General features: G+C 44.8%; 9 protein-coding genes, 3 long non-coding RNA genes, 2 other non-coding genes and 2 pseudogenes across 26 annotated transcripts; 10 read left to right on the forward strand and 6 right to left on the reverse strand.

Annotated features, from left to right (window-relative positions):
- The first annotated feature begins 85436 nt into the window (after positions 1–85436).
- Positions 85437–145001, forward strand: Syt6 (synaptotagmin 6). Of its 6 annotated transcripts, none has more exons than XR_001578534.3 (8): positions 85487–85746; positions 96406–96671; positions 98258–98816; positions 130155–130275; positions 135537–135708; positions 136785–136935; positions 140570–140637; positions 142290–145001. XR_001578534.3 is itself a non-coding variant. In XM_015999215.3 (7 exons), exons 2-7 carry the CDS (start codon positions 96415–96417, stop codon positions 142359–142361), a joined length of 1332 nt encoding a protein of 443 aa, XP_015854701.1. In that variant the 5' UTR covers positions 85437–85746; positions 96406–96414; the 3' UTR covers positions 142362–145001. The 6 variants fall into 6 exon arrangements, 4 of the variants coding, with proteins under 4 accessions (XP_015854701.1, XP_006980857.1, XP_015854703.1 ...); XR_001578532.3 differs by having other exon boundaries at positions 85496–85746; positions 96323–96671; XM_015999215.3 differs by lacking the exon at positions 140570–140637 and having other exon boundaries at positions 85437–85746.
- Positions 145002–152736: 7735 nt separating this feature from the next.
- Positions 152737–155726, forward strand: LOC121830273 (uncharacterized). Of its 2 annotated transcripts, XR_013051942.1 has the most exons (3): positions 152737–152943; positions 154409–154721; positions 155096–155726. It is a non-coding gene; the product is annotated as an uncharacterized LOC121830273 (long non-coding RNA). The 2 variants fall into 2 exon arrangements; XR_013051941.1 differs by lacking the exon at positions 155096–155726 and having other exon boundaries at positions 154409–154749.
- Positions 155727–167277: 11551 nt separating this feature from the next.
- On the forward strand, positions 167278–167381 carry LOC121830638 (small nucleolar RNA U13). Its single transcript, XR_006073855.1, has one exon. It is a non-coding gene; the product is annotated as a small nucleolar RNA U13 (small nucleolar RNA).
- A 70295-nt stretch (positions 167382–237676) lies between these two features.
- LOC121830276 (uncharacterized) lies at positions 237677–239336 on the forward strand. Its single transcript, XR_006073417.2, has 2 exons — positions 237677–237802; positions 239199–239336. It is a non-coding gene; the product is annotated as an uncharacterized LOC121830276 (long non-coding RNA).
- Positions 239337–239693: 357 nt separating this feature from the next.
- Positions 239694–242261, reverse strand: Olfml3 (olfactomedin like 3). The gene is made up of 3 exons (XM_006980800.4): positions 242050–242261; positions 241192–241477; positions 239694–240930 (listed from the first exon to the last, which is right to left on the reverse strand). The coding sequence occupies exons 1-3, from the start codon at positions 242164–242166 to the stop codon at positions 240110–240112; spliced, it is 1224 nt and encodes a 407-aa protein (XP_006980862.1). The 5' UTR covers positions 242167–242261; the 3' UTR covers positions 239694–240109.
- A 1974-nt stretch (positions 242262–244235) lies between these two features.
- On the reverse strand, positions 244236–296085 carry Hipk1 (homeodomain interacting protein kinase 1). 4 transcript variants are annotated; one of them, XM_006980801.4, is made up of 16 exons: positions 295953–296085; positions 282328–283408; positions 272987–273110; positions 268851–268970; positions 268032–268118; positions 266228–266412; positions 265764–265926; positions 263940–264165; positions 259930–260051; positions 258945–259079; positions 256249–256391; positions 255692–255874; positions 254809–255015; positions 252264–252505; positions 249948–250078; positions 244236–249061 (listed from the first exon to the last, which is right to left on the reverse strand). In XM_006980801.4, the coding sequence occupies exons 2-16, from the start codon at positions 283404–283406 to the stop codon at positions 248573–248575; spliced, it is 3636 nt and encodes a 1211-aa protein (XP_006980863.2). In that variant the 5' UTR covers positions 283407–283408; positions 295953–296085; the 3' UTR covers positions 244236–248572. The 4 variants fall into 4 exon arrangements, with proteins under 4 accessions (XP_006980863.2, XP_076430861.1, XP_076430863.1 ...); XM_076574746.1 differs by lacking the exon at positions 295953–296085 and adding an exon at positions 295539–295682; XM_076574748.1 differs by lacking the exon at positions 295953–296085 and adding an exon at positions 295539–295671 and having other exon boundaries at positions 244236–248344.
- On the forward strand, positions 295534–297643 carry LOC121830274 (uncharacterized). Its single transcript, XM_076574749.1, has 4 exons — positions 295534–296108; positions 296721–296787; positions 296879–296916; positions 297331–297643. The coding sequence occupies exons 1-4, from the start codon at positions 295942–295944 to the stop codon at positions 297491–297493; spliced, it is 435 nt and encodes a 144-aa protein (XP_076430864.1). The 5' UTR covers positions 295534–295941; the 3' UTR covers positions 297494–297643.
- Positions 297644–313745: 16102 nt separating this feature from the next.
- Positions 313746–322808, reverse strand: Dclre1b (DNA cross-link repair 1B). The gene is made up of 4 exons (XM_006980802.4): positions 322620–322808; positions 321758–321923; positions 319837–320019; positions 313746–315471 (listed from the first exon to the last, which is right to left on the reverse strand). The coding sequence occupies exons 1-4, from the start codon at positions 322806–322808 to the stop codon at positions 314420–314422; spliced, it is 1590 nt and encodes a 529-aa protein (XP_006980864.3). The 3' UTR covers positions 313746–314419.
- On the forward strand, positions 315977–316080 carry LOC121830592 (U6 spliceosomal RNA). The gene has a single exon (XR_006073808.1). It is a non-coding gene; the product is annotated as a U6 spliceosomal RNA (small nuclear RNA).
- On the forward strand, positions 322809–338218 carry Ap4b1 (adaptor related protein complex 4 subunit beta 1). Of its 3 annotated transcripts, none has more exons than XM_015999220.3 (11): positions 322809–322946; positions 323577–323769; positions 325514–325738; positions 326188–326318; positions 326703–326850; positions 328933–329429; positions 331372–331455; positions 332232–332335; positions 334186–334393; positions 334611–334892; positions 335307–338218. In XM_015999220.3, exons 2-11 carry the CDS (start codon positions 323657–323659, stop codon positions 335732–335734), a joined length of 2220 nt encoding a protein of 739 aa, XP_015854706.1. In that variant the 5' UTR covers positions 322809–322946; positions 323577–323656; the 3' UTR covers positions 335735–338218. The 3 variants fall into 3 exon arrangements, with proteins under 3 accessions (XP_015854706.1, XP_076430865.1, XP_042135563.1); XM_076574750.1 differs by lacking the exon at positions 322809–322946 and adding an exon at positions 323160–323190; XM_042279629.2 differs by lacking the exon at positions 322809–322946 and adding an exon at positions 323247–323345.
- A 13879-nt stretch (positions 338219–352097) lies between these two features.
- LOC121830565 (cullin-2 pseudogene) lies at positions 352098–353736 on the reverse strand (annotated as a pseudogene).
- Positions 353691–359378, forward strand: Bcl2l15 (BCL2 like 15). The gene is made up of 4 exons (XM_006980805.4): positions 353691–354359; positions 354783–354904; positions 357838–358062; positions 359289–359378. The coding sequence occupies exons 1-4, from the start codon at positions 354224–354226 to the stop codon at positions 359304–359306; spliced, it is 501 nt and encodes a 166-aa protein (XP_006980867.2). The 5' UTR covers positions 353691–354223; the 3' UTR covers positions 359307–359378.
- Positions 359379–360598: 1220 nt separating this feature from the next.
- Ptpn22 (protein tyrosine phosphatase non-receptor type 22) lies at positions 360599–431535 on the forward strand. The gene is made up of 25 exons (XM_076573759.1): positions 360599–361035; positions 361613–363480; positions 369755–369827; positions 370571–370628; positions 372230–372368; positions 381385–381501; positions 381826–381928; positions 397705–397813; positions 398070–398146; positions 398266–398361; positions 398750–398788; positions 399847–399918; positions 400020–400079; positions 400683–400825; positions 401357–401423; positions 403655–403732; positions 406012–406098; positions 410010–410086; positions 410216–411039; positions 413001–413084; positions 420601–420678; positions 421179–421294; positions 422818–422848; positions 428406–428483; positions 431275–431535. Exons 7-25 carry the CDS (start codon positions 381842–381844, stop codon positions 431337–431339), a joined length of 2268 nt encoding a protein of 755 aa, XP_076429874.1. The 5' UTR covers positions 360599–361035; positions 361613–363480; positions 369755–369827; positions 370571–370628; positions 372230–372368; positions 381385–381501; positions 381826–381841; the 3' UTR covers positions 431340–431535.
- Positions 369805–419971, reverse strand: LOC143273716 (uncharacterized). The gene is made up of 3 exons (XR_013051902.1): positions 419861–419971; positions 391330–391390; positions 369805–369944 (listed from the first exon to the last, which is right to left on the reverse strand). It is a non-coding gene; the product is annotated as an uncharacterized LOC143273716 (long non-coding RNA).
- A 3084-nt stretch (positions 431536–434619) lies between the features above and the next one.
- On the forward strand, positions 434620–486318 carry Rsbn1 (round spermatid basic protein 1). Of its 2 annotated transcripts, XM_015999225.3 has the most exons (8): positions 434620–435329; positions 449454–450127; positions 474437–474574; positions 474869–475011; positions 480768–480935; positions 482805–482913; positions 483616–484089; positions 486084–486318. In XM_015999225.3, the coding sequence occupies exons 1-7, from the start codon at positions 434627–434629 to the stop codon at positions 484084–484086; spliced, it is 2406 nt and encodes an 801-aa protein (XP_015854711.1). In that variant the 5' UTR covers positions 434620–434626; the 3' UTR covers positions 484087–484089; positions 486084–486318. The 2 variants fall into 2 exon arrangements, with proteins under 2 accessions (XP_015854711.1, XP_006980869.1); XM_006980807.4 differs by having other exon boundaries at positions 483616–486318.
- On the reverse strand, positions 461560–469496 carry LOC121830278 (large ribosomal subunit protein eL29 pseudogene; annotated as a pseudogene).
- Positions 486319–487587: the final 1269 nt, after the last annotated feature.

Here is a 487587-nt window from a genome sequence, read left to right on the forward strand (position 1 = left end):
TCCAGGACAGCCAGAGCTCCACAGAGAAACGCTGTCTCGAAAAACAAACAATAAAAGAACCAGTGCGTCTATACATGGTAGTGCAAGCCTGTAATCCCTGCACTCAGGAGGCTGAGGCAGGAGGACAGAGAAATCAAGACCAGCCTGTACTACATAGCAAGCTCTTGTCTCAAAAATAAATAAATATATGAATAAACAAAACATTGTTATTAGTAGTTTTTGCCTTGTGAGGACCACAATACCTTCAGAGACAATCTAGGGAAGGAGAGATTTCTCTGGGCTCACGGCTTCATGGTGAGTCCACCGTGGCAGGGAAGAGACAGTGGCTCCCTGAGTTCCTGGGGTCAGGAATGGGTGATGGAGGCTCTTCACGTCACATGGTGGACCAGGAAGTGTTAACATACCCTCGAGGACCTGTCCCCAGTGGCCTGCCCCCTACAGCAAAACCCCACTTGCCAACTTTTCCAGAATGTCCCACTGCTCACTGAGTCTTCTATCCTGACTTTTAACTTCATAAGTTTATCATATGCAATTTACCACCATTCTTGGTAATACGATTTTCAGGGCCACACGTATTGGACTGTTTAATTCATTCTTTGGTGTTTGACATTTTTTAGGTTGCTTCTGATCATTTGCTAATATGAGCATGTCATCTGGTACATTACTGTTAACTTTAGACAAATCCTTTTAAAGAAATTATGGTATCAAAATGTATGCACCCTTTTCTTAGCTTGCTGCCAAGCTTCCCTGAAGAAAAGTTGTGCCATTTGCATTCATGCCAGGCCGGGATGACATGTCCTTTGCGTTGGAGCTTTGCCAAGTTGTCATCTCTGTACAAGTCCATGATTATTATTGAAATGTTTAGAAAGAAGAGAACGGGGCTGGAGAGATGGCTCAGCTGTTGAGAGCACTTGCTGCTCCTGCAGAAAACCCAAGTTCAGTTCCCAGCACCCACTTTGGTGGGTCACAACTGCCCAACACTCACTTCTGTCCTTCACAGGCACCTGCACATGTGCGCATGCACACACCAAGACGTAAAAACGTAGATCATTAGAAAGAAGAGGACAAGGGTGCAGTGCAAAATGTGCATGCCTAATGCTGTTGGCCTAATAGAGGTGTGCAGCAGAGGGTGCAGTTCAGAAGTGGAGGTGTGCAGCAGAGGATGCAGTTCAGAAGTGGAGGTGGTGGAGGTCTGCAGCAGAGGGTGCAGTTCAGCAGTGGAGGTGGAGGTGTGCAGCAGAGGGTGCAGTTCAGCAGTGGAGGTGGTGGAGTTCTGCAGCAGAGGGTGCAGTTCAGCAGTGGAGGTGGGTCTCTGGCAAAGCAGGAACACAGGATAGCTGCGGGATAATGCTTTTGTACACTTGTTTAATAAAACACTGCTTGGCCAATAGCCAGGCAGGAAGTATAGGTGGGATAAGCAGACAAGGAGAATTCTGGGAAGAGGAAAGCTGACTCAGGAGATGTCAGCCTGCTGTCCAGGGAGCATCATGTAATGGCACACAGGTAAAGCCATGGAACACATGACAACATATAGATGAACAGAAATGGGCTGAGTTTAAGTTTAAGTAGTTAGCCTGAGCTAATGGCCAAGCAGTTTTAATTAATATAAGCCTCTGTGATTTTACTTGGGTCTGAGTGGGCAGGACACAGGAAAACTTCCAGCTACACAGGATGCAGCCTTTCCATCAGTCTCTGTACCAAAGGTTCTACTTTTGGCCAAAGCCAGGGTTCCTGAGCCCTCTGGCACTTTACTAAAGTTCTGGATAAATACAGAAAGCAGATTTGCTTTCTGAACTGGAGAAAAGCTCCTCCTTACCAGAAAGTCCGATGACATGAAATCCCTCCACCTGATCCTAAATCCCACTGAAAATGGTTTTCACAGGCTCAAAGGTGTGTTTGATTATTGTGCATCTTACTTTGGGTGAAGGGGAAATGTGATTCCCAGGGAACAAGGAGGAACTCAGACATGAGGAGACACGCCCAGCTCTCCCAAGCCTCACTGTGCTGGGGCAGGTTCTGAAAGGCAAAGCAAAGGCACCATGGCTCAGGCAGATGCCCCCTGAGCAGCAGCCTCTTATTGTTCTAGTTCATAGAGTGGGGAAATTGTCCATTTAGTCACTGGGAGCCCTAGCCCTAGAGCAGGGGCGATGCTGATCAAAACTGGGGGAGGTAGTAACTAGAGATGCGTCCTGGGCCACCTGCAGGTTGTGGAGACCAGAGAAGGAGGTGTGGGCAGACCTATGAAGGACTGCATAGCCAGGACTTGCCCTGTCTCCCAGTGGCCACATCTTTCTCGTTATCCTCTTGCTCCGTCGTCTTCCGTGACAATAGTCTATGTGTCTCCATTCAAACTCTTGGTTGGCCCAGAGAGTTTTATGGATAGTTCCTGGGAGATCCAGTCACCCTCATTCCCTCAGTCACAGGCAGAGGACAGATGGGTCACAGGCTGACATGGCTGCCAGCTGTGGGCAGAGCTTTTGTGGTCAAGCAGAGCTATTAGAAGATTGCTGGACCACGTGCATGGTTACCAGATGTTTAGAAGGGTCTGCACTTGGCTGTGCTGGGGGGAGGTCTTTTGCTCCACCCCTTGGCATTCCTTTAAAAAGTCCTTTAGAAGAGACAGAAGGGGCTGGTGGATAAGGATCCAGGCCCTCCCAAGGCTATCCTGTGTTTCTGTCTCTCTCCCCTCCATATTTCTATCTAAATCTCTCATCTCTCACTCCTCAAGAGTACCCTGGGGGAAAATGTAGGAGCGGGTTTCCCACAGTCAAGTACGGAATGTTTCAATTTGGGAAGTGGATTTCAGTCCCCCTTTAAAGACAGCCACATGTTATCCACGAGACCAGTCAAGGGAGGGAAAGGAAGAGAGAGGCCTGAAGATCACATAAGATCCAGAGGTAGAGTGTGTGTGCGCGGAAGGCATGCTGGGGTTGGAGCCTTGGGGACCTGGATTCACATCCTGACTGGTTTGCTAAGGGCTGGTTTAGAGACTACACGTTTCTCCTCAGTCTTTTCTTCTCATGTGCAAAAGGTAGATTTCATTGGCCATCCAGAGAGGAGGTGGGGATAAGGTATAATTTAGGTGAAAGTGATTTTAAGTAGTGAATCATAACCTCTACTGTCCTGTCTCTCCCTCCCACCTCGCCCCTACCTAAGAAGCCAGCCTCTGATCAGGCCATAGTATCTGTGGTGGCCTCCTTTCACACATGCCTATGGACACCCTACTGAGACACTGTCTGTGATTCCCTAGTTAATAGATTTTCTGGTGCCAAGATATGTCACCTGGGAAGTGAGTTTACATCAAAGCCCCGCATCCTGTTTCTCATCCTCCCTCCCCTGCCTGGGAATCAGAGAGCCTGGTTATAGCTCTTACTGTGAAAACCCCCCATCCTCAGAAATCTGTAAGAAATGAAACCTACTTCTGCTATGTGGGCTCTGATTCCTTTCTTTGGAGATCAGAGACCCCCACCATGCTGTCTGTCTCTGGTGTCAGGGCCTGATAGCCCACCGCACCCCCCACTGGCCATGCTGTTGCTTCTCTGTCTGCCCATAGGATTAAGAACCCTTTTAACAAACTCCATAGTCTCCAGCAATCCATCTCAATTTCCTCAACATCCTTACCCTTCCTCTTGGTGGCTGACCTCTTTCTGGCCTCCAAAAGAAGCATAGGATTTGGTCTAGATCAAAGCCTTCTCAAAATTCTTATTCATATGAGGTATTATTAATATAATTGACAGGATCTCTCTATGTAGCCCTAAGACTAGTCTGAGATGTATTCTATAACCCAGGCTGGGCACTAACTCCTGGGCCTCCTGTTTTGCCCTCCCCAGGCTGGGATTGAAGGCATGCACTGCCACACCTCATTTCTCTCTTCAAAAAGCATCATACTTTGATGCTTTGAAAAGTTGAGGAACTTTCAAGTGCTGTTTATGTGAGTCATCATTGTTTATTATAACCAAAGTCAAAATTCGGGGTTGTGACAGCTAATGACTCAGTCAGTAAAAGCTCTTGCTGGGCAAGGGTGATGACCTGAGTTCGGTCTTGGGATCTCACTGTGGAAGACGAGAATCACTCCTGAAAATTGTTTTCTGACCTCCATATAGGAGGCACATGGGCTGTGGCACATGCCGCCCCCCCGACTGTATATACACATATACATACACACCACCATCCCCAATAATTATAATGATCATTTATTAATACAATTTAAAAGCTACAGTTTAGAACAATTATATTTAGTAATTCATTTTAAGAAAAATGAACGCAACAAATGCTAACATATTTGCATCTAATACTTCAAATGCATTTATGTTTAATACATTAAAAATAACTGCACTTCCCAGAACAAAACTATTGAGTGAGAAGAATAGCATTGTTTTAAATGTCAGCAGTTCTCTGTAATGTCTAGATTATTACATCTATCTGCTGTGATATGTTGTTTGATTGAAGATTATAAAGGAAATCTACACCCATATATATTCAGTTAGGAAAAAATATTTTATTGTCCCTTCATAAAATTATGGATGTTATTTGAAACCATGTGTAAATAAGAAGTAGCTAACTTAAAAATTAATTACAGTTGGAATCTAACCTCATAGTTCAATGAAGGTACTTCCATCTCTGTTTTATTAATTAATTAATCCTCTAGTGTATTGTGTTTCTGGGTGATATATTTTTAAATTTATTTTATGTGTATGGGTGTTTTGCCTGCATGTCTGGGTACCACATGCATGCCTGGTACCCATGGAATGTAGAAGAAGGTATCAGATGCCCTGAAACTGGAGTTACAGGTGATTGTGAACTGCCGTGTGGGTGCTGGGAACCAAACTTGGGTCCTCTGGAAGAGCAGCCAGTGTTCTCAACTGCTGAGCCATCTCTCCAGCCCCCCCATACAAGATTCACTTTCACATGGTTTTGTAGTATCATGCATTGGTCACTGGGAAATAGTGCTTTGATGAGCTGGGTAGACCTTCCAAGTGTTGACACATACATCTCTTCACATGGTGCTGTTCCCCACCCAAAGAAGACCAAGGGAGGAGAGAGCCATGGCTGCATGGCCAAAATGGCTGAGTTATATAGGAATCAGAAGTTGGGGGAGGAAGCCAAGGCCAGAGAGGTTTGGGGGAGGGGCAGGGTGGGAAGTACTGAGAGGATCCTCAGGTATGAGTGAGCCTGGCAGCCAGTGGGCTTTGGGATGCTAATAGGCACCATGATTAGCCATTTGCCCCAGGTTTCTTTTGGACCTGACAACCCCACCCGTGAATTTCACCACCAATCTACTCAGAAGGGCACTGAAGTACTGAAAAACTGTTCAGCTTATGGTAGTGGCTGGAAAGTTTTCCAAATTTTTAAATTTTCCCTTGAAACTTCAGTGCTCTCATTGGCCATGAATACTGTTCATGGTTTCTTTGATGTGACGGGCTCCTTTTGTTCACTTTAAAATAAACTGCCACATATCCAGGTCTGAATAACCACATTTTGCCTATCAGTGATTCTTTTCGGTAAAACTGGCATTCCATTAAAAAGGGAAACAAGGAAAAAAAATCTCGCAGCTCAGATTCCTCCTCCCTCCAGAGCTTTTCATCAAGGCAGCCTCCAGAGCAGCCGCCTGGGAAGGGTTTCCAGTGCAGGTAAGGGGATGGACATCCTTACTGCTTTATCCGGAACATTCATTAGTGCAGCTTCATAGTGTGGCGATGAGCTCAGCACAGTGCCGGGCCTGAGACAAAGGAGTCAGGCCTCTGTGTCATCCTCCATTTCTTGGCCATCACACAAACGTCAGCACAGCCCAAGAGATGAATACCACCATCCTCAGGTTATTAGCAGAAATTGTCTTACCTTGAGAACCTTCTAAGAGTTTGGGGCCCTCAGGGCTCCATGACCTATTCTCAAAAAGCCACCAGTTAGAGGCATCTGAGCCTAAAGCATTAATAAAATAATAATAATAATAATACCTCTAGCTGGGGGAAGTTGCTGTGCCTGGTTTTATGGAATTTTTCCCTCCTGTGTTTGGATTGGCTTGGCACAGTGTTAATCCCACAGATGTGAAGAGAAAGCCCACTGACCCAAATCACGGCCAAATTAATTAAAGCAAGCTTTTTTTTTATTTGTGTACATGGGCTGTCTCTCCCTAAAGGTGGGTTCAAGAGATCAGCATTGGACATGGGGAAGATAAGGGTTTTTATAGTTCAGGAGTAGGGGTTTCCAAATGGGGGTGGTGGTTGGCAGACAAATAGGAGGGACTACAGAAGCAAAATATAGGCATAACAAGTTGATCATAACAAACTCCTAAAACAAAGACATGCTAGCAAGGTGGCCATAACAAGTGTTCAGCTGGAACAGCTCGCCCCTGTGAAAGCCCCATGCCTGCCTCTCCAAATCCTGCCCCCTCAGAGAATCACCAACAAAGAAAAACTACCATGGAGTCCAGTTTCTCATTCCTGGTGATGGCGGGCAGCTCCTCCCCTGAAGTTGCCCATGGCCCAATCCCTGCCCAAAGCATTATAGTCGGTCACAAACCCAGCTTGTGGAGAACATGTCATCACCCCTCACCTACAGGGTTCATAAGCTCCCTCCTTTAGTTCGGCCATGTGGTTTCCTCCTGCCTCTTTCCCTGCCTTGATCTCTGGGGGCTGGAGATCACCTCACCTGGGAGCTGATTTGTTCAGAATAAACCTGGTCTTTTACTTGTCAGTTCGGCTTGATCTGGCTTCCTGCGTTGGCAGAGAAACCTATTAGGAGGGGACAGAAAACCTATTAACAAGGTGGTCATAGTAACCCTTTGAAACAAATACAAGGTTGTCGTTTCCTGGAACAGGCAGTACAGGATCATTTGTAGTTAAGGTGACAGGTGGGGCAGAGCTCAATCCTTGAGAAACAGATGTAATCATAAACAGGAATGAACCTAGTGTGTCTTTACTGTAAGATGGCTTTCAAGCCTAACATGGAGGCAGGCTGGTTATCAACAGGAAGTAGATGAGGGCTGTGGTCCCTCTTGGTGGCTGACAGGGCCACACTGCCCTTCACCCAGGTGCTTCAGACCTCCCACAGGCAGGTGGCTTTGCTGGCAACTCTAGCCTCCTAGAGCCACAGTGACTCAGGTCTTTAGCGCTCTGGAACCTGAGACTCCCCATTCTTCCCAGTTTTATTTGTTTCCAGTCATCTGGATCCTTATCAGCTTCCGAAACGGCCCCCAAACCCCTCTTTCCTGCAGCCTGAAACCAGAAGTCTATGGCCCATGGACTCCAGGAGCTCCACCACAGATGCTTTTAATCTCTTAAAACTTGAATTCATTGCCTGTCCTATTTTATTTCTGTCGCTGTGGCAAAAAAAGTGACATAAAGGAGAAACGGGTTTATTTGGCTTACAATGCCGGGTTATAGCTCGTTATTGCAGGAAAGTCAAGGCAGGAACTTAAAGCATCATATCCACAGCCAAGAGAGAAGGAGAATAAACCTGTAGACGCTTGCTTGCTGCTTATGCTCAGCTAGCCGTCTTCACTATTATACAGGTCGGTGCCCAGCCCAGGGAATGGTACCACCCACAGTGGGCTGAGTCAAGTAATAGTGAAGACAGTCACCCACAGACAGGCCCACAGGCCAGCCTGACCTAGATAATCCCTCAACTAAATGTTCTTCCCAGGTGATTCTAAATCGTGTCAGCTGATAGTTAAAACTAGCCAGCACATTGCCAATATTTAAAAATCCACACACTTATGAACCTACTCATCCTACCATAAGCCGAGGAACACCTGTCTTCTCTTAAAGCGTTAGAGAATTTAGCACTTCTACTTTTATATGGGGTTACTGGCTGAGAGCGACAAGGATGCTCACTTCTAGTCAAGGCCCTACCATTTCTTGTAGTTGGAGTTTTCCTGCCTGGTCCATGGTCAGGACAAATCTCTCTCACCTGCCAGTCCTGCAGCCGCTTAGACCCAACCGAGTAAACATACAGAGACTTATATTGCTTACAAACTGTATGGCCACAGCAGGCTTCTTGTTATCTAGTTCTTAAATATCTTAAATTAACCCATATCTATTAGTCTATAAGTTGCCATGTGGCTCGTGGCTTACCGGTATCTTAACATCTTCTCATGGCAGTGGCTGGCAGTGTCTGTCCTCAGCCTTCCTGTTCCCAGCATTTTCTTCTCTCCTTGTCCCACCTATACTTACTCCTGCCTGGCTACTGGCCAATCAGTGTTTTATTTATTAACCAATCAGAGCAACACATTTAACATACAGAACATCCCACAGCAATTTCCTGTTATTCTCCAGAAGCCTACCCTACTCTTACTCACTTCTCTGACCTCATGAAGATTAGAATCTGCCATCTCTACCTCCTAAAGAGAAAAGACGCTTCAAGATTTATTTAATCTTACTTGGTAAGCTATGCATAAGTTAATGACAATCCTCAATTAGTGATAGTTTTCAGTTTTGATCTTTTTTAACTTTCTGATGTTGCAAATGTCATATGCATTCAATGGTAGCCATGCTTGAAAGCTTGGACTTCCATCTTTTCTGGGCTAGTAATACTTCAGAGGTGTCAGGCAGTGAGCAGTGAACTGCAGGTCTCAATAAGCCCCGTGATTAAGGTTGGGATCTGGATAACAGATAATCTAACAAGGGATTCTAACCAGCGCATATGGTGGATGGTTATGAGCATGGCCCAAGGTAATACCCTCAACTTACATAATATATTCTAAGAGGCCGGAGAGATGGCTCAGCAGTTAAGACCATGTTCTGCTCCGAGCAGTGGGTTTTTGGTGGCTCTAGAACTACTGCCATAGAACCTATGGGGTCCACAGAACACTCTGTAAGAACCACAGGTACTGTGTGTGCAGAGCTCAGAAGAAGAACCAGGAGTCCTTGAATGCTTTTGTAGAGATGAGTATGCCAGGCAGCTGGTCCTGCCGAGGAGCACAGTGTGCTGAATGTCAAATAAGACAGCTTTGAAACACCTGCAGACTCCTAGTCCTGCGGCACCAGCTGAGGACCTAGGCGTCTCTCTCCAGCCATGACTGAGAGGGTCCTGTTTAAGGCCACTGGTGGCCCTTACTGTGTGCACAGTTCTCATTTGGTTGGGCTTGAAGGAATCATCTTGACCAGCTCCCCTTAGAGTGTCCCAGGCCCGGGCTGGGGGTTGCAGACAAGACTATGGTCATGGTTTTGAGGAGTCCTTGGTGTGTCTGACTACTGGCCACCGAGTGGGTTGTTCCTGGGTCAGAGTGCAGGCCTGACATGAACCATCAAGGTGAGGCAACTGAGGGAAACCAGAGATGAGAGGGAGAGTTCAAACATAGCATCGTGGTTCTTTTTCTCTTTTATAAAAAGATCAATCTCATGTCTAATTCATTTGAAAATTCTCCAGTTCTCTGTGTGTGTTTTTGGTAAAAATAGAAGTCTCTGAGGATTGCAGGTTCCTGCTGAATTTATGAGCAACTTCTCAAAGCTTGGTAACCAGGTTCTTCTAATCTTTCCTTGAGTGAATTAAGCACCAGTGGGAGGCTTGCTTTCCGGATGATTGGTTTGAATAGAAGACTTTCAACTCTGTCGTAGGAGGCTTTTAAGGTCATCCAATCAAGCTGCAGGCCAGGGAGAAGCACAGCTGAGACAGTGGTCTAGTTAGGCTCCCGACCCCTGCTCCCACCTCTGTCCCTTTTCTCCCTCCCCGCCACTCTCTGGTGCCAGCCTTCGCCATCTCTGCAACAGATTCCCAATGTTCTTCCCTGCCCTCTGGAAGAGTTTCTCAGAAGACACATAGGGTTGAGTTTCCCCTGGTTATGAGCTTTGTTGCCTCTCTGGTTCAAAGCATTCATGGTGTTTGAAGTTCCACCTGAGGGGGTTGGTGATGGAGAAGAGGGGACCTTTGAGGGGGCCGAGGATGTTCCACTCTGTACCTTGGGTGGCAGTTACAGATGTAGTCATCTTGTGAGAATTTCTGTAGCCATGCCTCTGGGACGTGTGCACTTCTGCTATAAAGCCTATTCAAAGTGGCTCAGGATTAACCTAACCACCCCATCCTTCCAAGGTGGAAGTGGAGAATATCGGGGGAGGAGGGTGCTGGGATTCCTGGAGGTCATTAGATTTGGTGGCTGTGAAGTGAAGCATCAGGATAAGGAGCAGATCTGCCTGATGAATGGAATCGTGGAACTTCAGAGTACCACGATAACAACAGTTCCAAAAGACCTCTAGAATCCATTATAAAAGGTTATGGTTTAGGGCTAAAGATGGAGAATTAATCCTGGCTCAATTCCCATCCAAGAAGGGATTTGTTTTGGATGAAGGTTGATTAGGTGTAGGCTGGCTGTGGCTCTTAGCAGGAGTGTGAGGATGCTCTAGTCAAAACTTGTCTGAAATTTGCAATCAGGGCAACCAGGGGAACAGGAGGCCACAGGACATGGGACTGGTGCCAGCCCTTCCTCTGAGACAAGCTGGGGAAATGTCCTTGAGAAATGACCTTCACGGCTGAGTCAATACAGAGACCCTGGGAGCAGAGACACAAGGTTTATTTGTGTTCAGCAAGTTGCAGGGAATTGGCAGAAAGAAAACAGCTTCCAGTGCCACCCGAGTCACAAACTTGAATAGTTTTTGTAACCACTGGTCTTTTTTTATCAGCCTGTTAGTGGGAGGAAGTGCTCTTTGCACCAGGTATGGTGTCACAAGCTTATAATACCAGCACGTGGGAAGTTGAAACAGCAGGATTGCTATAGTCAGAAGTTTTCCTGTGTCCTGCCAATCCACAGCTGCTCAGACTCCACTAAACACACAGAGGCTTATATTAATTATAACTGCTTGGCCATTAGCTCAGGCTTACTACTGACTAGCTCTTATACTTAAATTAACCCATAATTCTTATTTATGTTTAGCCACATGGCTTGGTACCTTTTCTCAGTTCTGCTTTGACATGTTGCTTCCTCTGTGTCTGACTGGCGACTCCTGACTCTGCTTTTCCTCTCTTCCCAGTATTCTTTTCATTTGTTTGTCCCACCTATACTTCCTGTCTGGCTACTGGTCAATCAGTGTTTTATTTATCAACCAATCAGAGCAACACATATTTACAACATATAGAACATCCCACAGCAGATCTCTTTTCTGTCTAATCAAAAAGAAAGGTTTTAAACTTTAACATAGTAAAATTACATATAACAAAACAGTTATCAAGCAAGAATTACAGTAACAATATCTAGTCTATTTGTATTTGATAAAATTAAAGAAAATATTCTATCATATATTTGTGAGTCTAAAGTTTTATATCTAATTTATCTTTTATCATAACCAAGGAAAATTATAACTATTTAGTCTTCAACTATATCAAAGACCTCAGAAAGATATAATAATACCTAAGTAAACAGGAAATGCATTGTAAGCAACTTCCAAAATTCTGGAAATGACAGAGACAGCTGACTGCCTGGACAATCACCCAAAGTTCCTCTGCAACATTGGTGCATCCATCTTCAGCCTATGGGCCTAGAGTTTTTTAGTCACTTCTCCATGTGTCCTGTAGAATGTCTGGCATTCTCTTCTGCGAAGCAGGAACCTGAAGGACCATCTCACCTTGCAAAGTTCAGTGGTCACCTTCCTATGGGTCCTGCATGTTCAGTTTATACAACATTTTGTCAAGCAGTCCAGGCAAGAACAGTTTCTTGCCCAAATGGCTAACTTTTGTCATGAAGATAAACTCCATATGGAGTGTCTTTGGTGCCCATGATATTCCTTGAAGTAATTGGTGCTGCCAGGAGCAGATGTGTCTCATTGTCTAGAAAAGTTAGCTTTTAAAACATTTTAAATGCCATATTCTGTAGGTCTTTGAAGTGTTTGATGATTACCTACCTAATTGAATTATACCTATGTATACCTAGAAAACCTAACTAACATGACTATAAGTTTGACTATCATAGAAGACTAATTATTAATCTGTATTTCTTAATTATCCATTACAATTTCAAATGAGCTGCACAAACATAATACCTTAAACAAGAGTAGGAATATACATACAGTATAACAAAATTAACTTTAAATTTGTGTCAATAAACTAAAACCTATAGCAATTTAAAATAAGTTGCTCTTTAAAAGTAGATTCAATAATCTATCCTTTCATCCTATCATATCTATATCATATATTTCTATATCATATTCCCCTTTCTTCTTTTAGAAAGAGATTAACTATGACCAATAACAAATTGTAACCAACTACCTAAACAAAGACAAACATCCATAATCCAGTTTGGGAATGTGGGCATAGTTTTCTTGGCTATTTCCTGCTGATAGGGGGCACTGTATTCTTATGGGGATCCTGAGAAAATTAAGAATTATGGTCAAGTCCTGACTGGAGTAGTCCATGAGGTTGGATTGTCTGGGCTAGTTGCCTTGAAGCTGATCTGGCTGTTGCAACATCTGGAGACTTCTCAGGGGGTCTTCCTTGATCAAACCATCTTAGCCTAGAGGCAATCCACAGGTTCTCATCTTCTATGGAAACAAAAACAGAAGCTTTTTTCCAAAGCAATGTATCCTTAGACATAAATTTTGAAATCAAGATGTCTTTAAAATATACATATTGATTTAACTCAGCAGCTTTTACAATCAAATGTCTCTCTGTAGTTAAAAATCCAATATAATCCAGACTCTCTGTGTGATTTCCATCTTTATGTGTCAGGACAAGTGGAGGCCTAAGGACCCTGCATGATAAACCAAGCAAGTGAACTGTTCAATAAAATACCCTGGAGCTTCCCACACATACAGTCTTGGGGAGATTTCACAGCTGGGAAAGTACCTACCTGTATGGTGATATTTTTATTTGTACTGAAATATGATTTTAATTGTATGTTAATAAATAAAGTTGCCCTGGGGTCAGAGCTATTAGAGCCATATCAAGAGCGTGGTGGTTAGAAGAGCTAGGTAGATTTCTGTGTGTTCAGGGATACAGCCAGTATTGGAGACATATGCCTTTAAGACCTAGAGGGCAGTACTTACAGGCAGTGACGAGGCAGTCATGTGGTTGGGTTTACAGCCAATGAGAAGGCAGAACAGAAAGACTATTTAAAGACAGACAAACAGGAAGAAGCTCTCTCTCGGGGAAGCTAGGAGCATTGCAGAAAGTAAGATTTTTAGCTCTGAGCTCTGACCTCTCGGCTTTCTCTTTTACATTGGCTCTGTGTTTCTTATTTTAATAAGACGATTGGTTCCATCTACATACCTGCCTTGTAAGCATGAAGGCCCGAACCCAATTCCCAGAACTCACTTTAAAAAGCAGGGTGTGGTGCAAACTTGTGACCCCAGCACTGGCAGAGAGAGACAGGAAGCTTCCTGGAGCTCATGGGCCAGCTTGTCTTCTTGGCAAGCTCCAGATCAGTGAAGGGCCCAGTCTCAAAATCAAGGTGCATGTGAGGAATGACATCCTGACTTCTACATGCACACCTGCACTCACATGCACACATACCCACCCAACATATGGACACACACGTGCACACAAAACAAACACAAAATGCAAAATGTGTATGAAAATACTGTTTTTATGTGACTGAAATTCAACCAAATAACAAAGGCAATTAAATTAGGTTATTCTTGTCCAGGTTTTACGCTCAATGTTGGGATGAGTATTAAAACTAAATGCACATTAACCATAAATATTTATTTTATGACTTTATTATTTTTTAATAAACTCTTGTTTATTAAAACAATGTGTGTGTGTGTGTGTGTTTGTGTGTGTGTGTATTCATGCCTATGCAAAAATCAGAGGAGGATGTCCTTTGTCCTATTCTATCACTGTGCTCTTAGGATTTTTGTCAGCTTGACACAAGCTGAGGAGTTCTGGGAAGAGAAAATCTTAATTGAGAAAATACCCCCATCAGATTGGCCTACAGGCAAGTCTGTGGGGCATTTTCTTCATGGTTGATGTGGGAGGGCCCAGCTCCCTGTAGGCGGTACCGCCCCTGGGCAGGTGGGCCTGGCTTATATCAGAAAGCAAACTAAGTAAGCCTTGGAGAGGAAGCCAGTGATCAGTGACCCTCTGTGATCTCTGCTTCAGTTCCTGACTCGGCATCCACTCAGGCCTTGAGTCCCGGCCCTGACTTCCCTTCGTAAAGAACTGTAAGCTGTGAGGTGAAGGACACCCTCTCCTCCCACGTTGCTTTAGGTCAGGTGTTTATCACAGCAACACACTAGGACAGTCATTCTCCACTTGATCTCTTGGACAGGATCTCTCCCCGAAGCTGCGGTAGGCTAGTGTCCATCCTCAGCATAAGTCCCAGGCATCCCCCTGTCTCTACCTCCACAGTGCTGGGCTTAGAGGTGAATGAGCGGCTATGCTTGCCTTTTTCTACTGATGCTGGAGATTTGAACTCAGGTCCTTGGGCTTCTGCAGCAAGTGTTCTTATCCACTGAGCCATCTTTTTAGCCCCCATTACTTTTATTTTTCCATGCTTTTATTTTTGGCAAAATCACTAATTATGTTGGCATGTAATCAAGATAGTTACATTATTTATCAGGGTGTGGTGGTGCATACCTTTAATCTTAGCACTTATGAGGCAGAGTCAATGTGGATTTTTTTTTCTTTAGAGAGCAGGGTTTCTTTGTGTAGCCTTGGCTGTCCTGGAACTCACTCTGTAGACCAGGTTAACCTTGAACTCACAGAGATCCGACTGCCTCTGCCTCCTGAGTACTGGAATTAAAGACGTATGCCACCACCACCCAGCTTCAATGTGAATTTTTGTGAGCTCAAGGCTAGCCTCATTTACATAGCAAGTTCCAATCAGAATGAGACTCTGCCTAAATAAATAAGTAAATATCATATCATATCATATATCATTATCTTCTATTTTAAAATTATCTGAATTTTAAAAATTTGATTATATTGTCTGAGGTTTTAACATATTTTATCATAAATTATAGATTGAGTTGAATATAGATCATTTGAGTATAATTTTCCTTACATTTTCTTTTTTGTTGTTATTGTTGTTTTTTGCAGATAGGGTTTCTCTGTGTAGTTTTGGTGTCTGTCCTAGATCTTGCTCTGTAGACCAGGCTGGCCTCAAACTCACAGAGATCTGCCTGCCTCTACCTGCCCAAATGTTGGGATCAAAGGCGTGCGCCACCACCGCTGGCTGTTTTTTTTTTTTTTTTTTTTAGAGACAGAGTCTCCCTACGTAGTCTTGGCTGTCCTGAAACTCACTAAGTAGACCAGGCTGGCCTTGAACTCACAGAGATCCACTTGCTCTGCCTCCTGAGTGCTGGGATTAAAGGTGTGTGTCACCATGTCCTGCTTATATTTTCAATAATGTAATTTTTCTTTGATCAACCGAAGTGTTTGCTGAAATTAGGGAATAAATACAGTAACTAATGGATATAACATTTTAATATCAATATTATCATTTTAAAGATTTATTTATTTTACATGATAGGTATTTTGCCTGCATGCATGTCTGTGTTGGCATGTGTGTGTGGTGCTTTTGGAGGCCAGAAGAGGGCATTGGATTTCCTGAACTGGGAATTAGAAACAGTTGTGAGTTGCTATGTGGCTGCTCTGGAAGAGAGCCTGTAGTTTTAACTGCTGAGCCATCTCCCCAGTTCCTAAAATCAGTATTATTAAAATAAAACTTCATTCATAGCCAGGGGTGGAGGTTCACACCAGCACTTGTGAAGCTGAGGCAGGGGACTGAGCACTTCAGACCAATCTAGGGTACGTAGTGAGACATAGTACATAGTCATAAACAGTTTCACACACATACACACACACACACACACAAATACCCAGAAGACCACAATTTCACCCAGGCAGTTCTAGGGTATAATACTCCTGTGGTTTCCAGTATAAAAACAGAGCGTCTCTCATGCACACTGTGTCTAGATAGTGGCTCCCAGCTGGGGAAGCCATTCTTGCTCTCCATGAGAATGTATTAATGTCTGAGTGATTGACACAACCTGCTTCTGATACATAACAGACAGAGACCCAGAGATGCTGCTAAAGTCACAGGTAAACATGGGTCCGCTCTATAACAAAGAACTAACCATTCCAGAATGTCAGTAGTGCTGAGGTTGGGAAACTGGTCACACACACACACACACACACACACACACACACACGAAAGTAATACAAACTGCTTCATACTGCAAAATGTCCCTTAAGTGCTGTGTACAGTTGTTGCAAATACTGCGTTCCAGAATCGTAAATGAGAACACGCGGAGCAAGAAAATGGATCTGGCGTACATTACATTATGCGAGACTCTGTTGCATTCTTGTGACATGGTAGGAGCCCATATGTTAACTGTTTGTCTTTTACCTAAGTGTTTCTGCCAGGCAGTTGCTTCCTGCTCTCCAGCTGACACATACTCTGAAATAATGTCCGTCTCCAGTGTTGGAAGAGCACAAGCCGTAACTCTTGACACTCAGGTACAGTCATCTTTGTTTCACAGACATAAGAGAGGCTGAGAAACACTGTCCCGAGACTGGAATGGTGTCATTTCCTAGGAAGCATGTTCAAGGTGACCCATCATGGTACACGAGGGTTGAGTAGCAGGTCCTGAGGGACAGGGATGCCCATGCTGTGTCCTTCATAAGCTAGAGTTTGTGATTTGCAAGTGGGACTCCGGGTGTGACTCCTCTGACAGTATTTTCTCTCCTAGGGCAGAGGTGATGCCGGGAGATGCGTTCCAGTGTCAGTCTTGGACCCTGAGTGGAGCTCTGGAGAGCAGGGAAGATCTGAGAAGCTGTTGAGATCAGATCACAAGCACTTTTCCCCATTTTCTTCTGCAGAACAGTGTGCTCTTTGGCTGCCAAAATATTAGGACTAAAAGCAGCAGGCAGAACTGTTCCTTGGGGAAACGAAGCTGCATGGAGAAGCCGAAGGAAAAAAACTTCATCTTTGGCAGTGGCTGGAGGAGGAAGGAACCTCACTGGGGGTCTTCTTTTGGATGGCCTCACTCCCAGATAAGGACGTCCAAACCCAGCTCACCCCAAGGACGCCCTGGAGACAAGTGTGCCTGGAGCCAGCACTGAGCACAGGTCCTTTCTCTTGCGGCAAACCTGAGGCCACTCTGTCCCTGTCCTAAAGAGATCCACAGCCTGGCAAACTGGTTGTCAGCATGTGATTGATAAAGAGGAAAATAAGTTGTCAGAAAAACTGCTATCTCAGTTGATTAGGACTAAAAGGATTTTCTAAAGAGGTGGTCCACAGGGGCCTTAACTGATGCCAGGGAGTCTTCGAGGAGAAACTCGAAGGTACATGGACTTCTGTGTTAGGAGTCTCTAGAGCAGTGGTTCTCAACCTGTGGGTCACGTCCCTTTGGGGTCGAATGGTATTTTCACAGGGGTCCCCTAAGACCATCAGAAAATACAGGTGTTTGCATTATGATTCATAACAGTAGCAAAATCACAGTTATGAAATAGCAATGAAAGTGATTTTATGGTTGGGGGTCACCACAACATGGATTAAGGGGTGGTAGCATTAGGAAGGTTGAGAACCACTGCTCTAGAGAAATAGAACAGACAGACTGAATACATATAATAAAAGATTTATTAGATTGGCTTCTACAACATGGAATGGGCAATCCAACAATGGCCGTCTACATGCTAGAAAGGCAGAGAGCCTGGTAGGTGTGTTTAATCCGTGAGGCAGGGTGCCTCAGCAGTTCCATTCTGGCTCTGAAAGTCTGCTGGTCTTCAGCCCACACGGAGAGCCTGAAGAAGCTGGGTTCTGAGGTCAGTGAACGCCAGAGTCAATAACAGTGGGACAGAGGGCCTCACCAGCAAAAAACTAAAGCAGGCAAGCAAGCAGCACTGAGTTTTTCCTAGGACCTGTGTGTGTGTGTGTGTGTGTGTGTGTGCGCGCGCGCGCGCGCGCGCGCGCGCGTGCATGTGTGCATTGGCATGTGTACCTGTGTATTGGCACTCACAGAGGACAGAAGAAGGTACCAAGAGCTCCCGGAAATGTAGTTACAGGCGATTATGAGCCACCTAACACTGAGGCTGTCACCTTGAGTCCTCTGCAAGAGCATTACGTGCTCTTAACTGCTGAACCATCTCTCCAGCCACCCAGGACCTGGAGTCATTTTCTCTCTCAGTTAATCCTCCCCAGAAATGCCAAGATATAAGGTCTGGGTACCATGACATTGACACATGCTATATCAAAGAACTCTTGGTGGGGAGGTGACACCTTGTCAGTGAGACTCAGCTGGTCACTAAAATTCCTACAGGTGGAGATAACCAGGACTGTGGCCCAAATGTGTAGCATATGTCTGGGGTGCTAATAATTCAGATCGAGAACCATGCACATGGTACACAGTAGGTACTCCAAGATTCTATAGCGTGTGGGCTGGGCCTGAGTAGAAGCTGAGAGGCAGAGGGTTCACCAGCCTCCTGATAGTCATGGAGAGGGAGATCAGCAAGCAAATCCCCTCACCCATTAGGGAGGAAGGGATGGAAACAAACAGCAACAGCATTTGGCCCAGTGTTAAACACTGGGAAGCTGGCGCTTTTGAAATAATAACACAACGGTGCAATCTCATTAGAGATTCTAATGGGAACAGGAAAGAAATACTCACAGCCAATTTCCTTCCTGCTCCTGTAGTTATTAGCACCATTTTAAAGAGTAGGGTGTTAAGTTCTTTCCCACCCCTACAGCTCTTTCATTCATTCCTTTATTCATTCAGTGATTTTTCTCTGAGCATCTCTGTTCTCTGCCAGGCACTGGTGGTTATGTTTGGGATACAGCAGTGAGCAGGACCCTGTCTTCGTGGAGCTTACATCCTAGACAGCAAATAAAGAGTTAATGACACTTGATGCCAGATGGAGGTGAGTACTGTGGGGACAAGGGGGTGTGGGGACCCAAAATCTGAAACAGGATGGTCACTGCCTCGAGAGAAACTTGAGGATATAAGGAAGCCAGTTTGGGGGGCCGGGAGTGCCTGGGTATGCTCTAGGACAGCCAAGGAAGAGTGAGGAGGTAAAGTGGAGATAAGAGGGAGATGGGAGGGAGAAAGGGATGCAGTCAGAGCGTACAGGGCATTGAGAAGACTCTACATCTGTTCTAAGATGGGAGGGAGTGACACTCTCTGACCTGCAGGCCGCCCTGGCTGTTGCTGCAGATAAAAGCAGAGTCAAGGGCAGGATCCAGCAGATGGGTTCGCAGGGCCAGAAGCAAGCAGGCAATGATGGTGGCTGGGCTGGGTAGCAGCAGGCGTAGTGGTGACTCTGGACGTGTGTGATGGTCCAAGAGATGGGTTGATAATAAAGCAGAAACAGAGTTGGTGGGGGTTCATTGAGGACAGTATTCCAAATTCTGAACCAGAGCAGTGAATGGAAGAACTGGAAGAATACTTACGTTATTAACTGGCACAAGTGTAGGGGGCGTGGATTGGGAAACAGTTGGAGGTCTGATTTTATATAATATTTCTATCTATCTATCTGTCTGTCTGTCTGTCTGTCTATCTATATGTTTGTGGTTTATATAAAACATATAAAATCTCTCTCTCTCTCTCTCTCTCTCACACACACACACACACACACACACACACACACACACACACACACACACACACACACACGTCAAGGGAGAGGTATGCATTTAGAGAGGAAAGAAGCCAAGATTGGAATTCAGGAGGCTTGAACAAGTTGTGATCCACAAAACAAAATCCCAACCACGTGGCCCGTGGAACAGGATGTGGCCAGGAGAAATGTCAGTTCCCAGGAGTCAGATGAATCGGGTCAGAGGCCACTGAGCAGGTGAGCAGGGTGAGGCCTGAGAACTGACAATCGTATTGAGTGGCGTGGAAGCCGACAGTGAGCTGACTAGAATGATTTCGGTGGGTGGGGGCGGGGTGAGCGCTTGCCTGTCCAGGTTTAAGAGCACACAGAAGGAAATGCAGTCAGTAAATATAGACAACTCTTAGAAGAGAGGAGCTGAGGGTGATGGCAAATAGAGCGTGGGTTGTTTAGTGTGAGCGGTTCTGTAGTGTGGTCAGGAGCTGGTGGGACCAGCTCACAGAGAGGGGAAAGTGCTCATGCACACTAGAGCGGCCACCGAGCAGGCAAAGGGACGCTGGATGCAGAGCCTGGGAGGAGAGGCTGGCCTTGGGCATGTGTGGGGACCAGAGAGAAGCTGAGCATGTGGGCACCGATGTAGGCAGGAAGTGGATGAAACAAGAGAGATGGCAGAAGTTTTCTTCTATAAATATGAGGGAAGAAGAGCGATGTTGGAGGACTAAGACAGCCTGGCATGGCAGAGGAGATGCTCATAGACCTACAATGTTAATGCCTTCCTCTGTCCTGGAAGGAAATCCTTTGTGACCATTGTTATCGAACTTTCATTTGGAGATTATATGTGTGTGTATGTATTACAATATTTTTAGATTCATTTTATGTGTATGAGCATTTTGCCTGCATGTCTATGTGTCTGTGTGTCGTTGCGTGCCTATCCATGGCTGTAAGCTGCCATGGAAGGAAATCCCCTCCCCGCTCTGGGGAAGAATGCTTTGGAAGCTTTTGGGAGTGAGTGGGTCTGGGCTGATCCCTTTCAAGTGCAGTTCAGGAAACTGTGTGAACCATCCAGGCAAAATCCTTGAGCTCTGTTCTCACCACTGCACTCTGGACACCCTTCCAGCTCCGTTCTCCCTCTAGGTGGCACTCTCCATACCAGGTGACTTAGCTGTTTCTGCAAGATTCCTTCCAAACCCCATAGATCAAAAGCCCTTTGAATAGTCCATGAAGAGGAGAGCCTTTCATTATATCCAGGCCTGGTAAACCAGAGCCAAGTGGGAGAGGACACGTCTCCAAACAGGGGGGCGCTCTTGTTCCATTCCTGGCTGTTCAGTGTCAGAGCTTGGCTTGGGTAAAATTAAATATTCCTTCTCACCGAGCCCCAGGAAACTGAAACCATTGCACCAATAGAACATTTAAAACAGCATCCCCCCCGGCCCCCAGACATCCTTAGACTTCATTTTGCTTGTTGAGAACAAGCTTTTCTATTTTTTATCCAAGGCTTCAGGGACCCCACGAACAGAAGCCGTAGCCAGAGAGGAAAGCGCTCTGGCCAATTTGTAAGAAAAAGAAAAACTCCCTTTCAACCAGCATATTGTGTTAGGGATGCCTTCATTCCCAGTGTGCCTCATTATACATGTTTGTGTGCACACCTGCTTGCACACTACCATACCCATCCACCCACCCCCATTCTCATACCACACATCTCACACACACCTGTACTACCCTAAAGACACACGTTTAAACACACACCTCAAACCTCTTTGAACATGTGTGCATACAACTATTTGCACAACATATACACGTATTTTTACTGTCTTGCATCTTCTATAACACACCCACACACTACCGCCATGTGTCCTCTCTTTCATGCCATCTATGCACACCCAAAAGACACAACTTACCTACACAGCAAGTCACACCATGTCACACATGGCATCGTACCCTGCCAACCCCACCATCATCATCACACCTAGAGCTCCTACCTACACACTCTCTCCTCCCTCCATTCTTTCTCAAGCCCACCTTCCTTGTTTGAGATTTTAAAACGTGTTTATGTTTGACTTACAAGAGGGTCAAAGGCCCATGGGTTGGTTGCCCTGACCACACTTCCTGGGCCAATAGGCACTGAGGCCACCGTTGGCATCTGTTACCATTGCTGCCTGTGAGGCCAGGGATCTGGGGTGGATCAGAGGATTAATTAAAAATTATCGAGTCATTTATGAGGCAGTAACTTGAGTCCAGAGCAGGCCTTGGGCTGAGAGCGTCTCCCTGTTTGCTCATTAATATGGCACATGGAACTCGCAATCTGGATGAAATGGAGTCGAGGGCAGATGGTCAGGGTTAGACAATAAGAACCTGGAAGCATCCACCCATCTCATTTTCCTCCACATTCCTCATTTAAAGATAAAGAGATTTCAAATGTGAAATCTCAGCGGTTCGAAGGGCGAAGGAACCGCACCACATGGTTCCAATTAGGAGGCAAATCTAATCACTCCCGACCATCAGGGCATTATCTCTTGTAACGTTTTCACGCCACACCGCTTCCCCCATTCCCAACCCTCCTTCAGATTCACTCTCCTCTTCCACCTAGTGAGGGTATGCTCAGAGAGCTGGGGCTATTTTTACTACCTCATTTGGAAAAACATCATTCCGAAAGCAGATCGGCAGCATCCTGGCCCAGCAAGGCAGTCCAAGCTGAGGCTGGATGACTCCCCAGGTATCCGTGCATGGGCGTTATTTGTGCCACCAGTCCTCCCCATTAGTTTAGATGACTGAAAAGCATCCCCTCTTGACCACAGGTGTCAATCTTGAGTCTCTCAGACTGAGCAAGTGATGTCAACCGTCCGGCCGTTTGTGAATGGCAATACAGGTTGAGGGTGGTTGTGGTTAATTAGGCCCTGAAGCCAACCAGTCTTATAGCTTGAATCCTGGCTGTACCCCTGGGCTCAGATCCCGAGCTCAAGGGCTCTCACTGTAAAATGAATCATGCCCGGAGTCACTTTCATGGTGTTGCTAGGAATAACCAACAAGTCTGCAAGGCGTGGTAGCCGCTTTCCTTATGAATGTGCTCCAAGTTTCTGGTCTGGAAATATCCGCTCCGTGAGCTCACTGCCGCAAAGTGTCTCGCACCCTGATAGTGTCCTGCAGGAAGGCATGATGAAGGAGAGTTTAGCAACATCATTTCAAAGAGCTGAACTGTGGTCCAAGATCAGCAGGATGTCCCAGAGTTTCACACTACCTGTTCTCAGCCTCAGTGCCACGGGGTTATCAGAGCGAGTATCAATGTGATAATTGTGTCCTTGCCTCTCCCCTAGTTTCGCTAATGAAACTCCCTTTATCTATGTCAACTTGTTCACCCATTTGGAACAAGAGCTCTCTTCTAATTGGCAAGATATCATCAGAGCAGTAATACCTGTTATTACCACCCGATCTCTCTTTCAATAGTAGGTTATTATTATGGGCTTGGATTAAAAATGCCCGTGCTGTTATTTGGAAGGCCAGGTTAAGGAGAGCGATACAATCTCAAGTAACAATAATGACATCTTGCATTTCCATGGTGCATTGATTTTTCAAGTACATAGTATGTCAGCAGGCTGCTTCCTGACCTCCCTGAGCCAAGAAATCCTGGCATTGTGCCTTTTGTTCTGTTTGGAACTCTAAGTTTTCAAGTCCCACGGACCTTTAGAAGTCTGTGTGCAGAGCGTCTGCGGGGTTTGGAGACAGCTGTGCCGGACCAAGGCAGGCCTGGTTGGAATGAAGCGGGGCCTGTTTTTCTGCAAACATATGCCTCTGACCCCAAAGAGGCAGTTTCTTTATTATGACCATTTATTATTTACAAAGCGCCGCAGGTGTACATGACATTTTATGAGACACAAAGACAAGGTCCCTGCCCTGTGGACTGAGAGGTTTCATCCACCATTTCATCTGTCTGAGCTGAGCTGGGGGGAGGCAAGACAGGCAGGTAGGGCTGAGAACCTTCGTACCGTCTGGGGCAGCTGGCTGGGAGGGAGGCTTTCTGATGAGGAATTTGAAATGCAGGGAAGCTGAGCCAGATGGACACAACTCATTGGGATCTCGACAGTTGGAAGAGGTGTCTGCATTCCAGTGCAGGAAAGTCAAGTTCTGCCCATGTGCCCTGGAATGGTTGGGGGAGAAACAAGATTGCCCACTAGGAAGAGATGGCAAATGCCCCACCGTCCCGAGAGCCTCTTAGGGTATCACATACCTCCCCCTCTCTGTCTCTGAGAAGGCTGTTTGTTGTCATCTATTTTGGCTTGTTTGGGGGTATGGTGGAGATAGGAAAGAACATTGGTTAGGATTTTTTTTAAAGTATTATTCAGTTATTATATAGCTTTAAGCAGACTCCTTTTCCTTTTCTAGAAATATAAATTTCAGGCTGTTTGGACATCTTTAGCTTCTCCCTGCTGCTCACCAACAACTCATCTGTTTGTGTCTGTCCCACCCAGGCTGGCCCTAAGGCCCCCCCCCCATATTGCCTGAATTGCTCATCTATCCACCATACCAACACCCACTGAGTAGCTCGAGGGGACAGGTCTTGGCCTGAGAAGATGAACACCATCACGTCCTTCCCCTGAGAAGCAACAGACAGATGGGACAAGGATGTGAAAAAGCCGAGAGTCTGGGGCCGAAGCAGCCTCCTCCTGTGGGAGAAGAGGCTTTGGCCCCGGGAGCACATTTCTTTCCGCACTTCCAATCATTCATTTGGAACGCATCTGAGTTCCTACTCTCAGGAACAAGGGCTCAAATTCTAGGAAGGCTCAGAAATCTAGCTTTGCCCTAGGCTCAGGAAACACTGATCACGTCCCTGGCATGGGATTCTTCCTGCTCTGAGCTCAGGCCTTGGTCCAACACACGGCAGTTTTTGCAGCCAGAAACAGATATAAACTTGGCTGAGCAGAACCAGTGGAAACGAAATAGATTCTGTAATGTACAGAATATGCAGCAGATGGCTCTGCTTCCCACCAGCCCTGTAAGACTGATTCACACAGCCTACTGCCCTCCATCACCACCACCACCACCATCACTACCATCACCACCATCACTACCATCACCACCACCACCACCACCATCACCACTATCGCCACCACTACCACCATCACCACCACTACCATCACCACCACCACTACCATCACCACCACCATCACCACTATCACCACCACTACCACCATCACCACAACTATCACTACCACCACCACCATCATCACCACCATCACCACCACCACCATCACCCCAACTATCACTACCACCACCACCACCATCACCACCACCACCACCACCACCTCCACCACCACCATCACCACAACTATCACCACCATCACCACAACTATCACTACCATCACCACTATCACCACCACCACCACCACCACCACCACCACCACCACCACCATCACCACCATCACCACCATCACCATCACCACCACCATCCACCACCACCACCATCACCACTATCACCACCACTACCACCATCACCACAACTATCACTACCACCACCACCACCACCACCATCACCTCCACCACCACCATCACCACAACTATCACCACCATCACCACAACTATCACTACCATCACCACTATCACCACCACCACCACCACCACCACCACCACCACCACCACCACCATCACCACCATCACCACCACCACCACCACCACCATCACCACCATCACCACCATCACCATCACCACCACCACCATCATCACCATCATTATCACTACCATCGACACCACCACCACCATCACCACTATCACCACCACCATCACCACCACCACCACCACCACCATCACCACCACCATCACCACCACCACTACCACCACCACCACTACCAATCACTATCACCACCACCATCACTACCACCACTGCCACCATCACCACCATCATATCTTATTAAAGGCCTCTGGTGCATACATGGCCCTTGTAAAGTGCTCTAAGCCTGATGTCCAGATGAGAATGTCCCCTCCCTCCCTCCTTCCTCCCTCCCTCCCTCCCTCAATAACACATCCAGCCCTGTCTATGCTCCTGTTACAACTGGCTCCACAGTCTTTCTTTCCCCTCACTTCACTCTGTCTTCACCGAATTCCAGCTCCATATTCCCTTTCTCTTTTCACACCAGTTGTCTTAAAGCACGGGACTCATCTGAATCATCTAAGGAATTGTGTTCATCATGGAGATTTCTGGGAGCCATCCCTTACAGTAACTTGAGTGGCTAATGGTGGTGTGGGAGTATTTGCATTTTTAATTATTCCTTGTTCAGAGCTCAAGAAATGCTGCCCTGTATCCCCCCAAACCCAATTAAAGAGTCCTAAACTTAATATTTCAGTTTCCTACTTTTAGACAGGGAAGGCAGCCGTAGAAGGGAGCAAACAGTGATATATCATGGCTGACTTGTACCTGATGGTACAGGCAAAGTCTTCAGGGGTTTTGCAAGCTGGCTGTTAACCCTCTGATAGCTTGAGAGTCACAGTGAGAGGAGTGTTTTAAAGAGAGAATTCACTAAACATTGAAAATATAAGGACTTTAAAAGTTTGCTGGCTTAAGCATGGCACTGGACACCTAGTCCAGTTCAGCAAGAGCTAGGGCAAAAGCACAGAGGAGCAGAGAGGTCTCGCAGCAGGTGAGGGAGGTCCCATCTATGCACAAGGGCTGGTTCTTCCTTCAAAAATGTGCAAAGATCCTTCTATCGAGTCCACATGAGTGTCTGCCACTCTTTAAATCCACTGAGACTCTTCGACTGTAAGCCACCCTTTGTGTCTCCATCACGAAGGGGAATCTGAGTTCACACAGCTGGAAGACTGGAACATGGACTCAAGGAAGGACTGAGCTAGGCTAATTTGGAGGCCATGGAATTGGAAGTAGCAGGGGTCACTCAGGAAGATGGTCTTGAGTTGAACCAATACCAATCTCTTCCCTCCCTCCCTCCCTCCCTCCCTCCCTCCCTCCCTCCCTCCCTCCCTCCCTCCTTTTGCCCTCTGTACAATTCATAACAAGGTTTCTAGGCTAGTCTTCTTCCACTCACTGTGTAGCCAAGTGTGCTGAATCATTTACGTCATCTTGACACAAGCCAGAGACACTGAGGAGGAGGAAATCACAACTGAGAGAATGAGATTGACCTGGGGGCAAGCCTGGGTGCATTTTCTTAATCAGTGATTAATGTGACAGGGCCCAGGTCACTGTGGGAAATGGCATCCCTGGGCTGATGGTCCTGGGTTCTATAAGCAAGCAAGCCGAGCAAGCCATGAGGAGCAAACCAGTAAGCAGCACTTCTCCATGGTCTCTGCATCAGATCCTGCCTCCAGATCCCTGCCCCTTTTGAACTCCTGCCTCAACTTTCTTTTGATGACAGACTAATGCGGAACTGTAAGCTGAAAAAGCAACAGAAACCCTAAGACACCAAAGGTGATCTTGAACTCTTTTGTTTTAAAGTTCAATTTATTTGTTTGTTTGTTTATCTATTTTATGAGTGCTCTATCTGCATGTACAACTTTATGCCAGCAGAGGGCATCAGATCCCACTATAGATGGTTGAGAGCCACCATGTGGTTGCTGGGACTTGAACCTGGGTTCTCCAGAAGAGTCGCCAGTGCTCTCAACTGCCGAGTCACCTCTCCAGCCCCCATCTTCAGCCCTTGGTCCGTCTTTCTCTACTTCCAAAGTGCTGGGCTTGCAGGCACTGGCCACCATGCCCAGCTCCCAAACTCCCTCCCCCAGCATTGCTTCCCTTAGATTAAAATCAGACGCTCTCAGTGAAAACAGTCTGATTTCTGAGCCTCATGCACACTCTTAGGGTAGGCAGGGAACACTCAGCGACAGCCCCAAGACCACCTAGAGTTGGTGCCAGATCATTCTCCTAAAGAAATCAGGCCTCCTTACAATAAACAGATTCCAGGTAGCCAAAACAATGTTCTCTAGGCAGCCACCATGTCGGTGAGGTTCAGGAAGCTGGGCCCAGGATCTCCCCCACCTGCCCACTGATACCCAGCAAAGGTCACAATTGAGGAATGTGACTTAAATGCTTTCACTGACTAACTTTGTGAGTTCCCAGACATGTCCTGTTCATCTCCTGTGTCCTCTCTCATTCTATTGACTACCATCTAAAAGTTAATGATCCCCAGGTCTGTGTCACCAGACTCAGTTTGGTTTTCTTTTGCACGTTGTGACTTTGGAGGGGGTCCTCAGATCCAATTTCCCCTTCATCCCTGTTACCACCTCCCGAACTCAGGGGTACACAATTTCCTCTTGTCTTTGACCCCAGCTCGGGACTCCTCATCCATCTTCACTTTCTTTTCTATCCCACCCACGCTCTACACTGCACAGTTATCTTCTTAAACATAAGCAGATCAGGGGCTTGGGGAGTGGCTCAATGGAGAAGCTCAATCATCCACAAGTATGAGGACCTGAGTTCAGATCCCCAGCACCCACATAAAACCTTTGCATGGCCTCACACTCTTGTAGCTCCAGTACTGGAGAGGGGGAGCAGAGACAAGGGGATCCCTACAGCTCACTAGCCCGCCAGTCTATCCAATTAATGGGCTCCAAGGTCAACGAGAGACCCTATCTCAGGGGAGTAAGGTGGACAGTGATAGAACAGAATGCCCAATAGCCTCCTCTAGGCTCTGTATACATGCACATAGCATGCTCTTGTACACATGCACACACTAAAATAAAACAAAATAAAGTAATACAGTAATATCATATCACCTCCATCCTTCTGTTTTCTTGATAAAGTAGACACCCTCTACCCATCATTCATACCCTCTACTCATCATTCAAAGCTTTTGGGGACCTGGTCTTGGGCCGTCCCCTCAGCCCATCTGCGGCTGACTCATGGGCCCTCTCAGCAGACATTCTGAATGTTCCTCCCTCCCTTTGCTCCTCACTTTTCCTCTGCGGTCAGTGCCTCTTCTCAGAGCCTTTCTCCAGGAAGTTCTTAATCATCCTCCATGACCCAGAGCACAAGAAAGAGTGAGCAGACAGATAATACGTCTGCCCATGTCCATCCACACGCCAATGGGAATGGTGGAGATTGCCTCGGTGAATTCTTCGCTGACCTCCGAGGTTAGGCTTTGTTCTCTGGCCTCTGTTTCTGTCACTCACTGTTCAGGAAGAGCTTATTCCATGTTCGTTTATGCACCTGCTGTGCTTTCCACCTAGTCATGGCACTGACTTCGTTTTTTGATCATCTAGGACTTTTCCAGGGAAATTCTACTTTGTCAGTCCCCATGTCCGACCTCAAAGGGAGGTTATGTCCTTTCTCAGCCTCCCTGGTGGCTGGGTATACAGTGCAGGTGAGTACCACACATACTCACATGGGGAATCTGAACCTGAAGCTAGTGATGCAAGATGGGAGGAACCTGCCTAATGGAATGGCGAAGATGCCCTTGCCTTCCCGGGGATTCCAAGGCAGCATTTTAAGAAGAAAAGTAAATGTAAGAATATTACTTAAGTCACAAAATCTTCAGGGAGCCATGCACCTAGGATTAACACCCCCTTGCACCCCCAAACACTTTGCAGAACTAATCTAGAAGAGACCATGCTGGCTCTGCTGTCCACTCAGGCACGCACTTGAACCAGTGACCTGTTGAGGTGCCAGCTTGAGACTCTGCCTAGAGTTAGTCTCCAGGTTTTGCTGCTGGGATTCTGTATTCTGAAAGATCTTAGATGAGCAGGGGCCACAGCTTGTTTGGTTCTTATTCCCTGCACAGCACCTAGCATCTGAGAGGCTTCTGTGTTTATGTTTGTTGAGGAAACAAATGAGTTCTCTTCGAGGAGCCTTACCAGAGGCTTGACTCTAACAGCCGCGGGCTATCAGCTGTTGCTGAGGAATGGAACATAATGCCGGTGTGCCTTGAGGCAGATCTCTGAGTCTCACCATCACTTTCTTTCCTTTCTTTTTTGTTAGGGGGTCAGGGAGATGACACAGTATTTGGCAATCTAGCCAGAGGCTGAACTCAAACTCATGATCCTCCTGCCTCAACCTCCTGAATGCTGGGGTTGCAAACATGTGCTACTGGGCCCAGGCCCTGAATCTTCCTTTAAGAAGCTTAAGGAAGCCGGGCGATGGTGGTGCACACCTTTAATCCCAGCACTCGGGAGGCAGAGGCAGGCGGATCTCTGTGAGTTCAAGGCCAGCCTGGGCTACAGAGTGAGTTCCAGGAAAGGCGCAAAGCTACACAGAGAAACCCTGTCAAAAAGAAGAAAGAAAGAAAGAAAGAAAGGAAGGAAGGAAGGAAGGAAGGAAGGAAGGAAGGAAGGAAGGAAGAGAAAGAAAGTATTTATTATACACAAGGCCCTGGGTTTGATCTCTAACACCACAAAAACTAAAGGAAATAAAAATATTGGATACAATGTAAGGTCATCTTATAAATCTTATTTTAGAGTGTGTGTGTGTGTGTGTGTGTGTGTGTGTGTGTGTGTGGTGGGGGAGTCAGAGGACAACTCTCGGGAGTTAGTTCTCTCTTGCTACCTTGTGGTATCTGAGACTGAACTCGGATCATCAGGGCTGTGTGCAAGCATCCCCCTCACTGAACCATCCTGACAGTCCCATAAGGCTAGGTTAGTTACTTGACTTTTCCATAAGGCCTGGAATTTCATTTCAGTTTTTAAAAATTCCACTATGCTCTTATGTCCGGCTCATTTCTTCATCATAATAATGGAAGAATTAAGTGAATTTCACCTCCAAAAATGTGCAACAGTTTCTTAGAGACAGTAACAGCATAGGCCACAGATATGGTTTCCTTTTCTGACTGGTTCTTGGTTATCATCAGGGCAGAATGATGGAGGTTTTGACCTCAGGAAGTAGTTCGTAGAGTTCTTCAAGGTCAAGACAGAAAATATGGGCCAAATGATAATGCCTCAGATGGGTGAGACAGGCAGACATGGCTAGCTGTCTAAGAAAGTGCCCAGTCTCTTAGTCTTACAGGACAGGAGTACAGCCACAGCCCCACAGTGCTTCCCTCCTCCCACATGGGCAGGCCCACCTGGTGTCTAGGTTCTTCCCAGAGTGTGAGCAGAAGGGATGTGTATTAGCTCCAGGCCAGCCCAGAGCCGCCCATACTTACTCTCCACAATCTCTTCCCTTTCCTACTGCATGAAATGGTGCTCAGATCCACTTAGGGCGTCACATGCTGGGCACCCTGGCTGAGGGCACGGAGATGGCCTCAAGCCTCCTCCTCAAGAGGGAGCTATCTGTGTAGATGGGAGGGCTAGTCTGTGTTATGCTGCCGTAAAGGCGCATCCTACACTGAGTAGTTCATAATGAACAGAAATGTATTTGGCTTTTGATGACCAAGTCTAGGAAGTCCCAGAGGATGGCGGGAGCACCTGGCCAAGGTCCACATCACCTCATAGCAGGAGGCTGAAGAACATAAGAGCAAAAGCAAGCAAGGAGGTGAGGATCTAAATCAGCTTTTATAGCAACATGCTCCAAAAAATAACTCATTCGTATGCTGATGAACCTTAAGCCATGGCACCTCGGAGAGTCTCACCCCAACCCTGGCTGCACTGGGGATTGCATTTCCAGCATATGAATTCTGGGGAACACATCAAGCCACAGCAGAGAGAAATAAACTTGCATATCTATCAAGCCTCTGAGCTGCCCAGAGGTCTCTTTGCTGACATGACTTCCCTTTGATATGTATACCAGTGTAGTCAGAGTAACAGCCGATGTGACCCATGCTTCAACACCGACATGGAAGGAGGACACCAGTGGCGCACCATAGGCTTCTGTATTTTGACGTCGACAAGGGGTTATTTTAAGCAGCAACTCGGACAAAGCTGTGGAGGCTACACTTCACCAGATTTAAAGATGACATGATACTCAGAGAGCTCCTGGTCAAATTCACAAAGTTCTCAACAAGCTGAAAATAACAGGTGGTGCTTTCTAAGCACTTAGTGTGAACCGGGCTGCAGGTTGCATGCTTTCTACACAGGATCATACTGAAGCTCTAAATAACCCGACGGTGTAGGAATATGCTCACTCTTTCCAAAACAGGTAAACAGAAATGTTGAGAAGAACCACAAAGAGCCAGTGGTAGCCTGGGATCTGAGTGGGATTCTGGGGTCCTGACAATTTGCTTAGTGGGGTCCTATGTGTAAGTTGATGACGTCATTCCTGGTGATATCTGTTGTCTTGATATATTTATTAATGGCAAAACAGCTCCTTCTTTCAGGGTTGAAACTGTCACAATTTGGATGATAAATTACACCTTAGTGCTTCTGCTTAGTCTTAAGCTGGCAAGATCAGATGGAAGGAAAATCAATGCGGAGCCATGGAGCACGTATATCAGGTGCCCAAATATGGAAAATCCAATGCAGGGCTTTCATTCTGTCTCAGACTGCCTTGAGCCAGTGGTATGATGAGACTGTAAAAATGACAGTATAACCCACCATACGTCTTAGCATTGTGGGAAGTCCAGAACGAGGCATCCCAGGCCTGCAGTACTTGGTGCTGGACAAGCTGTTTCTAGATGGTTTCATTTGTTATTTTTCTGATTGTGGTGACCAACACCTGACAGGAAACAGGCTGAGGGAAAAAGGGGTTTGGGCTTGCAGTTTGAGGGGATACAGTACATCATGGTGTAAGAGTCACGGGAGCAGGAGGGTGAGGCAGCCAGTGATGCTGTGTCTACAGTCAGCAAGCAAGGAGAGGACATAAAGTGAGAGTGGACTGTCAAAGTTCACGGCCTGACCCAGTTCCTCCAGGCTCTGCCTCCTAAAGGTTCTACAGTCTTCCAAAATAGCGCCACCAGCTGGTGACCAAGTGTTCAGACGCATGAGCCTTGAAGGGGTATTCCCTTTTCGGACCGAAACACCTGTTACTAGGGACTGGGCAACCACAAGGTGGGCCTGTTCAGAGGCTAAGGGGCTAATGCACCCCTGGGGACCTAAGCCACGGAAGAACCAGGCAAGGGCACAAGGGATGCTTTGCCTAGAGTCAAGCCGACTTCAGGGACGTGTGTGCTGGCCTCATATGTCTCAATGGCTGCTATGTGGGGAGGGATCAGGCTGATGCCAGGGACTCCAGATGGCAGAGCCAGGACTAGGTGGAGTGACAAGGAAGTGGATTCCAGCTCAGTTTCAGAAGGAACTTTCTAGCAATCTGAGCTGTCTGGCAATGCACTCGCACAGCAAAGGGTGGAGCAGCCGGTCCTGGGTTGTGTTCAAGCCAAGGCGGGCTAAACCCCGGCCTTGGTGGCATGGACACTGTGGGAGTGGGGTCGAACTAGGTGACCTGTCCATCTCCCTGTCAAATTCTGTGACTCCATCAACAGAGATGAGCACAGATCACTGGCAAGAGAGGCCACAGAGTTTACTCGCTGTTTGAAAGTGAAAACGATCCACAGCCTGACTTTTCTTACAAGATGACAAATAGTACCCGAAGTTGCCCTTTGAGTGGCCCCACAGCCATGGCTAGCTCTGGGTTACCTTGGCCTGCTAATGCAAGTTAAGGACTTGCATAAAGCTTGTCTGGGACACTTCTATAAACAGAGGCGTGACTTTGAGACTGGGTCTCAGCAGTCTAAGAGAAAGGCTCTCTCCGGTCTTCTGAGGTGGAGGGTAGAGGTGGGGTGGGGTGGGGGTGGATCTCTGACCAGGCTCTGTGTGGGAACAGGGCAGTAAAAAGTAAAAAAAAAAAAAAACAGTGTTGTGACACTCAGCTGCAGAGCCAGAGTGCTGCCACCACCTGCCCTGTGCCAGCCCTGACAGGCTTGTTAGTTCCCAGATTTCTTACCCAGAGCGAAGGAATTTCTTCATTCAGCCATGACTAAGCATAAGGTGCTGTGCGGGAGGCTGAGGGTGCAATGATGAATTAAGTAGAATTTAAAATGAAGACGTCTCTTAGTTGCTAGTAACAAGAAGAAACAAAACCTTGAGGTTGTTTAAATATAAAGGGAAATTGTTGGTCTGCGTTAGCTGACGAGACTAGAGGCAGTTCCGTGCAATGGTTTGGGCTGTAGTCTCATTGTGAGGTATTATGAGGGGATCTTAGTCTGACCAGTGTTTGGGGGGGGGGGTGTACCTTTTTAAGAAAGGGGAAGGGCAGGGAGATGGCTCAGTGGGTAAAGGAGCCCAAGAGAAAGCTTGCTGACCTGAATTCGAACTCAGCACCCATATAAAGGTGGGCAGAGAAAACTGACTCCACAGTCATCCTGTGACCTCCACACAAGCGCCATGTCATGTACCCACTCACATACATCACACACACAAAATATTAAATAGAAAACTTAACAGAAAGAAGAGGGGGGTATGCACACATGTACACATTTTTGTTTTCGTTTCTCTCTCTTTCTTTCTGTGATCTCCTGGGCCACCCAAGGATGCAGCCAGCAAGAAGATCACATCCAGATGTGACTCCTCAACCTTAGACAAGATCTGTGAGCCAAATAAACCTCTTTTTTACAATCCACCCAGTGTCTGGTGTTGTGCTCTTTACAAAAGAAAAGCGACTAACACATTCTAGTTTTAGCCAGTGCTCGACCACCCGGCTCCAACTCTGTGACCAGGATCCCATCTCTTCCCATTTCTTAGTTCTGCTTGGCTCCATGGCTGCTGGAGCCTCAGGGTGTGGGCTCTGCCACCACATCCATCATCTCCATCCTTCCTGGTGTCTTCTAGTCTCTCAGGGGGATGCAGAGCCGGCGGGGAAGATAGGGTCAAGACCTCTCTATGTTTGGGTAGAACCCAAGTCACATGCGAACCCTGAGCCAATCACTGGTTAGAACCCAAGCCACATGCCAACCCTGAGCCAATCACTGAGTGGGAGGACGGCGGTGGGTATGGAGGTTAGATTAATCTACAACCATATCTGGGTGTTGATGTTAACTTGACATGAATCACACTGCTGGCCGGGAAGGGACGGTTTCTGAGAGGGAATTCTGGTGAAGTGTTTACCAGAAGAGAGAAAACCAGTGCCACACAGACACAGGTGCCCATCAGGCCCGGCTCCCACGCCCAGGGCTTCTGTGGAAGTGCTGGGGAATTTTGAACCCGAGGCTACCAAGCAGTCTAGGGGCCTGTGGAGCAGAGGAGGCGCTCATGTGAGCAGGGATTGATGGAGTCAGGGAAGCCTTCCTAGAGGAAGTGACATTTATACTGGCACCTGAGCAAGAATGGGCTTATAGGTGCTGAGAAGGACAGACGGTTTAAGGTAGAGTCACAACGTGAGCTATGTCAGAGCGTGACAAGTTCAGGGGCTGACGGAACTCTGAATGGCAGAAGCAAGGAATGCTGGGAAGCAGGGCCTCCCGGGTGGCGTGCTGCTGCTGCTGCTGCTGCTGCTGCTGCTGCTGCTGCTGCTGCTGCTGCTGCTGTGCAGGAAGAGGGGAGGGCTTAAGAGGTGGGCTCCCCTATGCGTGAGTGTAGCCGTGGCGTCAGGGGCGACTGATAACCTCCGACTGGCGGCAGCCTAGGACTGTATGGAAGAGAGCATAGTAAGTGTGGGTAAGGAGGGCAGAAACCTGGGGCTATCCAAGCCTCAGTGGGTCTCTGGGCACCCCAGGCTGGCTGCCACAGTTTGGGCTAGGCTAAGTCATAGATTTCGATAGTCTCTGGGTTATGATTGTTATAAGCTTTTAGATAAATTCTTCCTCTGCAGCTCAGACAGCCCTCAAATTCACCACCCTCCTGCGTTAGCCTTCCTAGAGCGGGGTGGGATTACAGGCACACATCACTGGCTTCACTAGATCTGAAAGTATAAGGTATCATTTTTAAAGAGAAAAGAGTCTTATCCCGGGCCACACATCAGGGTTTTCTAAGGAGCCTCTTTATTAGTCTTGGAGGGTCCATCATACCATGGTGATGGATCTGCACCCTCCAGGCGACCCCTGGACCAGCACGGTGGTCACTGTCTTGGTTGTTAGTTGCTGAACAGGCATGACTCAGTGGTGAAGAGTGTGGCCTGTACAGCCAGACACCCCTGGGTTTCAGCTCTTTCATGTACTGTGCAGCCTTGCACAGGCATCCTGGCTGGCCAAGCCTCCATTTCCTCTTCTGTAATGAGAGTGAGTGGTAGGGCCTACTCTTGGCCTCTTTGGTGGAGATTAAGGGAGGCCAAGGGCTGGGGGGCTGGCGGTGCAGTGGGTAAAGCGCTTGCTTCAGGCACATGACGACCTGTGTTTGGACCCCCAGAACTCATGTAGAAAAGCCAGGCACAGTGGTGCTCATCTGTAAACCCAGTGCTGGTGGGGTAGAAAAAGATAGGTCCCTGGAGCTCAGTGGCCACCCAGTCCAGCAGAGTTGGTGAGCTCTAGACTCAGGTCTAGTCTCTAGACCCTGCCTCAAGAAATAAGATGGAGAGCCACAGAGGAAGCCATGCAATGCTGACCTCTGACTTACATGTGTAGCACGCATGCACGCACACACTGAACATACACACACACACAAACACACACACACACACACACACACACACACACACACACTGAACATACACACACACACACACACACACACACACTGAACATACACACACACACACACACACACACTGAACACACACTGAACATACACACACACACACACACACACACACACACACACACACACACTGAACATACACTAAATGGAGGCCGTGTGGTGGTTCACCCCTGTAGTTCCAGCATTCAAGAGGCGAGGGAAGGAAAGTCTCAAGTACTAGGTCAGACTACTACATAAGGCGATTCTATCTAAAAAATAAATAAACTAGAATAAAATAAAAAGAACTGTGTTTGTTAATGGTCTGGATCTAGGATATAATAAACTGCCCCGATGGAAATATTATTACTACTCTGTTAGAGATGACTCTACCTTTAAGCACATCCAAATGTCATCCGTTCATTTGCTTTTTTTTTTTTTTTTTGACAACGCTAAGTCCCAGGAATCAGGAATACAACAGTGAACAAGGGAGACAGAAGTTCTGATCTCATGGATCCTATCTTATAGTCAGTGAGATGGACAAGAAAGCAAAAAAGGATGCACGTCCAAGAAGCAGTGAGTGGTGGGGGAAACCCGAGAGGAAGGGGGGTGGGGGCTGAAGATAGGGATCCTCGAAATGGACGTGGTCACAAGAAGGCCCACGAAGGTGATATCTGAGTAAAGACCTAGTGAAGGGAGGGAAGAGGAACGTGTGGGAAGAGAGCAAGGGTCAGGGGGAGGATTGGTAGGTCCGAGGAAAAGCAGGGAGACTCCTTGGCTGTGACAGCACAGGGCAAATGGGTGGTGGGATGAGCAGGAGAGGGAGGCAGATGCCAGCTCATGAACTGTGGGTGTTGCCGTTCGAGGCGATGTAGGACTTGCAGTGAAGAGTGATATTCTCTCCCCTGTATTTATAAGGACCTCTCTGGCCACTTGCTAGAAGGAAAACCTGGGAGTGTAGCTCGGGTGCCCACCCAAGGACACACATACCTTTGCTCTGCTCACTGGTCAGCCTGCAGCTTCCAAGACAGCCTCGGGCATCCTTACTTCCTGGATTCTGTCCATCTGCCATCTACTCCCTGAGATTTGCTGGACCTAATTAGCTGCTTCCTTTGACCAAAACATGGTGAGATTCATGCCATGTGCTTCTGTAAGGTTAAATTAGGAAAAGATTGGGGCCTCTGTCTTGCTCACTTTGGCTGGCATCTCTGTGTGATCAGTTCTGTGGTGAGTGGCATGGGAGTGTCCTCTCTAGCTACTGTCCAGTGAGGACCACAAGCCACCTGAGCTTGGATGTGGATCCTCTTTAACCCGAAACTGATGGTGACGACAGCCCCGGCCAGCACTTTTCTTTCTGTTTTGTGTGGGAGACTGAGCTGAAGGGACCCAGCCAAGCCACACTTGGATTCCTGACTCACAATCACTGTGTAATCATAGAGCTTTGTCATTTTACATCCACTAAATGGTAGGGCGGCTTGATCTGCAGCAACTGATAACTAATACACTTAATATGACTCCGTAAATATTAGCCCAGGATAACCTAATAGATACATAGTCTACTGTGTGGGTCCTACCGGTCAAAGACGGGTCTTCTGGATAGGATGCAGGGGCCTTTACCCCTGAGCTCACATCTTTAATCAGAAGCATTTCCTGCCAGGTTTTCTTGGCAAATCACCTCCACCTCCACCCCTTCCTCCTCCATTTTTTCTCTTCATCCCCTCTCACCCTCCGACATGTTACACATCTTACCCACGTCGCTTACCATCTCTCTAGCACTCACTCCTTACAGAATGTGGTTCCTTGTGAGCAGGGATTTCTGGATTTGCCAGCATGTATGTCTGTGCATCCCATGTGCACCTTCTGGGAGGCGGGAAGAAGGTACTGGATCATTTGGAGCTGGATTTACAGATGGCTGTGAGCCTCTGTGGGTGTTGGGAGTTGAACAGGGGTCCCCCGGAAGGGCAGCCGGTGCTCTCCCCTGCAGAGCATCTCTCCACCCCTGGGGTTTCCATTTTGATCAGCGCTGTATGCTCAGTGCCTGGAATCACATCCGATGTATTAATAGCAGATGCTCAAAGACTTCAGTTCCCACATTCCCTGCTGAGCCCGAACAGGAGCGAGTAGAGTTAGCTGAAGACCTTGTTATTGTTCAACACTACTCCACTCACACAAAGAACAGAGAACATCCATCAAAGCAAACCGCCGTAACTGCGAGGCACTGAGAGTTTCAGAACATAGAACCCCAGCAGAAAGAGCGAATGTGCGCAGAATGAGAGAGAGGAAGGGAGACTGCAGGAGCCGGCCCTGTGCTATGTGTGGGTCTGACACGATGCCTCTGCCACCTTCACTGAGACTGCCAGGACTGGGTGGCTGGGTGTGTACATGGGGGAGGAGTCTCAGGTGCCTGTGACTGGCTCAGTGCTCTGCGATGTTTGTTGCATTAGCTAAGCCCTCGCCCTCCATGCTCCGTGTGGAAAAAGCAGCTCTTACATCTTAGAAACCAAGTGACAGGGAAGAAGAGTGAGGTTCAGGAAGTGGAGTATTTCCCCGTGGAGAATCAGCAGGAAACAGAGGCTTAGACACTTTGCTTTTGGGGTGTGTGTGCAGGTGTGTGTGTGATGTCTGGACAGTAGGATGGTGTATGTGTGTGTGTGCACATGCATATGTGTGTGCATGCGTGTGTGTGTGTGTGTGTGTGTGTGTGTGTGTGTGTGTGTATGTGATGTGTGGTGTGGGAGTGTGTGGGAGAGAGAGGGTGGTGTGTGTATGTGTGCGCATGCATGTATGTGTGTGTGTATGTGTGCAGGTGTGTGTGTGAGAGAGAGAGAGAGAGGGTGGTGTGTATGTGTGTGTGTGTGAGCTGTGATGTGTGTGTATGTGTGTGAGAGAGAGGATGGTGTGTGTGTGTGTGTGTGTGATATGTGTGGTGTGGGAGTGTGGGAGAGAGAGGGTGGTGTGTGTATGTGTGTGCATGCATGTATGTGTGTGTGTGTATGTGTGCAGGTGTGTGTGTGAGCTGTGATGTGTGTGTGTGTGTGTGTGAGAGAGAGAGGGTGGTGTGTGTGTGTGTGTGTGTGTGTGTGTGTGTGTTTAGGTCTGCTTGCCTGTGTATGTACATATGGAGACCAGACCTCCTCCCCTCCAGTGCTGAGGTTGAAAACACACACAGCTACTCCCAGCTTTCCATGTGGGTGTTGGAAATCCAAATTCAATGCGTGGGCAGCAAGCAACTCACCCACTCAGTCATCTCCCCAGCCCTTCCCTGTTTACTTTTTCAAATTTTGTGTGTGTACACATGTGTGATATGTGTTAGGGTATGTGTGTGTGCGCACGTGCGCGCATGCTATGGCATACATGTAGGAGTCAGAGGACAACTTTGTGGAGTCGGTCCTCGCCTTTCATCATGTGTCATTCAGGTCCACAGGTTTGGTGTCAAGCATCTTTATCCACGGAGCCACCTGAACGGCCCTTATCACGTTGCCTTTGTTCCTCCATAAATAATCCTGTGAACTTTTCTCTGGGCTCTTTCAAAACCCGGTTTTCCCTGGCCCACAGCATCTGTTTCAGCAATGTGCCTGACAGCCTGCAGAGTATGCGAACTTGAAGAAGAGACCCTTTCTGGCCAGCACAGCTTTCCCAGCATGTGGCGTGGTTGTCTTGCCTGTGGGCCACGATGAAGCCTCTAATCCCTGAGACTGGAGCTCAGCCCCACCTGCCTCCTCAGTTGGCACTTCTGAATGGTGTATAAACTCATCCTTTCAGAATGGCACAGTCCTCAGGGTCTTCCTTGCCCTCGTCCATGCACATGAAGCACCTTGGGAGGAAAGTCCGAAGACTGGCCAAAGCCAGAGGGGGATGCTAAGTTGGACCGCTCAGGAAATGGGCTCCAACCCAAATTTCCTTCCAAAGAAGGAAAGAAGAAGTTGTTTTTTAGTGTGAAAGCAAATTCTTGCCACAGGAAGGAGCCAGTTTCCACCCCAGCCCACCGAGGAGCTGACCGAGCAGAGGGGAGCAGATCTAAAGATGGAACAGATTTCGTGTTACAAATAGAAAAGGGAGCCGTTTGGGGGGTATAAATAACTGGCGAGAGAAAATTTTCAGAGCACATCGGAGGGGCTGGCCTCTCTAGATAGCAGTTGGTGTGGCCTTTCTTATTTAAAATCTGAACTCTGAGAAATTACAGATGTAGAGACAGAGCATTCCGTGCAATTAATGACAAGAGCCGGGATAAAAGAAGAAATTATCTGAACCCGCATCAGGATGAGCAGAGAATTAGGTGGGGGACACAGCTCAGCTAGTCACGAGTGAGATACAATCAACACATCCATCGCCTCCTTAGTCTGAAGTGCTCAGAACTCAACCAGAGAATCCAGCTGCAGCTGCCCAGAGCCCTACAATAAATTTTAGGCAGTTCTCATCACATAATGTAAGACCCAGCCATTCTCAATTAACCTTCGTCTTATCTTCTGAAATGTAAATTAAAGAACACTTCCCAGAACCTTCATTTCAGAATCTGAGTGGGGAAGAGCTGTTAACCACTGCAGAAGGATCTCCTCGGAGTGGCCAGGGCCAATGACTCAGGCTGGACCGGGCTAGCCTCCCCCACTGCTACAGGGCTAGAGTTCTAGGAGCTCTAGGGATGGCTGGCTGGCCAGGATGGTTTGCGTGTAGCCAGCTGGGTGATGGTTTTCACCAGTGGCCTTGTGTATGGCAGCTGGTGGCGTGATCAGCTATGGACACATTCCTGTGTGCCTACTGCAGGTGGCTGGGGCCCACGCCCAAGAGCTCTGTTCTTGTCTCTGGGCCAGCACGCCCTGCAAACTTGCCGAGTCCCATGCCACACTATACATGTAGCAAGGCCTCACAAAATTGAAGTAAAGCTATTTCGATTTTGGCCAACGAGAAGCAGAACAGATTTTCAGCTGTTTCTCCTGGTAAGATTTGCCCTGGCTACGCAGATTTTTTTTCCTTTTAAAAAAATATTTATTTATTTGTTTATTTGGGATATTTTGTTGGGGTTTGGTTTGGTTTATCTAGACAGGGTTTCATGTAGCCAAAGTTGGTCTCAGACTCACTATGTAGCCAAGGATGACCTTGAACCCCTGATCTTCCTGCTTCTACCTCCCAAGCGCTGAGATTCTAGGGGTGTGCCACCATGTCCAGCTACCTCTTGTCTAGGCATCCGTAAGAGCTTTGGCCTGTCTCTCTTCAGAAGAGTCCGAGTCTTAAATTCATTCCTTGTCTCCCTCCCTTTTACATGGACGTGTGGGGAAAGAAAACTAGTTAATCTCCCCCTCCCTCACCTTGCCATTGCTGAGATGTAGGTTCTACAGAGAACGAACTGGCCCTCCCTTCCAGCCACAGGAAGGGCCTTTGTGCTGACCAAGCCCGTCCGCTATGACGTCACCGAGTTGTTATTTGTGGGCGTTGTTGAAAATTGTGTTTTCAGCTGTAACTGCTGAGTGTTTCTTTTTGTCATGTCTTAACAATAAAAATAAACAAAGCCCATGTAGACTTGTCGTTATTCTTTATTACATCATTCCCTGTCACTTTGGACTCCTAGATGTTCCTAGAATTTGCTTTTGAGACTAGGCACTGCCCTCCCCTTCCACAGGCAATCTGATGGAGGTATTGTCTCAACTGGGGTTCCTCTTCCCAGATGACCCTGGCTTGTGTCAAGTTGACCGCCCCTCCCCCCAAAAAAATCGAATCAGGACAAGTGCAGTATTGTCTTGTGTGGCTGGACTATGTCACTTAGTGCTCCCATGTCAGAACATCTTCTTTTTAAGGTGGATTGATGTTCCGTTATACACAGCGCACACTCAGTCTTAGCCAGAGGCAGATAAGCAATGCACGTGCAACAAACACATTGTGGCTGTCTCTCCTCCACCAGTGGACATTTGGGTCTTCTCCCCTTGGCTACTGTGAGTAATGAACTCTGCTCTCGCTCTCTCTTGTGCTCGTCTACATTAAACATATCCAGAAGGCAGAGAATGCTGAGAGAATAAAGCTCCACTTCGCCACAATGGAAAAAAAAAAATCCAGCTGTCTACATTGTCACTCATTTTGGAAGCAGCTTGCTAGTGTGAAAGTTATTTTGCATACAATTAGCTATTAGCTCGAAGCTCTCGACTCTATTTAAAGCTTCACTTTAAAGTTTGATTTTTTTTTTTTTTTAGGTCTTCAGAAGTTTTTATTATCAGAATTCAGAAATGTCCCCATTCATCTGAGCTCTCCAGAATGTTCTATTCTTGAACAAGGGTATCCTAAAAAGTTGCGCTAATATGTGAGTGCCTACTGAATACTCCCTTCAAGTAGCTTCAGTTTTAAGAACTATTGTATCTTTACCTTGTGGAATGGAAATAGATATGTGGGTTGTGAAACATCCTTTCTCATCCCCCCCATCTCTCTCTTCCTCCCTCTCAAAACCAGCAAGCAAGCACAATGGGTGTTGTTGTTGAGGTAACCTTAGATTTTCTCTGCTTTACTGTTTGAAAAAGAAAACATTTGTGAATATCCATATTTTAGCTATTAATAAAACAAATTACTTGTAGCACAGCTCATGAATGGTGGCCCGCACTCTGGCTGAGAGTGTTGGAGTGGTGAGCCTCAGCCATCCCGCATACTGTGAGCCCTGCCCCGGTGGGGGGTGGGGTAAGGAGTGGTACTCAGGCTCCCCAACGCCTTCCACCCAGGGGAAGGCAGAGGAAGAGCTGCAGAGCTGAGCAGCAAGCCCCTTGGGGGCCAGAGGTCTCCAGTGTATTGTTAAGCTCCCTGCAACTCCAGATACTTTGTAAACCCTGGATGACAAGCTCCCCCCCCCCCCCCCCCCCGACCTCAATTCAGAGGCAGAATAAAAAGGCCCCTGGGGATGTTGGGACAGTGTGACTAGTAGGGTGCAGTGGTTAAAATGTGCGTTTAAAGCATAGTTCAGGCTAGTCTCGAACTCCTGACCCTCCTGCCTCCACTTCTTCAGTATAACCCACGCATCTGCACCACTACAACCAGCTGAAATGTACATTTTAGGGACAGATGAATGTGACATCAAGTCTAGGCTCCATGGCTTCCTCGTCTCTGGAACTTCAGGGAGTGGCTTACACAATCTGACTCAGTTTCTCACCTGTATCGTGGTGCAAGCCATTCTGTTTGAGGGATCTGCCTCATCTGTCTAGAATCCTTTCTCTACCTTTTTCATTTCTGCAGGTCAGCCATCCCGTGGAATAACCCTCCACTTCCTTCTGAGTGACAGACGGTGACAGAGGACCCAGGTGTCAGACCAGCAGGTTGCATCCCCTGTCCACTGAGTTTGATCCAGGAAGGAGTGTGGGACCGGTCTAGTCCATCAGATCTGTTAGTGAGGCTGTGGAGCGGGACACCCTATCTGGAGCTTCTGAAGGAGGCAGATAGGAGGCTAGGGACACAACCATCCATCTATCTATCCTACCACATGGGAAATGGCTGCATGAGAGAACAGAGCCATGGGCTGGGGCATGGTTCAGTGGGTCATGCACATACTACGTAAGTATGAGGAGTGAAGTTCGGCTCCCCAGAACCCATGTACAGCCAGATGCAGCGGTACTTGTCTTTAACCCAGCATTCCTACAATGATACGGGAGGAGAGACAGGAAAATCCCTGCAAGCCCACAGGCCAGTTAGCCTGGATGCTCATCAGCAAACAGCAAAGAAAGCCTATTCCAAAATAAGGTGGGAAGTGAGCACCACACCCAGGCCTGTCCTCTAACCTCCATGGCACACACATACCTGTACACACACACACACACACACACAGACACACACACACACACACACTCACATACACACACCACATACACACACCACATACACCCCCCCACACACACACACACAAATAAGTGAAAATCATCATAAAAGTAATGGAGCTACATAGAAGTAACAAAGGACTAAAAAATGGTAGAGTGGAGAGGGAGAGAGGTGGAGGGAGGCGAAGGGAGGGAGGGAGAGAGGGAGGGAGGGAGGGAGGGAGGGAGGACCCTGAGTACCTGGTTTTCCCAGCTTTGAAAGCAAGGTGCCCGTGTATTTCCTGCTTCTAGCTTTAAGTGACATTTGTCACTGGAAGCCCTGGCTCCATGCTCCTTCACAGTTGTGGAAAGAATGGCTGTTAGGGAGGTCAAGTGAACTGGGTTTAGCATCTTCCAAAAGGGGTGTTTTTTGAAAGGATCAGCTGAGGGGGAAGACCCTTTCCTGTAGTGAGCAGCCCCTTCCCATGGTGGTCCAGCTTCAGAGAAGTCTGGGGCGGGGTGTGTGTGTGTGTGTGTGTGTGTGTGTGTGTGTGTGTGTGTGCGCGTGCGTGCGCGCGTGCTACCTTCCTTTGCCTGCACATCGTCTTTGCTCCTTGATGGCAAGTTCATCTGTTGCAGAAGCCAGCATCTCCAGCCTCCCAGCAGGAGCCAAAGATATCCTGGTTGGTTTTTTCAGCCTCACACAAGCTAGAGTTATCTGGGAAGAGAAACGTCAGTTGAGAAAACGCCTCTGTCAGATTACCTGTGGGCAAATCTGTGGAACATTTTCCTGATTAATGATTGATGTGGGTGGGCTCAGCACACTGTGGGTGGTGCTAGACCCTGGGCAGGTGGTCCTGGGGTGTATAAGAAAGCAAAATGAGGAAGCCATGAGGAGTAAGTCAGTAAGCAGCATCCTCCATGGCCTCTGCTTCAGCTCCTGCCTCTAGGTTCCTGCCTTGAGTTCCTGCCCTGACTTCCATCAGTGATGGACTATGATGTGGGAGTTGTCAGGCAAAAAAAAAAAAATAAACCTTTTCACCCCCAAGTTGCATTTGGTCAATGTTTTATCACAGCAATAGAAACCCTAACTAAGACTGAAGACAAATGGATCTCCAGGACTCCTCCAGGCCTTCAGTACCTCAGTACAGTTGGGGCTGTTGAGGTATCTAACCTCATGAACTGAGCAGCTACTGGCTTTTCAGCCTCTGCAGGGTCCTGATAGCCATTGTTGGCCTACACAACCCATATCACATAAGCCAATCTAATAAAATCCCTTTTTGATATATGTTCGTTCAATCTGTTCTGTTCCTATGGAGAATGCTGACCGATAAAGTAGAACTGAGAGGAACCATCTAGATTGAATCCTTCAGCGTCACCTCCTCATGGAGAGGGGCATGGGATTCATGACCTGTCCCAGGTGCCGCAGCCAACTGGCCCAAGCAGGTCTTTAGTGAGTTTCCTAATGCTCAGCTTCCTGGGCCTCTCAGCTCCTCAGTCAGTACTCACATTTTAACCTTAGTCACTAATTTCATTCTCAGAAAATACCTGAGAGATTTTGGACAAAAGACTTAATCCCTTTTCTTCCTAAACTATTTACCTAGACACCCCTCTTCCCCCATTAAGAGTTCCACAATCAGAGTCTTCCTTTCTCGTTCTTCTGGAAAGCTAACAAATCAGGTCACTGGAGAGAATGGGCTTATTAGTCACATTGTCTGAAGGCCCCAAAAGGGAAGGGGAGGAGCTTCTGAAGAAGGACCAGGAGGGACAGGGTGCCAGGAGGCTTCCCACAGCTCACCCTTTGCACAAGCAGAGAGGAGGCAGAAGGGTGTGGGCCCTGCCTGTCCTGAGCAGTGTGGAGTCCCCCCTACCTGTTCCCACAGTGGACGCTCACTCTTCCCACCTTGGGAACTGGTCTGTTTGGTTGCATCCTTCTTAGGAGGTTAAGTCATATTCTAAAGTCAGAACTGTCCAAACTGCGACCTAAGGTCAGCAGTCCCAATGTAACTTTGAGGCGTTAGGACAGAGTTCTGTGGACAAACCATCGTTTATCAAGCTCCACAGACTTCAAACTCGAAGCTGGACATGCAACAACTGTCACATCACCGTCCTGTCCTAAGGTCCAATTGGCTCTGAACTTGAGCCCCTACTCCAATCAGCCAATGGGAAGTCCCTCCTTCAGCCTTCCTCCTGACCCTGCCCTCACCTCTCCTTGCCTCTCTAGCTGTTGGCCGTATTCTGAGGTATGGCACAGAGTGGGACACTCAGGACCCAGGATGGAGTGGTTTCTGCCATGAACCCGTGTCCCAGGCCTGCCTGGCCATGGGAAGGTGAATGGTTCTGCCTCTTTGTCACACTCGGCCATAGGGAGCTTGGCTGGGCTTCGAACCTGAATACTGAGAGACCTGCTTCCTCATTTGCCTTGTTGAATCCTGATGGTCCCCCAGGGGCCCTGTCTGGTGCCAGATGCTCCTGGCCTCTGTCCCTTTTCGTCTTGGAGGATTTTTACCTCCTCTCTGCTTCTGTCCCCAGCCCATTATACCAGGCAAAAGCACTTAACTTTTTCCTTCCTGATGTTAGGATTTGACAAAACTTCTCCTAGCCAAAGGCAAAGTGATAATTTGATCTTACAAAATAAATTTCCTCTCTATCAAGAGGTCACTGGGGGCTAAGTACTTTCTCCAGAAAAAGGGGAGTGGGGACCTATGGTGAGAATAAATCAGAAAATAATGCTCAATAAAGTGCACCGTCACTCAAAGAGAAACTAGACACCTCTTAGAGAACTCCTGCACTGTAGACTCCCAGTAGACAGAAAATAGAACGTCTGAATGCTTCTGATAGGACCCTTCCCCACCCAGCATCCACAGGACCCATTAGAGCATGGCTGTTAATGGTCCCAGCTGTGGTCTTTGCCCCTGTGCACGGACCAGTCTGTGAAACTACCTAGTTGGTGTATGAAAGGACAGAGAGACCTGTAAATGTGACGGCAAGGACACAGGCTGACACGGGACATGGACACTTAGCACACAACCCGGGCCATTGTCTCCCCACCACTCTCCAAGCTGGCTAAGGAGCCTGGAAAGTGTCGGGGGGGGGGGGGGGCATGGAAGTCTCTGGACCCTTGGTTTCTTTGAGGCTTAGATGAACAGCGGCAGGCAGAGGATCATTTCCAACACAAAAGCCTTTTCTGGAGCACAGCTGGTGCTGTGCCCTGGCCCCCACGCTGCTTGAGGAGCAGAGTGATTTGGGCTGCAGTATGTCAAATAGCAAGCAGGCTGTCAGATAGTAAGGGCACATTGACTTTAAGCATGTGCAGGGGTACAAGTGGCAATCTGGAGCTGAGTCACTCAGTACAGACTCCAGGCTACAATGGCTTCCCCACCTTGGTCTTCGTTGACTTTTGCTGGGCAGCACCATGTGAGGCTGCTTTCAACAGCCTGGTGACAGAGACAGGCTCTAGCGGACATACGGTACCTCAGGACAAGAGTGAGGCCTCAGCCTCATCAAATCATACCGCCGGGGGTCTAAGCCCAGCGCCTGTTTAAGGAATGGCCCTGCAACCCAAAGCGGGAGAGGACTCTTAGCTTTGCAGCCTGGAGGGCCCAGGCAGCAGACTCCCACCCAAGGCCTTTCCCTGCACCGGACTCTCGGCACCAGTGGGGCCCTAGTCCGTACCTCTGCAGTCAGACTTTCCTTGGGCTGCCAGCTCACAAATAATGACACAGAGACTTATTAATAATTATGAAAGCTTGGCCTTAACTTAGGTTTTTTTCCAACTAGCTCTTATAACTTAAATTAACTTGTTTCTATTAATCTACATTCTGCCATGTGGCTTGGTTACCTCTCCTCTATACTGTATGTCCAACTTCTTTAGTGTCTTGCTGGTATCTTTCATGCACCTAGATTCATCCCAAGTTCCTCTATCTTCCCAGAATTCCCACCTAGTCTCTCCTGCCTAGCTATTGGCCATTCAGCTCTTTATTAAACCAATCACAGTGGCACATCTTCATACAGTGTAAACAAATATTTCTAACATTTCCCCCTTCTTGTCTAAATAAAAAGGAAAGGTTTAACTCTAACACAGTAAAACTATATGCAATAAGAACAATTATCAGGTAAGAATTACATTCACAGTGTCCAGTCCATTTGTATTTGGCAATTTCAGAGAAAATGCTCTATTATCTATTCTATCTTGGTGAATCCAAAGTTTCATATCTAAACCATTTCTATCATAAATTGTATTACCATACTGAAAATATCTTTTTCAACCTTAAAACATTTTCATAGGTAAATAATTTAATCTTTATGTCTCTCAATCTTATAAACTTTGTCTCTTTTTTAAGTTTCTTTTCTGAATTTAGTAACAAAGAAAATGGTGTAACTATCTAGTCTTCAACCCCATCAGAGACCCAAGAAGGACAAAAATATTACCTAAGTAAACAGGAAATGCAGACAAACAACTTTTGAAACTATAGAAATGACAGAGACATCTGGCTGCCTGGACAGTCACCCAATATTCCTCTGCAACATTGGGGCATCTATCTTCGGCATATAGGCCTAGAGTATCTGACAGACTTTTCTGTGAAGCAGGAATTTTGAAGGACTGTCCTATCTTGTCTTGGCAAAGTTTGGCAGTTGCCTTCTTTTGTGTCCTGCTTGTCCAATTAGGGCAGGATACAGTCAGCAGTTGAGGCAAAGACAGTTTCTTGCCCAGTGGCTAGCCTTGCCACATTGAAAGCAAACTCCATATAGAGGTTCTTCAACACCCATCATCCTTTTTTTTTTTTTTTTTTTAAGTAGATTGGTGCTGCCAGGAGCAGACCTATTTCACTGTTACAAAAAGCCTCATGTTATTAAAACTTAATGCCAAATTCTGTAGGTCTTGGAAGCATTTGAAGATCACCTATCTATCTAAAATATATCTTGAAAACATACCTGGCTACAAGTTTGATTGTTACAGATGACTAACTACTAATCTGCATTTCTTAATTATCCTAAACAGTTTGTAATAATAGCTTTCAAGGACTAGAACTTTACATTACCTATTTAAATGAGCTGCATATGTACAATACCCTAAACAGGAGTAGAAAGATATATACAGTATGTTATGACAAAAATAACCTTAATTTTGCATCAATATCTTAAACAAGAATAGGAAAATATGTACAGTTATAACAAAAATAACCTTAAATTTGTATCAATATACACAAATCCATAACAATGTAAGATATTTGAGACTAGTAGTTGCTCTTAGTCTAAAAGTAGATTCAATAATCTACCTTTTTATCCTCTTATTCCCAAATCCCCCTATTTTCTTTTCAAAAAGAGATTCTTGAATTTAACCTTCTTTACTTAATTTCCTTCCTTACCATAACCAATAACAACTTGCAATTAACCCCCCTAAACAATGACAAACATCCATAACCCACCAAACAACCAAAAAAGACCCACCCTACCTCTTGAGAATGTGGGCATCATGTTCTTAAATTACTTTCTGGGACCCTGAGAAAATTGGGATAATGATCAAATCCTGGGAGAGCTAGCTGTATCATTTGTTGTCCAGTGTCTGTGTAACAGAAAGTACATGCTTATCTGAAGCCCTGGCTGGCGTAGTACTTGAGGCTGGACCCTCTCAGCTAGCAGATTTAAAGTTGTACTGGATGTAGATTTTTGAGGAACGGAGGCAGAGGCATTCTGAGAGGCTGGATCACCTGGGCTACTCGTCTTCATTAGTGTCTGGTTCTTTTTTTTTTTTTTCCTGAAAACATGCAACTTTTAAAGGTAGCATATAAATCTGCATTAACACACTATGAAATGTGCGGTGTGCACAAATTAGCTAAAGATGATGTTCTGGCCTATGTTTGAGCAGGTGAAAGGCATTTGTCAACTTTATAAGTCTGTTTGGAATGCAAAACCTTCACACAGTGTAAACAAATAGTCTGCAACAGAGCCCTGAAATCTGTGCAGAAGGAGTTGCTAGAACCCTGGGCACTTTTCCTGCTTTGGGCTACATTGAGTCTATAAGAATCTAGGTTGGAGACAAGGAGGGGTCACAGTGAAGCACCTTGCTACATTCACAGGGCAATGGATCTGCACAGGCCCATTGTTTTAGTTTGCCTTTTATTTAAACTTCGTTACCAAGACTTGAGGAGGAAAGGGTTTTTTTGGGAGGGGGGAGAGCTTAACATTCTGATCATGGTCCATCATGAAGGGAAGTCGAGGCAGGAACTAAAGGCAGGAACCTAGAGGCAGGAACTGAAGCAGAAGCCATGAAGGAACTCTGCTTACTGGCTTGCTCCCCATGGCTTCCTCAAGTTTCTTTTCTTATACACCTCAGGACCACTTGCCCATGGCTAGCATGCTGTACAGTGCACTGGATCCTCTCATATCAGTCCCCCATCAAGAAGATGCTGACGTATTTGCCCACAGGCCAATCTAATGGAGGCAATTTCTCAACTGTGGTTCCCTCTTCTCTGACAATTCTAGCTTGTCTCATGTTGACAAAGACACCCTAACCAGCGTACCTGTGGAGCTTCCTCCCTCTTCAGCTACTCTGCCAGCCCCCTCTCTCTCTGTGCCTTTCAGAGAAACCCTGCCTCCAGCCATTCATCTTAGAGGGTGTACCAGTGATCATTTAATCCAGGGCCCTAGGGAAACAGAAGCCCAGAGAGACCAGCCTAAAGCCACAGAGCTGGGGAGCTGCTGGCCTGCGATTGGAACCCAGGACCCTTCCCCTTCCCACCCTAGCTCACTACCTGATGAAGGGTCAGCATAGCCTATGCAGAGTGTGCCTCCTAGAGCCGTGATTCTCAACCTTCCCAGTGCTGCGGTGACCCTTTAATACAGTTCCTCATGTTGTGGTGGCCCCCAACCATACAATTATTTCCATTGCCACTTCATAACTCTAATTTTGCGACTGTTACGAGTCAATGTAAATATCTGATACTCAGGATATCTGATATTCGACCCCTGTGAAAGGGTCATTTGACACCAAGGGGGTCATGACCCATAGGTTGAGAACCACTGTCCTAGAGGGGACCTGTGAACTTCAGCGCCCCCCGGGAAGACAATTAGAATTCAGGTGTGGAGTCCTAGATGATCTGTGTCAGAATGGGTGGGGCGGGCACTCATCAAACCGCTTCTTACACATCACTGCCTTTGGTGACCTCTGGGGCCCATGTCACCATCAATTGTATGTGAGTGGTACATATAATTTGTTACTAATAATACAGTGCCCAGTAGAAAGAATTATTTACTTCTTGAATAGAGCAGCTACAATAGCCTGGCTCACACATTTGCATAACAATCATCTCCCTTGATCAGCCCAGAGAGCCATGGACTTCCCACTAGCCCTTGGAAACAGCCTGAGTGAGAGCGCTTGCATTTTGTGCTTTTAGTTCTGTGTAGCTTTAGCTGGTGTAGCTAAGGTAGCCTCAAACTCTCTTGCTGTTGCTTCCTAAAATCCAGGGCTTGTTTACTTTTACAGCTTCGTTTACTATTATCTATGTATGTATGTTTGCCACTCTATGTGTATGCCACATGTGTGTGGGTGCCTGTGGAGGCCAGAAGAGGGCGCCAGATCCCACTGGAGCTAGACTTACTGGTGGCTGTCCGCAGCTTGATGTGGGTGTTGGGAACCAAACTCAGGTGCTCTGGAAGAGCAGCAAACACTCCTAACTGGTGAGCCGCCTCCTGACATTTTTGTTATGCTTTGTCTTTTACGCATTCACAAAGTGCTTTGACAGTGGCCTGGCCCTTGTGTGTAGGGCTCCCTTCAGGGGGTACCTGGGAAGAGCCATTAAGCATGCCAGCTTGGGAGACAGACAAAGCTGGTTCGGGTCCGTGGCTGTACACAACGTTACTCAGAGCCCCTCGTTCCTCTCAGTTTTATTTTCCTCATGTGTGAATTGGGAATGCGAAGCCCTACCCCTTGGGGTTGTTGTAGAGGCTAAATCACTCTAAAGTGTGTATAGGAGCATTGATGGGGATGGGCAGGGCTCCCCACAGACTGACACGGGGGTGCTTGGGTCTTGCGGCCTGACTTACTCTTGTACCGGGCAAGGAAGGACTACCTACCAGTGGGTAAGGCTCAGAAAGGGAGTGACATTATTCCCGGCCACAGCGGCCCTTTGCTACCTTTGGCTTCCCTCACTGCGGACTTACGGCTGAGGCTAGGCTCATATTTTCCTTGTCCCCTTTCCATTACCGAAGTTTCTACCTAGCTGAGTTGACTTCAGGGAGAACCCTGGCAGAGCAGGGCCTGGGATGGACGGACAGAAGCCACAGCCGTAGCCCGTGAGCCCCTTCTGCGGTGAGAGGAGGAGGGCGACTAAGCTCAGTCATTCGGGAGTCTCTCCTTCACCACAGTCCTACCTCCCCTCTCTACCACATCGATTTCCTTTCTGGGATAGAGAGCAAGAAGCTAGCAACTCGAGCGGCATGGTGGGAGCCCAGTGGGCTGGCAAATTTGATTCTCACACAAACCTTCCCCATCTCCCTGTCCTTCCATCCTCCTCGGCCTGCCCATCTAAGCTGCTCAGTGGGCCATCCTGCCTTTTCAGTGTACTGATGTTCACACGTGCAAGAAACCAATTTTCTTATTCACTGCACACTGGCCTCACTCATTAAGTCCTGCGGTACATGTGACATCTCAGGAGGGCACACGCCCCAGGCTCGGGGTCTTTCCCAGTGTGTGTCAACTCCTCATACATAATGGGAGCGGCCCAGTGGGAGCCACTGTTCTTGGTAATCGACCCCCTCACACCACTGGACAATAAAGAACTGGATTCCAAATGAGCCAAGAGACAGAAATAATGAGAGTTCTCAATATCAGATCGATATTCCTCAGGCCATCGGGGCAAAGAGCTGACAATGGCCCTGTGGTGGCCCAAGAGGCCGAAGAATGGCCTGGCCTGTGTGAGTCCCCAGCTCTGGTTCCTGGCTGTGAATTACAGAGAGAAGTCTTTCCAATAGAGTGTGTTCCCGGGCTCCCTCTCTCTCGTGACGTGATACTGGGCTCTTGCCCATCAGCGAAGGAGCTCATTAGCACTTTGGAGGCTCACATCAAGGGCAGCTCTTGTCGTCATCCGTAGGAATCAGGTTATCTTTTAATGGTCCATTCCTCATGGGGGTGAAGTCCTTTGGACACAGACAGTTTTTAAAGTGGCAATTTATCTGGAGATGAGTGGCTGACTGTGGGAAGCCTGTGGGATGATTAAAACTATCTTGGTAGTAGGAGTAGCATGGGTAGATTTATAGAGTGTTGGGCTGTTTATCAGTCTTAGCAAACTATCGTTTAATCTCTTGCATATTCACAGACACATAAGGAGGGGCAACTCAGATACACTTGGTAATGGACTCCAGCCTGGGGCCAAGACGCAGAGACCAACCTTCCTTTAGTAAAAAGGTTCTGGCTGAGGGCTGGCAATGATGTGCTGTCTTCCTGTCCTCCCTCCCCCTCCCTTCATTCCTTCCTTCTTTCCCATTCATATGAGTGTGTGTGTGTGTGTGTGTGTGTGTGTGTGTGTGTGTGTGTGTGTGTGTGTAGCAGGCCGGAGGATAGCCTAGGGTTCTGCATTAGGTGTCAGTCATTCAACTCTTTCTTGGAAAAGGGTCTCTCATTGACCTGGAACTCACCAAGTAGACTAGGTTGTCTGGCCAGGGGACCCCAGGCATCTGCCTATCTCTGCCTCCCCAGTAATGGACTTGCAAGCATGTGCCACTATACATGGCTTTAAAAAAATAAACATATATTTACATATATTATATATATATATTTCTATTAATTGAGGATGTCATACAATGTATATAATCACGTACCCCCCCCCCCAACTCGTTCCCTAATTCCTCCCCGATCCATCCCCTACTCCTCACTTCCAAATGTACTGGCCCTGTGTTTGAACCCAGGGCGATCCAATGCAGAGGCTGGTGTTCTATAGGACAGACAGCCTATCATCTTGGGAGACTCTGGTGCCTGGGACAGAGACTATAAATAGCTCAAAAGCAGCACCAGATGATGGGGTCATCTTGGGAGACCCTGTGCTCCCTCTGGTCAGGACTGGGTAGAGTGGAGCCTACAGATGGGGCCCGAGATGAGGCGGGGCTTGTGATCTGTGCACACATGGGGCTAGTTCTCCAACCAGAATGTCTATTTCTGAGTTGAAAGGCTGACATAATGGTCTATCCACATGGTGATTTCCTTTTGGAGAAATTGCTTCCCTACTCCTAGATACAGTTTTGATAAAACTGTACATGCAGGTAGCCTGTTCCCAAGGGCATGGGCCCCACGTCAGGCCAAGCAGACTCTGCTTGGACTTGGAACCTGAAGTTCAATGACATATGGATAGAAGGCTGTAGCTAGAGTTTTCCTGCCTGGCCCACAGTCAGGACAAATCTCTGTCACCCGCCAGTCCCACAGCCGCTCAGACCCAACCAAGTAAACACAGAGACTTATATTGCTTACAAACTGTATGGCCATGGCAGGCTTCTTGCTAACTGTTCTTATACCTTAAATTAATCCATTTCTACAAATCTATACCTTGCCACGTGGCTCATGACTTACCGGCAACTTCACATGCTGCTTGTCATGGTGGTGGCTGGCAGTGTCTCCCTCCGCCTTCCGGTTCTCTCAATTCTCTCTGTTAGTCCCGCCTATACTTCCTACCTGGCCATGGGCCAATCAGTGTTTTATTTATTGACCAATCAGAGCAATTTGACATACAGACCATCCCACAGCAGAAGGCATGCAGGGGAGCCTGCTTCCTTCCACCTTGTCTAAGCTCCGTCTGGATGCATAGACTCTGGGTCTGCTTCCGACAGCTGCCCACTTGCCCAGTCTGGCCCTTCACCTCAGCTTGTTTGCCGAGGTCTGATCAGCTTGACACCCTGGACTCCAGCACATTTTCAACCTTTCTGGTCTGTACAGCCACCCACAGGGAGCAACCGTTCTGTAGTATGCCGCCGCCGCCCACCTGTTCATGCTCACGACTTCCTGCATCCTGCTTCCCAGGCACTTCCCATCCTTTTCTCTGCAATGTGTTTGCTGCATGTTCTCTGAGTTTGGAGATACCATCCATGGGCTGGGGGACTACAAAAAAAAATGGGGAGGTGGTTGGGGCTTCTCTTAACTGTCTTATATATTCAAATAAAACATGGGCCTTTCGGAAGCCATCCATTTATTCTTGCATCTCTCCGGCACCCCGCTTTCCAGGGGAACGAAGGGAGCGGCCATTCATTCCCTTCATATTTGTAGCACTCACTCTATGCCAGGTGCTGCTGGTGCTAGGGTACCAGATGAGGAAACCCAACTCTGCCCTCTGGATGTTTAGGAACGCTAAACTCTAGTAGAGCACTCCTTGAGATTAGTACCTCTCCAAACCACCCAGGGATCTTGGTAGAATTCAGAGTCTGACTATGTCGATGGGGCTAGTGCCTAAACTCTGCATCTCTAAAAAAGAACTGCATGGCTCTACAGAGTTAGTTCTCAAACTGAATCTCGGCCCTCTGATCATGCTTTTTAAAATCCCAGAGTTGGCCTTCCAGACGCCTCAGTGGGTAAAGGCGCTTGCCACCAAGCCAGGGATCTGATTCTATTCCCAGGACCCACGTAGTGGAAGGAGAAAGGTGACTATCACAAGTTGTTCTTTGGCCTCCACACATGTGCTATGGAATGTGTAGCCCCCCATAAATAAATAAGTGTGGAGTGTGCAGCCCCCATAAGTAAATAAATGTAATAAAATGTACATTTCAAAAGTTTTAAAGTAAATAAAACCTCTATGCCAAGGTCATGATGAAATCTCTCCTTCAGGGACCTTGGCATCTGTAACTTGTATCTATTAAGGATTCTAGTGTGAGGCCAAGATTAAGCATTACTGATCTGCCAAAATAAGTTATGCCTGCTTTCTAGGGACGAAGTAACAAATTATCACTTAGTTACTAAACACCTTAGATTGATTCTGTTAAAGTTCCGGGGGGGGGGGGGTCAGAAGTTCAAAGCCGCCTCCCTAATTCAATTTCACTAGCATCAAGGTGTGAGCAGGGCGGCAGCTTCTGTTCTTTTTCTGCTTCTCTGGCCGCACTGGTTATTGATTCCCGGGCCTCCATCCACCTTGATGGAGTCTTTCTCGCTCTGCATCCCTGGAACGGTCCTGTCTTTCTTTCTGATTTGCCAGGATTCTGGCAATCAGAACTCACTCTCTCAGATAATCCCAGATAATCTTTCCAGCTGAAGATCAGCTGATGGGCAATCGTGTCCAGCCTTTGCAGGCATTTCAGGATTAGGCCTGGGAGGGTTTGGGGCGGGGTCGTCATTTTGACTTCCATGCAGACACTGAATCAGGCAAAGTAGTATAATTTGGTTCTGCCGTGCTGGAGAACTGCCCAGGTGAGGTGCTTAGGAATTCTAGGCCAACCAAGGCTACAGAGTGAGACACTGTCAAAATAGCAAAACCAAAACCAAAAAAGACTTGCCTTTGAAAAGACACGGGGAGCATCAGAAGGAAAGGTGTCCTGAGTACCGGGCACTGTGCTGGAAGGGACTCTTCATTGGCTCTGGAACGTTTTCTGGCAAATTCCCAGGAATGCTCCCCAGGACAGCATTGGGGAATTTAAATCAGCCACTGGAGGAATGTGTGTGTGTGTGTGTGTGTGTAACATATTATGTATATATAATGCATAATTGGAAAAATGTGCTAAATCAGCATGGTGGGTTTGCTTTGCTCTAGCTTTTTCAGAGAGTCAAAGTTGTCCGCTTCCCAGCAAACCACTACCAAGATGCCCATGGAGCTGAGTCTTGGAGACGCAGGTACCAGTGAGGTGGTGCATTCACCTCTGAAGGCTCTCTGTTCTCAGTGTAAGCTCCCTCTGGGCAAGTCTGGAATTCCAATACCTGGAGAGCAGGCTTCTCAAATACTCCTGTTCACATAGTGTGGTAGTTTGAATGTAATTAGCCCCTATAATCTCATAGGGGGTGGCACTATTAGGAGGTGTGGCTTACTGGAGTGGGTGTGGCCTTGTTGGAGGAAGTGTGTCACTATGGGGGCAGGTTTTGAGGTTTCCTATGCTCAGGATACTGCCTAGTGTGACAGTCGACTTCCTGTTGCCTGTAAGATGTAGCACTCTCAACTCCAGCACCACATCTGCCTGCTTGCTGCCATGCTCCCCACCGTGATGATAATGGAGTGCTGTGTCTCTTCACAGCAATAGAAACTGAGTAAGACACATAGCTTCTGGGTTCCAGGTGGGGAGCTGGGGGTGGGTTTCCAATTAAAACTCAGAGTTGATCAGGGGGTAGGGACTGAGAGTCTGCTCAGAAACACCCTTGGTGCTCTTCCAAAACTGCTGAGAGGCAAGACTCGAGAGCACCAGTGTCTAAAAGTAACCATGAAAAAACACACTGTGGTCAACACAGGAAGCAGTTAGTTAGGGTCTATGCTTACCAAATCTTGTTTAACCGAAGATTCCATTGATTGCTGCCATTTTGTATACATTAGGAAGGATTTTTCTTCAAAGAAACTAGGTGAGATGCATCTTAATTTCAGAGCTATTAGACTATGAAAATGCATGTTTTTTTTTTAATGAAAATGCAGTAAAGTATAGAATTTTCATTTTGTAATTAAAAATACAGAAAGTTACATTTACCAACATTTATGATATGGACTGACAAGAGCTCTTCAGAGTCCTTACTTGGTGTGGTGGTTTGAAAGAAAATGACCCCCAAAGGGAGTGGCACTATTAGGAGGTGTGGCCTTGTTGGAGTAGGTGTGGCCTTGTTGGAGGAAGTGTATCATTGTGGGGGCGGGCTGTGAGGTCTCATATCCGCTCAAGCCACGCCCAGTGAGAGAGCCACTTCCTGCTCCCTGCATACCAAGATGTAGGACTCTCAGCTCCAGCACCATGTCTGCCCGCACACCACCATGTTGCACCAAGATGATACTGGACGAAATCTCTGAAAATGTAAGCCACCCCAGTTACATGTTTTTCCTTTAGAAGAGTTGCCGTGGTCATGGTGTCTCTTCACAGCAATGGAAACCCTAACTGAGACACTTGGTCACTTATTGGCTGGTTCTGAGGCCTGCATGACCCAGAGAGATGTAACAGGAAGAGTCCACACATACAAGGGTTGATTTGCTAACCTTTCTTATCAGTGGACTATAATTTTTACATTTTATTGCTAGAGATTAGGTAATCTAGCTCTAAATCAATGTGCTCCTCATAAAATAGAGAAATGGCTTAAAGGGATTGTTGTCATTTGAAGTTAATACTAGTACTCACAAGCCCAAATGAGCAGTCATAAAGAAAGGGAACTGATATTCCTACTTCTACTCTAAGTACCGCATCTGCCGGGCTAGACAATAGCACACTGATATTCTAATCAGAGCTGACAAAACACTCTGGCAAAAAGGTAAAAAATGATCAGAAACACTTCTTGAAATGTGAGTTTATATTTACTTTTATTAGGAATAAATGTTACCTTAAAGACCTTGTGGTATACGAATTAAGTATGTAGTACATATTTGCAATAAATACATGTCCATACCTTAGGAGAAGTAGGTCTGCCCATCACAGTCACCCAGGGGTCCATGTTGGTGGAACTACAACTGCAATTATAAGGACAAGAGTTCAGCACCCATGTAATAAGCGGGTGTCCAGCACAAACCTGTAAGCCCAGCTTCAAGGGGTGGGGGAGTCTCGGAGACAAGAGAATCAATGGGTCTTGCTGATGCCCAAGCTAGCCAAGAGAAGTAAAAATATCCCCAGGTTTAGGGAGACTCTGTCTCAAAGAAATAGGTGGAGAATAGTAGAGGAGGATACCCAGGGTTTTCTTTTGACTTCCAAGAATAGCTGCGGGTGCATGCTCCCCCACTCCAACACACACACACACACACACACACACACACACACACACACACACACATAAATAAATCAATCTTGAAAAAAATTTCCAGAGACCATCAGCCTGAAGAGAATCCAGAGCTACAGAGAATATTTTCCATTTAAGCTTTTTTTAAAAAAAGATTTATTTTATTTTTAATTATGTGTATATGTGTGGGTATGTACACATGAGTAGAGTACAGGTGCCCACAGTGGCCAGAATGGTAGCTACAGGTAGCTGGAACTGAACTCTGGTCCTCAGGTTGAGCAACAAGTGCTCTTAACTGCTGAGCCATCTCTCTAGGCCTAGGTATTCTCAGTTTTTAAAAAGAACATCAGTGCTATAATAAGCACTGTGGGAGAAATGCCTTCCTGGTGACTCCATAGGAATGTGTCTGAGCTGAGTCTTGCAAGAAGCCAACTTCCTTCACATTTAATAGTGAATACATAAGTGCAAAACAAAAGGCGGTGTTTAATTAGGATGTAATTATTCACCCATGGTGGGCTCCCAGCACCGTGTCCTATTTCCATTAGAGGAACATCGTCTCCTCATTAGCGACCCAAGTAGTGTCCCAATTTCGCCTGCCTGGGGGCTGGTGATTTTTGTAAGGAGCAGCAGCTGCAAGAAGCCACTGCCATGTGCCCAGGGAAGAGAGGCTGGTGGGTGAAGAGAAGAGGGTTCTGGAGTGTTTGCTGGGAGGTTATGGGGTGGTAGCCCAGAGCACAGAAAACAAGGGATCTGAAGTATTACATTGCACTGGGAATGTGGCCAGTTTGCCTATTAAATTAGTGTCAAAGCTGGGATTAAAAAACAACTTTTTTCCCTTTTCTAATCTAATCTAAAACTTTCCCACTACTCAGCAGCTTCCTCTGAAGAGTCTTGTCAGAAGCCTCAAGGCTGAGTGAGTTCCTTGGCCCTGTGCGTGCGGGGTCCTCATTCCTGCTGCTGTGCTGTGATCCGACAGCGTAATTGTGTGAGTGTAATTGCTGACCTCCTCTCTTCCCACTCAGCCATGACGTCCCTGAGAATGAGACGGGGCTTGTTCAGAGCGGTGGCCCTGGCCAGTGAGACACACGGCACATGCGTAACTTCATTAAAAGGACGGATGGAAGGGCTGACTTGCTTCGGGTCTTCTACTGAAAACTCCGTGACATGTCCAGGTGGCTCAGTGCCGGGCAGAGTTGGTTTTTGCTTGTTTGTTTGAGACAGGGTTTCTCTGTGTAGTTTGGTGTCTGTCTTGGATCTCGTCCTGTAGCCCAGGCTGGCCTTGAACTCACAGAGATCCACCTGGCTCTACCTCCCGAGTACTGGGATTAAAGGCGTGCACCACTGCCTGGTTGGGCAGAGTTTTTTAAATGAAGCTGGCTCACCTATGTTGGGGAGGGTGCAGGCTTAATGTGGTATTCTTAATTAAACATATAAATCCGGTGAAATCCATAACTTTGGTCACCTTTACAGACTGACTCACAGGGCTGGCAAAATGGCTCACTGGGTTAAAGGTTCTTGCTGCTATGCCTGATGAACTGAACTTGATCCCTAGGACGTAGTGGTGGAAAGAGAAGACCAACTCTCTCAGGTTGTCCTCTGACACATGCGTGCACAAACACACAAATAAATAAACAAGTAAATGTAATTGAAATGCATATATTTTAAATGATTCACAAAAGAAAACACAGACACACACACACACACACATACACACACACACACACACACATCTGCATTTGTGTGAAGTCCAGCTTTAGTTCTTTCGAAGAAAGGATGGGAGCTTCTGCAGGGTATCAACAGTGTCTACCAGAGCTGCGTGGTAGACAAAGAACTGCTTTCCATCCCTCAGCCTCTGTTGTGCCCACCTGGCTCAGTTTCTCAAGGACGATGTGATGAAAAGTATATCTGAATGTGAGTCCCAATGTGGAAGCCTAACTAACCATTTTGGATTTGGAAGGAAGTGATCTATAAAAGAGATCCCCTTGGGCAGCAATCCCACGGGAAAGCAATTTGAGACATTGAACCCAAGGCAGACAGGAATCTGGCTTTGTGGGGCCAAAAGAATTGTTTTGAGTGGGAGGCTGTAGAGGGGTGACCCAGGATCAATAGGTGAACATTACCAGGAGTCAGTTTCTGCTCGTGCCACGGAAGAACCTTTCCCATTGTGCCACAGAAGATGAACGATTTCTTAGAGCGGGCCGAGTTCCCTGTCACAGACAGATCTAGCGAACGTTGAATGAGCAAACCCCGAGAAGCAGCCAGGGTGATGATTCCAAGAACCCGAGTTTTCTTTTCAGCATCTGATTCTCAAGTAGTTGGGTTCATTTGGAAAGGCATTTCATTTCCCTTGATTTGGCTTTCACCAGCCTCACCCAGACTTGCCGAGCTTCTGCCCTCAAGTTGAAGTCAAGAGCTTGTGCAAGCGAGCTCTAAACAAAATGATGAGATTCTGAGCAAAATCTCCTCGGATAATGCACGGAATATATTCTTCTAAAATATGAAACAGATAAGCAAAATAGCTTTTATTCCCTTCCTTGAACATCCCAGAAGCACCACTCTTGAAGATTGAGCTGTCAGAGTCAAAGGCTCTGAAATTAATGCAGCGCAATTTTCTGCCATTTGTGATAGATTTCTGGCCTTTTTATGCATATGAACGTCTCAGGCACATGCAGAGGCGAAACTCGAGGGGGGAGGGAGGTTATTTCTACAGACTTCCTCCAGCCATTCCCCATTGTCTCCATCTGATCGCAGCTCTTTGTTTTGCACCGAATAACAATAAAATAAAAAAATGAGGACAAGTGGGAAAGAAAAGCAATGATGCGATTTTAATGTTCCGCCAACAACGCAAACAGAATTAAAATGTTCTTCGATTTTAGACAAAGGAAGAGGGATTTGGTTAAGGGCAAAAGAAAAAAGATGCATCGTTTTTTGTAGGAAGCACGTGTTGAGAGTGTGCTGCAACTTTTCTGGCCACACAAAAAGATCCACCAGAACATTCTTCCCAGTGCCGACATCTCCTTCGGAGTGACGCACATTATGGTTCAGATTCCTATTTCTTGGAGGTTGGCAAGTTTGTCTTTCTGACTTGGATACGAGTCCAGTCAGTCTTTCTTGATACTGTTTTGTTTTAACTGTATTTCCTTCCTTCCTTCCTTCCTTCCTTCCTTCCTTCCTTCCTTCCTTCCTTCCTTCCTTCCTTCCTTCCTTCCTTCTTTTTCTTCCTCCCTCCCTCCCTCCCTTCTTTCCTTCCTTTCTTTTTTTGGTGTGTGTGTGTGAGTGTGTGTGTGTGTTCAAGCATGTAAACACATGCTATGGCATGTAGCATGTGTCAGAGGACAACTTGCATGAGTCAGTTTTCTCCTACCACAGTGTGGGGCCCGGGGATTGAACTCGTGTTGTTGGGTTTAGCAGCAAGCCCCCTTGCCTGCTGCTGAGCCATTTCACCAGCCCTGACCCCTGGTTTTGAACTTGCTGTTGTGATTCCTTTCCCCTCTGCCTGACACCAAGGCCATCTCACCCAGACTGCCTGACCTAAAACAGCCCCATGGCCAGACACCGAGGATGACTTTCATTTTGTGTTCTTCCTTAAAGAGTCTCGTTGTTCAACAGTGTCTTGTCATTCTGTGGCTTCCTCAGTTGGAATGACATCCATAAAATCAGATCCTTGTCTGCCTGATTCCTAGATCATTCCCAGCACCAGGAATCACAGCTCACACACCTGTCCAGTGGGTGCCTTTGTTGCCCTTGGCCACTTCCGGTTTCCTCCCGCTCTGCTGTAATTCCTGGACTCCTTTGAGGCCCAGGGATCAGATTACGCTAACTGGTTCTTGTACTTGGTGGCATTACCTCCTGTCCTCCTCAGCGTCCACCCCCATTCATGTTACCCCATCACCTACTTGTTATGACACTTAGTGATTTTTGTTGTCATAGAAACACTGTGCCCTTTCAGCTTGTTGACCTCACTGCTCCAGTCTCCTGTTCTGCCTCTTCCTCCTCCTTCTCCTTTGCCTTTGCCTCTTTCTCTAACCCCACCCCTCATCACCTGTGATGTCATCGCATACTTAATCAGGACTGCCACATTAGCCAGCTACCACCCCTGCACCCTCCAGACTCTGCCCTCCTTCCCTCCACTCCGGTTTAGACTCCCACATCCGTCCCTATAATCGTTCTTTGCGTCATTATAATCAACTACCTCGCCCCTGCCTCTTTCTTAATGTTTGCCTGGCAAAATTCTAGTCCTGATTAAATCCAACTCACTGGCTGCTCCTCACCTGCAATCATGCCTGGGAAAAATACACACCCATATTGATTTGTTTCATTTATATTCATGGTCATGAGCCTCAGGGGAGCCCTCCGTGCTGTGGGAAGTGCGCCTTTGCTCGCCTAGTTAATTGGCTCTTCCTCTCCAGAACTGTTACAGACCTTCTCCTCTCTCCTCAGCCTCCTCTTCTGTCACCCTCTCCCCACTCCCAGCTGATGACCTTGTGTATTATTTCACTGAGTCAAGGGAACTTTCCACCATGTCCATCAATCTGCCGCCACACCGAATCCACACACTGCGCTGCCCTCCTATTAGGAGGAGAGAGGAGTCCCCGCCTCCATCAAAGGCCAAACTTTCAGCTTGAAGTACATCTCCCTCCCTACTCAAAGTCCTTGCTCCTGCACCAACCCATCGTTCTTCTGCTTTGTCCCTTTCTGCTCTTTACTGGCTCATGCTTATCAGCGTGGAAAACATGCTAGAATCTCTCCCATCTTAAAATAAGGTCATCCCTTGACCCCCACAATCCACTCCATCAACTGATTTCTCTGGGCCTGGACAACAAAGCTCCTTGGAAAGTGTAATTACAGTTGCTATCTCCGCAGCCTCACCTACTACTCTGTCTTGCACACTGCCTGGTCATGTGCCCCTTCCTCCATGGGTGGAACCATTGCCAAGGTCCCCTCTGCCACATCCAGTGCCCAGGTCTCAGAGCTCCTGTTCTGGACCTCTCATCTCCCTTTGGAGTGGCGCATCCTTCTTTAAGGATTGTTCCACTCTGCTTCTAACATGTTTCCCTCTTCTATTCTTCCATTCATGGGCTGCTACTTTCCAATCCTTGTGCCTCCTCCTCTCCAGTGTAACTGCAGACCCAGGTCTCAGTCTTGGATCATCTCTCCATGCTCCCTCCCTCTTTTCCTGTGAAAAACACCACTAACGACTAATGGGTAGCCTATAAACAACGGACCTCCCTCCTCATGGTTCCAAACCATGGGAAGTCCAAGAAGGTGGCACCCCAGACTTAGTTTCTGGTAAAGACCAGGTTCTCATAGCATGTGCTTCCCAGCTGGATTATCATGTGGTAAAGGGACTGGCTACTCTCTGGGGCCTCTTTAACAAAAGCTTTGATTTCATTTTCGAGGGTGCAATCCTCATGAATTCATCATTTTCCCCAAATCCCACTCCCTTAAGCCATCACCCTGGAGTTTAAGATTCCAGGATATAAATTTTGGAAGAACTATATAGACTATGACACCTTGGCTGGACTTATTTAGTCTCATAACTTTAAAGATCATTTCCCAGGTCAGATGTGGCTGCAAATACCTGTGTTCCCAACACTCAGGAATTGGAGGCAGGAAGATGATGAGTTCAACTCCAGCCTGGGCTACAAAGCAAGACCCCATCTCATAAAATAAAAGCAAAACAACCTTTGCGCTGAACAGATTACCTCTCAGATTGTTGTCACCAGCCTTGACCTCTGTCCTGTACTCCAAATGTAAATACCCAACCCCTTCCTTATATCACAGCATGATAATAGGAATCTCAAACATCACAGATGCAAACTGAGCACATGGATTCCACACCACCCTCAGCTCCACCAAAACCACTCTCTCCCGGAACTCCTGGCTCTGTCGTTGGTATTACAGCATCCTTTTCTCAGATCAAAAAGCTGTGAGTCATTATTGACCTCTCACATCTACATCCCATACTCAATCCACTGGCAGCCTTTCCAATTCCACCTTTAAAATACCGACAGTCCTTGTTCATCCCATATTTAAGCTGTCATGTTGGTGAGACTTTATAGGTTAGACATGCCAAGTAAATGGGCCAAAGGCCACAAGGCCTCAACCCTACAAAAATAACTACAGACAACCAAGGAATGGTGAGAACAGGAGAAATAGTCTTCCCCAGGGAGGGAGCACATCAATTGGTTTTTCAATGCCAAATAGTCATCCTTGAAAACATACATATAAGTAACATTCTACATATTGAGTGGGTTATGTTCAGGAATATATGTGTATATACACATATACATATGGGTATGTGTATTACAAGGTATTCATGTGAGTCTGTTTAAGGGGGTACCAAGGATTTATTAAGGTAATAAAGGGGAAGATACACTCGCGGACACAGAACCAGGTGAATAGCCGCTGTCTGTTCCACCTGGGAGCAAATGGATCAGCCGTCTGAATCCACCCCAAGAAGAGGAGGAGGAGGAGGAGGAGGAGGAGGAGGAGGAGGAGAAAAGGCTGAGACTCCTGCTCCCTCCTTTTAAGCAATCACGTAATCGGATCAGAAACCATGCCCTAAGACCTCAAAGCTGATTGGTGGAACGAATTCCCACGAGACGTGTGTCAACTTAATGAAAAAAGAGGCTACGAGTTTGAAAGAAATCAAGGAGGGATGCAGGGAAGGGTTTGGAGGGGGAGGAAAGGGGAAAATGGTGTAATTATATTAGAGTCTCAAAACTGAAAGAAGTAATAAAAAAATTACAGACAGTCGTGACTTAAGGTGGCGTCACTGATGATTCCTCAGTGGTGCAAAAGCAATACAAACCTTTAGTAAAAACTGTCCTTCAACTTCTGAATTTTGATCGGTTCTCAGAAAACAATACTGACCGGAGCACCAAGGCTCATCTCTCAGTTAACCAGGACATCATGCTGGGGAAGCCGCCCATGTTCTATTGCATGCTGTGTCGCTCAGTTCTGTGGAGTAGATTAGGTGTATTGAAATCATTTTGAAGCTTGGAGGCGGTGGCGCATGTCTTTAATCCCAGCACTCAGGAGGCAGAGGCAAACAGATCTCTGTGAGTTCCAGGCCAGCCTGCTCTACAGAGTGAGATCCAGGACAGCCAGGGCTTACACAACACAGTGAAACCCTGTCTCAAAAAACAAAAACAAAAACCAATCCAAAATTGTTTTGAACTCATATTTTTAATTTATTATGAATTTTTAGATTACAGCCACATCATAAGTCATTCCTAGAGTATGTATCTGCGTGGTGTTCTAGTTCGTTGTTGCTATGACAAAATTCCTGAGGAGTGTTGTGTTTTGACTCATGGTTTAGGAGAGTTAGTTCCGTGATCAGCTGGCTCCATTGGCTTCTCTTATAGCGAGGGCCCCTGTGGCTGTCACCACAAAGGTCAATGAGTCTTTGTAGATTTAACTCCTTAAGTTGTGCTTTTTCCAGAAGGCTGGTGCCCCAAGAAGCATTAAGACCTTAGTAAACAGCCATCCCTCTCATCTCCAGCCAGGATTATTTATATAGAGAGAAGGGCTTTGGAGATAAAGGTGATCTGTCATTTCAAGGCTCCCCTTTGAGCCTCTGGCTAGGAGGCCGGCCACAGTTCTGAGATTTGAGATGTCTATACTTCTCTTGTTATCCTCCTTTGCACTCTGGCCTCATTCTGTGGGTGTCTGGGCTCAGACACTTCTCAAAATGCTCCATCTGTTTAGTTTCCCCTGGTATCGACCTTGTACTCCTCCAGGGCATCCTAGAGAGTGGCGTTAACTCAGAAACAAAACATTAACAGTATGTAAGTAATAAGCTAAAAATAATATGTACACACAAATTCCCTTTTACAATGTGGAGTACAAATGTGTCTTTACCATTGTCTTAGTTACTTTTATATTGCTGTGATAAAACACCTTGACCAAAGAAACTTCTAGAAGAAAGAGTTTGGTGGGTGCTTACAGTTTCAGATGTCATGGCAGGGAGCATGGCAGCAGGCTGGCAGGCAGCCATGGCGCTGGAGCAGTAGCTGAGAGATAACATCTTCATCCACAAGCATGAGGCAGAGAGGATGGGATGGCACGGGCTTTTGAAATCTCAAAGCCCATCCCCAAGTGACACACTTCCTCCAACAAGGCCGTATTTCCTAAACCTTTCCAAACAGTCCCATCAAGTGTCCAACATAAGAGCCTATGGGGGCCATTCTCATTCAAACTACTATGATAATACAGAATACAACATTGCTCCTCTCTGTCTCACCTGTCCCGTTATCCCCCACTCCAGTAGTGACTCTTATCTATAAGATCTGCAGTTTATGAAAGACATGTTCACTGACGTTTCTTACCAGTGTGGAACTTACTAACACAAAATTGTACATATCAGAATACTCCACATGCCACAGAAAGCAGTTATGACTTGGTGTGAAACTATTTAAGAAACGTGTGTGTCAGAAATAAAAGTAAGAGCCAAGGTTAGAAGACACTCACTGCATTAGGTAGCCGTGGATAAACTCATTTCTCTATAACCCCTCAGCCTTGATTACTTTTGAAATGGTTGGAATAAATTGACTCCATTTTTTGCTTTTGGCTTTGAGACATGGTCTCCTTACGAAGCCCAGGCTGGCCTTGAACTTATAACCTCCCTGCTTTAGCCCTGCAAATATCCAGCATGACTTTGTTTTGATTCTGACCTCATTGGTTGAAGCATTAGTCTTATATCCATGCATTGAATTTTGGATTTTTTTTTGAATTTTTATTTATTTATGTGTGTTCTGTCTTCCTGTACACCTTCATGACAGAAGAGGGCATCAGATCCCATTGTAAGTGGTTCTGAGCCACCATGTGGTTGCTGGGAATTGAACTCAGGACCTCTGGAAGAGCAACCAGTGCTCTTAACCACTGAGTCATCTCTCCAGCCCGAATTTTGGAATTTCAATAACCTTTAATCAGCATACACAGACCATCTTTAAGTTGCCGCCTTCCCAAGCCTTGTGTGATTTGCTCAGATGTTTTCCAACATGCTTAAGCCTGCTGGGTTTGTCCATATCTTTCCTTTTGCATTTTGGAAAATTGTAGTCATTTTATCTAAGGAGAAAATTTTATTTAACCATATAAAATCCTTCAGTTCTCCTTACCAAAAACTGTATCCTCAGACGAGTCTTCTTTATATGCCTTTTCTTTCTCACTTGCTGTTTTCTCTGTGCTGTATTTCTTCCCATAATATCGTAAGAGTAACATAAGGAACAAATTTACCTGCTTTTAGTAAAAGAGAATTGAGGGCCCGTGGTGGTGGCGGCGGCGGCTTACGCCTTTAATCCCAGCACAGAGGCAGGTGGATCTCTGTGAGTTTGAGGCCAGCCTGGTCTACAGAGTGAGTTCTAGGACAGGCTCCAAAGCTACACAGAGAATCCCTGTCTCAAAAAACCAAAAACAAACAAAAAAAGAGAATTGAGTCCAAATTACATTTTTGAGATAGTATATCAAATTAACATAATCTGTTCACACATCATTAAACCATGCTTTTCTTGTTTGTTGTAAACCCTAGGCAGACTTTACTTGAAATTTTTTAGACTCTTTTACACTTTCTTTACACAAAAGTCTGAGTGAAAGAATATTATATTCCAGCCAGAGCTGGCCAAGACGGCAGACTGGACAGAAAGCTACCCTGTGTCAGAAAACAGGCCAAACAGAGAGAAAACACACAGAAAATCTTCCTATGTTAACTCTGTAATTACCGTTTGGGATACAAAAGACATTTGCTCCCCTGATGACTTGGGGGATATACAAACAGCTGCTTTTTAAAAATAGAGGTATACGTGTAGTCAGACCAATTTGTCAGAACATGCCCCAAGAGGCTGTTCCCGGAAATGAGGCTGTCAGCCATTCTGAAAATCAGAGCTCCCAAACAAGCCGAACAACAGAGCAGAATGGAACAGAACGGCACACGTGTCCACACGGCCCATAACCTGGGAATGAAGACAGCACAGAACACGCTTTGAAATCAAAGGCCAGACCAACCTTAGCCCAGGCACCGAACCAGAAAGCTCCACGATTCCCTTTGTGAAGTGAAAGCAACACAGTCTGTGCGCCAGGGTCCCGGGGGCCAGGAAGCTCCCCAGTGGAGCCACTTAAGAGTGTTCCAGCCCGGAACTCGGGCTCCCCAAGTCCAGGCATCGATGGCGATGCCTCATTGACTCGGGGACTTTTGGAGTGGTCTTGACGCCGTCCGGGTGGAGCTGCCAGAGTTTACCAGAGCTTGTGCTGACTGTGACCAGATTGCCCAGCGAGCAGTGCCGAGGACTGAGTCTCTAAAGCGCACTTTACTCAGCAAGCTGGGCACCTAAGGCAGCGGGTTAAGGTCTTAAACATGCCGCCTCCATCTCAGCTGCAGCCAGCAGGTTATTTGGAAGTGCGGGGTGGGGACCAGAAGCAGCTCATCCTTTCGGAGCTGAGGTTTGCTCTTCCCTCAGGTGGTCAGGCACATTTCTGCAGCTTGTGATGCCTGGTGTGTTTCTCGTTATCCTTGCCTTCTACCTCATCTTGTGGATGTCTGGGCTCAGGTACTTCTTCTAACACCGGATCGTGGCTGCCAGTGTCCACCTTGTATTCCTCCAGGGGCAACTGGTTTGGCTGGCTGGTGGTGAGAGGGTTAAATCTGAACAACAGTTAGCGTGTAGGTGCTACAGTCCTAACAAGATGCAGGTGTGTATCCCTTTATACCAAACGGAGTAGGTGTGTTGTTATAATACAGAATATAAAGAAACCCTGTCTTGAAAAAAAACCAAAAAGAAAAGAAAAAAAGAATATAAAAGCCATCTTTTCTGTCCCATACCAGTAAGGCAGAACATGTTGGCATCAGAAGTTTGTGTAGAGGAGAGTACTGACGTCATGGCAGACGGGAGGGAGGGGGAGGGAGGAAAAGAGAGAAAGAGACTGCTCTGTAACAAGGTATACCCCCCAAGGACATGGTCCCTAGTGACCTACTTCCTCAGACACCACCTCCAAAATTTTCTGTTGCTTTCTAATAATGCCATCAAATCATGAGTTCATCAGTAGATTAATCCACTGATTAATGGGGTAAAGGTTTTAACCCATGAGCACAGCCATATGTATAAATAAAATTCAACTCCAGCTTACCGCCTCTACCACCCTCATCCAGGTTCAGGCACCACCACCTCTCTCTGGCATTATAATATTCTTCCCAGTGACGTCCCTACTGCCACCCTTGTCCTATACTGTATGTGCCACACAAGCAGAAGGACACTTTGGGATGGGACAGAGACGAGACAGTGTAGCATGAATCTTAAAAAGTTCTTATTAATAAGATCAAACCCAGGGCCAGTTATTGGGGTGAAATGCTGGATGGTCAGAGAGACAGAACAAGCCACAGCTAACCTCACCTGGCCAACTTCTCAGCTGGTCCTGTTTCCTCAGACTGGAAGCCTCTGAGTCCTCACCCAGAATGGGTCTCAGCTGAACTGTACTGCTAGAAGCCTGAAAGCTTAACCAGCCAAATGCTTCTTGTTTCGGGTCTTCATGCCTTATATATCTTTCCTTTCTACCATCACTCCCTGGGATTAAAGGCTCACTTTCTAGGATTAAAGGCGTGAGTCACCATGCCTGGCTGTTTCCAATGTGGCCTTGAACTCACAGAGATCCAGAGGGATTTCTACCTCTGGAATGCTAGGATTAAAGGTGTGAGTGCCACCATTTTCTAGCCTTTGTATCTAGTGGCTGTTCTGTCTCTGACCCCAGATAAGCTTATTAGGGTACACAATATTTTGGGGAACACAATACCACCACAAGACAGGGTGGCACAGAGCTGAGGTTGGCCTGAATTTACTATGTAGCTGCGATTGGCCTTGAACTCCTGACCTTTATAACTCTACTTCTCAAGGGCTGGGATTGAAGACTTCTGTCACCTCAATGAAAATGTAAAACAGCTCATGAGCCTTCTTGTCCAAATCCAGATCCTTCCGTCACTCAGCATAAATCGTTCTCACTGGGGTCTGTGAAGCGCCGTGTGGGCTCTCTCCACTAGAGCGTTCTCGGAGATGGAAGCTTCGCCCTCTTTGCTGGCCACTGTGGTACCCACAGGCAGCTGTTAACACGTCTGAGCAGCCTACAGCAACCGAGAAGCTGAATTTGAATTAAAAGAGATTTTTTTACATTTACTTAGTGTGTGTGTGAAGACACGCACATGCCATGGTACATGAAGGTCAGAGGACGACTCGCAGGAGTTAATGCTCTCTCTCCTCCCACCACCTAGGTGCTGGGGGCTAAACTCGGGTCCCCGCGTTCCGCTGGAGCCACCTTTACCCACTGAGTCATTTCCCCACATCTTTTTTTTTTTTTAAGGACTTTTAAATTTTATTTTATGTGTATGTTTGTGCCTGACTATATGTATGTTCACCACGTATGTTCAGGCACCCAACATAGACCAAAGAGGGTATCACATCTCCTGGAACCGGAGTTACAGGTGCTTGTAAGCCGAACAATGTGAAGGGTGAGACTTGAACCCAGGTCCTCTGAAAGAACAGCAAGAGCTCTTAACTGTTGATCTCCAGCCTCCTGATTAAAAAAAAAAAAAATGGACCAGCCTTAATATTATACATCCCAGGGGCTCAGGAGAGAGAACTACTAACGGCGAGGACTATTTTCAGGAAATAGAATCTCAGCACACCGAGCTCTATAGTCCACTTGCTTTAATTCCTCTGGCATAACATCCTTTATACACAGCTTTATACACAGCTAGCTCTCATGCCTAGCTCCTTTCTTGTCTGATTTCTCTCTATATTTATCTACTGTCCCCTCTAGGTTCTATCTTAATTTCTTCATCTAGTTCTGTCCCTTCTAGGTTCTCTATCTAGTTCTTTCCCGTATCAGCTCCTCTCCCATCTCCTTCTCTCTCATCTTGTTCTTCCCCATCTGGCTCTTCCTCATCTTCCATCTCGTTCCTCTAGTCCTCTCTTTTAGCCCTTCAATCTAGTTCTTCTCCATCTCAGTTCCTAGCACTCTCTTTTCTCCTCCCCGCCCCCTTGCCTTGGAAGTCCCGGTATATAAAGGGAGGGTCCGAGCTAAATTGTGTAAAGCTATTACTTAACGTCCACCTTTCCTAGGCGGTGTCTCCTTGTGGAATTTACCCTAAGTCAGGAGACTTGCATGTGGGCTGTTATCATTGTTAGTCCTCAGAAGTTGGGCACCCCCTTGGGTGGTGTTTCCTGTAGTCCTTGAAAGTGGCTAAGGGAGATAATCTGATTCCAGAGAAAGCCTTTCCTGAGGCTGTTCTCCAAATACCTGGAATGTGTATGTCCAGAGAGTGATCAGTCTACACTGTTAGTCCTTCTTAGGGAAAAGTCAATTGGAAAAACTATGAAGGCACACATGATTTTCATAACAGAATACAGCTAATATATAACAAACCAAGTAACACCAAAAACTCCTTGGGATTTGGCTTCCTCGGGAGGAATTCCCTGATACCTCCAGGTAGTGACTTTGCCATAACCAGCCGAGTTCTTATGATACTCCTGCGGCCCGCAGCAATTCCATTCTAACTAATTTAAACTTAAATAGCAACATGTGTTTATTTATATTGGACAGTTCAGCCTTCCTCCCGGACTTGGCCTCCTACTCATTCATTCATTCACACACTTTTCTGGAATAGATGCTGAGTGCATACCCTTCCACTTGACAAATACTCCATATGAGATGTAGTTCCATTCCTTCCGATTCATCCATTCATCCATCCATCCATCCATTCATTCATTCATTCATTTTGTGCGTGTGTAAGAGCAGGGGTACCACAACACCACATACATGGAGGTCAGAGGACAACTTTTGGGAGTTGGTCCTCTCCTTCCAATATGTGGGTTCCAAGGATCTAACTCAGGTCTTCAGGCTCGGCAGCAAGGGCCCTCAGCCTCTGAGCCAGCTCACTGGCCTCATTTTTCTCTTTCATTTAGCTCCAGGCACACTGACTTTCCTGATGCTCCTTGAACATTTGAGCACATCGTGCCCATTGTACTTGTGTTTCTTGATGTCTGGAATTCCTTGTCCTGGTTATCAAATGTCTCACCCCCTCATTTTGTTCTGGTCAAATGTCATCTCTTCATAAATGTTTCCTGAACAATCCACCCACGAAGGCGTCACCTGTGGCTCTCCACCTCTGTTCTCGAGCCTCATTTTTCATCCTGACGTTTGTGAGTGCCTGCCACGGGCTCATCCTCCCTACCCTTTATTAGCTTATAAGCCTCTGAGGGATGGGAGTCTGGGTCCGTTCGCTACAGTACATCCTATGCTTAGATGTGGACTCAGTCAGCAGCTGGATCTGTTCATTAGAGAAACAGGCCTTGGCCGAGAGTAAGCACCTAAGCAGCGCTGTATTGAAAAGAGGCAGACAGCTATCAGAAGTTCCCAAGCATTGAGTTGATCGTGATGTTGGGGACGTCTGTGATATGAAGGAACCCGTACTAAGGACCAGTGGCAGGCGTTTGAGCAGGCTGTGGGTGAGAGGGTCAGGGTGTGAGTGTGGTCTACAGAGGTCAACGCGGAGAGCAGGAAGTGAAGGAGGAGAAGACTTCCACAGAACAGCCCGTGTGGGGGATGATTTGGCTGAGAAGATTGGGCACAGCGCCCAGGTCAGGGCCTGGAGGGAGGACGTGGAGACCACAGGCAGACCGGAAGCATCCTCTCCCATCAGATGTAAGGTCTCCTGGAGCTGAACCACAGCTGCTCACCACAGACCATCTGGCCTAAGACAAACTTCTCAGGGTCCCTCCCTCTTCTGGTAAGAGCTGGCCTGTTGACAGTGATGCTCTGTGTACTGTTTGTCTAATGTTTCTTTCTCTTGTCCACATCTGCTCTGCGCCCTGCCTCAATTAATTAAATTCTTTTGTGATGAGGAGTAAGGAGTCCCTTTGGGCTTCAGATCTAAGCTGTGTTCTCCTTTCCAGCTTCACCTGTGAGAAAGCAGATATTTGATTGGTCTCTGTGTCTGTTTCTGCCTTAGAATCTGGAGATGGGACTCTCTTGGGGACCTTGACACCTGTAACACCTGTGGTTCAAAATGCCACAGGGTACTCTTTAAAGAAAGAGTGGCCTCTGTCTCTGACTCTTTGTCTCTGTCTCTATCTCTTTGTCTCATTCTCTGTCTCTGTTCTCTCTCTCTCTCTCTCTCTCTCTCTCTCTCTCTCTCTCTCTCTCTCTCTGTGTGTGTGTGTGACTTGTGCAAGTGCCCATGGGTATGCTTGTAGAGGCCAGAACAAGACATTTCATGTCATCTTCTTCTGTTGTGCTTAATTTATTATTTTCAGACAAGGCCTCTCAGTGAATGAGAAACTCACCATTTTAGTCTGGCTGGGCAATGAACTCTAGGTATCCACCTGGCTCCAACCCCCACCCTCACCCCTACCCAGTGCTGGGGTTACGGGCACACAGCCATGATTGGCTTCTTATGTGGGTGCTATGAATTCCCACTCAGGTCCTTATGCTTGCAGATAACCACTGTCACTCATGAAGCCATTTCCCCAACCTCAAAATGCCGCCATTTCTAAAGCCTTCCCTGGCTCCCGGAGACTGGAGCTCCCTTCTCTAGCCTACCATTCTTTGCACATGCTTGACAAGAGGCTCAAGACACCAGGCCATGGGTGTCTGTTACCCCAGCATTGTAGGGCAGAGACAGGAGGGTTCTTGGGAGCTTGCTGGCTAGCCAGCCTAGCCAAAATAGCCTAGTCATTTCAGTGAGAGACCCCTCTGTCAAGACAATAGGGCAGAGAATGAGAGAGGAAGACTAATGTCCCACTCTAGCCTTCACGTGCACATGTGTGGGCATGTGTACCCACATAACACACATGTATACATCACACGCGCGCGCACACACATACACACACATACACACACACACACACACACACACACACACACACACACACCATGTATTTTGGGTCAAAATATGCCAAATATTATAAGACATTGTAGACAACTGAATAACAATTACATATTGTATATAAGAGAGTTATTTTGTTAGGTTTTTGGGGGGGTGATGGTTGCACATATATGCAAAGTCACATATACACACATATATGTATATATTAGAAGTGTATGCAGACGAATTGACAGGTATGCTAATATAATGTCTGAAATTTACCTTAAGGCTTTTTGAAAATAACCAAATGAGATATGAAATGAACAAGGTTAGAATATCAATATATTTTGAAGGTAGGTGATAGGTATGTGGGATTTCATTTTATTATTCTTTCCTTTTTATTTTTGTATGTCTGAAAGCATTTATCAAGCAAAACTCAGTCACTTGTTCTCTCCCCTCATGGAGCTGAGAGAGTCACCCTCCATCCAGTGCCCTGTAAGGGTCACCCTCCATCCAGTGCCCTGTGAGGGTCACCCTCCGTCCGGTGCCCTGTGAGGATCACCCTCCGTCCGGTGCCCTGTGAGGGTCACCCTCCGTCCGGTGCCCTGTGAGGGTCACCCTCCGTCCGGTGCCCTGTGAGGGTCACCCTCCGTCCGGTGCCCTGTGAGGGTCACCCTCCGTCCGGTGCCCTGTGAGGGTCACCCTCCGTCCAGTGCCCTGTGCTCTCTCTATATGTACCAGCGCAGTAAGAACCCACAGATCTATTAGTGAGACAGCTTCATTAGGAACCCCCAGATTCCACCTTAAAACATGAGCTGATGTCCCTAAGCTTAAAAAGATGATGCTGTAAAGGTCAAAAGGATTAGGAGAGCCAAGAGGGGGTCTGCCCCTAGACTAGGGCGTGACCTTCATCACAGCGAGAGAATTTCCCGGCCACAGAAATAGCCACGTGAACCACGGTAGATAAAAGCAGGAGCTTGGGGCTCTGGGTTTTTCTGGCTGTGAGCAGAATTTGCTCCCCTCCAGGGCTTCACACCAGAGCCCAGGCCACACAGCAGTGGGAGTAATTAAGCCAGGAAAGGTCATCGATCCATAATTCATGTCTAAAGGGCTCAATTTAATCATCCGCCGCCTCTCCACTTCCTCACTCGTGTCCACCTCAGCGTAGAAGGAAAAGGGCCACCTGAAGCTGTATCCTCCCCTTAGAGCAGATAAGGGCAGTTTCTGCTGTCAGTCTCCACTATTCAAAGGTGGGTAAGGTGTTCCCCCTTATAGAGGACTTTATTAAGGTCACACTCTTGAATTTGAGGTCATTCAATAGACCATAATTAAATCCAAGTGATAATCACATTGCTGCCGTTTATTGAGCACTTAATATATGCTAGACCCTCTCCAGGAATTATTCCAATTCAGGAAAGTGGTCATATAATCTTCATTTTACTGTTCAGGAAATGGAGGTTCAGATGGGCTATAGACACTGAATAAATCAAACAGACAGGATTTAGATCTGTCTCTGACCAGCTCCAAGGCCCACGCACTTAACCTCTCCGTGTTTTGCCAACTAGAATTGTCTTGGACTTAACAGGAGAGCCACCCAGCGCCAAGTGAGCTCCTTGTGGTCTTCTTTTAAGTTGTAATCGGAGAAGTCAGAGTGGCTTGCTCAACTCTGCTGAAAACGGGCAGAAGCTGGAAGGAAGGGAGGACTTCTGCCTTGCCCAGCGCCCTCTGCTGTCAGCCATGTTGGGCCCTCACAGCCCAGCATCACACCAGCAGCCCTGTAAGCCGTTCTAAACCTTCACAGGTGTTGGTGGCAATTGTTTCCTGGGACCTAACTTGCTTTGTGTTGGCCCAGCTCTACCTGTTCCTCGTGTCTGGGTCCTGCCTTTGGTCTCCAGGAGCCTTTAGCATTTGGCTTCCCTTGTACAGCACAAGCCACCACTTGTGGCACAGAGCTTGTGGCAAATTCTAGGGACCCTCTTCCAGTTGTTCAGTTGGTACTTTGAGGACTCAGCCTACTGGCTCATCCTCACAGGGGCCTGGGCCCAGGAAAGGTCTGTGGGTGTGGAACCTGGTCTCTCTGGTCAGAAACAGATCCAGAAATGATGGCTATGGTAGTGCTTTCCTTAGAGTTCTGGAATTTATTTATTTTTTTCTAACGCCAACTTGCTGTGGCATGCTGAGAAAAATCAAGGAAGAGGATTCTTTCTGGTCTTCACTTGGGTAGGGGAACTAAGAGATGGAGCAGATGCCCTGGGAAGGACATGGAGGTGGCAGCAGGACCCTAAAGTGACCCAGGTGGAAGCAACTGAGGCCATTAGTTCAGGGAAGATGCTTTGCAGGCATGGAGCCCACCGGGCAGTAACAGCCCAGAAGATCTCTGGGGGCCCGTGGTGCCAATGTCAGGGAGCCAAAGAAAGGAGACAGAGATGGGGTGTGTCTGTCAATCTAGGTAGCCGAGCTCTGTAGGAAGAGCTCCAAGATGTGCCTAGGGTCTTCAAAGCAGCTGTTCTTAACATATGGCCAGCTTTAGAAAGCCCGATAGAGGAGGGCGGCAGCCCCTCCCCCACAGCAGCTCAGCTTGAGATACTTGGTGGCCTTCACTTCCCTTCCTGGCAAGGAGGAATTAATCAGACACCGTCACCACCTCACACACTTTGAAACCCCCATCTTGGCTGAGCTACCCAGATGGAACTGCTTGAGTACCTACCTACTAGGCAACGGACACTGTTTACCCAGTCACCTTTTGGGGTCCTTGTCCAGGACGGTTACACCAATAGAAATAGCGTCCTCTAGGGGAGGTTAACTCGTCAAAGAAGGAAGGTTCCATGCGCCGCCTCTGAGTCTGGCCCTGCAGGAAGAAGAAGAAGAAGAAGAAGAAGAAGAAGAAGAAGAAGAAGAAGAAGAAGAAGAAGAAGAAGAAGAAGAAGAAGAAGAAGAAGGGAGTATTGGAATGGAGGGTCTTGTAGAAATGTTTTCTTGGCTAAGGAACTGTCCTAACAAAGTTTGAGGAAAACCAAGAAAAGCATTGCCCAAGCACACCATTCACAGCCCAGAAGCCGGGTGCTAGTGTGCAGCAGCCCAGAGGCTCCCAGGCTAACCTTTCCCTCCCCAACTCACTCACAACTAGAATAGCTTCTGGGGAAAACAGACACTTTTTTTTGTGTGGTGCCATTTGGCTCTAGCGTTTTAGTGGGATGAATAATGAAAGTACCCTGCCATTCTGGCTCCCCACCCCAGGTGAGCACAGCTGTGAGGAAAACAATTGGTTTGGGGCAATTTTCATGCACAAGAATGATAAAGAATTGGATAGAGGCAAACAGGCCATCCAATCCACCTCCTGCTGGGGTGGCAGGCTCTCAGACTCTGCGTCTCCCTGGGCTCTGGAGCTGTGGCCTGCAGCCACCCCCATGCCTGCTGCTCTCTCTGCAAGAGTTCTTGGAATCCTGGCCCTGGTTCCCAACCTTCTCCCTTGAGGTTGCCTCACAGAGCCATTTCCTCTTTTCTTGTCCTCCTCCTGAAGTCTTCATCTGCCCTGTCCCTAAGGGCTAGGGTGAGCTCCACCCACCAACTGGCTTCCTGCTTGCCCGAGCAGCCCACTCTGAGGAAGCACCCTTAGGGACAGAGGTCTCTGTGATTATCTCAGAGTTTTTAATGTTGCCCTGTTCCACTCTCCTAGGGATGCTAAAGTTTCCCAAAAGCTGGATAGCCACCGCTAAAGGAGAACTTCAGAGTATCTGCCAGATAGATATGTTCAGGAGTGTGACCGAAAATTCTTGTGTGTGTGTGTGTGTGTGTGTGTGTGTGTGTGTGTGTGTGTGTGTGTGTGTGTGTTAGGGGAAATAATTACCCAGAAAGAAACAAAATCTATCCCATCAAGCTTAGCTGTTGTTCTTAGAAACAAACACAGCATCACCCTCCCACAGCATAGCTACCCAGCCTTGACTCTGGCTGCCTCCTCCATGCTGAGACAGAACTCCTGTTGCCCAGACACTAGACAGGATCTCCTGGGCGATGGGTCATGCCTCCATTCTCCACCACTCTCTCAGCCCCATGGGGGCTTTGTTAATTTGGGGGGGGGCACTGAGAGTCAAAATGTAGTTGATGCCAGCTCCCTCCTATGTCTGTCCCTCCCTATGCTTTCTCTACCCCCAGGTCTGGGGAGGAAGAGGTTGAGAAGAATATATGTGGAGAGAGGGAAAAGCTCAGAGAGGTAGAAATGGGGGTGGGGTGGGAAGGCAATTTTGCATTCCTCATTAGCAGCACTAATTGCACAGTGATGACTTTGTGTTATTATCAGAAATTTATCCTGGCAAACAGTCAGCTCCCCAGCAGACACACACTTGCCTCACAGCGACGGCTTGACACTCAAGAGAATGAGCAATTTCGTCTTGAGCCCTGAATTCTGCTGTATGTGCTGAGAGGTTCTGAGCATGTGCCTCCAGCCTCTTATGGGGACATTACTCTGAGGCAGAAGGCCAGGTTGAGACCTCCCCCATAGCTGAGGGAGCCTGAGCACCAACTATCTGAGGGCCTGGGGTCCCCTCTCTCACTTGGTTCTGGAAAGGAAGTCTGCTGCCTTCTCTTTTCCAGAAAGTATTTGTTTTGGCTTGAAACGTTTAAGCCTGGAATGTTCCCAGTTCCTTCTAACTCAAGTCACCTGGCAAAACAAGAAAGCTGAAACAACTCAGAGTGCTCAAAACGATTCCCTTCCAAGAAGCCTGCCTGATTTGGCCTGGGAAACCACATTGGAGTCTCCCCACACTCATACCCTCACCCTGCACAGGATGTGGACCTGATGTGAGCCACTAAGGGTTTGAAGACTATGAGACAGGTGAATTGGGATAGCTCAGTGGTAGAGCGCTTGCCTGGCAAACGCAATGCCCTGGGTTCAGTCCTCAGCTCTGGGGTGGGGTGGAGGGTGGAGGGAAAGGACAGTGAATCTTGGTTTAAGAAGTATACAGGCTAGGAAGTGTCTTGTTAAATGCCATGCCAAAGGAGAACGTGCAGTGGGATGACCAAAAAAAGTGGACACCCGAGTCAGCTCCAGAAGTCTGCTGCCTGTATACCAACTCATGGCAACCTCTCGGTACCAAAGAAAGGGGAGCAGCTTCCAGCATCCCCACTCCATTAATGAGAAAACAATGGTACAGAGAGACTTAGCAACTGGCCCATGGATGCACCAATATTATATCATTCGTTGGTCACTAAGTTCCAGAGCTTAGAGCAGCCGAAGACGCACAGAATCATGCAAAGTGGGCTGGCAGTCGGGGACGGGGAGACGCAGGGATTGTTCCTTTGAGACCACAGCTCAGGCAGCCTACGGAGGACACCCAGGGTATGTAGAGAAGCAGCTAGACAGAGGGACAGAGGGAAAAAGGCCAGGTCTAGAGGGGCTTTGTCTGCCCTACTAGTTAACATGAAGGGCCAAGACAATCCGGGGAATTTTGAGAATGAGGGTGGCATAATCATATGATGTCTTGCAGCATCCATGATCCGGAGGAAGCATGCTGAATACCTAGACTAGGGCAGTGAGGATGCTTAGGAGAATCAGAACAGGGCAGGGCTTCAAAACAGTTAGAGATTAAGGAGGCCCAGTGATTGGCTGTGTGAACCTGGACAAGGGAGAGGGAGACATCAGGTGGGCTCTCAGTTAAGACTCCAGTTCAATTATTGTCTTTCTTTAAGGAGGAAGATCAGATACACAAAATAAAATATAATTACCAGCTTGGGTGTATTGGATGGGAGAGACCTAGGGTCGAGTTGTTCAGAACTGGGAGTTAAAAATGCACATGTGGAAGCAAGAAGAGAGAGTCGGGGACCCAGAATGAGAGGTCCTTGGGATGTGGGCTCTGGAGTGAGGTGGCTTGAGTTCCAGCCTGGTCACTTGGCACCTGGAGGCTTTGGCTAATAGGGCCGTTGTCAGGATTAAGGAAACAACCTAGAGCCCAGACTGGCTTCAGGGAATGTTTGATGTGTGTGTGTGTGTGCGCGTATGTGTGTTACATTTTACTTACTTCATGTGCACATGCGTGTGTATGTGTATGGCACAAAAGTGTGCCACAGTGGTCACCTAGAGGTCAGAGGACAACGTGCAGGACTTGCAGGAGTCAATTCACTCCTTCCACCATACAGATTCTGGGGATCCAACTCAGGTTGCTAGGCTTCTCAATAAGTCTTTACCTGCAGGGCCATCTCACCAGCCCACATTGCTACTATTGATAATAGTATTGTTGCTGGGCATGATGCATGCCTGTAAGTTCAGTCCTTGGGAAGTGGAGGCAGGAAGATGAGGAGATCAAGACCACCCTAGGCTACATATCCAGTCGAAGGCTAGCCTAGGCTAAACAAACAAAAACAGTATTGTTTAACATTTGAAGTTCAAGAGGAGAGTGGGCCACTTGGAGAAAGTGGAGAGCTGAACCCAGGAGAAAATGAAAAGATTGAGAGCAGAGAGCTTAGAAGGATGGAAATTTAGAGAGGATTGAGCCACAGAAGTTTCCTGGTCAATGCAGACATGGGCATTTGTACAGCATAGAGGTCAGAGAACTCATTTTAAATCAGTTTCACTCGTGGCCTGTCTCCACAGCAATCCAGTGCTCTCCCTCAGGATAGCAGCCTGCAGCAGGGCTCAGGGATCTGCATATAGTGTGGTGTATTTGAAGGTTGCCATGTACAGGAAACAGGACTGTGTCTCAGTTTCTGCAGACTGGGTCTCACTGAAGACCTTAGTGAGTGCACACATGCATGAAGACACAGGCTTAATTCTGGTTCTGCCAGGACTTGGGCTGAGAATCCAGGGCCTGTTATTTCTCTCTCTCTCTCTCTCTCTCTCTCTCTCTCTCTCTCTCTCTCTCTCTCTCTCTCTCTCTCTCTCTCTCCCTCTTCTCTCTCCAAGGTATGGGGGACTCACCAGTGAGATGAGATTAACTAATACACCTTACTCTTAGGGCATCTCCCTCACAGAAGTTAACACCCGAGACTGCCTTGTCAAACGCCTCTCCCTTTACAAATGAAGCGTTAGTAAAGGAAGGAGGTGATGCCTCAGCCAGTCATTATACTCCAGCAAACAGCAGGAACATAGATGCTGTCTGGGGTCTTGGACAGGAAAAGAACGTGATCCCACAGTGGAGAGGGAAACTGTAATTTGGCGAACAGCTTTGTTCTTTGCAGGGGCTCTGGCCCCTTCATTCTGTGAGAGATTTCAAGTCCTTGACTTGCTGTCTGAATTCTATCGAAATCAAGGATTAAGACATCTTTTGGCAGGCCTTTTCTAACATGTCACTTGAATTACTTTGGACATTTTATTTGGTTTTCCTTCATTAGTAGAACAGCCAGAGTCTTGAGACTGCAAACTCTCGGCAGGCTCCGTGGGGAGAATTCCCATCCCTGAGGTTGTGCTCTAGGTCCTTTCCTGGAAGCTGGGCTCTGAGCACTGTACACATCCCAGGTGTGGCAGACTCTCCAAGTGGCTCTCTGGGGAGTCCCAGCTCTGCTCAAAGTCAAGCAGACAAGCCTGTTTGGAGGAGGAGGAGCAGACCAGCCCAGGTTCTGACTCTGGGCTTCATCAATGACATCGACTTCCCTCCAAGCCAGCACCTGGGTCCCAGAGATCTTTGCAAAGACACACGGAACTGAATCTTCCACTCCTCTATAATTAATTTATGAATACCCTTTACATATAAGAAAGTCTATTTGAAAATATCATAACCTTTTAAAGGAAAATATAAAAATTTCACAACCCTACCAACCTCCTTTCAATATGAAGAAGGAAGAGGCATTGCTCTGTGGTTAGAGGGTCTGGGAACCACTTTTCTCACAACAGTGAGGACTGAATGGGATAAATTCCTTCTTGGCTGTTTTCAGGGACTAGCTGAGCCAATGAGCACAAGTTAGCCTCTGAACACTATGCCTCCTGGGTGACCCTCTCTGATCTCAGAAAACACCCCAGAAACCATGGGAAAGGGGAGGTAGAGAGAAGAGAGGGGGCCCTCAAAGCTGGGTCAGAGACCCCCTGTGGCTCTGACTCACTTGACAAAGCAGTGAGCTCCCTTGTGTCTAGTTCCCTGTTAGCTCTCTGCACACGTCAGACTACCCACCTTTACAGCTCTGCCTGGGACTGGAGAGGCTGGGGGCGGGGCTGGGGAGAGGGCTCCCTATTTAGAAACGGCACTGAGATGGAAAGATGATATGACACATCAGTTCATGTCAAAGGAGCTCACTCTTCCCGCCTACAGCATTAGCAATTTCTTACCAAGGTTCAAATTAAAAAAAATTCTATGGACCTCATTTATTTTATTTGTAGCATAATTCAACAAGACACCGAGGCTCTGAGTAGGGTGGGTGCCTGCCCCAAGGGCAGAGAATGGGATGGGGGTGGGGAATGTTCACTTTGGCTATCTAGGGAGAGGGTGACAGGGGCCTGGGAGTGGGAGACCTCTGGTTTCTGCTTCAGATCTCTCATTCTGCCTCAGGCCCCTTGTCTAGACCCATTCTGTACTTCTGAGCAGCCTGGTCCAGGGATCCCAGATTCAGGCAGTTCTGGCCAAAGCTATAAGATAGCCGGGGGAGGGCAGGGGAGCTGGGCACGTGGAAAATCATCCTCTGTTTCTAGCCTTGAAGGGCCCCTGCTTCACAAGGACACTGAAGTCTTGGCGGTGGCTGGGACTGCCCTAGGCCTGCTACTACCCTGTCTGATGTCCCTGTTTGGCATTTGGCCATATTTCCCATGCTCCCCCTCTCCCCCATGTGTAAGCCCACACTCGGCATAGTCTTTCTCTGCAGGGTTGAATGGTCTACAATTCCATTTCTTTCAACCTTTTTTCCTCTGGTATTTGGGTGATGCCCTGGGAATCTGAATCTGGTTTCTTCATATGAGAAGAATTTTAGATGTGTTTGGGAATTGGGGGGTCGGGGATTGAGAGATACAGGAGGAGGTTTTCTTCTGTTTTGATACTGGCTAGTCACCACAGTGGCATCAGCAGCTGATGGTGAGGCAGGAAGAGACCAGCTAGGGTGAAGCTTGTCATAGTGTAAGAAAAAGTATTTTTAGTGTTACTTTCTGAATGTGTGCCTTTGTAGGTGTCTGACTAGGTTTCTCTGTATCTCCTGCACACAGTCTCTGTGCCTGTCTCCTCTATCTCAGTGTCTCTGTCTCTTTCCTGCAGTTACTCTGGCACCAGAAGCCTGGAGCTCCGGCCTCTTCCTGCAGCCCTGTCAGGGCAGAACCTCTTTCGCTCTGTTAGGTTGAGAAATGCCAGAGACGCAGAGCTGCCTGCCGAGTGTGGAGGCTGGATCCGGGAACAATGAGAAATTATCTGTTAATTCTCGGCTCCTGCCACCTGCTCTGCTCCAAATAGGCTCCTTTGCCTTTAGTTTAGAGGCAAATTCCCTCACTCAGTGTTAAGCAAAATATTGATTTCACTGCATCACAGACCTGGGCCCTTGGAAAGTTGGTCCTGTGTTTTTTTCATTCTCTGCAAAGGCAAAACAAGGCGCTTTGTTCTGCGAAATGTCCCCAGGAACTCGAGAGGGGGAGGGAGAAATCGCCGCGGAGTGAGAGTTGCCGTAAACACTGGCAGAGAGCAGCTCTCCATTTGTGTTTTACATAAACACAAAACCCCCGCTTGGGAAGCTGCTAATGAGCATGTAGCCTGGAGCCTCGGAACTCCGATCTCTCCTGGGGGCTGGGATTTGCACTGGCGGTGGAGGGGAGGATGACGGCGAGTCTTGGGTTCCTCAGGTGAGTTGAAGCAAGTGGAGAGGCAGAAGCTTACCTGTTGTTGAGACAGCAACCCAGCACCACCGGCTGAAGGTGGTCCAGACTGCACAGGGCCCATGGATCAAGCCTCCTCAGTCCCTCCCGCCCGAAATCCTACATCTCTCAAAGGCAGATTCCAGGGACCCGGGTGGACGCTGCGAACCGGCTATAATTAATCGCCCCTCCCCACTATTCCCTAACACGGTGCGCACAGGCTGGTTGTACCAACCGAGCCTTCAGCACCACGGACAGGGCCTCAGCATTTCCCTTGCTCTATCCCGCCCTCGCTGTCTGGGGTTTGCCACTGTAGGGCCGGCTGATGAGGCTGGTGCAGATGGTGCACGATGGGGATCGCCTGGAGCTGGCGCTCCGAATCTCCTCCCTCCGGAACCTGAGTCACAGCCCAAGCCACTTCCAATTAGCTGGCTAATTCGGAGGAAAGACCCTCCTCCCCGACCACTCTCCCTTGCACACACCAGCCCTGTAGTTGGCAGGTGCAGGGGCTCCGGCTAAAGTTTCTCTCCCAGATCCCACCTTAGGAAGGCGACACGTTGATGATAGGTGAGGGCAGGAATCTACCGTGATAGGACATTACAGGGCTCTGTCCGCTGGCAGTTAGCAATGGCTGCTAGATTTCCCGTGAAGTGAGACTCCTATTTAGTTTTCGGTCTTTCTGGCTCTTGTTATGTATGCTTCATAGAAAAATATATTATTTCTGGTAGGGTTGGTCTGATGCGTGGAAGGTGGGACTGGTGGGAACCGAACCCCTTCCTGAAATGCTCCCCATTCCTATTCGCCAGAAACTTTCTCCTCCCGTTGCCATGGAGAGAGACGGCCGCTGCCTCCGTCGCCATAGCAACGTGCGGGTGCCTTGGACCACAAGCTTGCGGGGCTCTGAAAGTCTTCTTTACAGTTCCCCTCACTCCGCAGTCTTGGGGTCTTCTATCTCCGAAGCTGAGACCCGGCAAGTCTGGCTAATTTCTCCTGTCAACAGCCATGGCAGGGTCTTCCCGCCGTACAGTCAGGCCATCCCTTTTTATGTTGTGTTATTGCGATGCCCACTTGTGCGGGATGTGGCAGTTTCCCCAACGTTTTCTCAAGTACTACCTATATTCTCAGGGAGCTCACAAAGCACCAGTAATCATTACACCTCTTTTACGAAAAGGAAAACTGAGTCCCAGAAAGGCCCAAGGTCACATCCGCAGTGGCCTTGAATCCTGAACGATGTGGGACCACAGGGTTGGAACCTTCCCGGACTCAAGGCAGGTCCCTGCGTGTGGAGGGGGCGGCCGAGAGGCGCCAGACTTGCCAGCTGCCGCGGGATGCCACGTGAGGGGCGGGGACCCTGCGGGGAAGTGATTAAAAGCACAGTCGAGCCGCAGGGGGCCGCTGCGGGGAGGGTCTTCTTGGGGCAGCCTTGCCCCGCCCCAGTCCGGTCGTGGCTGGGGTTCGAGCCACTGCTCCGCAGGCCTGAGTGTACGGGGCATGAGCGGGGTTTGGGGGGCCGGAGGGCCTCGGTGCCAGGCGGCGCTCGCGGTCCTGGCCTCTCTGTGCCGGGCCCGGCCGCCCCCTCTCGGGCTGGACGTGGAGACTTGTCGGAGCTTCGAGCTGCAGCCCCCGGAGCAGAGTCCGAGCGCGGCCGACTCAGGTACCGGGAGACCCAGAGCCCCCTCCATTCCTGGATTTTCACCGCGGTGGCCTCCCTTCCCCAAGGCACCGGTCCAAGAGCCCCAGCAACCTCAGAAGTCTAGCTTAGGGTCCCAGCCTGGGCCAATCCCCTGGCTCACCGCCCGCGGGAAGAAATTCGAAGGGGATCCGGGAGGAGAACCCCTTCTCCCCTCGGGTCACTAATGGGAGAGCTCCGAGATGCGGCACTCCTGGGGCCTCAGTTTCCCTGGTGTCTCTAGGCTCACCCCAGGGGCGATCGGCCAGGGCCGTGGAGAGGGAGACATCCTGGCTGTGGAGGAAAGCCTGAGTTCCCCGGGGTATCCGGGGTCCAGGGCCCCTCAGTGACTGGGTGAAGGCGGGTCGAGCCCCTGGGCTTGGGAAAAACTTGCGTCTGCAGCTGGCACGCGGTCTTTGTGTCCAGGTCTCTCAGCAGCGAGTGGCTGTCTGCGTCTCGCCGGGGGTGGGGTGGGGTGGGGGCGGGGAGGGTGTCGTGGCGTACCCCCCCCCCCACGGCACCCCTATAACTCGCTCCCTCGGTCTCTCTCTGACTCACTCGGACTCCGGGCGGGTGCGCAACTGAGCCGGTGCCTCTCGCCGACTTTGCCAGGCGGGAACCTCCTGCCCGGGCGGTGCGGACCCTGCGCCGGACGTAGCCCCGGCGGCCGCCCGAGCCAAGTCGAGCTTCCCGGAGCCGGTGAGTCCAGAGCCCGAGCCCGAGCCCCGCGGGGAGGGTCCCGCGTGCAGCCGCGACGTCTCGCGGGAGTCGCGACAACAGGGGTGGCGTGTCGCGCCCTGGCGGCGGGAGCCGCGGGAGTGTCCGCGGCGTGGCAGCCGACCTGCCCGGGTATGTACCTGCTGCATCGGTCTTTGCCGCCAAGCTCGCCCGCTGCAGCGGGATCCTTTGTCCCACAATTAGGAGGGTCCAGGACAGAGCGAGTATGGGTCGTGTCCCTTCGGATGGAAGGGCCCGGGGCAGCGCGAGGCCCGGAGTGAATGCGGCGTGGGGGTGGGGAGATCCTGCAGAGACCGAGGCGCTGGAGTTCCTCGGGGCTCCGCAGACTCGCTGAACCTTGTCCCCAACCGAGACCCGGACTCGGACCCTAGTGACTCTGGGCCTAGGCTTAAGTGGGAGTCGCTTCATGGTTCCATATGGCTGGAGCGGGAAAGAGAGGAGGGGAATGCTAGAGGCAAGAACATGGTCCCCACTGGTCTCCCCAGGGACAAGTGGCCAGCGACCAGAGGATAGGTTCTGGGAGCAGGTGCAGGTCGGGTAAGCTCCCCAGTGACCTCAGGCTCCAGAACCCTGTTTCCATTTGAGGCTAAAGGTCAAAGACAGAGGTAGATTCTGGGTTAGGAATAGAGCCTTTGAGGGAGGGAGTAGAGAGGCCAGGAAGGCTGCGTGTATCCTCCAGGAGGCTGTATCCAGCCTTGTGTGAGTGAAACCCACCTCACATCTGTATGAGTCATTAGGAGCGCTGCTCTGTCTCTCTGGCCTTCTCTGGCACTATTTTATCAATGAATTGATGACCATGGCGGCAGAAGAGACCAAGACCAGGCTTAAAGTACTTTGGCGAGTAGAACAGTGATTTAAGTTGCTCTCCCTCTTCGGTCTTCTCAGGACAGATTCGAGTGTCATTAGACACCGTTTCTCTGGTGTCCTCTCCTTCTGCACTCCCCAACCCCATATGCCAAGACAGAAATTTTCTCCAGTCAGTCATTCCCCCTCCACCCCCCTTCCATTAGCTCCCTTCCATCTTTCCCTCAAAGGCTCCATCTGCAGTGGGGTCTTCCCTCTGGGCTTGATACCTCAGAGTATGGAGGGCCAGAACACATCCACAGAGATCTGCGTTACTGCCTGTCCACCGCAAAAATGCTGGGGGCAGGTAGACTGTTGTGTGGACGTGTTGGGGGAGACACTGGTATTCTGACTCTTGAAAGATTTCTTTAATCTGAATGGCCAAGCTGAGGTGAATGAAGCCTGAGCGAGAGGCAGGGTACCAGCTCAATCAGTACCCTGCCCTAAGGTGAATTTGAGTTGTACAAACTGCCCTGGCCCTGGGGAGCCTTAACTTGGTTACTGTGTCTGTCACAAGCCCCCATATCCTGGGGCCAAGATAGGACAAGAGATGCAGGTAGTCAGGGGACTGGATCGCATCACTGGCTCGGCTGGCTCCAGGACCTTGGGGGTTTAGGTGAGCACTGGGTTGATGGAGATGTAGTGTTCAGGCCAGGGTTCAGACCTTCCACCTCCCAGCCTGCTCCTTGCACCCCAGAGACTCCATCTAGGATCCGATCCTCCAACCAAAGCAACGCTGGATCTTTTCATCTGCAGTTTCAGGGAAAAAAAAATGCAAGTGAGCAGAGTATGCTCAGCTCCCCTTTCCATCCTCTCTTTTTTTCTTGCCTTCTGCCAGCTCCAAAGTCTCTAGCTCCCAGGATTCCCAGTAATACCCTGAGCTTCAACAGTTGAGTCCACTACCATTTGCACAGACCTTCCCATAGGCCAGGATCTCGGTAAGGAATTGCATCAGAAATCTCCATGAGTTAGACCCTGACTTGGAAAGATCTATACTGAAACTTTTCACTTTCCCACTTCCTCTAAAAACCCTGAGGATGAAAGGTCTGCTTTCTTTCCTAATTTACTCCTTATATGCCCCCAATGCACTCAAATAGTCACCAACAGGCTTTCCTTCATTTTCCCTGTTGAGGTGAATGAACTTTATATATCATCCAAGTTGCAGAGGGCAAAGTGTGCAACAGAAATCTGACTGCTCTGGGATATTTAGGAACCTGAAATCTGACCCAAGCTGCCTGGTGCTGCAGGCTGGCAGCCAGGAGCGGTTGTTCGCAGCCTACCTATGGCCCCAGATGGATGTAATGTTTGTTAGCTTTACTAATGACTCTAGAGATGTTCTGTGATCCAACCACCTGGTTTTGAAGTTGGCTTTTGCAGCCTAGAGAATGTCCCCCCCTCCCCTGTGTGTGCTGGCAAATGAAATGCACATTTCTCTAAAACAGAGTCCCATTTCTTCATCTAAAGAATCAGACACTCCCTGGCTCCTTCTAGACGGAAGGAAGGAATATATTTTACATTTGTGGAAGCCACGCACCACCCTAAACAACTGGCGGGATGATTTTCCAATACTAGTATGCTTCATTCCTTAACTTATTTTTCCTCTCTTGATGTTTTGAGACAGGATCCAGCTATGTAGCCCAGGCTGGCCTCGAACTTGTGACAATCCTCCTGTTTCAGTCTCCTGATACACCACCACCACACCTAGAATGCACTCTGAGTGTCTTAAAGTCTAACATCTAACAGTTGTAGCGCCCTTGCATTCTAGATGTCTCCGGGACTTCTGTTCTCCCTCTGGCTGTGACGGGCCGAGTGGAGCTGGTCGTTCTAGTGTGCTCCATTCCCCCAAGCTCTGTGCAAAAGCTGTGTTTTCTCTTCTCACTGATCAAACATTTCTTTGTCTTCTTGGCCCCCTGAGCTGGGGGGGTGGGCTGTAAATGATGAGGACTGACTTTGGGGTTGGGGTTCGGGCCATGCTTCTTTAGGGTTGTCTTGAGTTGGGTTGAACATGGTAAGAAGACCCGATTGAGCTCAGCCTCACCCCCACAGCTTGGACTTAGGAGGAGGAACCTCTAATACTGAGCCTCTTAGGAAGTATGGTCAGAGCTGCGGCAGCTGGGCGGCCTTTCCAGACACTGCAGGTTTAAATGACACCTTACCCCTCAACTCTCTCTCTGGGGCACGGAACTCCTTCCCCAGGACATCTCCCGCATCTCTCACCTCTCCCTAATGCAGCTATAAACTGGGGCGGAGAACAGAAGGGAGAGAATGGCTGGCTGTTCCTCCCCTCCACCACACCAACTTTTAATTCCCCATTCAGGGGTACCATGGGAAGAAAGGTACAGTGACCATCTGCAATAATAATAATGATGATGATGATGATGATGATGATGATGATGATGATAAGCCGAATTAGTGCCGAAGCTCTTTTCACCATAACGTTCTACATTAGCCTCCAATTTGTCTCTGAATCCTCAAACGATGGTGAAAGCAGGCGCCCAGTCATAAAGCTTGGTGCGGCCATAATTAGCCCGGCATTGTCTCTCCTCATCACAGTTTTTTCAGGAGCATTAATTCCTTCTCTGTTTGGACTCTGCTAATTATCCCCATCGGTAGCTCGCCCGGCTCTCTAAAGAAGAAAAGGAAGCAATGGCCCTCTGCTCCCCCTTCCCCTGACTCTGAATTTAATTACACCCACTTCTCCTAATAAATTTACAAGCCACAGCAGGGCTTATTATTAATGGACCGTGTCTGTTAGCCTCAGTAAGGACCAGCTATTGTTTTCTCAATACACACACACACACACACACACACACACACACACACACACACACACACACACCACAGCACATCACACTCACACAGCACACACCACACACTCACACCACACACACACACACACACCACAGCACATCACACTCACACAGCACACACCACACATACACACAGAGCACACACTCACACCACACACACACACACATACAGATACAGACACTCATGGGTATTCCTCAGGGATATCACTGGATGGGACTTTTCAGGAGCTACGAGCTATTTGGTAGTTCATGAGTAACTTGAGGACACGCACTTAGAGAAGAAGAAAAATCAGAGTGGAGGCTAGTTTCAACCCAAGGCTGCAGGGATCTGTCCAGGTTTAACAGATCAGACCAAATAGCAGAGAACACTCTCACCTCCTCCAGATTCCAGGTAAGAGATGCTTCCCTGACTTTGCTGTGCGGCTTTTGAGTCTGCAGTGCTAATGCCCCACCTCCAGTCCCCGGAGATGCCTGGTTCAAGAGCCTGCACCCGGGTGTCAGAAAGCCCTACATTCAAATCCCTGCTCTTCTGCCTCACACACTGCATCCCTTGAGCAAGTGACTTGGTTATCATCTCTATACTTGGTTTATCTGTGAGAAGTGAATATGAATTCTTCAGGAGGCTGTAAAGATTAAATGAGATGATATGAAAGGCACAATGCTTGCTGCATAGAAATGAACAGCAAATACGATCATTAATATTAATATGAATGGTTCTGCCTGGAGTCTCTTCCCTCCCTGCACTAAATGCTGTTCCTTCCATGTTATTGGACCTCTGTATCTCTTCTTCTCTGAGCTGTGGTTTACCTATGTCTCCATAAAGATGTGAAGAAAAGCACAGCTGGGCATCTGTATTTCTGAGGGGCCAGCAACAACTCCAGGCCCTGGGCCAGGCTTCTCTGGTACTGGAGTGAGCTGGGAACCTGTCCTTTCTTTGCTATTTCTCTCTCCAGTTTGTCTTTTCAATTACAATCTGTTAGCAAGAATGCCCGTGATGGTTACAAAATGGATTTCCCTGACATGGGAACACATTAGAATGAATGGCAGCAATAGCAAGCGATAAGAGTTGCTGATGGATCCTAACACTATGGATGGAGGGAAGAGGAGGGGGCGCCTGGCCCGTCCTTAGAGAATGAAGTGTCACAGGGAAGACAAGCAGGCCCTAGGATGCTAATGAATGACAGCATCTCTGGACGAGGAAGGAGGTCAATGAGCCATCACCCTACCAGATAGTCTCACTTAAGGTGACCAAGCAGGCCCTACCCTAGTGACCTTCAAGGGGATCTTCAATTCCCAGGAAGGAGAAGGGAACTGAGGCCACTTTGCCCTCTGACCTAGGGTCTCTGTTCTCTGCTCTAGAGGCCTAGCTGTACATAGCAAACAATTATACTTAACCAAAAAAGAAAACCAAGTCTTGGGGGATAACAGCAGCTTGTGTTTGGGGAACACTCTCTGCTTATTCGGGCTGTGCTTATTTGGTTTTCATAATGATCCAGTGAGGTAGGAAGAACCATTAGAAAGCCACGTGGATGGCATGCACTTTTCAGTCATCTACACTGGTTGCTCCCCCCTCCCCCCACCTCTCGAGATACCTGCCACATTTCTGTGTACCTTGTGAAGTCCAGGTCCCCAGCTAGGATTAAAGCCACATGCCTTTGTTCCGGACAATGTCCTTGGGATTATGTCTCCAAAGCATAAATAGATCTACCCATTTTTTTCTCTCCCAGAGGTGGCTAGATGGTCTGAAAGCAGGTGCCATAGCTTGGATTGGTAGCGTCTACCCAAAGGCCCATGTGTTGCAAGCTTGGTTCCCGAAGTCGGGAGGGGTGGAACCTTCCAGCAATGAGGCCTGCTGTTGTAGCAGGCCCCCAGTCCCTTCCCCCTTCTCTTCCTCTCTCTTGCTTCTTGGTCATGGTGGAAGAGGTTGTGTTTCACCACACCCGTCCTCTATGATGGGCCACCGTGGGCCAAACGATGGGACTGACAGATCATAGACTACAGCCTCCAGAATGGTGAGCCAAAACGAACCTTTGCTCTTCAGAAGTTGTTATCTCAGGCATTTGTTAGAATGACAGAGAGCTGACTCACACACTGGGGATGAAGGTTGGCTGAGTTCAAGACCACCCAAGTTATTTTAAGTCCTCTGCAATTACCACCTCCTCTTTTCTTCTTCTTCTTCTTCTTCTTCTTCTTCTTCTTCTTCTTCTTCTTCTTCTTCTTCTTCTTCTTCTTCTTCTTCTTCTTCTTCTTCTTCCCCCTCTCTTGTCAGATTTTTTCCTTTGGGCTGCTAGTTCACAAATAACAACACAGAGACATTATTAATTATGAAAGTTTAGCCTTCGCTTAGGCTTGTTTTTAACTAGCTCTTATAACTTAAACCAACCCATTTCTATTAATCTTTGTTCTGTCATGTACCACTCATCCTGGTTCCTCTGTGTCTCCTCAAGTCTCTCTCATGGAGCTAGATTCTTCCTCCTATTTCCTTTCCCTGCCGGGAAATCCAACCTATACCTCCTGCCTAGCTATTGGCCATTCATCTTTTTATTACCCAATCACAGCAGTGTACAAATATCCCACAGCATCTTTCTTTCTTTCTTTCTTTCTTTTTTTGCACGCGGGGGGCAGGAAGAGGGGGGATGATTTTTTTTTGTTGTTTGTTTGTTTGTTTGTGTTTTTGTTTTTTAAGACAAGGTTTTCCTGTGTAGTTCTGGCTGTTCTAGAACTCACTGTGCAGACCAAGCTGGCCTTGAACTCACAAAGATCCGCCTGCCTCTGCCTCCCAAGTGCTGGGATTAAAGGCGAGCGCCACCACTGCCCGGCCTGCTCTTGCTTTCTTACTACCTTATGCCTCCCGTATGGATGAACTCTTTCAGTGTCCAGAACCTAGTTCTCCTTGCGTTGTCTGCCTGTGAGATGTCAATGCCCAGGCTCTTCTAGTCCTGGGAGAAGATTCTCCAGGCATGGGGTAGCCCTCCTGTTCTTTCATAACCAGTTTTGAGTGCTAGGGACTGATTCCTAATCATCCTCTGTCTTCTCTAAGCATAGAGCCAAGGGAGCAGCAGCTGGAGGTCACATGGAGAAGCAACTGCAATAGCAACTACACAAAGGGGGAGGGGGAAGAATCCCTTGGTCCCTCCCCCACCTTCTTTCATTTATGAATTCAGGGTTGTTGGTTTTTTTTTTTTTTTTTTTTTTTTTGGCAAGCTGAACATTTAAATGCACTCTGTGCTCTCTGGATTCCCCCCTCACCTCCTCCCTTCTCATTAAAATTCTAATTATTACCAGGGCAAGTAAAATGTATGATCAAAGGAAAGCACTTCCCTAGAAATACCTTTTGTTTTCAAGTGGCTCACTGCAGAAAATGGGCCCAGAATAACGTAACAAAGAGCGCACATGGGAAGGGTCCAGAGATGTCCAGACACTTAGAATAAGGCTATACATATCTACAGTAGCTTTCCAGATGCACCCAGAAGGGCAAAGGCTTGGAAAGACAGCCTCCAAGCCATTTAGATCATAAACGTACAACAGGAAAAAATTTGAGTAAGTGCTTCCAACGTGTGTGTATCTGTCTCCAAGTTATATCTACCAAAGTGCTGTTGCTGAGCCCTATGGACAAGACTGGAGACTAGACCCACCTCACTAACTGTGTGACCTGGGCAATCTGATAATTCTCTGGATGTTACTGGATGCAAAGAGAGATCAATAATTTCACCTGTTTCATTAGAGAGGACCACATGATTTGATATATGAAAACCATTTTAATATTGGACATAATGATGTTGAATAAATTGACTAAATCCAATAATAAAATACTTATTACTATCAACCCATATATGACTTTTTGACTACTTATATGACATAATAAATATTACAATATCTTGGAAATTTTCTCTCTTGGGATACATGTATGCCTCATTGGAGACCTGGTAGCCTCTAGAGCAATAGTTCTCAACCTTCCTAATGCTGTGACCCTTTAATACAGTTCCTCACGTAGTGGTGACCCCCAACCATACAGTTATTTTTATTGCTACTTCATAACTGCAATTTTGCTACTGTTATGAATCGTAGTGTAAATATCTGTGTTTTCTGATGGTCTTAGGCGACCCTGAGAAAGGGTCATTTGACCCGAAAGGGGTCATGAGTCACTGGTTGAGAACGGCTGTTCTAGAGGACTGGCTAGTGCCAGTTCCAAGCCAGAGAAGGGCTCTGGAGTCCCTGTGCTGGGCTGAGTGGGGCAGAGGTGGTGGGGAGAGCCTTGCAGACAATCTTCTCTTCACCTCTTTTCATGGAGGCACCTGGCTGCTGGGGCAGGGACTAGACAGGGGGCTGGAAGGCCGCTGACTCCTCGAGAGCATGGCTAAAGTTCTTACTTCCTCAGGATGTAGGGTAGCTTTCTTTTAGGACTGGATACAGTAAAAAGTACCTGGAGGGACCTAGGCATTTTGCCAAGCCTAGCTCAGAATCTGGCAATCTGGCATAGCTAAACTTAAATAGGAAAGACTTGTAACTCATTCATGCATGCCTGCTCATAAGCTGGTTCATGAATGAAAACACACTATACCAGGAACCAGTAGGAGTCTAGAGTTTAATCTGGGACAAACATCATAGAAATGGAAAGAATAGGATAGCGGACACTGGGCCCTGGCCCAGGTGTCCTATGTCTGACTAACCTGTGGCCTCTTGTAAGCCACTCCTCTGGGCCACTGCTGCCATCTTGAAATAGACAGCCTTGCCTTGGTACTTGTTGACTAATTGCACATGGTAAGATTAATAAGGCAGTTAGCAGCCAGTCCAGAGGCTCCAACCTCCAGGTCTGCAGGGACCAGCCAAGTGAAAGACCTAGCAGAAGGTTGAGCTGATGGGACTCATCCACGTAGAGGAAGTCACCAATCTGCCCACGGCCAGTTAGCAAGTCATTGGCCATCTTCCAGAAAAATGTCAAACATCTGGGGTAGTGACAGTTATGGAATTTCATAGCTTCTCACACAATATTAGCCAAACCAAACTCCTAGGCTGGCTCATCCACAAGTGATCATGTGACAGCCCTGCCAGGCATACCTCTGGCTCAGAGCCTTCTGACTTCTGCCTTGGGCTCAAAGATTCATCTTCACATCTGGGGAGAGGAAGTGGGGTAGGAGTCTGCATACCAACTCCGTACATGAGGAGGCATTCTGCACAGCTGTCTTGAGATGCTGGGCACCCCTGGGTCTGGACCAGAGCAGGTTAAGGCTTTCAGTGCCTGCTTCCAACCCAGCCACACCGATCACAAATACTCAGTTTACAATAAAACTTCCAAAGAACCACAGAATGGAAGGAGACAGTAACAGGAGTCATTTGTATTTTGTAATTAGCTTTGACCTATATAGACCCTAGTAATCAGGTTCCAACTTACTACAAGTACCTGGTTAGCCTACAACGTGAAGAAAACTCTAGGGAAACAGAGACTAACACGCTTGCCCTTAGGGAAATGGGGCTGGACTCCTCTCCCTGGGAGAGAGCTGGGTGTTTATTGAATTCCTGCTTTGTTTCCAGATCAAACAAGACCAGAACCTGGACAAAGAAGGGAGCATGAGTTAGCCAGCATCTGCCCTCTACCTCACAGACTGTGTATGGGTTGGGTGCAGAAATCACCGTAGGGGTCTGGAGATAAAGTCCAGTGAAAGATGACTTGCATAACAAAGGCGAGGCTCTGGGTTTCATCCCCAGTACCCAAATAAAAAGAGCGAAAAAGAAAAACAAGACACTTGGAAGTCTGGCCGCAGTAACTGCTCTAATAGAAATTCAAACAGCGTACAAATATGAACGCTTCAGGAATTTGCACATTTGCTTAGATTCCCATTTAAATCACTGTCCCCTCCCTGGGCACAAGCCAGGAACAGTAGGGCACGCAGCCAGTGCTCCCCACGCTGGTAAAAGGTGGGGGCAGGGTGATGCCGAAGCAGTCAGACTGTGGTGAACACCAGGCTGCAGATAGTTGACAAAAACGGGCCATCAACGGTCAGCCCCCAAACCAACTCCTCTTCCCGAGACTTGGCAGCTTGGCTCATGACCGTTCTTCTCTCTTCTTCCGTCTTTGTCCCTTCTGTGTGCGCCTTCTTCCAACGCCTCACCTGCTTACCCCCACCTCTGTCTGTCTCTGTCCTTCCCTGCCTGCCTCGCGCCGAGGGCAGGCACCTCTGTCAGCCTCCTCGCCGTGGTAGTTATTGTGTGTGGCGTGGCCCTGGTGGCAGTTTTTCTCTTTCTCTTTTGGAAGCTGTGCTGGATGCCCAGGAGGAGCAAGGAGGCGTCCAGTCCCTCTTCTGCTAACCCCGCTTCCGAGACCCTCCCAAGTTCCAGCTCCAGACGCAACATGGCGGATAAGCTGAAGGACCCCAGTGCTCTGGGCTTCCTGGAGGCGGCTGTGAAGATCAGCCACACTTCCCCAGATATCCCAGCCGAGGTGCAGATGTCAGTCAAAGAGCACATCATGCGTCACACGAGGCTGCAGCGACAGACCACAGAACCAGCATCGTCCACCAGGTGAAGGGTGCACCTCTCCCCTCCTAACCCCCACGTGCCCATGCTTTCTCTGATAGAGTGCATCAGAGAGATTCCAGCCTCCGAGAATCAGGGTCCAGAAGTAATAGCATGTGTCTTTGGAGGACCAGATCAGATGGTGGGATCCACGGTGGCAATCAAGATGGGGGGTGGTGTCAGGTTAGGTGTGACAGAAGGGGAACCTTCACCGTGAGATGCTGTGCATGTGGTAAGCACATGGCTGTGACTGTGAGAACACAGAAGACCAGACTAGAAGCTAGGGTGAGAGTTTTGAGGCAAGGAAAAACTTCAGACATGGGGAAGAGTCCATGCAAAGGCCCAGAGACATAAAAGTTCATGATGCATTAAGAGCTAGGTCAATGAAGTTTGGAGCTACAGTCTGTCATGTGTTGGAGGTAAAGCAAGAGAGTCCAGGCTTTTTTAAACCCAGGATTTCTTTAAAACCCCTTTGAGTTCCCTACATGGCAGCAGTTGCATAACCTGGCATCATCTAATTCAAAAGCCTACCAGCAACAACACGATGGCTGCCTGCTTGCGCTAACTAACTCCAGAAACATCTCTAAAAAAAGGTGTGGATAGGCGCTGTGTTTACTCAAAATTTGAGAATCTTGTAAATTCCTGGATCTCTGCAATGTTCCTCCAGGCTCAGAGACACCGATCTAGGGGAAAGAAATATGGTCTTCAGAAGACAGGCATGAAGATGCAACGTCTCACAGGCTGAGTCTGTCATAAGGCCTTGGGCAAAGAGCTCATTTTAAGCCTCACTTTTCTAAACCGTAAACTAGGGCCAATGACTCTGCTAAGGTCGTAGTGAGGAACCAATGAAAGAATCCATGTGATATCGCTGAGAGCTAACCCATGTTGCTAATCGCACACTTGGCCCCATTCCAAGCACTTTGTATGCATCATTTTACCCTCACACAATTCTATACAGTTGTTACTTTTATTACCTTTATTTTTGTAGTGCAGAGAAGTTACTAACCTGTCCAAAGAAGCAGGACCCAAATTAACCTGTGTGGCCTATCTCCAAAGCCTGTTCCTTTAACTACTTGACTGTCTGCTGGATGCTAATTCCTAATAAGTAGTCATGATGGTGGCAGCAGTGGTGGTGGTGGTGGTGATGATGATGATGATGATGATGATGATGATGATGGTGATGATGATGATGATGATGATGATGAAGATGTAGGCAGTAGGAAGGATAGTCCTCCTCTTACAGAGGTTCATGCTCTGATAGAGAAAGCAGTCATGCCTACCAGGAAAGAAACCTAGAAAGCAGATGTCAGAAAGCAAGAACAATGATTAAAACAATGGCTAACATTTATTGAGCTTGCTGTACAGCGGGCACCATTCCAACTACTTTACATATATTAAGACACACAATGCTTCCAACCACTCGGTGCACAAAGTGTATGAATAGGAAAAGTGGCGTCAATGAGAGGGAAGGAAGAGGGCCCCACCAGGGGGAGGATGAGGCACCAGGGGTGGGTCTGTCTTTATCCCACTCCTTCCCAAGTCCTGACACACATTTGTGTGTGTGTGTGTGTGTGCCTCCTGTCCTCTACCAGACACACGTCCTTCAAGCGCCACCTGCCACGGCAGATGCACGTCTCCAGTGTAGACTACGGTAACGAGCTCCCGCCAGCGGCCGAGCAGCCCACCAGCATTGGCCGCATCAAGCCTGAGCTCTACAAGCAGAAATCAGTGGATGGGGATGATGCCAAGTCTGAGGCCGCCAAGAGCTGTGGGAAGATCAACTTCAGCCTCCGCTATGACTACGAGAGCGAGACCCTGATTGTGCGCATCCTGAAGGCCTTCGACCTCCCCGCCAAAGACTTTTGTGGAAGCTCCGACCCTTACGTCAAGATCTACCTCCTGCCCGACCGCAAGTGCAAGATGCAGACCCGGGTGCATCGCAAGACCCTGAACCCCACCTTTGATGAGAACTTCCACTTCCCCGTGCCCTATGAGGAGCTGGCTGACCGCAAGCTGCATCTCAGTGTCTTTGACTTTGACCGCTTCTCCCGCCATGACATGATCGGGGAGGTCATCCTGGACAATCTCTTTGAGGCCTCTGACCTGTCCCGGGAGACCTCCATTTGGAAGGACATCCAGTACGCCACTAGTGTGAGTACAGCCCTGTTCCCTTGGCTGCCTGGGCATCGGCAGTTCTGAGTTGGGTGGGAGACATGTCCCCAGATCTCTGTCCCTCTAAAGAGACATAGGAAACTATGGGGACTTCCTGGTGGCCCAGTTCATTCTGGGGAAGCCCTTGAACTCTGCCTAGATGGGGTAAGGAAGAAAGAGAATTTTCTTTTGATTTGGGTTGTGTGGTGTGGGTGTTTCTCTCCATTTGCTAAGCCTTAAGTTTGTTATCTGTGAAATCATGTTATGTAGTCTTTTAGATTGAAGGTAAGTCCATACTGAACTAGTCAGTAGGGTCTAGTAATTATTGATTTGTTTTAGAAGCTTGGAATCGGTGATCAAACCAGACTGTGCCAATCAGTATGAACCAGGTCATGCATGCTGAAGTAACAAACGATCCTGGGAATTTGTGGCTTAGGACAACTCAAGTTTATTCCTTATTTGGTGTTATATGTGCTTCACAGCTTGCCTGTGGCTTCTACTGGGCCTTGTCACCAAGGGAGGCAAGCCAACAGAGCCCTATGTCAAAGCATGCTCCCACGTTAGACGTCAGGATGAGGAGGCTACGGCAAAGCGGGCAGTATGCCTTAATGCTTCCAGGCAAAAGTGGCATGCGTCACTTCCACTCATATTTCATTAGCCAAAGCAAGACATGTAACAATTCTCAATGTCAAGGAGGCAAGGGCAGAGCAACCCCGCTATGTGAAGGAGGAAGGCTGCCGCTGCTTAGGAACAGCACATAGCACGGTCCCTCATCTTAGGTACGTCCTCTCGCTAGACTGGGAGATGCAGGAAGTTAGCCTAAGAGAATGGCTGAGTTCACACACAAGGCCTGACTCCTGGCCTGTCCATAATCACCTGAAAGTGGCCAGGGAAGGTTTCAAAGAGTCAAGGTTTAATTTCATTCATTCATTCATTCATTCATTCATTCATTCATTTTTAGATTCAGAAATCCAATTGTAAATCTAATTGTGTATATGCATGTATCTGTTTGAAGGAAGGTTTGTGCATGTTCATGCAATGCCTACAGAGCCTTGAAGAGGGGCATCGGATGCCATGGAGCTGGAGTTAAAAGTGGTTGTGAGCTGCCCAGTGTGGGTGCTGGGAACCAGTCTCAGGTCCTCTGCAAGAACAGTGCACACTCAACCACTGAGCTACTGCCCCCTCAGGTTGGGTCTTTAAGAGAAGTGGAGGACACGCTGGGTACAGGACCTAGTGCGGCTTACCCACAGCCTCCGTTAACACTGACAGCATGAGAGGATGGGGTTGTTTAAGGCATCCTGCAGATGGAGCTAGGCTGTACCCCTCTGCACCCAGCTGTGCGGATGAGAGTCTGCAGAGGCATTTAACCAAACTCTAACTGACTTCAGTGCAAGCTGCTGAAGTGTCTCCCTGGATGTTTCTTGAATTGTACCTTAGCAGAGGTGACTATGTATACATCACACACACACACACACACACACACACACACACACACACACACACACACCCTACCTTTGCACAGTCCATACTTAACATCATTATGTGGACTCTGGCGTGAGCAGCCAGCCTGGCTAGCAGACAAACTGTGTCCTGGGGTGGGGGGCAGCAAAACAGCAGCAGCACCCTGAGGGGGGCCAGGGGCTCTGCAGCAGAAATCACTCTGAAGTTTACATCTGGTGCATCTCTTCCCTGTGTTCTCCTACAGCGGGGCTTCATTATGGTGGCTACAGCGCCTCACTTCTCACAGTGAGGCTGTGGCCCAGGGAGGGGGAACGCTGCTGGGCAGGGGCTCTGGTCCACTCTGTCTCCCTAGGAGCCTCCTCTGTCCCTGAACAGAGCTGAACCCTCCTGTCTTGGAGGAAGAACCAGCCTCGTCATGGAACAGGCTGTCTATGTGCAAGCACATCCCTCACCTGTATGTAACTTTCCACTTCCTGGAATGTAGCTGTCCCCACCCTGGTCCCATTGCCACCTCCCCTGCCCAGGTTCAGAAGAAGGCAGGCCCTCTCTAGTCAGTGTGAGTAGAGGCTTCCTCCATCTCCTTGTCCTAAGAGGACTATGAGGGGCCCGGGTGAGTGTGGGGCTGGGGTAAAAGGCAACCTTTTTGACTCATAGGAACTTAAAATCTAACCAAAGAGACAGGTGGTTTATATTCAGCAGCTGCAGGCCAGAAAATACTGTTTACTGATCACAATTTCCAAAGCCATGGGAGAGAAAAACAGTGGGGAAGATCTCCAAATGAGAGGGATTGAACTCGATGGGGAAGGATGGACACAAATAACCCACCAGGCCCCAAACAGTGGGGTATTCTAGATGAGGAGTAGAGGGAGGCCAGCCCAGGCATTTCCAGGTCTGCAGAGCTGGGTACCAGACCTGGACTTGCCTGCAGACTCTCTGAGCTGGGCTCCCTCTTCAGGTGAGGAGCGTGGAGACCCTGCAAGCCCAATGCCTCACCAGTCAGCATGGGCCTGGAGAACTGCCTCAAACCTCACAGACAAGAACTCAAGGAAGGGGAGGAGGGCTTCTCCAAACAGGCTGGTGGTTCTTACCTCTGTCGTGATGTGGGCTGTGAAATTTAATTAGTTGGGGACCAGGGAGACCCAAGTCACAGCCACAGGGAATGACCGAGCACTCAGAGTGTATGAAATCCAGTGGCCCGTGCAGGGGTGGAGGTGGGGAGGGGCAGATGAGTGCGACCAACAGCCAGGTCTCGGTTCTCCCCTGTGCTTGATTTTGTCCTCAGAGCTGTACTTCAGACCCGAGCTTGGAGTGACAGTTTTCCTGCTCCGGCCCGGTTGGTCCCTCAATGTGCCTGGCAGTCCTGCCTGGGTTTGCAGGGCTCCGTCTTAGTTTGCTTTTTTTTTTTTTTGTTTTTTTTTTGTTTGTTTGTTTGTTTTTTTTTTTGTTTTTCGAGACAGGGTTTCTCTGTGTAGCTTTGCGCCTTTCCTGGAACTCACTTTGGAGACCAGGCTGGCCTCGAACTCACAGAGATCCGCCTGCCTCTGCCTCCCGAGTGCTGGGATTAATTACTTTGCTTTTTATTGTGTGATAAAATGCTGACCAAAAGCAACTTGGGAGAAAAGGGTTTATTTCAGCATGCAGCTTACAGTCAGTCCATGGTCAAAGGAAGCCGGGGCGGGAACCTGGAGACAGGAACTGAAGCAGAGGCCATGGAGGAGTGCTGTTTCCTGGCTTGCTTTTCATGGTTTGTTCAGTTTGTACAACCCTGGGCCACTTGCCCAGTGGTGGAACCTCCCACAGTGGGCTGGACCCTTCCACCTCCACCAGTAGTCAAGAAAATGCCCCACAGATACACCTACAGGCCAATCCGGTGGAGACAATTCCTTAATTAAGGTTTCCTTTTCCAGCATTTAGTTTGTGTCAGGTTGACGAGAACTAACCATCACAGACTGGTACACAGATCTGTCGTCTACCTCTCTGCCAGGCCAGTCCACCTTCCAACACCTCCATGTGATCTTCTGGTGCCATAGCAGCCGCCCACCCGTGTATTTCTGTGTCCCCAAGGTGCATCTCCTGTCATATTCTGTGTTGGAAAGACTCCCAATGGAGGATTCGGGAACAACTGTGTCTACAGTTGACTTTCTACTGCTGTTGAACTGGGTTAACCTGGGAAGGTTTCCTGGAGAAGTTCCAGTCATCTTTTTGCAGTAGGCACAACCAGACTTGGGAAGGGACATTCTGTGTGCTCCCTCAGAGTTCAAGGACACAGCTTGTTCTGGTGAGGGAAAGAGACTAACTAGCCAGACAGTCTAGACTGGAACAGAAAGCCAGTGACTCACAACTTGAGTGGGAAGAGAGGTACCATGAGTGGAGGATTAGAAGGATGCTTTGAGATACCATGAGTGGAGGATTAGAAGGATGCTCTGTGACTGTGCTCTGGTATGGATGCTATCCCAGCCGATCCTCAAGCGCATCGGGAATCACATTTAGCCCTAGCAGGTGGAACCAGGCTGGTCCACTGGCCCAGTGCTCAAGTTGGTTTGAAGAAGTAAGGCCTATTGAGTGTCTACAGAGCTTGAGGCTAGTGAGAGGGAGGTTAACATCTGGATAGTCTAGCTATGATGATTGCAAACTCAAGTCCCAGGGGACCCTGGCCTCCAGCTGTACACAGCACTGGCCTGTGGGAGGGTGAGAAGCAGGCAGATGGGATATTCTGGGGCAGTTGGAGCCCTCAAGTCTTCCAGTGATTTCCAAGCCTAGCCTTGGGAAAGAAAGCAAGTGTGTTCATGGCATCCATTCCAGCCAGGGACATGGCTTTCACTGCAGCAGCCGTCACTCCTATCGACACAAGACAGCCCCTGCCAGTCTCCCTGGCGATCTTAGGGGGTTGCCTCTGTCTCTCCAACCAGAGGTCCCATCGACTAAACTCATTCAACTCTTCCCTCCCCCCTCTTCTACCCGTCTCATTATTTCTATATAAAGCTGTGGATTTATCATTGTAATAGAGCCACCGTCACTGGGTTTGCTAACATCTCTGTAGTCTCGTGGTTATTGTCACAGCGGCCTCAGAGCCCAGTGCATGCCACTACCTCTGTCAGTCACTGTCCCTGCTGTAATTGGAGTCATAAATATGGTGTGTGTGGTGGTGCCGACTGACTTGGACATCTTCCTGCTTTCCTGGGTCTCTACCAGGTGTGTGTGTGTGTGTGTGAGAGAGAGAGAGAGAGAGAGAGAGAGAGAGAGAGAGAGAGAGAGAGAGAGAGAGAGAGAGAGAGAGAGAGAGAGAGAGAGAGAATGTGTGTATTGGATTGTTTGGGGGGCTGATGATAATTCCGGGGAGCCTGCACTCGGGGTGTGGGGTGGAAAGGATGCCTTAGGCAGTGGAAGAGCCTCCAGCACAGTGAGGAGTGGGGCCGCACAGAAGAGCTTCCTCCCTCCCGGTGCCAGACAAACTTGTGCTCCGTTCTATCTCGCTTCTGCACTGACATGCTCTGAGCCCTTGAGCATATTTAGACCGTGACTCAGTTTCACCATCAACAGACTTGGGGGCAATTTGTCCTTTCTGTTCTGTGATGGTAGCGTAAATCCTGAGCTACCTAGGGCGGCACTGGCCTAGAGCTACCTGCTTTCGTGGAAATAGAGCTGTGTACACCTGTATGGTCTCCACAGAAGAAGCCTAGAACCTGGGGTAATCGTAGACTGGGTCCACGTTCCAGACATTCCTCCTCCTCCTCCTCCTCTAGTTTTCCCTACCAGTCCTCCCTCGGAGCCTCTGGAGAATAGCCTCAGGTCCTCCCCACAGCACCAGACTTTCTTCCTCCTTCTCCCAAGAGGCACAGGCTTCCACCGCTGTGCCTCAGCTCCCTCCCACTTACCGCCTTGAAGATCCCCCACTCCTGGGGAAAAGCAGCTTATACTCCCTGAGCTCCTGAGATGCCAAGAGCATGTTCTTTCTCACGCTGATCCTCACCATAACCCAATGATTGTCCTCTACATGTGAATACAGAAATGAAGGTTCAATGTCAAGTGACCCAGCTAAGTTCACCCAGAGACAAAATTGTAAACCAAGATTTGAATCTAGCTCTTCAGTGTGTCTAGATCATTCCTCAGGGCAAAACTGGACCCTGAAATTGTGGGGCTCATCGAGAGATTTGCCTGTTTTGTTTGGTTGTTTCCCTGTGGTCTGGTTAGATAGCTCCGTTTGTCTTAACATCAGATTGTTTGAGGGGCAGTTTGTGCGCATTTGCGCTCTTTTTACCTTTTCTCCAGTATCCTGCCCACAGACACTGGCTTTGATAATCATTCCTCTCCCACTTAAGCACTTACTGAGCGCTAACTGTATAACAGTCAGCAGCTTCCCTGAGTGCTTGTTGGCTACTATGGGAGAGATGGCAAAGAAAGAACCTCACCTCAGAGTGCCCGGGTGCGAAGTAACAGGAGCGCATGCCTGGTGTGATCACACACACTCGTACTCAGAACACGCGCTTGGCCAGAGACTAATTTAGAGTGCTTGACAACACAGCTATGCGAGCTGTGCCCGACTGCAGACCGTAGAAAGAGGGGGAACAGTCACCCGAGAATGGTCTAGAAAACTTCCTAGAAAAGGAAGTTTGGGGTCGCTCTGATGGCCGTGAAGATGTTGGTAGGAAGATGGATATAGAGTCTAGAGTTCTGGAGTGAGGCCATAGTTGAAGAAATAAATCTAGGAGACAGCAGGTACAAGGAACTAAAGTCTTGAGTCTGCTTGAGATCCCGGTACGGATAGGTCTAGATAGAGAAGAGGACCCAAGACTGGGCCCTGGGGCGATGATGTGGGAACCCTGAAGAGACACCAGCCAAGGGGCTAGGAAGCTAGCAATAGTGCCATGGAAGCAAGGCTGGAAGGGTACAGTGACTTGGGAAACAAGGAAGTCCTTCCGGAAGAGGAGGGCGGCTTCCCTGCGTCAGCTGCTGTGACTAATGGAGAGGAAGGTGGACTGAGACTTGACCATGATGCCCAGCATCAAAGAGGTCACCACAAGCCAGGACACGGGCTATCTTAGTGGACCCTGACTGGGGAAGGCCAGGCATAGGAAATCCATTCTTCAGGGCCTTGGCATCCCTAGAATTCTGCCTTAAACGCCCTAGTGTCTGAATTCTTGCATGGAGGACTGAGGCAGAGAGGGAGAGCTTGCCAGCGGAATCCTTTGGGGCAAATCATGGGCACACTGAAGCTCCAGAAGGTACAAAGGGAACAGAGTGGTCCTGCATGAGCCATAGAGCCAGCTCCCTAGGGCAAATCCCACACCCAGAACATCCTGAATAATTCACAAGGCTGGTCAGCCCTACCCTGCCCTGCATTTTGAGCAGCCCCAATGAGCCCTGTCTGCAACCTCCGGGGCAGTTACCAGAGTCAGAAGCCGCAGGGCCACCGGGGGCTGTGGGACCCCCTTGTTTACTTGCGGCCCAGTGGGAGCTGCTGGCTGGCTGATTGCTTTGGCTGGGCGCTCATTTACCCCACGCCTCCCTCTGCCTTAGTCCCGTTATCCTCATTAGTGACTGCGTGCACTGCTCTCCCCCAGCCCCCTCTCAGGGCACCCTCTTCCTCGGGCCGGTGGGAGGAGATGTCTTTCCATCCTGGCCAGGCAGACCTTCCATATGGGGAGTATTACCTACCTCACAGTGTCCAGGCCTCGTCTTTTCTGAGACTGCCCGAGGGACCAAGACTCCTCAAGCAAAGGACTAGTGACAATCCACCAAAGCCCCAGAAAGGGGGAGAGACAGGGGTGGAGGAGTGGGGGGGGGTGTTGACAAGGACTGCGTCCCATGTTCAGCCTTCACTAAGATCCTGATGGTGAGTACAGGAGGTGAGCCCCAGGTCCCACGTCTATGGGCTTTTCCTTCTCCAGAGGTAATGGGTGTGCACCAACAATTCCGCACCCTTCACCTGGGCCACTTGGACCAGCATTCTTTCTTGGGTACCCGGGGTTGGAGGTTCCCTATGTGGTGCTGTAAAAAACAAAGCTAACTGATCCAGACAGGGCTGTGACCTGGCCTTCAGTGCAGTTGGTCAATAGCCGCTCTACTGGCCATGGGTGTTCTTATTTCTAAACCTGTCCTTCCGCAGTAGGCCCTCTCTTGTAGCTTTAGAGGAATTAGCCTCACGCCTGCCCGAGGCTCAGCACAGCAGGCACATTTCCACTCTTCCTGTGACAAGTCCCCCAGCATCCACAAGCCCTGCTGCCCGCCACCGCCGCCGCCGCCGCCGCCGCCGCCGCCGCCGCCGCCGCCGCCGCCGCCGCCGCCGCCGCCGCCGGCGCGGCTTGCCCGCTGCAGAGCCCAGCTCCCACTGGCGACCACAGCACGGCTCAGATTTACCTCCCCCATGCCCTTGCATCTTGCTACCGCACAGGGCCGACAGGGTAAGCCCATGCTGCCCTGTAGCCAGCCCTATGTGCCCCTCATCAGTATGCTCTGCCTCTCAAATGGTATAAATAGCTAATCTTTGCCTTACATGAGAACGAATGGGAAATCGTTAGGCAACTGGCTCCAGCAGCAATCCCAAAGTCTGCTCCTCCAACGCGGGCGCTCTGTCTCCACCACCCTTTACCTTCCTGAAAGAGCGCGTACACTTGTCGGCTTCTTCTGGCACCTGATAACACACAGTGTAACCGGCAGTGACATTTTCCCCTGGAGGGATAGTGTGAGGCCCCCTGGACGCTGTCACAACTTTGAACTCCAGGATTCATGTGTGGGGCAGGGACCGTCTTGTGTCCCCTAGATCAGCAGCAATTCAGGGAGCCCAGGGCCTTGAAGCAAAAGAGAGCTGACCAGAATAAGCAACAGACTAGAAGCCCTGGGACCATTTGGAGGCGGACTTCTTGTTTTCTCGTGGACCACAGTGTTCTGACTCCGTGTTCTCATTCTTGGTCTTGGAAAATGTCAAGGCTGGAACAGTTCTCAAAGATGATCCAGCCCAACTTGTGCCTGCCACAGACAAGTAACTTAGGACCGTGAGAGTCACGCAACCTGCCCGGGTGACTCCACAAGCTAGTGGACAGGAGGCACGTCCTTCCTGCCACCTGCCCTGACCCTAGCTCCTCAGAGGGACTTCTCAGGCCCCGCTTGTTTTCCACAGCACCCCACTTCGGTCCCGAGGCCCCCATCCTCTCACTGTCTATACAGTGAGCTGTCAGCGGGCACAGAACAGGGCAATATCAGCAGGTGAAACTAGATAGAAAGAGAAGCCGTTCATCACTGTACCTTGATGCTGAGTCAGCTAACCCCCGACTCAAAAACGTCCCCTTGTGCATAATAAATATTCATACCTTGAAGGAGAAGGTGGCACATGAGCTGCAGAGTCTAGGTCAGGCTGGTCCAGTTGCTAGCACACTTTTACAGTGTTTGAGTGTCAACAACAATATAGAAAAATGTGCTATCCATAGCAGCCAGCCCCCACGCAAACGCCATGCCCCCAAACACCATGCCCGCCTGGCTCTCATATATTTTCCTCTCATGTCTGAGTTGACACCTACTTTTTCTTCATGAATATTTCATCTCCTTTCTAGACAAAGGAAGGTCTTAAGGGTCTCTCCAGGGCCACACCAACACTCAGGATGGAGAGATTTCCATGGAGTCCACTTGACCTTGAGATGAGGGCCAGTTGCTGGGCCTGGAGGACCAGGCATGTTGTTAAGGCCTTCAGCCTTTTCTGGTCAACACAGACTAGCTTTTCCCTCAGTTTTCATGGCCTGAGAGATACTAGCTTACCTCAGAGGACTTCCATGTCTGTCATTTTAGAATTCTGTTCCACTGATGTTCTGAACCTGACATAGCCTGGACACCACCAGTGGGGTGACTAGGGGAGTGGTCTCTAAGAGCTATCGAATATTATCAACCAAAACATTTGGGTGGTGGGTGTGGAGTGAGCTTGGGGAAATCGAGGGGACAAAGTCGGAAGACCAGCAAGTGTGGAATCGTGATTGCTGGTTTAGCAATAACCACTGGTGAGCCTCAGTCTTCTGAGTGTGAGACGCTAAGTACCAGAGATGAAGTGTACTCCTCAATACCTCAGAGCAGGCTCCAGTGTCACCCCCAGTTTCCATGTACGGTGACTTGGGCAGCCCACTCGGGGTTACAGGGTGAGTGAAAGGAGTCATCCTGGGTGAGGTGACCTTCCTTTGATCTGCCTCTCTGGAGCTGGCTGGGAGAGGGCCAAGATGCTTGCCTCTGCCTGGGATGGCAGCCTATATGTTGTTCATAGCCCGCCCTTGGCTCCCATTGTCTGACTCTTCTGAGATGGTATTTTCTCTGTCTCTGAAGACTCTTCCTTCATTGACTCAGTCAGTGTACACCAGCCCAGCTCCACACACCCATGCCACACGAGGTGAGTGGCAGCATCACCTGGAGGGTGCAGTGATAAGGACAGTGATCCAGTCAGTGTACACCAGCCCAGCTCCACACACCCATGCCACACGAGGTGAGTGGCAGCATCACCTGGAGGGTGCAGTGATGGGGACAGCATTTCCTCCACCAAAGCCTAACAGTGCAATAACTGCCTGTCCTGCCTCTTGTCCAGGATCTTCATAGAGAGACCACTCCCACCACCCTATCCCCCCCCCCCACTTCCCCAGATCCAAGCCTCCAGACCAAATCCATAAACACACAAGACCCCTCTTTAAAGTGCCCAGGGTAACTGAGCTTTCTCTAGCTCTGCCCAGGCTCGTTTCCAGCCTTGCCTTCCCATATCCAACCCAAACCCAGGGGCATGCAATGAGGTTGCCCCCTACTGCCTTCCGCCTGCTCTCCCCATGCTCCCCAGGAGACCTCTGTGCTTTCACATGACGTTTCTTCTTTTCTCTTGTTGCCTATGCGTTGTTGCAGCTTGTGTGTGTGTGTGGGGGGGGCTTTGCCTGCACATGGCGGGGCCCCTGTTGAGAAGAGGTGTTCAGTGTGCCTGTGACTGGAGCTGGGGTAGCTACTCCCCATCTCAGCTTGTCCAGTGCTACCGGGTGGTTAGCAGAGAGTCGGCTAGTCCTTCTTACCCGCTACCGAGGCCTGATGGGTTAAGGAGAGACCTAATGAGGTCTTTCCTGGGAAGCAGACAGGCTATAAGGAGATTGCAGATGAATATGGAGAAAAGAGAGGGTGCCAATCCCCAGAAATAGGCAGAGAGCTGCCAGGAGAAACCAGGGAGGGCCTCTGAAGGGTCTCACCTTTGCTTGGCACCCATGGCCTGGGGCCTCTCGGGCCTGGTCAGTTGATGGCCTGTGCTTCCTTTCTTTCGGTCACTCTAGCACTCAGAGCTCCTTTTTAGGCCACCAGGTAACTCCAGGGCTCTGGAAAAACCCCAAGAAGTGCTGGGGTCTACACCTGGGCAGGTGCAAAACAGAATATGTGTTGGTAGCCAGGACCAAAGAGAAACCTAAAAGGAGACTCTGGGGTTGGACAAGGACGGCCGCTCCAGCCACTCACACCCTGGCAGGCCTCTCTGAGCCCTCTCCGTACCTTGGAAGGCTCTGTTGCTTACTGGGATAATGGAGGCTACCTGTGTAGAGAGACGCTGTCTTTGCCCCATGCAGCAGACTGCCCAGGGGCCCCATCCTCCGGGCGCCTTTGGCTGACTCATCTTAGTGACACACTGGGCTCTGCCAACGTCAGAAGAAGAAAGCAGCTCTGCGGTGTGTCATGGCAATGCACGGCACATTTCTCTTCTGGAGAAGTTGGGGACAGGGGCTGGCTTTGTGACTCGAGGCCCCCGGTTGGAAATGCTGCCCCCGCACCAGCAGCAGCGGTCTCCAGCTGAGTCACTCCCAAAGGCCCTCTGAGGAGAGAGACATTGGAAAGAGCCCGGCCCTCCCTGCATCAACACACTCAGTCAGCTGCCGAGAGGTGGCCGGCAATCAGGAAGGTGTAGGGACGGACACACCAGCCAGCATGGTGTCCAGAGGCCACAGCGGGTGTGGAGCACTCTGCAGCTAGCAAGTTGAGGTGGGACAGGCGGCATGGGCTTCCTGCAGGTGTCGGGTTAGGACTCTGGTGGCTTTTAGGGGGAGAAATATGAAGATTAAGCTTTCTTTGGGTTTCTGGTGCTTTGGGGTAGGTTTGAGCTAGACCAGGGAAAGGCAGGCTGTGGATACTTTCCTAATTCAGTCCTGCTGACAAGGCTATTCTCTCTCTCTCTGTTTCTCTCTGTCTCTGTCTCTGTCTCTGTCTCTCTCTCTCTCTCTGTCTCCCTGTCTCCCTCCCTGTCTCCCTCCCTCCCTCCCTCCTTCCCTCCTTCCCTCCCTCCCTCCCTCCCTCCCTCCCTCCCTCCCTCCCTCCCTCCCTCCCTCCCCTATCCAAGGCTGGGCAGATACCCAGCTCTCTTCAGGGAATGAATGTACCCTAAGGAAAAACATTCCAACCTGATTTGGAAGATTTTTTTTTTTTAAATCAAAGAAACTCTGGCTGAACTCTGCTTCTGTTTGCATGAAATAGAAAAGGAGAGTGAGCGTGGGTGTGTGCGTGTGCGCGCGCACACACACACACACAAATACACCTCACATCTGTACCACACTGGGGAAGCAATGGAAGAGCCTCACTCTAGGCCATCTCCCCCTCTCCTCCCAGGGGACCCCAGCCACCCTAGAGAGGGGTACTTTGGTCCTTGTAATGAAGTACATTTGGAAGAAGAGAATTTCTTGTGTGCTGGGAAATGGGCATCTTATTAATCGCCAGGAGTGTGGTTATAAGCCTCACACTGCACCCACTTAGGGCTGTCTCACAAGTGCTGTCGAAGGAAGGTAAAGATTACCCTCCCCATCTTGGCTCTGAGATGCTGATACTGGAGGCCAAAGTCAGCCAGGCCATAGTCCGGATTCGAGAGGTCTGGGAAGGATTCTGGTGTGAGGGTAGACTAAGCACCAGCCCTCAAGAACCTTTGGTGAGCGTGATTTGGAGCCTGCCATGGTGGGCTCAAGCTGCCCTTGCTTATGTGGCCTCCAAAAAATAACATCATCTATTCCCTCAGTAGTCAGATGAGCAGAAACAACCACTGCCACAGGCCCGACATCGGGGCAGAAGGAAACCTGGGTGAAGGAGTGGGCCTTCCCAGGTGATGGCCACGGTTCTTGCTCCTAAATCTAACGACAATACCTTATATGTTTACAAAGAACTTCCCAAATGCATTACCTCACTTCACCGTCTCAATACAGTAAGAAATCTATTTTATTGATGAGAAGAACAGGGGGAATTCCCTGGAGCCACATAGCTTTAAATCGATGGAGCAGAGAAGCAAAATTGAGATCAGTTTCTCATTTATTTATTTATTCATTCATAAAGTCTTACTCAATGGCCCAGGCTGGCCTGGATCTCACTATATAACTCAGATTGGCATGAAGCTTTGGAGTGATCCTCCTGCCTCAGCCCCACAGTGCTATGATTGTGGATACCACACCTGGCTGAATTGCTTTAGATGCTCTAGTAGATTTATATCGTCCTTTGGCTCAAGGTGAATGGTTATAGACTTACTTTAGATACTTTGGAAAGAATGACAGAAAGAAGGAAAGGAAAGAAGGAAAGAGACAGGGAAAGAAGCGGGGAGGAAGAAGAAGGTAGACAATATTTTCACAAAATCCCCTGTTGCTAAACAGTCCTGTGAACACAAGAGTCAGGAAGATGCTCCAGAATGCTCTGGAAAGAGGTCCAGAGCTGTGAGGTTAATGCATTGGCTAGAGGAGGCCTAGAGGAGTCTAGAATTAAGTAATTCTCAAAAAAAAAAAAAAATGCTAGCAAGTGGGGTCGGCTAGAATGTTGTCTCTACAGTTAAGGGCATTTACTGCTCCTCCAGAGAACCAGAGTTTGGTTCCAGCACCCATATCAAGCAGCCCACAGCTCCCTGTAACTCCAGCGCCAGGGAGTCTGACACCCTCTCCTGGGCTCCATGGGCACCTGCTACACATGGTCTATACACACATGCATCCCTGTACATTCAAAAATCCTGGAGGGAAGGGAAGGATGGGCAGCAGAAAGGAGGTGGGCAGGTGGGCAGGCTCGGAAGTGGGGCAGTGAGGCCAGGCTGGTGGCCGCCATAGGCCATGGCTACTACTCCCCTGTAAGGGGAATCTTGAGGTGTTAGGCCATGGGTCTCCTTTTACCAGGTGATAGGGATGAAGCCCTCCCAAATTCTATCTGGAGGGCCTCCTACAACCTGACCAGGAACTGTCTCCAGCCAGTTGGCTTCTCGGTGGGCGGAGCTTTCAGCCCGCCTCCGGATGGGTAGTTTGAGTCTGCCTTTGAGCATCTTTGCAACTGTGAGCTTCTCAGCAACACAGTCCTGGGATCCAGCAGCCCGCACTGTCCCTCCTTCTCAAGCTGTGATGCAGACACTCCAGGAACAGGGACCACATCTTGCTATCAGAAGCAACAAGCGAATAGAATAGAAACATCCTTATGTTTCTAGCACACTGTTGCATTCACAACACCCTTTTACCTGACTGTTTCGTTCAATCCTTGGCAAGTTTTGTACAAGGCATTATCCCAGCTCTGCAGATAGAGACAACTGAGCGGGGAGAGAGAGGCTGGGTTGTCTGAGCTTGCAGGGCAGTAAGAACTTCCATACATTTTGTTGTCACGGTGTAGCTGGCGTCCAAGACAATCGCAAGATTAAAAATGTGCTTAACATCTCGTACAACAGTAGCAAAGGGGTAAGTGAAAGAACGTCAGATGGAATCCTGCAGGGCCCCAGACAACAGGCACGCCCTGCCTCCAGACACTGCTGAGCTGGAGGCCTCACATTTGACTCGAGCATCTGGCAGCAAATTCGGAGAGGAAAACATAGGCACAGAATTCAGCGTCCATTAAGTAAAATAAACCAGATGCTGGAAAGAGAGTCCTAGAGCGGGAGGAACAACACACCAGCATGGGGCGAGTTCAGAACTCGGTTTTTGAATTCTAAACTTGATTCATCTCGTTAAGACTCAGTTTTTTCATCTGTAAAGTGGGAGTAATAATAGCTCCAAACTCAAATTAGCAGAGTTTCAGTCCAGCTAGAGGGTCACACAGTGAAACTCTCAATAAACCAACCAAACAAAAACAAAAGAGTTTCATGTGCTAGGCATGCCGTAGCACACATCTGTAATCCAAGCGACGTGGCGGATAAGGCAAAAGGATCATGGCAAGGCTAAGGCTAGATCAAAGCTAACCTAATCTACACAGTAGTTCTGTACTAGCCAGGACTGCACAGAGACCCAGATCAGAAAACAAAACAAAAAGACAAAAAAAAAAATCATTTACTTGTCACAACAAAGTTATGAGCTGAGTTTGAAAAAAGGTTTTAAATTTATTATCATTATTAATTACTATTATTATGTATGTATGTACAGTGTGTGTGTGTGTGTGTGTGTGTGTGTGTGTGTGTGTGTGTATCTACATGTGTCATGTACATGTGTGGAGGCCAGAGGGACAACTTTGTAGGGGTTGGTTCTGCACTTCTGGAAGCTTTACATGTGTCCGAAGATTAGGTCGTCAGGCTTGTGGCAAAGGCTGTACCCACCTTGCCATCTCGTCAGCCCAAATGAGCCTGGTTTTGAAAGCTGATGTAGACCAAGCTGGCCTTGATCTTGATCCCCATCCTCAGCCTCCTCAGCGCAGGGATTAAAGGGTCCCTTGACACCATGCACCCCACAAATGAGTTTCTCGTAAAGAGAAATTTAAAAAAAAAAAAATGAGTCCATGGAGTTGGTCGAGATTCTAGAAGCAACGGACCTTGGATGATGCATATAATGAATGTGGTCCTTGGTGAAAACCTTACAGAGAACTGGGCTCTTTGGGCATAAGGGTTAAAGAAAGGGAGCTTGGGTCAGGCTGCCTGGACTGAACTGCACCCCCTTAAGACAAGTTGAGCAGGCGAGTTGATTCAGCATCTGTTCGCCTCTGTGGAAGATGTGGTAGGAAGAGTCTCTGTAAAGCCGTGTTGGGCATTGCAGGAGAGAACCCACACCAGGTTCTTTACAGCCTGCACAGAGCAAGCAAGCTTCAAGTAAACCCTGGCTATGAGCAACGTTTTCCCTAACTTATCGATTATCTCCCTTCTATGTCTGAGACAGATAGACCCTGGAATCCAGGCCACTCAGCTCCCCCTGCCACCCATCAGGCTTATTTCTATGAATGTCCCCTGAAGCCCTGAACCCTGGCCTTGTATTGACATATACGTGAGATGGGACTAGAAAATAAGCAAAGAGGTTTCAGCATGGGAACTCCATCTAGCATCAGATCAGCTGGACTATCTGGCCCTTCAAAGCCTTCTTCTGATGTATAAGCTGGGAAGGAATCTCTAATCTCCAGGAACCCGGCACCCTAACACCGGCTACCACAGAAGAGTCTTTACTCCAAATTTACAAACTGTGGAAGAGCCAGGCTCGCCACACAGTCTTTAGAGAGGGTCACTGAGACAGAGCAACTTGTCACCCTCTTCTCAGGGACAAAATTAGGCTGGAATAGAGCCAAATCTGGGCCATGCAGACGGCAGTGGCCACAGATTTATAGGAACCACCTCAGTCCTGGGAACACATGACCCTGTCGCTGGGCTTCGGAGGAAGGCCCGCTTGGAACCAATTGATTCCACCCCTGTTTGGACCCTTGCCTCCCAGAGGAAGTCGCCTCAGCTGACACTGATGGGAGATGACTGGGTGGGGTGAGAGGAGAGGCAGGTGTGGGTGGGGGAGGCAGGAAGAGGTGAGAGAGGAAATGCGGGTGGCTGTGTGGGAGGCCAGGAAATGCAGGGCCTGACTTAGGAGAGGAGCTGTAGAGAAAACCAGGATGAGAACCCCAGGAATAGCCAGCCTGAGGGCCAGGGCTGCGGAATGGTCGGCCCTGATGCCGGATGGGGGCTCTTCCTGAGCCAGCCGCCAGGCATGCCATGTTCCTTCAGGGCAGAGGAGAAGGAGAAGATCTGAGAGACCGAAGGGAAGATCTGAAACCTGCTGAGGAACTCAGGCGCCCCCAGCTGTAGCTCTGAGGCCTCCCCCTGCCTTAGCTCTCAGGTATCTCCACCTGTAACTCTGGCTGAGCCTTGAAATGTCTCATGGCTGCTCCCTCATCCCACCCCCAACCCCACCCTCACCCCCAGGGGCATTTCCCTCCTAGCCTGAGCCTCACTCAGGCCCTCACCTCTCTGCCACTGCGCTCTGCCTGGAAAGGAGGAAGTAACCATTAGTGTCGCCTGCTCACCAGTGGGTACCATTAGCCGGCTCTGGCAGAACACGCGGCCTATAATTTTTGGAGGCGTTACAATAATGGAGCTAATTTGGTATTTCATCATGTCCTCCCGGGCAGGCTCACAGAAAGGGGGAAGGGCGGCCTGGGGCCTGCCTGCTTCGGAACAAGCTCTCTCAGTCAAGAAGAGCCTTGTCCTTCCTCTGGTGTGCTCAGGATCCCGAGGCCTTTTTCTCTGAGGTCTCTGTCTTCCTCTGCTGCGCCGACAGCCTTACCTTCTGATGATGGGGGGTCAGAGAACCACTCAGAGGCTTCGGGAGCCACCCCTAGCCAGCGGCTCCACAGCAAGTCAAAGCAGTGGGGGTCTAAATCTTGACAGGATGTCTGAAGAGTCACATACAAGCTACCATGTAGAGGGTCTCAAAAGCGCCCATTCACTGGCCACAGAGTTCACCCCGCTCCATGGGAGGAAGGTCCAGTGTTGTTTCGTAGCTGAGGACAACAGTTCACGGAGGATAGTGACTTGTCACACATCATTTTGCTCCGGAGCACTGGGCTGCAATTTAAACCCAGGCGCAACCCCCCGCCCCCCCCCCCCCAGTTTAACGTTTTCCCCTAAGTTCATCCATTGCCGGGTACCTGAGCTAGAATGTGAAGCCTGACCTGCAAGTCTCCTTTGGTCTGACGGGTGAAGCCTGAAAAATAGCATCCCCGGGGCTCTAAAGCCGGCTATAGCCTTAGGAACCTAGGTCAAGAGATGGCCCCTTCCCGTCTTCCACCTAGGAACTACCCAAAGCCGCTGCCCCTTCTTCCTCTTCCAAATGCAGACTCAGACTTTCACAGCGCACCCCTGAGCCCACAGGACAGGCAGATGGGACAGCTGCCAGGAGTGACAGTCACCGCCTGAGCCAACAAGGCAGGAGGTCTACAAACTGCACTGCAGAGGAGAGAGGGGCTTTGTCTGTGAGCTGCTGGTCAGGCGCTCCCGGTGTCTCTCTCACATGCTTCCGAAGCAGGGCCTGCGACTGACGCCTGCCCAATGGAGAGCTACCTCAAGGATGGCAAAGCCACCCGCGGCCCGTGGTCAGAGAGGAGGCAGAACCCCAGACCCCTATCGGGTTGTTGGCAATGGCTCCCGTGCAGTGGACCCTCCTCCCCTTCAATTAAATTAAAGGCCAAGACCCCAGCTCCTCACCAAACTCCAAGTCACGAGCTCATCATCTATACCTAATTATGAGTGCAGGTAAAAGACGATCACATGCTGGAAAATTTTCAAGCCAGGCACACAACAGTTTATTTTGGAGAAAAGTAGATGGAGTAGAGATGGATACAGGACCCAAGAGTGGTGGTGCATGCCTGTAATTCCAGCACTTGGGAAGTGGAGGCAGGAGGATCAGGAGTTTAAGGACGTCCTCTGCTACATAGTGAATTCAAGGCAGCTTGAGCTACATGAGACCCTGTCTTGGAAAACGACAGGGAAAGGAATGGATATGGGCTTCAAAAAGCACAATGGCATAATGAGGATGATAGATGATAACTAGGGGAAGGGCGTAAGCAGCCACGGAAACACTGTTGAGGACATCAAGGTGATGACTTCTTGAACTCCACGGTGTCACACTGCTGGGAAAGGGTCCTCCCAGCTGAGACTGGAGGAGTTGGTGGATTACCTGCCCCTTGCTGCCTAGTGACATGTGACGAGTATCGTCTTGTTGCAGAATACAGAGATCACACTCTAAGGGAATGAACTCTAAGCTTTGACATCTTCAGCTCTCCCAAGAAGCCTGCAGGGATGGCAGACCATGTCCTTATTCCTCACCAAGACCTAAGAAAGACAACCAGAAAACCAAGTCCAGCTTTGTGGGCAATAGAGAGGCTACACTTGACCTGCTGAGAACTTCTTCACTGATGGTATCCTCGCCACAATGCTGGCAGCCGCACCCCAACCCCCCCGAGTGGAAAGACCTGTGCAGAGTGCTTCTGGCCTTTCCCAAAGCTACTACATGTAGGAACGAGCTCTGACTCGGGGGGGGGGGGGGGGGGCTTCTGCCTGCTGCTGGAAGCTTCCTTCCGTCTTCCTTGAAAATGACGCATTGACCACAGGAACAGCTTAGACTCTGAGAAAATGGTAGCAAACCAGATAGTTTTCATGGGAAATGACAGGCTGAAGCCAGAGTGTCACACTAGCTGTTCAAGTGACCAGGAGGTAAATCCTCTTGCAGTCTGTGACACAGGGTGACACTGTGCTTCAGTCTCTTGTAAAGAAGAGGCAACAGGAAGACAGATGTTCTAAAAGGTCTAGTGCTTCTTACTTCCAGAACACCAAAAACTGTCTCCTCCCTGGGTCCTTAGCATCCTTTGATCTTCAGTGAGCAGGGGCAGAAGGTGGGCTGGTGGAACCTGGGCAATCCTAGAGGAGGCTGGCAGGGATGACAAAGAGCCAGGTCTTCCCAGTTAACATCTGAGACCAAATCAAAATGGATCACTCAGGCTGTAGCGAGGCATTTAACTCCTCTGCGTTCCAAGACAAGGTGCCCGTGAGAGTGGGCGCCTCTGAGTGAAATGAACTGAATACATATTAATTTCTCAGCATGGTCCCTAGCTGATGCTCCACAACTGTGAATTCTCTTTCTTGACTTTGACTTTTATCATTTAAAAAAAAGGGGGGGTTAAAAAGAAGTGGAAGAAATTTCAAAATGCTGGCCAGAATGACCTTACTCAAGTTGGTTCCTCTAGCTCAGTGGTTCTTAACCTGTGGGTTGTAACCCCTTTCGGGGTCAAACGACCTTTCAACAGGGTTTGCCTAAGACCATCAGAAAACACAGATATTTACATTATGATCCATAACAATAGCAAGATTACAGTTATGAAGTATCAATAATTTATGGTTGGAGGTCACCACAACATGAAGAATTGTATTAAAGGGTTGCAGCCTTAGGAAGGTTTGAGAACCACTACCCTACCTCACAGCAATGGTTGTCAGTTCCCTGGCTTCACTAGTGCTTGTTAAAACAGACTTCTGGGACCGGCCCACTGGTGAAAGGTGATTCTGAGAAGCTCCAAGTGCTGCTGATGTTGTCCATCAAAGGGGAGCACCTGGAGATTACCTTAATAATGAAACCATAATGACTAAACACCATTACTTTTAAACCCTTTAAATTTGGGTGAGCCATTTTCCTGCTAAAAATGAACCCCCCAGCGTACCTCATGGCGCACAGGCGGAGGTCCGTGGTGGTGCAGAACAAACTCTTCCACATGGGCCAGGACAGATCGATCGATTGATCGATCGAGGCTTCAATCATCAGGCTCTTGTTAACCCCAACAAAGGAGAGGCTCGGTTAGGATGATCACTTCTGCTCTGCCTTGGTATCTAACGACTTTGGTTACATTGGACCATGGTCTGTGCTACAGTGATCCCAACAGGGTCTGTCCCAGGGTGGCTTCAGAAGCTTGTCCTTCTCTTTCTCTATAAACTGAGGCTGTGTTCATCAATAATGTGAGCACCTAGACCCTACTTTCAGAGATTCTGATTCAGAGAACTTAGATCCCACTCGGGAAATAACCCCCCATCTCTTAAAAGCTATTTTCATTTAGTGTGTGTGTGTGTGTGTGTGTGTGTGTGTGTGTGTGTGTGTGATAAATATATATAGAGAGAGAGGGAAAGAAAGAGAGACAGACAGACAGACAGACAGACAGACAGAGACAGAGAGACAGAGATGTCTGTGGGCACGGGCATGTCTTACTTAGGGTGTGTGTGAAGGCCAGAGGACAACTTTGTGGAATTGTTTCTCTTGCCTTCTACCTTCAGCTCCAAGGATCAGACTCAGGTTACCAGGCCTGTTCAGCAGGCTCCTTTACCCGCTGAACCATTTTGCAGGCCCTAAGACCCCCACCTCCTGAAGCGACCTTCATGCCGAAGTCATGCCACTGCTGAGAGACACCTCCGAGGCCCCAGTCTGGGCTTTCTGTTATAGCACCCTGGGGAGACAGAGGGCCAAGGCGAAACAAGCGCCTGTTCCAGTCACCGCTCTAGTTTTACTTTACACTGCTTGGAGATGGGATCCGGGGTCTACACACGCCAGGCGAGTGCTCTACCACTGGGCAGCGCCCCCAGCCTCCTCCTCAGCTGTTCTTCCTGTCACTGCCTTAGCCAGGCAAGAGGCCCTGCCCTGGGAGGCTGCTCATCAGTGCAGCAGATACTCGGCAGCGTGTGTAACATACCAGGCGGCATGCTCAGTCCTGGGAACGCGGTGGTGAATACAATAAAGGGTCTAGGGCAAGGCAAATGAAACAGCTGGGCGCGGGGCATCGAAAGAGCAGCCATTCTCCAGGGCTCGCACGAAGCTAAGCGTGAGTGTCTCATCTGCTTTTGCCTCTCTTACCATGGCAAGTCCCTGTCCTTTAGGAGCATACAGCAGGAGGAACGGTGTGCAAGGTCCTGAGGCAGGAGGCCCCTGGGCATGGGAAGAGCCGGAAGATATAGTCTGGGCTGAAGTTAGCACCGTTCATGCAGGCCCCACTGCGGGGCTTGGCAAGAGTTTACAACATTTCTCCTGGTGCAAAGTGTGTTAGTGATTTTCTCACGGTTGTGACAAAATGTCAGGCAGGAACAAGAGAGGAAGATTTATGTGGCTTCTGGTTGGAGGGGATACCATCCGTCATGGCAGGGGAAGCATGGTGGCGGGCTGTGGAGGGGCATGTTACAGGGCACCTAAGCAGGAGGCGGAGAGCTGGGCTGGATGTGACAGTCAGTGCACTTCCTTCAGCCCCCCGCCCCTCCTCCTGAATGTCCCACAGATTCCCTAGAGAGCGCCAGTCTCAGGGGATCAAGTGTGCAAAGGCACACGTCTATGGGGGTCACTGCACACTCAAATGCAACGAGAGGGAAGCACTGGACAGCTAGCTGGTGGGGCAGGGCCAGTCAGTCCTCTCCACGTTTTGAAAAGAATACTCTGGTACCTAGGTGGGAATAAAGGGAAGCAAGGAGCTCAGGCAGGCATGGGAGATGTGCCTTGGCTTCCTGTGGCATGGGAGATGGAGAGAGGTGAGGAACTCCAGATCTGGAGACAGAATTTGCTCCGCGTGGTAAAGAACTCGATGTAAAGAAGAGAGCGACTGGGCTCCGTGTTGGTTTCTCATTTCTGGCTCGAGCACTGGGACAGATGGAAGAGCCGTTTACCAACGAAGAGAAAACAGGGAAATGTAAACGAAGGATGGAAAGCTCAGCTTTGGGCACCTGTGAATTCTGAGGTTTCTGTGAGACAGCCAGGCAGCGGTTCCCAGCCTTCCTAATGCTGTGACCCCTTAACAGTTCCTCATGTTGGGGTGACTCCCAACCATAAAATTATTTTCATTGCTACTTCATAACTGTAATTTTGCTACTGTTATGGATCATAATGTAAATGATTGTTTTCCAATGATCTTAGGCAACCCCTGTGAAAGGGTCGTTTGTTCCCCAAAGGGGTCGAGATCCACAGGTTCCTAGATTCTAGGTTCCTAGAGCCTAGAAGTGATGTCTGGAGGATCTATAAGCCCAGGAGTCATGACTACAGTGATGGGTATTAGCATCATGGATGCCTGAGGGGAGAAGACATCCCAGGCCTGGGCAATGATGAGAACCCAGTAGGCAGAGGCAGGGTCTCTAGGAAGAGCCACAGAGGAGCTGGGGAGGAGTAACCCATCAAATAGGAAGGGAACCAGAGGAGGTTCAGCAAGACCAAGAGATCCTGGAGTGAGAGAAGCAGGAGGCTGGTAAAGACTTAAACCTTCAGGGAGCCCAGCCCCAAATCTCCAGATGCTGGAGTCAGAGAAGCTGTCAGGCATGCCCCAGAGCTCTGTCTACTTGCCACCTCCAGGGCAATTGTTTGCAGAAACCTTCCCCAGCCACCCTTGGGGACCATCTACTTGGACCAGAGCATCCTTCAGAGAGACCCTGTCACCACAGCCCGGTGAGGGACAGAGAGCTGAGATGACTTACTGCCGAGATGCCACCTTCTTCCCTGGGAAAACTGACAACTGACAGCCACCTACCTGGCAGGACAAGCTGCAGGCAAGGAATGAAGACAGATTCTCATCGTTAGCATCACTAATTTGCCATATACTCCTTCCTGCCACCCCGGTATGCCATTAATGAAAAACCAATAGCAGCAGCAGATCTGAGGGGAGACACACGCACACACACACACACACACACACACACACACACACACACACACACACACACACACCCGCCCTGGTCCCTCTTGGACAAATCACCTTCTGCCACAGACTCTGGCTTTAAAAGGCGTTGCCTCCATCCCTTCCAGAACCTCCCCAAACTGCGTTCTCCTCAAGCTCCCATGCTCAATATACCCTCTCCCAGTTCCAGCCACCTTCTTGAAGTCATTAGGAAGAGAGCTGCCTTCCCCGTGTGATCCTGACCCACGTGGCTGTCTAAAAGAAAGAGTGTGTGTGGAACTCTGAACCTCTTCCCAACGGCAGGTTCAAAAGGAGAGGTTGAGGAGGTTTCCTAGGTGTCCCTCAAGATGTCCAGATACTCAAACATTTGCCCCCCACCGATGTGTTTTAGTCTCTCAGGGGGTCCCCTGAGATCAAGCACAGCTTGGGTGACCTCAGTCTTGCTCCTGGCATCTCTGCTCCCCATGAATCACCAGCTCTCCCACAGCCATCCCAAGCTCTTGGCATCCACCCCGAAGCAGAAGCTAGAGAGTGTTGAGTTCCTTTAAGGCACCTCCATTCTAATTGATCATTTATTCATTACCCGGCGAGGGCTTTGGGGCAGAAAAGCACTTGTGAGAGAGACAAGCAGGCAGGGAATTCTGAACAAACAGAACCTGCCCCAACAAATCCAGCGGGAAGCACCAAGCAGCTAGAACCAGCAACCCAACAGATAGAGACCATCTCTCCACCTCTGACACCCTCGGCTTTCTCGCTGAAGCCGTGAAAGCCCAGGCTTGAGGGACACAGGGAATCAACTCATCCCCTGGGCCTGGGGCTCACAGCAGGCGTCCCCAGTTGGCACCCTGAAACATATCCCCACCTCCAGGGCCCACTCTCTCAGCAAGAAGTCAAGCCAGCCATGTGGGGGGTGGGGCATTCTAGGTGTCACTCACTTGCCTCCACACCAGCCCCATCATCCAGGGGGCCACCAGATCCTATTGCTTCTATCTTAGAGATAGCCTGCCTCTTCATTATGGCACATGTCACACCTGTCCCTAGGGACATGGGAACACACCCTCAAAACAGGCCAGGAGGTCAGGGAAGGTGGTCCAAGAGGTGGTAATGGGACAGCTGGCCCGGAAGGAGTCCATTGATGTGGGAAGACACAGATCTTAACTGTGAATGGGACCGCTTCCTGGACATGAATCCCAGATTGCATAGAACGAAGAAAGGGAACTGAGCATGGTCATATGTACATTGCTCTCTCTCTCTCTCTCTCTCTCTCTCTCTCTCTCTCTCTCTCTCTCTCTCTCTCTCTTTTAAACTGTGGTTGCAATGTGACTAGCTGCCTCAAGATGCTCATGCTGACTTCCCAGCCGTGAGGGACCATCACCTTGAACTGTGAGCCAAAATAGCCATATCTTCCTTACGTTGCTTTTGCCAGGGTCCCTCATTATGGCAACAGAACCTAGTAACCAAGTAACTAAGATAGGTGCAGGGTACCGACAGGACCCATCTCACGAGGCTTTTGTGATGACTGGGAGCTTGATGGGCATAAGTACTTAGAGCAGGATGGCACATAGTAAATACTCTACGATGTTCTGTTTTTGTGGTTGGGTGTAGGGCAACTGGGGAGGAACGGTGGAAGGTGAGCGGGGCTGGCAAGGAGGCACGGGCCAGCTCAGTAAGGAGCTTGATGCCATTCAGTTCTGCGGACAAAGGGTCTTCAGGGAGGGAGCTGGAGGCAGAAGGTGGAAGAGCCCGGTCAGAGCCACTGTTCGTCTGCTGTATGTACTCGCGCTTTTGAATGACATTTCACTTGGAGAAGAGGTTGTCCGGCTATACAAAACATATGTGGAATGGGGAGTCATTGAGGAATTTTGACCAGAAAAGCACCGTTCTGGTTCCAGAAAGGACAGAGTGGGTGGGCAGAGGGGGTGGGAAGGTGGCAGAAGCTGGAGAGACAGTGTGGGTCAGAACTAAAACAGTGCCACGGGGAGGGGAAGCATCTCAGGGTCTGGGGAAAGTCAACACAGCTTCTGTGAGACTGTGAGGGAATCTGGAGTCATGCCCTCCCTTCTTTTCATGCCACCCATTCTTTCCACCCCTGCCGAGGCCCTCCACCTGCTTCTAGTCCTCCAGGGACTCTGCGTTTTATGGGGGATGGTACCTAAAGACTATCAAGGCTTCCCTCCACCTCTCCACAGTCTCCTCTCAGCCTCTTCCTCCTTCCTTGCTGTGCCCAGGACTAAGCCACACCCTTTCTGGGGCACCAGGCCCGTAAGCTCCTCCCCTTCTCTGGGCACCAAGCCCATAGGCTCCTCCCCTTCTCTGGGCACCAGGCCCGGAAGCTCCTCCCCTTCCCTGGGCACCAGGCCCGTAAGCTCCTCCCCTTCCCTGGGCACCAGGCCCGTAAGCTCCTCCCCTTCTCTGGGCACCAGGCCCGTAAGCTCCTCCCCTTCCCTGGGCACCAGGCCCGTAAGCTCCTCCCCTTCCCTGGGCACCAGGCCCGTAAGCTCCTCCCCTTCTCTGGGCACCAGGCCCGTAAGCTCCTCCCCTTCTCTGGGCACCAGGCCCGTAAGCTCCTCCCCTTCTCTGGGCACCAGGCCCGTAAGCTCCTCCCCTTCTCTGGGCACCAGGCCCGTAAGCTCCTCCCCTTCTCTGGGCACCAGGCCCATAGGCTCCTGGCCTGCTGCCTTCTTACTGAGTGCTCTCCTTCCACTCTTGGCTCCTGTTGTCCCTTAGCTTTCAAAGCTACTCTGTCTGTTAAAGCCTTTCACCCCCATTCACTGTCCTGGCTCCTTGGATGCATCTGGCTTCATCTGTCTCTGTCTCCATCCCCTACAATATCATCGCCCAGTGGGATTTAGTTTTGTCTTACACTGTCTCTGTCTATCTGTCTCTCTCTCTCTCTCTCTCTCTCTCTCTCTCTCTCTCTCTCTCTCTCTCTCTCTCTCTCTCACACACACACACACACACACACACACACACACACACACACACACACACACACTGAGTAATTGTGAGATGAATAAGAGACCCACACAGGAATGGTCTTCAGTGGGTGTCTGGGGAGAAGGGGACAGTGAGTTGAAAACAGAAGGAACAGATGTAGAGTCTCGTCACCTGAAGAATCAAGGACAGAGGCTCATGTGTGGGCCACGAGGCACTCAGGGATGGGCCCTGCTCCTGTTCCCACCTCATCTAGGCTACTGTCTATCCCCATCCCTTCCCTGACACACCCTTTGGCTGTACGGAACCTCTCAAGTCCAACTGTGTCTGGAGGATCTTGCTTGGTGCCATCTGCTGACAAATACCTTTTATTCACCTCTCTAGATCTTGTCAAATGTCACCCTCTCTGGAAAGCCTGCCCTGATACTTCTGCCTGAGTTTTTGCTTTCTCTAGTCTCCCAGGTCCACCCAGCTCTGTTACTGTGCTCATATTATTACACAAACCAGTCCTGACTGCCTTCCTCTCCTCTGTCTCCACCTGGAGACCACGAAGTTTCTATAACAGTAGTAATTAGAACATCGAATCCATACTGAGCACTTACTCTGTGCTAAACACTAAGCCAAGCACTTTGCATGAATCACCTTATTTAATCTTTTCAATAACCCTAGAAGGTAGGTTGGATATTAGCCCCAAGTCTATGAAGGATTGCATAAGTTGTATTACTCATGAATCCAAGCCAGAACTTGGTCCCGGAGCTGCCTGATCCCAAATCCATATTCTCATCTACTATCTGTCAGGCCCTGGGCTAGACATGAAAAAGTGAAATGATAAGTGAACCCAGATCCCAAACCTGCTCTCAAAGGGCCTACAAGCATCCATCATAACATCCCCAAATTAATGTTCAGGTTGTGTGTTGTGACCCATGCTGTGAAGAGAAAGGCACAGATACCAGGGGAGTTAGCCTGGCTCAGAGGCTCCAGTCTCTGTATCTGATCATCTGTGGGCCTCAGCCCTAAACCTCAGGCCTGCACAGAGGGGTTAATCACCGCATGCTTCTCTACCCATCAGAGTAGTCCTTTTGACTTCCACCCCACCTCCCTTCCAGGTCCACTTGGCCCAAAGTAACTTAACAGCACTTCCTGGCCAGTGTCTCCAAGAGCCTTTTTAGGTCTCCCGTGGCTCTCCTGAAAGAGTAGCGGATGCTTCTCTGCTGATGGTGAGAGATTCAGACAAGCTACTTAATGATTAAGAGACTAGAAGTGTTCTCTAAAAGATGGGAAGCATTGCTCTTGCTTTGCCCAGCCTGGATTCCCCAGGCGGACTCAGGGCATGGAGGCCACTCCTTGCCTGTTTAGGAAGCGGCATGATTAGCCCTGGAGAACAGCAAAACCTTTGGGGGGCTGTGAGAGCTGAAGGTTTGAAAGTGTTTGGACTGCCAAACGAGATTGCTAGGTTCTTTGAGACGGGCAACAGACACCAGTTCAGCATCCTTGGACCATCTCAGCAGGTGATGGTAGACAGATTAGAACTTCTAGTGTGAACTCTTAAGTCTTGTGGCTTGCAGGATAGATATTGAGTACCACCCTTTCGTTTTATAGGTGAGAGGTCAGAGATGTAAAATGACTTTCTCAAGGTCTCACAAGCTAACCAACAGCAGAGGAACTAAAAGCCTGGGTCTCTTGGATTGTGGTTCACTGTTCTTTCCTGGTCGGCATACTATAGGATTATTATTATATCATCATCATCATCATCATCATCATCATCATCATCACCTACTATGTCTAGGCTTATGTTAAGTGCATCAAGGAGAAAGAGATGCTTTAATGATCTGTGGCAGACAGCTGCTGTGGAGCCTATGAAAGCAACGTCACAATGGATGTGCTCTCAGAATCTTGCTGCCCAGGCATCCTGGACCCTGAAGCCAGGGAGCATGCTGCTATGATGGGCGGAAACATCGGTGGGTGGAAGATGTGTTGCACTTAGGACAGGTTTCTCCAGAAGCCAATTTTCTGCCTCCCCTCCTCTGGCACCAGGCCCGCCTCCTCCCAGCTTCAGCCGAGCTCAGTGCTGGTGAGCTGGGATCAGCCCTATCCACCCCTCGGTTAGCAGAGGGGGCAGAGCCGGTTTCTGTGGACATCAGTGACCTCTCCCACACTGGGAGCATGTTACTGCCCTCAGGCAACCTCTGACATCCGGTGAAAATAAAAGCACCAAGGCACCAGCTGGTTTCCAGCCCCTGCCACACTGGTTTTTATTAAGGGCCAAAGTCTCAAACATTCCTAATGAGGACAAAAGGCTGGCAAGGTGTGTAGAATTGGGTTGAGACCTGAGACAGAGGTCAGAGCAGAGAGAGAACCGGGGCCCAGCTGGGGCCTCCCTTCCCACTAGGTACGGCGACTACCAGCAAGGGCTGACTGGCTGCTGTGTGTTTACCTCCCACCTCTCCATTTACTCAGGGAGACCCAGGCTGCCATAGCAGAAGCCCCGGAAACTGGACTTCGGCCCCCAGACTCATTTCCTTCCTGAATCACAATGGGATTCTGGGCCAGTTCCTGTTGCTGTCTGGGCCATCAATGGAGAGTGAAGTCACCATTGGTGTGGGGTTCTGGGGGTTCCATACTGCACCACACATGCAGCACCCACACGCCTTCACAATCTCATGGGAAAGGACAGCCCTGCAAACAGAGGGGCTCCCTTGGCCCAGTACTTCCCAGAGGGAACCATCCTTGAGAGCCGTTTCCAGAGACTCCATTTACCCTGATGGATCCCAGGTAGGCAAAGCCAATCTCCCTAGTTCATTCACAAACCAGCTCATATGCCCTAAAAGAGATAGCATATGGAAATGCCACCCTGTTCCTATGGCATGGCAGTGATGGGGACATGGTGATCGCAGCCTTTGTTTACTCCCTGTGAGAGGAGCCACAGAGGCTTCCAGAAGGCTTCCCAAGGCCCTACCTCGATCATGGCATGGACACAGACATCCCTCCTGCCAGGAACCTTTTGGCTGTAACGCAGTCATCCTTGCTTGCCGGCATCTGCAGCTCCTCGTGTGTGCTGTCGGCTGTCACCAAAGCATGCATGGCTTGCTAGGCAAGGATCCTCCACCCAAAGGGCCTTGTGTTAGCTACTCCATGGTAGGGGAGGGCAGAAGTGAAGAAGTGAGTGACGCAGTGATTCCCAGGAGCTATTCATCAGCTATGGAGTTGTCTAAGCAAAGGGCGAAGGATTTCAGCCTAAGTAACTGAAGACAGACACGTTATGTGGAACAGAAGTTGGCATACGGAAGAGAGTAAGATGAGGGTGTGAGGTGGAACTCCGTTACTGAAAGCCCCCCAACAAGGAAGCGGAGTCTTGATTCGGAAGCCGAGCAAGGGAAGCGCTGAGGTGTTTAAGCAGGGACATTGACACATGAGTGTGTGGCACTAAAGGACTTGCTAGTCATGCAGCCTCGGGCAAGTCCTTACCTTCAGGAACATTCGTTTCCTCCGGTGTGAGGCAGGCATGATAGGAGCCCCCACCTGGCAGTGCCAGCTAGAGCTCACGGAGAGAAAGCAGCGAAGGACTCACCAGGCACATGGACAAAATGCACACATACAGTGGAATAAATGAATCTGGAACCTGGAGCCTGTGCTGAGACATTTCAGCCTTGGTGTAGGGAGAAGGGGACTGGACCTGCCTCAGTTGAATCTACCAGGCTGAGCTGAATCCCCAGGGGAGACCTAGCCTTGGGGGAGGTGGGATTGGGGGGAAGGCTGGGGGGTGGGAGGAGGGAGGACAGGGGAATCCGTGGCTGATATGTAATTATGATATTAAATTAATTATAAAATAAAAAATTAAAAAATAAATCTGAGAAAAGAAGAATGAGGAGGAGGAGGAACCAATCAATGAACAGATCGATGAAATCAAGGTACACCTGATTTAACTGTCTAAAAATTCTGCTAGGATCACCTCCCCACAGTAATTTATTAACTCCCTTCTCTGTCTGACTTTTTTTCCCCTTAATACTTCTGACTAACTCATTTGCCTTTTAAAATATATATATATATATATATATATATATATATATATATATATATATATATATAGTGCCAGGTGGTGGTGGTGGTGCACACCTTTAATCCCAGCACTCGGGAGGCAGAGGCAGGCGGATCTCTGTGAGTTTGAGGCCAGCCTGGTCTACAGAGCGAGATTCAGGACAGGCACCAAAGCTACACAGAGAAACCCTGTCTCCAAACAAACAAACACCCCAAATATATAGATAATATATATTATTATATATATATTATCTATGGCCCTAATTGTAAGCTCTGTGAAGGTAGGGGTTTTTTGTCTCTTTGTTCTCTCCTATAAATCAACACCCAGCATTTGGCAGGTGTTCAATAAATATTTTTGACTGAGTAAATGTGTGGATGAATGAACAAATAGAAGGCCCCATCTGGAATCAGAACCACCTCAAACTCGGGCATCATCTTGTTCCTCTGCCTCCTCCTCCCCTAACCTACCTCTGGGAGATAGTTCCATGTCTTTGAATTCTAAGCCGTCTGTACCCCTTTCAATAAATAGGAAGCAGGCAGAGAAAGCAATCTGTTGAGGCGCTCTCTCCTACAACAGATGGGCATGCTTGCCATCTCTCTAGAAAGATGCTCTGACTTTCGAGGAAGGGACACTCTGCTCTCTCAGAAGCTTCCAGGGATCCCGAGTCAGGATGATTCTGGGGTAGGAGAGGCAACAGAGCGTGTGTGTATTTCTGAAGGATCATCACATTTAAGGGAAGAGGACAAACTGGATGTGAGGCGGGTCATAAAGCACGGGATGGCAAGCGTACATCTGGCTGGTAGGCAGAATGGCCTCAGCAGGGCATGGATTCCTTGCACGTCTACTTCTAGACAGGAAGATAGAGCCTGGGGCCACGGCAGCCGGGCCAGGAAAGATCATAAGCTGAGAAACAGAGCAGAAAAGAGTTGCAGATGTCCTGGAAGAAGAACGTTCCGGGGGCTGGAGCGTGTGTTCTAACCACATGACTGGATAGATAGGATGGCGAAGGCTCAGGAACAGGGCAAGGGCATATAAACACCAAAGGTCTGCAGCTATGGCAGGCATGCATAGAGCTAGTGTCCAAAGCAGGATATACACAGATGGGGCCAGAATCTGATCAGAAGCAAGAAGGATGGGCTGCCGGGCCGCTCCGGTGGCAGAGTGCTCACCTAGCAGCTCAGAAACCAGTTATGACGATGCAAGCTTGTGAGCCCAGCCAGCTCTCAGAGGGTAGAAGCAGAAGAATTAGAAGTTCAAGGTCATCCGTAGTGATGCAGAGCAAGCTTGAGGTGAGCCTCAAATGGGTCTCAAAATTTAAAACAATGAGAGAGAGAGAGACAGAGAGAGAGAGAGAGAGGACACTGAAGAGGTGAGTATCTGAAGGGGCATCATTGTAATCATTGCCCTTGGTTCCCAGTTACCCCAGATGAGACCAGTCCCTTGGGTCTTAAACTCATTGACTCCTGCAGTTCCAAACACTTTGGGCTCCAGAGTTCCCCACAGCCATTGCCAGGAACGCAAGGACGCCTCACCTGCTCTCTCATCTGCTTCTTTTGCAGGAAAGCGTGGACCTGGGAGAGATCATGTTCTCGCTCTGCTACCTGCCCACAGCAGGCAGGCTCACCCTCACAGTGATCAAGTGTCGCAATCTCAAGGCAATGGACATCACAGGCTACTCAGGTACCTCTCCTGTCCGGGGCTTATCATCTGGCCTCCCTGAAGTCCAAACAGCAGGACTTAGAAGAGTATTCAGGAAGACAGGGTGAGAGTTGCCACTCTCCTTAGGAGGCAAACTGCCTGTGTCTGAATCCTCCTCTGCCACCTCCTTCCTATGTGAAGATGTGGATTCTATACTAGTCTTCTGCCTCTGTGTAGGCATAGATCTGCCAGGACTGCCTTGAAGGAGGAAAAGATTGTTTGGCTCACAGGCTCAAAGGTGTCAGCCGGTAGTCATCTGACCTTCTTGCTTTGAGCCTGTGGCAGCCCAGTACCTCATGGCAAGGAGACCTGTTAGAGGAGTCTGTTCCCCTCGTGTCCACTGGGAAATAAGGGGAGAGGAGTGGGATCAAGGTCCTAAAATCCCTTCCAAGAGCATTTCCCCAGGAGCCTAGAGTTTCTACCATGACTAGTCCCACAGGCTGGGGACCAGGGCTTCAATATCCTGGAGGGACATTGAAGATCTAAACTGCAGCAGTTTTTTTTTAAATCTGAAAAGGGGGAGTGTCAGTCCCGTGCACTGGTCAAATTCAGATTATGCCCAGTAATCCACGCACTTGTAGGCACTCGGTAGATACTGTTCCTATTAGCCTCATTCTTGGGGAGGGGCAGTCTTCCCAGTTAATATGGGGCTCCAGGACTTACGGAAGTTATATGGAGTTGGAATGTAAGCGTTAGTAAGTGGAAGAGAGAGCAGGTTCACCCAGGCCTGGGGCCACAGTCTGCAAACTGCATTCACCAAAGGAGTGGGTACACTGGAAAGCAAAGTGCATTTGGGTTCAAGTATTTGGTTTTCCTGCAAAGCTCCTGCATCGGTCTTAGCACCACAGCAGCTGCCTTGAATAGAAATCCAGTGCAGCTCCAGCCGCGGGGAGACGCTTGGGTGAAGGCGGCTGCAGAAACTTGCAGACTTGACGTGGTACAAGAGGTTCAGTCCTTCCGGCCGCTCTGCAGGTTGCCAGAGGGCAGCGGTTCTAAACCAGTTCTAAACCCCTTCGGGGTGGCATGTCAGATATCCTGCATATCAGAGATTTACATTAAGATTCATGACAGTGGCAAAATTACAGTTATGAAATAGCAATGAAAATAATGTTATGGTTGGGGGGGGGTCACCACAGCATGAGGCACTGTATTAAAGGGTCGCAGCATCAGGGAGGTTGAGAACCACTGTCATGAGGGAACTTACCTGTGTTTTGAGTTAACAAAGCAGTAGCTTGATGCCTGGAAACCTCCCTCCCCACTGTGAGTTCAAACGGCCCTGAGATGTGTATTAGTGAAGCCTTCCAGATAATTTCCCAGAGAGCATGGGGCTGCATCAGGATGCTGAATATGGGAAGAGGCTTGGTTTGTTTCCTAAGACCTCCATCCAAGAGGCTCTTAAAATGATTCTGATTATCAGTGTAAACCCATACGGAAGGCATCTCTGACCTTGAATGAAAATACAGAAAATAGTTTTCCATGTGTTTCTTTTGTGTTCACTATTTATTTTCCTGGAAATAGGATTACAAGTGCCAGGAAAAGGTGATGATAGTGGGAAAAAACATAGTGGCACACATCTGAATCCCAGAGTCTGGGAGGCTGGAGCAAGAAGACTTCAATTTGAGAGCCATCTAGCAAGTTCAAGGCCAGCGTGAGCTACATAGTGAGACCCTGTCCCAAAAACACAAGAGCCAGATACGTAGCACAGTGCTAGAGAGAGTACTTGCTTAGCATGAATAAAACCCTGGATTCAGTACCCTCCATGGCAGAGAATAAAATGAGAGAGAGGCTGATGGTCCAGCTGAAAACATCTGGGCCCGGGTACACCCTATGAAGATGGAGGAAGAGGTCTGGGGACTTGGAAACTGAGTTTTCTTTGAATCCTTTCAAGTCCCTGCTCCAGCCTCCCACAGTCGCTGCAGTGCCCCACTTGAGTCCTCAAAGCCCTCACCGAGGGCCCCCAAGCAGCTCTTCCTCCCCCAAAGCATCTGACTCACATCAGGATGCAGCAGAGAGCGTCATGAACCTCTGCTGACATGGGAAAAAACTCTCCGGCAACACCAAGCCAGCTTCCCCCAAATACAGCCAATGTAGATTTCATTTTAATACCAAAATAAGTGCACACGAGGACAGAAATTCACTAAGGACTCTCAAGGCGGCTGAGGGAAATAGGATTTTGCTGCCCTAGTCCCGAACACTGTCTTCTCTGTTGTAATCAAATTGATGTGCTAGAGAGTGAGCTCGGAGTGAAGCCACAGATGCTAACAAGGACTGCTGTAGATCAGAGGGTTTGGGGTGAAGGGATTGTTTTTAACGTTAAGTTCTAACCTCTCCCTCACAGCTTCCCCTCGTCCCTACCTGGGTCTGGAATCCTATGTTAAATCTCGTCTGGATTCTGTAAATGCAAGGGTCTCCTTTATACCAGAGATGCATATTTTGTTCATTGATATGTGCAAGTCTCTGGAGCAATGCATGAAACATCATAAGCCTTCATGAAATGTGGACTAATGAATGAGCAAGTGAACAGTAAATAAATGGATTTGCAGATAGCATATGAATCTGGCCCAAGGTGATGAAGTGGATACCCGTATGCCCGGGGGGCACCTCATGATACATCGTCTATTTGTGAGGTTGAGGTTGTGGTTGCCTTCAGCCCAGACAGGTCTGACATTGGACTAAAGTGGAAAGAAAACAGAGCTCCTTAATTTGTGTTCTAGCCTTAGAGGTCTGGCACTGACCTCTAAAACCAAAGATCTTCCTACTCTCTTTGATCCACACTAGCCCAGAATCAACTATCTAAGCCTATCTCCTAGAACCATGAGAATAAAAGTAGTACAAAATAATTAGAAAAACCAGTATGCTACGAAAGTGTGGATTAACTCTTTTGTCTCTGATGCCTTTGGTTTGCACTGCTTTGTATCTAGTGGTCAAAAGTGACTTTGGAGTCAGGCCTGGGACCAACTCCCAGGCAAGATATTTAATCTCTCTAAGCTTCCATTTTCTGCCTATGAAATGGAGATATCAGTGATAAATGTTTTGCAGGGGAGATGGAAAGTAAACCTGGTGATAGACATCTCTTATCACAAGAACATGTTCCAAATGCTGAATTCTGATGACTCCCACACAATGAGGCAGGAATACAGTGCTGGACTTTAGGCCCCTGGTGCTCAGGGCATCATAGAGAAGAACAGACCTCAAGGATCATCTGGGGCCACCATTTCACTCCATGCCACAGACATTTCCCAGAAGCACCCTGGGGAGCAGTCATCTCGGCTCTCTGATTAGCCTCTTGGATGCTGGTGAGAGCTCAGTTCCTGCAGAATGAAATCTGCTCACTGAATGCTATAAACCAGACATTCCTTGCATGGATGGACAGAGCTCAGAAAGAAGGCACCGGCCCAGTGGCTCATGGGACAAGTGGCTATGCCTATATTTTCCTTACATGGAAGTGTGTTCTGAATGGAGTGTCTGACCCCAGGGATAGAGGAGGAACACGGTGGCGCAAACCTAGAGACACTTTCTAAAGCAGTGTGCAGCTGGAAAGACTTGAATATTTAAAGATGGGTCTTGGGCTTGGCTTTTTCCGCTTGTGGTGACCTGAGCAATGTCCTGGGGAATAACCATAGGGAAGGGAGCCCGTGGGAACCAGACAGCTGTAACACACAAGCTCTCAACACTTCTTCCTCTTTACCAAATGCTCCCTAGAATGGGGGGCCCTGAAAGTGTACAGTCAGGACAGGAGGTTGATTAAATTCCTCGTGGTCTCCCCAGCTCCTCCATAAACCCAAGTGTCCCTGTGGCTAAGGCACAGCTGTCACCGCCATACTGGTTAGTCAGCAGCTCCCTTGGACGTCGATGAGAATGCTTTCAAGGCTGGGAGCTCGGTCGGGCTCATCTCGTGGGTGTCTAGTTTTTATTCTAAGTGGAGCCTTCATCTGCCCTTTCCCCTACACGATGCCAAACAGTGTGAGGCCTAGTGGGTGCTCAGGGGTCCAAGAGGCACAGCTGCTTACCTCAGAACTACAAGGCCAGGAGAGGGGCTACTTTGGCTCGTACCTCCTAACAGGTTCACATGCGCCCTGGCTTCTGGACAAGAAAGGTGTCTGAGCACATCAAGGTCTCAAAGCTATTATTACCTGTGAGTTGTCTTCTTTTTTGAGCTGTGCAGCATAAATACTAATTATTATGGTGACTGAGACACCTGTGCTATGAGATATAATAGGTGTCCCTTCATTTGGATGAGTAGAAAATTTCAGGGTAGAAAGATGACCATGAAATGCCCATTCAGAAAGCTAAAGGGGAGAGAAGATTAGGAGGAACATGGGAGTTTAATAAAAAGACATCTTTTTGCAGCATGGAGAGAATCCAAGATCCCACTGAGAAATAAAATGTCAACCAGCTGCCCTGAGTCTCTGGGGATTGCTCACTCACTCTCCTGGCCACCGTTCCTCCTTGCTTCACTGCTCAGAAGTGGCCGGGAAATGGCTTCCAGGGAAGCAGCAGGCAGGGCCACTTCCCTGCCTCTTGATTCCAAATGGAAATGAGATTATTGGGACAGTGGGACCCAAAAATCATGCCTTCGAGTGGGAAGGAGGGGAGCGGCATTGGGACTGATGATGTTGTGGCTTCATTCTACCCCGTGGCTGTTCCTTGGGCAGCACTGAGTCCTATTTTTGCCCCCTTTATCTTTTGGCTAAAAAGCTGGCAAACCTCCAGAGGAAATGATTCTGTATAGGTGAAAGAAAAAAAATGGGGCCTTTGTTAGCTTCAATGCTCTTTTGAGCTCTCCAGCCACGGTGCAGCTGAGATTCAGGGCTGGGAACCACATAACCATTGACAAGTGTCTTGTCTAAATTGGGGCTAGTTTTCCTATTAGTGACACACCATTAGGCATTCTCCCAAGAATACAAAGGTAGCTAAAGACTGCGTTTATTAAGTGTGGAGCCTCCTCGGAGACAGGTGTTCTACATAAATACAAAGTGACTTAATTATCTTAACCCACCGATCCCATCCGATGAGCAGCAGTGGGATCCAGTCCCTCTACGGCAAAGGCTGTTCAAGAACATCTGTCTATTTGAGGGCTCACACCTGTCAACTCAGCACTTGGGGAGGCTGAGGCAGGCAGATGGTTGTGAGTTTGAGGCCAGCCTGGGCTACAGAGTAGACCCTGCGTCGAAAAGCAAACAAACGAAACAACAACCATCTGTTTAACGCACCACGTTCTTGCGCTGCCCTCACTGGCACAGATCCCTACGTCAAAGTGTCCCTGCTGTGTGACGGCCGGAGGCTGAAAAAGAAGAAAACAACCATAAAAAAGAACACCCTCAACCCTGTCTACAACGAGGCCATCATCTTTGACATCCCCCCAGAAAACATGGACCAAGTGAGCCTGCTCATCTCCGTCATGGACTATGATAGGTAGGTGCCTTCCCGGAGGAGAATGGTTACCTTCCTCCAGTGCAGCATAGGGGCCCTTGACTTTAGACCTGTGGTTCAGGGCTCATCAGTTTCAAATATGGCTCCACTTAAGAAACACGTGGGAATTTGAGGAAGAACATGGGCTTCCCCTTACCAAAAGCTCCCACTTCCCTTCCCAGCCTGCTCCCATCAGGGGGGACTCTACCCGCCAGCTTGCTTGAATCCATCCCTGACTGCTTTCCTTCTACTTGCCAAGCCCCATCTTCTGCCCTTGCAAATGCCTCTCTAGCATCTCCTCTCCTGCAGGATGGCTCTGCAGCCCTCATCACCCTCGGCCCTAAGTCAGCCTCCATCCGCCTGGACGCTTTGCTCCTGGTCCTGCCCCATTGAAAAACCATCACTGGCTCCCATTGTCCAGACCTCCAATAATCTGGACCCCAAATCACCACCCCACTAACTCCCCCTCCTTTCTTTTCTCTTTTTTGGATTCTTCCCTCTCAAGGCTGGCTCAGCTCCATTTTCAACCACTTCATCTCCCATGACTCTTCTCCAAGTATCGTTTTAGCTGAAGGATGCAGAAATCACACAATAAAGCCTCAACCTTAGATTTTTAGCTCAGGTTCTCAGGCATAGTAGGTGCTTGACGAACATACTTGAGGGATGATTTATGTTCTTGCTGAGTGAATAAATCGAAGCCTAGCCACTAGCGGTATGGAGAAATGATGCTCAGGGCAGGTTGGTTTATTTCCAAGTGTCGGGATCTCCAGAGAGGTTGTAACATGCTTCCCAAGTCAAATAAGTGAAGAGCCGGGCTCCTAACACCCAGCGGGGCCTTCTGCCACTGTTTCCTGAGATCCCGAGTAGGTCTGTAGCCTTTGCTCCCTTCTTTAAGTCCCTTACCATAAGAGGTTGGGCAAAGCCTCAGGGCCACTGGCAGCTGAAGACCCTAACATGCACTGATCTTCAGAGCTCATGGTTCTGAGTTAGATGTACTAGACAGCATCCCTCTCCCAAAGGACCTCTTTTTCTGGTAGCATTTTGAATGACCAATACTAAGGCCTTTGTTTCTCCCTCAGAGTTGGCCACAATGAGATCATAGGCGTCTGTAGAGTGGGCATCAACGCTGAAGGCCTTGGCAGGGACCACTGGAATGAGATGCTGGCATACCCACGCAAGCCCATTGCACACTGGCACTCCTTGGTGGAGGTAAAGAAATCCTTCAAAGAGGTGGGTGAGGTTGCCTGGCCATTGGCATGTTTCCTGCATGATGGCGTGGGCTGGAGAATGGCAGTCGGCTGCTGGGAGTCCTCCGCCTTTTATGGAGAGGGACATGGGGAACACCCAGTGTATGACACACGGATGAGAAAGAAGATAGAGGCTGCCTGGTGAAGTCCCTGAGCACTGTGAGCATTTCAGAAGTGACAGCGATGGGCTAGGGGTGCAGCTCAGTTGACGCCTGGCCTAGCATGCATGAAGCCCTGGGTTCCATCTCCAGCACTGCCCAAAGCCAGGTGTGGTGTGGTGGCACACACCTGGAACCCCAGTGTTTGGCAGGAGGATTCATCGCTTAAGGTCACCTCAGCTTCATAGCAGGTCTGAGGCCACTGTGGGCTACACAGGACCTTGCCTTGAAAAATAACAAAGTTCAAAAGCAACACCGAGTTCTTAATGGAAAGCAAGAACTCTGAAGAAGTTCCCGGAAGTCCATTGTGCCAGGCCTGAAAAGCTTTCAAAAGCTCCTGGGCCAATTTAGTCCTGGAGGAGTAAGCCCTAAGGGGGTGAGGTCAGAATTGGCAAGGAATTCCACCCTCATCGGAACAGTAAGTTCCCTGAGGCTCCAGACAGCTCCTGCTTGGCAGACCCTCTCATCCACAGAGATAGCCAGAGAGCACACTTCTATCTGCTGCACACTGCTTCTTATGGTAGCTAGGAGAGAGTATGGTGTCACGTGTCACACCCCCTGGCTGAAACTGGAGGCCTGCACTCTAACAAAGCCAGGCCTCCGGTCTTGGCCTCCTCTGAGCCCCTCACTCCTCTCTCCATGGCAGCTTTGAGGGACATTTATTGTCTGTCCAACCTGCACCAAACCCGACAGATGAAAGCTCCTGTGCTCTTCCCAGACTCAGGACACATCTGCCACATCTGCCTGGACACTTTGCTCCTGGCCCTGCCCTTCTGAAGAACCACCACTGGCTCCCATTGTCCAGACCTCCCGTAACCTGGACCCTAAAATACCACCCCCCTAAATCCCTTCCCCTTTCTTCTCTTGGTGGTCCCCAGGCCTGCTTTTCCTCAAATGTGCTAGGATTTGGGTGCTGGGGTGGTCAGGCAAGCTTTTGGCTTCATTTTCAGGATCTCATACCCTGCTCATCCTGGAAAGCCTGGTGATAATTCCACCATCCTAGTAGGCACTAGAGAACTGTACAAAACAGGAAACCTTTAATTCCAAACTAAAGAGTTCTTCCTTCTTCCACATGGCCTTTGAGAGTAACCCACTTTTCCACTCCGATCAGGAAAGGCACAGCGCACCTGCGACCGCTTCCTTTCTCAGGGTGGGTACAGCGATCCCAACTATTGTTCCAGGTGTCGTCTCCAGAAAGAACAAAAGCTAAGGGGATTGGGCATGTTGAAATCTACTGGAGAAGGTGGCTTCCAGGGAGCGGGACTAGTCTGCCCAAGCCCTGAGGCAGAATCGAGGAATAGGCCAAAGATCCTGCCAACTCAGGGCTTCCCATCCAGGCCTGTGGCTGCCGAGCTTTTACCACACCTGTGGTACTTCAGTGAGAGAGACCAGTCTCCCAGGGCTCCTCCTCCCTGTGTGGAGCCCTGCCCTCTCAGCCAGAAGACTCTTCACTCGAGTGAGGGTCCTACTCCCAGTCATAAGTAGGCCCCCTGGGCAGAGCAGGAGCCAACCTGAAGCTATTCTAACACCCCACCAAAGTCCATGTGGATTCAACCCAGGGACAGGAAGTGATGCCTTAATCTCCCCCTCCCCTTCCCGGGTGGTATAATATTGTGGAGGCATTTAAGAATAGAATTTCAAGTAGTTTGGGGGCCTGGCATGGAATGTGCCGTAAGAGGCCTTTGGTGTGCTGTGGCGCATTAAGTAATTCACTGCCCTCCTCTGGCCCTTGGTTTCTGGGTTGATAAATGGTGAGTGCTGACTCTCAGGGGCAAATGGGCCCAGGAGCCTCCATGGTGAACCACAGCGTTTCTCCAATCTGCAACCTGCAATGGAGAGTCACGTTGCCAGGCCCTCCCGCCCGCCTCTGGCCTCTGACAAAAGAAACCACCAGAGCAGCAGCGGCCGGAGCGAAGTGCAAAGTACCCCAGACGAGCCAGGCCCTGATCCTGGACTCGTGATGAATACTGTCTAATTAAGCCAAATAATTGATTCCAAGGGCCTTTTCTTTGAGAAACTCCAACTGTCTGGTCCAGATGACAAAGGCGAGATAAAGCGGAGCGAAGCCCTTGAAAATGAATATTTGATGAGCCGGTAAAGGGAAAGTAACTGTATATGGAAAACGAAAAAGAGATTAAATTGATTCATATCCTCTGGGTTTACTTTTTCCCCTCGACCTGGCGGCGGGGAGAGCGCCCCTCCCCCACCCGCTCCCCTCTCATTTTCTTCTGCTCAGAGGGATTGCTTCTCTCTGCGAGGAGACACTGAAGATGACATTTGTCATGGCAACTTAGGACTCCGGCAGTCCACACCGGGGTGGTTTTACTGCCCCCTCTTAACACCCACAGTTAAAGCACCTTTCTAAAACTGCGTCTACAGCCTTGCCCGGCTAACAAGACCTCGTCACTCTGTTCCCGGGCTTCTTTCCACCCGTGTCCTCCAGACATCCCGTGAGCTCACATCTTGCCCTCTTTGGGACTGGTTAGCTACCAACTCAGATCTTGTATTTGTGCAACCCGTAAAGAAATCTTCCCAGCTTTCGAGATGATGAATGGCCTAATCTCTGCAAAGTCCTCCCTGTTTGTCTCACACCTCTCTCAGTGGAGTTTCCAGCGCTGTGATCACTTCTTTTTTATTAATGAGAACAGAGAGCACCCTGCGCGCTCGACTCTTCGGGGTTTAAAATTAAGGTTGAGGGGAACAAATTAACTGGAAAGGCATTTCTTCCCTGATTGGATCTCTCATGAATAAAAATCCATTAAGCCATAGCCAGTACCCTTCCCTCCCAGGGCTACTTGTCACTGTTGCCGCGCCCCCTCCCCAGCTGGTTTGACCAGTGACCTTATTCAAGGTGCTTCATGAACAAAGGAACGTGTTCAGATCATCTGACACAGATTCTGAGATCATGGTTGGAACATTACCCATTTCAGTACAGCAAAGGACCTGAGTAGGACACAGTTGCCCCAGCACAGCGAGCTCCCGGTGTGCTGGGGACAGGTTTTCTGTCATTTCAGAGGCACCTTGATTAGTCTGCTGGAATCACTCACCTTTGCATTGTCCATGAAGTCCATCTCTTCCCTTTATCTTCATAGGAAAACTCAGGGGCCAGGAGCGGAGCCAGGGTCCCTCATTTGTTCCAAATAAACAGTCATGCTCTGTGTGACTGCTCTCTGGGCTGCTGTAGAAAGGAACAAGGCCCTTCGCCTACTCCTCTGGTGTTTTCGACTCTGACCTGGTCTGTGGGTCAGGCTGTTTAAGTGGCATGCTTACCCAGGGGAGAGTCCCGTAATTGCTGTGTACCTTGCACTGACTAGAGGTGGGAAGGGAGTGATTTGGAGTTCCGCTGAGAATGGGAACACAAGGAGCCATCTCATGTCACCTTCTGGTTAAGAGACACTGGAGTCAGAAGTCACAGGGGCTCAAGAACCAGGCATTTATGTATCTAAAATATCTCACCAGGGAACCCCTCGGTTGTGATTTCACTCACGTGGATGCTGCAAGCGGAGAGACAGCCACTGGAGTTAGGAGTAAGTACCTGGTGTGGACCGGAAGAGGTTAGGCTTCTGCTTACACTGTGTGTCTCTTTCCTCCCCTAGTGGGTGGTCACACGCCAGCACAGTGGCAGGATGGCCTAGAAAGGACAGTGTGTTGGGAGTGAGGAGACCTGACTGGGTCCTGGCTCTGCCCCCTAACTGTCTGGATCTTGACTTCTCTGTGTTTCTGTTTGCTTACTTGTGTCCCAAGTTCACTGGTGTCTACAAGTTCCCTGGTTCTGACATACTGAGATAGTTCAGGTCAGGGGCATGCCATGGCTGTCATCCACACCTACAGCCCTTAAGGATGTTGTAGAAGCCTTCAGTGTGACTGTACAGGGAGAACTAAGGAGAAAGGAACCCAGAGAAGAAGCATGGACTCTCCTTGGCCCTGTAGGTGTCCCGTCCCGTTTACTGTGGAGGCGGTACTGAAGTTAAATGGTCTACTTCTCAGGTATCTCAGCTCCGTCTGGAGATTGTTGAGAAAGGGGAACTTTGTCCTGGACTCCTCCCACAGCATTTGAATGCATGCTCCCTCAGCTCCATCTCTTCAGGAAAGAGATCCCTATAGCTCATGAGAAGCAGAAAGGGGCTGGATTTGTGGTTCAGAAAGTCATCTAGACCACTTAGCACTCGCACTTGCTCTCTCTCTCTCTCTCTCTCTCTCTCTCTCTCTCTCTCTCTCTCTCTCTCTCTCTCCCTCCCTCTTCCCCTCCCGCCCTCCCTCCCTCTTTCCCTCTCCATCCCTCTCTCCCTCTCCCTGCTCCTTCTGGAGCCTGCTCTGCAGGCAATGAGAAAGCACTGGCTCTCCCAGCCACAAAGGATTGAGTGAGCAGCGGACCCTGAATCACTTTGAAGCTTAAGCCCTGCCAGATAGGTCAGGGATATTCACAGGGTCAGATCTCTGTCCAGAAAACATCACAAAGCTATGGCGGGCTTTTTCATCCCAAGAAGGGTCGAATGGCTCCAGGCACAGGTCCATCCATCCTCTGCGCTCCTTCACTCCATTACGCCTCATTACATCACCCACTTCAACGGGGGGGGGGCTCCGAGGGGCTCGGGGAGGAGGAGTGTGGAGGGAATGGGCGGGCTGTGTCTCCTCACCTCCTGCCCCTTCACAAGCCAGTGCAGACGCTCATAGGATGCCTTAAGACTGAAGAAGAGAGCCCCAACCAAAGCAGCGCCAGGGTTACTTTTCCCCCGTGTTAACGGCTCCCAGACAAATCACTAATAATTCATGATCGCAGGTTCTTGGCAGGAAGGGCACATGCTGCCTCTCTTTGCTGCTAACATAATCTGATTTTCAGTGTGTGAAAAATGGCCGAAGCACTCAGAAATGGTTCAGTCATCGCACCGCATTAAAACACACACACACACACACACACACACACACACACACACACACACACACACACACACTATTGTAAAGGAAGCTGAAGTTAAGTCTGCACTAGATCTTTTCTAAAAGACCAAGCATTGCAAACAGCTCTGAGCTTGTATCTTTGTTTTGCATGGCTGACAGCAAAGGTCTAGAAAGCTTACTGAGGCCGGGGAGAGGTGGACACCGTGCATGGGCCGGCGCATCTGAGATATCAATCCCCACCCCACCCCCAGCAATCAATAACCAGGTTTTCTTCTCCCCACAGTGGCAGGGCCGAGCTGCCAGCTTCGACAGTGAGAGCTCATGCCCATCTCCGAAACCACCTCCGACACCATGAGCCGCACAGTCGAGCCACACCAACGGGACTCTGCAACGTGCTTTTCACACTTGTTCCAGTCGTCCAAACGCAGTGTTTGTGCAGTCACGATGATGGCCGCCGCCGCCGCCGCTGCCGCAGCAGCAGCCCATGGTCTTCGCTGCTCCTGTGCAGGGCAAGGCCGAGACACTTGTCCTTTGTGATCAGACCTGTCTTAGTCTTTTCTGTCTCCCAAGGTGATGTTTTCGTGGTTTTTCCGCTTTGTTTGGGTCTGCTGTCAAGAAAGAAAGGAAAACACAATGATTAGAGATATAAAACAAAGAGCGGAGAGCCCAGAGGTTGGTTCTGGGAAATACAATGTAAAATAAGTGGTCTGTTGGGGAAAGGCAGACTGAATCTGAAATTTCGTGCCTCCACCAAGTGCTCACCCCGGAGCCATGGCCATGTTTTCAGCATCCTGCAAGAATGGGACCTATCAGTCTCGGAGCCTGTCTGAGGTGGATTGTTCCTCTTGGGAGCTCTTCGCTGCTGTGACACAAGCCAAGACGTGGTCCTCTTGTCCCATGTTGAAGTCATGAGACCTCTGCCATGTTTGTGACTCTGTGGGGGATCCCTGCTCCCCTCCTTCCCCAACTGGAACCATTTTGATTCCTGGCGGGCACTTAGCACTTTCCTTAGGAACGGTCCCGCGGAAACTAACCACGCCATATGTTTTCCAACACGCCACAGTTAATGATCGCATTTGTTTGAAAACATGAGCCTGGTTCTCAAAAATAACCTCCATTGTAAAGAAGGGAGGCACATATGTTCCAGAACGATTTCTGTGTTATACATAGCTTTATAATTCCACAGAGCACCAAGCAGCTGCTTAAAATGCCTAAACAGAGCAAAGAAAAATCTAGATAACATGTTCTTCTCTGGATGGGGCATTTTGAAATCCAAACCACATTTTTAAGTCTGCTTGTCTGTGAAGAGCCTCCTGTTAGTTGAAACCCAGCCAGCCAGAGACTAGTTCAGACTCTGGGTCACTAACTTACCTTAAACTTTAGTTCTATTAACTAATAGGTATTCTGTGTTTGTTTCCGTCTCAGTGAGAGGATCTTTGCTTGTTTGTTTTTCTATTAGATCTCTACCTTAGGCCAAATTCAGTTTAGAAAACAAAAAACGAGTGACTGTATTTATAATAGCACATTCCTCCTGAGTGACTAGTGGCCTTCCCACCACGCCCTGGAAGCAGGGTGATCTGCTCAGTCTAAAGCAAACACATGAAGGTGAGTTACCATCCCGCTTGGGGCTACACGGTACCGGTTTTCAGCGCGGTAAGACGTGCAGGAAGCCAGTCAGCTGGGGAAAAAACCTTCTTTCAACAACAGAAGGTCAAGAACACAAAAGCCACGCTCATACCTGTGTCTTACTCTCTACCTATGCCCCCATCCTATAGGAGTAGCGATGTAATAACGTAGCCCCCGTTTCAAGTCAAGCCACCAAGTTTCTCTGCTGATCTAACTTTATGTCGTTGCCTGCTAACCAGAAGAGTGGTCACATTGGAATGAGCCAACCGGAGATTGTGGCAAGAGAAGCAGTCAGTCCACTTTTCTAGTAAATGTAGATGAGTCTAGACTCCACCAAGTATGAGCCTTGGGCTAGGGGCTGGTGTGTAAAGATGTTCTCCCCAAATATCTTGATATGCCTTTCTAGTCAGGCAGTCCCCTATTTGGAAGTACTCTTGAGACGGAGAAAACCCACAAGGTCATGACAAGAGTCCCAGCAAGCAACCAACTTCGTTGTGTTTCTTGACTCTAGATGGACCGCACTGAGGCTACCATTGCAGCCATACAGCAGGGCAACTGGGAAGGGGACAGTTGGGTCCCCTGTGTCATAAGGAACATAGACGTTAGTGTGAGCACTCCATCCTCCCAGAAGTGGGTTCCAAATGCATGCCCAGCTGCCACCCCTAAACCCTCAGGCAGGTGGGATGCTCCGTTCCAAGCTTTTAGAGAGGAGGGTGTGGTCTGCATGAATTATGGAATGACACTGCCTGTCTGAGAGACCCTTCCATGTCACAGCTACTCTGTCCCATAAGTGAACATCCCAACAGTTTCAGGAAACCGTGCCCTGGTCAACCTCTTCAGTTCCCTCAGCTTTGGTATACATTAGGCATGGAAGCCCACTCCAGGAAGGCTCTTAGCTCCCGGGTTCCCTCCCGCCAAGTCCCCACCAAGGGTGGCCAGATCAGTCCTCCTCATCCTGAAGCATGAATGATATGAACAGCCTTCTTCTTTCATTAGCCTCGGATTCCTCCCTCACAGATGAGAACTCGTAGGAAGCTGATGCAGAATAAACTGGAATTCAAAGTTGGCTGGCTTGTTGGCTTCCCCTAGTGCAAGGAACCCCTTGGGGATGGTGGTGAGCTTTGCTGAAGTTGTGATAACCCGGGCCATTTGCACATAGAGGTTTGCAAAAGACACCAGATTCTCCTCTCCTTCATTTCGCAGTGTTTCTTGGCTGAGAGATGCTCCCCTCCCCCCTTTGCACTTACCCAGGATGTTAATTAATTGTATCATCATTTAAAAAAATTATGTTGTTAATTACTGCTTTGTGTCTTCCCACCCCTGTCACAGCCTGGAGTTTTTATTCAATTAAATCTCTGTCTCTTGCCCATTTCTCTTGTCATTTTATGTTGCCGGATTCAGCAGGCGGCACACACACACAGGGCACAGCATAGCTTTTGTTTTTCTCTTCGCTTCGTGTACGTGGATAGCCACTTGTCCAGTCAGAGACAGGCTGAAGGGCCATTGGGTTTTCACTCTGCTCGAAGGACACCTGGGCACCACAACAGGCTGGGGCCTGCCTGCCTGCTGTGAGGCTGCAGCTCAGAGCATTGGGGACATGAGACCTGGCTGCCCCTCAGCCACTCAGCATCACAGGCGGCCTCTACAGATGCTGAAGCCTCTGTGAGGAAATGGGTCACACTCCTAGCTGGAAAGTACACTGCTTTTGTATTTTGTATTTCCAGGAGAGAAATACTGCTAACTCTCATAAAAGTACAACTTGGCAAAGCCTTGGGGGGGGGGGACAACAACAACAAAAAAACCAAAACAAAACAACCATTTAAAAAATAGTATCGTAGACTTGAAATTTTTAAAGGAACACTCCAGCTTAACAGAATGTCCTCTCTGCTTATCCCAAGCTTCTAGTTAAATTTAGAAGGTGGCCTGTAGAGAGGCGAGTGGAAGGTACATCCATTTCTGCACAACCGCATCTAAATTACTGTTGCTCTATAGGGAACCCAGTGCTGAGAGACGTCCCCTGATGCCCACGCAGGCCACTGTGCCTTCTTCCACCTTCCTGTCTGGTCAAGCAAGCAGAATGCACTGAGGCACCGGTTCTAACTAGAGCCTTAAAAACTAACAGGGTCAGTATTCATGAGCGCAGGTCAGGTTGCGCTGCACTCACAGCCTTCGGCTCTTAGAGGCTGGGAAGCAGCAGAGGCGTGTCTCTCATTGTTCCTATGGTCCCATCCCATCAACAAGGGGAGCCCTGCTCGATATATTTATCCAGAGGCACGAGATGACAGAGCAGCCAACATCTCAAGCATTGCTCGTTACCGTGCCCGAGGGAAAAGAACACTGGCATCACATTGGCCTGCGTGCTCCAGCAAAGTGACTCATGTTCCTTCACAACTCATCGCTAGAATTACCCGTATGACCTCGCAGAACGCACGAGGGGAAGAAGATGGGAAATATTTACTGAGTAGCCCCAGGGAAGACCACAGCGAACACAACCAGCCTGTGGAAGGTGGTAGCTACTGAAAGGTTGATTCAGAAAAAGAAGGGAGCCAAGTACAGATAGTAGACATCCCAGGGAAACCGGGATGCCTGTGTAGTATGTGGTCACGGTTGGGACAAGCAGGAGTGCTGACAGTTGAGCTGAGCCGGAAGCAAGGCCAGGGAATGGGATTCCTAGTGTATGTCTTATACACCATGTCTTTCACTACAGCCAGCAACAGCAGAGCAAGGGGAAACCAGAGTCCTGTTTGGGCCAAACAATTGGAGATGCTGGAGCGGAGTCTAGCGGACAGCTGCAGTTCCAGCTGCAGCCTGGCAGAGAGGTCAGGCATGAGATGTTAATTACCGAAAGCTTGCATACCCAGATGAGATGCGAAGACACTGCTGAAAGCTGGCACTGCTCAGTGGGTACCAGCAGGCAGGGAGGGCCTCAAAGACAGGTTCTCCAGCAATCACCACCCTCACAGCTCAGGGGAGAAGAAAGCAACGTGAGCCATGATGGAGAGGTGGCCACGAAGTACCGATCAATGACAACGCTGAAGGACAGAAATAGATTAGTCAAGGGCTCAGAAGATGGATCTTCCTAACAAGCTCTCCGAGGTGCTTACACACAACCCTGTTCACAAAAGTCCATTTCACTCATGTTTGCCACTCTGTTTCTTCCCCCTTTTTCTCCCCTCTGTTCTGCCCTTGCCTTTTAAAAACTGTGGTAAAATATACGTAACAAAACCCATGCCATTTTGATGGCTGTTAAGTACGAGAGTTCGGTTCCACTGTGCATGCTGGTCTGCAGCTATCATCACCACCATCTACCCACAGAACTTCTTACAAAACCAAAACTTAGTGCCTCTCACTCACCACCCCCAGTGCCTAGCAACTACAGCTCTGCTTTGTGTCTTTATAAATTTGACAAGTCTAGGTCCCTCACACGAGTGGAATCATAGGGTTTGCCATTTTTATGGCTGGCTTATTTCACTTAGCATATCTTCAAGATTCATTATGTTGCAGTGTGTGTTAGAACTTGCTTCCTTTTAAAGCTAATATTTCATTATGTGTAGACATGACATTTTGCTTATGCATTCATCTGTCAGTGGGAACGTGGTTACTTCCGCCTCTAGGCTGTTGTGAATAATGCTTCTCTCAAAACTGGTATACAAAAGTATTTCAGTTCCTACTTTCAACTCATATATATACCTAAAAGTAGAATTAATTGCAGGATTATAAAATCTATTTTTTTTTGAACCACCATCCTTATTTCCATAGCAACAGGACCATTTAATATATCCTCATCCAGGGTACATAAGATGTCTGATTTCTCCACATCTTGGCCAGGGTGGTTTTGTTGTTGCTATTGTTTACAGTGGCCATGGTGTTAAATGTAAAGTGGTATCTTATTATGGTAATTAATCAATCAATTGAGACAGGGTCTCATGTAACCCAGCTATGTATCATTCCTCTGCCTCCACTGTGGGTACTAAATTTCCAGGCATTCACCACAGCGCCTTGTTTTCTATGGTGCTGGCAATCAAACCGAGGACTTGGTGTCTGCTAGGCTAGCACTCTACCAACGGAGCCCCAGCCCCAGCCTTATTATGGTTTTGAGTTGCATTTCCTAGTAATTAGTGTGCTGAACATCAATGTGCTAATTGGCCATTTAGCATCTTTGGAAAAATATCTATTCAAATTCTTTGCCCATTTTGAATTGGCTTATTTGCTGTTAAGCTGTGGGGTTTCTCTACGTGTTCTGGATACTCGTCTTCTGTCAGGTATGTGTTTTACAAAATGATCTCCCATTGTTGGTCTTTGCTTTGGGGTGGGGGTGGGTGGGGGGTGCTCGCACCTGCAGGCACCCAGGGGCCAGAAGAGGGCACCAGCTCCCTCAGAGCTGAGTCCCAGGCATTTCAGGTGGGACACCTGACTTGTTATGTTGGTCCTGGGATCCAAGCTCCCATCATCACGATGATTTTGCAGCAAGGGCTGTTAACCACTTAACCATCTCTGAAGGCCCCGCTCTTTAATGCTACCGACCACGTCCTTTATTACCCCAAAGTTATTAACGTTGGTGAAGTTTTGATGAATGGCTCTTCTGTTGCTTGTGCCCTTGATATCTAAAAAATCAGTGCCAAACCCAATGTTCTTCCTCTAAGCCTTTTTTTACATGTAGACCTCGACCCATTTTAAGTTAGGTTTTGTGCATGCTGTAAGGAATCCACTCCACGAATACCCACTTATCCTAATGTCATTTGTTGAAAAGACTGACCCTTTGACACTGAATTGTCTTGATTGAAAATCATTTGACCACATATGCAGCAATTTATTTATTTTAGAGCCCTCTAATCTATTTCACTGTCCCACATATCTGTCCTTATGTCAGTACTATGCTATTTTTATTATCATAGCTTTGTATTAAGTTTTGAAATCAGAAAGTATTATTCCTCCAACTTCATTCTTTTACCAGACTTATAGCACTTGTCTAGCATACACCAGGCTCTGAATTTGATCCTCAGTCCCACAAATACATACATACTATTTGGGTAAGTCTTTCCATTCTTTAAGAAAACATCACTTCCATTCTGATAGGGATTGTCATGTATCTGTGGATTGCTCTGAGTAATGCTGGCAGGGATCCCACTCTTAAGGAAACTATAATGACTCCCCCAGGATACCATATGCCCACATTCTATCCACAAAGTCACCTCACCTCACTGGGAATCCTACAGGTTGTGACGCTTAGTTCAGGACCAAGCACAGTTCTAGAGGTCAAGTTCAACCCTCCAAACCTTGAACACTAACTTACCTTCTACTTATTTCCTGTGGAAATCATCTCCCACAACTGCCAACAAAATTCAACTCTACAGACCAACTTCTCCTTCCTGCCCTACCTCAAGCCCAAAATGTTCAACCACTTCAGAAGCCTTAATCCCTATTACTGCAAGTCAACCTCTTCTGCATGCACACAGGTATTTACTATTCACTTACTCAGTAAACATGCTGAGTACCTTCTGAGCATCAGACATGTGAAGGCCGAGGATATGCCAGTCAATACCAATAACAGCTAACATATGCTAAGAACTGATTATATGTCAGACTACATTGAAAGTACTTCACAAGGCATTATCCCATTCAATTCTCCTTTCAATCCTATAAAATTAAAGAGCTTGCCCAAGGTCACATAACTGAATCCAAATAATTAAAACTCAATCTCAACCATGATGTTAAGCTGCCTTCTAATGGAGCACAGTCTCAAGGAGCTCACAGTCCAGATGAGGAGACAGCCACATAAGTAGAAGTCAACGTCTCTGTAACATGGTAAGGGCAATGCTGGGGATACACCAGAGATGCGAGGCCTCCCAGAGAAGGACTGCCTAATCCAGACACCTACACATCTGTACTTCATTGGGTATCTCTAAAACTAACTTTGAAACCTCAGTCTCATCTTTTCCATGACAGTGCCCCGCAATAGCCTCTTGGTCCCCAACATCAGTAATTCCCTCCAGGAGCTGCTAAAATGTCATGGGATCTGCTCACCACAGGCCACCCTAGTTGATCACCCCATATACGTGCTCTCTGAAGGATGATGCTGGGAAGACGAAGCCTTGGTGTACCCTGGCGGCTGTTCTGGAAAGCAGCATGGAACTCTACAGAGGCAAGCTCACTCACTCCGGTCCAGATGTAGCTCCACACAAGACCTGTGCCGTTAGACTCAAAGGGTAGATAGCTGCATGGTGAGCCACCAGAGGTCAGGAAAGACGGTGTTTCGGGGACCCTCTGTCCCCAACCATCACGCATCTCCTTCCCCACAGTACCAGAATGTGACTCTCCTGCTGTGGGGCTCTCAGCTGAGGCCAACCAGCTCAGAAAATGAGTGCGGTGGAGGGGCACTGAGAGGGTACAGGGTGCTGCTTCCTGAAGTGGCTCTCTTTCACTCTTGTAGACTGAGGAAGTTTGGTGACACATCGGGAACTATCCAGACACACAAAGAGCACCCACATAGGCAGGCGCCTCAGGCTTTCCTGAGACATGTAACATTTCTCCTCTCTGTGGCTTCTTCCTGAAAACTCTGCCGGAGTCAGGCATGCCAGAACTCCTTCAGGATGGGGCACCGGGGGATGAAAACTCGTGGCTAGAAATGGTCAGAGTTTCTGGATATATGAAGTCCCTGAGATGGCAAGGGACTTGCTAATCACCAAGAAATAAGGGACAGAGCCGTTTTGTATCCTGGCCTTTCATCTCCCTGGAGAAATTACGGACAGTGACACACAGCAGTTAAAGTAGATTGTGAAATCAAAGAGCCATACAGGCTTCAGACATCGTCTTCCTTAAATGACCAATAATGTTCTCTTTCACATAATCCAAATATGCCCGGCTCCCTCTGCAGAGGCTCCCGTATGCCTGCGGCCGCCCTTGTACCCTCTGCTTACTAAACCTCCTACCAGTGAAGCAAGGGTACAGGTATTGAATCCCTGTGGCCACCTGCCGTGAGATGTTGTTTCCTGCCAGATCTTTCTGGTAGGGGTGGATTCATCTCTTGGATACCAACGTGTTTGGTAAACTCAGGAGCCAAGGGTCAGAAGATCTGGGTTAGTTCCTGACTTCTTGGATTTCTTTGATCTTGCTATGGTTTGAATGACCCCTCCAAAATGTGAGTTGAGTGTGTATGTGTGTGTGTGTGTGTGTGTGTGTGTGTGTGTGTGTGTGTGTGTGTGTGTGTGGTGGGTACTGGAGTCCCAGCCTTATGCATGCTATGGAAGCCTTATCCCACTGAGCTACATTCCCAGACTCCCCTGTTGGAACTTAACTGCCTTCTTAATGCCGTTAAAAGCTGAGACCAGCAAGCAGTTATTAGGTCCATGAGAGTTTTGCCCTCATGAACAGATTAGTGTGGTTACCATGGGTGTGGGCTGGTTATGGATTCTTGGGAATGGATTCCTAAGAAAAATGGATCTGCTAGATTTTCTGCTCCACCGTAAGTGGTCACATGCCCTTCCAGCTCAAGATGACCCAGCACAAGGCCCTTAAGCAAATGCTCTCTTCATATTCTTAGGCTCCCTGGCTTCCAGAACCACGAACCGAATAAATTTCTTTATAAAGTCTCCAGTCTGGGACACTGTTTCAGCATCCGAAAATGGGCTAAGATGGTGTGAGTCTTTTCTGGTGCATGCCTTAGCCTCTCCGAGCCCCGGTTCTGCCCCTGTGAGGTGAGTTTCTGACAGCAGCTGTGCACTGCTCATTGCTGGGGGTGGGTGGGCGGGTGGGCGGGGCACACCGAGGACATACTGTCCCTTAGCGCCAAAGTCCCAAAACTTTGAAGGCTCTCCTCTGCTCACCTCTCACAACTGGGGAACTTGGGAACAAAGGGAAGGCGGCACTGGGCTGCTCTGAAGCAGAGAAAGTGGGGAGGGACAGGAACAGGGACGCATGGGGGAAATAAATCAAGTGGCTGCGTAATTAATTTAGAATAACTTAAATGCTGTGCATTGAAGGGAGACAAAAGTGGTGACATTTAATGAATTGTCGGTCGATATCTCACTCATTCCAGCTGTCTTGTAAAATGTCAGCTCTCTCACAAGTCCTTTTCCTTGCAGCTGAAAGGTGTGTGTGTGTGTGTGTGTGTGTGTGTGTGTGTGTGTGTGTGTACAACAATCACTAGGCTGGCTTCTGCACGGTGGGTTAGCTTGTTCGCTTAGACACAATTTCAGAAGCAGGGGGTCCTGCCAGCTGCAGGGGAGAAAGACAAGGCCCAGAGAGCTCTGTGAGCAGCTGTTCATTGTCTCCCCGCCCCCAACCGACTCATTCTCCGAGCCTTCGCTCACTTTCCTGCCATCAACTATGAAAATGCACAAGGTGTTTGTATATGCTCATCAAGAAAGACAAGGTGGGGCTGGAGAGTTAGCTTTGTGACTAAGAGAGCTGGCAACCATGAGGACCTGAGTTCTGAACCAATGTAATAAGCCAAGGGCCGTCTCACCTCAGCCTGAAATCTCAGTGTTGCTAGGAAGTGGAGACAGGATGATTGGTAGGGCTTAACTGAAAAACTCAAGTTCCAGGTTTAGGGAGAGATTCTGTCTCAGAGTAATAGAGATCAGTGGTAGAGGAAGACTCCCAACACCCTTCTCTGGCCTCTGTGTGAATAAGCACAGTGCATTTGGTGCCAGCAGATACATACATATCTCTGTCTGTCTGTCTGTCTGTCTGTCTGTCTGTCTGTCTCTCTCTCTCTCTCTCTCTCCTTCAAACTTTTAACTTCTCCTTTAAACAGAGCTTTGTATTTTCCAGAGAAAACCTTAGCTGAACTCCAGCGGGAGAGAGCCAGGCCATGGTTGCTCCAGAGAATTCTGGGCTCAGAATTCCCACTGGAAGCTGACCGGCCCTTGGTTTGGTCTTGATTCTGCTTCAGAGACTAAGCCGGTAACATACCAGCTGGATTTTCACTTTAGGGGAAAATGTGAAGACATGTGGTACCAAACTGTTCCCATCTCAGACGTACAATCGCTACCCCTGGAAGGGCACTCCTCACTTTGGGCCCCAGTGGAGAGCCAGTCTCTCTGACCTCACAGGCTGCTTGAGGTAAGCAGGGAGGAACAGCTGAGGTCAAACAGAACCTGGCTGCCGTTTGGCCAACCTGCGTGCTGAAGTGGCCTGGGCAGATGTAGAAGTTCCAGCAACCATGGCTCGTGTACCATGAGCTGGAGAAGCAAAGGGCTGTGATATTCCAGGCCCCTTAACAGCTCAGCCTCGGCTAAGCACAGCTGCAGGGAGTACTCGATGCCAGGTAGAGAACCAGCCACACCCTTCCATGATCGGCTCATATCCAGGTGTGCAGGGAGCCCATGCCAGCCCTGCAAATAAAGCCAATCACACTTCAGCTCTACTTCCCAAGGACGCGCATTAGGGAGTTCGGCTAAACCACTGCCTCTCTCCAGCCTGAGGAACCAGTGGGCTGTCACTAAAGAAAGCAGCCCCAACCTGTTCCCCTTGAGTTCTCTCCGATCTCCGTCATGGGACCCGTCTTCCCTGTCCCCCCAGTTCACACACACACACACACACACACACACACACACACACACACACACACACACACACACACACACTTACAAGTCAGAACCAACGGTCCAGTTCTCAGCCTCTCTCCGGTCCTCAGACCTCTCACATCACCGACCACGCGGTGGAGAACTGACCCACATCCTGGCTGAGTTCCCAAGTCCCCTTAAGCAAGGCCCTAAGATGTGCAGCCTGATCCCAGCGTACCTGACAGGCCTCCCTTCTGTGGACCCCGGCAGCAGCATCCACTTGGTGTAACTCTTGACTCCCCTCCCTCAATCTCCATGTGCCGTATTTATTTAGTTTTTCTTTTTCCCCTTTCATCCTTTCTCACTATCCCAATCTCTCCAGGTCTCATGAAATCCCTTCCGAATTACTCCGGCAATCCCTCCTACTTGGAATTCTAACTGCTCACCTCCTTTATGCCAGTCAGGAGTTGCGAACTCCAGTGCCTACAGGGGATGAACAGGTGGTATAGATGTGTAACCTATAACATGAAGTGACAGGCTATGGGAACTAGACAGTGAAGGCTCTAATTAAAGACAGCCAAATTATTTTTTAATTAATTTATTTGTGTTTTATGTACATTGGTGTTTTGCCTGCATCTATGTCTGTGTGAGGGTTTTGGATCTCCTAGAACAGGAGTTATAGACAGTTGCGAGCTGCCATGTGGGTGCTGGGAATTGAACCCAGGTCCCCTGGAAGGGCAGCCAGGGCTCTTAACCACTGAGCCATCTCTCCAGCCTCCAAATCATTTTTTTAAGCATCACTGCACAAACTACTCATTGTGTGTCCCGTGGACAATAACTGTGTACCCAAACCTCCCTGCACTTATCTGGTAGCTTGGCCATCATAAGACTTTGGCATACACCTCTCCATTAACAAGGAAACTTTGCTGACTACCCTTTTGCCCACAGGAAGAGAATGGAATAATTAATGTTTGCAGAGAGCCTTAAAAATTAGCAAGGACTTTGCCGTCTGTGAAACTGACATACATTCATCTTCCATTCAAAGAGTGTCACAGGTCTCCGTACTTGTTTCTCAAGCCTGTGACCCCTCTGTAATTGAGCTTGTCCTCCTCTACCCAAGAAACCCAAGCCCACTCAGAGTTTGGGGCCTAACTCTACACCAGTCTCTCTGGGGAACCCAGAGGGGACTGTCCCTCCCTCCACAGCTGAAGCTGGCACTGAACCCACACACCTATTCCATCTCTTTCTCACCACACCTATCCTCTACCAGGAATCCAATCAGAGCCTTCTCATCATCTGGCTCCTTCCTGCCGCTGTCCTGCATACTTGGGTCATGGAAGATTCTGCTAGAGAGAAGACGCTATGGATGGAAGCGGACCGATGGCCAAGTCCCAGGCTTCACAGAGACTGAGGGCTAGCTCAGGCACCAGTGCTTAGAGTTCCTGTGCGCCAGAAAGCTTGGTGGACATGGGACTCACAGCCCACAGAGATTCCAATGCCGCAGTTCCGTGCTCGAGCCTAGCAATCTGTATCCCAACTCCTGACAGCTGGTTCTGATGCAGGGTGAAGGTCCATGCCTTCAGGTACATTTGGTCTCAGAATCAGAAACTGGACTTGAGTGTGCGTGGTCATTCCTGAGAAGGCCTTTACCCAGCCCTGGTTCCCATGGTGATACGCTCTGAATTCCTCCCAGTGGGTAGTCACAGGGGAAGGGGGTACTCAGGTCTACCCCAGGCTTAGGGTGTGGTTACTTCCCCCCACCCTGGCATCTGCCTGGCAGCCCTTGTTCACAGCACAGACAGAAGAAGGTCTTCATGGCAGAGATGGCCCCTCTAGAAGCTCTGTCCAGGGCCCTGAAGGTCGCCTCCTGCTCTCATCAGGGCTACACCTCAGCCCCCACGACAGCAGGGTGAACCATTTACCTTCCCACAACCACACCCCTACTTCTGTCTTCCAGACTGGAAAGCAAAAGGGCAGACAGTTGGTCATGACGGAGAACATCTGTTTACAACCCACGCTGGGGACAGACAGGCACGTGAGGAAGTCGTGGAGTGCTGCCCTGGCTTGGCAGCTCTCTTGGCTACCCTTCAGCTGCCCATCTTCTTCCATCAATCCTCACCTTCCCACGGGCTACAAGCATTACCCAGGCTCCGAGGAACAAACCCCGGGGGATTTCATGAAGCAGATGCCGGACAATGAGGGACCGATGGGTTGAGAAGCTAAAAGCGAAAGTGGGGGCCTGGGCGGACACTGCTTTTAGCCACTGAGTCCAAGAATGCGAGGTTAGCTGAGCCTCCACCTCTAGGCCCATGAGAAAATATTCCAAGTCGCCCAAAGCAGCAACCTCTGTGGAGCTCCCAGCTTCCTGCAGGAAGTTTACACCGAGTACCCACCCAAGGGGCTACCAGTCTCCTCGGGTCTCCTCTCAAGGCCGTAGCCCCATTAATATTCTCAAGGCTGGGCCCAGAGACTCTGACTCTACTTCACCCTCTCCTCAGCCCAGTTACTCATCAGATCCTAACCATCCCATCCAAAGAATGTTCTAGACCTGTCCCCATCATCTTCTGGACACCACAACATGCCTTAGTTCAGGCCTCTTCCTTTTGGCCCTGGGCAGTGTGGGGGTGGGTAGGGGGTAGGGGTGAGGTAAGGGTAGGGGGTTGGGGGGTCTATTAAGGGGTCTGCAGATCCGTGCTATTCTACTGCCTACTCCCTTGGCTCCCAGCCTAGCACTCTCCATGCCTAGGAGTCATCAATGTTTGAAAGAACTGTCAGAAACGGTCCATTTATCTGTGATTAGTAACGAATGCAATGGGTTATTAGACCAGTGGTTCTCAACCTTCCTAACGCTGCAACCCTTTAATACAGTTCCTCGTGTTGTGGTGACCCCAACCATACAATTATTTTCATTGCTACCTCGTAATTGTGATTTTGCTACTGTTATGCATCTTAACATAAACATCTGTGTTTCCCAGTGGTCTTAGGCAAGCCCTGTGAAAGGGCCGTTCAACCCCCCCCACAAGGGGTCCAGATCCACAGGTTGAGAACCTCTGCGCTAAGTGTTTGAAATCAAGCTGTCAGATCTACAGGGGAAAATTCATGGCAGGGTTTTCCTGGCAGTAGAATCCTGGGACTCATTGTCTATCTATGTTCACACAGTCCTGGTTGGTGATTTCTCTGGAAGAAACATCTAGTTTTCTTAGGCCTTCCCGGCACACTCTCGCTATGGCATTTACGCACAGAGTCCTGTGTGCTAACTTCCTCTCTTCTCTCAGGCTGCATTCACCAAATACCTATGCATTTCCACTTCTCCAGGAGTTCACCAAAACTCTTCCCTCATTCTAGAATGTTCTGCCATCCCTCCTTTGCCCATCAAAGCTCTTCTCATCTTCTGCACTTGCTGTGGTTTGAACATGGCCTGTTCTCTCTGATATTCGTGTCTAGTGAGGTTTGGTGTCCACTGTGGTAGTGTGGTTGAGTGGGTCCTTGAGAGACGCAGTCATAAGGAGGGACTGCCTTTCTCACAGGAGTGAGTTCATTCCCATGACAGCAGGCTCATGCGGCAAGGGTGGGTTTTTATAAAGTGGAGTCACCCGTTTTGTCTCTTCTTTGAATACCCACTTGCCCTGCTTTTCCACCACGTTATGATACAATAGAAGCTCCCCCCCCCCACGGTCACAGCTGCCAGATCTTAAGACATTCAGTCCCCAGAACCATGAGCTGAATAAATATACTTTCATAATAAATTATTAAGTTTTGAATATTTGGTATAGCACCAGGAAAATGAACTAAGAGAATGCTCTTGCTCAAACACCCTCCTATGTCTGCCCAGAGTTCTGCATCTTCCAGATCAAAAGGAATAGCTCCTTTTTGTCTCTCTCTAGGTCCGATGCTTGTGCCTTTCTTCCAGAGTATAATCTAGTTAGGGTCTCTCCCATCAGAGAGCTGCTTAAGAGCTGAGGTCTCCAGACCACCGTGCATAAGGGCACGACATGGAATGGGCATTTAACTAATGTGGGTTCTCTAAAGAGAACTAGGAAGAAATGAGTAGATAATGTCTCCTACAGGCCCAAACCAGCAGCACCACAGCAAACATAACCTGTCCCACCCTGTGCACAGAGCACAGGGTCACTTTCAATTCTCTGAGTATGCTCTTATGGTCTCCAGAAGCCACTTAGAGCCAGGAGGGCTACCATCTACCAATGATACTAATCATATCAGCTGCCATCTGTTGAGTGATTATGATGTGCCAGGCACCATGGCCAGCCCTTCCCATGCATTACAATGATCACTTCTGCTATCACCTGTGAGATATCTCCTGCAGTAGCGTCCTCTCACATATATGAGGATGCAAGAGAAGTATGGGAAATTTCCAGGCCATGAAAGAAGCTAAGATTCCAACACAGAAGAGTCTGGTCCTACCCACTCTCTCCTGCTTCCACAAGCCTGGATCCTGCTGTCCACACCCATCAGTCCTGAGCCAGTAGCACAGATGGCAGGCTCATCTCTTGCCAGGGACAGCAGAAGTCTCACAAGAGAGGTTGGGCCCCTGCAGAAGGGGCAGCTCACTGAGCAGGCTTTCCCTGCTCTGGTCAAGTCACAGGATCCCTCACAGACTCCCTAACCCTTCCCAGAAAACCAGGCTCAGGCCACTGAGCATCTCCATAATGAAAGCTCCTCTTCTGGCCCTTGCAATCCGTCCTCTCTCTGCAGGATGGTACCTGGGATATGATGCTTCTCGTGAAGGATGCTTTCAATATTCTGGCCAGTCCTACTAAGAAGGCTTGAATACAAACTGGGCCAGCGGAAAAGGGTAATTAGGCAGAGTTTTCCTGATGAAGTGGGAGGATCAGCAGGTGTAAGCTCGCGGACCTTGGTCCTGGTGTTCATTTAATTAAGTATCACCATTCGGTTCACACATTGGCTGCCAAGGCTTGGGGGGGGGGGGGATCCCAGCCAACCTCTTTCCTCATAACCCCTGGTGGGAACAGTGTGTGCTGCCTGTCCAGCCTCACCCCCTGCCCCCCCCCCCCCGCCCCTGCCCAAATCAACAAGACAAAAACAGAGCAGCCAGAAGCCAGCCTCTTCTTCATGCTCAGCCTTTGATTACTAAAAAGAACAACCAAAAAAGAACAGAAAGAACCCTGGGGAGACAGGCTCTAGACTCCCAGGCAAACAAAAGGATTGGAGGAATGGAAAGGCATGCCTGAAAATCAGTTAGGCAATAGCTTCCAGTCGTCCCATTTAAATCCTAACAAGGCCGCTGCTCCAAGATAACAAAGGCCACTGTGTTTAATGAAGGGTATAAATGGTAGAAATATGAGACAGGAGCTTTTGCAAGCTGTTAATGAGGTGGATAGGAAACCTCTAAAAATAAGCCAGGGCAAGTTGAAAGGGTAATTAGGGGTGCAAAAATAAACAGAGGGTGTCAAGCTGAAAGAAGTTCAGGGCGAAGGCTCCTCCAACATGTCCTCGGTAGGTAGGGCAGGAGAGGGGTTAGCGCAAGAACATGGAGTCAGAACATAGATCCTCTCTAAGAACAGAGGAGCTCCGGCCACCTACAGCAACAAGCTACAGCCACCACGAAGCAGGCTCTGCCTTATTTATCAAAGTGTCCCCAAAGAGACCTGAGCAAATATTAGGTGATGGGAAACTTCAAACGCCAAATAATAAAAACCCAACCTGGTTCGTACCTTTGAACTGACTGCCAGCAATTGTGCCTCTGTGTGTGGGTGCCTGGCTGTACAAACACACAGATGCTTGTACCACATATTCAACCCACACAAACAAATCCCCACCTACCTATGGAGACTTCCAGCCAAGGTCAGTTGCCTGTGAATAGAGAGTGGGCGGGCGGTTGCAAGCCCTTGAGGACAACTTGAGATGTTCCTGTGTGCCTCCCACTTCCCACCTCCCACCTCCACAATGTCTTCCTCCCCTTCTCCATCACTGCCACATTAGAAAGCTGTTCTGTGGTCAAGTACATTTGGGACATACTTGGCGTGCCCTAGTCTAGGAGATGTGTATGAATGCGTCAAGAACAGACACCTCCTTTTGTTTAATTCAGCATTCCCCAAATGTAAAATTTTCCCACAAAATACCATTTACTAACGTCTTATCCACTGCCCACTTCCAATTAGTAAAACTGGGGCCATTACCCTAAGATGGTGTGGGGATAGGACTGAGGAAGGCCAACTGTGGGGCTTCCCTCTGATTCATGAGTGGGCAGACAGGTTAGTGGGTCCCATCCGGACAGGCTAGAGAGGAGCGAGGCTGGTAATGATGGTAATGATGGGAAGAGAAACCCACCCCCCAAAGAAAATGAGAAACTCAGGGGATAAACGTCCCATCATTCACTTGCTCTCTCCCAACATGTCTGCAAATGTCAAGCAACGCCAGTCCTGGTAACTACAAAGTGGTGCTCCCTTTAGGAGAAGAATTGCTCCCGCAGATTCTGGTCCAGGGCACACAGCTCTGCCCTGTGAATTCTGAATCCTTTCTGTTGCTAAGGAACTGAAAGATGGACTCATCCCAGGCTTTTACAGTTACTCCTGTAGGCTGTGTGACCCAGGCAAAGTAACTTCACCCTTTTCCATCACTTAGCTCATTTGTAAAATGTGAGCCGCAGCAGCAGCTTCCTCACGGAGCTGCTTAGAAAGCTTGACAGAATAAAGGCAAGTATTTACTTTTTTGTATGTCCTCATAGTACAAGGCATTTATAATGACCAGAATAAGAACGTGTTTCTTTCATCTGCACTTTCATTGTGTGATTTCATACACTCTCAGGGTCTTAGGTACATGGAGATGTGAATGGATCTGAAAAATGTTTGCCTAGATCTTGCTCTTGAATTTCCAGTTTATGCTTATTACTATGCTCATGCTTAAGTGTAAGAAAGCAGAAGACAATGGACTTCAAGGGCCCCAGAAGACCTGGAGAGCAGAGAAACCAGCTCGGCATGAAACTCCTTCCTCTCAGGAGCCATCAGGTCCAAAGACTTGCTTTGTTCTTATCCCACACCCCACCACCTTCCTCAACTCACTCCCTGCCTTACCAGGGTTCCGAGCCCAACTCCAGAGCTCCCTCTAGACTCTGTGTGGCTTTGCTCAGATCTTAAGAGTGTTCGGATGAGCCTATTCATTCGGAAGTCTAGCTCCCCGGCAAAAGAGATCCATCCCAAATCCCATAGCTGTGGCATTACAGAGGCAGATGTCTAACTGATGCCCAGAACTGTCTCTTCCAACATCACTGGACAGGACAAATAATCCAAATTTGTCAGTTTTGTTCTTCTGCTCACCTGCCTGACACACAGAATCTTTTCTCTGTTCCAGTATTTTCAGGGATGCTTTTGTCTAACTTGGTCACATGTATATCTTCAAGCCACACCTCCTCTCCCCACAGAAGGCAACTTGAAGGTAGAGTCTGCTCTCCATTCAGAGGCAGTCAAGAAGTCATCACAATATTCAAATTAGGTCGATTCCTCTTTTATCTCGTGAGCTTCTGCAACTTCTTGTCTTCTTGTCTTCAATCTGGGAAGTAAATGGTGACTTTAACCTTGGCCATACCTTCGGCACCCAGCACAGTTGCAAAAACAGGAAGACAGAATTCACAATAATTATCTGCATAGGGAAAAAAAAAACAAAGGAGGAAGGACTAGCTCTTCAGGAACAAACAATAGCATAGCATTTTTATTCAAGCATACATTAAGCACTACTGCTACAAAGAGCCTTGGCTGCTCTGAAAGGACGGTGTCCTTGGGATAGGGCCTGTTCTTAATAGTTGAAATAAATTTTGAGCACCATGTCCATAAATTTCCTGCCGTTTAGAATGCAGGATTAGCTTCCTCAATCTGACTTTCCTTCTCTCCAACAGAGATGCCGTAGTGTATGAAGAGAAGCAGCTGACAGGCAGGAGGTACGTCTTCCCAGTCTCCTCTCATCCATAGTCTAACCTTAGCTACTTAGTGGAAAGGGGTCTTTTTGTTTTGTGGGGAAGGCAGAATAAGAAATGTCTTGGAGAAGCTTTTGAGGGTATCACGTCCCAGCAACTTCTCCCAACAGCCCTTTCCCAACAGCCCCAATATCTGTCTTTGTCAATCAGGGATTTAGCATCGGCACTAGAAACTCAATGAGACAGAAAATTAGGACTAGACCACAGTTTAGCAAGGACCATTAGTTTCTGAACTTGATTCTGAGTAATCAGAGAGCTCCAGCTACAGGCAAAATGGGCTCTTTGCACCAAAATTATATAATCACCCTGCCCTTATTTTCTGATAGACAGGCCTTCCAGACAGAACCCTGTCTCTCTGCTGCTAGTCTTTAGCTAATGTCATAAGCAACCAACAGTCTTCTACATTCTCTGTTAATTCAGTCATCAAGCCTCCAGTGGATTTACCTATACATGCAGCAGGGCTTATATATGTCTATTATTTATTTCTCATCAAATACCACAGGCTGCAAACTTCCTGTCCTGTAGAATGTTTTTTATTATGTATCATTCCAGTGGTATTATAGCTTATTTTTGGGTTTTTAAGGCTTTATCACTTGAAGCCCCACTTCTGATACCAATTTCTGTTCTAAAGACAACTCTGGTTATATACTCAGAAGAACTAAAATGAAAATTTTAAATATTTGTATTAGCCAGGGACCTTTAAGTAATGTAGCTGACAGAATGAATATGTATTTATTTGGGGACTTATCAGAGTGGTTTACAGGCTGTGGTCCAGCTAGTCCAACAAGGTCTGTCTACTAACAGACATGCCAGGACTCCAGCAGCTGTTCTGTCCACGAGACTGGATGTCTCAGCTGATCTTCAGCATGCACTGGAGTCCTGAAGAAGTAGACTCTAATACCAGTGAAGGAATGGACTTGCTATCGAGGAGACAGCAAGCACAAAGAGCAAGGGCTTCCTTCTTCCGTGTCCTTTATATGGGCTGCCAGAAGAAGGTGTGGCCCAGATTTAAGGTGGATCTTCCCACCTCAAAAGATCTGGATTAAAGGTAGGTCTTTCCCACTTCAAATGATTTAATTAAGAAAAATCCCTCGTAGGTATATCCAGCATCTTAGGTTTTAGTTAATTCCAGATGTAGTTGAGTTGACAACCAAGAACACCCATCACATCACACTATTCAATATGTAAGATATGTGAGAAAGTGTGTGTGTGTGTGTGTGTGTGTGTGTGTGTGTGTGTGTGTGTGTGCGTGCGCGCGCGCTTTGTCATGTTCAAGAAATCAGGAACTAAAAGTCAGAACAAAACCAGGTGTCTCCTCATTCCCTGTCTCTCTGTCTATCTGCCCTTTTCTTTCAGAGACTGGAGGACAGCGATTTGGTTTCTAAGTTCTTCATCAGTTTTTGTTTGCTCCTTCTTCCTCTCTTCTCAGGTCTTTTCGGAAGACAATAGGGGATGGCAGCTTCCTGTCTTCTCAGCAGTTTACACAACCACCCGACGGCTGCCACAGCCCAAGCCTGAGAGACAGTCTCATGCCGTTGTCTATTTGTGGCTGGAAGACCCGGGTAGCTTGTTTGGTTGAAACTCTTCAGAGACAGAATCGGACTGACATTTGTTTGACCCCGGCCACACAAATGACTGGTTAGCCAGCATATTTGGTTGCTGTTGTTTCTGACAGTTGTCTCATGCCTAGTCAGCACTGGCAGTCATGTGAGAACCAGGCAGTCTGTAATTCTGCCCTTCTTCTGGAATGACAGCATTCAAGAATTCATCATTAAAACATAAATAGCAGAATGTCTCGGTATCTGTGTGCACACATGTGTACATTTATTTCATCTCATGGAATCCAAAGTGCCCCCAAACATGTTATACCCCAAAGTGAAATTATCGTCTCTGCACACCCCAGCCCTCCTTCTCTGTCTGTGACTGTGATCTCAGTGGGGGGCACCATCGACTCTGTGGTTATCTAAATATAATGAGTGTTTCGCCCTTCACTCTTTCTTCTACTCCAACCCTTATATCTAATTAAACATCAAGTCTTATTGATTTTACCTCCCAAATATCTCTTGAGTCCGTCCCATTCTGTGAACCCTCCAGCACTATCTTGGATCAGGCAATTATATTCTTGACTGGTTTACCCTAGCAGCCTTCCACCTGATCTCCCCTCATTCATCTTTCTCCTTCCAGATATTTCCCATACAGCATCGAGACAAATCTGCTTATGTGACCCCCTGCTTAAGACCCTTCGACAGCGCTCCAGTGTCCCAGCCCCTCGAGGATGTGGCTTCTGTCTACCGCTCCAGCCTTCCTGCTGGATTTCACTCGCAGATAGATCCTTTCTGAACACTTTTCCAGCTCTCAGAATCCCCAATTTCACTTCTTCAGCTGCACCGTGCCCGGCATCCCTCCTTGACCCGTCTTCAACTGAATTAGTATGCTTTCTGTGCGTTCCCATAAGAAGCTTATCATTACTATGGTTCCTATCATTCTGTACTGCAAGTGCCTATTCCCTGGCCTGTCTGTGTCTTGGGAACTTTTTAGGTGGATGTGGTAGCAAATGCTTATAATCCCAGTTCACAGGAATTCCACAAAGGCAAGAAGGATCAAAAATTCAAGGTCACCATCTGTTACATAGCAACTCCAAGACCACTCCTTGGAGAGAGGGAGGGAGAGAGAGAGAGAGAGACTACACAGAAAAGTTGTCTTTTTATCATTATACTTGACACATATGCTATTCAATATTGTAAAATAAAACATACATATGCATGCACACATATATGTATAACCTGCCCCATACAGGCACTTCATCATCACAGTGACTGTTAGCATCTGTGTAGGGCCTTCTTCCTCTTTTTCTTCCTCCTCCTCCTCCTCTTCTTCTTCTGAAAGATATGAATTGTACATCCTTGGATCATCACTAAAGTCTTCCCAATCCTGGAACAATGTTAAGAAAAAAGTAAAGAAGAAACCACACTCTTATTTTCTTATAAGGAAGTGTGCCTTAAATATGGCAAGTGTCTTATCTGTCAGCAAGTGGCTGTGGTTGGCTCCTGTTAGGAAAACCCCGTGACTGGAAAGCAGGTCTCCATCTCTGGCAGCAGAGAGAAGGGCAAGAAGCAGCGAGCGTGCTCTGGAGAAAGATGGCCTGTGAGTGGTGAAGTCTGAGAACTGAAGCTACTGACATCGTTAGGAGGACCGTGGAGAGCCTGTACCAGGATCCTCTCTACTGACATCGTTAGGAGGACCGTGGAGAGCCTGTACCAGGATCCTCTCTACTGACATCGTTAGGAGGACCGTGGAGAGCCTGTACCAGGATCCTCTCGCTGCCACTTGGACACAGGGGAGGGGGTGACTTTTTGTTCCAGCCATTAACGTGGGTACTATGGTCCTTAAGTGGTGATTTATAATGTTCCTAATGGCAGGGCACATAGCTGGGGCTGAGCGAGGATTAGATACAACACAGCGGGCTCCGTAAGCAGCTAAAAAATCATTGACCAGGGAAAAGTTAGGTACAGGGTGACCTGATTTTCGAGAGAACAGCATGACAAGGTAGGCCTAGCAGAGGGAGGAAATCAAGGGCCAGGCTGGATGACAGAGTAAATACAGAATGGATTAAGCGGCAGCTGCCTGTGAGGGGTGAGGTCTGTCCATCTTACAGCACTGTCCCAGCTATCTGCATTTCCAGCACCACTCAGAGCCTCTGATCTAATCAATAAGACCGCCACTGGTATTCTTGTTGTGTTATTATTATTTTAGTGCCAGGAAATTAGAGCATAATAGTAACAAAAATATTTCACATACAGGGGGTAGATAGCCTCAGGAATAAAAGACATTAATTAACTTAGGTTATATCCAGGAAACCCAAGCCACTGGCTGGTGCATGATGACAGAGGCACACTTCCATTTGCATTATCAGTTGTCCAGGAGGGAAAAGAAGAGCTGCCCCAATAACAAACGGCTTACCAATAGACAGCCTTGCCTATAGGCAGATCTCAAGCTGCGGCTCCTTTGCTGGGTCCGAGACTTCGGGCTGAATTAAAAGCTCCCTAAATGCTGACAGAATAAACATGTGTTTGCATAATTGATCCAACCACGAGTAAATGTAAGACCTATGTTTCTCAGCGTTGCTCCCAAAGCCGTCCCTTCTGTCCGGTCTGACAGCTCTGTCTGTCACTGTCGCTGTCTCCAGCCCACTCCTACCACTCTTAACCATCCCCTTCCCTCTTCAGATTAGTGCACGGAGCTGGAAGCCAGCCTCTGCCTACTCTCCAGTCTCCTTGTGATAGTATGACATATCATTGTGTTTTCCTACCACAGATCCTGGATTGCAACTCCCTTAATAACCCTTGTTATTTTCCTGAATGATAGAACAATGAGCATGTGTTTTGTTGAAGTATACTAATTGGCATCTCATCCTTAGGGCAGAGCAATCTCTTTCTCTCTAACTTACTCCTTTTTCTCTGCAAGGTGAGCCACAGAAGTTAGAATTTCTCTCCGCCAAAGAGAATCCCAGGCCTTCTGCCTCGGAACCAGCCATACAGAAATCCTCCAACAACGGGCCAATGGACACTTATTTCAGAAGGGCCATTCCCTAAGCCCTGGAGGAAGGAATGCTGCTCAGTGAAGTCAGGGAGGGTCTGGACACACACCCCTGCCAGGCTCCCATCTGTGTCTGTTAGCATTAGCTCCCACTTTCTGTATCTGACCACCTCCCCACACTGGCATCCCTATTTCAGTCCCACTTATCCAAAGAAATCTTCACAAAACCCCAAAGGATAAGACTGGGGGAACTTCTCATCAGCTGAACACACTGAGACTTACAGGGAGATGAACAAAAATGCATTTAGGTGACGAGACAGCAGCCCATCCCAACTCCAGGATGACATCTTATGCTCAGGATGCTTCCTGACTTTTATCCCGTGTCTCTTCATCTGGCTGCTTATTTGTATCCTTGAAAGTAATTTTACAATAAAGCAGTAAATGTCTTTCCCTGAGTCCTTTGAGCCTCTCGAGCAAATTAACCAACCCAAAGAAGGGGTCACAAGAACCTCAATCTGTAGCCAGTTGGTCAGAAGTACGAAAGGCCTGGGCTTGCAGTTGGTACCTCAGCTGGGGACAGTCTTGGAGCATGAGCCCATAGTCTGGGGGGTCTGCTGCTATCACCAGACTGATAGCATTGGAACTGAACTGACTTAGAGGACCTCCTGCTAACATCTGCTCCAGGAGTCATTACTGCTGGCCAGTGGAGGGAAAACCTTGCACATTTTGAATCATAGAAGGATCTGTGTTTCGAGCATGTCATGTGTGAAACTGAGTTTAAGGTTTGTTTTCCTTTATAATGCCAGACCCCTACAATTCATTCTCCCCACACTACAGAGTCTTATATTTGTAACTTATTCTAGAACCATGTTTTGGGGAAGGGCTCTGGAGAGATGATTCGTCAATTAAGAGCATATATTGCTGTTACAGAGGACTTGAGTTCAGTCCCGGCACAAACATCTGGCAGCTCACAACTGCCTGTAACTCCAGCTCTAGTGGATCTGATACTTGATTCTGGACTCCAGAGTACTGCATTCATGAGCACATATCATCCCCATACATACAACACAACTCACTCACTCACTCACTCTCTCTCTCTCTCTCTCTGTCTCTGTCTCTCTCTCTCTGTCTCTGTCTCTGTCTCTCTCTCTCTCTCTCTCTCTCTCTCTCTCACACACACACACACACACACACACACACACACACACACAAGAAAAGAAAATTTAAGAAGGAAAATGGCCCTCAGATATGTATTAGGGAGAATCTGAAACCTCAATTACTTGTGTTTTCTTTTTGTAGAATATGTCAAAGAAAATCTCAGGCATAATAACACATCACTCATATAAATCCATTCTTCAGCTTCTACAGGCTTTAACCTAAAAATCATGGTATCATTGCACCTAACAAAATAAATGATAACATTATTGAATACTGACCTCCATTCAGAGTTCCTGGGTTCATTCCAAAGATGCTTTGGAAAGGATGTCAATGAGATGGGACTCAGGGCTTGGTCCCCCGCCCCAGGCTCTTTTACTCTGTAACAGCCCTCCTCCTCCTCCTCCTCCTCCTCCTCCTCCTCCTCCTCCTCCTCCTCCTCCCCCTCCTCCTCCTCCTGTGTGTTCATGTCCATTGTTCTCTTGGAAATATAAACTGAGATCCTCCTTGTGATTCATAAATGTGGTGATTGAGTTTTCAGGTCACTGTGAGGATAGGCTTCTCTCAAACTGTGTTACAACAGCAGGGCATTACTTGTCTGACATGTTAAAAAGGAAAGAAATAAAATATAAGTCAGATCCAGTCAGTCTGGGCTTAACCCTCCCCCTCAACAGACTCTTATTCTTGCAGAGAACATAAAGGCCCAAACCCTCACCACACCCTAGGCCCCTCCTGATGGCTGCCTGGCTACCTCTCAGAGGCTCTCCAGCACAGCCCATCCCAAACCTGTTTTTACCCACAACTCTGTACTTACCTTTCCAGCTGCACAGAATGCTTTATCCTCTCCACATCCTGTGGAAGTGGCTTCATGCCCAGTGCCTGATGGGAGATAGATGACTTCCCTGTGACATGTTATGAATGAGCTCTTCTTCCCCCAGGCTGCCCTACATCACATCACCTTGTTCCCATTTCTTCATGGAGTTTATTACTGTCTGAAATTACATTCTTCTTAATGCGTTTGCTTCCCCACGTAATGGGATGTTAGAGTGGAAGTCCCTTAGCTAAACACTGAAGAAATAAATGTGAACTATTGAGGCCAGGTAACCACCTATAAAAATCTACAAAGGGAGTGGTCACGAATCCTTCCCCGATTCATGGTGCCTTCAGGGAAACAAAGGGGGGGTTTACGGAGGATTTCCCCGAAAGGAATTGTTGCTGTCCTGAGAGGCATGTGGGTATTGCAGAGACAGGGCCATTTAGAGACCTTGCAATCTGCTTTCCACGGTTAGTGGGATGGGAGATGTGCATCAGATATGAGACTGTATTTGAGTCCTGCCTGAGAAGACTAAGGTGGGTATCCTGGGGAAACAGCAGAGCAGGTACTGTCCTGGGCTCTGCCTGCAGCTACAAGGCCTGCTGTGCCAAGAGATGTTTGAGCATTTGCTATGGACCCATGGAGACTGTCTCAGTCCATTTTGAAGCCATTAGATCTGAATACTTGAGACTGAGAAATCGATAGAGAACAGAACTCTTGGTCTCAGTGTGGTGGAAGCTGGGAAGCCAAAGATTGAAGTGCCAGCAGGTTTGGGTATCTCATGAGCATCCAGTTCCTACTACCCAAGTGACATCCTGAATGTCGGAGGGAGAAGAGGGGAAAGGCCATTTTCCACATAGCAGAAGAACAAGCTAGAGAGGGCCTGTTCCCACAAGTCCATCTCCTAGCAGCACTAATCTTGTTATGGGGCAGAGCTAACACCTAAAACCTCCCTGGAGCTCCACCTCTCACATCTGCAGAATTGGAGATCAAATTTCCAACATATAAATGTTGCCAAAGATACAAACTATACCCTGAGCCATGCAAGAAAAATCAGAAAAGGATTTTTGGGTTCCGGATTCCTAGAGATACAACGACCCAGCTAAGACCTGTTCTTCCTAGAAGCTGAGGAAGCACAAGCATCACTCAACAGGAGCATGTAGAGAGGCTCAGCCTGGACCATCTGCAGGCCCCAGACACAAAACCTCTCAGCCTGCTAAGAACAGGACGTTCCCTTGCCACTTTCCACACACATATACTCTCCATCCTCTATAGGAAGTAAAATACCAGCCAGGAAGAGGGGCAAATAAGGAGGTAAATAAGAGAAAGCAGAAGCTGGCTATATCCATGTTCCAAGAATCGGAAGGTGATCTACTAGAGACCATAATTCAAAGGTGCTGACTCAACCTCTGGATAGAATTGATCTTTTTAAAATGAATAATCCTTTCCAGAGTTCCTGCAGTGCAATCAGCATGAGTTATATAAAAAATTCCTTTCTCTTTATTTTATTTCATGCTTCAGATTTTTGATACAGGGTCCCAGGTTATGCTAGGCTGGCCTTTAACTCACTGTATAGCCAGAAATGTCCTTGAATTGCTGATTCTTCTGCCTCCACTTGCCGAGTCCTGGGGTTACAGGTGTGCATCAGAGTACTTGATTGGTATGCAGGATTGGGGATTGAATCCAGGGCTTTCTGAATGCTAGGCAGGTACTCTCCCAACTAGGCTACACCCCCCAGCCCCAAACTGAGGCATCAAATTATTGCCTTTCACCAGTCATTTGGTTTTTTAATCTTTATTTTTTACACACATGTGTGTGTATGTGTGTGTGTGTAAATGCCCATGGAGACCAGGAGGGGGCATCAGATCCCTAGGAGCTGGTGTTATAGACTGTTATGAGTAAATTGAGGAATGCTAGAACCCAAGCTCTAGTCTTCTGGAAGAGCAGTACACATTCTTAACCACTGAGCCATCTCTCCAGCCCCTCTTTTTTTTTTTTTTTTTTGGTTTTTCGAGACAGGGTTTCTCTGTGTAGCTTTGTGCCTTTCCTGGGACTCACTTGGTAGCCCAGGCTGGCCTCGAACTCACAGAGATCAGCCTGCCTCTGCCTCCCGAGTGCTGGGATTAAAGGCGTGCACCACCACCACCGCCCGGCTCCTCATTTCATTTTTTAAAAAGATTTATTTATTATGTATATAGTGTTCTGCTTGCAGGTCAGAAGAGAACACCAGATCTCATTACAGACAATTGTGAGCCACCATGTGGGTGCTGGGAATTGAACTCAGGACCTCTGGAAGAGCAGCCAGTGCTCTTAACCACTGAGCCACCTCTCCAGCCCTGATTTCAGTTTTTAAACTGAGGCTCTTTCACCAATTTAAAGTGACCAAAGAGTTGTCCATCATCTGTGTCCAAATGGGAAGGACAGCCATGGGGCCTGCCCATATTTCCCCTACAGGAACAGATTGCCATCCTGAGCAGACATCAAGCAGGCACTAGAAACTGAAAGCACATTCTGGTTTGATGTTGCACACACAAGCCTGACAGCTTGCCTCTGTCGACTGGCACATAAGCCCCACAAGACTGGACTCTGTCACCTAGACATTGTATCACCAAAGTTAAAATGAAGGTCTAGAATCCCATAAAGATTGTAAGATATCAGGGAGCTGGAGAGATGGCCCAGTCTTAAGAGCACTGGATGTTCTTCCAGAGGATGAGGGTTCAATTCCTAGTACCACCTAGCTCACAACTGCCTGCAACTCCAGTTCCAGGGGGTCTGACACCCTCACACAGACATACATGCAGGCCAAAGCAGTTCACATAAAATAAGAATATATAAATCATTTAAAACTTGTTAAAGAAAGAAAACATTTTAAAAAGGTTTTAAGGTATCATCCTGATTGATCAGTGGACTCATCATTACATTCCCAGTCATCTTCCAATAGCAGAGCTTCTGCTTTGAGCCATTGAAAGTTACAAGTACAGGTGCTGGAGAGATGGCTCAGAGGTTAAGGGCACTGACTACTCTTCCAGAGATCCTGAGTTCAATTCCCAACTCCCACATGGTGGCTCACAACCATCTGTAATGAGATCTGGTGCCCTCTTCTGGCCTGCAAGGACACTTGCAAGCACAACACTGTATACATAATAAATAAATCTTTTTTTTTTTTTTTTTTAAAGTTACTCGGATAGTTATCCTAGATAAGTTGTTATGACGATACCCCATAATTTGATTGGGGTTAAAATAAAACTATATTTCTCGTTTGTGTAAGATCCAAAAGTAACATTCCCAAGCTGTCCAAGCTGTTCCCTCCAGCAGTGGCTCAGGGGTCCAGGTTCCTTCTATCTTGCCACAGTGTCCTGACCAGTATCACATGGTTTCCAAGGCTCCTGGAGAGGAAGGCATGGCTGAAATTCATCTCCAGCTCAGAAATGACACAGCCCGAATTTCTGCTTACACTGTTTTAGCCAGACCTAGTCTTTTGAACCCAGCTAGGGAGAACTTGGAGCGTTTGGGCATTTGGCTAGACAGCTCCAATCTCACAGTACTTCTAACATGGAAGCAGAGTGTGCATCTTTGAGGGTCAATTAGCATCCTGCATGGAGAGGCTGGAGAGGTGGCTCAGTGGCTAAGGGATCTTACAGAGGACCTGAGTTGGATTCCTAGGACCCACTTTAGGTAGATCACAACTGCCTGAAACTCCAGTCCCAGGTGATCCAGCATCCTCTTCTGGCCTCTGCAGGCTCTGTACTCATGTGCACAAACCCATACTCAGACAGAGACATATACATACAATTTAAAAAGAAAAAGAAAACATTTGAAAAATAAAAATAAGTTCTCCTCAGTTCCTCCAGAACTGAACCCAGACCATGAATCTCTGCTAGCCCCAGGTACATCGCTCTGGTGCCAGCTGTTAATGTACCTCCCACAAAAGGTTCTACTATCTATAAAATTCCTGGTATTCGCCAGAGGTCTCAGGACCAAACACCCACCTGCTACATCAATAATGACAGCCATGCTCGCTCTGTAAGGAAAAAGATCATATCCACTGGCACAACTGGTCTAGCAGCCAAGCACTGAGTCTACTTGGTAGCTTTGCTTTTACCCACCCTAGAGGGAGTAAACACCCCAGCCTCCAAGGGCCCTGGTTCCTCCATCACTTTCTAGAGAAAGAATTGGATTCCAGAGCTGGCTGATGACTTGTCCAAGGTCACACAGCTTGTCAGGTGCAGAGCTGGGGCCAGCCCACTCTCTTGTCTCTCCTTTGCATCACACGTATTCAAAATTTCCACAGACCGGTTGCTAACCCTGCCACTCGACCCCCAGCCGCTGCTGTTTCATGCTCGTCCCCACCAGCTCTTGCCTGTGGTTTATACTTCCCGCTCATCGACCAGATCCTCCACCAAAGCTGTTTTCTGAGCTTTTTCTGACCAGAGCACCCGGATTCAGAGAACAGTAGACTGGTCCTGGGGATGCCTGGCTGCCCAGGTGTGTACCGTGGGAGGGCATTTGTCCACCATCCCCCAGCTTTGTCAATTCAACATTTAACAGATCAGAACCGAGTAAGAGATCTCCCTTGGGAATAGCTCGCGTTAGCCAGAGGATGCTGCTCTGTTAACTACCACAGAAAAGATCACGGTTAGATAGGGTCACCTACCCAGGGTAAGAAACTTGAGTGATTCTATGTGGCCAGAAAAGTTCCTCACTGAGCAGAGACCACCCCCCAGTAGTTCTAGAGGCCTCTCAACATTCTAATATTTCTCTCTGCTGCATAGTTTGAGAACCTCTTATAAGCAGAAGCCTAGCTGAGGACATAATGGCAAGAGACTTGGTTCCTTCTTCAAAACTGGAAGCCGGGCTCGGTGGTAGAGAGCTTATCTAGCATACACAAGGCCCTACATTCAAACACTGTAAAACAGGAAGAAAGAAATCAGTATTTAGCTGGGCATCATATGTGATTTCCCTTGTCATACTCCAATTCTTATGTAATTATTTTGTTTTTAATGTTATTATTATAATGAGAGCAATATTTGGAAAAGTGATTAATGTGCTTTTCTCATGCCTTTCAGTGGATCTGACCTTTTCCCATGCTTGGTCCCAAGTATTCATCTGTCTGGGGAAAGATTAAATTGTTATAGAATGATGTAAAAAGAAATAAGTTAATATTCTGCTATTGACATTTAAAGTGAGATTTCTGTGAAAGGCACTGACCCTTGAATCCAGGCAATTATCCTGTGAGGGGGAGAACAGGGGTTGGAGAAAATGACAGACAGAGGTGCAGTATCCAGGTCTAATCCAGGGTCTGCCATTTGCCAGGGGGGTGACTTTAGTTTCTCTAAGACTCAGTCTCCGCATCTGTGAAATGGGAGAAGTAGAAGTACTTAGCCCGGAGGGTAGTTAGGAAACAGCTAACCCACAAGAAGTGTGCATTCAACAAACACTTGTTTACTTTCTTCTAGAGGCCAGTGCTGTGGCATTTAGAAAGAGTGTAAAGAACAAGGTAAATATTCCATAAACACAGACTACCCTTTCCAGGATTCCTTTTCCTTCCCCTTTGTGTATCCAGCAGCAGCTCTTCCAGCACCAGCACAGTGAGGAAGCTAAGTCTACAGTAGATGCTATGACAGCTGAGCTGTCAAGTTGATGAGCTCTAGAGTCCTGATTAGGGCAACTGAAGCCAGAAGACCCATCAGTGCGTGTGGCGCCATTCCCCGAAGTGGGAAAAGGTGAGCTGAGCACAGGCATTCACCATCGTCGTCAAGTGTGAGCAGCCGCCAGGATTTCCTCACCACGCGGGACTGTCTGGACCTTGGGATGTGAAGCAGAAGACGCCCTCTCTCCCTTCAGCTGCTTTTGTGGGGGTGTTTTATCACAGCAGCCGGAAGGCAACTAACACAGGGGAGGATGTGAGGAGAGCCTCCCGGTTCAGACCTGAGGGACTGTGAGAAAACGAAGTAAGTGAGAAAGAGAGGGGCAGAAAAACACTGCTCTCCCATCATACACATCACACACATAAAAAACATACCGTGTAATGTACCATATGCAACACACATATATCACACACACCATATGTTTATATCAGATGAAATACAGTCCATATACCACAACATACCACATATACATACCACCATATACACATACTACATACACCACACATCATGCACACAACAGATACCATACACCACACATGCAATACTATACCACACAAACATGTCATAAACTAAACATGTACATTCCCTGCTCACATACCAGCATAACACATACAACACATACATACCATATGCTACACATACCAGACACCAAAGCACATATCACACACATACACAAACATGCACATGTACACACACACACATACACATAATCCCATTCCACATACTATTGGGACTAAGCTTCTGAAATAACCAGAAAATGGAAAACACTAAGGACACTGAGACCTCCTTTGACAAAGCCTGGACATGAGGGCAACACAGCCTGCCAAGCAGCAGGGTCTGGTCAGCTTTCTTGCATTTCTCTCAGTTCCAGACCCTTCCTGGAGCTGCAGCAAAGAAGCCCGCCACCCAGCCGGAGACACTCTGAAGCCTTCCAGGAGATAATGTCTGACCAGTCTGAGAGAGACCAGATCACAATCCCTCTAGCTGCCAGCATGCAAGGGCCAGGACAAGTGACCCAAGATGGAGCCCAGCAGTCTGAGGAAGCAAGCATTTCTACAGGAAGGCTGGCTGTACCCTACAGGTGTTGCTTAGATTGTTGTCTTGTTGTAAACTGAATCTGCATTTCACCGCCAGCTACCCCGAGGCCAGAGAAAAACTAGAGATTCCAATTCTCTGTGGATTTCCAAGGTGTAAGTTTTATGGCTTTGATACAGCTTATACTATTATTTTACTGTTATTATATACAATCAGTCCTCTGTGGAGTTCAGGAATTGCCTTTCCCATCCACAGAGCCATCTGGAAAACAGAGACCCCCAGCCCCAGCCCCAGCCCATGGATGATTGCCCCAGAATGGACATGTAACTAAAGCTGAAGCCATCAGAACACCTGAGAATCTGAGTCAAGAAAGATGAGCTGTCTGTTTCTAACACACGTTTGTGAGCTTTTGCATGAGCAGAGATCCCCACCCTGGAGCAGCAGCTCCCCACAGAGCCTCCCACCTCCCTGAATGCAAGGATGTCTGTAAACAGTCTATATGCAAATGACCATCCGCTTCGTATGCCAGAACTATTTCACCTAACTGACTAAATCATCACTAGGGTTACTAAACGTTAGAATACTCAAAGGAAAATGATTATTGTAAGAGTCTCCTAAGAACTCTAATTTGGTATTCTGCTAAGGTCACAGTTGGTGATGAGATGGCATTCTTCCTGTGTGCAGACTCACAGACAGCTGGAACTCCTACAGTCTGGGGTAATGGCATATTATTGTCAGTGTCTTCAACAGTGTTTCTTTGAATTGACTGTAGGCTTTGATAGGTAATTGACACTGGCCTTTAATTAAAATTTACATTTACTATAAATCACTATAAATTTAGTTTCAGGATTATTTACCTTTATAATTTTATGATTTGTTATGGTTGTTGTGTATTGTGATCTTTTGAGCCTATAATTTGTTAATAACTAGACTTTGAAACTATTATGTTTCAGATAAGGATCAGCCTGCCTATTTAATGTGTGTATACATCCCTCCTTGCAATTGGATTAATGTGGCGATAATCTCATGTAATATGGAAATTTTTTTTCACCTCTGAAATTTGGGGTGATTGAAAGGTTTCAAGGTTTGTGCTGTTCTTCAGTGGGTCACAGTGAAAAACCTAAGGCCTCTATTCTAGAGGTAGGGCCCACATACCTGAGCAGGAAGATCTGCCTGACTTTCCCTCCTGCAGACACCTCATTAGTCAGTTAATAACGATGCTGTAGTCAACGAGGAACATATGCACGATGATGGACCCATTAGGTTATAGCGGAGCTGACAAATTCTTATTGCATAGGATAATGGTTGATCTCCGCTGCCAACTTAATTGGATCTGGAAGCAACTAAAAGATGGGCTGCGGGACACAGAGATTTTCCTGATCAGGTTATTTGAAGTGGGAAGACCCATTCTAAATGTGGCAGATTGACGAGCAGGAGGCCCAAGGAAAAACAAGGCTTTTGCCTGCTCGCTTTTGCGTCTTGCAGCCAGTGTATATACTGCATTCCTTTGCTCACAGCAGTCCCCACTTTGGCATTCCAACATGGATTGAAGACTAGTGACGTTCCAGGAATCCTCCAGGCCTTCAGCACCAGGTCGGGACAGCTGAAGCATCAGCCTCACTGGCCAGGCGGCTATCAGGTTCTCAGCCCACCTAGTATGAAGACAGCCAGTATTGAACTACTCAGACCACATCGTGTAAGCCGATCGATGAATCCTCTTTTAATATGCATTCGTTCAATATCAATGAATCCTCTCTGAAAATGCATTCATTCCACAGTTCTTTTCCTCCGGAAAACCTTGGCTAATACACATTAAATGTTAGAATCCAGGCCAGAGAGTGTTCAGGCCACAGCCCCTGCAGCGGCCCTTCCCTCTCACAGACATGGACGGGCACCTACCAAGGACATTGTCTGTGAATCTCCAGGTGTCTGGATTTCTCACCTGGAAAGGTGACTTTGTGTCAAAAGGAATATTGGTGGCCACATATTCTGTTCCCCACCCCCTGCCCTGCCTCCTGTTCAGGGGGAATTAGAGAGCCTGGCTGCAGCCTCCTTCTGTGAAACATGCCTGCACACCCCCACCAAGAAAGCTGTGAGAGGAGACCCTACTTCTGCTGCATGGCTCCATCCACACCCCAATTCCTCTCTTGAGTCCCCAGCACACTATCTTTCTCTGGTGCGAGGGCCTGAATTCTCCTCAGAGCCCCTGCCATGCTGTTTTCTGTCTGTCCATAGTGTTAGTAACTCTTTTAACAAATTCCTTACCCCCAACTATCCATCTAAATGTCCTTCTCGAACCTGAATCTAAGGCCTTTTATACACAGTGTGATGTCATAGTTCAACTCACTACTCATGCATTGTAGTGTGAACTCGCCTGCTAAGCTGTGGGTCCTATGCAAGTACAATGCAGACAGTTATGTATGGGACAGGGCACTTGATAATGATGATAAATGACCATCACTGCTTCAGGTTCTGACTAGGTCAACTGTGTATGATACAGGGGTGAAGAAGGAGCAGGGAACAAGAGTGGGAGGACTCTGCAAAGAGAGCAAGGAGCAAGTGGGACAAATGGATAGACGGAGTTTGGGGTATTTTGCTGTGTGCAGGAACTACAGGAAAGTGGCCAGCTATATTCAGTGTTAGCCAGGGTTCCACCATTTTGTGAGGCTCCTCCACTTTGGTTGAACTGTAACGATTTCTGAAACTGCAGCAATTTTGTTTTCAGAACTAAAGGAACTTACTTTTCTAGTTTCTTGCTCACCCACCCTCACAGCTGATTTGGAGACAGTCTGAGTGCAAGCAGGTGCTGTGGACTGTTCACTATGGATGCAGCACAGAACCTCTTCCCTTCTTCTGCAAAGGGACCTCCACTCTGCCACGGGGGCCTGAACTATCCTCTCCATGCTGCTGTCTGCCTCTCTGTCTACGGAGTTAATAACTTCTAATAAGTCTCTTACCCCAGAGGACAGTCTGCCTCAGTGTCTCTTTGAACCCCCAACTTGAAACTTTTCATCCAGGCTGAGCCTGACCGATCCTCTTCAGCGTTCACAGATTTTCCCTGAAATAGTTGCAATGGTGAGAACCTAATTACTAGGTTATACACTGAATTACAACCACATTTCCACCCTACTTTGATGAGATTTGGGGTGTTTCCAAATTTGTGAATATTATATTCCAGAAACTCTCCTATTATTCCCTCAGGGAATCATACACCCTGAAAATTTTTATTGTTTGGTTTTGAGACAGGGCCTTATTGGTCCAAGCTGGATTTGACTTTTGAAACATGCTATGTAGCCAAGAATGATCTCGAGCTCCTGATCTGCCTCCACCTCTAGAGTACTGGGATTACAGTTGTGTATTACCACATCTGCTTTATGCAATTCTGGGTTTACTTCCCAGGATTACCTCCCACCACCTGAGCCCCAGCTAAAAGTTGCTTTTATTAATTTTCCCCGTCAGCCTCAATTCCAAGTTTCCCAAAGGTTCTCACTGCTGCTAATCTCACAATAGGCACTTTTTTTTCCCCTGACTTCCAAACCTAACTGAACGACCTGTGAGCCCAACCACCAGCCTGGTCCCCACACACACACACTTTCCTGTCACCTCCCTCGAGTTCTGCTAGCTGCCGGGTTGTCCATTGTATCAGTCTAGTCAAATAGCCGATCTACCACATAAACAGCACCATAAAGAGAAGACCCATTGGTCTGGCTGACCCTATAACGGTGACTGTTTGTTCTCTCTCTCCTCTCTGTGACAGAGTATCGAACAGAAGCAACTCCAGGGAGAGGGAGCTGGTCTGACTCATTGTTCAGGAGTTACAGGCCATCGTGGCAGAGAAGACATGACGGCAGAGTGGCTGACGACTGTGGCAGCAACAGAAGCAGCTGGTTATACCCTGGAAGTAGTTGGAAAGCAGAGCATGGGCTGGAATGGTCACACCGCAGTCCTTTATCTCTCTCCTTCTCCCTCTGTCTCTGTCTCTGTCTCTATCTCTGTCTCTGTGTGTCTCTGTCTCTTTGACACACACACACACACACACACACACACACACACACACACACACCATAGATTCTAGGGCCCAATTCAAACTTACCAAACATAAATTTTCCTGAGTGGTCCAGTCATTCAGGATGGGGAATCCTTCTTGGTGTGCTGGTTAATTTTCATCAACTTGACACAAACTAGAGTCACTTGAGAAGAAGAAACCATAATTAAGGAATTGCCTCCATCAGATTGGGATGTGGGCAAGTCTGTGGGGGAGTTTTCCTGATTAATGATTGACATGGGAGGGCCCAGCCCACCATGGGAGGTGCCATGCCCTAGGCAAGCAGTCCTGGACTCTATAAGAAAGCAAGCCAAGCAAGCTCCAGAGAACAAGCCAGTAAGCAGCCTTCCTCTGTGGTCTCTGCTTCAGTTCCTGCCTTAAGTTCCTGCCCTGGTGTTCCTCCATGATGGACTCACAGGAACAGAAAGGCTAACAGAAGGACAGGTTCTCTTGCTCTGGAAACACTGCTGACGAGTGGGTTATTCTTCCCGATTGTTTCAGCATCTCACTGAGACAAAAGACTAGGGGACGAGCTCGGCCCTAGACTCACTGGATCACCAAGAGCAACCACGGCTGTTTATGCAATGTGTCCCAATCTAGCAGAGACACTCGAGACAATGGAAGACAAATTTCCCAAGAGTCAAAGGGGGAAGAGACCTGTCGGGAGGACACAGGCCTAGCCAGACAAGAGCGGACAGTGGCGTCACTGGCGAGGTGGCCAGGATAGGGGAGAGGAGCAGATCTGAGGCACAAGCTCTCTCTCAGACTTGGTAATGGAAATGGACCCCGTGAGCGAGGAGGGAGCAAGGACAGCTTCCAGGTTTCTGTAGCTTGAGCAGCTGTGTGGTGATGTCACTCACCAAGAGAGAAAACACTGGGAAAGAAGTAGTTGCGGGGTCGGGGGCTGGAAATCAAGAGCTTCACTCTGGCCGGCCCTGTGAAGTCTGCACGTCTGTGAGGCATTCAGGAGAGCGGAGATGTCAATTAAAGGCTGACTATGCCGGCTGGGAGTTCAGAAGAGAAGCTGGGGCTGGGGATGGAAATCTGTGAGTCACCAAGCATAGCGATGTTATTTAAAGCCCCCAGCGGGCTAGAACCACCTACAGAGAGAAGGTAGATTCCTGCCCTGCCAGGCTCCCTCCACACTGCCCCCCACCCCTCTGGTCATCTAAAATGCATATGTAATCATGACATTCTCCTTCAAATTATGCAATAGCACTCAAAGGATTTTTTTCCTTCCTCCTTGTGAGATGAAATTTTACTAAAATTTTGTTTAAACTGAAAAAGGAAAGCTGTGTTAACACGTTGTACATTGACCTAGTTTCTAGGAAGAAATTATATAGCGCTGATTAAAAGCCAGTACAATATTTGGAAAGTTAAGGAGAAACAGAGAACGCAAAGAAAAAATAATGAAGGCAAGCGGATAATTAAATTATTGCAAATGTGTTGCTTTTAACATTACTTTCTCAGAGTAACTAAGATAATTCATATACTCGGCTGAAGATTTTAATTGCTTAAAAGGCCACTGGCCACTGTGTGACCTTGTAAGCCGTGCTGACCGCCTCTGTCTCCTCCTGCTTTCCCTGTAAGATGAGGATAATGATGTTTGCACTGGTTCTCTGCAAAGGTTGCTGAGAGGGCCAAAGGAGATAACGGAAATACAAACACCAGAACCGCTTACCAGAGACGGGGAGGCTCTAAGCTCCTTACGTTGGAGGACTGTGACCTACTATGCTGATGTCCTCTCTGGCCAGAAGAGTGCACAGAGTGCTTTGGGGGATGTTATCAGAGACAGGGAAAGGGCTGCAAGCACTCCTTATTGCTTCCAGAATAAAACTCAGCTGGGTTCCCCGAAGAACAGTCTAACATTAGGACACCAGTGCAACACTGTCTGTGAGGGTATCCAGAATGGAGGCGTGGGGGGACAGGAAGAGACAAAGAAAGTGACAGTGCAATGGGGACCCCACCGACTGCAGACAGTGGAGGGATGGAGGAGACAGAGGAGGGATGGAGGAGACAGAGGAGGGATGGAGGAGACAGTGGAGGGATGGAGGAGACAGAGGAGGGATGGAGGAGACAGTGGAGGGATGGAGGAGACAGAGGAGGGATGGAGGAGACAGTGGAGGGATGGAGGAGACAGAGGAGGGATGGAGGAGACAGAGGAGGGATGGAGGAGACAGTAGAGGGATGGAGAAATGGAGGAGACAGTGGAGGGATGGAGGAGACAGTGGAGGAATGGAGGAGACAGTGGAGGGATGGAGGAGACAGTGGAGGGATGGAGGAGACAGAGGAGGGATGGAGGAGACAGAGGAGGGATGGAGGAGACAGTGGAGGGATGGAGGAGACAGAGGAGGGATGGAGGAGACAGAGGAGGGGTGGAGGAGACAGAGGAGGGGTGGAGGAGAGGTAGAGGGATGGAGGAGACAGTGGAGGGATGGAGGAGACAGTGGAGGGATGGAGGAGACAGAGGAGGGATGGAGGAGACAGAGGAGGGATGGAGGAAAGGGATGGAGGAGACAGAGGAGGGATGGAGGAGACAGTGGAGGGATGGAGGAAAGGGATGGAGGAGACAGAGGAGGGATGGAGGAAAGGGATGGAGGAGACAGAGGAGGGATGGAGGAAAGGGATGGAGGAGACAGAGGAGGGATGGAGGAGACAGAGGAGGGATGGAGGAGACAGAGGAGGGATGGAGGAGACAGAGGAGGGATGGAGGAGACAGAGGAGGGATGGAGGAGACAGAGGAGGGATGGAGGAGACAGAGGAGGGATGGAGGAGACAGAGGAGGGATGGAGGAGACAGAGGAGGGATGGAGGAGACAGAGGAGGGATGGAGGAGACAGAGGAGGGATGGAGGAGACAGTGGAGGGATGGAGGAGACAGGAGGGATGGAGGAGACAGAGGAGGGATGGAGGAGACAGAGGAGGGATGGAGGAGACAGAGGAGGGATAGAGGAGGGATGGAGGAGACAGTGGAGGGATGGAGGAGACAGAGGAGGGATAGAGGAGACAGTGGAGGGATGGAGGAGACAGAGGAGGGATGGAGGAGACAGTGGAGGGATGGAGGAGACAGAGGAGGGATGGAGGAGAGGTGGAGGGATGGAGACAGTAGAGGGATCAGTTCCGCCAGAAGCTTGTGAGTCATTTCTCGAAGTGTCCACCTGAAAGGCAGGGTGCTGAAAGTTTACCCACCAGCTTCAGTCTCTGCCCTGCATGAGGTTGTCCTGGAGTACACTGACCAACCTCCTCTCCCCCAAATGAACAGTGCTTGTGGCTTTGTTGATACTCAAAGGCAGAGGCAGGTGTGGAAGGTCCTGGGTACTGAGCTGGAACATGGTCATAACCTTCTAACACAGCAGCAACTGGCATCAGAGGTGGATGAGGAGATGTGATGTGGTCACCAAAAGCTGTCTGCTACAAACTCCAAACCTTCCAACTGCCATTTGCTGTCTGCTACAGTTTGAACATTTCCCCCAAAGTCAGTATGTCAGAAAGTTAATCTTTATATACACAGTGTCATATTGTTATAAGAGGTGATCAGCTCTTGATGGCATACAAATGGACTAATGCCATTGTCACAGGAGTAAGTTAGTTATCCCAGGGTGGATTCAGTAACTCAATGAGTTCAGTTCTCTCTCTCTCTCTCTCTCTCTCTCTCTCTCTCTCTCTCTCTCTCTCTCTCTCTCTCTCACTCACACACACACACACACACACACACACACACACACACACACACACACACACCACATCACTTATTTCTTTCTGCTATGTTATTACACAACATAAAGTCTTCATCAAATGCAGCCCTTCAGTCTTGGACTTTGAAGTCTCCAAAGCATGGTCCAAAGAGATGTCTGTTGTTTCTAAATCACCTTGGCTATGTTACTCTGGCAGAGCAGCACAAAGTAACTAAGACATCTTCCCCTAGATCCTCAGGGAACTGGCCCTGCCACTGAGCTGTGCTGAAGAGGCAGCTCCATGGAGCTTTAGATCAAGGCTGTCCCAAGGGCAACCAAAATTTCTGGTTGCTTGTTAGGGTCTCTGCAACCATCACAGCCAACAGAGTAACTATCTGAGGAAGGCAAGAAGATTGTTCAGTTCAACATGACTCAGTAGTCAGTGTTGGTTCAAACTTTGAGAGTCTGACTCCATGTAATTTATTTTGGGCATATTTAGTTTCACATTTTGCTGAAAACTTTACTGGTGATAATTAATTCAATCCCACATGCACAATTAAGACATGACTACATAGAAATGCTTTGTAAAATACATGTGACATCTTCCATAAAGATAGGTTCTATAGATTGACAAGCTCACCATAAGCATCCAGAGAAGGATCCAGTGTGGTCTTGGCCATACAGATAGTGCAAATGTCACCAGGCTATTAACCACATCCACTACCAGTCTCCTGGGTGGATAACAAATTATGTATCCTTTCCTTTGAAGGAACAAGTCTGTGCAGATAACATTCCTGGTTCCCTCGGTGCTTATCTGTGAGCACAGGGACTTCCATGCCCCCAATAGTTGCTGACTGATAACTCATAATTAGTTAAAGATCAGTTCTCTGAGAGAATGGAGGGATCAGGTTCTCTCTCTGGGAAATGTGAACTGAGAACACCCAAGAGTATGAGTCAGTCCATCAGTAGCAGGCATCAAACCCACCAAGATGGCAAGGAAGGATGGGACCAGGGTAAAGTGGGCCAGTAGGCAGGTTGATCGGGGCCATTCTTGACTGAGTATTAAGGGGTGATTGTGTATTAACCAGACAAAGAAAATGAGCTGAAAGGTAAGTGAAGAAAGACGATGAGAAGAAAAGGCAAGCTTGCGAGAAGTGCCTGAGAGTGTCACTGCAGGCAGGTGGAGTGAGACACCATAGGCAGAACACATTCCCTTAAAGGAGACTCAGAACCACCATGATAAGGTTGCGCTGCTGCTCCTGAGGCAGGTCATGAGGTTGTCCAACATGTGCCCACTCAGCAGTCCTACCCCCTCCAAATAAAAGGGTCTAAGCTAGGGTTTCAGATACCCAGAACTCTGCCAGGCTCCGTGTTTGTCCCATGTTCTCAAGATAGCCTGCCTCAATTTCCTATACAACTGTCTATCCTGTAAAACTTTGCTCAAAGCTGGGTGTGGTGGCATATGCCTTAACCCTAGCACTTGGGAGTCTAAGATAAAAGGGTTTCCATGAGTTCAAAGTCAGCCTGGACTACATAGTGAGATCCTGATTCAAATTTATAAACACCCTCAGCTCAGACAACAGACCTTTTCTGACCCCACCATCCTAAATAACCTTGTCCTCTATGGTACCTATCTGTATTAGAGCATCCTTTGAACTGCTGATGCTCTCATCTAATGCCCTGACTTTGAGAACTCCCTGAAAGGCACAATTAATTATTTGTCTATTTAACAGTTATAGTTCGAGTTCTGATTGTGTGCTAGGTGTTGGAGACCTAAAAACAAATAAGGAAAATCAGGTATGGAGAGACGTGCCTGTGGTCCCAGCATTAAACAGACAGGAGCAGGAGCCAATTTCAGCTGCAAGGCAAAAATCCCGTCTCAAAAAAACTGAGAAAAAAAGAGGACAAGGAGAAGGGGTGGGCAGCAGAGATCTTGCTCTCACAGAACTTACATAGAACTTGTTGGATGGATGGGTGGATGGGTGGGTGGAATGATGGATGGATGGATGGATGGATGGATGGATGGATGGATGGATGGATGGATGGATGGATGGGATGATGGATGGATGGACAAATGGATGGATGGGTGGAATGATGGGTAGATGATAGATGGACAAATGGGTAGATGGATGGATAGATGAATAGATGGGTGAGTGGGTTGATGGGCAGATGAAAAGGTGGGTGGATGGGTGGGTGGATGGATGGATGGATAGGTGGACAGATGTGTGTGTTTATGGGTAAATGGATAGGTGGGTGGATGAGTGGATGAATGAAAAAGTGACTGAAGCTCTTAAGTAAGAAGGTTTATTCCCCCTATATATTCTCTTATAGAGGCATAAGGGAATAAAAGTTCCCCACATCAAGTTTTAGTTAACTCAGTCTTAAGCTGCTCCAACTCCATCTCTGGATGAGTTCTCCTTCATTATGGAACAAACCATCCTGTGACTGACAAACTTCAGACGATTTCCCAATGTCATAACTTTAGACAAAGTCCAACAGGAATGACTTGTTTCTGCTCTCCAGTCTCTGGGGACACAGCCAGCAAAGCTGAAAGCCAGGACCTGACTGCCCCCAAAGGGCTTGACTGGGGCCAGACACTGCTCCCCCTCCCTACTCATGTGGCAAGTGGATTACTGCCTGTGTGCCTCTCTCCACAGAGCGAGCTGAGCAGCCTCTCAAATGGCAGTTGGCTTCCCCTGAGCAAATCATCTGAGGGAACTGGGTGAGAAATGTCACTCAGAACCTCTCCTCGGAGCTTACACGCTACCAGTTTCATCATATTCTAGAAGGTCACAAGAAACGTGTTGTTCAACCTAGCCTGTGTTTGAGGGGACAAAGACGATACATCACCTCTTGAAAGGAGTAGTTGAAAGGAAGCTGTGAAGCAGGAGTAGCAGTGCATGCCTTTAATCCCAGCACTTACAAGGCAGGGTTGTTCTCTGTGAGTTCAAAGCCAACCAGGTCTACATATTAAGTTCCAGGCCAGCTGGGACTACACAGTATGACCCTGCCTAAAAAAAGATAGAAGTTGTGAGCATATTGGTTCATTTTATTTTCTCCTAAGGAACCACCTCTGTCCAATCCTCCCTCTGTAAACTTTCTCCTACCAAGTAAGACATAGACAACACCACCCCCCGCAACATCTACTATACTAACAGGCAACCACCCTTTGCATTTTTAAAAGGTCATATTGCCAATTCCCATGGAAAATAGAGGCAAAGGGGTTGAAATGACAGCTCTAAAGAAATTATAAAAATCTCATGAACTGACAAAGCAGCAGAGACAGAGGCCCATGAGATCACCGTGTTCTGGTTCTGTGTCCCTGACCTCCCTTCAAATGCCTGCCCATGTTCTCACCCTGGACTCACCTGCACTTCCTGCCTGGTGGACATGCTGCTGAGCTTCTGGGGCCTTAGCCCCAGGATATCTGCTTGACTCTTCTGCATCTGATAGGATTTCTGGTCTCTTCCGGAACCACCTAGAGTTATGAACTGTCTGGTTTCTGCTGTTACTATTCTGATTGTCGAGGCAGGCTCTCTCTATGTAGCCCAGACTGGCCTTGAACTCCCAACCTTCCTGCCTCAGCCACCCAAGTGCTGGGATTACAGGTATGAGGTACCACATCCTGTTGAGCTATTCTGCTCCAGGTCCCTGCCCACACTGGTACTTCTAAGTTGTACCTTCATCCAGGAATAGTGGCAAAGGAAGTCTTGGCTCCAAACAGCACCCAAAGGTTTTCCCCCTGGATTTTGGATGTCCTACCTGAGGGCCAAGCAATGTTATTTCTTCCTTAGAAAACTTCAATAGCCCTGTAACTGATCTGCCTCCTAACAGCCTTCCTCAACTCAGTCAGAACGGCTTAAGTCCGTAGTCTGATCTTGCTGTTCCTGTTCTTGAGGCCCATCAATGGGTTACCTTACCCCCAAATCCACACAAAGTCCAGACAAAGTTCACAAGGCTTTCTTGGACACTGCCTGACACGGGCTTTCAGTCAATGGGGAGAACTAGGTCTAACCTGCTCTCACTCCCGTGTGGGACTTGATCCATGCTGTTCCCTCTGCCTGGAAAGCTCACCTGGCTGCCCACCCCTTACCAGGCCTCATGCCTATCGGCTTTCCAGAAGTTCTGTCTGACTTTTCCCTACTCCAAGTTAGCCCACAGGACTTGCTCTTACTTTTCACACATGGCTGTATGTCTCCGCTCTAGCTATACTGTTAAAACATTGAAGGTCAGCTGGGTGGTGGTCGTGCGTGCTTTTTTTTTTTTTGGATTTTTTTTTCCATTTTTCTTTATTAAGAAATTTTCTACTCACTCTATGGTGCATGCTTTTAATCCCAGCACTTGGGAGGCAGAGGCAGGTGAATCTCTGTGAGTTCAAGGCCAGCTGGAGGTAACACTGAGATATAGACATTTCAGACCACAGCTGACCAGCTGCCTGGCTTTGGGCCTGAGGGGAGGAAGACGACCATGGTGGCCGCAGGCCTTAGTCAAGCCTAGCTGTTCACCTCATAGCATGCAGAAAGCAAAGGAACACATCTTTCCAGGGTATGCACCCAGTCATCTACTTCCTGTGATCAGCCCTGCCTCCTCCTTTCTCCTACCTCCTAATAATACCGACAGATTATTAATCTACAAGGAATTTAGTCATTGACTAGGTCAGAGACCTTAGAATCCAACTACTTATCCCAAACCTATCAGCTGGCCACTAAGCCTTTGGGGCGGGGAGATGGGAAGGACACTTGGTATCTAAACCCATAGCACCTAGGAAGTGCTTTTGCTCTACAGCATTGACTCCACACTCAGGCTGACAAGTTTGAAAGGTTCTGGGTTTGGGGCTAGAGGGGGACACGCTGTCCCTTTGGGTAAGAGATTTATTAGAAGAGTTATTTACTCCACAGGCAGGCAGGCAGACAGGCATGGCAGGACCCCTTAGGAGAGTCCAGGCTCCTGAGACAAGAGCAGAGGTCCTTTCTTACAGGATTTAAAGAAAGGAGAGTAGAAAGGAGATTGAAAAGTTTCCTTTTTTGGCTTGCTGGTGGTCGTTGCTAGGGGTAACCAGGGGATGGCAAGTTTAAGAATGTCAAGTGATGGATAAATATCTTTCCTGGCAAGCTGTTACTAGGGGTTGATAGGGCAGGGAAGGCAGGAGCAAGTTGCTTAGTTCTAGGAATCAAATTGCATCAGTTTCTAGAATTGTCACAGTTCAACAAAAACGGAAGAGCTTTACAAAACGGTGTGGCTCTGGTTGACAACGGACAAACATCTGACACCAGTGTGTTGGTTTTTGTGTCTGTCTGCTTCCCTTATTTTGGCTGAAAATGCAGAGATCAGTCATTATCCTTAACTTTTTCAGTCACACCTTGATTCCCAGAACAGCTGTGCCCAACATGGGGGGCAATTCTTGATGCTGAGAAGGCAGTGCCCTGGAGCAGAGAACACTGGTGTCTGCTCTAGTTACCATTGTCAACCAGAGCCACATCATTGTGCAAAGCTCATGAGAACCAGCTTCCTCCCATCGAGCAAGGATGGATGGTAGTAACAACTCCAAGACCACCTTGCACATCAGAACAGAGGCAGCGGTCAGCCAGGCCATACCTTCACCAGGACCAGTATTCAGAACTTTTGATCCTTACCCTGATTTTTTCTCTACTTAAGCCTAAAGTTTGTGTCCCTAGACGCGTCTATTTGTCCCACCTCCCAATGTACCCACCTCGACTAAATCTCCTCTCCCTGCTTGGCACCATTAGTCACCTCTCTAATAAGCTTAGATGATGATGGGTGGCCCAGTCAGCATTTTGAGGATGCTGGCAGGGCTTAGGCTTTTTCCATAAAAACTCCAGCTACAAAACCATAACCCTCCTCTGTGGGCTTCAGATGTTATCTTACAGCACTGTTAGCTTTAGGCTTCGTGGAGGTTAAGCTTCATAATACATTCTGAGGAATTTATCTATCAGTCATGAAAATGTTAGGTCAGACATAAAAGTTAAAGGAATTGGCTAGAAGAGGTCCTAAAATCCTAAAATAATCCAAGATAATTGTGACTTGGACCTATAGCATTCCATATTTCCACAGCCACAATGGTATCCAAGGTCAAGTCCAAGGTCAAGCAGTCCACCAGATCTTTTGATACAGCTTCTTCAGAGAACCTCAATTCATACTACCTCTCTCTGTTTCCCAGGACCATATGTGTATGGTGGGAAGCCTGAGTTCCAGAGTCCCACTACCTGAGATAGAGCTGGGATCCACCATTGACTTGGGCAAATCATAGGAACTTTTTTTTTTTTGAGATAGGTAACTCACTACATAGCCCAGGTTGGCCTTAATCATGCTTTTTTTCTCATGGGAGAGCTGGCCCTGCCCCTTGCCTGGGCAGTGTGGGAGAGCTGGCCCTGTCCCTTGCTTGGGTAGTGTGGGAGAGCTGGCCCTTAGAGCCTGTGAGCTGGCCCTGTCCCTCCCTGGCTGCAGCATTTGGGAAGGGCAGGGGGGAGACTGCACCTTGCCTAGGCAACACAGTAGAGCTAACCCTGGCAGCATGGGTGTGGGAGAGCTGGGCCCTGAAGGGGTGAGCACCGGAGAGATGGCCCCACCCAGAGCTGGCGTTGGTGTTGTAGGTGTAGAAGAACCAGCCCCACCCCTTGCCTGGGCAAAGTGGGAGACCTGTCCCCAGTGGCACCAGTGCAAGAGAGCGGGCAGGCTGACCAACTCAGCTACCATCCAGGCCCAGATCTAGAGCTTTGAGTTGGCCCACCTGCTGTGGATATCATTCTGTATAAATATAACACTGATTGGCCAGTGGCCAGGCAGGAAGTATAGGCGGGACAAGGAGAGAGAAGAATTCTGGGAAGTGGAAGGCTGAGTCAGGGAGTCACTGCCAGCCACCGCCATGGCAAGAAGCATGGGAAGACGCTGGTAAGCCGAGCCACATGTCAAGGTATAGATTTATAGAAATGGATTAATTTAAGATATAAGAACAGTTAACAAGAAGCCTGCCACGGCCATACAGTTTGTAAGCAATGTAAGTCTCTGTGTTTACTTGGTCGGGTCTGAGTGGCTGTGGGACTGGCGGGTGATAGAGATTTGTCCTGACCGTGGGCAAGGCAGGAAAACTCTAACTATACCCACTCCAACATCTACCCCATCCATAAATTGCTGGAGTGTGTGAAGAGGCTGGTCCTTCAGAACCAAAGCTTCAGGATCTGAATGATACAGAACAGAAACAGGATATCCAAGAGGAATCCTGGTAAGGACTCAGTATTGATAGTGAAGCAGAAGCCAGAGGCCTCGAACAATACCAGTGACTCATTCATAGCAATGAACATTTGCAAGTAAACCTGTTTGGGCCAAAGGGTGCACTGTGTGCCACACAGTGACACGCCGCAGCTTCCACGGCAAGATTTCTTTTCTTTTGTTGGGGGGAAGGTAGCAAGGGCAGAGGGCAGATATGGAGGGATGGGGAGAAGGGTGGGATTGGGTTGCATGATGTGAAATTGAGAAAGAATCAATAAAAAGGTAAACAAAACGTGCTCTTCCTGCCTCAGCCTCCCAAGTGCTGGGATTATAAATATTTGCTGCCACCTCTCAGTGTCAGGGAACTTTTTAATCCTTTGGTGCCTTCTTAATATTATTATGAGAGCTAATTAAGACCGTCAGTGTAAAGGAATTTTAGAAGAGAGCAGGTCCTCAAATAGATGGCAGCTACTATATTTGCACATATAGTATATGGAGGACCAGGTGAGCATCCCTCACCCTCTAACTCTTCTTGGTCTCACTCCATCCCCTCTGCATCTTCCTTCAAAGCCTGTCCTCTGTTAGTGTATTAGATACTTTTCTATGGCCATGATAAAACACCATGACCAAAGCAACTTAAGTTGGGAAGGGTTTATTTTGGCTTGTAGTTCAAAGAGATACAGTTTATCATGGGGGATAGCACTGCAGTAGGTGTGTGAGGTCACATTACATCCACAGTCAGGAAGTAGAGAGAGGTGAATGGGGGGACTCGGTTCACTTTCTCTTTTTTCCTCACCTGGGCCCTCCCACCAATGGGATGATCCTTCTCATATTCAAGGTACATCTTCTCTCTCAGTTTAACCTTTCTGCAAACACTCTCATGGACACACCCAGAGGCATGTTTCCATGGTGATCCTAAAGCCAATCATCTTGACAATGAAGATTAGCCATCACAGGATGGAGCAAGACTCAACCCTTTTCTTCTTGGTCCTGCCATTCACTGAGTAAATGTGTGTGAGGTCTTCCTACCACTGCATTCTCAGCTGAGAACAGCTCCTGTACGTTGAGGGAGGGGCATGATGAATTCATTCCACTCTATTTCTGCTTTCCCCAGAACAAACTCTACAGTCTGCTTTTCCCTGGATGACCTGAAAACAAACACCTCTGTCTACAACAACAACTAATCTCTTTCCAAAGACTTCAGTAAGTATAGGATAGAGAAGGGATACATAGTATTCCCATTAACACAGCCTTAATCCTGCTCTGTGGGAAATTATACTAGTCTTATGCTACATGAACACTCACATCCTTATTAGCTTAGGGTGTCCAAGGGGTGATATTTTGCAACAAAACCACCTGGAGCAGAGGCTGGTAACACTGCTCCCTTGGCATTATTTCACTGTTCCTCAATTTCTCCTCTACTAATGGTTGTTTTTCTTGCTGCTCATCCCACCATCCACTTCCATCTTCCTACTTCCAAGCTCAGCCCCTTGTGGGAACTCCCACTCAGCATTGCTTTCCAGCCTGAAAGGCACTGTTTGGTCTCAGCTCACTGCAGAGAAGACGAACCCAAAGATAAATCACCCAGGTTACCAGCTCCTGCCAACTATCTCTCAGACCTGGTGACCTCCTCCAAGGCCCAGCCCAGCCCACCCCTGGTCTCCTGGAACTGGAGTTCCGTCTTGTCCCCCTGTCTACCCGAGCCCAGAATGTACCCAAGCCCACGTTTCTAGACCAGGGCACCCAGGTTTGGGTTTTCCCCTTCTTGTTTTGTTTTCACTTTTATGCTGTGTGGTATTAATGAAGCCATCTTCAGGCAATGCTCAATCCCCAGGTCTGACTATAACAAGATCTTCCCACAACTGAGCAATACAATGTCACACACACACACACACACACACACACACACACACACACACACACATCCCATTGAGAACCTTCTCAATCTATTATATTGTGACACCACAATTTCTCTAATTTTTTTTTGAGCACGCAATAACAACAAATAAAATTCCTTCCAGCGAAAGAGAATGCTCACCCCCACTTCACAACCCGCCCCCCCCCAATTCTGGTGAGAGTTAATTCTACCTAAATCTCAAACCCCACAGTTCTGGGAGCAACCAATAACCAGGCGCCTGTAATGGGCTCTCCCCGCTCACCCCACCCCACCATCCGCTCCAATTTCCTCAATCTGCTCAGCAACCAGAGCCATTAAATCCAGAAAACTAATTTGTAAGGAAAACAATGAGAAGAGCAATAGTTTCTCCGTTGGATTCTAATGCAAAGTCCCACCAGGACTGGGGCCCCGTTGTAAAGAACGGAGAGGGGTGCCTGGAGAGAACCAGCTATTAACATTCAAAGCTCCGCCACTTTGGAAGCTGACCTGCTGCAAAATGGAAATTTGCCCTAGCCCACGGGGGCCAGCACTCAGGTTCGCATTATTTATCCTGCAAACCGAGTTGCTAACAACAGGCAATCACGGGCTTGCTCCCCCGCAGATCAGGGGGAGCTGCAGAGTTTGCAGAGCCATCCCAGGACACGTGCCTGGGTTACTTGGGAGCAGTGCTATTTGGGAAAGGAAAAAGCGGGGAATAAAGTTGGGGAGTGGGAAGAGAGGAAGAGCCAGAAAGGCCAGAGGGTAGTGAACTACGTGGAAGACAGGCTTGTGGTCTTTGCCCAGGCCCTCCAGACAGCTGACGTTGCTGCTGGGAAACTCTGATGAGCTCTGTTCCCCATGGATGGGGGCGGGACTCAGAGATTGGTAGATTCACCTTGAGTCATCCGGTGAGTCACTAGCAGGAGGCAGAAATAGATCTTATGATCCACTGTTCTTGTCACAGCATCTTGTTTCTGCAACCAGGACTCCTAGGAGGGGAGGGATCCAAGTGCTCCAGGCAGCCAGGTTGGTTCATTTGATGAGATGACTGTCTACTTCTATTCCCCAGGCAAGTGACTGATTGCACGCCGAGACCCAAACACATTTTCCTGGCCAAGTCAGCCACGCTCCTCACATCAAGTACACCTGTTTGCCACCCCCATCAAGGTCCAGCTCATTTGAGCCACACATCAAGTCCACCTGGGACTGTTGGTTCTCACTGGGAGCGCACACATCCCAGAAAGCTGTCCTTGATTACATCCACTCAGTTTTTCTCTTTCCTCTAACTGTAGTCTTTTAGGGCTTAAGACAGAAATGCAATTGTCTACCTGACATCCCAGGTACCTTCAGCTCAGTGTCCTCAGAAAATAGATTTGGTCTTATTATGTACCCATTCATGCTTTTGGTCTGTTTTAAAATATAGGCTTTATTATTATTCAAGTATAGTTGTCATTGAAAAAAAAATAGTTTGTTCTCACAGTTTTCTAGAGTAAGCAATGTGCCACACTATCCAGCTCCACATGGGGACACCCCATGGGCATTCAGGAAGCGGTGGGGGCAGAGGGTAAGTCCTCCGAAATCCTTTCCACAGCATGGGACAGTTGAGTAACCAGGTGTGCGATTAGCTAAATTTCAGCTAACTCTGAAGCCTAGAGACTGTCTCCAGTTGCCTCCTGGCTGACTGTGGGGTGACTAGAGCAGGTGGAGAATGGCCCAAAGTACGAGAGCCTAATAAAAGCATTTTGGAGCATGGACTCTGTATTGATTGATCTGTATAAGAAAGGTGCACACACAGACCTGGGCAAGCAGTTTACTGTGTCCAGAACCTGAGTGATCCTGAAAGGAAGGTTTTCCAAGAGACAGCAAGGTCCCCAGGGGACAAGGCATTTGTTAAAAGACCATCACAACATCAGCAATCACTTTTGGAGTTGCTGCCACCATTTTGTGATCCCAGGATAAGCCAGTTCCTGAGAAGCCACCGCTGCTCTCCCAAGCTGAGTGGTCCGGAACGGCCTACCTCTGATGTTCTCACCCAGGAGCTAGCAAACGCCTTCCTACCTTAGCCACGTCTGTTCCATCGTCATACTGTCCGCCGCTGAAAATATCCTGAGACGATCTTTAACCCTTCAGCTTACTGGAAAATTCCTACCTCCGACCTGTGTTGCTGATCTAGAATTGCTCTTCAGAGAATGAGTTTGTTGCTTGAAGTGATACCAACCCCGGGGTTACAGGAACTACAGACGGCACTGGAGTGGCCCGGCACATGTGTTCCCAGTTTTGTGGAATTTGGGCTGGTTCATTGTTACTGAACCTTTCCAGAATCAAATAGAGGGTGAAGGCAGGGTTTTGAACCCAGCTGAGAAGGGGGAAGTATCCCATGCACATCTTTTTTTCTCTTCTGACTCCTGCATCTTCACAGCTGATATTTGCTCTTGAAGATGCAGTTGGCCTCAGGTGGGTGATATGCTTGGGAGCAGGGACATGATTCAGTGTGGGTGAAGAGAATGAAATGTAATCTCTATTCAGCTGCAGGACCAAGTCAGTATAATTGGGAACCATTATCTTAGAAGAGGGAAGACAAGATTTCTTAGGGCTGCAGGACAATAGGCCTGTGGTAGAGAGCTTAGATAGAGCACCCGAGGCCTGGAGTTTATGTCTTCAGCGCTGAGGGGAAATACACACACACACACACACACACACACACACACACACACACACACGCACGCGCGCGACAATATTTCTAGACTTAAACTGGCTACTATCCAGATATGTGTCCTCTGCCAAATCACATCACAATTCTAGGCTTCAGTCTCCTCAACCATGAAATAAGGGAATTGAACTAAATTATTTCTGGTCACTTCAGTTTCACTTTCAAAATCCTGTGATTCTAAATCTAAACAGATCATCTCAACCTTTTAACTAAATGTCAAGTGCACGTGATCATGTCCATTATTACAGAAATAGACTCCCACCCAAATCTAAAGAACCAGTAGCAGATGACTTTGTTCTATCAAGATACAGAAGTTAGTGCTGGCCATCATATTAATATTATCATGAGTGGCTGGAGATATATCTCAGTGGTTAAGAGCACTGACAGCTCTTCCGGGGGACCCAGGTTCAATTCCTAGCACCCACAAAGTAACTAAAAACTGTCTATAACTCCAGTTCCAGGGTATCTGACACTCTCACACTGCTGCTGCAGATGTAATCGGTTAAGACAAGGTTGATCATATTGGAGTAGGGTCAGTCTTTAATCTAAAATCACGGGGTCCTGACTGGGCCTGGTAGTATACACTTGTAATCCTAGCACTTGAGGGCTGAGGCAGGCAGGTTTCTGTAGGTTTGAGGCCAGCTTTTGCCACACAGTGAGTTTAAGGCCAACCTGGGACACATAGTGAAATCTCATTTGATGCTTATTTATTGTCACTTTGAGTGGACTTAGAATCGAAGGCATCTGTCAGTGAGGACACTTCTAGAAAGGCTTAACTGAGGAGAGAGGAGTCACCATGAATGGTAAATGGATGTCACCTCCTCGTTAGCTAAGGTCCCAGAGCTAATAAAAAGGAAAACAGGAGGCTGGGCGGTGGTGGCGCACACCTTTAATCCCAGCACTCGGGAGGCAGAGGTAGGCTGATCTCTGTGAGTTCAAGGCCAGACCGGCTTACAGAGTGAGATCCAGGACAGGCCCCAAAGCTACACAGAGAAACCCTGTCTCGAAAAGAACAAAACAAAAAAAGAAAACAGGGAAACATGACCATCAACTTCTTCCCTTCCTGCTTTATGACCGTGGATTCAGTGTGGCCAGCCACGTCGGGTTCCCTCTCTGCAATTTCCCGCCATGAGAGACTGCACTGCCTAACTGTAAGACGAAATAAAGCCTTCCCTCCGCCCCTTGTTCAGGTAGTTTATTACACCAATGAGAAAATTAATTAATACACCCTGTCTCCAAGAAGTAAATAATGACAAATAATTAAATAAAGTGCCGGTGTCTTGATAGGAAGGGGGGAGATAGACAGAGATTGAATACCGCGTGAGGACAAAGGCACAGGCGGAGGCAGCTGCGTGTCTACAGGGGCATCAGCTGAAGGCTGCAGCTCCAAGCCCAGGAAGTCCAGACTTGCTAGCAGGCTCCAAAAGCAGGAGTCCTGCTGTAGGAAGAGCACAGCCCCGTCCTTACCATGATGGCGAGTTCCCAAGTCTAGAACTAGGAGGCACCACCGCTCTATTTGAACCACCCAGTTGATAGCACTTTGTTACAGCAGACCTAGGAAATAAAGGTAGTCACCAACAGCTGGTATTTATTCAAATGCTTACTATGGACCAGGAGCTATGTTAAGTGATCAGAGCGTGGCTCACTCAATCTTTGCTGAGATCTTGGGACGTCATCAATATTTTGGCCACATTTTACAAGTGATGATATACAATGATGCCCACAACCACCCATGCCAGGGGTGGGGTTCAACTTTAAAAATTGGGATTCCATTATAAAGATCTTAGTGTAAAGGGGGTTGGCTATTTGAAGCCTCTATAGACACCACACTTTCTAGACCTGCTGTTTCATTTTGCTTGATGGTGATGTGTTTGTTGAAACCGTACAGTAAAACGCCTCCGATTTAGCATGTCCAAAACCATAAGCTTCATTTCCCCTTCTAGTTATCTTCTTCAGTTTCCCTTAGAACATTTTTCTTCCCCCTTCTCTCCTGCCACAGTCGGTGGTTCTGTGCATCGACTCAGGTCATCCTTTCTTTGACTTCCTTCTCCCCCAAATCCTGAGCCCTCTGGCTGTATATCAAATTCAACGATGCCTCACAATCCCATTGCCACTGCCTTGGCCCTAGCTCCCAGTGTCCCTGCTCCGTGCTCAGTGCTCTTTGAAATCTCCCTGCCTGAACCTTCCAAAGGGTTATCAACACTCTTTGCGTAAAACCAACTCTTGGGCGGGGGTGGGGCCGGGGGGGGGGGCACTGGCACTGTTCAGTTGGTAGAGGGCTTGCCTAGCATGTACAGGCTATGGATTTTGTCCCTAGCACTGCATAAAGCTGAACATGAGCTGGGCGGTGGTGGCGCACGCCTTTAATCGCAGCACTTGGGAGGCAGAGCCAGGCGGATCTCTGTGAGTTCAAGGCCAGCCTGGGCTACCAAGTGAGTTCCAGGAAAGGCATAAAGCGACACAGAGAAAACCCGTCTCGAAAAACAAAAACAAAAACTGAACATGGTGGTACACACCCATAACCCCAGGACTGGAAAGGCAGAGATGGAAGGACTATTACAAGTTCAAGACCAGTCTCGGTTACAGAGGGAGTTTGTGGATGGCCTGGACCACACGAGATCCTGTCTCAAAAGCAGGAAGAAAGAAAGAAAAAAAGGAAGGAAAGATGAACAGAAGGACAAAAGAAACAACTTTTTCCATGGTCCATGAGACTCCTTTGGCCTAGCCTCTGTCCTACCCCATTGGTAGTCCTTGAACATTTCTTGGGCCTTTGGTATGAAAATCTTGTCCTATCCAGAGCCTCATCGAGCTGCCTCCTCATTGTTCAGGCCTCAGAGTCCCTTCCTGAACCCTCTGTTCAAACTAGCCCCATTCCCTAGCTCCAATCCATTCTATTACCTGGTTTTAGCTCCTTCATTCTCTGAAAATTAGCATATTTTTATAAACTTACTTTTTGGCTTGTCTTCCATGTCCCTCCCTGAGAACAAGGATCTTTTCAATCCTGGTCCATCACTTTCTTCTAATGCCCAGATGACAGTCTGACTCACAGGTGCTTCCTCAAGGCTGCCTGCAAGAAGAAACCTTGAGGTTCCAGCCTGAGCCTGCGCCTTTGTGTCTGTCTGTGGTGGTATTGTGTTCCCCAAAATATTGTGCATGCTAATAAATTTATCTGGGGTCAGAGACAGAACAGCTACAATATTAAACATGAGGATAGGCAGTGGTAGCACACGCTTTTAATCCTAGCATTCCAGAGGCAGAAATCCATCTGTTCAAGGATACAGCCAAGCATGGTGCCTCAATGCCTTTAATCCCAGAAAGCCAGCCTTTAATCCCAGGGAGTGGTGGTAGAAAGCAGAGTATATAAGGCATGAGGACTAGGAACTAGAAGCATTTGGCTGGTTAAGCTTTTATCTGGTTAAGCTTCAGGCTTTCAAGCAGCAGTTCAGCTGAGAGCCATTGGGATGAGGACACAGAAGCTTCCAGTCTGAGGAAACAAGGCCAGCTGAGAAGTTGGCCAGGTGAGGTTAACTGTGGCTTGTTCTGTCTCTCTGACCTTCCAGTGTTCACCCCAGTAACTGGCCTCGGGTTTGATTTTATTAATAAGACTCTCTAAGATTCCTGCTACATCTGTCTCTCTCCTGTCCCTGCTCCTTGCTCACCACTGAGGTCCAAGCAGGTGTTCATCAAACCCTCATAGACTGCACAGAGAGGCCTTTCTTCTACAGTTCCTGTTCTTCTTGGTATAGAATGTCCTGGCAATTCAAGGAGTTTCCATTCAGAAGCACATACATAGGAAAGACCCAGAAATACACACGTCCCCTGATTTCTTTTCTGTAGTGGCCATCTCCACTCAGGAAATGGGGTCACCCTCCGCATGCCTCAGATGTGGCAACCCACTTACCAGCTAAGCTCAGGTGTGTAAATACTTCCCGGATTTTTAATTACTTCCAACACAGAGAACACATTCAGAGCCCCTTGCCAGTCATTCGGCATCCCTTACCACCCCAAACCGCCGAAGAAAATGAGCTTTTCTGCCACAGGAGACAAAGAAAAAAACCAGAACCATTTTTTTTTAAATGAAGTCTGTATTTGGTGTCGTTCTCAGATGCATTACATCTTTTGTAATAAATGGAAGTGGGTTGGTATTTCTTAAAATTGATTTCTCCATTCCTCCCAGCACTCTATTTTGCTGAACCACTGGCTTTAAAATTGTTATTACATTTATTTATTTATTTATTTATTTATTTATTTATTTATTTATTTATTTATTGGAAGGGACACATGTGTGAGGTCAAAAGACAATCTGCAAGTGTACTCCTCTCCCTTCACCATGTGGGTCCTAGGAATTGAACTCGGATCTTTAGGCTTGCCATGAAGTGCCTTTACCTTCTGAGCCATTTGCCAGCCCTGGACCACTGACTTTGAAACCTCTGTCCCCAACTCAAAAGCCCCTGGGCAGGCAGGCCAGGCCCAGCAGTAAGGCCCATGGAAGCAGGTTTCTTGAGGCCCTCCAAAAGCCTGCAGGAAACAATGAGCTGAGAAAAGCCTCAGATGATGGGCCCTGGACATGGGCACTGCTATTCTGAGACTGGAATGTCACATGGGGTTTATATCCCCCAATCTATTCACACACACACACACACACACATGATTTGGGCCTAGTTACTCCAAACATGGATGGAGGGGGAAATGATTTAAAGAAGGTTAACTAAGCTTGGCGTTCACCTCTTAGAAGCAACAGAGAATTTGGGGCAATATTACCTCTCAGCAAAACCACTCAATTTCTTCTTGGTTTTATAAAAAGGTATTGGGAAAACAATCTGCCTTTCTGTGCGTTTTGGTCAGGCTTCTCTTTTTAGCAAATAACAGCACCCATTTGGCTTACCCAAGGGAGAAAAATGAACAGTGTAGAAACAAGCCTACCCCATCGAGCTGAGGAGGAGGAGGAGATGTGGTCTCAGCAAAGCTCCAGATGTGGAGCTGAAGGCCACCAGGAGCCCAGCCAACCCATCCCTTCTCTGTCTGTCACTCTAGAATCATATCAACTCTTTCATGGGTTTGGATGTGACATGTTCCCCTTGTTTTCATACATTTGAATTCTCGGTCCTTGGCAGAGGGTGACACATTGGAGGCGACGGAACCCTTAGGAGATGAAGCCTCCCTGGAAGGAGCGGATGACTGGAGGCGGGCCTGCAGATTTTGTAGCCAGGCCCTGCTTCCCGTGTGGTCTGTTTCCTGGTCCAGGGAGGTATGAGAAAACGCACCCCTGTGGCCATGCCTTTCCTGCCACGCTGGCTTGTATCCTCAAACTGCGAGCTGATGTAAACCCTTAATCCCTTAAATTGCTTCTTGTCAGGTGGTAAGAAAAGCAATGCAGACTCCCATCTCTGCTTCTCTCTGCAGAGTTAGCAATCAAACCCCAAGTTCAAATGTCAGCATTTCTGAGCCCACACAGGATCTCTCTCCGTGAACCACAGTTCTGTGCGGAGGAAGAAGACTCTGGTGGTCTCAGCTTGAGTACGAATCTACTCATGATCCAGTCCACTGCTGGCCAGGTAAACAAACATGAATATGTGTTGGGAAGTCTTCACAGTGACTAGATAGACCAGAAAGAGAAGGTTCTCAGGCAAAGGTTACTGAGGTCTGGGCAGCACTCTCCTAAATATCATTATCATGCTAGACATACAACCACTAAAAAAAAATAAAAAATAAAAATGAAAACTATTTTTATTATTTATTTGTCTGTGTGTATGCATGTACAATGCACACTTATATGCAGGTGCCCACAGAGGCCAGAGGAAGATGTTGGAACCCCTGGAGCTGCAGTTACTGTTAATTCTGAGATTCACAAGAGGAAAACCAGTTCTACAATTTTTGAGCCAATTTGAAGTAAGCTTTAATTAAATACTGTACTGACCAGGATGGACTTTGGTCAAGACCACTCCTGGTCTCCAGGTGAGTGGCCCCAAGACACATGTTGTAGGGGCTTTTAGGGACAAAACCATGCGGCCACCGTATTTCCCGTGGGGCTTTGTACAACTCCCGGCATTCCAGGAAGTCCCCTGCTCCTTGGGCACGTGGGGCTTACAAGTTAACTCTGGGGCTTACACACCCGCCTGACACGGGTGCTGAGAACTGAACTCTGGTTCTCTGCAAGAGCAACAGCGTGAGCCGTCTCTCCAGCCCCACTTTTGGGCATTTTTTTTTTTCATTCTGCCATGATTGCTATTCGTTCCCCACACCTCTAACCTTGTTAAATGTTAAAAGTGCCTAGAAGATGGACGGTCCTAGACCTCGAGACCTTGACGTTTACCCTCAGACACTGAGCACTGACTGAGAGGGGTCCTGACACTGAATTAAGGCTAAGATACTAGGATGACAACAATAACAGTTGGGAGAGGGGAAATAAAGAAGAAACGGACATGGGGGCGTGGGGGGGGGAGAATGGGCTGCTGCACTCACAACCACAAGGCTTGAGAGTAAGCATCTGAGGGACTCCGGTCAATCCTTTCCACAAGCAGTTTAGGGACACTGGCAGCTATAATTGTGTTACCCACCCACACTCAGAATTGCTGATCACCCCTCGAAGTCTCTGTGAGTGTTTAGCTTGATTATACAAAATATTACTGATTATTTTCATTTACACAAATAGCTTTCATTTATAGCTAATCACCATGTAGCACAAAGATGATTATGTGTTGATTAACTTTGCTTTAAGATTAATTTCAGCATTAAACTTCTGCACATTTTTTGTTGTTGTTGTTGTTCAGGCTTCTTTGTTGTGTGTGCAGAATTGATTGTGTACTCAAAGTTAAAAAGAATTAGAAGGAACATCCTCTCCTGGGATACCAGGTTAGAATACAAATGACTCACACAGCCTTCTCCCAGAAGTGAGGACAATTGAGTATTTGAACAACAGCTCTAAAGATATATAAATATGGGGGCTGGTGAGATGACTCAGTGGTTAAGAGCAGTGCTTGCTCTTACAGAGGACCCGGGTTCAATTTCCAACACCAACATGGCAGCTCACAACCATTTGTAACTCCAGTCCCAGGAGACTTGGCACCCTCCTCTGGTCTCTGTACATTGCATGAACATGGTGCACAGACATTCATGAAAGCAAAACATGCATACACATAAAATGAAAATAAAGGACTAAAAATTTAAAGAAAAATATCTAGATATCCTTTTCAAGGTGGAGAGACTTTGGGGTGAAGGCATACACTATGACCTACCTAATGACATTTTTAAGGGGCTAAATAGAGAGATGAGACGCTGTGGAGATGTGCTGATCATTAATTGATATGCTGGGGTCAGCTTGCCTGGGGTCAGTTGACCCATGACCCTTAGGAAAGTTGCATGTGAGACTGTGTAGGAGCTACTGACATTTGTTAGATGTGGACTAGCACTGACAGACACTTTGTAACAATAATGCAGACACAAGCTAGCATCTATGAAGCCTTTTCTATAGGCTGTGTGTTTAATCCTCATCATGGACCCAAAGGATGAGTGCTTTGCATCCTCAAAAGAAGACAGAGCTTCGAGATGCCTGGTGATGCTTGTATTAGTAATCACAGAGTCTGACCTGGATTCAGGACTGTTGGGCAACAAAACTCAAGAGATTTCAGTTCTAGTTATCTCCAAGGTTAAATAATCTTTAATCTCCAGGATCTCAGCTTCCTCGTTTGTGAAGTGGGATAATAAATAAGCCTTGGTTTCCTTCTGCTGGGTGCCAGCTGCTTGCTATTGAAATGGGCAAGTTCTTGGAACCTGGGAAAGTGGTGCTGGTCCTGGACTGGATTGCTAGATGCAAAGCCGCCATTGTGAGGAACATTGATGATGCAACCTAGACTGCCCTTACAGCCATGCTCTGGTGGCTGGAACTGACCACTAATCTGGAAAAGAGACAGCTGCAGTGGGCAAGAAGAAAATCGCTGAGAGATCAAGTCCTTTGTGAAAAAGTCTACCTACCATCACCTCATGCCCACAAGGTACTCTGTGGAAAGCCCCTTGGATAAAACTGTTGTCAACAAGGATGTCTTAGAGACCCTTGGAGAGCTCTGAAACCCAAGGCCAGGCAGGAGGCCATGGTCAAGTGTGAGGAAGGATACAAGACAGGGAAGAACAAGTGGCTTCTCCAGAAACTTCGATTTTAGGTATATTTTTGTTTCCATCATTAAAAATTTAAAGGTGGAAGGGATAGTAATATTTTACTTAGCCAGACTAGGAATGTGGGTCAGTGGTGCAGCATGCAAGTTTCAGGCCCTGGGGACCACAAAAAAAAAAATATAGACAGGAAACAGAGGGTCTTTGTGTGACTGAACAGGATCATACACAAATACCATACAACACAAAGCGGTACCCAGCGCAAATTTGCTAGACAAAGTTCCTGTCTTCCTTGAGGTTCTTTGCTGTGGGATGGCTAGGCAGGAAGTAGGTGGGACAAGGAGAAAGGAGAATTCTGGGAAGCGGAAGGCTGAGGCAGAGAGACACTGCCAGCTGCCGCCATGACCAGCAGCATGTGAAGACGCTGGTAAGCCACCAGCCACGTGGCAAGGTATAGATTTATGGAAATGGATTAATTTAAGCTATAAGAACAGTTAGCAAGAAGCCTGCCACGGCCATACAGTTTGTAAGCAATATAAGTCTCTGTGTTTACTTGGTTGGGTCTGAGCGGCTGTGGGACTGGCGGGTGACAAAGATTTGTCCTGACTGTGGGCCAGGCAGGAAAACTCTAGCTACAGTTCTTCCTCTCTTCCCTCCCTCCCCAGCTCCCTCCTTCCTTCCTTCCCCCTTCTGTTTCTTTCCTCCCTTTCTCCCCTTCCACGCCCATCTTCCCTCAGCCCCTTCTTTCTTTCTATACTGCAGCAACTCCACCCCCAGCCCCTGCTCGGTTTGGGAGAGGATTAACCAGAGAGCCTGCACTTTAGTTAGTCAGCGATGAGTCACTGGAAATGACTTTGTCCCTCTGGAGCCAGAAGGAGACTCAGAAGTTTCTCACTTACCCAGAGCTGGCTGCACACCCAGCAGGGGCCCAGTGCATAGTTGCTAAATGATAGATGACGCGGTTGCTCCAGGTAGTGGGCTCACTGGATGAATGTGAGCCATTTCTCTTTATGGAATCATTTTCCTGCTGTGTCTGGGACACCAAACTGGGATTCTCCTACAGAGACACAGGGCACCTGCTCTCTATGGGGTGTGATGCATAAGTCATGGTATCTGTAATCAGAAGGTCTAGATCTGACTCACAATGGTGACATTGTTTTGCTCTGCAAACTTGAGAAAGTGGTTTACCCTCTCTGAGCCTCAGTTTTGTCACCTCTAAGAAGAGGGTAGTGGGAATAATGTGTTGGAGATGTGTGAAATGTGGCAATGGATACTTTGTACACAATGTGTTTGTGATTGATCGCAAATGTTAGTTTTGATTATATTTGTGTGTTTTTTTAGTAGTGGGGAGAGAACAGAGGTGAAAGCCAGTGGAGTGAGCCCCTGGAGATGGTCTTGAGAGGGATGTACAGAGGACTCATCTGCTTTCTTTAGGACACTCACTCATAGTCCCTCAGAGTTTTCATCATTCAAAAAAAAAAAAAATACACAGCCAGGTGCATGCCTTTAATCCCAGAACTCAGGAAGCTGAGGCAGGAAGGTCTCTGAGGTCAAGGCCAGCCTGGTCTACAGAGTAAGTTCCCAGGACAGCCAGGGCTACGCAGAGAAACACTGTCTTGAAAAACCAAAAAAGAACAAAACATAAAACAAACAACAACAACAAAAAGAAAAAACAAAAAAACCACATACATCACTGAGCAGAACTTCAAGAGCACGTGTGCTCCAGAGAAAGAGACAACAATGATGCTAGACAGACGTGAAAAGGCCAAGATCCTGGGCCTGGGCTCTGGGGGACAGAGCGGTCCTCTGTGGGTCACCCACGAAGCTAACTGAAGGAGGGAGGGGCTAGAGCCCATCACCCAGAGACAGCAATCATCCCACAGCCCAACCCACCTGAATCCCACACTCAAGCTCATTCCCCAGGGCCCATCCACTTACTGTAACCTGAATGTGGAAAGGCAAGAAGGCTGGTACAAAGAGGACACCAAGTGAGAATTGCCTGGGAACCCCTGCACTACAAAGGTAGCCTCAGACCTCCACAGCCCTAGCTCAGGGTCAGACCACACCCACACTCAGAAGCCAGTATGGTCCCCGAGTGAACCCAGAACTTAGAAGACCAGTGTCTTAACTACTTTTCATTTTGGTATAATAAAAACCCCCTGACAGAAGTAACTTAAAGGAGGAAGGGTTTATTTTGGCTCACGTTTCAAGGTACAGCGCATCATGCAGGGAAGCCCTGGTAGCAGGAGTCTGAGGCAGCTGGTCAAGTTCCATCTGCAGTTAGGAAGCAGGGGTCAGTGAATGTTCATACTCAGCTAGCTCCGTCCTTTATGTGAAGCCCAGGACCCAAGCCTAGGGGATGGAGCCACCCACTCGTAGAGTGAATCTTCCCACCTCCATTAACCTGGTCAAGATAATCCCTTACAGGTATGACCGGAGATTAACCTACTCAGTCACAACCTGAAACATGGGTCTGCCACAAAAATGCCAAATAACTTATGGCAAGTCAATCTCTTGGAGCCTCAGTTTCCTCCTCGGTAAAAAGGAGAAGCTACCATTTCCCCTGAGTTCTTCACACTGCTGATATGAAGATAGACTTTTAAAACAAGAACAACCCAAAAGCCATGAGAACAAAGATGCTATTTAAATGTCTGGTATTGGGGCTGGAGAAATGGCTCAGAGGTTAAGAGCACTGGCTGCTCTTCCAGAGGTCCTGAGCTCAGTTCCCAGCAACCACATGGTGGCTCACAACAATCTGTAATAATAAGATCTGGTGCCCTCGTCTGACCTGCAGGCGTACATGCAGACAGAACACTGTATACAAAAAAAAAAAAAAAAGATCCTTAAAAAAAGGGATCTTTATTAAATGAATACATACATACATACATACATACATACATACATACATACATACATACATACATGTCTGGTGTTAGGGAGCCGGTGAGACAGATGAAAGCAATAGCTGGTGTACAGGGTCAATAACACATTAAAGAATGAAAAGAAAGGTTCCTTTTGGATTACCTAGGCCAGCACTGGGCCCAAATTTGAATTCTCCACTTCTCTGAGGTTGTTTTTCACTCTTTATCCTTTTTCTCTTCGGCTCTTCAGGGGCCCGCCACCTAGCTCCCAAATAAACCACATGGAGTCTTATTCTTTCTTAAGAATGCCTGGCCTTAGCTTGGCTTAGTTCTAGCCAGCTTCTCTTAAATTATCCCATCAAGCCGGGCGGTGGTGGCGCATGCCTTTAATCCCGGCACTCAGGAGGCAGAGGCAGAGCCAGATGGATCTCTGTGAGTTCGAGTCCAGCCTGGTCTATAGAGCGAGATTCAGGACAGGCACCAAAACTACACAGAAACCCTGTCTAGAAAAAAAAAAGAAAAGAAAAAGAAAAAAGAAAGAAAGAAAGAAAGAAAGAAAGAAAGAAAGAAAGAAAGAAAGAAAGAAAAGAAAAGAAAAGAAATTACCCCATCTATCTTTTGCCTCTAGGCTTTTGTCTTTTATCTTTCTCTATTCTACATACTTTTCTTTACTTCTTACTTCGTGGCTTGCTATATAGCTGGGTGGCTGGACCCTGATGTCCTCTTTTCCTTCTTTTTCTCACTCCTCCATCTTTTCTCTTCTCCTATTTATTTCTCTGCCTGCCAGCCCTGCCTATCCTTCCTGCCTTGCTATTGGCCAGTTCTTTATTAGGCCCATCAGGTGTTTCAGACAGGCACAGTAACACAGCTTCACAGAGTTAAACAAATGCAACATAAAAGAATGCAACACATCTTTGCATCATTAAACAAATGTTCCACAGCATAAATAAATGTAACACATCTTCAACTAATATTCCACAAAACTCCTGTCTGTAGTCTGTAGTTACTGGCCTGCCTATAATCTGTCTGGTGTGTGTGTGTGTGTGTGTGTGTGTGTGTGTGTGTGTGTGTGTGTGTGTGTGCCTGATGTCTGTGAGCTGAGTTTGTCCCTAATGAAGAGTTTTGCTCTGTATTTACTGAACAGCATAGAAAACAGTATGGGGAGGCGGGGGGGGGGGGGGGGGGGGGGGGGGCTGGAGAGATGGCTCAGTAGCTAAGAGCACTGCCTGTTCTTCTAAAGGTCCTGAGTTCAACTCCCAGCAACCACATGGTGGCTCACAACCATCTCTAGTGGGATCTGATGCCCTCTTCTGGCATAAAGTTGTACATGCAGATAAAGTACTCATATACATAAATAAATAATAAAATCTTTTTTAAAAAAAGAAAAGAAAACAGTATGGGAAAGGAATAAAGAATTCTTTACAGAAATCTTTAAAAGAGTTTTACAAGAGAAGTTACTTCATTGACCCCAACTGACCTTGAATAGCACTCAAAACTACACAGATTTTATCAACCTGTATCCACATGTTGCTTTCAACATTTATAGGATATTTGTTTTCGTTTAACGTTGCTTTCAACCTGTTAGCCATTCTTAGCTATATCCACGTCCACCCACACATGCATTATTCTGGGTCAGAGACATTAAGAGTACATAACTTAAGATTAAAGCCATGCATTTAGCTTAAGTTGCAAAATGTGATTACAAGGGAAATCCAAGGTACAGCAAAATTGGTTACATTGCTCTCTTAAAGGCAGGCTGAACACAAGTAGGATACCAGGCTGAGTACGTAGTTTAGAATGATCTCCAGGCAGATTATTAATTTGATGACAAGACAGAGAAAAAGTTCGGTCTCTTTGGGGTCAAGAGATATTTTCAGAAAAGTATATCAACAACACATAGGTTAGTTTTGTCAACTTGACCCAAAATCAAGTCACCTGGAAGATGGAGCCTCAACTGAGGAATGGTCTACACCAGATGACCTGTGGGCATGTCTGTGGCAGCATTGTCTTGATTGGTAATTGATGAAGGAGGGCCCAGCCTACAGTGAGCCTGGGCTGTTTAAAAATGGTACATAAACATGAGCCTGCCAGCAAGCCAGTAAGCAGTATTACTCCACGGTCTTTCCTTTAGTTCCTGCCTTCAGTTCCTGCCTTGGCCTCTCTCAATGATGGGCTGTAACCCATAAGGTGAAATGAACCCTTTCCTTCCCACATTGCTTTTAGTCAGCATTTTATCTCATCGACAAAGAAGCACACTAGCACAGATAGACATACTCAAAGAAAAAAATAGTTGTGTCTTAAAAACATGGCCATGAATAGAAAATTCAAGAAATGTGATAAGAGCTGGAGAGATGGCTCAGCAGTTAAGAGCACTTCCTGCTCATCTAGAGGATCTGAGTTTGGTTCCCAGCACCCACACTGGGCAGCTCACGAATACCTGTAACACTAGTTCCAGAGGGCCCGATGCTCTCTTCTGACCTCTGGAGGCATCCACACACACATAACATACTCACATGTAGACACACCCATACACATAAAATAACATAATGAGTTATATCACAATACTATTCACATAAATTAAAATGCATGCTTATAAAACAATCATTTTTGAGGATTCAACAGTAAACACAATAGAGATGGGGTGAGGACTTGGTTAAAAATGAATGAGTGAATGGCAGGGGTCTTGGATGGATCAATGGCATAATGTGCCATGAAGCAAAGATTAACCCAATCTTGTGAACCTGAGACCCAAAGGAAAAAAAGCATTTGTATTATTGAATATCAGCTTTATAAAGTAAAAGAGAATGGACAGTCTTTTGGGATGTAGCCATTCACTTATTTATTCATTGAGTAAACATTTGCTCAACATCTAGGGCAGGAGGCTGTAAGCCAAGCACCCGGCGGGTGGAGTTGTGTTCTGTTTTAAATCACCTCCTTTACATTCTCCTGTTTGCAGACTACAGAAGGGAGTGTCTCTGTGTGGACTGCCTTTGTGTCACTGTGACAGTACCTGGCAGAAACAGTCGGGGAGGATGATGGGCTTTGGCTCACGGTTTCAGAAGTTTCCATTCATTCTGGTGGGAAAGGCGGGTAGAGCAGCTCCGTCCATGGCAGCAGGAGGCTGAGGTGGAGAATAACTGTTCACACAGCAGCAGGCCAGGGAGTGGGGAGTGCAGGCGGGAACGAGGGGTGGGGGCTAGTATTCAAACACCACCCGTACTGATCTACTTCTGCCACCTCCCCAGAGTCCCATAGTCTCCCCCAAAGAGTACCACCAGCCAAAGAACAAGTAATCAAGCATGAGCCTGCAGGGGACATTTCAGAATCAAGCCCTGACATTCCATCCCCATCCCCAAAGGTTCACAGTCTCTTCATAATGAAAACAAAACAAAACAGAAAACAATGCAGTTAGCAGAACTTCTAGAGCTCCCATGGGGGCTGGAGAGAGGCTCAGAGGTCAAGAGCACTCGCTGCTCCTGCAGAGGACCTGGGTTCAGTTTCCAGCACCCACATGGCAGCTCACAACCATCTGTAACTCCAGTTCCAGGGTGTCAGGCACCCTCATCTGACCTCCAAAGGCACCAGGCATGTGTGTGTTGCATGCACATATGTGCAGAGAAAACATTCATATATACAACATAGAAATAAATAACAATTAGGGGAGACGATTCCTATAGTCTTACCAATTCCACCTCATGAACAGTCTTAACTAGCCACATGTCTATCGGCACTTGGTGCTTCCAAATCCCCACCAGAATTATAAGCTCCACTTCACAGCATTCAAGGGCTTCTCAACCACCTTTCCACAGTTTTCCATACTCTTTCTGCACATCAGTTCCAAAGGCCTAAAGGTCACATGGTCAGGTTTAACCTCGATCACAAGGTTTCCGGTGCCTGTTTTCAGTAGCAGACCCCTTTGTGTCATGTGACGAAATGCCTGAACAACATAACGAAGGAGGGAAGGGTTGAGTCCGGCTCACGGTTTCGTTCCATCTTAGTGGCAAGGGCGGGGGGAGCAGCTCAGTCTGCGGTGGCAGGTGCATGTGGGGGGAAAGAGCCGTTCCTATGCGAGCAGAACCAGAAGCAGAGAGCGTGGGACAGAACTAGGAGGGAGGAGCTAATGTTCAAAGGTCACCACCTTTGACCTATTTCTGCCAGCTAAGGCCGCCTCTTAAAGGTTCCAAAGGTTCCATACTCTCTGAAAGCACCATCACCGACTAGGCGGAAATCATCCATGCATGAGCTCATGAGGGGACATTAGAGATTCTAACCATAACAGTCAGGGGTCCAGACAGACAACCATGGGGACAGATGCTGCACTAGCCTGGGAAGGGAGTGGGCTGGACAATGAGATGCTTGAGCAGCCATGGAAGAAACACCACGGACTGGAAGTGGCAAGTTCAGGGCTACTGAAAAGTAGTGTGTCAGAACAGGCCATTGACTACCCCACCCCATCGTGGAACCCGGAAGAGCTGGGCCAGGGACACAGGCAGAAGCCCACTGTGAAGGACCTAGGAGAACAAGCGAGGGATTTTGATTTTCACTAAACACAGGAAAAGTTGCCACACACTCATGAAAACGCCATGATCAGAAAGTCATTCAAGCCTGCACTCCAGGCCCTATGTGGAGAATGGTTGAGGGAGGGGAGGATGGGGGTGAGGAGCTCATTGAGGAGCTGTAGGAGCCCTGACCCATACACTAGTGTGTAGGGTTAGAGACAGAGACGGCCGGGAAGGTCAGAGGTAGAATCCAGAGCTGTGTTCATGTTGTCCGGCTGGGTGTCTTCCAGATCTTCCCCAGGGTGAGGAACGCAGGAGGGGGGACAGTGTGGGCAGGACGCTGAATGCAGATTGGGAGGGGTGGGGTGTGGAGGGCAGGAGCAGTACACACACACACACACACACACACACACATACACACATACACACGTACACACACACAGACACACACACACACACACACACACACACACACACACACACACACACACGAGCAGCTAGAGAGGACTCTGAGAGGAATATCTGCCCCTGGAGCACTGTGACAGAGAGCCACAGGGAAATGGGGGCTCTGGAAAGAAGAGGGGAAGAAGGAGGGGCAGTCACAGAAGAAACCAGGACAGAGGAGCCAGGTGCAGCGGCACCCACCTGTAATCCTGGCACTTAAAAGGTGAAAAGCTGACTTGAGTCCAGGAGGTTAAGATCAGCCTGGGCCCAGTTGTTACTGAATGAATGAGTCAATCAGTCAATCAAATCAAGCAGAAGAAAGGTTTGAGGAGGAATCAGGGACCGTCAGGTAACACGGACAAGTCAAGTAACACCTGTGGCAACACTTTGATTAAAAATGGTAAAAATATTTATTGTAATAAAAGTAATTTTTAAATCCTTTTTTTAAAAAATGGTGGTAAAAACAAAACAAACAAAAAAAAAAACAAAAAACAAAAAACCCACCTCTTACGTTCTAAGAGACTGGAGCTTTGTGCTGGACCTCATAGCCAGAGTTAGTAATTCACCTTGAAGTCACTTAAGACTATCCCTATTGTGTGCTCAGCCTGCTTGTGTAACCTGCTTTCAAATGTAACAATCAACCTTACTTGCCTTGGATTTCCCATGTAGTCAGCTTGTACAACCTAAATTAAGGCACAGCTGTAATCTTAAATTACGCATTCTTCCCTGCCCCTGACCCAGAACAATGCACGTGCATCATTTGCTGAAAGCTGCAAATACAAAGGTTGAGAGCAATTTTCTAAAATGAATATCCACTGTAAGTGTTGGACATGACCTCTGTATATTGGTCGATAACAAATGATGTTTGTTGTCTCGGTCAGTCGGAGCCAGTGACTTAATCCCTTGTACAACTCTGTTCAAGATTTCTGTGAAGTATCCCATTCCTTCCCCATGTGATGCTTTCTGTGCAGTTCAGTAACTACAGAGCAGAGCCCTTTGTTAGGACAGAAGACACAGCATGAAGACGAGGGTAGTCACTGGCCTGTTCTGACACACTGGGCTCGCTCTTGTTTAAATGACTCCAAGGGGAAGCACTTTTATTTCGTCCTTTAATGTGACACTGATGCATTGTTGATGACTTGGAGCTAACCACTGATGCATTTAATCCATGCAATCATCAAGACTGAAGTTGTAATGACCCAAAACTCACTGGTCACAGTAAGAAATGGCTCCCACCGCAGAGTGTTGAGGAACAGAGTAGATGCTTCAGGAGCAGAAAAAAATCTCCAAGAAGGGTCATGTGTGACAGATACATGGCTAGAGGGTCCACAAAGTGTGTTTAAAAGGACGAGAATACCTTTTGTGGATCCACAGGAGAGAACTAGGGGGAAATGGAGAGAGTGGAGCCATGGGTGAGAAGGGACAGTGGACGGAAGGAGATGATGGGAAGGAACCAAGAATGGGCCTCTGAAGGGATCTGTGTAAAAGGAAGAGGAACACTTCTTCCTTGGATGCAATGAGGGCTTTCCCAAAACGACGTTCCATCCACAGCTACTCACACCTCTGACATGAGACAGGCACCGCTGAGGAGATTACAATCCCTCATTTCCTCTTTCAGGCTTCCTCCAATAGCGCCAAGAACATTGTATGCCCAAGAGCCAGAAGGGAGGGCCAAAGTGGAGAGCCCAGATTGCAAGAACACAGGTGTCCACAGCCTTCCTAACCTCAACTCAGTGCTCTGCGGAACCATAAGGCCACTGTCCTGGAAACTGTCCTGGCTTTGTAGTTTAAGCCTGTTCTCACTGTCCCCAGTTCCCAACTCTGGATCCACCTGTCAACTGTGTGTGCATGTTCCCCTGTGTCCAGGTACATGTGCATACATATGCAGGGGCTGAGATGACATCAAGCATCTCCTTTGATCATTCTCCATCTTCTTTATTGAGTCAAGACTTGTTGCTTAAGCCCAGAGTTTGCCAATGTGGCTAGTCTAACTAGCCAGCTTGCTCCGGGAATCCTGTCTCTACCTCCCTTGTGCCGGGATTATGGCGGGGTGCCACCACTGCTGCCCAGCACGTACATGGGTGCTGGGGATCTGAGCTGTGGTCCTTACACTTGTGCAGCAGGTGTTTTACCAGCTGGGCCAGCTCCCCAGGCCCCACCTCTCAGTTATTCACTTAAACTGCCTTGGGACTCGAGGGTCCTTCCTCATTTCTGAGTTCTCACTCTTGGCTCCTGTTTAAGAGTTTTGTCTTGTGTTGTGTTTTATCCTATCGCTTTTGATGATCATGGGACATATTCAGGTATTAATGCCCCTTCCTTATTCAAAAGGGGATTTGGGTTAGTTAACAAAGACATACTGACTATGTGTGCTGGTTAATTTTATGTCAGCTTGATACAAGCTATCATCATCTGAGAGGAGAGAACCTCAATTTAGAAATTGAGAGCATTTTTTTTACATTAGTGATTGATGGGGTAGGGCCCAGCCAGTCATGGGTGGTAGTACCTCTGGGCTTGGGGGTTCTGGGTTCTATGAGAAAGCAGGCTGAGCAAGCCAGTCAGCAGCACCCCTCCATGCCTCCATGGCTTCAGCATCAGCTCCTGCCTCCAGGTTCCTGCCCTGCTTGAGTTCCTGTCTTGACTTCCTTAGATCATGAACAGTGATGTGGAAGTGTAAGCCAAATAAACCCTTTCCTCCCAAAGTTGCTTTTGGTCACAGTGTTTCATCATAGCATTAGCAACCTTAAGACACTGTGGTATCAGAAGTTCCTAAAAATGAGATAATGAATAAGAATGAAAGCAAACTTAAAGGAAGAAATATGATACATCCAATGATTAGGTAAAAATGCCAAGAATGCATTCCATTAGTTTACATACATTTAATTTTAAATAGTCATACATTCAGTTCTAAGCTTCCTAACAGGCATTGTGAAGAGAGAGAAAGACAATGATGTATGCAATCATGGTGCTTTTTAATTAATTAATTTGTTTGTTTGTTTGTTTGTTTGAAGTACTGAAACACAAGACCCAAAAATTCAAAATAAGAGAGGCTAAGAGAACCTCTAGGATATGAGTGAAGGAAAACTCCAGTTGTAGTTAAGAACCAGGCCTTTAGGAAAGCAGAACCATACATACTAGGAACCTTCTCTGCAGCTAAAGTTTTCCTGCCTTGCCCACAGTCAGGACAAATCTCTCTCACCCGCCAGTTCCACAGCTGCTCAGACCCAACCAAGTAAACACAGAGACTTATTTTGTTTACAAACTGTATGGCCGTGGCAGGCTTCTTGCTAACTGATCTTATATATTAAATTAGTCCATTTCTATAAATCTATACCTTGCCACGTGGCTTGTGGCTTACCGGTACTTTACGTCTTCCTTGTCCTGGCAACTGCTGCAGGCCGCCTCCTTCTGCCTTCCTGTTCTTTTATTTCTCCTCTCTGTTAGTCTTGCCTACACTTCCTGCCTAGCCATGGCCAATCAGGTTTTATTTATTGACCAATCAGAGCAACTTGACATACAGACCATCCCCCAGCACAGCCAAGTGCAGACCATCTCAGACACCTGCACTCAGGCCCATGGTCCTAATCATCCTCTATGCGGACCTGCTGGGTAACGCCACAAAGAACCCAAGAAGGGCTCCCACAGGACATACAGCACTTCTCTAAACAGCTATCTCCATTAGAGGAAACTGATGGAATACTTCATAAATTTCAAGTATTCAGATTTAGAAAGCCAGGAGGAAGTTTGAGCACAAGTGAGTTCTTAGTTAGGGTTTCTGTTGCTGTGAAAAGACACCATGACCATGGCAACTCTTTTTTTTTTTTTTTTTTTTTTCTGTTTTGTTTTTTGAGACAGGGTTTCTCTGTGTAGCCCTGGCTGTCCTGGAACTCACGCTGTAGACCAAGCTAGCCTTGAACCTACAGAGATCCACCTGCCTCTTCCTCCTGAGTGCTGGGATTAAAGGCATGTACCACCACCACCCTGCTTCATGGCAACTCTTATAAAGGAAAAAAATCTAATTGGAACTGGCTTATAGTTTCAGAGGTTTAGACCATTATCATCATGATGGGACATGGTGGCATGCAGGCAGACATGGTGCTGGAGAAGGAGCTGAGAGTTCTACATCTTGATCCACAGGCAGCAGAAGGAGACTGTGTGTGTACCACACTGGGTGTAGCGTGAGCATATGAGACCTCAAAACCTGTTTCCACAGTGTCGCACTTCCTCCAACAAGATGACACGCATTCCAACGAAGCCATCCCTCCTAATAGTGCCACTGCCTATGTGCCAAGCATTCAAACACTCACACACATAAGTCTGCGGGGGGTGCATACCTAGTCAAACCACCACAGTGAGTGAAAATACCATGGAAATTAAGCATACAATTGAAAACAACAGTTAACCTCAGCGTTTAAAAAAAAAAAAAAAAAGGAACAGTAAAAGAAAGAGAAGCAAACAGTGCTGCTAGGAATGGCATTTACATGACCACAGTTAGGTGATTATCAAATGCTGATAACATGTCAACAGAAATGTTGAGAAAACACTGCAAATATTGGGAGGTAGAGAAAGTGACTGAGATAATGCTCACTGCTTTCATCTACTAAATCCTGGGGTAATTTATAGCTCAGTGGGAATGGGAAATCAATAATGTCTAAAAACAAAAATCAAGAAGTAGCAATCTAAACTTGTTATTTAGAGATATGAAGGATACACATGTATTTACACAAATATATGCATATGTATGTATGTTTACAAAAGTTGGAGTGTATTTATAATCCCACTTCTTCAGCCAATAACAGAAAAACAGTTCATCCCCTCTGGTTAATTTCTGGGAAATAACAATTCCTGGCAATCTAAACTTGTTATTTAGAGATAGAAAGGATACACACAAACACACACACACACACACACACACACAATAAAAGCTTACTAAAGTTGGAGTATGTTTATAATCCCAGCACTAAGGACACAGAATCAGGAAGATCCTGAGTGTGAGGCTAGCCTAGGCTACATAATAAGAGCTTGTCTGAGAAAATAAAACAACAAATTAAAAAGCTAGGGCTAGAGATCTGCTTCCATGATAGCTCACCAACATGACTGGCAAGTTATTGCTGGCTGTTGACAGTAGACCTCCATTTTTTGCCACAATGACCATGTTGTATCATTACAATATGGCACTTAACTTTTCCCCAAGGGGAAAAATATAGTAGAAACCATAGTGTGTGTGTGTGTGTGTGTGTGTGTGTGTGTGTGTGTGTGTGTTGCAGAGGGGTCCTAGGGGTCAGAGCCAGTGCCTCTGAGTTTCCTACCCACCAGGCAAGCACCCTACCACTGAGCCACACCCTCAGCCTCTGTAACCACAGTGTCTTCTATAGCATAGCCTCAGAAGTCACACTATTATTTCTAGCACATCTTATTAGTTAACACACATCAGCCCTATTTGATGTAGGACATGAATGTACAAAGGTATGAATTGCTAAGAGGCATGAATCCTTAGCATCAATAACAAGTATTCAAAAAGTAGAAACTTGCCTGGTGGTGTTCTTCTTTTTTAGATCTATTCATTTTATTTTATGTAACGAGTGTTTTGCCAGCATGTGTGTATGTGCACCATGAGTGCCTAGTGCCTGAGGAGGTCAGAAGAAGGCGTTGGGTCCCCTGGAACTGGAGTTATAGGCAGTTGTGAGTCATCATGCAGGTGCTGGGAACCAAACCTGAATCCTCTGCAAGAGCAACAAGTGCTCTTACCCACTGAGCAATCTCCAATCCCATTCTGAACGATCTTCATGACAAGAATATGAGGAGGTAGGACAATTACATAACAGAAATCTTAATCAAAAGACCTGAGCTAAACAAAGACCCAAAGTATGTATATAGGCACCCAATTCTTTTAAGGGCTTCTTCTTCTTCTTCTTCTTCTTCTTCTTCTTCTTATTCTTCTTCTTCTTCTTCTTCTTCTTCTTCTTCTTCTTCTTCTTCTTCTTCTTCTTCTTCTTCTTCTTTAATGGATTCAATTTATGGACTCTAGAGGAATAATGGGAATGCATATATTTTGCCCCCAGTAACACTGGTGTTTTTTTTTTTCCAATTGAGCATTTGGTGAATGTTGGTGCAGGGATCTCAATGTTCTGCTATCTGACAAGTACATGGAGTTCAGCTCCTCCCTGTTAGCAGTTACGGGCAGACCAATATTCTTTAATAGGCTGAGCTGGAGATGGGCTGTCAGCCACCTCCGAAAGTTCAGGAGCCTGGCTAGGGCATCTGTTTGGCTGGCAGGAGAAGCTCTTCCAAGGAATACCTGTCCTAGATACAGACAGCCTTGGCATTTAGAATGTTCCAACTCTAAATCCACACCCCTCCTTTTTAGCCAAGAACAGAAAAACAATTCATTCCCTCTGTTAATTTTGATGAACCCTCCAAACTCCAGAGCTCATGCAGCATCTACAGCTCTGTTCTTCCACCATGAAAACCAGTGTCCAAGCTGCTCAGACTCTCCCTGCTTCCTTGTGGAAACTTTCTAGCCTGAGTTTATTTACAGAGGAGACTCATGGAGACAAAGCTGTGCGGGTACTGCATACCTGTGATTTCAGTGTGTGAGAGCCCGGGGCAGGAGGATCTTAAGTTAGAGGTCAGCCTGGGCTACATAGCAGGACTCTGTTGCAAAAATAATCAACAATGGAAAGGAAAAGTGAGTGTCAAGAGGACTCAGAGGTAGACGGATTGACCCCATGCCAACTCCACGGACTCTCTCTCTCTCTCTCTCTCTCTCTCTCTCTCTCTCTCTCTCTCTCTCTCTCTCTCTCTCTCTCTCTCTCTCTCTCGGTTTTTTGTGTTTTGTTTTATGAGACAGGGTTTCTCTGTGTAGCTTTGCGCCTTTCCTGGAACTCACTCTGTAGCCCAGGCTGGCTTCGAACTCACAGAGATCTGCCTGGCTCTGCCTCCCGAGTGCTGGGATTAAAGGCATGCGCCACCACCGCCTGGCTCACAGTCTCTTTCAAACTTAGCTCAGTGGGTACCATCTGAGATTTCAGCTCTCCTGTCCAGAAGCCCTTCTCCTTTCTGTCATTGTAAACTTCACCTCTAGAAAAGGGTGGTTCAGGACAAAGGAACAACCAGAAATCGTAGTCAAGATTTTTGTGTAAAGTTCGTTATCTGCTTCCCATCCCTCTGAAAAATACCTACACATTTCTATCAGGGTCTCAGGTCCCAGGGAGGTTAAAAATCTTTGCAAAGGGACACAAATCACAGCCCACGCGCTAGATGTGGCCCTCCAAGGGTATTGTTTGGACCTCACTGTGTTTTGGACGTTTTTTTGCCAACCTTTAGAAGTCAGAAGATTTCGCACACAGAATCAGATTTGTGGCTTTTCAAATACTTGGGGAAATAAGACAACCCTGAGCCCACATTCCCTGGAGGGGAGAATTGGCAAGCTATGGGCGGCAGCTGCCTTTCAGATGGGGCATATCTCTGCATGGTCCCCACCTGGAGCCAGTTTTTGATGACTCGGCTGCTCTACCCCAATTTATGTCTTTTGTTTGTGAGCTTCATACACCGGCGAATAGTTCTTCCCCAGCAGTACTGATCGTAAGGCTTTGGCCTGGTAGTGGACTTCGGCGTGGAGGCAAAGCCTCGCCCTGGTGAAGCAAACCAGTTTCTGCTCCAGCAGAGCCATGAGTGGGCGGGCCTTCCTGAGGGGCTGCCCCCTCTGACTCCTCCCTCCTTCCTGATTGGCGGATGAACCGAAGGCCAGCAACCTTCATTTTGAGCCGGGACTCCGCCCACACAGTACGGCAGAGGCGGTGGCAGGGAGCCCTTACCCTCGCTTCTCTCTAGATGTAAGACCGTTCCCCAGCCCCGAAGGTGGCACTTCATCCTCACCAAGCTGTAGGTGTGCCTTTTCTCTTGGGTTCAGGAACCGCACTGCTTCCCACTCACAAGCTGTGCGACCTGGCCCGAGCCCGGGGACTCTCAGCTGAGACCTCCCGTTCTGTGTCTATGGAGTAACTATATAGTTACTGTCGCAGTAGTAACTATTCTCCAACTCCCTGGAGCCTCTGACCCACCGTCAGCTGCCAGATTCGGCTCTTAAAGAATACAATGCCCGTTCTTAACGTCTTCCACCGGGTGCCAGAAGCCGTGCAGATTTCTCAGGGAGAAACTTTAAAAGTCTGTGATGTGGGCTTAGGCCGGCCGTTCAGATTTTTCTTAGACAGACGCACCATCGGAGCAACACTCCCTGCCCTGAGAAATGCGAGGAGCTGATCCTCACTCTCGTGTGGGCTAAGGCGTCCCCAGCTTTCTCAGCCCACTTGCTCCTCCCGGGCACCCCTTGTCCTTTTGGCTAGCTGTTCAATCATTGCAGCTGGAGGTGGAGAGGAGCCTACCCAGGCAGGGAGTCCCATGTCAAGAATGTCTCGTGGGTTATCCAGACTGCTCCAAAAGAGCTCTTGAAAAGCAGGACTGTGCCTTTTTCTTGGTATCTCTAGCATGCAGTAAAGAACATACTAGAAACTCAAAGAAATGTCTCTTCAGAAGGGAATTCTGTCTTTCTTGCCTTTGTAAAACCCAAGCCATTAAACTAGAGATGGTCTCACCACAGTGCTTATATACTGCCCCAGCCATCGTCACAGCCCAGTCTTTTTTGTTTGGTTTGTTCTTCTGAGACAGGGCCTTGTTATATAGCCTAGGCTAGCCCGTAGCTCATGATTCTTCTGCCTTAGCCTCTCCAGTGCTGGGGTTCCAGGCATGCTCCCCACTCACAGCTTCCGTCAAGTCTTTGCTGATTCTGTGTGTGCAGGCTAAGTCCCTTTCCTGGTGTATAACCTAAAAACATATTGGAATTCATTTGTGTAACCACATTCCATTCTTGTCTCCTCACTGCCTAGAATGATGCCTCTCAAGGGTAATCCTTATAGATCTAAGGGCATGGGCTTTGGAATCAGACTGGCATTTTGGTCGTGGCTAACTGTCCCATGTGGCATTGGTTAGTCATTTGGCCTCTAAGCTTCTCCCTCCTGCTTTGCCAAATGGACCTGGCAATGATGATGCCTAGCTCCTGGTGCCACTGAAGAGAAAGGAGCCACCATGCAGCATTTGCCCCTGATGAAAAGCTCTGTAGACAGTGGTTCCCGTTAGAAGCACTTTGGAATCTTCCTCAAACGTGTGTAAAATTCAGTCCTTTCACAGAGGGAGTTCTCGTAGGCTCCCCCAGGATGCACATACAGAAACCCGGGCTAGCAGTAAGTTTCATGTTACCAACGGTCTAAGAATTTTTGCACAGCATATCCTGACACTGAGAATTCAAAACTGAAGCACATTCTGGAGAATTTGCAGAACCAGAGACACGTCTTTCTGGCCCCAGTCTGAGAAGCTCTTGTTTCCTAAGCTAGAAGATGGACAGGGGCTGAAGGCCCTTGTCCTCGCTGGCCTTGAGTGTCCCTGTGGAAGACTTTCTTCACGTGGTGGCCTGCAGAGACCTCAGCCTTTTGTTCTTCCCACGATGGCTGTGGGAGGCGTCTGAGGAAGAGCCAAAGGCCCCTGCTCTGCCCCCCGGTGACTCTGCCTGGTATTGAGCCAACCCATGGCTGTGTGCATCCTTCTTCCCACCCGGAAGCCAGCAGCTCTTTGCATAAGCGGGAGGGGAGCAGACTGCGGCAAGGGGAGGCCTCCTGGGCAGAGAGAGAAATTCAGTCCAGGGAAAACAACCTAACCATTTAACTCTAAGTCTCACATCTTTAGCAGCTGGGGAAATCACAAGAGCAGGGGAGGGCCAGCCGCAGCAGACAGGACCTAACAGCAACCAGAGGGAGGGTCTGCATCCCCTTCCACCACTGCCCCAGGACCACAAGGGCAAAAGGAGCCCTGTTCAACCTGAGGAGCCTTTGGGGTCTGCTGCAGAGCCGGTCTGCAACCCCGGTTCTCAGCCCTGCCTCTGACCACATGTTTGGTCTCTCCTCTTCCCTAGCAGAAGCCAGCTTCTGGGAGTCACCCTGGCCACAGACCCAGAATGGAACCATCCAGATATTTCCATTGTGGGTTTCAAAGAGACCTCCAGGGCTCCCTCCCTACCAGTAGCATGTGGCAGCTTTTCATACACACACACACACACACACACACACACACACACACACACACACACACACACACATGCAGGTCTCGGTAGTAAACAACTTAGCTGCCCACCATTCTCTTTCTTCCAAACCTAAGAACAGGCCTAAATGATCATAAGGAAATTAATACACTCATTCCACAAACATGAGCAGGGACGGGTGACATGTGGCAATGATCTGGGAGACAGCAGCAGCCCTGCCTCTGGGATGCCTCCCTGAAGCTCTTTCTCCACTGGAGACGCAGTAGACAGAGCTGTAGAGCTTGAATGTTATTTCTCTCACCCCAGGAGGAGACTATGAAGAAGAAGGAGGGGGAGAGGAGGAGGAAGAGGAGGAGGAGGAGGAGGAGGAGGAGGAGGAGGAGAAAAGTGATGTTACCCAAACCCAGCATTCTAGAATGTACCCAGGGGTGACTCTGCAGGGGCACAGAGCTGCTGTCCCTTCAGTAACTGGATGGAACTGCTCTAGGGAGCTCATCGGAGGGCTCTGGGTTCACCTGTGACAGCGCTGGTGGAGGCAGCCCAGGCCCACACCACCCCCAGAAAGGTGTGAGGTTATGGGATGAGTTAGCTAAGGCACCACAGCACGGGGTAGTCCACCACCACTGAGAGAGAGAAAGCCGGCAGGGGAGCTCGGAGAACCAAGCGGAACCCCACAACTTCCTTCCTATTGAGAATGGGAAGAGTTTCCAGGGGGCAGCTAGGCAGTGTGTGTCAGAGGTCTGACTAGATTTGACGTCTAGGGATTTAACAACCTGGTTTGTTTTCTTTGCATAGATGGGTTCTCTTCAGTGTACAATGCTCAGTTCCCATTGTCAAGTTGACTAGATCAGAATCACCTAGGAAACCCATCTCCGGGTGTGTCTGGGAGGGCGTTTCCAGAGAGGCTTGAGAAAGGAGGGCTCATCTTAAATGTGGGTACCACCATTCCATTGGCTGGAGTCCCAGAGCAAATAAAAAGGAGACCGCAAGCTGAGTGCCAGCATCCGAGTGAGTCTGTTTCCCAACCGCAGACAGTGTGACCTGCCACCATGCCTGCCCCTCCATGACGTGACCCAGGACAAACCCCTTCTCTCTCAAAGTTGCTTTTGTTGGGTATTTTGTCACAGTCGTGAGGAAAGTAACCAATACAGAGTGTTATTTGCAATAAACATAAACGCCCAACAGTCAGGGATGGGCTGAGTAAATGATGGGGTTTTTATGCAGCAGAACACTAAGCAGCCATAAAACTCTCTTGAAGAAAAATTACTGATATGGGAAATTTTTTCCTAGTGTACAGAGAAATACAAAAGCATCTTCTAAGACATTGCTTCTGAATATTTCCAATGGTATATATGCAAATAAAACAAAAATAAGTATAAAATGACTTGAGAGGCATATTGTTGTATAGGGGGGTGTTTCTTTTTCCTTTCACATTTTCCACAGTTAGCATGTATTGTATTTTTAATTAGGCTATTTTAAAAAAAAAAAAGCAACAACTTGTCTGTCTTCCTAAAAGGCAGACAAATTTATTCCTATATATATTTATCCTTTTAGGGCAAACTTTTCATTATGTGGCCTCCTGAGAAGAGGCCAGAGCCGGCAGGTGCCAAACGATACATGTTGACAAAAAAAAAAGAGTCCCAGGCAGGGGCCAGCTATTAGTAGCATCAGTGCGAAGTAAAAAGATGGGTTCCCATTTTCAAAAACTAGGAATTCCAAGACAGCAACAGCCTGGAGTCCTTGTAAGCTGGGGACCCAGGAAACTAACCTTGGCCACTGTCCTGATGCAGAACACCCTGGCCCAGCAGGCCAGGGGTTGTGGATGGATATATAGCACCCAGAGATGCCGACAGGATGCCCCATGGCCTCCTCACGTGTCCCTCTGCACACATCTGCATTCTGCACAAGTCTAGCTTTCCAGCAGCCAGCCCCCAGAACGGGGCCACACTTTACCATATACATGCAAATCAGAGCCACAGAGATTACTTAAACCCGGGATCACAGCCTCTTATTTTTCTTAAAGGCAGGTGCTTATTTGTTTTAAGAATACCAAAAGAATGCCAAGTCACTTTCTACCTTGAAATTAATGACTGTCCTTAGCTGAGAACAAGATGTGGGTTTTTTTTTCTTTTTCTTTTTTAAGTGATTTGATTATTTTTCTCTCCAGAGTCCTCAAGAACCCTGATTTATAGAGTTTCATGGCCTTTCTCTGGTCCAACATCCTTTTGTTCACCCCCAGTCTACCCCCCACCCCTACCCCTGTTTTTAGCAGAGAAATTCATTAACAATTTCACCACAGAGCATTATTCATTTTTGTTGTCTCAGTGAGAGGTTTTTAATATCAGGAGTTACTGTAAATCACTCCTCAGTTGTGATCACGTGAGCAGGAGAGCCATCTAACAGGGTCCACAGGGCAGCTCCCCCGCTCCTAACCCTGCTCAGCAAGGCTGGAGGAGGCCCCTTGTCTGAGGGGAGCAAACTCATTACCTCACCCCTAGATCAAATCCTGTGCAAAGCAAATCTCTCCCTCTGCAGCCCGGCGAGGTACTGCATGCCGCAGAAACACAAACAAATCAGCTTCAAACGATCGGATCGGGGATGCTTCGGCAGAAATGCAGACGCGAAACTTCACCTGAGGCCAAGCACAGAGTCAGGTCAGACAGAGCCTCCATGTGACCCTGACTCCAACAGCCAGAATCTTTCCATCTTCTCTCCTTTCTTTTTTTTGAGGGGTGGGTGGGTGGGTCGGGGTGGTTCAAGTTTCTCTGTGCAGTCCTGGCTGTTCTGGATGCGCTTTTTAGACCGGGATGACGCCATACTCAGAGATCCTCCTGCCTTTGCCTCCTGAGTGCTGGGATTAAAGGCGTGCGCCGCCACACCTGGCTCTTCTCCCCTTTCTTTCTTTTCTTTTTTTTTTTTTTTTTTTGGTTTTTCGAGACAGGGTTTCTCTGCGTAGCTTTGCGCCTTTCCTGGAGCTCACTTGGTAGCCCAGGCTGGCCTCGAACTCACGGAGATCCGCCTGGCTCTGCCTCCCGAGTGCTGGGATTAAAGGCGTGCGCCACCACCGCCCGGCCTCTTCTCCCCTTTCTTAAAGGCAGTGGTTCTCAACCTATGGTCGTGGCCCTTTGGGGTGGGGGGCAAACGACCTTTTCACAGGAATCACCTAAGACCCTCGGAAAACACATTACAATACATAACAGTAGCAAAATTACACTTAAGAAGTAGCAATGGAAATAATTTTGTGGCTGGGGGTCACCACAACACAAGGAACTGTATTAAAGGGTCACAGCATTAAGAAAGTTGAGAACCACTGCTTAAGGTCAACAATGGAGGTTTGCCTGGTGACCACCATTCCAATGCCTATGAATCTTCTCTCTCTCTCTCTCTCTCTCTCTCTCTCTCTCTCTCTCTCTCTCTCTCTCTCTCTCTTTCTCTCTCTCTCTCTTTCTCTCTCTCTCCCTCCCTCTCCGTCTCTCTGTCTCTGTCTCTCTCTGTCTCTCTCGTGTGTGTGTGTGTGTGTGTGTGTGTGTGTGTGTGTGTGTGGTATAAACGTACCCATGTGTATTCAGGTGTGTGGTCTAGTGCCTTGTTCTTTCTCTCTCTCTCTCTCTCTCTCTCTCTCTCTCTCTCTCTCTCTCTCTCTCTCCCTCCCTCTCTCTCTCTCTCTCTCTCTCTCTCTCTCTCTCTCTCTCTCTGACAGTTTCTCTAAGCAGCCTTGGCTGCTCTGGAACTCACTATGTAGTCCAGGCTGGCCTCAAACTCGCGGAGATCTACCTGCCTCTGCTTCCCAGGTGCTGGGATGAAAGGCGTGTGATACTTCACCAGCTCTGACTTATTTTCTTGAGACAAGTAATCTCACTGAGCCTGAAGCTCTCCACTTTGGCTTGGCTGGCTAGTTTTGTCAATCTGACAAATCCAGTGTTTTAGAAAGAGGGAACTTTAGTTGAGGGATTGCCTCCATCAGATTGCCTGTAGGCAAATCTATAGAGCATTTTTTAAGATTGATGCGGGTGGGCCCAGACCACTGTGGCTAGTGCCACACCTGGGAAGGTTGTCCTGGGTGGCATAAAAAAGCTAGTTGAGCGAGCCATCAAGAGTGAGCCATCAAGAGTGAGCCATCAAGAGCGAGCCATCAAGAGTGAGCCATCAGGACAGCATTCCTGTATGGTTCTGCATCTGTTCCTGCTTCCAGGTTCCTGCCTGGAGCTCACGCCCTGACTTCCCTTATGTAAACTGCACGGTGAGGTAAACTAAGTCCTCTCCTCGAGTTGCTTTTGGTCATGATGTTTACCATAGCAATAGAGAGCAAACCAGGACAGCTGTCTAGCAGGCTCCTGGGACCTACCTGCCTCTCCATCTCCTAGCGCTGGGGTCGTAAGGCATTCTGGTGTTGGCTCTGGAAGCAAGCGCTCTTTCCCACTGAGCCATCTGGCAAGCCTTCTTTCTACTCTTTTTTTTTTTTTTTTTTTTTTTTTTTAGATTTATTTTATTTATCATGTACACAGTGTTCTGTCTGCATGTATGCCTGCAGGCCAGAAGAGGGCACCAGATCTCATTACAGATGGTTGTGAGCCACCATGTGGTTGCTGGGAATTGAACTTAGGACCTCTGGAAGAACAGCCAGTGTTCTTAACCGCTGAGCCATCTCTCCAGCTCCCACCCCCCCTTCCACTCTTAACCTTTCCTTTTTTCATCTTACTGAAAATGGGAGGAGGGCTTTGGTGCTCTCTTCTGGTGTGCAGGAATACATGCAGACAGAACAATGTATACAAAATAAATAAATAAATCTTTTTAAAAAAGAAGGAAAATGGGAGAAAAGCTGAAAGCTGGAAAAAAAATGTGAAGGACATCTAGTTTCTCTCTGGGCTGGCCAGTTTCATGTCAACTTGACACAAGCAAGAGTTCTTTTAAAAGAGGGAACCTCAATTAAGAAAATGCCCCCACCAAATTGGCCTGTTGGCAAGACTTTGGTACATTTTCTCGACTGATGACTGATGGGAGTGGGCCCAGCCCACAAGGGGTAATACCATCCCTAGGATGGTGGTCCTGGGTTCTATAAGAACGCAGGTTAAGGAATCCATAAGGATCAAGCCAGTAAGCAGCACCCCTCCATGGCTTCTGCTTCAACTCTTGCCTCCAGGATTCTGTCCTCTTTGAATTCCTTCCCTGGCTCCCCCCAGTGATGGACTGTTCTGGAAGTATAAGATGAAATGAACCCTTTCCTCTCAAGCTGCTCTAGGACCTGGTGCTTTATTGCAGCAACAGAAACCCTAACTAAAACACCTTCCTCGCCGGGCGGTGGTGGCGCACGCCTTTAATCCCAGCACTCGGGAGGCAGAGCCAGGCGGATCTCTGTGAGTTCGAGGCCAGCCTGGGCTACCAAGTGAGTTCCAGGAAAGGCGCAAAGCTACACAGAGAAACCCTGTCTCAAAAAAACAAAACAAAACAAAACAAAAACAAAAACAAAAAACCCACCTTCCTCAACCATAGGTGTGTCCTCTATACTGCTCTGCCCAGAATTCTTCTGGCCTCTGCTGGAACACCCCCAGGACAGTAGGTGTACTCCCAACATGTAACAAGGCAATTGGGTGCAGGGCTGGCTTGAACAGACCTAACCTACCTTTCTTTCCTTTTCTTTGCCTTTTCCCCCTATTCATTTCTTTCCCCCTCCTCTTCTCCCTTCTCTCCTTCTTCATTAAACAGGACCTCGGGTAGCTCAAATTTAATAAGTGGTAGACACTGGCCTTGAACTCCTGATCCTTCTACCTCACATTCCCAAAGTGCTGGGATTACATGTGTAGCCTTAAGTCTTTTGTAAAGATTTTAATTATGTATGTCTATGTGTATGTGTGTGTGTGTGTGTGTGTGTGCGCGCGCGCGCGCGCGCGTGCATGCGCGCGCACACGCGCGCGCAGGTGGCCATGGAAGCCAGAGGTGCTGGATCCCTCTGGAGCTGAATGTTTGTGTGTTTGTGAATCACATCATGTGGGTACTGAGAACTGAACTCAGGTCCTCTGCAAGAGTGTGCTATGTTCCCTTAATCATTATGGAGCCATCTGTCTGGCCCTTAAATAGTCTAAAGGGTCATGAGCAGGAAAGATGCTATTGGCTGAGGAGGTAACTAGCATTTCCAGTTGACATTTCCAATTCAGGAGGAGGAGACTCAAGAAGGATCCACTGCCAATGCATAGCCTCTCAGCTCCACTCGGCCCAGGGTTAGCGGTTTCCCTCGTACACTGTGAGCTGCCCCCTCCTCACTCCAGCAGGTCGTTTCCCTGCTGTTTACCCAGCATGCCTGGGATTTTCCAAGGCAAGGTCTCCCCAGTTCCAGGTGCTTTCTATATCCCCTGCATGCCCTTTTGCTTTGGGGGGGCGCTGAAGCAGGAAGGTTGCTATGAGTTCAAGATCAACCTGTCTCAAAAAACACAAAACCACAAAAAACTGTCCCTCTTCTGATAATTAGTATAAAAATAATAGCACTTCACATTCACCAAGCTGGTGAAAATCAACACATAACACTAAATGGAGGAGTAGTGGGGGCACTGAGTCAGGAAAGCAGCAGTACCCTCATTTTGTGGCAGTGCCCAGGGAAGCTAAGTGCTGACACACCTATGCCACAGGCAGGCTTCCACTTCTTGGGGGTTTTGATAGCTAGTGTTGTCGACTTGACAAAACCTGGGAATCTTCTGGGAGATAGACCCGTGGGGAGGTTATCTTATGTTCACTGAGGGTGGATGACCCACCCACTGGGGATGGTGCCATTCCCTGGCTGGAATCCCCTGAATCTACAAATGGAGGAAGGAAGTTGAGCAACAGCATGCATTCATTGCTCTCCATTTCTGAGTGCAGATGTGAGCAGCTTCGTCAAGCTCCTCCTGCTGTGGCTTCCCTGACATGACGCAGAATAAACCCTCCGGGAGTTGCTTTTGTCAGAGTATATTATCCCCACAACAGAAAAACACCTAAGGAAAGGGTCCAAGGAACGACCCTCACGTGGGCACTGGAGCCAGACAAGGTTGCTCATTCAGCACTTGCTAGCAGGGAGCAGTGATAATGACTGCAATGTATGGCAGTAGAGAAGAGAGCTGGTTTATTGATACACTGATGGTTAAAGTCAGTAAACCGGGGACCAGAGACCAGCAGGGAAAAGCACTTGGTTACCTGGGCTTAAGCCACATAAAGGTAGAAGGAGAAAACAAACTCCAGAAAGTTGTCCTCTGACCTACACACACACACACACACACACACACACACACACACACACACACACACACAAACACACACACACACCACCACCACCACCACCACTAAATAATAATAACAGTAGTAATAATAAAGTTTTTAAAAAGTCAATGAAGCAGGTTATATGTGTCATTATAGGCAATCTCAAAACTATCATGGTAAAAAAAATGTACAACTGTGTTTCTAGATACTTTTTACATGGCTTTGAGACACACTGTGACCAGGAGGTGGAGGCAGGAAATCAAGAGTTCAGGGCTGTTAGCTGCATGCAGAGCTTCCAGTACACAGAACTTCGTGTGCCCACTTTTCTGAGTTACTCAGAAAAGTCTAACTTGTCTTTTTTCTTTTTCCTATCCTTTTCTCTCAGGTATTTGTCCACAGTCTGAGCATGCTCTCCCTGAGGCTCTGGGTTTCCTCTTTCTCAGAAGAACTCCCCCCAACCCCTGCCTCGTGCCCTATGGATGTTTGCTGACCGCCACTGCTGAAGATCCCTTCTAGCCTGACTCAAATGCCATGGCTTTCCCTATTCTTCTCCATCTCTCCTTCCTCCCTGATGCTGATTTACAGCTTCCCTGACCTGTTGTGTACACACACACACACACACACACACACACACACACACACACACACGTATATGCAACAAATGTATCTTTTAAAGGCCTGGGAGGGACTTGGAGAGATGGCTGTCTGTAAAGTACTTGTCATGCAAGTACAAGGTCCTGGGTTCAATCCCCAGCACCCACATAAAAGCCTGGTGCTGCCACACGAATCTGTAACACCAGCACTGGGGAGGAGAGAAAGCCAGATCCCCAGAGCTTTCTGGCCAGTCTACCTGACCAGTAAACTCCAGGTTCAAAGAGAGACCTTGGGGGTTGGGGATTTAGCTCAGTGGTAGAGTGCTTGCCTAGCATGCACAAGGCCCTAGGTTCAATCCTCAGCTCCACAAAGAAAAAAGAAAAAAAAAGAAAAAGAAAAAGAACAAAGAGAGACCTTGTATCAAAAAGAGAGAGTGACAGAGGAAGGTAACTTGCTGTGGGGTGTCTTTCTGTATGCTGTGAATATGTGTTGCTCTGATTAGTTGATAAATAAAATGCTGATTGGCCAGTGGCCAGGCAGGAAGTGTAGGCGGGGTGAGCGGACTAGGAGAAGGCTAGGAAGAGGAAGGGCAGAGTCAGGAGACACCAGCTGCTGCCAGGAGAAGCAAGATTGAAAATACCAGTAAGCCACGACCACACGGCAACTTATAGATTAATAGAAATGGGTTAAGTTATAGGAGCTAGCTATCGAGAAGCTTAAGCCATTAGGCCATACAGTGATGTAACATATGCCTCTGTGTTGTGGATATCGCTCTGTGCTGTGGCTACACCTCTGTGTGTTTACTTGGGTCCGAGCGGCCGTGGGATCAGGCAGGACACAGGAAAACATCTGACTACAGTAACTGATGCCAGCTTTTGGCCTACAATACACATACAGCACACACACCCCATACAAAAGACTTGGAGATGATACTGACTTAATGACCTTTGGTGAGGAGAGTGGGAAAGTGAAAGTGAGGAAGAGGTTAGCCATAACTAGATATTAATATCTCTGTTTAAGATAAAGATCTGCAGCAAGATTCATGAACCAATATATTAAGGCTGAGTGGTGGTTCCAAGTCTCATTTTATTATTTTCTGTATGTGCAAAATAGTTCACAATTGAAAAGACCACTCCACCTGCTTCTCGTCTCTTCCTTCCTGTGTGCCCTCTCTGGGCACCCGTGAATCACCTTTTCTCCGGATAGTGGCTGCTTCGCTGACTTCTCTCCCTTCCCTTCAGCTCTTGATAGCCAGTGTGCCCGTGCTGGCTGAGTGTCACAGGTTTCTGGCTCTGGAGGGAGCCCCTGTGAGAGGCAATGGTGTGTGGCCCTGGATAAGTTCAGACCTCCGAATCCTCATCTGTAGGCTTGCGGTATTAAACAAGGCACGTTATTCACCGTGACTTCATTGATATTCAGTTTTAATGTGCTTACTTTGATTCAAGTGAGTCTCCACGGCAATGCAGCCTTGATGGTTATTTGTTCGTTTGCTGTTGTTTGCTGGGATATTTCTTTTTAGCACCTTAGAGGCCACGTATAGTCCCACAAAATTAACTTCGTCCTGGTTTGCTACCATGCTGCCGTAACCCACCCCACCGGCATGTGCAAACTCATCCTTCCTCCTGGATACCCTACCCTTTCCTGAGACCCCCCCCACACACACACACACCCTGTGGAGCCTCTTCAAATATCCCTCATTGGAATATAGCCCCATCCTCCTTAGAATCCTCACCACACGCTGTCTCTTTCTCAGGGCACTTATCTTAAACTGCTGAGGTGGGCTTAATTAGCAGAGGGAAACAACACCTTTTTTTTTCTCATCATCCCACCCTGAGCCTTTGAGCCCAACCCCTTCTCTGTGAGCTTTAAGCTTTTGAAGGCGAAGAACTATGGTGAGTCCTCCTCAGCCCCCAGCACAGAGCCTGGCGCTTGTCAAATGCTTGCAGATGGGATCAGCTGGTTGGAGGACTGAGACAAGGCCTGCCCCACAGCAGTGTGTCCAGCCGCTCCAAGAAGCCGACAGTGCTGTTGTTCATTGCTTCTCTGAGTGGCAGCGGCCAGAGGTGAGTGTCCAGCAGAAGCTGTGGCCCGAGACAAAGAAGAATTCACGGGTGAATTCAGAATGTCCAGGGGATGTAAACATGGAAAAAAGAACCAAACAAGATAAGAAAAAAAAAAAAAAAAACCTCTATGCAACAGCAATGGACTCTCTTCTTCTTATTTCCTGGCTCCCTGTCTGCTGTCCACTGACACGGTTCTGTTCATGGGAAAAGCAACTGCCTCTGGAAGAACATAGACCCGGAGAAAGAGAAAGACACGGTGCCACACTCATGGAGAGCATCCTCAGAGGGAAAGGACAGCCCTGGCGAGCCAAAGACCCTCCTTCTTTCCTTTGTACCCCCCCCCCTTTATATCCTATTTTATTCACTTTCTAATGAGCCAGACCACTGAGCACTAAAGGCTGAAAAGATTTTATTATCCCAGACTACAAGAGACCGGCTCCCCACAGGAAGGGACAAGGTCACAGTCCAGTCTGAAGAATTGTATCTGTAAACAAATCGTGATGGATGAGGAGGCAAGAACATGGGTGTCAATGTCAGGAGAAACTCTTGGTGAGGTCAACCTGGAGCTCCTGCAGTCGCCCAGTTCACCACAGTGGTGTGAGCATGGAAAAAGAGTCTTCATGGCGCTCCTCAGCTCGGGCTAAGGGCCCTCCAGAGGTGATCCATTCCCCACCCCAGGCAAAGCAGGAGTAAAACATTGTCCCACCACATGACACCTGTCACACTTTGTGACGTACTGTCCCACCAGCACGTCCCATGGTATGGAGACAAGTCAATGTTGGATTTTTTTTTTCTTCTTTTTCTTTTGAGGCAGAGTGTTTCCTATGTTGCCCCAGGCCAACCACAAACTCCAGGCTTGAGTGGTCCTCCAACTACACAGCCCTTAGAGAGGAAAATCAGCCTGGTCTTTTCCAGGCTGCAAATTGGTAAGAGTGCTTTTCTGCCTCGCTTGCTCTCATTAAAAACCCTCAGAACATAAATCACAACTTACCGCCAATAATTTGCCTGTAATTTACAGGCTTTCAAATGAATGGTGAAGTTGGGTTTAAATGAGATTATTCCTATCTCAATTTAAAATCCACTGACACAATTAGCATTTCCCCCATGTCTCCCCTTACTACTTAATTATACTAAGTGTTTCCGGTTTACATTTTTTCAGCTTGCCATAGATGTCTAACAAACACGTGACAGTAAAATATTTCACTTCAATTACAACTAAAGAGGGCTGGAAAGGACAGAGTGGGTTAGAAAAGCAATCTGCTAGGTCATAATTAGAAACCAGTGGGGAATTCACATCTGTGGATATTTACTTCCCCCATGCTGGGAGGGAAAGATGCCTACAAATCCAGGTCACTGAGTAGCAATTCCAGGGACCAGAAACCATTGTGTCCTCAGCCACTACCATCATAAAACATGCTCCTGCCTCATAAGTCAAGAGTAAATGAATACCACACGCAGAAGGAACCAGACGGGGTGTGCCAGCTAGGATACATTTCCATGGCTTGAAGGTGGGAAGGGGTGGACCAGAGGATGTTGAGTCCCAGCTTTAAACAGGTGGTGTCTTTGTCTCTGGAAAGCTCTGCCATCCTTCGTGTGATCAACAAAGGCACCTGGCACACGCGTCAGCTCTCAATCTTTCAAATCCTCCTGGCTTCTGTTCTGCTGCAGACTAGAGTGGACAGCTGCTTTACAACAGTGAGCCGGATCCCTCAGAGTTCATCTCCCGATTACAGGGAGAGCTGCCAGGTGACAGCGAGAGAGGCGAGGGCAAACACAGAGCAGAGAAGCAGACGCAGCTACATTCCGCACGGCCTAATTGGTTCTGATGGCGTTTTGGCATGGCGGCACAGTCCAGTAATTGAACTTGGCAATAACTGAGTCGTCAAGAGAAGTTAAGTTGTGACTGTGTCACTGGGAGCTGGTCATCAAGTCATTTACAAAACACCACTCACGCCGGAATGCACCTGACTCTGTCTGAACCCCAGGGCTAGAAAGACAGATGAAACACGGTCCCTGCCCTCAAAAGGCTCTGTGGATGGGGGAATCAAAGCAGATGATCCCTAAGAGCCCTTTCCGAGAGTTAGGATGTTTCATGCCTTGGGACCTGAAACATAAAATAGTAGTTACTTTTACATCGCTGTGACCAGAATCCTTAGCAGAAACACTTTAAAGAGTACTTGGGTTCATTGTTGCCGTGGGCCCAGCTCACGTTCATGAGGCTGCAGAACAAAAACAGACAGTGGTCCAAACTAGAGGGCAGGCTATTAACCTTCAGTGGCCCACCCCTGGTGACGTGCTGCCACTAGCTAGGCAACACCCCCTAAAGCCTTCACAGCTCCCCCCAAATAGCATCACCAGCTGACGAACAACCATTCAAAACGGGAACTGTGGAGGGCATTCTGCCTCCAAGCACAGCACCCGACCATCCCGGGAGCCCCAATCCTGGTGATGGCACCTGTGTTGCAAGTGAACAGGCGTCTTGTCCAAGGTCAGGGGGCTAATGAGGAGCGAGTCAGAACCCTCGGGTATATGACCCACCAGCTACTGAGGCCCTTTGAAGGCCTGGAGATGGTTCAAGGGGTGAAAGCCACAAGCCTGACAACCCGAGTTCGATCCCTGGAAGGGGTGGGGTCCTCACAATCCCAGCATGCCTGGGATGAAATGGGAGGGGAAACCAGACTATCAGCGGGAGCTGGCAGGAACACCGGAGATCTTACACCACTAAGGTGGAAGGAGAGAACCAGCACACCCAAAAGTTGTCATCTGGCCTCCACAAGTACACTGTGGCACGCACGCACACACACACACACACACACACACACACTAATAATAAAATTTATTTTAAAGAGAAAGGCCATCTTATTCCCACTATGTGCTCTTTCTCTACTTTCTCCCTCCAAAAGTGAGAGTCGGAATAGATGGAGAACTGCTCATTTGATAACTGCATGGGTTTGTGGGTCTGAAAAACAAAAATTCTGCAGCTACAAAATAAAACATGCAATCGGACAACAATAAATATATGTAAAATGAAATGCAACTACAATAGCATTAAAATATCTATTAAACCAACAGCAGGATTAAATTAAAAAAAAAGTCAACAGGGACACATGCTGAACTGAAATATATTAGAAAATGTTGTAGATGGAAAAATCCAGGTTGGAAAAACTATGAAACTACACCATGCACATGTACACACACACACACACACACACACACACACACACACACACACACACACACACACACACTCACCTTTGGCAGAGTTGGTGCAGGCACAGAGATGTGACATACTATGACCTGCCTTGCTTTCTCCCCTGATGGCTGGTGCCAAATGCCATCACCTCCATTGTTACAGAGACCTGTGATGGGAACAAGTACCCTGTCTTTGGACAGAACAATGTGTAAATGGAGAAGGATGGCCGCTTGAAAGCCACTGATTCAAAGCAGATGGTTTATAATGCCACACAGAGATGGCCACAAGCACACTGCCTAGCATCAAGACAGAAAGTGACATAAGCCTGGGGATGAACATTTACTGAGCACCTACTGGGTGCTCTGCTAGATATTTAATATGTGCTAGCTCATCCACTCCTCACATCCAGTCTCTGAGACAAGAAATGCCCACTGATGCTCAGAGACGTGGCTTGTACAGGAGTATATGGCTAGCTCATGGCAGAGGAAGGATATGCATTCAACTCAAGCTCACATCCAACTGTTTTACCCTCTACCACACTGCTTTCAAGACAGATTCCAGTCCCCAAGGTTATCAGCCATATAATCTTTATATAACAAATTAATTCCTAGCATCTCAGGACCTGCCTGTCTCCTGGGATTATGGTCAGGATCAAAGAAGAAAACCATGAACATTTTGCTATTTTAAAAGGCCCTACACAATGACAGTGATATCCATTTGCAGAGTACTGGACTTACTGCTCCACAGAGATTACTTCACTTAATTCTCATGACAGTCTGTCACACTGGAATTACGTCTCCCCGTATAGATGAAGACGTGAGACTCAGATGAAATAACTTGCTCCAAAGTCACACTCTAGCAGGTAGAAAGAGAGTGATGTGAAGCCAGGCTTAACTACTCCCGAGCTCCAGGACTTCCCACTACCTTCTGTCATCTCATTGTTTTCCTCCCTTGGATCCACAGAGCATAGACAGTCATAAGCAGGATAGTCCCGTCTGAGATGTCATCACTATGGGAAGACTGGCATGCCCTGCAGTTGAGCTGGGATCACTTTTAGTGTGTATACACTGCTTGTCTTTGTGTGACTGAACAGAAAAATCAAGAGCATGTACTGCTGGTCTACTATGGGCCACTTCTGAGCCAGGTTCTGAGTTCCAGGGACAGCATGCTCCTTTGGGTACTCTTCTCAAAGACTCACAGTGCACTGTGGATGCTAAATACATACATACCAACATTCACTCATTCAGTAAGTACTTACTGATCCCCTCCTCTGGACTCTGCATTAGGCTCTAAGGACACAAAGATGAACCAAATAGCTGTGATAATAGGCTCAGAATGAAAGTGTGCTCCTAGCAGAGGCACCTGACGCTGTGTGCCTAAGAGTGGAAATGATCAGAAAAAAAGTGCCCAAAGGAGGTGATAACTGAGAACCACCACATTCTGTCTGCACCATCTGAGTTTGCATAGGCTGTATTTACCCCATAGTAAGAATCCTACTGAGTAGGTATTATTTTATGGACTTAAATAAGTTGTATTAAAGGGCAGAATCTGACCTGAAACTCTCCCCAAGTTTCTCTGACTCCAAAGATGGTAGTCTTTATTATATGTAGGTTTCATCTGGAAACAGTAAACTCTAGCTATGATGTGTTGTGGAATATTATTTTAACTATGTAAAGATGTGTGACATTTGTTTAAAGATGTAAAGATGCGTTGCTCTGCCTGCCTAAGGCACCTGATTGGTCTAGTAAAAAGCTGAATGGCCAATAGAAGGATAGGTGGAGCTGGAAGGCAGAGAGAATAAATAGGAGGAAGAATCTAGGCTCGGGAGGAAACGAAGGAAGAGAACAAGGGAGAAAGAGGGAGGTGTCCATGGCTAGATAACTGCCAACCACACAGACACAGAGTAGGACATACAGAAGAAAGGTAAAGAGCCCCAAGGTAAAATGTGGATGAAGAGAAACAGGTTAAAATAAGTTATAAGAGCTGGTGGGGCAAGCCTAAAATAAGGCTGAGCGTGCATAACTAATAAGAAGTCTCTGTGTCATGATTTGGGAGCTGGTTGGTGGCCCAGAAGGAAGCCTGTTACAATGATGGGAGGCAAAGACACACTACTGTATTAGGTTTTTGTCACTGATCAAATACATGAGGCTTCAGTCCCTGGTAAGCTAGCCTGGCTGCTTTGAGCCTGTGGCAAGGCAGAGCATCACGTTGGGAGCATGTGATGGAGTCAAGATGCTTCCTACAGTGGCCTAGAAGAGAGAGGAAGGGACTAGGAGCCCAAAACTCTCTCCAAGGACCAACTCCTTGGGAGCCAAGCCTTTAACACATTGCAGGGGCATTCAAGATGCAAACTATGTGAACTAGAGCGGTGCCTCAGTGGTTGCTCCTCCAGAGAACTGGTGTCCAATTCCCAGCACCCACATGGTGGCTCACAACCTCCTGTAACTTCAATTCCAGGAGATACAACACCCTTTTTTGGTTTCAAGGGCAGCAGGCATGCAAGTGGTGCCCAGAGAAGAATGCAGGCAAAACACCCATACACTTAAAACAAAACAAAATTTAAAGATCCAAACAACCATGAATGAAGTAAGTGCCATGTGGAACGCACCATGGAGGAGGCATGCCTTGAATGGAGCTTGGCTTAAGAGTCACTGGCCTGCCAGGTGGTGGTGGTGTATGATTGTAATCCCAGCACTTGGGAGGCAGAGGCAGGTGGATCTCCATGAGTTCGAGGCCAGCCTAGTCTACAGAGCAAGTTCCAGGACAGCCACGGTGTGTTCATGAGAAACCCTGTCTCGAGAAAATAAAAAAAAGGGGGGGGAGGGGGAGTCATGGGTCTAACACAGGTTCTTTCCCTGGGTTATGCTCAGGGAAGAAAATCTTACGAGGGCATGGCTCTTTTCCCAGCAGCTCAGGCAGGGTACAACTGTTTTGGTTGGGAGTCAGATGAAGATGGGAAATCGCTAGGTATAGGAAACAGAAACCCGGTCAGACTGGGTTAAACAAAGCCAACAAACCCAAATACGGAGGCCTGCAGGGATTCAGACATTTTGTGAGACCTATGAGGCAGAATGTGTGTGGTCCTCTCCCTACCCCAGGGATAGCTGTAGGCAGGCTGAGAACACTGACGAGGGCCGGCCACTCTCCCCTGCCTGCCTCTCCCCAAATGTCCACTTTGCCCTGCAGTCTGGCTTTCACCATCTCTCTGTAGCAGACAAAAGGGCCTCCAAGGAGAAGACATTTTTAAACTGGGACAGGGAGTGTCCAAACATCTCTGACCAGTCATTTTTAAAATGCCCAGGAAAGAGAACCTGACTTGTTCCTCCCTGAGCAGCCCAGCTGTGGCCAGGGAGTAAGGGAGTCTATCCTCAGAGAGGCAAATATTCAAGAGGTGGACCCCAGAGGCCCTGCGGACTGTTTGGAGAGCTGGGTGGCTGTTGGCAGTTTTGGTGAACTGGGGCTGGGAGCACCTCCTTTTTCCGGCCTCACTCTGTTGTTGCCCTTTAGATGATACACTGACATCTGTGCTTCATTCTTCCGCGCAGTTATTAAATCCATACATAAAGACTTAACCTCGGAAGCTCTGCCTTGTGAGTGTAGGTGTTAAAGAGGTGGAAGAAACGGGCAGGAGAGGTGCCTCCGCAGCTAGAGCCCCGACTGCTCTTTCAGAGGACCCGGGTTCAATTCCCAGCACCCACATCGCTGCTCACAACGACCTGTAGCTCCAGTTCCAGGGATCCAACGCCCTCTTTTGGATTCTGTGGGCACCAGGCATGTAACTGATACACAGATATACACGTAGACAAAACACACATACACACGAAAGAAATTAAAGCTAAGAAGGGGGTGGGGAGGTGCTTACCAGCCTTGGTGGCTGCAGCAGAGAACATGGCATCCTCTCCCAGGCTGCTGGGACCAAGAAGATCCCAACAAACTAAACAGGTCTTGCCCTCCAGCTGAAGAAATGGCAGGCTTACCAAGAGCATGCTGCAAAGCAGCCAGGCAGGCTAGATAGGAGCCCTAGAGACCCAATCGAAAGGCCAGGAGGAATACTAGGGCAGTTTTCTCTGCAGTTCTCAAAATGAGCGTGTTTGGGACTAGGCCAGCCAGACAAACAGGGAGCTGTGAAAAGCCACAGGGGCAGGCACTGTGCAAGGACAGGAATAAAGAGGGGGCCTGGAAAATCGGAGGCTGGAGGAGGAAGCAGGGGAAGGGCGCTGCTTCCTGTTTAGCTCAGAGCCCCATCACAGAGGAGGCAGTGACAGCTGTGTCACCCTGCTGTCTTTGCTCTGCCCCTCCCCACCCCTGGGGCTCATGGGCCTCCATTAACAGGAGAGACAAGCACTCCGGCTTCTCTGGCAGGCACCAAGGAGGCGAGCACGGTAAAAACAGAAGGGAGAGTCTGAGTGGTAAGACAGGAAGTTCGGGGGTCTGGGGTGGGATGAGAAGGTCCTCCCAACCCTGATTCATGATGCCAGAGCACAGCTGCGCCAGTTGTTGAAAGGACACTGTCTCCAGAGCTGCAGTCCCTCCTGGTTCTTAATGGCGACTGTCTTCCAGCCTGGGGTTGGGGAAAGATGGGGAACTTCTCTGTAGGCTTCAACCTCGCTCTTCTCCACAAGGGTCTTTGCCCTCCACGCTCTTTTGGTCCACTACAGAGGTCATGGCCTGTTTCAGCCAAGGGAAGGCCTAGGAGGTCTGGGGGATGGGGTAACCAAGGCTGTTTTTGATAGGATTCAGCTGCCGAGACTGTCTCCTTGAGCAGCCGATAACTTAGTTGAATGAATTTGGCCCGCTGACAGGACATGCCCACGCAGTGCATCTCACCTTCTCAGAGACGTCCAAAAGAGCCCCAGCCCCAGCTCAAGAGCCAAACGAAAAGGAAGAGGACAGAGTGACAAGGCCCCGGAGGTCCCTGCCCTTTCAGGTAAGTCTAGGCAAGCCTTTCCAGGGAACTCTGAAGACAAATCAACAGCAAGCCAAAGCCAGTTGCTCTGTTCTTTCCCACTAAGATTCTGAGCAAAGAAAGCTGTAACAAGTACACACCTGTGAGAGACAGGAGGCCCCAGTCTGTATAAAACGGGTGAAACATTAAAGATACAATCCATGCACTTGTTCCTGCGGTGATATTTACATACACCATCTGAGCTGGTCTCACTAGGGTCATCAAAAAGCCACTCCTACATCAACAAAACTCCACAGACGCGGTCCCACCCTCCAGTGGTTTCTCTCTAGGCACAGTCACACTGGGAAGGAGACAAGTACTCCTGCCAGGTGGTCACACACACACACACACACACACACACACATACAGTTACACCACACGGTTTCAGACAGTGCCCTCCTCACTCTCTCTCGCACACATCACCCCACACAGCTGCACGCACACAGGCCACCCATTTGTACACACAGGTCTCACGCAGGACCGTCTCACACTGTTGCTCAGACTCTTTGTCTTGCAGAGCGCCACACAAGCACCCCCCCCCCCACGTGCTCACTGTCACAGCGCCACACTGCACCTTCCATCCCCTGGTCCTGCTCTCAAGGCCTCCACAGAGAGCTCCCTCCTCCACAGCCCTCCTATGTGCCCCGCATTGCAGCCAGATGTTCCGTGGGCAGACCCCTCTATGGGCTGACAGGCGGTGATTACTGTTGCCAGCCCCACATTAGGAGAGAATTGAATGGGAGAGAGCCCCCTCCCGCCTCAGGCTCCCTACAATAGTGCCTTTGTGAGGTGCTCCGCTGCTGCCTTTCTTTCCTCTCCCCGACCAACCTACGTCAGGAGCAGCCCTGCCTGAGGAGAGAAGACAAAAGGAGGATCACAGGCCCTGACGGATCCGCCCCATCCTGGGGAAGGAGGGCTGTACTTTGGAGAGAAGGCTGTGTTCCTGCCCCCCCCCCGCCCCCCCCCCCCCGTTCCTCCCCGGTAAATAATCCAGAGGGCTGCCTGAGGTAAACTCCCCCACAGAAGCCAAGGCTTCTATCCATCAGCCAGCCTTAAGCTTGTGAGTTGAACATGGGGATGAGGCCTGGGAAAGGGACATCATGCAGAGCCCAGCCGATCCCCAGAGACTAGAGTCCAGAGCCTGGCTCCTCCGGTCCTTTCTGCCTTCTGGATTGCCCCCTGCAATCTGGTGTGTGAGGTTAGGGGATTCGACCAGCAGGGGTTAAGTTTCCAGGACTCCCGGGGCAGACTTCAGTCGGCTTCCAGGACTGGGGTAGGAGGGTGGGCAGATGAGGGTGGAGCGGAGGGTATATGTTGGGAAACTGGTGAGACCGAATTCTGGGATGGTCACTGCCCCTCCTCCTCGTCCAAACCGCAGACGCTGTGGCAGCAGGAAAATCAGAGCGGTTCAGACCAAGGATTGTGCAACCCGGCCCCGGGAAGAGCCAGTGCTCTCCAAGCTGGGAGTGGGGACCTGGCCTCAGAAACAGAATCTCACTTCAGAGGTGAGACTAGACACACTTGTATGCCGTGCTGGTTTCTACTCTAGACTTCACACCCAGTAAGATCCACTTTCTGGTTCAAAGTCCACCAGGAGCTGGAACTGGAAGCCCTGCCCCTGGGCTCCAGGGTTCAGCAGTCAGAGGCTCTCTGCCTGCCGTTGGTGGGTCTCTGAGGTTGCTGTGGAGTGCCGTGGGCGTGGACGGGGAGGCCTTTTGTCCAACCTTCTAAAGCGCCCCACAGTAAAATAGGTGACTAGAGAAATTCCCGGGGGAGTGAGGGGAGCCCAGGCAATCCCTAACATGGCAGGAGGAGAAAGCAGCCATGGAACTCTGATCTGAGGGCTACCCCAAACACACACAGGAGAGGAATGGCGGGTTTTCCTTTTAATGCAAAATGTTGCCATACAAAGTGATGTGGGGAAAGCCCCACAATCCCCCAGTTGGAGGGGCGAACGAAGGGGGACAGAGTTGTCTCTGTGAGTTCTTCTCTCCCTTGGGTCACACTGCTGTCTGGGGTTGACCCTATCCAAAGGTTTGGGGCTAAAATTTGTGGACACAGAGCAGGAGAGAGAGCAGGAGTGGATATTTAGGGTGTTGGCTGTTTTAGTTCTAAAAGGTTACTCAAGATCTGGAGCTCTGCGCAAAACAAAGGGGCTATGAGGATTTGTTTGCTGTTGTTTAAAAATGAGGGGATATGGGCCACCGCTGGCCTTCATTTGAAGAATGAACAGCGGATCTAACAAGAATATAAATGTGTGGAGATAAGAGAATCAGAAGCACCAGCTGCTTACAATTCCTCCTCCTTCTTCCTCATCTCCAGCTTGTAGACAATCTGGTAGCCATCATCCCAGGCATACAGCTGGCGCTCACGGGGGTTATAGCGAAGGCTGGCATGGGCACCGTATCGTCGTGGAAAATAAGAGAGTGCTGCCCGTTCAGGGGTCAGCGTACCACTGGCATCAAAGGAACACTGAATTCGGGCCCGACTGGCAGGGCGGGTGTTATAGACAACGTACAGGGTTCCGCAGATGACAAAGGCAGCCTCTGCATTCTCTCTGGGACATGGCGTGTCCCACTGCTGCTCTGTGTCAAGTGTTTGTGGATCTAGCTTGGCTAGACACAAGTGCCTGTCATCGTCGCGAGTGGCATAGACAGCCCAAAGGCCCTCCTCATCGGCTGCCAGGTCAATGTACGTGTCCACTGTCAGCCCGTAGGGGGGTATCAACTTCTCTGCAGGGAACACTGAGCTGTCCACCACAGTTCTGTTTGCCAGGTGAAATTTGATCAGCTGAAGAGTATTCTCCAGTTCACCGCCCCCTCCAGGCCCTCCAGGAGGCCTTCGAGCATAATACAGGAAGCCGCCATACACCAGCTGCCCTGTGCCTACCCAGGGGAAGGGCACCCGAACTCGGGAAGCTTTCCGGGCCGCCATGGCAAGGGTGAAGTCGCGCAGCCTCGGGAAGACGAAAGCGGTGTCGTTCTGTGTGCCGTCCAGCACGTAGATCTTCTCGGCTGGCCCCAGTGGATCCTTGGTCCATAGACCAGAGGGGCCGCCAAACCGCTTCAGGATCTTCATTGACCTCACCTGAGAGATTGTGTAGCCACAGTCTGGTGGAGAAGAGGAGAAGCACAGGAGAATAGAGACCCAAGAGTTAGACATCTATAGCAGGAACTCCCCGGGGTTCGTGGAGGGTTAAGAGGTGGGGGCACCAATAAGGCGTGGGCCTCTAGAAACTCTTTATGGACTTGTCATTAAGGGTTTCCTCCAAACATATTCCGGAAGATAGAGCCATGGTGGCTATGGACAAGGAGAAGGGAAGCAGGGCAGAGGAGTTCTGAGATTGTTTGGGTCTCTTTGAGATCACTTACCTGTCACCATATCATACTTCTCATTTCTTCGGCCCTTGCCTTTGGCCCCAGGGCCTCCAGTCGCCTTCTCATCCAGCTCCACACAGGGCAAAGCTGGGTTCTGGGTCTCCAGATAGTCCACTTCCCGCTCAAGACGGTCCACTCTTCCTGAGATGGTGTCTGCCTCGGTTCGGAGAGCTTCCCGCTCCTTCTCCGCCACCTCCAGTAGGGGCAGCATCTTGTTCTTGAAGTCCCGCAGCTCAGCAGCATGCCGGCTGCTCTGGTCCTGGCACTGGGCCAGCCGTTCCTGAAGGGATGGGGGAGTCAGGGGGAGGGCGGGCTGCTGGGTTATAATTCCCAGGCAAGCGGAGGCCCAACCAGGGAGTCAGGACCGGGAAAAGGAGCAAACTCAGCTGGGCTCCAACAGCCCCTGATGCTCCCACTGCAGAGGAGACTAGTTGTCAGGCGCTACCCATCCAAGGAACCTGAATAAGAGTCCTTCAGCCTGTGCTATCAGGGTTCTGAGCCTCCAGGAAATCATAAAAGGGGGTGGACATGGGGTACCCGGAAGAGACGGACAGGGAGTTGCAGGCAGATTACCTGGGAAACTTTAACACTATAGCCAGCTAGTTCTGAGATACAGCCCGGTTCTGACTCTCATAATCCCCAGGGGAAAGCATTAGGTTTATCTGAGTGCAATTGTTTGATGCTGGGGAAATAGGAGTCTGTAATTAGGAGGCTCCTCGTCACTAAGCTGTGTACTTTCCTGCAGCCTCTTAACAGAGCCCGATCTTGTCACTCCCAGAACCCTGACAACTAGTTGCACTGACAGATGTGGAATCATTCCTGTCTAGGCTAGAAGAGAAACGAATCCCTCACCTCTAAGGCAGCTAGTCGGCGTTCCATGTACTCCACAAGGTGGTGCTGCTGTCCCTGAAGGGGTCCCGTCCATGACAAGAAGAAGAAGAAGCAGAGCAGAGGAGCACTGGGCCCCATGGCAGCCTTAAGTAGGGCCAGAGGAGGAGTGTGCTTTCGGCGGCCTCTTTCCCTCCAGCCCGTTAGCTTTGGAGGCGGGGTGGGGGCGGCGCCTCCTCTTTCTGATCTCTGGGTGTCTCTCACTACTCTGGAATGCTTTCAGTCTCTTTACAACCCCCACCCCCTCCTTCCCGCCTGGATTGATCAAACACAGATGGCCCCTTTGCACAGTCGCCAGAAGCCTTAACCACCAGCAGCTTAGGTTTGTACGCTCCTTGGGATGGGGAAGGGATGGCAATCTAAAGGCCTTCTGGACAGTCACACAGGGCTTGGAGAGAGGAAGCGGCAGGAAGCCGAGACCCCCGGGGGCACTCAGCAAACTCCATTCGTTTGAGGAGGGCTTCCAGTGCTGACTTAGGAAGAACCCGACACCCTTCATTAATCCTTCCCTTCTCCAGCAATAACAGAATGGATTTTCTGCCCTGCTCAGTGAAGCCAGAAACACAGGAGATGAGGTTTGAGGGGGTGGGGGTTGCGGGGCAAAGTGAAGTCAAATTTCTACAGCTCATTGGCGCCACCTTGTGCTGAGCACCTGAGGCCATCTCCCATAACAAATAGAGAAATCAGAGCAGGGCTTCACCTCGGGTGGAAAAACTACCCAAGCAAGCCAAATGGGTTGAATTTGGAGGTTTTTCTTCAAAATACAGGGCTCCCTCTAGAGTACCAAACCTCTGACTTGGCCCAAGGAATGAAATATATAAGATAAAATTCAACAATAAAACCCGAGGTTGTTGAGAAGTGTTTTTGGTGGTGGTTTTTGTGTTTGTTTTGTTGTTGTTGTTTTAAACTAGCTGACTTACATTAGAACCTGAGAGCTATTTAACATGGCTTTCCAGGTATTCCCTTGCCAAAACAGGAGCGTGCATCAGAGACAAGCTAATTTACATTCACAGATTTAGGGGAAGTAACCTGAAAAAATACATACAATGTAGTCTAAATCAAAACAAATACATTCTGACCTTCCTATTACTGGGAGAGAACAGACTATTAGTCATTTCTCTTGGTTAGGGTTCAGTAGGGTTTTTTTAAAAGTATTTCTCGTTTCTTTTTTTATTATTTTTCAAGTTATGTATACTTTTGTATGGCTGTATATAGGTATGTGCATGTGATACAGGTACCCGTGGAGACCAGAGGAGGGCATCAGATCTTCCAGAGCTGAATGATTAGGAGGTGTGAGCACTGAGTTACAGGAGGTTGTGAGCTGCCAGACATGACTGCTGAGAACTGAACTCCTGTCCTCTGCAAGAGCAGTCCACACTCTTAACAGCTACGCCTCCTCTCCAGCCCCAGTGTTTCTCATTTCTACCCAGCTACAACTGCAAATTAGTCCAAAGTAAATTAACTGACCACTGTAAAGTTAGGCAGGAACATACATTAAAAGAAGTCAAATAAATATCATTTACTCAGGGACCTGCAGTGATTAATCTAGACAAATTCCTGTTTCTTTTCAAGAGAAACTTTTGTTCACTTTGGAATCAAGAGAAATTTGATCAGAGGTTCTCCTTGTTTTTAAAGTTTTCTTTATGTGTCTGTGGGTGTGTATGTAGGGCAGAACCCCTGCAGCTGGAGTTATAATTAATTGTGAGGCATCTGATGTGGGTGCTGGGAATTAAACCCAGATTCTCCATAAGAGCAGGAAATGCTTTACCATGAGCCATCTCTCAAGGCCCAGGTTGTTCTTTAAAGCGGCAACAAGCTCTACCAGGGCCAAAGGAGAGAGCAAAAACACCTTCTGTAACTTGCTTTCACTGGACTGCGGTAAATGTTTGATGACACCCACTAGGAAACAAAGTTATCTCAAAAGCCGGCTGCCTTTTCAAAGGGCCAGAGTCAGGAGTCCAGGGCCCTGGAGACACTTTCCTCTTGGGAAATACCTCTACAAAATGGCATTCATTTCCATTTTGGAGCCTGGTACAAAGTTATTCTAATGTGATAGTATTCTACTCATCTTCAAATAGTATGTTTAGTCACTCCAAAGATGCTATTTATTGATCTCCTTTATGCCCTAATCAGAAGTAAAAACAGCCACAGTCAGAAAATTTACCCATTTTATTGATGCATTGCAATTGCTCTACTTTTTACCATATTATGTAGAAAATACTGAAAATACAAGCTACTTTGTAAAACCAAAGACAAACATTGAATCCAAAGATAAACTATGTTTTACACAATGGACCCTTTCCCCATAGTTAGTATTAAATTTTAAATAGCTATTTCTTTTGTTAAAATGATTATTTTACATACTCCCTAAGTATACCTGCATTACAAACACAGCTCAGTAATTCTCAGAACTACCTGTTTCTAGAAGCTTGTTGTAAAAGGAAGCACACAACCAGGAAAGGGAGAAAGGAAAAGAAGTTTAAATCACACACAGTAACTAGCATATCAAATACATTTAATAAAGTAGGAATTCCATTGCAATATCAAGGATTCAAAGCAGAAATACTAACATTACATATAATGTACATATAATGTACTGCTACATATAGTGAGATTATTTTTCAAGCTGAATTGAAACCACACATTATATAAAGTTTAGCAACAAACAACCATGGAGACATGGAGACATGCTGCACCATCCATCAGTTAAAAAAAAAAAGTCAAAACACAAAGCAGGCTCGGCCGTTCCTGTCACTGAGAGGCAATTTCATTTCCTATCCTAAAACAAACCATCTCAACTAGCAGATCTCTGCATAGTAATGCAGAATAAAACACAAACTTCTGTGCTTGCCTGGCTAAGGGCAGTCAAGCTAAGCCCCTCTAGTGGAGGATAGTGGATGAGCAACCACAAAAGCAGGCTCTGAAAGGCCAGAATTGTTTGAAATGGGGTTCTTACTCCTGGGGTTGGCATTTCAGCTGAACATGACAATCAATGATAACCAACTCCTAGGAGTGACTGGGAACTCTGGAGTGATTACATGTCCTGGTGTGCCTAGGTGGCTCTAAGCAACCCTTTCTACTTCCTCTCATCTGGAAAGAGAGAAGCTGGAAAGGCAAGTTCTAAGAGAGGGTTTAAAGCCGTAAGCTGGTCCAAGGTCAGGCAATGCTGACTCAGGTCAGCTGTTCACTATATTCACAGGGCTTCCTTCCTTGCCAGCAGGGCAGGCAGTCCCTGTTTAAGCCCCAGGACAGAATGAATGTAAAACCACGCCCAGCACATACACACTCAGCAGAGGTGGGTTATCTTGGGAAATGGGAAATGTCAGTTTGTAGACTGACAACTGCCAAGCCTGTAAAGTCACACTTTATAGCCAGATGTTAGAGGTGATGATGCAAGCACTCGGGCATCCTCTTTTCCCATGGACTTAAGACTCCCATCTTCAGTAACTGCTGATTGGATGAGGGGCAGGGAAGGGGTTGGTTTGCTTTTTCCCTGCATCTCATTCCTACAAAAACAATAAAATTTTCTCCCTTGCTGAGGAAAGATAAAGTACAAAAATGTTCCAACTAGAAACTAGAACTGTATTTAAACAAGAAAACCAGATGCTTGGGGAAAAGGAGACACAAAGATCACACACACACTGACTTAAACTGTTTCACACTAGTGACAAACTACACAAATGCGTGGTTATCTCAACCAACAGACTGCTCAACGCACAGCTTAATATAATGATTAAAGAAAAGACGAAAATACACCATGTTCCTGGCAGGCTGTACTGACTACCTGCCCCGCCCTGGAAACTCTCACTCCCCATGATGAAGAAACTCCAAATTCGCTGACAGCTCCTCGGTGTTTCACCTGGTGCAGAGCTTGCTGACCAGGCTCCATGAAATCTCCCATCTCCGTCCTGCACCTCCCTGACACCATCTCTATACCGAACCAATCCTAGAATTATCATTCAAATGTAACTTTCAATTCTGGTGGAACACATCTGTAGCTTAGGGTTAACCTTCTCCCCGCACATCCTTCGTGGGCAGGAATGTCCTCATTCCCAGTACCTTCAACTTGACCCAAATCCATGGAGGAGTTGAATACTAGGACAATTTCACAGTTTGAAGGGCCCCAAGAATGTACTTGTGTTGTTACAAAGAAACCTCAAAAACCTTGGTGACTCAAGAGGCTTTGGCTTCTTTTTAATATTCTTCACTGATTCAGAAGCCTTTCTGTGAGCTTCTTGTCACCAGTAGTTCTACAAAACCCTCTTCATAGTATGGGGACATGTTAAGCAATACAACAGGCTCTTTGGTATAAACACATCTGTTACATGCTCTTAACAAAACAAGCAAACAGTTTACTAGTAAGGTCACCTATGCGCAGGAAGGACTACCACACGGGGAAAGAGAAAAAGAAACCCCATCCTAAGTGATTGCACTTACTTTCAAATATGCATATTTAGTGCTGGCTTCACTGCTCTAACCTGCTCCCTGAACTCTTACTGAAGCCAGGTAGCAAGGCACAGTGAGAGAGCCACACAGGGGAATGCTTCCATGAGAACTGAGCTAAGGATCCAAAATGGAACGGGACACAAGTGGCAGTCAAGAAGGAAAGCTGCTGTTTTGATTTTTCACTGTTGGCAGGGAGACTGAGAACAATGCATTTACACAACACAGCTACTAAACCTGTTCTGTTAAATCCCAGTGGACAGACAGCTTGGGGTCCGCTGGGGCTTGCTGGTCCATCCTAAGGCAAGCTCACTGTAAACTCTATTAACCACTACATTATCATATAAGGCACTACAATAAGGGAAGAGAGGAGAGGGGGAAGGAAAAGACACACACTGAACAACTCCTCACCAGACACACCTGTGCAAAACAATCCCAAGGGTCTCCTCTCCTTGCAGGCAATGCCCCTGCTCACTCAGCACTACAGTAATATGCTCTAATATAATTGCAATTAGTTCACATACATTCCAACAAGTATCAGTTCATTTTGGTTTAAATACAATGGAGACATAATCCATCTCCGGGGTAACACTGGAGGATCAGATACACACTAAATACACAATTCAAGTGTAATCACTACACAGTTGATTACAAATAACATTTTGGGTTAGAGGAAAAATTGTTATATTTTTCTAATCAATATGTACATATTTAATTATGCAAAATATTAAAACACCACCATTACAAAACTTCTAAAATATTTTTAAATTCAGTAATAAACTTTTAAAATATTTTTTGCAGTTCCTACATGCACTTATTATATAAGTCAATAAGAGAGCATTCAGTTTGCTGTTGGCATACAAAGGAAGCTACTTTAAAGTAGAAAAGCTATACACAACTTAATCTGGTTTTAGTTTCTTTAGCTTCCCCTCAAATAAGTCACATGAGACAGAAGGGAGAGATGAGGAAAACACAGAGGTGTGTTAGTGAAAATTCATAGAAATCTTAGGCAAAGCTCACCAGTGCCAGTATCTCATTCTAGAAAGATTCTGCATTCTACTGTATGCAAACATCAAAAACAAAAACCAAAAAAAAAAAAAAAAAACCAAAAAAAAAAAACCCAAAAACAAACAAAAATAACTACCATCATACACATCACCTCACTGGCTTTTCTAGTAAGAGAATTTAAGAATTTAAGTTGAACCAACCACAGAGAGAAGAAGGACTTTAAAAAAATAATCTAAGGAAGAATTCATGGTGCTTCATTTAAAAAGAATCCTTGGTGGGCACAGATCCTCTCACTGTGGTCCAGCAAGTGGTGGGCTGCCTTTTTAACACCACTCTGTAATGAACACAGAAGAAACTGCAAACATTTCAATACTTAGCCACTTTTGCCAAAAGTAGTAATAACTGCCCAATAAGAAAACATAACATGAAAAGAATAACTAAATCACTTTAAGTTTCAATGTATCATTACAAAGATCAACTTTGAGGAGAAATGCCTGACAGGAAATGTACAGCCTTGCATAAGCTGCTTTTAAAATAAAAAGGCAAGAAGTCTTATTTTTTTTAAACAAACAAGTAATGACTTCTTCTCATCTCTTACAAGATTTCAAATCCTTCTATCAGCATTTTTCCTCTGACCAGCAATCTTAATACAAGAAAGTTAAGTAACAAAGGGCTTCACTTGTTTTTAAAAGCATTTATAGAAATCAAGTCAAAAAGACAAAATGGATGTCAGAGGGTAACTTCAGAATGATCTTTCTTCCTTGGTAACTGCAGAAGATGGGCTTCTGAGCTCTTCCAAAGTCCAAAACTGCTGTCACAAGAACAAAGAATTAAAAACAGGGCCGACTCGGGAGACTACACCAATGCAGTCAGCATTGAGAGCAGGTCCCCAGAGAAAAGCCTTCGGCTCCAGTGGCCTGCAGAATGGGCTGGGGCTAGGAACTTTCAAGAGGAGATAATGGAGGTGCTCGCCCGAGCCCATTAAGAACTCAGGGCCATTTGCAGGCAGCCATGAAGCCTCCCTGGTGCTCATCTACTACAAATAAGAATACTGACTGATCTTGGTAGGACTCAGCGGGTACCCAGTGTAAATGGTTGAGCCTCGGGAAGACCCAATGTAGGACTGCGTGGCAAACTGGTGTTGGTACTGAGCAGGGGCCACGCTGGCAGAAGTGAGGAGGCTAGGCCCAACACTGACAGGAACCTGGTGCACCAGAGTGCTAGGGTGAGTGGTATAAGCTGCAGCATGCCTCGAGGAACCCTGGGGGGAGAAAAGATGAGCAATGGAACTTGTGGAACCCAGCGCAGCGGCAGAAGTGGGAGCAGCATACGTATACAGGTGAGGCTGGCTTGGCAGGTGAGCAGGGGCTGGGGCCAAGTGTGGGTGCCCCGTCGAGTGCAGTGGGCTGCCATGCTGGAAGGCGTAGGGGGCTTGGGAGAGCGGGGCCACAAATGCCTGCTGCCTGCGGGGAGCAGGATTGCTGCTTCTTTCCTGCGAGGTTGGAGCTGACGATGGCTGCTGGTTCTGGAAGGAGGAAGAAGGGAGTGAGGAATCTTGAGGTCACTCTGGTTCATAGCACCAAAGGCCTTGAGGCTCTGACGGGTACTGTTTCTGGACTGCCTTGGAACAGAGTCCCCCAAACCGGCAATCGATGCTGTTAGAAGATAGTCAACTATGCCCCTGCCTCTTGGAAGAACAGATCCTAACTCTGTCCAAGAAGGCAACGGTTTGCTCCTGAGCATGACAGCATGAGAGGAAGTGGAGAATCTTGAGTTCACAGGGGTGGCCATGCCCTGTTACTGTTGTTAACTTAACACAGCTATCCTGGAGGCAGTGGCTTTTCTTTAGCCTTTCCTGCTGTCTTCTTCTGCTCTCCTCTAAGCTTTCCACAGCCCTCTCACAGTGTGGAACTCAAGTACACGCACTGACTCAGTTGCCATCTGCACCTGCATGTGCTCTCTACTCTCTCCCCCACACGGCTAAACCCTCCTTCTGACAGGAGCACCCAAGTTTGGTTGAGAACAGAGGGAACAGAAATGGAATAGAGTACACCTTACTATCCCATCAGAGGATCACATGGCAGGGCAGGATTAGAACCAGATGATTTAGGTGGCTTCTCTGTCTTGACTCAGGTAAACAGTATAAGGCTCAAGTTATTTATGGCCTGGAGATAAAGGAAGAGACTCTGGTCCCAAAGCACGTATGGTGGTGCAGTACACAGCAAACACACTCACAGATCAAATGAAGAGATGTAGCACATGCAGGTACGACGCAGGCCACACAACACCAGATGTCTGACACAAAAGGAGCTTCATTTGGCTTTATTCAGCAGTCCAGCCAGAAGCAAGGTTCTCCAGAGAGGAACGACAGGGGAGAACTCAAACACAAGGTAGCAGCCCCTAGCGCTTACCTGGCTAAGGTTGAGTGGCTGCACCGCGCTGGTCCCCCCTCGCTGAGCTCGGGACCCTGTGGGGGTAATACAGCATCCAGATGACTGCCCACTCACGGAGGCCACTGGCTTGGTCTTACTGCTAAGGAGACCTGAAAAGGAGTCCAAGTTAGCATCACTGACCTAACCTTAGAGTCTCACGTAAGTCCACGTTTGTCTGTGGTCTGCAAGAGCTAAGGTCTTAGTGTCCCTTACTTCCTTAATCACATTTGTGCCAGAACAACAGAAACTGTATTAGCCATTCCTTTTCTGTCTTGCCACAATGCCCAAAGACCCTTCAGTGATCACTTAAGTAAAATTATCTAATCTCCTATTACATATAAGGAAACACTAGAAAAACAGAGGAGACACACTCTGTATCCCCAATGAACCTATAGTCTTAGGTAGGAATGGGATTAAAGAAATAAATGACAATGGGAAGTTCCGAAAGATATTTGTAATTCTTAGAATATTTAAAGGTCCAAAGAGTCTAAGCCAAAGGCAAAATTCTGTCCTTTGAGGTATGTCTACACATTCTAAGAAATTAAAGGATAGAAGAATAAAAAAGTTGGCTTCTTTCTGTGTTCCCTGTAGGAAAACTGGAATGTGGACTACATTATTAGGGATCAATATTATTCATGCTTAAGTCTGAATAATTATATTCAGAAACCTGGTATCTGGATGTTCTACCTTGTCTCCAAGGCAGCTGACTATCTTTGTGAAGGAGAGAAGCATCTTGACTTAACACTAGTTCTTAAATCAGAACCCCCTTATGGCCTATAACCCATAATAAAATACTATTTATGTGTAAGACACAGAGGGCTATTCTAACACTAAAAGCCATCCCTACCCTTCTGCTGGGGGATACTCGCTCACATTGTGAGCCCCCGGTTTGCACTGTGTTAAATTAACCTTGGGTCAGGAGGCTGAGTTAGCAACTAGCTGACAGAAAATAATCAGAGAACATCTGGGAGAGACAGAGACACAGGAAGCAATAGGGATGGATTTGGAGTGATGCAGTTTTTTGTTTTTGTTTGTTTGGTTGGTTTTTTTTTTTTGGTTTGGTGGAGCAGAAGCACAGGGCTTTTGGAGATGCCAGCAAGGAGAGAAGTTAGCTTTTTGCTTTAGCGGCAGTGACAAAGCCAGTGCCTGCAGGAACAGAACTCCCGCCAGGCTGTGGCCTGAGCAGCCAGGCGGCTGCAGAGAAGCAGGCCGGTTAACTGCGGAGTTGCAATGCCAGCTGAAATAGCAATAGATTAGGGTCTAGCCACTGTGCCTAAGTTAAAACAACACCCTTCCTTTGTAATCAAGTTGCCAATAGGACGCTGCTGCCTAACAAGACTGTCTTTCCGGGGTCTCTTTGCATTGAGAGGTTAAGAAAGGTTGTCTCCTGCAAACTTCTGATAGGATGCTAAGAATTCCAAGGTTCTGGTCCTTAACTCCATGTTAGCCTAGCAACCAGGCACACTTGCAGTGGGAAGTCGTATGAGTAAAAGAAAGCTTCTGTTATGAAATCAGAACTTGTTACTGCACAACTAACACAACAACTAAATTAAGGTCCTAAGCTCAATACCCAACAGCAAAATCGATGGAGGGAATTAGGTCAAAATGAAACTAACCAGGTACCTCTGCTATGCTATGACTGAAAGTCTACAGGGCATGTTAAAGTCATTTTTAAAAAAAGATTGATTTTATTTCTATGCGCGCGTGTGTGTGTGTGTGTGTGTGTGTGTGTGTGTGTGTGTGTGTGTGTGTGTGTGTGTCTATGTGTGAGGGTGTCCAGAGTCCAGAAGGTGGTTGTTTCCCCTAGAGCTGGAATTATGTAGGTAGTTGTATGCTGTGTGATGTGGGTACTAGGAACCAAATTCAGGCCTTCTGGAAGAATAGCAAGCACTCTTAACCACTAAGCCATTTCCAGCTCGGTCATCTTTAATATTATCAAGTCCTTCCTATTCTAGATCATCAAATCCAAATGACCTGTAGCAGGTCAAACTGCTTACTAGATTCTTTCTGCTATTTAAGATATGTCTTATTAACTTTTTCCCACCAGAGGTGGGACGATATCTAAAACATTATACTGACACCAAACACAACCTTATTATCATATTAACCCAAGCAAATAAATGTAGGAAGATAAATTGATACAAACACACTTGACTGTTACAGGGAACTGATTCTGAATTAAGCACTATTTAAGAATATCTATGCTTAGTCCTAACCACTGGCATAGTACAACTAAATATTAAACATACACACATCCAAGGGAAATTCAGCGCTAACTGCTAAGACCCCTCTTACCTGAGGCCTGGGTTGCTACAGTGCAGTCGCCAAGCTGTGTTTTCAATGGAGGCACAATGATGGTACGGGTGCCAGTGCCGTCTGTGGCAGTTCTGCCAGGTCCTTCCGGAAGTGGCCCACTGTTGCCCCGGAGAGCACCCAGAGTGTCAGTGGAATATGGGCTGCTCAGGGAAGAGTCAGAATCTGGAGAGTCATTGACAGTCACGTAACTGATGACATTAGACCTCGCCTTCAGGCCCGAGCTGAGGAGAAGAAAATACGATTATAACTGCCCTTTTAGGCATGTGTCTCCATGGTCTGTGGTTCTCTCCTAACAATGAGGACAGTAACTCCAACAGCAAATGGCTGAGACACATTTACTCTGTCTGCATCAGCACTGTTTTCACATACTATACGAGCCAGGGGATCTTCTCAACTCTGCACAATAGGTACTATTACCCCATCTTGTAGATAAGGAAATTAAATTAAAAGGGACTCATTCAAGGTTACACAAAGAATAAACAGTAAAGACAGCACTCAGACCCAGGACACAACGATTCTGAAGTCCACAACTACTCCATGTTGCCTCTTAGTTATTCATTTATAGTTCTTTCAATAATATTCTTCAAGCACCGCTTTTTCTCCTTTATCATTTTCTTAGACTATCTTTAATCTAACTTCTCACTCTAGGTTTTGTTTTTGTTTTTCGTTTCTTTAAGGCAGAGTCTTGCTACGTAGCCCAGTATGGCCAGAAACTCAAACTCCTCCTGCCTCTGCTTCCCAAATACTGGAATAACAGGTGTGTACTGTACTACCACGCCCAGCCTCACAGAGTTATGAAGAAAGATTCCTTCATGACTCTCACTTTAGCATCTTCAGCTTCCTTGTTTTTTTAACAGGATTGGCTTCAGTCAAAGAAATCATGCTGGCTATACCTCATATATAATTTTTGCTATTACCCTGTTAGCAGGTTTTGTGTTTTTCTTTTCCCCAAATCAGTTCACTGACCACTCTCAAAACCTGACTTGCAGTTTACCCTCTTTCATACGGTCCTTTTGAACTAAAGGCTCCAAATGCTTTCTAACTTTGTTTTGCTAAGTCCCTTCAAACCCCTTAGCAGGTGGGGAGATGGCTCACTGAGTGTGCGTGCTGCTCCTTCGGGTCTAGAGTTCAGTCTCCAGCACTGAAGTCAGGCAGCGCATGACCACCGTAAATTAGCTTAAAGGGATTCCATGTTCTCCTTCAGTCTCCACAGGGACCCGAACCCATACACACATGATAATAAATATATAACAAATCTTTATTTTATTTACTTATTTGTTTATTCATACATTTTTTTAAGGCAGGGTCTCACTGTGTAGCAACCCTTTGGCTGGCTAAAAATTGCAATGTAGATTAGGTTGACTTCGAACTCATCATAGAGACCTGCCTGCCTCTGCCTCCTGAGTGCTGGGATCAAAGACATGTGGCACCAAACCTGGAAATAAAGCTTTAACCCTCAGTTATAACTCTTTAGTCTCTTAATTTAATTTCATATGTGAGTCATAGGTAAAAGGTTATTGTTGATCGACAATGTATCACCACAGGTTACACCTAACACTAAAAGCTCTATGAAGAATGTAACAACAGATCAATCAACGCATAAGCCATGCACACTAAGAGGAAGGTATGTTGTATATTTCCTAAACTTACTGGTTCCCTGCAGTAAACTGCCTAGTTAAGGACTTGATGATGCGGCTTGAATAAGGGGTTGGTTCCCAGTTGATGGCCGTGTGTGGGAAGGTTATATAGAACCTTTACGAGGTGGAGCTTTGCTAGAGAAAGCACACCACTGGAGCAGGCTTTAACATTTTATAGCCTGGCCTCACTTCCTGTTCCTCTCTGCGGATCAAGCCAGCTTCCTGTTCGTCCACACTCCTGCCTTGCTTCGCGTCTTCAAACCATGACAAAATGACCACATTATCCTCTCTGAAACTCTAAGCCAAAATGTACCATTTTAGCCCTAAGTTGATTTTTGTCATGGTGTTCAATCACAACACAAAAATAACTAATACACTTGCAAAAATGCTAGGATACAAGGAAATAAGCTGCTGATATTTAAGTTCTTCAGCTTTCAGACCACACAAGGGGAAAGGTCCTTCCTACCTTTCCCAACACAGCCTTCCCAGATTAAGCTATATATGAGTTTCAAATAATCTACCTATTCATTCCAATGAACTGTTCTTCATACACTCCTGTTATGGCTCGTTTTCGGGAGAGCTCCCTGAAGGCAAGGATCATATCTGTAGTTTAACATGGATTTCAAGCCAGAGTAGCCATAGCAAACTGCTCTCTAATGTGTCTGAAAGACTGATTTATTTGATGAATAGCATTACAGAAAGCTTGATAGGGCTCAATTTCGAGAACTTCTGAATTTGACTGACATGCTTACAACTTACTTTTTGTTTGTTCTTTTTGTTTTTTCAGTCAAAATTGCCCTTGAATAAAGCTGTCAGTCAAAGACCAAGGGTATACTGACATTAACAGTCGAAGACAGACAATAGCTGGCAACCACTGCCTGGCTTACCTGTTGGGCTTATATTTGTTGTCCTCTTCTTCATCAGTGTCACTCCGGATAGTGATGACGCTCACAGGGGGGCTGGGGGTGTCTGGAATGATGATTGGCTGATGCTGATCTTGGACAGGGACTAGGGAATTATAAGAAGATGTGGTACGCAGAGGACTACTCCCGACCAGAGAATAAACTTGGGAAGGCAGAACTTCCAGAGAGGATCTGTAGAAGAAGTTCACAAGTTAAGACATTTGGTCCTTGCCCTTACCCTCCCAACTGTACATCTTTTCCTTTGACTTTCTAATTGCTTTCTGGTTCTTTTTTTACCTAATCATTAAGGTAACACATTTAGCTATAAAAGTTCTAATGAAAAATTAATGATTCTGGCCAATGCTTCTAAGGATAAGAACAGCAAAATATAAAAGAATTTACATTTATATGCACCTTTGTCCCCAGGTTAAGCTTCACTCTGTAAAACGTAGGCAGAAAAATGAAAACATGTCTGGCCAGATGGCTCAGTGGGTAAAGTCTGATGACCTGAGTTTAATTGCAGGGACTGATATGGTGGGAGAGAACTGACTCCTGGACTTGGTCTTCTGACTTACATATATCTGCCAAGGCATGCACATCACATGAGCACAACCCCCCCACCCCCAACACCACTCACACAAATAGTAAATGTAACAAAAAATTAAACTATTATAAAGGTGGCCCAGGTTCACAGTGACAGCAGAGATAAAGGATGATCATATCGAGGACACATCTGCTCAGATGAAAAGGTCAGCTCATGCTCAATTTGGCAGGTGCTTCACACCCCAAATGCCTATATACTGCAACACCCTGAGTGCTGGACAACACACTCTCAAAGCCTTAACCCTAAGCTCTAACACAGACTTACTTGGACGAGACTGGAGCAGACTGCTTATTCTTCTTTGAAGGGAGGGAACTAGATTGTTGTTGCCTGACAACATGGGCAACACCAACATTCAGAGGCTGAGCAGTGGCCAGCGTCACGTGGTTGGTCAGCAAAGATGGCTGCTGCATGATAGTGCTGTACTGGTTGCCATGAGAGTGGGCGTTCCTGTACCAACATATGGAAACACAAGAGTGATTCCCCATACCACTTAAAATCCAGGGTTTTAAAAACTAGAGAGATTAAGACACTAAGCACAGCTGTGTCTTACTTTTACAATTAGTCACCAGGATTATAAGGCTTTAAGAGCTCACTATGTTCTCTCTAATCACTTAAGGCTTTGCTTAAATGTGAAGTACATGATTCCTGACCACAGAACCTGCATTTTCCTATGATTCCTTTTTTAGACTCGTGAGTCCTTTTCTCAAAGGATTTCAAGTGTAAAATGTCCCTCATTCTCTTTCTAGTCTCTTCCTAGCAAGTGTCCCTACTCCACAGGATCCTACCCACACCCATTTCCCAGAGAAAGAGAGGGTGCTTGCCTCCAGTCTGCTAGCTGCTGACTACTCCCCATGGCCTCTGGAATCACTGCAGTAGGCTGGACGGAGTTGTGGAGAGCTACCCCGGGCAACTGCTGCCAAGTTGAAGGGAGGAGGATTTGTTGTGTTCCTCCAGGCCAGGCTTGCTGCAAGGAAACACACATAGAAAGATCCGGACTTGACTCATCCTTAGCTTTTTATTTTGTTTTTCAGATGAAAGAAATATTTGTATCTTAAAAAAAAAATGTTTGTAGATTGTTAACTTGCAGAGATAAGAGAAAAAAAGAAAGACAGACGGTGCAGAGGGCTGACAGGAGTTGTAAGAGAGAAGCAGCAAGCTGCTCTCCTTTGCTGTCACCATAACCTGACCAGCAGGCACCAAGAAACAAAGGGCCCTGCAGGTAGAGGTTTCTGTGCCGTGAGAAAAGAAACCTGAAGGTTCAGGTAAACCTTGGTGAATAAAAGCCTATAAAATACATCCGTAGGAAGGGTTGAGAGGGCTCTCTCAGGATTAAAAAATAGAAATCCTAAAATGTGAAGGCCAATCAGATTAAGACAACAATTCAATTCAACCCATAAAATATAGGGCAGAATTGCTCCCTTTGTTAGAAGGGTAGAAAACACAGCAGACATGGATGACCAAATACCAAATCCTTTGGTAAATAAGCTTATGGCAGCAAAAGGACTAACAATAATATTTATAGCTATATGATAGAATAAAAAATTAAGTCAATGAGCAAACATTTTTAAAAATAATTTTAAAAGCACCACATTATTCTTAAAAGTTGCCAAAAATTATCTGTTTTATGTATCATTTGTAAAATGTATTTTAACACAAAACTAATCACTACAGAAAAATAGGGTGCTCCCTAGTTTTTAAGAAACAATGACTGTGCTTATGATAGACTGAGTAACAAAATATGTTTTCTGTACTTCTTACAGAAACTCTGGCATTTTCTGCAAAAATATATAACAGATTTGGAAGTTTCCTTTTTAAACCTGAGTTCAGTAATGCAACTACCTACTAGGGTACATATGGTTCTATTTCATGAATTTCAAGTTGCAAGGCTATCAAAACAGTTTTAAAAATATTTCTGCAAGTAACAGATCCACTTGTTACAAATACTGGTTCCAAACAAGAAGCCCTCTGAGCAGAGAAACTGCAAACACGTCTGCTATCATACGCAGAATTGAAAACGAAACAGAACAGAACAGAAAACAAGAGAAGATGTTAAGTCACACCATGCGTCTTTCCATAAGCCAACACCTGCACAAGACAAAGCATGTAGTTTAATACAAAGCAAGAAATAACATTCCAATGTGAGGCAGAAATCTGGCGTTCCAAGCGACGAACTGTTTTGACAGAGGAAGAACAAAAATATGCAAAGCTTAACAAATGGCTAGAGCAAACTTAAAAGAGCAGCAAAGGTGAAGGGTCAACTGACATGTCCAATCTCAAAACTACAAGTGAGCAAGTTAAAATGTGGGCCACCCACGCTGGAACTCTATCATCTGACTCCCTAGCACTTGGGCTTTATGCGTGTGAAACAATCCATAGGTGGCAAAGACTTTGAAACTGAAAACCAAACAAGTTCCATCCAAGTATGTTTCCTGTTTTCATTCATGAATACTTGAGAGATAACCAAAAATTTAAATCCACTGTGAAAGATAAGAAGTACAAGGAGATTCAACACTATCAGTTAGGCTTAGAGAGGCTTAACTAATTGTACATTTCAAATAATGAAATGCTGAATTTAAAATAAACAATTCTAACTTGCCCAAATAAGCCAAAACAAAACACATCCAAACTCACTCTGAAGGTTACAAATCATGAAATGGACTTCAAAGCTAAGCCATATTTGTTTTCCCATCTCTAAGCTGGACTCACCTACAATTGCAGCTATCTGCACTGACTCCCCCTCAGGACTTCTAATAACAAAGGTACTGTCTGTATTTGCAAGTTTGTCAGCCATACTTCCATCTTTATATTAGAATTTATTTGTAAAATCTTTTCTCAAAAACATTCCTACAAATAAGTTCACTTTTAATTTCGATCAGCAATATGATCTATAAGTGTATTTTAAAGGGAACATCTTCAAATGGAAGATAAAAGGCACCACGGATCATGAATGCCAAAAGCACTATCTTCAGACAGTCACAGAAGGAAGTTAATGTTAATGATAAAACAGTATCTTAGGACCATTGTAAACATTTCTGTATACACAAAAGTTTTAGAAGATTAAAATAACAAAAGGGGCAGCTAGCTTGACAGGGAGTTCAAAGTCTGGCATCTGGATACCTGTGGCAGGGCCAAATGGAAGGCCATTTTCTTCAATCTCAAGATCTCAAGGGTCAAAGATAAGAGAGCAGAAACAGGTCAGAGTATTGATGCTCTCCTGAGGCTACACAGAGAGCTTTAACCACACTAGGCTGGCAAAGAAGAACCACACTGATCCTCAGAGTCAAACAGTGCTTCAAAAACTATTGGGGAGGAAATAATGAGACATTAAAGATGTAGCAAGAACACAGCCACAAGATGGCACATGCTTCCATGCCCTCTGCAAAGACTAAGCTAGTTCTGTTTTGTTTTGTTTTGTTTAATGAGAAAACCAGAACAGAACAAAAACAAACAGGAAAAAAATAAAAAAGAAAGAAACCAAAGAAACTCCGTTAGTAACACAATCAAGTGAGGGAATTACCAGTACAGCAGCAGTCTGTTCAACCAGCGCCGGCCGGCCGGCTGCGCAGCTCAGGGTAAAGGGCACCGCATACTGCGGTGTGATGGTGGCTACTTGAGGATGGAGAGTTGCTACCATTAGTGGTGTACAGCTTCCCTGAAATGTAGATCAGGCAGGTGAGTGAAATGAACACCGAGGCAGCTTATCTGGATTCAGAAGGGCTCTCATTCCCCCCAGGTTATTACTGACAATGAACTAATTCTCTATCGCCTGAATGGCATCTATCAAACACAACTTCCCCTCTCAGCTGTGTGCAGCTTTGGCCCACTAGGCCAAAAGTCAATGGTATCAGGCAAAAAGGTGTAGGAATCTTTCTTGGACCAGACTCAGAGCATCCATTCTATAAAATATAGGCATTTCATTTATGAAGAAATCTTCTTCCTACTCACAAAATAAGTTTTGGGTTTGAGAATTTCTTCTATGTCATGGCCACAGACATTAACATACAGAATTCAAAGTATAACATTGTATGCCATACAAATCCTTCATGACTTTGTCTATGACCTTAGTTTCTCAATCATCTGGCAAATAGAACACTTTAAAGTTTTTCTACTAAACACATAGAATGAAGGACCATCTTTTAGGAGGTAGCCTGATGTGATCTAGCCTTAACTGTGAGAAAATTCTAAGACTAAACAGAAAAGGACACCAAAGGGCAAGAATGAAACCCTAATTTTACAGCAAAAAACTTATGAATGTTTACTATCCTGACCATTTCTCAAGTCTAATACGTCATCTCTACCAGTCTAAGGAAATAATGGAAGAGTTGCAAAAGACAGGAATAAGTATTCTGTTCTAGCATAGATGCTTCATTTTAAGACCTCTGAATCATGAGCAAGAAAGATCTTATCGTCAAAGCAAATACCTTTCTCCCCCCTTTTCAGGGTAAAATATCCGATTCTCCATAGCACTTCAGCGACATTGAGCACACTGTTCTGGCTTTTACCTGAGTAAGTACTCCTGACTGGATCTGCAGTGGCTGGGCAGCGGGCGCCTGGGGTACAATTGGCACAGCATTATCCATCCTCACAGGGAATCCAGAATGTTTTGTTGTTGCTTGGAGCCCAGCTGGTGGAAAAAACATCACAGCTAAGTTGCTTTGCTGGGTCTAAGAATACTGTGGGTGGGTGGTGGTGGTGGTGGTGGTGGTGGTGGTGGTGGTGGTGGTGGTTGGAGGAGGGGTACTTTTAGCTTTTTTCCATCTCTCAGGTTTTTATTCTAGACACTTAAGACAAAGCCCTTTCATTCACAGAAGTCATTGGAGTAAGAAAAGGAGGCTCTGTTCCCTTCAGGTTAAATTAGTGCAAAGGCATTTCATACAGGGACGGCTGGCTTAGGGGAATGTCAACTCTTAATGTTACAATACTATTACATCCCCATTATCAGTACAGGCAAAAGCCAAACCATTTCCACTCTAAGTCACATTGATCTCTCAGTCACTAGGGGAGTGGGTGAGGCAGACAGTGCTTTTAAGACTGTAATCTATCAAAAACAGAGACTCGACCATAGCTATTCCTCAAGAATTTATAACCTATCACCCTCTTGTGTAGAATAATTTAAACAATAGTTTCCTCCTCAAAAAATATAACCTAGTTCAAAAATTAGTCACATGTTGTATCTAAAGATAAAAGTAAAGCCAACAGAAAATGAAGAACTAATGGCTAGAATAATAGGCATGTTGGCTTAGAGAAGCCTACTTCTGATTCTAGAAGCCCGTTCTTGTTGGTAGCTTCCTCATCTGACTCTTCTAGTGAAGGGGCAGCTGCGGAAATGACCTGCTGCTGGAAAACAGTGCCCGGGTCTTATCTCAATTTATTATGCTTTTGTCATAAACATCAAATAACTACTTCCTGTCAACAGCAACGTCCTGTGCTTTCTGTCAAGTCTTTTTGTCGAGACTAAAGAGCCCTGGAGGATTTCCTATGCCTTCTTACCCTCCGATCAGCACTTTCACTAGAGTTGAAACCCCTGTCATGCCTCCTATACTAATGCTTGCATTCTACTGAGTGAAGACACAAGCACTTCAATTCGAAGATGCTGAAACTATCACCAGGGTTAACCTCCCTCTGCCTCTCTGCCCACCCCCACTCGGCCAGCAATGCCTTCTTCTGTACCCGACCAGCCACAAGGCTGTGCTCTTACTCTTCCCATCTCTCAAATGCTGGGATTACAGCTGTGGACCATTATCCCTGGCCTTACTGCTACCTTAACATTACTATTGAAGTACCAAGGGAGCATAATTTATAGACCATAATACTGCTAATTTCAGTCAATCTTCCAATTTTCTATGTCAGTAATTTGTGAGGAATTTAGTAACAATTTGTGATTAAGAAAAAAAGTATTCTAGGAATGTTCAAAGAGTGACTAGTAAAATCATTTAAAACTGCTTAAAAATACTTTTTTAAAAAAAGTGCTACTTATATAAAAAATAACAACTAATAAGGATATTAAAATTTAAAAATTGTCAACCATGCTACCTTAGGCAATATTATCCAATAGGAAAGCCAAGTCATGCAAAACTCCTGTCTATAGTCTCTGGTACATGACTAACTCCAGGCAGTGTTGTATAAGAACTTCCCAAAAGCTGCAGGGACTGAGGAAGCAACCTTGGGAGGAAATGTTCACTATAGTAGCTCACCTATGACTCCCAGAGTGATGAAATAAAAGGGGAAAAATTACAGACTAGTTACCACTGGGCAAAATATGTACACTAGTCAACTGGAGTAGTATGGGAAGTAATTTACAGTACTGTAAATTACTATAAATATTTGCTGCATTTACTTACTACACTGAGGCCATTTTGTAAAAGATACAAATGTGAGCAACCTGAAATAGAGGACTGTTAAATAGAATCAGCATATGGCCAAGGTTGGTAAGTCAACCAACAACTTTACACAACTATCTGGGTTTAAATACCACAGGCAGTATGGAATATTTCAATGCATATGTGATGAACCCCACTGCCTAGGTTCCAATCATACCTGAGAATAAACTGACAACTGTAGACGGACTGCCTGGCAGATATAATAATGTATTTCAGGTATCATCACCATTACTACCTCACTTGCAAACTCCCTCTGGTTCCAAACACTTTAAAATCCTTTCCTTAGGTTATCTAGACTTCTTGGGCAGAAAAATTCCCCCCAAAGCATATATTTATCAAATTATACAAAAATGAGTTCCCCCACATTCCTCCTCTACTGCCTTACTTTACATTTTGTTCTCTTAAAAAACTCAAAAGTTTCTTTTTATTTTATCTAAGTATCACCTGAGAAGCAGCGAAGAACCTCAGAATCTCACATTTGAGAATTGTTCTGCAGAATTTACTTTGGAAAGGGTGGAAGGAGGGATGGCTAATTTTCTAAGTTCTATAGAAGCATCAGTTTGTGACAATACAAAGTTTAGAATTACTCCTAAGAGGTACATATAGAAAATAATTTGGTAAGTTAGGCTAAATTTGCATTTACGGATTGTGAATCTGCTCCTCCGCTCTCCCTGCGGCCTCTCCCTGGTTTACATCGCTATCGCTCTCCTGGCCTCCCGGTAAGCTCTCAGTCTCCCCCAGCCCCTCATTTCCTTCCGCTTGCTTCGACTCTGTCAGAAACCAAACAAACAAAAAGTCACAATCAATATTGAACTGAGGTAAAAAGATAAAAATGCTACCTGCTTCTATATAAAAAACTATGAGAAGCCTAGATCCTGGTCTATTCCCACAGTGATACCAAGTTTTTCTTTCTCTTTTTCAAACTTAGTGTTTGAGGTTCGCATACAAAGTAGTGGGTTTCATCATGGCGTCCTCATCCACATGTCAGGATGCTTTCTTCTCCTTCATCCTCCCCACTCCCCTGCAGGTGGTTCTCTCTCTCCCAGCTAGTCTCCCCTCTGCTTTCCAATGACACGTACTCCATTATCCCTCTCTACTTGCCACCTCCCCTAAGGTCTCTTCTCCCCACCACCATCCCATTCCAAATTGAAGACCTACAAACACACATATAAATACACACTCACATGGAGGGGGAGTGTGAAGGACAGAGGGTCAGGGAAGATTTTAAATCTAGGGTCCATACATAAGAGAAAACATGGTGTTTGTTGTCTGAGTCTGGCTTACTTATCGTTTTTACTTTTACTTTTTTTGAAAGACATCATCTTACTATACTGCCTGACGGGCTCCACAATCTTCCTGTTGGGATTACAAGATGTGAGCCACTACACTGGCCTGACAGACTTCCTAAGGAAAAGCCAAGTGTATTGTCAGAAAAGACTCAAAAATAATTTAACCTTCCAAATAGCTTACCAAAACAATCAACACACATTTCCCATACTTTAGGGACAGGGGTATTGAACAGAATGGATTATAAAATAATAATGAAAAAAATAAGGAGGCATGGAAATGTGAAAATTAATCTTATTGGAATATGGAGTTTGAAGAATATGAGTCATAAGCTGAAGCAGATGTCTTAATGCCTTCCCCATAGTACTTCAGCTGGCTTGTAGAATTTTTCAGTTAAAAAATAAGTCTGTATTTCTGAATGAAATTTTTTAGTTTCTATATTCTTAACTGTTTATATCCTATAATAAAATAACATTTTATTTTAGTTTAAAATGGAATGAGATTAGATTCAATACATAACAATTCTGATTATAGCAATTTAAAGATGTATATATTCCACATACTGAGACATATATGCTTCTACAAGATAAATGATATTTTGCTTCAATGGGCACAAACACATTATGAGGCAATTCAGTTAAGGAAACACAAACCAAGTTCCTCTAATCTGTCAGGCAGTATCATAATTAGAGAAAAATTACTATAAAAGGAAATCTACTCTGTGATAGCTCCCAATTCCAACATCATCAGAGTTTAAACTTGTCAGAGATCAGAACTAAACAACTCGATCTGCCTAGGGGGCAAGTCCAGTGTAACACTAAGGAGGACAGAGTTTCCGAACTTACTCTGGAAAGCAGGTGGGCATACTATAAATGTTTGTTGGAACGGATCTGTCTGAGTGCAGATCTGGGTGGTCCCAGGTTGTAAAGAAACCCCCTGCTGGGCAACTCCAGGAACTGGTGCAGCAGATGACGGGTACAAAGCTGATTGGTAGTTTAGCAGTGAGACATCTGAATTAGCCAGAGAAAGAGTAGCAGCTGCTGCAGTAGAACTGGAAGCTAGAACACTGGCCTAAAAACAAAAGGATTGTACACATACATTAGTATAAGATGGAGATAAACAATATGCATATATCCTTAAAATTTTTTTAGAAAAAAACTTTTGAGGCTGGGTGTCAGGTAGCCCAGGATGGCACCAAACTCCTTATGCATCCAAGAGTGCCATATGAACTCCTGATCCTGTCTCCACCTCCTGAGTGTGGGATCTATTGGCAGGTACCACCACACTTGCTTTATGCAAGCTGGGGATATAATGCCAGGGCTTTATGCATGCTGGCAAGCACCGTGTCAACTGAGCTATCCCTAGCCTCAAAAAAGAAACTTAGAACAAAGAGTTGATTTATCTTATTTTATTGTTTTTTGAGACAAGGTCTTTCTGTGTAGTCCTGGATGGCCTGAAATTCATGACGTAGCTCAAGCTGGCCTGAAACTCACAGAGATCTATCTACCTCTACCTAGGATTAAAGGTGTGTACCACATTCGGCACTTAAACCAACAAAAACCACACTTATTCACTGCACCATATGTAAGCGGAAGTCAGAGGACAATTTGAGGGAGAGTTGGAGCTCTCCTTCTACCATACAGGTTCTAGGGATCAAACTCAACGTGCCAAGCTTGGCAGCAAGCACCCTTACTCATAATGGAGCCATCTTGCCAGCCCATAACTTAAGAAATTAATAACTTAAGCCCATACTTAAGAAATTTTCCAAGGCTGGGAATACACAGCTCAGTAATACAGTGTTTGCTTAGCAAACAAGAGGTCTGAGATTCAATCTCCAGTGTAAAAATAATTAATAATAAAGAAATACTATGAAGTTGAGTAAGTACATAAAGAGTGGCAAGTTGTTATTCTTTGGTGCTGTACTGGCTGTAACTATATAAAACTCAGCTACTTCTGCACAAAAATTGCTTCATAGGAGATTCCACTAAAATTCATAAGCATTTCTATTTAAAAGGTAGACAAAACTAAGAAATTAAGAAGCTTACATCTTTAGAAACAACAACAAAAGATTAAGTATTTATTAGCAAGCAAATACAATGCCACCCTTTTAAGATCACTATTCAAAGAATCCTTGAATAAAGTAAAAGCCTACTGGAAAGAGTGGGTTATTTGATTAACTTAGTAAAAGTAGCAGCAAGAGTGATTCCCTATTCAGAGCCCATATACGCAGACTTCTAAGGGTATGGGGTAGGCCTGTGGTTAAATGCTATCAGCATAGGACTGACTGACACAACATGTATGTCAGTCTAGTTGGTCTTTCATTACATTTGCCAAGTAGAAAATTATTTTTTTCTTTTTTAATAGGGGAGATCGAATCTCATAATTGACCTTTATTATTACTGCATGTGTATGTGCGTGATAATACTTATGAGTGTGGGCATGTGTGTTCTACAGTCTGGGGACAACTTTTGGGAACCAGTTTTCTCCTTCACCTGTGAATTCTCATGCTGAAACAGGCTTGCATGGCAAGTACTTTTACCTGCGGAGCTATCTTGCCCAGGCCCTCCCACAGAAAGTGCTGAAGAAGCAACAAAAAAACCAACACAAGGACCGCTTTCTTTGTCTTACTGCCCCACTTAGGCTTGTTTCCACAACCGTTCCCTCGGTACCTGATTGTGCACTGTGTTGAGCTGGTTGCTGAAGCTCATGGTTAGATTTGTGCTTGTATTTGGCGCAACATGTGTAGTGAAGGGACTCTTGATCTGACTCACTGTGTCATACATGTGAACCCTCCGCTTGCAGATCTCCATGTTCTGGAAACAAGACTTAACACTGAAAAAGATTGAGAATTTATTGAATGAACGCTGAAATTTAAACAATAAAAAACTCAAAACATACATGGAAGAAAGTATTTCTTCCAAATATTTTCAGGAAAAAAAGAGTCAAGGGTTTTTATGGTAAGAAGAAGAAAAATAAAGACCTCTCTTTAAGTCACACAAGTTTTCAGAAAGAGAGAAAGGCTTCAGTGAAACAAAACCACAGGCATCGAAGTCACAGCTAACTTGATCGTTCCCTGTATAGAATGGCAACGACACCACAGCACATCATGGCAAAAAGATTGTACCACACTCACTGGTTGCTGTGTGGAAAATCCAGAAGGTGCGTCATCGTCACAAACTGATGGTTCAGAGTTTTCAGAGGAGTGATTCTCTTATCTGCGTCAATCGTCAGCATTTTCTTTAAGAGATCAATGTATTCTCTCCGATCTGCCTTCTCTGCCAACATGTCTGTTCCCTCTAAGTCTGTAGACATATTTACCTTCCAAAGAAAATTAGAAATATTATATTCCTCTACTTAAGTTAAATAGTAGATTAAGGATTTACTGTGTCTGCTTTTCTCTCCAAAAGAGAGAAAGCAATTTAATACTAGCATTTCAGAAAAGAGAAACCTGGGGAAATAAAGTTTAATTACAGAATAACCATTTCCACAGGAGGAAACTCTTCTGTTTATGTGTTACACCAGAGCCAAATTGATTCTTGGCATTAAATTTTTGAAACAAGTTAAGCAAAAAATTTTGTTTCTTATTGAAATATACAAGTTTCTATTGTTGAAAAGATTAAATTGCATAGTACAAAGTGTTTGAATTTGGAATACAATAAGCATTCTCAGTAACTGTGAGCTCTTAAGCAATTTTTATTTAGTAGAGAAAATGGGATGAGAAAGAACCCTTTATAAATACTACTCTAAAATAACAGCATGAAACAAGACTCAGTGAGCAAAAGCAAGGATGAGACAGACAGGTTGACACTTGTTAAAATGCCTGGGGTCAGAAGTGTTTCAGATTTCAGAGCCTTAAGATTTTGGAATATTGCCGGGCGGTGGTGGCGCACGCCTTTAATCCCAGCACTCGGGAGGCAGAGCCAAGCGGATCTCTGAGTTTGAGGCCAGCCTGGGCTACCAAGTGAGTTCCAGGAAAGGTGCAAAGCTACACAGAGAAACCCTGTCTTGAAAAACCAAAAAAAAAAAAAAAAAAAAAAAGATTTTGAAATATTTATAGCTGGGCAGTGGTGCGCACACCTTTAATCACAGCACTCGGGAGGCAGAGGCAGGTGGATCTCAGTGAGTTCAAGGCCAGCCTGGTCTGCAGAGTGAGTTCCAGGACAGCCAGGGCTGTTTCACAGAGAAACCCTGTCTTAAAAAACCAAAGAGATTTTGGAATATTTGCACAGACTTCACCAGTTGAACAGCCCTGACGCCAAAATCTCAACTTTGAAATCTGCAAAATCTGAAAGTTTTTTAGTACCTCTTGGTGCTCAAAGAGTTTCAGATTTGAGAATATTTTTTAGTTTGTTGTATTTGAGTTAGAGACGCTCAATCAAGTATCTTTAAACTATCCACTGTTAGCATTCAGACCTTGGGGACTCAGCCCACCCAGCGTCCTGACAACATCATCCTACCTAAAGTCCCCTTTAAGAGAAACCCTCTCTCTCCCTCTCCACCCCCTCACAGGTCGTGGAGGTCATGGAGATGTGTCTGCACCTGCGTGCTCTCTCTCCTCTTTCTCTCCCTTCCCCTCTCTTCCCAGGAGGTCGCTCTGCACCTCCTCTCTCCCTCCTCTCTTCCTCTTCTCCTTCTTTCCTCAACCCCGTGAGTGAGTGCCGCCTGCATCGTGCCACCGTGTGTCTTTCCTTGTGACTCTACCCACCGTGACCACCACCGTCACCGCCATGTCTGCATGGCGTGTCTCTCTCACCCTCGGTGGAGCCCCTCAGCTCCAACTCACCAAGCTCTCTCTCCTGCCGTTTTACAAAATCCACTCCTAGGACTCAGATGTTCTTTTAACACATGGCAAATATTAGCGTGTATCATCCTCACAAGTGTGTGTCTCTGGTGAAGCACCACATAAACTCCTGCCTTTCTAAGCTTGTCACACTTACCTGAGCCATGTCATCTAAACAATTAAAAATGTACTTCCGGGCTTCTTTTGACTTTATGCCAGTCTCCAATTCATGTTCTTCGGGTGTCTACAAAAGATGGATTTTTAAAAAACTCAACATTATTTTCACATTTTTATTTAAATCTGAAGCCAGAAATCAAAGAGTCTATACTGCGGCCTTGTCAACACAGATGGCAAAGACAGCAGCAGCCTGAACATCATACAGTGGAGGGAGGGATGTGACCTCACTAGGGGCATCCTTTCAACGGTGCTGAAACAGGTGTGGCAGCAGCAATACTGCACAGCGCTGAAGAAGGTCAGGTGGACGGGATGCCACCATTTCCTTTACACTTTTTGGGCATGGACACCAGACCCTAATACAGGCTCAGAGGCCGAGTATCAGGAGGTTAATTGATTCCTTACATGGAAGAAGGAGTATGCTCAGAATTAAAAACAGACCCTTACTTCAGGAAAACCCCTAAGGCCTGAAGGGGGCAGTTAGAGAATCAGGCTGTCTCACTGTGCCGGTGAGAGAGAGCTCTGTCCCAGTCACTACGTCTCTCCAGCCCTTCACACCACTTACTGAGCACGAGTCTCCATAGTTCCCTCAACTGCTGGCCCTCAACATGCGGCACAACCTCAGCCAGCTTAACTGGCTCCATTATCTTGATTTCTGTCCATGCACAAGGCCTAATGGGTATAATAAAACCACTTTTCAAAGGGGTTCTCCTTCAAACACACACCCTTCTCCCTAGTTTCCTTCCTTAAGTCCAGAAATTACTAACTAAAATCTAAATTTAAAGTTGTAAGGAAGACACACCTTAAGCCTCCACAGTGGGTACCCCAAATTAGGATCTCTGTTAAAAAACCTGGTTGTTTTTGTTCCGGCACTGAGAAGATATTCAGCTGGCAGGCCTTGTGTTTGTGAAATATAACGAATCTGAAAAATCAAAACCAAACATCAATTTCAAGTGGAAAATATCAAAAGCTTTTACACTGAAATATTAACTCTAGCCAGAAAAGGGGTATATTATGAAGAAATTAACTCTCTAATCAACACAATTGAAATATACCTGTAAACAATCTATTCACAGAATACACAGTCACAGAAATACCCAAATATTTACTTAGTAACTACTGTGGAGTCTATTTCAAAGAGAACTCACTTTTGAAATATTTTTAGTGAAATCTTTTTTCTCTCATGTCAGACTTTTAATAAAAAGTTAAAAAAAAAAAAAAAAACAACTAGATTTCTGGGGCAGACCAGAATAGTTTCCAACTCAGAATAACTAATGAAGACAGCCTAGGCCAGTGCAAGAGCAATGCAAAGCAGTGGCTATCACTGAGAGGTCCTGAGGACATACGCAGTCAGAAGGTATGTCCTGATGGATGCAAGTTACATACATATGCAAATTATGTGTTTCTTCATAGACTTTGTCAACTGTGGGGACTAGAGAGATGGTTCCACAGTTAAGAACACTTGCTGCATTTCTTAAAATTTAGTTTGTTCAGTGATAGGATTCTCAAATATGTAGAAGAGTGCTATGTACAAGATTGGCACTTGTATTTGTTCAATAAATAAATTAAGACACTTTAAAAAAAATAAAATAAATATATACATTTTAATTTAAATATATGATAAAAAAAAAAAAAGAACACTTGCTGCTCTTGCAGAGGACCTGGGTTCAGTTCCCAGCACCCATACAGCATTTCACAACCACTATAACTCCTGTTCCAAGGGACCTGATGCCCTCTTCTGGCCTCCACTAGCACCAGGAATACATGTGGTTTACAGACATACATGCAGATAAAACATTCAAACGCTAAAATAAAAAAAATTTAAAAAAGAATTTATTAATTGTATTATGTAATTATCAGCATGTCATTTTTCTTAATATCTTTCTTAATCTACAGTCTACCTGGGAGCAAATAATGTTTTACTCATCAATGAGTTATTACAGTAACTCAAACAGGATGGCCATCCTATAAGGACAGATCAAGACCCTAAGTGTAAGAACTTAGAATTATAAAGCTATTAGAGGGAAACTGATAGGGAAGCTGTAGAAAACTGGATTTTGCAATTACTTCTTGAATATAAAATCAAAAAGTGCAAAAACAGGCAAACTAGGCTTTTTTTTTATTTAAATACTTTATTTTATTTTATGAGCAGTGATTGGTGTTTTGCCTGCATGAATGTCTGTATGAGGGTGTCAGATCCCCTGGAATTGGAGTTACAGACAGGTGTGAGCTGCCATGTGGGTGCTGGGAATTGAACCCAGGTCCTTTGGAAGAGCAGCCATTGCTTTCAACCTCTGAGCCATCTCTCCAGCCCCCAAACTAGGCTTCAAAGTAAAAAATATTTGTGCACCAAACACTATCATCTACAGCTAAAAAGGCAGCCCACAGAATGGAAGAAGGAATGTGAAAATTTCATTCGGCAATGATTAACACAGAATAGAAAAATCTACAACTCAGCAACTAAAACCCAACCATAGTAAAAAAAAAAATGGGCAAGGAACCAAAACAGACATAAAATATCCAAATGTCCAAGAAGCACATGGAAAATGATCCAGTGTCATTAACCATTAGAGAAATGCAAATCTAAATCACAATGAAATAACACTTTACACTCATAAAAATGGCTAATTTTAGAAAAAAATAAAAATAAATAATGTTATCTACACTGTGAAGAACTAGAACCCTCAGGCACTGCTGGTGAAATGTTGAGATCTCTGTCGAAAATACTTTGGTGACCCTTCAGAAAGGTAAGTACAGTTACTATGTATGACCCAGTGATTCCACTCCAAGCTATATGTTGGGGACTTTCCTCATTTGGAAGAATCATTGCCTAATATGTATAAGGTTTTATGTAGCACTTTTAAATCAGAGGGGAAAAAAGGAAGGAAGGAAGAAAGGCAGACACAATGGAATATTAAATTCAGCCATAAAAGTGATGTTCTGATACAAGTAAAATAAATCTATCACAGAGCACCACTTTCTATGTGATGAATATTTATGATAGGCAAATTTACATAGAGAAAAAAATAGCTTAATATTTGTATAGAGGTAAGAGGAACTGAGGAGTTTGGAGAAAAATAGGCATTGATACTAAGTGTTATTATAAAATGACAGAATGTCCTAAAACTGTTAACGATTGCACATTTCTGTAAACATACTGAAAACCCATTAATCCGTACACTTCAAATGGTTAATACGTATAGTATGTAAATTCTAACTCTATAAAGTTATTTTTATAAAAAGCAAACAAAAAAACCTTAGCTGGACCCTGCTGTATGAATCCTTTTTTATAACCCAGATGCACCAACATAAACCATCCCCATCCTGTTCCCCAGCAGCATCCCATTCATTCAGCACAGGCAAACTACTTCCTCCTATGGCCCATCAACACATTTCACAGAAATTTTCACAAGGCCCATATCCTTTTTCTTTACAAGGAAAGCTCTGATTGCTATCTCAGCTTCCACTTCCTAGGAAATTTACACCAATCTGCTGCTAAGCTTGAACAACCGGTGCCACTGAATAGCTGGACTATGAACTGCATTCCTGGAGGCTGTAATTGGTTGGAGCAGAATCCATAAATCCCCTCAAGCTGCACAAAAACAATGTGTGTATATTTTTGGGAGTGGTGGATCTACAGCTTCATTAGATTCTCAAAAGTGTTTAGAAAGGACTAAGAATCAATGTTTGGTTCAATTCTGACTATGAATTTGCATCATTTCCTATCCCTCATACTTTTTTCTTTTAAATGAGAAAGTCAGGTTTTTTCCTTACAAGGAAGGAAATATTAAAAATTTACAAAGCACAACATAACTGGTTACGTATAACATGAGCAACCTATTTTATAATTTACTCCAAGTCAGTTCTAAATGAGACAGGATTCTAAGCTAAAAGAAAACAATGTTTTGCTCCTTTTTTACCTTCTAATTACAAATAACTATTTATTTCTCAACAACAAGACAAAACACATGTATTTGGCATGTGTCCAGATGGTGTCAGCTGATGATAGACTGGTGAAATGCATGTTTCTACTCTTAGAGCGGCCAATATTGTATATAGTCTTTTTTTTTAAGAGCAAGAAATGGGAATTCAAATTATTTCCACAGCAAAACTTTCTTCAATGGACCAATTTCTTAGAAAACAGTCTTCTAAAACTTGTCAGTTTTAACACAGTAGCAGTATTTTACAGCTTTATGAGTCAGTCAAAGTGGCACACACCTGGAATCTCAGTACTTGGGGAAAGGCCAGGAGTTAAAGGCTAGTCTCCACAACATAAGTTCAAAAAATGTTTCATAACTCAGATGACTGCTCTCATAAAACCTATTTCAGAAGAGACCTAATCTGTACCACAGATTCTGAAACCTAATGTGTTCAGTTACTGTGTTCTGAGCTATGTATAAAAAAAATAATGACAGTTCTGAGTGAGCCAAAGTTTACTCCCAAAACTCCAATTAAACCTTACTTTACTTCTGTCTTTCAACTCATGAGACACAGTTGACTAAACTAGAGTTAATCAGTGTAGGGCTAGAAAAATGTCAATCATGTATACTATAAATAAAACCTTTCTTTATCACAGGGATGAAAACACAAGTTTAGACCAAATGAATAGTAGAAGGAATTATTTTTGTTTGGTTTTTGTTTTTGCTTTTCAAGACAGGGTTTCTCTGTGTAGCCCTGGCTGTCTTGGAACTCACTCTGTAGACCGCATAGCTAAGAAATATTTTTAAAAGAATGGATTAGTACACATTTCTGGTAGGTATTAATATAATAGACTATTTGTCCACATCTATATTATTCATTAGGACACCCTTACTTTTTTCAATATTGTGTGGTCTGTTTTCCCAGATTGCTATAATAAGCACTCTTTGTATGTGCGGCCCTGTGCAGTCTGAGTTTGTGTTGCTTTCCATGTCCATTCAAATAAGCACTTTGTCTTACCTGATCATACTCTGAAGCACCAGGATAAAGAGGCCATCCCAGGAACAGCTCAGCTATAACACAGCCCAGTGACCACATGTCAATAGCTTCACAGAATGGTAATCCAAGAATAATTTCGGGGGCTCTAGCAAATACAAAGATAAATAAAATAGCAAACATTACTTGGGGAAATTAACTATGGATGGTGACTAAATCCTGCTGCAGTATCAGCAACAGGCACATTTGTTTAAGGAAACTGAAAACCATCAGTACATAACTACTCAATCAGAACTCAAATTCAGAAGTTTTAGCCAGGCAGTAGTGGGCACAAGACTTTAATCCCAGCACTTAGAGACAGGCAGATCTCTGTAGGATCTCTAACCTACAGAGTGAGTTCTAGGACAGCCAGGACTACACAGAAACCCTGTCTTGGAGAAAAAAAAATTCAGAAGTTTTGAACTGCAAAAAGCTAATATAGAATATAATGTGTATCCTACAATCCCACCGGGGTTCATAACAGTGCTCCAGAATTGAACACATTAATATCTCTGTGATAATACACTGAGTAAGCATATTAAGTTGGCTAAATAAAGACATTAACCAATCTTGTAATGGTTCAAGGCAGGTCCTGATGATACAGGAGTTTATATTAAACTTGGGAACATGTCTGTTTTGAGAGCTTTTTAAATATTAGAATTACAAATAAAAGATTGATTTTTCTTCTGAGTACCTTAGTTGTTTTTGCTACCTTCATGACAAAAATAATTTCTGACAAAACAATATTTGCAACAGACTCAAGAGCCAACCTACGAGAGTTTGAACCTCAGGCCCATCATTTAGTAGCTGCCACCAATTAACTTCAACTCTGTGCCTTGGGTTTCTGATAGGCAATGCAGACAAGCGGGAGTACCTATCACACAAGGCTGTTACAAAGTTTAAATAAATTAATAAAATCTTGGGCCGGTGCTTGGCACATAATAAGTATATGTAAATGTTAGGTATAATAATAACTATTATTATTACAGTACTATTATTTTAAGCCTTGAAATATGCACTTTTAGAAAATTAATTTTCATTAATGCTTCAAGTACAATAATCCATAAAGCACCATATTACATCTACACACTAAGAGTGCTCTATAGGTGTACACATCTGAAATGAAATTACTACTCCCACTGACAACAGAGTAGGAAACTGAGGCAAGGAGAGACTTGCCTAAAACTAGTCAGGAAGTGACAGAGCAAGGACGGCTCTCGCACTGACTCCAGAATTAAATGCACCATACTAACTACATATTCATCTTCATTCATTTATTTGGGATGGTGGCATGCATGACAGTGAATACTATGTGCAATGGATAAAAGGGTAAGCCAAGCCTGTGGACCTGAGTTCTAGTCCTAAAATCCACATGGTAGGAGGAAAGGACCAACCTGCAAAAGTTATCCTATGACCTCCACATACATATTTCCCCCACAAAATAAATTAAGAACAAACAAAACACTAAAATCTCAACTCCCCAAATTAGGAGAAAATAGGTTCAAAAAGAAATGACAAAGACTAAGAGTACACCTCAGTGGTAGGACATGTTCTTTCTTAGCACATGCAATGGGCTGATTTGATTCTCAAACAACAAAGACAGGTAGAGTGAATGGCAACAGGTAACACAAATATCAGTAATGATAATGATAAATGACAGTGTATACTATGTGCTGTGCACTTGTAAATTCTTTATAAATATTAAATCATAAGTACTATTGCATGTCAGCAATTCTTAAGTTGCACATGTTTTCACTTTCTAACGTCTTACAAAGGAAGATATATTTCAGTTTAGTGGCAATGCTGTTACTTTCATCTTGGAGCCAATTAGAGCACTTTAGAGTCAATGAGATAAAAACACTATCTCTATATGACAGATGAAGAAACTGAGGTTAAAGTTGTCTGAGGCTATACTACCAAATGATGGTACCTAGACAGCCTGGATCTAGGATCTGAACTCTGATACCTTCATTACTTTCTCTAAAAATTTCCTTTCCTTCTGATAAATCTAAGAATTTTGGGTCTGAAAATATATTAATGATACAACTCCCTCATGTAAAAGGAAAACAAAAAAGCAGATCCCTCCATGAAGAGCCATCTAACTGGCCATACATCCTCACAGACTGCCTAGGTTTTCCATATTTTAGTTTCAGGTAATACACGATTATTGTTATGCTGTGTGTTGTGTGTGTTGAGTTGTCTGAGCACAGAGGGTAAAAAGATTCACTGGTTACTACTGTTGTTGAGTTTTGGCTGTCTGCTGTTTTGGTATTCTGAGACAGGGTCTTGCTATGTAGCCCCACTTGGCCTTGAACTCATTTTATAACTGAGGCTGACTTTGAATTTGGGATTCTCCTATCTTGGTCTCCCAAGTGCTGGGACTACAGGCGTGCATCACCATGTCTTGCCTAGGATATTTTCCCAAAAGATAGCTTCTACAAGTAATTAAACAATAACACCCTTAGGAAACAGGTAGTTTGCAAGACTCCACAGATTCAAAGACATTTTCTTTCTTTCTTTTTTTTTTTAAAGATTTATTTATTTATTATGTATACAGAGGAAGGCACCAGATCTGATTACAGATGGTTGTGAGCCACCATGTGGTTGCTGGGAATTGAACTCAGGACCTCTGGAAGAGCAGTCAGTGCTCTTAACCTCTGAGCCATCTCTCCAGGCCCTCAAAGACATTTTCTGACCCTTACCCTGAAATAGTAGATCTAGGCCTGTTCAGACTCATTCTGCTAGACTAGAAAGCTAGAGTAGAACAAATAATGTCACCAGTTTTTGTAGCATTTGATGTGAACTTCAGTTTTGTTCACTAAATAACAACCCCCCATCGTTACACCCATACTGGGTGTGCTTACACACTCCTGAAATCTCATCAAGAGAATGACTGCAAATGTGAGGCCCATCTGGTCCACATAGTAGTTCCAGGACTTTTCTTACAAAAAAAGAAAGAGAGAGAGAGAGAGAGAGAGGGAGAGAGAGAGAGAGAGAGAGAGAGAGAGAGAGAGAGAGAGAGAGAGAGAGAGAGAGAAGGAAAAAAAGCGATTGGTCGTGATGTTGAAAGTTAACTATAACCATTTATGACTGATGGAATTTCAAAATTCAATTAAATTCTAACCATTATGGCATGTTCTTAAGATCACAGAAGCCTGATAGGAGAATTAATAAAGCTGAGAATAGGAGTATCCAGGAAAAATATAAAAGCTTTTCTAAAATTGAAAAAAAAAAAAATGTCTTACTTTCAGTGAGCAGCAACATCAATTTCCAAGTTCACGACAGTGCCAGAAATAGCTGGCAGGGCGAGTGCACCTGGCTTGGTGCCAAATAAAAACTGGGCTGAGAACATTCCAAGGCATCAACTGAGAATCCGGAGGTTGTAGCAGCCCTACCTTATAGGAAAGCATTTCTGAAAAGGTAGATCAGGAGGAAATGGCTAGCCAGCCCAGTTTTTAACTTCTTTAAAAAAGAACAACGTAAAGTTTCAAAGAAATTAAGGAAAACACTAATTCCAGCCTCATTTTACAAAACCAAACAGTGAAGGTTGGCTGGAATCTGCTTTTCATCCAGTCTCCTGGTTCTGGAATGACAGAAGCAGCTAAGGATTCTCAGGCAGAGCTCACACAGGACAGTAACTCTTCCCTTACCCAAAAGAAGTGCTAAAGAAAAACCTCACGGACTTAAACTAGTGAAAAGTACAAATAAAAGTGGATTTGGGAGGGAAGGGAGGGAGGGAGGGAGGGAGGGAGGGAAGGAGAGAAGGAGGGAGGGAGGGAGAGAAGGAGATAGGGAGGGAAGGAGGGAAGGAGAATCAGAATAAGAATGAGAAAAGGAAAAAGAAAAGAAAGCTGCTGCAGTGGGAGCTTCTCATCATTAAACATGTTCATCTTCACCTCTAGTTAGTGAGGATGAAGTGTTTTCCCTTTCCTGAACAATTACAGCCCCTCTAAATTGAGATTGCAATTGTTGAAATTATTCTCATTGTATTGTCTTCCTGGCCTTCTTTAGACTCTCCAGTCTTAATATCAAGTCTCTGGAGGGGTTGGAGGGGTAGCTCAGAGTAGGGAGCATTTTTAACATGCGCTAGCCCTGAAAAAAAGTCTACGGACTGGAAACCCTGGTTCTACTATCTGTGTAAGAAGGCTGAGCCAGGCACACACCTGTTATCCCGGCACTTAGGAAACAGAAGCACAAAGCTTCAAGGTTCAAGGCCAGCCCAAGCTACACCATGAGATTCTGTCTTAAAATAAAATAAAGTAGGAAGGAAGGAAGGAAGGGAAAAAAATGAAGGATGAGTTAGAGAATCATTCATCTGGTCTGTTTACAGTCATAACATTGTAATAAACATAAGGCAATAAAAAGACTATCTACTCAAGTGTAGGAGAAAGCTAGAGGACAACAACAAACTTGGCAGTATTTATTGCCATAGGAAAATGCTAATTGTGCTTTGGAAGTAGTGGGTCTCCCTTTAACAATGGTTCTCAATCAGTGGGTCTCAACCCCTACAGGATTTGCATATTAGACCTGCATATCAGATCTTTATGAATCATAACAGCAGCAAAATTACAGTTATGAAGTAGCAGCAAAATAATTTTATTTATGGTCAGGAGTTACCACCACCTGAGGAAAGGTATTAAAAGGTTGAAGCATTAGGATGGTCAGTTGAGAGCCATTGCTTTAGAGGATACAATCCCATCCTTAGCACAAACACTAAAGGCACGAATTACAACCCCCAAGTGGCAGCAACAGCAGTCCCTGCATGTTCACCTCCCAACTTGAACTTCTTTACACCGAAAAGCTCCTCCAAGGTCATAAAGCCCTGGTTCTGGCACCCACAGCAAGCTGGGCACCAATCATTCTCTGGTTGTTTTCATGAACATTCAGTTTCTTTCTTCCCTTTGCTGAGGCACCAAACCTACTTATTTACCAGATTAGAGATGTTACATAAAGTCCAACTTCCTGCATCTGTGTCTTAGACTGAAACTGTAGTTTCACTGTTACAGGAAATTAGATTGTTTATGTAGGATAAATTAAGCTATACTTTTCTCCTCTAGGCAGCGTCCATCCATAAATAACAAAGTGATCTGAGCTTGAGACAAATGCTGGCTAGTTTATTTAGAAGAGTAAAGCATTGGACTGTAAATGTGGCAAACCTCTGTCCCTAAAACTCAAGCCCTAAAGACAGCAACTTTCCTTAGAGTCAGTCTACATTTAGTGGGCTAAAAACCATTTCCACTGCCTATCATTTAAGCATACCTATAGCTAAGTGTGGCAAATTCCTGCCAAATGGCAAGACCTGGGCATGCTCAACATTGGGACAAAGCAATATCAACTTAAAAGAAGGTTAAGAAGGCTGGACTTGAAGGCAGTTCCACCAGCCAGAGGGGTTTCACAGAGGTTTACAAAAGACGAGAATGTGCGGTGTTGGGGAATTCTAATGTGGCAACAAAGAGACGGGAGGCTGCTTGAGGCCCCCACCCCGGGGACAAAGCCAGTGACGAGGGAGGGCTGTCTGCATAGCTTCTGCACCTGCTCACACTTGCTTTCAAGCATTACTGTGAGACAACACAGCATTCAGGTAAATCCCAGGCTCAATCACAAACCCTGGGTACTGAGCTGCTGGCACAGTGATGGCTTGGGAACCAAATGAACTTCTAAGAAGTAAACTTACTTCCCCTTGAAATTATTCTTAAAGTCAGCAACCAAATTTATAAGTAGCTTTAAAGAATGCTTTAAAACTTAGGCCGGGTGTGGTGGCACACACCTTTAATCCCAGCACTGGGAGGCAGAGGCAGGCGGATCCCTGTGAGTTCGAGGCTAGCCTGGGCTACAGAGCAGATCCAGGAAAGACACCAAAACTACACAGAGAAACCCTGTGTGTGTGTGTGTGCGGGGGGGGGGGGGGGGGGGTTGGGGGGGGGGACCTTAGAAAACCTTATTTTTTTTTATATATAAAATGAAAACCAAAATTAAAGTATAAGGAAAAAGTACAAAGATTAACAGCCTAATACTAAAAATTAGTCACATGGATTGCAAATCAGAGAAGGCTAGGCAGAATAATTTGTCCCACAAATTACTTTTAGTCTTTATGTAAAGATCCTATCAAAAATGATTTCATAAAAGAACTTGCATCTCCTTTTGTCTAAAACTGCCTGGTTATCTCTGTGGGCACACAAACAGTTAATGAACACCTGCACGCACCAGGAACACACACCAAGGAACGATGACACAGAGCTGATAAGCCCCTGCCTGAGCAGCTAATGGGCTCTCTCACCTCCCCAGCCTCAGAGAGAGGAAGTGGGGCAGCAGCAGAAGTGGGGCAGCAGCAGCTCTTCAGGCCACCTGTAGCCGTGTGGTGCATTTGTGCTACAAAGGGGGGACTGGAAGGGGGTGATCAGAAGCAAATGCAGTTGGAGCCTAAACCTCCCAAGTCATAAACAAGTAAACTGAAGCGAAAATTTTCAAAATTAGCCTAGGTTGCCTAGAGCAGGATGAGACCGGAAACCACAGGCCCTGCTAACTCCTTTGCCTCCTTTCAAGTAAAACATGTCATAGTTTTATAAAACTATAAAGATTTTTTAAGTCAGAATGGATTAAAAGACTATCATTAACCTTTCAGTACTGCACTACTCAAAGAAATTCGCAATGTCAATGTTATTTTTATTAAAGCCTATAGGTTTTTGTTTTGGTTTTGTTTGAAGAAAAATCTATCCTATAGACCAGTGGTTCTCAACCTTCCTAATGCTACAACCCATTATATATATAGTTCCTCATGCTGTGGTGACCCCCCCACCATAAAATTATCTTCATTGCTACTTCATAACTGTAACTTTGCTGCTGTTACGAATCATAATGTAAATCTCTGATATGCAGGATATCTGATATGTGACCCCTGTGAAGGGTCGTTCGACCCCTCCAAGGGGTTGTGTCCCACAGGTTGAGAACCACTGCTTTATAGAGACATACAGAGAGAGACGAACAGTAGAATAGGGTCCCAGAAATCAACTCTTAAATACACGGTCGAATGCACTTGACAAAGGTGCAAGACCATTCAATGGGGGAATAGAGTCTTTAGAGCAAAGGACATTGCAGGAACTCAGCGGTCACAGGACCACTTACCTGCAATCCAAGCACTCAGGAGGCTGAGGCAGGAAGGAGACTGCTGAGTTCAAAGGTAGTTTAAGCTACCAAGTGAGTGCCGGGTCAACCAGAGATATACAGCAAAAGCCTTGCCCCCCAAATAAATTAACTCGAAATTAGGTAGTTAAACCCAGGAGCTAAAGTCTAAGACTTGTAGGAGAAACCAGGAGAAAAAAGGCCACAATGACGGATTTGTAATTCGTGACACCTGAAGACTAAACAAGGGGAAAGCAGACAAACCAGACTTCATGAGGTCAGAACATTTGTGTATCAAACACTAGCAAGAGGTTCAAGAACTAGAAAAGATACAAGATATTTGCAAATCATATCTATCAATGCCTAGAATGAATTTTTTTTTTATTTCTAAAATTTAACAAAACCAACTGAAAATCTGGGCAGAAGACTTGAATAAATATCTCTCCAAAAAAAGTATAATGTATATAATAGTGTCATGAAAAATGTCAAGATCACTAACTGGGAAAACATAAATTAAAACTACCCGACATCCCACTTTATAGCCATAAAGATAGTTACTTTAAAAATACGTAGAAACTAACAAGTGTTGGAGGAAACATGGAGAAACTGGAACTCTCCTTTGCTGCTGGGAGGAATGTAAGAGTACAGCCTCTGTGGAAGTCTAGTAGCTTCTCAAGGCTACATGCAATTCCCTAGGACCTAGCAAGTCTACCCTAAGCTCTACAACTAAAAGGCCTAAAAATAAGAACTTAGATACATGTACAACAATGTTCAAAGCAGCATCATTCACAACAGCTGAAAAATGGGAACAACCCAAGCACCTAGCAAAAGATGGATATACAAAATGTGACACATACCTACAATGAAACAGTTTTCAACATAAGGAATGACATCCCTGATGGGTGCTACAGAACACATTAACCTCAAAATCATAAATCATAAGATCTAGGGACGAAGCTAGAGAGATGATTCTGTGGTTAAGAGTATTGACTGCTCTTCCAGAGGAGCTAGGTTCAACTCAGCACCCACATAGCAGATCATATCCACCTGTAACTCCAGTGCCAGAGGACTGGATCTAGCATCTGTGGGGACCAGGCACACTCTTGGTACACAGACATACATACTGACAAAACACTCATTCACATAAAATAAATAGATAATAAATCTATTAATCCTAATACTCAGGCAGATCACTGTGAGTTCAAGTCCAGCCTGATCTACACAGCAAGTTCCAGGCCAAACAAGGCTACATAGTGAGACTTTGTCTCCAAAAAAGACACACACACACACACACACACACACACACACACACACACACATAAATACATCTAAGAAAATACATATAAATGTGTATTTTGTGTTATCTATTTTTGGTGGATGCTATTTTGGGGTGGCACTAAACAGCCTCATGCAGGCTAGGCAAATCCTGTATCCAAGCTACATACCCAGCGCATGCTTCATTTCTTAACTGAATGCTTGTACAATCAATATTCAATTTACATATATTAAGTATCAGATTCTTTAAGATTAATAACTAGATAAAATAAAGATCTGAGAAGTAAAAGCACATTTTAAAAGCCTTGGTTATAGTACACACAAAATCGTATATACCAACGTAAGTACGGTTACAAGAATTTTAATTATAATAAAGGGGGCCTTGTATTAGAAGTACTAATCTAGAAATATAAATCACTAATGTACCTTAGGTCAAGCTATCCTAGGATAACTAAGTAAGTTCAAAGTATTGTAGAGATGCTCAAACAGAAGAGCACAGCAATCATCTAATACAATAATAAAAAAATCTGAATAACCTGCTGCTAGGGTTAAACCTAAAGGTGTTCCCAAGACATTTTTACATGCCCAGGTATGAGCTAAAGAAAACCCTGCAGCATCTGCCCAGAAGGGTTATCTTGTACAGTCAGTCCTTCAAGTGGGAAAAGGCAGGTGTAATGGTAGTCAAGAATGAACCAGATACGAGCACAATTCAGCTAGCAACAACCTTCAGAATTAATTTTGCTATTACTAAATAGGATTTCAGCAAGAAAAGCATGTTCCTTATAGGAATGCCACATATACATGTAAGAAGCTGAAACAAATCCTGCTCCCATCTTGGAATCTAGAAATAAGTAGATTCCTGGGTAGTATAGTTAGAATTCTATGCTATGCATGCTAAACAGGAGGACAGATCTCCAGTATTTTGCACTTGCCTGTAGTAGCGTGACTGCAGGTAGGTTGAACACACAGCTTTGGAAACGTGACTAGCAGAACCAAAGTCAATGACCTTGACTCGGTAGGGTTGGCGAACTGGATCAACCAGCATTATGTTTTCAGGTTTAAGGTCAGCATGAATCAGACCCAGACTCTTGAGCTTCATCAAGGCTGTGGCCACCTGCTGCAAGATTGGTCTGATGTACTTGAGTGGCAGTGGGCTGAACTTGTTCTGCTTTAGGAAATCATACAGGTTCTGCTCCAACATCTCAAACACAAGGCAGGTATGATTCTTGTGCTGAAAACACTCGTAAGAACGGACAAAATTATACTCGTCAGCATTTTCACTGCTTAGGCGGGAAAGGATGCTCACTTCAATCTGTCCTTGTCTGGCATAGGAAGGGTGGTTCTTCAAGATCTTAATAGCCACAATTTCCTTGGTGCTCCGCTTCCAGCACTTGGCCACCTGTCCAAATGTCCCCCGGCCTAGGAACTCCAAGACTTCATAGCTGTTGGTCATAGAGCAAAGGATCTCATGCTGGACCAGCTGGTAATCCCCTTCTCCGCTAGAACTACTACTCTTGGTGGTCACAGTGGTGGTCGTGGCAGCAGCACCCACCACAGTCCTGTTTTGCAGCATGAGAGGGGGATGTTCTTCTATGATCTGCACACTACCGTTGCTGTCGACTTCCTCACTTTTTCTTTTCAATCCACATTTTTGATATGGCTCAAGCAAAGAAACGTTGCTCCTGTGAGTCAGGGTCTGGCTGCTTTGGAAGGTTGCCGTGGCCTCGGCGCTGCCTGAGCTGTCAGCAGCTGTTACCACAATGTGCTCCACTGCAGGGGCTGGGAGGAGGAGGCCCTGGTCGTAAGCAGGAATATTGAAATTGGCTACCTGGTGAGAGGAGCTGGCTTGCCCTTGTGCAGCTGAGAGGGTTTTGCTGTGGGTATAATATTTGTCGTTGCTGCTCTGTCCTGAAACATCCCAGCCAGAGGGCTCTATTTTCAGTTTCTTCGCACTGCAGAAGGCACTGGACGACACTGATGGGGGGGAGAACACCTGCAGCTGTGATGCCATACCTGCATGGAAAGAGAGGAAGAATGAGACCACAAGGGCTCGAAACGCAAAGCTTACCAACTGCATATACGGAAACACTTGTAGCTGACAAAAGACTGATACTGGACTGTTTCCCGCCTCCCAAAGGCTAATTCTGTCCTAACGACATTCACAGACAGAGTGTCCATAACGTACCAAAGCGAAGGCTGTCTACCCTGCACGAGTCACACATAAAACAGTGTTCTGCTCTCCAACACTGGAGAGACTGCCACCGACCAGAAGTCAACCAGGTTGACCAGGCTAGAGTATCTTGTGAAGAACTTAGAAAGACGGGGTCAGATGGTGAGACAGTCAGGAGGTCAAGGCAAGTGCCAACAACCTGAGTTTTGTTCTGAGGCACTCATGGAGGAAGGAGACGGGAGACTTTCACAAGTTGTCCTAGGACCTCCAGTCTTACTCTGACATACACGCCCAGACACATACATGCACATTTATGAAAATCATGCTGGATTCCATAGTGACATGGAGTCAGAGAAAAAGGGAGAAAGGAAGGAGGAGGAGAAAGAGGGAGAGAGAAATGTAAAGAAGACAGACACAGGGTGAGAAGTGAGAACAGTCCAGCTGTCCTGAATATCCTGCAGATACCTAAGGTTCAGTAAGCCAAAAGACTAAACTCAAAGCTCTATTTATTCTAAGACTAAAGCCCAAACATTTACACAGAACACACGCCACGTCATATTTATCTGCTCTCTTCTCACCAGTTGGACCTTCAGAGGCCTTGGGGCTCTACAGTCAACTCCTTTCTTAGCTCTCTACAAATCCAGATCCTTCTCTCCTTCCTCCTCCTTCTGCCCCTCCCACCAAATCTATAAATCTTATCCAAATGCCCACTTGATTCTAAGACAGATTCCTCAAATTCAACATGTCCAAAATTAAATTTTACAAGCCTCCAGTCCACTTTCAGTTTTCTATCACAGTTATGGTATGACACCAAACACCCAGACTCAATCCAAAAATCAGGGAGCAATGAGCCTCAGCTTCCTCATCTCTATAATGGCAACAGCAATAGCCATCCCATGGAGCTATTCTGAGAACTTAGTATTCAGCACAGGTAAAGTGCTAGCTCCTGGCACATACTCATCCTCTGGATTACTCCTCTCCCTTTCTTACAAACTACTACTTGTCTGATCTACATCCTAAGTACAATTCAAATCATCCATTTTTCTCTACCATTCTAATTTACAATGCAAACAGCCTCCAAAGAATTGTCTTAAACACACTCAGGAGATTCTTTGCTTTTATTTGTTGTTGGGGTTGTTTTCTGTTGTGGTTTGGTTTTGAGACAGGACCTTTAGGATCCAAGCTGCCCCCAAGTTTTCTACGTAGCTGAGGAGGACTTTGAACTTTTACATCTTTGCTTTTCAACAGCAAGCTAGATAGGTAACTGTTCTCTTTTCTTAACCATCTCTCCTCCCACTTCCCCCAGAAGTTTTCCATTACTTTGGGCATAAAGTTAAAGACCTTCAAAACAGGTCTTGTGGCACAGGCCTTTAATCCCAACTACTCAAGAGGCTGAGAGACAGGAGAATCACAAGTTGAAGGCCAGCTGAGTTTAAGGCCAGTCTGGGTAACTTAGTGAGAGACCCTGTTTCAAAATAAAGTTGAAAAACAACAAGAACAACAACAAAAAAGAGTAGGCGTGGCAGGAGCTAGGGAGATAGCTCAATGGTAGAGTGTTAGCTTAGCATGTGTTGCTAACATGTGCAAAGCACTAATTCAATCCTCAGTACATGGGGGTGAAGAAAATCTTCATTAAGGGGCCAGGAAGATGGCTCCATCAGTAGGTGTTTGCCATGCGAGCAGGAGGACCTGAATTAGGATCCCTTGCACCCACAGAAAAAGCCAGGCACAGTAGTATGCACCTGTAATCCCAACACTGGGGAGATGGAGACAGGATTCCTGAGGTTTGGTGGCCCTCCAGTCTAGCTGAATCAGTAAATTCCAAGTTCAGTGAGACTCTGTCTCAAAAGAATAAGATGGCGAGCAATTGAAAAAGACGTGACATTAACCTCTAGCCTACACACACACACACACACACACACACACACACACACACACACACACACACACGCACACACTGTACCGGCAAACACAAAAACATGTACACAGACTCGAAACCCTCTCCAAAAAAAACTAAAAATGTTCTTGCTGACCAGAATCTCCCACTTTGATCTGTCTCCTCCTGCCTCAGCATCCTAAGGGATGAGATTACAGATTAGAGATATGTCATCATACTCAGCTCTTCAGTTCCTGCAAGGCCACTCCATTTTCTCTCAACATCAGGCTCCTAACACAAACCTTTTCTCTCCCTACACACACACACACACACACACACACACACACACACACACACACACACACACACACCAGCCACCCCTTTATCCCTTTCACGATGAATTTGCTGTTCTTCTCTTGTAATTTTAAATTATCTAGTGCCACACCCCTGCCCACAGTATAAATTCCATGAGGACAGGTACCATCTGTTTCTCCCTCACTTCTATCACCAGCCCTTCCAGATTCTGTTAATGTAATATAAACACAATATTTGCTGGAAGAAAGACTTGACTCCTGCCTACCAACTGCATTATCTACAACTCACTAATATAAACCATAGTGTTTTCAAATGCTTGGCTTTGGTTTTGTTTTCTTTACATGCCCTTCTCTTTTGTTTGCATGGTTCTTAAGATATGGGTGAAGTCTCCACTCCAACTCACATAGTACAGTTTTAAGAGTCATAAGGAAATAAACATACAATTAGAAAGGAAGGAAACATGACAAAGGATGTTACAGAACATGAAAAAGCATTGTGTAGGGGCTGGAGCAGAAGTCAGAGACAGTGTCTGCCTAGCATGCACAGGACCTTCGATTTGATCCCTGGCACTGCATATAAAGGAGAGAGGCAGGGGAGCAAATGTGTGCACGTCTTTGTGCCTGATTACAGCTTAAAACTATCTGCACTGTAGTCAGCTGCAAAGAAGAAATGTATCTTCAACCTTCAATTACTTTTTTTTTTCTTTTCAAGTCAGAGTTTCTCTGTGTAACAGCTCTAGCTGTCCTGGAACTCACGCTGTACACCAGGCTGGCCTTGAACTCACAGAGTTCACCACTGCCCGGCTATAACCTTCAATTTCTAAAATGTGGTTTGGATTTACTTTAAGCAAGAATTTCCATAATTTATATGAACCTCAAAGAGAAAAAAAAAAAAAAAGCACGTTGGTTCTCAGCTCCAGGGGAAAAAAAAAAAAAGAGGAAACATAGCCCAAATTAAAAGCTAAGGCCAATGCACTTCAACTTACGAGGTCATGAATATACAAAGCATTTTGGCCTACCTACATCACCAATGTAAAACCAAATATAATAAAATTCTTGGGGCTGGAGAGATGGCTCAACAGTTAAGAGCACTGACTTTTTTCCAGAGGACCTGGGTTCAATTCCCAGCACCCACATGGGGACTCACAACTATCTGTAACTCCAGTTCCAGGGGATCTGGCATCCTCATACAGACAGACATGCAGGCAAAACACCAATGCACAGAAAATAAATTTTAAAAAAATCTAAAAAACAAAACAAAACTGAAACCAAGTAGTTCCTTTACAAAATTTGCCTATTAAAATATATGCAAAGTATTACTTGCCATCATAAAATTGAGCCACAACTTAAAAAGAAGTAAATCTTCCAAATTTGTCTTCCTTATTGAATATAAATTTATTTATCCAAAAACATGGAGCACAATATTGATGTAACTAAAAATAGTGAAAAAATTTTAATATAAAATTTACAGTTTGCAGCAGCTATAAAAGGAGGGAGGATCACAGGCCAGTGGTGGCACATACTTGTAATCCTAGCACTTGAGATGGTAGGTGCAGGAGGATCAGAAGCTGAAGGTCAGCCCTGGTTACAGTGTGTTAGACCAGCCTAGGCCTTATGACCCTACCTCACATAAAACAAAAACAAAATGACAAGGTCATAAAGTAATTACTGGAAAGAATTCATGAAATACCCGTTTGTTTATTGTTTGAGTTTTTAAAGACAGTTTCTTACTGAGCCCAGGCTAGCCTCAAATTTACTATGTAGCTGAGGATGACCTTGAACTGCTGTTCCTCCTCCCTCTTCCTTCTGAGTGTAGGAATTGTAGGCATGCACCACCACTCTTGGCCAATATTTTTATAGTGTTCATAACTAGACAGTCTTTAAAAATACTACATTTCCAGAGTGATGTTTGTTGTTGCCTGGTTTTGCTCTTTTACTCTCTTGGGGTGCCCACCACGCAGCTCCCAAATAAATAACACATGGAGGCTTATTGTTATAAACGCCTGGCCTTAGCTTGGCTTGTTGCTAGCCAGCTCTCCTTAACTTTAAATTATCCGGTCTATCTTTGGCCTCTGGGCTTTTACCTTTCTCTATGTTTATATACCTTTCTTTCTTACTCTGTTGCTGGTTGCATATCTGGGTGGCTGGCCCCTGGAGTCCTCCTCCTTCTCTGGCTACTTCTTTTCTCCCAGATTTCTCCTCCTATTTATTCTCTCTGCCTGCCAGCCCCGCCTAGCCTTTCTCCTGCCTTGCTATTGGCCGTTCAGTTCTTTATTAGATCATCAGCTGTTTTAGACAGGCACAGTAACACAGCTTCACAGAGTTAAACAAATGCAACATAAACAAAAGTAACACCTTAAAATAATATTCCCCAACAGATGTTATTGCCAAGTTTGAACCTATAACAAAATAACAAATACTAATGACTTCAAATTGTCATTCAACATTATTGTGTCTCCTAAAAAGGGAAAGGGAAGAAAACATGTTCTAGGGTATTTTGAATATAACATATTCAGAAAAACACACCTCCTCCATGCAAGGCGGAAAAAACAAGCAGAATTTCATTAACCTTTCTCACAGGTACATAGTTTAGCACCAGGATTCTTCATGTGGCTTACACTCACTCAGACCTCAGTAATGAGGTGAGAAGAAAACATAGAATCAAAATGGCCTAGAAAAACCAACACTGTTATTTATACTCCACTCTGAAATAAGGCTTTAAAAGGCCATTTCTAGGTACAGATACTGTCCCACAAATCTGCCTTTGCACAAATGGGGATCAATTACTTTCTAGGCAAGACTTCCCAAACAAAAATATGGGACAGAATTAATGACTGTGGGTATTTTACTGTATATAATGCTCTGTTAAACAGATCACAAATCTTTTGAATGTAAATGAAGATAGCTCCCAATAAAATCAAATACTATTTCTGACTTCCTGAAACATTTCACCTCTTGGCTCCAGCAATAAACAAAGATTTTTGGGGTTTTTTTGTTTTTGTTTTTTTTTTCATTCCAAAATTCACTTTCCAATGACTTAACTAAAGTGATAGAATGACAAATTTGCTCCCTGCAATCATCCCAAACTAGGACTAATAGGCAATGACTGTTTAGTACTTGTGTTTACTACTCCAAAGAGAACATCCTTGCTGGAGGAAAGGCTTTCGAGCATGGCTCTTTAAAAGCAGCATCCCTACTCCCTGGCATGTACTCCACACTGCAATTACTATAGGCAGGTGATCCTGCAACAACTAAAAATTATAACACTGCATGGAATGGTTGGGGACCACAGGCAAGGTAATCATTCTTCAAAGCTTTTGTCCTTTTTTTTTTTTTTTTCTTTGAAGACAGGTTTCACTGTGTAGCCCTGGCTGTCCTGAGACTTGCTCTGTAAACCAAAGTAGCCTCAGAGATCCCCCTGCCTCTGCTTCCCAAGCACTGGGATTAAAGGCTTACGTAACTTCCATTTCTTCCCCAACACACCTACAATAAATCTGTGCTTTTTCCGTGTCATCTCTCTTCTCTGACACAGTTAAACAACTGATGACCTAAATAACTAAAACCAATACATACTTCATATTGATTCTTCTCCAGGTATCTGTCCTGGCTTGCACGTGCAGGTAAGTACATATTCTCCAATATACACTCTGACAACATTCTTATCAATGGGTTAGAGCATGCTTTCTTTATGTTTCTGTTATTAGTGAGTGTGTATGGCCTGGCATGATGTGACGGTGAGGTCAGGAAACAACTCTGGGGCATCAGCTCTCTCCTTCCACCTTTACAAAGGTTCCAGGGATTGGCCTCAGGCAGCCAGGCCAGGCATGGCCAGCAAGCACTTTTACCCAAGAATACATGGTTTGTAAAAATAAGACAGGGGTTAGGGAGGTGGCTGGGGAGGAAAGTGCACAGTCATGAGGACCTGAGTTCAGATCCTGAGCATTCACATAAATATTAGGTGCTGGGGTGCATACATGCTGGTGCTAGGGGGCAGAAACTGGTGGATCCCTGGAGCTCTTTGCCCAATTTGAGAGCTCCAGGTTCTGTGAGAGATGACCCAGTCTCAAAAAATAAGGTGGCTACCAATAAACACACCATCAACCGGGTCTCTACATGGGCATACATAGAAGTAAAATAAAAATTTGAGAAGAAAATTCTTTTGCCAGAGACCTAAATCTCTCTCTATTCCACTCAGTTTTCTCCAGCCCTCCTGCACTAGTTACTTAAATTCTGAACCACTTACTTAAACAGCCTTATGGGTCTCCCCCAAACCGTACTCTTAAGCACCCTGTCCATGCGTACTTTCCCAATTCACTCTTCACTCCCTAGCTGAAGCTTGCTTTAAAAATGTACATCTGGAAAAGCATTAGACATCTGCCACCCTCCCCCCATTTAAACCTTCGGGATAAAGGCCCAAAGCTCACATGTTTATTAGCAGACCTTACAGCGTCTGGCCTATGGTTACTTTTATAGATTTGTTTTATCCACTCTTTTCCCAGGCACTCTCTAAGTTTCGGTGCTCCATAGAGTGGGTGGGACTTGACTTCTCCAGCTCAACTTCCTTCATCTATAATGTGCTTTTCTGAACTGAGGTCATTTCCCTTCTTAGCCTTTTCTCTCCCTAACATCTATGTATCCTAGGCCCCACCTAAATCTCACTTTGTGTGTTAGGGCTTGTTGATTTGTATTTTTAAAAAATCTACTTTCTCCTTTATTAGGCACACGGCTAGCCTATGTTGATCAGTTTTCCTCACCAGCGGAGAACAATGAGCAAGCAGGTTTTCAGAGACCCGAGCTTCTACCCTGAGACAACATCTAAGTATGGCAGAGTAACAAGATGGAAGAAGCATAGGTCTTTGAGTGACCATGCAGCAGTGACAGACTACTAACCTAGAACACCACTTTGACACAGAACATTGACTTTAGGCTGTTACATAAAACAAACATTTTTCCTTCTACTAGATTATTTAATCAGACAAAAATACTCAGAAGTCTTCCCTAGGGCTACTTTATAGTAGGTCAGGCTCCTGATAAATGCTCCCACAGCACAGGCTACTTTCTTTACAGTTATATTTACTTAATTTAGTTCCTTAACAAACATATAGTGAGGACCTGCTGCCTGTCTACCAGAAACTGTTCTAGACATAAGAGACACAGTGCTATTCAACATGGATATGACCTTTTATCTCTCAGCTTACATTTAACTGGGGATAGTTTGTTCTCTCTCCCATAGCACCCCAGAAAGAGAGAGAGAGAGAGACAGACAGAGAGAGACAGAGAGAGACAGAGAGAGAGAGAGAGAGAGAGAGACAGACAGACAGACAGACAGACAGACAGACAGACAAATAGTGATAGCTATGAAGAAAACAAAACAGAATAGAGATGGCGGTCAAGGAGAGCCTTGTATGGTGTTGGCATTAAACTGAGATCTAAACAACAGGGAAGAACAGTTAGGACGCAGATAGGGATAGTCTGTGTGTACAGAATGGAAGAATGGAGAAGCCTGTGTAGGATCCAAGGAAGCAAGTAGGGCTAGTTCACCTAACTTGTGGATTACTCTGCATTTTAAGTACCACCATTTAGACTTAATTATTTAAACGCTAACTCTGGGGTGGGGGAGGGGTAGAGGCTAGAGAGTTGGCTCCATGGTTGGCTCACTTGTTGCTCTTGCAGATGACCCAGGGTTCAGTTCCCAGCTCTCACATGGTAGCTCACAACCATATGCAATCCAGTTCAGCAGATCTGACCCTCTTCTGATCTCCTCAGGTACTAGGCATACACATGGTACACATACACATTCAAGCAAAACACTGATCTACATAAAATAAATCAATCTAAGAAACAAAGTAAAGTTGACTTGTGGTCCATGACATCACTGCGCAGATAAAAGCACTCGGTGCACAAGCCTGACTATCTGAGCTTAATCCCCAGAACCACAGTAGAGGAGAGCACTATCCCCTGACAAGTTTAAATTCTGTAAGGAGGATTCTAAATAGTAGGGTAGTGAGACACAACAGTAGTTTTCCTCTTTCTTTTCTGTTATCACTAGCATCCATTATAATGGCTGGCATACAGTATGTGCCAAGCATTTCCCAGCATGACTGACTATAAAGACATCACACTACTGCTTCATACATAAATGTAGGGGAATCTCAGAAATTATTCTGACTGAATTAGAGAAATACATGATGTGACAGAAATTATAGTCTTTTGTCTATAATAATATATTACTGTTCTAAGCATAGTAAGCTTGAAACCCTAAAGAACAACATTGGAATCAAAGTTTGCCACCCCTTGGCAGTACTTCCTGCTTTCTTATGGGACTGTATATGACAGTCAGTTTCCCAACTGGTATTGCAAAACAGGGTGTGGGAAAGGTGGTGTTGGCTGCCAGGAGAGCATCTACAACTCTGTGTACCTTCAGCCATTTCAAAAATGCGCTGATGTTTTGGTAAACTGGCTAAAGGATGCTTTCCTCCTAGGTAGGATGTTTTCCCGAGTTTCAATACCTGCTTAGACTGGTTGTGCATAACAAAACTATAATAAGAGAACAAAAGGAAAGTAGGTCCTTTGTGTTAGCAAAGTGCAAGAGTCGACAAGGTTTATAAAGTTTGAAATAAAGAAAATGATAGTGCGAGGAGTTTCCAACATAAGAGCAAAGTCAAATTAGCCAAGTACAGATGACTCTAAAAGACAAATAATACCAAGTGAGGGAGGGAGGGCCCTGTTCGGATCAGTCAGAGAAGATCAAAAGGAAGCAGGGCTTAAGTAAGGTAACAATGGTTTGGCAGATGGGAGGTAGATGAGGATCTTTCAAGAAGAATGAGGTGACTTTTGCCAGGATCCAAGGGATATGGAAAATGAGGAACCGTGTAGAGGAAGGAAATGTATTTGACTGGAGAAGAGGTAGAAAAAAAAAGTACTGGACTTTTATAGCTAACAGACTTTTTTAAAAAGAGTCTTTCTAAAATCCTCTAGTTCTATTATGGAAAAAAAGAAACTCAAAAAGGTCAAATAAGTTTTACAGAGAGCTAATGAGCAAAATGTTGGCAAAGAATTCAGGTCTCCTGGTTCCTTTTCATTAAGCAACAAGGAAAACATGGTACCAGGTGCCTTTAAAGAATTCAAAGAAATACAATGTTTTATTCAATAACCTTAGAAGGCTGCTGAAGTGATATGCACCCAAAAGGAAAAGGAAACTATAAAAGTACTAGAGGGCCTTCCACATGGCTCAGTGGGTAGGGGCACTTGCTGCTAAGCCTGAAAACATGACAGAGAACCAATTTATGCAAATTGTCCTATTCAGCCACACACACACTTAATAAATAAATGTAACAAAGTATGTACTACAGAAATACATTATGTATATACCACCTGAATTTCTACAATAAAAAAAAAGACAAAAGGTAAAATTAAAGCCAAACATAGACCCACATTAGGCACCACGAAGTTTCAGTGACACTGACTCAGGGCCGTCCCTTCAGCTCGGAGTGTGGGGTCAGCCTGGTCAACAGAGCATTAGTCAACAAACAAAAAGAAGAAAATTAAGAGTTAGTTCAGCCGAGCTAGTGGCGCAAAATCCCAGCACTCGGGAGGCAGAGCCAGGCGGATCTCTGTGAGTTCGAGGCCAGATCATTCTACAAAGTGAGATCCAGGACAGGAACCAAAACTACACAGAGAAACCCTGTCTCGAAAAACCAAAAAAGAGTTAGTTCAGGGAAATGATCTTAATAACTTGTGTGCAAAACAGCAAGATTTGTAAGGGAAGAAACTGGAAGGGATCTAGTGCGGGAAGAGGCCTAACAAAAACATAGATTGTTGTCACTCTGGCAAGAAAGGGGCAGTTGACAGATCAGGCTGCAGGCCGCTCAGGCTTACAAAATTATTCAAATTACAACAGGACCAATTAAAATACATAACTAACAAGCTGCACAAGTTCCAAGTAAAAGAAGTTCACAGGCAGGTTTGGCTCCCTGATTTCTACTAACAAACCACTGGTGGACCTGTGCTTATAAAAACAAAAACAAAGAAGGAAAGAATTCTGTTTTCCAGAGAAATGTGAACTTTGACATATTTTTTTTCCCCAGGAGGAAGATCTGGTTTGATTTTAAATCTCATTACTAATCAGCTTGCTCTAAAATCTGTAAAACACAATGTCCATGAGGCTATCACAAACTACTAGCCAACCAGAGCCAACACAAGATCGCAGTCACCATTTTTGTCAGAGGCTTTACCAGTTTGGAAGCCTCCAGCTTCAATCTCAAATACTTTACCAAAATACCCTTCAAGCCAAGAAGAGTATTTTAAAGCCTTTAGCATATGGTAACACCAACTCCTAAGGAAACTGCGTGCAAATATCCAAAATAACCAGCTGAATAACAATGATTAGATAAAATGAGTTGTTAGGTTTTTAGTTGTTTTACAGAAAGCTTTAGGCTTTCTGTAAAAAAAAAAAGAAGAAGAAGAAGAAAAGCTGGCAGTGGTTTGCATTCTCTATAATCTTAACCAAAAAAACCAAAAAAAAAAAAAAAAAAAAAACCAAAAAAACTTACAGACCATGAATTAAAAATAGCTTTACACAAACGGGCAAAATTGTAGGTTTTGCTGAGGGCATAAGCCACTTAATTTAAACCCACATCTTCTAGAGCAGGAAGCCTTGCTGCTGTTCTCTTCAGAGTTACTAAGAAACAAGATCAAGGGCGGTCTGGGGCAGCGGAGTCTCCACTTGAAACTAGTGTGTGGCTGCACTACACTTCTGAGACTTATCAACGTGTCACTAAACAGACAAGAACGAGCATCTTATCATGAGTATCCACAACTGAGTCAGCGGCTCCGTCAAGATTGACTTACTGGAGCCGGGGTTGTCCACCCCACCCCCCACCCCGCTTCCAGTCCCAGTACCCATCCCCAAACAGGAAAGAAAGCGCGCCCAGCATAAACACACAGGCCATTGCTCATGGTTCGTCACCACAACAAACTGGGGGTTAGACCAACGCTCCTGGAGACCAAGTTTCAGGTCCCGGTTGCCAAGCACAAAGGGGACTCTTCCCCACAGAGCTGTGATAGTGTGGGCCCTACCGAGGAATTTCTGGTTGTTTCCACCTTCTCCTTGAACGTTTTTGGGGGCTTTGTTGTTGTCTGGGGATTTGAAAGTAACGACGAGCTACAAAAGTTTCTTCTGAAAAAGACCTCTAGCTTTGTCTTGAAAAGATAAACATATAGGTGGGCTGGTCCCCACAAAGCCTCCGCACCGTCACGATTTACAAACTCAACGATTACAGAACATGAGCGGAGAACACAGAAAAGCTTTCCACACCGACCCGACCATCACGATTTTCTCTATAGACTCGGCTTCCCGGTCCCCCGAGGCACAAATATGCCCGAACTACAGCGACAGGCAGTGGGGTGACATGCACCCTCCGCACAAGCTCCCCGTAGGGAACCTGCCACGCCGCAGCCAGGGGTAGGGGCGGGGAACCGGAGGGTGGGGAGATGCCCGACGGGCCCCTGTCACCTGAGGACAACGGCCCCCGCTCGGGAGGGAAGCGGCAGGAAGGCAGGCGGAGTTGCCCATTTTCCCGGGCACACAGTCGCGTCCCGCCGCGCGCGGCCGGGCAGGGGGGGGGGGGGGGACACGGCGCCCAGGGCCCGCCGCGCGGGGCCTGCCCAAAGAGGGGCCCGGTGCAAGCCGGCCGCCCAGGGGAGCCCGCGGCCCGCTCGGCCTCACCTCGGGGCGCCCACCCCAGGGCGCCCGGCCCCGTGCCCTCGCCCGGCCTGACTCACCGCCGGTGTGTGTAGTTCTCAGCCGCGAGTCGGGGCCGCCGCGAGGAGGCGGCGGAGGAGACGCGATCCGGGGCCCCGCCGCCGGGTCATCATACCCCCCGCACGAGCCGGCCCGGGCCCCGGCCCCCGCCCCCCGGAGCCGTCCCCGCGCCCGTCCCGCGGCCGGAGCCTCGCCAGCCTCCCGCCTGCCCCGCCGCCCGGCCCCTTCCCGCCGCCACCGCCGCCGCCGCCGCCGCCTCAGCGCCGCGCGCTCCCGCCTCGGCCTCCCGCTGCCGTCCGGGGCCACGGCCCGGCCCTTCGCTCCGCAGCTGCCGTTGTCGCCAGACTCGACAAGTGGAGCCCCGAGCGACCGCCCTCATCCGGCCGGCCCCGCCTCGCCGGAACCATTCCGCCACCTAGCGCCATGACACCTACTGAGGCGGAAGTGCGGAGGAGCCGACCGGTTGCGATCATTGCTTCGTGCCGTGGGCCGCAGGAGCGGGTGGGCCTCCGTGGGGAGCCAGCGTGGACCGTGTCGGGGGAACCGGATCCCCCGCTCCCGACCCCCCCCCCCGCTCAGCAGTCTCCGAGGTGGTTTACCGGCGTCTGGCGGCTGTCGGGTTTCCCGCTGCTAGATGTCATCTCAGCCAGTGTGACATCACCCCAAACCAGTGTGATTCCCCCTACACACACACACATACACACACACACACACACCCGCACCCCAACGATTGGGCAGCGAGGGGAGACACTGACTACCTGAGAAGTCCCCCCGAGGACCAAGAATTATCGCACTTTAGGCTTCAATTGTTCGCGGCCGCCTGGAGCATTTCATAGCAGCGTAAGGGGTTTGAACGCCTCCCTATACTGGAGCGCTCCCATTGCGGTGTGTTAGGAAATAAGAAAACAACTACTCCGAATTCGGCTCCGCAATGCATCCCCCAAACAAAAATTGTCTTACCTCCACAGAAGGTCGAAAGGCAGAGGACTCGGGAAACAGCGCTCTTGGCACAATGTTCTAAGAAAATAGACCCTGCACACTAGGTTATCTTAGTAGACAGTTGCTAACTCAGCCTCAAGAGATTCTGCAGGACTTCAGATATGCCTTCTGCTGTGTAAAATGTTGACTCCTAAAACGGGGAACATTTTTAAAGACTAGTATTTATGAGAGTAGGGTGTGATGGTGCACGCCTTTATTCCCAGGACTCAGGAGGCAGAAGCAGAGGGATCTCCGGATCTCCGTGAGTTCAAGGCCAGCTTGGTCTACAAAGTGAGGCCCTGAAATGTCCTAAAATGGGGAACATTTTTAAAGACTAGTATTTATGAGAGTAGGGTGTGATGGTGCACGCCTTTATTCCCAGGACTCAGGAGGCGGAAGCAGATGGATCTCCGGATCTCTGTGAGTTCAAGGCCGGCTTGGTCTACAAAGTGGGGCCCTGATTTTTTTTTTTGGGGGGGGGGGGGGGCGGACCTCATGTGTTCCATCTCACAGGTACTAAAGTCAGCAACTGCCTGAATCCACGAAGAGACTGTCTACCCCCATGGATATGCACATGTGCTTTCTGACGAGGGGAGCAGACCGAGGAAGTCTTCCTATCCGTTATATTTCGCAGACCTCACTCATTATACAACCTTGATTTCTTTGGATCTTCACCTCACAGATTTTTTTCTAGACTATCCTATAATACCTTTTAAGGAAAGTCTTTGAGTTTCTCTTCTTAACACTGGAACAGGGAAGTTCATTTCCCTGGAGAGCCAGGATTAGCAAAAGCATTCAGTCCCACAGGACAGGTTTGTTTGCTTATTTTCACAGAAACTTCCTTCTTGACTGTTTAGAGAACATAAAGTCCTCACATTGGCCTGGCCCTGGAAATATCAAGACAAGAATGAATGAGCAAGCCTGCTTAGTGAGCCAAGAAAAAGGCAGAAACTCGAGGCCTGGAGTTGAACAGATCCTGCTTTTTAGCAGGATCTAACCACGAATTGCCTATTTTGCCTTACTTCGCCAGAACTCTATGACTGGTTCCTAATTTATGTTATGTCCCTTTTGTGTTTAAAATGTCTCAAATTTTACCAGTGGAGCGCCTTCTCTGACTGACTCCTGAATTCTAACTTGGTGCCATCAACTGCCTGCTTCCTTGTACCTTTGTTACAATAATTAGTCTCGCTGGGTGGTGGTGGCACAGGCCTTTAATCCCAGCACTCCCGGATCTCTGAGTTCGAGGCCAGCCTGGGCTATAGAGTGAGTTCCAGGAAAGGTGCAAAGCTACACAGTGAAACCCCGTCTAGGGGGTGGGGGTGGGGGGGAGTCTGTATTTCCATTGTTCTTAACTCCTTTTTCCTCAGTCTGTCTCATTCTTCAGGGAACTTTTGTTTGGTTTTAGTTTTGGTTTTTTTCAAGGCAGAGATTCTCTGTAAACCAGGCTGGAACTCTGTAAACCAGGCTGGCCTTGAACTCACAGAGATCTGCTGTGCTGGGATTAAAGGCCTATGCCACTACAGCCCATCTTAGAAGATTTTTTTGTTTTGTTTGTTTGTTTGTTTTATGATCTTTGGGGAACTTTTAAAAGTCTAGTATTTTTTCCTTGCTAATGTCATTTGCTCATTCATCCAACAAACGGTTTCATGCCAGACACTCCCAAGACACTGGTTCAGATGAAAGGTGAGTAAGATACAGGCTTTTCCCTCCCAGAGTTTTCAATCTAGTGAGGAAAAATGAATACAAATATACATGACTTGAATAATGGAGTCAGAGAAGCTCATCTCTGAGCATGTTTTAGTCAACAAAGCTTCAAAGTTTAGTGCAGTCTGTTATCCATTCAACAACTCTCTATAGGGTAGATCCTGTGTGCCAGACACTGCCAGATGAAACGGCACAGACTATAGGCACTAGCTTGCGGTTCAGCTCCCCCAGCTGGATACCAGCTTAGTCAAACAGGCAGACTCAGGTTTTGGAAATTAATGAAGAGCTGTTAGAGGCTTAATCAGAGGAGGAATAAAGAGATGGGGCTATTAGAAGTTGGGATGGCAGAGTAGAGCCTGAGGTCACTTGCAGCCAGACCTGATGGCACAGGCCTGCAATCCCAGCCCTTGGGAAGCAGAGGCCGGAAGATCAGGAGTTCAAGGCCAGCCTGGACTACATGAGACCCTGTCTGAATAATTTTTTAAAAGCCGCTTTCCCGGAAGGCAGAGACAAGATAATCTCTGAATTTGAGGCCAGCCTGATGGACATAGAGTCCCAAGTTAGCTAGAGTTACCCAGTGAGATCTAGTCTCAAACTAAAAATCGTGGTTGCTTAAGATTATCGTTTTATTTAATCCATTGGGGAGCTGGGGTGTGAGAGTCATTATGCTCCATGACGTCATTAAGAGATTCAGGTTCCTTTCAAGCAGATTCTGTAGCTCTGTTGTTTTTAGAGCCTTTCACTTCTCCACCTAACCCTTTATCTGACCACAAAAAAGGAAAAGAAGACTGTAGATTGTGTAAGGATTTAAATTTTTTAAGAAAGATTTATTTATTTGGGTCTAAGTGTAGTGACACACGCCTTTAGTCTCAGCACTCAGGAGGCAGAAGCAGGTGGATCTCTGTGAGTTGAGGCCAGCCTGGGCTACAGAGTGAGTTCCAGGACAGCCAGAGCTACACAGTGAGATCCTGTCTCCTGCCCCCAACACACACACACACACAAAATTTGCTTTTATGCCTATGCTTTTTTCCTGGGTGTATATGTGTGCACCACATGGCCTCAGAGGTCAGAACATGGTATTTGATCTCCTGAAACTGCTGTTACAAATGGTTGTGAGCCACCATGTGAGTGCTGGAGCCCGAACCCTAGTATTCTGCGAGAGCAGCAGTGCTTTTAACCTCTAAACCATTGCTCCAGCCCAGTGTGGGAAGATTGTGTATGCCAGGCCTGTGTGCAATAAACATATAAATCTATTCTGCACACCTTCAGTGATGGGAACTCTAGGATATGGATGTTGCTGATGCAAGGATGTGCTAAGAGATATAATCGAGCCATATCCTCAGGAGAAAAAGAGATATGACTTTAAAAGGAAAAAAAAAATCCAGCCTCTTAACCAAAAGCCCTTTCCTAGCAATATAATCCCAGCACTGTAAGGTAGAAGAAGATCCTTTGATTTTAAGGAGACAAATCTGCCATCCAGCTCAGAGAGCAGGCTAGTAAATGCCACCTCTGGGAATCCTCTTTGTCTTTGTCAGTGCAAGATCTGGATGTGGGTATTAAGACCCAGCTCTAGCCAGGATAGTCTCCTGGAGAAAATTCTTTTTGTCTAAAAAAATAACACTGGCCAAAACTGGGTATGGTGAATGTGTGCTTTTAATCCCAGCACTCAGAAGACAGAAGCAGCCAGTCAGGGGCGGGGGATCCGGTCCCCCTACACGGTCCACGCTGGCTCCCCACGGAGGCCCACCCGCTCCTGCGGCCCACGGCATGGCACGAAGCAATGATCCCAACCAGTCCGCTTCTTGGCAGGGTGCTGGGGAGCTGAACTTGGGTTCACCATGTTTGTGTACCAGGCACTTCACCCATGGAGCCATCTCACTGGCCCCCAGTTACAGTTTTGAAGAATTTGTGGTTCACATCTCTCAGATTTCTGATTTCACAGTGGATATCATTGGAAATGAACAGTGGTAGTAGTTGTAGATGCAAGACACCTTTAAAAGGAACTTCTCATCTTCCTCTCCTCCCCTCCACTTCTCAGGACAGGGTTTCCCTATGTAGCCCAGACTGACCTGGAACTATCTTTTAACTCAGGTAAGCCTGAAACTGACAGTCTCCCTACCTTTCAAAGTAACTTTCAAAAATAATAGTAAAGAAAAAAAAAGTTAAATTTTCAGTTGTCAATGGAAATTCCTTATTTTGAGGCTTAGGTTTTCTAAGTTAGGGTTCTCTGTGTTCTTGGCTGTCCTGGAACTCACTTTGTAAATCAGGCTGGCCTTGAACTCACAGACATCTGTCTGCTTCTGCCTTCCAAGTGCTAGGACTAAAGGCGTGCGCCACTGCTCAGCAACTATGTTTTATTAGCTTGGGCACTGTGAATAAGCACTTGGTGATTTACTCAGCAAAACATATCAACCATGTGTCAGAATTGTGCTACAGAAGGGACCCTTTCAGGAGGGCCTTTTTGCTTTCTGAGGCTGTAGGAAGCATAAAATGATGTAGAGGAAATAATATTGAAGCACTAAATTTCTAGTCCTTGTTCTGATTCCATGTCCTCTCCCTGGTGGGTCTCTGTGTGCCTCCCCGGAACGTTAATTTTGGTTTGGGGTGTTGCTTGGAGTTATGGTAAGGAAAGAGATGGAAGGCAGGTACTAACGCTTCGTGACAGTTGGCCAAAGCAAAGGTGGGACACCGCAGAACCGGCAGAAATGGAACAGTGAACGTGATGACCAAGGGAAGGAGAGAACAGCGGTGGCCTTGGTTTGGTTAAGGGCTGGCATATGACAGAAGGGAGAGGGTAGTGCTTTTGTAAGGAATTTAGAAGTCATTAGGAGGAGGGTCTACATAGTGAACGTGGATTAAGAATTTAAGACTTCACTCTCCCCTGGACTACTCTCTGGTTTGACTTCTGAAAATTAAGAAAACCAGAGGCAAATCTCATGCACACTCAAATTCTGAAAGCCTCCTTATCCCCCATTTTATCTATCAATCATCTATCTATCTATCTATCTATCTATCTATCTACCTACCTATCTACCTATCTATTGTTTTGTTTTTTGAGACAGGGTTTCTCTTTGTGGCCCTGGCTGTCTTGGAACTCACTATGTAGACCAGGCTGGCCTCGAACTTATGAAAATCCACCTGCCTCTACCTCCCAAGTGCTGGAATTAAAGGTGTGGGCCACCACTGCCCCTCCTTTTATTACTGAGGTGAAATTGAAATGACATGCAATTAGCTAGCTATTTTAAAGTGTACAGTAAAGTGGCATTCAGTGCATTCACATTATGCAATGAACACTATTCTCCAGTTCCCCTTCTTTTGATTCCTTGTATTTTCAACCTTCTACTTAAATCTCATAGGCATGCCTTTCTCCCAGACTCCTATTCCATCAAACTGTCATTTTCTTTGGGACTGGTTCACCAAAATATCTTCTCACCCCCAGCATTCATAGTAGATTTGGCCTTCACGAAATCAATTAAGTGTTCAAAACTTGTCTTCATTAATCCTGGGGTAAGTGACCAAGAAAGTAATCAAAACAGTTCTCTTCATGACTTCTAAGATGTAGTTAAGGTAGATAGCACAGACCCAAGTAGTTTTTTTTCAATATTGAGAGCTAGGAAAAGGCATTGCCTAGAATAAACCCTGTCACTCAGCTGGATCAAAAGTTCCTTCCCAGCTGACAACCACCATTCCAGAAGCACATTGCTTCTGCCTGCATGGTGCTTCTGAGCTTGATCTCACCAAGATTAGTAGTGGCTATTTAATTGCCAGATCCACTGGGTACACCATCCTCCTCCTTTACTTCTCTGAATCTTTGAACGCCACAGATCAGCGTCTTCTTTTAGAAAACACTGAAGAGACTTTCTCCTATTATCAGGTAAGCTAAAATCCCTGCAAATAGAAAATGTATCCCACAGTGGCTTAGTTAAGAGGAAGTCTAGAGATGGGGCAGTTCTAGGTTTGTTCAGAAGCCCAGCGACCCAGTCACTCCATCGTTCTCGTTGTTCCCAAATGCTCCTCATGGCAGCTTTAGACTCTTGTCCGAATTTCTCAGAAATGGACAGATGCAGGACACAAAGACTTTTTCCTCACTTTGTAGCCTGTACTAGCTTGACTACCCCTATATAGACCAGGCTGGCCTCAACCCTGTGGTGATTCTCCTGCCTCTGCCTTCTGAAGGCTAGGATTATGGGCATCTACCACCAGGCATGGCCAGTGCTATCTTTCTTCATTATTTTTTCCTTATAGACAGGGTCTTGCCGGGCGGTGGTGGTGCACACCTTTAATCCCAGCACTCAGGAGGCAGAGGCAGGCGAATCTCTGTGAGTTCCAGGCCAGCCTGGTCTACAGAGAGAGAGATCCAGGAAAGGCACAAAGCTACACAGAGAAACCCTGTCTCAAAAACAACAAAACAGGGGCTGGAGAGATGGCTCAGAGGTTAAGAACACTGGTTCTTCTTCCAAAGGTTCTGAGTTCAATTCCCAGCACCCATATAGTGGCTTACAACCATCTGTAATGAGATCTGGCTCCCTCTTCTGGCCTGCACGGACACATGCAGACAGAACACTGTATATGTAATAAATAAATAAATCTTAAAAAAAAAAAAAAAAAAAAAAAAAAAACAAAACAAAAAGACAGGGTCTCACTATGCAGTCTCTCAACCTTCTTCATTCCGGTCCTCTTCTGAATGGATGTAGAATATTACAACTTGATGAATTAAACGAATAGGCCCAATTCACACGCTTTGACAGGATGTGTCCTCCCTGATAGTATTGTTTTAAGAGATGGGATAGCCCCATGTTACCCAGGCTGGCCTGGAACTCTTGGGTTCGAGCAATCTCCCCACCACAGCCAGCAGGAATTAGAAGGAAGGGAGCACACAACAGCACCTCCATCTTACAATAGCATACAGCTCTCTCTGCTTAGATGCAGACACTCAAAGATCAAGAGATGCATGTTTGGGGGGCTGGAAAGATGGCTCTGTGGTTAAGAGCACTGACTGCTCTATCAGAGGACCCAGGTTCAGTTCCCAGCACCCACATGGTGGCTCACAGCTGTCTGTAACTCCATTTCCAGGGGACCCAATCCCTTACCCAGACATACATGCAGCAAAACACCAACATATATAAAATAAAATAAAAAAAATTTAAAGAGCTGCATTTTTCTATATTCATACTATTAAATTTTCATGATCATTCAAATAACTTTAAAATAATATTAAGTACTCTCTAATTGTTTGTTCACTGAAGAATCCTAGTCTTAGTCAGGCATAATGACTCATACTGATCCCAGAGCTCAGCAGACTGAGGCAGGAGGATTGTTGTAAGCTTGAGACGAGTTGGGCTACAGTGTAAGATGACTGGGTGTGTGAGGACACTTGCTGCCAAGCCTGAGACCTAAGCCCACCCAGTACCTAAGACCTACACGGTAGAAGGGGAGAATGGATCGCCACAAACTGTCTTCTGATCTCCACAAGCCTGCCACAGCACGCACATACACAATGCAAAACCATTTTTTCTAAGGAATCCTGGTCTCTCAGGAAATATAACCTCTGATCCCAAGCCTATGGTGACTCCCAAGACAGTCAAACGTGCTTCTCCTTGTTTTGAAAAGTTATGAAAGATGTCTATTACAGGAAATAGTGTTAGTCTATAAAGCATTCGTTACTGATAAATTGGCTCACTCTAGCTGGATGTGGTATTATAGGAGGTGGTGCTCAGGCAGAAGGATCAGAGTTCTGCCAGGGTACAGAAGAGGATGGATGGATGGATGGATGGATGGATGGATGGATGGATGGATGGATGGATGGATGGAGTTACATGTGTACTTTTCTGTTGTGAAAGAAAAGGTATGTTCTTGAAACTGCTTCTGTTAAAGAGGAAACTCTAACAGATTCACCTCAGGCCTGTGGTCAAGCCTTGTCCTAAACCCAAGTAGAACTCACTATCATCTCTCACTACTGCAAGAGTTTTCTGACTTCATATCCTGCCTTCATTCTTCTCCCCTCTCCATCTGCTGCTTTAAAAATATAAAATTCAGATCATAATGCTCTATTTTAAAGCACCCTATAGCTTATGACATTTAGAAAAGTCCAAACTTCTGGCTTTAACCTATAAGCCACTTCTGAGATCTGCCTCCTTCTCTGAGTTCATCTTTCCGTCTTCCCCCACTTCTTGAGGTTCTTAGGCACAAAGTTCACTCCTACCCAATGGCTTTTGCTGATGGTACCTACATTCTACACGGGTCTTTTTTTCGATAGTACCCAAGCCCTTGAACATGCTAGGCAGGCACTCCGCCACTGAGCTCTGACCCAAGCCAGGTCCTAGTTCTTTACCAAGCTGGCTCCTGGTAACCAGGGTCTCAATTCTCACTCCCACAGGGATATCTCCACTGACCAGTCTAAACTGCTTCCCACCACTATTAGGTAGTTGTGATTTATTTTCAACCCTATCAATATTTGATGTTTGTTTGGTTATCTAGCTCTTATCTCTCTTTTGGGATGTAAATTCCACGTGGACAGGACATTTTCTGTTCTAACTGCAATGCTTAGAACAGTGACTGACAAATATTTAATAAACGATTGTTGAATGAATTTATGGATATGATTTTTCTCACATGATAGTAGTAAAATATAATACTTGTCAAATACCAAACAAAGCATTCGATAGCTGTTAGTTTCTGTCTTTCTTTCTTATTTTGGGGGGTGGGGTGGGGTTTATCTGAGTAGCCTTGGCTGTCCTGGAACTCTCTCTGCAGACCAGGCTGGCCTCAAACTCAGAGATCTGCCTGCCTCCGCCTCCCCAGTATTGGGATCAAAGGTGCGTGTGTGCCACCATAGCCACCTGGCTAGTGTTAATTTCTTGAGAACCAAGAACTCTGCTTTATTTCCTGTTTAAAAGGAATGGTATTTGTTGAAGAAGAATTGCCTAAAGATGTTTGTAATGGCTAATCTTAGCTGTTAACTTGACACACCTGGGAAGTAAAACCTTGCTCGGCAACAACTTGAGGAAGATGAGGGAGCCGCATGGGTGTCTGCCTGGGTGGAACACTCTAGAGAGAACACGTGAAATGGGTGCTGCTTCCCACACTGGAGTAACCGCAAAGCTAGTCGGTGAAGACGGCAAGTCACGTGGGCCATGCAGAACACTCAAGGAACTTTGACTTCTACTCTGAGAAAAAGCCTTTGGAGGATTTAAACCGAGAACCTGTGCAGGCCATGCCTGCTGCGGGGCCAGGACTGTGTGTTTGGGGAGCAGAGAGGAGCAAGGGTGGGGGGCAGGGTGAACGCTTAGGAGGCTGCTGAGGTGGCTCAGAGAAGACACGAGGTTTCCTGGACAAAGGTAGTGGGGGTGAGCGTGAGAAGCTGGAAGATTTAGTTAGGGCTGTCTCCAGGTAGAGGTCACAGGATTCGCTGGCAGTGTGGGTGGACAGGGAAAGAAAAGAGAAAGGACTTTGGCCTGATGGTTGCACAAACTAATGCCAGCACTCAGGACAGAGCTGGGTGACCTCTGTGAACTGGAGGCCAGCCTGGCTTACAGGACAAGTTTGAGGCTAACAAGGGTTCCACAGAGAGACCCATCTAAAACAAAACAAAACAAAACATCAGCAATAACAAGTCGATGAATTCTGGAACTAGAGAGATGGCTCGGTGGTTCCGAGCACTTGTTGCTCTTGCAGAGGTCCCCAGGGTCAGTTCCCAGACTCACAGGGCAGCTCACAGTCATCTGTAACTCCAGGTCCAGGGGATCCAGTGCCCTCTACTGCCTCCCATCAGGCACTAAGTACATACATGATACACATACATGCATGCTGGCAAAACACTTACACATAAAATAATTTTTAATTTATTATACTTATTTACTTACTGTTTTGAGAGAGGGTCTCACTATACAGTCCTGGCTGGTTTAAACTCACACAGATCCTCCTGTCTCTGCCTCCTGAGTACTGGGGTTAAAATTATACACCACCATGCCTAGCCTAAAGTTTAAAAAAGAATTTTTTTTAAAGTATAGGAATAAGAAATAGACCCCACTGGAGAAACATAATGGGATTTGTCAGCAGTGTGGAAGGCCATTCTAATGTATGAGATCATTAACTGGTCATGGTAGCACATGCCTATAATCCCAGCATTCAAGGGGTTAAGGAAGGAGGATCCTGAGTTTGAGACAAGCCTAAACTGCATGGTGAGATCCTGTATTAAGACAGAAACACGGGTTGGGGATTTAGCTCAGTGGTAGAGCGCTTGCCTAACAAGCACAAGGCCCTGGGTTCAGTCCTCAACTCCAGAAAAAAACCAAAACAAACCAAAAAGACAAAAACAGAGGGCTGGAGAGATGGCTCAGCAGTTCAGAGCACTGGTTGCTCTTCCAGAAGACCTGGATTTGATTTCCAGCATTCACATGGTGGCTTACAAGCATGTGAGACTCCATTTCCAAGAGATCCAAAACCTTCTTCTGGCCTCTAAGGGTACCAGTTATATATGTGGGGCATAGACATATGGGAAGGCAAAATATCCACACATATAAAATAATAAGAACAATTCTTAAAAATTAAGGAAGAACTAAAGCCAGGTGGTGGTGGTGGTGGTGGTGGCGGTGGCGGTGCCGGCGCCGGCGGCGCACACCTTTAATCCCAGCACTCGGGAGGCACAGCCAGGTGAATCTTTGTGAGTTCCAGGCTAGCCTGGTCTACAGAGCGAGATCCAGGAAAGGTGCAAAGCTACACAGAGAAACCCTGTCTCCAAAAACCAAAAAAAAAAAAAAAAAATTAAGGAAGAACTAAAGAAGGAAAGAGAGAGAGGGTAAGGGAGGAGAAAAGGAAAGAAAAATGAGAGGGAAAGGGAGAAAGGAAGAGAGTTTTGAGGTAGCTATGGTGGTGCCCATCTTCACCCTCAGTAGGCTGAGGCAAGACGACAGCAAGTTCTGGGCCAGTCTGGGTTTCATGGGCAAGACTGTTGTGTGTGTCCCTGTGTACACACACATGTGGAGGCAAGAGGTTGATATCAAATGTTTTCCTCAATTTCTTTTTTTCTTTTTTTTGGGGGGGTGGGGGTGGGGGACAGGGTTTCTCTGTAGTTTTGGTTCCTGTCCTGGATCTCACTCTGTAGACCAGGCTGGCCTTGAACTCACAGAGATCTGCCTGGCTCTGCCTCCCGAGTGCTGGGATTAAAGGCATGCGTCACCACTGCCCTTTCCTCAATTTCTTGCCATCTTATTTTTGAGACAGGGTTTTTCCACTGAACCTGGAACTAGACTGAGTGGCTAGCAAGCCTTGGGAATCTGCCTGTCTCCACCTCCTCAGCACTGGGATTACAGGCACATGCTACCACATTCTACATTACTTGGGTACTGGAGTTCTAACTTAGGTCTTCATGTTTTCATGTCAGACATTTGACTGACTGAGCCATTTTCCAAGTTCTTGTTTTAAAATAAAATGAAAATAGCCTACATGAGTTATTTCTCCAAAAAATGTCCAGCTGCTCCAGTGAAGGCATAATAGATAGTATGATTATTTTCAAGGCAAGACTGTTTTCATAAGAGGGACTAAAGAAGTGGTATTATCCTGATGGATCATGGGATACAGTCAAGTAAAGGCAGGAATTAAAGCTTACCGAATTATGAAAGCAAAACATTGGTCATGCAGGTACTTGAGCAAAATCAACTGCGAAAAAGAATCATTTCAAGTTGAAATTCCAGGTGTAGAACAATTTCTGGTACTGACAGGGTGGTGAAGACAGAGATCAGAGCTTTGGCGCTAAGAAGTCAAGGACGCTGAGCATCTGCGGCACTGACATCATCCAACATGATGACAGAAGTATGAAGGAGAAGAAAGTTGGAAGTCAGTGACTCCAGCCTTCACAAACTAGGAGAGGCAAGGATGGTCCGGCCAGGTGGCAGCCACTGGAAGAAGAGATTTTCCCAGGCAGCAATAGGGGAACAGTCAGGAAGCAGCAAGAGGAGGAAGGAGGACTCAACTGCACTTCCTTACCTCAAGCTCTGGGAAGAGAAAAGTGGCTTCTACAGTTCTGTGGGAGACAGGGTAAGACAGGGCTTCATGTGGGTCAGGCTGGCCTCAAACCTAGTATGTGGCGGAGGATGACCTTGAACTCTTAGTCCTATTGCTTCTACCTCCTAAGAACTGGAATTACAGGAATGTTCCATCACATCTGGCAAAAACAGCTTGTCTCGTAGAGACCAGCCAGTCTTCAATTTAGCAATGGGAGGTAAAGGAGACGGTAAGACACTGAGGACACAGAGGAATTTGCTTATCACAGACTTAGACCTAAGAGCCTGGTGGAGAAAGAAGAGATGGGTGAGGATAAGGCCTTAAAGACTGAACTCCGAGTGACTGGGGTTTAAATTGAGCTGAAAAGTACAGAAGTATTCAATTCTGCCATTCTTGGGGTGAGGGTGGGCAACCAAACTTATTTCTGTGTTTCAAGAATATTGCTTCAGGGTGTCATGGCTTGGTACTCTAGATTTTTCCCCTAATGCTTCCTATGTTGCAACAGTTTGAATCATAAAGGTTTGGAGTAACCACTGAGGCACACAGAAGAGGGATCAAGGACACATGGAAATGAGGAGCAGCTTTGAAGATACTACAAGCTAAAATCTCTAGTGATATTAGTGTGTTCTGTTGCAGTGAGTGGTTCCACCTTCCTTATGTAGGAGTGTTGAAAAGAAAGCTAGAACTGATTCAAAGATAATGATTTATAAAGATGGTGTAGAACCCAGAATCAGACCAAACACACCACCTACCCCCACTTACCTTCAGTGTTCTAAACGCGCATCCCAGCCTCCTCTGCTCTGTAACTCTAGATTTGGAGCCTCTGACCTACCACTTGTTCTTCTGTTGGCTCCTGGCCTTGTCTGAGAATTTTCCAGTTAAACTCACTCACCATAACATTTTAAACTTACCATGATTTCACTCCAATCCTCTTCCACTTGGACAACTGTATCCTTGGGTGCTTCAGGTAACAGCCCTTCTGGTTTTAATGACCAACTTAAACCCAGCCAGAAATTTTCTATGATTGAAAGGTGATTCATAAGCTATCTGGCTAGATAGAAACAAGGTCAAGATTTGGGGAAATCCTTGAGATCTATTGGGCCACAGGTACGTTTAAAGATGAAAAAGCAGGGGCTGGAGAGATGGCTGTTACTATGAGCATCTGCTATCCTTCCAGGGGACCCCAGTTCACTTCCAGAGCCCATGTTCTGCAACCCACAACTTCCTATAACCCCCAGTTCTAGGCCTCTCGCCCCTGTGGGTACTCATGTGCACATGCCCACATGCTGATAAATAAACATAATTTAAAAGAAAAAAGAAATGAAGTTAAACACGAAGAGCCAAGGTAGAGGGGTAGTGTGAAATAAAAGCACTGTGGTCAAAAGAGAAACCGAACCATTCTGAGACTCCCCCGAGGGCAGTGTAAACTCCGATGATAAACGGGAGAAGCACATTCAATAGAGGTATAGATGGGATGGAAGTCCTGCAGGAGAGACAGGGAAAGCACCACGAACCCCTGGTAAAGGAGTTTCTGGTAGGTTTCTTTGGGAGGCAGGCAATGGACAGACAGTTACTCATTAGTGGTAGCAGCAAAACAGTGCATGTGAACCCTCACACAGAACATCTGCTTAAGAATTATTCAAGAACCAGGTGTAGTGGTATGCGCCTTTAATCCCAGCCCTGGGGGTGGGGGCAGGGACAGGTGGATCTCTGAGTTTGAGGCCAGCCTGGTCTGTTTCAGGAGAGCCAGGGCTACACAGTGAAACCCTGACTAGAAAAAACAAACAAACAAAACCCCCCAAACACTTCAAAAATGCAAAAAGAGGGGCTGGAGAGTTGGCTCAATGGTTAAGGACATTTGCTGTTCTTGCAAAGGACCCAGGTTCAATTCCCAGCACCCATATGGCAGTTCACCGCTTCCTCAGGGACCAGGCATGTATGTGGTACACTGACTGACATACATACATGCAAACCATTCATACACATAAAATAAGATAAAATTTTAAAATGCAGAAAGAACTCTCTGGGAGCTGCCTTGGAGGACCTAGGTCAGAATATTTTTTCTAAAAAAAAAAAAAAAAAAAAAAAAGAAAACAAAAAGCCAACTGGCATGTCTCCTATTTCCTATCACGAAGGGCAATCTGGGTCAGTGCTGAGAGATGGTCCCTCAAAGCCTGCCAGGCAGATTTTTTTCCCTAAAGTGACCTGAGCCTGTCTGTGGAAAAGTACAAGTTCTCCACTGGTCATGATACAAGTCACTAATGAATCTCCAGGGAACTTTTTTCCAGGCACCTTCCAACCTAATTGTAAGATTGTCATATATTTGGGGTGTGTGTGTGTCATGCTTAGATTCTAAAAATAAGGTAATTTTAATTGGTGACAACAGATAGATGGGACACAGTGTTATATGTGAGAGTTCTGAGAAATCAAAGCAACTGCCCATCTCCACTACGTTAGACAGTGTTACTTTAGTAAAATGGTATGGGATTTTCTCATTATTAAAACAAAAACATACCACCAAAAACTCAGTTCCTCAAAGCCCTCCCTTCTGCTCCTCTGCATTCACAGAGACACTTCAAGGAACATGTATGACATAGCATGTGCCTGAAGTGGACAGGCCCCTCTGCTGCCAGAAGATAACCACAGTATGGTGGTCTGATGCCAGGACCAACTTTATCTCTTTCAGCCACCTGCGGCTCAGTCAACCAGACGTGAGAGTGCTAAAAAATTTTAGAGACGGACAAGCACTAAATATTGTTAAACTACTAAACATTAATCAACAACACAAGATGAATCGACACGTTAATGTGTCATTCTGGTGATTTCATTTGAACTTGCTATCATCTTCTGCAGAAATAATGGAAACTTTTCTGCGGGGCAATTTTACATCAAGAACAGAAAACAATAATTCTTTAATTTACTCTACGGATATGAAAATGCCAAGATAGATGCATAAATATGTTCATTGTGGAGCTGGCAATGTGGCTCACTGGCAGAGCATTTGCCTAGCACGTTCAATGACCTGAGTTTGATCCCCAGCACTGCCAAAAGTTCATTGTAATTAAGAACAGTACAAGGGGCTGAAGAGATGGCTCAGCAATTAAGAACATTCGTTGCTCTTGGAGAGGACCCCCACGGTCAGCTTCCAGCACCCATACAGTGGTCCATAACCATCCCTAACTCCAATTCCAAGGGATTCAACACTCCTGACTTGCACAGGCACCAGGTATGCATGTAGTGCACATTGCTGTGGGATGGTCTATATGTCAAATTGCTCTGATTGGTCAATAAATAAAACACTGATTGGCCAGTGGCCAGGCAGGAAGTAGGTGGGACAAGGAGAGAGGAGAATTCTGGGAAGGCTGAGGCAGAGAGACATTGCAGCCACCGCCATGACCAGCAGCATGTGAAGACGCCGGTAAGCCACCAGCCACGTGGCAAGGTATAGATTTATGGAAATGGATTAATTTAAGATAAAAGAACAGTTAGCAAGAAGCCTGCCACGGCCATACAGTTTGTAAGCAATATAAGTCTCTGTGTTTACTTGGTTGGGTCTGAGCGGCTGTGGGACTGGTGGGTGACAAAGATTTGTCCTGACTGTGGGCAAGGCAGGAAAACTCTAGCTACAGCACATAACATTTACAAAACAAAACACGTATACACATAAATGATCTAAAAGACAAATAGTATACAAATGTTGAATAATTTGTTATAAATGATAATTTATGTTGAGAATGGTTTATTAACATGTATTCACATGATATGACCCTATTAAAATTGGCATTTTTGATATTGGCATTTTGCATTCCAATTAAGGAGATAGGTAAAATGCAGGATTTTAAGTCATATACCGTATAAGTCTATTATGTAGAGGCATGCATGCCAGTTGGGTGGAGGACAACTTTACGGACTCAGTTCTCCTTTTCCACTTTTTTTTTTTTTTTCAAGACAGGGTTTCTCTGTGCAACAGTCCTAGCTGTCCTGGAACTAACTCTGTAGCCCAGGCTGGCCTTGAACTCAAGAGATCTACCTGCCTCTGCTTCCTGGGTGCTGGAGTTAAAAGTATGCGCCACCACCGCCTGGCTTCTTTCCCACTTTTATGTGAGTTCTGGACATTGAACCCAGTTCACCAGTTTGTGTGGCAAGTACCTTTATCCACTGAGCCATCTCACTGAACCCTTTGAAGCCTGTTTTTGTTTTGTTTTGTTTTTTGTTTTTGTTGAAGCTGAGGACCGAATCCAGGGCTTTGCGCTTGCTAGGCAAGCGCTCTACCACTGAGCTAAATCCCCAAACCCCCTTTGAAGCCTTTTTAAAAATTATTTTTATTTATGTGTATTTTGTGAGGCTGCATGTGTTTATGTGCAGTTGTTCGGGGAGATCAGAGAGCATCAGACCCCTTGGAACTTGAGTTACAGGTGGTTATAATTCACCTGATGTGAGTGCTGGGAACTGAACCCAGGTCCTCAAGAGCACAGTAAGAGCTCTTAACCACTGGGCCATCTTTCCAGCACCCTCTACATTAAAAAAAAAAATATCATTGTGTGTATGTGAATTATCTTAATTCTGAAAATGTACAGATTTAACATACTTAAGTCCTCAGAAATACTAGAAAAAGGCCCATCAACTAGTCTACATGGAAGACATTTTACTTTACTTTGTATTTCTTTCTTTTTGGGGGGCAGGGAGAGGGGAGTTTCAAAGGATCCACCTGCCTCTACTGTGATTAAAGCCATGCACCACCACCACCCGACTTAGTTTGTATTTTTATAAAAAATTGTTTTGAAGACCAAAGGCTAAGAGAACCAAGTCTTTGTTGTATTATTATTATTACTATTTTTTTTTTTTTGTGGCACTCAGGATAGAACCCAGGATTTCAGCTTGTTAAACACATGTCCTACCAGAGCTATACCTTTAGCTACAAAAAAACAATTATTAGAAATACTGTCACGAGCCAGACACCAAGCAAGGGAATTTCACCAATAATTTAATCTGCATAGCAATCATGGGAGATAGGCATCTCAGCTCCACTTGACAGCTGAGTAAGGTTCCTCTATTTAAACGAATTGTCAGGTGCCCTAGGTTCCAGCAATGTCCAGGTTTCCTACTGTACCACGCCTCACCTGCTGCAGCTCCTGTGAGGCCCTCAGAGGTTTATAGGAAGGTCACTGACAGGTACAGCACCAAGTACTAAACCTCACTTTTCCTTCCCGAGGGTAAGAGACAGTCTTCCTCATTGCTAAGGCCCAAGGTTCACATTGAAGCTGCTTCGCCCTATGCCCGGCTCTTCGCCTGCGTCCTCCCAGAGCACATTTCTTCAGGGCCATGCTATCAGCTGGCTTGCTTACTGGTTTGGCATTTTGTTAGGTTATGAGCAGGGCAGCATAAACTGCACACTCTGACCTGTTCCAGCCAGCTGGCTCCTTGGTCTCTCCCCTGGATACTAAAACAAACAAGCTCTGTGCTCTGGCTTCCTAACTCAAATTGGTGGGGGTGGGGCGAAAATCCCAGCTATGTGAACGATCAGAGGAATATCTGGCAGCACATTTTTCTTTTATAGCTTTATTTTAACAAAGTAATGTCTCCAAGCATCCAGTAGCTCAGACATATTCTAAGCCTTAATGTTCAGCTTACTGCATGTACCAACTTGGTTGCGGGGTCCCTAACCCCCAATGGCTTTGTTCCAAATGGATCTCTCATGACTGTTACTGGCCCCTTTCATGAAGGAGGAAGGGGTTATTTTCTCAATAGTTTCAAGGCCTCTTCATGGTTTCCTGTTCCCTCCCTGAGGCAGAGACAGGAAGTTACCTGGACAGGGTCACAGCAAGTCAGTGACATTCAGGATTAGAACATAAAGCCTGGGATACCACTTTATCCTCCAGCACCATGATTCACAATTTGAAAATAAATAACCTAAGGACTTTTTATCTAAGAAGAAAATGAAGGGGACTTGAGGAATAAGACACATGGGACAAACCTGGTTCTTTTTTGAGTCAGATTCTACTTTTTCCACTAAAAAAAATAAAAAAATAAATAATAATAATAAAATAGTCATCTATAAAGCTAAGGGTTTCATAGGCACCGGAACTCCATAAACAAGCTTCAGAAGAGCTACTCCGGGGTGAGCCACAGGACTCTGTAACAGAAGGCACCAAACAAACTTTTGCCACTAGCCACCATCCACTGTTTTCAAAACTGCAGTGCTGATCCAACAGGATTGTTATACTGTACTCTTCTGGTATTTTTCCACTTGCTGGTCAAAGTTCCTGGATGAGAACCCTGTTTGGAAGAAACTCACTGGAGTAAGAAGGTATTTTAGCGCCAGCTCCCTGGACTCAGTGGCCAGATGAGTGTCTTTGCTAATGTGAGACAGGGGAGAGCCAGAGCCTACCCAGTCACTTTGGTTCCCTCTAGCCGGTGAGCCATTGCCTCCCTTAGGTATCACGGGAGACCCTAAGTCGATTTCCTCCCTGGTTTCTGGAGAGAGAAACTCATCTACAGGCTGTAATTGCACTGAAAATTCCAAGGGGGCAGGCAACGCAGTCGCTATCTTCTCAGAGTCACGAAAAAAGACCGGCTCATTGCGTTCTTTCCTGCAGAAGTCCGGGAACAACTGCTTCCTGGCCTGCAGAGGATGGGGGCAGAGCTTCTCAAGATCCCCAGGCCAGGGAGAGAGGTTTTCTTTCTTGTGCTTCTTTGAGTCTCTGTCAACTTTAGCCTGCTCAGCTTTTTCCTCAGGGGATTCAAATACAACCCCCCGGATTCTGGGCCTCTTTAGTCTCCGTTCCAACTGCCAAAGCACGCTTGTTTCCCTAGAGGAGGAGCACATGGATTGCTGCACAGAGTGTGGGATCAGGGGGACAGAGAGCCGGGGACTCAGGCTGTCCTGAAAGAACTCTCCACAAGGATGCTGGCGAACAATGGGCACCACCCGGCAGGGCCTCAGAGCTGCAACAAAAGCCCGAAGCTCAGAGTAAGATGAATGGTCAGAGTAAGGGATGGTGTGGATGTCGGGGTGAGGGCTTCGTATCTTCCGGCTGGTGGGGAGGATAGCAATGGTAGGGTGAGTCCGGTTCCACCGAAGCATGGCAGAATGGCAGATCTCCATACGGTCTACAGCGTGGATGCGCCCATCTTTTTCCTGGACTGTGAACACATCTGCGAGGCCCAGCAGCTGCACCACCTCCAGGCGTTGAGGACTCAACACCACCCAGGTCCGAAACTCAAGGGCTAGTTGCTCTAGCAGCACTTCCTTTCCTAGGCTGTAGAGTCCTAAATTATGTTCAGGGGGTGGGGAAGGAAGAGAAAGGAGATAATGAAGGTATTAAAGACTCCCGGTCAACCAAATGTTTAACCAAGATTCATAAAATCTATGTGCAACCCAGGAAGTGTATCAAGAAGGAAATGGATTTAAGATACATAGCAGATGCAGGGATGGAGCACACAAAATCCATTTATCCTTCAGTTCAACAAGAGAAAGCATCTACCAAGCGTGAGGCACTGTGGCAACAGGCAGATTAAGAAGGCTTAAACTCTCCAGGAGTATCATCCACCTGTAGACTCAGAAACAATGTAATGAAGGGCAGTGTCACACACAGGCAGGCATACAATGTTATAAAGGCACAGAAGTAGCTGCCAGTTGATGAAATTAGGAAAAGCTTCCCTATAGCTGAGCCAGGTCCATTTTTTTGGTAGGTGATGGGAAATTTAAATATTTCTTTGGGGGAGAAAACAACACACTTCCATTTAAAACAAACAAACAAACAAACAAACACTTGTGCTCACTTTGGCAGCACATGTACTAAAATTGGAATGATACAGAGATTAGCATGGCTTCTGAACAAGGATGACATATACATTCATGAAGCACTCCATTTAAACAACAACCAAAACCCCCTCACTTTATCTATTAAGTCATTCACAGATCAGCTCGGGCTCCTTTCCGCTGGTTCCCACAAAGAGTGCTTCTCTGGGCAGCACAGGGGGGCACTTCAGTTGAACCCAGTACTTTTCTCTTTGGCCTTTATCTTCCTGATCATTTTCCTTCACCTGTTCTCTATGTTCCCTCACTCCATCTAGTGCTTCATGTGCCCAATGCGTTTCAGTTCTCCTGGCAAGAATCTCATCTCTAACTTGCGGTTTACAACAACGCCAATAACATTCTGGGTAACACTAGAGACTCCAGCTTTGCCACTGTAACAGTTACAGGACATTCCTTTTTGACTAGAACCCAATCCCTTAATGCCAAATATCCCTCTGCCTGAACAGTCACACATATGTAGCCAAAGGAACAACTCCATGTTTTCCAAAAGGCTTAGAGACTATACAACAGGTCCATTTCCTCTTCCCTTTGTGCTTGTCATTTTGGCAAATTGATGGAAGGTGATCACTCTGGCTGAAAGGAAACTGAGCTGTATCTTAAAGGATGGATCAGGGCTAGCCAGCACGGAGAGGGTATAGTGGAAAATGTTTTAAGAGGAGCCACCTCAGTGTTACTAAAGTAAAGATGACTAGTGAGATAGGACACTGGAAAGACAAGCCAAGGTCATTTATGAGTGGGCCTTCCAAGCAGTGAGGAGGAGTTAGGACTTAATGCTGTAGATGAAGCAGGGGCTGCTCAACAGTGTGAGGTAGGAAAGTGATGAATTTGAATCATCAGAATCCTCTGATCAAAACATGACTTTATGAAAAAATATCGCAGGACTGTTAAGTGCCTGGATGAGAAGTGGGAAGCAGAAGTTCCATCTAGAAGGACAAAAGGTGTGCACACAGAAGAAATGAAGACATGGATTTTAGCAATGGCTGTGGTAACAGATACGGCAGATGGTATTTAACCATTGTTCTCCGACTTCACCGCCTCACCACTAAACCGTGAACTTAAAAAATGTTTGTTTTGCCGGGCGGTGGTGGCGCACACCTTTAATCCCAGCACTCGGGAGGCAGAGGCAGGTGGATCTCTGTGAGTTCGAGGCCAGCCTGGGCTACCAAGTGAGTTCCAGGAAAGGCGGCGCAAAACTACACAGAGAAACCCTGTCTCGAAAAACCAAAAAAAAAAAAAAAAAAAAAAGAAAAGTTTGTTTTATATCCACTCCCCTTGATTAGAATTCTAATTTACCCCTTTGAGCAAAAGGTTTTCTGCTCTCTCTATATCTTTTTCCTCCTTGGGGTCCTTCCTTAGTAAACAGGAAGCTCTTTTTTTTTTTTTTTTTTTAAAGATTTATTTATTTATTATGTATACAGAGGAGGGCGCCAGATCTCATTACAGATGGTTGTGAGCCACCATGTGGTTGCTGGGAATTGAACTCAGGACCTCTGGAAGAGCAGTCAGTGCTCTTAACCTCTGAGCCATCTCTCCAGCCCAACAGGAAGCTCTTAAAGTCAGACACCATATTTATTCAGATTTGTATTTCTACTGCCTACTGGATATGTGGCACATTACAGGACTAATTACATTTTTACAAAATTAATCAAACCCTACCACAGGCACTCTAACCAGCTGTGCTTCTCTGAGAAAATGCTGCATGTCATACTTCAAGAATGGTCAGATAGTATTTCTTCATGAATAGTTAAGTAATCCTGAGGGTAGGGGACATTTCTCAATCAGTTTGGTAGCTACCCTGGGAGGTATATAGTTTTTTTCATTCTTTTTATTTAAGGCCATTTTGAAACTCCTTTCAGAGTTGTGACATATGCTTTAAGACACTCATTTTCCTCTTTTGAGGACCTATACTTTTTGGAACAACCAAAGAAGTTATTTAGAACAAAAGCTGTTTTATTTTGGTTTTTTTTTTTTTTTTTTTTTTTTTTGGTTTTTTGAGACAGGGGTTCTCTGTGTAGCTTTGCGCCTTTCCTGGAACTCAATTTGTAGACCAGGCTGGCCTTGAATTCACAGAGATCCGCCTGCCTCTGCCTCCCAAGTGCTGGGATTAAAGGCGTGCACCACCACTGCCCGGCTTTTTCCTTTATTTTTGGTTTCATAAACTATTTTTCAAAACACAACTTCAAGAGTCCCAAAGATATTGAGTACCACTGTGGAGATACCAGGACAAGCAAACAGCTGTTTTCTCAACGCACCTATCTGAAGTAATCTCTGTATTCATTCACACAGCAAATATTTACTATCTCTCTTTCATTACGGAGGCACCGTAAGAAATAAAGAACCTTGTTATGGGAGAACCTACATTCTAGCAGAAGAAACAGTAAAAATTAAAAGGAACGAACATGGAAACTATGGAACATATATCATGAAACAATTAAGTGGAGTACTGTTCCTCTTCTACTTGAAACCACTCAACAGCTCTTTATTGAGATTAGAATCAATTCCAAGCCGCCGGCGGTGGTGGCGGTGGTGGTGGCGGTGGTGCATGCCTTTAATCCCAGCACTGAGGCAGAGGCAGGCGGAGTGAGTTCCAGGAAAGGCGCAAAGCTACACAGAGAAACCCTGTTTTGAAAAACACCCCTACCCTACCCTCCAAAAAGTCCATCCCAAAGGGCGTACTACCACTCCAGCTTTCGAGCCTGCCTGCTGTGTGTGTCACACCGGCTGCTGCTTCTCTGACACACACACAGCTTCCTCTCAGCTTTTGGGGGTTTCTTTTCCTTTTTTAAAAACTATTTATTTACTTACTTTATTTTATGCGTATGTATGTGAGCCTGAGTGTATGGCTGTGTGCCACATGCCTGCAGGAGCCCTTGGAGGTGAGAAGAAGCATTGGATACCCTGGAATTGGAATTACAGGGCAGTTGTGAGCTGCCACGTGGGTGCTGGGAATTGAACCCGGGTCCTCTGAAAGAGCAGCCAGTGCTTTTAATCAGTGAGCTGTCCCTCCAGCCCTCTTAAGGGTTTCTTTTCTTCCTTTGTTTCTTTCTCTTTTTTCTTTTCTTCCAGTCAGGGTTTCTCTGTGTAGTTCTGGCTGTCCTGGAACTCACTCCACAGACCTCAAACTCAGAGATCTGCCCGTCTCTGTTTCTCAAGTGCTGGGATTAAAGGTGTATGCCACCACTGCCTGACTATCTTAAGGAGTTATAGTTCACGTTGGTGTATGTGTACATTATCAGGTATATGTATATATAAGCTACAGCATATTTAAATATGTACCAAATACACTGGGAGGTGAAGAATACTATAAAAAATGAGTAAGCTTGGGGCTCAGGATGTAGTTCAGTTGACAGAGTGCTTGCCTAGCATGTACAAAACCCCTGGGTAATCCCAGCACCATACAAACTGGTCGTGCTAGCACATGCTTGTAATCTTAGCACTAAAAATAAACACATTTAAAAGAAGAGGGTTGAATGATACAGTACTTGCCTAACATATGTGAGACCCTAGATTTAATGCCAGAGCTGGAGGGAGGGATGAGAACGAAGATGGAAAGGCTCAATTTTATTTTTATTTTTTTGAGACAGGGTCTTTCTCACTGGAACTCACTATATAGAATAGGCTGCTTCTATTTAATCCCAGCCTCCTGAGTGCTGGGATTAAAGGTTTGGGCCACCAGGCCGGCTGGGAGGTTCAATGTTAAATAAGATTATCATAGTAGGTTTTACAAGGAAGGCAAGACCTGCAAAGACTTGAAAACAACGAGAACCTTCAAAGAATTTAGACTCACTCAGCAAGAGAAACAGGGAACCACTCACCAATCTTTACGTGATGCTGTGGGAACTGTCGAATGAGCTGGACAATCTGCCGAGTAGCTTCTTGTCGGGAAGGAAGAACCAGGGCTGGATTGCAATTGGTGTTGTCCAGATATAAAGTATGAATCTGTTTCCCCAGGATCAGGGCAGGCTCCTTCAGCATGGATGGTGTAAATCGAAAATCACCTGGAAGAACAATACAGGAGGTGGGAGCAGGGAACAAAGACCAAGGATAGGAGACCAGCCTCTCCCACCTTTAGCAACAGATGGGCACTGGTTCCTGATTTATGGAAAACTGTTTCCTGGCACTGAACTGTACCTACAATATAGCTTCTTTGTTTAAAAAAAAAAGTCTCTTCGGGTGGTGGTGGTGGTGGTGGTGGTGGTGGTGGTGGTGGTGGTGGTGGTGGTGGTGCAGCACGCCTTTAATCCCAGCACTTGGGAGGCAGAGCCAGGCGGATTTCTTTGAGTTTGAGGCTAGCCTGGTCTACAGAGTGAGATCCAGGACAGGTTTCAAAACTACACAGAGAAACCCTGTCTCGAAAAACCAAATTAAAAAAAAAAAGTCTCTATCCTTCTCTTGTGGCATTTTTTTTATTTGTTTGGTTGCTGTTTTTTGTTTTGTTTTTAAGATTTATTTATTATGTACATTGGGGTTTTGCCTGCATGTATATCTATGCAAGGATGCCAGATCCCCTGGAACTGGAGCTGCAGACAGTTGGGAACTGCCATTTGGGTGCTGGGACTTGAACCAGGGTCCTTTGGAAGAATAGCCAGTGCTCTTAAGTGCTAAGCCATCTCCCCAACCCCCTTGTTTGCTGTTTTCTGGGAGATGGGCTTTCTCTACATAGGCCTGGCTGTCCTAGAATTCACTATGTAGACCAGGCTAGCCTTGAATTTGTAGAGATCTGCCTGCCTCTGCCTCCCAGGTAATGGGATTAAAGGCGTGCACCACCACCACCACCACCACCACCACCACCACCACCACCACCACCACCATCTGGCACCACCGTCCGGCTACTTGCATATTCTTAAAAGGGTTTAGATGGTCAGTCAGTTGAAAAGGGTCACTGTGCCTATATGGGATGAAGCTTCAAGGCCTAGTCTTCTGAGTGAAGGCAGCTTCAGAAATCACACAGCTGGAAAGTGAGAGGGACTGTAGCACGAATTCCAACTGGTCTTAATAATAAACACCCAGAGTCAGATACCAGGGTGAAAGCGGAAAGATCAGAGAAGCAGACCAGGCAGGCCCGAGTTCTCTTTTTTTTTCCAGAGCTGAGGACCGAACCCAGGGCCTTGTGCTTGCTAGGCAAGCACTCTACCACTGAGCTAAATCCCCAACCCCATTTTTTTTTGTTTTTCAAGAGAGGGTTTCTCTATGTAGCTTTGGAGGTTGTCCTGGAACTCACTCTTCAGCCCAGGCTGGCCTCGAACTCACAGAAATCCGACTGGCTCTGCCTCCTGAGTGCTAGGATTAAAGGTGTGTGCCACCAATGCCCAGCCCTAGTTCTTACCTCTATGAAATCCTCAGACTGTAAAAAGGGGCAAGATCCTGTCTTCTACAAATCTTCAGATTGAATGGGGTCTGAGCTCCAGTCTCCTCCCACCTTATATTCCTCTCTCTGCCCAGCCATATCACTTCCTGTCTCCACCTCCCTAGTGCTGGGATTAAAGGTGTGAGCCACCAGTGCCTGGTTCTGTTTCTCTTTTAGACTGGATGAATATTGTGTAGCCCAGGGTGGCCTTGAACTCACAGAGATCCACCTGCCTCTGCCTCCCAGGTGCTGGGATTAAAGGTGTGTGCCACCACTGCCTGGGCCTCTATGGCTAACTAGTGGCTAACTCTGTACTTTGATTTTCAGACAAGTTTTATTTGTTAGAGCATATACAAAATATCACAAGGGACATCTTGGGGGAGGCTCACCTGTGTAGAGAATTGTTCCAAAGTATCCTTCAAAGAGAAACATGACAGAACCGGGGCAGTGATTGGCATCTATAAGGGTTACAGTCATGGTTTCTTGCCCAATTTCGTCTAGAGGCAATACATGGCTCTCACCAATCTCCAGAGCTCGGATCCACTGCTTAGACACCTGAGGAAACAGTTGGTCACCCTAGTAACCACAGACTCCTCTCCTGGACCAGGAACTAACTCCCAAGGAAAGCTGACCAAGTCCTGAAACACTCTCACGTAAGCTGTTATAGGGATTCCCAAACAATCTGTCCTTCCTCTTCTGGCTCCCCACCCTTTGTATCGATTTAAACTCAGAATCTGAAAATCTAAATAAAGATTCTCAAACTTTCTTCTCTCATAATCCCAGCAGGGGTGGGAGGCAACTGTCAGAGAAAATTCCAGGCAGGTTGCCAGGGCTCATACCAGCCATATCTTCTCAAGTAGACAAGATGAGGAGAGGTTAGATAATGTGTTTTTTACCTAGCGCAATAGATGAACTACTGGGAGTGGGCGGTGAGTGTTGGGGAATCTAAATTACGGTACTTGTACATGTTTAACAAATGCTCTAGCAATGAGCTACATTCTCAGTCTGGTGGATTCTTAAAAACAAATTGGGGAGACACTTCATGAAAAGATAGGAATAATTTGTCTAAATTTACAGCTAAAAATCTCTAGTCAGGTAGCTGGAGGCTAGTCTTATCCTGGGATCAACTCCCACATCTGCAAAAATTGCGTCTTTAAGGCGCCCACTCTGTGATCCCCAAGCTGAGACAGATCAGAAGTCCCCACCCAGATTCCTGAACTAGGTCTCAGAGGCCAAATCCAGCCCCAGTACCTGTAGGTGACGGTGCAGGAGGTGGGCAGTGATTGGGGAGCAGTAGAGGGGCCGTGCCCAAGTGCTAGACAGGCCCACCGTGTGGTCGGAGTGCATGTGGGATAAGAAGAAGAGCCGCGCGGTGCCAGCGCGGCGCAGGCTCCAAAAGTCCACAGCGATAGGCGTTTGGGGGATTACGACCCCGTGCATGGTGGCCGGGTTGGAAAGCCACCCGCGGGGGCTTCGCTGGAACAGCACTCCTGCGTGAGGCGTCCACGACAGCGTCCCGACGACATGCGGGCGCAAGGACAAGGGAAAAACAACCCAGACGTGGAAGGAGTAGACAGAGTGAGCAAAAAGAAGGTGGCCCGCGCTCGGGAGGGCGAAAGCGAAAGAGCCCAACGCGGAAGAGGCCCCGAGAGCATCACCCGGGCGCGCGGGAACCCAGGCCCATACTTTTTGACCAATTTGCGCGCGGCGGCGAGGAGGGCAGGCCCGAGTAGCCGATTTCCGATGGCCGGCCGCGGCTCCGGCACAGCGCGCTGCGCGCCTGCGCCAAGCGGGGAGCGAGTGGGGGGAAGGGCGTCCTGAGGTCGGTTTTTGCCTGCGCTCGGCGCTCGGCGCCACTAGGGCGGGGGCTCAGCGAGTGTCAGGGCGAGAGGGCGGGACTTCCGCAGGAAGCTGGCTGGGGCGTTGTGTTGTGGGATGGCCTCGGCGGCTAGTCCTGGATAGGAAGGGCTGTGCTAGGTCTGCCTCTCGCTGGTGGGGTAGCGAATGCCTCACGGGGCCTAGAGCTAGCTGAGGAGATGTGCTGGGCGGAGCGAACGGCCGGCGGGGCTCGGGTCGGCGCCTGAAGGGCCAGGGTCCGGGCTCGCTGGAGGCCCGAGGGGTGAAGTGTGCGTTCCTGCCTGGGGCCAGGCACTGCCGAGGGACACCCTCGCCTGGAGTGTTGTCGCTGACCACGTTTCCTTCACTCAGGCTCCCACCTCGGGACTAGAAGGAGCCCACGAGCTCCCCCCCACGGGTCCGTGGAAGCTGCCCCGTGACTGCTGGCGAAGATGCCATACCTTGGCTCCGAGGACGTGGTGAAGGAACTGAAGAAGGCTCTGTGTAACCCTCATATTCAGGCTGATAGGCTGCGCTACCGGAATGTCATCCAGCGAGTTATTAGGTATCACCAACCTAAGAATTCTAACCCCCGCCTCCACCTTCCCCACCCTGCCCCACTTTTAACCCTCCTCAGGGCTCCCTACCGGCCACCACTCGGAAGAAGTCCAGGAACCTTCACACATGGCAGTTGTATCTTTTGGCCCTTGAGACTGCATTTCTGCATCGTCACTTCGGTCTCCCTACCCAGCCGAGAGGTTTCCTATTCATGTCACAGGCTTCAGCAGTTCCGCCGCTGACCCCTGGTGCAATGACTGACTTAGTACAGTTCTCCATGTTTGTAAGATTCAGACCTATATATCCCTCTGCTTGCCTGGCATTTTTACCTGGATAGTTCTTCAAAGATAGGACCAAAATAGTACCAGCATTCTTCTCCCCCTCAAACCTGCTATTTTGCCCGAATTTGTGTTACAAATGTCACCAGGCATCCCACTAAGCATGATAGACAACTTTGACGGCACTGCCCTTCCCTTCAAGTGTCAGGTAGTGTGAAAAATTCTAAATATTCACTCTTCGTTATTAGTACTGTAGTGTTGGCTCAGGCCAACATTACCAAAGCTTATTTTGGTAGTTTGTTAATAAGTGACTTTGTCTCCTCACTTGTGTTAGGATTTTTCTATTATATACATTTGAACACATAACCTGTAGCTATAGCTCAAAAAACGTTAGTGTAGGGACAAAAGTCCCTTGGGATGCTTTTGAAAAAGTGCGACCTAGGGATTGATTCTGATTTTGTTAGGATGAGATAGAATCCAGGGACTGCGTTTTAAATAAACATCTTAGCTGATTCTATATAGTAGCTTGGTTCCACATTAGAAACATAATCAGTGGAATGAAGTCCAAATTCTTTATCATGTCACCCAAGGAACAAAATGAATGTTCAGTTCTTGTTCATGCCTTATGGCATGTATCGTTACCTGTGTCACATTTGCCTTGTGAGCTGGTCATTAGCTATTCTGCGAAGAGGTGTTTTCTGACCGCCACAGCAGCATGTGGACGTGGATCTTCTTGGTCTGTGTTCTGTGCATTATTCAATACTTTACACGGGAGGTTTGAAATCAGTGATGTGCTTGGCTGGCTTCCTAGTTGATATTGAATTCCTAAACATCTGAGGCTACCTCTGCTCTGTTTGGTTTTATTTTGCTCCAGACAGCCCTGGCTGTCCTGGGAACTCTGCTGACCAGGCTGGCCTCAGACTCACAGAGGGCCACCTGCCTGTGCCTTCCAAGTGCTCAGATTATAGTTGTACATCACCATGCCTGGCTTTTTATTTTTACTTTTTTAAAAAAATTGTATGTGTATGAGTGTTTTTCCTGCATATGTAAGTGCACCACGTGTATGCTTGGTGCCTATGTATGTCAGAAGGCATCAGATCCCCTGGAATTGTAGTTATGGATGGTTATGAGCTACCATGTACAAAATACTAGTTAACCATTGAGCTTCCTCTCCAGCCTGTACCTTCAAAAGATGTCCCCATGTCATACCTCTGAAATGTTAAAGTTGAATGTACCATCCCCATATCATTTCATTGGCATGTACTAAGGACTCAAGAGTGCGGAACTCATAGAGCAACAGTGGCAGGCCCATAGTAGGAAGTTTTGTGTGATGTAATAGACAAGGTATACCCAACTAGACCTCTCTGAAAGATCATAATTTAGTTAGATAACCGGAACATATATACATAAAACTCCTCTTACAGATTGGAGATTGTGTGTTTTACTTCTTTCTGCTCTGTATGTTCCTTATAGGCATATGACTCAGGGCTTGGACATGTCTGGTGTTTTCATGGAAATGGTGAAGGCCAGTGCCACTGTAGATATTGTTCAGAAAAAGTTGGTTTATCTGTATATGGGCACATATGCACCTTTGAAACCAGATTTGGCACTCTTGGCCATCAATACACTATGTAAAGACTGCTCAGACCCCAACCCAATGGTGCGAGGACTGGCACTCCGGAGCATGTGTAGCCTCAGGTGAGCACTTTACCCCCTGTCTGGTGGCTGATGAATTAGCAGATTCTTAATGAAAACAGCTTAAGCTCCCTAATACTAAGGAAAGTACTGTTCTTCCTTGAACTCAAATTTTCAGCCATTGCTTTGACCTTCTAAACTGTGTCTAATGGTTTTATTAAAAGTGGTTTCCTTTATCTTGGTAAAATAGTTCTGAGTTTCAGTTAAAGATACTTAATCAGTTATTACTATAACAATTTGTGTTGGCTCTGCAGCATTATTCCAAACAAAAAGTCCAATTATGGCTTTTTAAATTTAATAGAGGCTTTCTCCAATTTCTTGTGATCTAATAGATATACATTCAAACATGAATTATTAAATCATATTTAAACTAAACCTGTTAAATTGAAGAAGAGCTTAATTATGTCAAAGCTAGTATGTCAAGATCCGCCTGACTCTAGGATGTTTCTTAGGATGCCAGGTGTGCAGGAGTATATCCAACAGCCTGTCCTTAATGGTCTGCGGGATAAGGCTTCCTATGTCAGAAGAGTGGCAGTCCTTGGCTGTGCCAAGATGCATAATCTTCAGGGAGACTCTGAAGTGGGTAAGATCATCCGCCATGCTCAGTATGTATTTGTGTCTCTATTGTGTGTATACTTTTGGAAGAAAAAAACTGTCTTGCTTGGTAGAAAATAATAATGTGTCTCCATGACTATGCATGCCTTTCTAAATCAGATGCTTGCTTTTTTTTTTTCATCTGTTTTTGTTTTAGCTCCTCTTTTCAGCCTTTGAAAGAAATTAATTTCTTAATTTGTGTGTCCTGATACTGAAAATGATGCTGTTTGTTTTTGCCTTTGGTTTTTGTTTTTATTTCGGTTTTGTTTTTGTATTAGCAGAAACATAGCTTTGTCTGCCCAGAGCTGTTCCTCAGGTTCTATCCATATGACTCAAGTGTTTCTTGATTTGTAATCGTTGGTCTTTGTTTTAGATGGTGCTCTGGTCAATGAGTTATACAGTCTCCTGCGTGACCAGGATCCAATTGTGGTTGTGAACTGCCTGAGGTCTCTAGAGGAAATTTTGAAACAGGAAGGAGGTGTTGTCATTAATAAGCCCATTGCGCACCATCTCTTAAATAGGTTTGGATGCTCTTTTTATTATGAGATATGAATCGTGGTAAGATCTTGTTGATGAATTAAACTAAGTCTTACTTTATTATTGTGTATGATGGATGGGGCTGGTGATGTGGGTTTAAAGTATGAAGGTCAGTAGAAACTTAGAGGAAATGATTCTCTCCTTCCATTTTTATGTGGGTTCCAGTAGAGCTCAAATCATCAGGCTTACACAGCATACACTTTTACCCACTGAGCCATTTTGCCAGCCCAGACTTCAAGTTTACTGCAATTATTAATTTCCTAATATTTTATTGAGAGAAGTTCTTTTATTTGACTTACTTTTCTTAATATGTAAAGATGGTAGAAACAAGCTGTGGAGATACATTTGTTCTGTAGTACCTATTATGCCCCCAAGACTAAGCCATTTACCTTAAAATTTAGAAAATCTGGGGTCTTGGAGAGATGGCTTAGTGGTTAAAAGCTCTGACTGCTCTTCCAGATGACCCAGGTTCAATTCCCAGTACCCACATGGTGACTCACAGCTGTAGGGGGAAGTTCCTTGGTCCTGCCTAGACCCACAGTTCGGACAAATCTCTCCCACCCGAGCTCTCACAGCCACTTAAAATAATCATTCAGAGGCTTATATTAATTGCAAACTGTATGGCCTCTGGCTTGAGCTTCTTGCTAGCTAACACTTTCATCTTAAATTAACCCATTTCTATTAATCTATATGTTGCCATGTGGATGTGGTGTTACCAGTCTACTGGCATCTTATTGCTTCTTGGGCAGCAGGCTGGCATCTCCCCCAACTCTACCCTTCATCTCTACCTTCCCATCTTTAGTTTGAATGTACCACCTAACCTTATTCTGCCTCGCCATTGGCCAAACAGCTTTATTTATCAACCAGTGAGAGCAACACATATTCACAGCGTACAGAAAGACATCCCACAGCACACAACTAGCTATGACTCCAGTTTCAGAGAATCCAACACACTCTTCTGACCTCCTAGGGGACCAGGCCCACATACAGTACACTTAAATGTAGGCAAAATACTCATACACATAAAAAAAATAAATAAACCTTGGAAAAAATATAGAAAATGTGAAATTAGAGGTATAATATAGTTCAGCAGTAAAATATTTGCTAGGAATAGGTATGGTGTCGCACACTTTAATCCCAGCACTTGGGAGGCAGAGGCTGGTGGATCTCTGTGAGTTCAAGGCCAGCCTGGTCTATAAAGCAAGTTCCAGGACAACCAAGGCCACACAGAGAAACCCTGTCTGGAAAAAACAAACAAAAACAAAACAACAAAACCCCCAATACTTGCTAGCATGTATGATCCCTGGGTTCAGTCTCCAGTACTGGAAAAAAATTAATTCAGAGACTCTGGATCTGGTATATATTGATCGTATCTTTAGTTTCAGACAGGTATGCACTTGTACCATCAAGTTGTCTTGGAATTTCTTTGTAAGATTAATGTTTGATTTTTAATTGTGTGTATGTGCATGTGTGTGTGTTTGTATGTGTAGAGATAATGTGCATGTGAAAGTGGATGCCGCCAAAGGCCAGAAGGGTTGGATCCTCCTGGAGTGGGAGTTACAGGTGATTGCCAGCCACCTGATATGGTTGTTTGCTGGGATCAAACTCATATCCTGTGGACGAGTAGTACATGTTCTTACCCATTGAGCCATATCTCCAGCCCCCTTAGAATAAAAAAAAACAAAAACCTCATTGTTATTATTATCATTTGTGTGTGTGTGTTGTGTCTGTGTGTCCGTGTAAGCATGTGCCATGGCATATGTGTAGAAGTCAGAGGACAGCTTTGGGGAATCATTTCTTTCTTCTACCATGTGTGTTCTGGAGAATGAACTTAGGTAGACAGGTTTGGAAAGAAATGCCTTTCCTCATTGAGCCATCTAAACAGCCTTTGTTGTGGACTGTAAAATTTATGTTTTAAAGTGCAAAAAGAATTTGATCATGGCATAATCTATTTTAAGAATCCTCTCCCCCTTTTGTTATGATGAACAGCTATTTGGTTTATGGCAGTTGTATGGAGAATGTTCCATTTGTTATTAAAATAGTTCCTTTGTTTTCATTTTCGACAGAATGTCAAAACTGGATCAATGGGGCCAGGCGGAAGTATTGCACTTTCTGCTCCGCTACCAACCCCGAAGTGAGGAGGAGCTGTTTGATATTCTCAATTTGTTGGACAGCTATCTCAAGAGCAGCAGCACAGGTGTGGTGATGGGAGCCACCAAACTCTTCCTGATCTTGGCAAAAAGGTTCCCCCATGTACAAACTGATGTGCTTGTACGAGTCAAGGGGCCCTTGCTAGCAGCCTGTTCTTCCGAGAGCCGTGAGCTCTGTTTTGCTGCTCTCTGTCACGTCCGCCAAGTCTTGCATAGTTTGCCAGGTCACTTCAGCAGTCACTACAAAAAGTTTTTTTGCTCTTACTCGGAACCCCACTATATCAAGCTCCAGAAGGTGGAAGTGCTGTGTGAACTGGTGAATGATGAGAATGTGCAGCAGGTTCTAGAAGAGCTTCGAGGGTACTGCACGGATGTGTCTGCTGACTTTGCACAGGCTGCCATCTTTGCCATAGGTAAAGTACCTGCTGCTTTTTTTTCTTGTGACCCCAGTTCAGCCACCTAAAGAGTGTAGTCAGGGAAACCATAGAGGACAGTAGTAAATGAATCTTGTTTCAGAGACTGAGTATCATAAATTTTGGGTCAGTGATTACATGTTAGGGCAAAGAGTTGTTTTGTTTTAAATCAAGGCAGATGTTTCTCAAGGTAGACAATACAGGTAACTCAACAACAACGCTTAAAAATTTGTACTGTCTTTATGCTGTTTTCTATCCAAAATGTTTTTATGTATATCATCTTATGGTCTTGTAAGGCAGTCAAAAATAGTGTGTATTTTAAAGATTAAGAAACTTAGGTACAAAAAAGGTCACTAAGTGGCCAAAAGATCATAGAGTTTCCAAACTGAATGGCACCCAACTCTCTTGACTAAAAATCCTCTGCTTCTATTATGGGCTATATAGTGCTAAGTATAGACCAACAGAGAGTAATTCCTTAATTTTAGAGATTTTCTGCCTGCTTAGTCTGGAACCCAAAAGGCTTGAAAGAGTCAAAGGATGAAAACAGCCGACAAACAAGATTGAGAGGGCTAACACTAAGTAGAGGAGCATGAGGGACCTCATATTTGAAAGATAATAAAAATCCTTAGACTTAAAAGATTGCTGTCACATCTCTCCAGCAGTAGTATTCCTCTTCAGGTGTGTTGCATCCAGAAGGGTGCCTCAGTCAAATGTGGTATGTGCCTGTGATTCCAGCACTCAAGAGAATCACAAGTTCAAGGTCACCCTACATGATATAGCAAGAGCCTGTCTCAAACGAACAGACCACAACTGCATCCCATACTTTGTTACTGTGCTTTCAGCCTTGTGCTATGGGGAATTTTTTTTTTTCTTTTCCTTAAAGTTTCTTTAGGTCAGTTGAAAAAAATGTATTTTATTTTAACCATAGCTCACTGTGCCTCAGTGAACTTACATTCTTACTTTATTGTAATTAGTGATTTTTTTCTTTTAAAGATGTCTTTGGTTGTATTAATTATTTTTCTTGTTTCTATGACCAAAATGCCTGATGTAACACTGCTTAAGGAGAGAAGAATTTGGGCTGGAGAGATGGCTCAGAGGTTAAGAGCACCAACTGCTCTCTCTTCCAAAGGTCCTGAGTTCAATTCCAGCACCCACATGGTGGCTCACAACCATCTATAATGAGACCTGGTGCCCTCTTCTGTGTACATAATAAATAAATAAATAAATAAATAAATAAATAAATAAATATCTTTTTTTTAAAAAAAAAAAGGAGAGAAGAATTTATGTTGGCTTACTGTCTTCGGGGCTACAGTCCAACATGGCAGGAGTGTGAGGCAGCTGGTCATATTGCTTCATTCAGGAAGTAGAGAAGGATGAATGCTGGTGCTAAGTTCATGTTTCCTTTTAATTCATTCTGGGATCCCAACCCACATGACGGTGACTTCCACATTTAGGATGAGTCCCCTCTTTTCAGATAAAGCTTTGTGGAAATACTTTTACAGACATACCTATAGATGTGTTTCCATGATGATTGTAAATCCAGTCACATTGACAGAGAAGATAGACATAAACATTGTGGTCTTTTTTCTTTTTCTTTTTTTTTTTTTTTTTTTTTTTTTGGTTTTTCTAGACAGGGTTTCTCTGTGTAGCCCTCGCTGTCCTGGAACCCACTCTGTAGACCAGACTGGCCTCAAACTCAGAGAGATCCACCTGACTCTGACTCTTGAGTGCTGGGATTAAAGGTGTGCGCCGCCACCGCAAGGCTTGTTTTTCATTTTTAAACCATAGTTTAGTGTAGTCCAGACTAGCCTCTAATTTGTGATCCTCCTGCTGCAGCGTCTCGGCTGCTGGGATTACAGGTGTGCAACTTCTGTTCGCCTCTGACTAATGGGAAATGGTTTTAGAATGACATGCTAGAATTTCACCTTTCCATCCTCTGTAGGTAGCATTGCCAAGACTTACACAGACCAGTGTGTACAGATTCTAACAGAGTTGCTGGGGCTCCGACAAGAACACATCACTACGGGTAATGCCTGCTTTTCTAGAATCAGTCTTTCTTCCTTCCCTCCCTCCCTTCTTTCTCTTTCTTTCTCTCTCTCTCTCTCTCTCTCTCTCTCTCTCTCTCTCTCTCTCTCTCTCTTTCATCAAGTACCTAGCTAACAGTAGTTGTTTAAAGAATCTCTTTCTTAAATGACTTTCAATTATATAGGCTTAAACATGTCCTTGCATCATCATCTGTTGCTGTCCGAGAAGCCTGGGCTCTGTAGAGCTAACAGGGTAGACTCTTGTGGCTGTTGGAGTGACAAGGCTGCACTGTAGATAGTGAAGGTACTAGGAAGCTCTCTTTATCTGTACCCCTCTTTTTACTTCCTTCACCCAGCTTCCAAGGCTGGGCTGAAGTGAGGCAAGGAAGGCTCCTACAATGTAAAATTTAGCAAGGCCTTATTCTCAGGCTTGTATACGTGCCAGTCTCAGGTGTCATCTTAAATCTTGCATTTAGACCCCTTGCTCATTCCACCAGTCTCAGCACTGTGTTCAGTGTCTGCCAGCAACACTACCCCACATTTGCCCACAACGTTGTATTTACAAAGCACTTTGCTATTTGTTCACTTACCTTCATGTCAATTTGATAGGTGTGAAATTCATGTGTATCTTCCATTTCTCAATTAATTAATAACCACCCCTCCAAACCTGTTTTCCAGAAATACAGTTAGAAATCTAATCTGAATACATGAGTCTTCTTAAGCTTCTTTCCTGCATGGACTCTCACCCTGTGCTCTTGTGTTCCGGGCTCTATTGTAGTGGTGGTGCAGACTTTCCGAGACCTGGTTTGGTTGTGCCCTCAGTGTACGGAAGCTGTGTGTCAGGCCCTGCCCGGCTGTGAGGAGAACATTCAAGACAGTGAGGTAGAATGTAATTCTCTTTTTACTTGTAATCATAGAAGGGATTGTAGGACCCTGCCTTCTGAAATGGAGTCTGTATCTGGTTCGGTTTTGTGGTGCTGGGGATCAAACTCAGGCTAGGTAAACACTTCTACCACTGAGACAGTATCTAGCCCTGAAATGGAAGCTAATTACTGTTTAACATTCTGTGTCCAAGTAGGAACTCAGGCTTGCTTATGTCTCTTTGGGACATAAATAACCCAAAAATTATAAAAAGACTTATCTATAGTTTCAGTGATAAATTCTTTGATACCATTGTCCTCTTGAATAATTATGAGTCAGAGATTTACACCATGGAATATTTTTGTTGGTGGTAGGTTTTTTTGTTTGTTAATTTTTGAGACAGGGTCTTACTATATAGCCCTGGCTGGTGTGGTACTCGGTATATGGACTAGACTGCCCTGCCTCTGCCTCCTGAGTGCTAGGATGAAAGATGAGCTCCACTATGTCTGGCCTGTGTGGTATTGTTTGTTTGTGGGATTTTTACAGAAATTTGTTTTCTTCCTCCCCAGAGAGTCTGCTGAGTTAAATATGTAGGAGTGGGGAGACCTAGACAGATGGGCTTTTTTTTTTTTTTTTTTTTTGGGTTTTTCGAGACAGGGTTTCTCTGTGTAGCTTTGCGCCTTTCCTGGAGCTCACTTGGTAGCCCAGGCTGGCCTCGAACTCACAGAGATCCGCCTGGCTCTGCCTCCCGAGTGCTGGGATTAAAGGCGTGCGCCACCAACGCCCGGCTACAGATGGGCTTTTAAGAGACATCACAGATGATTCTGGTATATATTCTAAGTTCATAATCACTTTCATACAAAGATTTCAAGAAATTCTGTCAGTAGTTTTTTGAAACATGAAACCTCACTTTTGATTCCAGCACTTGGGAGCAGAAGCTAGTGGATCTCTGTGAATTTGAGATCAGCTTGGTCTACATTCTGAGTCCACAACAGTCAGAGCTACATAGTTGAAAAAACAAGCAAAAAAAGAAACACTAAACCTTAAATTGGGCCAGGCAGTGGTGGCCCACTCCTTTAATTCCATCACTGGGGAGGCAGAGCCAGGTGGATCTCTGTGAGTTCGAGGCCAGCCTGGGCTACAGAGTGAGTTCCAGGACAGGCACAAAGCTACAGAGAAACCCTGTCTCGAAAAACAAAACAAAAAACAACCCTTAAATTGGGCAAAAGGCCCAAACTGAGAAAGCTTTATTTATTGCTTAATCAGCATAGGCTAATAAAAGTTTTGAGTCTCCCTTTATGCATGATAGCATTTTTTCTTTGTTTCTCTCTCTCTCTTTGCCTCTTTTTGATAATGTCTCCCAGAGCCCAGAATAGTGTCTTACAAAGCCCAGGCTGTCATTAAACTCACTGTGTAGCTGACTTTGACGTTGAACTCTAATCCTCTTGCCTCCATCAGCTGAGTGAGGGGTTATAGATGTGATCCTCACACCCAATAGGGCTTCCCTGTGTAGCCGTGGCTGTCCTGGAACTGGATCTGTAGACCAGGCTATCTTCAAGCTCAGAGATCCGCCTGCCTCTGCCTCTTGAGTGCTGGGATTAAAGGTGTGGGCATCAAACTCAGGTCTTATGCCTGCTAAATTGGCATTTTGCCAACTGCACTGCATCATGTGCATTACCCACAAAGCTCATGTGCATTAGAATTTCATTCTTGTTTATTTTAGAGAAGCAGTGGAGCAGGACAGCAAGTTAGTACCAGTGAAAGGGTATCGTGTATCTGCTGGCACTAGGGAAAAAGCAAAGCCTGTGACTGTGCTGTTTCCTCTGTTTGGGCAACCACATAGTAAGCATTTATTATTTTCCCATTCCTAGGGGAAACAGGCACTTATTTGGTTACTTGGGGTCCATGGAGAAAAAATATCCAATGCTCCTTATGTGTTGGAGGACTTTGTAGAAAACGTGAAGTCAGAGACATTTCCTGCTGTTAAGATGGAGCTGCTGACTGCACTAATGCGCCTCTTCCTTTCGCGCCCTGCGGAGTGCCAGGACATGCTGGGACGTCTGTTGCATTACTGCATAGGTAGGTTTCCCAGAGCATAGTACTTGCTGAGACTCATGCTAAGAGTCCTCACAGCTTTCATTGTCTGGTACGTCATGTGTGGGACTTGGGAAGGAAATGACACTTTCTAAAAGATCTTGCCTTCTTCATTTGTTTCTCCTCTTATGCTTGGCACAAAGGTTGGAGGAGAGTAGGGTGTGTGCTTGTTTGTTTAACTCGATCCATTGTTTTCTCTCAGAGGAAGAAAAGGATATGGCTGTACGAGACCGAGGTCTCTTCTACTATCGCCTCCTGTTAGTTGGCATTGAAAAAGTTGAGCAGATCCTGTGTAGTCCTAAATCCGACCCTTCTCTTGGACTTTTGGAGGATCAACCAGAACGACCTGTGAATAGCTGGGCTTCAGATTTCAATACACTGGTGCCAGTGTATGGCAAAGCCCACTGGGCAACTATCTCTAAATGCCAGAAGGTAGAGCGTCATCGTCTTGAGCTACCTCCCAATGCATCCTTGGCCAAACCAGGTAAAAATAGTGTTTACCTTACATCTCGTCGTGGTAAAGCTTTTCACCACCCCTTGTGGTAACTGGTGGAAAGTAAAATACTGTAGCTAAATTTCATACTGTTGTCTGAATTTGAGTCCTTTGTGGGCATAAGGGGAGTTCATCCTTGGTTATTTAAGCCATTTATCTGAAGACAGAAGTCATATAAATGTGTTTTGCTTTTGATGTTTATGAGATACAACATGGCCTTGAGCTGGCTGTGTACACAAGGCTACCTTTGTAGCCTTGATCCTCCTACTTTGATCCCCCAACCCAAGTACTAGGAGTATAAGTGAGTAGGTACCACCATGTCTGGCAACACATTGGGTATTTTGGAATGTAAAGTAAAAATGCTGATTAAGAGCATCTCTTATAAAAGCTTTCTGACTCTTTTAGGTCACTTGATTTCTGAAGAGAACAAGCAAGGAATACAAGAATCTCTTGATCCTGAAGCTCTCATGCTGGTCCCCAATCTCCAGCTTACTGCTGAGTATTTTGAGAAAACATGGCTTAACCTCAAAATTACTCATCAACAGGTGTTTCCTTGGCAGGGAGAAGTCCAGCCCGACACTCTCCAAATGGCTCTAAAAGTAGTGAACATTCAGACCATCGCAATGAGCAAGGCTGGGGCACAGCCCTGGAAAGCCTACCTCAGCGCTCAGGATGATACTGGTTGTCTCTTCTTAACTGAGTTACTGTTGAAGCCCGAGAACTCAGAAATGCAAGTCTCTGTGAAAGAGAGTGAGGCAAGGACTGAAGCGCTGCATGGTTTTGTTTCTGTGTTAGAAACTGTGATCGGAACAGTTGGAGACATAAAATCCTAAGAGCCCTGCTGCGTGCCTTGCAGTGAGGTGAACAGCTTTCAGAGTTCCTCCATTTGCTAATAGAGCTGCTTCTGAGTCCAGATGCAAAGAGATCAGATGCAAAGAGAACGGGCAGTCTAGGAATCATGGCTTTTGTGTTTACCCAAAGGCTCCTCCCTTGTTCCCTTCCAGCCTGTCAGGGATTGAGCCCATTTTTAAGGAGAAGGTTACACACAGTAGTATTGATAAGGGGTAAAGGTGGGACGAGGATAGGATGGGGATTTTTCTCTGATCATTTTAGGGGTTGTATTTATTAAATATACCTGGCGCCTGTGGAAATGGGTAGCTGTCATCATTTTTGAGGGTGTTTGTTTCTTCAGTAGACTGTTCTTGTATTTTTAGGCATGCTTTTTAGGTTAGGATCCAAAAACCCTTACTGTGGCATCTAAAGTACCTCTTCAGTGTCGTGGCTCACCACTCCTGACACCCTCTGTTCTGACAGGGTGGTTTACAGAGAAGAAAACAAAAAGCTGGTTTATTGCGGTGCTCTGAGTGCTCTTGCATCCCGGCCCTTAACATCTTCTTCTTCCCTAGAGCAGTTGCCTGCTCGCATGTCTCGGCACATAGTGTATCTTTCTTAGTCCTGAGCCCTTTCAGATGTTTTCTGTGACACTCATTGCCTTCACTATTCAAGCTGTCAAAGCTGCCATGCAGGAACTGAGGATGTAGCTCAGTTGCAGAGTACTGGATTAGCATGCACAGACCCCAAGTTCATAAAACGGAGTATAGTGGTACACCGCTGTAATCCCAGTGCTCGGGGTGGAAGCAGGATGATTAGAAGTGCAAGGTCAGTGTCAGCTACAGTAGCATGTGTGAGGCCAGTGTGGGACACATGAGACACTCGAGAGAGAGAGCCCTGGTGAGATAGACGGCTGAGCAGGGAAGGTGCTTGCTGCCAAGCTTGCGAAACCGAGTTCAATCCCTGACCTACAGTGTTGAAGGAAAGAACCAATTCTCTGATGTCCATCCACACGTATGCTGTGTGGACAGTATGCTCCACTACATTCAATAAATACATTTTTAAAAACTAAATTAATTTTTTTTTAATGATCTGGCATGATGACTTAGTGCATAAAGCACCTATGATGACCTCAGATCAATCCCTAGGACCCATGTGATAGGAGAGAACTGGCTCCCAGAGATTGTTGTCTGACCGCCATTCATACACAGTCCTGTGTGTGTGCCCCTCCCCCCAAATAACTATTAACTATTAAAGGTGTTCTTAAGTCGGTATCCATACTTCTAGCAGCTCTATTGCCATTGTTTTCTTATTGTTTGTGCTCAGTTTTTGTTTTACTTATGCTCGACTGTATTTTATACAGTGATATCACTAATGCTATAGATGTAATAGAATAACAGCAAGCTGTCTTAAGACCAAATTATCCAGAAACTGGAAAATGAAACATCAGTTAATCCCAGTGTGTTGGGATGGGGAAACAGACAGATATTTAGAGTACAGAGCTGAGACATTAGCCTCAGAATTGGCTTTATAAGTGATTTGGTAGTCAGAATGAAGGGAAGCATTCCTTTGTCATCAGATTTTTTTTTACTACATTTATTTTGTGTGTGTGTGTGTGTGTGTGTGTGTGTGTGTGTGTGTGTGTGTGTGTAAATGTGCCATGGTGCATGTGTGGTGGTCAGAGGACAATTTGCCCTGTGGGTTCTGGGTAACTTCAAGTTTTGTAGTAATCCCCTTTGACTGCTCAGCCATCTCTCCAGCCCTGTCATCAGATTTTAGTTTGTAAAAGAAATGTACGTTTAATTCCATGGGTGACATGAAGTGATATATACAGGATCTTATAGGAAGTTAGTAAGGCGTTCCATATGACAGATTTTCACTATGAAATCAGAGAACAACAAACTGAGCTTAAGGCACATCTTTGAGGGCTTATGGGAGCATTTCATCAACTAGCTTAGTTCAAGAATTCCTATCTAGATAAATAAATTGCATGATGGGCTTTGTTTTTGTGTTTTTTGAGACAGGGTCTTAATGTATAGCCCTGGCTACCTTGCCACTTTTTATGTAGACCGTTCTGGCCTCTAACTCAACAGAGATCCTTCTGCCTCTGCCTCCTTAGTGCTGAGATTAAAGGCTCATGCCATCATACCTGGTTAAATTATTTTAACAGATAATTTTTCAGTCATGATTTCTCTCAACTAGGTTCTTCGTAGAGGGAGTGGTAGGTAGTAGTGAATTGTTTAATAAGAAAGAGCCTATTTTGGGGAGTCTTCCCAGCTGAATAATTCTAAGGGCACTGAAGGTCTTGTTCCTTTATGTCTACAATACATTCACCATAATATTTCATCGTGAATGTTTGTTGAATGAATAACTATAAGTAACTAGACAATGGTATTCTCAAACTACTTATTTTGTGCATGTGTATGTGGGTGTAGGAGTGCCAGAGTGTGTGTTTAGAAGTCAATACAACTTTTTTTCTCTTTCCATTGTGTGGGTAATAGGAATTGAACTCAGTACATCAGGCTTGGCATCAAGCAGCTTTACTCACTGGACCATCTTATTGGCCCCAAGACTAATCTGAGATTGATGTTTGAAGTATGTTTTATTATATTCTATTACTTATACAGAAAGTAATGGAATTCTATCTAGGCCAGGATTTTTTTCTTTTCTTTTCTTTTTTTTAAATTTGGGTTTATTTTGTTTTGTTTTTTTCAGACTGGGTCTCACTATGTCACTATATAGACCAGGCTGGCCTTGAACTCAGAGATGTGCTGCCTGCCTCTGCCTTCGGAGTGCTGGGATTAAGGTATGTGCCACCACTCCTGGTAGACCAGGATTTCTTAAAAGTGGCAATACCAATTTTTGGGAGAGGTGATAGCTAATCTTGGTTGTCAACTTGACACACCTGGAAAAAGGGAATCTCAATTGAAGAATTGCCTCTGTCAGATTAGCTTGTGGGATTTCTGTGGGATATAGAAGGGCTCAGCCCACTATGGGCAGTGCCATCCCTAGGCAAATAGGCCTGAACTGTATAAGAAAGGTCGCTGAACAAGCTAGGGAAATGTAACACGAATCTTAAAAGGTCTTATTAATTAAAAAAAAAAAAAAAACAGTACAAAAACCCGGAGCCCGGAGCTGGATATTGGGGTGAAAGCTGAAAGATCAGAAAAACAGAACAAGCCACAGCTAACCTCACCTCTCTAACTCCTCAGCTGATCCTGTCTCCATAAATCCTCAGACTGAAAGCCTGAGTCCTCACCCCTGAGGGTCTCAGTTGAACTGCTGCTTAGTTCCTGTCTCCTCATGCCTTATATACTGTTCTTCACCCAGCCATGTCACTTCCTGGGTTTAAAGGCATGTGTCCTTTCCAAGCAAAGACATGAGATCTCAAGTGCTAGTATTAAAGGCTCATGCCACCACTTACTGACTCTGTCCCTAGTGTGGCCTTGAACTCACAGAGATCCAGATGGATTTCTGCCTCCCAAGTGATAGGATTAAGGATGTATGCCACCACTGTCTGGCCTCTATGTCTAATCTAGTGGCTGGCTCTGTCCTCTGATCCCCAGACAAGTTTATTAGGGAACACAATATATCACCACAGGGAAAGCAAGTTAGTAAGCAGTTCCTCTGTGGTTTCCACATCAGGATCCTGGCATGAGTTCTATCATGGTTTCCCTTGCCTGCTCAAGTTGCTTTTGGTCGTGGTTTATCATAGCAACAGAGAGCAAGTAGGGCAGGAGAAGGTAATTCTCTGGGGGAGGCTTTTTCTGTAGACTGTATGAAGATTATTAGCAGTATGCCTGGTCTCTATTGACATATGCCAATATATACCCCACATGGGACAACTAAAAATATCTAGACATTTTTAAAAGATCCATGGGGTGGGTAACCTAGCCCCTATTTGAGAAAACACTCATCTAGATCATGTATTTCCAGGGACTGTCAAAGGAAGTAGAAGAGCTTCAGATTTTTTTTTTTTTTTACATATTTTTATTCAGTTAAAATAATGAATTATCTATGTAGGTACTGAAGAAAATTCCAAAAGTAAAGTTTTGTCAGTGTATGGTGTGTGTGTACTTAGTGTTTTTAAAAGGAGGTCAGAAGAGGGCATCAGATTACCTGGAGTTGGAATTATGGATGGTTGTGAGCTGCCATGTGGGTGCTAGGAATCAAACGTAAGTCCTCTGCAAGAACAAGTGCTCTTTTTTTTTTTTTTTTTAAATATTTATTTTTGAGGCCAGCCTGGTCTACAGAGTGAGATCCAGGAAAGGCGCAAAGCTACACAGAGAAACCCTGTCTCGAAAACACCAAAAAAGAAAAAACAAAACCAAATACCCTACTAAACTACACGGGCGGTGGTGGCGCACGCCTTTAATCCCAGCACTCAGGAGGCAGAGCCAGGCGGATCTCTGTGAGTTCGAGGCCAGCCTGGGCTACCAAGTGAGTTTCAGGAAAGGTGCAAAGCTACACAGAGAAACCCTGTCTTGAAAAACCAAAAAAAAAAAAAAAAGATTTATTTATTATGTATACAGTGAGTGTTTGGCCTGCAGGCCAGAAGAGGGCACCAGATCTCACTGTAGACGGTTGTGAGCCACCATGTGGTTGCTGGGAATTGAACTAAGGACCACTGGAAGAACAGCCAGTGCTCTTAACCTCAGCCATCTCTCCAGCCCCAAGAACAAGTGCTCTTAACCTCTGAGCCACTACCCTACCCTGGGAAATTGCTTTTGGAAGATGTACTTTTATTTATTCTGATTTTTGGGAACATGATCTTGCTATGTATCCCTGGCTGGCCTGGAACTTGCTGTCTGTAGTTCAGCGTATCCTGTTTTATGGTAGTTCTGCTATCTCTGAGTCACGGGTCCTGCAATTACAGATGTGCAACACTGCACCTGACCTGGAGAGTGGACTTTACATTTTTAAAAAGTTTAATTATTACTGGTGGAGAGCGGTGGCAGGGGAGGTGGAGGGGCGCTGTGTGCATCTCAAAGGATGCTGGTGGAGATTAGAAGACAACTTTTGGGGGGGTTCTGCCCTCCCACTGTGTTCTGAGGATACAACTCAGGTCATCAGGCTTGCTCAGCAAGTGCTTTTACCTACTGAGCCATCTTACCAGACCCTGGAAAGTGTACTTGTAAGATGATCTCAGGGAAGTACTGATTCTTCCAGTTGCTTGGCTTTGCTAATTTGTAAGCAACATGGCCAACATTCATGTGTACTGGGAACTTACTAATTCCTAATATTTTTCACCGTAGGAGCTCTGTTTAGCTTCTGTGAACAAGTGGCTTGATGATGTAATATAAATGAATACTTGCTTATCTTTTAAAATCCCGAGGGCACCTCATTGCTGTCTTCCTAAGAACAATGATCCAATCTCAGCCTTAGATGATAGGTAAGCATTATGTATCTCATGAAAAACATTGCAAAAGCAATCATTTTTATGTTAACTGACCATAGTTTTATTGCTATGGACTAATGACAATTATATATCTTTTTGTTCCCTCTATTTGGATGAGGGTTCTAGTTATTTTTTTTTTCAGCTACTAGATGTTTTGGGGGAGAAAGGTAGCATGACTTATTTTCTTAGACGTTTCCGTATTACGAGAGCCTATACCTGAGGATTCATCTACATACACTTGGTGTTGCAGATGAAAGAACATGAACTTTGGGCCAGGAACCTATAATGAGACAAGGCTTTGAGGGGACTGATGTCAGCTGTTAACGGTTAGGGGGTAGCAAAAACAACAACAACAAAAACCTAACAACAACAACAACAAAATGACTAACTATGAAAGTGGTATGGCCTCATCATTTTTCAGTAATGAATAGGAACATGGTATGAGGACTGCAAGGGCGAAGGGAAGTGGGCTGCAGGGAAGGGATGGTTTGGGATGGAGCTGCAGTGAAGGTCCAAAGAAGTAAATAAGGCATGACGATTTATTCTACAATATCCCTGAGAGCCTAGACTCTTTCCATGGCCTTATTGTTTATACAGTATTAATTACATAAGATAATGCAAAGAAGTTGAGATTACATTCCAAGGATGACATTTACCTGTAAGCATATCAGTGCTGAAATGGAAAGATGGTTTACTATTGTGAGAAAAGCTTGTGTTTGAGGTAAAACAGACTTAATTTTTATTATTTAGGGGGTGTATATGTGTTTGAGTGCATGCACACATGTGCAGATACATAGGCATGTTTGTGCATACCTGTCTAGGCCAGAGATCAGTATTAGATGTCTTCCTCAATTGTTCTCCGCCTTACCTTGTTTTTTGTTTTTGTTTTTCAAGACAGGGTTTCGGGCTGGAGAGATAGCTCAGTGGTTAAGAGCACTGACTGCTCTTCCAGAGGTCCTGAGTTCAATTCCCAGTACCCACATGGTGGCTCACAACCATCTGTAATGAGATCTAGTGCCCTCTTCTGGTCATACATGCTATATACAAAATAAATAAATCTTAAAAAAAAAAAAAAAAAAAAAAAAAAAAAAAAAAGACAGGGTTTCTCTGTGTAGCTTTGCGCCTTTCCTGGATCTTGCTCTGTAGACCAGGCTGACCTCGAACTCACAAGAGATCTGCCTGCCTCTGCTTCCTGAGTGCTGGGATTAAAGGCGTGTGCCACCACCACCCGGCCACCTTACCTTTTAAAAACAGTCTCTCTCAGAACCTAGAGCTTACTGATTTATCTAAACTGACTGGCCGGCAAGCCAGTCCCTTTGTCCTTGCCCCTCCAGTGCTGAGGTGACAGGTGCGTGCCATGCCCAGAGTTTTACATGTGTGCTGGGGATCCAGACTCAGGTCCTCAGCATTGTGCAGCAGGTACTCCATGAGCTGAGTCATCTGTCCAGCCTCAGACATGATTCCAATTTATATTCTGCCACTTTGTTGTTGTTTTGAGACAGCGTTTCTCTGTATAACAGCCCTGACTGTCCTAGAACTCACTCTGTAGACAGGCTGGCCTTGAACTCACAGAGATCTGCCTACCTCTGCTTTCCCAGTTCAGCAGTTAAGAATACTGGGGGTCTTCCAGAGGACCTGAATTTGCTCCCTATCACCCACATGGCAGTTCACAACTGTTTGTAACTCCAGTTCCAGAGGATCTGACACCCTCCTCTGGCCTCTTTAGGCACTGGGCATGTACATGATGCAGACATACATGCAGGCAAAACACCCATGCACAAAAACAAAATAATAAAAGATTAGATTTTATGTGTGTTTGTGCATCGTGAGCAGGGCCCATGGAGGCCAGAAGAGGGTGTCTGATTAACTGGCACTAGAGTTACAGATGCTTGTTGGGTGCCATGTGTGGGTGCTGGGAACTGACACTAAGTCCTCAACAAGAGTGAGCAGTACTCTCAACTGTCGTGCTATCTCTCCACCATAAATCTGATTTAAAATTTCTATTCTGGCCAGGCAGTGGTGGCTCATGCTTTTAATCTCACCCTTAGGAGGCTGAGGCAGGTGGATCTCTCTGAGTTTCAGGCCAACCTGAAGTACAGAGTGAGTTCCAGGACAGCCAGGGCTACACAGAGAAAACCTTGTCTTGGAAAAAAAAAATCTTTTCTGCCACCTTTTTAAATTTTATTTTTACTTTTATTTTGGACCCCAGTTTTTTTCCCACTCCTCCCAGTTCCTTTCCCCATTTACCTTTTCCTCCTCTGTTTCTGGGGGAAAAAAAAAAAAAAGCAGCTCTCCCAGGAATCCACCAAACATGGCCTAACAAGATACAAGTAAGAACAGGCACAAACCCTTATCATGGCTGGATGTGACAACCCAGTAGGAGGAAAGGGTCCCAAGTCAAAAGAGTCAGAGACAACCCCACTCCCACTGTTGGAAGTCCCATAAGAATTCCAAGCTACACAACCATAAGGAATATGCGGAGAACCTAGCTCAGTACCATACAGGGCCTGTGGTTGTCGGTTCAGTCTCTGAGCCCCTCTGAGCCCAGGTTAATTGATTCTGTGAGTTTTCTTGTGGTGTCCTTGACCTCTATGGTCCCTACAATCTTTCCTCCCAATCTTCTGCAGGGTTCCTCTGGCTCCATCTAGAGTCTAGCTGTGAGTCTCTGCAACTGCTCCCATGGTTGCTGGATGACACCACTGTGATGCCAACTGGGCTAGGTACCAAGCTATGAGTATAGCAGAATATCATTAGGATATTATTGGGAATCATTTCATGGACTTTTTTCCTTCTTTTTTATGCTAGTCGTGTTTAGGTCCATCCTGGGTCTCTAGGCTGTCTTGCTTCTGGTTCCTGGCCATCCAGGCAGAGTCAGGTGCTTGGGCTCCCTCTCATGGCATGAGCCTCAAGTTGCACCAGTCATTTGTAGGCCACTCACACAAGTTCCACATCACCATTGCCCCAGCATGTCCTACAGGCAGGACAGATTGTAGGTCAAAGGTTTGGGGGCTCGGTTGATGTCCCAGTCCCACTGCTAGGAGTCTTGCCTCGTTACAGAAGATGGCCAGTTCAAGCTCCATATGCCCCATTACTAGAAGACTTCACTAGGGTCACTCTTGTTGATTCCAGGGAGTTTCCACTACACTAGGTTTCTAAATCACCCCACCCCCACCCCAGATGCCCTCTAAATTCCAGTCATCTCTCCCAGTATTCTCTCCCTCCATCTTTCCCCCACCTTTCTGCCTGATCCCTGTTCCCATCCCCATCCATCCCCAGTCCACCTGCAAAATCTGTTCTATTTTCCCCTTTCCAGGGAGATTCATGCATCCCACCGTGTGCTTTCCTTGTTATTTAGCCTCTCTAGGTCTGTGGATTGTGGTATAATTATCCTTTACTTTACAGCTAATATCCACTTATGAGTGAGTGCATACCATGTTTGTCTTTCTGGGTCTGGGTTACCTCACTCAGGATGATCTTTTCTAGTTCCATCCATTTGCCTGCAAATTCCATGATGTCATTGTTTTCAACAGCTGAGTAATATTCCATTGTGAATATGTACATTCCATATGAATACCACATTTTCTTCATCCATTCTTCAGTTGAGGATTATCTAGGTTGTTACCAGTTTCTGGCTATTATGAATAAAGCTGCAACAAACATGGCTAAACAAGTGTCCTTTTGGTAGGATGGGGCATACTTTGGATATATGCCCAAGAGTGGTACAGCTGGGTCTTGAGGTAGATGGATTCCCAATTTTCTGAGGAACTGCTATATTGATTTCCATAGTGGCTGTACTAGTTTGCACTCCCACCAACAATGGAGGAGTGTTCCTCTTGCTCTACTTCCTTGCCAGCATGAGCTGTCACTTGTGTTTTTGATCTTAGCCATGGGTGTAAGATGGTCTCTCAGAGTCGTTTTGATTTGCATTTCCCTGATGGCTAAGGATGTTGATCATTTCTTTAAGTACTTCTTGGCCATTTGAGATTCCTTTGTTGAGAATTCTCTGTTTAAATCTGTAACCCATTTTTTAAAAATTGGATTGTTTGGTTTGTTGATATCTGTTTCTTGAGTTCTTTATGTATTTTGGGTATTAGCCATCTGTCAGATATGGAGTTGGTGAAAATCTTTTCCCATTTTGTAGACTGCCATTTTGTCCTATTGATAATGTCCTTTGCTTTACAGAAGCTTTTCAGTTTCAGGAGGTCCCATTTATTAATTGTCTCTCTTAGTGCCTGCACTATTGGTGTTCTATTCAGGAAGTTGTTTCCTGCACCAAAATGTTCAAGGCTATTCCTCACTTTCTCTTCTATCAAGTTCAGTGTATCTGGTTTTATGTTGAGGTCTTTGATTCACTTGGACTTGAGTTTTGTGCAGGGTGATAGATATGGATCTATTTGAATTTTCTACATGCTGACATCCAGTTAGACCAGCACCATTTGTTGAAGAGGCTTTCTTTTTTCCATTGTGTATTGTAGTCAGACATTACCTGTTCTGACCACCCAGTCTCAAATAACTGACTCAGAGGCTGAATAGGAGTTATAAATGCTTGATCAATAGCTCAACCTTGTTTTTAACTGGCTCTTACATTTTAAGTTAACCCATATTTCTATTTATGCTTTGCCATGTGGCAGTACCTTTATTAGCATGGCATGTTCATTTCCTGCCCCCTCTGCATCTGGCTGGCAACTCCTGACTCCATCCTTCTCCTTCCCATCATCCTTAGTTTGGTTGCCCTGCCTATACTTTCTGCCTGGCCACTGGCCAATCAATGTTTTCTTAAACCAATTTGAGTGATAAATCTTTACAGTGTACAAGAGGATTATTCCACAGCAGTGTATTTCTTGTTTCTTTATTAAAAATCAATTGTCCATAGGTATGTGGATTTACTTGTGGGTCTTCAATTCAATTACACTAACCAACCTGTTTTTTTTTTTTTTTGCCAATACTGTTATTTATTAAGCAGTGCAATGTTATTTATTAAGCAGCACTGTTTACCATGCAAGAGAAGCCACAAGACACAACAAAGCTCACTATAAGAGTTTATTAAGGGAAGGGAATAGAAAGGGTGTGCATAGGCCTATGGAATGACTGTGCAGGAAGAGAGGGAAGGAATAGGTGGAGCCTGCTTTTATAGTTACCCCGCCTTGCACATGCGCATATGGGCTTACATAGCTAAGCCATGTATGTGCATAGATTACTTGACCACACTGCATGAAGATTACATGATCACATAGCACACGAATTACGTAGGACGTAAGGCCCTAAGATAACTAAGCATCTTGCATGGCTACTGGACAGTGCGTGCAGAGCTAGGGGAGTGGCTAGTAAGTCTAACAAATACTATATGGATTTTTATTACTATAGCTCTATAGTAGAGCTTAAAATCAGGGATGGTGATACCTCCATATGTTCTTATATTGTACAGGATTGTTTTAACTATCTTGGGTTTTTTGTCTTTTCCATATGAGGTTGGGTATTGTCCTTTAAGGTCTGTAAAGAATTCTGTTGGATTTTTCATGGGGATTGCATTGAATCTGTAGATTGCTTTTGGTAGAATGGTCATTTTTACTATATTAATCCTATCAATCAATGAGCATGGTAGATCTTTCCATCTTCTGATATCTTCTTCAGTTTCTTTCTTCAAAGACTTGAAGTTTTTGTTGTACAAGTTTTTACTTGTTTGGTTAGAGTTATCCCAAGATATTTCCTATTATTTGTTGCTACTGTGAAGAGTGTTGTGTTCCTGCTTTCTCAATCCATTTGTCATTTGTGTATAGGAGGGTTACTGATTTTTTTTTTTTTTTATCTTGTATCTGTTACTTCACTAACGGTGTTCATCAGCTGTAGGAGCTCTTTGGTAGAATTTTTGGTGTCACTTATGTATACTATCATATCATTTGCAAATAATGATACTTTGACTTCTTCCTTTCTAATTTGACTTCTACCTTTGATCTCTCTTAGTTGTCTTATTGCTTCTTAGAACTTCAGTTACATATAGATAAGGACACCCTTGTCTTGTTCCTGATTTTAGCAGAATTGCTTTAAGTTTCTCTCTATTTAATTTGATGTTGGCTATCTGCTTGCTGTAAATTGCCTTTATTATGTTTAGATTTGTCCCTTGTATTACTAATCTTTCCAAGACTTCTATCATGAAATGTAGCTCGAATGTTAAAAGATCTTTTAGTAATTAACCCGTAGCCAGATATTGGGGTAAATGCTGAAAGATCAGAAAGACAAAGGAACAAGTCACTGCCACGTCTCACCTCACAAATTCCATGAATCCTCTGAGGCACCAGCTGAAAAAGCCTCTAGCTGAAAGGAACGCTTCTGCCAAAAAGCCTTTAGTTCCTGTCTCCTCACGCCTTATATACCTTTCTCCACCCAGCCATCACTTCCTGGGATTAAAGGCATGTGTACTTCCCAGTACTGGGATTAAATGTGTGTGCCACCACTACCTGGCCTGTTTTCTCTCCTAGACTAAGTCAATCTCATGTAGTTCAGGGTGGCTTTGAACTCACAGAGATCCAAATGGATCTCTGTCTCCCGAGTGCGAGGATTAAAGGTGTGTGCCACCACTGCTTGGCCTCTATGTTTAATCTAGTGGTTTGTTCTGTTCTCTGATCTTCAAGCAAATTTTATTATGGTACACAATATATCACCACATTTCCCCTTTTCTTGTCTAAAATAATAAAAGAAGGTTATAACTAATATAAGAAAAACTATATACAGTAAGTACAATAAGTATATCCAATATATATAGTCAAGAATTACATTAACTGGGCTGGAGAGATGGCTCAGTGGTTAAGAGCACCGACTGCTCTTCCAGAGGTCCTGAGTTCAATTCCCAGCAACCACATGGTGGCTCACAACCACTTGTAATGAGATCTAGTGCCCACTTCTGGCCTGCAGGGACACATGCAGGCAGAATACTGTATACATAATAAATAAATAAATCTTAAAAAAAAAAAGAATTACATTAACAATGTCCAGTCCATAAACATTTGACAAATTCAGAGTAAACACTCCATTATCTATCCTATTTTGGTGAGTCCAAAATGTACTTAATTCACTGACTTAATGGTTCTTTGAATTTCTTTGGTATCTGTTGCTTTGTCTCCCTTTTCATTTCGGATTTTGTTAATGTGGATACTCATTCTCTGCCTTTTAGTTTGGATAAGGGTTTTCAAAGAACCAATGAAACTCCTTGTTTCGTTGATTCTTTGTATTGTTCTCTTTGTTTCTATTTTATTGATTTCAGCCTTCAGTTTGATTATTTCCTGCCAAATACTCTTCTTGGGTAATCTTGCTTCTTTTTGTTCTAGAGCTTTTAGATGTGCTGTTAAGTTACTAGTATGAGATTGCTCCAGTTTCTTTATGTAGGTACTTAGTACTATGAACTTTCTACGAACCAGAAGAGGATGCCAGATCCCCTGGAACTGGATTGTAAGCTACCAAGTGAGTGATGGGAACTGAACCTGTGTCTTCCTCAAGAGCAGCAAGTGCTTTTTAACTGCTCAGCTATTTCTCTGACCCCCATTTTTGTTCCTATGTACTGTTTTGGGAGCATGTCATAAAAGCATTTGATAGAGTCCTTAAGTTTCCAATGGCTGACTCTACTGTGAAGAGAGCTATGTCCTAGAATTTCACCTGAGGGTACCTGTGTGTTCATGCTGTTGCTCTATGTTCCCTTCTCCCCTCCCCCTGTTCTCTTCCCCCTTCCCTCCTCCCTCCCTCTCCCTCTCTTTGTTAGGTAAAGGAGTCAGAACAAAGTTCTTTTAGTATAGTCAACTTTGTATACTAATTTATTAATACACTTGATACAAGAAAAAATGCAAACAAGAGTTAAAATTTTTCTTTGTTGGAAACACATTAGACCCACAGTGTACTTGTAACTTTCATTTCATATCCATAGCCCATATATCAAAACCAGCTTAGAAACATGGCTCACTGATTCAGATCCTAAAAACTGTGAGAGCTTATCTGATGTTAAAGGTATGAAAAAAACTTAACAGTGACTACCATGGTTAGTTTTTGTCAACTTGACACAAACTACAGTCATCTGGGAAGAGGAAACTTCAAGAGAGGGATTGCCTCTGTCAGATTGACCTGTGGGCATGTCTGTGGGTTATTTTCTTGATTAATGATTAATGTGGGAGGGCCCAGTCAGACTGGAACATTTGTTGTAGTTGCTGAACTTAGCTCATCAATTGTGTAGCAAAGTCCAGTTACTTAAATTCCATCTTTCTTTTCATGGCTAATTAGCTTATCATTTTAGTGCTGAATAATATTTCATTGTCTGGATATATCGACATTGATTTACTAATTTCTCCACTGAAGCTTTCATAAACAGGGCTGGGGATGCAACTCAGTTGGTAGAGTGCTGGTCTGTTATATATAAAACCCTAGGTGGCTTCCCACCACATAAACCAGATGTGGTGGTAGACACACAGTTCTGGCATTTGGGAGGTGGAGGCAGCAGGATGAAAGAAAAAGGTAATTGTTGGTTACATAGTACATTAGAGGCCAGCCCAGGCTACATGAGAACCTACCTCAAAAATAAGCAAAGCTTTCATAAACATCCACAAGCGGGTTTTGTGTGTGTGTGTGTGTGTGTGTGTGTGCACATAAATTTTTATTTCTTTAGGTAAAAATCAAGGAGTGTAATGTGGTGATGTATTGTGTTCCCCCAATATACTATGTCCCCCAATAAAATTTATCTGAGGATCAGAGGAAAAAGCCAGCCACTATAGTAAACATAGAAGTCAGGCAATGGTAGCACATGCCTTTATTTCTATCCTTTGGGAGGCAGGGATCTGTCTGGGTCTCATGAGTTCAAGGCCACACTGGGAACAGAGCCAGACATGGTGGCACATGCCTTAAATTCCAACACTAGTTAACCATGGAGGCCTGGAGGTCTGTACTTACAGACATAAAGTGACAGAGCTGGGCAGGAAGAGGAAGTGATGTAGCTGGACAGAGAGAGCAAATTATATAGCAGACAGAAAGGAATATAGGTGTGAGTATACAGGAAGTAAGTCTCTTTGGAGACTGAGGTGTCAGTGAGGGGAGGTTAGCTTATGGTTTTTCCTATTCCTCTGATCTCTCAGGTTTTCACCCCTATATCTGGCTCCAGGTTTTTATTTATTAAGACAACTTAGCAATTCGTCTATAGTGTAATTCCTATATTATATGGTAATATAAATGCTGTAGGTTTTCTCTTTTTTTTTTTTTTTTTTTGAGACAGGGTTTCTCTGTGTAGCTTTGCGCCTTTCCTGGGACTCACTTGGTAGCCCAGCCTGGCCTCGAACTCACAGAGATCCGCCTGGCTCTGCCTCCCGAGTGCTGGGATTAAAGGCGTGCGCCACCACCGCCCGGCACTTTTTTTTTTCTTAAAGAAATTGCCAAACTCACATTCCCACAAGGAGTGAATGAGAGTTCCTATCACTTTACATCCTCTCCAGCATTTGGTGGTGCGCCATTCTGGCCAGTCTAATAGGTGTGTATTATTTATTTATTTTAGAATGGGCAGAAAAGAGAATATATGATTGTTTTGTAGGATAGAAATCCCATTCTGAATAACTGGCCTACTGTTTATGCTTGAATCTCTTATTGTTATGGTTGAAGCTGTTAATTTCACTGGGAAAGACAAATTTGGGTGTTAGGTCTGCTGGGAGGTTTGAATGATGCATCTGAGACTCAGACATCAAATCTGGGGTTAGCTGCCTTAAGAAGGCAGCCTAGGCTGGAGAGATGGCTCAGCCATTAAAGGCTAAGGCTCGCAAAAAGACATGTAGGCAGCCACTACAGGTGAGTATTCAATCCTGAGATCTTCTAAAACAATAATGAAATTTAATCCTTTAGGACAAACTCATTGTTAAAAACAGAATCTCTGTTTCCTGATCACTAAACATCGGGCTAACCAGAGGATATTTAACATCTACCACATACCAGATAGTGTTAACTCATCTCCCATCATGTTATCTTAATTCATATGACTTCCCTTTGAAATACTTTCTCATCACTCTGACTCCTCAAAAGCCCGAGCAGGGACTTTCCTCCACTTTCCTAGCCTCTTTATCTTTGTCATCTTTCCATATCAGTCTTATTCTTTTATTTATTTTATTCTATTTTATTTTTTGCTCAATGAATCCCTATTATCCTTTGGAACCAACCCAGATGTTACTACTCTAAGGAACCTTTCCAAGGCCCCAAGCTTGCTTCCCTGTTATACTCTCCTAGTGCACTGTATCTCAGGAGCACAAGAAGTTATGTGACTTGTCACCAGCTGTCACTTCTGCTCAAGTGTAAGCTTCTTAAGGAACAAGGCCATTTTTCTGTGTTGTCAATGTAGTATAGTGCCAAGTATAGTATTCAACACATAAGTGCTTAGTGAATAATCGTTGTCTAATTGTGCCAAAGGAATGCCCTAATCAGAAGTTGAATGCTTGTCTTTCATAGCTTCAAAAACTTCCCTTTAAATTATATCAGATACAGAACCTAACAGGAAGTATTTTTTTTCTTTTTCTTTCTTTCTTTCTTTCTTTTTTTCTTTTTTAAGAAAAAGACATTCTGGGGGCTGGAGAGATGGCTCAGTGGTTAAGACCATACTGGCTGCTCTTCTAGGGATTCTGAGTTCAATTCCCAGCAACCACATGGTGGCTCACAACCATCTATAATGAGATCTGGTGCCCTTTTCTGGCATGCAAGTGTACATGGAGGCAGAACACTATACATAATAAATAAATGAATCTTAAAAACAAAAAAGAAAAGTGAATTCTGTTTTTTTCTTTCTTTTTTGACAAGCAGCAACATGTTTGTCATTTTAAGGTAGATACAATTATTACGTTATTGTCATATTACAATAGTTAAGTTTTTATTTTATGTCCTTTAAGATACATTAAAAAATAAGAACAAAAACATATCAACTGCAAATATGAAGAGGAGAAAGCATGGTACCCAACAAAATTTCACATTTCAGCAATACTTCTTTCAGTTTTTTTTTTTTTTTTTTTTTTGGTTTTTCGAGACAGGGTTTCTCTGCGTAGTTTTGCGCCTTTCCTGGAGCTCACTTGGTAGCCCAGGCTGGCCTCGAACTCACAGCGATCCACCTGGCTCTGCCTCCCGAGTGCTGGGATTAAAGGCGTGCGCCACCACCGCCCGGCTTCTTTCAGTTTTTTTAATAAAGTTTTAAGAAATGTCATAATGACATGAGCTTGAAATAGCTCTAGGCATTCACTGTCTTTGACGCTCATGATGTGGCGCTGGTGACACTGTAACAGCAGAAACACAGGGGCTGCTAAATGACCAAAGTGTGGAGGCACAGGCCTGCTTCTGCCCCCAGGAACACACCAATGGTGACAGCCATAATCTAACACCCGCACCAGGACAGGGTGTCGCACGATGTAACTGTTCATCTGCAGATGCTGACAGTGCTCGGTGTACTGCTTGTCTACCAGAACTTCTGTGCACTTCTCAATCATGCTGATACTGGGATTGAACCCGGCTCTTGACTGGCTGATTACCTCTGGAGTGAGGGTATTGTGCCAAAGCAGTTTGTGTGCTTTCATGATGCGGACGATAGCAATTTGGAGATACAGAACTTCTAGTTTGTTCCAGTTCTTGTGTAGCCTTCATTGACATAGTAATTTGAAATTTTGTTCTCTTACTGCTGAAGCTCATATTTCATGAAAATGAAGATTCCGTATCGATATTTTCCCTTTCTGAATCATGGTTAATCATCTTCACCTCAAGTAATGATTTGACCATTTTGGTCAGCTCCTTTTTGTTCATCTAGGTGCTGCCTTGAAGTTCCTTATAGCTGGCAGTTTCACTGTTGTTAAAGTCAAGAAAGAAGAACTACCATTTGGTAGGCCATAATCATAGCTACATGCGTTTTTGTCAAATAGTTCATTTTAACTTCACCTGTACAGAGATAATGCAACCACGCCGGTTTCCTTCCACTGAAATGCTGGCTGTAAAACAATTTGACCATCTGTACACTTTTTCTAATTCTTGGGGAATTGCAGATGTGGATGAAGGAGCCTGATCGAGAGGCCATACACCAGCCTGAAGGACATATATTTGGGAACTAATCCCCTAGGTCCATCCCTGTGTCTTGGTTTCTGATGAACATTTTGAGCTTATTGTTGAGATCGGCACTGACACTCATGTCTGTGTGTATCTGATGTAGATTGCTTGTAAACTCGTCATAATGGCCTTGCTTGAATTTCTTGATCATGGCTTCTCCAGACAACCCATGAATTAGACATTTTGCTAGCATTGTATAGAACTTCTGAAAAATATTTTTGTCATCGATGTGTTTGAAAACAGTGATGAAATTGGTGAATTTGTTCTCCACTTCAATCTCAGTTATCTCCTTTGCTGACTTCAGAATTCTCTTGCGCAAATGCCGAACGTGATTTTCCAAAACCAAAAATCTTTGTTTCTGCATAAAGTCTTTCGCCAAGTGGTTCAGGATAGGCCACACATAAAGCAAGTTATCTGAGAAATGGTCGTTCCGTGTTGCTCTCTCAACATACTCCAACGTCACAACAGCTTTGATTGTAGTTAGGAAGTTGTTCCGTGTTTCATCAAAATCCACTACACTTGGTTAAAGACATTGTGCAAATGTAGTGTTGAAACCTTCTGCAGAAGCAGGGCGAGGCAAGAGCCTGGGTAGGGAGGCAAAGCCAGCCCGCCAGCCCCGGTCCCTCCGGGCCTCCCCACCCCTCCCCCTTCCCCCCCACAGCCCACCCGCCCTCCCCTCTCCCAGTGGTGGCGGTCAGCTCCAGGAAGTATTTCTTAAGAAAATTACTCAAGAGAATCTTCCTCAATTCTATTTTAGTTATAGATTCTTTATCTATAAAAGCTACTCATTAATCTTACATACTGGGTGAGGGTGTGGTCCAGAGACGGAACTAAAAATTCCTTGTCTTCCGAGAATGTGTACCTTTTTGAAAAAAAAAAAAAGTTAGTGGGAACGATTCTAGGACATATCCAATCAGGAAACAAACAGTGAGAGGTAGGCAGGCGCAACTGGTGTGCCAGGTTCTCTAACCTTCTGCTGAGCTGAAACCCACTTGTTTTGTGGAAAATGTCTAAAATGAAGAATCCCCGGACTTTTGAGGAGCAAACAGAATGTATCATGAATGCTCTACTCACAGACTTTTTGACCCCAATATTACAGGTTGCTAACCGGAACCTACCAGAGGCAGATGAACCATATTCAGGTAAGGCTCCTAGTCTGAGGTGATTACAGGTGGATAATGGAATCAGAGTATGCTTTCTCTGCTTCCTCTTAAGTTTTAAAAAGCAAGTCCTAAAATTTTGGCAACATTTGAAAGGAAATAGCGTCTCAATAAAGAAGACTGTCTGACTGCAACTACTGAGAACAAATAATGCCAAAACTGTTTAAAAAACTTGAGAATGGAGCCGGGCAGTGGTGATACACACCTTTAATCCTGGCACTCGGGAGGTAGAGGCAGGTGGATCTCTGTGAGTTTGAGGCCAGCCTGGGCTACAGAGTGAGTTCCAGGACAGCCAGGGATACATGGAAAAACCCTGTCTCAAAAAATAAGACTTGAGAATGTTTCTCTTTTGCTCAGATTAAGGAGACGTCCCAGCATGGTCAAAGTATTTTTTTTCTGTTTTAGGAGAGGCTTGCTCTTTTGATGTGTCTATTATTGCTGGCCGCCTTCGAATGCTGGGTGACGAGTTCAATGGAGAATTGGAAGCTTCTGCCAATAATGTCATTGCAGAAACCATTCAAGGACAGGTCAGGTTTTTTATTTTTAATATTGTCTGCTGTTCGTTCTATTTCAAACTTAAATTTTCTCCTTCCTTCCTTCCTTCCTTCCTTCCTTCCTTCCTTCCTTCCTTCCTTCCTTCCTTCCTTCCTTCCTTCCTTCCTTCCTTCCTTTTTTATTTCTATATCCTAGGAACAGAAATGTTCTGTGAAGATTTGGAGGTTTGTGTTTCAAGAAGCTATAGAAGGAAATGTGATTGCTAATTCTTTAGACAGTAGTATAGAAGGAACTCATAGGCTTCATCAGAGCTGCCCTTAGTGTGCATAGATCATGCTCATAGTTTATTATTCTTAGAAAATAATTTTTATGTAGATTTATTATTATTATTATTATTACTATTATTATTATTATTAGTGTGTGTGTGTGTGTGTGTGTGTGTGTGTGTGTGTGTGTGTGTGTGTGTGTGGTGTGGTGAGAGGGACACATGTGCCACTGTATATCCGTGGAGGCCAAAGGACAATTTTGTGGTGTTCTTCCCTTCCACCTTTGTGTAGGTTTCAGGGATTGAATTCAGGTTGAATTGAATTGTGGCAAGTATTTTTAATTCTTCAGCTATCTCAACAGCCCCATTATTCATATTTTTAATGCTTAACTTTGCTGGGAGTGGGCCTCTCCATTCATCCTGGGGTCCAATAGTGAGATTCAGAAATATTGGCTAATTTAGAAGTCTGATGCAATTTGACATAAACCCTTAAAGAAGTCTTCTGGCTTTCCATCAGAACTCTGATTACTGGCAGTAGCACTTGGGCTCTGTATTAGCTATAAAGATCATAAGACAGTGTTCTAGTACATGCTGCTGATTAGATAAAAACAACAGCTAGTACTTCTTACTTTGCATGATCACACTTCATTGTTTAATCATTGCACTCATGTGTGGGTTATTTTAGAGCAACCTCTCTGAATTATCATATAACTCCATGACAGCAAATATCAAACCTGTTTTCCTCCTTCCTGTATTCACATGGTTTTGAATTGTGCCTTATACACAATAGGCCCACGATCTGTCCTTCCTGACTTGGTATCATGCAAGCACACAAAGAATGGAGGCATAAGGAACAAGTAAGAAACTTACTCTGTAAATGTTGAAGCTAAGATCTGAACCCAGTCTGATTTCAGAAACACACTTTATTCTTCCTAATGGACAGCCTAGAGGATGTACCTGTGTTATATCCCGACAGAATCTTCCTTCCAGCTGCTGGCCCTGAGACTGTCATATGTGGCTGGTAGCCAGGTCTACTTTTTTATTCTGTATTTAGAACAAACAATAACAAAACAACAACAACAACAACAAGGAAAAAAAAAGACATTTTAAACAGTTTCAAACTCAAGTTGGAAGCATTGTATAAATCAGTGGTTCTCAACCTTCCTAATGCTGCAACCCTTTAATATAGTTCCTAATGTGGTGACTCCCAACCATAAAATTATTTTCGTTGCTACCCTATAACTGTAATTTTGCTATTATTATGAGTCATAATGTAAACGTCTGTGTTTTCTGATGGTCTCAGTGACCCCTGTGAAAGGGTTGTTAGACACACCGCACAATGGGGTGGCAACCCACAGGCTGAGAACTGCTGCTATAGAGAATTTCTCCAGTCATTTGAGAGGAATTAATAGGACAGTTCCTCACTCTTCAATACTTTCATACTTCCTTCAAGTAAGAACATTATGTATAGAACCACAATGTAACCATAAAACCCAGGAAATTAATAGTGATGTAGTAGTATTGAATCCTTCGAGTCCACTGATTTTTTTTTTTCTGAGACGGGGTTTCTCTGTGTAGCTTTGTACCTATCCTGGAACTCGCTTTGGAGACCAGGCTGGCCTCGAACTCACAGAGATCCACCTGTCTCTGCCTCCCCAGTGCTGGGATTAAAGGTGTGTGCCACCACTCCCTGGCTTCCAACAATGGCAATAAATCCAAGCCAGGTTCATATGTGTCACTTAGTTATATGCTTTCTAGTCTCCTTCAGTCTGTACTGATCCTTCAGTCTTTTCTTACATTTTATGACCTTGACATTTGAAGATGATGGGAAATGTTATTGAATATCCCTGAATAAAGTTGAGTTTGTCCTTTCTTGTTGACAGAACCATATGACTTGTCTCTTTGTCATGTTTTAAATTTGCTTAATTTCTAGCAGGAGGTCTTATACAAGCTGGTAGTCAGTGAAAAAATGATACTTAGAAACTAAGATACAGGGCCAGTGAGAGTGACTGGGGGAAATTCCTGGCCGCTATGAGAGCTTGAGTTCAGTCCTCAGGACTCCCATGTGGAAGGAGAGAACTAATTCCTGCAAGTTGTCCTCTGACTAACACATAAGCGCTGGGCATGTGCACACACACATTAAATAAGTAAGTAAATACATTAATGTGAAAACAACAAACAAATACAATCCTCAGATATAGGTTCCTTCCAAAGCTGTTCCTTTTCTTAGCTTTTTTAGGATTTAACATTCTGCTCTAACCAGTACTGGAGTACTGAGTCCCTTTGTACCCCAAAGATGTACTTTGACTCCACCTAATAGCTTTTGTACCAATTTATTTGGGAGAGGAAAAATAAGAGGTTTTGTTTTTGTTTGTTTTAACTTTAGACTTTGCTATACATTTCCTAATCATAGAAATAATGCCTTTATAGTCTGATGTGCTCACTATCATGTGCTTAATAGGTTTCTTTCAAAATATGTTGTTCATTCTACCCAATGATAGCTGAAATTATGAGCTTGATGGGCTAATGTTTTTTCTAATATTAAAGTAACAAAATGCTAAAATTAAGGAATGTGTCCATCTGCCCTCTAATATTCCCTCGTATGACCTGCGGTACATCTGCCACATCCTGAAGAACACTTCTTAGACCTGAAGACCCCAGTACTGTTTGAGTGATCCTGACAGCCTGTCTCCCTCTCAGGCAGGAACTATACTCAAGGACACAGTACAGTCTCTCAGCGTGGCCTGGTGTGCTCAGAACCCTACCCTAGCTTTTGAAAGAGCCTTTCTGGCAGTGTCTGTGAAACTTCTTGAATATGTGGTCCATAAGGCTCCTGAGATGGCAAGACAGGTGGCTAACTTCATGACAGGCATGATCAATGAGAACACGACCATCCGAGAATTTATCCAGGGCCAGGGAGGATGGGTAAGTTTTTATTAAGCCCCACATTTTGCTAGGCATTTGTGCTGCTTTGGGTTTATAACTGGGACTCTAAATTATTAACCTTTTTTGTAAGTTGTCATGGGAAAAGGAAATCAAAGCTCAGCCTGTGAGGGTTGGACAGTACTGCCTGAAATGTTGACCACTGTAACAGTGGCTGTAAAGCCAATCTCTACCATTAGCTATAAAGTATATTGATGGTGGAGGTCTCATCGCAGCCTGGCTTTATTCTGCTTCCTGGTAAATTTCTGAGCCTTTGTTCCTTAGCATCTTTCATATGTGTTGAGAAAATTTCAAATAGTCTTGTGTATGTTGTGCCGCGTGTCTGTGATATGTGTAAGTATGCTCCTGAAGGCAGGCATGTGCCTGGCTCAGCTCACCTGTGGAGGCTAGAGAACAACCTTGGATGTCAGTCCTTGCCTTTTACTGTTTGATACAAGGTCTCCTTGTGGTTCCATTGCATACGCCAGGCTAGCTGGTCCATGAGTGTCACCTTGCAGTAGGAGCACTGGGGTTACAGACATATACTACCACATCCATCTTTACATGTGCTCTGGGGATCTGAACTCATATCCTCATGCTTGAGCTCATGATAAGCACTTTACTACCTACCAAGACATTTTCCCAGCTCCCAGAATCATCTTAATGTTACCAAGAAAAACAAGTTTGTAAAGCAGTGTCTTTCAGACACAACAGGGTTAATGCACATATGAACTCAAGAGACTGAGGCAGCCTGCATAGGTTCAAGCCTATGGAATCCCAGCCCTGAGAGAGGGAAGTGGACACAGGCTCCCAACCTTATCCAAAAAGCCAACCACAGTTGATACCTGCTGGCAAAGTAAAATTGAGTTTTTTCTGACGGAGTCAGTTGGTCAATACAAAACAAACTTAATGGTATTTTTGTAGACTTTATGCCTCATTTTGCTTTGTTTGGGAATTTATTTCTCCTATTGGTCTACACCTCCCCATCCACCCACTCAAATTCACATCCTCTCTTGTTGCCTCTCATTAGAAAACAGACACTAAGCCTATATCTTAATAATCTGCAGAGTTTCCGCTATCTTAGAGTATTTTTTTTCCATTTCTTGGATCAATAGAAGTTGTCATAAAAGCTGTAGTAGTCCCAGGAGGTATTTGCAGATGTTTCCCTGGATTCTTAGATAGTTCTTAAGGACCATCTTTTTGACTAAGATTCTCACTGTTCTTCCTAGGAAAATCTGGAGAGCTGAAGAAGTGGGGTTTGCCCCCAGACTGAACATCACTTCCTCTGATGTCTGACAATTAAAACACTTTCTTCAACATGTTCAGTGTTATGTTTTTACTGATTGTTGACTTTGGGAGTGGCCCTAGCCAGCTCCAGTGATATTACACTTTCTGTTCTTACTTGGGAGCCAGCTCTAGTGATATTATACTTTCCATTCTTACTTGGGAGCGGCCCTAGCCAGCTCCAGTGATATTATACTTTCTGTTCTTACTTGAGCTTCAGTAAGAGTTTGTTGAAACAGAGACCTCCTGACAAAGTAATTTCTTAGTACTGACATTTCAAGCACTGAGGTAGATCTTTGCTGGAGATATTTTGAAGGAGACAGCACATCATAAATGTTTCCTTCAGATTTAGCCCTGTCTTTTGTTGAGAATTTTGTCTGCTAGTGATTTTGGAATCTAAAGGATGTCAGTTTTTAGTTAAAAATCTTATTTCTTCAAGTAAAGGATTTTCTTTCAGATCCACCCTAAGTTTCATGTTTATTTCACCTGAGCAGAATTTATTCATTCATTCTAGAGATTTGAGGGCATAATTAGTGGCTTATTCATCTAAATTCCTACTGGAAATATCAAAGAAAGATGAAACAGCTATTATGTTTTTATTGTCAGGATGTAGGCAGTGCTGGCCCATGTGCAGGACCGCTGGTCCGCCCCAGCTTGGCTGATGCTAATTACATACTGTAACAGGGCCCCAGACCTCAGAAGGCCCCCAAACCATAGCACAGCTGACTCCATCGTGGAAGTACCATTCAGGCTACAAAATTGCATCTTAAACTGTATGGCCAATTATGTTTCAGTTCAGTAAAATTAATGTTCCTTAGGAACAAGTACAACCACTTTTTTTTTTTTTTTTTTTTTGAGCCAGGTTTCTCTGTGTAGTTTTAGTGCCTGTGCTGGAACTCACTCTGTAGACCAGGCTGGCCTTGAACTCATGGAGATTCCCCCTGCCTCTGCCTCCCGAGTGCTGGGATTAAAGGCATGCGCTACCACCGCCAGGCTAAGTACACCTCTTTAAAGCAGCATGAGTCCATGCTTTGACTTGTTCACTAAGATCAGTGGGGAAGGTAACAGGGCCCCAGACCTTAGTTGGCCCCCAAATCTTAGCACAACTGACTCCTTGATGGAAGTACCATTCAGGCCATAAAACTCAGCACATAGACAGCATCATCTGAGAAAATGAAAACAAGGACCTAATTCATCAAAGTCCATAGTTCTGGGAAAGTCTCTTAATGTACTAACCTTGCTTTCTGTTCTGTAGTTCCACTTCTGGCTAACTGCTCTTGTTAACTGAAGTATATCAACCCAGAACATGGTTTTTGTGCATAAGAGAAAGGCTTGGTGCTACACTGGTGCTACACTGGGATCCCAAACACCTGGTGGAGTCCTTGGCCGCTAATAAAGACTTTCTGTTGGCTTAAAACCATGTTCAAGCAGTCTTCTCTGGTGGACACCCCACAACATTTCTGGAGGTTCCACCAAGATCCCCAGAGACCAGACCTTGAGACACCAGGGGTCTCAGCCCCTTGGAGCAAGAAAGAGTGCAGTGGCCAAGGAGCTCCTAGGGAGTGCACAACCTGAGTTCTAGGCCCCCAGGAGTCTCTGTGGTCAATCCCTGCCTAACACTTCAGAGGAGTCTGACACCTCCACCTCCAAAGGAGACAAATTAGAAAGTCGCCCGGTCTGTCACTTCTGGAGGTAAGTCTGGTTAAGGTACCTTCTGGTTAGATGCATAGGAGAGGTCGGACATGGCCACTGATGCAGTGTCCAGGATCTGTGTGAGATGTCACTGGATTCCCCTTGGTTCGTTCAGGTGTGTGAGTGTGTGGTGGCCACCCCTGGTTGTTTTTACTGTGTGTCTCTCTGGGTGTCTATATGTTTTTGACAGTTCTGTTTCCCATTGTTGACCAGTGGCTTTCTCTGGTCTGAGACATCCCTCTGGCTTAAGACCTGTGCCTCTTCTTGTTGGAGCCTGATTCCTTTTGGCTCTGCCAGGTCACCCAGAGACACCCCCCCCCACACACACACACAACCCTGCCTGTCTCACTCTGGAACACTCGCTTGTTTCGTCACTTGAGTCCCACTCACCAGGTTGGTCCCTGTGTGGAGTCAGGGAGAGGCTGGCGGTCTCGTCCTGGGCCCCCTGCCTTCTGAGCTGAATGTTCCCTTAGGTGTGCACCCCTCCACTCCCCTGCCTGCTCTAAGTCCCAGAGAAGGGAGAAAGGGGAAGTCCCCCTCCTTCCTCTTTCATGATTTTTGTCTTTTTTTTTTTCAGCCAATGATCCATATGATTGGAAAACTCAAATCCACCATTCACTGAAAAAGAGAAGAAGAACTGCCCTCAGGCTGGTGGGGGTGGAATCAAGGCAGCCTGGACAGAACGATTTTCCCTTCTGTCCAACACTGACCAGGGAGTCCTTTTCGGAAGATTAAATACAGCCACTGAAAATATTTCCTTTGTCACCCGGTGGGCCCCAGATATTAGAAAAGAGCTATAAGAGTTAAAAAAGTAAAAGGTCTAAGTAGGTTCCAGTTGCTGGAGGTAGCTTAAATGGTGTTTAACAGCAGAGAACTGATTAGGACAAGACCTTTTGCCTAACACCATCACCTCCTCTGATGATGGCATGCAGTTAGACTTACAGATACCCAGCAACATTTGGTGCCTTGCCCTCTGTTGAAAGCGTATCTCCTTTCTGAAAGTCCTAAGGCACTAGACGCTCACCTCCTGCCCTTCCATCAGAGGTTTCCTGGGAAAACAGATTATAAAAAGGCCACTGAGGGACTGCTGCAAGAGTTACAGACCCTGGGCTATAAAATGTCAGCTAAGAAAGCCCAACGTTGTACATCAGAGGCTGCCTTACCAGCTGAGAGGAGGCAAAGGGGGCCTGTCTCAGAGCAGGATTGCTGCCATCCTTCAGACCCCGACTCCAAAGACTTAAGAGGCAGGTTTGAGAGTTCCTAGTGCAGCAGGATATTGCTGCCTCTGGACACCAGAGTTTGTAGACTAGTAAGGCCTCTATACACCAGCACAAAGTAGAGCACCAAGCCCCTCCTGGGCCGAGACTAAACAAAAGGCATTTGAGGCTTTAAAAGCAGCTCTGACTTGAGCTCCAGCCCCAGCACTTCCAGATACCTCAAAACCTTTTCATCTGTTTGTCCACGAAAGAAAACACATTACAAAAGTAGTTTTAACCCAAACTTTGGGACTGTGGAAACATCCTGTGACGTATCTCCCTGTAGCCACAGGATGGCCCACTTATCTAAGAACTGTGGGGGCTACTGCTAGTCTAATGAAAAAATAAAACAAAAAACAAGTTAACTCTGGGTCAAGATCTTACAGACACCATGCCACTGAGGCCCTCCTCTGGGGAACACCAGAACACTGCTTGTGTGACCCAGTACCAGGCCCTCCTCCTGAACCACGCTTGAGTCCAGTTTGAGAAACCTACCACAATCAGTCCTGCTGTCCTCTTGCCTGAAGATGACCTACAAGTGCTCATCCATGACTGTCATGAGATGGAAGATGAGATCAGGTACATGGGAGCCACAGTAGCTACTTTAACTGAAACTATTGGGGCCCAAGCCAGGGACCTGAGCCTAGAGCTCAGAACTGATTGATCTGACCCAGGCTCTCAGGAGGGAAAAAGGAGAGTCCACCACCATACATACACACAGTCATCATGCTTTTATTACTGTACATGTCCACACTATGATCAATAGAGAAAGAGGGCTTCCCACCACTGGGGGAAAGGACATTAAAAACAAAGAGAAAATACTTGTCCTTCTAGAGGCTATTTGGCTTTCTCCACATATTGCTATCCTCCACTGGTCCACTTCAAGGACATCAAAAAGATGATTTCCCTGAGGCAAGAGGTAACAGGGCAACTGACATGGCCGCCTGACAAAAGGCCCTAAGACCAGTGGGGCCTATTGATATTCTGATGACATACCCCAACCTGGTGCAGCCTGAGACTCCATGGTACAACCAAGAGGAAGGAATGGACAGCTTGAACCCACAGGTTGGTGAAGGATGCTGAAGAGAAAGATCATTCTCCTAAAAATGACTGGAAGGACTCTGGGAACTGACCTTCACTAGGCTGCTCATCTGGGGTCCACAAAACCTTCTGAGTGGCTCAGACCAAGGTATGTTATACCTAGACTGGACAGCCTAATGGGGGAATATCTCAGCCAGATGTCAGGTTTGTGCTCAAGTGAATCCAAAGCAGAAAGCCCTTATCCAGGAAGGGGTCCAAATGAGAGACCAACACCCCAGTGAACTTTGGGAAAACTGACTTCATTGAGATCTGGCCTGATAGGGGAGGATAAAAGAACTTTCTAGTTTTTATAAATGCCTTTTGTGGATGGGTAGAAGCATTTCCCACTCAGACTGAAACTGCTCAAATAGTAATCTGGGAGGCAGAGGCAGGCAGATCTCTGAGAATTTGAGGCCAGCCTGGTCTACAAATTGAGTTCCAGGACAGCCAGGGATGTTGTACAGAGGAACTTTGTCTCAGAGAGAGAGAGAGAGAGAGAGAAAGAGAGAGAGAGAGAGAGAGAGAGAGAGAGAGAGAGAGAGAGAGAGAGAGAGAGAGAGAGAGAGAGAAGAAAAAATCTCCTCCAGGACTTTCTCTAGCAATGGGGCCAATGGCTTGGCTTTCATAGCCAAAACCTCTCAATTAATAGCTAAAGCTTTAGACATAGATTGCAAACTTCATTGTGTATATGACCTCAGAATTCTGGGCAGGCAAAAAACAAAATAAAACAACAACAACAACAACAAAAATAGGATGTTAAAAAAATCTCAAACAAAATTTTCCTTGGAGTCTCATGAAGGGTGAATAAAGCTTCTTCCTGTGCTGTGCTTTGGCCCACTGCACCCCATATAGGGAGGGATTTCTTCTCTATGAGATTATGTTTGAAGGCCTCCCCCACTGCTTCCCAGGCTCAGACCAGCAGTCGGCAGAACTCTCTAACCACTCCTTTCTTGAGGCACCCCAGTTCACTGGACTAGCTGAGAGACTCAGCCTCCAATTCCACCACCAACTTCCCCTTGTTTGAGTCCAGTGATACCATCTGGGGCAATGCGTAGCCAAAGGGGTACTAGAACCCACCTGAAAAGGACTCTACACAGGGATTCTCCCCACTCGTATGGCTGTGAAGATAGCTGGCATTACATCATGGATCCACCACACCCAGGTCAGGAAGCAGAAGCCACAGACACTACTGTCACATGGGCTGTTGTGGGAGCCCGTTTTCAGGTTCCTCGTGGCTTTACCCAGCAGGTCCACATAGAGAGGATGATCAGGACCACGGGCCTGAGTGCAGGTGTCTGAGATGGCCTGCACTCAGCTGTTAACACAGGGTTATGTTCTAACCCCCACTATCCTCAGGACTGGACCTGGGAACTAAGGAAGACTGATACAGGGAAGGTATTAGCTAGTGTGACTATAGACTAGCAACTCATATTCGTCTTGACCTTTGTTCACTGGTGCCTACTTTAAATGTGTGGTTGTACTGGAGAAAGAAAAGATAGAGGAGTTTATCTTTTGAGATAAGAATACAGAGTTTACAATTCTATGCATGCCCTGTAGCTGCCCCCCACCTCCCCAGTTGCTGAGAACAAGTGAGTTTCTATCACAAAAACTGGAGTTGTGAAATGGAGGCTTCCTGGAAAATTTCTTAAAAAAATTTCTGGCCTTTGAGAAACCTGGGGAATTAGACTATGCCACAGGAAGGGACTCTAGGGATAGATTTACTAGAAACTGCTCCCCAGCCAGGTCCCCAGACCTTGGGTCCTAAGCACACCCAGGGCCAAAGTCCCACCTCATGATGTCCAGGAAGCTGAGGGGTCCCCGTCCCTGATTTCCACTCTTGAGCACTTAGTTAATAATTCCCAGTCATAAACTGGCCAGGAGTGCTGATTTTGCTCAGACCCATGGCCCACATACTACATAGGGATAGGAACTAACCAGACTGTCAGTCCATTGACTGACAAAACTCATTGTGACTTGGGGGAGAACAGCCCAGATTAACGTTAGGGGGCTGAAACTTGTCTAATATCCAAAACCTTTCATCTAGACACTTCTCCTTATTCTGATGTCTGCTGTTATACCTTATGAGTTAATTCATGTGGATTATAGCCATATTAATGAGCCCCTGAGACTGGTGGGCATGTAATGGTTTGACTAAATGTGTCTCTTCTGATGCTTTCCAAGTAAGCAGACAGGTTGATCAGGATCTAGTGGTATTAAAAGTTTCCATTTCTGAATTAAAACGGCAGTTAGATTCCCTTACAAAAATGGTCCTACAAAATTGGAAAGGCCCCCACTTCTCCTGAGAAAAAGGACTAAGTTTGGCCTTGGGAAAACCAGTTGCTTCTGTGCGAATTGATCAGGAGTATTTAGAGAAAATCTTGCCATGGTTGGGGAAAACCTCAGAAAAAGAGACAGACATAAATCAAAGAATCAATACCAATCTCTATTCTCTTGACCCTTCTGGCTAGCTGCTCTGATATCAGTACTGACTGGGCCTTTAATTCTCATTCTGGCTGGATTAACAGCAGAGTCCTACATCTTAAACTGTATGGCCAATTATGTATCAATTCTGTAAAATTAATTTTCCTTAGGACCAAGTACAGCTCTCTAAAGCAGCATGAGTCCATGATTTGACTTGTTCACTAAGGCCAGTGGGGAAGGTAACAGGGCCCGAGACCTTAACACAACTGACTCCATGATAGAAGTGCCATTCAGGCCATAAAACTCAGCACGTAGACAGTATCATCCGAGAAAATGAAAACAAGGACCTAATTCATCAAAGTCCATAGTTCTGGGAAAGTCTCTAAATGTACTAACCCTCTTGGCTTTGATAGTTCTGCTTTTGGCTAACTGTTCTTGTTAACTGGAGTACGTTGTTTTAGTTAGGGATACTATTGCTGTGATAAAACACCATGACCAAAGCAACTGTGGGAAGAGAGGGTTTATTCCACTCACAGTTCTATTTAACAGTTCATTATCAAAAGCAGTGAAGGCAGGAACCTGGAGGCAGGAACTAATGCAGAGTCCATGGAGGGATGCTGCTTCCTGGCTTGTTTTCCATGGTTTGCTCAGCCTGCTTTCTTATAGAACCCAGGACTACCAGCCCAGGGATGGCACCACCCACAGTGGGCTGGCCCTTCCCCACAGATCACTGTTTAAGAAAAAGCCTTACAGCAAGATCTTATGGAGACATTTTCTCAGTTGAGACTCCCTCCTCTCTGATGACTCTAGCTTGTGTCAAGTTGACATAAACTAACCAGTACATATGTCAACCCAGAATATGGTTTTTGGGCTTAAAACTCACCCGGAGAAAGGCTCAATGCTACACTGGGATCCCAAATGTAAGTGCCAGTGCTTACTTACCAAGCCAGGGTCTTTTGATATGGTTGGTGAGAAATGAAAACCATATTAAGATGGGATAGAGGGGTCTCAGCAAGACTGAGGCTGAGACAAGTTTATTGTAAGCAATCAGCTTTTATACCTTTATTAGAAACAGAATACAATGGAAATTTCTAGGATCAATACAGTTGTAGTTGTCTGGCTGCAACGATGTTTGCAAGCTATACAGGGTATATAAGATTAATGTCTAAGATTAATTGTCCTGTCAAGTCTCTATATGCTTCTCTGACTTCTAGGGAACACGGAGAAACACAGGCAGTCTGAACACTGCCTGGGGGAGTGCCTTGGTTTCTCAGGAACTGAAAGACGCACAGTGCCCCAGGAGTCACAGACTCTAACCTGAAAAATCTATGAAGCATGTCTCTCGAGGCAGCTAGACAGGCCATCATCATGATTTCCTGCACCCAAACACCCAATGCAGTCACTGACCAGCTAACAAAGACTTTCTTTTTCTTTTTTGTTTTTTTCAAGACAGGGTTTCTTTGTGTAGCTCTAGCTGTCCTGGAACTAGCTCTGTAGACCAGGTTGGCCTCTAACTCACAGAGATCCGACTGCTTCTGCCTCCTGAGTGCTGGGATTAAAGCTGTGCACTACCACTGCCCAGCTTAATGAAGACTTCCTATTGGCTTAAACCCATGTCCAAGCAGTCTTCTCTGGTGAATATCCACAATAATACTACAGAACTTTCTGAAGTATGGTTTATACACCACTCATGAACCTCAGTGAATTGCTCATTGCTAGAACCCATTCTTAGAGACCAATTTCCTAAGGGTAGCTAGGGCCATAGAACCCCACATTTTCAATTTCACAGGTGAGTCTGATACATACAGTCTGAGAACATCACTTTAGAACATCTGGACTGCTGTCTGTCCTTTGATGTGTATGTGGTGGTGCACTGCATGTATGCCCCTGGACACACAAGTGGAGGTTAGAGGCTGAGGCTGAGTATCTTTGATCCCTCTCCACCTTACTTTTTGAGACAGGACCTCTCACTCAACCTGAAGCTTGTGGTTTCCTCTAGGCTGACTAGTCTGCAGCCTCCAGGGATCTACCCATCTTGGTCCCCCAATGATGGGGTTACAGGCACTTACGTCTATTGCCTGGCTTTTACATGGTTCTTGGGATTTGAACTCAGGTCTTACTCATTCACATCAAGCACCTTTATCCACTGAACCATCTCTTTAGCCCCTGCTTTCTGTTTTTGTAATTAAAGTTTTACTGGAATGTTGCAATACTCATCAATAATCACATATTCATAGCTGTCTTCATACTGCAACAGCAGAGTTGAATATCATTATAGCACACACCATATGGCCCATCAAATCTAAAATATTTGTTACCTGGCCTTCTGTGGACAGTTACTGATCCCTGCTCTAAAGCAAAATTGAGCATTTAAAAATCTATTATAATGTTGACAATTTCTGTAAAACAGTAATAGATAGGGTTTAGGTTTAAAGATACTAAAGCCTTTAACTTTTTAAAATTATATTTATTTATGGGGTGTGGGCACATGCCATGGCACACATGTGGAAGCCAAAGGACAACTTGTGCAGGAGTGAGTTCTCTCCTACCATGCAAATTCCAAGATTGGTGGTCATGCCTGGAGGTAAGGCCAGCACCTCTACCCACGGAGCCTTCTCACACTTAACTCCTTTTTTCAAAACTTAGTTTTGAAGAGTTGTTTCTTGTACAGTCCATGCTTTCTCAGAAGTCGTTAGCCAATCAGAAATTTCTCCTGAGCAGTTGATAGCGTGTATTTTATTAGTCTTACAAGTAATAGCGACATGAAGCAAAGCTTATGTTTTCTATGATCTGTGTATCTCAGTGTTTTTAATAATCTAACAAATTAGAAGACGGTAATCAAGGTGGATTCCAAAGAGCACACTTACCTTTTACTAAGAAATAAAGCACTGGTAACTTGGCTGAAGTTGAACAAGGCTGACCACTTCCTCCCTTGGCTAGCCATTTGTAGGAAAATGAACACATGGTGCTGGTAATATATTTTTACTTTACAAAACTATGCTGATTTCCTGTTTCCCTAGACAAATAGCAATAGGTTAATAATCCGGAAATGCAGTTTCTTATTACTCTTTAGTAGAGGTTAGCTCTTCTGCTAATATTTAAGATGTCTGATATTCTCCTTTGACTCTTACGTTACTACAGATTCCAGATGATGAACTTTATGGTTTTTTTTTTTTTTTTTTTTTTTTTTTACCCCTTAGGCAGAAATCATTCAGATTGCCTGATTTTAACAATGATGTGATATTGGGCAAATGACCTAATTCCTCTGTGCTTTGATTTCCACTTCTATAAAATAGATCATTAGGAGCCACAAGGTTGTTGAAAAAAATAAATGAAATAATATATTTTGAAAAGAGCTTAACCTGTTGCCTGGGATAGTTTAAGAGCTGTGTACAATTTAAAACTCCTGTGAGTTGGAATTAGTTCCTAACGTTCTAACTTGATGTTTTTTTCTTAAGTCTGTCCCTTACAGATGCAAATCAGTACATGGAAAAAAAAGGAATTCCTAAATATAATTTATACCTATTCTTCCCAAGTACATATCCATGAACTCTGGCCTTGAACTCCCTATGTAGCCCAGGCTGGCCTGGAACTCATGATCCTTCTGCTTCAGCCTCCTCAGTGTTCTAAGCACAGGGATTTACCACTATGGCCAGCTTCTTAACTTTTTCCTAGAAACTTTTTGTTTCTATTGCTTTTGTGATTCTTATCATGAATAATCAAGTCATAGCTATCTCTGTGTTTATCATCCCTAGTTGAACGAATTCTTAACTTCTGTAGCTGTTGTACCTGTTCCTAGCATCTCTTTAAATTCTTTTGCATCTGTAGGGAGAGTATAAATATTTATCAAATGAATAAGTGATTGACATGAGGCTTTACATTCAAACATCTTTAAACCAAACTACATGAAGAACACTTATCTCTCTCTCTCTCTCTCTCTCTCTCTTTTTTTTTTTTTAAAGAAAGAAGGGTAAATTGCTTCAACTACAAGAACTTACCAGCTGACCTTTGCCTACCGGTATTCTGAAACCAAAGGTAAACCAGACTCTGTAGAGTCTGTGGGGGAAGGTAACTAACTGAAAGTCTGTGGAGGAAGGTCACTGACTGAAAGTATGCAGTAGTAACTGAAGAGCTTGATGAGGTCCCAGAATGCTGTAGAAACAAGAAACAGATTAAGGGATTGTCCCACCATGGATGATGTGAAAACACGACAAGTCAGACATGCTTCATCTGAGGGATTTTAGAAGGTTCTCCTGCATCTATTTACCAGTCTGTCCCTGAGGTCAAAAGGTTGTCTTTGTGTCTACTGTGGCCTCTTTGAGCTGGACTCTGAACTTTAGTAGGGGCATGGCTCTCTCTGCAACAGTAGCCCTGCTGCTTGGGCAGCGGCTCTCAGTGAGGAACTCACTGTTTGCTTGGTTCCCAGGGCCTCCGTGTAGGGAAGGCCCATCTTCTGGCACAGTGAAAATGCATGCCCAGAAAGCAGAAGTATAGACTGTGCCAGGCAACAGAGCTGAGGCACTGGTGCCCTAGATACCCACGTCAGAGTGGATTTCTCACCACATCATAGAACATACTTTATCACCCAGAATTGCAGGTATACTCAAAACCATGTTAAACACTGAGTTTTCAAATGCATAGCAGTGTCCTTGCCTTTGATAAGTTAAAAGTACAGGGCATGTTTTATGTGTTCTCTTTGGAATAAACTCTCAAACTTAGGAATAAAAAATATAAAGAAACTCAGAAAATTTATGTAGCTGAAGGTAATTCTATTACAGGGACTCAGACTCAGAAGACAGCGGTGAAATGGTGCAGGAAAGAGTTCTGAAAAAAAAAGTAAGTAGGTGTGATGGCTTTATTTTTATTGGTGAAAATTGGGGGTACAGGTAAAAACAACAAGAGGTGGTGGTGGAATGGAACAGTCTGTGGGTGATGTGGTTGGGTAGTGTTGGGTGAGGCCAGTCGATGAAGAGGGCAGCTGATACTGACAAGCTAAGCAATCTAGATTTGTTCCCATAGCCTACTCATTTTTTCATTCTTTAATAAAGATTGTGTGTGTGTGGTGCATGCACATGCATGCATTCATGCACAGAAGTTGACCTCAGGCATACTCTTCTATCTATCACCTTCCGCACCATTCTTTGAGACAGGGTCTCTCACTGACCCTGGAGTTCACCAACTCAGCTAGACTAGCTGGCAGGTGAGTACTAGGGATCCCTCTGTCTCACCTCCCCAGTGCTAGGATTACAGGCACAGATCACAGCATCCAGCTTTTATGTGGGTGCTGGAGATCCAAACACAGGCCCTCATGTCTGTGCAGCAAGCACTTTACCAGCACAATAAGTCATCTCCTCGGCCCTGTATTTTGGTTCTGTGCCATTAAAACAACATTTCAACCATTTCAGTCTGGCATTTACTGCCACGTGCTAGAATGGGAGAGAGATACAGGCAAGAAGATAATCTAAGAATTCATCAGTGCAAGAGAATGGATTAGAAACTGGGAATGGTGGTTAACACAGAAATAAAAAAAAAGACATTAAGGAGCCCCATGGGCAGTGATGGCACACGCCTTTAATCCCAGCACTGGGGAGGCAGAGCCAGGTGGATCTCTGTGAGTTCGAGGCTAGCCTGGGCTACAAAGTGAGTTCCAGCACAGCCAGGGCTGTTACACAGAGAAACCCTGTCTATAAAAACAAAAAAAGACATTAAGGAGGAAGGAGCAGGAGCAATAGAACCTGGTGACCAAAAGAATGATTACTAAGGACTGTATAACACAACACACAGTCCATGTTGAATCACTGGTCCAGGAAAAGACATGAATAATAAAATGAAAGCTAAAATTGGGTGGGTGAGTTTTCCAAGGTAAAATCATGGCCCCTCAAAGAGAGAAGGTTGCTCTGAGAAGCTAGAGTACTTGCTTTTCTTTTCTGTTCTTTCTTTCTTTTTCTTTTCAAGACAAGTTTTCTTCTCTGTGTAGTCCTGGCTGTCATGGAACTCACTCTGTAGACCAGGCTGGCGTCAAACTCAGAGATCTGCCTGCCTCTGCCTCTGGAGCGCTGGAATTAAAGAGCCACTCCAACCCTGCTGTATTTGATTTTCTTTTTCTTTTTCTTTTTCTTTTTCTTTTTTTGTTTGTTTTGAGACAGGGTTTCTCTGTGTCATTTTGGTGCCTGTCCTGAATCTCGCTCTGTAGACCAGGCTGGCCTCGAACTCACAGAGATCCACCTGGCTCTGCCTCCAGAGTGCTGGGATTAAAGGTGTGCGCCACCACCACCTGGAGTACTTGGTTTTCTTATGGACTGTTTTATCCTGTCCAAATGATCATTCCTGAATGGTGTGTGTGTGTGTGTGTGTGTGTGTGTGTGTGTGATGTACTTCCTAATCTCCATGACACTGAAGTTTTTCCTGTAAACCGGCAGATCCCTCTCTTGGAACAGGTGACTGTCGGTGGAGTTTCTGTGCTGTCTTCTTCCTTTGAACTCAAGAAGGAGGGGCCATAGTGAGCGTGACTCTTCCCTTCTCCAGGGGCTCACCTACGAACCCCAGGCCTCATTCTTGATGGTTTTCACTGCGCCTGTGAGTCTTTTATTGCATGGAATTGTTCTGTTCACTTAGGGTTTATGACACACTGGTTTAAGTATTTTGTGACAAATTCATAAACTCTTTTAGATACTTGCTGACCTTGGCTCCCCGCCCCAGCTCTTAACCTTCCTACAAAATAGAAATGAATCAACACTGTTTTCATCCAGTAGCCCTATGCCCTCTTGCCATTCAGCATCTATAAAAGTGTGGAAATTAAGTGGATTTGTCAAAATTAAACACGTTTTTGTTGTTTCCTCCTTCAGTTTGATTTCTGCTTGCTTGAGTGGTCTCATCAGGAAATGGCTTATAGCTAGTGGGGTTTTGCGGTTTCATTTTCTCACAAAGTTCCTATAATACCTTTAGATTTTACAGTAGAGCAAACTTTTGAGAGCTGATGCATACTTTAAAAAAAAAATTATGTACTTCTGCAACCGGTCATAGGATGCCCAGCCCCATGGCTGCATCTACAACACAACTCTTGTACCCAACGTTTGGGGACCATCACGGGCAAAAGGGCAGAAAGAGTGTAATGGTCAGAGGACCAGGACGTCTACTGTGAGATTGTGTCTCCTAGGAATGGCAGGGAAACTGTACCCATGGCACCTCAACAATGTGGCTGCCTAGACAAGACCTGAACAAGGACAAACCAACAGACATACTAACATGGAAGGGGGAAATCTCATGAGGCCCCATCCCTAGACAACAAGTAAGAAATGAGGAGATCCTGAGAAGTAGTCCTCCCCCTGAGGACAAGTCTCCTAATTGATTAGTCCTCCAATACCAAGAGGTCATCCCTGACATCATATACATAAGCAGCACTAACTGGACTCAGTCGGTTGTGTGTGTGTGTGTGTGTGTGTGTAAAACAATAACAATGAAAGAGGCCAGGAATTTGAGAAGGAGTGGTGTGGTTAGAGGAAGGAAAGAGAATGGGGGGATGATATAATTACATTTTAATTTAAAAAACTATGAAGTTCTAATAAGACACTACTTACAGATGCTTAGCTTTTAGGTAAAAGATATAGCAGCATCTAAGAAAGTTTTACTTTCTAAAAAAAAGATTTCTTTTTAAGTGTGTGTGTGTGTGTGTGTGTGTGTGTGTGTGTGTGTGTATACACATGATCAAGCAGGTACCCATAGAGGCCCGAGGCTTCAGATCCCCTTCGATGTTGGAGTTATAGGCAGTTGTGAGTCAACTGATGTGAATGCTAGGAATTGAACTCTACTAACTGCTAGCCATCCATCTAGTCCAGTTTCTTATTTATTTCTAGTTCCTTCCTGTTGTTCAAATCTTAGATGGTCTTTTAATAATAAACCCAGAGCCAGATATCAGAGTGAAAGCTGAAAGATCAGAGAAGCAGAGCAGCCAGCCACTAGTTCTTACCTCTACAAAATCCTCTGAGTTTCTGTGTCCTCACGCCTTATATACCTTTATCTGCCCTGCCATATTACTTTCTGGAATTAAAGGTGTGTGTGCTTCCTAAGCAAAGGCATGAGATCTCAAGTGCTGGGATTAAAGGTGTGTGCCACCATGTCTAATCTAGTGGCTGGCTCTGTCCTCTGATCCTCAGGCAAGTTTATTAGGGTACACAATATATCACCACATTTCCCCTTTTTTGTCTAAAATAATAAAAGGTTATATAACTAATGTAAGAAAAACTATATACAGTAAGTACAATAAGTATATATAATATATACAGTCAAGAATTACATTAACAATGCCCAATTCATTAACATTTGACAGATTCAGAGAAAATACTCCATTATTTATCCCATTTTGGTGAGTCCAAAATGTTGTACCTAATTCACTTTCTATCCTAACTTGTCTTACCAACTGAAAACTATCTTTTGATGTCTTTCAAACTTATACACTTTACACATCTTTAGTGAGCTTCTTTTCTGAATTTGTCAACAAGGAAAACTATAACTATCTAATCTTCAACTCCCTTAGAGATCCAAGAAGGAAATAATATTATCTAAGTAAGCAGGAAGTGCAAGCAGGTGACTTCCAAAAAATAAGAGAAATGACAGAAACAGCTGGCTGCCTGGACAGTCACCCCAGATTTCTCTGTATTTGAGGAAAATAGATATAAATATTATTAGATATTTTCCCAGCTAAAGATTTATATTTTAGGGATTTAGAATAAGAGAAAAATTGTGGTGTGATAGAATTAAGGTGAGGTGGAATTCCTTATTAGTCAATAGATAAACTAACAAAGTTTTTATTTTAATGGAGTGAGGGTATTCCAAAGGAACAAAGACATTTTGAAACCTTATCTCTTACTGACCCAGAAAATAATTTTCCTTTTAGAACTTCATTTTGTTACTCTGCACTAAGCAAGTTAATTTAAAATGTTTTATTTTTAAGTAATATTCATGTCTACCTGTTTAGTTCTGAGATGCTTTAGTAGCTGCTGCAGGTCTTGCACCATATTCTGGCTCCCTTATATAGCGAACCCAATCCCTAACTTATGGCTTTGTACTTTGTAGGTAGTTGGTAACTCTGTTGAACAAATTGTTGGATTTTGTTGTGTTTTTTTCTTAATTAAAGTAATATAATTGAAAGCATCCTTAATCCTGACATACACAATTGATTCACTTTTATTTCTTTCATACTTTATTTTTAATTAGTATTTTAAGTTAGTATACATAGTGATGGGTTTCATTGTGGCATTTTTATACCCAGCTGTTATACTCTGTGTCCATTCATCCTTTCCCCTGCTGCCTTCTCCCACCCCCATCTCCCTTTTTGTTGGTCTCCTTCCTCTCCCAAATAATCTTCTATTCTGTTTTCATGCTACCTTATCCTCTCTTTTCCTCACTTTTTAAAGATTTCTTCCTTTAGCATGAAAGATCCCAATATCCCAAGCAGTCTTCAGCAAAAAGACTCATACTGGAGGTATCAGTATTCCTGATTTCAAGTTATACTATAGAGCCATAACAAACAAAACAAACCAGCAAGACACACAGACTAATGGAGTAAAGTAGAGGATCTAGAAATAATCCAAAACAGATATAGCCACCTGAGTTTTTACAAAGCTACCAATATATACACATTCACAAATAGTGCTGGAAAAACTAATACCTATATGTAGAAAAATGAAACCAGATCCTTATCTCTTGCCCCATACAAAAATCAACTCCAAATGAATCAAAGACTTATGTTGTACTATGTGAGGTATTTCAAACTCAGAAAGACAAATACCACGTGCTCTCTCTCAGATACAGATTCCAGCTTTTAACTGGTACATGTGCATTTATGTGAGAGTGAGTGTGTGTAGAGTCCAGGTACTAGACAGGGACAATGAGAAGGGAAAAAAGATTCTGTAGGGATTGGAAATCAGTAGAATACATAAGACCCAAAACTCTGAAATTATCTGATTAAAAAAATAGAAAAATAGTTCAAGATATAGATCTGAATCAGGGGCTGGTGAGATGGCATAATGATAGCCTTTCCACATAAACCTGGTGACCTGAGTTTGATCCTAAGAGAGAACCAACTCCATAAAAGTTTTCCTCTGACCTCCACATGCCTTATGTGTCATTCATACCCATGCACACACATATCACAACACATATACTAATAATAAATACAGAATTTTAAAAAGATATACAGTAAAGTAATTCTGAGTAGGACCCTAGCTGTCCAGCAAATAAAGCCAACAACCAATAAATGAAATCTCATGAGATTAAAAACTTTTGTACAGCAAAGAAAGAGTGAAGAGACAGCCTACAGGATGGGAGACAATCTTGTCTGATGGAAGACGTAATATCCGGAATACCAAAGAACCCAAAACACTAAACAACTAGGAAACAATAACCCAGTCAAAAAGTGGACTAAGGAACTGAACAGAGTGTTCTCAAAAGACACAAATGGCCAGTAAATATTTTTAAACATGTTCAACATCCTTAGATATGAAGAAAATGTAAATAAAAACTGCTGTGCAATTCCATCTCTGTTGGGGAATATTATTTTAAGGTGTGTTACTTTTGTTTATGTTGCATTTGTTTAACTCTGTGAAGCTGTGTTACTGTGCCTATTTAAAACACCTGATGGGGGCTGGAGAGATGGCTCAGAGGTTAAGAGCATTGATTGCTCTTCCAGAGGTCCTGAGTTCAGTTCCCAGCAACCACATGGTGGCTCACAACCATCTGCAATGAGATCTGGTGCCCTCTTCTGGCCTGCAGGCATACATGCTGTATACATAATAAATAAATAAATAAATCTTTAAAAACAAACAAACAAAAAAACACCTGATGGTATAATAAAGAACTGAACAGCCAATAGCAAGACAGGAGAAAGGATAGGCAGGGCTGGTATGCAGAGAGGGTTAATAGAAGGAGAAATCTGGGAGGAGGAAGAAGGAACGAGAGAGGAGAGGAGAACTTCAGGGGCTAGCCACCCAGCCACCCAGCCAGACATGGAGTGAGAAGGAAAGAAAAGGTATACAGAAGTAAGAGAAGGATAAAAGCCCCAAGGCCCAAGATGGATGAGATAATTTAAGAAAATCTGGCTATAAACAAGCCAAGCTAAGGCTGGGCATTTATAAGTAAGAATAAGCCTCTGTGTGTGATTTCTCTGGGAGCTGGGTGGCAGGGCCCCCAAAAGAGCAAGAACAACAACACATCTCAGCCAGTCGGAATGCTTCTCTTCAAGAACACAACAACAAAAGCTGGCAAGAATGTGGGGAGGGGAGCTCTTAACACTGCTGGCTGGAGTGTAAGCTGGTGCAGCCACTGTGGAAATCAGTGTGGAGGTTTCTAAAAAAATGAAAAATAGAATTTGTTTATGACTCACTTATACTGCTCCTGGGCATATACCCAGAAGACTGGATTTCCTGCCACACAGATACTTGTACATACATGTTTAATGTTGCTGTATTCACAATAGCAAGGAAATGAAACCAGCCTGGATGCCTACCAGCTGATGAATGGGTAGTGAAAATGTAGTACAGCTACAAATGGAGTTTTATTCAATTGCAAAGAAAAACAAAATTGTGAAATCTGCAGGAAAATGGAACTGGAAAATATTGTATTAAGTGAGGTAGTTCAAACTCAAAAAGCAGATATCCCATGTTCTCTCTCATGTGCAGACCCCAGCTTTTCACTCTCATTTATGTGGGCATGAGTGTGTAGAGACAGGAGCCATGAAAGGGAGGAAAGGGTCTCCAGGGAGTGGGAAGGAGCATGCACCTCGTGGGAATGTTGGGAGGGGGAATGCTTCGGCAGGGACTGGGAAGGAGAGGGGGTGGGGGGGAGAGAACCAAACAAAAGTGACATGTATGCTCTAGAGAGGTGGCTCAGCAGTTAAGAGCATTGGTTGCTTTTCCAGAGGACTCAGGTTCAATTCCCTGCACCCACATCCATCTCACAACCACCTGCAACTCTTGTTCCAGGAGATCCAATGCCATCTCTGGCCTCTGTGGGTACCAGGAATGCATATGGTATGCATACAGACATACACGTGTGGGTAAAATATCCATAAAACATACAATTAAATAAAGTATTTTTAACACAAGCAAAATAACTTATTTATTTTTATTTATTTAGTTATTTGTTTTCTTTTTTTGAGACAGAATCTTACTATGTAGACTAGGCTGGCCTCAAACTCACAGAGATCTGCCTGCCTCTGTCTCCTGATGCTGAGATTAAAGGCATATGCCACCATATTTCAAAAATAAACATTTTAAATCAATAAAATAAAAACCAACAATGTATGAAAAAGCCATAAGGAAATCAAGTAATAAAATAATTTAAACAGATATAACTACCTGGGTGAATAAAGCTGCCGTTAGAAACCATAGGTTATTAAATGAAAATTCCAATGCCAGAGGCAGGCTACCCCCTATGAGTTGTTGGCCAGGAAGGCCTCTGACCCTAAACATACACACACACACACACACACACACACACACACACACAGGCAGTTACCACTGCTGCTGGCTGTGCACCAGAACTAAGACTTTGTTGCCAAACGTGCCACACACTTTGATTGCAGGACATACAGATATCAGGCTGGTGGCGAAAGCTTCCTTCCTGTTGGCTTAAACCTCACAGTGCTGAATGGTGCTCTGCAGGCTGCTGGGGGAGGACTGTCCTCAGCACTGTCATTTAGCTGTGGACACTGTGTGCAATGATACCTCCTGGATGGGCAATATGAGCTCACGGTGCAATAGCAGCATGGCTGTTAGGTGGGTAACCAGCAGCTTTCTGCTTTCTTTGCCATGAGCAGTACAGTAAATCTGGTTAGAAGCTCTGGCTGGAGAGGTCACGGGCACTTGGAAGGCACCTACTGCTGTGGTTTTGCTCAATGAACGTGATGTACCTGTCTAATTGCCTTCTAAATAACTTTATGCCCATAGACTAGTGGTGCTTTCAGTTTTGATCAGACAGCTTTCTGCAGTGGTAGGCAGTGACTGTGGAGACGGCTGGTCAAAGTACTGAGAAGAAATGACTGCTGAGTGCTCAGTAATAAACGGGACACCTGTACCGCCACTCACCACCCCATCACAAAGACAGGGAACCTCACCAAAGGAGGGACAGCAAGAATATGTGCGCCATGGGGAGGGGGTTGAGGAGGTGTGGACGCTGATTTCTGAGTGTGACTTGGGTGCTGTACTCGTGAACCCACACACCCTATATTACTTGTACAGGATCTACACAAGATTGAGTAGGCCAACTCTCTGTCACATGGGGTCCCACCCTGAAGAGTTATCTGCAGTTAATGATTGATGGGGAAGAGAGAATTTTCTTCAGTGTGCAGACCATAGTAAACTACCAATGCCCCTGTAAACAACCCTAAGGAAACTCACTGGGTTAAAAAAATAAAAAAGACATGAAAGTGGAGGTGGGGGGCATAGCTGGGGAGATGAAAAGGCTTAGGAGTGAGGGGGGACAAGAGAGGATAACAGAGTGTATGGGCAGAGAATGTGATCAAAATACATTAAGTACAAGATGAAAATGTAACAAAGCAATCCATTTATGTATGACTAATATATGATAATACACATTTTGAAATGATCTCTTGCCGGGTGGTGGTAGCGCACGCCTTTAATCTCAGCACTCGGGAGGCAGAGCCAGGAGGATCTCTGTGAGTTTGAGGCCAGCCTGGTCTACAGAGTGAGATCCAGAACAGGCACCAAAACTACACAGAGAAACCCTGTCTCAAAAAACCAAAAAAATAAAAAATAAAATAAAAATTAAAGATCTCTTCCTCCCTTTTCATAGTCTCTGTCTATTTTCATGTTCTACACACACATTTTTTTTTATTTTTTATATTTATTTATTTATTTATTTATTTATTTATTTATTTATTTATTTTGGTTTTTCAAGACAGGCATTCTCTGTGTAGCTTTGCGCCTTTCCTGGAACTCGCTTTGGAGACCAGACTGGCCTCGAACTCACAGAGATCCGCCTGGCTCTGCCTCCCGAGTGCTGGGATTAAAGGCGTGCGCCACCACCGCCCGGCTACACACACACATTTTAACCTCAATTCCTATTTAAGAAAAAAAAAATGTGATACCTGTCTTTCTGAGTTTGGCTTAAATTTCATATTTTTATGTAATTGTATTTATAATTAACTTGTAATTTTAAAAATATTTTATTTTATTTTTGATACAGGGTCTTGGTATGTAGTCCAGACAGGCCTAGAATTTGTAGCAATTCTCCTATCTTAGCCTCCTGAGTGCTGGTGTTATAAATATATACCACTATGCCCTGAAGAATTTTATGTTCTTTTTAAAAATAAAATTTCTCCATATTTTGTATGTCTTAAAATAGTCAAACATTGTATTATTTACAGTGGTAAGAAATTTCCTTTTAATGCTAGATGAGGATAATCTGAGACATTGTTCTAGTCTCAGGAAATACTGCTCAAGAATAATGGTTAATTTTAATTTATGTGAACTACAATTGAAATTCCTTTATTTGGAATATTAACTTCAAGTTGCCTACCAAGGACTCAACTAAGAGGATGCAGCATGTTTTGTGTTCAAAAATCATAATTTTTCTGAAGGAGATTTGAATAATGCACAACCAGAAAGGATTGCCAGTATCTTAGATTGAGGAAGTCGAATTACACCTTTCCCAGTTTTCATGCTTGAGATTAATTTTGTAACATACTGTTTGTTGAACTTCCTCCTTTGGAGATAATATATTCATTTGGGGGTGTTTTCACACTGAATTAGATTTTGGGTGGATTTGTACCCATTGAGGAGAATTTATGCAAACGGAGACGTGGAAGCTTTTTCTAGAACAGCCTGCCTGTCAAGGCACCAGTGCCATGAGTATGGGATGGCTCCCTGCAACGGGGTCTTTTCCAAGACAGTGGCTGCAGGATAAAAACGTCAAAATGTCTTCATGAGAATCAGTCCTTTAGGCTTTCTCTCCCTCTCTTTCATTGTTTCACTCTTCCTTCCTTTCTTCTCTCTCTGTCTCTGTCTCTCTATGTCTCTCGGTTTTTGAGAGAGAGAGATCTCACTTTGTTGCCCAGGTGTTTTAAATTCCTAGACTCAAGTGACCCTCCAGCTGGGTGACACTCCGGAGTAGCTGGGACTCCAGATTGCACTGCTCTGCTCAGTTCTCTAGAGACTCTCTGCCCTAGAATCTGTATTACTCTCAGCAAGGGAATCTTTAGTTTTAGTTCCTTTTTGTTCCTTCACGATTTGCTAGCAGTGCGTTGTGGGGACATTGTGCTAACTGCCTGTCCAGAGCTTCCCATCCTACACAGAGCAGTGTTCTCCGTGTTTCTATGCAGAACCCAGATAAGGAGCACAGCTTCTACAGGTTTGCAGAGGTGCAGAGATGAAACACTTCCCTTAACGGAGCCAGTACTTCCCCAGCCCTGGGGGAGCTGCCTGTCAGAAGCAGTTGACTTTGCTTCCTCTAAGAGAAAACGTGAGGTCCATAGGAGAGGCTCGACAAGTTCTGAACTAAACTGCCTGCTCTGACTTTGGGGAGAATAGTCTAGGTAGAAGATAGGTAACTTCAGTGTCTGTTTCCTTGCCTGCAGAGGGGCGACAGGTGTCTCCCAGGCCTTTCTGCTCACGGGGGATGTGGCAAGGCTGAACTCACCTTTACGTTAGAGCTGTGCTTCTTTCTGCCTTTTCTCTGGGAAGCAACAAGAGAGGTGAGTGCCCTTTGAAGGTGGCACAGTGGAACAGTCTCCGAGCCTAAGCAGACCACGGTTTACTGTTCTGGTTAGCCTCTTTGTTACATTCGAACTGTAGCCGAGTGTCTTTGTTGAGAGAGGAAGGCGCTAGGGCCCTGGAGGGAGATGATGGCTTTGTTGTGTGACCACAGAGCTGGTTTCGCACTAATTTCCTCTAGGGCTTGTGATGACGTCAGGAAACCACAGCCTCCAGCATGCTGTGCTCAGGCAGCAGCAGTGGCTTCTTGGTGGTGTCTTGGTCATGACACACATTTGACATGCCCTCCCTTCATTCACTCACAGACTCTCGCTCTGCGGCATGGACCAAAGAGAAATTCTGCAGCAGTTACTGAGTGAGGCCCAGAAAAAGAAAATTAACAAGGAGGAGTTTGCCAATGAGTTTCTGGTGAGTTCTGTGATGGTTTTAGAGGAGTTAGCTATCCTCCTTAACTGTCTGCTGTGGTCTAACCTGCCTAGACTGCTGTAAGGACAAAGTGAACAGCAGGGCTCGGAGTAGAGGGGAAGAAAACCTGAAAACATGACTTGGTTGAGTTTTGTTGTGTCTGTGTGCTCAGCGTTTTCCCAGGTACGCTGGTTTTAATGTGTCTGCGGGTTCTTCTGTGTTTATCAATCCTGTGGAAAGTATACACAGATGTATGAATATTAACACTTTTTGAGCATCTAGAGAGAGTGTTTGAGTTATGATTTATGCTTCAAATTGCTAATTTTAATTGATACTAAAAAGAAAGCGGCTAAGAGGAACTTTTCATGTAGTGTGGCATTTTTAGACTCCCTATAGGATATCATTTGGATGACAGGTTTTTGAAGAACACCAAAACTACCGTTTGCCACTTTTTAAAAATCTTTTCCCTTTGTTGACATGTTGATTATTAGAACAAGCGGTTTCCTTTTTTTGTGACAACTGGATTTCTTTAACTTCTATTGTTTGGAGAGGTGGCCTGGGCAGAGTAGGGAGTAGAGACAGTGAGTGACATGAGGCATAAGGGGGCCTGGGAGCAGGTGGACTTGATTATCCAGAAGACAATGAATCTCCTCAGAGGGTTGCTGCAGTTACTAGTGCGAGCTGGGCAGGCTATGTCTCTCCATGTCAGGGGTGACGGAGAGTGTGGAACCTGCAGACCTGTCATGGTTTTGTTTCTTTTGTTTTGCTTGCTTTTTGTTTGTATCACTGTGTAGCTCTGTCTGGCCTGGAACTTGCTATGTAGATCAGGCTTGGCCTTGAACTCACAGAGATCCTCCTGCCTCTGCCTCCTGAGTGCTGGGACCAAAGGCATGCACCACCACACCAGCCTGTTGTGTTTTGAAATGCTTCCAGTTGGTGTTTTAGAACTATAAGAAGGTTAAGCCTTAGCCCTTTAGCTTTGAATTGAGAAAAATGAAGAAAATCTTTGTTTTCTAACTTACAAAATGAGGATAACGTTACATGTCTTATCTACCCTCATTAGATTATTGTGATGATTATACACAAATAATTATAGTAATTAAATGAGAACAAGGTATTATGGAGGTGCCTAGAGTCCCAGTTACTTGGAAGGCTGAGGTGAGTTGGATTGTGAGTTCAAGGTTAGCACCTACAACTTAGAGGGACCATGTCTCAAAAAGAGAGAGAGAGAGAGAGAGAGAGAGAGAGAGAGATCATTCAGTAATATTTATTGAGCACTTACTGCACACTAACTTTGTTTCATCACCCTAAGATACAGCAGTGAACAAAATGTCTTTGTCTTCCAGAGCTAGCATTCTAGGACCAGATATTAGATGAGAAAATACTCTATGAAGTTTTCACTGAACGGGTGTCGTGATTAGATATCACGGTAGGCTGGCATATAGCAGCTCAACTTTGATGCTGAGATATAATGCCAGCTCAACTTTCATATGGTCATGGTGTCATGAAACTCTATTCTTTCTGCCACAAGTCCTCAGGGTAGATTTGCCACGGTAGAGCTGCCCATGAGTCTGTTTTATTTGGTTGTCTTTTGACTGTTCTTCTTGAGCCAATATATCAGGATCTAGAGGGAAAAGTGAGCTGAGAGGCGGTGCCAGCTTCTGTCTTACTTTGGTTGTATTTTTCAAAACAGCAGACTGTATCTCTCTATTTTCACCCCTTGTAGAGGTAATTGTAGTCTCTCACCAAACTGTGGCAGCCACCTCCTGACTGTTTTCTCTGCTTCTTGTCCTTGTCCTACCTTCAGCTAATTTTCTTAGACAAGGTCTCACTGTGTAGCCCTAGCTGACCTGGAACTCACTCTATACAGCAGATTAGCATTAAACTCAAAGCTCCACCTGCTCTGCCTCTGAGTGCTGAGATTAAAGGTGTGTGTCACCATGCCTGGCCCCAAGAAGTCTTTTAATGATATAAACCTAGTTATGTTTTTCTCAGCTTAAGAACTTTTTACAGCTTGTATTTTTTTTTTTTTGGCTGCTTGTAATTTCAAGCTATCGTATATATTTAGAAAACTACATAAAATGTGTGACTATAATGATAAAGGGACCATTGCCAGTGTAGTCACCACTCAGATCAAGAACTACAGTACTGTCAAACTCCAGAAGATCCCCGACTGTCCCGACCTCAGCAGGCTTCTCCACCCACCCCACCGCACTCAAGGGTCATCACTGTCCTGACTTTGTGTTAATCATTTCCCTGCTCTTCCTGCTCCTGATTTTTAAGAACCTTGTTTTGGGGTAGTGATTAAGTGGAACCTCACTGCTCACTGACTCATGTCCTCCAGTGGAAAACAAGAGTTTCACACTCAGCCCCACCTAAAGGCTCAACGGAGACACCAGAAAAATAGCTTTGGGTGGGGAGGGATTGGGCAGTGGACCAGCTTGGCCCAGGGAAATAGTGCCATCAAATGGGAGGTTTTCTGCTTGACTACTACCCACAGTCCACCTTAAGCTCTTGATGTTTTCTCAGGACTTGATGTTTCTGAGATTTCAGAACGAATTCTGTGGCACAAAGCTGCTGCTAACTGCCTTGGTGGCAACAATCAAACAGCACATGTATTTATGTGTAGATTTCCTGTGCAACAACCCCCCTCCAAAGACAAAAAACAAAAATCAAAAAAAAAAAACCTACTTCCATAGCTCAGATTTCAGTTCCCACTTCTCGTGTGTGTGTGTGTGTGTGTGTGTGTGTGTGTGTGTGTGTGTGTGTGTGTGTGTGTGTGTTTATTGTTGTTGTTTTTAGCCCTGGCTGGCCTGGAACTCACTCTGTAGACCAGGCTTGGCCTCAGACTCTCAGTAATCTGCCTGCCTCTGCCTCCTATGTGATGGGAGATTAAAGGTGGGCACCGCCAAGAGCACCCTCCTCTCCTGAAGAAAGACTTGTATTTTTGATGTATGAGCGTTGTTTTGTCTGCATGTGTATTTGTGCAGTTTTGTACCTGCCCGGTGCCTGTGGAGGCCAGAGGAGAGAGTTGGATTCCTTGGAACTGGAGTTACTGGGGGTTGTGAACGACTGTGTGGGTGTTGAGAAATGAATCTTGGTCCTCAGCAAAAGCAGCAAGCCCTCTTCACTGCTGAGTGTGTGTGTGTGTGTGTGTGTGTGTGTATTCACACACATGCATGTACCACAGCGAGTGTGAAAGTCAGAGAACAACTTGGGAGAGTGAGTTCTCTTCTTCCACCGTGTGGATCCTGGGGACTGAACTCAGTCATCAGGCTTGGTGACAGATATCCTTACTTACTGAGGAGTCTCTCTGTCCCTTGGTTTGGCCAGGGAACCTTGGGAGGGGCAGGCCTGCTATGACAGCAGATGCTAGTGCCAGTACTAAATGCAGTATCCTTCCAATGCATGCTGTGTGTTTTCTCTTGCCTTAGACGTTCCTTGTGGTCCTCTTAACCTGGCTACCATTTAATGATTGCTTAGATCTCAGTTTGGTGGTCATGTCTTAGACAGGCTTTTTTTGTCCCCTCCCCCTTCTCCTCTTTCTCCTCCTTCTCTTGTGATGGCAGAGATTGAATTCAGAGTCTGGCACATACCAGGCAAGTGCTCTACCACTGAGCCATGTCCTCAGCCATGAGAAATCTACATCTTTTTAAAAATATTATTTTATTTTAAATGTATTTGTATGGATATTTTGCCTACATGTATGTTTGTGCATCAGATGCATGCCTGGTGCCCATGTAGGCTAGTGTTGGACTCTATTACACTCTAATAGAATGTAACTCCCAGGACTGGAGTTACAGACAGTTGTGAGCTGCTATGTGGGTGCTGGGAATCAAACGTGGGTTCTCTGGAAGAACATTCAGTGCTCTTAACTGCTGAGCAATCTCTCCAGTCCCAAGCAGCCTTTTTGATCTACCTGAATAGATCAAATCATCTGTGATGAGGTCTTGTTGATATGACCTATACTTTTTATAGCACTCACCACAATTCCAATTTTTTTTTTTTTTTTTTTTGGTTTTTCGAGACAGGGTTTCTCTGTGTAGCTTTGCGCCTTTCCTGGGACTCACTTGGTAGCCCAGGCTGGCCTCGAACTCACAGAGATCCGCCTGCCTCTGCCTCCCGAGTGCTGGGATTAAAGGCGTGCGCCACCACCGCCCGGCCACAATTCCAATTTTTAACTTGGTACAATTACTGCTTCCTTATCAAATTGAAACTTCACAAAGGCAATGTTCATATTTCATTCTGATCATATTGGTGTCCTCCATAATTTGTATATATAGCAAATACTAAGACATAAATAGTAAAACAGATTACCAAAAGACAAATAGTTCTGGCTGGCAAGATAGCTCAGAAGGTAAAGGCACTTGCTGACCAGCCTGATGACCTGAGTTTGATCCCTGGAATCCACATGGTAGAAAGAGAAAACCGACTCCTGCAAGCTGTCCCCTGATCTCTGTGCATATGCCATGCACACATAGCCTACCTCCTACTGAATAAACAGATAAACACAATTTAGAAAAAATAAAGATACACAGTTCAGCCATCGGCTTAGCAACAGAATGCCTATCTAGCACACTCAAGGCCCCAAGTTCAACTCCCCAGCACCACACACTCACAAAACAGTCACACAGCTCACAGTAGAACTGAAATTTCAAACAATGTGCCATCTAATATCACACCCTGTGCCCTTGCTGCTCTCAATGATTGCCTCCAAGTGACCTACTGGAGTTAATGCTTTAAACTTTTGAAAATTATAAAGGATAACATCTATACAATAAATGCTTTACACATAGGCATCAGCTTCATAATTAGTAAAAAGCAGGCATATGTATTTCTCAAATCAAGAAATAGGATTGCTGGGGCAAGAGATGTGACTCAGTGGTCCAATGGGTGCTTAGCATTCAGGAAGCCTTGGGTTTAATCCACAGGACCACACAAAAAACAGGTTTGGTGGTATAAACTTGTATTCCCAGCACATGGGAGGTAGAGGATCAGGAGTTCAAGCTTATCCTCAGCCTAGTCTACGAGAGACCCTGTCTAGATGGACGGACGGGGACACACACACACACACACACACACACACACACACACACACACACACACACTGGCTGCACAGAGAGCCCCTGGCTGTTCTTCCCAATAATCACAGCCCGACCTCCAAAAAGATAGAAGGCAACACTATCTGAGTACATTTTCCATTGCCATACTTATTCCACTAAACAATAGCTTTTAAATGTTTTTAAACTATATGTAGATGAAATTGTGTCAAACGTTTTGTGTCTTATTTGAAAAGTTTATCGATTGTGTTGCATGTAGCTGGAGCTCAGGTTTTTTTCTAGTTGTGAATTCTGCCAAGGTTCTGTAGATGCCATTCTTGTTGTGACGATAGAGAAAGTGTTGAAGGATGTCAAGTAGTCACTGGGTATTCTAGTTTGCTTTCCTGTTTCCATGATAAAACACTGACCAAAACCAGCTTGGAGAGGGAAGGGTTTCTCTAGATTAAACTTCCACGTCACAATCCATCATTCAGGGAAGGCAGGTCAGGAACTCTAGGCAGGAACTGAAACGGGGTGGGTGGGGGGGCGGGTATGCTGCTTACACTCTTGCCCTTATGGTGTACTCAGCCCGCTTTGTTACACATCTCAGAACCACCTGCCCAGGGGTGGCACTGCCCTGGACCCTCCCTCAGTCATTAGTCAGAAGATGCCCTTCAGACCTGCTTACAGACCCATCTGAAGGAGGTGTTTCCTCAATCAAGATTTCCTCTTCTCAAGTCACTTTAGCTTGTACTGAGCTGACAAAAACTAACCAACACAGCTGCTACTCCCCATTTGGTTCAGCACAGAGAGGTCTGTAGCTTTGCTGGCCTCAAAATGTAGTGTTATTACTCTTACCCTAAGCTTGTCCTTCCTTCCTTCCTCCCCCTCCCTCCCTCCCCTCCTTTCTTCTTTCCTTCCTTCCTTCCTTCCTTCCTTCCTTCCTTCCTTCCTTCCTTCCTTCCTTCCTTCCTTCCTTCCTTCCTTCCTTCCTTTTTTTCTTTGAGACAGGGTTTCTCTGTGTAGCTTTGGAGCCTGTCCTGGAACTCACTCTGTAGACCAGGCTGCCCTTGAACTCACAGAGATCCGCCTGCCTCTACCTCCCAAGTGCTGGGATTAAAGGTGTGCACCACGACCACCTGGCTTCCTTCCTTTCTTTCTTTTTAATTTTGAGACAGGGTATCACTAAGTTGCTCAGGCAGACCTTGCAATCCTCCTGCCTCAGACCCCTTCCTGTTCCCCCTCACCGTCCCCCCCCCCCTCCAGGAAAGTAGTTGAATCCCAGGCTTGTGTGTCCTGGTCTGGCTGTGAGTCTATCTTTATCACACACACAGATTGTCAAATCCAGGGCCTTGCCCTTGCTAGGCAAAGGTTCTACCACTCAGGCACTCAGCTACATCACAGCCTAGTCATGAAATATGTGTTAACTTTTAAAAAGTCTACATTTAAAGTGGTTTTTGTTGTTGTTGTTGTTGTTGTTAAAAAAACAATCCTTAAAACTGGTGGATACCATTTAAACAAGAGAAAGGAACTTTGTTTCTTGGGGATGAGGATTTTTATAGGAAGTATGAATATTGCAGTTATTAAATATGAAGACATATGTATTACATATGAAGGATATATTGGGCTCTGATAGGAAAAACCCAGTTCTAACAGCTGGATTCAAGTGCTAATGCTACTAGAAGTGTGGCTGGCATTGTCATAGCTTCTGTAGATTTTATCTCTCATAGACCAGGAAACATCTTGGTTCTATGTGTATTTTCAGTACTGGTACTAAGCAAGTGGTTGTGAACACAGGACCCCCTGCATAGCAAGTGCTCAAACATTTGTCGAGCTGAAACAACTCGTGAGGATGAGCCTGTCATGTGAGCATGCCACTAAGCCTTTATTGAAGTAAATGTTGTAGTTATTAAGGTGCAAGGTTTTTGCCACCACCACCAGAATAAAGGTGTTTACCTCTAAAGCTGGTTTTTCCTGACCCCGCCTCCAGCCATTTGCTCAGGACCATCTAGTCCCATGTCTGCAGTTGTCCCAGAATGGTTTTGACAGGTCCCTCGACATTTCCCCATATTTCCACACCTAATTTCAATGTCTCGTTTGCTTGCTCCTGTTTGACTGCTGCCTACCCAGCTACTCCCTTAACCCATGCCATGGAACACCCTTGCCTGTCTTGTTCCCAGTGACTGTCCACGCAGGGCCAGCTCTTCATGCATTCCAGTTGTTAACAGTCCTGTCCACTAGCTGTAGGGATCTAAGCCCCTGATTCCATCCCTTGGCACTCATACTTTCTCAGTCCTGTTGGAAGCTTGGTAAACATCTGTATTCCCAAGGTGTCAAGAAGCAAGCTTGCAGAGCTCTAGAGACAGACAAACTCTGGTTCCGTTCTCCCCTTAGTTACTAGACAGGGCCAAGTTTCATTCATTTATTTTCTCTCCAAAAGACAATATCTGCTATGCCTTCTGTATACGAGCTTCTTAAATTGTGGGTCATGTAACTGAACTGAGTCGAGAAAAATTTGGCGAGAATAGGTTTCTGAATGCCAAACAGCCAAAACTCGATTCAAATTCAAGTACATTCCAGTGTTGCATGGTGCTGCTTTTCCTGCAGCCTTGGTTGGGAACACTTACATGCTCAGATTGCACTTAGCCTGCCAGTGAGCCATGTACCAACAACAACCACTGCCTGAAACGCCTCTGCTTGGTTTGACTATTACCAAATGAATTGCATGTCATCTGTATGTACATTTCATTTATGGGTACAATTGTATACACACAGTTTTCTGTTCCTAGAAACATGATGGTTTAATTATGGAAAACAACACCTTAGTATTTTCTACCACTGTTCCTCTGAGTAAGTGTCAAATTAGTATATTTTTGCACTGTATCATGTTAGAACATTTCATTTTAAAAACTGAGGTTTGCATTGCTGATTGAGCTTCATTTAAATATTCATTAAATGAATTTTGATTTGAGATTAGGATAGAATTTCCAAAATTTTCTGATATGACCCTGAACATACTTCTGCTATTTTTTGTATTGCACTACCTATTTATATGAAGTGGCTTTCTTGGATCTGCTTGCTAATTATACAATCAAAATATTGCTCAACTCTGAAAACATTGAAGATGCTTTGTCCTGTGGTATCAAATACTCCTCCAAGATCTAAATCTTTGCGTGTGTGTGTGTGTGTGTGTGTGTGTGTGTGTGTGTGTGTGTGTGTACAGGGTGTTGTGAGCAGGAAAACTTTCAGGAGCTGATCGTCTCCTTTTAGCATGTAGGTCCCAGGAATGAAACTCAGGTTGTCAAGTTGGTAGTAGGTGCCTTTACCCACCAAGCCATCTTGCTGGCCCCAAAATTTATTTTTTAATGTAAAAATAAACCAGTACACCCATTCCATGATATAAAGTGCTTGCTTTCATCCTTAATAAATGATAAGATTCCTTGTGCTGAGTAGCACCTTGGAGGTCAGCAAGCACAAGTCCTTACAAAAGGCATTCAGAAGGGAGCCACAAAGAAAGTGGTGCCCTTCCTAAGAATGCTCGGTGTGATGTGACAGCACCAACTGTGCTCAGCGGCGGAACCTGGAGAAACACTGACCGCAAGGACAAATTCATCCCTGCAGGCCTCAGAGTCCTGGGTTTGAAGTGAGCCTTGCTGACACGAGACATAAGAAAGCTTGCCCATGTAGCCTTTCCATGATGTTCTTGCTAGAAAAGTAAAAGTGCAGGAGCCTTTCTGAACCACCACCTTCACCCAAAGCTCCACGGGTGTTCCCAGTTCAGGCTCCTGCTGTTTTATTTTCCCAGTGCCAAGGCAGGTGCTAAAAGTTGAGCAAACTGCTAGATAGAAACCACCAGTCTAAGAATTTGTTCAAATTCAGTTCTTTTTTTACAAAATACTCTCTTTGGGCTTCAAATGACCCTTTCACAGGGGTCACCTAAGTCATCAGAAAATATAGATATTTATATTACAATTCATAACAGTAGCAAAATTACGGTTCTGACATAGCAATGAAAATAATTTTATGGTTGGGGGGTCACCACAAGATGAGGAACTGTAAAGGGTCTCAGCATTAGGAAGGTTGAGAAGTACTAGTATACATCAACAAATTTTAAAAATAAAATTGTTGTCAGTATTTGATTATATGCCTAATTTCTTAATGTCTGTCTATCTAGAACCACATTAAAATCTCTCAAGTGAAAAGGGGTTGGGAGTGGAAAGAGTTCGGCATGTTCTGTTCTGTACTGTAGCATCGTGTTTCAAGCCAAAGATACTACAGTCTCATGACTTCCATCTTTCTTTGTTCCCTTTTGGAAATGACTTAATTTATTTATTAACATTTAAGAAAAACATGTGTAAGACTTACACTTATTGACTCTGTGAACAAGATCTCCATTTTGTTCTCATTTCTTGAAATGGACTCCAGTCTACAGAAAAAAGGAACTCACTGTTAGCTTATAAGCATACAGAGTCAAGTTTCTCACATGTCCCGCCCTCTTTCAGGATCCATGGGTTGATGGTTCCTCATCTTACTCTCTCATAGACTCGTACATCAATTTCTCTTGAGACTGCCTCTTCAGGGGACCAACAGGCCCTGCTTTGACCCCCTGGCCTATTCTTTCTTCCCAAACCTCACTCCAGCCCTGGTGGTCCTGCTTTTCATCTTTTGCTCCTTTTTTCAGAGTTCCCCGGTTTCTGCTGTCGCCTATCAGGTTTTCGACCCTGCTGCATTCTTTGTCAGGGCCTGGGAGCTACGGAAAGCAGGAAGAGAAGACTTAAAGAGAGCATTCGAGGGGTTGGGGATTCAGCTCAGTGGTAGAGCGCTTGCCTAGCAAGTGCAAGGCCCTGGGTTCGGTCCTCAGCTCCAGGAAAAAAAAAAAAAAAAAAGAGAGAGAGAGAGAGAGAGAGAGCATTCGAGAGTGATGTGACCATGGGTAGATGTTAGATGTCACAGGAAAAAATTAAAGTCTTTCACACATTTCCTAATTTAACAGTTGTGTAGATATTTCCTGTGTCACGCTTAGGTGATATCATCCTCTGTCGTGAGTCAGATAACTCCAGGAACAACAAAAGAAAAAGCCATTCTGGAGGTCACAGTGAAGACGGAATAAGCATTGATACGCACATACATAATCTTTATCTGTGACATCTTGCCCAAAGAGTGTCTTTTAAAAAACAAAACCAAATAAAATTAGTGCAACAAAGAGGATGTGCTGACTCTGGAAACTTCTAGAAAGACTTGTCTGGGGACTTTTTTCAGCAGTCAGAAAACCTATGTTAACATAAAAGCTGATGATTCTGAAGGAGCATAAGAGCAGAGAGAGATGAGAAGTGAGTGGAACTTCAGTGGAAGTACCCTTGAAAGTTCTAACACTGTATTTATTTATGGAGGGGCTCGTGTGGTGGTGAGAGCACCTCTTGCAGGAGTCCCTTCTCTGCCTCCGGCACAGATCAGAGATAAAGCTCAGGCTTGGCCATCGCTGACTTTACCTGCTAATCAGTCTCACCAGCCCACCAGAAGTACGTGATGGCGTTCCAGGTGTCTGTATCATGTTCTTAATTAAATTCCTAGGCCAGTCTGTTAGCATATCCATCTTAGTGTAAAAATATGCGGTTTGTGCCGGGGCGTGGTGGCGCACGCCTTTAATCCCAGCACTAGGGAGGCAGAGGCAGGCGGATCTCTGTGAGTTCGAGGCCAGCCTGGGCTACCAAGTGAGCTCCAGGAAAGCACAGAGAAACCCTGTCTTGAAAAAACCAAAAAAAAAAAAAAAAAATGCGGTTTAGCATCTCCTGCCAAGTCCAGCTCTGAAATGCATAGAATTCAAACGATGGTGCAAAACCAGGATTCAAGAACTGCCTGTGTTCCTGGTCTGTATTCAGCAGGTTTCCGGTGTCTTATCAAACCCAGGAACAATGGTCTCTGGAGCAATACATACTGGTGCTTGTGGAGCCACAAGGAAACAAGCATAGACTGGCTACTCCATTCCAAATCCTCCACTGAAAGAGTTTCTGTTCTGATACACTGAGTTGTTATAGTAATTCATTATGTTCATTTATTTGGAAAATATCACTTTAATTAAATTCTATACATTTGATAGTGGTGTTCTGAATTTTAGCTCTCCACTTTCCCCCTTCTCCTTGAAGAATGACTTAGCCACCAAATTCCCCTGAGACAAATTTAAAAAAAATTTTTTTAAAGCAGGATCACTATGTATCCCTGGCTGGTCTAGAGCTCAGTACATAGACCAAGATGTCCTCAAACTCACAGAGACCCATCTGTTCTGCCTCCTGCGTGCTTCAATTAAAGGTGTGAATCACTACATCTGACCTTCTGAGCCAATTTTGAAGCCTTATTGCTGTGGAATAATCCTTCTGTACACTGTGAATGTGTAATAATCTCATTGGTTAATAGAGAAGTTGTTGAACTGTTTAGGGGGCTCTGAGGCAGTGGGATCAGGATCTGTCCCTGGTGCATGAGATGGCTTTTTGGAGTCCAGTGCCTATTGTGGGACACCTTGTGCCAGCCTTGGTGCAGAGAGGAGAGGCTTGGACCTGTCTCAATTGAATGTACCAGACTCTGCTGATTCCCCATGGGAGACCTTGCCTTGGAGGAGGTGGGAATGGGGGATGGGTTGGGGGGAGGCTGGGGGGCAGAAAGATGGAGGAAAGGGGGAGCTGTGGTTGGTATATAAAATGAATAGAAAATTTCTTAATAATAAAAACAAACAAACAAAAGAAACTGATATATAGCAAGACAGGATAAAGTTAGGCAGGACAATCAAACTGAGGATCCTGGGATGAAGAGAGGCAGAGTCAAGGAGACACCAGCCAGTCACTGAGGAAGTAGGATGTGTAGAAAATGAGGTAACAAGTCATGAGCGTTGTGGCAAAGCATAGATAAGAAATATGGGTTAATTTAAGTATTAGCTAGTAACAAGCCTGAGCTATTGGCTGAGCATTTGTAATTAATATTAAGCCTCAGTGTGATTATGTGGGAGCAGGCGGTAGGGACAAGAAAAGTCTGCCTATACCTCATGATGGACTTGGATAAGTTGTTGGATAAACTTTGTATCACTACGTCTCTTTCTGTCTCCTCCCTGCCATGGTTTTGTTGCTTTAGGCAGTGTCTCTCTGTGTAGCCCCTGGCTCACCTGAAACTTGCTACATAGACCCGGCTGGCCTGGAACTTTCAGAGATTGCCTGCTTCTGCCTTCTCCTGAGTGTTGGAATATGTCTGTTATATCTTTGAGTTCCTTTTTTCTCCTTCATTTTAAAACCACTTAGTAAGTCTTCCCAAGTAAACTCCTGCACAAAATTGCACATCTTCATTACCAGTGTGTAAGTATTGTATGAAATACAAGCTATTAAGTAACAGTAATGACAGCCCTCTTGATATTTTGGTTGTTGTTGCTCTCACTTGAGATGTTTCTTATTCCTTATTTGTTCACTCTGTGGGTCAAAATGGACAATAGCCATAGCTGTGAAATGTAAGAGCAGTGCCAAGGATTCATAACATTCATGAACAACAAAAGGAATGCTCTAGTTTCAAAGAAGTCGTATTACACGTGATGACACCAGTTTGTGAGATCTTGAAAGAACCTAGAAATCATCTTTAGAGACCTAATTGGAAAGCTCTGGGAAATGCGGTGAGCTCCAGTTCTAACTTGGGGATCCTTAGCTAAGGAGTTTGGAACTTATTTTCCAAGTGGTAAAAAGGATTTATTGAAGTTACTTTAAGCAGCATTGGAAAGATTAACAAAGCATAAATTGAATTAATTGACATAATTATTCCCAATAAATTTAAATGAAGGAAAAAATAGTGCAAAGATAAGGGGAAATTATAGGAGTTGAAGCTTGAAGGGAAAGAGTCTAAACTAAGGTGTGTCTAATAGATTTTGTATCACTGCGATGATACATCATATATTTAAGGGAGGAAACATTTATTTTGACTCAGAGCTCCAGTCCACAGCTGCTTGGCCCCATTGCTGGAGGCCCGTGGTGAGGTGGAACATTGTAACAGTGGGGGTGTAGTGGAGCAAAGCTGCTTACCTCATGGATCCCCAGAGACAAAGAGTCACAGACCAATAGAAAGGGGCATAGGAACAAGACAGAACTTTCCAGAGCATGCCCCGTGGCTTATTTCCTTAAGTTAAGCCCTCCCTTCCAGTAATACAATCATATTCTGAATTCATCAAGGGCTTAATCCACTGATTAGGTCAGAACCTTCAGAATCCAATCACTTCCTCAAAGTCCATCAGATGGCAAGCAAGACTTTCACACATGAGCCTTTTAGAGGGGGAGACATCATAGCCAAACCAGCAGGAAGGAAGGAAGGCTGATGCAAGACCTTGCATGGGAAGAACCAACTGAACTGAACTTGCTAACTGTATCTGAGGTGGGAATGTGGGATGGGAGGAAGATAAAGTCCTTCTTAGTTTCCCAGAGTGAGACTGCTTGGAATAAAGATAGTTCCATTGGCATTTACAAGTGGGATAGTGATGCTTTTAGTTTCAAATGTACTGAGTCAGAGGATGCAATAAGATACTGAAATGAAAATGTCTGGGACCTGGTTGGTAATTCAAAACTATAATCTTAGTATAGAAATTTAAGACATATCCAATTGATGCTAAAAATATAATACAATTTTGGTAAACTAAATAAATCAGCAAATACTTATATGCCCTCTATAAGGGTATATGGCTACCTCTGAGGGGGGACCATATCAAGAGAAGAGCAGAGAGTCAGAGATTTACAGTTTGCGTGTTGGGTATAAAGGTAAGTGGGAATGATGTGTCCTAGTTAGGGTTACTATTGCTATGTTGAAACACCACGACCAAAAACAAGTTGTGGAGGAAAGGGTATGTTTGGCTTATACTTCCACATTGTAGTCCATCACTGAAGGAAGTCAGGGCAGGGACCTGGAGGCAGGAGCTGATGCAGAGGCCATGGAGGAGTTACTGCCTTGCTCCTAATGGCTTGCTCAACCTGCTTTCTTATAAAAGCCAGGACCACCAGCCCAAGGGAGGCACTACCTACAGTGATCTGGGCCCTCTCCCATCAATCACTAATTAATAAAATGCCCTACAGTTGGATCTTATGGAGGTTTTTTTTTTCCAATCAAGGTTCCCTCTTTTCAGATGGCTCTAGCTTGTGTCAAGTTGACATAAAACTAGCCAACACAATGGGTCAAAGAAAGTAGAAACAAAAAAATGTATATGAATGAGGGCCAAGGAAAGAAGAACGTTTCAAACAAACTAAAGAGAATAAAGACCCAGAGAATGCTGAGGGATCTAGCCCCTAGGAAGTAACTGGTACCCCTTGTGTGACCAATTCTCTATTAATAAGTGTGGAAATAATGAAGATCATTTTAATTCACTAAACATTTTCACTCGCTATCACTGTCTTCTTTTGCAAACTGGTCAGGTCTCACAAAATTCAGACCTAGTTCACATATTTTTCTTTTTTTTAGTTATAGAGATGAAATTTTGGACTACATTAATTCTAGACAAGAAGCTGAAGAAAAATTATCATATCATTTCTGACTTCACATTTGGTGTTATAGTGTAATACTAAAAAATGGGAATACGTTTAAGGAATTATCTTCCCGTTCTAAGGGCTCTTGTCCAACCATATTAAGATAGCCCCTGCCTATTTCAGATCATATTCTACATAAAGAATATCATTCTGTTTGGATTACTACTTGCTGCAAAAATAGGCTTAAAGTTTGAGTCACATAAAAATGCTTTGGAACTGAAGTCTCTGAAATTTTGACCGCTACAAACAGAGTGTATTTAACTTAAGCGCCATTTCTGCTTAGAGAATGGACCCTATAAAGAAAGTAAATCATACTCTTGGTATCTGTTCCTTGGGTGGAGCACACACATAGCTCACTTTCAGAAGTTATTTGCTTTCTTAAATATTGAGCAGTTTCAGATCTAAGTCTTAACTGTCTGTGACTCAGCTGCAGTTTGATCTTTTCACTTCTCCAAAGTCATTCAACTATGTCATCCTTATTTCCTGTCCTGAAAGAAGCTAGCCCCAGAGGATGCTGAAAGGGTTAAGGTAGAATGTCTGAAAAGTGGAAGAGAACAGCTCTCTAGAGGTAGCTTCTTATCTCTCTCTTTACGTGCGTGTGCGTGTGCGTGTGCGTGTGCGTGTGTGTGTGTGTGTGTGTGTGTGCATGTGTGTGCATGTGTGTGCATGTGTGGGCATATGCCCATGTGTAGTGTACGTGTGTATTTGGTTCTAAGTGCAGATGTATGGAGGCAAAGAGCAACCTCAGATATCTTTCCTCAGGAGGCATCTACCTCGTTTTGTGAGACAAGGTCCTCACTGGGATCTGGAGCTTGTCAATTAGGCTAAGCTGGCTGGCCAGTGAGCCCCAAGAATCCACCTGCTTCCCCCTCTCCAGCACTGGCATTGCAAATTGAGCCACTACCCCTGGCTTTTTAAATTTGTTTACTTATTTATATTTTGAGACAAGGTCTTTCTATGTTTACCTGGCTGGCATGGAACTCACTATGTAGACCAGTCCACCCTCAAACTCATAAAGATCTGTCTGCCTATGACACCCAAATACTAGGATTAAAGGCACGTGCCACCAATGCTGGCCCACACTTGGCTTTATGTGGGCTCTGAGACTCAAACTCGGGTTCTCCTGCTTGCAAGGGAGTCCTTACTATACCAAAATGAGCCCCTTACCTCTTTCTTTGGAAAAATTGTTCTTGGAATTGTGTTACAGAAGCTGAAAAGGCAATCTACCAAGTACAAGGCATACAAAACCTACCCTACAACTGTGGCCCAGAAGCCTAAGAATATCAAGAAAAACAGATACAAGGATATTTTGCCCTGTAAGTTCCATTTCTTCCTGTAAGCTTATACTTCCAGTTTTATCCACCTCTCCACTTTTTAACCAAGTACTTGTCCTTAATCTTAGAATATGGCACTGACAAACCAATCGTACTATTTATGACTACAAAAGAACATTCATCCGTTCAATTACTTGTTCACTTATCAAACACTTTTAACAACCACTCTTCTTGAGACCTGACTGAACCCTCGATGTTGGACTCCTTAGTTACACCGTGTCTTTCTCTTGTGTTCTAGATGACCATAGCCTGGTAGAGCTGAACCTGATAACTTCTGATGAGGATTCCAGCTATATCAATGCCAGCTTTATTAAGGTAGATGGAGAGGAAACAACAACACTCCATAATTTTCTGAGCACCTAAAATGGGATGGGGAGAGGACCAGGGAGAAGAAGCTGTCTGCCATCACCTCATGTGATTTCTATTCCCTTTAGGGTGTCTACGGACCCAGGGCTTATATTGCCACCCAGGGTCCTTTATCTACAACTGTCCTGGACTTCTGGAGGATGATTTGGGAATATCGTGTCTTGGTGAGTGCCGGGTTGCTCTTGGAGCTTTGGTGGAGGGGGCAGGATGCAGGATGTGACTGAGGTTTCCCAGGTGTGCTTTTCTTATGGCTTGGTGAGATTTCAGAGTGCAGGTACCTTTTATCAATATTACGATGTATTCTTATTCAAGAAAATGAAAGCTGACACCTTGACAGGCTCTCTTGGTAACAAGAATGCTGATAAGAGAACAGGGGAGTGGGGACAAAAAGAAGGAAGAGTAAGGCCATCTCCTAGGTCCACTAGGGTTTCTTTTTGGGTTAGAAAGCAAAGCTGACAGAAAACAACGCTTAATACTTTCTGACTCCGGGACTCATGCAGGACTGTCTTCTCTAACTCTGTAGATGTTTAAATTTCTGTGTCTTGCCTTCAGGTCATTGTCATGGCGTGTATGGAGTTTGAAATGGGAAAGGTGAGTTGCTTTTCAGTCCTGGTAGAGCTGAAGGTAAAGTAAGGGGGCAATGGTGGTAGAACTTTCTTTAAGTGTGTCTGGGGAAAACCATACCGTTTTCCCAGTTTTCAGTTTGGAGATACCACATGATGCATAGGGGGTTTCACCTCCGAGAACCCCCTTTATCCATTTTCCCAGTAACTCTTGGGCTCTAAAGTTAAAGGAAGAAAGGAAGTAAAGGAGAAAAGAATATCACTTCCTTTCTGATAATCAGATGTTTTAACTGTCCATTAGAGACTCACCCTGTGCTGCCCAAAACAGCATCCACCACCACAGGTAGCTGTTAAGCACTTGCCAGGGATTGCATGGAGGAAGAACTCAATGGTTTTATTTTAATTGCTTTAAAACTAAAAACTTCAGCTGCTGAAAAATGTATTTTGGGGTATGTGGAACTTTTTCAAAGATAAATTTGATTTACTATAACTGAAAATATTTCCAATGAAAATTTAGCATTCTACTTGAGTGATGAATGTAAAATTTACATAGGATTTTAATATTTGTTAAATACAAGGCAAAGCACATATGTACTATTGTATCTGGATTACATTTAAATATTTTGGTATAAATATTGGGCTAAAATGTGTTTCACCTATTTTCATTTTTAAATGTGGTGTTAGAAAATTTAAACCTAACAGTGTGACTGGCATTGCTGTTCTAATCTACTGTGGCCATTCCAAGTTGGGAATTCCAATCACAATTGGGGGGATCTGGCACTTAACTGGTGCAACTGTTTTAGTCAACAATTTCAGGGTTTTTGAGATGCTGAACATAGGTCAGCAATCACTATTTCTACTTTTCAGACTCCTAGGAAGTCTATAATTCAGACATCCTTTAATGTCTGTTTTTTATCCTTTGGAGATTCCTGACCATATTGCTGGAGTTGAATTCCAAGGGGGTTAGCTGTACCTAACCTAAGATGAAGGACACAGAGCTGCTTCTGGATGAGGGAGTGGGTTTCATCTTGCAGGAGAGACTGGACTATATGGGGGGAAACCATTACCTTCTGTTTTATGCAACAGAAAAAGTGTGAACGCTATTGGGCTGAGCCAGGAGAGACACAGCTGCAGTTTGGCCCTTTTTCTATATTCTGTGTAAGTATGATGTGTTTCTGTTATGGCTAAGCAAAGCCTCCAGGATCTACATTTTAGAGAGTGTGCCCTTGAAATTGCTGATAATTTAATTTTCTCCTTAGGAAGCTGAGAAAAAGAAATCTGATTATATAATCAGGACTCTGAAAGCCAAGTTCAATAATGTAAGTATAGAACAGGAGTGATAATGCTGAGAGCCTACTGAGATAAGACAGGTAAACATGTATGTGTGTGACTCAGGCTGGGCATACAGTTATGGGGAGAGTTAGGGCCTTTCGTGTCTTGAGTAAGTCTTCATAGTCATAAGACACTCTGCCCCCAATCTGTTTCACACCACAGCACACATAAAAGTGATATTGGTAGTATGAACAGAGGTATTATGAACAGTGGTTAGACATTAGGGACCAACATGACAGCTGATGATGCCTTAGACTCTACCCTGCCTTGCTAAAGGCCAGGGGATTCAATATACCAATATGTCTGTGAACTATTTGAGACATGCTAATTTGAGGAAGATTTGGTTTGTACTATTTTCATATCTACCTCCTCTTATAGAGGTGGGTCGTTAAGGATAAGACAATGGAAAACATCCTCATATTACTTTCATATTTCATTTTCATAAGGCTTGAGAGGTATATAGAAGAAAGCAGAATAAATTGCAAGAATAAAGGGGTATAGATGGAACTTAATCAGACTAACCTTTTGGTAGAATGAGGTAGAATCCTGACCTTGAATTCTCCATTTGTTCTGTCTATTTTTTTTAATAGAAAACTAGAATTATTTACCAGTTTCATTATAAGAATTGGCCAGACCACGATGTGCCTTCATCTATAGACCCCATCCTTGAGCTCATCTGGGATATACGTTGTTACCAAGAAGACGACTGTGTTCCCATATGCGTTCATTGCAGGTGAGATGCTGTGAGTGAACTTTCCATTGAGAACAAGCAAAATGAGACTGTGGTTGGAGCGCAATTCAAAGAAAAAAGTCAAGAGCTGAAGCAGTCTAGTATAAATTCAACTGGTGCATTAAATTCATTTCTCTAAAATTTATTGTTTGTGTGTATGCACATATGTGCACCCATGTACATGTGTCACAGCCTACATGTAGAGATCCAAACACAACTTTGGGGAGATGGTTGTCTCCGTCCACCACGTGGGTTCTGGGGATTGAATCTCAGGTCATTAGGCAAAGGCAGCAAGAACCTTTACTCACTGAAACATTTTGCTAAACATAAGATTTCTTTAAAGTTATTTGTGAACAGTGGTTCTGGGAACTCTCGTGTGAAGTCACCAATACCTGTGGCATGACACAAATGTTCTGGGACATGGTAGGACTTGAAAAGTTTCATTTCCTCCCTCCTCAATCTACTAAGGAATTTTCCAACCATCGTCAGTTCTCTCTCAACAAGTGCACGTGCTACCGTGGTCTTCTGTTTCAGCGCCGGCTGCGGGAGGACGGGCGTCATCTGTGCCGTTGATTACACGCGGATGCTGCTGAAAGATGGGGTGAGTTTCCCAGCAAACACTTCCTGTCTTCTTGCTGCATGCATCTTCCACTTTCAGAACATCTTCACTGCTCACCTTTTCTTACAGAGTGGGTTATTTGTAAATCTACCCTGTTACATGATTAAATTGGTTCCTAAGATGGTGATTCTGAAGGTGTGGTCCCAGGGGGAGAGGGTACAGCTTAATAATAATGTACTTGTCTTATGACAGGAGGCCCTAAGTTTGACCTCCAACATGACGAAGTACAGTTCTCTGGGATCAACATTACCTGAGAAATTGATAGAAATATAAATTATGGACTCCTGCCCACTGATGAATCTGGAAAGTTTGGAGGGTGTGAGCCAACAAGCCCTCTGGATGATTCTGAGAAATGCTCAAGTTAGAGAATTGCTGCCCTGAATTGTTTATTTCCCCCTTGTTATCCAAACTGTTTTAGCAGATGGATTCAACTTACTACAACCAAGCTTTGTGCTGTTGTCTAGAAATGTGTGTGTGTGTGTGTGTGTGTGTGTGTGTGTGTGTGTTTGCATGGATATGTGCATGGATGTGCGTGTAGGGTGCATATGTGGAAATTCATATTGGGGTCTCTCTTACTTTTTTTCTATCTTATTTTTTTTTGAGACAGGGTCTCTACTGAATCTTAATTTTGATAGGCTGGCTGACAATGGGCTCCAGGGACCCATTTGTCTCCCTGAGCACTGGGATTTTAGACTGCCTGGCTCTCATGTGCATGCTTGGGATCTGAACTCAAGTCCTCATGCTCTTTACCAAGTGAGCTATCTCTCCATCTCTAGGGAAAAAACATTTTTTTTCCAAGACAGAGTTTCACTGTGTAGCCCTGGCTGTCCTGGAATTCACTCTGTAGTCCAGGCTGGCCTCGAACACAATCTGATCTACCTTTGCCTCCTGAGTACTGGGATTAAAGGTGTGTGCCACCATACTTGGCCAATTAAAAAAAATTAAACATTTTATGTGAGTGGGTAATAGACCTGTTTGCATATCTGTGTGCCTTGTATATGCCTAGTGCCCATAGAGGCCACAAGAGAGCATCGGTCCTTGGAAATTAGTTACATACAGTTGTGAGCTGCCAAGCAGATGCAGGGAATAGAACCTAGGTTCTCTGGAAGAGCCAGCGTTTTAGCTGCTGAGTTATCTTGCTAGTCTGTTAGGAAATGAGAAGTTTAAAATGGGGCTTTAGATTTTCTAACTTCTTTTATTTCATAAAACCTCAGATGAATTATCTATTAAGCCTTATCTTTGTGGCATTAGACATTTTATCACCATGTAAAATTGTTCTAAATTATATTAGTCAGTCTTTTCTAGTGACAACACCAGCCTCTAAATCAGTGTTTCTCAATCTGTAGATCACAACCCCTTTGGGGTCAAATGACCCTTTCAGAAGGGTTGTCTAAGCCCATCAGAAAACAGATATTTACATTACAATTCATAATAGTAGCATAAAAAGTTACAATTATGAAGTAGCAATGAAAATAACTTTATGGTTGAGGATCACTATAACATGAGGAACATGAGGAACACCATAACGTGTATTAATGGGTCACAGTATTAGGAAGGTTGAGACTACGGCTCTAAATCATGGTGAAAATTATAAGAAACTATTGGCTTTCAAAATGCATTCTTAGGGCTGTAGATAATGGCTCAGGGGTGAAGGACTGGCTGCTCTTGCAGAAGTTTGGCTCTCAGCAACCACATGTCAGTTCACAGTCATCAGTAACTCCAGGTCCAAGGGATCCAATGCCCCCTTCTGCCCTTTGTGGGTACCAGGCACCCAAGTGGTGCATTTATATGCAAACACTCATACACATAAAATAAAAACACGTATTTTGTAGTCCCTTGGGGCTAGGGATATAGTTCAGTTGGTACAGTGGTTGGCTAACAATGCTTTATGGTTGATCTGTCTAAGCTGTGTAAACCTGGATCATGGGTATGGTGGCACATACCTATAATCCTAGCATTTGGAAGGTAGAAGAAGCTGAAGGGCATCCTTGGCTACACAGCCAGTTTAAGGCCAGCTTGGGCTAAATGAAACCCTGTCAGAAAGAAAGAAAGAAAGAGAGGGAGGGAAGGAGAGAGGGAAAAGGCATTCTTTTCTTGGTGTTGTTCTATACTAGAGGAACGGGTGTCACAGGACTACAAAACTATGAGAAAACGGCACGGTGTGTTAGCAAAAAATAAAAAGAAGTAAAAGAGTTTTCTCTTTGACTTGACAGATAGTTCCTGAGAACTTCAGCGTTTTTAGTTTGATCCAGGAAATGCGAACACAGAGGCCTTCACTAGTTCAAACTCAGGTAAGGACTGGTGAAGAGATGACGGGTGTGTCTGTGTTCATGGTGACACACCCAAAGCTGCTGAGTGTGCGGGCGACACTAACTTGTTACTGTGTGTTTTCCTCTAACTCTGGATTTCCCTGGTCTTCGTGCAGCCCTTGTCCTGGGTCAGATTATTTTCATTCCTCATTTTTTACTGTCTACAATATTATTTCTTGTTTACAAAAGAAATTGAAAAAAATTCAGTGAGTTTGACTTATTAGAAAGAACCGGCCAATGTTATGGGTCATAAGTTAACTTGAAGTTTTGCAGTTACAAATCCATCTACAAAGCCACAGAAAATCAGGGACTTGCCATTTCTACTTCAAGAAATGATATGATTTCTACATTAGGAAGCAATGAGAAATGAAATTAGAACAAGAAGATGCCTGTCACATGTTGGTTGCTTCTGTTACCATTCCCTACAACCTTTGAACCCGTGCTAGATTGCCCACACTTGTCCATTTCACTAGGAATACTCTTCTAAGCCCAAATCTCTCATTGATTTCACACATATTTATACACCAATAACTTCACTCAACTTTATACATTTATACATCTTTAACATGGAGCTTAGCATTTATCCACTCAGCGATTCACTCATGCATTCAAGTTTTTATTGATATTTATTACGTATAAGACATTTTTGTATATTTTTTAAGAATTGTCTTTAAGTAGAAAGACCTTGATGTGTTTCAAGTCCCTTACAAATGAACTTGCACACAAGTTTGAGATGAAGCAGTTCAAAGTGGCAGTTTAGATATTTTAATGTACAGTTGTGAATGAAGGGAAAAAATGAAGAGCTATTAATACAAAAGTGTCTGTTTGGCCCACACAGGTTTTCCATGAGCAGGTTGTGGAAAAAATAATTTTTCATGTGTTGCCTGTAGGTGTTTTCTATATTCAACTATGAGGGGAAAGTTTATGTGAACTGGAAGCCTTAGATGGCTTAGTGCTGTCAGGCTTGAAAGGAAGGTAATGCATATAGATTCACAGACACCAGGAAGCATGAGCCTTGCTCTATGAACTGCAGTGCTAAATTCATAAGCATACCCTATTTCAGAAAATCCCATCTCTCGGGCCTAGTTTTGGGAGTTTGAAGGGAACCGGAGGCTTTCCTATTTCAGCACTGTTACTAACTAGCTAAACAAATCTAACGGTTGTAGCTGATTCTTCCGACACTGCAAAATGGCAATCTAGCCAGACGCTGCTTCCGGTTTGAGTCCCATTCCCACCCAGTCTCTCTTTATCTCTGTCTCCCTCTGACAGGGTCTTATCTCATACCCCAGTCTGGCTTAGAGTTTAACATTGGGGTCCAGGCTGGCCTTGAAGTTGCAGCAATCCTTCTGCCTCAGCTTCCTGAGTGCTGGGATTACAGAAGGGAACCACAATTGCTGGCTATGTTTTCTGTCTTAAAAAATGATAGCATTCCATGACTATGTTGGGTGTTATAGATGCTACATTGTTCTCCTGCTAAAAAACACCCGTTGAAACATCCTTTATTTGTATGGGATTGTGTAAAGTATGAGAGGAAGTGCTTCAGGAAAAAGAAAGGCCGAAATGAAGTATTACAAGTATTACAAGCCATAAACCTTGTAATACATGGTAAGAATAGAGGTCTCATTTCTCTACGTTGAATCCTTTTGTAACCACAGATTTTCAACTTTTTATTCAGTGGTTTACTTTTCTTTGGTATCTTTACTAGGAAAAAATTTCAGCAACTTGATCTAAATACACTAAACTAAGTCAGAAGATTCAGTTTATAAGTCACATGCAGGAATTACTTCTGAATGGCCTTGGACAAACTGACTGTAAACAGGTATAATAGCCTTCCTACCTCATCGAGCAATTGTGAAGGTCAAATTAGAAAACACATATTGAAGTTATCAATTCATATACCACCCATTACCTGATTTTTTTTTCCATAAATGAAGGTGATTTACTCAAGATACATCTAGAATAACATGTAAACAAAAAATGCTAGCAAAGAAAACAGAGAGACGAAAGATAAAAAGGAAAAAGTAGGGTTAGAATATGAAAGAAACATGGCATAAAATCCTTGTGTGTTAGCTAGAGTTATGTAAAATAAGTATTTCTCATAACCTAAAGGAACATACAGATCTGCAGTGAATGATGGAGCATACAGCGCTGTTTACTGAGTTTAGTAACATGTTGATAGATGTTCCTGTTTTGAAATCAGTTTTTGTAATTCACCTGATGTTTCTGTGTTCTTCATTTGCCTGGCTTGTGATATTCTCCAGGAACAATACGAACTGGTCTATAGTGCTGTGTTAGAACTATTTAAAAGGCATATGGATATTATTGGAGATGAACACTCTGGAAGAGAGGTAATGTTGAAATTACATATTATTTTTTCATATGTTTTTGGCCAGAGTATCTCAGATTATTTGTTGGGCTTATGTATGGTCACACCCAAATTGGAATGTCAGGATTTCATAGGGCTATGTCAAAATCTCCTGTAGAGGACAAATTAATTTGTGGTAGTTTAACTTAGAAAATTCACAACTTGATTATCTTATTACATATAATTTACAGCTAAATTTAGAAGCTGAATTTAATTAGGGCACGCATCTGTTTTGATCCCAAGTTTTAGGCAATTTATTGGCAAGTTAAATTTGAATTCATAAATTCATAGGTGAGTGCTTTTTCAGGTCCCATCTGTCTTACTTTATAGCATACATCTCACAATTTTTTTTAAAATTGAGCCAGGTGTGGTGACACATGTCTTTAATCCCAGAGACAGAGGAAGGTGGATCTCTGTGAGTTTGGAGGCCAGCTTGGTGAGTTCCAGGCTAGCCAGGGCTACACAGTGAGACCCTGTCTCAAAGAACAAAAATATAACAGAACAAAATTGAATATATTTATAATATATAATATGATGTTTTAAGGTTTGTATACATTGTGTAATGACTAAATCAAACTAATTAACATATTCATTACTTTATATATTTATTTTTTTTATTTTTTATTTTTTTGGTTTTTCGAGACAGGGTTTCTCTGTGTAGCTTTGCGCCTTTCCTGGGACTCACTTGGTAGCCCAGGCTGGCCTCGAACTCACAGAGATCCACCTGGCTCTGCCTCCCGAGTGCTGGGATTAAAGGCGTGTGCCACCACCGCCTGGCTATATAATTTAAGAACTATAGTCTATGCAGTTTCTAATACATAATACCTCATTATTAACTGTAGTCACTGTATTTTATAGTAAACCTCTTGAATTTATTCTTTTTAATCTAGTTAAAATTTTGTTTGGTTTTTGTTTTGTTTTGTTTTGTTTTTTTCCCAGACAGGGTTTCTCTGTGTAGCTGTCCTGGAACTCACTTTGTAGACCAGGCTGGCCTTGAATTCAAATTTGCCTGCCTCGCCTCCCAAGTGCTGAGATTAAAGGTGTGTGCCACCACCGCCTGGCTCTAGTTGAAATTTTGTATCTGTTGACCAACATTGCCTCAAAATCTTCCTCTTTCTAGTCTCTGGTAGTTACCATTCTACTCTGTGTCTATGAATTTGGATTACTTTAGAGTCTATATAGGAATTATACAGTATTTGTCTTTCCATGTTTAGCTTCTTTTACTTAGCACAATGTCCTCTAGGTTCATTCATGTTGCCAAAAACAACAAAATATCCTTACTATTTTTCTTTAAAGATTTATTTTATATATATGAGTGCTATATCTGCATGTACAACTTTATACCAGAAGAGGCCATCAGATCTCACTAGAGATGGTTGTGAGCCACCATGGTTGCTGGGAATTAAACTCAGAACCTTTGGAAGAGCAGTCAATGCTTTTAGCCAATGAGTCATCTTTCCAGATTCCTGCCCCCCTTACTATTTTTTAATAGTACTTGGAATTGAACATGGGGCCTTGTGGATGCCAGGCAATTGCTTTAGCACTCTGAGCTATATCACCAGCTCTGGTTTTCAACTTTTTAATTTTGAGACAGGGTTTTGCTAAGTTGTACAGGCTGGCCTTGAACTTATGATCCTCTAGCCCCAGCCTGCTAAGCAGCTGAGATTATAAGCCTGTGTCACCATGCCTGGCACTGTGTGTGTGTGTGTGTGTGGACCTACCAGTGCAGATGCATGCAGAGGCCAGAGGTTAACACCAGGATGTCTTCCTCAGTGAAATTAGAGCTCTTTGTTTTGACTAGACTGCCTGGTCAGAAAGCCCTCTCACCCCTGGATCTACCTGTCTCTTGCCTTCAACACTGGGATTAGGTCCATCAGACTTGGCTTTTATGTGATTTCTGGGGGTTTAAACACAGGTTCTCTTCCAGGCCATTCTTTCTCTCTTTTTAAAAGGGGTAATAGTATTCCTTTATAATACTGCTGTAATAGCATATGAATATATGCTACATTTTCTATATCCATTCATCTATGGATGGATACTTGGTTTGGCTCCATAACTTGTCTATTGTGAATATGCCACATATGAGTACACTACATTGATTTTATTTCCTCTAGAAATACCAGAAGTTGAACTGATAAATTATATGGTAGTTCTGTTTTTAATTTTTTGAGGGCCCTCCATACTGATTTTTCATAATACACATGCTAGTTCACGTTTCCACCGACGGTATATAAATGGGTCCTTCTTCTATCCCCCCAGTCCTGGGGATTGAACCAGACTCTTTAGTTTCCATTATTGATTAAATCACCTTACTAGTTGAGTTCTATTTAGATTTTCTATTTCTCCCTTAATCAACCAATTTTGATAGGATGAATATCTCTAAGATCTTAACCATTTTATCTAAGTTATCCAATTTGTTAGCATGCAATCAATATATGTGGTACTCCTATGCAATTGTTTATAGTATTTTAATTCTTTTTGTTTCCACAAGATCGGTAGTAATGTCCATGTTTTCATCTTGTGTGTGAGGGAGGGTCCATGTGTAGATATGGAAGGCCAGAGGTCAACTTCAGATGCTACTCTTCAGGAGCCATCAACCTTAATTTTTGAGATGAGTCTCTCACTGGGACTCAGGAGTCACTGATTAGGATAGGCTAACTATCAGGAACCCCAGGGGTCCTCTGTCCACCTCTCTAGTATTGGGATTATAGTATATTACACCATGCCAAATTTTTTATTTTTAGGGGCCTATTCTGGGAATTGAGCAGAAGCACTTTACCAAAATGTGCTAGCAATTCACTCCCTGTGTTCTCATTTTCGATTAATACTTTGATTTTTTTTTCTTGAGACAGCATTTCTCTGTGTAGCCCTGGCTGTCCTGAAACTCACACTGTAGACCAGGCTGGCCTTGAATTCAGAGATATCCTCCTGCCTCTGCCTCCAGAGTTCAGATTAAAGGCATGTGCCATCACTGCTGGTGAATTTTTTCCCTTAATGTAACTAAAGCATAATCACTTTTATTGATTTTTTGAATTTATTCAGCTTTTCCATTTTTCATGTTCTCTATTTCTTTTATCTCCACTGTAATCTTCAATATTTCCTTGCTGTTGCAGTTTGAGATTGATTTTAGTCACCCCCACACACACCTAGTTCCTTAAAATGTAAAGTTAGGCTGTTCAACTAGGATCTTTCTTTCTTAAACAAATATATCATTCATTTTATACTAATTCATCGAAGTTAAATAAACATACTGCTTTATATCTAATACAACATTTATTAATTCTTTAAGAATTTATTACACTATATTTTGATGATGTTTACCCCTACTTCTCCCCCTAATTCTTCCCAGAACTCACACTCATGTCTCTACCCCTTCTTAACTTCATGTCCTCTTTTATAAAAATAGCCCACCAACTCTAATTTGTGCTGCTCAATGTGCTCCTGGGTGTGGGCCAACCGCAGGGGCAAGGGGACGACCAGGAGCCGCACCCTGAATAAAGCTGGACTCTCCCTTCTCCAGGAGCCATCGACTGGCCACAGCAACTTGTTGGGCTTCGATATCATTGTGCCCATGCCCCACTTCCATGCTTGAATGTTGATTGGCTTGATTTTATGAATGCAGTGGTCTCATCATGTCCAGAATGCACGGTTTCAGTCCATTCTTCCCTGAGCTTTCTCTCCCCTTTCCATGATGGTCCCTGGGCCGTGTGTGTGTGTGTGTGTGTGTGTGTGTGTGTGTGTGTGTGTGTGTGTGTGTGTGTGTGTGTGTGTTGGGGAGTGGGAATGTGGGGGGTATTACTTCGTAGTCTTCAAATATTAAAATATTTTATTGACGTTGCTTCATTAAAAAAACAAAACAAAACAAACAAAAAACTCTTGACATTTCTTTTGAAGATTGAAGCAGAATTTTCAATTCCTGAACAAAATCTCACTGTACAAGCTGACTCTTGTCCTCCGTACTTACCAAAAAAGTGAGTAAATTAAGCATATCTAACTGCTGACTAATTGTGTTTGAGGGATGAAATCTCATGTTCTGCTTCTCTGTGCTGCTGGGAAGAGACCTCTTTCCGGTATGGCATCGTCATTTTCTCCTTTTTCAGCGCCATGAAAGATGTGAAAACGACAGAGCAGCCGAGCAAAGCAAGGGTGGAAGTGGACGGCGCAGACGCGGCTCCCTTTGATAGGACTTCTGAAATAAGTGCCAAGGAAGAGTTCGTTTTGCGTCCGGCTAAATCAAGCCCTTCTTTTGAGTTTTTGGAGCTAAACTGCGGGTGTAACAACAAGGTTGTCATAGCCAGGGAAGGGCAGGCAAAGGCCTCTCCAGTCCTGGGAGAGCCCCTTCAGAAATACCAGAGTCTGGATTTCGGTTCCATTTTGCACGGGTCATGTCCTGGTGCTCCGCCTAGCACCACAGCAGGCAGGTGCAGCAATTCCAAGGGGCCGGTGATACGGACCAAATCAACTCCCTTTGAATGGATTCAGCGGAGAAAAACAAGCGACTTGGACACGGAAGACGGTTCTTCATTCTTGGAATCTCAACTGCATGCGCCTTGTCTCATGGAGCCGCAGGCACAAAGAGTGGTCCACGTTTCTTCCGAGGAACTGAATTACTCACTGCCACGTGCCTCTGAGCACCCAGCACGCGATGACCCTTGTGTACTGCAGCGCGGCCCCAACACTTTTAGAGTGCATTCTTGCACGTCGTTAGTAGAAGATCCCTATTTCCCATCGTCACCCCCAAACAGTGCTGATTCTAAGATGTCTTTTGATCTGCCTGAGAAGCAAGACGGAGCCACTTGTCCTTGTGGTCTGCTGCCAGCCTCTTCCACAACCTCCCTTTCCTACTGCAACTCCCGCGATTCTTTAATGGCGAGCCCTGTGAGCAGTTTCCCCCCACTGTTAAACCAAGAGACAGCCACAGAAGGTAAGCTATGTTCACATTTGTATAGTGCTTTGGACCTTGCCTTGTTTCCATTAAATATTGTTTTCTCCTAACCCTCCTCTTCCTCTGCTTCTTTTTCTTCCTTTTCTCCTCAAAGAAATAAATTCTGGGAGTGTTCTGATGGTGTACTGTAAAGACAATAGCAATGAGGCTGTCAGGTTTGGGGACCTATCTTCGCCAACAGGAAGGCTTCTAACACGGCATCCTCATTCGACTTGTTTATCAACAGCCGCAGTTTACCTTTACCATACAGAAGCAGCTTCCCAAGTACAGAGGGCAAACTGGTCAACAGCACGGCACAGTCACCCCGAAATATTTGTTACACACTTAAGTGCCTGTTAATGCGTTGAGCACATTGCTAAGCATTGAATTCTCTTCCTGTAGGAGTGGGAGTGGTAGGACCCGATTTCCTGCACTTTTCTCATCTTAGTAGATGAGGATATTTGCTTAGTATTGTGTGACTTTCTAAAATCTTTTAATACAATTTTCATATTTATGCCTTATAATTCTAGATTTTTACATATCCAACACACTGTTTTGTTTAACTGAGTAGTCAGAAAGTAATAGTGAATATACTATTAGAGGTTATTATATGCTGGTGTTTTTCTTTGCCCTTTTCTTTTTAGTGAAGTGGATGGAACCTAGTGCCTCAGGCAGGTCAGGCAGGTGTCTAAGTGGAATCCCTAGCCCAGACCCTAATAATTTGATGTAGAAGATGAAGGAAGCGAAGAGCAAGTTTCATTTGCTTAGGCATATTGCCAGATAATCCATAAAGAGCATTTAGTTAGTACAGAACATTTCTGCTCTAGAACAGTATTGATTGCTGCTTCCCTTTTCCTCTTTTTGAAGTCATGGGACTTGAATCTAGCCAGTCAGGCAAGAGCTCTGTCATGGCGGGATAGGCCCAGCCTGTATTTCTTTCTGTCCTCTTTTCTTGATTTAGCTAGGGTCTTCCTACTGAAGCCAGCCTAGAACTCACGGAGATCAGGCTGATCCAGAACTCACAGCAGTCCTGCCCTAGTCTCTCAAGTGTGGGGATTAGTTTCTGTTTCCTTCTGTCTGTGTGTATGGCGTGTGTGTGTGTGTATGTACCTGTGTGTGTGTGCGCACACGCGTGCATGCATGTGTGCGTGTGTGTGTGTGTGTGTGTGTGTGTGTGTGTGTGTGTGTGTGTGCCTAGATCAGTGAACAGCTTGCAGGAGTGAGTTTTCTACTTCTACCATGTGGGGTCTGGATTGAACTCAGGTTGTCAGACTTAGTAGCCAGTGCCTTCACCTGCTGAGGCACCTCACCATCTCCTGTTTTCTTTTTATGAATAACCATCATGCTTTAAACATCTCAGAGCATCAAAAACAACAAAGAAAGTAAATTATCTTCATATTGTAGCAAAATTGATATGTCTGCCATCTGGTGGCAGTTTCTTATAGTAGCATGTAAAGTGTTCTGCACAAATTTGGAATTTTTTTTTTTTTTTATTAAACAGAAAACCCTGTAGGCATTTGAGCCTGCCCTAGATTTCTAGTATACGTCCATTCCCAGAATTTTCTCCTTTTTTGATGAACTATTTCTATTTCTGTAATAAACTTCTATATTTTGGATTCTGTATGGAATAGAAAAAGGATTTTTTCACCTTTTGTGTAAATGAATGTTTAGCTGATGAAAAGTATCCTATTGTGACTTCTATAGAAAACAAAAGGGAAGAGTTATGTAGAAAATAATCCAAACCATCCTAACAGTGACAAAATATTTGGAGATATTTAAACCTTTAAACCCAGTAAAAACTTCAAAGATCAAGTAAAGCTTTTACCTAAGAACAAATTCATTCTTTTTCCTAGAGTAAGCATATACAAATCTGTTAAATTTATATTTAGATTAGATGGGAATGTAAGGGTCTCCTTTGTTCTCATTACAAAATTGTGATTACATTTCTGTCATTTGGACAGTGACTTCTCCAAGGATAGATGACGAAATTCCCCCTCCACTCCCTGAACGGACACCCGAGTCTTTTATTGTGGCTGAGGAAGCTGGTGAGTACAATTCAGTAAGTCTAAAGTGTGTTCCTTCTCAGGTCCCTCCAGTGTTCTATGTGCTGCTGAGCATCCATTTGTCTCTTTTAAAAATAACCTCATTCAGCTGGGCTGTGGTGGCACATGCCTTTAATCCCAGCACTCGAGAGACAGAGGCAGGTGGATCTCTGTGAGTTTGAGGCCAGCCTGGTCTACAAAGAGAGTTCCAGGACAGCCAGGGTGGTTATACAGAGAAACCCTATCTCAAAAAACAAACAAACAAACACCCCATTCCTAAGAACTGGGCATACCCACTTTCTTGCAGGAGAACTCTCACCAAGTGTTACTGAGTCCTTACCTTGGTGGTGAAGGTAAGAGGTGGAGCCTCACTGGAATGGAGTAGAGCATCTGACTCAAAGACCCACAGCTCTGTGGGGCCTTGGCAACTTTCGTCTGACTCAACTCCTTCGTGTTTAACAGACTGCAGTTTTAGTCCACACATTTTAGTTTTTAGACGTATTGATTTTGTTTTAGTTACATGAATGTTTTGCCTGTATGTCTATATGTGAACCACATGTGTGCCTGTGCCTACTGAAGTCAGAGAAGGGCATGGGATCCCCCAGGACTGGAGTTGCGGATGGTTGTGAGCCACTGTGTGGGTGCTGGGAACTGAACCCAGGTCTCCTGCCAGAGTTCTCTCCAGACCGTTTCTCTTCATTTTAACAACTGTCATGCAATGGTTAACTAAAATCTAAATGTAAAACAACATGCTGGAGGATATGGGGGGTAAGGAAGGTGTACAAGATACATTTCTCCCTCTTAAGAAGCTTACGTTTGAAGTACAGGATGTGTATATGAATCTTTGTTTATTATATCAAGACCATATATATCAATGATATGTGAGAGAAAGGAGAGCCTTTCAGGCTGAGAGTAATCAGAAAGGCCCAGTGAAAGAGAAAACATTTGAGTGGATTCCTAAGAGAGCTAAGGCAAAAATGAATGTTTTCTAAGGAGACAGATTATTCACTGTACTCACTTCATAGGCTGGATTGTGTTAGCAGTGAAATCACATACAGCAACTTTTAATGACATGTGCAAATTATTTAAGATGAACACCTGGAATAATGTTTTCTGATTCTAAAAGAAAAATCTGTATTTTTGATAATCTGTTATGTATTTCTAGATATTCTTTGAACCAACTATTTAAGTATATACAATGATTTTAGAGCTAAGACAAGCATTTAGAAGTTTCTACAGGGCTGTGAATGTAGCTTAGTTGTAGAGCATTTGTCTAGCACGGCAAGACTCCGGGTTTAATCCCTAGTACTGAATTAAAAAATAGTTCCCACAATTGTGATGATGGAAAGTCACAATTTAATGTAATTGTTGTTACAATCACTGGTAATAGTATGGACATGCATAATGGTCTTTTTCTTTTTCTTTTTAAAACTCACATAGCAAAGAACAATTATCCTTTTTCAAGTGCCATAAAGTAATCATAATTTCAACAACTTATCTCCAGATAAATTTTTAGGGTAATGTTCTAAATTATGGAAGAACTAATTCCGGAGGAGATCAATTTAGAACTAATTTCCATATGGTAGTTATGAAAAATCACTGTAAGAGTTAGGGACGCCTTTTTATAATTCAACACACTTATGAATTAAGAAATGCTGTTATCACTACAGTTACATGAACTATATCTTATTTTTTTGGTTTTTCGAGACAAGGTTTCTCTGTGTAGCTTTGCGCCTTTTCCTGGAACTCACTTGGTAGCCCAGGCTGGCCTCAAACTCACAGAGATCCGCCTGGCTCTGCCTCCCGAGTGCTGGGATTAAAGGCGTGCGCCACCACCGCCCGGCCTATGAACTATATTTTTTTAAATGGCATTTATTGCTTCAAACTTATATTGTGTGTATATATTATTCTTTCACTTTTTTCCCTTCTCACATATTTAGAGTGTGAAACTCCCTAGTCCCAAATCAGGTAGAGACTTTTCTTGTCTTTAAGTGACATTTAGTCCTAAGAACTTGTTTTGTAAAACAGCTCATTAAGTTAGAGTAATTCACCTCAGGAAGATTCATAGTTCTTGTAAACAGCTTCTGCTGTCAATTTATTTTTGGGTTTCCCAGACTGACAATTTTGTTTTGTCATGGGCAAAGTAAAGGCAGGATCCTTCAAAGAAACAAACAAAAACATTACTTCAGATAGGCTATTTGAAAATTGAAATAGTTAAAACAATCTTGTGTAAAAAGAATGAAGCAGAAAAATACTATCCTACCTGACTTCCAAATGCCAGAGACATCAGAATGGCAAGGTACCAACATGAAAGAGACACCCAAATCAGAAGAACAGAATACACAGTTTAGGAAAACTGACATGCGCTTCTATAGCCAACCGACTTTTCACAAAGATGCTATGAACATGGATAGAATAGGACAGTATTTTCAATAAATGATTCTGTGAAAATTGGGTGTCCACATGTATAACAAAGGTGGGCTCCTACCTCTCACAGGTCACCAAAAATAACTCAACATCTACTAAATACTTAAGTATAAGACCTAAAACTACAAAATGACTAGAAGAAACTTCAGGACTTTGGAATGGGCAAGGACTTTTCTGAACAGGACATTAAAAATAAAACAATAAGGAAACAAAAGCAAGAATAGACAAGTGGAATTACACCAAATAAAAGGCCTCATGCAGCAAAGGCAACAACCTGTGTCTTTAACTTAGAAACCTTTGTTCACGATGCATCTGACAAGTACAGCATTGCTCAGCACTACAGTGACTCAAATTTCATTCTGTTTATTTATTTATTTGGTGTTTCTAAGACAGGGTTTCTCTGTGTAGCCATTGCTGTCCTAGAACTTGATCTGTAGACCAGGCTGGCCTCAAACTCACAGAGATTCGCTTGCTTCTGCCTCCTCAGTGCTGGGATTAAAGGAGTGCACCACCATGCCCAACCTTAGTGATTCAAATATAAAAAATCCTGTCTCAATAGGATATTCTGGATATTGACCAAAATGTATAAGGAACATACAAAAAATTAACAGCAAAAAAATATAGTAGCCTGATTTAAAAATTGGCAGTATATCTAAATATATATTTCTCAAAAGAAGACATAACTATGGCCAACGGAGATAGAGATATTCAGGATCACTAACCATCAAAGAAATACAAGTGAAAACCACAACATGGCATAACCCCACTCCACTCCAAAAACAACAGTGGGTGTTGGAGCCCCTGGATCTGGAGTTACAGGTGGTTGTAAGATGCCTACATCCTCTCGAAGAGAAATCAGTGCTCTTAACTGCACTCGCTTTTTAAAAACTTGTTATTACTCTTCTTTTTCATGAGTTTTGCTTATATTATATACTAAGAAAACTGAGTAACATCTACTGGGAATTCATAGGTACTTTGCAAACATTAGCATAGGCTGCCGTTGTCATTAGCATATTTATTCATATTATCATGTTACTCAAATATATATATATATACATATATATGTACTATAATGTGGATATTAAAAAGCATAAGCTTTTGGAGCAAGCAGTCTATAATTCAAACTACCAATCTACTAAAAACTACCAAAATATAACCTTAATTAAAGAATACACTTTCTGAGGGCTGGGTGTGATGGTACATGCCTTTAATCCCAGCACTTAGGAGGTGAAGTCAGGCAGATCTCTGTGAGTTCAAATCTAACCTGGCCTATATAGCAAATTGCAAGCTAGATAATGAATCTCAGTCTCAAAAAACAAACTAACAAACAAACAACAAAAACAACAACCCCAAACTAACAAACTACTTTCTGAGACAGGCATGGTGGCTCACATCTATAAACCCAGCACTTGGGAAGTTGCAGCAGGACTGCCCAAAGTTCAAGGCTACCATTGGTTATAAAGTAAGACCCTGTCTCAATAAAAAGAGACAAACTTCAAAAAAGAATAGCTGGGCGGTGGTGGCGCACGCCTTTAATCCCAGCACTCGGGAGGCAGAGCCAGGCGGATCTCTGTGAGTTTGAGGCCAGCCTGGGCTACAGAGCGAGTCCCAGGAAAGGCGCAAAGCTACACAGAGAAACCCTGTCTCGAAAAACCAAAAACAAACAAACAAACAAACAAAAAACCCCAATATTTGTGGGTTGAGATTGGTGCCTCAGTAGGTAAGGGCACTGGCTGCTCCTCTGGAGAACCCAGGTTTGGTTCTCAGCACCCACATGGTGGCTCATAACCATCCATAACTCTGGTTTCAGGGGATGTGGTCCCTCCTCTGATCTTTGCAGGGATCAGGCACACATGTGTTACACATACATACACGCTGGCAGTGTTCTATTGCTGCAAAGAGACACTACGACCAAGCAACTCTTATACAAGAAAGTATTTAATTTTAACTGGGGGCTTGTTTTAGTTTCGAGGGTTAGTCTGTTATGATGGCGGAAGCATGGTGGGAGCGTGGCGACACCCATGGTGCTAGAGCAGTAGCTGAGAGCTATATCCTGATCCATAGGCAGAAGCCAGAGGAAAGGGAGAGGGAGGGGGAGGGGGAGGGGAGGGGGAGAGGGAGGGGAAGAGAGAGACTCACTGGGTCTGGTCTGGGCCTGAAACCTTGAAGCCCAGCCCTAGTGACCTACTACCTCCAACAAAGCCACACCTCCTCCAATAAGGCCACACCTCCTAATCCATCCTAAGCAGTTCATCGACTGGGGACTAAGCATGCAAATATATGAGCCTATGGGGGCCGTATTCATTCAAACACAGGAAATGCTCATATATAAAATAATAAAAAATTCTTTAAACTGTTGATTTTCTCATTTATAAATTAAAATTTTATTTTTTTGTGAGAATTGAGATAATACATTTAAAGTTTTTAGCACAGTGTTACCAAATAGCCCTCATCAAATATCTTACAAGTGTTAGGATAGTCAGAATATGGAATAAGGAAAGGCACTACTTTTTTTTTTTTTTTTTTTTAGACAAGTTTAGCCATGCAGCATCTCAGGCTGGCCTTAAACTTTCTATCCTCCTGCCTAATTCTGGAATCACAAGTGTATACCACTATGTCCAGCTAAAAAGTACTATTTAATGTTTATATTAAGTTGGGTGGATCAAATTAATACCCATGTGGAATCATTGATTATCTATGTGGCGCTAATTATAATCAGCAGGATTTTGGAAAAATAGGATGATATTACTGGAGTGGCTAGGAAAGCCTTTACTCAGCATAAGAAAGATCTTAGAGAATTTGGGACAAAAGGAAGGAATTACACAAGTTATGACAAGCCTAAGAAGACTCAAAGGAACATGATGTGTGCAAAGAAATCATGAGTAGGTTATCTGTATATTTTACAGTGCTGAGATCCAATTCAGGGCCTCCTAGATGTTAGGTGAGTATTCTACCACTCAGCTACTCCCCCAGCTAGTGACTAGGTTATTGTCATTGCAATAGGGGTTCAACTTTGTAAAATACAGAAGATAAATTTAGATAAAGTGTAGCAAGGTTTTGAAGTTAGTCAGAGGGAATACCCATGTTGTAAAAATCCATAAAGACAGTGAGCTGGTGGGTCCCAGCTACCAACTGGCTCACTAAACACCTAAGGACCAAGCCTCCATCTCACAGAGCACCCAGAACCAAGCCTCCTACTCTGTCTGGATCAGAGAACTCTAAGAACACTGAGGCTGCAGGGATTTTCCCCTCTTACACATGGTGTAGAACTTACTAGCACCAGAGGGCTGTGAGAACTTCATTTTTCAAGTCAACATAGCTGTGCCAGCAATATACTACCTAATTGTTCCAAGCTTTTGTTGCCATGGCTTACCATGATGGGCTGGACCCTGAAATAAATAAATAAATCCTTTCTCTGTTAAAAGCAAGCAAGGAAGCAAGCAAGCAAACCAGAGGTTGCCAGGGTTAGGGGGGAAAGGGAATAGGGAGCTATTAATGGGTGTAGCATTTCCTTTCATGGTGATGAAAACTGTTCTGGAATTAGACAATGGTGATGATTGTGCAATACCATGAGTGCACTGTTATTGATGACAAATCATATGTGTATTTTACTACATACCCAAAGCTAGGCAGAGGAACACAGACTTAATACAGAAAATAACAGCATTGTAGATTCTTCCTCTAGAGACACTTAAGATGAAATGGAAAACATCCACCAAGATATTGCTAACAATTTTACTTCTCAGAATATGCCTTAACAGCAAACTGAAAGATAATAAACTGTCTTGAAGTGTTTATCAAACAATTATTGGATTAGGTACTAGAAATAAGTACTATACAGCACGTAAGAAATAAACAATAATACTTGCTTCATAGGTAAATTTTACAGCCTAAATATCTTATGACCAGGGCTGTCGAGATGATTCAGAAGATAAAAGTGCTTGCCTTGCAAGCTCAATGACCTGAGTTCAATCCTTATAACCCACATAAAAAAGATGGATATGTCTGTGGAGGTGGCTGTGGTAAGGGTTCTTGCCACTAAGCATGACAACTTGAGTTGGATGCACGCAGTAGAAGCAGAAAACTGACTTCCACAGGTTACCCTCTGACCTCTACATGCACACTGTAGTATGTTTGTGTTCCCCCATCAATGTTAAAATTTAAAAATCTAGATGGGGCAATAAATACCACATCTCTAGTCCCAGCATACCTATAATGAGATGAGAGGTAGAGATGGGAGAATCAACTAGAAGCTGGAAGGCTAAAATTTTCTGTAAAATAAATTAGATCTAGGACCTTGGTAAAATCCACTTCCAATCTCTTTAGAAGAAGACATCCATAAGTGAGCTCACAAGTTTGTGATGAATCATGGTCTCCTTGGTCAACAAAGTAGGACTACACTTTTGAGACTCTGGTCATTGTTCAGATAATTCCTTTTACATTGTATGACAGTTCACTTCACTGTTGCTGTGTCCACCACAGGAGATGGAGGCCCTGGAAGGCAACAAATGCTCTAAATCTTTCTGCCAGCTGGACATGGTGGCGCACACCTGTAATCCTATGTTCAGATCCTTTTTGGTGGTTGTGATGGTTAGTTTTACAGGATCTGCAGTCCTCTAGGAGGGCCTCGAGGCACACCTGTGAGGGATTATTTGATTCAGCTAGCCTTTAGACATGCCTGTGAAGAACTATCTTGATTAGGTTGAGGTGAAAAGACCCACCTCAGTACTGGTTAGCATTGTACCCTGGGATTCGGTCCTGGACTGGATAAGAAGGACTCCAGCTGAGTAGAACCAGCATCCACGACCCCCTGCTTTCTGACCATGTGTGCAATGGGACCAGCTGAGCTGGCGTCCCCACCACCAGGACTACCCCCATGATTTTATACGTACTGGGACTACCAGCCAACTTAACCCCTTTCCTGAAGTTGTTCTTGTCAGGCTATGTTGTCACAGCAACAGGAAAAGTAGCCAGAACAGTGATTGCAGGCTACATGGACTGACAGCAAAAATTACACAGACACAAAACGTGTCCTGACCCGACTTTTAATTGCTGGATTTCTTTGCTTTGGTATATACTTTTCTTATTACAGATCTACAGCAGGATGGTTCCCCTCCACCTCCACTCCCAGAAAGAACTCCGGAGTCCTTCCTTCTTGCTGATGAAGACTGTAAGTTGGCATTACTTTCAAAAAAGATATAAAATGAAATGTTAAAAGGTCTAAAATAAGCAAAGTGTGGTAGTGCATGCCTGTAATCTCAGCACTTGAGAGGTGAAGACAAGAGTTCAAGGTCATCCTTAGCCACATGGTTTAAGGACAGCCAAAGCTGTTTGAGACCCTGTCTCATAAAAACATAGACAAGGCTGGGCATGGTGGTGTGCCAGAAGGCAAGGGCAAATCTCTGTGAGTTCCAGGACAGCCAGGGCTACACAATGAGACCCGTATAAAAAAACCCAAAACAACTAAGTTAAAAACAGTAAGTCTTACATGGAAAGGTACAAAGAATGATTAAATAAAAGAATAAATTTTAAAGTCTACAATATATAATGAAAATGATACCTAAGAAGGAAAAACATATAGGCCAAATTTGAATATACACCTATATTTAAGTCATAGGCTTAAGAAACTTTACAACAAAATGTTTTTCTTTCTTTTTTCTTTTTGTTAAGGTTTACAGGCCCAACCCATAGAATCTTACTCTACTAGCTATCCTGAAACCATGGAGAACTCAACATCTTCTAAACAAACATTGAAGACCCCTGGAAAAAGTTTCACAAGGAGTAAAGTAAGACTAGAGATTTAGAAAACATCTCAGAGTTTCCCTTACTACAGGCTTTCCCTCCACAGCATTAAGATTGAAAATTACATTAAGCATCTTTATTAATTGAAGTTTTGATCTCTCACAGTCAAAATGAACAGAAAGCAAATCTATGGAATGAATGAGAGTAATTATTAGAGTAATTACAGTAACATGTTAGTATATTAAAATAAATGCATCATCTACCGAAAAAGTTCAGGAATAGGTCCACATCCATGTAGGGATTTAGTACATTATGATGTGTCTCAAATCAAGGGATAAAGATGGATAGTTTCATAATTGTTAGTGGGTTGAGAATGTAGCTCAGTTAGTAGACTGCTTGCCTAGAGCCTGCCTAAAAACTGGAGTGTGACCCAGGGTGGTGGATATCTGTAATACCCAAATCCTATATTTGGGAGGTGGAGGCAGGAGGATCAGAAGTTCAAGGCAGGGATACATGAGACCATGTCTCAGGAAAAAGTTGTTGGTCCAAATAAGTAATAATGTAGAAAATATTTAGGATCTACAATTCATATTGATATCAGGATAAAGTCTAGATAGCTAAAAGATTTAAATGTTAAAATGTGCACATATACATAAAACTACTAAACAGGACCTGGAGAGATGCTCAGAGATTAAGAGCACTAACTACTTTTCCAGAGGACCTGAGTCCAATTTTTCCAGAGGACCTAAGCACTCACGAGGATCTTAACTGTCTATAATTCCAGTTCCAGAGGATCTGATGCCCTCTTCTGCTCTCCCTGGGCACCAGGCATATACATGGTACATAGACATACATGCAGGCAAAACATCTATACACACAAAATAATGAATCAGTCTAATTGTTTTAAATCTGAAAATGAAAAACAACCCCCCAACAAGGACTCAACAACAACTATTTAAAACCTCCTAAGTTACAAGAGTACTTTTTGGTAAGATATTTTTGTAACTCTGGGAGTATGAATGGCCTTTGTAACTATAACAACCAGAGGCAGTAAGGAAAAGGATACACACATTCCACTAAATGAAACAGTAAATTTCTGCACAGTGAAGGAAAGTTACCTGAAAATCAAAGATACAGACCAAATTGGAGAGAAAAATGCCTGTGACTGGCACCATAGTCAGAGGGTATTGTCTACTATGTGATGAATTGCTAGAAATCCATAATATAAAGTAAAAATGGGCAAAAAGACATGGCTGAAGAGCAAAGCAACCCCAGAGGCTGTAGTCAGTTCTGGAATACCCCAGCGAGGGGAGAGACGTCCGTCATCTTTACCCTGGCCTTCTGTCCCGTTGTTTCTAGATATGTACTACACTGCATATGGTAAAATAGCCAGATAGAACCACGTGGTAATTCTATATTGAATTAAGATGTAAGATGGAAAAAATGATTGCATTTTCATGGCTATTATTAAGGAAACTAATCCTGTTAAGTCTGTGTTTTTAGTTGACTAAAGCATTTTGAACTTTATAGGAAAATATTAACTTCCCCCCTTTCTTCACTTTTATAGAGTTTAAAGATTTTCCGAAATATGAAAAAAAGTAAGTTCATTCATATTTATTAGAATGTATCTAAAACTTTTAAATTTACACAGTTTTTGGTATAATCACCCTATGAAAAACGTTAACAATATCATTCCCAAATAGAATTTAATTAGGGACCTGTGGGTTAGAGCGATCACCCAGGCCTTGACTTTGCTGGGATCCATCAGGCTAATGTCGGGTAGGGGTTTCTGTTTACAGACAGAATTAGAATAACTACAATGTTTGGATTGTCTACCCATACCAAGATGCTTAGATATAAATATGTTATTTACAACTCCTAGCAGTCTAACCTTCGATATATTTTCTTTGACACAGTAACAGCAAAGCATATTGTGAAACAAATGTGTTGACTTGATGAAACAAGCGAAGCCTTGACACATTTCCATTTTCACATGTATTACCAGCAGCAAAAGTCTGTTGCTTATTATTTTGCTGTATTGTAATGAAAATAAAAACCCACGGGCTCTTTAAAATTTTGGAAATTCTCTTAGACACCTTATTTACAATTATAAGGTCTATAAAACATGATGGTATGACTCTTAAATGGGACCCACTTGGTTGGTTAGGAAGGACTAGTTGATATTATACTGGAACAATAGGGAGGGACAAGGAACACCAGGGAAATTTTGGATAGCAAATCTCAGGTAGATAGTTGAGTGTTACTTTTCCCTTCGAGGCTTGTCCTTTATTTTTCTATCCATAAAGTTCAGATTCTCAATAGTTTGCCAGCATTACCATCATACCTGACCTCTGAAATAATCTTTTATCCAGTATAGCTAAAGTCTGGTTGAGAAACATGCCTTTCCCCCTAGAATTAGTCAAGGAGAATTTTAGTCAGCCAAAGGTTTATTTGATCAGCTTGTTTAGAAAACACTCAGTTTTCTTTCTCTAGATACAACACTATTTTGGGGATATCAAAGAAACAGTAACTTCAGGTAGATTTATCCTGGCAGATCTTTGGGATATGGTGGGAGACTAAGCCTTCTTTCTTCCTTTCTTTCTTTCTTTCTTTCTTTCTTTCTTTCTTTCTTTCTTTCTTTCTTTCTTTCTTTCTTTCTTTCTTTCTTTCTTTCTTTCTTTCTCTCTCTCTCTCTCTCTCTCTCTCTCTCTCTCTCTCTCTCTCTCTCTCCCTTCCTTCCTTCCTTCCTTTCTTTCTTTTTTTTAAAGATATATTTATTTATAATGTATACAGTGTTCTGCTTGCATGTATGCCCGTAGGCCAGAAGAGGGCACCAGATCTCATTACAGATGGTTGTGAGCCACCATGTGGTTACTGGGAATTGAACTCAGGACCTCTGGAAGAGCAGCCAGTGCTCTTAACCTCTGAGCCATCTCTTATGTAAAAACTCTCAGGGCATCCTCTAAATGTAGACTAGACTGTATTTCTGTTTTTCAGCTACTTTCATTCGACATTCTTTGGTGGCTAAGAACAGTATCAAGCCATCACAATGACCCTGGAGCTTAGCCCTGCATTATTTTAGACTTGTCTACCTGTCCTCCACCCTTCCAGATACTCATGACCCAAGAATTCCCCATGTTTTTTCCCAATCTGGATCTCTTAGTAGTCTGCAGTGTCTGCAGTGAAGTTTTTAATGAATATAGCATTTTTATCTGTTATTTTGAGCTAGCATTTCTGTCTGCTGTTTTTCTTTATTTCTATGAATATTTGTTAAATGCCTGCTATGTGCCAGACATTGTGGAAGGGACCTGGTATGTGGTGGTCAACAGTGATAATACGGGCTCTTAGGCTTTTGTGCAACTGAAAACTAGTGAGGAATTCAGAAATCCAATGAGTTCCCAAGTACATACGTAATAACATTGTGGCAGATGCTAGCAAAGAAAACATGAGTAATTGTGAGAGAATGAAAAAAAGTTGTAGCTGGTGGTTTGATTACTCTTTGTTCTTTGGGGTGGGAGGGGCCTGCCACCCAGCTCCCATATAAATACATGGAAACTTAATCTTTCTTATGAATGCCCAGCCTTAGCTTGGCTTGTTTCTTGCCGGCTTTTCTTAAATTATCCCATCTATCTTTTGCCTCTGGGCTTTTAACTTTCTATATACTTTTCTTCTTACTCCATGGCTTGCTGTGTAGCTGGGTGGCTGGCCCCCGGAGTCCTCCCCTCTTCCTCCTTTTGTTTCCCTTCTTCTCTTTTTCCCCTTCTATGTATTCTCTCTCCTGCCTAGCTATTGGCCATTCAGCTCTTTATTAGACCAATCAGGTGTTTTAGACAGGCAAAGTAACACAGCTTCACAGAGTCAAGCAAATGCAACATATCTTTGCATCATTAAACGTTCCACAGCATAAACAAATGTAACACATCTTAAACTAATATTTTACAACAGTAAGGTGAGGCTAAAAAGATGGGAGAGTAGTAGTTACATTCTTATTTGTCTTGCTGAGTAGAGTTTAAGTGCCATGAGACACCATAAGAGGGCTTTAGACAGAAATGTTATGCACTCTGTTTTTATCCTGGTTGCTGTATGGAGAGTGGATTACAGGTGACAAGAATGGAAGTTGCCAACCATGCTGCCCAGTGATGCCCACTTTTAGCGGGAAAAATTTCGAGTAAATTTTGTTATATTGTGTGTGTGTGTGTGTGTGTGTGTGTGTGTGTGTATACACGTGCATGTATGATGGGGGGCACATATCTCAACTTGTGTATGGAGGACAACTTTGTAGAGTTCGTTTTCCCCTTCTACCTTTACATGAGTTCCAGGGAACAAGCTCATGTCCTCAGACTTACACAGCAAACTGCTTTACCAGATGAGCCCTAATGAGACATTTTAATTGCTCAGAAATACTTATAGTTGCAAGTGACAGGATGTCCAATTTAGGCTAACTGGAGCACAAGAGAAACACTGTCTTGTAACTAAGAATTCAAATAATTCATTAAGTAGTTGACCTCTCATTCCATATTGCTTTGTGTCATTCTTGTGTATGTATGTGTGTATGCCTGTATGCACACATGTATTTACATGTGTGGTCTGAGGTTGATGTCAGGCGTCATCCTTAATCATGTATCTACCCTATTTTTCAGGCAGGGTCTTTCACTGAACTGAGAGTTTACTAGTTGGCTATACTAGCTGGTCAGTGAGCTCCGGGGATCCTGCTCTCTTCATTTCCCACATGCTGGGACTGTAGGCACGTGACTGCCATGCTTTGCCTTTCACTTGGGTTCTGGATGTCTGAACTCAGTGCCTCATGCTTGCTCAGCAAGCGCTTTACCTAACAAGCCATCTCTCTAGCCCCAGCTTTGTCTCGTTTTATAAGCTTACTCATAGGCCGATTTTTTTACCATGTGGTTTCAGGCTTCTGATGGAAAAAATTAGCTTCTTCCTGGTTGCTTAAGCAACAGTCTGATGACTAGTGTAAACTGGCCTGATGTTGGCCTGGTTCATTTGCCCCTGCCTGAATCCATTCTTAACAGTATATTTAACATTCCAATTAGGCAAGATAATATGTCTTATATTTAGCCACGTAGTTACATGTGGTCACTGATTACTTAGTAATGAGATCAGACCTAAACATCTGGTGTGACCATGCCAATGTACCAGCAATGGAAGCCAGCCCAAGTTATTAGTCATTTCATTCTTCTACAAGTAGAAATAGTTCCACTTGACGTGTGGAAACTGAAAATTGGGGAGGATGTAAAGGGAAAAAATAAGATGTTTTTATCTGAAGAATACATGTTGAGCAGGCAGCATAAAAATAATTTGAGACAAGCCATAGGTAAAATATCAGTTCCCTCTAATATATATCTGCTGAATATTTGCTGCCTTTTTTTTTTTAAAAAAAAAAAAAAAAAAAGGAAGGGGGGCTGGAGAAATGGCTCAGTGGTTAAGAGCACTGACTGTTCTTCCAGAGGACCTGGGTTCGATTCCCAGCACCCACGTGGCAACTCACAACTGTCTATAGCTCCAGTTCCAGGGGACTCAACACCTATGGCAAAAAACAAAACAAAACAAAAACCTAGTGTGCATAAAAAAGTAAAAAAATTTTAAAGGAAGAAAAGGAAAACAAAGAAAGAAAAATAAACAGTATTCTTTGGGACAAATATATTCTCTCAGTTCACATGTAGAGATTATTGACATCCTTGCACATCCCTGTCTTCACCCAATATATTCCTGTCTACCCTCAGTTCCTAGCCCAGCTCTTGACACACAGTATTAGTATGTACTGAATTGGAAACAACTGAAATCTACTGTGTATTCTAGTGATTAATACTCAAGTATACTCCAGAAAGGAAATGTTCTAGATGTTTCTAGAAGCCTAATATTACATACCTATTTGTAAACATATATATGCAGTTCTCACATTGCATTTTGAAATGTTAAGAACAAATAAAAAAGTATGTAGTAATTTCTCCTTGCTTATAAGCTGTTTTTGAGAAAGTTTACATAAACCTGAGAAACCTTTATTCCTATAAGACAATGCACATGTATAATGTAGATCCAGTTTTACAGAATTCCTTTTAAAACTTGGTAGAAACTGATATATGTTTATATTAAGGTGTTAGGACCACACACACAGTTTTAGTCTTAAACATGGTAAATGCAACAGCAAATGAAGCAACATAACAATGCCTTTGAGAGACTATGGCTCTAACTTAGAATCACCTATGAGAAAAAAATGGCTGCAAAGTAAGAGATTTAGGAGTAGAGGACAATATAAGAAAAACCTCAGCTTGCCATAGATAAATTAATATAAACTCATCATTTCGACAAAGATAAACTCCAAAGCCAAAGGTGAATTCTAAAGAAGTGGGTTTTCTTTTTGGCCACCAACCAGCTCCCAAATTATGACACAAAGACTTGTTATTAGTTATGAATGCTCGGCCTTGTCTTAGCTCTTGTTTTAATCTGTTTCTCTTTATCTACATTTTGCCTTGGGCCTTTTTACCTTTCTTTTATTCTGTATGTCCTACTTTTCTGTTTCCTGTGTCTGGCTGGCTGTCAGCTGCCTGGCTTCTGACCCCACATCTCCCCTCCTACTCCCTCATTCTCTCTTCTTTTCATTCCTCAAGCCTAGATTTCTCCTCCTACTCATTCTCTCTGCCCTCCAGCCCCACCTATCCCTCTACTGCCTAACTACTGGCTGTTCAGCTTTTTATTGGACCAATCAGGAGGTGCCTTAGGCAGGCAAGGTGAAACAGCAACACACCTTTACACAATTAAACAAGTGCAGCATAAGCAAATGTAACACACCTTTACATAGTTAAAGTAATATTCCACAACACCATTCCTTTGACAATTTTCTTTAGTTTTGTGTCTTGTTACATAATCTGTTTTGTTTGCAAACAGATTAAGTGCCACAAGTTCAAGGCCAGCCTGGGATACATAGTGAGTTCAGGCCTATAGACTGAGACTTTCCCTCCTCTCCCTATAATACTTCTAATATAAAAATATAATTTTAACAATTTTGAACATGTTTAACATGATACTGATATATTCATTTTGGAGTATTATTTGGGATTTCAATAATCATGCAAGCAAATAAACAGTAATCTAAATCTGTTGTCATTCTTACCTGACATAGTTTTCTTCTGATTACAGGTGTTTGCAATTCTTCCCCGCCAAGCAAGCCTGCAGAATGTGTTCAGCCAAAAAATTCCAGCTCCTTTCTGAATTTTGGTATGTGTATTATTTTATAGCAAAGTTTAAAATGTATATAAATTGGGGCTGGAAGGGTGGCTCAGTGATTAAGAGGACTGGATACTCTTCCAGAGGACCCAGCTTCAATTCTAAGCACTCACAGTGGTTCACAACTGTTTGTAACTCCAATTCCAGAGGGGCTGATGCCTCCTGCTGGCCTCTGCAGGTACTGCAAGCATATGGTGCGCACACACAGCCGTGGAGGCAAAACACCAACAGACATAACATAAATTAATTTTAAAGATTGTAGGAAGACCAGAACCTGCAGACACACAATGCCCAAACAGACTTTCATTTCAGAGGAAGAAGCAGAAAATGCGGGAGCAGTTGCTGTCATTACAGTTTTTGTCTCATTTGAGAAAATATTCACTAGAAGTGCTCTGTTTCTTTAGCTATAAAATTTGGTTTGCATTTCATTAACGCAATGTTTCAATAGTTATAACTTAAAAGCTAAGATTTGTATAAAATTACTTAAAAATTCATCTAGGACATTGTATGGACTATGAAGAAAACATGCAACTTTGCCTCTACATCACTTGAATGATGTACCGACCATCTGACTTTACATTGCTGTGGCTCTGAGATAAAATCTTAGCTGTGTCCACGTTGCTTCTTTTCAAACATGCCTGGATTTCAACAGTTTGTGTACTTGAAAGCATCACTTATATTTCATTTCTCCCTTTAACAGTGACAATATAAATTGTAAGAATATGTTACTTAAAAATATTTAAGTTGCTCTGATGATGCACACCTGTAATCCCAGCCCATGGAAGGTGGAGGCAGGAGGATCATGACTTCAGGGCCATGCTGGACTTGCATAGGGAGATTCTATCTCATCCACCCCCCCCTCCCTAAGTTGAAAGAAAAAGAAGCATGTGGTTCAGGTTTACTTTTCCTGAATTGACCCATATGCAGAAAACAGTAGTGTAAAGCTGTTCGAAAATATCAAGAATTGGCTAGTGAATCAGATCAAATAAAGGCATCTGAAATTTTTGTTGTTCTAAGCGGTCATGTATCATGTCATCATCCCTCTTCCCAGTGTACTGGGCTACAGTTAAGGTGCCTGTGCTGAGGAGATGGGTTTGCTATGTGAACTATTCAATCTGAATACTTTTCCTTCTCTTTATTTTCAGTGAGGTAAAATGTATATGAAATAGGCTCTGTACACTTCTCCCAACATTTAAAATCACTAGTTAATAAATATTAAATGTTTCTTTCAGCTCTGCCATACAGGTGTGTGTGTGTGTGTGTGTGTGTGTGTGTGTGTGTGTGTGTGTGTGTGTGTGTCTTGCTACATATGTCAGGCTGGCTTTGAACATGTGATCCTCCTATCTTAATCCCCTGTGTATTTGGATTACATGGATTACAGGCAGTTGCCACCATACCCAGCCTACTCTAGTTTTGTTTTTCAGACTTAAATGTAGTCATATATGTAAGCAGTTACTAGGAAAGGTGATGAAATTAAAGTATTAGGCATATCTCTGAGTTTTTCATTTTCTGTTCTCCCTTTAAGTTCCAAACATGTCATTTTTCAATTTAAGGCACCAAAGTTGATAAGTGTAAGATGCTTTGAAAATCTAGCACAATCAAAGAAAAAGACATATATTGCTGGTGACAAAGAATAAATATCAGCCTGAAATTCTTTTTGAAAGAACCCACTAACAGCCTTTATTTTATGTGAAGTTTTTTTCTTATTCTTTTTTTGTGTAGGAAAGGGAGGTACATTTCAGGAAGAAAAGTGATGAAAACTTATTTAACAGATATTTCTTTCAGGATTGCTTTTTATTTTCTGAGTTTTGGAAACATAATATTTTAATAAACTTGGGAATTTCTGTGGCTGCATAGATATAGAACTAGATTTAGTAATAGCACATAAATAATAGTGCTTAATTTTTGTAACATGAATCTTAAAAGGTCTTATTAATAAAAACAAACCCGGAGCCAGGTATTGGGGTGAACGCTGAAAGATCAGAGAAACAGAACCAGCCACAGCCACTTCACCTCGTCAATTCCTCAGCTGATCTCATTTTCTCAAACTGGAAGCCTCTGTGTCCTCATCTGAATGGATCTCAGCTGAACTGCTGCTCAAAAGCCTAAAAACTTAACCAGAGGCTCTAGTTCCTGGTCCTCACGCCTTATATACCTTTCTGCCTCCCTGCCATCACTTCCTGGGATTAAAGGCGTGTGTCACCATGCCTGGCTGTTTCCAGTGTGGCTTTGAACTCACAGAGATCAGATGGATCTCTACCTTTGGAATGCTAGGATTAAAGGTGTGTGTGTGCCACCATTTTTTGGTTTCGATATCTAGTGGCTGTTCTATTCTCTGACCCCAGATAAGTTTATTAGGGTGCACAATATATTGGGGAACACAATATCACCACAAATTTTATAAAAATGAAATTTGTTTTGTGATCAGTGGTGGTTGAATACAACAGATAAACAGTGTTATGTACTCAGTTATTGAAGGGTACTATAATCATGGTTCTTTATACAATTATTACCATTAATTAATCTGTAAGTGGTCTAAATTTTAATATTAGTATTTGGGTTGGAGGTGTGTGCCTTACCATATACAAGGCCATTAGTTTGATCTCCAGTATAGCAAAAACAATATTCTATTTCATTTAAACTTTAATTACTATAATGCCTTTACAGTCTATTATTAAATTGATCAAAGAGGGTGCTTAACTTTTTCAATATTGTATTCTAAAGTCCAAGTAATTCATTTCTACATAAAAGTACTTGTTTTCATCCAGTTTTTTGTCCCCAGGTTTTGGAAATCGTTTTTCAAAATCCAAAGGACCAAGGAACCCACCATCAACTTGGAATTTATAAGAACACTGGCTGCAGATGTGCCTGTAAATAAAACTACTGGAATACTGCTATAATAATAATAATAATAATATCAATAATGATGTATATTGTGTCAATAGCTCTCAAAAGGAAAGCTATCTGTGAAAAACTTCAACAACCTTGTATTTTCATATTCTTTACATTTAGTTGGGAATTACCAATAAAGTTTGTAACTTGAGTTTATGTTTCAAAATGGTTTTATTTTTCAGTTTTGGAAGTTATTCTATTTTACTTTTTATAATTTATTTATTTTCATTTCACGTACATTTGTGTTTTGTCTGCATGCATGTCTATGTGAGGATGTCAGATCCCCTGAAATTGGAATTACAGGCAGTTGTGAGTTGCCATGTGGATGCTGGGAATTGAACCTGGGTCCTCTGAAGAGCAGCCAGTGCTCTTAACTGCTGAGCCATCTCTCCAGCCCTGCTATTTTACTTTCTCTGTAAATGTGAATTTTTGTTTTGAGATGATGTCTTTCTATGTTAGTCTTGAACCTTTAAAGTGGTCCTCCTGCCCTGGCCTCTGGCGGGCTGGGATTAAAGGCACACAATCAAACCCAGCACAAATGCTCATTTTAATAGGCCTGTAAGAATTTGATCTTATACCATGATAAATGAAGACACCATGGGAATAGGAAGAAGCAGAGTGCTAGAGAGGTCCCCAGGAATCCACAAAGACTATAGACTACTGGCAATGGTCGAGAGGGTGCCTGAGCTGACCTACTCTGGTGTTCGGATGGCCGAACACCCTAACTGTCATGATAAAACCCTCATCCAGTGACTGATGGAAGCAGATGCAGAGATCCAGGGCCAAGCCCCAGGTGGAGCTCCAGGAGTCCAATCGATGAGAAAGAGAGAAGGGATTATATGAGCAAGAGATATATATCAAGACCATGATTGGAAAAACAACAGGAACAAATAGCCAAACTAGTGGAAATACATGAACTATGAATCAATAGCTGAGGAGCCCCATGGTTACTAGACTAGGTCCTCTCGATAAGTGAGATAGTTGTTTAGCTTGAACTGTTTAGGGGGCCCTAGGCAGTGAGACCGGGACCTGTCCTTGGTGCATGAGCTGGCTTTTTGGAACCTAGTGCCTATGCTGAGACATTTTGCTCAGCCTTGGTATAGGGGAGAGGGAACTGGACTTGCCTCAGGTGGAATATACCAGGCTGGGCTGACTCCCAGCTTGGCTTGGAGGAGGTGGGAATGGGCAGTGGAAGCTGGGGGGTGGGAGGAGGGAGGATAGGGGAATCCGTGGTTGATATGTAAAATGAATAGAAAATCTCTTAATAAAAAAATTAAAAAAGGATTAGATCTTAACTAAATTTCTCTTTAAAATATTTTTATGTGTAGAAATGTTTTTGCCTGCATGTATGGAGATATACCACATACGTGTAGTGCACATTGAGGCCAGAAGAGGGAGTTGGATCCCCTTGAATTGGAATTATTGGCTGTGAGTTGCTGTGTGGGTTCTGAGAATTGAACCAGGGTCCTCTGCAAAGCAGCAGTGCTCTTAACTATCCGAGCATCTCTCCACCCCTTCAACTAAATCTCTACATTCCCTTAATATTAAACTTTTTTTCTTTAATAGACAAGGTCTTGCTATGAAGCCTCAGGCTGGTCTCAAACTAATGATCCTCCTACTTCAACCTGCAGAATGCTGGCATTACAGGTGTTAAAAGGTTTTATTTAAAAAAAACAAAAGAAAAAAACAAAACAAAAAACCCCATTGCCCTGTGTTTGCAGTACAAAATTACTGGTTGTGGTAATGACTGTTCCCAGGATGTTATTTTTGTCAAAATGGAGTATACTTCCCCTGTCTTTCCAAATGTGTAGAAAAGAAATATTAAAGAGGATGATGTGCAAATAATGGCAGTGATCATTTTATATTGCTATAACAATGTTCAACTATTAATTTTAACCAGTTATTCATTTACCAATTCTAGAAAAATAATCAACAGCAGTTACTTCGGTAGCACTTTAAAATTATTTAAAATTCTTTTTTGATAGTGTTTTCTTCACAGAAAAGGCCCCATATAAACGTGTGCAATTTATGTTCATAATCATTTAAAGGTACTGGTAGTTTTAAAATGTATTTCTGTGTGACTATGGATTCTCCTAAATAAATTTGAAATCTAGTTTTACACAGTAAATAAGTTATCTTTATTATTTTAAAGGATTCGATTTACTTTCCTCATCAATTTGATATTTTTACTTAAGAAAATACAGCCTAGCAACAGTGTTATTTGTGCTTTAATAATTTTCATTAGGAACCCCAATGCTAGAGCTAACTGAAAGGTATTGTTACTTGCTTATTGTAGTACGATGTATACCCAGTAGGTGTTCAAGAACTCTATTTTAAACTAGCACTTTTATCGCAGAAGTTCACTCAGCCTAAGTTACTATTCTGGGAACTAGTGGTGTTAAACCAAGTGCTTCTTATATGCTTAGGATATCATTGTAGCCAATTATTAAATGGATTTCTGAGTAAGCACTATCTCCTGATGAACAGTGGCGATTTTTTAAGTGTTTAAGTTAGGCTGACAACGCTTATCACATTTGCAAATTTGTATTTATGGATTGAAAAAAACTTTAAAAATTTAAATCGAGAACTTTTCGTTAACTATGGTTGAATGTTCCACATGAATGCCGGTTTCTACCTTTCCAACCATAGAGGGAAATGTGACTCTGGCAAGGTGGGGCTGCGCTCAGGGACTGCCTAGCACCTGCCTTAAGTCTGTAGCTGTAACCACAGCAATGCCACCGAAAATTGTTCAATTTTGTTTTTTTTTCCCTGAATAGCAGCCCTGCTATACTTTACAGCAAAATCGTCCTTTCACATATTCCGAAATTCTTTTCCTAGTCGTTTGTCGAGGGCAAAGGCTGGAGATTCTTTTACCTCACAAAGGCTATGGAGAGAAATACGAAACTGAAAAGTCACTATGGAGACCACCTACTCCGAGTACGACGAAGAAGGAACACTGGAAGAGGATCGCCTGAACACACACCGCCAGACTCCGAAAGCTATTAACATTGTTTGGGCCGTTGGGGCGGTTGGCGGCAAATCGCCGGCCGGCGGCAGTTGCGTCGCACCCCCGAAGCGTGCCGGGGCGCACGCTCCCTCTCTGCTCCTCCACTCAGAGAGCTGGCGAACGCGGCGGGCGGTGGAACTACAACTCCCGCAAGGCCTTGCGCGTCCAGGGCGCTTTACAATAGAAGCTCGGTTGGCGAGGTCTGCGGCGAGGTGCCGGAACTGCCGTTTCCCGCATGTTCAGCTCGACGAGAAGGACGGATCAGTGGCGGGTGGGGGAGAGACTCCAATGCCCAGCGGGCCCTGCGCGGGCGGCGCTTGCGCGAAACGCGGACGGGGGGGCGGTCGGGCCATTTAAATGTATGTTTGTGGGTGAAATGGCTGCGCAGGTCGGAGCGGTTCGCGTAGTACGGGCGGTGGCGGCGCAGGAGGAGCCGGACAAAGAGGGGAAGGAGAAATCCCATGTTGGGGTCTCGCCGCGGGGAGTCAAGCGGCAACGCCGGGCGAGCAGTGGGGGTTCTCAGGAGAAGCGGGGGCGGCCGAGTCAGGACCCCCCTCTCGCTCCCCCTCATCGGCGGCGTCGCAGCCGCCAACATCCCGGGCCGCTGCCTCCAACGAATGCCGCCCCAACCGTCCCGGGCCCTGTTGAGCCTTTGCTCCTGCCGCCTCCGCCGCCACCGTCACTGGCGCCCGCCGGGCCCGCTGTCGCTGCCCCGCTCCCGGCCCCAGGCACCTCGGCCCTCTTCACCTTCTCGCCCCTGACGGTGAGCGCGGCCGGGCCCAAGCATAAGGGCCACAAGGAGCGGCACAAGCACCATCACCACCGCGGCTCCGATGGTGACCCCGGCGCCTGCGTTCCGGGCGATCTCAAGCACAAGGACAAGCAGGAAAACGGCGAGAGGAGCGGAGGGGTGCCTCTGATCAAGGCCCCCAAGAGAGGTGAGAGCAGGCGAACCGCCGGGGCTCGGGCTTGTAGGTCTCGGTGCCCATATCCCGCCCCTTTAGGACTGAAAGACGCCTCTCGACTCCCTTGAGCCCACTGAAGTGGACTCGGGATTGCAGACGGTTGCCACAGTTTGACCTACTTGAGGCTTCTCTCGGAGGCCAAGCTGTCAGTTTCCATCCCCGTTTGCAGTCCCCCGGAGCCTTTGCAACGTTTATTTTCAAATTCGGCAGGCTTTCCGCGCCGCGCGGTGCTTGGCATCGGATTAGTAGGTGGGGTACTAAAACCAGATTTACTGAAGTACAGGCTTGTCACTGAAAGTCCCTTCTTGTTTTCTTTCTTGGGAAATCTTTAGTTTTTCTCATCCCCGGCCCCAAAATATTCACAGGTTTGATTCTGGGCTCCGAGTTTGAATTCTCCAAGAGGTTACACAACTCATTGGTTGCCTTAGCTTCAGCGAGGGTTAAAAAAAAATCATTTATGATATTTAATTTTCAGCTAGACGAGGTAAAAATAGCTAAATTTTTTTTTGATATTATCCCTTTTAGTTCTTAGTAGGGTAAACGATTGGCCCGAGGAAGGTTTTTTATCGCCCTTTGAATCCTACGAAGTAGACCAACCTTTTCTCTGAAGAGAAGGAAGCGTGCAGTAGGATGTAGATACAGAGTCTAGTTCTGATTCACTCTGCCAGAGCACTGTTTGAGAATCTCTGCGATTCCAGCAGTCCTTAAAGGTATTTCACATGGAAAACATAGCACTACATGTGATTTTGAGAGAAATTAGGTTGGCCAAAATTGGTGTCTTCTATTGCCAGATACTTGTAGCATCTATTTATAATTCTTTGTGGAAGAAATGAGGTGTACTTTTGGTTATGCCGTATTTATACTTTGTATATGATATTTATAACTTGTAATACCAATAATCTTGGTAACATGCTAATACACTAACATGTGTTTGAATACTGGGCCACTTCAGTTATTACGTGTTAGTGAACTAGTCTTTAAACCTAAAGTTTTGAGTGTCTTGCATTTTTCCCATATATTTGGTCTTAGTGCTAACCAGTTTTTTTTTACGTGTGTGTGTGTGTGTGTGTGTGTGTGTGTGTGAAGTGCAAATAATAAGTTTCCATTGGACAGAACTGCATCTTTTTCCTTTGGTGGTATCCAGATATCATTCTCAGGAATAGAGCTATGCAGGCTGACTGGCATGCTAGTTTCCAGTATGCAACTATTTTGCATATTGGAGTATCTTATTTTTTTTTTTTTAACCCTTATTCCTCACTCTCCCTGGTGTGTGTCCATAACACAGCTACGGTGATTTTTGAATAATCATTTTTTTTTTTAATTTGTGTTGCAGGAGAGACTACCAGGGTCCAAAATAGTGAAGAGACTTCATCTACGTGGTCTCATTACCAAAGATGAAATTTAAATTAAAAAAAAAAAAATCATTGGCGTAGAATCCAGTCTTCTAAATGCTAGTTCAAGCTTCGGCTCCGGTCTGCCCAGCTTTGCCTCCCCTGCTCCCTTTTCTCCCCTCCTTTGCTTGCCTTTTTCTTTGCCTTGACGTTCTCATTCTGGGGGCAGTCAGTGAGCCGCCTAGAAATGATCAGAGGTCTCTGTCTCCCTTTATGGGGGAAGGTGGTGCTGACAGGTGTATTAATTCACAGTGGGCCTCTCTGAAGACTGGACAGGCCCCATGTCCTTTTAAAATCAAACAAAACAAGTCTCTAATACTGATGATCAGAATTTTCTCAGATGATGTAAATGTTCTCGATCTGTGTTGTCCAATATGGTAGCCATATGTGGTACTTAAACAGATTTGTAATGTGGCTGTGTGACTGAGAAACTGAAATTTTATTTTATTCTAATTTATAACATGTTATGTACAGCTCATGGCTACTATGTTGGACTGCACAGCCCTTTGCTAATTCACGAAGAAGAGAAATGGGTTAAAATTAGGCCATTTGATCACTCTCTCTGGTTTAGAGATAATTGTATTGCATACTCAAACTGTATATATTCTGGGGGAGATAGGGCCCTCCGATCAGGTGTATTTGAGGAGACCTGTACTGTAGTGGTCTAGATTTCTAAAATGCACTGGCATTTTACGAGTTCTGAAGCCCCGTGCAGAAGACAGACTGCTTAATGTTGTTTAGTACAAGCCTTTTGTGTAGTTGGACCAATACTTGTAAAAATCAGTGTGTTTATTTTTGTTACCTGCAGGTTCAGGAGGGATGGCTCTGGAAGGAAATTTTGGTTTTAGTATTTACTTGTGTGATCAGGATTGAATTAATCTCTTTTTAACCCCAGTTTTCTTGTTTGTAAAATGGGGCTGGGTATTTCATTCCTACGGTTGTTACAGGGATTAAGTGGGGGCAGTGTATGGAAAGCACTTAAAATAACGCTTGGCTCATGGTAGGCTGTTAAAACTGGCTTTTATTTTACTACGCTTGGACCTATAAACAACTATAATAAAGAAGTAGATTGTTGTTTACAGAGGAACCTCACCCTTTTGCTTATGCTGAGATTTTTAGGAATTTTCAGTTTACTTTGAAATAATTATAGATTCACAAGAAATTGCAAAAAATACCGTAGAGCAGTCCCTTTTCTTTTCCAGTTTACCTCAGTGATAATATCTTATATAACTCTTGTGTAATACCAACACCAGGAAGTTGACATTGGTACAGTGTGTGTGTGTGTGTGTGTGTGTGTGTGTGTGTGTGTGTGTGTGTGTGTTTCTGTGAAGTTTTATCATATGTAGATTAGTGTAACCACCACTAAACGAGGCACAAAACTCCGGAAAGATCTCTATGTAGTTTCCCTTTGTAGCATTAGACAATGTCTTCTCTCTCCCCTCTCTACTGTTTCTAACCAATAACAACCATTAGTCTGTCTTCTACCTTTATAATTTTGTCATTTGAGAATATAATATACTTGGTGTCTTTTGAAGCCAGCTTATTAAACTCAGCGTGAGATCATCCATGTCAATGGCTCTCACTTTTTCAATACTGGATAGTATTCTCAGCAAGGGTGTACAATGATTCTTGAATATTAAGGACATTTTGGTGTCTAGTTTGGGACTGTTAGAAATAAAGCTTCCCATTCCTAGTTTTTCCCATCAGAAGCAACTTTTTATTTCTTTGAGGAATGTTCTTATTAGGTCATGTGGTAAGTACATGTTCAGGGTTTGCTTATTTATTTATTCATTTATTTATCATGCTCCCATGTGTACTGTTTACATTCCTATTAGTGACTTATAATTTTTTTTAATTTTACATCCTTGTTAGTATCTGGTGTTGTAATGTAACTATTTTTATTTTAGTAGTTTCAGGAGCGGTGAGGTGATTATCTTATTGCCTCATGGCTAATGATATTAACCAACTTTTTTTTGGTCTATATTTATAGAGCCTCAGCAGTAAAATTTATTTCTCGGTGTTGTTTTTTTTTTTTTTTTTTTTTTTTGGTGCCAATTTTCTAGTCAAATTTCCTTAAAAAAATACTTTTAGAATTCTTTATTGAGAGTTACTTGTATATTACAGGTATACTTTTTTTTTTTTTAAATCTACTATTTGGTTTGCAAATTATGCTTGCCTTTTTCTTGGTTTAACAAGGTGTTTCACACTGCAAAATTAGCAACATTTTATTGACTTTTCTTTAATGAATCATTTTTGGGTGTTGGTCTCCCCATAGAAGCTTTATAATTTTATTTTTTGTGTTTAAATCTGTTGTCCATTTGAGTTAATTTCATACAGGTGTAAGATTATGTTGTGGTTCTTTTTTTGACAGGGAGGTGTCCTCTAGACAAACAGTCACTGTAGCACTTTTGAAAAAAGCATATTGTTCTTCCATGATTTGTTCTTCACCCTTATAAAGTCACTTCTGCAGCTGATGTCCTGGTTTGCTTTCTAGTGCTGTGATAAACACCATGACCAGAAGCAGCACAGGAAGGAAAGGGTTGATTTCACAGGTCAGAGTCCACCATGAAGGGAAGTCAGGAGCAGGAACTGGAGGCAGGAACCTGGAGGCAGGAACTGAAGCAAAAACCACAATGGAGTGCTATAAGCTTGCTTCCCATAGTTTGCTCCATTTGTTTTCTTACATCACCAGGATCACCTGCCCAGGTTTGGTACTTTCCGGGCCATCCCACATCAGTCATTAATCAAAAAGATGTCCCGTAGACTTTCAATCTGATGGAGGCATTTTCTCAGTTGAGGTTCCCTCTTCCCAGATGGCTCCAAAGTATGCCAAGTTGACAAAGCTAACCAGCACAACTGGTGGAGAGGGAGGAAGACTAGAAGTTTCAGGCCAGCATGGGTTACAGAGCAAGTTCCCAGCCAGGTATATTGGTAGAGAACTTGCCTAGCTTTCAAAACCCTGGGTTCAGTCCCCAGCACTGCCCAAAACTGGGTGTGGTAGCATTGGTTGTAATCCCGGCACCTAAAAGGTGGAGGTAGGAGAGTCAGAGGTTTAGGGTCATCCTTTGCCACATGTGCACTTGAAGCTAGCTTAGGACCCTGACACCTTGTTTCAGAACAAAACAAAAATCAGTTCTGCTCTTATTTTACAAGTTGGTAAGATCTTTCAGATTATGGGGAAAACCTCAAACACATGAAAACCACGTGGGATGTAAATTCTATGTCCACAGATAAACTTTTATTGGAATACAACTGTTCATTTCTATATACTGTCTATACCACTTTTTGCATTATAGTAGCAGAGTAGGAGTAGTTGAGGCGGAGACCATATGCTCCACAGAGCCTACTATGTTCTGTTCAGAGAGAGTTGTCACCTCTGACTTGAGACATGGGACGTGACTAAGAGACATGTTCCTGCACATCAGTCCAACAGTACTCAGTCCAAATTCATGTATAGGCTAATTTCAGATATTACCACTTCAGACATCTGGCATTGCTCATAAATAGTTAAAAGAAAAATTGGGTATTTAAATACTTGCTCCAAAATAGGAAGTAAAATGATTTTCAGAGATGAAGTAACATGCTTGAAATTTTCTTTTTTTTAAATGTTTATTTGGTGATTCAGGGACTTGTCTTTTTTTTTTAATTTATTTATTTATTATGTATACAGCATGTATGACTGCAGGCCAGAAGAGGGCACCAGACCTCATTTCAGATGGTTGTGAGCTACCATGTGATTGCTGGGAATTGAACTCAGGACCTCTGGAAGAGCAGCAGTCAGTGCTCTTAACCTCTGAGCCATCTCTCCAGCCCTTGAAATTTTCTAATGGTAGAACTGAATATTAGTCTCTTAAGAAAAACAAACACCTAGGCAAGGCGGTGTTGGTGCATGCCTTTAATCCCAGCACTCGGGAGGCAGAGGCAGGCGGTACTCTGTGAGTTCAAGGCCAGCCTGGTCTACAGAGTGAGATCCAGGACAGACACGAAAGCTACACAGAGAAACCCTGTCTCGAAAAACAAACAAACAAACAAACAAAACCCAAAACAACAACAACAAAAAAGAAAGAAAGAAAGAAAAACAAAACACCTCAGGATCCAGTTTGCTTTTTCTGTTATGTACATTGGAATTGATGTTTATTAAGAAATATTAAAATATTTGCTATGTCTTGTAAGCAGTATGCTTCAGTCTACCTAAATAGTTACCTGTATCCTTTGGTCCATAAAAGCATAGACCAAAGATATTTCATCAGAAGTAATGTTTTTTTTTTTAGTTGTTCTTGGTTAGTAACTATGATCTTACTATATTAAGGAAAGCATAGGAAGATGATTGCCTAGCTCTTGACTCCGCCATCATTAAACTCCAGGATTGCTCTTATGTGAGTCTTCATAGTTAGCTTTCCTGTTTTTCAGTTTTGACCCCCTTCTTAACTGCTATCATGTGGAATTATTCTGTGATACCCAAAAGATACTGGGTGTGATAGCACATTTCTGTGATTCCCAGCATTTGGGAGGCTAAGGATTGCTAGTTGTAACAGGACCCTGTCTCAGAAAATAGAAGATATAGATAGAAACACTTGATTTGTTTTTGTGGTAGAAATGGGGAATTATTGGGTATATATATATATATATATATATATATATATATATATATAGTCTCATTTATCAGCAACTTCAGAAACTTTTCCCCTATCCACCAGAGTGGAAAATATTGTCAGTAAGGCATGAAAACTTTTATATAACATAATAATGCCAACTTTGTGATCATGAATTGTAAAGGCATTATATGTAGTAAATATAGTAATACTTTTCTTTATTGGGACCTCACATAGACTAGCATCTGAAGTCCATTAATTGTTACTGGATAATCTTAGTTAATAATCTGCCAGAGTGTTTAGGGACAGGTTGATAGAAGAGATGGAAAGGAAGAAAGTCTACTGTACTGTAGTAGAAGAATCTGAATTTTGGAGTTAGAAGGGTCTGAGTTTTGACTGTCATCTGCTAGCTTTGTGACCTAATAAAAGTTACATCTTGTTTCAAATCCTGCTTCCATCTTTGAAAAAGAATTTCTGTGTCTACTGGACTGAATGTTGGATTAAGACGAGATAATATTTATTAGGATCTTATTCAAGCTTCTATTAGACATTTAGTGAGTCATCTTTTTTTTCCCCTCAGACTTTCTCCACTTTTATGTTTCATTTGTGGTATACTATACCATACCCTGAGCCAGTAATTTCTAGATTTAATCTGATATTCCACTTGTTGAAAAGCATTTCAAGGAATGTTATCCAACCCTTATGATAATGATAAGATAAAGACTTGTGTGTCAGACCTGTGATGAAAGGCTCATTCTGTTTAATCTTTGCAATGACTCTTAAGATAAACATGAGTGTTAGTGCTATTTTAAGGCAAGAAAATAAAGGTTTAAGGGGATTTCTGAGTTTGTCCAGATACTAATAAGCATCAGAGCTGAGATAGTTATCCCAGTTTTAACTGTAAAGCATTCAGATGGGTACTTTTTGTTTTGGTTTTGTTTTGAGGCAGGATATTGTGCTATAGCCCAGGCTAGCTTTGACCCCACAGCTCTCCTGTCTTACTTTGTGTTCTGGATTACAGGACATGTAAATAACCAGCCTCAGCTTGCCCTGTGTGTGTTTGTACCTGTTCATGTGGAGGCCAGAGGTCTATCTCAGGAGTCATTCTTTTTTTGTTTTTTTTTTTTGTTTTTTTTGAGACAAGGTTTCTCTGTGTAGCTTTGTGCCTTTCCTGGATCTCGCTCTGTAGACCAGGCTGGCCTCGAACTCACAAAGATCCGCCTGCCTCTGCCTCCCGAGTGCTGGGATTAAAGGTGTGCGCCACCACTGCCCGGCTTCAGGAGTCATTCTTTATGAACCTTCCACTTTGTTTTTGAGACAAAGTCTCTCCCAGGGACTTGGGGCTCATCTATTAGACTGGCTGGCCAGTGAGCTCCAGGGATTCTCCCTATTGTTGGGATTCCAAGCACTTGACACTATGGTTGGCTTTTTTAGGTGCTTGTTGGGGATTGAACTCGGTTCCTCCTACCTGTGTAACAAGTCATTCACCAGTAGAGCTATTGCTTGCTTGTAAATGTCACACTGCCTTTATGTTTCCACCATTTGGGGGTGAAAATAGTAATTAACATTTATTATTTGTTATAGTCTAATATGCCAGGTACTTTACATGCATTTTAATTTATCCTGTACATTTTTTTTTTATTTTTTTATTTTTCGAGACAGGGTTTCTCTGTGTAGCTTTGCGCCTTTCCTGGGACTCACTTGGTAGCCCAGGCTGGCCTGGAACTCACAGAGATCCACCTCCCTCTGCCTCGCAAGTGCTGGGATTAAAGGCGTGCGCCACCACCACCCAGCATCCTGTACATTTTTATAGGAAAATACTCTTGTCTCCCTTCCTCCATTTCATAAGTGAGAAACAGTGAAGTACAGAGATTCTAGTTTTGCAAAAGCCCAAGCTACCTCATTGTGGCAGTGCAAAATGCTACAGCTACTTAGGAAGACCATTTGGCAATGTTTTACTGTATGTGATATGGTAGTTCACATACTATTTGGTATTTACCCAAAGGATTTGGAAATGTATACCTACACAGAAATTTGTAGTAGCTTTATTCATAATTGCCAAAAATTGAAAACAACTCAGATAAAATGGACAAATTGTGGTACATCCACAGTGGAATGTTATGCACTGAGTTCTCACTGAAAAAGCCAAACCCATCGAGACAATATAAAAAGGTCAGTGGTTGCTGGTAATTAGGATGGAGGGATTTATGAATAGTCAGGTCACAGGATTTTTAGGGCCATTAAACTTCCCACTATCATATTGTAATGGTGGACCCATGTCATTTACATTTGTTGAAGCAAGAATGTGCAGTACCAAGTATGAACCATAATTTGGACTGTGAGTTGTGGGTGAAGAAGATATGTCAGTGTATTCAGTGGTAGCAAGTGAACAACACTGGTGGGACCTGTTAATAGGGGTGTATGGAAAATCCGTATAGCTTCTTGTCAGTTTTGTTGAAAACTTAAAAAAACCAACCAAACCAAAAAAAAAAAAAAAAAAAAAAAAAAACCAAAACATGATATTTTATTTTAGGCTGAATGTGTTTGTGTAACTGTAATGGTAGCATCCAGCAGGCTAAGACAAGAGGATCATGAATTCAAGGCCAGCCTAAGCCATCTGATAGGTTTAAGGCCAGTTCAGGGTAAATAGTGAGACCCTTTTTCAAACAAAACTACTCCTACAGTGGAAAAAAAAATATAGTCTTAGGAAGTGGTAGAACAGGGTTTCTTCCTCGCTCGCTGTTATTTAGCATAAAGGGGTGTGTGTGTGTGTGTGTGTGTGTGTGTGTGTGTGTGTGTGTGTGTGTATACAGTGTTAAAAACAGCGACTCAAAAAAAAATTTTGGCTTTAAGGAGCTGCTTTTTGGTTTCCATTTTAATCAGGTTTTTATACAAAATTGTAACTACCCTCAAGAGAAGCACAAAGAATTTATTCCCCCAGTACTTCTGGCATTTGGGAGACTGAGGTAAAACGACCTTGAGTTTAAAATCAGCTACTTTGCAAGGTCCTTTCTCCAAAACAAAAAGAAAGAATTAAAGTAAAATAATTTTTAGAACACAACTTGAGTTCTTTTTTTCTTTATGATTATGATAGGAGCAGTTATTTTTTATGATAATTTATGATAAGATACGAGCAATTATTGTTTGCTTTTCATATCTTCCATGAGAGGGATTGAAGGTACCATATTTCCTAAGACATAGTTTTCAACAAATGTGTGTGTACGTTAGTGTTTGTGTGCTTGCACACATGTGCATGTGTGCATACTGATACTGGGAATTGAGCCCAGAACTTTGAATGCTAGACAAGTGTTCTACCAGTGAGCTATAACTTACCCCTTATTCTAATTTTTTTTTTTTTTTTTGCCTTAGTGAAAACTAGACTAGTGTGATGTTAACTAGGCTATTTGATGATAGATGGTGTTAGCTAATTTGAGGGCTTTGGTGATAATTTGATGGATTCTAAGTGTAGCTGTAATGACCTTTTGAAAGAGAGCCAGCAGCTTGTTCAGATCAATGTCCCTGTCTTTCTCTGTAGTAGGACATACTTTCTGTATATTGAGTTTTAGTTTGATACATAAAGGCTTTCACCTTTCCTAGGTGAAGTGTAGCTTGGTTCTTGGCTGTTCAGAACTGATGTGAGGGCTAGAACACCCGCCTAGCCTAGCTCGGGGAAGAAGGGTACAGTGAATTGCTGTCCCTGCAAAAGCAAAACAGCCGAAGAAGACAGCGAGAGAAACCAAGCATGAGGGTCAGCAAGACCCCTCGCTGCAGACAGGATACGGCAGCAGAAACCTGGAAGACACATGAAGCTGGCAGGAGATGCCCTCCATCGAGCTGTCCTGACCTCCACAGGGCAGCCATGCACATACACACAACAACAATAATAATAAAAAATCAACAATAAAACTGAAGACAGGAAATTTGAGCTCTTACACTATGGAGAAAGAACTCAGAAAGTGACTTCATGAATGCATTTTCTGTGGGAAAACTAAACCACTGTACTAGAAATGGAGAGATCATGAAGCAAGCCTTTGGGCACTGACTTTCTCTCTCTCTCTCTCTCTCTCTCTCTCTCTCTCTCTCTCTCTCTCTCTCTCTCTCTCTCTCTCTCTCCCCCCCTCTCCCCCCTCCCTCTCCCGTAGACTTTTAAATAAATAATGTTTTTTACTCAAAGCAAGGCAACTGGCATTCTCCTCCTACAGCAGCAGTGGCTGACTTCATATAATAACCAACAGTGTATGGGTGCTCAGGCCGTTCTCAGCTGGTTGTCACTACTGCAATTTAAGAATGAATTTTGTTTATTCATGGAAATTCATTAGAAATAGGAGATGAATGGCCTCAAATTTATCTACAAAGAAAGGCAGGCTTTCTGTATCTCAGCCTGAGAAAAAGAGTCTACATTTGAAAAACAGGATTAGCTAAGAGATAGATTGAGATTTGTGAGATTACAGTTAATTTAAGATGCATTTCATTTTTTCTTTTTGAGGCTGTGTTACACTAAATGAACTTTTTTTTTTTAAATAATAAAAGAGGTTTTTTTTGGCTAAAATCAACAGAGACTTGGCCAGGTAGAAATACCACTGATAAGCAAATAGTAATATAGAAAATGCCTAATAATCAAGGCGCTTCCTTCAGTGGCAGATCTAGATCATAATTCATTTTTTTGCACACCTCTTCTAAAACTTAAAACTTGGTATTTTTCAGAGATATTCTTATACTTCCCACCATGAAATTACTAAAGGATTTAGTAGGGGGTAATTAGATGAGTATTTTTAAGTTGGTTTAACCTTTATATTGAGTAGCATTTTGTTCCTTAGGAAAATGGCCTAAATTACTGGTTTGCTATTAGGAAAAATATTTAAATTAGTTTTATTTGGTTCAAAATATAAATGACTTGAGTGTTTGAATTATGATCTAGATGTATATGGAGTAAAAGATTGGTTATATTTTCAGTTACTAGTATAAGAAATCTGATTTTATGTATGTTATATATTTACATTATAAGTGATGCTTGTAAATGAAGAGACTTCTTTTTATTGTCTTCTTCCCTCTCCTACCCTTTCCCTTTTTTTTTTGAGGCCATTTCTCATTCTGACTCTGTACTCCGGGCTGGCTTAGAGGTCAGTTCCCTCTGCCTGTGCCTCTTGAGTGCAGGAATCACCAGGGTGAACCACCATGCCTGGGTTTTTTTGTTGCTTTAAAAGCAAGTTTCAAACACATAGTACATTGTTTTTATACTTTAAAGACTTTGGCTTGCATTTTAAAATATTTTCTTTGAATTTCATAACTGTGGTAGTATATGGTCATTTGGAAAAATTTTTAAGTGCTTTTATATAGAGTCTTTATACTAGTTAGTATTTATATATTATGCCAAGTAAGTTCTTTATAACTGGGTATCTATTTTAACTGAATTGCTTATGTTGGAAATATTGTTGCTTGTAGATGAATTCTATATAGGGAATGCTAGACTATATTTGAAGATTAGTTAGGACTATAGTTACTTAATCACAAAGATTATTATTATTATTATTATTTTTTTGCCAGATATATATTTTCTAACTACTAAATAAAAGATGTCTTTCTATATTGGGCTTGTCAATTTAGGCTAATTAAAAACTTGAGTCAGTCTTTAAATTGTAGCATTAACATGTTTATTATAGAAAATTAGAAAGTACAGATAGGCAGAAACTATAAACATTTATAATCTTCCTACAATTCATTGGCAACTATCAATAATACCTTAGCATACATCCATATATATATATATATATGTGTGTGTGTGTGTATATATATATATATATATACATATATACACACATATATATACATTTGTTTGTTTGGTTTTTCGAGACAGGGTATCTCTGTGTAGTTTTGGTGCCTGTCCTGGATCTCGCTCTGTAGACCAGGCTGGCCTCGAACTCACAGAGATCTGCCTGGCTTTGCCTCCCAAGTGCTGGGATTAAAGGCATGCGCCAACACCACCCGGCATATTTTTGTATTTTTTGTATACAGCACATACACAAATGAAGCAGATTTTCCCTGATTTTAGATCCTTTGCTTATCTTTAGAAATTCGCCCCTAGCTCTTCAAATGCCCAGCTCTCTTTTATTATTTAGAACTCATTCTAAATTTCACCTCTCAAAAAGACCTTCTCCAACATCCAGACAGCCTTTTTAACGATCTACTACGTGGAAGGACTGTAGCTGTTTGATTGTCTCCAGCTAGATTATAAGGCACCAGAGAGTAGAGAAGATGGTGTCTGTGCTGCAGTCAGCACTGTGGTCCAGAGTACCCAGCACATGGTGCATGCGTTCTTAATAATTTCAGGTGAATGAAAGTCTAATCAGAAATGGAATCAGAATAAATGCAGGGTAAGTGCTCTGGAATAGAAGGCAATATCTACTCGAGCTCAGAGTACGTATAGTCTAGAAGAGAGGTGGAGAGGAAATGCATGGAACCTGGAGTGGGAAGTGCCAAGGTGCAGGTGGAGAAGTCACCAGTACAGGCTTGCTAGAAGAGTGGAGTGAGCATTGTGGGCATTGGTTCCTTCACTCTGCAACCGAGAATGGTTGAGGATACGTTTGCAGTGTGTAACTGTCAGAATTTAATCACTGTGTTAGGCTTTTCGGAGGAGTCTTCTGTTGTTGTTTTAAAAGATACTGTCATGGCTATCTTTGTAGATCTTCCAGTCATTTCTTAGATAACTTTGACTTGGAAGTGTATTTCCTGGATCTGGAAGTTTATAAATATTTTCTAGGCTTGTGGTATATATCACCAAATTGTCACTTGTGAAAAATTTATTTATTTTTTGTAAGGATTAAGCGTTTTGGGGTCTAAAGATTTTCTAGTTATCATTTATCTGTAATCTTGGGCAAAATAGCTTTCCCAAGATTATGTACTCTCTGTACTTAGTGTAATATACTTATTATATACTTATAATATACTCTATATACTTACCCAAGAAGTATACTCTCTATACTTCCCTTTTCTCCTCCATAAAACAGTATGGAGAATAACTTCATCAGCTAGGATGTACAAGTGAAATGCTATGTCAAGAGTTCTCTGTCCAGAACCTGGTGCAGAGTAAACCTTGTCACCGTTTGCTGGGTTGCCTCTGTGTTTTCTTGCTGTCTGTGTGTTGCCTTTCTTTTCACTTTTTCCCATGGGAAGAAGAAAAGGGCTTCAGTTTCAGTTCCTTTTTTGAGAGTCTTGCCGTAGAGCCCAGACTAGCTTCCAACTCTTAATCTTTTGTCAGCCTCCCAGATGCTTGAATTACAGGTGTGTGCTACCACACCAGGCTCAAAAGGATAGTGTAAAGTTTGTCTTTTCTGAAGAAAACTGATGATCACTTTTAAGAGACAGCAGGAAAAAGGGGTGACAAAAATGTAGCAAGACACAAGGGGAAAGAAGATGAGGAGTAGCAAGAGGACTTGTGGAGAATAGTGCGTAGGACCAGCAAGGCCAACAGTCAAGTCAGCTTCGATGAGAATGGGAGTGGCAGCCTGTGTCGTCAGTTTCTCTTTCCTCGAGTTGAGTTGCCTTTACCCCACCCCACCCTTGCAAGACAACATATATTTTAAAAAGCCAATTTGATAGGTAAAAGTAGTGCTTTATGGCTTAATTTGTCTTTTTTTGGCTCATCTATGTATACTATAATAGTTAATAGACTGACAACAAACTTCAATTTAGATTTTGAGTAACTGAATAAATATTCCATATGGTGTTTCACACTACTTCAATGTTTTATCTTTATTACGAGTCATATTAAATATATCCTCGGGGTGTGTGTGTGTGTGTGTGTGTGTGTGTTGTTGCTGGGGATTGAATCCATGGCTTTGCACATAGTAAGTAAGTGTTACATACCACTTAACTATAGTCCAGCAGTACCTCACTATCAGGTTTTTTTTTTTTTTTTTTTTTTTTTAGTATAATCTGTGACCCAGAATATTACTGTATTTTAAGATCTTTGTCTCATTTTTGTTTCTAATGATAAAAGATGTAATGACAAATTCTCAGAAGTTAAGAAGTTACTTAATTTTAGATCAAATACCTTAAGACACATGTATATTGACACTGGTCCTAGCAACTAACTTATTTTTAATTATTGTGGCCAGAAACAGCAGATGAAAATGGTAAAACCCAGAGAGCTGATGATTTTGTCTTGAAGAAAATAAAGAAGAAAAAGAAAAAGAAACATCGAGAAGACATGCGAGGAAGACGCCTTAAAATGTACAATAAGGAAGTACAAACCGTCTGTGCTGGCCTGACCCGCATCAGCAAAGAAATTCTCACCCAAGGACAGCTAAATAGCACTTCAGGAGTTAATCAAGAGTCCTTCAGGTATCTGAAGGATGAACAGCTGTGCAGATTAAATTTGGGCATGCAAGAATATCGGGTGCCCCAGGGGGTGCAGACACCTTTCACAACGCACCAAGAACACTCTATTCGCAGGAATTTCTTAAAAACAGGTACTAAATTTAGCAACTTTATTCATGAAGAACACCAGTCCAATGGTGGTGCTCTTGTCCTTCATGCTTACATGGACGAACTCTCATTTTTGTCTCCAATGGAGATGGAGAGATTTTCGGAGGAGTTTCTTGCTTTGACATTCAGTGAAAATGAGAAAAATGCTGCCTACTATGCTTTAGCAATAGTGCATGGAGCGGCTGCTTATCTCCCAGACTTCTTGGACTACTTTGCTTTTAATTTTCCCAACACTCCAGTGAAAATGGAAATTTTGGGCAAGAAAGATATTGAAACAACCACCATTTCAAATTTTCACACTCAGGTAAGGTAAAATTATTGTTCACTTGGATAGTAAATACAATATCTCAACAGTATTAACTTCATTGTGTTGCATAGCACACACCTGCTCACATTATAAGAATTATAATAAAAACACTTCAGATTGTCTGTTCTTCAAATTGTAATTCCTAATTGCTAGATCTTTGGTGTAGGACTTGCTACTTGCTTGACGAAATGCTTTATACATCATTGTGAGTTACTAGATACCGGCTTGAAAATGAATCCAGACTTCACATTCAGGTAACACTAGTGTAGAGTATATGCTTTAGACGTAATAGTCTCAGGGTAACGTTAGTTAAGACTCTGATACCAGAATAGAACACTTAAAGGTATTGACTTATTTATTTATCAGGTTTTGCTTAAGTTCTTTCAGTAACTTGTTGGTAGTCTGTCCCAGAAATACACCCATGTGTGTGACTTGGGAATGTCACTAGAGAGACCGCCATTACCTCTGCTCCTTCTGCTTGTGCACTGTTGGAGGTAAAGCATTTTCTAAAGCCTTGCTTGGGCAGTTAGGCTTAAGTCAGCAGGGAACTGTTCCTTTCTCAGCAGTTTTTAGCCAAGCATTCCTTTTGGTGGAGTTACTGTAGAGATTAAAAAGACTAATGAATCTGAAGGTTTTTAAAACTTTTTGTTTTGTTTGCTTTTCTCAGAAAGATTGTGAATATGAATGGGCAGTACTAGGTTCTGTACTGTAGATATTGTGATTCAAGTTGCACTTTTTACAGATTTGTAGTCTGCTTTTTCAGGTTTTATAGTGATTTACTGCCATTCTTTTTCCTTAAATTTTTTTTGAGGTAAATGAAGTTCCATAATCCGACTCTCAGCTGCTTACTTATAGTGGATTCAAGCCACTTAGACTTGCCTGAACCCTCCTCTAACTTGAATTTTTTAGTGAGTCCTACCATCCTTGCCTCCAACGAGGGGAGTATCCAATTTAGGTTTATGGACTTCAGAATTTCTCTAATTGAAGTTCTCTCTGCAGTAGAGAGAGCAGGAGCAGCTAATCTGGAGAGGTCGCAAGATGAGTCTGCCCAAGATGTTGGAACTGGATGTGCAGTAAAAGGCTTCGTCTTGGATTTTGGCCTTATTACCACAATCAGGTACCAAAGTACAGACTTTTGTAGTAGATTTTCCTTTCTTTTTCTTTTTTAAAGGAGCTTTGCCCGTTGAAAGTTCAAGAACCCTACTTTTATAAATCCTGCAGAAGAGACAAGAAATAGCTCTAATCTAGTCTGTAGTTACAAAGAAAGGTGTTGCTGAGAGTGGATTTTACTTACATGTTCCATCACTTTTTTTAGATTAGAGAAATAAATTTTCTATTTTGACAGACCAGCAAGCATATCTGAAAAATAAGTCAGAAATTTGGGGGGAGGTGCGGTTTTGTAAAGGTGACTTTTTAACTTTCATACTAGTCTATAGATTGAGTTTGTGTGTCAACAGACAGTAAGTTCTCAGACTAAAGACATTTCAAAATGGTATTCCCTGCTGATTTTTGTCCTCCAATTAATTTTTTAAATGGAGCTAATATTTAAATGACTGTACCAACAACTTACCTTGAGATTTACTTTGTGGTTTATATAATAAGTACTCTCAAAGAATATGTTAGATTATTATGGAATTAGATATTCCTACTTTAGCTACATAGGAGAATTGAAGACTGTGGGTCTTGTTGCTCTTGGTCTTCAGGAACTTAAGTTTTGTATAGCCCTTGAAACTTGAAATTTGCATTTGTAAAATCTTTGATGGATGTGGAGGTGGAGGCTAACACATTAGTTCACATTTATTCATGGCGTGTAAAGATGTTTTTACATTCATATCTGAATATTTGCAACAACCAGGAGGTAGGTAAAAGCAATCTATCTCTGCTGTCCATTGAAGAAACTGTTCATTCGTTATACAGAGTCATCCATTTAGTAAGTAGAAGAGTCAGGATGGAAACCAAGGCCATCTGACTCCTTACTGTGAGCACTGGGGAAGAGATTGGTGCTTTTATTGTGTAACATTGTGGTTATGAAGTTGTGTCTCAGCTTAAAGTAGGTGAAGCTTTGTTTTTAATATTCTTTAAACAAATATGCTTAGATTATGGGAATTAATTGAACATTTGGGATTTTTGGAAATCTGTGTTTTGTAGTCTTAGGAACTTCTCTTAAACGATAAATAAAGCCAAATAAAAATTGGGGTTTCTTTTTGTTTGTTTCGTGTGTGTGTGTGTGTGTGTGTGTGTGTGTGTGTGTGTGTGTGTGTATGTTCATAGTTTAAACTTGTAACCATAATTGTGTGTGTGTGTGTGTGTGTGTGTGTGTATGTTCATAGTTTAAACTTGTAACTATAATAATTGTCCATGACAGTATTTCAAGATAGGTTTCAGCTTTTATTGAACACCTACCAGGTACTGGACACTCTATTCTTTTTTTTTAAAATAATTTATTTATTTTTATTTTATGTTCATTGGTGTTTTGCCTGCATGTATGTCTGTGTGAGGGTGTCGGGTCCCCTGGAGGTAGAGTTACAGACAGTTATAAGCTGCCATGTGGTTGCTGGGAATTGAACCCAGATCCACTGGAAGAACAGTCAGTGTTCTTAATCACTGAACCATCTCTCCAGCCCTTGGACACTCCATTCTTAAAAGGACTAACTGGTAAGTTTAGCCTAGTAGGGAAATGAGTAAAGTAGCAATTACAAAACAGTTTAAGAAGAATAGAGGTGTGCATGGGGGAACCTGTTATTGAGGGAGCAGAGTTTGGGTGATTTTAGAAGGCATTTTAAGGCATGCTGTGCTTAAGGAGGCTCTCAAAAGCCGATCAGTATTAACTTTGTATAGCCATTCTTAATCAAAAGGAATTTTAGCCTATGCAGATAAATAGTCTTGAGAATGTGCCACATCCAGGCAGCTGCAAACAGCTTGATGAAGCAAAAGGGCGTTCTGATCGTTAAGGGTGGCTAGAGTGAGCAAAGAGGGAGGGAGAGAGAATAAGACTGAGGGGTGGTCAGAAGTGTGAAGAGCTTTATGTGATAGACTAAAAATCTTTTTCTAAAGGTAGTGGGTATTATTAGTGACTTTTAATAGGGGCAGTACAACTAATTATACTTGGAAAGACTAAAGGGTAAGGTAGAGAAGGAAAATGAGGAAGAAAGTGAGTTTGGAAGCAAGAAAACTGATTAGGTTACTATAGTAACTAGAGAGAAAAGTCCATTGTCCAAACTGATAGCAGTTTTGGAGAAAAGAATGAGATTTGAGAAATTATTAAATGGAACTTAACTAGGTTTAGTGAAAGAGTGCTAGTTTTAAGATGTGGCTTAGAGAAATAGGAAGATTATAGTGATATGGAAAGTTAATATGGGGTTGAAAAAGCTGGTGTCTGGTGAGGGTTAAGGTGTGTAACTATTTCTGGCCTGCTATTCAGTTCCCAAATAATGACGCAGAGACTTCTTATTAGTTATGAAAGCTCCGCCTATAGCTTAGGATTGTTCCTAACTAGCTCATTTAACTTAAATTAACCCATTTTAGTAATCTACATTTTATCACATGTCATTACCTCTCTTCCATTTTGCACCTCCTGTTTCCTCTCTGTGTCTCCTGGAGTCTCCCCATTTCTTCTTCCCAAAGAACTCTCTGTCCTTGGAAGTCCCTCCTAATCCCTTTCTGCCTAGCTATTGGTCATTCAGCTCTTTATTAAACCAATCAGAAGGCGCCTTGACAGACACATCTTCACAGTGTAAACAAATATTCTGCAACAGGGGTGCTGTGGTATTTAAGAGATCTTTTGATGTACTCCTAACCTCCACCCCATCTTTAGTGCTGGAAATTGAAACCAGGACTTTGTGTGTGTTGGCAGGTGCTCTTCTGTGGAGCTTGTAGGCTCCAGCTCTTGGAGATATTTTGAATTGGAGGTGTACATTTGAGCTTATATTTAGAAAGATTTCTTAGTAGCTTCATATGCAGATCTAAGGTTGGGAAATGCAGGTCTTGGATTAATTAACATGTAGGCAAACCAGAGATGGTAGTAGAATGAGGAAGAGGTGAAGGTAAGGTCTAATATACCTTCATGTAAGTGTGAGAATTTGGGAAGAGACCAAAAAAGGAAGACAGACTAGATGGATTTCCTAGATTTTAACGGTAGTGGAGTGATTAAAAATTATAACATAGTGCAGGTAAGATGGCTCAGTAGTTATAAACACTTGCTATGCAGTCATGAGGCCTGGAGTTTGGATCCTAATTCCCATTTAACTAGCCAAGGGTCTTGTAAACACTTGTAACTTCAGCTCAGAGATCTGATGCCCTCTTCCAGCCTTTGCTAATGAAGAGGCATACACACTGCACATGTGCACATGCACTCACAGACACACATAAAAAGATCTTTAAAACATGATACAGTGTATGATGGGTCAAGTAAGATAAAGATGGAAAAGTGTTAGGTGGATGAGTTACGAATTTAATTGGAAACATTTCAAGACAGTACTTTGCAAAACACTGGGGAGGTGGTGGTGATGGTGGTGGTGGATTTTAAGTATTTTAAATTATAGCTTTTCTTTAGAATCTTGCTATCAAAATGTGCTTGAGTGTTTTTGGCATCACCACAGTGCTTGTTAGAAACGTATGCTCTTGCTTTTACTGAGATTTTCCAAATCAAAATCTGCATGTCTGAAGATTCCTCAGATGATTTTGTGCACATGAGGACTCACTAAGCTCTGCTTGAAAATTTTGTTCTCTAGCAGGAGGAGTTGTTAACATAAACAGCACATTCCAGGAAGGATTTTCTTAATAAAGGTTAAGGATGGTAGGTTAAACAGAGGTGGACAATAAATAGCTACCATAAGTAGGCTCAAGATATCCCAAGGTAGTTTGGGAATCCTCCTCATTCCAGATCGCCACAGTCACAGGATTCTTAATAGTCAGTTAGCCTTTTAGAATCTTTAGCTTAACACAGGCACCTCTTTTTTCTCCCCTCAGAACTTGAGCTCATGAAATAAACTGTAGGCTTGTTTTGTGTAAGTAAAGTTAGAGCTTCTATTTCTTTTATGTTTTTAAATTATTGTGTTGGGTCAAGCTAGGATCCATGTATAGGTTGTTTTTGAACATTTTATAATCCTCAAATATTTTAACACTCCAGGAGGTAAATTCATTATGTCAGTTGGAACTCCAAGCTGATCCTTGTTTGATTACTTAGCTCCTAGGAACTGCTAAAGGCTAGCTTTGTGAATTTGAATTTCTAAAAGAACATGCATTTATTAAGACAATAAGATGTTTTTAAAATTCTTTAGGAATACTCAATTTCTAATTTTTAATTGGTTATTGGCTAAGTATAAATTTGGACCAAAAATGTTTGAATGTTTATGGAATCTTTAGATCAGTTAATGGAGAAATAACATAGAACTGGTGTTAAAGATGGTCAGAGCTGCCATGTGGGTGCTGGGAACAGAACCCAGGTCCTCTGGAAGGGCAGCCAGTGCTTTTAACCTCTGAGCCATCCCAGTATAGCCTACATTTCTAACACTCTAGAGGTCACAGGCCTTAAAATCTATGACCTGCACATGAAAACGGTGACAAACTAACAGTATAGTGAGGTTAAAATGAAAATTGGCTTAAACGCCACCGAGCTGGCTCACTTTATAACAACTAATGGTTGAAGGGCATATATGAAGAAGGATAATGGATGTATATTTTGCAAGGCAAATGTTCATATTTTAAGTTCTGGTATTTTTTTTTCCTCAAAGAATTTCTGTACTTAACGATTGAAAATCTCACTGAAGGGCATACTTAAAAAAAAAAAAAAGTAGTTAGACATGTTTTTTACTGTGTCATTGGCCTGAGTAAGACCATACCTTTTAAACTTCGTTTGGGTAGCAGTACTGGCAAATGTTACTTTTATAGTAGTAGTATTCTAAAAAATAGTACTATTTTGTAGGATTGGATTATCCAACTTTAATGTCTTGTTTTAGAGAATAACAAAGAAATTATTTCCCTATCATGGGTTAGGGTAAGGCTTATTAGCTCCCTAACCTTTGATTAATATATTGACATTTTTTAACGTTGATAATTGTGATGAACAGTGGAATTAGTAAAATGGTATTTAATTGGGAAACAGCTAAACCCTTGAAGAGCTCTAAGCACTAGTGCACTGTATAAAAGGGAAAAGTAAATATTTGAAGTTGCTGCCTTTCGAAAATAAAACGCATGCATAGCAGCAGCTCTGATTATTTCCTCTCGTTCTCAGTACAGCTTGTAGTAGACTCACTTGGACCCACTCAGTGCTTGCCCATGGGATTTTATTTATTTATTTTTGGTTTTTTATTTTTAAACTATGGCCATGACAGGCTCCTTGCTAGCTATCTCTTATACCTTAAATTAACCCATTTCTCTAAATCTATACAGATATGTGGCTTGTGGCTTACAAGTATCTTTACATCTTGCTTCTCATGGCGACGGCTAGCAGCATCTCCTGACTCAGCCCTCCTCTTCCCAGAATTCTCCTTGTCTGCTTGTCTCCATGGGATGTTTTAAAGAATGTTTTTCTACTCATAGGTCACAAGGTTAGGAAGATTACTGGCTTTTTTTTTCTTTCTTTCTGTTTTTTAAACAATCAGCTTAAATAGGCTTCTCCCTGAAGTACAAGTTCTGTGGACAGTGCATCCCTCCTATACACAGGGTTTTCAGTATGGTACATTTCAAGCTTGGTGTTCTTCTGAGTCTTAGTGGATGGTTTTAGAAGTTGTGTGTATTGGAGGCACAGTGGGATTTCTTTAATTTTCAGAAATGGTATAGGATAACTTCAGTGTTGAGTTTCTAACCTAAAGAACCATATGTATGTTGATGTAGAGCAGTGTGTACATTGAGAGGTAATTGGTTAATATTTTGTGACTATTACAAACATGCCAGGTTCTTTGAGTGCCTGCTAAGCATGGTTAATTCCACAGCCTTCTCCTGATTTTACCAAGGTGGGGTTTTCCCTCTTGCCATTATGCGGTTCTGCTTTCATGGCAGCTTTATTTTGTTCTGCTCAGTTCTCTTTCCTTAACCTGCTTGCAACACTCCTGACATGCTTCTCCTCTACCCGCTCTGCTGTAATATACTTTGGGAAGTGATAGAACTCAGCTTGTTTTTTGCTTTCATTGAAAATGTCATCCTCTCAGATTCTTTTGGAGATTCCTATTCATTAGATCTGGAGTAAGTCTGAGATTAGTGCCCCAAATGGTTCAGTGTCTGTAATCAAGGGAATTTAAGAGGCATTGTTTTATATCACATATTACCTACCATATTGTAATTCTTTTCATTTGCTCTAATATTGTAATTCTTTTCATTTGCTCTGTAGGTATAATCTTAGAATTTCATAACATCTTAACTGAGACATATCTTGTCTAACATCTATATTGTACAAAATTATTCTAAAATATCTTTCTGGGTTGGTAACTTGGGACTTTATCTCTTTATAAGGTTTTGTGAAGACCTGCAGCATTGCTTAGGAAAGTCAGCCTATTTGCCTATTGCCTGTTCTTCAAGACTGAAAATTTGACGTTGTTAGTTATGTAGGGTGTGTGTGTGTGTGTGTGTGTGTGTGTGTGTGTGTGTGTGTATGTCTGTGTGTGTGTCTGTGTGTGTGTGTGTGTGCTTGAACATGTGTGTGTAGGTCAGAAGTCAACATCACGTGTGTTCCTCAGTCATTCTCTGTCTTATTTTTGAGGCGAGATCTCTCACTGAACCTAGGCGCTCACTAATTTTGCTAGACTGGGCAGCCAGTGAACTAACTCTAGGAGTCACCTGTCTCCTTGCCAGCACTGGGATTACAAAGTTTTGGGGCTCTGAGGTCAGGTACTTGTTCTTGTGTAGCAAACACTGTATGGACTGAGTCATCTCTCAGTCCCTCTTCCCTTCTCAGTCTCTCAGAGAAGATACTTGCATTCTGCATTAACTGTTTTGCCTGTTTGTGTTCTGGATTCTGACCCTCAGCCTGCTTCTCTTTGTATTTGTTATTTGAGACAGGGTCTCATGCTTCACAGACTGGCCTTCAACTCCCTATGTAGCTGGAGATGACCTTGAACTTCTTACCCTTCTGTCTACTTTCTGAATGCTAGGACAGGCCGAGCCTAGGATTTCATGCATGCTAGGCAAGCACTCCATTAACTCGCCTATTTCTTGAGCCCCTGTTGTTTTGATTTAAATATACATAATATAAGCTTTGCCATTTTGGCCATTTAAAGTCTGTGATTCTGTGAAATTATTACATTTGGAATGTTATATAATCAGCACTGTCCGTTTCCAGAGATTTTTCCGTCATTCCAAACAGAAACTATCCATTTGCTCGGGATCTTCAGTAATAATAAGCCATCCCCACTTCTCCAGCCTTCGCTTCCTCCATTTTATATGAAAAGGGGATAAGTTATGTAAACGAATTGCTGCTTTGTATGTATCCTTAAAAAGACAAATTTTTCTTTTCCTAAAAGCAAATCTTTGTCTTGAATTTGTAGTTTATAATTTTCACTAATCCCTACTTTGCTATGATGTATATTTTGAGAATCTGCAGTTAAATTTAGGTTCTAGTACCAGAGTGACTAGCAACCTTGATCATCTGTAGAAGGAGAGAGAGAGAGAGAGAGAGAGAGAGAGAGAGGAGAGAGAGAGGGAGAGAGGAGAGAGAGGAGAGAGGAGAGAGAGGAGAGAGGAGAGAGGAAAGAGAGAGAGGAGAGAGGAGAGAGAGATGGGTGGGTGGTCACACTCTGCTTTTCATGGTATATTTTTAATCTAGTAGATGGCCCAGTGTTTATCACCTTAGACACTTGTTTATACTGGTAGTTCCCCTGGTGACTCTTGTCTGACTCATGTCCAGTTTATATCATCATTTATATCATCATGACTATCATTCTGGTTCTGGGAGCCTGACCTTGAGTTTTTGGTAACCAGTGAGGAAAAAAATAGCCTCTGATAATCCTCATTTCTTTAGACAAAAGGCCTGATTTTGATATACCACCCTAAACATGCAATAGGTTCAGAGGTTTACCATAGATTCTGGGTAGGTCACGTTAGGCAAGAGAGAAACAGAGCATTCACCACAGCATGAATATAAAATAACTTGTAACTTTTACTACTATATCACATACCTTCTTAGAATCCTAGTTTTGGTTCAACAACATTATATAAGAATATGCTTAAAACTCTAGTTCACTCATTGTCAGCCTCTCTGTGTTAAAGGCATCGAATGTTACAATTCTCTTGTTCTTGGGCATTTACTGTGTTAGAATGTTTCTGTGTTGTAGGAATTAAATGTCTATTCACATGTATATCCTGGGATTTCTACTTACATTTTTCTTTTCTAAGATTTTTTTCAACTGCAGTTGGGATTCAAATAAGACCTGACACGTAGGAAGTCTTTGTTCTATGCCATTTGGTTGGTAGTTGAGATCGGTATGGAGTTCTAGATTAGAGGTGATTTTCTTCAGTTTGTAAAGGCACTGTTCCAGGAAGTGTTGCTGTTGAGGAATCCAATGTTGTCGTTATTTCTGTTCCTTTTGAGGCTTTTCTATTCCTATTATCTTCCCTCTAAATTTGAAGTTTTCAACATTTCTTATAAAAATTGAGAATATTAAGGGTAATATGCTTTGAGATGAATTTTTTAAGCACTATGAAATGTATCAAGCATATAAAGGAATATAAATAAGTCACAAGCAGCTGGATTCATATGTAACCCAAGAAATGAAACTGTATCAGTGCAGTTGAACTCTGTTCCCTCTGCCATTTCTATATGGAAATATATTACTCCATTTGAGTACATTTTCTATTACTTCTTTTCTTTTTCCTTCCTCCCCTTCCCCCTTCCTTAACTCCCCACTCCCATTTACCTCTCCTCCTCTTCTTTCTTTTCCCTTCTCCCTCTTCACCCCCCATTCACTCTTTTCTGCTGGGGATCGAATGCCGACTCTTAGGTATGCTAGGCAAGCGTTCTACTGCTGAGCAGCGCTGCCAGCTTTCACTCCGAGTTCATTTCCTTCCCTCAGCCTTCATTGCACTTGTTTTGCTGAAGTTTTTATTGTTTGTTAGCTCTCCCAATTGATGATTTAATTTATTTAATTTTTTAAAACATTTTTATTACATTGGTTACACACATAAACACATATATGGCACGTATATGTGGAGGTCAGAGGACAACTTAGGGAGTCAGAATTTTTTCCTTCTATCATGTGGGTCCTGGGCCTTGAACTTAGCCCATTAGGCCTGGTGGCAAGTGTCTTTATTCTTGGAGCATCTTCTTAGCTTTAATTTCCTTTTTTTCCCCTCTGAGACAGGGTTTCTCTGTGTAGCTTTGGAGGCTGTCCTGGAACTCACTCTGTAGACCAACCAGATCCTCCTGTCTCTGCCTCCCAAGTGCTGGGATTAAAGGTGCACACCACCCAAGCCCACCCACGCCCAGATAATTTCCTTTTTTGAGTGGGGACTTGTTATATTGCTGTGGCTGTTTTTAATCTCTTGGGCTCAGGTTGGTCCTCTAATTTTTTTCCTTTTTTATATAGTTTTCTTTTTGTATTGTAGATAAATTTTAGCTAAAATGGTTTGAGAAGGTTTGTTTTTGTTTGCTGTTGCTTTTAAAATAGCTTTCTGTTATTCTATCATGAGTGTAATGCCCTCTCTTATTCCTCTGTTGAAGTTCTTTTAATTATTAAATTAATCACATTTTCTCTTATGCTTTCTTACTACAAATTCTGTTTGTCTTAATGTTCTGTTTCTATTACAGGCTTTCTTTCAGAGTGATCTGGTGTTCTGTTCATATGTAAACACGAGTTACCGTGAAACTGCAGTCACATAAGAGGGACTTGCCAGTCTGTGTGTGACTCAGTAAGGAGTCATAGCATTCTGAGCAAAGCTCCAGTTATCAGGGGTTTTCTCTGGGACTTTTAATTTCTTTAGCTAAGAACCATTACATTTTTTGGCCAGGGAGTTAGAATATCTTACAGCACTCTCTTAGGACTCTTGGAGCTGACTGTGGAAGAGAGGGGAGGTGATTTTCCTTTCTAGTCCCATCTCCTCTGCCTCAGTCTGAGAAGGATGCTTGCAATTACCGCTGGTGTCTACTTGGATAATCCATCTCAGTGTCCTTATTTAGTCATACTTTATAATCAGTTGACATTCACAGATTCTGAGAATTCAGAACCTGCACACCTTGAGGGTGTTTACCCAACCTGTCCCATGCTTCAAGTTCATGGTGTCCAAGACAGAAGATACCATCTTCCCACCCAAACTTCCCTTCTACAAGAGTGAGCCTTCTATCTGGTTGCAAAGGATACAAATTGGTAGTAATCCTTGATACTTTTTCCTGTTTTCTGTCAGGTCTAGTCTTTTTCTAAGTCTGATAGTTTAATCTCCTTGGTTTTTTCTATATTGCTTTTCTCTCAACCCCATCTAAGATCAGTTCACCTTTTTTTAAAACAGATCCTGCCTCAAGTTTATTTGTAAAAACAGCATGGGGTCCTGATCATCTGCAAACAGTGTGTACGTTTGTCACACCAGTCTATCTGTCTTCACATTGGCAGACAGAAACCTTTTCTATGGGGCCTTCACAGGGGCCTGGGCACCTTTTGGGAGCCTGAGCTGGAGCTGAGGCCTCTGCATTGGTTTGAACCTTGGGCTTTGGTTGGCTGAGCCTACCACCCTTGGCCATGTAGCTTCTAATCCGCTTCCCGATCTTGGGGTGAGCGATGAAAGCAAGATGGCTGAGCTTGTGGCTGAGGCCCTTTGACATCTTGGGCTTCACCGCCTTGGGCTTCACCAGGGCCTTGGTGGCCTCTGCATGCGCACTCACTGCCTTTGCATTGTTGGCCTGCATCTTCTTCAGGCCTTTCTTGTTGTGCTTCTTGGCAAAGCGCATGTTCCTCAGGAACTTGGGGTCGACCCCCTTAAGAGATTTGTATCTTTGTCACCAGGGTTTCTTGATGCCATTTCTGTGCGGTTTTCGCGATTGGTTGTGTGTGGCATGGTTCTTGGACTTGGCCACGTCCGAATGGTAACCGGCGGCTCCCAAAGCGCCTGGGACCGGAAGAGAAAGAGCATCAGTTCACCTCTTGAGCGGTTTCTTACTCGGAATATTATAGAATCCTCCTAATTGGTGGTGTCCCCGTTCCCTTCTCCGAACACTAAAAAAAAAAAAAAAATAGAAACAAAAGGGCAAATATGGGAGTTTGAGGATGTAAACCCATGTGGTAGAAGGCTTGCCTAGCATGCAAAGCCCTGGATTGGATCTCAGCACTGTTAACTAGGTATGGTAGCATATACCTGCAATCCCAGTACTAGAAGGTGGAGGCAGGAGGACCAGAAGTTCAAGGTGGTCTTCAAATACATCATGTGAGTTATATGAGTCCATGCTTTAAAAACTGACAAGCATTAGCTGAGTGGTAGTGGTACATGTCTTTAATCCCAGCACTAGGGAGGCAGAGGCAGGTGGATCTCTGTAAGTTAGAGGCCTACAGAGTGAGTTCCAGGACAGCCAGTACTATTTCACAGAGAAGCCCTGTCTCAAAACAACAACAACAACAAAAACACAAACCCCACAAAAACCAAGCAACCTGACAAGCATGGTTTTCCGTGAAGACACGCACTATAGTTCTGTGTGGGCGCTTGAGGTAGGGTCTTGAGCTCTAGAATTGGAGGTCAGCCTGGACATACAGTAAGACTCCCAACTCTAAACAAAGACAGAGGCAAGCTGGGAGCTTCCTCTTCCTTCAGACCTAATGGGTTACCAATTTTTTTTTTGTTTGTTTGTTGGTTGGTTTGTTTTGTTTTTGCCAGGGTTTCTCTCTGTATCCCTGGCTGTCCTGGACTTTACTCTGTAGACCATGATGGCCTTGAACTCACAGATTTGCCTGCCTCTTGCCTTGCAAGTGCTAGGATTAAAGGTGAGAACCACTATGCCTGTTGATACACACACACACATACACACACATACACCTTGGAGAGAGTAGTTCTTAATATATTTTTGACTCTTTCTAAACTTATTCTCATATTTTAGCTTAATGTTACCTTGAGGGACATTTTATACTCTGGATTGAGATTCCATACTCTATCATAGTGTCCCATTTTCTATTCTGAAGACCTTACAGTTTGAATTAAGTATTTTAGATTAGTTTATGTCTTTCCCTACTAGACTATAAAAGGAGTCAGGAATAGGTTTGCTATGTCTGTGTTGAGGGCAGTCCCTGACATATAATATAAATTTATAATTCTTACTCTTTGTTTAAGATTATATAAATCTACTCCCTTGTGCTAAAATTCTTAGTCTATTTTTTGTTGCTATTATAAGCTAGTAAAGTCCAGGTACATTATAAAGACAAAAGGTTTATTTTTCGTTCAATATACTAGGTATTCAACAGCAATGTCACTGGCATATGTCTGGCTCTGTTCTAGGTGAGTATGGTCAGTGGTCATGTGGCAGAGGGATTCAGAAGAGGTGCCAGCTCACTTTTATCGGTCTCTTAGGAACTTTCTGTGTCCTGTCTGTCAACTTTCTGTGACTATGGTATTCTTCAAGGTGATGTTCCATTGTTCTAATTATCTCCACTAAGTTCCACTATAGCCCAGCATCACCACACTAAGACTGAGCGTTTAGCACTTTTTGAGGGACAAACCTTTAGACTCAAAGTATTTGAAGACTGTTGTGTTCTCCTTTAATCTTTTATTAATATTTTAAAATATACTTTAAGTTGTACTTCTCTCACTTGTATGGTTTGCAAAAAATCACCATGATTATTCTCTTTTGGCTGTAGTGTAGTGGTAGACTTTTTTTCTTAAGTACAGGTCAGGCTATATAATACGCCATTTTCATTTATGCAACTAAAATTACCATAACAAAGAGAATCCAGATTGGTGGCTAGGAAAGGAAGTTTTCTTCTATGACAATCTGGAGTTTAGCAACACTGTTTCACTTTATCCAGGATCCTAGTTCTTTCTGTCTTAAAGTTTGGCCATTCCTTCCTTATTATATGCTTGGATGTGTCTGGCTCTATATTATCACCCAGGGTTCTGCTAGCAAAGAAAGAGGAAGTGAAAGACAAGATGGTTCCTTATGAAAATTGTACTTCTAACTTGTGTCCTATTGGCTATAACTTAATCACAGGGTATACTTAACTGCCAGGGAGCCTAGCTCACTGGCCATATGCCCAGGAAATTCTCACTAAAAAGAAGAAATACAGAATACTTGGGAATAATTAGGTTTGCTTGTTTGGCATCAGATTCACACAGTTGGTGCATGTTGACTGTGCTTATAAATGCTGTTCATAGTCTGACTTGTGTTACTAATTATTTAAATAACTAACAAAAATTGCATTTATTAGAAATTTTAATGCAAGCAACAGTGTTGATCAACAGCTCTTTTCTCTCTCTTTTTTTTTGCTAGAGTATAATGGTTGATTACTCTGTTTCTAGCCTTAGCATATATAAATTCAACAAGTATTTATGTGAGACGTGTTGTATTATAGATACACTGCAGTGAATGATACAGAGTTTATATTTAAACACACTGCCTCATTTCTCATGTGAGTGCTTTAAAGTGGGCTAGGTAAATTTTTATATTTTATGTATTTATTTTAATTAAGAATTTTTTAAGTCATTTTACATACCAGACAAAGATGGTATGGTGGTATTCTATTTGTACTGAAGTGTGATTTTAATTGTATGTTAATAAATAAAGTTGCCCGGGGGTCAGAGCTATTAGAGCCATAGAAAGAGCTTGGCGGTGGTGGCGCATGCCTTTAATCCCATAGATCTCTGTGTGTTCAGGGATACAGCCAGCATTGGAGACATATGCCTTTAAGACCTGGAGGGCTGTAGTTACAGGCAGTGATGAGGCAGTCATGTGTTTGGGTTTACAACCAATGAGAAGGCAGAACAGAACGACTATTTAAAGACATACACACAGGAAGTAGGTCTCTTTCGGAGAGCTAGGACCACTGCAGGAGGAAGGGTAAGATTTTAGCTCTGAGCTCTGACCTCTTGGCTTTCTCTTTTACATTGGTTCTGTGTTTCTTATTTAATAAGACGGTTGGCTACATCTACACCGCTCTTCCCTCCTCTCACCCCTCCAGCCTCTGCCTCCCAACCCACCTCCCATTCCCTCCTACAAGAAGGGAAGGCCTTCCAAGGGGAGATACACTTAGTAGAGGCAGGTCCAAGCCCCTCCCCCTGCCTCAAGGCTGTTTGAGGTGTTCCCCTATAAGTAGTGGGGCTCTAAAAAGCCTGCTTATACACCAGGGATGGATTTTGATCCTACTGCCAGGGGGCCGCTTAAGCAGATCAAGCTACAACTGTCTCGCTATGCAGAGGGCCTAGTCCAGTTCTACACAGGATCCAGAGCTGTTGATCTAAATTTCATAGGTTCCCACTAGAACAGGAACTACAGATGCAAAGGGTAGGTAAATTTTTCTTTCCTGTTTCTCCTTCTCTTCTTTACTTTTTTTTTTTTTTTATCCTCGACAGGATTTCACTATGTAGCCCTGGAACTCACTCTGTAGACCAGGCTAGCCTCAAATTCAGAGATTCACCTGCCTCTGTTTCCCTAGTGCTGGGACTAAAGTTGTGCAGTCCTCACCCAGAAGGACTGCATAGTATTTTAGGACCATACTGCCTCTATCTAAACTGGGGTGTATAGACTTTTAATACAAAGGACTGTATAGTATCCACTCCTATCTGAAGTACTTACTGCTTGGTTCTGCCATTGTGGATTAGTAGATATGAATGGGTAGGATGTTCTCCAGTCCAACTTGGCAGTCCTGGGTTAGGTCTGTGGGTTGGAGTTTGCCAATGTCTGGTCTATGTTAACAGCTTAGGCTTTCTTCCTTATCAACCATTTGTTAACTTCTTCAACCAAGTCTTTAGTAAAGATGTGTTCTGGGTGATTTTTCTTGACTGTTTTGAAATGTTATTCTTAGGTTATTGTAGTTGTCTTCTGCTGCAGCTTAGCTGCTTTCTTCTCTCCCCTTTCTCTGTATGGCCCTCCTGACTCAGCTGTTTTTCTTTTCTTTTCTTTTCTTTTCTTTTCTTTTCTTTTCTTTTCTTTTCTTTTCTTTTCTTTTCTTTTCTTTTCTTTTCTTTTCTTTTTTCTTTCTTTTTTCTTTTTTTCTGGAGCTGAGGACCGAACCCAGGGCCTTGCACTTGCTAGGCAAGCGCTCTACCACTGAGCTAAATCCCCAACCCCTTTTTTTCTTTTCTTAATTTTTTATTCGTTTTTACAAACCACAGTTTCCCCTCCCATCCCTCTTCCCGTCCTTCCCCTCCCCCCATCTACTCCTCCAAAAGGGTAAGGCTTCCCATGGGGAGTGAACAAAGCTTGGTATATCAAGTTGAGGCAGGACCAAGCCCCTCTTCCCTGCATCAAGGCTGAGCAAGGTGTCTGACCCCAGGTAATGGGCTCCAGAAAGCCAGCTCATGCACTGGGGGTAGATCCGGGTCCCACTGCCAGGGGCCCTTCAGACAGATCAAACTATACAACTGTCTCCCACATGGAGAGGGCCTCCTTCTGTCCCATGCAGGCTCCAATCAGCTGTTTTTCTGGCTGGACCTATATATACATTTACAGCCCAGCTCTTTGACAGTTTATTTACTGGTCTTTCCTCAAACGTTCCTTTCCCCCTTTAGTGTTTTGGACCTTTGTTTCTCTATATTTTTTCAAGTCCTATTAACTGTCAATTAGACTTTCTAATAATGTGTGTTTGTGCACCATGTGTTGCTTGTAGAGGCCAGAAATGGGTGTCACATCCCCATTACAGAGAGTTGTAAGCTTCTGTGTACATGCTAGGAATCAAATATGGGTCCTCTGGAAGAGCAGTTGGTACTCTTAACCACTGATTCATCTCTCTAGACTCTAATTCTTAATATCTACCTCTATTTGTAATTTATCTTAAACCTTAAATAAAAACGAGATATGACTACTTTTCTTTTCTTTTTTCTTTTTTTGTTTTTTCGAGACAGGGTTTCTCTGTGTAGCTTTGGTGCCTGTCCTGGAACTCGCTCTGTAGACCAGGCTGGCCTTGAACTCACAGAAATCTATCTGGCTCTGCCTCCTGAGTGCTGGGATTAAAGGCATGTGCCTTCCCCCCATCCCCCCCACCCCCCGGCCTACTTTTATTTTCACTTAAAAAGTTTCTGTAATTAAAATATGATTATGTAATTTCCCTTCTTCTCTTTTCCTCCATCCAACATGTCCCAAGTACCCCCTTTGCCCTCTCTTAAATCCATGGCCTCTATTTCTTTAACCGTTGTTATATATAACTATATATGTATATATATTCCTAAGTATATAAATTCAACTTGCTTAATTCATATACTGTTACTTGTGTGTATATGATTTCAGGTTTGGCTGTTTGGTAGTGGATAACCAATGAGGGGGGGCTTTTCCCTGGGAAAGACTATTTTTCCTGCTCTCAGCATTTCTTGTTACCTGTAGTTCTCTGATCTAGGGTTTAGGCCCCATGAGATTTTCCTTTCCATGTTAGCCCATCTATTGGTGTTGTCCTTATTCAGATCTATTTAGGTAGCCATGTTGGTAATATTTCATAGATGTAGCTATTCTGACATTTCTAGGAGGCATGGTGTCACAGAAAACTTCCTGTTCTTTCCAGACCTTCTTCTGCTATGATCCCTGAGCCTTAAGTGTAGGAGTTGGGTTGTAGATGTGTAAGTTGGAACTGAACACCATACTGTCATGTTCTATGCATTTTAATTGGTTGTGGTTTTCTCTAATTTTCTCCATCTGTTGCAGGGAGACATTTCCTTGATGAGAAATGAGACCTGTTTGATCTCGGTGAATAAGGACAAACATTTAGAATGCATTTAGGAATCGTGTTGGTTTAGTAAAGTGGCTGTTGTAAGTTCTCCTCCAAGATCCATCCTTCCACTGTACCATGTAGTTGGCTAGGTGTCCAGTAGAGGTATGATTTCCCTCTTGTTGAGCAGGCCTTAAATCCAAGGAGAGTTAGTTACTGCCAACGTATGTGTGCTGCTATTGCACCCTTAGGGATATTGTGCCAGACTGCTTCTTGTAGTTCATAGGTGTCACAGCTAGGTAGGACCTTTGGTTGCTTGGAATCTTCCCTTGGAATCTTCCACGGAGTCTTCCGGTAACATGAAGGAGGCTTTCAGGTAAGGTGTATCTCTTGAATCTCCAGGTCCTATGCCTGAAGTCCATGGTGTCCAACAATGAGGGCTCTTCAACCTCTGGTAGGCAGTCAAGGGCAACAACAATGCCCATAGTGTTTTAGGAGCTCTTGGACAACACTGACCAACAACTCGGGTTTTGCCTGGCATTGGGCCTTTTGTTTCATAGTCTATGACTCTTGGGAGGAGCATAGTCAGCCCAGATGGAAATTTTAAACTATATATGTTAACACAGAAATGTATTATATGTAATTTTGGTGGATAGATAATAATATAATGCCTTATGGCTTTCCAGACATCCTTTCTGTTATTTTACCTATTTCCCTCCATCTGTATTTACCTTTCTTGTCCCTAACTAAAGCATTCCTTATTTCATTTTCCCTTCAGATCACTTATATTCTGCTTTGCGCAGTGCATTATTGTCTCTCCTCCCCCATCCATTTTCACTTTCCTGGCTTCTGCAGTTACTTGAAGATACGTATGTGTCTTAGTCAGTGTTGTATTGCTGTGAAGAGACACTATGACCACGGCAATTCTTATAAAAGAAAGTATTTAATTGTGTCTGGCTTATACTTTCAGAGGTTTACTCTGTTCTTACTATGGTGGGGAGCATGGCGGCATGCAGGCATTCATGGTGCTGGAGAAGTAGTTGAGAGTTCTTCATCTGGATCCTCAGGCAGTAAGAAGAGAGATGCTTGTCTTTCTGGGTCTGGGTCTAGTTCTATCCATTTACCTCCAAATTTCATGATTTCAGATTCCACTTTTCTTTACAGATGAATGGTATTCCATTGTGCCACTGCATTTGCTTTATCCATTCATCGGTTGATGAATTTAAGTTGTTTCTATTCTTGTATAATATTAGAAGGACCAGCCTTAATATTAATACTTCCCAGGGGCTCAGAGAGAAAACTATGAATGGTGAGAACAATTTTTGGGAAATAGAATCTCAGCACACCGAGCTCTTTAGTCCACTTGCTTTAATTCCTGTGGGATAACATCCTATTTACACAGCTTCAGTTTTGTTCTCATGCATAGCTTCTTTCTTGCCTGATTTCTCTCTATTGATCTACTGTTCCCTCTAAGTTCTAGCTTAATTCTCTCATCTTAATTCTGCCTCATCTAGGCCCCTTTCATCTCATTCTTACCCAGCTAGTACTTTCCCATCTAGCTCTTCCTCGTCTTCCATCTCGTCCACATGTTCTCTCTGGTCAAAATCCTCCATATTCCTCTCCATTCTTTGCCTCTCAGTTCTCCACGTTCCGTCCAAGTCCCCCAGGAATCAAGTTATAAACCCAAGCAATAGCAATCCCCTGTTGGAGCCAGGTCACCAGGCTTGAATTCTTTTTTTTTTTTTTTTTTTTTTTTGGTTTTTCGAGACAGGGTTTCTCTGTGTAGCTTTGCGCCTTTCCTGGAACTCACTTTGGAGACCAGGCTGGCCTCGAACTCACAGAGATCCGCCTGGCTCTGCCTCCCGAGTGCTGGGATTAAAGGCGTGCGCCACCACCGCCCGGCTCAGGCTTGAATTCTTATGGGGTCATAAAGGCAGGTAAGAATTTTCCTCAAGCGGTGACCACCAGTCTTTCTTTTACAATCCAAAATGGGAGTGGTGAAAGAGGAGGTCAACTGAGTGCTAATGACCCGTTAGCAGGGAGTCTATGTGCTCAGTCTGCATTCCAAGAAGTGGTTAGGTAAGAAGTTAGGGGTCTATAAAGTTAGTAAGGCTGTAAGAAAGGAGGGTCTGAGCAAAATTGTGTAAAGCTATTACTTAAAGTCTACCAGACCTAGGTGGTGTCTCTTTGTGGAATTTACATTAAATCAGGAGACTAGCATGTGGTGGTCTGGAATGTTACTTCTGTTAGTCCTTGAATGTGGCTAAGGGAGATATCTGATTCCAGTGTTGAAAGGTGAGAAACGGATGGGCTGGGGGAAGGAAGTCTTTCCTGAAGTTCTCCAAATACCTCGAACATATATGTCCGAAGAGTGATCAGTCCACACTGTTAGCAATTTTTAGGGAAATATTAATTGGGAAAACTATGAAGGCACACACGGTTTTCATAACAGAAGTCAGCTGATATATAACAAGCCAAATAATACCAAATGCTTCTTCGAATTTGGCTTCCTCTGAAGGAGTTCCTTGATCCCTTCAGGTAGTGGCTTTCCATAACCAGCTGAGTTCTTATAATATTTTCCTGCAGCCTGTAGCATTCTGTTATTAGCTATTGTGAACAGAGTGGCAGTGAGAATGGCTGAACAAGTATCTGTGGTGTAGGATGTCGAGTCCTTTAGGCATAACAAGGAGTGTTATAGCTAGGTCATAGTATATTCAATTTTAGTTTTTGATGATTCCCCACAAACTGATTTCCAGAGTGGCTACCAGTTTGCAATCCCACCAACAGTGAATGAGGGTTTCCTCTTTCCCACAGTCTCTCCAGCATTTGTTGTTGGTTGTGTTGATCTGTGCCATGCTGACTTGGGTAAGATGAAGTCTCTAAGTTGTTCTGATTTGCATTTTCCTAGCTACTAGGGACCATGAACATTTTTTGAGATGTATTTTAGCCATTTTTATTCTTTTTTTTTTTTTTTTTGGTTTTTCGAGACAGGGTTTCTCTATGTAGCTTTGCGCCTTTCCTGGAACTCACTTGGTAGCCCAGGCTGGCCTCGAACTCATAGAGATCCGCCTGCCTCTGCCTCCCAAGTGCTGGGATTAAAGGCGTGCGTCACCACCGCCCGGCCAACCATTTTTATTCTTTTGAGAGCTCTGTTCAGAGATCCCAAGCTCATTTTTGAAAGTCATTTGTTTGTTTGTTTGTTTTGTTTAGTTCTTTATATATTTCTGGATATTAATCTTCTGTCATTCTGTGAGGTTCTTCTTCATTTAATTGATTGCCATGCAGAATCTTCTTAGTTTTTAAGAAGTCCTGTTTGCCAATTGTTGGTCTCAGTTTCTGGGCGAATCTGGTCTAATTTAGAGAATTCTTTGTTATTCCTGTATCCTGTAGGGTACTGCCTGTGTTTCCTTCTAGCAGTGTTAGTGCTTCAGGTTTCACATTGCAGTCTTTGATCCATTTGGGCAAGGTGATGGATACAGGTCTAATTTCATTCTTGTACATGTGAACATCTGGCATTCTCAGCACCATTCACTGGAGATGCTGTCTTTTCTCCAGTGTAAGTTTTTGGCAATGTTGTCAACTATCAGATGACTGTAGTTCTATGTACTCATGTTTGGGTCTTTGCTTTTGTTCCATTGGTCTCCATGTCTGTCTTTGTGTCAGTGTCATTTTGTTTTTATTATTGTAGCTTTATCATATATCATGAAGTCTGGAATGGTGATCCCTCCAGCTTTGTTCTTTTTTGCTCAGGATTGTTTTGGCTATCCAGAGTCCTTTGTGGTTCCATTTGAATTTTAGGATAATTTTTTCAACTTTTGTGAAGAATAAGATGGAGATTTTGACTGGGATTGTATTGAATCTATAAATGGCTTTTGGTAGGATGTTTATTTTCACAGTATTTACTTTACCAACCCATGAGTATGGAGTGTCTTTCCATTCTCTAGTATCCTTCTCTATCTCTTCTTCAGAGCTTTAAAGTTTACATTGTAGAGGTCCTTTACTCCCTTGGTCAGGTTTATTCCTAAATATTTTATTTTCTTTGAGGCTATTCTAAATGGGAGTGTGTCCACCATGATCTCTTTCTCTGTATGTTTGTTACTGGTGTATAGAAAAGCTATTAATTTTTGCAAGTTGATTATGTATCCTGCTGCATTGCTGAAATTGTCAGTCATTTTTAGAAGTTTTCTAGTAGAGATTTTAGGATCTCTTATGTATATGATAATTTGCTTTCTTTTCCTGTTTGTCTCTCTTTAATTACCTTCTCTTGCCTTATTGCTCCAGCTAGTGCTTCAACACAATATTGTGGGTGTTTTTTTTTGGGGGGGGGGCATTACTCAGGCATTTATTCTCTTGAGCTGTTTTTTTTTTTTTTGTTGTTGTTGTTTTTTGTTTTTTTTCTTTAAATTCCTTGAATTCTTTGAAGTTTAAGATTGGTCTTCTAAATTCTGTGTCCTGGGGCTCATCTAGGAAAATTTTATTAGCAAACATTTCTATAGGACTGGTGGATTTAGGTGGGAGAGAAGGATACTATTTTGATCTTTAATATTGTTTGTATTTTTGCTGAGAGATCTGTTGTGTGGACTTCTTTTGTCTGTGTTTGATATGGACAGAGCCAGTTGGAACAGAATACAGGATATGCAGGTTGGGTTGATCCTAAAGATTGGGTATGGCTTAGGTGGAATGAAGTTAGGTGGACACAGAGGTCTGGGCTGGTATCCAGGGTGTGTGTCCTGATCTAAGCCTGGAGTTTGGGGGTAGATCTGGGGCTTGGGAAGGGTATGTAGAGGGTGGACTCACCTGACAAGACCCTGGTGCAAGATGTGCAGAGTCTGGCTGGGCAGACAGGTTGGAATATGTCTTGTAGAGGGCCTGGAGGGTTTTGTGAGTGGGGTATGTCCTGACCAGAACCTGGAGGCTGAGGTCCCAACAAGCAGGTGGCCAGTAGGCTGGAGTATTAGATGTGTGACCCTCACACATGCCAGTCAAGTGCTGTTATTGCTGAGCTCTATCCCAAACCCTTATTGTTGTTATTATTTTAATCTAGTTATGACTTTAAATCCAACTTGTCCAGTACCTGTAAATTTCATACACTTGATTTCTTTACGTGGAAACCTTGTTTAGATTTGTCTTCTCATTGATCTATTTAGTTACCTAGAGGAATAAGTTGGAATTATAATGGTTGACAGTAACAACATGTGAAAATTGGAAGCCAACAAAGGTTAGAGTGTGTGTTAAAATGTGGCAAATCATACAGTTCTTTTGGAATAATAGATCAGAAGGAACTTGATGAGCCATGAGGATTTTGAGCTTAATGGAACTACTTGAAGCATTTAGGAGAGGAAAGTTGAATGGTAAAGTAGTCTTTCTTCAGGAGATCATTTGTAGGCACTATGTAGGTTGATGGCTCATGGGAATCCCTCATGTAAGGACAGTGATTTTGAAGTTTTTGCAATTTTGAAGTCTGAGGTAGAGCTGATGGTTTGAATGTTTCAGGCTTAGGGCTTGCTAGGCAGCTGGTGCAAGGACTAGGATAGAATATGAGTGAGAGTAGACCCTGAGGCCTAAGCTAGATCTGAAAGGAACTCGAAGCCAGAGGGGTGCTGAGACTCAGAAGTAACCCTAGGTAAAGCGAAGCCAGAGGCCTAATTCAGTATAAGTAAGTAAAGGGATGAAACTGGGAAGGGTGTGGTTGTTCCAGAGCCTTTCTCTAGATATGTGAGCTTACAGTTTTCCAAATAGACTAAACATTACAGTACTCAAAATCTAGAACTTGAATTTTTTTAGCACTTTTACTTGCTTGATGATGGTTATGCCACTAAGTAAAAATCTAATAATAATAGTTTGGGGCAGTTACTTGAAGACAGCATTCGTACTCACAAAGGTGTAGCCTTATAAGATGTGAAGCTTTTCTTTATGTGGATGAAAATAAACTTGGTTATACTCATTCTCCTCTTCTGCCTTTCTTCATTCCATCTTCCCTTTAGGTTTTCTTTTTTTTCTCTTTTCAAACAGGAAGACGTGCTTTATTTTTATTTACATCCCATCAGATGCCCTAAATAACTGTGTTTCTGAGCTGTTGGTAAATTGGGTACTGTTAATATTGTGGTTGAGTTATGTAAACTTAAGAGTAGTGTGGTAGCTTGATAGCTTTCCTCAAGTGAAGGTTAAGCTTAGGAATATACAATGGACATGAAGGATTAATGTGGCTATGGCATTTTTTTTCTTTTTAACCTGCCAGTTTTACTGCTTATTCTGTCTTTTCTCTTCAAAGTAAAGTGGTTTCCAAAATTAAATAGTTATTATTAGCGAAACCTGTCTTAATGCCTTCCTTTGAGGTGTTGAGCTTGTAGGCTGACCTTCACATTGAAATAATTTCTGTTTTTGGCTGACTTCACAGTATGATTGGGTGACTGACTGATAGTTAACTTGTCCAAAGAACTGACCATTGAATTCTTAGTATGCAGATGAAATACTAATACTAGGAACAATACTCACTTCTCGTTCTTCATAATGCATTTCCATCCATTTTCCCTTTCTCTTTCATTTATCTCAGGTCAACAGGACATATTGCTGTGGTACCTACCGAGCAGGTCCTATGCGGCAGATAAGTCTTGTTGGAGCAGTTGATGAAGAAGTTGGTGATTATTTCCCAGAGTTCCTTGATATGTTAGAAGAATCACCATTTCTGAAAGTGAGTATTTATTTAGACTATTAATGTTCATGTCATTATTTCAGTAGACACTTAAATATTAGAGTATTGTTAATCATGGTTACTAAAATCAAACTTTATGTAATAGATGGTGAAACTATTTAGAAAAGTATTGGTATTGAATACTTGTTTTTTTTTTTTTTATATTACTCAGCAATACGGCTTTTATTTCTTCACATACACATGAGAAATGGTTTTTAGTACTTTTATTTGGATAGGAATTATCTGTAAATAGCTTAAAAATTTTCAAATGTAACTCATTCCTTTGGTTTCTAGATGACTTTGCCCTGGGGTACACTTTCCAGCCTCCAACTACAGTGTAGGTCTCAGAGTGATGATGGGCCTATAATGTGGGTGAGACCTGGAGAACAAATGATCCCCACAGCAGACATGCCAAAGTCACCCTTCAAAAGACGACGGTCAGTAAACGTTAATTTGCGCAAATAAGCAAAACTATTCTTTTTAGTAGGTGGCTTATAAAAATGATTGTCACCTGAGCATGGTTTGGAAACTTGTCTAGATTTTTGAAGAGTTCCTTTAGGTAAAATTTCAAGTTGTCAGTTTCCTACTTCAGATAACCTGTTACATGGTTATCAGTATCCTGAGAAATTAATTGATCTTTCTTAAAACTTGTATCCTAACTGCCTGTAGGACAAAAGAGCAAATTCTCCCTAGTGCAGTCTATACAAATCTTTGATAATACAGTACCTTTGTATCTGCTTTCTTCTCTCCTAGCTGTACTAAATTCAGTTTCCAAACCGTTGTCTCCCATTGCCCTTTGCCCTTGCTCTGGTCTTTTTGTTTGAATTCACCCCCTTCCCACCTTCTTCTTTGCCCAGCAGGTTTTAGTAAAGCTTTAGCACTTAACCTTGAACATCGTCACCTTTGTGATGCTTAGGACAAGTTCATCTGATCTTATAACATGGTTCCTTGGTGATCTTTGTACTGTTTTTGTATCTTAATAAATTTTGACCTTCTTCAGGTGAGGGACTGTTGTATTTCTCTATGTCGTCATGATGCATTGTAGGAAACCATGGTTTGCTGAGTGAAATATGGTACTGTTGTGCTATTGTATAAAGCTGTGATAAGTCATGTGCTAAGATATTTCTCTTTCACACACATAAAACAAATGTAGATTTACTCTAGCATTTTAGAAAATATCATTCAGTGAGACTAAAAATAATTTACATCTGCTTGGGCTGTGGAAATAGCAATTTAAAATTAGGCTGGGCATGGTGGCACAAACCTTTAATTCCAGAACTCCAGAGGCAGAGGCAGGTGGATCTCTGGGTTTGAGGCCACCCTGATCTACATAGTGAGTTGCAGGCTACTGGGGGCTACATATTGAGATCTTGTCTCAAAATAAATAATTTAAAAAAAAAGCAATTAAGAGCTCAAAATGAGTTTTAATGGATTAGTCTTAACTTTAACTTAAAACTTACAGGAGAAAACTACCAAATTATAAAATAGCTTTAGACACTTAAGATGACCCATGAAAAACCTTGGTAAAAACTGAATATGAAATTTGGGGATGTAGTTCAATTGATAGACTGCTTGCCCAGCATGGAGGAAACCCTGGATTCCACCCCTAGCACTGCATAAATGAGATACATTTGCAGTCCTCTTATCCAGGTATGGTGGAGGCAGGAGAATCAGAAGTTCAAAGACATCCCCAATGATGTCTTTGGAGGCCTGTCTGGGATACATGAGACCTGTCTCACAAACACAATATACTAATGCAGTACTTAAAACACAGCAATTAATCAAAACTTTTGTACAGTACTAGATCACAGCAATTTTTATATATTATGGTGATGGATCTTAAAATTCTAAATTCTTAAGTACTATATGCATTTTGCTGTGTATTTCCAAAAAGAAATGAATGCTTGATTATTTTAAATGTTTTTAAAAAGGAGAAAAAGACTAAAAATATGGCAGACATGCTATGCTAAATGAGTATTCCTTTTTCTCACCTACTTTCTGAGTAATTAGATGAACCCTATTTTAGCTTGTTCCTTCCAGCTCTGTCAACTGTATTCACACATTATTGAAGCTAATTTATTCTGCTTTAGAACCATCATTCGATTCTTAATGCTTTATCAACAGGTGCATTCTGAAATTGGATAGATAGCAATGACATTCATATTTACTTAAGATTCGGATGGTAGGTTAAAAATTTATATTCTAAGTCCTGGTGTTATCACTCATTAGAAGAATATATATGTCACAATTTAGTTTTATATTTGGATCGTGCTTTTTTTTTTAAATTTCACTAAAGTTTATCATTATCCCTTTTGAGGCAGGATATAATTTCTTTTGCATGTATTCTGCATAATTTCTAGTCTTTTTATTGCTTAGGAAAGTTTACTTTCTTCTGGAACTATAATGACTTTCTTATCTGTGTGATTTTCTTATTATGACCCCTTATGTAGCTATTATGAAACCTTTTTTTTTTCTTTATGTATGTGGTGTATGTGTATGATATTTGAGCATGTTTGTATGTGGGTGTATTCACCTACCTGTGCATGAGCATTGGCCAAAGGAGGATGTTTAATGCCCTGATCTGTTTATGACTCTCCATTTTATTCCTTTGAGACCGGGTATCTCAGTGAACAAGGTGCTACACTGGTGGCCAGCAAGCACCAGTGATCCTCTTTTCTCCACCCTCATAGCACTGGGTTACAGATGCACAAGTGAGTCTGTCCAGGCCTGGCTCTGTGTGGATGCTGAGATCAGAACTCAGGTCTTCATGCTTGCATAGCAATCACTTTTACCACAGAGTTGTCTGTCCAGACCTGCGCCCCGCCCCCATGGAATTTTCTAGAATTTCTATAATACTGTCAATTAGTTTTATTTTTTATTTTAGTGGACTTATAGTCATTATATATGAGACCCAGTGTGGTAATTATATATATGTCTATAATGTATATAATGGTCAAATCAGAGTAATTAGCATTTTCATCCCCTCAAACACTTCTCATTTCTCAGTGTTGAAAATCTTTCTACTCTTCTACTTTGAAACATAAGTAAATTTCGTAAGTCACTTTACTGCACTAGAGAAAAGTCTTCTAGAATGTTCTGTCTAATTGAGCTTACTCATGTAATCTAACTCTAGAATTATTCTTCTCTAATTCTCTAGTTTCCATTTTCCAATCTCTCTTTGTCCCCGCTCTTTGCTAACCTTCCCTGCCTCTAGTGACTACTGTTTCTCTGTTCTATAAGGTAAACTTTAAGCTTTCTTGTGTATACCATTTATGTCTTGATCACCTTTGGAGATAGGTCTGAGTTCTGTTCATTGTGGAAGGATCACTAAACAGTTATAAACCTAAGATTTCCCAGCTAAAGCTTTACCCCACCAACCAGTGGCTGTTGTCTTCCTAGGTTTATTTCCTGTGCTTACTCAACACATTTTCAAGAGTCATTCTAAGAACTGGAGGATATGCTGAGTTAGTATATTCTGCAGTTTTCTTTTTCTCTCATTAAATTTATTGATAATTTAGTTGGAGCATGAAGATACATTTTCCAGTTATTATTATCACTGGATAGGCCCCTTTAAAGATTCTTGTCTGTTTTGATTTCTGGGAGTTCCAACATGCTTGATTTCCTTTGTTCAGTGTGTGTGTGTGTGTGTGTGTGTGTGTGTGTGTCCCCTCCACTCCCTTTCTCCCTCTTTCCCTCACTTTCCTTCTTTACCCTCTCTCTCCCTCCTTCCTCTACCCTCCCACTCCTATTAGCTGAAGAGTAGCACTCCTGATTTAAGTGCCCTTTCTTTTCTTTTTTTAAAATTATATCCTTTTAATATTGGACATCCAATTTTTAAATATATATTTAATTTTTGTATTTTATGTGCATTGGTGTTTTGCCTGGATTCAAGTCTGTATGAGGGTGCCGGATCCTCCGGGAACTGGAGTTACAGACAGTTATTAGCTGCCATGTGGGTGCTGGGAATTGAACCTAGATCCTCTAGAAGAGCAGTCAATGCTCTTAACCACTGAGCCATCTCTTTAGCCCCTAAGTGCCTTTTTTGTTACTGATCTCTTTGGTTTTATTTGGAAACATTTACTTGACAGTTTTTCTTCTAACATTTGGATTTTTAAATATCATTATTGTGAATTTTGGTCGTTGTCAGCCTGCTATCTGCAGATAATTGGTTAATGTTTGGTGACCCATTCATACTTTGAATACATCTTTGGACTTATTGAAAATTCTATATCTACTTCATTCATCTGGCAATAGATAGGTTTCACATTAGAGTGAGTAGGCATAGAAATAGATATTAAATGGGATGTCCAATTGTCTAGAGACTTGTGTTATTTACATGGCAAAGTCAATGTGTTTAGAAAAGAAGGTGCAGTTTCTTTTTCTGTCTTTTTTTTTTGGTTGAAATTTTATGACAATGTAATGGCTATAAACAAGAATTTTGAATCAGTGTGATTAATGAAATAAAAAAATATTACTCTATATGTCAAGAATTCTGGAAAGGTTAGCTTTGGGCACCGTATGGTCAGTAGCTAAATACTAGCCTCAAAGAGCCAGATCATTTCCATTCTCTACTTAATCATTCTTTTTTTTGCCTAGGCTTTTCTGCTCATTTTGGCTTTATGTTTGCTAGAATTCTTGAATCTGGTTATATTTAATAGAAGAAACTCTTACGCTTCTTTTTTATGAGCTAGAAAATTTCCCAGAGGATTCCTGAGCAATTTCTTTTCATACTGTCAAATAGAATCCACATCGTAGCAAGCATTGGTTTATGTCTCTTTTTGAACTAGTTTTGAATGTTCTGAGAGTTTGAATGAGCCTACTGTAATTTCACAGGATTCATCCAGCTCTACCTCTGGAGCTTATAGATGAGATCACATAGGGAATGATCAGATGCCTGGTGAAAAGTCAGGGACTGTGAGGAAAATCAAGAGGAGAATGCAGAGCTGAGTGGCAGCCATTTTCTACTCCATGGGATTAAATGCCTAACATTCTCCTTCAAGGGGTACTGAGTCTGGCAGAATTTCACCTTTATCTTAGCTACTTGTCTCTTCCCGTGAAGAGACACCAGAATCAAGGCAGTATGTAAAAGGAAGCATTTAACCTGGATTGCTTCTAGTTTCAGAGAGGAAGTCCACGACTGTCGTGGAGGGAGGGGGCTTTGCAGTAGACAGACTAAGTACCTACATCCTGATCTATCTGCCAGTTGGAGGCAGAGTGGGGCGGGGCGGGGGGGGGGGGGGGGAGAGGGAGGAGACTGGTCTGGTCTGGGGTGGGCTTTTGAAAACCCCAGTGACACATTTCCTCCAACAAGCCTACATGTTCTAATCCTTCCCAAAACAGTTTCACCAACTAAGGACCAGGCATTCAAATCTGTGAGCCTATGGAACCATTCTCATTCCAACACCACAGTCATTAGCCTCCCTGGTTTCTCAGTTTTACTTAATTTTTGCCCCCCATTATGCCTGCCCCCTTTGACTCCAGTTTCTCTAAGGTCCATTACCCTTTTGTCTGCTGACTCCTTATTGAATAGTCTAGCCTCTTAACAGTCTCTTTTCAGCTTTATAGTCTAAGACATTGTGATTATTTTCCATCATGCAAAATTTGTTTTGTTGGTATTGCTAACTCACTAATTCATTTCTATCATTTACTATCACCCATAGATCATTATATTTAGAAATGTTTGAACACATGAAGAGCGGAATATAATAAACTCCCATCTTTTTTTTAATCAATAGCTATCTATTCATGCCTCATTTTTTTCATGTGTATTTCTGTCCATTCTCCCATTTTTCCCTTCTCCTGTCCATATTAGTTCATTTAATGTGGAAGGAGATCAGATGTATGCTCAGTTTGTTGCCTAGAATGTAAGTCCTGGTAGAATGTTTTGAGAGTTGTAAATGGGGTGACTGAGTTTACAGCTTTAAACCTTTAATTATATTGTCCTTGTCTAGAGAAATTTCATGCATTCAGATTCTTCAGGTAAGCCTAATAAGCCTAATAAGGTATAGTCTACAGAGAAAGAGAGGAAATCATATTAATCATTTTAATATAGTATGTTCAATGCTATATTGAGGTACTCCTCTCATACCTCATTTACACCTAGTATTGTTGCAGACCTTTATACTTTACTGCTGTTAATTTTGCTGTTTATTTCCTCATACTTTCCTTTGTTTCACAACCAAATCAACTATAGATCAATGAATGAAATTAAAAATCTTCAGTACCTACCTCGGACAAGTGAACCCCGAGAAGTCCTCTTCGAAGACAGGACAAGAGCTCATGCTGATCATGTAGGTCAGGGGTTTGACTGGCAGAGTACGGCTGCTGTTGGGGTTTTGAAGGCTGTACAGTTTGGTGAATGGTAAGTTAAATGAACTAAACTACAGGGTTGACTAATGTCTAAGAAAATGTGGATTCTCTTTAAAAAGTCAGGGACCAATTTTTAAATTGTGGTGAAATATGTATAACATAGCTTCTCATCTAAACATTTTTTTGGTAGAAGTGTAACTACATTGTGATGAAACAGTGCTCTAAAATTTTTTATCTTGCAAAACTGAAACTTGATGCTCACAGCTACTTTCACCTCATCCGTAGATCATGGGAAAATGGAAGTGTACTTTCCTTTCTTGTTTCCTTTTTACAGAAAGTAATCCTAGTGGGCCAATGAGATGGTTTAGTGGATTAAAGGTGTTTGCTGTTAGGCCTGACCACCCAAGTTCAATCTAAGGCTCTGACCTCCACACACTGGTATATACACATGTGCATGCACATATACAAATATTAATGTAATATAATTAATCGTAGTGACAAAAGGAAATTATTTTTTATTACACTTATATTTTTGTGTTGTGAGGTATGTGCTACAGCAGTTGTGTGGCAGTTGGACAACTTGTAGGAGTTGGTTCTCTCCATCAGGGTCCTACAGATTGAACTTAGGCAGTCAGGCTTGGTGGCAGGCACCATTACCCAATAAGGCATCTGGCAGTTGCATTTTTTTTTCTTCTTCTCACTCAGCCATTTCTATTAAAATAATGTCCCTCAGAGTTTATCCATGTTGTAGCAAGTGTCAGACTTTATTTTAAGGTAAGTATAGTCCCTTAGGCACATATGTGCATGCACATGCAGACTCATGCATACCATTTTGTTAGTTCACTCAATAGGTGTTTGGTTACTTTTACCATTGGCTCTTTGATTGTTAACATAGGTATGTAGGTATCTCTTTATGTCCCTGGTGTTCAGTACCCAGAAGTAGAGTTGCTAGATAATATGGCAATTTTGCTTTATTACTTTGAGGAACTGCTGTACTGTTTTCTGTAGTGGCTGCTTCATTTTACACTCACTTGGAGCTTAGTTTTATTTGTATATTTGATATCTTTTTGTTTCTTTGTTTTTTGAGACAGGGTTTCTATATGTAGCCCTGGCTGTCCTGGAACTCTCTCTGTAGACCAGGCTGGCTTGAAACTCAGAGATCTGTCAGCCTCTGCTTCCTGAGTGCTGGGATTAAAGGAGTGCACCACTACTGCCTGGCTCAGCCTCGTTTTATTATAACAAAGCTCAAGTTCCCTAATGAGACAACAGCAAATGCATCCCATTTAGAATAAAACTTAAAAATAAAAATAAAAAACAAAATCCTGATCCAGGGTCTCACTGTGTAGCTCAGCATAGCCTTGAACTTGTTATGTATGTCAGGCTAGCCTCAAACTTAAGATCTTCTCTTCTTGGCCTCAGCAACCCAAGTGCTGGGATTGTGGGCATACACCAGCATGAAAGATTGTTGCAAGGCTAGACTAGAACTATTCTTTTTAGCCATTATTGCTTGAATTTTTAACAACTTACTGATTTTTTTTTTAGGCTTTATTTATGTGCATTGGTGTTTTGCCTGTATGTATGTCTATGTGAGGATGTCAGATCCTCTGGAATTGGAGTTACAGACAGTTGTTAGCTGCCATGTGGATGCTGGAAATTACTGAACCCAGGTCCTCTAGAAGAGCAGTCAGTGCTCTTAACCACTGAGCAATTCTCCAGCCCTGATTTTTGTTTTTTAAAAAACCTTTTATTGATATGCTTTTATTTTTTCAAAACTGATTAAAGAAGTACACTCTTAATCTTTAGAAGACAGGCATTTTATTTATTTACTTATTTGCTCAAAGTAGCATTCTAGAAACTGGAAAGCAAATTGTCATTTTGCATTGTGGATGCTAGTCCCTAAACTTTGTCTTATTAATATTAGGAGTGACCAACCTCGCATAACCAAAGATGTGATTTGTTTTCATGCTGAGGACTTTACTGATGTTGTACAGAGACTCCAGTTAGACCTTCATGAACCTCCAGTGTCCCAGGTAATAATTCTCACAATCTCATTACCCTTTCAGTGAGACATTGGAAACAGCATCTGGATCCATTTTATTAGGCATTTTATTTTATAATTGGATTTGCAGACAGTAAATTTAACTTTATTTTTATTAAATTCTGTGTGAGCTTCCCAAGCAAAATCTTTGGGATGGAGGGTGGGCCTGAGATGGACCAGTTCTTCACTTCTGGCCATAAGCAGTCTTACTTAGTAATCTCACTGTGCTGTGGTCTCAACTGCAAAATGTCAGAAGATATGAAGGGAAAGATTAAATGTTGCCTTTATGTGTGGTAAAGATACTGATATAACCAGGCAGTGATGACACACGCCTTTAATCCCAGCACTCGGGAGGCAGAGGCAGGCAGATCTCTGAGTTTGAGGCCAGCCTGGTCTACAGAACAAGTTCCAGGACAGCCAAGGATACACAGAGAAACCCTGTCTTGAGGAACAAAAAAGTTACCAATATTTAGCTGCACTTTCAAGAATGTACTGATTCCATAGGTTATCTCAACAGTCTTTTGTTATTAAGAAGGGTAAATATGTAGAAAAGCCTTCCCAATGGTTATGTTCTCTCAAGATTTGATTTTTGTTTTAAAAGTTTGCCATACTGTTTTCCCCTTGAATTAGCATATTTTGTTTGAATCATTACATATTTTAAGGTCTCATGCAATTTCTTGGCCTTTGTTTTTAGTGTGTACAGTGGGTGGATGAAGCAAAACTAAACCAAATGAGGCGAGAAGGAATTCGCTATGCTAGAATTCAGCTTTGCGACAATGATATCTACTTCATCCCTAGAAATGTCATTCATCAGTTCAAAACAGTGTCAGCAGTATGCAGCTTAGCCTGGCATATAAGGCTTAAACAGTACCACCCTGTTGTGGAAGCTCCTCAAAACACAGAAAGCAATTCCAACATGGACTGTAGTTTACCTGGAAAGCGAGAATTAGAAGTTGACTCCCAGTGTGTGAGAATAAAAACTGAATCTGAGGAAACATGCACAGAGATGCAGCTTTTGACAGCTGCTCCGTCATCTTTCCCACCTCCATCAGAGCTTCATCTCCAGGATCTGAAGACACAGCCTCTTCCAGTTTTCAAGGTGGAAAGTAGACTGGACTCTGACCAGCAACACAGTCTGCAGGCACATCCAAGCACTCCTGTGTGATATGTACATATTCAAACACATTTTTTAACTTTTTTAAATTTTGATGTGAAGTTATAGTTTTATAACTGGCTTAAGTTAAGTTTTATTGGAGAAATCTTGCCTATAATTCTATAAAGAGAAATGACATTCCACAAATGTCAAGCATATCTTTTTTACACAGATTATGCAAAGCTAAGAGTTGTATCTTATCCCGTTAGTACAGTATGTAATAGTGGGTCTGCTGCTACTTTCTGTTTTAAGGTGTGAGGTAACAATTCAATCTCTTCTTCAAATCAAAACCAGAATTCTCTGGATTAGCAGGTTCTCACTTGGTAAATGATTCACTTCCCTTGGTTTTATCTTTCCTTGTCTCTTGCCATATTTGCTTTATGTGGTAGAAAGATTTATGGTTTAGTACTTGTGTCTTCATGGCACCTTGTTAGTTTCCACAGTAAAATGGCATTGGTTGCAGGAAAGGCTCCTACATTTAGTACACGGGCAAGTAAATTATTTAGTTCCAACCACAAAGAAGACATAGTTTCTAAAGAAAATTGAGTGGCTCTCTGGTTTTTAGCACAAGAGGAAGCACAGCACTTTCTGATCCAGGCTGTCTTTTTGTGTCCGTTATTTAAAACCCAGTGGATATTTCAATTAAACAAAAATCTACAGATGGATAATTCTTGGTTATTCATTATCCATGGCTCATTAATTTTTTCTAGGCTATATAGTAACTGTGGAGGCTATTTTGAGCAAAAGAGATAATGTTGACCCGTTGTTCTGCTTCCTAGTATCCTCACATTTCCTGTGGATACTTTCCCTAAACTGATCACAAATATCAAAGTTAGAGATTCATATCAGTCTTACTGATGAGGCCTGCCATATCTGAGCATCAAACTTAGGAGAAACTATTCTTGTGACTTGGCATCTACTTTTGAAATCTTCACAATTTCTCCGGTGAATTCCTGGGTTTGTTCATTGTTAGTCATGTTGCTATTTTCTAGTAACAGGCATTAGACTTCCATCCTAGAGTTTCAGGTGGGCTGAAGCTTAGGGTCTGGATATTTACTTTGTTTTCAATACAGGCCTTCTTTCAATAGGCTTCCTTCATAGAAGTAGTGGTCTTTCTCTTATTTGGAATGTTCATGTGCTATGCATTCTACTTTCTCTTAGTTGATAACTCAGTAGGCCTTTTATTTACTAAAGGAAGAGTACTCCCCACACCTAAGACCAGATTCTTGTATCTACCTGGTTACAGTGCAATTTGATTTTTTTTTTTTCCTGGATGGTGAGATTTGAAATATTTGCATTAACATAGGCAAAAGAAAAAGATGCTGCTTTATTATGTCTGTCACCATGGAACTTAGCTGCATCTTTGGAAATATCAAATATGAATTTTCTCTAAAAATATTCTGAAATAGGTTAAATCTTATATAAATATTACTTTGTGCAATATTGTTGTGTAGTTAAATGCATATTAGCAAAGTATAGAGGTCACTGTGTAAACCGATAGAAAAGTAACCATCAGCAAATACTACAGTGATTAGTTAGAATCTGTATTATTCCTTATATATATGTATATGTATGTATTCTCTGTTACAAAGGATGAAGACAAATAAATAGGGAAACACTTCAATGTAAACCATTTATGAATTGGAAGTGATGTTGCTTTTAGTTATCTTTGTAAATAAGGTAATTAGAATGGTGTGAAAGGTCATGTGATTATTACAGGGGTGTTTTTAAATCCTGTGTATAAATTCTAGTTTATCAAACTAGTTTTTAAGGGACCTTTGAGGGTATTTTTTGTTGTTGTTACTTTGTGGAGAAGGGGTTTATCACAAAATGAATGGGTTTGGGTTATTTCTTTTTTTTATTTTTTCTGTCCAGAAGAATTTCATAGAGCTTTACCAGGCTGTGCAAAGAAAAATTCTTCTCAGGCAACCTTTGCTTTTAAAAGTAATCATGAAGAGAAAAAGTTGTTAACGCAAAAAGTTTTATTTTTGTTTTTCTTGTCTTCCAAGATCCGATTTCCCCATCTCCCACTTGCCATCCAGCAGATGCCATCTGTCATCTAAGCTGGTCATTACCTAAAACCAAGGAGACTGTCTCCTGACAGCCAGCACTGTGTGTAATCACTCAGGAACCAGCGGATCTGCAAAGACCTACAATCAAACGCAAATCTCCATTTTCCTTTTTACAAAACAGTCTACCCTCACCTCCAGTATAAACAATAAAAGAATATAAAAATGTTGAAAATCATGTACTAATGAAGTCATTGTATATTAGATTGCAATAGAATGGAAAGAAACATTTAGCTAGTAATGTATCTGGAAACTCTGAATGTCCTATGTGAGTATTAGATTTTGATAGCATGCTTTAAAAGACTGATGAATATAAAAGCAGAAGTTTTGAGGTTCTTGCTGCTTTCAAAACTGTCCTAGTTGAGCGATACAAATGATTGCAACTTTTCTAAATCATTAAACTATTTGGTTTGGTGGAGTGAGGCATGGAGCTGTCTGGCATCCTCAGATTTGTAAAGTAGCGATGGCAGTGATGTTGTAACTGAAATTGAAGCTGATCTTCCTTTCTGGTATGTCATCTGTTGTGCCAACCCTTGAGATTACTTGCAGAATGTGGCTATATGTTTTAGTGCTTTGTGGATCAGAGGGATATTTAAAAAATATGCTATGGAAAGGACCTAATAAACGAATATTCCTGACAGCAAATATAATGATTTTATGGTAACTATTAAAAAGCATAAAAGTCTTCCCCTTTCCCAGAGGTCATTCTGTACTTATCAAGATAGGCTAGGAGTTAGGGTTACGATTCTAAGAGGTGTCCCAAATTCATAAAGCAATAATAACCTCCATATTGGTTCCCTCTTCCAAAGTTTAACTCTTGAAAAATGAATTCTTAGGCTTAATTGTACTTGCCTATTCAGTACTTACAAGTTTTACTGATGCATTATTTTTACTTCAAGAGTTAGAAAGTGCCCTGTCCCCTCAAACAGTTGAACTCTCAGTTCACTAATATTACAGGCTCTTGTATGGGGAAAGGAACTTACAAATCATTTACTAAACTTTAGGACAGATGTATCAGTCTTAACAGGCATAAAGATCTCACCTAATGACTTGAGAAACTTTTGTTTATTGTTTTTCCCTGTATAAATATTGTCTAGGAGAGTTAATATAGGAACAAGACTCCAAAATCCATGAAAATATATTCCTAGTGAATATATCCTTTATCATTAATATTAGCCCATTATATTTTCATCTGTATTTGCCTTTGAAATTTATTTGTATTTATTGATATTAGAATTACTGAGTTTGTGTCTAATAAATCTGTTTCATCCTTTCAGTAGCACATGCCAGAGGTTCACATTTGTGCTAAGTTTCATGTTTTCAAGACAGTCTGTAGCTGTATTTACTGGTCATGCAGGTAGAGGAGATGCACAACACCAGTGTTTTTCTTAAGTGCATAAAGGACTTACCCTCATCCTGGAAGTCTGTTGCTTTAAAAGCAAGT

The sequence above is a fragment of the Peromyscus maniculatus genome, chromosome 6, assembly GCF_049852395.1.
Source record: "Peromyscus maniculatus bairdii isolate BWxNUB_F1_BW_parent chromosome 6, HU_Pman_BW_mat_3.1, whole genome shotgun sequence".
NCBI classification, from domain to species: domain Eukaryota; kingdom Metazoa; phylum Chordata; class Mammalia; order Rodentia; family Cricetidae; genus Peromyscus; species Peromyscus maniculatus.

Excerpts from the sequence above, each read along its gene's own strand:
- Syt6 (XM_006980795.4), top strand. The coding sequence starts at position 85,584 with ATGAGCGGGGTTTGGGGGGCCGGAGGGCCTCGGTGCCAGGCGGCGCTC. Across the intron at positions 96,672-98,257 it reads GAACCAGCATCGTCCACCAG|ACACACGTCCTTCAAGCGCC; the intron begins GTGAAGGGTGCA and ends GTCCTCTACCAG. Across the intron at positions 136,936-142,289 it reads TAAAGAAATCCTTCAAAGAG|TGGCAGGGCCGAGCTGCCAG; the intron begins GTGGGTGAGGTT and ends TTCTCCCCACAG.
- Olfml3 (XM_006980800.4), bottom strand. The coding sequence starts at position 242,166 with ATGGGGCCCAGTGCTCCTCTGCTCTGCTTCTTCTTCTTCTTGTCATGG. Across the intron at positions 241,478-242,049 it reads GCCGACTAGCTGCCTTAGAG|GAACGGCTGGCCCAGTGCCA; the intron begins GTGAGGGATTCG and ends CCATCCCTTCAG. Across the intron at positions 240,931-241,191 it reads GAAGTATGATATGGTGACAG|ACTGTGGCTACACAATCTCT; the intron begins GTAAGTGATCTC and ends CTTCTCCACCAG.
- Hipk1 (XM_006980801.4), bottom strand. The coding sequence starts at position 283,406 with ATGGCATCACAGCTGCAGGTGTTCTCCCCCCCATCAGTGTCGTCCAGT. Across the intron at positions 273,111-282,327 it reads CTGCAGTCACGCTACTACAG|AGCCCCCGAAATTATTCTTG; the intron begins GCAAGTGCAAAA and ends TGTATTTGCTAG. Across the intron at positions 252,506-254,808 it reads AACAAATATAAGCCCAACAG|CTCGGGCCTGAAGGCGAGGT; the intron begins GTAAGCCAGGCA and ends TCTTCTCCTCAG.
- LOC121830274 (XM_076574749.1), top strand. The coding sequence starts at position 295,942 with ATGACACCTACTGAGGCGGAAGTGCGGAGGAGCCGACCGGTTGCGATC. Across the intron at positions 296,788-296,878 it reads AGGCCAGCTTGGTCTACAAA|GACTCAGGAGGCGGAAGCAG; the intron begins GTGAGGCCCTGA and ends CTTTATTCCCAG. Across the intron at positions 296,917-297,330 it reads AGATGGATCTCCGGATCTCT|AAACTTCCTTCTTGACTGTT; the intron begins GTGAGTTCAAGG and ends TTATTTTCACAG.
- Dclre1b (XM_006980802.4), bottom strand. The coding sequence starts at position 322,808 with ATGCACGGGGTCGTAATCCCCCAAACGCCTATCGCTGTGGACTTTTGG. Across the intron at positions 321,924-322,619 it reads TCCTGCACCGTCACCTACAG|GTGTCTAAGCAGTGGATCCG; the intron begins GTACTGGGGCTG and ends CTGTTTCCTCAG. Across the intron at positions 315,472-319,836 it reads ACAGCATCACGTAAAGATTG|GACTCTACAGCCTAGGAAAG; the intron begins GTGAGTGGTTCC and ends AACATAATTTAG.
- Ap4b1 (XM_015999220.3), top strand. The coding sequence starts at position 323,657 with ATGCCATACCTTGGCTCCGAGGACGTGGTGAAGGAACTGAAGAAGGCT. Across the intron at positions 326,319-326,702 it reads TCAGGGAGACTCTGAAGTGG|ATGGTGCTCTGGTCAATGAG; the intron begins GTAAGATCATCC and ends TCTTTGTTTTAG. Across the intron at positions 334,394-334,610 it reads TCTGTTGCATTACTGCATAG|AGGAAGAAAAGGATATGGCT; the intron begins GTAGGTTTCCCA and ends GTTTTCTCTCAG.
- Bcl2l15 (XM_006980805.4), top strand. The coding sequence starts at position 354,224 with ATGTCTAAAATGAAGAATCCCCGGACTTTTGAGGAGCAAACAGAATGT. Across the intron at positions 354,360-354,782 it reads GGCAGATGAACCATATTCAG|GAGAGGCTTGCTCTTTTGAT; the intron begins GTAAGGCTCCTA and ends TTTCTGTTTTAG. Across the intron at positions 354,905-357,837 it reads CAGAAACCATTCAAGGACAG|GCAGGAACTATACTCAAGGA; the intron begins GTCAGGTTTTTT and ends TCTCCCTCTCAG.
- Ptpn22 (XM_076573759.1), top strand. The coding sequence starts at position 381,842 with ATGGACCAAAGAGAAATTCTGCAGCAGTTACTGAGTGAGGCCCAGAAA. Across the intron at positions 399,919-400,019 it reads GCCCTTTTTCTATATTCTGT|GAAGCTGAGAAAAAGAAATC; the intron begins GTAAGTATGATG and ends TTTTCTCCTTAG. Across the intron at positions 422,849-428,405 it reads TTTCCGAAATATGAAAAAAA|GTGTTTGCAATTCTTCCCCG; the intron begins GTAAGTTCATTC and ends TTCTGATTACAG.
- Rsbn1 (XM_006980807.4), top strand. The coding sequence starts at position 434,627 with ATGTTCAGCTCGACGAGAAGGACGGATCAGTGGCGGGTGGGGGAGAGA. Across the intron at positions 435,330-449,453 it reads GATCAAGGCCCCCAAGAGAG|AAACAGCAGATGAAAATGGT; the intron begins GTGAGAGCAGGC and ends TATTGTGGCCAG. Across the intron at positions 482,914-483,615 it reads ATGAACCTCCAGTGTCCCAG|TGTGTACAGTGGGTGGATGA; the intron begins GTAATAATTCTC and ends CTTTGTTTTTAG.